At 31.5% G+C, this 416,394-nt stretch overlaps 7 protein-coding genes and 1 long non-coding RNA gene across 20 annotated transcripts; 5 read left to right on the forward strand and 3 right to left on the reverse strand.

Annotated features, from left to right (window-relative positions):
- Positions 1 to 18,186: 18,186 nt before the first annotated feature.
- Positions 18,187 to 101,946, forward strand: LOC127277372 (homeobox protein cut-like). 12 transcript variants are annotated; one of them, XM_051298463.1, is made up of 10 exons: positions 18,187 to 18,350; positions 21,894 to 22,823; positions 60,815 to 61,009; positions 80,952 to 80,993; positions 88,531 to 88,849; positions 89,900 to 91,003; positions 95,435 to 95,786; positions 96,536 to 97,196; positions 97,269 to 97,542; positions 97,718 to 101,946. In XM_051298463.1, the coding sequence occupies exons 2-10, from the start codon at positions 22,716 to 22,718 to the stop codon at positions 99,415 to 99,417; spliced, it is 4,755 nt and encodes a 1,584-aa protein (XP_051154420.1). In that variant the 5' UTR covers positions 18,187 to 18,350; positions 21,894 to 22,715; the 3' UTR covers positions 99,418 to 101,946. The 12 variants fall into 12 exon arrangements, with proteins under 12 accessions (XP_051154420.1, XP_051154425.1, XP_051154422.1 ...); XM_051298468.1 differs by having other exon boundaries at positions 97,269 to 97,527; XM_051298465.1 differs by having other exon boundaries at positions 96,536 to 97,184.
- A 5,649-nt stretch (positions 101,947 to 107,595) lies between these two features.
- Positions 107,596 to 110,757, reverse strand: LOC127277373 (ubiquitin-conjugating enzyme E2 G1). Its single transcript, XM_051298476.1, has 6 exons — positions 110,590 to 110,757; positions 109,292 to 109,394; positions 109,117 to 109,214; positions 108,775 to 108,953; positions 108,329 to 108,452; positions 107,596 to 108,065 (listed from the first exon to the last, which is right to left on the reverse strand). The coding sequence occupies exons 1-5, from the start codon at positions 110,633 to 110,635 to the stop codon at positions 108,372 to 108,374; spliced, it is 507 nt and encodes a 168-aa protein (XP_051154433.1). The 5' UTR covers positions 110,636 to 110,757; the 3' UTR covers positions 107,596 to 108,065; positions 108,329 to 108,371.
- Positions 110,758 to 112,904: 2,147 nt separating this feature from the next.
- LOC127277052 (TWiK family of potassium channels protein 18-like) lies at positions 112,905 to 412,358 on the reverse strand. Its single transcript, XM_051297866.1, has 7 exons — positions 411,364 to 412,358; positions 266,760 to 266,792; positions 189,400 to 190,911; positions 182,110 to 182,395; positions 120,107 to 120,312; positions 116,831 to 117,113; positions 112,905 to 115,956 (listed from the first exon to the last, which is right to left on the reverse strand). The coding sequence occupies exons 3-7, from the start codon at positions 189,751 to 189,753 to the stop codon at positions 115,673 to 115,675; spliced, it is 1,413 nt and encodes a 470-aa protein (XP_051153823.1). The 5' UTR covers positions 189,754 to 190,911; positions 266,760 to 266,792; positions 411,364 to 412,358; the 3' UTR covers positions 112,905 to 115,672.
- LOC127277053 (carboxypeptidase B-like) lies at positions 159,579 to 167,229 on the forward strand. Of its 2 annotated transcripts, XM_051297868.1 has the most exons (9): positions 159,579 to 159,795; positions 159,916 to 160,237; positions 160,323 to 160,619; positions 162,100 to 162,190; positions 162,260 to 162,405; positions 162,472 to 162,528; positions 162,614 to 162,698; positions 163,791 to 164,282; positions 164,362 to 164,501. In XM_051297868.1, the coding sequence occupies exons 1-8, from the start codon at positions 159,716 to 159,718 to the stop codon at positions 163,976 to 163,978; spliced, it is 1,266 nt and encodes a 421-aa protein (XP_051153825.1). In that variant the 5' UTR covers positions 159,579 to 159,715; the 3' UTR covers positions 163,979 to 164,282; positions 164,362 to 164,501. The 2 variants fall into 2 exon arrangements, with proteins under 2 accessions (XP_051153825.1, XP_051153824.1); XM_051297867.1 differs by lacking the exons at positions 159,579 to 159,795; positions 159,916 to 160,237; positions 160,323 to 160,619; ... (2 more) ...; positions 162,472 to 162,528; positions 162,614 to 162,698 and adding exons at positions 164,776 to 165,084; positions 166,174 to 166,264; positions 166,348 to 166,511; ... (1 more) ...; positions 166,714 to 166,798; positions 166,873 to 167,229 and having other exon boundaries at positions 164,000 to 164,282; positions 164,362 to 164,674.
- LOC127277051 (uncharacterized transmembrane protein DDB_G0289901-like) lies at positions 204,541 to 207,270 on the forward strand. The gene is made up of 4 exons (XM_051297865.1): positions 204,541 to 204,668; positions 204,736 to 205,305; positions 205,392 to 205,970; positions 206,038 to 207,270. Exons 1-4 carry the CDS (start codon positions 204,611 to 204,613, stop codon positions 207,216 to 207,218), a joined length of 2,388 nt encoding a protein of 795 aa, XP_051153822.1. The 5' UTR covers positions 204,541 to 204,610; the 3' UTR covers positions 207,219 to 207,270.
- On the forward strand, positions 255,894 to 256,697 carry LOC127277056 (uncharacterized). Its single transcript, XR_007842310.1, has 2 exons — positions 255,894 to 256,201; positions 256,530 to 256,697. It is a non-coding gene; the product is annotated as an uncharacterized LOC127277056 (long non-coding RNA).
- LOC127277054 (carboxypeptidase B-like) lies at positions 275,515 to 278,816 on the forward strand. Its single transcript, XM_051297869.1, has 8 exons — positions 275,515 to 275,645; positions 275,750 to 276,056; positions 277,563 to 277,862; positions 277,934 to 278,024; positions 278,103 to 278,248; positions 278,318 to 278,374; positions 278,444 to 278,528; positions 278,589 to 278,816. The coding sequence occupies exons 1-8, from the start codon at positions 275,566 to 275,568 to the stop codon at positions 278,768 to 278,770; spliced, it is 1,248 nt and encodes a 415-aa protein (XP_051153826.1). The 5' UTR covers positions 275,515 to 275,565; the 3' UTR covers positions 278,771 to 278,816.
- LOC127277055 (uncharacterized protein DDB_G0289917-like) lies at positions 338,564 to 339,390 on the reverse strand. Its single transcript, XM_051297870.1, has 2 exons — positions 339,060 to 339,390; positions 338,564 to 338,950 (listed from the first exon to the last, which is right to left on the reverse strand). The coding sequence occupies exons 1-2, from the start codon at positions 339,237 to 339,239 to the stop codon at positions 338,582 to 338,584; spliced, it is 549 nt and encodes a 182-aa protein (XP_051153827.1). The 5' UTR covers positions 339,240 to 339,390; the 3' UTR covers positions 338,564 to 338,581.
- Positions 412,359 to 416,394: the final 4,036 nt, after the last annotated feature.

The raw sequence follows: 416,394 nt of genomic DNA on the forward strand, positions 1-416,394 counted from the left end.
GAATAAAAAGAAGAAATACGCAGAAAGTGCAAGTTTTACTTTCACACGGAGAAAAAAGATTTCTTTTATAAAGTAACTTTTACTACTTTCAGAGTAAAACTGGACCAACTCGAAGTTTCTGCGCATCTCTGGCAATTTTTACTCCAAAAATAGTAAAATTTACTCTAGAAATAGTAAAACTTACTACGGAAACAGTAAAATTTACTACAGAAATAATAAATTTTACTATTTTTGGAGTAAAAATTGCCAGAGATGCGCAGAAACTTCGAGTTGGTCCAGTTTTACTCTGAAAGTAGTAAAAATTACTTTTTCTTTTTCTCCGTGCAAAGTATAGTAAAAGTTACTTTATTCGTTTTTCCATTTTTTTTTCCAATAAAAACAAAAAATGCGCAGAAACTGCAAGTTTTACTTTTAAAGTATAGTAAAAGTTACTTTATTTCGTTTTTCCATTTTTCTCTCAGAGAATTTAAAAGCAAAGTTAATTTCAAAATGAAATTAAATGTCACTAATTAAAGGATTCGATTTGAAAATTTAAATAAACAAAAAATCGTAGAAAATTATAACATTTTTTTTGGTTCCTGGCAACTTTAAAAATATATTTTAAGGTATAAGTTATCAAGAACACGTTTTGACAATATATATATATATATATATATATATATATCACTTCCCTGAAAAGTCAACGACAAACCGAAACAACCTGTCGTTTCCTTTCGAAATTTATCGTTCTTCTGTTCCACACAATGAAGGAAACAATGGACTGAATGCCCGCAGGTTGTTGACTTAGAGTCGTTACCGTTTCGTATTTATATATATATATATATATATATATATATATATTTTTTTTTTCTTTGTTTCTGAAGAAAAAGGAAATCACCCGCGCGCAAGTGAAGTATATAACACGGGCAATTAAAATCCTTTTCACACTGGACTTACAATTTCAAAAGTTTTAAGGGACTCTGGGAAAAGGTTTCGTCGTCGTGTTTGATGTAAAAAGATTTTTTTAATCAAGAGTTTATTTTACTTTTGATATAGCGCGCTCATAATTAGATTAATTTCAGTTTTTTTTTTCTATGAACTAGCAAATGTCCTTGCTTTTATGTTTTTTGAAATAGAAATTAAGACACATAGACGCAGAAATCTAAAAGTGTCAAAAGAGAGAAAATTACAACGAAAAAAGGGAAAGAAAGAAAATTTTTTTTTTGCGGTTGATCAGAAAAAAGGGTTTGAATTGAATCACGTTTAAGAGAGAAAGAGAGATAGAAAGAGGTAACAGAGTAATGAAGTAAGAAGGAAGAGCTATGGATCGAAATGAGTATATGCACCGGAGTATTTGGTGCACGGTACGAGGGACATGGAGAATGCAGTAATGACAGGAAAGCGCACAGTCGAACAGATATATATACTCGGTTGGATAGGTAACGAGTAGAGAGAACAGATCCCTATTCGGTGATCTTTCGCTTTGTATTTGCCTATATATATACAGCCTGCCTCGAACCGAGCGTTTTAAGCTCTTAAAGCTCTCCTTTGCTATAGAAGACTCGATCGACACTTCGTGTTCTAAGCTCTTCAAAGCTGTAATATAGTTTAAACGTTAAACGAACCAAAACTTCGTTAATCACACTGTTCCCTTCTATATTGTCTAATCTTCGTCGCATTCAATAAAATTTTATATATAATCGAGAAAATTTTTTTTTATTTATCAATAAATATTTTTATCAATTCGATTGATTTAACAAACAAAGAATTGTTATGGAATAAACGCGTGCGTGTCGGTCAGGATGATTAGAATCGTTCGACGTTTCGAATGAGCGAATATAAAAATCGACCACGCGTGGAGGAACTCTCAGCTGCTTGTGGCATGGCACGCAATTACAATACGACAGACTGACTATATATATTCTCTCGTATATATAAACTCAACATTCATTTATCGGGTACAGGTATATACATTGCGTGTACTCGACGGTTTGTTTCACTTTTTTTTTCTACTTTTTTTTATGTATGAGTATACATCTCATTAACTTCAATCTCTGACTATATATATATATATATATATGGTATATACGATATATCGAATTCGACTATATAGAGTAGGAAACAAATCATGGCGCAGTTCACCGTCCACTGATTTCTAGCGATTCCTTTTTCTTTATTAACTGCAAAACAATGGCACAATTATTACATACCAGCAAAAAAAAAAAAAAATCCCCATCAAAGGAAATCCTTAATGACGATTTTTTTTTCTCTTTATCTCCATCTAGATTTTTTTTAAATATATACGAAAAACAAATATATATATACGAAAGTATATAGTAGTAGAAAAAAAATTCCCCAAGAAATTTAATTTAAAATGACAAATTACGTATATATAAAACGAAAAGGTTTTGAGAAAAGAAATGGCATTTGTTGATGTCTATATAGAAATATGAATATAAATATTCAAAAGAGAGGTTGGGAGCTCCAATTAAAAATGCAATTTTACTGCGCAGGCAAATAGAATTCACCCAGATTACATCGATATAATAAATAATGTATAAACTCGAGAATTCCGCATATATAGATCTTTATATGCATAAAAAGCAAACTGTAGATAAATTGAAAATGTCCAATTATGTATATGTGTGGTTCTACATAAACCTGATATACTTTTGCAGGTTGGGTGAGCCTGGGACATAAATTAACCAGCGGTCATTAAAAAACAAAAAGAAATAGAATATATATATATATAGTAAAGGATCATTTCTTTATATATATATATCATTGTATAAATTGCGCGAGAATATATGGGTCTTAAATAGAAAAAAAAAGTATACATATATACATAAAAGGTGCGTCTCGCGTCTCCATATATAGTCAATTATATTTGGATAATTAAATGAAAGGAACGACTGGGAAACGCGCACGTCTGACGACCGAGTAATGGGAGATTCAGTGAATTAATTAGAGATTAAACAAAGTGTTGTTACATTGAAGGAAAAGCAGGTTATAACACGCACATAGGTGTATACCGAATTATCTTAATAGTTTCCGGAGCTAGCCTGCCCCCTCGACCCTTTTTTTATTCGCTTATATATTTTACTCGTCGAGTTATCCTTCGACGGCGTCAGCTACGCGTAACGAAAAACCCAAGCTTTACACGCCGAGAAAACACAAATTATCACGAGCATCGAATATATATATATTCAGTTAAATTTTCCCGAGGGAAAAGACGGCCATGAAGTCGCCCTTCTCTCATCATATTTATTAATGCCATCGCAACCTTGTAAGAAAGGTTCTTGAAATATTACAAAACATATTTTGAATTTTTCTTTTATTCCTTTCGATTATTTCACTTTTTACTTCCCCTCCCCCTCAAGAAAGGGAATAACACATAGGCCAACACTGATTTTGGTGCGGCAGATGTTAGACCTTTGATATGTTTTTTCATGCTGAACACAAATCCGTAAACGAAAAGTTCCTATCAGCTCTAGTTTTTGAGAAAAACGGATTTTAAAAATGTTCAAAAATCGCGTTTTTGGTTAACTTTGAGTACCTTTAGGACTGAAATAACAGGTTGTAGAACCTTCCACTTGGGATTAAATTGAGGCTTAATGTTTCAACTATTATCCCCAAAAATGACCTATCTTGCACCATAACCTCAAAGTCATTTGTTATCCATTTTTGATTCGCAAATATTAATTTTGTAAAAGTTTGAGCGCGTACCTTTAGCAAAGAATAGAGGATCATAGAACCTTTTATTTGAACTTAAAATTAAGTTTAAACTTGAGACTACAAGCCCTAAAAATTATATTATTCACTAATAACCTCAAAATTGTTGGTAACCAGACATTTAACTACAGAACTTATTTGGTAATATTTGAATAACTCTACACGGAAAAAAAGAAAAAGTAACTTTTACTACTTTAAAAGTAAAATTGGACCTGTCCGAAGTTTCTGCGCATCTCTGGCAACTTTTACTCCAAAAATAGTAAAATTTACTTCAGAAATAGTAAAAATTACTACGGAAACAGTAAAATTTACTACAGAAATAGTCAATTTTACTATTTTTCGAGTAAAAGTTGCCAGAGATGCGCAGAAACTTCGGACAGGTCCAATTTTACTTTTAAAGTATAGTAAAAGTTACTTTATTCGTTTTTCCATTTTTCTCCGTGTAGTCAATAAAACCAAAGGTGAGTGAACCTTCTTGTTAAGCTTCAATTCAATTTATCCCTTGACTGTAGTTCATAAAAATTACACTGAGAAAAAAGGTTTGAGCTGACAACCAAATATTTCATTCAATATATGTGCAAATAAAATTTTTTGGTTGACACAACTAAACTTTAGTTGACAACAACCAAAGTTTGTTTCAGACGACTAAATAAGAAAATGAAAAAGAATTTGGTAGTCTCAACCAAACTTTGGTTGATGTCAACTAAAGTTTAGTTGTGTCAATAACCAAAAAATTTTAGTTGCACATATATTAAATGAAATATTTGGTTGTCAGCTCAAACCTTTTTTCTTAGTGTATACATTACTGCACCTTAACCTCGATGTACGCGCTCAAACTTTTACAAAATTAATATTTGGGAATCAAAAATGGATAACAAATGAATTTGAGGTTATGGTGCATAAGATAGGTCATTTTTGGGGATTATAGTTAAAACATTAAGCTTCAAATTAAGCCCAAGTGGAAGGTTCTACGACCTTTTGTTTCAGTGTTAGAGGTACTCAAAGTTAGCCAAAAAAGCGATTTTTGAACATTTTAAACCCGTTTTCTCAAAAACTAGAGCTGATAGGAAATTTTCGTTTACGGATTCGTGTTCGCCATGAAAAAACCTATCAAAAAACAGGTCTGACATTTGCCGCACCAAAAAAGTTTGCTAATTTTGTTGGCCTGTGATAATATACACTAATTTAAAAGTAGCAAATTGATATAAAAATTTGATATTTTTATAGTATCAATTGAATATCCTACGTTACTGTTAGGTTATAATAAAAAATAAAATTGAATTCTAAAAATATACCAATAATAAAAAAAAAAATAGACAATTATTGTCATTCATATATAAAATGTGGAAATAAGTTAGACAATAAAACTCGAAATAAAATTTATGATCATCTTTATGTGACCATATTTGATCGACAAATGCATAACCGGAAACATAACTATATATATATTCTCCATTTGTAATGAATTTTCTCGTAAAAACAAAAATGTTTTTTTTTTTAATAATAAAAAAAAATGTGTAAAAATATACCATTAGAGTAAAAATAAAGAGTGATAGGGGCGATAAGGTTATAGTGTACCAGGTGTCTTATGAGACACTTAAAAGACTCTTGAAATCCAAGGTGGTCGACATTACAACTCTCTCTCATATATATATATATATATATATGGATATATTAGAATCTTACACAGTGAACGAAGCTATAGACGGTCATTTCCGGTGGGCACCGTCAATTAATAACTCGCCAGGGCCTATTAATGCCATTGTTCAGAGACGCGTGACGAACCTTTTACATGTATTAGTTCCCTTTTTTTCCCCATATATATATATATATGTATATACCATCATTTCTTCACACACCATTTCATTGTGTGAGAAGGGATCTGACCACAGGTGCTGCCACCTCGTGCACAACTTTAATCGCACCGGTGGATCTGTCGATCGATGGATCGAATCGGAATATATATATATATATATATATATATATATATAACGGAAAACACCTTTCCGGAGAAAATGATCTTTATCAATTTGATTTGCATTCATGTGTATATAGCTCGTCATATATTGATACAGAAGAAGCATTTTAATGTCAGATCAAGAAGATACGCGAATTATTCAATAATTGAAATAATAATTTCCCTTTTTTTCACTCCGAATTTAAATTTTTTCACATTAATTATGCAAGTTATTTATAAAATAATAATTAATATATAATAATAATAATAATAATAATAAATATTAATAACTTGTGGGTCGACTTTCCGAAATAAAAAAATTATCTTCGTTCTTTGTTAGAAAGGAAAAAAAAAACAAGGCAGAGTAAATAAAATGTAAAAGAACGCTATTTTTAGAAACCAAAAAAAAAAAAAAAAGGGATGAGGGAAATATGTAAGAGGGTTTATTGAGGTTTTCGTTCAGGTCAAGATCAAATGGAATTAAGATAACGTAATGTGGAAAATTCAATAGGTTATACTTATTTTCAATTTTCAAAAATAAAATAACCATAAATCGAAATTTCTAGAAAAATAAACTGAGCAAATTTTCTTTTCGACTAAATACTTTTAAAAATGAAAAGAAAATTTAATATTTACCTACGGTTGAAAAGATGTTGTCAAAATTTTGATAAGTCAATCGTAGAAACAAATGCAATGAGGTTATAAGGAAGAACCCTTTAAAAGACGCACATACAATATGTATATTCATGTATATATATACATATACATATATTGAGTTTGGCGTGATATCGTTATTACCTTCACGCCACAATGATCACTAATGAATTCTCCCTCTTTGGTTAATAAATTTCACGGCTTCGATCATTGAGTCAATTTATTGAATTCGCCAAGCTATAATAGGTGGTATTCGATTCGCTCCAGTTGCCATGACAGTTTGGTCGACGCGAATTCATGCGATATAAACAACAAGAACCGCTAACGACTTTTTAACGATTTCACCCCACCACCCCCTCGCCCTCAAGAACATTGCAGAATTGTTCGCTCCGATTCTTCGCCTCGCAATTTTTAAAAAATGTTTACTAATTTGCCGTAAAATGTTGACTAATTAGCGAGAACACTCAAGCAAATAGTCGAGCGCTTCCGGGGAGAGAGAGAGAGAGAGAGAGAAAGACAGACAGAATCAAGGCAAGCTTGATTGTGAAGCCAATAAATTCTGTTTCCGGTTTGCTACATCCTACACGAATTGTAGGTACATTTCGTTATATTTCATATATAGTGTTTTTCTTAAAAAAAAATTTTTTTTTAATATACTCAATATCATACAATTTTACTACTGCGAAATTTTTTTATTATATGGAAATATTTCTTATTCACAGTACAAATTATTATATATACATATATCTGTGAGTATATATATATATATATATATATATATATAGGTCTTTATGATATAGGTTTGGTACTGCAAATTATCGGCGTTGTATCTAAACTTGACCCACCAACAGGTTTGAGAATTAAGTTAGAAGTTTTGGACAAACATTTAACCTTAATTCTGCGGTTGTGGGAAATGTCATTGCAAAATTTCCATAATATTGACTTATGTTATATAGTGATTTATTGCCTCTGTAGACGTTGTTGACTATATATATATAATTTTAATGGTTAAATAAAATTAAAATATTTTCATGTCTTCGACATGATGGCGTTATAATTTTTTTTCCATTTTAAATAATTCACACACACACACACATACATATATATATATATATATATATATATATATATTAACGAGAGGTGAACTAATTTGTAAACGTACTACGTGCATATCTTGTATAGTCTCCAATACGTGACTTTGATAGACGTTTCCGCGAACTGGTTTCACGATATGTAAAATTCAAGAATTTTTAAGTATAAACCTTGGGCTTGATTAAGTATTTGGAGTAAAAAATTAGTGAAATCGGGTATATTTATATATATAGCGAATAATTTTAACAGACCGAACAATATTATCTCTAAAAACAATTTTTTGACCTACACGGAAAAAAAGAAAAAGTAATTTTTACTACTTTCATAGTAAAACGGGATCTGTCCGATGTTTCTGCGCATCTCTGGCAACTTTTACTCCAAAAATAGTAAAATTTACTATTTTTGTAGTAAATTTTACTGTTCCGTAGTAATTTTTTTACTATTTCTGGAGTAAATTTACTATTTTTGGAGTAAAAGTTGCCAGAGATGCGCAGAAACATCGGACAGATCCCGTTTTACTATGAAAGTAGTAAAAATTACTTTTTCTTTCTTTCCGTGTATTCATATATGAAGTTCAACAAAGAGACAAAAATATGATTCGAAATTTGTTTTCCAATGAGATTTTAATATGAAAATCCTTCTTTTCCGTTCATTCGACTTTCGATCCCTCTGAAGGAACCAATAAATCTGGATCGAGACGAGCAGATCATGGCTACTAAGGACTAAGAAGCTTAAGCCAATATACTCACCCCCTTGATCTCTTTATACTCGAGTGTTGTCTCTTTCATATATACTATATATATATAGATTCCCATCGAAGTTCCCGGCGTAACAAAACTCAAATCTAACTTATTTACATATCTGGCGATGGTGGCAGGAATTACCATATTCCACGTACCTATAACGTGGAATATACGTGCCAACGCATGCGAAGCAAAGAGTATATATGAACTTACGACGTATCGAGGATGAAGAGACCAAAGAACTAAAGAAGGGGATATTTTTTTGAATTCGATAAAAACGTACCTGCAAAAGTAGATCATGTGACACACATGTGCAAATGAAAAGTGTAGTAGCTATGATGGCTCTTTAGGCTGATTGAATTGGTGATGAGGAACCTATTATTGGTACATATATGTGGGGTCTTTTTATTGAGGGACCAGGTGAAAGGACAGGGCAAGGACGCTTCTGTCTTCCGATCGTCCTGCACATCATCGCGCAAAAAAGGGGTTGCGGATCGATGAGCACGGATTAGCATTACTTGCTCGGTTTTTAATGTCTGAATATATCTTACGAATTTTTTTTTTTTTTTTTTGGAGGGGGGACACTTATAAAAAGAATCACACGGCATCAATGCAAAAAAAAAAACAGTGGCTACGATTTATGGGCCTCTTCATATCCCAACTCTCTATCTGTGGGAATTTTATCTTTATTTACTAATTCACGAATTTTTAATCAGCCGCATATTTAGAGAAAAAATCAATATATTTTTATATATATATATATTCATATCCTGCGTTTGAAAAGCTTTTTGAGAAATTCACAATATAAGAAATTCAAAAGAAAATAAAAAAACGAGAGTTTATGAAATATTATATATATATATACAAGTCAATGATAATTTATGATTCGAATAAAAAATGTAAAAATGCCTTTTGACAATATCTCTTTAGCCTTGGAAATAGCACGTATATGAATCTAATTTTGTTTTCAATATCAATAAAATGGCTTTTTCTTCACAAAAGAATAAAAGCAGAATTATTCTCTAGTTTTGCGGTATGGTGAGGGGGTCGATGATAGAAATTATATATATAAGTTCGAAAAAGTCAAATCGGACAGGTAGAGGAAGCATTGTTGGACCAAATATATATATATATATATCTAGATCGAAAGAAATGCGTGGCGCGTTTCAAGCGGAAAGCGATATCCATTCAAGAAACGTCTTCCACATATATAGGTGTCAGAGAATTGGAAACGTTAGACGATGGTACGTCCAACAATAGACGACAGGTAAAAACACTCTTCCAAAAATCTATATATACCGACTGCACACGTATACACTTTTCCTCTCTTAAAACATATTGAAACTGAAGTAGTAATATATATCTGACATTTATTTCGAAAATTTTTAAATTTCGTCAAATGAAATATACAAAACATTATCCAAAAATAATTTAACCCTTTTTAGGATATTCGGATATTATAAGAGAATTTCTTTGCAAAATGGATTTTTTAAAAATAAAAATCAACATTTCAGAAAAAAATATGTGAAATATCGAGGCGCATGATTTTTCCCAAAAATTAAAAAGGTCAAAAATTTAATTGATCGAATTACATTAAGTCGATATTTTATTTGAACGAAATTCTAAATGATCGATATTTAAAATGGTCAACATTTTATTTAGTCGATATTTTATTTGATCGAAAATCTAAATGGTCGATATTTAAAGTGGTCGAAATTTTATTATAGTTAGATATTTTGTTTGGTAAATATTCTAAATGAACGACATTTAAAGTGGTCGATATTTTATTTGTTCGATATTCTAAATGTTAGAAATTTAGAAGCATCGAATTTTAAATTCATCGAAATTTAATTTGGTCGATATTTTAAAAGCTCGACACTTTTTTAGCTATACGAGTTTCCTTTCTATATGTATAGTTTGTCGGTAAAGTACATTGAAATTTTGCGGGAAATTTGAAATTATTGATGTAAATAATAATAACAATATAGAGAGGAAACTCGTATAGCTAAAAAAAATGTCGAGCTTTTAAAATATCGACCAAATTAAATTTCGATGGATATAAAATTCGATGCTTCTAAATTTCTATCATTTAGAATATCGAACAAATAAAATATCGACCACTTTAAATGTGGATCATTTAGAATATCGACCAAACAAAATATCGAACTAATAAAATTTCGACCACTTTAAATGTCGATCATTTAGAATTTCGACCAAATAAAATATCGTCTAAATAAAATTTCGACCACTTTAAATGTCGATCATTTAGAATTTCGATCAAATAAAATATCGACTAAATAAAATGTCGACTTTCATAACTGTCGTTCTTTTAGAATTTCGACTAAATAAAATATCGACTTAAAGTAATTCGATCAATTAAAATTTCGAACTTTTTAATTTTTGGAAAAAATCATGCACCTCGAAATATCAATTTTATTGTTATATAAATAAAAAAAACGAATAGCAATTATTGAACCACTCGAATCTCGAAGATCACAGCACTTCAAGTCCATAAAACGTACGTGACACCTTGAAATCCTTGGAAAGAAAAAACACATTAAACTTTTCAGAGAGGGCAAAATTGTATTATCCAACCCATTGGGATAAATATAATATAAAGGCATTAGTAGCATTTTGCCCCTTAATATATTATTATTATTCCTTCTTTGAGGGATCGTCTGCGTGCACATTCAATAGATATGGACGCGATGACATAGAGAAAGAGGAGTATATATATATATATATATATATATATATATATATATATATATAGATTCTTTCAGGACCCTGGGTCGGTCGCCTGCGCAAATGCATATGGACGATGCAAATTTCTTCGTATGCAAATTACTGGGAGCTATGCAAATGTCTAAACATGTGTTCGTCTTCGAACCCTTCTTCTGTGCTGCTCTCTCCGCGCTTCAGATTCCCCTCTCCTTTCTCCGCATCCCTCATCATTTTTCCACCCTCTGGGACCCCCCCCTTTCGAAGATGATCGGAACGCGTCTATTTTGCATATCTTGGATATTTCCTCTCATTGTTATACCTATTGTACCGTGGGTTCTCGCGCGTCCGGATGCATATGGGACGATTCCCTTTCCAATCGTTTATATATATATATAAATGCAAGCCATTAATCCAAATCTCTTTTGAATCTGTTTATATATACATAAAGACGGATTGACAGATAGTTTCGAGTGTTCCCAGGCATTCATTTTTAACTAATGTATTTTAAAAATATTCCTCTTTGCATCAATTTCACTATAAATTTGAAATAGGAGAAAAAAAACCAATGTTTCATTCGGTAAAGCAAAATGATATCCCTCCCTCACAATACCGGATATTTAAGTATATCCTAGGGATATTTGATTCCTGCGGCTTGGACATCCCTAGGATATCCTGGGGATGTCCTAGAATATCATCTGGATACCAAACCGCCGAAAGCAAATGGATAGGATGTTCCAGGGATATTCTTAAATATCCACATTGCTGTGATGAATAATCAAACCAGTTTTGATTTAAAAACAGTATATTTAATTCAATTTATAACTGCCATTTCTGATGGCACAAATATAACGTATAGTGTGTTACGTGAAAATAATTAAAAGCAATGATTGAATTTATATAAGGAACGGAAGTTAATAAATTATAAGAGGAACGTGAGAAAATGTCAGAAACACAACCCCTAATCTGAGTAGTTGAAATAACCCTAACGTGGTCGGGTTTTGCTAATTAGCATATCGAAATTACAAAATAATCGAGCACAGATCGAAGGAGTCTCTCTCTCTCTTTCATATATATATATATATATGCAACAGTATAAACTATATATATATACAAAGAAGTGCTTGCTTTCGTAGTCATTTTTTCGTATTGTTTGAAACCAGTTCACATACATCGTTTATGGGCGTATCAAATCTAGACTATATATGCTCCTTATAAAATCCTTCCCTTATAATTCCCTTCGCGAATTATATAATTATCCTTCACCGCACATTCGATTCCTCTACTATACCTGGACCGTAATTCTTTCTTCCAATATGAAACAAAACCGTTTCATTTTAAAAAATCAAAGGTGTTTTTTATATTTATTTAAATTATCCCAGGTGAAAAAATTAACATTACTAACGTTACTAATGTTACTAACGTATCTATAAAAAAATTAAGAGTTTCTAAAATATATTTTCACAGAAACTTGGCCACTACTTTCCCATTACCACTTTCACTTCCACTTAAACTTTTTCTAATTCTCATTCGCATTTCCATTCTCACTTCTACTCTTTCTAATTCTCATTCCCACTTCACTTCAACTTTGTCTAATTTTCATTCCCATTTCCACTTTTTTATATTCATTGCTACTTCCACTTTTTCTAATTTTCATTTCCATTCCTATTTCCACTTCCAGTTTTTTATATTCATATTGCCACTGCCACTTTTTCTAATTTTCATTCTCATTCCTATTTCCACTTGTTTCAATTTTCATTCCCATTTTATCTTTCACTTTTTTATTTTCATTACAACTTTTTTATATTTTCACTCCCACTTCCATTCCTAATTTTTTAAATTTCCATTATCACTTTCACTTTTTCTAATTTCCATCCATGGTAATTAAAAAAAGTGGAAATGGTTAGGTAAATAGAAATTAGAAAGAGTTTTAGTCGAAATGGCAACAGCTAATGAAAATTAGAAGTGGAAAAAATGGGAGTAGAAGTGGGAATGAAAATTAGAAAACAGGAAGTGGGAATAAAAATTAGAAAAAGTGGAAGTGGAAGTGGTAATGAAAATAAAAAAGTGAAAATGGGAATGAAAATTAGAAGTGAAAGTGTAAATGAGGATTAGAAAGAGTGGAAGTGGGAATGGAAGTGCGAATGAGAATTAGAAAAAGTGGAAGTGAAAGTGGTAATGTAAATAAAAAAGTGAAAGTGAAAATGGGCATGAAAATTATAAAAAGTGGAAGTGAAAATGGGAATGAGAATTAGAAAGGCAAAGTTTCTGCAAAAATACAATTTAGAAACATTTTAATTTTTTTATAGGTACTAACGTTAGTAACATTAGTAACGTTAGTAATATTAGTAACGGTAGTAATGTTAATTTTTCTACCTGAGATTTTATATGCATTAATTATTATTTTATTATAGGTATTAATATAAAAATTTTTTCCGGATATTCACCGGCCTTTAGAAAATGGATCCTACGTATATTCTCAGGATATCCAAATTTTCGGAACCAGCGCAATATTCGTTGCTGTGAGGAATTGTTTTACAAATTTAACTATATATATCAAAGTACACTATATTCAAATAATATTCATATTCATTTACAAATAAATGTAATGCCAAACCATATATATATATATACCAAGTTCTTAATTGTGTATCCCAATGGTTAATTTAATCCAGTGAAATTTGAATTTGTGAAAGTTATTAAAATCTTTATGGTATTTTAATTAAATTATTTCATTCAAGGGAGGGAGAGAGAGAGAGAGAGAGTAAGTTGGGGATTTTGCGCGCGCAAAGTTCCATTTTAGCTACTCTCATGCAGAGTATATATATATGGAAGAGGTTTGAATTGCGTGAAGACGGTTGCAGCATGCTGATTGTTTTACAATGTTACTGAATAATTGCTGGAAAATGGTTTCGCGGCGACCAAGCAAACGCCGCCACTGATACACTATATACACGTGCGGGCCACAACGATGGCCGACGGAGATAGGTGCTAAATTCCTCTTTGCTCCGAATTAATCTCGGTTGGAATGTGACTCCCACCATATATATATATATACTATAAACTCGACTTCATGAACTTGCGCCGCACTGGACTTTCTCTCTCTCTCTCTCTCTCTCTCTCTCTCTCTCTCTTACCCCACAAATTGATTCTATTAATTGTCGCACTAAAATCAATTGAAAAACTTTTTTTTTATAATGAATCTTATTTTTATCCCTCACTGTTTCATGAGAAACAATAAGGCGATAAATATATATAGAGATGGAAAAAAAAATTCCCACACATATTAAAAAAAAAGTTTAAATTATAAAATATACGAGAATTAGAGAACCAAAAAAGCAGGTCAACCAATCAAACTGCACGTTTAACTCTCTGAGTTTCAAGAGCGCTCTCATCAGGTTACTCTCTCTCTCTCTCTCTCTCTCTCTCTCTCTCTCTCTCTCTCTGTTTTGTACTTGCAATGCAGCCGTGTATAAATCATAATGACAATCGCCTTGTGTTTGTTCGATCGGTCGCACATGAAGCTCCTTTCGGCATATATCCTTGCATAAATTAAACCGGATATCATATATATATATACCAACAAGAGAGGAAGCAACCCGTGTGTGCGCGTCTGTGTATATATTATTGTCAATGAGAAATTTCGGTATATATAACAATTCAAAAAGTTTATTAATATGTATTGCATTTTTACTCGTTGGTCGTCAAGATCAGATCGCGTTAATTTAAGTTTCATCTCTCAACCCCTTATATTCTTTATTTTCAAAATTATCTTACGAATGAAATATCTTTTGTGTTAAAAGTGAGATAGGATATATAATAGAATAATCTTATATATATATACAAAGAAGGATATAAATATGGATGAAATAACATTAAAAATGGTAAGTCATATTTTTATATATGTGTATGCTAAGGTATGCAAAAATTAATTTTTTTTTTTTGCATTTTTGTGAGATTCATCAAGAATCAGCAAAATAAATATAGTATTTAAGTTACAATGATAGTATAATGATCTGATTCATAAAATTAACATATAGTTATACAATTATTATTATATATACACAACCATTGGAGGATTGGGAATCAGACACACAAACGTGAAACCATCATTATTATATACCTTGAAATTCCAGGAATACAAAGTGCTATCGCTTGTAATCGTCTATTCCCTCTATGAGTATATAGACTGGTGTTAAGTGTCACACGTAATGCGAAATACGATCTCATGGTTATCCTGTCCTACATTGCCAGTCGTTTTATAATCGAGTCACATTGTAACCGCATGTATTCATTTAATGATCTTATAAAGCGAAAATGAAAACATTGCAAACAAAAGCTTTGTTTTATATGTTCCAAAGAGAGAGAGGGAGAGAGAGAGAGAGAGAGAGATAGTTCAAGACACTTTACTGACAGAACAAATTCCTTTTAGTTAAATAAAAAGAAAAAAAATGCAATCATATCACATGCTGATATGAACAATATAATGTATATAATAAATAGATAATTACATTGTTCTCTTTCAATATAAATATTTATAAAAATGTAAATCTATTTTTGAATCATAAAAAAGTGAAAAAAAATATTTTATATTAAAAGTATATCAATAAATTATAAAACAACTCAGAAATTAAATAAAATTAATTAGAATTTTATATATATATATTTGAATTGATTGAACATTTTGAAATTTTTGTTTAGACAGCTTATATACAAAAATGAGTACACATGCGAACAATTCCAGCAATTGAATGCTGCAAAAAAAAAAAAATGTATATATGGTAATAACATTTCTGGGAACCAGATTTGCGAAAGAATTACAACAAACTCATTTTTGCCATATCGTTTGTAAATGTTACATAAGATTTTCAATCTCGATTTAAAAACCGCTTCTGTTCTTGGCCGACCAGCTCGCGTCTTAAGCCGGAAGTATATATATATCTTATATTCGAAGATCGTTTCAAACTAAATAGAATATAAGGAACTTGAATCAAATCCGCTGCGTTAGCAAACGTAGCATTACATATTGGTTGCATCAGGTAAAATCGCAATATATGTGAAATAAGAGATGAAAGTATTGAACTTTTCGAAATACTATAGTTGCATATATATATATATATATATATATAGAGAGAGAGATTGAGTTGAAACTCAAGATAAAAACTTGAAACAGAATGACTGTCCGCACTCGAGAAAAGTGGGGAGATAAAGGATAGCACCTGCGCGCTAGAGTTCACCCCTTTTAAGCGCATGCTCTTACTTTATAGTATAAACCCTTCCGCCACCCAACCAAGCTTTGACTTCCAATGCGATTGGAAATAAGATCTGCTGGACGACCAAATAGCTATATATATATATATACTTTTTTTTACGAGAATCTCTCCATATTAAAAAGAAAAGATCTTAAAACATATATATTTAATAACCAATATAAGACACTAAATGTCTTCTATATTAGAAAACATTTTAATAGTTAAAATAAAATTTAAGACACTTTGAAAAAAACTAAAAAAAATAATCATAAATTCTGAATTTGTCATTAAAACAGATATTTTTAGTGATTATTAATATTTAACAAGTGTCTTACTTAAACTTAAAATTTCTCAAATTATGATTTATGAAAATAATTGTGAAAATACCGAATATATTTGCACTTATGTTCTGTTTCAAAAACTGGTGTTTCAATTTAAGAAATTTTTTAGTATATACTACAAAAGCCATTTTTTTGTACTAAAAATGTCAAAATAAGAAATTTTTTTTATTGTTTCTTAGATGGTAAAATAGTTTCAAGATACCAAAAATGTCTTTAGTAAGACACTACTTTCCGTTTTACTCATACGATTAGACAATTTAATAAGAGAAAGTTTAAATTTAAACGATACTAGAAATATCTTAATTAAAGACACTAAATATGTATATCAAAATAAGACACTTTTTTAAAAAATAAATTCGGTATTTCATAAATATTTTCATAAATAAGGTTATTTTGAGACATTTTTAATATTAACTTTGAATATTATTAAGACTCATTTAACAATGTAAAAACTAGGTGTCTTGTGGGAAGCCGCATTTTTAAGACATTTTTGTCTTGTCTTAGATTTCGACCAAGCAGATAACGTCTTAGGTATATATATTTCTAACCAATCAGATAATTCGAGACAACCCTCACAGCACCGGATATTTAAGGATATCCCTAGGACATCCTGGGGATATCCATTGCCTTACGGCGGTTTGGATATCCCTAGGATATCCTGGGGATATCCATTGCCTTGCGGCGGTTTTGATATCCCAGGGATGTCGCAGGATATCCTCAGGATGTCCGAGGGATATCCAAACCGCCACAAGCAAATGGATATCCCCAGGATGTCCCAGGGATATCCTTAAATATCCGGTGCTGTGGGGGAACCTTAAGACACCTAATGCCTTAAAACAAGACACCTATAAGACACTAATGTGTAACAAATTATATTAAATATACTGCAAAAAGAAGTATCTTTTAAGATGTTTTGGTAACGTTTTTAAGACATTAAGATGAAAACGATACCACTATACTTAAAATAAGATATTTCTTTTTTCATGTGTAATTTTCAACTGAATTTATTTCTAATTTTCTTATCGAATAAAAAAGATAAATATAATATATTTTTCAAAGAAAAATTTTGAATATATTATAACTATATCTTCGTATGGATATATGTAAAATGCATTGGAATCAGCAAAGCTGATCAAAATCGAAGGTCGACGTTTCTGATCGTCCCGTTAAAGTCACCGATACTTCCAATATATCTATCTCTCGTATATAGAGGACATCCCGATAGTTGCGCGTGTTTGGTGGTGAATCCCGGTGAAGCGAAGGGTAGAGAGTGCGACGATTGGCAATAGTGGGGGAGAAAGGCGCATCGCATCTCTTCTATGAAATTTCAGTAGAGGGGATGCCACCCCCGTTTGTATGCCTTCATCTCAGTTTTATCATCAATCCGCTGTATGGCGCCACCGACTGGCCTACACTCTTGCTTTCCCTAGTTACCTCATCGGCATAACTATTGTCCCACATGATTATAAATCACATTCATTGATTTTAGTTTGTAAATTTTTTTTTTTTTTTCATCAATAAATTAATATTTAATTGAGAAAAATAATTATTACAATGTGTTTTTCAAAAAATAGAATAAAATTTATTATAAATGGAAAAGATTAGTTAGAAAGAAATTTTTAGGGTCAATAGTTTTGCAAGGGGGGATGAAAGTGCGTACAGCGGAGGGATGACTAGCGAGGGCTGCAGAAACCGAGTTCGAGTTTAGTCTCGGCCAGAACACAGGCCTAACAGGACCCTTCACAATCGTACGTCCATATATATATAGTTATAATAAATATATATATATATATATACAAATACGTGCATATATATCTATATCATCAATGAGACAAATCAACACAAGTCTCTCGTGACATCGTTCCAGTTTTATCACTTAGTACGTACCACTATGTCCAGTGTTTATTTATTTTTCCCACCCCCTTGATTCCAAAAAATTTTTGAACCGCCGAAAGTGAATTTTTTTTTTTAAAACACACCAGTGAGTTTTTTTTTTTTAAGTTCTGTGATTGTGATTTTTTTATAAGTGGTCCATACTTTCTTGCTCAATTATATATTGTTTCCAATTGAAGAACAGTGATGAAATTTTTACTTTTTTTTTTTTTTTTGACGAAGTGAAAATTTCATATGGGTTATATAAAGTTATTTTCTAAAAATTATAGTGAAAATTTTATTTTTGTAAAATTTCTTAAATTATATTCAGAAATTTTTTTCAATATTTTACAAAAAAAAATTTAGTGTTTTTTTTTCTCCGAGAAAAAAATAACTGTTTTGTTTTTAAGTAGGAGAAAAAAATGTTTGTCATCAGTATGAAAAATACGTGCGCATAAAATCGGTAGTGCTTTTAAAGAATAAAATGTCAGTTTGAAAGTCGAACCGAGTTGCCAGAAACGTGACCATAGGTCGGATTCTTGATCGTCTCGACTACTACATACTATAATACTCTGCCCTTTATCTCACTATAAGGAGTGCGGTCAACCAACTTCTCTTGCTCCGCCTCTCTCTCTTTATCATATACATACATTCTATATAGAAAAGATTTCTCTTACAAAATTTGAAACTTGTGCGATAAAAATTAGAATTTTTTTAATTTTTCCCACAAGTTTCAAAAAAAATTCACCCATCTTGTACAATTCGTGTATTAATTGAATAGAAATAATGATAAATATTGAGAAAGAAAAAAAAATTGCGATAAATCGCCCGCAGTGAAATTTTTCGAGTATTAGAAATGACAGAAAAAAAAAGAAAATTACGAATGGCAATTGTATTATTCGTGAAAAACCGAATTACAAATTCTCATGATGCTTTTATCTTATCGTTGAAGAAAAATTTGCTTACTCCTGCGCCTATATGGAAAGGGAGAGATGTCCCTGAGCGCGGCTCTTGAACTTGTGAAGAAACCGACGAAGGCGTTTATCCTTTAAGATATTATTACAATCGCGCTAGATGAAGACGAGGCCCTGTCCCCCTTGATGCCGACTTTTATCGCGTGAAATGGTATTGAGTAGCGTGCGACTTGAAAAATTTGCATTCCTTCTAATTTATAAAAATAAAATTTCAAAAATTAATTTGTAATAAATAAAATTAATATTTAAAAAAAAATATATAGAAAAGAATGAGATATTTCGAAAAAGGAATTTTTTAACTTAACATATGTTTTGCTTATTAGATCGTAGATATATATTTCTTATACGGACCAATAGACAGACAGATGGACAAATACCTATAAAGTATTATTTTTAAAAATAATATCTTTTGATGTAACGATAATAGATATAAAAAAAAATTGAATTTTCTCTCTAATAAGGACAAGAAATAAATAGAATGAAATTTGACTTTTGAGGGAGAAAGTTAAAAGCCACGGAGATGAATGCACGCGCGGCGGACAGTTTTGCTTCTATATAGCGTTGACAAACTAATCCTCGTTCTATACACGGTTGTGATCGTAAAGCAACCGTTGACAACTGGTTGTCATATAATCGTAGGCGTTTGGAACGATAAATATTGGTAACGCTATATTCATAACCCTTGCTAGTTCGAAGTTTAAAGCTCACTTAACCATTTCACTCTTGTTATGCGTCTTTACACTACATTTAATAAATTATTTACCCGCACTAGTCCGTGTTTAAACTTTTTTTTTTTATATTTGTCTTTGAAAATCAATTTCCACGTTGTATATTTTTCAATCTTTATATTAAAAACAAAATTATTTTAATCATTGCTTTAAAATGAAATTTATTTTTAAAAACAAAAAATTCGAAAATAATTTATTTAAAATTCGTTCAAATATTTAAATATATATATATATATTAATGTAAAAAATAATTTTTTTTAAAGAAAATTTGTTAATATAAGCATACTTTAAAGAAATGAGATGAAAATTACTAAACTATTTTGTAAAATTAATTAATTCATCGTTTCTGGCTTCTATGTGCGGTAATAATGCATATATATATATATATACTGTGTGTGCAAAACCAAACGCTTATTTTAACGCGGGTGTGAAGTTCGCGATACCTTGGTAAAAGGCGGTGTATATATAGTGGGTATAACCCTTTCTGAACAGCTATTATCCGCACGCGTTGTACTATTAGCCTATTTTTTATATATGACATAAGGGGGCTCTCTCCTGGTTTAATACACCTCATATAACTATCTTCTCACCTGAGGGCGGTACAAATGTGTCACGTTTCTCAGAGATTTCACAATTATATATATCCCTATCGTGACAATTTTTTTTTTTTTTTCTTTTTTCAAAACTTGGTGTTATATTGAGGAGGTATAGAAACTTCAAACTTTTATTTTAATCGACAAAAAAAAGGGGGTTGTGAAAGTGTGAACTTATCATGAACTATATAATTTAACTGTGAATTATTAATTGAAACTTTAACCTTTCCGTGTATAAAAAAAAATATGTCGATTCGATTTCAGAGAAAATTATAATTGAGCAAGAAAGATGTAAAATGTTTTTTGATTTTTTTTTTTTTTTTTTACGAAGAATGAACTGGTGAGTTTGTTGAATCAGTTTATTTATTGTGAATCTGTCGCCTTTTAGAAACGATATTTATTTTCATTCAGGGGCAATTATACAATGCCTTATATAACTGCAATTATTATTATTATTATTCTTTTTTTATTAAAAGTTCTTTTAAGAATGAGATAATATCAACATAAAAAGAATCGAGATATAAAAAAAAAATAATTTTGCAATAAAAATTTTATTTTATAAATGTAATTTGTTAAATGAATTTATTTATAATATAAACATTACATTTTTTAAAATGAATTTTAATAATAAGTTAATTAAATGTTTAAATTTCTTAATAAATTTATTTAAAAAAAAAAAATAATAATATTGATGATAATTTTGAAATATTAAATTTAAGGAATTAAAAATAAAAGTTCAAGCCCTTTAAAATCGTGAGAATGTCGGTTTTCTGATTATTTTAGGGATAAAACCGACATTTCAAGTACGAATTCGAAGGACACCTCAGGGACATTACTTTATCCGGTATCGAAAAAGGCGACCGATTCGTTCACATCATCAAGAAAAGGGGTTCGAGAAAAACTAGCGATTGGCAGGACGGGATTGGAAAGGGGCGGCAGGCGCCTAGGTCGGGGAGTTGAAACTACGAGATCCTCGTTTAGGTGCCACCTTGCCAGCCTCCGCTTCTTTCCAGTGGAATCCCACTCCAAAAGTTATATCTCCACCCCCCCCCTCTCTCTTTTCTCACTATGTGAAATGTTGCTTTCAGTCGGCGGTTCACTCACAATGGAGGGGATGTGTATTGCTACTCGATTCGTCACTCAGTGGGTTGGCTTAACCCCCACTTTGCCAACTAAGCGCCTCCCATCCCCTCCATTTAACCCATCGCCCTCCCACCAGGCAATGCATCGGTCCTCCGGTAGCTCTTAGTTTCAGGTTAGGAGCCTGCTAGGAAGGGTCTCTTTCTCTTGTTGGATCGAATAAGGAGCAACCCTTTTTTTTTCAAAACGAAAAAAAAAAAGTGATTCACATCAATCGGATTATTGACCTGGCATGGTTGATTAAATCATCAACATCATTGGAACAATTATTAACGGATAAAATTAAAAAAACGATCTTTGTGCAAAAAAAGTGTTTTGTGGAACGATTTTTCAAATCGGTTATTGTGCAACAGTGGGATTAGAGTGAACTAACGTTAATTAAGTGCATAAACGAGTGTCACAAATTTATAGTGTTGAAACTGATGATCATAACAATGCCTCGTTGTCGGGTTCGACATCGTTTTATAGTTAAACCGCTGATGGTTTAAATAAACAAAACAAGGAGAATCCCAAAAAATTGCGCCACATATTTTATTTGGCGAGGAAACAAAAAAAATTTCGGTTTTTTTTTATTAAATGAGCCAGTGATTTGTGGCATCGATGCCGAAACGAAAATTAAAGTGATTTTGCTAGCAGAATCTTGTGGTGGAACTTGTGGCGCTCGCGCGTGTGTTTTGTGTGTGTGCGTGAGAGAGTGTGAATTGTTTTGGGACCGCCGGAGAAGATCGAAGCCGTCAAAGTGGCTTCGTCACTGGGGCTCCAGGGGCCTTCTGCGCCAATCGGGGCCCAATTATTGGCTTCTGGCGGTACAGAGAATCATGCGCCCGCTACAATTTATCACGCTAATTTGGTAACTGGTACCAATAATAACATCGTGACAACGGCACTTCAACAGCCACTTCTTAATTCATTAAATTCTGCTGTCTCTCTAAAAGACATGCAGGCCTCTGCTGAAGCAAGTACCTTCGATCTCCAGGCAATGCAGTCCATGGAATGGCTCTTCAGAAAGGAACGTATCTACTTGCTCATGCAATTCTGGCAACAGGTAAGTTCTACTCTCATTTATTTGGCGTTGAAAAAAAAAATCCTTTTTCCCAAATTTAATGAAAGACGAGAAAAATAATTATTAGAATTTCAAAAAAAAATTTGAAAAGTGTACAACTAGGGGTGAGATAATCCGGAGGGTTGGAATGTTGTACGCCAGTAGGTCGAACGTTTAACTGTCAGAGGAAGTCCGATCGGGATAGGGAACGAGGTCGAATGTAGAATGCAACTAAACATTGCCCCCGATGGCAGGAAAGCTATTGTCAAAACACTGAATGAAAAACAAATTTGCAAATATATACTCACCGTAGTTAAATTAATCAGTCTTGAATATCTCAAAAACATTAATACCGAAACTAATTACAAATTTTTCAAAAGGATTTTTTTACAACAAATTTTTCTTATATAATAGTTTTCAATATTATTTTAAAAATTTTAAAATTCGATTTACATTTTTTTCCCCAATATTTAAATAAATTCATCGAAGAGAAAAAAATATTAATTATTTAAATTTTGTAAAGCGTGCCGAATCGAATATAATATTGATATATAAATAAGATTTAAAGATAATTTGACAGACAAAGATTCTGTATTATAATTTAAATTCGGAGAGAAATTTCGTTTATATAGGATAATATATATAGAAGGGGGGTATGAAGAAAATCAAGACATCATTTTGAGAATAGATCTTTATTGAGAATATAGAGATTATTAACTAAATGTTGTAGCAATGATCTTACACTGATGCAAAAGTTATATATATATATGTATAAAGCTCAATTTTGGGCGAAGCAATTACCGTTCATCTAAATGACTTGAAATTAAGCACCGGTCGACCTAAATAATTCATTCTCGCCATCACTTGAAGCGCTATCTAATATTAAATTTGTAAATCTGTACCCGAAAATCATATAGATGATTGACACACATCAGATAATATCGTTATAAATGATCATCAAAAATGATGGTTTTTGGCGCGCATAAAAGATGAGAATTGTATCGAAAACCGTTGCGAATTTCATTTACGAGATATTTCTATCTTTCTTAACTGGCGTATATATATATATTTCGGAGCACCAATTGACTTTGATTGGCGTTAAGAATATAAGTTCCGGAAAATTAACGACTTTACGCTTCGATATATTATGGCGTTCGTTTCGCTCCAATCAATCTCGATAATATAATACTTTTCCCCGCTAGGATAATTTCTATATAAATACATATATATATAAGTTCGAACGCCTTATTACCTTAGGCTATTTTAAAAATGTTCCATGAAATTATTATGAGTATGGCAAATTTTCACTCGATAGATATAAGATTAAATCGAATTATAAATCTGTTTGAAAATAAATGAAAAAAAAAAATGATTTAGTAAAATCAAGTGAGAATCTCTATCTCCTTGGCAAATGTCTTGAAATGCTATCTAGGGAATCCTTTGGAGTGTTCTTGTAATTGGTCGTTAGTCAGATTTTCGGTCACTTGGGCGATTTGGGGTTGATGATCGTTTTGGGGTCGAGAAGTTTGTCGGATGCTTGTTGTTTTGGTATAGATGATAGTTGGAAGATTTCAAGGGAATCGAATACAACTTGTGGGAATGTGGCTTTGAATCTATATAGTATATATATATATATAGATGTATGCGTCTGCGAGATTGTCGCGCTTCTCGTGTCACACAGCGACAGAAAGGCACTCAACGACTTACGCCTGTTAAGTAAACTGAGTGTATTTTGAAATGCGCGTAAACATCAGACGCATGTAAATTTGAAATAATCTCTATATACGCCGCACCTAAATAAACATATATAATGAATTTGATCCTTTTTGGAATTTTGACAGGATACCTTCCGGCTTGCCTTCCGGTATTTCTATATTTGTTATTGAAATAATCATTTTTTTCCGGATTCCGTTCTGAGTACAATAATAATATATAGAAGATTTTCTATAGGATCAGTGAGTTTATAGTAAACTGAAAATTCTTACATTCTGTCATCTTTTGTCAAAAGATTTTCAAGTAATAAAGATATTAAGTGATCATAAGTGACAAACTGTTGACAGTATGCTATATAGTTATTGCCCAACTATACCTATATGTTTTCAATAAAATACACCTGCTTAGAGGCGAAAATTAGTGCATAGTAATTGTGCACTATATTAACAGCACATAGTTCCATAATTATGTCTATTGATCAAAGCAGCTTCCTATATATATATATATATATATATATATATATACTAATTTCACTTAAAAAAAATATTAAATTAAGGTAATAATGAAAGAAAAATGTTTTCGCATAATTACGAATTCTCGTATAGGAAGAGAAATGTTTAAATTGAAAAATAATTTTTTAATTATATTTCTAGAAATAATTTTTTGTGTGGCACAAATATATGTATATATCATGAAATAATTTACATCACGTTGCTAAAGTGCTTCTGAGCACTTCGCAAGTTACGAGATTATTCAAAGTGAACTCGTCCATCTGTCCGTTTCGAACGTTTCTTGATTACCAAATGAGAACAACTATATATACATGTATAGTTGTCTTTTCACTCACCCTTTCTGAATTGAATTTTTCAATTGTTTTCAATTTGTAATTCCTATCGGAAATATCCAATTGATTTTTTAATTAAAATTACTTTAACCAATATATTTTGTGTTCTTTTTTTTTTAAAGATTTTTGTTTCCATATCTATTCGTATATAAGATTGTTAAAGAAATGTCGTTACTTCCGGTCCATGTATATATATATAGGAAAAAGATATCTTTCAACGTACTTCCTATTTAGGGTGCATGCATTCTCTCTGAATGGACAAAAGTTTTTCTGGCATACCATCTCAGCTTCCCCTTTCGTCTCGAAACTCCCTTGGAGGGAACTCACTTCCCCACTCTTCTCAACAAAGTTCCCAACACCGTATCGGAAGGGGAATCCCTGACAAGCTTTACGAAATCCCCGACTGGCGGCACCACTTTCCGTAGAACGTTAAAACTTGAATATGAGTCACGCGGTCCTCTCGTAAAACTGATGATAAGTATATAAACATTTAACTTTTGCATACATATATATTGGAATTCATTTACTTTAATTATATTTTAATAAACTATAATGCCATTATTTTTTTTCATTAAGTTAATTAATATAATTTTTCTAATTCCTGTTTTTCTTCCTCTTCTTCGTATATATATTTATTAGTGATAATTCAGTTTTGTGTTGAAAACTAAAATACATTTCGAGAATATTGTATATAGATAATTATACACCATTTTGGTGAGCATCTATTAATATATATAGAAGGATCGTACAAATGTCGTCACATATATATAAACCGAATATCGAATCTTAAGATCGTTGGCAAAGTGCATACGGCGTATAGCGATTTTAGAAGCAGAGATATGAGCGCAAAGCGATTTTCTTGTTTTTGCGTTCCCCTCTTCCCTCTTCATTCCTGCAAAGGGGTTACCGCAAAGAGACACTTGGGATATAGGATTTTAGAATAGAATTCACGATTATTAATTTGCTAGCGGCGTTATTTCTGAAATAAGTGATTTAGCTAGCGGAGAAGCACAGTAGCGCGGCGAGTAGCAATTCACCGCGGCCAAACTGTGATTCACCCACACTCCAAAAATATCCAAATAAACGGAGACACGTCTCGCGGTACTTAACTACCCATTTACTGTCGCTTGCGTGGAAACTGTGCTTTATGGAATGTCTTGTTATTATAATTTCTAAATTTGTATTTTTAAGAATAAATCTTTTTTTTCTATCAAAATTTTCAATTGTTTTTATATAATTTTACAATCCTTGTAACTTGATATTGTTATATATTCTCAATTCGATTTCTATATAAGACGATTTTAGGTTTTAGTTTACATTATAGATCTAATTACCTCTACCGTATTATAAATCTCATTTGCTGATTCAAATGAAATGCGACGTAATCGATTAACAATATGTCTGAATGGTATAATAGAATCTTGTATATAAAAGCATTACGTAAAATTCGATCGAATGTCTATAATTCATATATAGACAACGCCTTTTGTAAGTTTAAATGCTTCTTCTATTTATTTACTCGCATTGAACAACGATCCTCGACGAGCTTCTTCTTCTTATATTTCAAGACCTGAAAACGTCACTCTTTTGCGATCGACTTCAACATCAGACAGAAGTGAAAGCCGGTTCATTGGAAAAGTACGGGTTCACGGGTCACTGCACTTACGACCCATTGATAATATCATTTATCCGAAATTATAATTTAAAAAATAAATAAAATATTATTATTAATATACAGACAATAAAATTTACAGATATTTTTCTTGTATGTCATAAATTCCAATTTACATGATTGACAACATTGGGAATAAAGTGATGTGCCCTTTTTTTTATACTTTCGTGAGGCAGCCACCCAGAATGAAGATTTTTACTGTGTACTCAAAATCTTTTGATGGGCTCAGTGAGGGCCTTTATTCTCAAGCCGATAACGCGTTGTGTTATATACCTATATGGTTGGCGAGAATGCAAAGGCGTGCCGAAACCATAAACTCGAGAGGTTAGCGGTGGTCCCATGCACGTATGTGGCCAAACGCTAATTCGTAGGTAGAAGCGAATGGTAAATTGGCACTGACCACACACTGACTTTACGAATGTCAGTGTGAACGCACGTACGCGAAAGAAGAGCGTATATACATATATATATACAGATATGTGTATATATATATATATATATATGTATACATATGTATATATATATATGTATATATATGTATATATATGTATGTATATACATATATGTATCGTGTGTCGTGTAGGTCGTGTGTGCAACAGATGCGCCAGGCACGCGAGCCGTACTTCACGGGACGTGCAGGTCGCGAACTCCGAACCTTCCGGTTCAAGTCTCGACCTACAACATATACACTCTTTGATTATTTGGCAAAGAACTACAAATGACATTTTTCACTAAATGAAAATTCACATTTCAAGGTCATTTGCAAAAAAGTTTTTGATGAATTTGCTTCAAGAAACTGAATTTTTTTAAAATTATAACCCTCATAACAATATTGCTTCTATTAATTTTTACTCCAGCACACTAAAAAAGAAATCTTGATTTCAGCCTATTTTTGAGGCTGAATTTAAGGTGTAAACGGAGTCAGACCAATTAAAAAAGGACAGACTTATGCAAAATATATAGGCTTAATTTAAGGTGTAAACGGTTTAAGACTTTATTTTTACTGTGAGAAATAGTAAAATTATTCCGATATTAGTACTATTTCTTGAGTAAAAATTGTCAGAAACTGTGGACGCAGTTAGTTTTACTTTTATAAAGTTAAGTAAAAAAGTTACTTTATTCGTTTTTACATTTTTCTCCATAATTGAAAATGAAAATAATTATAGGGTCGTTTCTCTTTTCTCGCTATATATTTGATGATGAAGAGAGGGCATATCTTTCGCGCCGCTCAATTTAAAGACTCTTTCAAAGGTCGCTTGGACTTGTTCCAAAATATTCCAAAATCGTCCACACTCTTGGATTATAGGACAAAATGCCCCCGCGTATCATTTGGATAAACGCACTACACTACTTGCGTCCAGAGATTCAGTGCAGATCAAGAAAGTTGGAGGGTTGTGAGATTTAAGTGAATTCAAAGTGAGCCGTAAACTTGAGTCTAAATAAACATACATGCCACGAGCAAACATATAAAAATTAAAATTGTATTTGATTTTAAAAATATACAGCAAAAAAATAAGCTTCCATATTAGTTTTTTTTAAATATTAATAAAATAATAGTTTCTAATAAAATAAAATATAGAAAATCAATATTGTGATATTCAGGTCATTTATATAAATGGACATATGAATGGAATAAGTTGAATTGAAAAGTTAAAATTAAAAATAATTTTTGGAAATATTTTTTTAGGTTTTTTTTTTTTTAATTAAAAGATTGAATATATTATTTATATTGTGATATATATATACAATATGTTCGACAATATATGCAATTATTGCAGACAGATACCGCGTAGCTACTTTACATGATTAGCAGATACACTCAGCACAAGGAGTTTAGTAACCAGCCGTGTGCGAGCAATTATCCAGGAAACATAATTTACGCGAATATGAGAAGTACGTATACGCGGGACTCTCGCGTCCGTACAACAGACTGAACAAAGCTCGTGGCACTATATACCACACACAATATTAGTATGTGTGGCAATATATATATATATATATATATATAGTAGGTTGAACACCGCGTTGTGTCAAGTAACAGCTATTGAAAATCGTTAAATCATGAATAGTCATCGTAGCGCCAATTAGCGCCCAGTCTCGAATGAATATTCACGCGATGAGCGGCAGACCGTCTATTCGACCGCTAACATCTAGTCACGCGAACACCACACACTCACAAAAACCTAAAATCTTTAGGCAACTCATTTTTTTTTTTTTACAATTTTTTCTATTGTATTCATATATAATTGGCTTACAATTTACTGACTTAATAGATAATTAATTATAAAGAATTCTATAATTAATTAAAAATCAATTTTATTGCAATTATATAATAAAATTGTGATACAATAATGAAATATATTTGGAACATCAAAAATTTGATTCTATATCGAAATATGTATATATACAGCAACGGAAACGAAAGATTGATAACTTGCAGGAAGTTGGTGGCTAACTTTCCTTTTTTTGTGTGTGATAAATTGCCATCGTGGCAGGATAAACGATAAATTATATCAATTCTATTGTTGGGCGACAAAATCAAAAAATTGAGATCTAATTCAAATTCCTAGAAGCATCCTAAAATTTATAATTTCTGAGAAATTTAAAAATGCGTCTATTGAATTTATATTTTATTAATGAGTCATATCAATCAATTATTGAAAACGAAGAAAAAAAATATACTAAATAGAAGGCATTATAGATAAATTCGAAGAAATCTAATATATGTCATTAACGGAAACAGTGTCCGTTTCTTATTTGCGACTTATTTGTACACGTCAATATATATGTACCAGAATAATCCGGATGTGACGCATCAACATGCAAGCAAACCTAAACTTATCCTCACCAATTACCATCCATTAACACATCCACGATAGATTCTTTTCTCATATCATATCTCTAAATATTATTAACCACCATTCTATTCGTCCATAAATCACAATCACTCCAATAGAATTTAATCTTCTCGAATAAACCGACACTTTTGAAAATCAATCATTATATAATAAATATTAAAATTCTGACTCTCATTAAAATGGATCACGTCATTTGATCGATAAAAAAAAGAGGTATATATTAGCGCGAAAAAGAGAGAAAAAAAATTATTGCGCATCGCCGAAGAGAGCGCGGAGGGATTTTTTTTTTTTAAATTGTATCTATTGGCTCGAAGCGATTGAAAGTAATTGAATGAAGCGCTCGGTTATTTACGAACGTTTAAGCCGAGCCAACTATCTGTCCATTCATTCGTCTGTCCCTTCATTCATTCATCATTCACTCGGGCCGCGTGTACGGTTGCTGCATGTATATCAGTAGTAAAGGCCCATTCAATTGATCGGTGATTGTCTAAATTATAAGATTGCCATACAATGGCTCTCATCTCGACCTATTGGGGTCCCGCGTTCGCTATTGCGTCATCCACTTTAGGACGCGCACCGTATCGTAAGCATATATACAAACGTATTTATAACATCTATATAGGTAATATTATAATGTAATATAAATCACCTTAAAGAAACAAAATTTTCTCATCAAAATTAAATCAAAACCAGTTATACCCCGAAATAACCGATATTTTAATGGATTATATAATTTTAGTTGAAAACTCTATAGATTGCGATTCACTGGTTATTTCAAATGGATCGAACGTCGCCCCTCATCTCTTGAATAACAAGTATTATTCTGTCATGACAGTTCTATACTTAATATCCTCTCTCTCTCTTTCTCCTTAAAGTATAAAATTATTCAAAATTTATAACTTAAGCGGAATAATTTATTGTATTATAATCGTGCTTCTCATTTGAGAGTTACTTGCGGAAATAATCACTAATTTAAGAAAATTCGATCAATTTTCAAATATAACATTCTGAAATTCAAAAAAAAAACAGTCAATATAATTACAGAAACAAAAATGTAAATATTTTTATTATAAATCGGATTGTCGGGAAAATAGAGAATAGAGCTAATTACAAATGTGGATGGCGGAGCCTTGAAACAGGCTTAATTAGCGTCTTCTACAAAATAGGATAATGCCTTTAACTTGTATGGCCGTTTCATGTCCAGTTAACTAACGTTGGCCCCCCGCAAAATCAGTTTACCAATCAACGAAAAGTTCCTTCAATTCTAACTGAATCAGTCCTCTGCTTCCGGCAAAACTTCATTGCACACACTAAACGCGATATATGCCAGGAAAGCCTTAAGCTTCGAAATGTGAAACCATCGTCACTCGTATTTCATTAACCTCTCTCTCTCTCTCTGTATATATATAATGCCCTCTCAGACTAAATGCACTTTGTATGTTATACGCATTTATATATATTGTAGATCCTAAAAAATCAAGATTTTATAAAATACAAAAGGGAAAATGTTTTTCGATAACTAATTTATTCTTCTTTTGTTGCGAATGATGGAAAATATTGTCTTTTCAATTTTGGTTTGACTTTTGTCCAAAATGGTCCGATTTCACGTGGTGCACATAACTCGCAATCGACAATTTATTGTTTTCAAGAGGGAAAGAGAGAGAGAGAGAGAGAGATATCTGTGCGTATGTAACAATTACTTGCATTATTTTCTGGCCATTCATATAATTACAGTTATCGTGTATCACAGAGTGCTATTTAAGCTGAATTTATACACCGGATAATATTATTGGAAAACAATGAGGACAATTCACGTGTATACAGTTTCAAGCCCAAAGGCCTCTTTGGTGAAATAACCTTTCGCCAAAGGGGGAGTTAGTTGTACAGATGGTAGCACTCTTTGGGGGAACAGGTGCATCATTATTGTTTCCATGCATTGGCGCGGGAATTATATCCCATATAACTGACAATTCAAATGTGTCTCCTCTTAAATAATTAATTTTGATATCCAAAAAATCAGCATTCAAAAAAAAAATTAAAAGATTTAATAAATTTTTGCAATCACGGTCTAGACAAAAGTTTATGTGTAAAAGCGCGATTATCTGAAAGGAATACGAAGTACCGGAATGTTTACGCAAGTTACTTTTGCGAAACGTTTTCAATTAAAGCGCTTTCTAATTGTAACTCTTTGCGATAATTAGAATCAACTCGCGATGAGAGAGTCCCAAAGTTTCATGCGTGAACATCCTATATGTATTTTATATATATAATATATATGTGTGAGTTTAGACATTCTATCGTGATGTTCTCGTCTTTTACGCACACTCAAACGTAGATACGGGTTATTAAGCAACAGAGTTCACACGTTCACCCCTTCTTTACCTTCTTTCAAGCTCGAAACGTTTGTGGCTTCGTTCTTGCCGGCAATGCAAATGGGATCGTAAAAGATGAAGGCAATACCTCAAAGAGAGACGAAAGAATATCGTAAAAAAAAAGAGAGAAAAAAAGGACGATGTTTTGAGGCGCACAAATCACTAATTCATGGCCTTGGTATATATAGACATTTTCGAACGTATATGGACAATAGAAGACCGAGGTTTCTGACCATCAGCCTTCTCTGATAAGAAATTGAAACACCTCAAGCATATATCCGTTACTCAATGGGATATTTTACCTTCAAGTTCTTTTTTTTTAAGTACATTTCATTAATATTTATGTGTCCGAAATACACAATTCCAATTTCAATCAAAATAAGAAGAGAGAGAGAGAGAGTATAATTTCGAAATAGGGGGAATATTTCTGTATATCAATGCCTCGTTGTCCCTTCCGGTGAATCTGCGCGCGGTTATATGATTCGGTGTCGTCTTAATGACTTTGAGGAGCATCCAGCGTCTCTAGTGCATAACGTTTCCGGCTTCCGGGCGTCGCGACGCGTAGCTTCTTATCTTAACGACATTTGTGGGTCTTCTCTTCTCTTTGTTTTTCGTGTTCCGAAATACATAAAATATTATTTTGCTAAAATGGAAAAATTTTTTAAATCACGACGACACAAAAGGGAGCAAGGGAGTTTACTAAACTATCGTAAACATAACCTATATAATTCGCTGGCTTCTATCCTTTCGAGAAAAATAAAAAAAATTTCTTATCCCCTCCTTAAACCTTGAAATTTTAAAATAATAGTCAGTATAACTATATTGAGAGGGAAATTGAACCAATCGAAATGCAGCTCAACGACATATATCAAAGTTGGTAGTTGAGAAAAGGGTGATTTTTTTTTTTTTCGAAGTAAAGAGGGGTGACGAGGGTTGTGCCCTGTACACGTCTAATTTTAACGACACCCGATATGCAGATCGGCTGCTCAGCACGACAGGATCTATGCAAATTCTGAACGGTATGCGCGGCATATATCGTATATATATATATACGCAAAGGACCAACTGGGAATAGAGTGAGGGAAAGAGCTATATAGCAAGAGGGGGAGGGGAGAAAGAACCATTGAAATAAAGAATTGGCCGCTGAAAACTGGTTCTCGCCAAGTCTGATGCTCAGCTGTATATATTGAAGAGACGAAACCCCAGACACGTAACTCACACATGTATATTTTTGAGACACATTATATACCTGTCTCGATAATATATCGGCTTCTTCGTTCTTTATACATTTTATTATATGAATCCCTTTTGTATATATATAAGGGATGGACACGTATATGGACAAATATTCATTTCTACTGATCAGCGTGTGAAATTCACCTATATATACTAAATATGCACCCCTTGACCCATAATTTTCAAAAATTCTAGTAAAATTTTAGAAATTATTTATAAAGTCAAAAATGAACACAAAGTTATATATTTGACAAAAATATGTGAATCATAAAAATGCGGATAACCTTCGCGTAGAAAAGTATATATATGTATAAAATTATTCAAAGTGAAAAATACTTCCGAGTCCTTGACCCGCGAAGGAGGTAACTGGGACCTCAGAGTGCCGGAGCCACTTCAAAGTCTCGCGCTAATTGGATTTACAACGACTCCTGCGCTTAAAGTCCCCCTCCCCCCCCTCTTTTTGCCCCCGTTTCTCCTCACTTCTCTTTTACGAGAGAAGTTTCGAGTATATAGTCAAAGGCCGCGCGAGAAGAGAACTTGCGAATATATAGGAATAATGTTCTCTCTCTCTCTCTTCTATTTAGCTTGAAGGGACAGTTTACGAATAATCGCACACCAGTCAAGTGAGCCGCACGCGGCTCTCATTTGACACGAATTTTTCCACACTTTTAAAACCACCCCTAGGTTTGTCCCGCAAATTTATATATTAAACCATCCCTTTTTTTCTTTAAAGTCTGTCGCGCGCATCCTTTCCCAGGATCCGATTTTGTTCGCGTGAACGCGCTCGCTTAAGAGGCTGGTTTCCTTGACGGAAACCTGTTTCAGGGGGTGCATATTGATGGAGCTTTTTCAGGGGTTTGGGTAGAGAGAGAGAGAGAGAGTAAGTCTATGTAAAACCGATAATCCCTAACCGTCTTTACGACGTTAAATTGATACGTCGAGAGAGAGAGAGGGGGGGACGAGAAACCAACCTGACATTGAGCTTATCTATGGTTCAATAGGGATCAGACTTATTGTCCCCCCCCCTCTACTATTTTAAAGAAAAAAATTAAAAAGTAGATTTAGCATTTTAACACTCTTTGGATAAAAATTATAATAATCACAGAAAATTAAAAGGCATTAAAATAAGCTGCAACGCTTCTTATTTTAATCCAATTTTGCTTATTTTAATACCAAAATGAATTAAAATAAGCAAAATTGGATTAAAATAAGAAGCGTTGCAGCTTATTTTAATGCCATTTAATTTTCTGTGTATGTATAGAAAAGTACATTTTGAGAATTAGAATAAGAAAAATATTGATGACTAAGATTTCGACGTTTTTCAGATCAAATGGTATTCCCACGTGAGAATCGAGTATTTGTGTGCGTGTTTATATATATGTCCACACGGAGAAAAAGAAAAAGTAATTTTTACTACTTTCAGAGTAAAACTGGACCAACTCGAAGTTTCTGCGCATCTCTGACAATTTTTACTCCAAAAATAGTAAAATTTATTATTTCTGTAGTAAATTTTACTGTTTCCGTAGTAAGTTTTACTATTTCTAGAGTAAATTTTACTATTTTTGGAGTAAAAATTGCCAGAGATGCGCAGAAACTTCGAGTTGGTCCAGTTTTACTCTGAAAGTAGTAAAAGTTACTTTATAAAAGAAATCTTTTTTCTCCGTGCAGAGTGTGATGGACAAATCGCTGAAGGAATTACAGGAACCAGAAGCGAATTTTTTTTTTTCCCCTTTTTGATAGAGAGAAGCTAAGAAAAAAGTTCATGGTAACCATTTAAAACACCATCTGCAGACGGTTGGTAGAAAATCTACGTCCATATGGGTGGGGAATCATATATATATATAAGGAGAAGCCTGATGCATTCAGACGCGTATAGTGATTATGGCACGGAGGTCAGAAAGGATTTATGCCTCACTGCACCGCCGTCATTACAAATGTATCTTATACAGATCATGAAAATATATATATATATAAAAAAAGTTCGATGAGTATACTCGACATTTATGAAAAGAAAAAATTTTATCACATGCTTAATTAATTTAGAAAAAAAATTTTGAAATGAATAATTTAGTGTAGGGTTAATTTGAAGATTATTTGTGTTCATATATATACATTGGTGTTGTTGCGAATAAATGGAAAAAAAATCCTCGTATATGCAATTGAATATGGGGATCGAAATAAAGTGGCGATAAAGTTTAACGCCGGAGTTGTGCATTTCCGCACATCGCATTTTGCGATTTATATATATATAGAGGTATTGCGTGATGTCTCGTAGGATTTTGTTTTCATCTGTGGCTTATTCGAGGGTTTGGGAGAGGAGGCGCATATAAGCGATCAACGAAAGCGAACGAGGTGGGAATAGGAGGGTTGGAAAAAAAAGGGCTAAAGCACGTGGTTGTGCACCGACAGGACGCTCGTTTCTACCCCATTTGTATCTATGCACATGACATTCATTCGCTTTAAAAAAAAAAAATTGTAAGTTGAATACAAATTAATGACTACACTTTTTTTCTCTCTCTCTCTCTCTCTTATAAAACACATATATTTTTAGTATTTACGGTATATATATATACATAATTAGCCATATTACTTTTTTAATTTTTAACCATATTTTAAATATCTTACTAAAAATTGTACAAATTTGTTAAATATTAAAATTTTTAAATATTTTATAAATTTTTAAAAATTGGATAAATTTTTAAATTTTTTTTGTTTTATTTTCTCTTTGTGGGATATGATCTTATTCTAAGGTTGATTACTGTTTTGAATACAAGAAATTCCACCCTCGGCGTGCGTGGGTGAGAGAGAAGCGCTGCTTCTTGGGGTAGAAATCTCAGTAGGAGATATTCTCACGTAGGTGGCAGCGGGTAATTTCAAATCACACTTATTTCATTTTCTCTCTCTCTCTCTTTTTTTTTCTCTCTCTACAAGTCATGTAGCGATTTTCCATAGAAATTTGCTATACAGAGAGACCACACACGCAAATGAGTGACGAAATGAGCAACATGGAACTATCACTCCGTAACCCCCGTGGACACGTGTAAGCCGTTTTAGAAGGCAAATTTATTTAACGGCAGATCTTTTAGCCTCAAAACAAGCCACACTGGAACGACAAATAAATCATATGAAAATTTTTATATTGTATTTATAACCTCGTATATATCGTATCATTTATATTTCTGCAAAAAAAATATTTCTATAATACAAGAAATATCTTGTTCATTGTATATATTTAAAAATAAGAATTGCAATTTATAAAGAATTTTATCAAACAAATATATGTTTTCCATTAATGGATATAATATTCACTTATTATCATGAGGGAGGTCCAGTGAGAGCGGTGTGAAGCGTTTTAAAATGATGACTCGCAGGAAAAGAGTAATTTTACGTTTTTATAACATATGTCATTATATGTTAGATTTTACGTAACAGAATTCAATTCGATGGTTTCATATATATATATATAACTTAAAAAATATATCTCTTTTTATGATTGTGCGATAACAAGTTCCATAAATTCCATAAGGCTCGTGGCACAATTTTCAATATAACGATAGACCTCATTTCTTAAATCTTTCTGGCGAAAATCGTCAGCCAAACACGTAATCGAGCAAACATTATTATCGAAGTTTACCGTAAGAGATCTTCATGCGATAACATTTGACTTATTTTCATTGTAGATTTTTTCTCAAATTAATATATATCATCTAAATATTATATTAGTGTTCGCAAAAGTATTATAAAATGATAACACACAAATATTAACATTTTGAATTTCGCGCGCAATTAACATTGACCTCTAGGAATCAAATAACATTTTTGCAATAAAATTTTTGGCGCCCGTTTCTAGAGACGGCCCTGCGTTTATAAAAACGCAAAAAAAAAATAAGGGTAATAATTTTTTTTGGGGGCTAATTGGAAAGAAAGAGAAAGAAAGATCTGAAGGTAAATAGGTGAGGTACGCGACAAATCCTTAGATAGTATCATATGTTTCGTGTGTGTATATATATATACGAATGTCTCGAGGATACAAGTAGTATAAACACAAACACATGTGTTTGGTGTGTTTATATCTATATTATATGGATGGAAGGCGTGGTTTAAAAAAGTGGGCGGAGTCGGTGGCACTCACACCCCTCTCCCACGAACCTCAGAGAGGCATCGAACTCAGAATCGCGGATCGCCTGAGTCCTTTACCAACACACTTTAAGCACTTTAACTCTGCTCGCCGAGGAAGACGGTCGGGTTTATCGGAGGCGTGCGCGAGCACGAGAGTGACGGATACAAACAGAAAAGAAAGAAAGAAAAGGATAGAGGAACTGAAAAAAAAAGAGTTTGATATCAACGCGAGTTGCGCAGGTAGAAGGGGAGAAAGAGTGAGCCACATAAGAGAGAGAGGGAGAGTAAAATCCTCTTCTCTCTCTTTCTCTTGAAGAGGGGAGAAACAGAGAGAGAGAGAGAGAGAGTGCATTCTCCATCTCTCATGATTTTCTACTGTTTCTGACCAAAACATCTCTAGGTGCATATGTGTGAGTGTTTATATACGTATTCGTAAGTAACCGACGTGATTCCAGTCGGTATTATTACCGGGAATGGCAATCGGCGTTGACAACTCGTGGGACATTCCGCGTTTCATTGGATACTCTGTTTTTTATCAGCGTCCTGGGAAAGAGTAGTGTATGTGTGTGTGTTATAGAGTTCGGACCTTTTTGTTTTTTTTAAGTGTAACATGAAATTTGACTGTAAAAAAATAAGTTCCAGAAAGAGAGGAAAGATGTTAGACTGTATGATGACTAATTTACATATCATTTCAGAAAAGGTAATTTAATGTAAATTAAAAATAATTTAATTAATCAATTAATGGCAAATAAAGATAAAAATTATTAAAACTTCGCTTTATTTTTTAAAAAAAAGTGAATAAGGTATATAGCTAATATATATATGCTATATTTAGATATATAGCCATTGATTATTTTTCCATTTACCGACGTAATATATTCTATTTAACGTTATTTACTTCATGCTATTATTTTTCAGACATTTAAAAAAAATCGACTTATTTTATTGGGATTTAAAAATACTTTTTTTTTTTTAAACAGTTGACAATCGAGGATCACCAAAAATGGATATTTTAAAAAAGAGAGGGGAGAAAAAAAGAAATAGACTATAGCACCGGAAATATCATATATTTTGTCATTAATGATAGAAAACACACGTTTCAACGATCTTTCGAAAAGGGGGATGGATATATTCAAAGCTTCAAAACAGAAGCTATGCAGTGACTATATAGTCACTGCATCGAATCACAGCGGGAGCGCCATAAAAATATTTTTAGATACCAAGTTCTCTTTCTTTCTTCCACTGCTCCTTAACAGCTTCAAGGGTAAAGGGTGCGGGGGATCATGAAAGAACTGTAAAAAAAAAAAATTCAATGAGTGAGCCAGAAATAATGTAAAGAAAAGCGTTAGAAAATAAGAGGGAAACATCAGAGAAAGAGAGAGAAAAAGAGAGAATGAGAGAGAGAGGAAATGGTGTAGATGAGAATCACGATTCAAGTGAATAGCCACGTGGAGCCAATATATCAGTGAAAAAAAAAAAATCATTTCCGTTCCTATTTGATATCGACTCGTAATCCCTAATCTTTGTTTTCTCTACTGATTTCTTTAATATTTAAATTTGTCAGTTGCTTTAAATTTTTTTTTTAAATGCATCTGATGAAAATTTGTTTTTTTTTTTTAGACTCGCTCCTATTTCCTTTATTCTATGATTGAGAGTGTCTGGCGTCGTTTCTTCAATTTCGAGATACTTCAGTTTACGATTTTTTTTTTCTCTCTTCTTTTATTGCTTTCCGAGAAAATTGTCTGGAATGTGTCAATATTCCTATCCTCTTGATCTTACTCTTTTCAAGGGCATATATATATATTTTTTTTAAAAATAAATCAAAATAGACTACTTTTGTGATATTCTTTACTTCCTTTTCGAAAAAAAAAAAAATTGACTTGATAACACAAATATGATTTCGTTTAAAGTAATCTTTCTCTATCAATATTTATCTCATTCATTTGTATTTCAATAATTTTTTTTTTTTTTTAATTTCCTCCAAGTTTTTTTCCCAAGGTTGAGATGTTAATAAATTTTTTTTTTTTTTCAAAACCCCTATTTGATAATCATTACATCATAAGTGAACGATATCTTTTTGGTGAATCTTATCTTTACGATCCGTGAATCTGCAGATGTGCTCTTTCAGTTTTTAAAATGAAACATTTTTTTTTTATCTTTGATTTTCTCCTTTGGCTTTATATGCAGCAGTTACCTGGTGACATCATCTGCTTTCAGAAAAAAAATTTTTTTTTTGAATCGGAAACCTCGTTCAAGTATATTTCTTGAGGGTTATTGTTTCCGATTTTCACGAGCAATTGATCACGAATGGCCAAAAGTTCATAGATCGATATATACAATTCTCACTTTTAGTATATACATATGTGTTGTACGATCATTTCGGGTGAGATTGTCGATCGCTTTTGTATATATATATATATATATACCCGAGGGACTTGCAAGTGCCGAGTCACGCCTTGACAAACGGGGATGTCAAACAGATGTCTCGCTCCAGTATTCCAGACCATGTTTCCTTCAAAGATGAGCTCTCGCTCATTCTTCAAACACATTTCCTGTCTATGCTTAACAAAAAATTATTCTTCTTTGGTAATTAAATTTGTTTCAGATGTTTTTATTCTAAACACAGGGAGGAATTTTTTTTTTTTACCAGAAGGATCTTGACCTCCATAGTTTATACGACTGTAAGATTAATTACTAATTATCTAAATATTTCCTATCAAAAATTGACTACGAAAAAAGAAGAAATTGCTTACAGATGCTAACTGATGTTTGCTATCGGATCTATCAAAAATTAGTAACCACAGCTAAAATTTTTTGGGATGACAACGAAAATGTTTGCTATGATAAACTTAATTTTTTGAAAATTTACTGTCACAGCAAACTTTTTTCACCCCACAGCAAATTTTTTCGCTGTCCCGATGTTTGCTATCGAATCTATCAAAATTAGTAACCACAGTTAAATTTTTTATATGACAACGAAAATGTTTGCTATGATAAACTTAATTTTTTAAAAGTTCACTGTCACAGCAAACTATTTTCACCCCACAGCAAATTTCTTCGCTGTCCCGATGTTTGCTATCGAATCTATCAAAATTAGTAACCACAGCTAATTTTTTTGCTATGACAACGAAAATGTTTGCTATGCTAAACTTAATTTTTAAAAGTTCACTGTCACAGCAAACTTTTTTCACCCCACAGCAAATTTTTTCGCTGTCCCGAAGTTTGCTATCGAATCTATCAAAATTAGTAACCACAGCTAAATTTTTTATACGACAACGAAAATGTTTGCTATGATAAACTTAATTTTTAAAAGTTCACTGTCACAGCAAATTTTTTCGCTGTCCCTATATTTGATGTGACAGCAAATATGTAGTTTGCTGCCACAATAAACTTACCAATTTTTGAAATCTATAACAAATATAACGAATTTTTAATTGAAAATTATTATTTCATAGATTTATTTCTATTATTGAATTAAATAATTTCTTTTGTTAAATTAATTGAGGCATTAATTAATATAAATAAATATTTGACTCTCGCGAGTTTGAATTGTAGTGAATAATTAAAAGAATATCTTTCTCCAAAACCAATTTTATTTGGCTTGAGAAGATGAAATTAGTCACTCTGAATCCAGACACGGTTATATAAATTAAACAAAAATTTGTCGATCAGATTTGCCTCGCTTGAAAAAGTTGATTTTCCAGTAAATCGAGGAATGGAAAAGAAAAATGTATAAAAAAATAAAAAATAAATATATCCGTGCTCTACCTCATCCCCTTGTCAGTGCGTATGATTGGCTGTCGGCATCGTGCCGTTCGTTCGCTTGGGTTTGGTCATTTCGCTCGGTCAGTTTATAGGGGATTTGACACGCGACACGTTTCAGCTTTGCACCTGACGCCCGATCGTCAGTGGTTTTCACGGTCACTTAAAAAAAAAAAAAAAATCTCTTTTCAATCAATATAAATTTCCCCTATATTTGTTATAAAATAGTGAATTACTGTTTCTTAATAAAAAAAAAAAAATAAAATAATAATGTCAAATTATTTAAATGACAATAAAAGTATGGAAAAAAAAATCTCGAGTCATTAGTGAAAATAAATTAAATAAACGATAATATTGTTTGATATTAATAAAAATATATAATGATTAGAGTTTGATGACGTGTTTAAAAATGATGAAAGCTTGGTCGAATATGAATAGAACGGAGGCAATGTTTGTTTTAAATTAAAGGCAAAGATGTGCTTAGTATATAGTAGTAGGTCTCGGAAGGTTTCTGGCCACCGGCTCTCTCTCTCTCTTTCTCTCACAAGGATCATTTTTCATGACGCGCCATTCTGAGATAAAACTCCCTCACCTCATTCCCGCCACCGGATATCAATCAGTTTATATATATATGACTGTTAGAAAACAATATTTAAAATTAATATTGATTATCACAATACAAATTTCCATATTTATTTTATTTAAAAAACGTAATTTATAATATATTTAAAATAATAATAAATAAATTAATAACAGTGATATATGTTTCACTAAAATAGCAATAGTTTTCCCTATTCTAGAGAAATATATCGCTGTTCCAGATATAGAGATTTATTATTTCTCATTGAATAAAAAAGTGTGATTGATTAAAATTTTGTTAAACATTAGGATATGAAGAGAAATAAAAAAATTGATGAGATAAAAAAGAAAAAAAAAAGTATTATGAAAAAGCGATTTGAGGGTGTACAAATGGTGTCGATATTGTGCTTCCGGTGGCATAGCTATATAGTTATTCGTGCGAACATTCGTCGATAGCAAGCCGAGCGGTATCGAAGTTGATAAGCATTTGCGATACGATATGGTCCAGAGGAAGACAAAACACTCGTGAGCTTAAACCAAAGGCGTTTATTATAATGCGCTTCAATTTTTTTTCGTCATCAATTTTTTTCTACTCAAATATACCACACGCAGCATACTTCTTGTATTACAATGTTGTAATCAATTTTATTACATTTTTTGTTTTAAAAAATAGTATTAAATAACATAATATTGATAGAAAAAAATCATTTAATAAAAAATGCTGCGCATTGCATAAAAAAAAAAATAAAATTTTGAAATTCGTTGCTTATATATTTGCTTCACACATCCGTTTCCGTTTGCAAATAATAACGATCAATGCACAATGCAAACTCAACAGAAGGAGAGGGAGAGATAGAGAAGGAAAAAAACTTGGAATGCGATGGAAAAAAAAAAAATACGTAACGAGACAAAGTAGGGACGATGTCGCTTTCGGATGATGGTTTTGAGGTGAGGGGTTGTTGGGTCTCTAGAAAAAAAAAAAAAAAAAATCGCGCGTATTTGTTTAATTATCAACGGTACCGCATTAACTCGTTAATTGAGCGTCAGATGGTGAGCATTGTATCCGGTTGACACGCTTTGTACAAATCTATCTGAAGTTCTGCAGATGTTTTGTATGTGGGAGTGGGTCGTCGTGTGTTCTCTCTATTCGTCGCGAGAATTTTTCCCCTTCTCCTCCTCCTTTTTTTTTTTTCCCAAAAGCCGCGCACTCTAATATACTTTTTCGCATTACTCGTTTTTACGAATGAAACACATGCCACACATATACATATACAACATCGGCAGACGCGTTAATCGTATGCACAAATTAGAACAATAAGTGCGTGCCATTATATTCATAGAGCTAAGGAACAAAGTTTGAATGACATTTCTATGCCGCAACATCGGGGGCACTCTCTCTCTCGCGAACCCTTTTGTTCGATATTTAAACGACATAGACAGAAGGAAAGGCCAAAATGAGATGTTCGATGGCGAAAATAAAAAAAAAAAAAACATGTTCGGCAACTGGCTGTCAACGCTCTCGACTAATCAAGCGACGACCCTCACTTTCCTATGGGTCATCGACAAAAGCATTCCTCACTGAGTTTTTAATTCACATTTTCAGAATAAAGCCAAAGAATGAATCAAATGAAATAAATCGCACGAGACAAAAGACCGGTTTTTGTAATGAGAAAATAAACTTGATTGAATTTATTGGACTCTTATTAAAAAATTCCCCTGTGGAATGCTATGAGAAAGAGTGTTTTTTTATTTTTAATTTTGATGAAACAGAAAAAAAAATTATTTAGAAAAAATTATTTTATCCAAGAATTGAGAAAATAAGTTTTATATTAGAAAAATATAAAACTCTTATCATTGTATGTTTTCAATTAGCGGATTAGTATGTTATAATCTTGTTGACTTTATAATTTAATGACACACATATACACACACTATTTATAACTAATAATGATATAGGTAGGAGGAAAATTATTTTATGATGAGTCATTCGTTAAATTTTCAATTGAACCGTGCGGTGCCTTCCGTTGAATACAATTTGCTGATTAATAAGGGCTGGTAACGAGGTGCGCCGGTCGAGAATCACCAATACGAATTTATATAGAATTCAATTCAAACGAGAGAGGCCTACTAACGGGAAATATATATATATATATATCTGACGACTTCGATATTTACCGTATCGTAGCTCATTAATTATCTCACCTTCTATTTCAACGACAGTTTCCTGATTAGTGACGGGCACCTTCACATATATATATATATTTTCAATTGTATTACTTTCCACTAATTATTCTCATACTTTTTATTATCAATTTCCACATTGATCGATTGAATTTGTAATTTTATTCCCAACACTTTTTTTTATTTATAATTAATAGATATAAATTTTTTTCTGTTTCAGGTGAGTTCTGATTGTATTGTCTGAATTTATTGAACGGGTAAACGTGAGTAAATTTTTTGTTTCAAAATCTTTTTTGTAAAAAAAAGTAACATAACCTTAAAATTTGTCAGTACTTTTTTATGATCAAATCAAGGAATATACATAACCTCAAAACATATTTATCGGTTAGGGGAGGGTTTAACGGGTAAATAAAATCTTTCCACTTAGAAAGATTCCACGGAAAGTGCCCTCTGGAGGTTCTATCAGAATTCCGCCGGAACTTCCAATGTATAATTCCGTCGGAATTCCATCGAAGTTCCAAAGAATTTCCGATGGGATTCCGACGGAATTCGGATTAACTTTTTTCAAAATTCTTAAAGTCCTAATTCCGTCGGAATTCCGTCGGAATCCCATCGGAAATTCTTTGGAACTTCGATGGAATTCCGAAGGAATTATACGTTGGAAGTTCCGGCGGAAGAACCACCAGGAGGCACTTTCCGGGGAATCTTTCCAAGTGGGTTTTAAACATTGGCAGTGTTAGTTTTAAAACAATGATAATGTAAAATATTTCGCAATATATAAACATTCACACTAAATAACGAACGTAGCGACACATTAATTAACACTTTAAGGTTCATTCATTCAAAATTTGATTCGAAAAAAACTGAAAAAAATCAGAAATTGTGTAAAAATAACACTATAATAAATTTTACACCAATTGAGGGGGTAACTGTTCGTGCGCATTGGTTAACATAACCTTAAATAACCCTAATATCAAAATAACCGTAACCTTCTTGCTCCTTAAAAGGAGAGACAAACCATCGCTGAAGATCAAGTCGAAGAAGATGGGGAACCCCATTTTAAGGTACAATCACAACTGTGCAATCATCGGGCCTGTCTGCAGGTTGTTATGCACATTGTCATACCAAGCTGAAGGCAGGCACAATGTTTGCACAATTGTGACTATACCCTATAAATATACACCACCTTAGCACTAACTTCAATTTGCGATTTTGGGTAATAATTACCGCACTTACTTTTTTTCCTGCTATCCAAACGAAGAATCTTCATCCCGTATATAACAGGACACCTAAACGGTTCATTAATGTACATTTTTCAATATCAATTGAGTATTCAATATCAATTAAAGAATAACAAAAATGAACCTTCGCAAACCTTGCGATATTGAATGCCTTACAGTGATAAAAAAATTAGATTGCTAAAAGATGAGGAGTAATTGAGAGACCTATAATAATACGCTCCCAATTTAATCCTTAACTAAAACAAAATTTTTTAAACCACCGTTAAGATAAACCATCGCTGAATATCAAGTCAAAGAAAGTGTTGGACCACTTTAAGGTAAAATCACAACTGTACAATCAACGGGCCTGTCTCCAGGTTGTTATGCACATTGTCATACCAAGCTGAAGGCAGGCACGTTGTTTGTACAATTGTGACTGTACCCTATAAGCAATACCAACCACTTAGGACTCAAATTCAATTTGCGATTATGCTCACTCTTATCTGGAGTTTTTCATGAAACATTCATTCCACCATGATTAAAGATATGTATGGTAACAAACTGTTTGTTTATAGTTATTATACAAAAACTTAACGAATAAAATGGCTAAAAGCTCACAAGACTGATAATCATTTTTATTCGCCTATGTTCATACCATACATATGAGCGAGCCTAATAGGAAAAATACCAATAATAATGACGTTGACCTCTGTATTATAAAACAAAAAAAAAGAACAATTATGTGTCGCTACGTTATAAAAATTACTCACCAATTGCTGATATCGTAATCTGAAATAGAAAAAAAAAAAACAAAAATTAGTAAAAAAGTAAAAAGAAATATAATTAAAACATTTTGGAAGGAAAAGACAAAAGTTTACCTATACTCAGAGTTTTAGAAGGTTTTCGAAGGGGGGATTCTCGAAAAAAAGAAAGAGAGAAATGATGGTTTGATAGGCGAGTGAAGAAAAACATGGACTTGATCAAAGTAAAATACGCATTAGCAGCCATGTGGGTAATTATCCTAGACCTTTGCTTTAACCCCTTGCCTCGTCTGGTTTTCTCCTTTCGTTTCCCCACCTTTCCAACCCTCTTCTTTTACCCTTATATATCCTAACCAAACCCACTCTCTTTCTCATCATCCAAAGTCTGATTCTCGTTCGCTTTTCTCGACCGTCAATTTTATTCCAAAAGCTTCTCTCTCGCCGTTAAGGAAAATAATTTAATTAATCTGATTGAGAATGTTAATACCGCTGCCTCGCGAAATAATATCCAAATGAATTAATACCCATCGTCAAGTCGCGGTAGAGATCGAGAGAGATAAATAGACGCGAACGACATCGACTGGATGTACAACCTCCCTTGTATATATATATATATATATATATAAAAGAAGAAAAAGAGGAAAAGAGAACACAGGATACAGAGGAAGAGAGCCCTAATTAGCTAAGTAAAGCCCGAGTATTATCGCTTATTTTAAACCCCGTCTCTCTTTATCTTTCCTCTCAATCCCTTACACCCTTATTCCATTCTCTCTCTCTCTCTCTAACAAAATACAAAGTAACATATACTCTGCCGCTACATTTTAAAATTTTTCAAAAAAAATACTTTAAAATTTCCATTAAAAGTAGAATTTCTTTTTTTGTTTGTTTATATTTTAAAATAAAGTTAGTATAATTTTGATAAATGTATATAATTTGTATGATACATTTTTGTTTCTTTTTTGGGGAAAAATTCTGTGAAATTTTTTCTAAGGGTCTTTCTCGTGGAGATTGGGTAACAAAAGAGGGTGCGAGCCGCCTCACCCTTAACCCTTTTTGAACGATATGCAAAGACCCGTTGTCGTTGTCGTCGTCGTCGTCCCTCGTAATACACCGTGCACAAGGTACAATGAGTAATAATTTAAAACACGGATAAAATCGATATTAACCTCCTCCATCAGAGAGACCCTATATCCGAGAGTCCCTTCCCCCCCCCCCCTCAAACCCCCTTGAAAATTCACTTTGCGTCGACGTAGGCCGTGTGCAACTTTATCGACGCGTCTTTCGTATTTATTTGTAAATGTGTTCGTAAATAATATATATATATATATATATATATATATATAAATACGTATATGTAAGCATGAATTACGCGTGTTTGCTACTGTTTAAGTAATAATACATGTGTTACGCAGTATATGAGATTCTCTCTCTCTCTCTCTCTCTCGGTATCGGGTGTAGACATATAGTTTTGATCTTGACTGGGCTTTCTTCCATCGCTCCTTGAAAATGTCACGTATATATATATATATATATTTTCTCTCTCCGATCACTGAGTCGACTGCTTGTGTGTTATAATCAACCTCGCTGACTCATTGATTCAGTTAACAGATATACACTGCTTGCTAAATTAACGTTCCTTTGTCTCTGATGTAGTGTGTTTAATTTTTCATCCCCCCACTCTTCAATTGTAAGATCATCAATTGTTAAATTGCTATTTTAAACTTCAATTTTTTTTTAACTTGCCAAATATTTTATAATTAAAAAATTTTTTTTAAAAAATAATTTGAATTATTAAAATGACATGAAATATTCGCATATATATAGTTAAATATGTAATATAATTTAAAAAAATTTTTTTGTGTAATTTTTGATAATTTTTTTTCTTTTTTTACTTTAATGCATGAAATATATGTTTATCTAGAGCTCTCTTTCTTTCTCTCGTAAATCAGTTACTCGATATATATATATATATGTGTGTACATTGACGAGTTGGGCTAATTATTATTCGAGTCGAAGGACAAACGAAATATTAAGTTTCCATGACGTATATAATACACTGAGCACGAGATCAAAAATCGAACGATAAACTCTGCAAATTGTAATTCAGATCATACAATTTGTCACTTACTTGACATTGATTAACACTGATTACTCGCGCCACGTGGATTTCTAATATATATACTTTATAATTCCATTTTATTATAACCGCGTTTGTGTATACAAAAAAAAAGAAAAACCTTTTGTAAATACAAAATCCAATAAAATGTCATAATAATGGATTCTATTTTTAAATATAATGAAAAAATAAATTCCATTAAATAATGTCCTTTTAATTCAAAAATTATAATCCAATGAACAAAAAATAAATTATAATAATTTCTCATATTGACTTTGGAGAGTATGATCGATTCATGTTAGAATCGATTTGAAATGGTATAATTGATTCCCTTTAAAGCGTTTAGTATATGTACTCAGCGAGGTCTCTCTCTCCCTCTCTCTCTCTCTCTTTCTTCACCAAGCTTCGTCGAATTCAATGCGACGAAATTAAGGGAATTGAATTAACCACGATGGGAGTTTTCATTATCGAGAAAATTGGCAATTTTCCACTGTTAAGCTTAACGCTCGTTCTTACTGCCTTCTCTCGGATCGCGGCCGCGGGCTTAATCGCTAGAAACTTCCCGCGAGATTTCGAATGTCGCCATTAATTAGTACTCCCAATATTCGTAAAATTCAATGTTCCCAATTTCACTTACGTATACCATCAGCCCACTCGCGAAAGTCCCTCTTCACTTTATAGATATGTATATACAATTGCGAATTATGTATATAAATGTAAAAAAAAATAGTCGATCTAATTTTTTAAATTTTTTTTTAAAAAAAGTGCAAAAATTTAATTTTAATATTTGTTTTAATATGAATTTAAATATTTATATATAAAAGAGATGGAAAATTATTCTAAGTTTTTTTTTGCACATAAAGTTGTCTTTTCGTGCAAAGTTATCAGTTGTCCTTTAACACAATGTTATCAGTTACATTTCACTCAAAGTTATCAGTTGCATTATATTCAAAGTTATCACTTGTCTTTTACGTACAGAGTTATTTTTAGTACAAAAAAATAGCAGCTGTCTGTTTTATACAAAGTTATCAGTTGCCTTTTTTTCGTACAAAAGTTAACAGTTATGTATTTTCGTACAAATTTACCAGTTGTCTTTTCGTACAAATTTATCATTTATCTTTTAGTACAAAGTTAAAAGTTGCGTGTTTTATACAAAGTTATCAGTTGCCTTTTACGTAAAAAGTTATTAATTGTCTTTTCATACAAAGTTATCAGTTGCTTTTTTCCTACAGGGTCACCTGTTTTTTTTGTACAAAGTTATCAGTTGCCTTTTTCGTACAAAGTTATCAGTTATTTTTTAGTACAAAATTCCTACCTAATACAAATTTATCAGTTGTCTTTGAGTACAAAGTCAAATCTCATTTTTGCTCAAAGTTATCACTTGTCTGTTTTATACAATGTTATCAGTTGTCTTTTTTGTACAAAGTTATCAGTTATCTTTTGAGTATAGCTATATTCGCACAAGAGTTATCACTTGTCTGTTTCGTACAAAAGTTACCAGTTGTCTTTTCGTACAAATTTATCATTTACCTTTAGTACAAAGTTAAAAGTTGCGTGTTTTATACAAAGTTATCAGTTGCTTTCTTCCTACAGGGTCACCTGTTTTTTTTGTACAAAGTTATCAGTTGCCTTTTTCGTACAAAGTTATCAGTTATTTTTTAGTACAAAATGCCTGCCTAATACAAAGTTATCAGTTGTCTTTGAGTACAAAGTCAAATCTCTTTTCGCTCAAAGTTATCACTTTTCTGTTTTATACAAAGTTACCAGTTGTCTTTTCGTACAAATTTATCATTTATCTTTTAGTACAAAGTTAACAGTTGCCTGTTTTATACAAAGTGATCAGTTATGTCTTTTTTGTAAAAAGTTATCAGTTGCCTTTTTCGTACAAAAAGTTATCAGTTATTTTTTAGTACAAAATTAACAGTTGCCTGCCTAATATCAGTTGTTTTTGAGTACAAAGTAAAATCTCTTTTCGCTCAAAGTTATCACTTGTCTGTTTTATACAAAGTTATCAGTTGTCTTTTTCGTACAAAGTTATCAGCTATCTTTTAGCACAAAATTAACAGTTGCCTGTTTTATACAAAGTGATCAGTTATGTCTTTTTTGTACAAAGTTATCAGTTGCCTTTTTCGTACAAAAAGTTATCAGTTATTTTTTAGTACAAAATTAACAGTTGCCTGCCTAATATCAGTTGTTTTTGAGTACAAAGTAAAATCTCTTTACGCTCAAAGTAATCACTTTTCTGTTTTATACAAAGTTATCAGTTGTCTTTTTCGTACAAAGTTATCAGCTGTCTTCTAGCTCAAAAGTTAACAGTTGCCTGTTTTATACAAAGTGATCAGTTGTGTCTTTTTTGTACAAAGTTATCAGTTGCCTTTTTCGTACAAAGTTATCAGTTATTTTTTAGTACAAAATTAACAGTTGCCTGCCTAATACAAAGTTATCAGTTGTCTTTGAGTACAAAATCAAATCTCTTTTCGCTCAAAGTTATCTATCTGTTTTATACAAAGTTATCAGTTGTCTTTTCTGTACAAAGTTATCAGTTGTCTTTTCTGTACAAAGTTATCAGTCTTTGCTCTGTCTTGAAAAATATCATCAATTGACAAATATATAAATTTCCACTTTTTTTTCTATATATAATTGTGAAAAAAAAATTCCTACAACTTTAAACAATTTGCAAGTTATTATAATTTTCGAGGTATTAAATTTAATATATACAGAAAATTTAACTCACGTTACATGTTACATAAAAAAAAAAGACTCACACAATCTGTAATGGACAGTTTTTTTATATACACGCGGGTTCAAACTCGTATTTTTTAGCATTGCTATAACTGACGGAGTCAGGTGTGGTAGATTGGCATATCCGAAGGGGTTACACGTGCTTGGTATGTGCACGTGGATATTAGTATTTGCCCGCTGTTTGCAATGTATATGAGGAGTTTGACGTTTCAGTCAGCAACACGTATATATATATATATATATATATATATATATATATATATATATATATATATATATTTTGTTTTCGCTCATACCCCCTCGAGTCATGAGCGTCATCCCTACCTCTTTCCCACCCACCCGAAACATCCCCTCAATATCACACAAGTTCTGATTAGACGTAGAATTAATGATTCGAAAATCAATACATGCGCCTCTCTTGAGAGTATTAAGACATTTGGGGAAGGGATGAGGGACTAGGACATTATCCAAAATGGGGCTGAAGAAAGGGGTTTAGAAGAGAGAGAGAGAAAGAGATAGGCTCGATAAGAGGCGTTGAAGAGTGAGGAAAAGTCTGACTATTTTGTCACCAGAAAAACCCCTTCCTTCTGCCTTTGATAACTAATTAGTGTTTTACCCTCCCTCTCTACCCCACCACCTTTAAAGCCTTTATCGTACCAATCAGGGGTCGCTGGTTACCACGAGGATACTGAGGGGTTTGAAAAGGAACCCTTTTCTCTATATATATATATATATCGAAGGTTCGAGAATAACCCACCCCGAAAAGATGGAAATCAAAGGATTTTGTAAAGAGCGAAGCGTCAAAAGTGCGCTATAGGGATGGTAGAAGGAGGAGAACGAAAGGATCGGAAAAGAGAAGCAAAATGGAGAAAGATGGGGCAGTTAAAGGGGTTTGGAGAAAGAAGAGGAGGGGGGGGCAAAGGAGAGTGGATGCACTCTGTCTTTTCAACCCTCGAAGCGTACTCCAAAAAACCCTCGGTGAGTTCGATAGAGAGACAGAATAGAGACCTGATGTTACTTGGATTCATCCGGAAGAGGAAGAAGATCGTTCAAAACTTGACTGTCGTCGATTTCACCTCACAAGTTTCGAACAGTTTTCGATGGGACTGAAGAACGATCGTGTGCTTACTCTGACTCGGGGGTAATTACCTGCGGAAATAATTGAACCAACTAACGATCATTGATAAAATTTTCCAAAACTTCGTTTCGATCAAAAAAAAAATTCTAATTTCAATTTTTTTTATTTATATTTTAATATTCAGTATGAACATTATTTTAATTCATTTCGATATATTAAAATATCTCACAAAATTTATATATATATACACGGAGAAAAATGGAAAAACGAATAAAGTAACTTTTAATAATAAGTTACTATTTAAAAGTAAAATCTGAACTGTCCGCAGTTTCTGACAATTTTTACTCAGGAAATAGTAAAATTTGCTACTGTATTAGTAAAAATTATTTCGGAAACAGTTAATTTTTACTATTTCCGGAGTAAAAACTGCGGACAGTTCAGGTTTTACTTTTAAAGTATATAGTGAAAGTTATTTTTTTCCATTTTTCTCCGTGTAGTGATTGTGATTATTGAAAATTTAAAAAAAAAATTTAAATATAGAATATATATAGAAAAAAAGATTTCTTTTTAAATAATATATTTACGATTAAAATTAAATTCGAATGAATTATAAAAATATATGTTTAATTAAAAATACTTTAACAACTATAAATATATGACTTTTCTTTCAATTAAAAATTTTTATTAAAAATATTTTAACAACTATAACTATATATATCTTTTCTTTCAATTAAAGTTAAATTTGTCGAAAGAGGAAATTTTAAAATTTTTTCTTTAAAAATGCACATTTATTTAAATATATATATTCCGTAAAAAATTATTGGATAATTCCTTTATATGACGCGCTCTGAAGAAAAGGGAATCTTAGAAGCAGACAAATATTACATAGGTTATGTTTACTTTTGTTTTATCTTGATTAAAAGTTTCTTATTTTATTTATATATGTAAACTTAAAATCAGTTTTTATATTTTGAATTTAATAATGAACCCACTTGGAAAGATTCCCCGGAAAGTGCCCCCTTGAGGTTATCTATCAGAATTCCGCCGGAACATCCAAAACGTAATTCCGTCGGAATTCCATCGGAGTTCCAAAGAATTTCCGATGGGATTCCGACGAAGTTCCAAAGGAATTCTGACTAATTAATTCCGATTAATTTTTTTCAAAATTTTTAGTGTCCTAATTCCGTTGGAATTCCGTCAGAATCCCATCGGAAATTCTTTGGAATCCCGACGGAATTACGTTGGAAATTCCGGCGGAATTCTGATAGAACCTCCAGGAGGCACTTTCCGGGGAATCTTTCCAAGTGGGACTCTAAAAATTTTGAAAAAATTAATCGGAATTCGAATTAGGACTCTAAGAATTTTGAAAAAAATTAATCGGAATTCCGTCGGAATCTCATCGGAAATTCTTTGGAACTCCGATGGAACTGCGATGGAATTCCGACGGAATTCCGATTAATTTTTGTCAAAATTCTTAGAGTCCTAATTCCGTTGGAATCCCATCGGAAATTCTTTGGAACTCCGATGGAATTTCGTCGGAATTACGTTGGAAGTTCCGGCGGAATTCTGATAGAACCTCCAGGGGGCACTTTCCGGGGAATCTTTCCAAGTGGGAATTAACTTAAATATATCAATAATTTTGAGAGTTGATCCTCTTTGTGTATAGTGTAAGTTAAAAATGTTGAAACATAACCTATAATTTTTTGCTTCAAAGATCCCTTTCTTCAGAGCGCGTCACATATATATTTAAATATACAACTCGTTGTGTATTTTAAGTTAAAAATTTTAAAACATAACACATATAACACGGTGCGTTTTAAACGCGAAAAACGTCTTAAAACAAGACGTATTTTTTTTTGCACTTTTAAGACAACCAGTTTTTGCAGTAAAATTATTATTATTATTATTATTAATATTATTATTAATAATATTATTATTATTATTATTATTAATATTATTATTATTATTATTATTATTATTATCATCTTTCAAGACACAGTGTGTATAGCATAACCCATTTTAAGCACTGAAAACATCAATTATCTGCATATACATGTTTTCTTTAAATAAATGTTGAACATTGAGAGAAGAGATGCGACGTAGGCGCAAAATTCGCTACAACGACGACGCGAAATAGGAGGAACCAAAGCGGACAACATGAAACAGACGCCATAAATATCGAGACGTTCTTATATTTTCATCACGGGTCATCATTAAAATTTATGTTATGATCAGAAGTGCGCCTATACATCAGCTCACTGGGAAAAAGAGGGTGGTTAGAGTAAAAAAAAAAAAAAAAAAAAATGAGTTGGCGTGTCAAGAGACGAAATAGAAGGGGGGGGGGGCGAGTGAGGGTTATATGGTAGTTGGTGAGGTGGTAATATTGTAATCTATGTGTGAAAGAATGCACAAAGTGCGAAACAGAATAGAGACTACATACGAGAGAAAGTATAGAAAGGAGGGGGGAAGGGGAGGAGGAGTCAGAAAAAGGATGAAAAAGTGGCTTGAATTGTAAACCTACCCCCCCCCCTTCTCTTCTTTCTCGGTTGTAAGGGTAGTTTTCACCAGTAAGGGTGTGCGAGTGTCGAACGCATTCAGAAACAATGACGTCTATACCAAAATCCCTTCTCTATTTTTTTCCACAGGGTGCCATTAGACCCCCCCCTCCACTATACTGTGTGGTATGTCATAAAAATCATATAGGCGCATTAATAATTTCAAAATTTCTTTTTCAAGTATATATTTTTTTTACGTCAAAAAATTACATTTGTTTTTAAAAACAAAAAAAAAATGTGATTTTTTTTTTTTGATTTACCATACAAAGAGGGGGGATAGGGGTATGAAAATTAATAACGTTGTATATATATTTTTTTTTTTTTTTGTGGAATTACAAAACTGAACACGATCGATTGGAAAGGAACATAAAGATGATTGGCTTTTGACGAAAGGCCATTGTCGTTCGTTGGACCGAGCGGAATGGAAATGGCCAAACGGTAACTCGATTGCCCAGCAGCCCGTATGGATTGCGAATTATTTCTCCTGTGTGCTATGTGCATCGGCCGGCTGCTCATTCCGCGGCCAAACAATCGTGATCGATTCATGTAAATTTCCCCAACAATCGGTTTCTCGCGATTGCTTCCCTTTACCGATTTTGTCGCATATATACGTTATATATTATATATATCCATTGTTTGAATGCAATTTTTTTTTTTTTACACATACTAGTACATCTAAACCTTTTTTTTTCTCTCTCACTCATTTATTTGTCGCGACTCTTTTTCTCTCGTTTGACTTTTTTTTTTCTCAACATCTTGTGGAATTTTTTTTTTCTTTGGAAAAGGAAATCGACGCCGACACATCTTCTTGGGAATAAGTATATATATTTCTCTCTTTCATCGCAGTTCAACTTGGACCGGATGATCGGTAATTTTTTTTTTTTTTTTTATTAAAAAACTGGTTGATTTATTAGAAACAGCCGTGAGAATGTTTCGTCTCCAAATGCTCATACATACCGGAAGTGTGTTCTATAATTTCTAGGGTATACTGTAATAATTATACTCTTGTCATAAAATAAATTTTATGATCGATGTTTTCGAATGTAATTTATCAGTTTCAAAAGTAAGTAAATAATTAGTTCACTATAGAAATTAAAAAAAAAAAAAGTTACAAAAGAAAGAAGAAAGAGTACTTATTTAAGAAGGGGCTTTAATTTTTTCATTAGAACAATAGAGGACATCAAAGGGGTTTTTCTTCATTTTTTTTTCAACAAATACCTCGAGGCTAGATGGAGGGTGATTTTTTTTCCTTAGCGAAACTTTAAAATTCAGCCACAGTTAATTTTTCGAAATTATTTTTTTTTTAAATTTTAATCAATTCAACTTTTTTTTCTTCAAAAATTTTTAAATGAGATATATATATATATATATATATATATGGGAATGAGATTTTAAATGTTAGTATTTCCATTGGATTGAAATACACCCTGAGGAGTTTGGTTATGAGAGAATATTGTTGAATTCACCACGAAATGGGAGAGGGAGTTAGAAAAAAAAGAAGAAGAAGAAGAAGAGATTCTTATACAGCCCTCTTATAATCTCCCGAGGGATGCGGGAAGAGCGGCAGGGTGGATCAGTCGGTTATGACTACGGGGCTGTTATTTTTTTTTTCTTCTTCTTTTTTTTTGGGAGGGGAAGTGGGTTTAGAGGGTTGTGGGAGGAAGTGTGCGATATTTCAAATTTTCTCATTACACCACGAGGTGCGAATCTTCTCGCCTTCTCTATCACAATCACCTCCTCTTCTCTCATATACTTCCTGGTAATGCCCTTCTCTTTTTCTTCTCGCATAAGCTTTGAGCTATCCATGCGTCTCATCTTTCTCACCGATCCCCATCCCCCCCCCCTTCTCTTCCACCCTTCGGTCCTCCAATCACCTCCCCTTTTTCAATCTCACACCAACCAGCCATCAGAATGAACCCCTCTTGTATTTATTATTAAGATATCGACCGGCCCTATAGCCCTCTAGACACTGCAATATGCGGCTTGGAAAACACTTGGAGCATATAACATATATACATACACGAATCGTCAAGAAGGGAAACATGACACGATCTTCTTTCTCTTTATATTTTTTATATATATATATATGCTCTCTCGACACTTCGTTCTTTATATATAGCTTTTTTTTTAGAAAGAGATGAAAGGTGAAGAAATGTCAAGGCGATTTTCTATTCTTGTCTTTTGTGAATTAGTACTGTAAAGTATTTTTTTGCACATACATTGTCTTTTTTTCATTTTCTTTCCTGACATTTGGGAACATATTAATTCACTGCTTAATTAAACTTTTAGAATATATAGAGTTTCGAGTATTTTTTGCAGTAAAGTTGTCACATTTCTTTATTCTTTTATCAATTTCTTGATGTGTGTATTGCTTTCAAAGTTATCAGTTGTCTTACTAAAGTTGTTAGTTGGAAAGATTCCCCGGAAAGTGCCCCCTGGAGGCTCTATTAGAATTCCGCCGGAACTTCCAACGTAATTCCGTCGGAATTCCATCGGAGTTCCAAAGAATTTCCGATGGGATTCCAACGGAATTAGGACTCTAAGAATTTTGAAAAAAAATTAATCGGAATTCCGTCGGAATCTCATCGGAAATTCTTTGGAACTCCGATGGAACTCCGATGTAATTCCGACGGAATTCCGATTAATTTTTTCAAAATTTTTAGAGTCCCTCTTGGAAAGATTCCCCGGAAAGTGCCCCCTGAAGGTTCTATTAGAATTCCGCCGGAACTTCCAACGTAATTCCGCCGGAACTTCCAACGTAATTCCGTCGGAATTCCATCGGAGTTCCATCGGAGTTCCAAAGAATTTCCGATGGGATCCCAACGGAATTAGGACTTTAAGAATTTTGAAAAAAAATTAATCGGAATTCCGTCGGAATTCCATCGGAAATTCTTTGGGACTCCGATAAAACTGCGATGGAATTCCGACGGAATTCCGATTAATTTTTTTCAAAATTCTAAGAGTCCTAATTCCGTTCGAATCCCATTGGAAATTCTTTGGAACTCCGATGGAATTCCGACGGAATTGGGTTTGGAAATTCCGGCGGAATTCTGATAGAACCTCCAGGGGGCACTTTCCGGGGCGGAATCTTTCCAAGTGGTAATTATAAAATAGTATTAACAAAAATTCCCAGAATTAATCAATTCTAATAAATTGTCATTACTTAAAAATGGAGCTCGCTTTTTAAAATAAAATTCCCAGTCTATTTACTTTTCTCAACGAGTGTGTTGATCGTATATCGACTCTTTTTTTTTCCTCACTAACGAATGTCTTAAAGGAATACACTGTAATTTCAATGAGAGCTTCTAACAAGCAAAAAAGTTTACTTTCTAATGTTTGCGGTGCCCGGTATGTTTGTGTTGCGATTATAGATCGACGAAAAAGGATTTTCGAGTGTGAGACATAAGGAGAAACTGAAGTTGCGAATGATGGGGGAAAAAAAAATGAAGCAAAACACAGAGGGAGAAGTGTAAAGAGAGAGAAAGAGAGAGAGAGAGAGAAAAGAATGACGAAGAGGAAGAAAGAAGAAGAGATCTAGAATCGCTTCTTGGGTTGCACAAAGAATGTTCCACGTTTGACGGGGCACGACTGCTATACGTATATATAATGCCACAGCTGTTACTCGAATGCCGCTCTAACGCGGGTAAAATACACACGTGTGAACGGTGCTTAATACTGGCATTTATGTCCGTACATGAGCTATCACACGTGTGGACTTTTAACTTGAGAAAAGAATACAAAAGAGAAAGAAAAACCCCCCTCGAAGAAAGAGAGAAATCAAAAGCTTCTTTTTTTTCTAATTCCATCCTACTTTCCAAAAAAAAATCTGATCTCTAAAAACTGCAATCTTTCAAAAAAAAAAATTTCACACATTTTTGTAAAAAAAAATATAATTTTAAGAATAATTTATCGAATATTATATTTGATATTGAAGAAAGAAATCTTGATCTCCGAATCGAATCGATAAATACCTATCGATACGGGTCATATATATATGGGACCTTGGCGGCAAATACTATATATATATAATCATCAATTTGATGATACAGAAGAGGAAGAAGAAGCGAGACGAAATTCGTCGATATTACTTATTGTGAGTATATACGGGCAATAATGACCTCAGGGGCCTTTAAAAAAAAAAGAAAAATGATAATCGATCTTCGATGATCGTATGGATCAAAAGGCAGTAGCCATACTAATGATATAGGTGCTTGCTTCCATTCTCCATTCGACCTTCGCTCTGGTCGTTAGACTCGTGTAAAAGTTCGTCCCTAATGACTCGCGTCACGAAACCTTAGTTATCCATCGCCACAATTCAAAAAAAGATATATATAAAAAAAAAATTTAAGACATTTTTCTATTACATATTATAGAACCCTTTTATTAAACTAATTTCAGTTTCTGAAGACTAGATAATTTAGTTTAATGACTAATTAGTGACTTGTTCTTTTCTTGTCATAAAATATATATATATATAGGTTATGTAATTAATCGATCATAGAATTCAAATTGAGTCAGTTTCTTTAGCTTCGATAGGCATCGTCTCACTGTAATGACAAACACATGCGTTCTCACCCCAATCCCTTTCTCCTCGTGACGCCATAAGTTCCTATCGGTTTGATCTATATAGCGCGGCATATGTTTAGGTCATTAATTAGCATCTGGAGCCAATTAAAGTAATTACGAATTCGGCAGTAAAATATCGTCCGGCCAGACTCAAACTTCGTTGCCGCTGTGTTTGATCTCATCAATCGCAAAATTGTTATAAATCAATTCATATAATATATTCTGAATATCATTATTTTAAAAATACAATTGTTTTGTGACAAGAAAGGTTAAACTAATTTTAGGTTATGTTGGCATTTTTACAATATAACCTATAAGAAAACCTTGAAATATTTTTCATAATTCTCGTATAAATAGTTATAAGCTAATTTTTTTTTGCCACGTGACAAATAAACCGGATGTGAATTGTTGACTATCGATACGTATCCGTCTCCGTCATTAGAGCAGCCGCGAATTAACGACCGCGCGCGGATATGTATTTATGCTTCCCATATCATTTCGTAATTATCGATAACATCGTCAAGGTTTTTGCAGGAAACAATGGGTCATTACTAGACGTTGTTATTCTCTCTCTCTCTCTCTCGTTCTCTCTTCTGTGATCTTCCCATTCACTTCCTATCTTCATTTGCCAATCGTGTCCATTTTACACGAATCATCATATTGACGCATAAAATATATCAAGTCATTAGGTATAAGTTTTTTTACTTTACCATTCGAATAAATGAATTTTATATAATAATTGTAAACTTGTATGAAAGACGAAAAGAAAGAGAAAGAAAAAAAAAGAAAATGAGAGAAGGTATAGGACACAGGGAGATAGGAAGCTACTTTGAATATAAAAGCATCTATAATTAATATCCGACCGAGCAGAACAACGAGAGCCCGCGAGCAATATTTATTAGATACTTTATGGGGAAAGTTTAAAAAGGTAATCCCAACCTTCGGTACTGGCCTATCGCCCTTGTCTTTCTCTCTTTTTCTCTTTTTTTTCCCATGCTTCTTTTTACAAAACTGAATTGTATAAGAGAAGAATCATACAATAGAATATATTTTCTACTTTATCAATTTTCTTTTTTTTTTTTTCTTTCTTTTTTTTCACAAATTTTTTTTTTTTTCTATATAATTCTATATTTTTAGGGGCATTCAATTTAAATTTCTATTTTTGGTATTTGAATATAGGCGCGAGACGAAATTGATTGATTTTCATAGCGTCTTATATACAAGGCGCGCGTGAAACTCCTATTAAATAGTTTAACGATCGGTTCTGATATTAGGGGAAAATTTACAGAGTTGTTAGGTGAGCGCGTTGTTTAAAGTGGTCAACCGACCGGTTACGATCGTTAACCACCACATAACCAGAGAACTTTGATAGGTTGGTGTTTATTTCCGTTCGTCATTGGGTTTTTTTTTTTTTTTCAAGAATATCGGCGCCGAATGGGCCGTAAACTTTAAAGACTTAAATAATCTGTTAGTTTCAGTTTTTTTTAAAACTGAAATTGATTTCAATCTAAAATAATTATTGCAACCTCTTTGTTTGATTTAAATAAAATCTTAATTTTTCTGTTATAGAGTTTTTTGTCAAATATTAATTTTTTTGGGAATTTTTTTTTTTGTTTACAGAAAGCAAGCTTGGCTGAAAAGGAGGTCACTGCATTAAAGGAGCAACTTGCCGCAGTGAACGATGGAAATTCCAAGACTGAGGGACAAAATTTATCCCAAAATCCTCAAGGAATCGAACAAAGTCATGATTCCAGTAATCCAAGGAGGACGCCAAACAGTAACATTGAACAAGAACTTCAAACAAAGGACAAAGAGGTCAGTATATTAATTTTTTATTTAATAAATGTATACACACTGTGAAATGATTTCTTTGATTTAAAGAAAACAATTTGTTTGAAATAAATAATACCCACTTGGAAAGATTATCCGGAAATTGCCCCCTGGAGGTTCTATCGGAATTCCGCCAGAACTTCCAACGTAATTCCGACGGAATTCCATCGAAGTTCAAAAGAATTTCCGATGGAATTCCGACGGAATTCCGATTAATTTTTTTTAAAATTTTTAGAGTCCCACTTGGAAAGATTCCCCGGAAAATGCCCCATGGAGGTTCTATCAGAATTCCGACGTAATTCCGTCGGAATTCCATCGGAGTTCCAAAGAATTTCCGATGGGATTCCGATTAATTTTTTCAAAATTTTTAGAGTCCCACTTGGAAAGATTCCCCGGAAAGGGCCCCCTGGAGGTTCTATTAGAATACCGCCGGAACTTCCAACGTAATTCCGTCGGAATTCCATCGGAGTTCCAAAGAATTTCCGATGGGATTCCGACGGAATTCCGGATTAATTTTTTTCCAAATTTTTAGAGTCCCACTTGGAAAGATTCCCCGGAAAGTGCCCCCTGGAGGTTCTATCAGAATTCTGACGTAATTCCGTCGGAATTCCATCGGAGTTCCAAAGAATTTCCGATGGGATTCCGACGAAATTTCGATAAATTTTTTAAAAATTTTTTGAGTCCCACTTGGAAAGATTCCCCGGAAAGTGCCCCCTGGAGGTTCTATTAGAATTCCTCCGGAACTTCCAACGTAATTCCGTCGGAATTCCATCGGAGTTCCAAAGAATTTCCAATGGGATTCCGATTAATTTTTTCAAAATTTTTAGAGTCCCACTTGGAAAGATTCCCCGGAAAGTGCCCCCTGGAGGTTCTATCAGAATTCCGCCGGAACTTTCAACGTAATTCCGTCGAAATTCCATCGGAGTTCCAAAGAATTTCCGATGGGATTCCGACGGAGTTCCGATTAATTTTTTTTTCAAAATTTTTAGAGTCCTAATTCCGTCGGAATCCCAACGGAAATTCTTTGGAACTTCGATGGAATTCCGACGGAACTCCGTCGGAAGTTCCGTCGGAATTCTGATAGAACCTCCAGGGGGCACTTTCCGGGGAATCTTTCCAAATGGGAAAATTTTCTTTTAATCAAAGAAATCTATTTTCTGTATAGAAGCAGTAAATATTGATTCCAAAAAAAAAAAAAAAAAATGCGCAGACGCTTTACAAATCAAAGTAAATGACTCGCTATTTACATTTTTAAGTGTGTTTTTAAGGGGTTAGGGCAAACAGCAATATCAGAAAAGCGCATATATAATTTTGAATAAAAGAGAGAGCGAACCTTTGCTGATAAAAAAAAAAATGAAGAAGTGATGCATACACGTCGATTTTAGTTTCAATTTTTTTTCCAGTAATGCAACATCATATCGATGCGGTTGAATTGAAAGGTATTCAGAATTTTTTTTTTCGTTTTTAATGGTGATAATCGCTTCCACGGGAAAAAAACGGCGCGTTGAGAATCTTTATTCCTATGAATTTATTCCCGATAGATGATGAGTGAAAGTCGTGCATTTACCGAGAGTGATATATACACACACACACACAATTTTTTTGCTTTGATGTTGGGAAATAAAAATTATCCTCATATAAAGTGAAACATTTTTTTTTTTTTAAACACTTAAGGGAATGTTTTTTATATTGAAATAATATTTTTTAAAAAATTTTATTTATGGAAATAATTTTTTTTTTTTTTTTTAAAGAGAGAAAGAGACATTAATCTTTAGCGTAAAGTCGAAGTCGCGATGCGATGGAAATGTATATTTAGCCGAGGCATTTGAAACTTTCAGACCGAACGGCCCGTTAAGACGACGGAATGCGACGTCTTCTCCTTGCCTCTTTATAATTTCGAAAGTTATAGGGATTTTTTTTTTTTTAGTAGTCGATAGTATATTTATTGAGTTAACAAAAAAAAAATTTACTTGTAACAGCGAAACATTTCGCTATAGTAGCAAAAGTTTTACTTGTTTCAGTTAAATCTTTCGCTGTTTCAAGTAAATTTTTGGTTAAAAAAAAAAAAAGAGGTACTGTTATGGAATTTCAAAAGGAAATGATTTTGATAAAGTAAGCGGTACAAAAAGAGAGATGGGGGGGAGAAGAAAAGTTTCTAGGGGAGAAAAACCAAGAGGTGAGGGATTGAAAAAGAAGGGCCACTTTGACTCCTTAAACAAAGCCAAAAACACTTGAATCGCGGGAAAGGAGTGATAAAAACGGCGCTAAGAGTTCAATAAGTATTCTCCTTAGAGCCAATAATAGCTCTATTTCTCTTTCACTTCTCTCTCTCTCTCTCTTTCCTCTTATCCCCCTTTCCTTGTCGCTTTTACCCCCCCAAAAGAAAATCGTTTGCTCAAAGCATCAGCCTGTTGTAATCCACGAAGCCGATAATCGTCGAACCTTCCCAACCTCTTTCGAATACCCCTTCTACTACTTCTTCTTATTTTACCCTCCTCTCCACTATATAGATGTCGAAGAAACAGGACGGTTGAACGGATAAGAATTTGCTTCACGGATAATGTCTTTATTGGAAATTCAGTGCGCTTAAGTGAATTTTCGCAGCCTGTCGTTATTTCTTATTGTTCTCGATGCCTCATCCGCTCAAGTTTAATGGTTATTTGTACTACGTTTATATACTGATAATGATTTTCCAATGAAAAACTGTTTTTTTTTCTCACTCAGCGTTAAATGAAAAATCAATTTTATTTTTCTGTAAATAATTTTTTTTCTCGAAAAACAATAAGATAATAAATGACCCAATATAACCTTTCCGGATGGGAAGTGGGTTGGTAATCGCTCAACATTCGATAAAAAATAAAGTTCCAAGTAGGGAAATTTGATAGTGATTCCTTCCGGTTCCGTTCATTTAAAAAAAAAAAAAAAAATCATTTTTGTTGAGAAGAGAAAAAAATTCGACATAAGATCTAATAAAAAAAATAAGAAGTCTTGATCCCCCGTGTGGTTGGTACATTAGCCAACGTGTTTTGAAACACTCGCCATGCGTATTTGCGTTGGCACCGAGTAATCTCTCTTTCATCTCTCCTCGCTGAAGCCTCTGTTTCTCTTTCTCTTTACCCCTCAAGAATATCGTCCATGATACCACGAAAAAGCGATTCCGCTTTTGAAAAGGCACGGCTAATTTGCAGGTCGATCCTCTCTAAAGAAGAAGAAGAAGACGAAGAAGAAGAAGAAGAGAACAGAGACCAAGAAGAAAAGCTGGAGATAGTCGCTAAGGTAATTTCGTTTCTCTAATGGGCCGTGCGATACTTGCCGCGCACAAAATTAGAAAATTTTGCGGTTCCACGTCGTCAACGTTATATATACACAACTAGTCGACTGGAATTTGTAAATTTGATTTACGATTCAAATTATAAATTGAGAATAACTTTTGTCGAGAAAAACAAACATAGAACATAGAATACATACATATATATATATATATGTATGTATGTATTTCAAAAACGAAAATAAATTCTATTATCGGCAAAAATAATTATATATAAGAAGAGGAAATTAATGAGTGGGAAGATTAGATAACAAATTATTGTAAAAGAAGAAAAAAAAAATGATCGCCATATTGGTAACTGTGTTTATACACGATATTACCATATATTTGTCCTCTGATAGGAAGATTTGCAGATAATTAAACGATAAGAAGTAGAGTGCGCAATGTCTCGACAATAAAATGTCGACAAATACACCAAAACGTATTCGTATTCGAATACTGTATATATAATAGGAACAACACCTCGCGAGGGGGGGGAGGGGTTTGGGCGCCGCGTGTCATAAAGCCGATTAGGCTTCGGACTATAGATTAATTAAATAGTAATATACAGTCTCTCTCTCTCTCTCGTGTTATTATAACAGATTCTCTTCACCGATATTTTACGAATCACAAAATATTCAACAGTTAAGAAATTTTATTTTCGTTACTAAAAATCTTAAACTTGGAAAAACGATAAGTTTTCCCTGGAATAGCGAATATATTTCTCTAGGATAGAGAAAAACTTTCTCTCTTTTAGTAAAATTTATATCGCTGTTCTAGATAAAGATTTTTTTTTTTATTCATTCAAATAATAAATGTAAAACAAATTTTTTTTGAAAAATCACTTTAGTGACTAATTCAGATTTAGAGAGGATAAAATATCCCTTTTTTCAATACGAGTATTTAAAAAGAACATTGATATTTAAGTATGTAATGAATCGTGATGAGATATATACTGAGAGAAAAAAAAAAAAAAAAAAGAGCGAGAGAAAGAGGTGGGGAGGGAAAAATGTTCGTATGGGCCGGATATGAGTAGTTTGCGGATTACTCGGGAGTTGAGCCAATATCGTTAGATATTCATTTCGTAAGTTTCAAGTAGAATAAAAAATATATATATATATATATATATATGGAAACTGGTGAAATATCTGATGAAAACCTCTACCTTTTTCGTTGAGAAGCCCCCCCCCCCTCTCCTCACTAATGTTCAAAGGTACTTGTATATAACCCGCGAAATTGCGTCTACAGAAAATGATGCACGTTTCCACTTTTGATTATAAAAATCTAAGACTTTCTTAATAATAATGAAATTTTTTTAAAATTCAAAATGATAATTATTAATAGAAGGGAGTTCAATATACATATAAACTTTTATATATCTATATATATATATATATTTGTAAAAGAAATATTATCTCGCGAAACGGATTGTTCGTTTTGAAAAATTTCGAGATGGGGGAGAAAAATATCCTTAATATGATCGGCAAAAATTATACGTACGCTCACAAACCAGAGGGCGAATTCGAAGCAAAAGGGAAAAGGCCGTGGGCTACATTAAAAAAAAAAAAAAAAAAGAAAGACCAAACGAGAGTTGAGGCAGAGGGGGGAGGGGGGGGGGTGGAAAGACGCAGTGTGCGGATGCTCCATCATCGCCAACTGAAACGTTAATTAGAAAATCTGAATAATTACAAAGTTACTTTTCAGAGCGAATTTCCACATCTATAGGCACGTATTAATATATATATATAAAATACGCTTTCACATAATTTTTGTTAAATTATATATATATATATATACTCACATCGAAGAAAAATATTACGAAATTTAGAATTATATACTTGGCATCTATTTTAGAATATAGATACTTAAATTAAGTATATGTAATATTCTTAAAATTAGAATATATTTTTATTTTAAGAATATTACATATACTGAATTTAAGATATTCTAAAAATAGATGCCAAAGTATATAATTCTAAACGTAATATTTTTTCTTCGATGTATTTTTAAACGGTAATACATGAAAATGAAATTTTTCACCTGGAACAGCGAATAATATTTCACTAAAAGAGGGAAATTTTTCATTATTCTAGAGAAATATATATTTCGTTGTTTTAGATAAATATGTTTTTTCATGTACCTTATCGTAATATAAAATTTATTTTCCGTCTGTTAAACCTTAAAAACAAAGTGTTTTAAATCGAGGGGTTTTTTTTAGGGGTTGCTGATTACATATATATATATATCTAAAATTAGTGTTCAAAATCAGATCGCGCGCATATTCATTTTATATAACTTTTGAACTTTATGAAAATGGAGGGAGAGATGAAAATATAGTGTGAGTTTGGTTTTAGTTCGAACAAAATCGATCAACTTTTCTAACTTTCGAGATGTGTATCTGGTCACGCCGGACGTCTGATTGTATCGTAATTACGGTTTTAAATATATTTCATCAAGCACGCGAGCTTGCGAGTTTTACCAGAGAAAGAGAGAGAGAAAGAGAGAGAGAGAGAGAGAGAGAGAGAGAGAGAGAGAGAGAGAGAGAGAGAGAGAGAGAGAGAGAGAGAGAGAGAGAGAGAGAGAGAGAGAGAGAGAGAGAGAGAGAGAGAGAGTGGAGCATAGATATACGAAAGAGGGTGGACGTAATACCTATGCCCTCCTGTTTTAATGTCAGCCACGCTGTTGGGAGGGTTGACCAACTGCCCTCCCCCCCACTCCTCTCTCCCGGTTCTTCAGATTATTCCTTCTCCCTTTTCCCCTCATTGCACGTGCGATAGAAACAACGCGATATTTTCCCTATTAGGTCATTCGTGATTTATGATCGCATACTTGAGTCACTTCTATTATTTCACATTGTAATAATAAATATATAGATTTTATATATATGAATATATATTCAAAATTACAATAATTAATATATAACTGAAATAAGCTTTTATGTTTATTATTTCAATTTATATAAAGAGAAAATATAATTTTAAATTTCACAATTGAAAATGAAAATCAATATGAGAATACAGAATGTATATATATATATATTTTGAATTTGAGAATGAAGACACCCGAGCGAATCGGATGTACCTTTGAACCATTAATTGAATTAACAGCCATGCCTCATAGTAAAGACTGGAAGTCCCGATAATGGATTACCTTAATGACAAGTGGAAATTCGAAACGGCTAACAAAGATAGTTCTCCTCTCTCTCTCTCTCTGTATGATACGCAGATATATATATAGTAGATCGGCTCCTAATTCAACTTTAGCGGAGCGAATTTGCATTGGGGGCTTTAAATCACGGAACACTGTACGCAGAGAAGAGAAAGGAAACAAAGAACCGTCCAGGCCGCGGCCGTATTCAGGGATACATTTTTCCTCTGTATCTTCGTCCGAGTGAAAATCTCGAAATTAATCCGTCCAGCGATAAAAACCCTAACGAAGCCTCTCGCGCTTTATTGCGCGAGAGCAAACGGTGAAAGAGAGAAAGCGAGAGAGAGAGAGAGAGAGAGAGAAATTTTGAGGGAGAGTCGAGGAAGGAAAAGAGAAAGATGGAAAAAAAATCCCGAGGAAATTCACGAATATATGAGAAAGGGAAGATGCAGGAGGAGAGGATATATATATATGAAAAAAGAGATAAAAAAAATGAGAAAAAGAGGGAGAAAACGCGAGGAACGTGCGTTGACTGAGTGAAGGGGGTTGAGTGGGTAGTTTCAGGACTAAAAGAGGGTGGGAAAAGAGAAAAGGGAGAGAGAGAGAGAGAGAGAGAGAGAGGATACAAACACGCTGAAAATTAGATTCATAACTTTTCTGCTGCGCTTTCGCCACGCTATGAGTAAAGGGGTTCCACACAGGCTAGTTAAAAATTCCATGTGCCCGCGAATATCAATCCGGATATCCAACCCTTTCTCTCTCTTTCTCTCTCTCTCTCTCTCCCCTCATTCCTCTCTTTTCTCTGACTCTACATACGGAACACCGTCTCGGATGCGGACCTTCCAACCATCGTCCAGACGAGGACCGTGGATTATCTCGGTTTTTCCGCAAACGCGATTAAGCCGAAACGCTTTTCAGTCTTTTCTCTCTCTCTCTCTCTCTCTCTCTCTTTTTCGTCTCCGGGCCTTTTTAAAACCCTTTAGCGACGATAATTTGCCACTCGCGTCAAGCCACTTGTCCTTCGCTTTTAATTTTATTCCCACGAAAAAATTGCAATTTTCGTACATTTATTTCATATATATATATATATATATATGTATATATAAATCTATCTCATCCTTCAACTCGCCTTTCTCTTATCAGATGAAATTGTTCCAATTCAGGATTTTCCCAGGGATTAATTAGCTCTTTTCTGCATAATTTTTTGCCAACGGAAATAAAAAACAAAAAAATTTTTTTTTTCTATACTAAAAGTTTTAATTAAATAATTAAAATATTTAAAAATATATATTTTGAGAAATGATTCTTTCATTTATATAACGAAAAAACAATATTCTAAAATTTAGAATATATATATATCGTGGTGAAAAATGGAAAAATGAATAAAGTAATTTTTACTATACTTTAAAAGTAAAACCGTTACTGTCCGCAGTTTCTGCGCATTTCTGTCAATTTTTACTCCAGAAATAGTAAAATTTACTTCTGAAATAGTAAAAATTATTCCGGAAATAGTAAATTTTAGTATAATATCTCTGGAGTAAAAATCTGTTAGAAACTGCGGACAGTTCCGGTTTTACTTTTAAACTATAGCAAAAGTTATACTTTATTCCATTTCCCTTTTTTCTCCGTGTACTTGGAATTTTAGAATATGTTTTATAAATTCAGGTAATATTCTTAAAATTAGAATATATTCTTAGTATACTTTATATTCTAAATGCTAAGATACTAAATACTAAGAATACATATAGTATACCAAAAGAAAATATATTCAAATTTTAAGAAAGTTAAAAACTGAATTTAAAGTATAAAATATTTCTAAAATCCCAAATATCTATTTCTAAATAGAATATATTTTTTTTTCGATTATATATATAATTAATAAAAATTACTCAAAATTGATTTGATATTGTCAACAACAAAATGTATAAAAATATATATTTGCAAATATGCAAAAAAACAAATTGTGATTGGTCGTTTGGCAAAAAATCAAAAATTAATCTACAAAAACACCTACTGTTTGCCCACAGACATTTTGCAATGATTATTATCGTTATATTTTTAAACTACATTGAATTTTATTTATAAATAAATGAAAAATAAATAATATTTATAAACAATAAGAAAACAAATTTTTTCATTTACGCAGTAATTAATAACCATTTTTCTCTACACGGAAAAAAAAGTATATTCTGTTTAGAACACATATACTTGAGACCTACTTTAGAATATTTTATAATTAAATTTAAGTATATAAAATATTCTAAAATTGGTCCCAAGTATCTAAATTTCAGAATTTTTTTTTTTTTGGGTACACTAGTCTCACACTCGGTCAAAATGGACTTGTTTCAAATAAGTTTTAAATTAAAAATAAAATACATGGTTCTATTATTTTTTTTATATATATATTCAAAATTCAAGACTATGTCGAATTTTTTTTTTTTTATCACTCTCTGGGATAATTTAATCTTTCTCTACCTTTCATTTTACGAGATATTCGGATACACTCGACGAAAGACATTACTTATCAAACTGGAGGGCTTCTCTCGACCCTCAATCCACAAACTCACCCCTTTTTTCATCATATCTATATATATATATATATATATACTATATTTAAAATTAATCCCTCCTTTGTGTTGACGCCGTAGTCTGTCTCTCTTTTTATCGACTCGATATGGACTCGTATATAAATTTTACTATATTCATTTGGGAACATGGAAAGAAGTATAGAAAGGAGAGAGAGAGATGAGGGTTCCACTCGGTCCTCTTTTTTGTCTCTGTGGCTTTAAACCGCGTGGAGGCTTTCATTTCAAAATCCTCAATCACCGTCGGTGATCAATCACAATTGAAATCAGTAAAAACAGAAAGATGATGTAAATAGAGGTAGAAAACCAAAAAAAAGGAAGAAATCAAGCTGACGCTGAATCATATCTGCCTTCTTAAAGTTATATAAAAGAAGTTTAAATTCAAATCGAGTTTTTGCTTCATTGTTTCTAGATTAGTGAATATAACATCTGTCGACAGGAATTTTTTCAAGTTAATAGAAATTTCTTTTTAAAAAAAAAAAAAAATAAAAATACAAATAATGAAAAGTAACTTTTTTCGTGCAAAATAAAATACAATTGTATATATGTGAAAGTTAGTCCGAATAGGGATAAAGTATATGGTAGGGATTTGATTTCGCGCACTAAGTAGTGAAGGCTCGCGCAAGTCAGACAGTGGTTTGAGTTGCGGATGAGGCAGCCATCCAGAGTCAAGCTACCTACTACCTCTTTTGATGCTACCCCTTCCCTTTACCTCGAAGGATAATGCACAAACCGAAGGATAATTCCCGATACGGGGACAAAATCCCGAGACCGTGAGAGGGCAAAAAACTCTTATTTAAAAATGTATTTACCGTCTGGCTCACAAGAATCGTCCTCCTCCTTTTCCTCTGTGGTAAAGTTGTAATGCTGCATCCCACAAAACGAGCAATTCACATATCTGAAAAATAACAAATTTAGATTTCAAAAATTGTCAAATTTTTCTACTTTTCAAAAAAATTTTTTTTAAAAATAAATCAACAATTATTGGTGGGAGAATTGAGAGAGCATTGACTAACATGAAATTGTAATATAATTAAGGATAAAGTTTCCTATGGATGCGTCGATTTTACATTGAAAAGAGTTAGAGAGAGAACAGCGTGGATAATTCTCGTTTTTCCTCCAAATCCATCCTTTTGATTACGCGGCTTACCTCGACAGAAGTCGGGGGGAAAAAAGGGAGGAGGAGGGACTACAGGGCTTATTCTCCAACTTTGCCGTTATAAATCTGCAATATTCGCGGCCGTGCAATTGGTTCGCTCGATGAACGAAATATTACGCAAAACCAAGAATCACTTTCGATAAAAATCTTTTGTTTCTATTTGTAAAATTTTTTCTTTTAAAGAAAAATTAATTATTTAAATTTATCAAAGTAAAAAAATAATTTTAGCTACGATTTCAGTAAACGATGTATATATATATATATATATATTAACGAATAATCTAAATTCAGTGGAGCATACACTTTCCTATAGACAAAATATACCCAGAATAGACAGACGAAATGTAACTATCAAAGTTGGCGATCGCACATCTAGGTGACGCCCCTTTCCACCCCTTTTATCTGGGGCTTCCCTTACTCCATATACAAACATATATGTATACAGTTGCTCACAATTTATATTACAGACGAGGTGAGCATATAATTAATTTAATTAAATGCTCTAACGTTGAAAATCATCCCGTTAGTTCGCTGAAACTTTCGACATCGACTCTCCCACTCTCTCTCTCTCTTTCTCTCTATTGCAAAAGTTTATTTCTTTTTTAAAAAGTCAATTTTCATTTGAATTATTGGGAATAGTATAAATTGCGATATCGCGTTTACTTACATGTAAAGTTTTATAGTACTATCACTACTACTACTACTACTACTACTACTAAAACTATGTATATACATAACAGTAAACCTTGTCTAATAGGAAAGAGGGACATTCAACCGCAAAGCGGAAATACTGATTATACGATTTATTCCGTGATGCTCAACTGTTAACGAATAATAATTAAAAGTTTAATTGTTATTCGACGTTTATTGTCTATCAAAAATATTTTATCTATTATTGTTATCAAGAATAATTTATTAGATGTTAATTGCAGAAAGTTTATATATATTTCAAAAAAAAAAAATGTTTTCCAATAAAATAAAATATTTACATTTTACCTTAATAACGAACCTAAATTTTGAGGTTTTGTTCATTTCTTGATTAGGGGAATTTAAGTTTATGTTTGCCGAACATATTCTTGACCTTGAATTTTGAGATTATATGTTTGAACTAATGCCTTGAATCCTGGAAACCTATGCCTTTGAATTTTGAGGTTATGTATGATCTGTGACCTTGAATACTTTAGATCTTTTTAGGTCAAATTTTGCCGGGAAATCCCCCCCCCCTTATCAAGAAACGAACATAACCTCAAACTTTGACGGGAAATACCTTCCACACATAAACAAACGAACATAATCTCAAATAGCCCTAACCAAGAAAGGAACATAACCTCAAATATCCCTAACCAAGAAAGGAACATAACCTCAAAAATTACCTAATCAACCTAAACTAACCTGAGTAGACCGCTGGGTTCGAGGCTATGTCCGACAGACATAACCTCAAATACTCCTAACTAAGAAACGAACATAACCTCAAAAATTACCTTATCCTTAACCTAATCAACATAAACTAACTTGGGTAGACCACTGGGTTCGAGGCAATGTCCGACAGACATAACCTCAAATACCCCTAAACGAACATAACCTCAAAAATTACCTAACCTAACCTTGTCAAAAAACGTAGATTGGGTACACTTGAAATGGAATAACCCACACTGGAGACAGATGCGAAATCATTTTATAATATATAGAGAGATATATATAAATTAAATAAATAATTTTTGAAACTGGATCATTGATTTTGGATATTAATAATAAGTAGTTTTGAATAGAGTTGATATCAGTTAATGAAATGAATTGATAGAGAGCCACTGTTGGTCAGTGATAGATAGGATTGGACTTGATTTCCTGCCACACTCGACCGCCCCCGCCGATAATGTAAGGGAGCGTCGACGTCGTCGTCGTCGTCGTCGTATCGTTGGTTGGGAGTGAACTCGAAAGGATAGCTAGCAGAATTCTTGAAGGAGGGAGAAAGGGGGGAGGGGGAGAAAGGGTGGAAAGGGGGTTTTGGAAGGACGGACAGATTGCGGTTTGCCGAGGAAACCCGTGCTCTAACACTCTTCTCCCAAACCCTCCTTCGCCACTTTCGGTCTGTTATGTCCTCGACTCCCGGTTGCCGCACGTTTCCTATACCGGGTCTTTTCTCTCTCTCTCCCTCTGCTTTGTCATTTACTTAGATCCAATCCTCACTGACCGTCAGAAATCCCTCGGGCGATTCTGTCCGACGATCACTGATCGTAATTCAATCTCAGTTTATATATATATATATATATCGCACAAAGCCCAAAGGAGGTCGATTGACTAAGTAGCTTCGTGTTAGTACTTGTGTCTTCTGATCGCTATTTATATATATATATTATATCTTTCATAATTCATTAATAAAAAAATTCCTCCTATTTATTGATTATTTTCTTACATTAAAATTTTTTTAAAATTTAATTATTAAAAATTAAAAGGAACTCATATATTCTATCGATAAAATATGCCCGTTAAGTGTTTATAAATATTCTAAAAGAATGTGATAAATTCTAAATATTGTATACGGAAAAAACAAAATTGTTTCAAAAATTGCTGATTATGCAAGAAATAGGTCAACGTATATTGATAAAGAATAATTTTCAGTTAAAGAAGCAATGAAGATATATGGGATTATATATATTATGTCAAATGTAGCCTAAAAAAATTTTTAATAAGAGGTCATCAATGCGGTAATAAGAATTTTTATCTTTATAATAGTTCGGGAACTTAAAATATTGTATTGGTTTTGTCTTTTTCAATGAAATATTAACTTCTCGTCACTCATGAATTATTGATAGTATTCTCAAATCAGTTTCTCATATTTAATTTTTAAAAAATAATTTTTCCGTTTGCAATTTACATATTTTTAATTTTATAATTAGTAAATTTTAAATTCTAATGAAAAAATTTGTTTTTTGTCTTCATAGATTGAAATTAAAGAAATAAAATATAAAACAAAGAGATTCTTTCATAATTTGTAGCATCTCGATTTGGAAATCGATGGATTTAACACGCCATCGAGGTTATCAATCATGAAATAAATAAGTTTACACATTTCGGCTAATCATATATATATATAGAATATATATATACATTCGGTCCAGTTCGATTTTTATGAAATAAGCTACTGTGTTTAAAGAGTCAATAAAAAAAAAAATCGGAGATACACGCACTGAACGCTTATTCATATTTAGTATGTTCAAAACTATCAAGACGCTACAAGTGCTGAATTTTATTAATGAAATTTTTTTTAAATATTAAAAATTTTTTAAATAAAACGAATTTCAAAGTAAAAACAAAATTTGTGATAAAGAAAATGTTTTTTTTTTTATCTAAGAATAAAATTTCGCTTCTCTGAAGTAGTACAAAGTCGAGGTAAGTCCTTCAGTTTAATTACTGCAATTAGAAACCCAAAAGCTTTCGTCCTTTCGTCTTTCCCTCCCCCTTAATCAATCGCATCGACCCCTCAGGCCATTTGCCACAGACACACTCTCAGACATGGTTCACTCTGATTGACAGGCAAAACTTTCCAATATCATGCTTTTGGAAAATTTAATCCGATTTTGTCTCTTTTAATCAAAATTAAATGAGAAAAAAGGAAATATAAAAAAAAATACTTTAATATTATATATATTGATATATAAACGGCGATAGTTGGCGGTCGAGGTCTTTTTAAGTTTTTTTTTCCGGTCTAGAAGGTTTTCTTGAAATAAACATAAGATATAGCCACGTCATTTAACAAACTAGAAAAAAAAATCTATATAACTAAACTCCAATCGTTACGTATATAGTGACATGCTGGCACCCGCGTTATATCGAGCAGTTTGTGATATAGTAATTGATTGCATAGTAGTGGTACTACACATATTATGACCTGACTCGTGCCGAAGTGGACGTTTATGGGTCGCGCCTTCTACAATTGACCTGTGAACAATAATTTTCTTCCAACACCGGAAATTCCTTGATTTTCCAATATTCATATTTTTCAATGTATTCCTTTATTTCATATATAAAGGTATAATTTTGAACTAATTTGAAAAAAAAACTAAACATTTTTTTTTGAATGTTGTTCAAAAATAAAGAATTTCAAATCATTTATTTTATAGAAGAACGGAAATCTAGAAACTAGTCTATATATATATGTGTGTAATCAAAGTAAAACAGTTGAGATAAGACACGAAGATCCTCGTCCGGAATTCCTAATCTCATATATGACCGCAAAGAAATTAATTCGTCTTCGCTTAAATGTAACCGAGTCGATTGCCTTACAGTATATCAATCCGATCGAGGAAGAGGCTAGGAAACTAGTTAAGAGATATCTACAAAGAAAAACGTTATAAAAAACAAAATCTTAAATTTTTGCGAAAAAGTTTATTCCTCAATTAAAAATACAATCAATGACGCCGACGATCGTAAAATAAAAAGAAGAATAAACCCAAAAAAGGCGAGTGTAACGTTCCGGAAAATGAGTCGTGTCCAATATGCGCCGAAATTCAGTCTCTCTCTTTCTCCTTGCCCCCAAGGCGATAGTCTTCGGCATCTGATATCAGAACACGCGGTAGCGCGTTCGTGATGGCAATGGGCGGTGGATTTTTCACAGCTGGTAATTTTCGCGCGATTTTATGGGAATTTAAGAATAATTCAATTAGGGTCCGGGGATCACTTTGCGAGATATGCTAATTTTACTCGAAGATAGAAAGAGACCAGGGACCTCAGCCAAACTATCTCTCTCTCTCTCTCTTTCTCTCCCTACCTTTAAAGGTCTATATCGAGTTCAATTTAAAAATCTAATCTTCAATAATCGTTTGCAAGGGACGAAAATATCAACTTTGGGTTCTTCGTTCTGCCTCATTTTCATTCGTTCTGATTAAATTCATTAGTTTAATAGCCCTGGTATCAATATAAGACGAGTGATTTCTTTTCCCTCTTGGGATTATTGAAAAGTGAATTATTTAACCTTCTTACTTTTACACATATATAAAAAAAAAAGTTCGAAACACGAATAAACAAAGACAAACAGAATAGAAGAATAATAAAAAAAAGAAGAAGGGAAAAAGTATATATACTCAAAAATGGTGAGCTTGATAAAACACCAGGTAAACATTGGTTAGCTGGATTAAACTGAGATATTCTAATTGCTGAACAGAGTAGGCCCCCTGGGTGTAGTGATGGCTATATCGGACCTCGTATCTTACCCAACAACTAATACCCGGCTTTTATACTAAAAAAAAAAATGTATATTCCCTTTTTCCTTCCAGTAGTATTGATTACTCTTTTTTTTGGCAACAAAAATTGCCTTTTAAATAATCGCGCGGGTTTGGTATAATTAGGTTTTGAAAACGATTCAGTAGGGCCACTTACTCTATAAGTTTGTAATCGATTAAACTTCTCGCAGCAAGTTTAAATTGGATTTATCGACGCCGATAACTCGACACCTGCACAATCTTCAAAGTATAAAGCCTCCCATGGATATATCAGCACACACGAAATGTACTTAGATTGTGCAGGTGGTTCAATTGCGTATATTCCATCGAATCAACTATATATATATATATATAGAAAGCCCACTAAGCGAGACGAGAATTTCTTCCATGAAGGGGCACGAAAAAAAACTGTGTCCCCCAACATTCTCCAAATGACACTAATCGCTTCCCACGGTGTCGGTGAAGATAAAAACCGCGGATCGCGCATTCATCCAAACCGACAATTCGATAATTATTTTTTTTTTTTTTCTTAAAACGTCAAGTTACTTTTTTTTATAATTTTCATTTAATAAAAAAAAAAGAAAAGAATATTTAAGTGATTTTAAATCAGTGTCCCGCATTTTGGAGTAAATCTAATGGGGAATAAAATGAAAGACCCGTAGAATGTCCACTCTTGGGACCTTTTAATTCACACAAGTCGAACGATCATCATCGGCCAATCAAGCAAAGAGGATATAGGTAATTTTATTTCATTTAAAAGGCCTGCGGGGTCATTGTAACTGATCCCAGAAAGCCACCCGCATATGTAGACAACACATCGGACCTATATATGTTTATACATTACATGAAGCCTTAATATCTTATGGATTGAACGCGCGCGTTATTGAACGCGTCCTGTTAGAATCCGGGCATTATCGAACCATATATATATATGCGCGCCTACCGTCTCAGAGTATAAACGAGAGCATTATGTCAGAAAACCAACTAACACACACCGACCTAACAAAGTGCGATCAATCATTTCCCGCGCGTTAACACGCTCAAGTACTTCTAAGGGTCATACTTTAGATATATATATCTATATTTTCCAATTCATACTCTTCAAATCCGGTCACTTGACACTTGCTTTTAGAAAAAAAAATGGACCCATTTTGTAACAACCCCTTTGTATAAAATCCTAAAACATTGATAAATTCACCGAATATTTTTAACAAAATTTTTTGAAGTATTTTATTTTAGTATCATTCAAACCGTGATCGTAAAATTCTACTTTTTTTTTGTTTACTTTTCTCATTTATGCTCTCGGGTTTTTTTTTTCTATATTACTCTACCTTGCAAGAACACATACATATAACTGAAAAAAAAGTGTTGACGTTTATCTTGTTTTCTTTTACAACCCTTGGCATTATAAAATCAGGTGATAGAACACCCTCGGATAAAGCGGGTTTCCCTCTCTATTTATATTTATTATCAAATTTCTTTATGGATTTTTACAACGACGCGCGTTTCTATTCGATCAAGCTGGAACCTACATTATAAGGACTAAGGTAGATTCTCGCTCATTTACCGTCGAACTATCATTCATAAAGTAATAAACAAATTTACAACCCTTGTGAGAGGGAGAAAGAGCCACCTTCTTCATTTTGGTTCGTTTACCTGTCCATATATATATAGGTATATCTGAGATTTTTACGACAAGCGTGCGCCAATGTCACTTGGGAGAGGGTTGCAAGCGATAAAACTCTCCTGTTCGCGGGATTAACGTCTCTGTGAATCGCTACGAGGTTCATTAGCCTCGAACGTAACACACGCAACGATCGATAATAATTGATCTCATTCTCTTTGTTATATACATACACGACCTATCAAATTTTCATTGATTAAAACTGTATGTATATATGCTAATTTACTTTTTTTCCCTCTGTAACGTTCCATGAGAAAAGGGACCTTCAAAAAAAAAAATTTTAGGTTATGTTTGCAAATTTTTAAATTGAAAATAAAGAGATACTCTTAATACAAACTACTTATATTTATAGCTTTTATTAGATTCAAAATATTCAATATTGATTAAAAATAAACGTTTACTGAAGGTACTATCACTAAACATAACCTAAAATTGATTGCATTTAAATCCCCTTTTTGGAGGCGCATATATAAATTATATTTGAAAAAAACATGTACACGTTTTAATATAAAAAATTAAGAATTTTTAAACACGCAAAAAAAATCTTTACCTAGATCAACGATATGTTTCACTAAAATAGCGAAAGATTTCCCTATTCTAGAGAAATATATCGCCAGAGAAACTTATCGCTGTTCAAGATGAAGATTTTTTTTTGCGTGCAGATTCATTTTTCAAAAGTGAAAATAAGTTAATAGCCTTCTATTCTTAAAGAATATAGTTAGGAAATTTTTTTAAACTTAAATTTACATCAAAAATGTTTTTGAAAAGGTCGATTTTATTTTTACTTTTGTAAATCAACTATAAAATCAAACCAATTTACAAAATTATAAAACCGTATAAATTTGTAATTTAAATATTTAATAAAATTTTGAGAAGCGTTAAAATTTTTTTTTAAATTTATACGTAAAATTGACTTTTATTAAATTTTAAGCTTATGCTTAATTTACACGATATTAAACTAATTTATAACGCATAACATGCGACTGCAAAGTATATATGAATAATTTGATAGAAATTGAATAAATGTCAAGCGAAGCCAAAATCACAGAAAACATATATAAATTTTTGTGACAAAGTTTTATGTTTCTTGTAAGCAAAATAATATTTATAAAACTTGAAGGACATTGTATCGTAAATATCATTTTATAAAAACACGCTACTGGGGATTTTTTTTTCTTCTTTTGATGTTTTAGATATAAATCATAATCTATAGCACATATATTAAAAAGCTATTTTTGAATTTTTTTTTTATCATCAAATTAGATTTTATTAAATTTACGATAATTTTATGAATCTTTTGTTTTTGGAGTATTTAAACATTGTTCGATTTCATTTAGATAACGAATATTTTCATTTATATCACGAATATAATTATCTAATTTTTCTTCAAGAATGAAAATTTCATCTTTCATTAGAATCACTTCATCTTGTAATTTTATCTTCACTTGTTTCAATAACTCTTTTTTCTATTTGAGAAATAAAATTTTAGTATTAGAAAAAATGTTGTTAAAAATCTTTTTTTTTTTTTAAAAATACCTGTTTGTTATAAAATTTGCCTTCGTAAAATACTAATTTATCGGAAAATTGATTAGAATTAAAATCACTTTTATTTCTATTGTAATTTAACCTCCTGAAAAAGAAAATTAATTTTTTTTTCATTTAAAAAAAAAAAATTTTAAATTGAATAAATAATTTAACTTACTTTGTTATATATTTAATTAATTGTCTGTTTAAAAATCGAAACATTATTCTATAATTTATTGGGAAATAATTTTAAAATTTAATATTTCTAAACGTCAAATATTAAAATTCATTTAAAAACAAAAGAAGATGTCATGAATCAAATAAAATTATCAAACATATAATGTAGGTATATATTAAAATTAAAACATCATAGAAAAAATTGGTGTAAATTGTCTTAAAAAGATTGTTGATATAAGGGAAAAATTGACTTGAAGGGATAATAGTAACTATAGGTGTTCCCTCGCAGGGCGGACAGGTGTCAATTATACCGAAACCAAGTGAAAAGGGTGGAGGGCTAATATTATAGATATTCGTGTATGCATATTAGAGAATGATTGATAGCGCGAACGATATATAACGTCGACGTATCGATATTCGATGTGGTTAAAATTTCATTATCGGCGTTATAATGATATAAAGTGCTTGGAGTGTAGAAAAGAGAGGTAAAAAAAAGAGGGATATATATGGTGTGTTGAAGTACCGTCGACACTCGTCCTGCTGTCGATTAACTTCGTTAATTATTATTCGACATTACCAACGAGAATTGTCTGAATACCATCGATAACCGGTATATTTTCAATCAGATTTTAATAATCATCATACGACTTCAATTTCAATCGCGCCCCTCGCGAAATAAGTCATAACTCTATATATATATTTCTCATCACATTTAATATAATTCCATGATTTATTCATTTATAAATGAGAGGAAATCAAAAATGTGTGTCACACTATCTAATTAGAAAATTCAATTGACACACTATATATTTTTCATCGTCAATTGATTCATATAAATTATTAAAAGAAGTTTTCGACAGAAAGGAAGTCGCGATAGAAATAAATCAAATAAATAATTCATTGTTATTTTCAAAATTCAATTATGTTTTTGGGGTAACGATCCTTTTTTTATAATTGCATCATTTTTTTACTTCCTCGATAGAATAAGTGTAATTTTATTTCTAAATTTTAAATTAAAATCTGTCATTGTAATAAACAATCAGATCAGTGAAAAAGAATCGTTACTCCAATTTTTTTGAGCAGAAAACAAAAATACTTAAAAAAAATTATTTCTTTTTGTTTCAGGTAAATATTGCATTCAATTCTACAAATTGTCAACAATACAAGGTATAAATAAGAAATTTTATTTTTTGTTTAAAAAAAAATCTAGTGTTTTAATTAAGATAAAAAGTAAACAAGGGGGATTAAATTTGAGTCAATTGTGTAATTAATCGAAGCATCGGATTGTTTTTAGTGATTTTTGTTTTTTGCTTGATAATTTTTATTTTTCCAACACAGCTATTAAAAAGAATTTTTCTCACCTTTAAAAATATCCAGTTTTTGTTCTTTATTTTGCCATCATTTCAAAAAACATCTGTAACAGAAAAGAAATAAATGTTAGTACAATTATTTAGTTAAATAAATGATAGAGAAAATAATATATGAATTGAGGAACAAAAAGTGTTTCGCTTCTCAAATGTCATGCGATTTCTGACAAGAATAAGTCGAAACGGTAATGCACTAATCAACCCCTTGGAAGACGGATGTATTGCCGCTATAGAAACGAGGTTTCCGTTATAATCGAAGGCTGCTCGAGGGTGTATGATGACTGGGGAAGAAGGGTATATGGACTACGATGAGGGGTCAAGGGAGAAACTTGAATTCGAAGGAGGAGAAAGACGAGGGGGGAGGGGGAGAGAGAGAGTGGAAAACCAGCCCCACTGTTGTAGCAGCATACACGATGTAAATTTTGCCCGCTGGTGTATACTCACACGATAGGGTGGAATCAAATCGATAGCAGACTAAGATATACCTATCAGTCTAATTGTCAGTTCAGAAAGACGGAGAGAGACAGGGCTATCGGAAGAAGGGAAGGAGAGGGGGAAGGAGCCCACGACGGAAGGGAAAGGTGGATGAAAGAGAGTGGAATGAGAGAAAGAGAGGGTGGGATATGCCAGGCATATAGCTTAATCATCCTCCCGTACCGTTCTTCACCCCTCCCCCTTCTCCTTTTTACCCCCAAACAACCCTTGGTACCGTTCCTCTCCGCTAACCTCTCCTACTTCAATCCCTCTTCCTAGAGTAGCCAGCCTTCCGTCGTCCAATAATCAATAATTATACTCAAATAAAGAGAGAGAACGTGGATGGATGAATTGCCAGCAAAGGGTTAGGAACGAAGCACGAGCTATCGTGTCGGTATAAGATACCAAGAGAGACAAAACTAGAGAAACCATCTACTCGGCTCCTTTCTCTCTCGAGCTTTGCTTCTCTATTTCTCTTTCTCTCTCTCTCTCACACACAGACCGTCACCACCAAAGTCACCCTTTTCAACCTCCCTTTACACACCACCTACCCCTTTCCACTTGTGTTGCTAGCTAGGCACAGAAACCCAAAGCAATGCGGGTTTCTGACTACTAGCTTTGCTTCTCCATTCATTCAATGATCGGGGCTGTCGATCCTAATTTTCCTTCTTTTGTTTTCAAAAAAAAAAAAAACAAACTTTTTTTTACACACTTTTCCTAGAAGAAGGGTGCAAATGAAAGAATGGTTAAAGCTTGGTCAGCATTTCTAAGGGTGGAGGAGCTAAGGGGGGAAGTTGATCGATGCAAAAACCCGTGGGCTAATTAATCATTCTCGATATCCAATATGGCCAAGAGTCGGCACGCGCGTTTCCTTTCTGAACCAAACGAAATTAATACCTAAATCAAATGCGAATGACGGAATTTCTCGATTGAAAAGTACTCTTATTGTCATTTGAAAAAAAATATATTCCAACAATAGATTATTAATTACGGTCTAATTGAGGAAAGGCGATATTTATAATTTCTTCCGGTTATATATATATATAGTATTATAGCCAATATTTGCCATCTCAAGTGCGTAAATGTGTGTCACTTAGTTATTTTTAGTTGCAAAAGTAAAATCAAGGGATTAGGCCATTTACCATTAGGAAAACATGAGAGAGAGAGAAAGAGACTAAGAAAGCGTTTTGAATGGAGAAATCAAAGAGTGGGAAGGTGAGACTTAAGGGAGACAGAGAGAAAACGTGAGGGTGAAGAAGAGAGCGTCTACATCGCCACTTTGGAAACTCTTGTAAAGTAGCGGGGAATTCCGGACTCGTGCAACCCCAGTATAAGCGGGTCAGAAACTTCTTTCGACCCTTCCAACACCACGACAACGTTGCCTGAGGTTAGGGTGCTTTCTTGGGTTTTATTTGCTTTCTTATTTCCTATATATATATACTTTTTATTTATTTGTTTTTACTTCCTTTTTCCTCCGTCGTCGTTTGAAAACTTTTAAAAACTTTCTTTTATAATATAATTTTGTATTTGTATTTTAATTTAAAAAAATAAAAGAGATAGAAAAAAAAATATATAAATTGAAAAATTATGATTTATTTGACTGATGAAGGTATCAGAAATTGACATTCGTGGGTTATAAAAGATATATACGTATATATTCAGAAGCAATTTAGCTATCGATATGCTGGATTGCACGCTATTGACGTGTCCTTTATCTCTTGGAACATTCCATCAATTTCAGAGTATCTGCATTGAAATTCATGTTTATATAAGATTCATCGTGATCAATTATAAATATAAATATTGAAATATATAGACCTTCATCAAAAATTCTTATTTCTTATTAACTTTTCAATCTTTATAAAATCAATTCGATAATATGCTAAATATAATTTCACGAGTTTTACCCCAGTTTATTTGTGTGTCCCTGATATTTATGTGTACTTTATTATAAATGAGACCAAACTAAATAACAGTATTTTTTTTTTTTTTTTGCGCTATATTGATTTGTTCGGTCTACCGTTTAACGACTCAATTATTATATACTTTTACGCGGTCGTTTCTTATGTACCTGCTTTAGCATATGGATAGGCACACGTGGCGATATGTCGTGGCGAGAACGATTGATTCGATCGAGTATAAAATACACTCGGTTAAAGAGAGGGGAAAAACACATATATTTAGAAGAAAAGAAAAAGTTTTTTTTTTAGTGCAAAATTATAGGATTTTACTTCAAATTGGAGAAAAATTAGAGATTCGTCATTGCGCAGGTAGAGAGAAAGAGAGAGAGGTAATATTTCGAGTGAGAGACAGAAAGAATGGAAATAACGAAGGATGAGAGGGCAAAGGGGTCGAAAAAGGAGAGTTACGATAAGGGGTACCTTAGAGTCCATAGATCAATGAAAGAGTTATATTGAGTAAAAATATAATTTCATTTTTTTAAAATATTCTCAAATGATTTCTCTATTCTGGTATAAATTTGACTTCCAACAAACTGCCGCAATGGGAATTGTAAAAAAAATTATTGCAAAAACAAGAATGACTCACATCCCTTTGACGAGGGTGCACCAGGGGTTTTAATTGAAGAAGAACTTGGCTGCCGTTAAAAGTTTTCTTTGTGTAAGTCCACACACACCTGATCGCCCTTACGTATGATACGTGTCGTTACTCATCCCCTGCTTTTCTCATTCCCTCTCTCTCTCTCTCGGCAAATGCAAATCTCTTTCTCCTCGCATCTCGGTTTTAAATGGTCTTCTCTCTTTCTCTTATATTCTTGTTTCTCGCTCTCATCTGCCAACCATTACTACGACGACGCTATACTCATACACACACTATGACTCTTTTTGTCATTGTGGCTTATTCGATATATATCGTATCCCTATGGACACGCGGGAGAAAAGGGGTCCACACCATCATCCGTTCGGACGGCGAGAGATATTGGAGACAAATGACAGGACAAAAAAAATTCATATACGTGAGAATACTCCCTCGCATCAGAGAATACTAATGCGACTTATGTCTCTTGAGAAGAGATTGAATATATTTAAAAGAAAAGAAAAAAAAATAGAACTTTTTAAAATCAAATATCTCATATTTGCAACTTTCTCATTAGTCATAGAAAGGACAATGTGGCAAACATGTATTTCTATGCTCAGAATATATATAATATAGTTGTGCAACTTACACTCCCTCTATATCTCATCCTTTCACTCTAATGCTCAGTTCACACCTACAAAAACAAGCACACGTATATACAACTGGAAGTCGCGCATAAATGTCAGAGATTAGCGGCCTTGCATTTCGTATCGAGCATTTCTGTCAATATGCGGCGGCAGACACAATAGCGACGATTCGAAAGCTGCTGATTATGAAATAAACGCTTCCAACTTCATATAACCCCTAGAAAGCTTGGCAGGCATTTTTGACATCAGTTATATGAAAATCAAATATTTTGTAAAATAATAATTCATTAAAAATAAGGGGAAAAAAAAAAGAAAAAAAAATTAATAGATTATAAAATTTGTTAAAACGTTTATCGGCAATTTTAAAATCTGGTTTTTATTCTTTCTCTCGTGTGTGTTACGAATTTTACCGCGAGTATTACACGGTCGAGCGGGCGTCTCGATTCTCTCTTTCTCTTTAGCTATGGTCTCTCTACTCCCTTTTCTCCATTCCATCGTTTCAATATTTCTCTCTCCGGCGAATACTCCGACTAATATATGGCTTCTGCCGAACACACGAGAAGTGAGTGAGAGGGGGCGCGCAAGTATGTATTCATAAACGTGTAGGTCCTCGTAATGCGAATCATAGAAGGAAGGGGGGGGAGTATATGTGGTTAATATTAATTCTCGGCTTCCCAATGCCTGATCAAGTTTACTTATTCGCCCCAAAAACTTGCACAAAATTCACTCAATCGTGAAATCGACAAAAAAAATGATTTTTAATTGAAGAATATATATTTTTATAACAAAAAAAAGAAAAGGAAAAGGCCAATATGGAACCCGAGGGAAACGAAATGATTTGAAACATAAAAGGCAATATCACGCGGTCACAAGTCGTTTCTACTGGCCCTTCATAGTCTGATGTGTATTATACGCACGACCCCCTCCCCCCCCTCTTATATGTATATACTATCGAGACGGTTTTGGGCAAAAGTGAGCAGAGATTCTGCAACCCCTTTCCCCTTGATATCCTCTTTCTCCCCCATACTCTGCACTCTTGTAATAAGCATAAATCCTCAGAGGCTTATCTAGCGGCGCCCAGATGAACGCTAAAATAAAATATCATACATTTTACCTTTTACCCTCTATGTTACGACCATCATCTCTTCTTTTTGTCCTTCCTTTTCATCTCGCGAATACCATTATGTACCTTGCCAGATATTGTTCCTATCTTTCTCTCTCCCCAAAAAAATCGAATCCTATTTAGACGAGATTGAATGAGAGAAAATATAATCAACACCATTAGGAAAATGTTAGTTCAAAGATGCGTTAGATGTGATGTAATGAGGCAAGATATATATATATAGAAGGGGTGAGACGAGAAGTAGTTGGAGGAGAATTCCTAGTGACGAAGGGAAGAGAAAGGGTTGAGCTCGAAGCCCGATCAGTCATTAGACAAGTGGGTATTCTCATATATCGAGTTGTAAAATCGATAGGGGTGTCCGTTAGCCGTGTATCCTGTAAGAAATAGTGGGGATGAGATGCGAGTACTACCCCACCCCCTATACATATTTCCCCTTCGACCCCTTTTGTTGCTTCAACCTTCTCCCAACCTTGTCCAACGACTATATATATATATACTCTTCCAAATCCCCGTTTCTCTTCCTTCTGTATACTGGCATCCTCCTCTGCTACACCGCACGTATCCAGTCCTTGCATATTAATCCTACCCATAATTTCCACTTCCAGTTTCGGCAACCCTTCGCTTCTCGCCAGTAAGAGAAATGAGAGATAGTATATATGAACGAGAGAAAGATAAAGAAAGGCCTTCTATATCGATTGAACTTTCTTTTCCAGCTCTCTCTCTCCGGCTTTTAATTGGCATTCTCCTGCGGCGAGATGAGAGAGATAGAAAAAAAAAGGTGGGGGACTTATTTTTTTATACCTCAGGATTTAGCTGATCGTAATTATCAAGAAAAATGGATTTAATTGAAAAAAAAAAAAAAAAATTAGAATATGAATTATTATGTTGCGGGTATTATAAAATTAAATACAAACGCGGCCTCTATATGCGGAGGGTTACGCACATGTGTGACGTATATATGCGTCGTTTCATGGTATTGAGTACATAAGTGTCAGAGGTTTCCTTGTGTGGGAAAAGATTGATTATACCGCGGGAGAAAATGTGATCAATAGCTCGACAAACAAAAGCTCGACGCCCATAATGCAAATAGCAAAAATCACAGAGGATTTAGGGGCAATCCTTCCCCCCCTACCCCCTTATCAACCACCTCTTTTCTCACCTCATCCCTTTTTTACCACAAGAAAACAATCCATAATCTATCGTGACTTTATTAACATAACAATTTTTTTCTAAATTAATAATTTATTTATTTTTTTTTATTTAAAACCCTGGTAATACTTATAAACAGTTTTAGATATATATACTACTTTATTAGTTTCTAATTGAACTTCTTAACACCTCAATATTTAATTCTAACTAAACACACTTGATCTACAGAAACATTTTATGTCACTAAGTTATATATCTACTTATAGTTTCATTTAACCATTTATAGTGAACTATAGTTTTCCACACTGTAAATTTCATTCTCAAATAACGCGTCAGACATATATATATATATCCCAGATATAGATATTTCTTAATATAACTTTTATCAGATGAAAATTCATCATTCAGTTAATAATTAATTCAACTTCGTTGGACTATAGGTTATGTATATGACTTGAATTTCTCTTAATAATATTTATTTTTCAAATATACATATATATGGCAGATGAATCTAAAACGATCGACAGCGGGTCATCGAACGTGAGGTTGTGTTAACTCCACCTGTCCTTTGCATATATATATATATATATATAGTAGAGAGAAATTGTCGACTATAAGACCCGACTGGCGCTAATGGCAACCGCTATTACCAAGTTTGAGAACTTGGCCACGTGGCCGTATTCGCACTGTATCGAAGTTGATGTATGGCACATCAGTGTACCTATTTGCAAATACCTATAAGTCAAGCACACGTTGCTCGTATTTATCGATTATGAATAACCAGAGGTCAATCGACTCTTGACCAGCCCTCGATTAATAAAAGAACGAATGAAAACTTAAAACTTGCGTGTGCGTCAAGGATTATTGATTTCATTTTTTTTTTTCAAACATTTATCAATTCAAAAATTTTAATTATAAATTCCTCGAATTTTTAATCCCTTAATCAGCACTAGTATCACAATTGGTCTTTCGATATATGTACATATTAACTATAGAGTATGGTAATAACAACCTTAGTAGGTACATATACAAGACTTACAATTTTTACACCCCAGTCATCATATCACGTTCGTGTCTAATAAAATAAAGAAGCTATTTTCATTTACGTCATAAATCGTCGATATTCTAAATTTTGAATAAACGTATAATGAATAACATCTCCTAATTCTTGATTGGCATTTTACCTCGATTGGACATCATTCAATTGAATACCCTAGATAATTATATATTCAATGCCAGTAATTAATGCGCTTACAACACTGCCTCTCGAGTGAAATGCATTTCCAATAAAATTAATAATGGATTAGCTCAGAAGGATGCTTTAAATGAGAGAAGGAGTAGGACTTAAAATAGATTAAATTACAATTTTTTTTTTTAAATTTGATAATAATAAATTTCTATTGTTACAGATTAGCCAACTTGTGGAGGAAATATCAAGGCTTCAACAAAGTTTACAACGACTTCAGGAATCAAGTGCACAGACAGCGGCGCGTTTAGAGGATGAATTAGAAGCGCGTCGACAACATATTAGTAGACTTGAGAGTAAATTAGAAAAACAAAAAGATTATGATGATCTTAAAAGAGAAATAAGCGTTGTAAGGTCAGTGGATCTTTCACAAATACCAACTAGTGAACCTGGTAAAAGTCTCGAACATCTTCTTATGGAACGCTCAAAAGCCCTTCAACAAGCAGAGAATCTCAAACCACCAAGCACGCCTGACAATCTAGGTAAATAATTTTCATTTACAAAAAATATTACTAATTCAAATAATTTCCGAAAGAAATATTCGAAAGTCATTTAGGGAAAATTGAAAGAAAAAAAAAAAACTAACTAATTTCTATGCTGCTGCTCTGATCTTCGGCCCTGACTCTCTCTCCGAGGTTCCGTTATAAAATGGCTATTAAAAAAAAATTGGGCCAATCGAGTCCTTATTTTTACAATCAGTAAAAACTAACCCCGCTTCTGGTTGTGTTCATTTTTATACTATTTCTTTTCTTATACCCATAAATACTATTTTCTTTTATGAAATAATTTCTGTTTCAAAAAAAAAAAAACTATATTTGTTTTTGCACTTTCTTCCCTTGGCAGAATTCTTTTTATTTCTCAAAACTCACTACATTTGCTTAGGCTGCACATTCACCCTTATCCAAACATTTTTTTTTTTTCTTTTTTTTCTACAGAAACTATATATAAACGCAACCAAATAAACCTCTACCTCTCCAAATTCTCCACCTCTTCCAAACATCAATGGATAAATCTCCGAGCACGCAAATTTGTAAACGTTTTTTTCTCCTTCCCCCACCCCCCCAAAAAAAAGTAATATTTGCACCAGTACCAAAACCATTGTTTCGTGTACCGAGTTTATTACGAATCGAATCGGAGGACAGTGAAAAACAAAACGAGACGGAGAGGCAGAGGGAGATACTGCAACGTCATCCTAACTGAATCCTTCAACCTACATCAGGATTTCCAAAATATTCTACCCTTTTTTTTCAAACCTCATCACCTTTTAAAATCTTATGTAATATCATGTACCATTGAAATATATTAAATTAATTACTTGACAATATTACAGTGGTACATGTTAAAAAAAACATTCAATGGTTGAAAAGAGAGTGTCGGGATCCGAAGTGTTCGATCAGCTAGGCAAATAGAGGTTGTTCTTTCAAAAATAATTCGGAAATATTTTATCGAATGACCTTAAAACTAAAAAAAAAAGTGTTTTAAAATCGTGTTATGATGTTGACCGGATCCCTTGTTTTGTTTGGTGGTTGCAGGTGGACTATCGTCACCCCTGCAGCGTGCCGCGACCGCCTCGCCCCACGGGGTGGTAAACGCACCACCACCATTACCACCACAACCAGTATCCCTTATAACATCCCAAACTCTCCCAACACGTTCCACTCCAACACCATCTTCAGCAACATCGACAAGTTCAAGTCTCCTTTTTCCACCACCTCTCCAAAACGTTGAAACCTTCGGTTCCTTCCTCGGCGAGGAGATTGTCGCAAACTGGAGGCGATCGTTGGAAAAGACGATCATGAGCCAACAGCAGCCACTACAAACGTCACAAGTTTCCCAACAACAACAACCAACCCTTATAGGACTTCAGCATCAGTCAAGTAATTTAAATCACCTTCCATCACCAACAGATCCAATTTCATCTTCAAATACACCTGGTAAATCGACAACACCATTGGGTTCATTGGATGCAACTGAAAAAGCCTTAACACCAATTCCCGGCCATGAAACACCAGCACCACCAACGCCATCATCAACGGCATTAACATCACCACCTGCAACATTACCACCACCACCACCAACATCAACTATCGATTCAAATGGTGCAAATCAAGTAACAACACCTAAAAGTCCCGCTGAAGAATCATGTAACAATAATAACAACAATAATAGCCATCATTTGACAAACAACAATATTGGCGCACTTAGTGTTTTAGACAGTTTAAAGGGTCCATTTCGTTTTGATGAAAGAACACATCCCTTTCGATTTGGTGATGAATTCGGAGCAGCTGGAATGGCATGTAGACTTGGTGAATCCCTTATACCAAAAAGTGATCCAATGGAAGCAAGACTACAAGAAATGTTACGCTACAATATGGATAAATATGCATCACAAAATTTGGATACATTAAATATTGCAAGAAGAGTACGTGAATTATTATCAATACACAATATTGGACAGAGATTATTTGCCAAATATGTTCTTGGTCTTAGTCAAGGAACTGTTAGTGAACTATTGAGTAAACCAAAGCCATGGGACAAATTGACTGAAAAAGGTAGAGACAGTTATCGAAAAATGCACGGATGGGCTTGCGATGATAATGCTGTTTTGCTGCTCAAGTCCCTTATTCCTAAAAAAGGTAAGTTCTCTCTCTCACTCACTCACTCTCTCTCTCTCTCTCTGTCTGTCTGTCTGTCTGGTTATCATAAGTCCACAATATTTTGCAAATCATAATTATTGATTTAAAAAATGAAAAATTAAGATTAGCAAAATTTTATTTCCCTCTCGCCTTGCACTGCCAATTATTAATATTTCATCGAATCCACTAACTTCTACTTTTGCCTAATATATATATAGGACTCGTTGGTACATTTCTATGAAAATCATTTTCACATCATCGCATATTGATTGAAAGATAAAATTATTTTTCGGACATATTACAAACATCTCCCAGGTTGATTGCATCCTAGCTGTTATCGATTTTTGCCCACGTTTAGCAGCCATATTGTTTAGACTAATAGCTCTTGGGAATAGAAAGCGAGGGTTTTAGAAATGGGGTGAGGGTTGGATGGTTTCGCGGAGAGAAGTACAGGAGAGGAGTACTATGACTCCTGAAGAGATTCCAGCAGCGGCGTCTCTCACTCTATTTACGTGAAAGGTAATTTACACTTTTGCTTGCGATTATTACACTTTGCCGGAAGTCATTGTGACATCTTAATTTCTCACTTTATTGATATTAAAACATTTTTTTTTTGGAGAAAAAAAATAGTTACGATACTGAATCTGAAAGCCAAAAAGTGGTTGTCAGTAAATCAAGGATTCTTTGAAGAGGGTCAACGAGAACAGGAAGGAAGGATCCTAACGAGAGTAACCCTTAAACCATTTAACCTCTTGACTATATATCTCACAAATTCTCATTTCCATTGATCGCTTTTTAGAATTAAAAGTTCTAGAAAAGTGTTATACTTTAAAACTAGACAATTAATCAACATTCTCTTTGATTCGTCGGATCTTTTCTTCATCATACTATAATTGTTATCAAGTTTTTCCAAAAAAAGATTTCTATAGACCCAAAAGATTTCTATAGACACAAAAAGAAGCTAAATACACCTCTAAACTTTCATATAATAAACTATGATTTATGACCAAAAAAATTATTTTTACAGAAGAAATTTCTTTAATGTTTTCTATATATATATATAATTCCATTGGAATTTTGATATTTTCCAAGTTTATTATTTCTATTAAGCAATTTTTAACTATTATATGGATAGTTTTTAATTGTAACCGCGCAGTTAAGGAGCAAGGAATGAAGACTGCCAACCGTGTGTATTTCATCGTCAATTACTTAGAAATACATATATATATATATACACTTGGGTGCGAACGAGTTTCATTTCGTTCATTAGCGGGACTCGCGGATGATTTTATCGGATTTCTAAGCGTCGGTCGCGGTGCAACTCGATGTATACATATTATGCCTTATATTCTGAGCTGCTTTTCCTCAGGCAAAACAATGGCGACAAAGTGGGTCTCTCTCTCTCTCTCTCTTTCTCTCTTTCAATGCGCCTCATCCTCCATAAGCAACAATCAGCAAATTTCTTAAGACGCGGATCTATCGGTCGCATTCCCACGAAATTATACCACATTTTGTAACTATTGTCAGTACGCGTTATTGTGTTTCGTTTATTTTTTTTTATATATCGTCACTTTTAAAGTCAGACAAGAATAAAAGAGAAGGAAAATCTCTTCAAAATATCGCCTGATGTTAAATTTTCATTTATGCAAGAAAAAAATCATTATGAAATTATAATTATATCCTCTATATAACGATTCGTGATTGCAGACAATCAAAGTTGGAAAATATGTGAGATCTACATTAATTAAATTTCAATGAGTTTTGAAACACTGTGCGACTATTATATTAATTTATTATCAAATCTTCCGGTTTTTTTTTTTAAATATTAAATTATTCTTATATATATATAGTTTTTAAAAGGAATTTCATCAGAGTATTAAGAAACAAGAATTGAAAAGATCATTTTTACGAGGCTATAATTGCCGCAAAATATGATTTCCTTCTATGAAAACTTATTGTGTTCCTATTTTTTTTTTTTCACATGCGAAACCTATTCATTGTCCTCGTCAATTGTTTTCATTTGTGAAAAAAAAAAAAGAAGAAATATCTTAGCACCTAGATTCGATGCGTCTTTTAAAGCCAATATTGAGGCGTTCGTGAAACGAACCGTAACCGTTTGTAATAATTATGTTATTAATAACGTTTCGTCATCCTGCGGAAATGGAAATCGGGGCAGAAGTGAGTCATCGAACGCGTCGGTTCAACCGAGCGTGATACATGTACACGCGTTATTTTTTTTTTTATTATTATTATTCCTAACTATTATTATATATATATATTGTTTATCGCGCGGAACGTAAATCGCGGTCTGCCTTTTCTCATCGCGCCTCTATATATCCCTGGAATATATAAGCAGCGCCACACGCGGTCACATAAATTATTTTTACTAAATCGCGCCTAATAACCAAATAGTATGAAACCATTTTCACCGTTAAATTGAATTCTAAGATATATTCTGCGTTTGCGCAGAAGCTGTATACATTCTACTCACTTGGAAAGATTCCCCAGAAAGTGCCCCCTGGAGGTTCTATCAGAATTTCGTCGGAACTTCCAACGGAGTTCCAAAGAATTTTCGATGGGATTCCGACGGAATTCCGATAAGATTCCAGCGGAATTCCGACGGAATTACGTTGGAAGTTCCGGCGGAATTCTGATAGAACCTCCAGGAGGCACTTTCCGGGGAATCTTATTCCAAGTGGGTACGCAAACGCAGAATATATCTTAAACATCTCGGTGGATTAAATTTTAACCACAAAAACTGTCTAATTTTCATGTCCGTAGGGCAAAAATTAAATAAGTAACAAAAACCAATTAATTTAACAGACACGAAATGTTTGAATATTTATCTACCGATTTTTATACACAGTATTTGTTTTCCGGATACTATATATCTCTAAAGTTGAAGGAAGATTCGAAATTGGAGTTGGATGAAAATCACACTAGTAGCCATTGCTCTTCGAGCCTGGCAAGGATTCAAACAGTTGCGACAGTGCACACACACACACATATATATATATATAAGACAAACGTACATTACACGAATAAGATACAAAGTTATGGTTGGCTTCGTATCGCGAACCTCCTTTCTACCCGATCCTGCATTTACCACACCTCTCATACCCCATATGCCACATCGCATCCTTTAAATGTGACCATCATTCGAATTCCAATTAAAAAGAGACAAGAAATCATTTCCGCACGCCTTCTAAAGCAATCAATATAATATTCTTATTCTGTAAATTAAAATTTAGTTTTGATTTATTTTACTTCAATTTCGTTTTTTTTTTTGGCTCTTGACAAATTTTTGCAAAAACAAAAGGGCACAGCCGAAAAGCTGATTTCACCGAATGTTATGCGTCTGATTGGTCAATTAGATGGGAATCACGTAGGACAAATCTTGTTCGAAGGATATGGGAAGAAGACCATATAGAAGTAGATCCCGAGAAGAGGAAATTTTAATTGTCGATGGAATATACTCGAGTGTCATATTCACCAAAGGTGTTATTGATTTTACGTTACATTAATTGCTCTCAACTTCGACCCCTATGGCTATCAGAATTGTTTTTACGATCTTGATTGCAAATCGTGTTCAAGAACATTTTGGTATATATTAATTCTCAAGGATTTTAACATTCTCTCTCTCTCTATATATATATATATATATATATATATATATATATATATATATATATATTCATTTCGTATTAATCTATATTTGATTTAATTTTTAAATTTTATTTATTATTGTCTTTATAAATTTCTGAAAATACAAGAAACCTCTTGTAACACGTCCAATTGACTTTTGGATAAACTCCCTCGGAAACACGAGGTCGACAGTTGTCAACGAAAATAGACTAATTGATTGATTTCTTGGCACGTCGCTTTGAAAATGAGGGAAAATATTTGAAATGGCAGTGCAAAGTATATTTTTGAAATAATAGTTAACTTATTTATTATTTTTTTTTTTCTTTTAAGATTTAGAATATTGATTATCACATTAAGAATTTTAGATTAAGGCTTTTTGAATAATTATTTGACATCAACATGCAATCGATTTAGATTTTTTGGTATGTTGTAAATTATAAACTTAAATGCGTTTATTAAAGAGTCACGCGAGAGAAAAATTTTCACTCTAAAGGCTCATTTTATAACCAAGATCATGATTGATACAAGATTCCATTAAAGATTAGAAACCACTAAAATGTAAATCGATCGCTCTCATTAAAATGTTCAACTCTTTTAACCAAATTCAATATAAAACAACCTTTTTTTGTTCAGATAATTATTTTTCTAAAAATGAAAATTTTATATGTATTAAGGGAATTAAAAGCTTGGATAATTACTACATATCCAAGCACGTTTATATGTAATCGTATTTCTATAAACGCCTGACCGAGTAAGAACACACCACAAGTTGTGCCTCACCCGTAGAGTATGTTTCAGGCAAGGAGCAAGGAATGCCGGCATTTGCTCGTGGTCCACAGGACGGCCCACCAGAAATAAATGACGAAAGATTTGCTCATATTCTTTCGGAATCTGGCCATCTACAATTAAGAGGTGAACACGAGATATCAAATGATGCCGATAGCAAGAGTCCAAGTCGTGTTGGCTGTCCAAGTCCATTTAGTAAGGAACGATTGGATAGTCAAAATCGTAGACTAAAAAAATACGAAAACGATGACATTCCACAGGAAAAAGTTGTGAGGATTTATCATGAAGAATTAGCAAAACTCATGGGACGAAGAGTCGATGATCTTCGTGGACCAAGAGATTTCCTTCAAAGGTGAAATATCTTTAAATATTTTTCAAAATCAAATTTTTTCACTCTCTAAATTTTTGATTTTTTTCCCCCTATAAAATTTAATTCAAGATTCAATCGGATCTTGGACTTTATTTTATTTCATAGAAACTTTTATTATAAAATAATTTACTCTTTAGATTTCATTAATCATCATGATGACTGATGTTATTGATTTTCTAGAAGATTTTTAGTTTATTTTTGATATTCGTGGAAAAATTTTTATATGAATCAGTTATCGCCTATATGAATAATGGAAATAATTTATTTAAATCACATATGAATCATGTTTAGCATCGATGGCAAAGAATCTATATGATAATTCAATTGAGATATTTAAGGAACATATTCATCATGTGTCAAGAGATATTCTTTTTCAATAAATGCATTAATAAAAATATTATAAATTCAAACTTTCTTTCATTTTTAATAATGAATTACAATTTTCATTCATTTTTATTAAATTTCCAACTTATTTTCGTTTAATTATTGATGAATTATATTTATATATATTTTTTTAAAAAATTTTAATATATATATTTCATTTTAATAGGGAATGTCAATCATCATTTAAAACTGAAAAAAGGGGGGAAATTTTTAAAATATATAACAAATATATTTTTATACTTTTTGAGAAATGATAAATTTAGTAAGAAAATAAATAAAATAAGTCCAGATATATAATGAACCGATTGAACTTTATTGAGGACAGCACGTAACGTCGATTAATGTAGCGCGATGTTTCCAAACTTTTTCAGTGGCACACCAGGTCTTCAAGGTATGGAACGTACACAGGATGAAATACGTATGGCATTGGATGCCTATCATCGTGAATTACAAAAATTGAATGTTGTCTCTGGTCAAAATCCCACATTAGGTGGACTTCCTCTATCTGGTTTACCAAGTATTCTATTACAACAACAAGCACTTCAACAACATCATCTAGCGACAAATGGTGGTGTTGTTCAAGATTTAAGTTTAGGTAAACTAGATCCAAGAAATAAAATGATGAATGGAGTGACAGAGGAGGAAAAAGAAAAAATGGAAGAGGCTATGAGGCATGCTGGTAGTGCTTTTTCATTGGTGAGGCCAAAACAAGAACCAACTGGTCCACAATCAACACCAGGAGGTTCAAGTGCCAGTTCACCATTAGGTAATTCAATTCTTCCACCTGCAATGACGCCGAGTGAAGAATTTGCCGGTGCTGCTGCTGCCAGTCCACTTCAAAGGATGGCCTCAATCACCAATAGCTTGATCAGTCAACCGTCCACGCCGACACATCATTCGGCTAACCAAAGACCTCTTAAAGCCGTTCTTCCTCCAATAACACAACAGCAATTTGACATGTATAATAATCTAAATACCGAAGATATTGTCAAGAGGGTAAGTAAAGTGGTAAGTTCTGTCAAAATTCGATTCCAAAAATAAAATATGAAAATAATCTTATGTTTTATTTTCTAATTTCAGGTAAAAGAACAACTATCACAGTATTCAATTTCTCAACGACTATTTGGCGAATCTGTATTGGGCCTATCGCAAGGTTCCGTATCTGATCTACTCGCTAGACCAAAACCATGGCACATGCTCACGCAAAAGGGACGGGAACCTTTCATCAGGATGAAAATGTTCTTGGAGGATGACAATGCTGTACATAAATTGGTCGCCAGCCAATACAAAATTGCTCCCGAGAAATTGATGAGGACCGGCGGCTACGGCGGCCTGCCTCGTAAGTTTAACTCAGGTCAATATAGATGTTTTGTTATTATATCCAATCGTAGTTTGGGAGCTCTTTTTAATTTTTTTCAAAATTATAATGACTTTTACATATACAATTAGCCAGGTCACAATGAGCTTCGAGACTATAACTTTGAAAACTAATCAGATTTAAAGAAAAAACAATTCTTTCAATTTTACAGCTTGTGGAACACCTATGAAACCAATGCCACCAACAAAACTTGTACAAGAACAATTGCAAAATGCAGCCAAAGCTCAAGCGGCAGTACAGGCTGCAGCTCAAGCTGCCGCACAACATCAACAGGAAAGTCAAATGCAACTTGGACCACCACCACAAAATCCTCAACATTCACAACATCCACAACCACCACCACCAATGATGTTAACACCATCAGGTCCTCATCTTCCACATTCTCAACTAAGTATGCAAGAACTTCAGAAAAAACAACAACAACAGCAGCAGCAACAACAACAACAACAACAACAAATTAATTTACATTCACCTCATCATCAAATGGCACCATCACCATTAAGAAGTCTTCATCCTCACATTTCACCAAGTGTTTACGAAATGGCCGCACTAACGCAAGATCTCGATACACAAACAATCACAACGAAAATAAAGGAAGCTCTTTTAGCGAATAATATCGGTCAAAAAATATTTGGCGAAGCAGTATTGGGATTATCGCAAGGTTCTGTTAGTGAACTTCTAAGTAAACCTAAACCCTGGCATATGTTGAGTATAAAAGGAAGAGAACCATTCATTAGAATGCAACTATGGTTATCTGATGCTCATAATGTTGATAGATTACAAGCACTAAAAAATGAACGACGTGAAGCTAATAAAAGACGACGCAGCAGTGGTCCAGGACATGACAATAGTTCAGACACATCAAGTAACGATACAGCTGAATTTTATCATTCTGCATCACCAGGACCTGGTCCAACATCAGCGAAAAAACAACGTGTTCTCTTTAGCGAAGAACAAAAAGAAGCCTTAAGGCTTGCATTTGCCCTAGATCCATATCCCAATGTATCAACTATTGAATTTCTTGCCGGTGAATTAAGTCTTTCATCAAGAACAATAACAAATTGGTTCCATAATCATCGAATGAGATTAAAACAACAACCACCACATGGACAACCAGAACCACAATCGCCAAGAGAACCCGGACAACCATTTGATGCCGTTCAATTTAGATTGATGTTAAATCAAAAACTCCTCGATATTCAAAAAGAAAGACTTTGCCTTGGTAGTGTACCAATGTCCTATCCACCCTATTTTAATCCAAATTTAGCCGCTCTTGTTGGCAATGCCCTTAAGGAACAATGTTCCGGTCTTGATCTATCAATGGGATCATTGAAACGTGAACCAATGCAAGAATTTGAGGACGAAGACGATGCAATGAGTAATTTAGGTAGTGAAGATTCTGAAGGTTCAGCAGGCAGTATTAAACGTGAACCAACTGAAACACCATCGGCACCTACAACTGGTCGATCGAGTAGACGAAAACCTGCAGCACCACAATGGGTTAATCCAGAATGGCAAGAGCCAACAAGAACTGGCGATGAGGTAATTATTAATGGTGTATGCGTAATGCAAACAGATGATTATGGTGTCAAGAGAGAAAACGAAGAGACTGTAAGAGTTGAGCCAACGCCCGTTCAAGATAGATTTGACGATGATGCCCAAAGTGATGTATCATCAGTTTCGGCAAATAATCCCCAAGACCGTGATAGTCCATTACCAAGTCCAAAATCAGGTCAAACAAGTCCTGTGACATCACCGCGACCACCTTCAGTTCAACAGACACAACAATCAACGGAGGAAAGTCCCAAAGAGATCGTGAAACATGAACCCGAAGAAACGTGGGATTACTAATAAATTAAGTTTCGTTTTTGTTTTTTTTTAAAAAAAGCCAACGATAGGATTCGGTCATGACTGAGTCCTGCCTAGGACAGGGCATTAGCAAAATAAAACCTAAATCAACAACTCTTTCCAAAAAAAAAGGTACTAGGTTTTTGTGCAAAAAGGCCGTAACACAAAATCAAAAAAAAATATTAAATAAAAGTGACGGGGGGAAAAGTTATTGTTGTCAAAAAAAAAAGCATTACAAGTATAACAAGAGTATTGTAAAATTAGAAACATTGTAAATATTATAAAAAAAAAAAACTGATGTTGCATTTACCATTAAAAAAAATATATATAGGCTGTTGTAAATGTAACGAGACATTTTTCTCTATGAGAAGATAAGTGAGCAACGAACAAAGTTTTTTTTTGAGAGAGAAAATGAAACGCGCCTATTACAATTTTTTTAGTCGAAACGTTCAAAAAAACGTTTATTTTGAAATTTTTCCGAGAATCTCATACTTCTATTGTGTTTTTAAAAAAAAAAATCAAAGCTCACTTGCCAGGATGTATGAATTCTCGTTATCAGTGCAATCTCCAATTATAAACAAATTGTTAGATTATTAATTTTTTAAAAAAAATCTCGCGGTTAAAAAAAAAATAAAAACGCGAGATGTCGCATAATTGTGATTAATGTTATATCGTTTCTATTGACCCTCATTCTCCTTTTTAGCCGTTAAGCTGTTGACGTTAAAATATTATATATATAACATATATTTCCAATTCGAGGTTTTTTCGTTTTATTCGTTGTTTATATAAAAGCGCTAAGACAACTTTTTTTCTTTGTGAATAAAAAAAAAAAAACACATATATACACACAAATACACGTCCGTTTTGCTTGCCGAGTATTTATATATTAAAAAAAAGAGAATTTTTGCGCGAAAAAGAGATTCGTTTGACGAGGTCGTGCAAAAAAAAAAAGAAAAAAAAACAGGCCGTTACCAATGTTATTATTATTATTATTATAACTATTATGTAATTAGTTGTATTATTACCAATTCCTATTTGTAGCGAATTGTAAAGACCTATTAGCCAAAAAGTCAGACTTAACGGAAATCAGACATTCGTTTTTTTTTAAATTTTTAGATATTTAGAATAATCACCTTTAAATTAATTTTTTTTTTTTTAATTAATAATTGAAAATGTAAATAAATTTTGACGAGTCAGAAAAAATATCTGGTGATTGTTCTGATAAAGAAAAAGAGAATTTTTTTTAAATCGCGTTCAATGTAACGACTACAGTCAATATTAAATATTATAACAATTATTATTATTATTATCCTATTGTGTTATCGAGAGATGAAAAGGCTTGAGAAGCCAATGTGATAGAGCTTAGGCGTGACGTTGGAGACAAGACGAGAAAAGATTTGCGAAAAATACAACAAAAAAAAAAAAAAAAGTACCCCCACCCCTCTCACCGACGACGCACAAAGCTTAGGGAGTTGGTAATGCGGTTTTCTTAACTCGCACATGTAAATAATATTGTATAAAGTATATACGTAAGACGGGACATGAAACACGGACACATAGACAAGATTTTACACACAGATACAACATTTGTACAGTGTACTCACTTATCGCAGTTAATCCTCAACTATATATATATATACATTTTATATATATATTGCCCGCACGCGAATGCAGTTATCGGCAAGCGACGATAAAATCGTGGACACGCGAACACGACTTTAGGCCTAACAAAAATAACCAGAGAGAAAGAGAGAAACGATCGTCGAAAAATATGCCTAAACAGAAAACCACAAAAAAAACTAAAAATTATGTTAGTCCGATAAGCGGGTCGACTGAGGGTACGAATGATTGGAAAAATGAGTGTCAAAAAAAAACTGTATAAATAAAAAAAATGCGAATGAATGCAAAGACAAAAAAAATAATGTCACTATTACGAATCAAACACTAGTATTTACCAGATTAAGACACAATTAATCTTCGATTAAATTCTAGTCTGCAAAAAAGCTAAGTTCTTTTTTTGTTTTTTTTTTCTTTTTTTTGAAATCGTAGGGCATTGTAAACAAGAGACCAGTGATCTTCAATGTTTATTTTTTCTTTATGTACTACTTTTTTTTTTCTCGTTTTTAAGTTTCATACCAAGTATGATATAATTATTATAATTATTATTATTATTATAATTATTATCATTATTATTATCATTATTATTATTATTATCATTATTATTATTATTATTATTATTATTATTATTATTATTATTATTATTATTATTATTATTATAAATGCAGCGAAACTGCGAAAAAAATGCGATATCAGTGTAAATATTAAAAGCGTCTTATAAACTTAACTCGTCTAGCAAGAAAAAAAAAACAATAGAGAGAAACGTTGCGATTGTCAAACATTCGGCGTTTCAAAAAAAAAAAATTTTTTTTTTTTTTTTGAGGACCGACCTTCACTGGTCTGCGTCAAAAAGAGAACAAAAATACGATCTCAGACCACTAATACCAAACTATTAAAAAAAAAAAGAAAAAAAAATTTTTTTTTAAAAATCATCTTAGCCTAAAGACGTTCTTCCAATTTTTCAATTAATGATATAATTTTTCTTTTATGTATACGATTTTTTTTCCCCCTCTCCTCAGAAAAAAAAAGCAATCATATTTTTTCCAATTTTTTTTTTTTTTTAAACTTTTTTAGATTATTATTTTAAAATATAGAAACGAAAGACTGAAAATAGAAAAACGTTTCTAAATTCCATATTTTAGTTTTATAATTTATTTGTTTTTTTAAAGAATTTTAATTTTTAAACGTATGTTAATAAAAAAAAAAAAAAAAAAATTACGATTGTAGTTGTTAATTTTTTTTTTTTTTTTTGAGATGAGGGTGAAAAAACAAAATGTGGAAGAGGGTCTGTAATTTTTCAATCATCGAATCATAACTAGGTTCTTTTAGATACTGAATAGAAAATAGATAGACGATAGCTTTAATTATTTAAAGAAAAAAAAAAAAAAAAGGTACAGCTTCGAAAGAAGAGCGAGGTGTATTATATTATATTATTATTATAAAAAAAAAATGCAGAGACTCGTGAGATAATTACGAAGTTAAAAAAAAAAAAGTTTCGTAATAATCAAGACCGAGGCAAAAAAAAATCATATCTTAAAACGTAATAATGAATATTTTACAAACTATAAAAAAAATAAAAAAAAAAAAAAAAACCCATGTAGATAGAACATTCAGAAAGATTAAAACACCCTTTCACGCGTGAAATAAGCGAAGACGGGGTCTATTTAAACATTGTACGATCAAAAAAAAAAAAAACAAAAAAACAAAAAAAAAAACAAAAAAACTAAAAGAACCGAAGAACATGAATTATTGTCATCCAGTAGTGAAAATAATGTATTTAAAAGAAAGAAAAAAAAATCACACGCAGAAAAAAAACGATTTACCTGCAATAATAGTTTAACTGATTTGTATTTTCATTTCAAAAACTGTATTATAGCTTAAAGAGTATCCTGTACATTGCATAAACACTCTATTGCACTATTGTTTTAAATTGTACGTTTATGATTATTATACGAAGATAAAATGAAAAATAAATAAGGTATACAAAAAAAAAAAAAAAAAAATATTGAAGATATATGAGAGATTTATTGACGATCTTAGCTTGTAAGGATCTTTGACATCTCCTTAATTGCGTCTCTTCATAAAAAAAAAAACAAAATTTTTAAAAAAATACAATAGCATTCATATCTTCCACGAAAAAAAAAAAAAAAAAAAAAAAAAAAAAAATTACATCGCTGGTTATCGATATTTATTATTGCCATTATTTTAAAAACAAAAACGAGCGTTTCGATATATAGCAAATCAAAAAAAATAAATAAACTTAAAACATGCACCAAATATAAAATTGCATTATAGCTCTAATGTGTTATAATTGAGCCCTTAAATTATTGTTATACACTTATAAACTCTTAAATTCAAAGTGCACGAAAAAAAAAATTAATATAGAAAAAAAAAATTTACGTTATTTTAAATTTGAAAAAAAAATCAGTTACTATTTATTTAATTATTCAAATTATATAAATATATGAACCTCGATATTTTTGGAATATGTGAGACGTTAATTATATATATATTATGCTATTGTTTATATTAGTTGATTTTGTTAATAACAAATTTTTGCGTTAAAGAATTCAAAAGTTAATTTTTGTATAGGTGAATTCTGTCGGTGCACAAATTGCTATTCAGACAAAATATAAATGGAAGATTTTCTTCATTGTATATATCTATATATATAAAAATATATATATATAATTATATTATTCATATCACTGTCTCCTTTGAACGATTTCTAAATTAAAAAACAAAAAAAAAAAAAAAACAAAAAAAAAACCTGTATTAAATATAACACGTGAATTATTCGCAAACCTTCCCAAAAAAAAAAAATTTTAATTTATCTTTCAAAAAACTTTATTTAACACGAAATTAGTGGAAATATTAAAATAATAATTATAATCTTTAATTATGAATTTAAAATATTTTCTTTCAAAAAAAAAAATTGTAAATGTATTTTAATTCTCTTTTTTTTTAACCGTCATTATTTATCGTTAAGAGAGATTTAAGCCCTATATATTAAAAATATTTTTTAAAAATGACTATTAATTGCCTCGGTCTTAATAAAACGTACAAAAAAAATTCTTTTTCAAAAAAAAAGTTACATTATCGACTAATGATAAGTTAAAGAAAAAAGATTCAATTATCATTTGTTAATAATTCATTTCAGTGGTAATATATTTTTTTTTTTAGTCAAATTACCGACTAATGATAAATGAAAGAAAAAGATTCAATTATCATCCAATTACCGACTGATGATAACAATTTTATTTCAGATTTCTTTAAACGTAAAGAAAATTTATTTTTAAAATGTAATTTTTTTTAAAAAAATAATTATTTAAAAAGAAATATTTCAAAAAAAAATAAATAAATAAAAGAATTAAAAAAATAAATATTTTTAATTGGACGCAGTTAATGACTTTGATAATAGATGGCATTACTAATTAAAGACCATAATTTTGAATTTGAAATTTTCGTTGAAGTCGAAAAAATAGGAAAATTTTAATATTATTTTTCTTTTCATAATTATATTAGAAATAAAAAATATCTTAAATTATATTTTAATTATAAATAAAAAATTATATGTATTAAAAATGTAGAATAAATTTAATAATTTATTATATAATAATATAATTAATATTATATTATTTATAATTTTATTTATTTATAAATATTTTCTAATTAATAATTATTATTTTTGTTTAATGTAAATTATAATAATTAATTAATTATTGAATCATAATAATTGTTATTAACAAATTTATATTATTAATATAGCTAACAATTTCTTTAATACGAATATATATATATATATATATATATATATATATATATAACAATAGAAAAACAATTATCAAAAACATGTAATAAAATTATCCTCAGATTATTAATTTTTCTCAGTAAAAATGTTATTTTTAGAAATTGGTAAAAAAAACACACCAATTTCTGGAAAAATCAATTTTATTGAGAAAAATTAATAAATTTGAAAAAAATACAAGAAATTATTTTTTAACAAAAAAGACTTACTTTTTTTTCGTTGTTCTTCGCAATATAGCATTAAAATACACACACATATATCAATGCTAGTTATATTCATAAAAATTAGTAAAAAAAAATAAATAAAAAATTCACAAAGAAAAAACATGTATACTAAAAGTAAATATTAGATCAAAAATAGATTTCGTGGAAAAAAAAAATCGTTACACTAACACGCACGTACGCAGCAACTTAACAAAATTGCGCGCCAAAAACACACACATAGACGCCAAACGACAAATTTGATACTTTTTGAGAATATTTTTCACACTCACCGAAAAAACGAAAAATCTGCGTTTCCTGATGTTTTTGAACTCAGCATCATTCGACAGTAAATATGTATTCTTCTGAGAAACATAATATCTGGAACCGGTACATGTGCACTTGTACACGGGAGCGTCACATTTTCAGACGAATATCTCTTTATATTAACACTTATATCGAAAACAACTGTTCACTTTTGATTCACAATTACACTATTAGAAGGTGCACAAAGAAAATTGTGTGCTAATTGTACAATTATTCACGATTAATATCCGAATTCACTGAACGTTATTTGGTACGTTCCACACCAGAGTCAAGCGATAAGTGTCCATTACAGTCACAAGTGTTGAGAATATGCTTATGTGCGTGAGCGCCTGCGCGCACTTTCTGATTGGCTGGCACCAAGAGAAAGTAAAATAATTCAAAAAAACTCAACTAAATAAATGAAAATTTATTTATTATAAACTCCTTCTAATTAAATAATTACTTTTTTTAATAGTAAAAAATGTTTCTTCAATTTATTACATATTTTTTGCATTGTTACGCTTAATTTATTACGAAATAATGAGGAAACAAAAATTAATAATTCTTGCGTGTTCCTAAAGGCATGTAAAAGCGACCTCATGGCTTTCTCGTTTTCTGATTGGCTCATAAAATTAGAAGGTTGGAATTTCTTTTAAATATTTGAGCGCGAGAATGAAAATTATAAATAAATTAAATTATAAATCAAGAATTTATTTTCTACACATATTATATAAATTTAGAATATATTTTATTATTTTTCGGTAAAATATTTGATTATATTTTTCAATCTTCTAAACAAAATTTTTAAATTAAAAAATTCTTTTTTTAATAATTATATTAAAGAAAAAAAGTTAAAAAAAATAATTACCAATAATATAATTTAAATAGAATTTAAATTACAGTTTAATAATTGACAAAAATAATTGTTAATAAATAAAATTATTTTTTTTCCTATTTTTAATTCTTTAAATACTCAATTTTTTTTGTCTGGAAAAATTAAATCTATAAATAATAAATATATTTCTTCTTTTTATGAAAAAAAAAATCAGATTTAATTTTATTTTATTTATTAATTATTTATATTATTATGAAGATGAAATTATTAAATCGATTTTTTTTTATTGAATTCAGTTATCAATAAAAAAAAATCGTGCACATGAAGGGAGTTATTTAAAAAAAAAAAACAATAATTATGCTTCATACAAAATTGTAATTCAAAAATTATGTATAATATGTTTTTTATTGCAGCAGATTTAAAAAAAAAAAATTAAAATTTATCATTTTGTACGTGACAAACAAATTTTTACTAACACTGTTCGGTAAAGTGTGATTGTTTTTTTTTTTTTTTTTTTTTTTACTTTCTACTTCACAATATCTTACAAATTCGAATTGAGACTAATTTGTTAAAAAAAAAAAAAACAACATAAAAATTGTAAGACAATAAAATAATCACAATCATTTGTTGAAAAACAATAAATGACGTATAGTTATTGTCAAAAAGACACGGCCATATATGACAAACATTCTTTATAATTGAGTAAGTACAATTGAAAAAAAAAAAATTAGCTGCGAATTTAAATTTTGATACAAAATGATCACTTTTTATTATCATTATCTAAATTAACGAGAGACAAACTCAATCAATCTGAGGAGCATTAGATAAAATGCAAAAGAATGTTCCTTCAGTATTTTATCAATTTAATTGACAATATTAATGTTTGTTTTTTTTTGTTTCACATTTAAAAAAAAAAAATAATAATTTTGTTTAGAACCGCAAATTTATGCGCGAGAGAAGAAAAGTTCATTCTGGCGCAAAAATTGAGAAAAATCTATTATTTTCCTAAGCCGTTATCAGCGACACTTTTTTTTTTTCCACTTAATTATCACTGTTTATTATGACATCAATTAATTTAATTAGAATTCGTTATTTTGGCAACTTACGGTTCAGAAGAAATCTTCCTAACTTTTTTTCTTTTATATTCTAACGCAATAGTCGATAATTACCCGATATTAACATAGTATCAAAGCAATATTCGAGCGATATTTCTCCCATCACTGACATTATTATTATTATTATTATTATAATTATTACATATTCGACGATTGTTTTGTTCTTTGACTTTACAAAAATTTATTTATATTTTTTTTTTTTATTTATATATATATTTATAGATTTTATATAATGAAAAAAGTAAGAAAATACGAAAGGACATTGAGGGAATTATCGATGAGTAATAATTGAACGTAGTATTTGTTTTGTTTTGTTTTTTTTTTTTAATTAAAAAGGATACGGAGATCAGATGATGAGGGAGGAAATGATGGTTTAAAAAAAAAAAAAGGGAAATGGAAGAGGGGAACGTTTAGATTACAGTAACTAGTAGGTAATATAAAGTAGAAATTGTACAGGTGATTTCTGTTTTTTCCTTTGTTTTTTTTTTTTTTTGTAAATATGTAAATTAGATTAGTCATTGTAAAATGTGAGCTGCATGTTATTTAGTTACTTGTTTTGTTTCGCGTTTAATTGATGGTAAGTAAAAGGTGGCGGAGATCAATTTTTGAACGCTTGACAAAAAAAAAAAAAAAAATTGCAAGAGATCGACTTTCTCCCTCCAGCTCTGCGAAAGGATGGGTCGAGCGTAATTAGTGACACTGTTGTCCATGAGCTTTAATGCTGAACTTTTTTTTTCTTTTTTTACTTTTGCACAGTGCTTACGGCTTCCCTATATCAATGAAAATAGATTAAAAAAAATAAATGAAAAAATTCTTTTCATTTTTTCTTTCAATAATTTTAACAATTAAATTTCTAAAGAAATGAATTTTTTCAATTAATTTTTATTATTAATAATAATTCTTTGAAATATGATTTTTTTTCAATAGCAAAACTAGGTACTTTAATGGATTAAGCAAGGTTTTTTTTTTTTTAGAAAATCTAAAATATTTTTGAAGAAATTTGTAATCTTGTAGGGGAAAAAAAAAAGCTTACCAGAATTAAATAAGTCTTTCCGTTTTAATAATAATCATTCCCCCTACGCACACTCTTCTTGGCTTTTTCTGACACACCTTGCCACCTTCCGTTTGAACTCCACATAACTTTCTCGCCATTCTTTCTATAATTTAGGCGAAAAAAACAAAAATTAATTATTAATAATTTTATTAGAAAAAATTATTTTACTTAAGAAAATAATCGAAATTCTATTTTTTTAATTCTTTTGCGATTAATATTATAGTAAACTATTTATTTTTATATATTATTATTATATATAGAATATTATTTTATTTTTATATTCTTAAAAAATTGTGGAGAGTGATAAATAAAATATTAATTAGTAAAAAAAAAGGCATCGCGTTCTCTCAATTTTTGTTTACGCGATAGCAAAAAAAAAGGAATTTTTTTTTTTTTTAAGATTTAGAGAATAAAAAAAAACTTACAGCAGCATCTACATTAGCTGGACTTTCGTCATTTGGATCAGCGAGCATACTGATGACGCTTATGAGAATAGTTTCCACTGTATGCACCGGTAACCACCGTTCTGAAGCCTTCTCATATCCCCATTTGTCATCACCAGGCTCGTGCAAAATGGATATGCATACATCACCATTTTTTTCGACTAAATAAAAAAAAGAAAAAATTCTTTTTTAAAAAAATTTCTCCAAATTCTCGTAAATTTAAATATAAATTATTGCTTCTTTGTAAAAAAAAAAAAAAAATTCTAAATAACTGATTAGAAAAAAAAAAATCAAATTATAGAATCTATAGAATTAAAAACTCACTGTTTGGATGCCATATTTCTGTTATAAACTTCATACGAGGAGGCCTTAAGGGGTATTCCTTCGGAAATTGTAAATGTGCTTTGAAAAAGCCACCTTCACTAAAATTGAAATTAAAAAAACAAAATTAATTATTTCAAATTAATGGAAAAAAACTAATTTCTTTTAAAATACTTACTACAATGTATCCGGAGGTCCAATAATAAGCACCTCCCATCGATAAATATCATTGTCGTCTATTAAACCTGCTGAAAACCCTTCAACTGGGTTTTTATTCAATTCTGTAAAAAATAAATAAATCATGTTCTAAATCTATATAATAAAATTTTCTCTCAACAATAAAAAAAAAAAAAATGTCAATAAAAGGGATAATTATTTCACAATGATTTCCGCAAATTACAAAGTCCAAGGTCAATATTGCAAAATCATATAATTTCTAGGTTAGAATAGACAAAGAAATTTTTATACTCTATAAAATCGAAAAAGAAAAGAAAACGAAAAAAAAATAATTAACACTAAAAATGGAAGAAGCGTTGTTACGTGAGTGAGATCATAAAAAGGAAGAAATCGAAAGCTATAAATGAATTGTGGAGAAAGTGTTGTAACGCATCCGCCAAACGACAACAGTGCTTGGGAAGTTTTGTTGCAATTTATAGGTTATGTGTATTATTATTCAACACGCGACATTACTTAACTAATCAAATTGACAGACACTGTCAAAAATTGATATTTTTTTTTTTTTAAGGATCACGATTTTTTCTAGGTTCATTGTATTCTATCAAGGTTAACATATAAAAGAGAGAGAGAGAAAGAGAGAGGTCAATCAACCCTCGAAGTTAAGTTTTAAAATTCGCCATGTGCAAAAACCAAAGAGAGTTGGTTTGAAGGCAATCGACCTTCGCCGCCAATGCTGCTTTCGCATCGCCTTTTCTTTTTTTTTTTTTTTTTTCTTTTTTTTTTATCACCGCCAAACTAAAATGCGATCCTCAAGGAATTTTGTAACGCGCAAAATGGCTATAAATAAACATGGTCTGACAATTATTTTCGTGTTAAAATCTGGGGTCGGCAGTTTGACGACGACATTTGACGATGACGACGGCGCACAAGAGTTCCACGCGTGTACAAAAAGCGAAAACATGAAATGCTAGGTTAACGTTATTCCAAGGGGGACGAAACCCGAACACACCACACAGCAGCTTCGTATTGATTTTCACGCCCCGAATTCAAGTTAGAGAATTGTAAAATAGTGAAAAAAAAAAAAAAAAAAATTAGAAGATTTAAATACTCAGGAAATTGTGAGAAAAAAAAATAATTCTTCACAATAGAAATAAAAAATTTCGAAAGAGTCACAAGCGGCAAGGATGGTTGGTTTCGTTTTTCAGTTAAAAATTTTAGAGCATTTAATTTTACATTTTTTGACATTCACATTGCACAATAATTATACACTTAACACAAAATTTTTATACACATTAATACCTGCTAATTGTTTACGTAGTAAAAGAGCTGACTGTGGCTCTGACATTAATAAAAGTTCCTTTAAATATTGACTAAAATTGAAAAACAATCACTGCGATTTGACTGGAAAGATGTCTCGGTACGTCGCGGAAGCGATAACTGCGCATGCGTCTTTGATACAACATATGTTCTTCCGTCAGCGATGAATGCGCCGGGCTTCACTAGCGTTCCTAGCGGTAAATAATTCAAGTTTCTCCTTTAATTTACCGACAATTACCAACTGGTGTTTAAAAATTGTTTAAAACTTCTATTGATAATGTAGAAAAAAACATTTATAACCGACAGTTATTTTTGGCGCGCTTTTTTAAATTTATTTTTGTAATATAATAAATTCTATTTTATAATTACTTTGGAAATTATTATTCATTGGAAATTTATTATCATTTATTATTTATTTTTATTTATGTAGTTATTTTTGGCGCGCTTTTTTAAATTTATTTTTGTAATATAATAAATTCTGTTTTATAATTACTTTGGAAATTATTATTCATTGGAAATTTATTACATTATTTAGTATATTTATTTATTATTTATTTTTATTTATGTAAATAATTTTTGTTTAAATTAAACAATTTGGGAATCCCTGAATTTTTAAATGTTTTACTTTTTGAAAATTTATCTTTCCCTTTTTTGTAAATATTGAAATATTAATTAAATAAATTTGTTATCAATAAATGCAAATAATTAAAAAAAATTATTTAACTATTAAATTATTTAATTAAATTATTTAAATTAATATGATTTGATATTATTGAATTGAAATATTAATATTTTATAATAAAAAATGTATTTTTAATTGAATAAATATATTTTTTGAAATATAATAAATGGTTTATTATATAATAAAAATAATATTATTAATTATTAATTATTAATTATTAATTATTAAATAATAATTATTAATTATTAAATAATAATATTAAAAAAAAAACAGAAAATGTATTAAAAAATATTTTTTTTAAAAAAAATATAATAAAAATTTTGACGTCGCATTGCAGATAGAAAAAAAAAAACAAAAACTTTATATTACAAAAGTGTGACATGCACGTATACATGTCGGTGATTGGAATATGAGGAAGGCATGAAAAAGAAATGCATTCATGTAACCAATGTATCCTCTTGCCTTCTCAGCAATTTCGCACGGCTACATGTGCGATTTATGACTCGATTTCGATTCCATTGCGCGGTCTGTTTACTTATTGGCATTCACGCAAGGATTTTTTTTTTTTTTTTTTATTTTATTTTTCATCCACTGTATTGTGTAAATATATTGTATATCAAAAATAGTATATTTCATTAAAATAAATATTATAATTTAATAAATTTTTAGTTCATTAATTTTTTAGATATATTTTTAAAAATTCTTCTTTTTAAATTTAAAAATCCATTTTCTATTTTTATTTCAGTGTATTTAAAATTTCTTTGATTTGACTAAATTTTCTCTCTATATAAAGAATGAAGAGAAAAATTTAATTTTTTTTTTTTTTTTTTGAAATAAAACAAAATTCTTTGACAATTTTCTCACTATATTCTTGAGAATGCATTGAATCAACAATAATCGCATTCATCTTTTTCTGTACCTTTTTGATATAAAAATTTGGTATTGTACTTTTGTGCAAGTCAAAAAAGAGAGGATGAGAAAAAGTCTTATCGAAGCGCGAAAACTGAAGTGCTGAGCTAGACGCAAATAAAACGAAATCGACTCCCAAAAAAAAAAAAAAAAAAAAAAAAAAACCAGAATGAAACTCATATAAGGAATATAAGAAACTTGTGTCTGCTCTTTTTGAAAGTGTAACTTTAAAAAGAATCGCGCTCTCATATCAGTGATTTTAAAAAAACCTTTTAAAAAAAATTTTCAAGATTCACTTTCTTTTTATATAATAAAAAGTGACAATAGTAACTTCATTATTAACTGAATTTAAGATTCGTATCCTCTTCACATTTATTCGCAAGATGAGCAAAAAGGAACGTATATAACATCGAGAAAAATAACTCCCATGGCGTTTGACTTTTCATTCGAATTTCTCGTCGTAAAATTGAAGGCAAAGTTTTCCAAACCGGCTCGCCACAATGTCTTGGACTTGGTTATATTTCCCATGGGTTTGTAAGGAAGATAAAAAAAAAGAAAGAAAGAAGAAAAGAAAGAAATGGTCACAAAAAAAGGATTTTACAAACAAAATATAATAAAAAAAAATAAATTTTGAAAAAAAAGGTAAATTTTCTACTAGGAGTAAAAAATTAATAACACTTTTTTTTTTAACAATAATTAAAGAAACTACTTTTGACATATATTTATTATACATTTTTTTTTTTTATTTCTTAAACAGTGGGAGACTATTGACTGCCATTTTCTGCGCCACAAGAAAAAACAAACAATTTTCAACAATCATTGTGTGATAATAATTATACAGAATCACGATTGTCATATATTTTTTATATTTGAGAGTAATTTTGGATTTTTTTTTTTTTGATTTCGATTTTTTAATAATTAATATACATCTCACATCCTATCGTATATGATATGTTAATAAACGAAAGTGGCCTTTCTAGGAGACTATAATGCATTTTTTTTTTTATTTATACTTGTGGTCAGTCGTTTTTTTTTGTGCAGCATAAAAAAAAAGAAAATCTTTTTCGTTCATAAAAAGGAAATTTAGAGGTTTTTTTTTCCACACCTGCTGACACATTGATTTCACCTTAAAATTGTATACATTTTACAGCTATCGTTTTTTTTTTTTTGCGGATAGCAGTCTTGAGTATTTTAATAATTAAACAACGCGAGTAGAGCTGTGGCTAATTTTTAAATTTGAATTTCCTTTTTTATAGCGAGAATAAAATTAAATTCTATTAAAAAAAAAAAATTATTAAAAATATAGCTGAACTAAAACTAAAATAAAAATTTTAAACTATTTTTTTTTTTTGAAAAAAGAAATTTTTTAAATTATATTTTAATTGATCAGTCTTTTGATAGTTAAATAATTTTTTTTTTTGAAAAAAACAAAAATCTGGCACAGCTCCACTCGAATAAGCGCAATTTCCTTACAAATATTTATATCAATATTACAACTAATCGTAAGAATATAATAGTTATTGTTCTTGAGCATAGAATTCGACCTTAGTATTTTTTTTTTCTGCGTCCGGACGTGGACGTAATGATTTATATATATATATATACTATATATATATATAAAGGGACGTCGAATCTCGAAAAAGATTTCTCTTCATTTTATTCTCATTTCTTTTCCGATACTTTCTACTAACAGATTTTTCAGAAATTTTCTTATTTAAAAAAAAAAAAAAGTTCACACACAGATGCTCAAGTGTATTCCATTTGGACACACAGTCGCAAAGATTCGTGGACACAAGTCAGTTGAAAACTAACTTTCGATTTAAAACTTTAGGTGCGTGTTTTTGCCCCCTTCTTTGAAAAAAGTTTTTTAATCCATATTGAACGGCCGGACGCCCCTATTTTGAAGGTTCAATAAGTCACTATATATATATAAAAAGTATTTTACATCGCGAGGGTCCATTTTTTTTTTTAGGAAGTATAAAAAAAACTTCTTTTTAATACATAGGCCCGTAGAAATGACAATAACTATTTTTTTTTTTAATTTTCAGCATCAGGACGTTGCATTTGTTTTTTTTTTTGATATTTCATTTTTTCTTTTGAACGAATGAAACAAAAATAGATTTTCGAAAATTGAACCTATGCATTTTTTAAATACGTTTTTTTTAATAGTTTGAAAAAATTTGAATCGTTTTCCAAAAAAAAAAAGTATATACAGCATCCGTTTAAAAAAAAAAGAGAAACTTAATATTATATTTGCAGAGACGTTTAGATTTAAATTGTTTTTCTTTACAGAATATTAATTTTGAAGCTAATTTTCTGTAAAGAAACTTTTGTTTTCTTTGAATTATATATACATATATGTATCCTGATATATATATATATTTTTTTTTTTTAGAAATATTGAAGACTCAATACAGAAATTTTCAATATATATTCAAAACATTATTTATACAATTTGTAAAAAGAAAACCTTTTTTTCGTTCTCTCGTTTTTTTGTTTTTGTTTTATAAAGTCTTCAATATAAAAAATTATTTCAACAATCATTACAACATCCTGAAGGCACGAAGTCTTCACCTGAAAACGCCTTTTTGAGACTTTTTTCTAAAAAAAAGGATTTCATGGCCGAAGAATTTTTATTAAACAAAATTTTAGCACAGAAAATTAAAAGGCATTAAAATAAGTTGCAATGCTTATTATTTTAATCCAATTTTGCTTATTTTAATACCAAAATGGATTAAAATAATAAGCGTTGCAGCTTATTTTAGTGCCTTTTAATTTTCTGTGAGTGTATTCTTCACTTAGAAATTTTAAAAATTTCATTTAATTTTCAATTATTTACATATAATAGTTTATTATAAATAATATTTATGATACAATTAATATTAATACAATTAATTAAACAATAATTGAATCACATTCTTCAGAGTCATGAAATCCTCAAAGGCTTGCAAAAAAAAAATTTATTTGATTCAAATACTCGATTATTTGATCAAATAAATATATTATCAAATAAATATTAATTTCAAGAAAATAATTTTTATTTCAATTAAATAAACTGTATTTGTACCAATAATTTCTGTATTTGAAACAAATATCTCCAGTAATAATTATTTGATAAAAATAAATAATTTTTTGATAATTATTTGAGGCAAATAAATTTTTTTTCAGTCCAGCCTTTTTTTTCAAAATTTATTTTTTTTTAACATACTTTCAGTTGAAGTTTTACATTTCGGTATTTTCCTCGGCTTCTTCATCAACTTCCGGCAATGTATAAACAGCTGGCAAATGACTAATATGATCCTCAAGTTTAAGAATTGGTTTACAATCTCTTGTAACGTCAACTTGATTATTATACGATGTATCCTTGAGAATATTTATTTCATTTTCATGAGCAAATATACTTATTGGTGGATCACCGCAAATTAAACTTTCCTCAGTAACATTTCTATGGCATAAATTACTTGTGGGAAATTGTCACGATGTAAGTGCAAATGGATCGGTTGATGTTAATTCATCGACACTTGGACTGGTCTTGACTTGTTCCTGTTTATCGTTTTGATGATTAAGCCGATGAACAATTTCATCATGCAGAATATTGAAGCACATTGCCGTCAATGCCATACCCGACATTATATAACATGAACAGAACCATATGGTTATATTCTGTGATTCGTGAATATTATAATGAGGATAGGAACCGGGTAGCATGTCGCCAAAACCAATTGTACTTAAACTCATGAAGCAGAAGTAGCATGCATCTGTAAAAAAAAAATTGGTGTAATTATGATTTTATCTTATTTATTAGTTACTGAAAAAAAATAATTTTGATTCAAATACTCGATTATTTGGCTCTATTATCAAATAAATATTTACTTGAATCAAATAATTTTTATTTTCGAGATTAAATAAAAAATTTTTTATTAAAATAACCGCCATTTTGTTATTTTTGAAAATTTTTTAATTATTCCAACGGATTTTGAAAGAAAAAATGAAAGCTCTTTCAAATGCAAAAAGAAATATCTAAATTATTTTAAAAGTTTTTTTTCATAAATTTTAGATAAACTATTTTTCAGCCTGCTTGATTTTTGAAATTAATTTGGTATCGAAAATAAAAATTGTTTAGTTCATGTAAATATTTATTTAATAGTCAAGTAATCGAGTATTTGAATCAAAAAAATTTTTTTAGTATATGCAGAGGAAAATCATAAAATTGTTTTTCTAAATTATTTTTTCAGTTAGGACAATTAATGTTCAATTTTTTAATTTTTTTTTTCTTTATCGTTGATGATATTAAAATATGAAAATTAAGACAATTATAATGACCTTTTGAACTTATTTTTCTATTTTAAAATTCCAATTTCTATTTACAAAAAAAAATTTTTCATCAATATTTAAATATCTATCTATATACCATCGATTCGAGAATAATATTTATGAATATTTATACTCTCTTAGAGAGCTTTGCACTCAAGGGAGTTAAGTTTCCAAGCTTTGCTATTGAATGGTGTATAATATAATTTTGCATTTACGTTAATATTATCATGATTTTCCATCAATTTATTATAGATCATAAAAAAAAAACAAAATTAATTTACTAAAATGAAAAAAAAAAATTAATATTTTTCTACGTACCAACAATAGTCCAACCCTCCAACTTATGAAGTGCAAAAGCACCGGCAATAATGTAGCACAACATTGCACCAAGACATATGCTAATTGGTGCAAGTATTGTAACATTTGGTCTATCACCTGAACCGAGACTTGATACCTCATCTTTTGGACTTGCTTTTATCTCAACATTTGGATATGTTGAGGCATTTGCTCTCACATAAAATGGCTCCTGTAATTGCATTTGCTGTTGCTGTTGCGCCATTTCCTCCTGTTGTCTTTTCTTTCTCATTCGCCTTTCCTTTTCCTAGGGGGAAAAAAAAAAATTTGTATTGTTTTATATCGGTGTCTATATGAATTTAAACGAGTCAATGTAGATTTACGAATTAGAAGAGAATTTCGTTTCAAAAAAGAAAGTCAAATAAAATTAATCAGCATGTTTCTTTTATTTTTTTACCTTCAAACAACACTTTTTACCTTCAAAAAAACCTACCAATTGAACCTAAATTTCAATAGAGTAAGAATAATCAATTTTTTTCGATTTTTTTAGATAGAATGTTTTCCTGGAAAATGAAAAAATCCCTTTCAAAGTCAAATAAAATTAATCAGCATGTCTCTATTATTTTTTTACCTTAAAACAACACGTAATACCTTCAAAAAAAACCTACCAATTGAACCTAAACTGTAATACAAAAGAAATAATAATTTTTATACAATTTTTTTGAATAGAATATTTTCCTGGAAAATGAAAAAATTCCTTACAAATTCAAAAAAAATTAATCAGCATGTCTCTATTATTTTATTACCTTAAAACAACATTGGTAACCTTCAAAAAAAACCTACCAATTGAACCTAAATTGCAATGGAATAGGAATAATCAATTTTATTCCATTTTTTTGAATAGAATGTTTTCCTGGAAAATGAAAAAATTCCTTACAAATTCAAAAAAAATTAATCAGCATGTCTCTATTATTTTTTTACCTTGAAACAACACCTAATACCTTCAGAAAAAACCTACCAATTGAACCTAAATTGCAGTATACTAAAAATTATCAATTTTGTTCCATTTTTTTGAATAGAATGTTTTCCTGAAAAAAGAAAAAATTCCTTACAAATTAAAAAAAATTAATCAGCATGTCTCTATTATTTTTTTACCTTAAAACAACACCTAATACTTTCAGAAAAAACCTACCAATTGAACCTAAATTGCAGTAGACAAAAAATTATCAATTTTATTCCATTTTTTTGAATAGAATGTTTTCCTGGAAAATGAAAAAATTCCTTACAAATTAAAAAAAATTAATCACCATGTCTCTATTATTTTTTTACCTTAAAACAACACCTAGTACCTTCAGAAAAAACCTACCAATTGAACCTAAATTGCAGTAGACTAAAAATTATCAATTTTATTCCATTTTTTTGAATAGAATGTTTTCCTGGAAAATGAAAAAATTCCTTACAAATTAAAAAAAAATTATCAGCATGTCTCTAATATTTTTTTACCTTAAAAAAACACCTAATACCTTCAGAAAAACCTACCAATTGAACCTAAATTGCAATGGAATAGGAATAATCAATTTTATTCCATTTTTTTGAATAGAATGTTTTCCTGGAAAATGAAAAAATTCCTTACAAATTCAAAAAAAATTATCAGCATGTCTCTAATATTTTTTTACCTTAAAACAACACCTAATACCTTCAGAAAAACCTACCAATTGAACCTAAATTGCAATGGAATAGGAATAATCAATTTTGTTCCATTTTTTTGAATAGAATGTTTTCCTGGAAAATGAAAAAATTCCTTACAAATTCAAAAAAAATTAATCAGCATGTCTCTATTATTTTTTTCCCTTGAAACAACACCTAATACCTTCAGAAAAAACCTACCAATTGAACCTAAATTGCAGTATACTAAAAATTATCAATTTTGTTCCATTTTTTTGAATAGAATGTTTTCCTGGAAAATGAAAAAATTCCTTACAAATTAAAAAAAATTAATCACCATGTCTCTATTATTTTTTTACCTTAAAACAACACCTAGTACCTTCAGAAAAAACCTACCAATTGAACCTAAATTGCAGTAGACTAAAAATTATCAATTTTATTCCATTTTTTTGAATAGAATGTTTTCCTGGAAAATGAAAAAATTCCTTACAAATTAAAAAAAAATTATCAGCATGTCTCTAATATTTTTTTACCTTAAAACAACACCTAATACCTTCAGAAAAACCTACCAATTGAACCTAAATTGCAATGGAATAGGAATAATCAATTTTGTTCCATTTTTTTGAATAGAATGTTTTCCTGGAAAATGAAAAAATTCCTTACAAATTAAAAAAAAATTAATCAGCATGTCTCTATTATTTTTTTACCTTAAAACAACACCTAATACCTTCAGAAAAAACCTACTAATTTAACCTAAATTTCAGTAGACTAAAAATTATCAATTTTATTCCATTTTTTTGAATAGAATGTTTTCCTGGAAAATGAAAAAATTCCTTACAAATTCAAAAAAAATTAATCAGCATATCTCTATTATTTTTTTTACCTAATATCAACACGAAATACCTTCAAAAAAACCTACTAATTGAACCTAAATTGCAGTAGACTAAAAATTATCAATTTTATTCCATTTTTTTGAATAGAATGTTTTCCTGGAAAATGAAAAAATTCCTTACAAATTCAAAAAAATTAATCAGCATGTCTCTATTATTTTTTTACCTTAAAACAACACCTAATACCTTCAGAAAAAACCTACCAATTGAACCTAAATTGCAGTAGACTAAAAATTATCAATTTTATTCCATTTTTTTGAATAGAATGTTTTCCTGGAAAATGAAAATATCTAGACCTGTGCAAAATAAATCGAACCGAACTGTTCGAGTCAGCCCAGTTTCGACATTCGAGTCCGTCCAGGTCGAATGTCGAAAATCCGACTTCCGAGTCAGTCCAGTTCTAATGTCGAAAGTTCGAAATTCGAGTCAGGGTCATTAAAAACCGAACCAAATTCGATTCGATTCGAACATTGCACAGCTCTAGTTTGTAAACAATTCTCTAAGGTTGTAAAACAAACTTGAAAGGTTTTAGGAAAAAAAGTTTTAAGTTGTAAAACATCCTTAAAGGAGAGAAGAAAAAAAAATTATTTTGTTTTATATACGAGTCTATACGAATTTATACGAGTTAAAATTTGTCATAAATAATCAATTGTACTGTTTAAAAAAAAAATTATCTTACCTATTTGATAATAAATATATTTGTGTAAATATTGTTAACAGTAAATAAAAATAATATTTTCTATACCTGCATTCGTCTTTCATCGTAACAGCAATAGCCACAATTGGAGCAAAGGCAACAGCATAGTGCTCTGGTAAAAACGCCTCGGGCGCAACGTGATAATAAACCACCAGCACTTGATAAGTATACCAAAGTCAAGGGGATTCCCAAACTCGCGTAACCCATTGTCGCGACCTTGGCCCAAGATGATCTTGGTGCTATACTTCCATATCCTGTGAAAAAAAAGAAAATTAGAAAAATTGTGGTTTTTCATCAGTTTTTTTTTTTTTTTTTTTTTTTTTTTTGCAAGAAACATCCATCCTACTTGACGTTGTGGGAAGGATAACAATTTTCTTTACTTCTTTTTTTTTCTTTTTGTTACGCGATTACATTTTTCCTCCAAGGGCCATATTTCTTTTTAGCCACCACTTTTCCGACTTTATGCAGTTCATAAATCTATCTTTAAGAAGATTTCCAGTCTCTACATCATTTTTTTTTTTTTGCATTATAAGTTTGTTTCGAAGGTGAAAAAAAAAAATAGAATTTGGAAATTGATGAATTAAAATTTTTGAAAGTATTTTGTATTTTATAAAGTCATGTGAGTTACCAATCATTTTGCGATAATACACATGTATAGGTAAATATTTTAAGCTTGACATTTCGGAAAGGCTGTCATCATTTCTCAAATTTACAGCAAACGTATGCGATAAAAGCCATTTTAGTATTCCGTCTAAAATCGATCATATCGTATATATATATATGTATATAAATCGATTCTTCTTGTCACGATTTGTGTGTATCAAAAACTATCGCACAGCTGCTGCTGCTACTTCTCGATACATTGAAAATTCATCTGTACAATAAATGACACGAATGACTTTTACAAACGACAATGAATCAAAAGTTGATTTTCTCTTAGAAAAAAAAAAAAATATGTTTAAAAGAAATTTATAACTTCTGTATTCAAGTATGTTGCATATATGTAAAATAGAAAAAAAATTTTCTATAGAGAAAATATTTGGAAAAATTATAAATTCTGTTGAATCCTCAATTGAATTGGATTAGAAAATTTTTTCCAGTTTTGAGTTAGATATTGATATAATAAAGTTTAGTAATTAACTTTGTGGAAATATTTGTCATATATTAATAGAGAAGATTTTGCAGAGGAAAATTGAATTATTTAATGCGCGCCTAAATTCTAAAAGTTTAGTGATCGATATTATACGAGAGGTAAATTGCCTCATGTTTACGAGAAGTAAGTTCTCTCTCTCTCTCTCTCTCTCTCTCTCTTTACAGTTTCCATTTTAACACACATACAATTCCTGATAAGAAGCTCAAAAGTAAGTTTAACGACTGGTAATTTCCTGCCAATCGCTATTTGCAGTTCGAGAAACATTCGGATACATAAAACGTTTACAAATCGTCAAACTATATCCGCTATTAAAGAAAAATCATCAATTTACTATTATATTTTTACATTACTTGTTACAAAATATAAGTATAATTCTCATGCTTTTTTTTTAATTTATCGTTGTTTTATTTTTTTAACCATCTATGTAAAATTAATAATTCTCTTAATACAGAATTATTTCAAAAATTAGAACCAAAATCAATGTAAAATCTCAAATACTACAAAAAGAAATGAACTTTAATTAATTTAAAAAGTGCATAAGAAATTAATGAAATTTTCAAAGTTCAATTATTAACAATTTTTTAAAATGCGTAATTAAAACCTTTGTCTATTGAAGAGCAACCCTATTACAAGAAGATGAAACCTTCCAAGAGCATCCTTTAATGTACCTCTGTTCTTTAATAAATTAGTTGAAGATATTCATATTTCAGATTCTCTCATCATAAAGCAATTCTCTGATAATAATAAAAGCAAATATTCAATTGCTTTGAAAGGCTTTATTCCTCAATATTATGATAACCCAGACATATATATATATATATATATATATATATATATATATATATTACGTTTAGCTTTTCTCCAGAGATATAAAAATCGTATTCATCTCACAGAACGTGAACTTTGACGAATATTATTAATTTTCTATCGAGATAAATTTTAAATCAAAATGTAAATGGAACTAGAAAGAAATAGAATTCTTCTTCTCTTTTATCAAAAAAAATTTTTTTTTTTTGGGATAATTTTTCACTATCTATGACAATGCATTAATCAAATTAAAAAAAATTTTTTTTTGGAATTTATTTGTGATACAGAACAGGTCAAACTAGCAATAAATGAAACGAGCCGCGAGTTAATATATATATATTTATTTTTCCAGTGAATCCACACAATAATCCAAGTGGACTTCCGCGAAACCTAGTTGGCAAACTGTCTGGAAAACGAGAAAAAATTACTTCGACAAAATAATAATAGTGTGACAATGTAAAGGGAACGTTAACTGGATAACCATAGAGAACAAAACGTTAAGTAAAACGTGTTAAAAATATAGGCGAAGAAGAAATCGAACGCAAATTGTTCAAAAAAAAAAAAAAGAAAAGCACTTTGTGGTCAATTTTTCTATATTCTCTTCTTTTTTTTAATATTGGTAAAATTTTGTTTAGAAATGAAAAATTACGAAAAAAATTAATATTACATATTCATTAATTAATTTAAGTAAAGTATTAAAAACAGGTTAATAATTTCTTTTTTTCTTTTAGGAGAGAAAAAAAAAATTGTTTTGTTTTATATCGAGTCTATACGAATTTATTCAAAAAAACATTAGTCAACGTAGATTGACAAATTAGAAGAGAATTTTGTTTCAAAAGAGAAAAGAAATTAGTTTTGGCTTACTTTGAGTCAAAATAATTTCTTTTTTTAGGCGAGAAGAAAAAAAAATGTTTTGTTTTATATCGAGTCTATACGATTTATTAAATGAACAACAAGTCAATGTGAATTGACGAATTAGAAGAGAACTTTCTTTTCTAAAGAGAAAGAAATTTTGTCAACTGATTTTCAGTCAAAATGATCTCTTCTTTTAGAAAGGTATTAGAACAAACTTAGGTTGTAAAGTAACGTTTCTGCGTAAAAAAGATACTGTGGTTAAATTCTAGTAAAGAATGAGCCTAATATTTAACCAAAGCTCATTCAAAGTTAAGTCAAAGACAATTCAAGGTCATTTGAAGGTAAGGTCAAGGAAATTCAAGGTCATTCAAGGCCATTTGAAGGTTAGGCCAATGTCAAGTCAAGGACATTCAAGGTCATTTGAAGGTCGAGGTTATTCAAGTTCGTTTTAAGAGATAAGATCAAAGTCATTTGAATGTCAATTCAAGGTTATTTGAAGGCTAGGTCAAAGTCATTTAAAGGTCAGGTCAAGGTAATTTAAAGGTCAATGTTATTCAAGGTCACTTCATGGTCAAGTTAAGGTCATTTGAAGGCCAGATCAAGGTAATTAAAGGTCACTTCATGGTCAAATCAAGGTCATTTGAAGGCCAGGTCAAGGTAATTCAAGGTCACTTCAAGGTCATTTGAAAGCCAGGGTAAGGTAATTCAAGGACATTTTAAGGTCATTTGAAGGTCAAAGATAATTAAGGTCGTTTGAAGATAAGGTCAAGCCCATTTGAAAGTCAATTCAAGGTTATTTGAAGGCCAGGTCAAGGTAATTTAAGGTCATTTACAGGTCAGGTCAAGGTAATTTAAAGGTCAATGTTATTCAAGGTCACTTTATGGTAAAGTCAAAGTCTATTGAAGGCCAGGTCAAGGTAATTCAAGGTCCCTTCATAGTCAAACCAAGATCATTTGAAGGGAAGGTCAAGGTAATTCAAGGACATTTTAAGGTCATTTGAAGGTCATTTGAAGGTCAAGGTTACTTAAGGTCGTTTGAAGATAAGGTCAAGCTCATTTGAATGTCAATTCAAGGTTATTTGAAGGCTAGGTCAAAGTCATTTAAAGGTCAGGTCAAGGTAATTTAAAGGTCAATGTTATTCAAGGTCACTTCATTGTCAAGTTAAGGTCATTTGAAGGCCAGATCAAGGTAATTAAAGGTCACTTCATGGTCAAACCAAAGTCATTTGAAGGCCAGGTCAAGGTAATTCAAGGTCACTTCAAGGTCATTTGAAAGCCAGGGTAAGGTAATTCAAGAACATTTTAAGGTCATTTGAAGGTCAAGGTTAAGGTCAAGGTCGTTTGAAGATAAGGTCAATGTCATTTGAATGTCAATCCAAGATTATTTGAAGGTAAGGTCAAGGTAATTCAAGATCATTTAAAGGGGAATGTTATTCAAGGTCACTTCATGGTCAAGTCAAGGTCATTTGATGGTCAAAGTTATTCAAGGTCGTTTGAAGATCAGCTCATGGTTTCTTCATGGTCAAGTCAAGGTCATTTAAAGGCCAGGTCAAAGGAATTCAAGGTTACTTCATGGTGAAACCAAGGTTATTTGAAGGCCAGGTCAATGTAATTCAAGAACATTTTAAGGTCATTTGAAGGTCAAGGTTAAGGTCAAGGTCGTTTGAAGATAAGGTTAATGTCATTTGAAGGTCAATCCAAGATTATTTGAAGGTCAGGTCAAGGTAATTCAAGATCATTTAAAGGGCAATATTATTCAAGGTCACTTAATGGTCAAGTCAAGGTCATTTGATGGTCAAAATTATTCAAGGTCGTTTGAAGATCAGGTCATGGTCAGCCAAGGTCATTTGAAGGTCAGGTCAAGGTCACTTCAAAGTCATTTGTAGTTCATGCCATCACTTCAAGTTTAATTCAAAGTTAAGTCATGGTCGAATCTAATTAATTGTAAAAACAACGCCAAGTTCCAAATTTAAGGTTGTAAAACTATTCTTTAAGGTTGTAAAACAAACTTAAAAAGTTCTAGAACATATTATTAAATTGTAGAATACCCTTTAAGGGGAGAAGAAAAAATTTTTTTTTGTTTTTATATCGAGTCTATACAATTTATTCATAAAAACAACAATATGTAAATTGACGAATTAGAAGAGAATTTTTTTTGAAGAGAAAGGAATTTCTATGAATACAGAATTAATTATTGATAAGATTATTATTATTATTTTGTGATAGTGTGTCATTAAATTTGTATATTATATAGTGATGACATTTTCCTTATATGATGGTTACCCATATAGTGGAACTGCTGTTTACTGCATATACTGGTAATATAGGCGTACAGACATTTAATTAAATCCCAAATAATTTGCATAGCTTGTGCGCACAGAATGTTGTAATAACATCTCGAAGATACTCGAAGATAACAGTACAGTGTTGCATATCCAGCTGACTCTAAATGTACACATATATTTACCACCACGCATATTTTCCCTCACATTAATGCTTCTCCTCTATTGCATTGAATCTCATCACTATACTACTGGGATGAGTAGAGTCCAGAATCAGGAAATCATAACATTTCCTGAACAGTATAGGAAATTGGTGAAAATTAAGGATTCCAAAATTCATTATAAAAATATATAAAATAATTAGAATGTTTTTTTTTCGAATTTTGAAAATAATAATAATTTTAGTTTTTTTTTTTGTTCTTGAAAGAATTGTTTTTATATACTCAGTGAAAATATATCAATTTTACCAAAAAGGCATTAGTCTATGTCAAAAAAAAAAATAACTGCTTCTGAAAGAGTGTTATAAGTTGATGTTATTAATAACTTTTCATGTTAAACTTTTCTCTATACTTCTTTCTTTAATTCAACAACAGTAATATAAACTTTAAACATTGATATAAATTTGCGATACTTAAATTTTAACAAATATAATGGAAAAATTTTATTTTAAAAAACTTTTCAATTTTTATATATAAATATAGATGGAGAAATATTTTATTATCCGCATAGAGAAAATTGATTTTTATTGATTAGATTTGAGTGTCTCTAAATTGAACAGGACTCGTTAGAGATAAGAAACGAGGAGTTGTATCGATTGTACACTCAAACAAGTGAAATTGAACATCCCTTGGAGCAAGTCTATTCTTTCCTTTCCTTTCCTTTTTTTTTTTTTTTTTTTTATTTTGTAAGCTTTATTTTTCTCTCAAGACATTGAACCATGAAGGCTCCTTCTGTGGAAGTGTCCCGTACCTAGAGGCTAGAATGTAAGAATTCTCATGTCGAATTTTCTTCCTATATAGAATCAGTGATTTACCAAGGATCCTTGAGTTCGATTTCTCTGATGCTGCACCTCGGGTTAAGAAACTATAAACGAGAACAATATACAGAGAGAGAAAGAGAGGTTCAACAAATCAGAAGAGATACTTTCAAAAAAAAAAAAAAAAATTTATTCTTTAAAAAAAAAAACTGTTATCCCACTTGGAAAGATTCCCTGGAATGTGACCCCTGGAGGTTCTATCAGAATTCCGCCGGAACTTCCAATGTAATTCCGTCAGAATTCCATCGGAGTTCCAAAAAAATTTCCGATGGGATTCCAACGGAATTCCGATTAATTTTTTTTCAAACATTTTAGAGTCCTAATTCCGTCGGAATTCCGCCGGAACTTCAACGTAATTCCATCGGAATTCCATCGGAGTTCCAAAGAATTTCCAATGGGATTCCGACGGAATTCCGATTAATTTTTTTCAAAAATTTTAGTGTCCTAATTCCGTCGGCATTCCAAAGAATTCCGCCGGAACTTCCAACGTAATTCTGTCGGAATTCCATCGGAGTTCCAAAGAATTTCCGATGGGATTCCAACGGAATTCCGATTAATTTTTTTTCAAACATTTTAGATTCCTAATTCCGTCGGAATTCCAAAGAATTCCGCCGGAACTTCCAACGTAATTCTGTCGGAATTCCATCGGAGTTCCAAGGAATTTCCGATGGGATTCCAACGGAATTCCGATTAATTTTTTTTTAAACATTTTAGATTCCTAATTCCGTCGGAATTCCGCCGGAACTTCCAACGTAATTCCGTCGGAATTCCATCGGAGTTCCAAAGAATTTCCCATGGGATTCCGACGAAATTACGTTGGAAGTTCCGGCGGAGTTCCGACGGAATTCCGATTAATTTTTTTCAAAAATTTTAGTGTCATAATTCCGTCGGAATTCCAAAGAATTCCGCCGGAACTTCCAACGTAATTCTGTCGGAATTCCATCGGAGTTCCAAAGAATTTCCGCTGGAAGTTCCGGCGGAATTCCGACGGAATTCCGATTAATTTTTTTCAAAAATTTTAGTGTCCTAATTCCGTCGGCATTCCAAAGAATTCCGCCGGAACTTCCAACGTAATTCTGTCGGAATTCCATCGGAGTTCCAATGAATTTCCGTTGGAAGTTCCGGCGGAATTACGTTGGAAGTTCCGGCGGAGTTCCGATTAATTTTTTTCAAAAATTTTAGAGTCCTAATTCCGTCGAAATTCCAAAGAATTGCGCCGGAACTTCCAACGTAATTCTGTCGGAATTCCATCGGAGTTCCAAAGAATTTCCGATGGGATTCCGACGGAATTTCAAATAATTTTTTCAAAATTTTTAGAGTCCCACTTGGAAAGATTCCCTGCAAAGTGACCCTTGGAGGTTCTATCAGAATTCCGCCGGAACTTCCAACGTAATTCCGTTGGTTTTTCATCGGAGGTCCAAAGAATTTCCGATGGGATTCCGACGGGATTCCGACGGAATTAGGACTCTAAAAATTTTGAAAAAAATTAATCGGTATTCCATCAGAATCCCATTGGAAATTCTTTGGAACTCCAATGGAATTCCGACGGAATTACGTTGAAAATTCCGGCGGAATTCTGATAGAACCTCCAGGGTGCACTTCACGGGTGAATCTTTCCAAGTGTGATCGCACTGAATATTTTACTATGATTTTTAATTGGGAATTTTGTTTCAAACAGATGCTTCTAGCGTAAAATAATACTCTTCAAAATCTCTTGAATAATAATACTAAAAGTAAGATAATTACCAAGCATGTAATTATCAGACAAGGCAGTGAATAAAGAGGATCTACTATGAGCTTTGAGAAATTTCCTAAAAGAGAACGCAAACACCTTCGTGATATAGGAGAGTGAATTAATGAAGATTAATTATAAAAGAAAAAGAAATTAAGATCAATTGGAAATAATGTCTAATTTCATTTTATTTATATGGTTGCAATTTTTTTTTTTGTGCACAATATCAAATATTGGAAATCCATTAGAAGAACTTGGATAATAGAAGAGGAACAATATGCTTTAGATGTTATAACATGATACTTATTATTGGAAATGTATCATTGTAATGATAAAATTGAGTTTTATTTATAATTTTTCATTGATATCAAAAAAAAAAGGATGAACATTCTTGAGATTCGTTACTTACTGAAAATAAACGCTTTCAACCTTAACCATTCTCGCCTCAGTTCGAAATAAATTTTCCCCGAAGTAATTCCCCTTAATTCCAATCTGTCGAGTCTTACAAACTCTCCGGGGTTAGTTCGATCTTTTCCACAACTCGTCGATGCCTCTGATGCACGTAGAGCAATAACGAAAGACATTTACTGATTCATTAGTGTGTGAATCTTGCAATCAATAAAATGAAAGAAAGATAAAAAAAAAAAAGGTAATAATCACAATTGCCTCTTATCAATTTTGTTATTTCAAAATATATTTTAGAAGAAAAATTTTTGTAATCAATTTTCTGAAAAAAAAAGAACTTGATTTAAGAACCAGAAAATCATGAAATTTTTATGAGTAAAGAAAAGGAAGTCAATAAGTTGCATTTAGAGAAATTTCATGAAAGAAGAAAAATTTTATACGATAACGATAACCGTACTACACACACATATATATATAGTGGAAGGTGATAGAGTGAAGCACCAAGGGCTTGTAACGAGAGAGTAACCGGGTTAGTATTCGGTGTGATTTACAGTCTACTCCCTATCAGCGCCCTCATGTTAGGAGAAGAACCGAGTGTTCCATGAAATAGAAACATCTTGCAAGGATCTCTCTCTCTCTCTCTCTCTCTCTTGTGTGTGTGGGCATAAGCCAACCAAAGGCCCGAGATATATTTTATGGTGCACAACATATCTCTGAAGTGCGAGACTTGCCATGGTCGTATGAAAACAGCCACACACCGAAGTACATCATACATCAAAAACACAGTGTCTCTCAGACAACATAGTTCCTCCCTATCCCTCCCCACCCCCAAAAAAACCACCCCTTCGTTATTTAAACCCTGTAATACCTTCTAACATCCTTAGTTTCTTGTGATACATAACCAGTTGTACTCCTTAATATAGTAAACATTCTTGTTAAATTTAATTTATTAGTTTCAGTTATTTATTACACTTGTGTTGACACTGCAAATTGGCAAAAAAAAAAAAAAAAAAAGGAATGTAGTTGAAGTCAGAAATTTCTTTTTTAAATTTACCTTCATATCAAAGAGATTCCTTCTTTTGAGAAGAGAGAAGAAAAGAAAATTTTTTTGTTTTATATCGAGTCTATACGATTTTATGACAAGAACAACAGTCTATGTAGATTGACGAATTAGTAAAAAAAAATTTTCATTTCAAAGAAAAATTTATTTCTTACTTATATTGAGTCAAAATAAAAAAAAAGGATTTCTTCTTTTTAGAAAAGAGATGACAAAATTTTTTTATTTTATATCGAGTCTATACGATTTATTAAGAAGAACAAGGTTATTTTAAAAGTCAAGTCAAAGACATTAAAAGTCATTTTAAGATCAGGTTACTCAAGGTTGTTTGAAGGTCAGGTCAAGGACATTTCAAGGTCAATTCAAGGAATTTACAGTCATTTGATGGTCAGGTCAGAGTTACTCAAGGTCGTTTAAAGGTAAGGTCAAGGTCATTCAATGTCAAGACAAGGTCATTTAAAGATCAGGTCAAGGTCATTCAAGGACATTTCAAGGTCAAGTCAAAGACATTCAAGGTCATTTGAAGGTCATTCAAGGACATTTCAAGGTCAAGTCAAAGACATTCAAGGTCATTTGAAGGTCAGGTCAAGGTTATTCAAGGTCGTTTAAAGATCAGATCAAGGTCAAGAGAAGGTCATTTAAAGATCTGGTAACTCAAGGTCGTTTGAAGATCAGGTCAAGGTCATTCAAGGACATTTCAAGGTCAAGTCAAGGGCATTCAAGGTCATTTAAAGGTCAGGCATGGTTACTCAAGGTCGTTTAAAGATCAGATCAAGGTCATTCAAGGTTTAGACAATGTCAAGACAAGGTCATTTAAAGATCAGGTAACTCAAGGTCGTTTGAAGATCAGGTCAAGGGCATTCAAGGTCATTTAAAGGTCAGTTCAAGGTTACTGAAGGTCGTTTAAAGGTCAGATCAAGGTCATTCAAGGTTTAGACAATGTCAAGACAAGGTCATTTAAAGATCAGATAACTCAAGGTCGTTTGAAGATCAGGTCAAGGTCATTCAAGGACATTTCAAGGTCAAGTCAAGGGCATTCGAGGTCATTTAAAGGTCAGGCAAGGTTACTCAAGGTCGTTAAAAGATCAGATCCAGGACATTCAAGGTCAAGACAAGGTCATTTAAAGATCAGGTCATGGTCATTCAAGGACATTTCAAGGTCAAGTCAAGGGCATTCAAGGTCATTTAAAGGTCAGTTCAAGGTTACTGAAGGTCGTTTAAAGGTCAGATCAAGGTCATTCAAGGTTTAGACAATGTCAAGACAAGGTCATTTAAAGATCAGGTAACTCAAGGTCGTTTGAAGATCAGGTCAAGGTCATTCAAGGACATTTCAAGGTCAAGTCAAGGGCATTCAAGGTCATTTAAAGGTCAGGCAAGGTTACTCAAGGTCGTTTAAAGATCAGATCCAGGACATTCAAGGTCAAGACAAGGTCATTTAAAGATCAGGTCACTCAAGGTCGATGAAGGTCAGGTCAAAGTCATTCAAGGTCAAGACAAGGTCATTTAAAGGTCAGGGCACTCAAGGTCGTTTGAAGATCAGGTCAAGGTCATTTAAGGTCAAGTTAAAGTTAAGTCAAGTTTGAATCAATGTAAAAACAAACGCCAAAGTACAAATTTAAGGTTTCTTAAGGGAGAGAAGAAAAAAATTGTTTTGTTTTATATCGAGTCTATACGATTTTATTCAGAAAAACATTAGTCAACGTAGATTGACGAATTAGAAGAGAATTTCGTTTCAAAAGAGAAAAGTAATCAGTTTTGGCTTACTTTGAGTCAAAATGATTTCTTTTTTTAGAAAAGAAGAAAAAAAATTTGTTTTGTTTTATATCGAGTCTATACAATTTATTCAAAAAAACAACAGTCAACGTAGATTGACGAATTAGAAGAGAATTTTTATTTCTACAAAATCAGCAACACTTTTACTGATGTTATGTTAAAATATATTTAAAAATTATTTTTTTTCTCAATAGTATTTTTGAAATTTCTTTTAATTTTTTTTTGTTCATTTTTCTCTATAAAAGAACAATTTCTTGGGAAAATTTCGATTTCACGTATAACCGGAATCAATTTTTATTTTATAAAGTGATGACATGACGTAAAAGAATAATATAAGTAAAAGTGAACATTTCATTGAAGGGTTCGAGACAACAAAAACATTTTATTCGCAAGATAGAGAAGTTCGAATTGCAATTTTATTTTCAAGATTTTTTTTTTTTGTTTCTTTTTTTTTGCCAATGAAAATAATCTTTTACTTATTTTTGAACTTTCTGTTTTATTTATCTCTTTTTTTATGCTTTGTAACTTTATTTTTACTTGTTAAATATGTATATATAAAAAAAGAATATTGAAAACTGTTAATATCTAGTGGATTTATTTTCAGCAACTCAAGTTTATAATTTTCAATAATAAATACGAAAATTACAAAATAAGGAAAAAAAAAATTTATCAGCGAGAATTGCGAATGCATTTTATATCTTGAGAAAAAAAACTTCATGTTTTAGACTCTCTCGCTCTCTTTCTCTTTTACTTTATAAGCTGTCATCACCACCTCATCAATATACAGCAAATGCAGGAGTCGATTGCAGGCCATCTAGTTGAGTATGGAAATAGTCTTGAATTAAATTTCATGTCGAAACAACGCTTCAAGTGAAAAAGCTTTTGCGTTAATTTTCCAAGCGAAAAATATTCGAGGCAAGCAAATGGATTATTAAAAAAAAAAAAAAAAAAAAAATGTACTCGACTAGAAATTTGTGCATCTAATTAAAAATTTTCTCTCTATTTAAAATGTTTCACAATGATGTTTTTCTGGAAAGTTGGATATATTAATTTTCCTTTTCAAAATATTTTTTTTATAAACTCTGATACTTATTCACCGAATAGTAGAATGTAAATAGAATTGTAAAAGTTTGTATTATGTTAAATGTAAAAAAAAAAAACTTTATTAAAATTTTGTTCGTAATAAGTATAACGTTTCAAGTTTAAACGAAGTTCATTAAAGTGTAGGAAAATCTTAAAGATTGCTTCATTTTCCTTTTTTTACAGATGCAAAAAAAAAAAAAAAGAAGAAGAAGAGAGAAAGAGGCCGTTTAAAAGAAGTTTTGTGGTGTTCCATTTTCTTCGCATATCGCAGGCCTTACCGACTTGCCCTCGAGTACAATAAAAGTTTATTTTCTCTCGAACTGCTCGTTAAACTGCTTGTTTTACTCGCGCTTTTGCCAAACGTTTTACAACATATTGTCATGTCTTGCCATGCGTTTAGACTATAGAAGCACACCAAAGGGCTTCGAAAGACTACCGGTGAAAAAAAAGAAAAGAAAAAAAAAAAAAAAAAAAAAAAAACTTTAAATTCATTTACGAGTAAGTGCGATGAGAAATTTCCTTTTACGATCCTTTCAGGGAAATGAAACATCCCGGAATTATACTCTACAGACTACGAACGAGTAATTACGTTTACACTTCTTCTACGATAATGAGATTTTTTCTCATGGAGTTCAATATTTCGAGAGAGAAAAAAAATTAGACACCTTCAAGTAATTGTTAATTCTGTATATTATAATATCTACCATATTGATTGATGAATTAAAAGAGAAATTTTGTTTCTAAAAAGAAAGAAAATCAGTTTTGGCTTACATTGAGACAAAATGATTCCTTTATTTTTTTGAGGAGAGAAGAAAAAAAAATGTTTTGTTTTATATCGAGTCTATACGATTTATTCAGAAAAAAAAACAGTCAACGTAGATTGACGAATTAGAAAAGAACTTTCTTTTCTAAAGAGAATGGAATTTTGTTGGCTGCTTTTCAGTCAAAATGATTCCTTCTTTTAGATAAGTTCTAGAACAAACTAAGGTTATAGATTAACTTTTCTGCATAAAAGAGATATTGTGGTTAAAATTTAGCAAAGCATGGGACAAATCTTTAGCCAAAGTTCATACAAGGTTAAGTCAAGGTCATTTGAAGGTAAGATCAAGGGAATACAATGTCATTCAAGGCCATTTGAAGGTTAGGTCAAGGTCATTTGAAGATCAAGGTCATTTGAAGGTCAATCCAAGGTTATTTAAAGGTTATTTGAAGGCCAGTTCAAGGTCATTTAAAGGTTAATGTTATTTAAGGTCACCTCATGGTCAAGTCCAGGTCATTTAAAGGTCAGGTCAAGGTAATTCAAGGTCATTTAAAGGTCAATATTATTTAAGGTCACTTCTTGGTCAAGTCAGGGTCATTTGAAGATAAGGTCAAGGGAATTTAAGGTCATTCAAGGCCATTTGAAGGTCAAGCCAAGGTTATTTGAAGGCCAGGTCAAGGTCATTTAAAGGTTAATGTTATTCAAGGTCACCTCATGGTGAAGTCAAGGTCATTTAAAGTTCAGGTCAAGGTAATTCAAGGTCATTTAAAGGTCAATATTATTTAAGGTCACTTCTTGGTCAAGTCAGGGTCATTTGAAGATAAGGTCAAGGGAATTTAAGGTCATTCAAGGCCATTTGAAGGTTAGGTCAAGATCAAGTCAAGGACATTCAAGGTCATTTGTAGATCAAGGTTATTCAAGTTCGTTTGAAGATAAGATCAAGGTCATTTGAAGGTCAATCTAAGGTTATTTAAAGGTCAGGTCAAGGTCACTTAAAGGTCAATGTTATCTAAGGTTACTTCATGGTCAAGTCAATGTCATTTGAAGGACAGGTTAAGGTAATTCAAGGTCACTTCATGGTCAAACCAAGGTCATTTGATCGCCAGGTCAAGGTAATTCAAGGATATTTTAAGGTCATTTGAAGGTCAAGGTTATTGAAGTTCATTTGGAGATAATATCAAGGTCATTTGAAGGTCAATCCAAGGTTATTTGAATGCCAGGTTAAGGTCATTTAAAGGTCAATGTTATTGAAGGTCACTTTATGGTCAAGTCAAGGTCATTTGAAGGCCAGGTCAAGGTAATTCAAGGACATTGTAAGGTCATTTGAAGGTCAAAGTTACTTAAGGTCATTGGAAGGCCAGGTCAAGATAATTCAAGGTCATTTAAAGGTGAAGTCAAAGTAATTTAACATCATTTAAAGGTCAATGTTATTCAAGGTCACTTCATGGTCATGTCAGAGTCATTTGAAGGCCAGGTCAAGGTCATTCAAGGTCAAGTCCACGTCATTTGAAGGTCAAGTCAAGGACATTTAAGGTCAGGTAAAGGTCATTTGATGGCCAGGTCAAAGTTAAGTCAAATTCGAATCGAATCAATGTAAAAACAACGCCAATGTACAAATTTAAGGTTGTAAAACAATCTTGAAATGTTCTAGAACAAATTTTTTTTTAACAAACTCTTCTCCTTTAAGGAGAGAAGAAAAAAAATTTGTTTTGTTTTACATCGAGTCTATATGAATTTACAAGAGTCAATGATTGTATATTGACGAAGTAGAGCAGAATTTTGTTTTTAAACTGAAAGGAAATTTGGGTAAATAATAATTAATTAATCAATTGTTAATTTTGTATATATCAAATAACAGTATATGTAAATATAAATTTTTCTTTGCTATAGGAAATAATTATTCAAACATTTGCATTATAAATAATATGCTACATTAAACATTTAATTAATAAATTAATATTTGCAAATTTAAAAAGTTAATTTATATTTTTATATGAAAAAAAAGAATTTTGAAAAGTACATCGTTCTCAATTAATCGTTCTTTCTTTTTGAATAGGATTTATTTTAGTAAAAAAAAGTGAGCTTGGAAAAAAAAAATGTGCAGACAGGTGAAGAATGCGAAGGATGAAGTTAATGTGAGGTATTCTGAATGTAGGGAGATGGGGAGAAGGGGGGGGGGAGGCGAAAGATTGAGCTCCACCTAGACCTATCCTAGTCACAGTCCTGCGGACACAGGGCGTTGAACGATCAATACCAAACTTGGCCGAGGTCGACAGTTTTGGAATAATACGGATACAGGGTCCTTCGAAATCCTTCACTCTTGTCCTCTCTCTCTCTCTCTCTTACAATAAAACCCCTTTTCGACCAGAATCTCTTGTCGAACCACGTGATACACTCTCTGCTATATATATATACTCTTTTCTTCCCCAAAAGTTTGTTTGCCTCGTGTGCATTTCAAATGAAATCGGACACGGATCAGAGACGACAAATATTTTTGGATGCAGAATATAAAATGAACAAGAAACTTGAATCAAATTTCGTCAAAGTTTGTGAATATACTTTTTTTTCTTTTTAGAAAAATATATATATATATACAATTGCATAAAACTTTTAATGCAATTGAATCACTATTGTTTTATGTAACTATATCAATATTGTGAAGAAAATATTTCTAATTATATATGAAATGAGAGTTTAAAAAAAAAAATTTATATTTTTGCTTCATCAGCAAAATGAAAACGATTTCTAATAACACACACACATATATGTATATAATTTTCGTATCACGTTTTATGAATAATACAATTTACGACCATTAAAAGACGACGTATACTGTATAATTATTCTTGGGGAAAGTTTAGAGCCTCAGAGGAATTCATTAACAAAGGGAAATTAAGCTTATATCGTAACAAGTATGAGTTGTATATATATGAAGTGTTATAAAGATTTTTATTATAGACAAGAGTACTGAAATCTAGGGATAAGATATAACATGTCCTTTTAGTTATTATAACCTCTTGAAATTATATATAAAGAATGTCATATTTTTTGATCAGTTTTTTTTTTATTTCTATTTCATAAAATCAATATTATTTTTTCTGCCTAAGAATTCTCTTGCAAGACATAACCAAAGAGGTTAATATGCATGCAATAGTGTAACATTTATTGGAAATAGAAGGCTGTAAAAATTACCTGCAATAAACGAATGATGAGTCGTAAAAATCGATTTATACGACTATTGGAATAGTCAAGTGCAGATTGATATTGAAGTAATGTAACTTAAAAAAAGAAAAAAAAAAAAAAAAAAGATCAGATCGTTTTTCTTGAACGAAAGATGTTCTCATACACAACGATCTGACTCTTTGTATCGTAGGACGTAAAAAAGAAAGCTATATCCGGCCATGGACGCCATAAAATAAGCTCCTTTCTTTAAAAAAAAAAAAAAAAAAAAAAAAAAAGTGGATAAGCTCATCGTGTTTACCCCAAACCTTTGGCCTGTATCTTTTTCGTTTTGCTTTCTCTCCAAAGAGAGAGAGAGAGAGAGAGAAAAGAGGTGCAAACCCCCTCTTGAAATGATTGATATCCGGAAATCCACCTCGAGTTTATCTTTGAAATTTCCGACAGAAAAACCATTAGCTAAGAAAACTGACCAATACTGTCATCTTCTGAGACAATTATTGACATTCAATATAAACTTTGAAAAAGGATATTTTATTTGATACGAAAATATAACAATCAAAATTAATTAGAAATAAAAAGTACAAAATAGATATTTTTAAAAGAAAAAAAAAAAATTTTTTTTTGACAATGATTCTAGAATAGTTTTTTTTTGGGGGGGTTTCTTTTGAGTCAATGTTATTCATTCTTTTGAGGAGAGATGAAAAAAAAATTTGTTTTATTTTATAACGAGTCTATACGATTTTATTCAGAAGAACACATTTGTCAATGTAGATTGACGAATTAGAAGAGAATTTCATTTCTAAAGAGAATGGAAATCGTTTTTTGCTTACATTGAGTCAGATAATGATTCCTTCTTTTTGAGAGGAGAGAAGAAAAAAAAATTTTTTTGTTTTATATCGAGTCTATACAATTTATTGAAAACAACAATAGATTGACAAATTAGAAAACAACTTTCATGTCAAAGAAAAATTTATTTCTAATTTATATTGAGTCAAAATAAAGAAAAATTTCTTCTTTTTAGAAGGGAGAAGGCAAAAAAAATTTTTTTTTTGTTTTATATCGAGTCTATGCGAAAATATTTAAAAGTCGAGTCAAGGTCATTGTAAGGTCAATTCAAAGACATTTAAGGTCATTTAAAGGTCCGGTCAAGGTCATTTAAGGACATTTGAAGGTCAAGTCAAGGACATTCAAGGTCATTTAAAGGTCAGGTCACTCAAATGGTCGTTAGAAGGTAAGGTCAAGGACATTTGAAAGTCAAGTTAAGGACACTCAAGGTCATTTAAAGGTCAGGTCACTCAAATGGTCGTTAGAAGGTAAGGTCAAGGACATTTGAAAGTCAAGTTAAGGACATTCAAGGTCATTTGAAGGTCAGGTCAAGGTCATTGAAGGACATTTGAAAGTCAAGTTAAGAACATTCAAGGTCATTTGAAGGTCAGGTCAAGGTCATTCAAGGACATTTGAAAGTCAAGTTAAGGACATTCAAGGTCATTTGAAGGTCAGGTCAAGGACATTTGAAAGTCAAGTTAAGGACATTCAAGGTCATTTGAAGGTCAGGTCAAGGTCATTTAAGGTCAAGTTAACGTTAAGTCAAGTTCGAATCAATGTAAAAACAACGCCAAGGTACAAATTTAAGGTTATAAACTATTATTTAAGGTTGTAAAACAAACTTTTATGTTGCAGAATAGTCTTTTGAGGAGAGAAGAAAAAAAAATTGTTTTATTTTATAACTAATCTATACGTTTTATTCAGAAACCAACGGTCAATGTAGATTAATGAATTAGAAGAGAATTTCATTTCTAAAGAAAATGGAAATCTTTTTCGGCTTACATTGAGTCAGATAATGATACCTTCTTTTGAGAGGAGAGAAAAAAAAAAATTTTTTTTGTTTTATATCGAGTCTATACAATTTATTGAAAACAACAACAAATTGACAAATTAGAAAAAAACTTTCATATTAAAGAAAATTTTTTTTCTAATTTATATTGAGTCAAAATAAAGAAAGATTTCTTCTTTTTAGAAGAGAAAAGACAAAAAAATTTTTTTTGTTTTATATCGAGTCTATGCGAAAATATTTGAAAGTCGAATTAAGGTCATTGGAAGGTCAAGTCAAAGACATTCAAGGTCATTTAATGGTCAGGTCAAGGTCATTCAAGGACATTTGAAGGTCAAGTCAAGGACATTCATGGTCATTCAAAGGTCAGGTCACGTCAGGGTCATTCAAGGATATTTGAACGTCAAGTTAAGGACATTCAAGGTCATTTGAAGGTCAGGTCAAGGTCATTTAAAGGTTAGTCAAGGAAATTCAAGGTCATTTTATGGTCGTTAGAAGGTCACGTCAGGGTCATTCAAGGACATTTGAACGTCAAGTTAAGGACATTCAAGGTCATTTAAAGGTCAGTCAAGGAAATTCAAGGTCATTTTATGGTCATCAAGGTCAAGTCAAGGTCATTTAAGGCCAAGTCAAGAAGTGAAGGTCATTTAAGGTCAAGTTAAGTCAATTTCGAATAGAATCAACGTAAAAACAACGCCAAGTTAGAAATTTAAGGTTGTAAAACAAACTTTAAAGGTTCTAAAACAAACATTTATGTTATAGAATACCCTTTAGGGAGAGAAGAAAAAAAAATGTTTTGTTTTATATCGAGTCTATGTGATTTATTCAAATGAACACCAGTCAATGCAGATTAACGAATTAGAAGAGAATTTTCTTTATAAACAAAAATTTATTTCTAATTTAAATTGTATCAAAATGAAAAAAAAATTTTGTTTTTTTTTCATGTTCCATTTTAAAATCTAAATATTTCACTGAATTTTTTTTTTTTAATTAAACTTAATTTATTTTTACCTTATATAAAATTGAAAATAACTTGAAAGCATTTTTTTTAAAAAATAATGTAATTCGAATGCCATTCGTTGTTGTTAATCTATAATCAATTTCAAATTCACATTGCTTTTAGTTTGTAAAATGTATTTCCACTTTTATTATTGATTTTTCTCTTTTTTCCCCATGCACCTCTTTTTTTTTTTTTTAGAAGTGGATATTATTTTTAAAGAGCCCTTTTTAAATTCATAAAACATCAGTTATAGATTACAAAATATTTTACATTGAACATCAAATAAAAAAAATAAAAAAAATGTTGATATTTTTAGAGATTTATTCTTGACATAATATAATCCTAAAAACAGTTGAAATAATCGAAAATTGAATATTTATTCCTCTATTTTCTGACAAGTGGGTAAAATTAAATTTTGTAAATCTATTTGTAGTTGAATATCGATATTATATTTGAGAGAGAAATTTGATAGTGTAGGGTTTTTTTTTTTTTTTTCGTTGAGTCAGCTGAAAATTTTACAGCCTACCAAAAAAAAAAAAAAAAAGAGATTGAGAAAAATGAAAGAAAATTGGCTTCGAGGTTTCTTTCTTCTTATTCTTCTTTCATTCTCTCTCTCTCTATATATATTATAGGAAAAGTGGAATGGATTTCACGATAGCGACTCGAAGTTGCTTCGAAGAAATTAATATTGGAAATTTTATCGTTAGGAATTATCGCAATAGTGGTTTTCACCACACATTTTTTCTATTTTGTGATGAAAGCTTGATTTTGCCTGTCTGTATAGCACAATCTCACTTGGAAAGAATTTCTCGGAAAGTGCCCCCTGGAGGTTCTATCAGAATTCCGCCGGAACTTCCAACGTAATTCCATCGGAGTTCCAAAGAAATTCCGATGGGATTCCGACGGAGTTCCGACAGAATTAGGAATCTAAAAATTTTGAAAAAAATAATTGGAATTCCGTCGGAATCCCATCGGAAATTCTTTGGAACTCCGATGGAATTCCGCCGCAACTTCCAACGTAATTCCATCGGAGTTCCAAATAAATTCCGATGGAATTCCGCCGGAACTTCCAACGTAATTCCATCAGAGTTCCAAATAAATTCCGATGGGATTCCGACGGAGTTCCGACAGAATTCCGACGGAATTAGGACTCTAAAAATTTTGAAAAAAATAATTGGAATTCCGTCGGAATCCCATTGGAAATTCTTTGGAACTCCGATGGAATTCCGACGGAATTACGTTGGAAGTTCCGGCGGAATTCTGATAGAACCTTCAGGGGTCACTTTCCGGGAAATCTTTCCAAGTGGGATGTTGTATATTTATTATACAGGTAGAAGAGAAAAGATGAGAAAAAAAACATAATTCAAAAAATAAAAAAACGATGATATAAATTGAGAGAAAGTGAGAGATAACTCGACGAGAGGTTGGAGATGGTTAGGCAATAATAAAAAACAGTCAGTGATAAGGGAAAGGACTCACCTCACTTTCGTGAGTCCTTTTTCCTCATTTTCTATATCTTCATCTCTTTTGAAGGAAAAGCTCTCTTCGACTCTCCTTTGTTCTAGAAACCATGAAACAATGAGAATCTCATTGTTTTCCCGTCAGCCTTCGCCCAGAGGAGAAGAAGAATAGTTCGTCCGAGTCAACTTCCCGTCTTCACTAGGCCATCTATTTCTTTCTTTTTTTTTCACTTCTCTTATTCTTCACTGATCTGCACGCTCTCTTGAACGACATTTTTAAATTAATTAATTTCAGAAAGAAAATTTTAGTTTGCACCACATTTTTTTTTTGTTATTCCTTAGCATTGTACAATTAAACTTATATTTTTGCAAACAAGTTTCATTCGTTTCTTTTCTTTCTTTCTTTCTTTCTTTCGAGAGAGAGAGAGAGAATATTAATTTTTTTTAGAGAATTTTTATATATCGTAATTTATAACCGTTATTATCCCTTAAAAATGATAAATTTACGAGTTCTTTTTTTTTACTGCGTCATTTATTTAAATTTCTTGAAATGATTTTAATAAATCATAAAAGATCCCTGAAAAATTACATTCTCATCAGAGACTTGAAATATATATATATTTCGACCAAAAACTCATAAAGAATCTTTTATACTACATTTTCTGAAGAAATATATTTCTACATTAAAAGTAGTAAAAATATTATCTTAGGAAATTATTCCTTACAATGAATTCGATTTACATTTGATTGAGAACAATAATAGAGTGTATATATATTTTTTATATATATATTTTTTTAACGCAAAAATTGATCATTAATTTGTAACTAAAAATTTAAAAAATTACCATTTTTCATAAACCACAGAAAATTTTTTTTTTTTTTATTTCTTCCACATCTAGAAAATTCGCAACAGTCACTCGAGTATAACGATCACATACAAACACACATTTTTCAATTGCTGTCAAACGCATGACATCGAAACTTTTCGCAGGAAAAACAAAGGAAAAAAAAGAGAGTTTAGTCAACAAATCGATTCTCTGTTTGGAAATGATTCCTACGCATCTCGGTTTGTTTCCAATATATTCGATATCAACGAAAAATTTTCATTCGTTGATTCGTTTGCAGGAGAAAAAAAAATGGATATGAAGCCAGATTTTTTTTTCTGCCAATGATTTTTCACGAGAGCTCTTATCCAATCGTTTTTTTTTTTTTTTTTTTTTTTTATACTCATATTGCCCTCTGTACGCGAGCGGAAAACTATCGAATTCTTTCTCTTCATCCTATTTTTTTTTACAACTCCCTAGTACAAGTTTTAATTTTGTTTTCTTCCATAACAATTTTATTCCTGCGAGGTTTATTTTTTTTGGACACAAAAAAAGCAAAAGAATATTAACGAATTTTTAACTAAATGGAATTAGTATTACAATGGGGGGTTTTTTTTTATCCTTATTTTAAAAGAGAGAGAGAGAAAGCAGCTTTCAATTATTGATGTTGGCTATCATCACTAATTGAATTGTATTTTCCTATACAAATAGGGTAAACAAACTATGCAAATATCAATTTCAACGTATATGCAGATAACCGTGAATTGCATGGAATCAGAATAGTGTCGAATAACTATATTTATTTGCGAGGACAAATTTTGTAAATTGGACAAAATCCTTAATTAGACTATGGAAAGCGAATATATATATATATATATATATATATATATATATATATATATATATATATGTTCTCTAACGACAGTTATCGAATAAACTCCTCATCGCAGTTGTATTGAGTGGAAAATATGATTTCAAAGAAAATTCTAAAATGATTGCTCTCGTTTTATGAATCGGTTACGTTCCAATTTCCATAATAAAATTGCAAAACCTCAAACTTCAAATATGAAAACCGCGAAAATTCAACGTGCATCACGAATTTAAATTTTTTTTGACTCCAAAAAACAGAAAGGAAAATAAATTTTGAATTTATAAACTTCCGTTTTTTTTTAAATCTTCTTTTCTTAGCTTTGATAATTTTTGGTACGTTAAAAAAAATTATCATCGTTCAGTCATATCTAGAAAATAATTAATTGCAAAAATATATCTATTCAACGATGTGGAAAATTGTAGATATAAAAAACATATATGGATATTTTTACAGCCACACATATATATATATATATTATATATATGATCATTTATATGAAAAGAAAAAGGGAATGTTCCCAAATTTTCCCATTTACCCTTTCACTATTCATACTTTTCGTCTGAATTTACGACGAGATATTATGCAGATGGTACTTTGCATTAAATGCACTGACAGTATAGTGAAATAAAGCGAGAAAAAAAAGCCACCTACCAACTAATTGCAAAACTCTATACTAGAATCTCCTAGCAAAAACAAAAAAAAAAAATTATTTTTTCTTCTGAAATATCTATTTTTAAGTTTTTATTTCTAATGAATTTTTTTTACTATGTACTTTTTGTATCAAATAAAATATTATTTTCAAAATTTATATTAAATGTTAATAACTTGACTCTTAAGATTACAGTATTGGTCAGTTTCTTTAGCAACATATTGACTGTCGTTTTTCTAAAAAAAAATCGTATAGACTCGATATAAAACAAAACATTTTTTTTCTTTCTAAAAAGAAGGAATTATTTTGACTCAATTTAAGCCAATTAACGATTTTCTTTTTCTTTAGCAAAAAAAAAAAAATCTCTTCTAATTCGTCAATCTACATTGACCTTTAAATGACTTTGACCAAACCTTCAAAAGACCTTGACTTGACCTTCAAATGACCTTTACCTAACCTTCAAATGACCTAGAATGACATTGACTTGACCTTTAAGTGACCTTGACCTAACCTTCAAATGATCTAGAATGACATTGACTTGACCTTTAAATGACCTTGACCTAACCTTCAAACGACCTAGACTTGACCTTCAAATGCCCTTGACCTAACCTTCAAATGACCTAGAATGACATTGACTTGACCTTTAAATAACCTTGACCTAACCTTCATATGACCTAGAATGACATTGATTTGACCTTCAAATGACCTCGATCTGACCTTCAGCAGCCAACAAAATTTCTTCATCTTAGAAATGAAATTCTCTTCTAATTCGTCAATCCACAATGACTGTTTTCCTTTTAATAAATCGTATAGACTCGATATAAAACAAAACAATTTTGTTCTTCTCTCTTTCTTTTGTTCTTGTTCTGAATAAATCGTATAGACTCGATATAAAACAAAACGTTTTTATTCTAAAAAGAAGGAATTATTTTGACTCAATGTAAGTCAATTAACAATTTTTTTTCTCTTTAGCAAAAAAAATTCTCTTCTAATTCGTCAATCTACATTGACCTTTAAATGACTTTGACCAAACCTTGATACGACCTTGACTTGACCTTCAAATGACCTTGACCTAACCTTCAAATGACCTAGTAAGACATTGACTTGGCCTTCAAATGACCTTGACCTAACCTTCAAATGACCTTGATCTGACCTTCAGCAGCCAACAAAATTCCATTCATCTTAGAAATGAAATTCTCTTCTAATTCGTCAATCCACATTGACTGTTTTCCTTTTAATAAATCTTATAGACTCGATATAAAACAAAACATTTTTTTTTCATAAAAGAAGGAATTATTTTGACTCCATGTAAGCCAATTCACGATTTTCTTTTTCTTTAGCAAAAAAAATTCTCTTCTAATTCGTATATCTACATTGACCTTTTAATGATCTTGACCTAACCTTCATACGACCTTGATTTGACCTTCAAATAACCTTGTCCTAACCTTTAAATGACCTAGACTTGACCTTCAAATGCCCTTGACCTAACCTTCAAATGACCTAGAATGACATTGACTTGACCTTTAAATAACCTTGACCTAACCTTCATATGACCTAGAATGACATTGACTTGACTTTCAAATGACCTTGTCCTAACCTTCAAATGACCTCGATCTGACCTTCAGCAGCCAACAAAATTCCATTCATCTTAGAAATAAAATTCTCTTCTGATTCGTCAATCCACATTGACTGTTTTCCTTTTAATAAATCTTATAGACTCGATATAAAACAAAACTTTTATTTTTCTTCTCTCCTCAAAAAAAAGGAATCATTTTGACTTAACCCATTAACGCCCAAAAACTGAAAATTCTTTGTACACATTCAGGCTACGTTATTTTAAATAAATCGGTAAACATTTTCTACGAGAGGTACATTTCCTATAGGTCTTGAGTGTGCTCTTTCCGATTCCGGTATCAAAAATTAATTTCATCTAAGCCGAAATTAAATATGGCGGTTTAAATGTCAAAAAACACAAAAAAAGTTTCATTTTTTTCAGTTTGACATTTTTTTTCAATCGGAAAAAATGTAAGAATAAAATTAAATTGTCAACCATAGGTGCATAAAAGTTGTGTACTTTCGAGAAACGTAATGTAGAATAAAAAATTTCAAGATGTCGGACCAAATATGGCGTCAAATTCATTGTAAAATGTGAAAATTTTGTGCAATATTGGTCAAATTGACACAATGTAACTGGATTTGCCTGAATTTTGTTACTCGGGGGTTTTTGGGGTCGCTGATTAAGAATCTGAAGTCGGTTTTCGAAAATGCAAAATGGCGGATCCAATATGGCGGATGAAATTTTAAAAATGCATTCAATGGGTCTGAATTTTCATACTCGGGGGTTTTCGGGGTTGCAGATTACGAATTTAAACTTCATTTTTAAAAATTCAAAATGGCGGATCCAATGTGGCGGATAAAAATTTTAAAAATGCATTTATTTGGTCTGAATTTTCATACTCGGGGGTTTTCGGGGTTGCTGATTACGAATTTGATCTTCATTTTTAAAAATTCAAAATGGCGGATCCAATGTGGCGGATAAAAATTTTAAGAATGCATTTATTTGGTCTGAATTTTCATACTCGGGGGTTTTCGGGGTTGCTGATTACGAATTTGATCTTCATTTTTAAAAATTCAAAATGGCGGATCCAATATGGTGGATAAAAATTTTAAAAATGTATTTATTTGGTCTAAATTTTCATACTCGGGGGTTTTCCGGGTTGCTGATTACGAATTCGAACTTCATTTTTAAAAATTAAAAATGGCGGATCCAATATGGCGGGTTTTGAAAAAAATCGATCGTATTTACATGAAATCAGTTTCTCGGGGGTTTTTGGGGTTGCTGATTAAGAATCTGAAGTCGGGTTTGTAAAATACAAAATGTCGGATCCATAACCACTATCTCCATAAAATCCAATGTTTGCGCATCCGCAGAGAAAAAGTTGATGAATTCATCGAAAAAGTTTAAAAATTTACTAACTTCGTGCCCATCCAGAAGATAATATCTAGTTCATGAAAGTTTTACTAACTATTTCATTCTGTGTGTATGTCACTAGAAATATTCAGACATTTGAATAAATCAATTTTTAATTCAGTATTAATAATTAAATCTAAAATAAACAAACTATATTTAAAAAAATAAAAAAAAATAACATTCTTAATTTTGTCTACCTCCACGTGGTAAGAATTGGTAAACGCCTAAATGGGCGGCTAAGAAACAGAAACTGAAAACCCCTTTAGGCTATTTGAACGGATTTTTACATTTTTCATTTGTCATATTGGATCCGCCATATTGTATTTTTGAAAACCGACTTCAGATTATTAATCAACGACCCCAAAAACCCCCGAGTAACTGATTTCATGTAAATACGATGAATTGTTTTTTTTAAGTCCGCCATATTGGATCCGCCATTTTTAATTTTTAAAAATGAAGTTCGAATTCGTAATCAGCAACCCGGAAAACCCCCGAGTATGAAAATTTAGACCAAATAAATACATTTTTAAAATTTTTATCCACCATATTGGATCCGCCATTTTGAATTTTTAAAAATGAAGATCAAATTCGTAATCAGCAACCCCGAAAACCCCCGAGTATGAAAATTCAGACCAAATAAATGCATTTTTAAAATTTTTATCCGCCACATTGGATCCGCCATTTTGAATTTTTAAAAATGAAGTTTAAATTCGTAATCTGCAACCCCGAAAACCCCCGAGTATGAAAATTCAGACCCATTGAATGCATTTTTAAAATTTCATCCGCCATATTGGATCCGCCATTTTGCATTTTCGAAAACCGACTTCAGATTCTTAATCAGCGACCCCAAAAACCCCCGAGTAACAAAATTCAGGCAAATCCAGTTACATTGTGTCAATTTGACCAATATTGCACAAAATTTTCACATTTTACAATGAATTTGACGCCATATTTGGTCCGACATCTTGAAATTTTTTATTCTACATTACGTTTCTCGAAAGTACACAACTTTTATGCACCTATGGTTGACAATTTAATTTTATTCTTACATTTTTTCCGATTGAAAAAAAATGTCAAACTGAAAAAAATGAAACTTTTTTTGTGTTTTTTGACATTTAAACCGCCATATTTAATTTCGGCTTAGATGAAATTAATTTTTGATACCGGAATCGGAAAGAGCACACTCAAGACCTATAGGAAATGTACCTCTCGTAGAAAATGTTTACCGATTTATTTAAAATAACGTAGCCTGAATGTGTACAAAGAATTTTCAGTTTTTGGGCGTTAATGGGTTAATGTAAGCCAAAACTGATTTACTTTTTCTTTTAAAATGAAATTCTCTTCTAATTCGTCAATCAACATTGACTGTTGTTTTGCTGAATAAATCGTATATATAGACTCGATATAAAACAAAACAATTTTTTTTTCTTCTCTTCTGAAAAAAATAAAATATTTTTACTCAATACAAATGAAAAAACAAAATGAAGTCTAGATAAATAACATCAGAGGCAGAGAACAGAATGAAAGGAATACCGCAATAATATAGTTTCATTTTTCATGGTGTATGACTAAACGTTGACTATTTTCCCTGAAATGTCTGCCTACAGTGAAATGGCCTTTCTCTTTTCATGGCATTAACTTTATTAGTGATTCAAAAAATTCTTTTTTTCATTTATATGTTAAAAATAGAAAATTTTTATTGTCACAAAGTGACCAAAACAAAAAAAAAATTATATTAAAAGTTGCTTGGAATAAAAAATTATTCCCCTTGATTGTTATCTATTAATCGTAATTGATGAAAAAGTTTTGAGAGAATAAAAAGAAGATGTCGATTGAAAACAAACTGAATGAAAAATGAGAGATATGGTTATATAAGTTTGTGAAAGGAAACGATGACTGCCAGCTGACTCAAAGTAATTTTTCATACGATTGGTCAGAAGCGCACACACATACACACTCCTCTCGAATGCTCGTCGTCTATACCTCAAGGATAAAATGAATGGCATCCTCCCGTTCATGGAGATCTCGAGAATCCAATGGCAATTCCATTTCTGACAGTCACCTTTCATTCCCTACTACTGTGAAAATGGCACCAGAGATGATCCGGAAACTAAAATGCCGATGTCTTCAAGTCACCGTGGCGAATGATAGCAATGACATTCTTGACATCTTGGACATTTTACTCAATGTCTCCTCTTTTCTCTCTCACCCATCCACTTTTACAAATCGTCTTCAAATCCACTCTGAATATGTTTCCATTTCAAATCGTAACTTATTTTCATTTCACGTCCTTTTGAAAATATAATACAAAAAAAACTCCTTCTTATTTTACCATTTTACTATTTTCTTCTTTCAAAAATTAATTTTCTCAAATTAAATGTGATAAATATATGAAAATAATTATTTTCTAAAACTTTTCCCCAACAATTGAAACTTACGTTATTATAACAGAAATTATGAATTCTAAATTCATGTGTGTGCCTTGCTGCATGTATTCATAATGAAAATTCTACTATGGAAAGCGTGTATTTCAATTATAATTTAATTCTAGATTATGACAGCTTTAGGTATATTACATTGCATGCATTCCACTGAAGTTAGAACAAGTAAGAGTAAAACGGAACACTTTATAAAGTATAAAATTAAATCAATTACCTTTGAACTCGCTCTCTACCTCTAACTTTACTATTTCTTTTACAATTATTTTTCTCTTCAAAAAAAAAAAAAAAATAAATAAAAATAAAATCCATAGGGATTAAAAATTTCTTTCATTTGTATACTATATTGAAAATTTTTTTCTCTCACGAAAAAAGAACATGAACTAGCAATCTAAATTTTTTTTTATAAGCTAGATCTTAAAATGGTAGTGAATTAAAATAAAAATTAATGCTTTTTGTCCGACTTTAAATGGTTTGGAGAAAACCATTTAGGCTGAATTTAATTACAATTGTACGATGCAGTGAAATCGACTGGTAAGTTTTAGTGTTGGACCATTAGAATTCTACTCTCTCGATATAAACTCACATTTCGTTCCATCATGCACGTTCAAGTAATCGTCAAGGCGGTATATACAAAATCGCTTTTTCTCCATAAACGAGTTCTTACAATTTTCCATTAGAAAATAGTGTGAAAGATTAAAAAAGAAGAAATGGATTCTAAATACGAAAGTTTAGAACAATATTATTATTTTTTTAGGGTTTCGCGGCTCAGGCCAGAAAGCCCGGAAAGTGCCCCTTGGAGGTTCTATCAGAATTCCGCTGGAACTTCCAATGTAATTCCGTTGGAATTCCATCGGAGTTCCTAAGAATTTCCGATGAAATTCCGACAGAATTCCGATTAATTTTTTCAAAATTTTTAGAATCCTAATTCCGTCGGAGTTCCGTCAGAACTCCGTCGGAATCCCATCGGAAATTCTTTGCAACTCCGATGGAATTCCGACGGAATTACGTTGGAAGTTCCGGCGGAATTCTGATAGAACCTCCAGGGGGGCACCGTTAGCAAGCGTTACTATAGCAAGCGTTACTATAGCAAGCGTTACTATAGCAAGCGTTACTATAGCAAGCGTTACTATAGCAAGCGTTACGATAGCAACCGTTACTATAGCAACCGCTAGTATAGCCACGGTTACTATAACAACCGTTACTATAGCAACCGATCCTAGAACAACCGTTACTATAGCAACCGTTACTATAGCAGCCGTTAGTACAGCAACCGTTACTATAAAAGCCGTTACTATAGGAACCGTTACTATAGCAACCGTTACCTTAGCAAGCGTTACTATAGGAAGCGTTACTATAGCCAGCGTTACTATAGCAACCGTTACTATAGCAACCGTTACTATAGCAACCGCTAGTATAGCCACGGTTACTATAACAACCGTTACTATATCAACCGATCCTATAACAACCGTTCCTATAAAAGCCGTTACTATAGGAACCGTTATTATAGCAACCGTTACCTTAGCAAGCGTTACTATAGCAAGCGTTACTATAGCAAGCGTTACTATAGCAAACGTTACTATAGCAAGCGTTACTATAGCAAGCGTTACTATAGCAACCGTTACTATAGCAAGCGTTACTATAGCAAGCGTTACTATAGCAAGCGTTACGATAGTAAGCGTTACTATAGCAAGCCTATAGCACGCTATAGCAATCGTTACTATAGCAACCGTTACTATAGCAACCGTTCCTATAGCAACCGTTCCTATAACAACCGTTACTATAGCAACCGTTACTATAGCAGACGTTAGTATAGCAACCGTTACTATAAAAGCCGTTACTATAGGAACCGTTACTATAGCAACCGTTACCTAAGCAAGCGTTACTATAGGAAGCGTTACTATAGCAAGCGTTACTATAGGAAGCGTTACTATAGGAAGCATTACTATAGAAACCGCTACTACAGAAACTGTTACTACAGCAACCGTTACTATAGAAACCGTTACTACAGAAACCGTTACTATAGCAACCGTTACCTAAGCAAGCGTTACTATAGGAAGCGTTACTATAGCAAGCGTTACTATAGGAAGCGTTACTATAGGAAGCATTACTATAGAAACCGCTACTACAGAAACTGTTACTACAGCAACCGTTACTATAGAAACCGTTACTACAGAAACCGTTACTATAGCAACCGTTACCTAAGCAAGCGTTACTATAGGAAGCGTTACTATAGCAAGCGTTACTATAGGAAGCGTTACTATAGGAAGCATTACTATAGAAACCGCTACTACAGAAACTGTTACTACAGCAACCGTTACTATAGAAACCGTTACTACAGAAACCGTTACTATAGCAACCGTTACCTAAGCAAGCGTTACTATAGGAAGCGTTACTATAGCAAGCGTTACTACAGAAACTGTTACTACAGCAACCGTTACTATAGAAACCGTTACTACAGAAACCTTTACTATAGAAACCGTTACTATAGCAACCGTTACTATAGAAACCTTTACTATAGCAACCGTTTCTATAGCAAACAGTTCCTTGACAACCGTTACCATAGTAGTAAACGTTACCTTATCAGGCCACGAAACCCTGCAATGGAGGCGCCATGCGCCTGCTTATTTCATATTTTAAATTCCATTGGCATAAAAGTGAAAATTTTTTTTATAATATTCATTGGTTTTTTTTTCTATTTCAAAGGAAAAATTTATGGTATTCCCAAAAATTGCAAATTCGAATTTATTTCTAGGGGGAATTGTATATTCACCAAAAGTGGTTATTCAGTACCATTTACTTGTATACATAACTTACTGGACGCATAGAACGCAGCATTTACGTATCCAATGGACGCATGTGTAAACACGTAAGTCCATTATGGTCACGCAACAATATTCAAATACCAAGCTATATTCAATCTCTCTCTCTCTCTCTCTCTCTCTCTGCACTGAAAAGCCACAGAATATAATAACCTCACGTAGGGGTAATAAAGTCCAATCTATTAAACGATTGTAGATCTTCCAATCAGGCATGTACAAATAATTTCTACACAAAATTTTCTAGACTCAATATAAAGCGAAAAAAAAATTTTTTTTTCTTAGATAACTTCCGGAGACCAAGTGCGATAAGTATATTGTCGCTTCTTTCTAATGGAATCAGAATGTACAATAGACTTTTTTTTTGCATCCATATATACTTCTAAGTCATTTACAGTGTATAGTTGTTAATACAAAACTATTTTCCCAAGTATATAACTTTATTTTCGAAAATTTATTCAGTTTTAGTTCAAGTCCGCTAAAATCATGGCTTACTTTGAATTCAGTTGAAATGACTAGAATATTTACATTGAATTAGTTCTATTCAATGGAGATGATTTAAACATGCTTGAATGTGAGGGAAATTTCATTGAATCGAGTAAAATTCACATTGCATTTCATTTTCAATAATAAAATATTTTATAGAGAGCTTTTTAATGCGGAAAAAAATTTTTCTTTAAATTCACAATAATCATAATAATTTATTTATTTGTTTAATACACGCGACTGAAAATAGTCTGCTATTAATAAATGTAAAGGTATATCACAGAAAATTATAAGGTATTAAAATAAGCTGCAACGCTTATTATTTTAATCCAATTTTGCATATTTTAATACCAAAATGGATTAAAATAAACAAAATTGGATTAAAATAATAAACGTTGCAGCTTATTTTAATGCCTTTTAATTTTCTGTGATGACATTAGTTACTGTGGCATTAGTTACTGTGGCATTAGTTACTGTGGCATTAGTTACTGTGGCATTAGTTACTGTGGCATTAGTTACTGTGGCATTAGTTACTGTGGCATTAGTTACTGTGGCATTAGTTACTGTGGCATTAGTTACTGTGGCATTAGTTACTGTGGCATTAGTTACTGTGGCATTAGTTACTGTGGCATTAGTTACTGTGGCATTAGTTACTGTGGCATTAGTTACTGTGGCATTAGTTACTGTGGCATTAGTTACTGTGGCATTAGTTACTGTGGCATTAGTTACTGTGGCATTAGTTACTGTGGCATTAGTTACTGTGGCATTAGTTACTGTGGCATTAGTTACTGTGGCATTAGTTACTGTGGCATTAGTTACTGTGGCATTAGTTACTGTGGCATTAGTTACTGTGGCATTAGTTACTGTGGCATTAGTTACTGTGGCATTAGTTACTGTGGCATTAGTTACTGTGGCATTAGTTACTGTGGCATTAGTTACTGTGGCATTAGTTACTGTGGCATTAGTTACTGTGGCATTAGTTACTGTGGCATTAGTTACTGTGGCATTAGTTACTGTGGCATTAGTTACTGTGGCATTAGTTACTGTGGCATTAGTTACTGTGGCATTAGTTACTGTGGCATTAGTTACTGTGGCATTAGTTACTGTGGCATTAGTTACTGTGGCATTAGTTACTGTGGCATTAGTTACTGTGGCATTAGTTACTGTGGCATTAGTTACTGTGGCATTAGTTACTGTGGCATTAGTTACTGTGGCATTAGTTACTGTGGCATTAGTTACTGTGGCATTAGTTACTGTGGCATTAGTTACTGTGGCATTAGTTACTGTGGCATTAGTTACCGTGGAATTAGTTACTGTGGCAACAGTTACTATGGTAACAGTTAGTTACTATGGCATTAGTTATTATCACAGAAAATTAAAAGGCATTAAAATAAGCAGCAACGCTTATTATTTTAATCCAATTTTGCATATTTTAATACCAAAATGGATTAAAAATAAGTAAAATTGGATTAAAATAAGAATCGTTACAGCTTATTTTAATGCCTTTTATTTTTCTGTATAATAATTATAAAATTAACGAGTTTAAGGTTTATTGTTAAAAATTTTTTTTGCCAGTAATTTTAAAGTTTAAAAAAAGCATTAGTTTTTGGGTAATATTAGTTGGAAAATTTTTGGCAGTTACTTTTTAATAATTTATATTGGTATTTTGGGCGATTGGCCAATATTTGCCTTCGATCGTATACCAGTAACTTTGATTTCGATGTTTATCGTTATAACGGTCTCGCATGAACGCAATATACTCGTTTCGCATACGCTTGGCTAGACTGCTGAGATGTCACGTGGGGATTGCAATTTATGCGAGGTAACATCGTTCGAAAGCGCGCCATAATAATTAATATATGCCGAGTGCTATCTGTTAAAGCAGCCGAGCAGTTGATTATACTGGCATTGTGTTGGCTGGTGAGATCAAAACGGAAGAGAATATAGTATATAAGAGACTTGACGCGACAGCGCAGAATGAAATTGACGTTACTTCCTGTGAATATTGATGCCCACCCAACCACTCTAGGCGACAACTGTATAACACCCCAACCCCCCCCTCCCTCTACCCCACTCACCCCTTCGACTTTTGAAATGAGACTTGACGCAAAGTGCTTGCTCATTACGCAATTCTCATTTAATTGTTGTTCATTTTTTTTTTTTTACCAAAAAGTCGAAAATAGAAACGATGCTGAAGTACGCAACGTTTATGATAAACGATTTTTAGAGAAATAAATATGTAAATGGTATAAAAAAATTTTAGATCTAGAAATCTACCTTACCTTACCGACTGAAGATGAAGAATTTTTTTTTGAAAATGGTAATATAAAAAAATTACCGACGTAGTAATCTACCTTACCGACTGATGGTAAAACAGTTTTTCGAAAAATTAAAAAATTACCTTCATAGAAATCTACCTTGCCGACTAGTAGTAATTGCCAACTGATGGTAAAAAGGTTTTTGAAAAATGAAAATATAAAAAATTACCGACGTAGTAATCTACCTTACCGACTGATGGTAAAACAGTTTTTCGAAAAATTAAAAAATTACCAACATAGAAATCTACCTTGCCAACTGGTAGTGATTGCCAACTGATGGTAAAACGATTTTTGAAAATTGAAAATATAAAAATACCGACCTAGAAATCTACCTTACCGACTGATGGTAATTGCCGACTGATGGCAAAACAATTTTGAAAAGTTGGTGAAATTTCAAAAAAATCTTTACCGTCAGTCGGTAAGGTAGATTTCTATGTCGGTAATTTGTTTATATTTTCATTTTTCAAAAAAATTTCTAATCGTTGGTCATAAACGTTGCATACTTTAGCACCGTAAATAAAACGTAAATGATTTTTTATTGAAAAAAAAAGAATTAGACTTGACATAAAGCAAAAAATTCCTTTTTAAATGGAGATTACCAGAAAAAAAAATTATTTTGGTAGTGACATAAGTGAATTTACAACTAAATTAATATTAATTGAACAACATGTTACTTAATTAAGAATCTCATTTACGATAATTAAACGTAAAATGAGAAAACAATTTGTCGAACACGCGTAATTCAGTGATAATGAGATTGTAATTCGTTTCTGATTCAAGGAAAATCAATTGAATGTCAATTAATTTAAAAAAAGAAAAATATTATTTAATTTTAATTCATTATTTTATTTTTGTGGACTTTAAATCTATTTTTAAAAAATACGTTCAATCATATCTAACTTTAGAGAGAATAAATTTAATATATAAATTTTGGTTTATTTTTATTTATTTTTTTTTAAGTCGACATATGTTACCATAAAAGTGGCATGTTACAACGAACGAGGAAATTCATCTTTCAACGCATAAAACAGCTGATAAGAGATGGATTTTCCCATAAGCAGAATATAAAAGGGTTAGATGGAAATTTTCCTCATGAAATACACAAATTTTATCCAAAAACATCAAGCGGAAATAACTTTAGATAATATGGACCTCAACATTGGCTTTTTGGACATCTCTCATCAAATTTTAAAACATGGATACAAAATTTATCTAAAACGAAGAGAAATAGAGAGATAGAGAGAGAGTATAAAAAAGACAAAATATTTTTCATGAATCAAATTGTTAACAGTATTAAAAAAAAAGAAAACAAATTTAATTTAAAAAAAAAAACGATATCATTAGTTTTTCTTTTTGCCTCCATGAATGAAAACATATATATATATATATATATATACTGTGTGAGAGAAAAAAAAAAAGAAGCGTAGGACTGATGGAATTTTTAATGACAACGTCTTACAAAACATAAAGAAAGTGGAAAAATGAAAATAGCAATTTCTCGTAAAGAAAAGATCTAAAGAATGAAAAAACGAGGTTGGAGGTTTCCGAAGAAAAAAAAAGACGAAGAAGACGAAAGGAGGTAGGCGTGATGCGAATCCTCCCACTGAAATGAAAGAAGAAGAAAAAAAAACCCCCAGTCCTGGAACTCAACACCTTGTCTCCAAGTTCGGAGACTCATATATATATATATACTATATATATATACAGAGAAAACTTTTTGTCTTCATTTATGCATTTAGTTCAGCTTTCACACATCATATTTTACATTTTCTCCGAGACCTTACTTTAACATAGAAAAACTGTTTTTTTTTTGTCTTATTTTGTATTTTTAGGAATATAAAACCAAAACATGATCTCTGATCTAGTTTTTTATGAGTGGGTGGACTTTTTTCTTACATTTTTCCTTTAGAAAACTAAAAAAAGAAAATGTAGGAGTTTTTAAGAGAAGGCAAAAGAATGAGATTGTTTACTTTAAGGTAAAGGAAAATGGAACTTCAAACAATTGTAAATTTCCATAAAAGCCAAAGTCACTAGAAGGAATAGGAGACAAACAAAAAATACATTAATAATTAACATCTTGCTGCATTTTACATTTACTAATTAAATCATTCTATTGTTTTACATTTTTTTTTTATTTACAAAAAAAAATATTAAAATTTAATTTTAAATTATTAATGGCCAAACAAAAATTGTAATAAATTTAAAATAAAAAAAAAAATTGAATTGAAATATGAATCGTGTCAACAAGATTCACATTTTTTTTCTCTCTCTCTCTCCCATGTTACCTTCTTACATCTCCAGTGAGAGATGTTGTTTTTGCCCATGATATCATTCACTATAAACATTCGCATGGCAGTAAGTACGTTTGTTGGTTCTATTTTGAAGCAAGTTTTTATTCATTTCCACAGCACAACTGGGAATAAACCTCTTTACTATATATATATATATATACAAGCACGCTCAATTTCCGAGACCAATTCAAATCCCTGACATAACCATAAAATTCTCTATAGAACAAATGCTGTTAATGTTTTTTCTTTTGCCAATAGAAATTAATTACGAATGCCATTATAGAACTTGGCAATTTCTATATTCATTTAATGCAGAAATTACACATTAGTTAAATAATTTTAATATTTCAGTATATATTATGAATTTTAATTTTTTTTGAAAATGTCAATATAAAAAATTATCAACATAGAAATCTACCTTGCCGACTGGTAGTAATTGCCAACTGATGGAAAAACGGTTTTTGAAAAATGAATATATAAAAAAAATACCGACATAGAAATCTACCTTACCGACTGATGGTAAAGAATTTTTTTTTGAAAATGGCAATATAAAAAATTATCAACATAGAAATCTACCTTGCCGACTGGTAGTAATTGCCAACTGATGGAAAAACGGTTTTTGAAAAATGAATATATAAAAAAATACCGACATAGAAATCTACCTTACCGACTGATGGTAAAGAATTTTTTTTTTGAAAATGGCAATATAAAAAATTATCAACATAGAAATCTACCTTGCCGACTGGTAGTAATTGCCAACTGATGGTAAAACAGTTTTTCGAAAAATTAAAAAATTACCAACATAGAAATTTAATCTAAATCGCATTTGACCAATATCTGATTTAATATAAAACTCACTTTTTCCTAAATCTCATTTAACTTTAAAACTCATTCAATCTAATTCTCATTTAACTTAAATTTCACTTTACATAATTCTCATTTATCATACAGATGTTTTGAAATGGTTTTCTGAACATTTTTTATATTGAATAAAAATTTAACAACTGCCAACTAATTAATTAAGTTTAAATAAAAGGCATAATTTATTTTAAATTTTATTCAAGTACGTTTTTTGTTCTTCTTTGCGTAACAATTGAAAAATCAATTAGCATTTTGGTATTGCAAAAAAAAAGAAGAAAAAAATATTTATTCCATTCATAAAAATGCAAAAAAAAGTTTTTCGTAAACTCGGTCAAACTCGAGGAATAATTTATGAATATAACGATATCAATAGCATTTTAATAAGACCAATTCCTATTGTTAGATAACAATTTTTTCTCTTTATCTTATTAAAAAAAAAAAAAAATGTAATAATTTTTTTTGTCTCCTCTAACCCTGAAAATTCATCATGAAAATTGTTTTCCTCTCGCGTGAAACTAAAATTTAATTAATAAGGATAATTAAAATTTCAAAACTCATGTGTAAAATTGAAACATTTTTTAGACATACAAAATGAGAATAAAACAATTAAGAACATTTTTTTTTTTTTTTTTTTTTTTTTCAATTAAATTTAATTTTTAACGTTGAAAAGCATTTTAAATCAATTAAATTTTTGGTTAGGAAAATAATAATTTTTTTTAAAAATGAAGAAAATATAGAATGAAATACTCCCTTTAATTCCAGAACGCTCTGTTTTTATTCTCTCTGGAATACTCGGTCATAACGAAGGACGCGGAGCATTTTAATTATCCAGTGTTGCACTATTTCAACAGAGTATGAGTATATAAAAAAAAAATTTGTTTACTTCTTCAAAAAAAAAAAAAAAAAAAAAAAAAAGTGTATTTAATAATGATTATTTCACGTTAAGAACGTTGATCTGGTCATAAAAAATTTTTTTTATCCAACTACAAGGAATACACTTCATTTTTTTTTTTTTAAATAAAAAATTCATTATTCAAAAGCTTTTGTTTTTTCTCATCAAAAGAAATTTTATATATAACTATTTTTTAATAGAGAAAAAATGTTTTTTTATTGTTTTTTAATAATTTGAATATATTTCAAAAATTTTATATTTAAAAAAAAAATTTTTAATTTAATTTTTAATTAATTTTTAATTTTACAATATAACGGAAAGTAATAATTTAAATTAATGAATGTCAGAAAAAAATGGTCTATATCTGTTGAGAAAAAAAAATATATATATATATGTGAAATGTCATTTTTTCTGCTCATCATGAATCTAGGGGATCCTTTTATAGTGTGACAATGTCCTTTTGTAATTTTAAAACATTATTTTGAAGTGCACTGGACAAAAAATATTCATTTATTCTCATATATATATATACGAATATGGTCTCTCTAGGCTTTTAATAATTACATTACAATAATTACATTGCTGAAATTGCATAATTTCAAGATGAAAGAATTTTTTATTTTCACTTCCTCTATAAAAATGGTTAAAGTAAATTTTTCAGATTTGAAAAAATATATTTTTCGAAATTGAAAAATTATAAAAAAAATTTAAAACATTACAAGAATAAAAAAAAATGAAAAAATAAAAATACAAAATAAAAATAAATAAAAATATTACAGAATAATTTTTTTTTAAATGAAAAAAATTAAAAAGATAATTAAGATCTTTTTTGACCACAAAATCTTAGCAAGAGTATTACCATTTTAATGGCATATATCGTCTTGCTTTGGAACCTGATGTCAATTTCAACATCCATATTCACATTTTTTAGTTTCATATTTATAGGAATTATTATTTTTCATAAAAAATTCATGAGTAAAATATAAAAATTATAAAATAAAATATATTGTTAAAAATAATTATAAAAAACTTAATAGCTTAAAAAAATACAATTATCTTTTTTATTTTTACTTTTATTGCATATGATAAAAAATTATTCTATTTATAGATGCAAAGCTTTTTTTTGATTAAATCATAAATATATATATACATTTGAATATTATCTATAAACGAATATTTACACGTAATAATTCATATCGTTAGTCGAGTGAAGCGTATATAAATTCAGTATTTAACAAAGTGTTTTTAAAAAAAAATATTAATGATAATATATAGAATATTTAGATTTAATGTATGAATTTCAATCAGTATATTTCCAAATTGATAAATTTATCTTGTTAATTAAATAGTTTCATATATACAAATATTGATATAATTAGATTAAATAATTTATACAAATTTGTCATAAGTAAATAATAAATAATGATAAATATTCAATGAAATTAAAATTTTTCTAAAAATTGTCTATTTATAAAAAATATATAAAAAAAAATTTTCAAAAAATTTCTGAATGAATTTGTTATCAAAGAATAATTATAATTTCAATACAAAACACTCAGTTATTGCATATTTGAAATGCATAAAAAAAAAAAAAAAAAAAAATTTAATTATGAAAATGAATTATCAGAAAAGTATAAATCAACCATCTGTAACACTTAATCTAGAGGCTTTGGAAGCGTATTTCCTTGTTCCATTTTCACCTTTTAAACGGACAAATACGAAATGAAAAATTCAAATAAAATGAATATCTCAATATTATATTGAAATAGATTGCATATTGCTTCAAAATAATAATAATAATATTTTAATTAAAAATATTTACAATGGAAATGCGTTTTGTTTTAATTTCTACATTTTTAATACAACTTGTAAAAAGTGATAAATACTTGTCATGTTTAAAAGGGTGAGTATTTATAAAAAAAAACAAATATTTCACCAAAAATATTGAAATAAAAAAAAAATCATTTTTCAATTATTTCATTCGTTTTAAATATTTAAAAAAAATATATATATCTTCGTTTAGAATGCAAGGAATTTCAATTTCATGTGACAGTGAAGAAAAATTGAATTTAATTTTACGTTATCAAAAACAAAAGGGTTTTGATTTTATGAGAATTGTCCGCTTTCCACAAATTATTGTTGAAGTTTTAGTGAAGGCCAGTAAAGTACCTAATTTTAAAAAAGAACTCGAAACTCATCGTATTCAACATCAAGTGTTTATTAGAGATTTACAAAAAATTGTTGAAATTGAATTAAACGAACAACAAGAATTTGAACCAAAAAATGGCAATAGTCGACGTTTTAATAATACATTTTCATTTAATTATTTTCCACGTTATCAAACAGTAAGTAAATAAATTTTTTCTTTTTAAAAAAAAGGGACTATAATTTTTTTTTTTTTTAAAAGGGACTATAATTTTTTTTTTGTAGATAAAAAATTTTCTTGACTCAATAACAAAAAGAAATAGAGATGTCACTTTATTAGAACTTGGAACATCAACTGAGAAACGTGAAATGTATGGTGTAAAAATTTCATCAGGTGGAAGAAATAAACCATCAATTGTAATTGATGCTGGAATTCATGGTCGTGAATGGATTGCACCAGTTACTGCATTATTTGCTATTAATGAACTTGTTCAAGTTCATAACAAACATCTTTATAAAAATGTCGATTGGTATATTATACCATTGTTAAATCCCGATGGATACGAATTTTCTCACACTAAAGTATATAAAAAAAAAAAAGAAAATATAAAAAAATATTACTTTTATTCGTTTTTAGGGTTTCGTGGCAATATAAGTTTCGCTTTGGCGTACGTCTGTCCGCCCGTCGTACATTCGTATGGTTTCCATAGCAACAATTTCCATAGCAACTATTTCCATAGCAACCGTTACTATAGCAACCGTTACTATAGCAAGCGTGACTATAGCAACCGTTACTATAGCAACCGTTACTATAGCAACAATTTCCATAGCAACTATTTCCATAGCAACCGTTACTATAGCAACCGTTACTATAGCAAGCGTTACTATAGCAACCGTTACTATAGCAAGCGTTACTATAGCAACCGTTACTATAGCAAGCGTTACTATAGCAACCGTTACTATAGCAAGCGTTACTATAGCAACCGTTACTATAGCAAGCTTATAGCAACCGTTACTATAGCAAGCGTTATATAGCAACCGTTACTATAGCAACCGTTACTATAGCAACCGTTACTATAAAAACCGTTACTATAGCAACCGTTACTATATCAAGCGTGACTATAGCAACCGTTACTATAGCAAGCGTTACTATAGCAAGCGTTACTATAGCAAGCGTTACTATAGCAAGCGTTACTATAGCAAGCGTTACTATAGCAAGCGTTACTATAGCAAGCGTTACTATAGCAAGCGTTACTATAGCAAGCGTTACTATAGCAAGCGTTACTATAGCAAGCGTTACTATAGCAAGCGTTACTATAGCAAGCGTTACTATAGCAAGCGTTACTATAGCAAGCGTTACTATAGCAAGCGTTACTATAGCAAGCGTTACTATAGCAAGCGTTACTATAGCAAGCGTTACTATAGCAAGCGTTACTATAGCAAGCGTTACTATAGCAAGCGTTACTATAGCAAGCGTTACTATAGCAAGCGTTACTATAGCAACCGTTCCTATAGCAATCGTTACTATAGCAAGTGTTACTATAGCAAGCCTATAGCAACCGTTACTATAGCAAGCGTTACTATAGCAACCGTTACTATAGCAACCGTTACTATAGCAAGCGTTACTATAGCAAGCGTTACTATAGCAAGCGTTACTATAGCAAGCGTTACTATAGCAAGCGTTACTATAGCAAGCGTTACTATAGCAAGCCTATAGCAACCGTGACTATAGCAACCGTTATTATAGCAACCGTTACTATAGCAAGCGTTACTATAGCAACCGTTACTATAGCAACCGTTACTATAGCAACCGTTACTATAGCAACCGTTACTATAGCAAGCGTTACTATAGCAACCGTTACTATAGCAACCGTTACTATAGCAAACGTTACTATAGCAAACGTTACTATAGCAAACGTTACTATAGCAAACGTTACTATAGCAAACGTTACTATAGCAACGGTTTTTATAGCAACCGTTACCTTAGCAGGCCACGAAACCCTGCGCCATACGCTCGCCGCTTCTTTCATAATTTTTTTTTAAATATTCAAATTAATTACAGAATCGTCTTTGGAAAAAAACAAGATCAAAAACTAGAGGTTCATTGTGTCGTGGTGTTGATGGAAATAAAAATTTCGATTTTATGTGGATGGGTATATAATTTAATTTAATTTTTTTTTAACTATCATATACTATAATATTAAATTGCATTTTTTTTTTAGAAACAGGAGCTTCCAACGATCCATGTGATGCAATATACGCAGGAAGTAAATCATTTTCCGAACCCGAAACACGAAATTTTCGTAATTTCATACAAAGTGGAAATAAAAATATAAAAGTTTACATATCCTTGCATTCTTACGGAAAGGTAAAATAAAAAAAAAAATTATCAACAATTTCTCTTAGTTTATGTTTAATTTTTTTTTTTTTTTAGTTTTTTCTACATCCTTGGGGATATACGGAAAAACTACCAAAAAATGAACCAACACTTGTGAGTAAATAAAAAAAAAATAATAATAATAATACCCTGAAATTTTATTTAATTTTGAAAAAAAAATTTTCTTTGTTCCTTTTAGAGGAAAGTAGCACAAGAAGCAGCTGATGCACTGGCAGAACTTCATGGAACCCAATACATTATCGGTAGTTCCAGTACATTACTTTGTTAAGTATTTGTAATTTTATTTTAAAACAAAACTTTATGTTAAATATTGTTTCTATGTTCAATAATCAATGTTTAGGGTAACTGTGGGTATTACTGTGCTTTTTTTATATATGCTAACTTTGCAAAGCTCAATTTAACCTCAAAAATACATCAAATGTTGTTATTCCAATATTGTAGATAAAAGTTTAATTATTAAATTTTACTTAATCATTAAACTCGAGATTAGTTTGGCACTTTTTTTATTTAAAACATCCATTTAAAAAATAATGGAAAATGCGTCCCAGATAGCACGAAAACTTGCAGCAAGCTTGCGGCAAGTTCACCGCGCAAGCTTGCTGCAAGCTTGTCTGAGCTAGCGAAATGTCCCACCCAGGGCAAGCTTGCCGTAAAAACTTGCTGTAATCTTTCCAGGAAAGGTTACTGCAATCTTGCCATGAAATATTTCTACAAGATTGCTGCAAGCATACTAAGAATGATTGCGGCAAGCTTGCTGTGAAAGATTGCTGTAAGCTTGCTACGTAAGGTTGCAGGAGAATTTCAACAAGCTTCTAGAAAGGTATTTTTTAAAAATTGCAGCAAGCTTGCAGCAACCTTTCCAGAAGCTTGTTGAAATTCTCCTGCAACCTTACGTAGCAAGCTTACAGCAATCTTTCACGGCAAGCTTGCCGCAATCATTCTTAGTATGCTTGCAGCAATCTTGTAGAAATCTTTCATGGCAAGATTGCAGCAACCTTTCCTGGAAAGATTACAGCAAGCTTTTACGGCAAGCTTTCCCTGGGTGGGACATTTCGCTAGCTCAGACAAGCTTGCACGGCAAGCTTGCACGGTGAACTTGCCGCAAGCTTGCTGCAAGTTTCCGTGCTATCTGGGGTGTGTTACTGTTAAAATGTCGGTATTTGATGAAATGCACATTTTTATTGACTATTCCATTAAGTAAGATTTATATAATAAATTTTGTAATCATTTTGAAAAAAAAAATATATTTATAAATTATATACAATAATAATAATTTTTTTTGAAATGACAGTAATACCAACACGCACAGCAATACCCACAGTTAGCCTATATATTAAATTAATTTTTATTACTAGATCCGTCATCGGGAGGAAGTGATGATTGGATGATGGCAATGGGTGATGCTGAATTATCATTTTCAATAGAACTTCCTGGCAGTTCGTTTATTTCAAATTCATCAAAAATAAAACCAGTTGGTCAAGAAATTTTTGAAGCACTAAAATTTTTTGCTAAATTTGCCGAAGTAGGCATTAAGCACGGATAAAATAATAATTAATCAAAATTTGTATACAATAAAAAATTGTAGATTAACTATAGAATGAGTTGAAAGTGTGACTGAAATAATGCATTCAAATGTAATAATAAACCTTTTGAGATAAGATAAATAATATTATATCCTCCCACAGTCTGCTAACGATGTGATAAAAAAAAACACACCAAATATCTAAAATTTTATAAATGAGCTTTGTATACACCACTAACAACACAATGATGAATTTATTTGTAGTATTTTTTATTATTTCTCATTTTATATTTGTAACAACTGAATATATACCATCAACAAAGGGGTAAGTGTTTAAATAATTATTAATTAGAAATTCGAATTAACAATTTGTAAATATAATAATAGAAAAAAAATTTACACAGAATGCAATGTCTTTCGATAAAATGTGACACTGAGAAAAAACTGGCATTTGTGTTAAAATTTCAAACGGATAGAGATTTTGATTTTATATCAATTACAAGAAAACCCTATGACAATGTTGAAGTTGCAATCACAGAATCTAAAATAAATAATTTCAAAAAACAACTTGAATTTCATGATATTGAATATAATGTTTACATAGAAAATGTTGAAAAATTAATTGAAGAGGAGAAAAAAATGTTCAAAAGACGTAAAAGAAGTTTTATGAAAAACAATTTACCATATTCTTTTGATCATTTTCCACGATATACACTAGTAAGTATAAATATATGTAAAAAAAAAATATTTACAGACCCATAATTTTGTAATAACTTTAAATTTTTTACTATTGAAAATTTCAAAAATTTTTCTCTCAGATTAATCGTTATTTGGAAAAAATTATCAAAAAACATCAAGACGCTACTTTAATTGACATTGGTTCATCTTATGAAGATCGTAAAATGTTTGGTATTAAAATATCAAATAATAATGAAAATAAAAATCTATCAAAGCCTGCAATTTTAATTGATGCTGGAATTCATGCCCGCGAATGGATATCAATAACAACTGCACTTTTTATAATTCAACAATTATTAAAAGAAGACAATAAACATCTTTATAGAAATGTTGATTGGTATATAATTCCATTAATGAATCCCGATGGATATGAATTTTCCCATGATGTGGTAATTTCTTATTTAAAAATTTTTCCCACTTGAAAAGATTCCCCGGAAAGTGCTCCCCTGGAGGTTCTATCAGAATTCCGACGGAACTTCCAACGTAATTCCCTCGGAATTCCATCGGAGTTCCAAAGAATTTCCAATGGGATTCCGATGGAGTTCCAACGGAATTAGGATTCTAAAATTTTTTGAAAAAAATTAATCGGAATTCCGTCGGAACTCCGTTCGAATCCCATCGGAAATTCTTTGCAACTCCGATGGAATTCCGACGGAATTACGTTGGAAGTTCCGGCGGAATTCTGGCGGAATTCCGACGGAATTAGGACTCTAAAATTTTTGAAAAAAAAATAATTGGAATTCCGTTGGAATCCAATTGGAAATTCTTTGGAACTCCGAGGGAATTCCGACGGAATTACGTTGGAATTCCATCGGAGATCCAAAGAATTTCCAATGGGATTCCGATGGTGATCCAACGAAATTAGGACTCTAAAATTTTTGAAAAAAATTAATCGGAATTCCGTGGGAACTCCGTCGGACTCCCATCGGAAATTCTTTGGAACTCCGATGGAATTCCGACGGAATTACATTGGAAGTTCCGGCGGAATTCCGTTGGAATCCCATTGGACTCCCATCGGAAATTCTTTGGAACTCCGATGGAATTCCGACGGAATTACATTGGAAGTTCCGGCGGAATTCCGTTGGAATCCCATTGGACTCCCATCGGAAATTCTTTGGAACTCCGATGGAATTCCGACGGAATTACATTGGAAGTTCCGGCGGAATTCCATTGGAACTCCGTCGGAATCCCATCGGAAATTCTTTGGAACTCAGATGGAATTCCGACGGAATTTCGTTGGAAGTTCTGGCGGAATTACGACGGAATTAGGACTCTAAAATTTTTGGAAAAAAAATTAATCGGAATTCCGTCGGAATCCCATTGGAAATTCTTTGGAACTCCGATGGAATTCCGATGGAATTACGTTGGAAGTTCCGGCGGAATTTTGATAGAACCTTCAGGGGGCATTTTCCGGGGAATTTTTCCAAGTGGGTAAATATCGAGAAAAATATATTAATAGGATTTTTTTAAAATTATAGTATCGTTTATGGAGGAAAACACGATCTGAAATTTTTTTTTCAACATGCTTAGGTGTTGATGGAAATAGAAACTACGATTACAAGTGGAGTGGTAACTATTTTTTTTTTCCTGTCTTGAAAAAAAAAAATATAACTATATAAAAATTAAAGATGAAAATTTTTTTATAAATTCAGAAATATCGGAGAAAATTTTTGAAGATCCTTGTCTAAATACTTATTCCGGTAGGTTACCATTTTCCGAAATAGAAACAAAAAATATGCGTGACTTTGTTTTACAAATTAATGAAACAATTAAATTGTATATCGATTTACATTCTACCAGTCAACAAACTAGAAAGGTATTGTATATATATGAAAACAATAATTTATTATGAATTTTTAATAATTTCAAAATTAATTATTGAATTTTAGTTCATTGTTCTGCCTTGGGCGTATACAACAGAAAATTACAGTGATTATTCAAAATTGGTAAATAAAATATAAATTAGATACTCTATTGGAAAATTAGAAATTTAAATTAATATTAAATGATTTTTTTAGTTTGATCTAGCAGAAAAAGGTTCAAAGGCAATTTTTTCTCATCATGGAAGCAATTATACTATTGGAACTGCTAGTGAAATTTATTGTAAGTTATAAATTTTGTATGTAATAAAAGTTAATATTTTTTTCAAAAAAAAAAAAAATTTTTTTCTCTTTCAGATATTGCTAATGGCACAAGTATTGATTGGTTTTTAGGATTTGTAAAAACAAATTATTCACTTTGCATTGAATTGCCAAGTGAAGAATTTATTGTATCTGAAGATAAAATAGAAAATATTGGTGCTGAAATATTTGAAGCTATTAAAATATTTGGAAAACACATAGAAGATAATTTCGTTGAGGAATAAAATTTTTTGTAATTGATAAAAAGAACATTTTTTTAATGACATTGCGAATATAAAGTAAAATAAATATTTGTTCTAAATTACCTTCATTAAATAAATTTAAAATTAATGTATCATGAAAAAAAACCTTGATATAAGGTCACACGTACATTTTTGAATAAATTTACATACTATTTTAATGTATATATATATTTGTCATTCATTTATGATTAATATGTTCCAATAATTGCAAAATGAATTAAATATTGTGAAATAATTAATTAAACAAAAATTGCCTCTGGTAATATTGAAGTTTATTATTGAGGACAAAAATATGAGGTAAACAAAAATCATAAAGAAACATTATTTTAAAATTCAATGCGTCATTCTTTTTGAAAAAAAAAAAATTTTTGACTAATTAATTTTTCAATCGATTAACATTTAATAAAAAAAAAAGAAGAAAAAAAAAGTAAATTGGACAATATAATATAGAATTTTTCTTTATCTACACAACCCGTTGAATATTTGAAACGGAGATTACGTTTCCGCCACAGAATGTCCTGACTCGTGCATATTCAAGATTCTCCTACCGAATGTTCAGAACATTGTTATGCTAAGATCGCGAAAAGGCTTCTCTTAGCATATTTCGACAATATTTTCAGTTTTAGGTAACTGGCTTTTGGTAAAATGTCTTCTATTTTTTAATCTCATCTGCCAACCGACATTTTTTTTATCAGTTTTTTTTTTTTTTGAGAAAAATCTGCTAACCGACTATAATTGCTATAAATTTATTTTTTTTTTTATCTTTTGCAACTAATTTACAACAACTGAGTCGCGACATCACTATGGCTAAAGCTTCGTATATAATAAAGAAAAATCCCGGAAGGCGCGCGGAACCCGAAAAAAGTAGCGGACAGTGATGTATATACGAGACAAGGTCCGTGTTCTATATGCGTTTGTTGTCTTGCATTCTTGCACGCTCTGCTACTCTAATTTGTCCACTTTTTTTTTTTATTTTTTAATTTTTTCGCTCTTGTACCTCACGCTGCGGTTTCCGAACAATTCTTTTTATTTTATGACGCTTATTCAATTCTACTTACACACAAACAATTTCTTGTACCACCGTGTATAATTTCTTGCAAATTACAGAAAAATTACAAAAGATATAAAAGAAAAAAGGGTTCAATTTTTTTTTTTGCATCACCATTTCAATTAAAATCACTTATTCTGAAGTTAAAATTCATTTTTTTTGTTGTTATAAAATTTCCCCAAAAATTGGTCTTTTAATCTAATTTTAAAAAAATGAAATTTTAGTTTCTTTACGAGAGAACAAAAACATAAACGTTTCTTTCGGTTAAATGGAAATTTTATAACATAAAAAAAATCGAATTTCATTTGCGAGCCCTACGTAAGCATTAGGGTACAAATTTTTGAAAATTGGAAATAAAAAATTACCGACCTAGAAATCAACCTTATCGACTAAAGGTAAAACAGTTTTTCTGAAAAATAAAATATAAAGAATTACCGACACAGAAATCTACCTTACCGACTGACGGTAAAACAATTTTTTCGAAAATGAAAATATACAAAATTACCGACACAGTAATCTACCTAACCGATTGATGGTAAATAATTTTTTTGAAAAATTAAAATATAAAAACACAGAAAATTAAAAGGCATTAAAATAAGCTGCAACGCTTAATATTTTAATTCAATTTTGCTTATTTTAATTCATTTTGGTATTAAAATAAGCAAAATTGGATTAAAATAATAAGCGTTGCAGCTTATTTTAATACCTTGTAATTTTCTCTGAAATTAACGACACAGAAATCTACCTTACCGTCTGCTGGTAAAACAGATTTTAAAAAAATGAAAATATAAGCATTACCGACATTGAAATCTACCTTATCGACTGATGGTAAAGCAGTTTGCTGAAAAATGAAAATATAAAAATTACCGCCACAGAAATCTACCTTATCGACTGATGGTAAAGAATTTTTTTTGAAAAATGAAAATATAAAAACACAGAAAATTAAAAGACATTTAAATAAGCTGCAACGCTTAATATTTTAATTCAATTTTGCTTATTTTAATCCATTTCAGTATTAAAATAAGCAAAATTGGATTAAAATAATAAGCGTTGCAGCTTATTTTAATACCTTGTAATTTTCTCTGAAATTACCGACACAGAAATCTACCTTACCGTCTGCTGGTAAAACAGATTTTTAAAAAATGAAAATATAAGCATTACCGACATTGAAATATACCTTATCGACTGATGGTAAAGCAGTTTGTTGAAAAATGAAAATATAAAAATTACCGCCACAGAAATCTACCTTATCGACTGATGGTAAAGAATTTTTTTTGAAATGTGATTTCAAAATTGTTTTACCATCAATCGGTAAGGTAGATTTCTATGTCGGTAATTCTTTATATTTTAGTTTTCAAAAAAAACTGTTTTACCATCAGTCGATAAGGTTGATTTCTAGGTCGGTAATTTTTTATATATATTTATTATTTAAATTTTTTTTAACATCTTGTTAATTCTTTAATCATCTCTACATAGAAACTTTAGATTATCAGAAATTAATCAAAATTTTGCTTCAGATAAATGAGAATAATTTTGTCACTGTGCTTGAGTAGTAAAATTATTCGTACAATATTAATGATCCTATTAATTTGGATCGTTGCACTATATTTCATAAAATCTCAAACCACATGAAAGTACCTCGTTCGTCTTCACTAACAAGAGAGAAAAAGAAAAAAAAAATTTTTGATAACAAGTCGACTGATTGCTCAAATTAAATTGTAAAACTATTATTAGATATTGCACACACATAGCTCTATATATATAGTTTATTACTGTTATATAACGCACGTGATTCGAGTACATAATAAATTCACTCAACCTGGGGATTTAAATTAATTTTACTTTTACGGGAGGTGACGGTGATAATAAAAATTCATCCTCTTCATGAAACGAACGTAACATCTGTGTAGGGCTTAAAAATTCTGTGTACACTGTTTATGTTTTTATTTATTTTTATTTTTTTTTGGGGAGTACGGGAAGTTCAATCTTGTAGCTTCCGTTGGCAAAAAAAAATGAGTCTGCATAAATCCTTTGAGGAAATATGGATATAAATATTTATGAGCGATTTTCATCAATTTCAAACAAAACAAAGGTGACAAAAATCATATAAAGTTTTAAAATTAAATCCGTATAGACAAACAATATTTTTTAGAAAGGGTAAATAAAAATAGTAAAATTTTCCAACACAGTTATTAAAAAGAATTTTTGCTTCTAATTTGAAAAAAAACTCTCAAAATTAAATTCAGAATTTATAAATTTTAAGTTAAATATTAAAAAATTTTCCAACACAGTCATTAAACAGAATTTTTGCTTTGACCACCTCAAAAGGTGATTGCAACATTAATTTTTGCTATTTTTTATAAAAATTACGAAAGCGCCACATGATAAACAAATAAAATCAAATACAAATAGTTTTTGTTTTTAAAGTAAACGCAATTTTTATATTATTTGTTTTTCTCATTCGCAATATGCCAAAAATATTGGTCAACATACAGATTCATAATGAAAATTAACTTGATGCGCAGTCATGCGTCACTCGTTAAACATTGATTTTATTTTTCACCGTGTTTATCTTACCCTCCATTAAAACCTATTATCCCTTAAGTCCTGATTTATTTGGATAATAAATTGAGTGGGGCGTTTTGTAAAGTCAATTCTAAATTGCCAGGATCGCGCGCATTTCATGTAATAGAAGAGAAAAAAAAAAGCAAATCTTTATCGCGAATGAACTTTGAATCGTGTCACCTGCTCATCGATATCAGGACCTTTCTCATTGCCTGTAGAATCATTGAAACACGGAAATCGAATGTAGCGAACAGCGATAAACTTGAACGAAATGCTTCCTTAATGTGAAGATACAGTACCGAAGTTGAAACTTATCGTTACTCGTTGGAAATAAACTCTCGACCCTTTTCGCGAGTGACCACTACTATAACCTCATCTCTTCTCTTTCCTCTACTTCAACTTCCGTCGTGTCCTCATCCATGAAATGCAATTCTCCAAAGTGATCTGGCAGAAATAGAAACTGGACTGAAAACGATAGCAGAAGGAACTAGAGGTAAAAGAGACTGGAAAAAAAAGAAGAAGACAAATGTAACTATCTTCAGATCTCGAATACAGTAATAATGCGGAGCACGTCTTGACCGCAAGGACTCGCATAGACACGTTGACTCTTTTTTTTTTTAGTAATTACCTGTCAAATACAAAATCGATTATCAGTTTATGACGTTTAACGATTTCGACTGGAATAAATTCACTTGATAAGAAAATTTTTCAACTACGTCAGATAAGTTGTTTCCAAAATTTTGTTTTGTTACCCAACTTATCGTATCATTTCAAATCTTCTTTAACAGAATTTTAAAAATATTTTGACTACGACATATTGCTTTAAATTATAAATCTTACAGTAAACAAAATCTAAAACGTTCAAAGAAAGTTATGATACTCTTTGAACGAGGGAAGGGTTTTACTTTCAAGTTAGAAATAGAGAGGCGAAATGTAGAGCAAATTATTTTGTTCATTCTGAAGGTTTAATATCCAGTGTTGAGCTTGGCTTCAACCATAAAGCTACAACTTGAAGCAAAGAGATGTGAGATATAGGAAGAGGAACTAGTGTCGGCACACAGGTCGAACGTTGTGTTTACTCTGAACAAATATCCTGCGCAAGTTCTTGGCGTGTGCCGTTTCCAAGCACAAGAAATCGAGGTGGATCACGTTGAATGAGAGAGAAACGTTGATCCTTCAACCTCGTCTATTACTAACCTCGTCTCTCTCATATTCTCTCTCTCTCTCTCTCTCTCCCTAGAACCATGCAACGAACAAAATTCAAGTGTCAGAGGAAATCTGCTGAAACAAACTACAAGGAAACTCCTGTACAGAAACATGACTCCAAAGGGAATAACAATATGAAAATATTAAAAAAAAAAGTTCTTTAAACAATTTTTAAAACGTTTTTAATTAAAACTTTTTTAAAGTCAAATATGGAATAACTAAATTCAACATTAATTAATAAATTTGAATATATAGTTTTAGAGGGAAGGCAAACTATTGGCTAGATTTCTTCAATTATCTGACACTAGGTGACATATAACATAATTCAATTCAATGTTGATTAAATCGTATGCCATTGCACAGCAGAGCATGGCAATCATTATAGATTGACTATCGTAATAGATTTCTCTATCATTGGTCTCTATCTGCTTCGATTTGGTAACTTCATTGCGACAATAATACCTGGACTGATTCGATGAACTGTTATATAACTTATTAGTATTGATTTAATTTCTGATATTAACTAAAACATACAATATACTCAAATCGAACTAGAGGGAATTAAAATTCAAGACAAATAATTCGGATTAAAAAAAAAATGTTTTGATTTATATCGAGTCTAAATTGAATTTTATTGTTGATTGTAAATAAAATAGTTTCTAATCTGCTATTTAAAAAATAATCCAACTATAAATGCATCGAAAGCAAATTATAACCAAAATTCCGATGTTAATTACAAAAAAAAAAAGTTTTGTTTTATATCGAGTCTAAATTGAATTTATTGTTGATGTTAATAAAATAGTTTCTAATCTGCTATTTATAAAATAATTGAACTATAAATGCATCGAAAACAAATTAATAACTAAAATTCAAAGTTTGGATGGTTATTAAAAATATGTTTTGTTTTATATTGAGTCTAAAGTTTCTTATTATTATTATATTATGATTTTTATTATCACTGAAAAAAAATTCTGGTTAGGCTATATTTAACATTACTTTCTAGTTATGTTAACCAGAATTCTAGTTGAATTAACTAGAATTCTCGTTAAAATAACCAGAATTCTGGTTAACCTAACCAGAATCAAAATGTTAAATATACCCTAACCAGAATTCTGGTTATTCTAACTAGAATTCTGGTTATTCTAACTAGAATTCTGGTTATTCTAACTAGAATTCTGGTTATTCTAACTAGAATTCTGGTTAACCTAACCAAAATAAAAATGTTAAATATACACTAACCAGAATTCTGGTTGTTCTAACTAGAATTCTGGTTATTCTAACTAGAATTCTGGTTATTCTAACTAGAATTCTGGTTATTCTAACTAGAATTCTGGTTAACCTAACCAAAATAAAAATGTTAAATATACACTAACCAGAATTCTGGTTGTTCTAACTAGAATTCTGGTTATTCTAACTAGAATTCTGGTTATTCTAACTAGAATTCTGGTTAACCTAACCAAAATAAAAATGTTAAATATACACTAACCAGAATTCTGGTTGTTCTAACTAGAATTCTGGTTATTCTAACTAGAATTCTGGTTATTCTAACTAGAATTCTGGTTATTCTAACTAGAATTTTTTTTCAGTGATTAATTTATTACTTGTTGTAATTTGCTATATTCTAAATTTAATTTTCCAACACAATTATTAAAAATCATTTGAACATCTCTGTTATTGATGATGTAAATAAAACAAAAAAAAAATTGTTTTGTTTTATATCGAGTCTAAATTGAAATTTGTAAATTAATTTTATATAACTCGAATTTAAAATATTTTTGATTATTATTGATAGGACTTTTTATTTCCAACTAAAATTTTTCAAGATTCATTTAAAACGATGTGACATGTGAATAACATGCATGTGTATATTTTTAGTTATACGTTGAATATAAGATGCATTCACATACATCACTTTCTAGGAAATCCTCTGATAGTTGCATCGACACATACACACACATATATATATATGTATATAGATACATTCGGACGACATATGATACAGATGCAGCTGCATGCTCATGGGATTACAATTTCGAATAGCATGAATCTCTGTTTTCTCTCATTTTATCGCCTTCTACTTGCAAATATTTTTCTCTTTTTTTTTTTTTTTCTTTTATCAAATCCATCCATCCCTTTCAAACTCAGGAGAAAATTCAAAAGACCACAAGTCTTTTGGATCAACTTCTGTATAACAACCAGTATAGTTTTGAAATGGGACAGTGAGAGATGAAAATTTTTTCTGACGAACATCAGTTATTTTCTCTCTCTCTCTCTCTCACTTACTCTCGCATCCATTTCTTAGAATTTCAAGAAAAGATCTAAAAGAATGATCAATCAATCTTATCGTATCAATGTTCGTTGAAAAAAAGTCACGTTCTTAACTCACATTTTGTGATTTAAGACTTTACCTTTTATATGTATGTGTTTGAGTGAAATTGCGGTCACGAAAAATGTGAATTTATTTCAATCCAATCTTAAAAAAAAAAAAAACAATTGTGAAATGAACTGAACTAACAAATGAATGAGAATTTTGTCAATGTATAAGAGGAATTTTTCTTTTTAAATAAAAAAAGAGGCTTTAAAATTGAAAAGATTTTTCCGAAAAATGAGTTATTTATTACTAAATTCTCAAAAGCATTTTGAAATTTAGAAATATTAAATAGAATAGGTAATTAATTTCGAGATAATTATCCCAACTAATTAGCAAACTGTAATTTAATGTTAACCATCTGGTAACCAGCTGTATTGTTATTGTTGATTTAAAAAAAAAAATCTAATACCTAACGTTGAAAATCTCCTAAATTATTTAATAATAGGATCGTTGTGAAAAGTATCTTGCAAAGTTTTTCACGTGAAAATTCATTATATCGTCATATAATGTCCAAGTGGCTAGAAATGCATATCGATTCACTTAACGCTACCCTGGAGGCAAAAAGTTTTGTAACCTCATTCTATATTATTAAAAGATTTCGCCGCTGTCTTCAGTATGGGTCATTCCATGTCAAGTGTACCCAACCGATATTTTTGTTTAGGTTAGGTTAGGTTAGGTTAAGTTAGAGTAGGTTAGGTTAGGTTAGCTTAGGTTAGCTTATTTTAGGTTAGGTTAGGTTAGGTTAGGTTAGGTTAGGTTATTTTAGGTTAGGTTAGGTTAGCTTAGTTTATTTTAGGTTAGGTTATTTTAGGTTAGGTTAGCTTAAGTTAGGTTAGCTTAAGTTAAGTTAGGTTAGGTTTTAGGTTAGGTTATTTTAGGTTAGGTTAGCTTAGCTTATTTTAGGTTAGGTTAGGTTAGGTTATTTTAGGTTAGGTTAGCTTATTTTAGGTTAGGTTAGCTTAGCTTAGGTTAGCTTAGGTTAGGTTATTTTAGGTTAGGTTAGGTTAGCTTAGCTTATTTTAGGTTATTTTAGGTTAGGTTATGTTAGGTTAGGTTAGCTTAAGTTATGTTAGGTTAGGTTAGCTTAAGTTAGGTTAGGTTAGGTTTTAGGTTAGGTTAGGTTAGCTTAAGTTAGGTTAGGTTAGGTTTTAGGTTAGGTTAGGTTAGCTTATTTTAGGAAAGGTTAGGTTAGGTTATTTTAGGTTAGCTTAGCTTATTTTAGGTTAGGTTATTTTAGATTAGGTTATGTTAGGTTAGCTTAAGTTATGTTAGGTTAGGTTAGCTGAAGTTAGGTTAGGTTAGGTTAGGTTAGCTTATTTTAGGTTAGGTTAGGTTAGGTTAGCTTATTTTAGGTTAGGTTATTTTAGGTTAGGTTAGGTTAGGTTAGGTTAGGTTAGGTTAGGTTAGGTTAGGTTAGGTTAGGTTAGGTTAGGTATTAAAACGAACATAATCTCAAACCCACAAGCGAATTGACGTGGAAGGATTCAAGGTCATTGATCAACCATAACCTGAAAATACAAAGGCATTGGTTTTCAGTATTCAAGGCCTTAGTTCAAACATAACCTCAAAATTCAAGGACATAAATAATAGGACGAAGAAATGAACATAACCTAAAAATTTAGATAAAATTTTAATATATATATATATAGATATATATATATACTGTTTAGAATAAAAAGAGTTTTCCTCGCGGAACAATATTTTCATTTTGCGGCGAACTCTGATAAAAAAGCACCCGCAATACTTTTCGTAATTAACTGTCGCAAGAAAGGGAGAACGTGATATTGACAGGGGGGAAAATGGGGGGAGGGTCCCCCCTCAAGACGACTTATAAAAACTTGAGTGGCTTTCCACAGCAAAAGATATGAGAGAATAAGAAAAGAACGAAACCAGGTGGACTCTAGAAACGAATTAATTTGCTCCAGTCTCGCAAACTCGCTTTGCCTTATGTTTCTTTTATATCTCTTTTACTTCCTAAAACTCTAAATTATCGTTCAAGAGGATTATTATTATTAATGGAACTGAAATTTTTTTTCTACTTTTTTTTTTTTTTTAAAAAAAAAACCACTACTAAAATCCATAATTGTGAAATACTCGAGTTTAAATGGATAATAAGTGGACGAAAAAAAAAATTTTTTCCCACGAAATAAAGATTTTCTAAATTAAAACCAATACAGTTATTAAAAAATATTTTTAGATAACAAAATTTAAAAATGGGAATTTAATTACTATTATAATTGTCGGGAATTTTGTTTTTCAAATGAAATTTTAATACTAAAGAGTTAGATATATCTTTCTCTCATATTCTGTTGGATTAACGTCAATCCACGTCTTATGGGAACGTGAAAATCTCAACTTTTTGATAACAGGGGGGGGGGGGATTTTTGTTAACGACCTACTTTGAGCGTACCAGTCATAAGGAGTTAGCCGTTAAAATTGAAACCAAATTCGTTTACATCTGCTTGTGACACTAATACAGCTATGTCGACGCCTGCTAATTAAGCAATTAAAGTCTAATTACTGAGTGAATTTCAAATTTCTCAATTCGACCACTGTCTTTTTGGTCGCGAAACTTTTAATGTCTCTCTTTTTTTTTTTTTTATTATTATTGAAAAGTTTGTAGGAAAACTTTTATTAAAATTAATTTAACTTCAAAAAAAAGTAAATTAAAATTGGTTTGTCTAAAAATGATGTAATTGGAAAAAAAAATTTCCAGCAAATTTCCACTATAGTATTTTTCTAATATTACTTTAATGAAAAAGAAATTGTAACTATTATTGTTATTTGAAAACAAAGTATGTTAACTACACATTTCGAAATCATAGACGTCCAATCTGTGCCGATAATAACCAGAGTATACGATCGAATGTGGTGTCATTCGGTTTCGATTGCTTTACAGTTGCCCTTTGTTGCAAGGGATTCCTTTAACCTGTACTCTACAAATATTGACAATACTTGTGCTTACAGTTATACAATATTGAACTTCTCTCTCTCTCTCTCTCTCTCTCGAAAATTGTCCCCACTGTATTAGTTTCTCGATCCGTTTACTTCAAATCAAAATTTCCCGACCATTTCGACAAAAAATTTCTTTTTAATTTCGTTTATTGGCTTTTTTTAAAAATCTAAATTGGAAACTGATTTTATGATTATTAGGAAACAAGAGATTAAGTTCCAAAACAGAGGTATTGAATTGAAAAGGCAAGAGTGAACAAGGAAGACGTAAGATCCTAACAAGGTGCACGAATCAGTCATTTGGCGCGCACAGCATTTAGCTTGTTAAATACTACCAAGCGCGACGACTCAAACAGAAACCTTCAGGCAACACGAAACGTCGCGCAGACCTCGAGAGTTAAATTGTATAGTATTTGCTTCTAGTAATTATCCATGCCTTGCACCAATGTACTTCATCCCTCCCTCCCCCCTCCGCATCCAACCATTGATCTAGTTCACTAATTACATACAAGTAATCAGGTCCTCTGGTCTCGTACATCCGCAGGCAAATTTAATTTTATATCGTTATAGTCGGTCAAGTAATTAGGACATTGTAAAGCAATAGAATTAATGTGTGTTAAGGTTTCTAAATATAGATATAGTTAATTCAATCTAGATTTTCGATTTTTTAGATTCAACCAATACCTATGTTACATTCGACAATATTATATTTATTTTATTTCCTTTATTTCTTTTCTCTATTTATTCTCTAAATTTGAATTAGTAAAAATGTTTACTAATTTAAATTAGTGACTCACTTTTTGCTTCTGAATTGGTAAAATTTTACTAATTGTTAGTAAAAGTTACTAATAATTAGTAAAATTTTACTAATTCAGAAGCAAAAAGTGAGTCACTAATTCAAATTAGTAAACATTTTTACTAATTCAGATTTAGAGAGTACCATTTTTATGTAACATGTGAGAGAAACATTTTATTTTTCTTCTTGCATCTAGTCTTTATCATTTTCTCGATAAAGACTTATAATATATATATATATATAAAGTCATGAGAAAATCAAATAAAGTTAACAAAATGTTTTTCTCCAATTTTACATATGTATACATATCTTAAGCCTAAAAATCAACAGTAGTTGCCTAATTTTGATAAGTTTCAAAAAGTTTCCCAAAGGTTTAAAACTCCCGACCCTTATGTACTATTAGATAAAATATCTAAAAGGATCCGTAACGTGTGCAAGAGGGCAATGTACGAATGTTTGAACCATACTTTTCTTTTTTTTTATTATATGTAAATTAATATTTGTTAATTGTTAATTGATAAATAAACATTTATTAATTATCTACCTATATTACAAAAAGATATCGCCGCCAACGCCGCCGCCGCTGTTCCAAGACTCTGAATATAGCCGCAAGTCAAGAGAAGGGGGGGAGAAGAGAAGGGAGAGGGGGGGGACTTGCGGCTATATTCAGAGTCTTGAAACGATCTTAACCATTAAATTTAGGGTGGGGGGAGGGGAAAAGGAGGGGAAGAGAGGAGGGGGGATGGGGGTTGGCGCGCGAAGCCGCTGTTCCAAGACTCTGAATATAGCCGCAAGTCAAGAGAAGGGGGGGTAGAAGAGAAGGGAGAGGGGGGACTTGCGGCTATATTCAGAGTCTTGAAACGAACATAACCTTTAAATTTAGGGTGGTGGTGGGGAAAAGGAGGGGAAGAGAGGAGGGGGGATGGGGGTTGGCGCGCGAAGCGCGCAGGGGGCATAGCCCCCTAGTAAATTAATAAATAGATATTTAACAATGATAAAATAAGAAATGCGAAATATAAAATTTTACTTTTACCATAATTTATAATAATTAGTTTTATTAAATAAAAAATTGTTATAGAAATTGTTAAAAGTAAAATCTTTCCTTTTCTTTAATATATTTTTTTTTTATAAATTCGAGTTCCCAAAAATGGGCCTGATAACATTATCTTTATCTAAGAAGTGGAGTGTGAATCATTCTCTTTAAAAACCAAGGGAACTACCATTAGAATCAATAATCAAGTACAAAAAAAATTCATTTCTAAAAAAAAACACAAGTATAAAAAAAATATTCTTTAAAAAAGTATCCAGTATTATAATTGAGTCGACGGAAAGTAAAACCACACATAAAATTCTGACTCCCATTGAATTAACATGGCCGTCAGAATTTTTTATGTGGTTTTACTTTCCGGCGACTCAATTGCTACAAAATCTCAATTTTAAAGAATTTCATTTATAAAATATTTTCAAATATTAATATAATGTAAAAAATATTAATATAAATATTAATATAAAAAAGAATATATTCAAGGAAAGAAAAAGCTGATATTCAACATCACACTGTAAAACAACAATCAACAAAAAAAAGAGAGTGAAATAATAATAAAATTTATTTGATTATCATTTCTTTTCTATTTCTATTTCTTTTCCCTGATAGTATTGGTACAATTAAAGTTGGACCCATACTGTCAACATCACATTTTGGATAGGACCTTTTACGAATTTTGCCGATTCAATTTTAATTGTATCGACAAAATTTAATCCTTATAATTCTAATTTCCTTATTTTTCTAAAAGAAGATTCAAATTCAAAACTATTTCCAAGTTAGAGGACAATGCATTCCTGACTTAAAACAATTAATTTAAATTCTTTGCTTTATGCATCTTAGGATGTAACACCTATTTACATTCTGTCATGTCTCTTTAACCAAAATACTATGTGATATTAAGTTTTTTTTTTAATTATTCAAGGCCGATAATTCGGATGATAAAAAAAAATTGTTTTACTTTATATCGAGTCTAAATTTATTGTTGATGTAAATAAAATAGTTGCTATTTACGTACAACGATGCATCGAAAACAAATTATAACCAAAATTCAGATGGTTATTAAAAAAAAAATTTTTTTGTTTTATATCGAGTCTAGTGATTAGTTTTAAGTTTACAATTCGAGTTTAGGAGTTGTCCGATATTACTCAGGTATTTCCCCTATATTGACAAATATAATATAATATAAAATTATATTAATATTTGTCGATAGTAATAATAATAATAATAACGTTCAAAAGCCGAAAGGTATATGAACTATGAATAATAATAATAATGTTTGTGAACTTATAATGTTGACTTATAATTCGAATTTAAAATATTTTAATATTGTTTTTATATAAGTTAGGCAATAAGAAAAAATATTAACACTTTTTGAAAAAAAAATCCGTTATCTAATTTTTGTTTGTTTCCATAAAGAATAGAAATTTTTCTTTGTATAATTATACTAAGCTATATCAAACAATTTTTTAAATATTTTTATTTATTTAAAAAACGAATTATTCGTTACTTAATTAGTTTTTTTTTGTAATTAATTAATTCTAGTAATTTGCTATTTTCTATATTAAATTTTTCAACACAGTTATTAAAAATTACTTGAACATTTCTGTTCCTAATTCTAATCTTAGTCTACATTTTGCAATAATTCTAACGCTAAATATAAATTAATAAAATCATTTTATTGAAAAAGTTTCTTTCACTCCTTTAATGGAAAATAAAAAGTAATTAATTTACGACGTAGATTATTATTAAAATATGTGACGTTAAAAATTTATTGACGTTAATATATAACCACGAAAATTGAGAATTGAAAAATGTTTCAATAAAAGAATATCGCGTAAAAAACTGAAATATGCAAAAAAATTGCAAATTGAAAATCACAAAGTGTAAATTATTAAATAGAATTTTTGATAAACGATTTTTGTTTTATGTCACAATTTTTAAAAAAAAACATTCTTCAACACGTAAATGTAATAAAAATGATTAAATTAAAATTATGATCCACAATATGATAGGAATTATTTTTATATTATAAAAATGATGATTGTGAAGGTGGTGGTTTTCTTTATTATCTATAATTATCCTCGCAATTATGTCAATTTTCAAGTTTTTTTTTTTTATAGTTTAAGTGTTAGAATTCTCATTCGCAATCTGCTGTATACATTTTCATGATTAAAATTTTTCCGCAAGCTTGTTTTACGATAAAAAAAATATATATAATAACAGCAGTCCAGTGGCGATAAAAAAATGATTTATGTGTCTAGGCACTCATAGAACTCACTCATGTAATTTATCAGACTTCTTCTAATTTAAAATCATAATTACCGAATATTAAAAAATCTAACTGAATTATTTATTTTTTTTAAAAAATTAAAACTCAAGTTATTAGTAAAATCTTCTATTATATTAAGTTAACAAATTTCCAGAAACGACACCGACCCCGTGACCTCGACACCGTCCTTGGAAAATCTATTTTCACTTATTTTCAAATAAATCAAAATACTTCGCCATATGCTTTTAGAAAATCTTACATACTTTTTTTTTGTAAAATGTTTTTTTAATTTTAACCAGAAAAAGGGTTATTTTGCATTTTCATCCCAAATAAAGGGTTATTTTGCAATTTTTTACGAATTTTTGGATATATACCTTTAAAATTACTCTATTTTTAAAAAGTTACTTATAAACAATTTTTTTCAATTTTTTATGGTTTTTTTTTAATTATTTATTGTTGTTTTTTAAATTTTTAGTTAGGAACCTATAATATTGTGCCTAATTTTAAGTGTCATTGAAATCAATTGTTTTTAACTTAATAATTTTAACATTTCTTATTTTAAAACGAAACATCTTCTATTATATTAAGTTAACAAATTTTCAAAAAACGACACCGACACCGTTTTTGTTTCGAAGGAACTCTAATTGTAATGAAATCGTTTTACGATTTCTAAATATATAAGGCAATTGTCAAGAGAACGATTTGTAATGCGAGGGTACCTTTTAGAGATTGCATATTATACTATATATATATATAAAGGAGTGTGTTATAATACTCACCGATGGTTGTGAGAACAGTGAGAGAATAGAGGAAAGCTTTGGCAAAGTTCCACTCGTATTCCGGAACTCGTCGCTCGGTGACTCCATCATTGTTGGAGATTTTAGTGGGAGTCCCAGAGCTTTGCGATGCTATCATTTCCTCGGTGATCCTCTTCACCAGCTGATCCTGAAAACGGGATATCTCTTGCGCCGCTAGCCTCGTCCAATTCTCTCGATAGAGAATGTTCAAATTCACTGTTATTTCCCATATGTTCTCAACAGTACGCTCTCGCGCTTCAGTATTTATCTAGAAAGAATAACAAGAAGGATCAATCAAAATTCTCTAATTGACGATTTTCAACTTGTTTTCTTTTTTTTTTTTTTCTTTTTGTATTGTACATTTCACGCTATTTCAATTAATCGAGAAAAGTTTGTGTGTCTGGTGTTTTGTATAAAAACAGTGGAACTATCGATATATATATATATATATATATATTTGAGATTTAACATTGAAAAGTCTATTGATACTATAAGCGGATTAGTTAAAGTATTATTGCTCTATCTGCGATCAAATTGCATATGCCTTTTCAAAAAAAAAACAATAAAATATAAAATGATACATTTTTTTGTTCAACAATAACTTTTCTCTATTTAGGGTTTGTTGTCTATTTAAAAAAAAAAAACATTAAATAAAATAATATTATATTTCCAATGTCTACATCAGCATTATTGAAGTGAAAAGGAATTATAATTTAAAATAAATCAGATAAATTGGATAGTTATAAAAAAATTTTTTTTTTCTTTTTATATCGAGTCTTTTTTAATTTGACCTTGAAAAACCTTGACTTGATCTTGAATGATCTGGAAATAACCATGCATGCTCTTCATTTGACCTTGAATATCATTGACATAAACTTCAAATGACCTTGACTTAAAGGTCATATCAAGGACATTAATTGTAGTTCAAGTAAATGACATTCAAGGTCATTTGAAGGTCATATAAAAAGAAATTTAAGGTCATTTTAAGGTTGAGTCAACGTTATTTAAAGGTCATATTAAGGTTACTCAAGGTAGTTTAAAGGTCAGGTGAAGGTCAAGACAAGGTCATTTAAAGATCAGGTCACTCAAGATCGTTTGAAGGTCAGATCAAAGACATTCAAGGTCATTTGAAGGTCAGATCAAGGTCATTCAATGTCAAGTCAACGACATTCAAGGTCATTTGATGGTTATTCAAGGTCAAGTCAATGTCATTTAATTTCATTGGAAGTTAAAGTTAAAATTAAGTCAAATTCGTATTGAATTTCGAACCACCTTTAAACCACTTTTCGTCATAAAAAACTTTCCAAAAACAAGTTGTAAATTCAGATGTTCATTACATGAACATTTTGCTTCCTCTTTACGATCAGCAAAAAAATTTGCTTCCTCGTGGAGAAAGCAAAGTTTTATTGCTAAAATGTGAATTTCTGATTTTTTAACTTTCATTAATTCTTTAAAATTAAATTCGCGAGATAATCGTTCGGGAATACCGCCAATAAAATAGGGAAAAAGTTTCGAACAAAAAAAGTATGGCGCACTTTTTGATTGGTCCAGCGGATGCTGAGCTACACTCAAAAATAATTTAGAAAAATTTTCAAAAAATTAAATTCCTTAGATAATCTTTCGGGAATACTGCTATAGTGATTAGAAGAAAGTTTCGAACAAAAAATGTATGGCGCACTTTTTGATTGGTCCAGCTGATGCTGAGCTAAACTAGAAAACAAATTCGGAAAAATTTTCGAAAAACTTAATTCGCGAGATAATCGTTCGGGAATACCTCCAATAAAATAGGGAAAAAGTTTCGAACAAAAAATGTATGGCGCACTTTTTGATTGGTCCAGCGGATGCTGAGCTACACTCACTAAAACTGGGGAAAAATTTTCGAAAAAAAAAATTCGCCAGATAATGACTCGGGAATAATGCCAAAAAATTGAGCAAAAAGTCTCGAACAAAAAATGTATGGCGCACTTTTTGATTGGTCCAGCGGATGCTGAGCTACACTCACTAAAACTGGGAAAAAAATTTGGAAAAAAAAAATTTGCCAGATAATGACTCAAGAATAATGCCAAAAAATTGAGCAAAAAGTCTCGAACAAAAAATGTATGGCGCACTTTTTGATTGGTCCAGCGGATGCTGAGCTACACTAACTAAAACTGGGAAAAAAATTTCGAAAAAAAAAATTTGCGAGATAATTGATCGGGAATACCGCCAAAGTCTTAACCCGGGAGTCTCGAACAAAAAATGTATGGCGCACTTCTTGATTGGTCCAGCGGATGCTGCGCTACACTCTGATAAATTTTTTTATAAAATTTCGAAAAATTTAATTTGCGAGATAATTGATCGGGAATACCGCCAAAGTCTTAACCCGGGAGTCTCGAACAAAAAATGTATAACGCACTTTTTGATTGGTCCAGCGGATGCTGAGCTACATTCAGATAAATTTTTCAAAAAATTTTCGAAATATTAAATTCGCGAGATAATCGTTCCGGAATACCGCCAAATTCTTTAGCAAAAAAGTAGCGAACGAAAAATGTATGGCGCACTTTTTGATTGGTCCAGCGGATGCTGAGCTACACTCTGATAAATTTTTTTATAAAATTTCGAAAAATTTAATTTGCGAGATAATTGATCGGGAATACCGCCAAAGTCTTAACCCGGGAGTCTCGAACAAAAAATCTATGGCGCACTTTTTGATTGGTCCAGCGGATGCTGAGCTACATTCAGATAAATTTTTTAAAAAATTTTCGAAAAATTAAATTCGCGAGATAATCGTTCCGGAATACCGCCAAATTCTTTAGCAAAAAGTTGCGAATGTAAATGTATGGCGCACTTTTTGATTGGTCCAGCGGATGCTGAGCTAAACTAGAAAACAAATTCGGAAAAATTTTCGAAAAACTTAATTCGCGAGATAATCGTTCGGGAATACCTCCAATAAAATAGGGAAAAAGTTTCGAACAAAAAAAGTATGGCGCACTTTTTGATTGGTCCAGCGGATGCTGAGCTACACTCAAAAATAATTTAGAAAAATTTTCAAAAAATTAAATTCCTTAGATAATCTTTCGGGAATACTGCTATAGTGATTAGAAGAAAGTTTCGAACAAAAAATGTATGGCGCACTTTTTGATTGGTCCAGCTGATGCTGAGCTAAACTAGAAAACAAATTCGGAAAAATTTTCGAAAAACTTAATTCGCGAGATAATCGTTCGGGAATACCTCCAATAAAATAGGGAAAAAGTTTCGAACAAAAAATGTATGGCGCACTTTTTGATTGGTCCAGCGGATGCTGAGCTACACTCACTAAAACTGGGGAAAAATTTTCGAAAAAAAAAATTCGCCAGATAATGACTCGGGAATAATGCCAAAAAATTGAGCAAAAAGTCTCGAACAAAAAATGTATGGCGCACTTTTTGATTGGTCCAGCGGATGCTGAGCTACACTCACTAAAACTGGGAAAAAAATTTGGAAAAAAAAAATTTGCCAGATAATGACTCAAGAATAATGCCAAAAAATTGAGCAAAAAGTCTCGAACAAAAAATGTATGGCGCACTTTTTGATTGGTCCAGCGGATGCTGAGCTACACTAACTAAAACTGGGAAAAAAATTTCGAAAAAAAAAATTTGCGAGATAATTGATCGGGAATACCGCCAAAGTCTTAACCCGGGAGTCTCGAACAAAAAATGTATGGCGCACTTCTTGATTGGTCCAGCGGATGCTGCGCTACACTCTGATAAATTTTTTTATAAAATTTCGAAAAATTTAATTTGCGAGATAATTGATCGGGAATACCGCCAAAGTCTTAACCCGGGAGTCTCGAACAAAAAATGTATAACGCACTTTTTGATTGGTCCAGCGGATGCTGAGCTACATTCAGATAAATTTTTCAAAAAATTTTCGAAATATTAAATTCGCGAGATAATCGTTCCGGAATACCGCCAAATTCTTTAGCAAAAAAGTAGCGAACGAAAAATGTATGGCGCACTTTTTGATTGGTCCAGCGGATGCTGAGCTACACTCTGATAAATTTTTTTATAAAATTTCGAAAAATTTAATTTGCGAGATAATTGATCGGGAATACCGCCAAAGTCTTAACCCGGGAGTCTCGAACAAAAAATCTATGGCGCACTTTTTGATTGGTCCAGCGGATGCTGAGCTACATTCAGATAAATTTTTTAAAAAATTTTCGAAAAATTAAATTCGCGAGATAATCGTTCCGGAATACCGCCAAATTCTTTAGCAAAAAGTTGCGAATGTAAATGTATGGCGCACTTTTTGATTGGTCCAGCGGATGCTGAGCTAAACTAGAAAACAAATTCGGAAAAATTTTCGAAAAACTTAATTCGCGAGATAATCGTTCGGGAATACCTCCAATAAAATAGGGAAAAAGTTTCGAACAAAAAAAGTATGGCGCACTTTTTGATTGGTCCAGCGGATGCTGAGCTACACTCACTAAAACTGGGAAAAAAATTTGGAAAAAAAAAATTTGCCAGATAATGACTCAAGAATAATGCCAAAAAATTGAGCAAAAAGTCTCGAACAAAAAATGTATGGCGCACTTTTTGATTGGTCCAGCGGATGCTGAGCTACACTCACTAAAACTGGGAAAAAAATTTAGAAAAAAAAAATTTGCCAGATAATGACTCAAGAATAATGCCAAAAAATTGAGCAAAAAGTCTCGAACAAAAAATGTATGGCGCACTTTTTGATTGGTCCAGCGGATGCTGAGCTACACTCACTAAAACTGGGAAAAAAATTAGGAAAAAAAAATTTTGCCAGATAATGACTCAAGAATAATGCCAAAAAATTGAGCAAAAAGTCTCGAACAAAAAATGTATGGCGCACTTTTTGATTGGTCCAGCGGATGCTGAGCTGCACTCACTAAAACTGGGAAAAAAATGAGGAAAAAAAAATTTTGCCAGATAATTGATCGGGAATACCGCCAAAGTCTTAACCCGGGAGTCTCGAACAAAAAATGTATGGCGCACTTTTTGATTGGTCCAGCGGATGCTGAGCTACATTCAGATAAATTTTTTAAAAAATTTTCGAAAAATTAAATTCGCGAGATAATCGTTCGGGAATACCGCCAATAAAATAGGGAAAAAGTTTCGAACAAAAAATGTATGGCGCACTTTTTGATTGGTCCAGCGGATGCTGAGCTAAACTAGAAAACAAATTCGGAAAAATTTTCGAAAAACTTAATTCGCGAGATAATCGTTCGGGAATACCTCCAATAAAATAGGGAAAAAGTTTCGAACAAAAAATGTATGGCGCACTTTTTGATTGGTCCAGCGGATGCTGAGCTACATTCAGATAAATTTTTTAAAAAATTTTCGAAAAATTAAATTCGCGAGATAATCGTTCGGGAATACCGCCAATAAAATAGGGAAAAAGTTTCGAACAAAAAATGTATGGCGCACTTTTTGATTGGTCCAGCGGATGCTGAGCTAAACTAGAAAACAAATTCGGAAAAATTTTCGAAAAACTTAATTCGCGAGATAATCGTTCGGGAATACCTCCAATAAAATAGGGAAAAAGTTTCGAACAAAAAATGTATGGCGCACTTTTTGATTGGTCCAGCGGATGCTGAGCTACACTAAAAATCATTTTTGAAAAATTTTTGAAAAACTAAATTCGCGAGATAATCGTTCGGGAATACCGCCAAATTCTTTAGCAAAAAGTAGCGAACAAACAATTCATGGCGCACTTTTTGATTGGTCCAGCGGATGCTGAGCTACACTCAAAAATATTTTGGAAAAATTTTCGAAAAAATAATTTTGCGAGATAATCGATTCGGAATACCGCCAAAAAAATGAGCAAAAAGTCTTGAACAAAAAATGTATGGCGTAGAAAAAAATTGACACCCTGATCCGAGTAGAGGAAGACCCTTTTTACCACCAAAAACGCATCCAAAATCATAAAAAACTTACCAAAAAGTTGTAAATTCAGATGTTCATTACATGAACATTTTGCTTTCTCTTTACGATCAGCAAAAAAATTTGCTTCCTCGTGGAGAAAGCAAAATTTTATTGACAAAATGTGAATTTTTAATTTTTTAACTTTCATTAATTCTTTAAATTTACCTCAAATGAATACTTTATATATATCGATCGATTCGTCTTGACGTATAGAATACGATTTTATTATATATAACCTTAAATTTTTCTATTTAAAAATTTTTTCGATTAAAAAAAAATTTTTGGAAAAAAGACCATAAAATTTTTTTTTTGGAGTATTTTTCAAAATCCTTTGGTCAGATTTGAGATATTAATATGATAAATGAGCCTACCAAATTTTATCTAAATACATTAAAACCTGTTAAAGTTATCTTCTAAACAAAAAAAGGATCCACACACACACACACATACACATACATACATCCGGACAATTGATCAGGATCTCATATAACATGTTTCTATAAAGAAAAAAATTTGTTTCCGCCACTTTGAAAAGTTTTATAAACGAAAGGACTACAAAGCTTCCTCCACGAGGAAGCAAAAAATAATTTTTCTTAGACAGACTATTTTAATGCAATTTCTTGCACAAAATACACCGCAAACTGTAAAAAAAAATTGACAGCCAAAAAAGAGTAGAGGAAGACACCTATTACCACCTAAAAGTCATTCAACCCATAAATCCAAAATTATAAAAAAGTTCCCAAAAAAATTTAATTTTTCTTAGGCAGACGATTTTAATGCAATTTCTGGCACAAAATACACCGCAAAGTGTAGAAAAAAATTGGCAGTCCAATCCGAGTAGAGGAAGACTCCTATTACAATCTTTAAAGCACTTTTCGTCATAAAAACTTTTCCAAAAAAATTTAATTTTTTTAGGCAGATTATTTCATTGCATTTTCTGGCACAAAATACACCGAATAGTGTAGAAAAATATTGACAGTCCGATCCGAGTAGAGGAAGACATTCAAGGTCATTTGAAGTGTATGTCAAGGTCATGCCAAGTTCATTTAAAGGTCAAGTCAAAGACATTCAAGTTTATTTGAAGGTTAAGTTAAGGTCATTTTAGGTCATGTCAAGGACATTTAAGATCATTTGAAGGTTAAGTCAAGGTCATGTCAAGGTCATTTGATGGTCAAGTCATTTATTTTACACTTTTAATTAAGTTTAAATCACAATTCATCTAATTATTCGAATATTAAAACAAAAATTCCCTTTTACATCGAGTCTATATGAATTTTTTTAGATTAATGGTATTTTCAATAAAATAGTAACAGTTACTGTTACTATATTATAAAAATGAATTAATAATAAATTAATTAATTACCTGTTGTAATCGTGCTGTAGTATTTCTTCTTCCATATTGATTACCATTGGCAATGGTTGTTGCAAGTGTTCTTTGATGAATACTATCAACGCCACCTTCAATTGCCAAGAAAATGAAACTTCCTAATAGTGTATATGCAACTAAAAGTGCACAAATTCCAAGGTTTATGATAAAACCTTTAAGGAAGGAATGATGGCTCGCTTTGTCAGGAACGCCTCCAAAGCACAGACATCTTACTTGGCTTTGCTGTGCTTTAGAGGATTCTGAATTGGTTTTATAGGACGACGTGTTGCCGTTGTTAGCGGCCTTCAAGCCCTCGTAAGCTCTATAATGACGTGTACTATCTTTCTCCATTCTTTTAGGGCCCCTTCACCAGTGGCCGCTTTCTCTCTCTTTCTCTCTATTTTTTTTTTATTTTCACTTTTTACATTTGTTGTCAACCAATGACATTTAGAAAAACAGAAAATATCGTTGAATGATGAAAAGAGTTTTACAATTGTCACAATAAATGATAGACATTTATGTATACAAAATGAGAGATGAATCTCTATTATTTTCTTGAATTTTTTTCTTTTTACTTTGTTTACGATTTCTTGATAAATTGCCCACAACACTTTGGATAGTTGTTTGGTTTTTTGTTTTTATTTATTTTTCACGCGAGAGATGTTTATTAGAATGAAAAGCGTAGACGTTTCCGGAACGAGAACATTTTTTTAATTCGTCGAAATTATAAACGGACACTGTTGATTTGTGGTTTTTGGTCTGGATGTAGCTGAGGGAAAAAAATATATATATATATGACTAAAATCGCGTGACTTCACTAGAAAATTGTTAAATATTTATTACTGTTCTCATTCTCTCTTAGCGTAAATATTTGTGGCGGAAAAAAAAGAGATCTCATTGTTAGTATTGCGCTTTATTTTAATCGCTTTTTCATTCTTCGTGCACACTTTTATTTTATTTTTTTTTAATGCCTTCAAAACGAGATGAATTTAAAAGTCGAAGAGACTTGGCTAGGGAGATTTTTCTGAGAGAATTTTAAGAGGATCCAGAACGAGTCACTTAACTCACATTGGACTTAAGGCCAAAGCGGCACTGGATTCTTTTTCCTTTTTGTCGCTTATAACAACCGTGGAGAAGAGTTGGTTATATTAAAAAAAAAAAAAAAAAAGATGAAGGCGTTGGGAAAAGATTTTTCCTTCATCCCGACAAATTTTCTCTCAAGTATTCGTATACACAACACGCCTGGTGTGTAAAGCGAGGTATATATTGGTGGTTATGAATATTCTCCAAACTTCTTATCCTCTCGCGTAGAATCTTGTTTTTCTTGAAGAAGATAATAATATTGAAGTGGTAGTGATGACGATGGTGGGTGGTCAATTACTGAGATCATTTTCATGATTCTTAACAACTCCAATGAGTTGGCAATCAATTGATAATTCATTTTTGCATAGGGGAAAGAAAGAATGAATCTTGATTTTGAAGCCTTATTAAGGTGAAATTGTCAGTCATCTGAAACAAAAAAAAACAAGAAAAAAAAATTTTAGAAATTATATTTTTGTATAAAGTAGAAAATAAAATTAAATATTTTAATAAAGTTATATATATGTATTGCCATTATTGGTGTATTCAAGGTGGTAACTTTGGAACGATATATACACAAAGTAAATTTGCGATCATCGACTCCAGATAATTCAGTCTCTGATACTGTGGTTTATCGACATATATACATATATATATACATATATAATAGTGTTCAACTCGCAGTTTAACCGATAGTTTGTTCTCCAAGTCGGTGCCCCTTCCCCCCCCCTCTCTCTCTCTCCTCATGCCACAAACCGTTTAGCTACGGTGAATGTTTCCATCGATCTTGCAAAACGATAAATTAACGCCAAGTTAACCCCACAAGGATGAATTTCGTTGTCGTTAACGTAGCGCACAATTGTGCCATAGTTTCTCCAAATCTTTGAGCGGATTTCCTTTGGGACATATATATATATATATATATATATATATAATATCGATTTTGATGTCACTTATATTTGAAAGGAAGAAGTGTTTCTTTGACTCTGATTTAAATATATATATATACCTATTCAAGTATACGTATATATAAAACATTTTTTGAGTCAGATTCTTTTTTGTTGAAATTCTCAAGATGAAGGGGTTTTCATCATAAAGTTTTGTTTTTTTTTAAATTTACGAATTTTCAGTTTTTCCTTTTTTTTATACATGTTCAAAATAACTTATTTTTGAAATAAAACTATACCCCTTTTGCAAGTATTAAAATTATTAAAATTTTATCTATTCGTTTCTTGGTTATAGGGGGAATTTGAACTAAGGCCTTGAATTCTGTAAATCTATGCAACTAGAATTTTGAGGTTATGTTTGATCTATGTTCTTGAAACCAATGCACTCAAAATTTTGAGATTATATTCGCGCCCACTTGGAAAGATTCCCCAGAAAGTGCCTCCTGGAGGTTCTATCCGAATTCCGTCAGAATCCCATCGGAAATTCTTTGGAATTCCGTCGGAATTCCATCGGAGTTCCAAAGAATTTCCGATGGGATTTCGACGGAAACTATGGAAACAGTTAGTTATTATGGCAACAGTTACTATGGCAAAAGTTACTATGGAAACAGTTAGTTACTATGGCAAAAGTTATTATGGCAAAAGTTACTATGGAAACAGTTAGTTACTATGGCAACAGTTACTATAGCAAAAGTTACTATGGAAACAGTTAGTTACTATGGCAACAGTTACTATATGGCAAAAGTTATTATGGCAAAAGTTACTATGGAAACAGTTAGTTACTATGGCAACAGTTACTATAGCAAAAGTTACTATGGAAACAGTTAGTTACTATGGCAACAGTTACTATAGCAAAAGTTACTATGGAAACAGTTAGTTACTATGGCAACAGTTACTATATGGCAAAAGTTATTATGGCAAAAGTTACTATGGAAACAGTTAGTTACTATGGCAACAGTTACTATAGCAAAAGTTACTATGGAAACAGTTAGTTACTATGGCAACAGTTACTATATGGCAAAAGTTATTATGGCAAAAGTTACTATGGAAACAGTTAGTTACTATGGCAACAGTTACTATAGCAAAAGTTACTATGGAAACAGTTAGTTACTATGGCAACAGTTACTATAGCAAAAGTTACTATGGAAACAGTTAGTTACTATGGCAACAGTTACTATATGGCAAAAGTTATTATGGCAAAAGTTACTATGGAAACAGTTAGTTACTATGGCAACAGTTACTATAGCAAAAGTTACTATGGAAACAGTTAGTTACTATGGCAACAGTTACTATATGGCAAAAGTTATTATGGCAAAAGTTACTATGGAAACAGTTAGTTACTATGGCAACAGTTACTATAGCAAAAGTTACTATGGAAACAGTTAGTTACTATGGCAACAGTTACTATAGCAAAAGTTACTATGGAAACAGTTAGTTACTATGGCAACAGTTACTATATGGCAAAAGTTATTATGGCAAAAGTTACTATGGAAACAGTTAGTTACTATGGCAACAGTTACTATAGCAAAAGTTACTATGGAAACAGTTAGTTACTATGGCAACAGTTACTATATGGCAAAAGTTATTATGGCAAAAGTTACTATGGAAACAGTTAGTTACTATGGCAACAGTTACTATGGCAAAAGTTACTGTGGCAAAAGTTACTGTGTCAAAAGTTACTGTTGCAAAAGTTATTATGGCAAAAGTTACTATGGAAACAGTTAGTTACTATGGCAAAAGTTATTATGGCAAAAGTTACTATGGAAACAGTTACTATGGAAACAGTTAGTTATTATGGCAAAAGTTACTATGGAAACAATTAGTTACAACAACTATAGAATTTCGACGGAATTACGTTGGAAGTTCCGGCGAAATTCTGATAGAACCTCCAGGGGGCACTTTCCGGGGGAATCTTTCCAAGTGGGGCTCTAAAAATTTTGAAAAAATTAATCAGAATTCCGTCGGAATCCCAAAGGAAATTCTTTGGAACTCTGGTGGAATTCCGACGGAATTACGTTGGATGTTCCGGCGGAATTCTGATAGAACCTCCAGGGGGCACTTTCCGGGGAATCTTTCCAAGTGAGAACCTATTTATAACCTTTATTTTTAAGATTATGTTCATTTTAACCATATTTTTGACATGATTACTACAATCATTGTCAAAAAAATTTTTTTTTAAATTAAAAATACAATCTACAAATGTGAAGGCAAGATTTTCCAGACGATTTCACACTGAATATCTTTCAGGTGCGATAAGTCAATGTCGGGCAAAATTCGGTATATTCTTGCTTAGCCCAAGAGTAAGAGATTAAGGAGCTTCGGTCGAGCAGTAGATTAGAGCCAAGAGTTGAATTACGGTCTTTGTACTTTCGGCTCTTGGTAATGTGGCACTACATATAGATATATATATATATATATAGTTTTCGAGAGAAACAAACGACAAGGGGAGCTACCTTCAGCACCTAGTTTAGACTCAGGTTTACTACGATGAGAGCCTGTAATTACTTCTAATTCATTATTCAAATCTTGCGGTGTTTTAATTCAATATTAAAGTTTCATTTTCCAATTTGGTTATTCACTCTTGATAATTTCATTAATAAAATTCTATCACCCAGAGAAATGATTTATTTAAACCAAATAAAATATATTTGAGTTAAATAAACGTATATTTGTCTCAGAGCCTACTAACTTATTTATTTGGCGTAAATAAAAATTTTATTTGTCAGAAATAAATTTTTCTTTGGCTCAAATAAATTTTTTATTTCAATGAAATAAAATATATTTGCAACAAATATAAATGAGTTAGTAGGCTCGGAGACAAATATATACCATTTCTCTGAGTGTATTTTCTCTTATGCATTATTTAAAACAAAAATAATCGAAATATAATATCGTGTTACGAAATTAAATAATCAAAATTAATAGAGAAAAAAAAAAGTTTTATGAAAATTGATAAAAAGTTTGATAGGAAAAATAATGAATATCGATTGAATTAAAATTCTAGGTAAGTTACATGATTTAGTGAATTCACAGCAAGTCCAGAATATTGCTAGATATATATATATACGTATACTATATATGCATTTTGCATAATATGGAAAGATTATTACGCTAAAGGTTTACGTGATTTCTTGTCGGAATCGTCTTTTAAGAAAATAGGCTATCCCATCTTCTCTCTCTCTCTCTTTCTCTCGTTTTTGCATCTACCATCATCTTGAGTTCTTTCATATATATTGGAAGTCACCCCCCCCCTTCCATCTCTCGTATATTAGCATTTATAACCAGAACTTGGGAGAAGATAACCAGTAAGCAGAGACGAAGAGAAAGACGTGCTTATCATCCACGTCGTTGGAAGGTTTGAGATCAAGGTTCTTTTTTTTTTTGACTGTGACGAAAAGAACTTGTATATATATCGAGTCAAAGAAATGGGTAGAAAATGCAATTTCGTCGTAAGGTTTTTTTTTTTTTTTTTTTTTTCCACCAAACCACCTGTACTCGTCTCAGCGACTTTTAAATTCGTACTATTGTCAGCTCTATTTGCGGAAAAATGTTTATTCAATTTCATTTCACCACCACTGCAAGATATTTATTCGCTCGCTTTCGCCCAAAGACGCACACCATGTTTTTCTCCAGAGAATGAAAAAAAAAAAATCATTTTTTAAAGTCAAGGTGCGAATAGAGGACCCTCTGGAAATATTCTTCTTTTTTTTTTTTTTGCCAAGGAAAAATTTTCTACACGAAAAATTGTCAATTGTGTCAGAATATATACATCTTCTAAACGAAAGTTTGGTTGAAAAAAAAAAAAAAATTAAAAAATGTTTTTCGAGAAAAATTCGAAAAAAAGGGTAATTTCAACGTGTGAATATTGTCAACGTTTAATTAATTGATTGATCAATAAATCAGAAATGAAGAAGTGAACTAGAAATAATGGTTGCACGTTGTGGATACTTCACTATATTTGTAAATATTGCTGTCCCCTAGTAGTCAAAATACGTCATGTATCTTCGTTAATATCTCAATAACTTTGTCAAAACGTTGGTTGAGAGTTAGTTTCTGCTATGAGGAGGAGGGGGGAGGATTTATAATATACACACTCGCGTTTATAGTTTAAATTCCATTTCCATACCACAAATCGGTAGGCAAGATCTCTGATCGAGGTAGATTTATGATGACATGAAGGTTGTTGAAAATTTCATTAAACAAACTCTCGTGTGCTGATATTGATCCTGTTTTGGAGATAGAGAGGAAAGTGGTGATAGGATTGCCACAAATCGTATTCTATAAACCGCAATCCAAAAAAATGATCAATTTCGTATGTCAAAATCAAATTTCCTTAGTATTTTACTAAAATATTATAAGAATAGAGAAAAATTTAAAGTGAAAGTGTATTTTAAGTATATTTTAAGTATGGTAAAAATGTAGTGAAAATGTAGTGAAAGTATTGTGAAAGGGTAGTGAAAGTGTAGTAAAAGTAATAAAAGTGTAATAAAAGTAAAGTGAAAGTAGTAAAAGTGTAGTGAAGATGAAGTAAAAGTGAAGTGAAAGGAAATTGAAGTGAAAGTGTAGTGTAAGTACTAAAAGTGTAGTGAAAGTACTAAAAGTGCAGTGCAAATGTAGTGAAAGTGTTGTAAAAGTGTAATGAAAGTGTAAAAAAAGTGTAGTGAAAGTGTAATAAAAGTGTAATGAAAGCGTGATAAAAGTAAAGTGAAAGTAGTAAAAGTGTAGTGAAGGTGAAATAAAAGTAAAGTAAAAGTGTAGTGAAGTAGAAGTAAAAGTACAATGACAATGAAGTGAAAGTAGTAAAAGTGTAGTGAAAGTGTAGTGAAAGAGTATTGAAAGTATTGTGAAAGTTAACTCAAAGTGAAGTGAAAGTGCTGTGTAAGTTTAACAAAAGTGTTGTGAAAGTGTAGTGTAAATAGTAAAAGTGTAAAGTAAGTAGTAAAAGGGTAATGAAAGTGAAGTGAAAGTGTATTCAATTAAGTACAAGTGTAGTAAAAGTGTAGTAAAAGTGTCGTAAAACTGTAGTGAAGGTGAAATGAAATAAAAATGAAGTGAAAGTGTAGTGTAAGTAGTTAAAGTGTAAAGTAAGTAGTAAAAGTGTAGTGAAAGTGTAGAGTAAATAGTAAAAGTATCAAAAAATGTAGTGAAATTAGTAAAAGTAGAGTGAGTGTGAAGTGAAAGTGTAGTGTAAGTAGTAATAGTATCATGACAGTGTAGTGAATGTAATAAAACTGTAGTAAAGGTGAAGTCAAAGTGTAGTGAAGGTGATGTGAAAGTGAAATGGAAATGAAGTGAAAGTGTAATGTAAATAGTAAAAGTGTAATGAAAGTGAAGTGAAAGTGTATTGAAATGAGTAAAAGTATATTAAAAGTGTTGTCAAAGTGTAGTGAACGTAATAAAAATGTAGTGAAGGTGAAGTGAAAGTGTAGTGTAAGTAGTTAAAGTGTAAACTAAGTAGTAAAAGTGTAGTGAAAGTGTAGTGTAAATAGTAAAAGTGTCGTGAAAATGTAGTGAAAGTAGTAAAAGTAAAGTGAGTGTGAAGTGAAAGTGTAGTGCAAATAGTAAAAGTGTAATGTAAGTAGTAAAAGGATAATGAAAGTGAAGTAAAAGTGTATTCAATTAAGTAAAAGTGTAGTAAAAGTGTCTTAAAACTGTAGTGAAGGTGAAATGAAATGAAAAAGAAGTGAAAGTGTTGTGTAAGTAGTTAAAGTGTAAAGTAAGTAGTAAAAATGTCGTAAAAATGTAGTAAAAGTGTCGTGAAAGTGTACTGTAAATAGTAAAAGTATTAAAAAATGTAGTAAAAGTAGAGTGCAAAAGTGTAGTGTAAGTAGTAATAGTCTCGTGAAAGTGTAGTGAATATAATAAAACTGTAGTAAAGGTGAAGTGAAAGTGTAATGTAAATAGTAAAAGTGTAATGAAAGTGAAGTAAAAGTGTATTGAAATGAGTAAAAGTGTATTAAAAGTGTTGTCAAAGTGTAGTGAACGTAATAAAAATGTAGTGAAGGTGAAGTGAAAGTGTAATGTAAGTAGTTAAAGTGTAAACTAAGTAGTAAAAGTGTATTGAAATGAGTATTAGTGTAGGGAATATGTAGTGAAAGTAGTAAAAGTAAAGTGAGTGTGAAATGAAAGTGTAGTGTAAGTAGTAAAAGTGTCGTGAAAGTGTAGTAAATGTAATAAAACTGTAGTGAAGGTGATGTCAAAGTGTAGTGAATTGAAAGTGAACTGGAAATAAAGTGAAAGTGTAGTGTAAGTAGTAAAAGTGTAAAGTAAGTAGAAAAAGTGTATCGAAAGTAGTAAAAATGTAATGAAAGTGAAGTGAAAGTGTATTGAAATGAGTAAAAGTGTAGGGAATATTTGGAAAGTGTAGTGAAAGAGTAGTATAAGTAGTAAGTGCCGTGAAAGTGTAATGAATGTAATAAAAGTGAAGTGAAAGTGAAGTGAAAATGAAGTGAAAGTGAAGTGAAAGTGAAGTGAAAGTGAAGTGAAAGTGAAAGTAAAGTGAAATGAAATTGAATCAAAATTAAATAGAAGTGAATATTAAGACTCAATTAGAAAAAAAATTACATTCCCATTGACAATTTTTCTTCCATAAATTTTAATCATTACTTTTTTCTTGTTATCATAATAAATGCAAAATAACAAGGTGTGTAATATTTTTCTCCAATTGCTGTGTGTGCTTGTCGTTTTCATCATTATCCAAATTCATGAATTCCATGAAAGGGACAATATTCCCTAGAGAAGAAATGGAGAAAATTGAGCGTTCTTCTCTCTCTCTCTCATATATATATATATATATATATATATATATATATATATATATATATGCGCAGTGAAATCACAACGTCTAACAAGCCCAATCATAAAAGAAGAGCTCTTGAAGCGAAAATGCACTTGAATGGTTGGAAGAAAAGAGAAGAGTGGGGGAGGAATTTTTCTTTTTATCCAAAGAGAAAAATTTTATCCTTGAACTCAAATTCTAGAACCACGTCTTGTTCTGAATAAATCTCATATCTCTGCAAAATGTTAGGTTATCACTCTAACATGTTCTTATATATAGTGTTAACTAAACTTTGCCAAAACAGCTGTGGAAAATGTATCGCCAAACTCTTGACTTACTAACACCGGAAGATAATTGTTATGCATTATTCTTGCGGTCAAGTGTTATTCATTTTGTATTATATTTTATTTTGACATTAATAAATATTTATTTGATTTATTAAAATTATTATTATTATTATTATTATTATTATTATTATATTGACTTGTCTCCTATCAAAATGAAATATTGCTTCTCCTCATTGGAATATTATTATAAATTCATATTTTAGTTAATGACTTTAATTATGAATGCAAAGCTTGTTATTATCAAATATATTCAAGAAATTTCATATTTGACATAAATCACACAATAAATTGGCGGTGATTTCAAATCTCATTTCCAAATCGAACTCTCAAATGAGAGTTTCAAACACGGTTCAATATGATGTATGACCGTGTAATTATTTACGTTATTTTGATATTAAGAAATTTATTTATGTTACAATGTGGATAATTATTTAATTTAATTATAATTTTGTTTTTAATTTTACATTGTTTTTTGTAAAAAAAAGAGAGAGGATTGTAATTGTAAAAATATTCGTCATTTTAGAGAGAAATTTCAGTTTCACTGTTAAGGTTTGGTAGGTTTAGACCGAAAAGCTAGGTTGAATGTAATTATCATTAGGATGGTGGGCACTGAGTGTAACTACAGGATGTCTCGTCAGACCACTGAAAATGAGCCTCGTCTTATTACAGCAGGCATAATTTACACTGCTCTGCCTACTTACACAGTGATTCTAAAGCTTGAATAGTCTATTATTTCTATAATTATTAGAGATACCAACACCATTCTCTAAAAGGGGTAAAATTTTAAACAAAACTATATATATATATATAACATTTTTTTTTAATTTTCCATTGATCTTATTTTTCCAAATAAACCACCTATTTCAAAGAATTATTATTACAAATTCATTATGAAATCTGAATAAATATTATTAAAATTAAAATTATTAAATTTTAATTAATAAATTAATTAAATTAATAATAAATAAATAATTAAATAAATTAAAATCGACATTAAGAAATTGCCTAAAAATCAATAAATTATTAAAAAGTCTTGAAACGAACATAACCTTTAAATTCAAGTTATTTTTGGCGGGAACTCCACCTCCACTTGCGGCTATATTGAAAGTCTTGAAATTTACATAACCTCAAAATTTATGTCATTTTTGGCGGGAAATACGGAGAGAGATGAGGGAAGGGGGAAGGACTTACTGCTTTATTCAGAGTGTTAAAACAAACATAACCTCAAAATTTAGGTCATTTTTGGCCGTGGAGGGGAAATGAGTGGAGAGGGGGGGGGGAACTTGCGGCTATATTCAGAGCCTTGAAACGAACATAACCTCAAAATTTAGGTCATTTTTGGCGCAGGAGGGGAAATGAGAGACTTGCGGCTATATTCAGAGCCTTGAAACGAACATAACCTCAAAATTTAGATCATTTCTGGCGGGGGTGGGGAGGGGACTTGCGGCTATATTCAGAGTCTTGAAACGAACATAACCTCAAAATTTAGGTCATTTTTGGCGCAGGAGGGGAAATGAGAGACTTGCGGCTATATTCAGAGCCTTGAAACGAACATAACCTCAAAATTTAGATCATTTCTGGCGGGGGAGGGGACTTGCGGCTATATTCAGAGTCTTGAAACCATAGTAATAGTAATTTAAAGAACCGTAAATTATTATTTTCAGACGAATGGAAAATTTTTATTCCAAAAGATCTATTTTTACATATACGTGAATGGATTTTAAAAAAAAATGTCTTCAATATAAAAGTTTCAGTAAGAGATGGATATTAAAATAAAAGAAAAAAAAAATAAATAAATCGACAGTTAATATGATCGTCTAGTTGAAAGAATCTGAAAAGCGACAGCACTTTGAAGCAAGTGGATCGCGCGCATCACACACTATTACATTTCTAAAACTGCAGTTTCACGAAACCTTTTTAATACTTTCTTCTTCACCGCACTGCCTTTTTCCCAGTATTTCCACTGAATTTCGAAAGCATCGAACTTTTTTTTCCTTCAAACTTTGAGCTATGTATATAGAAAATTCCAAACGAACTTTGACGAATTTACACGTTTTTTTTTTTTTTACTTTTTCTTTTATATAAAGTATTTTTCCCCATTTTTTTTTTTCTTAAATTCTTTTTAAAAAATTTTTTTCATTTACTAAATCAAAAAAAAGAAGTGGTATATACCTGATGCAATAAATTTTCGTAAGCATATATTTAAATATGAAATTTAATACGCTTTCAAGCCGCGGCGTCAATATTCAATCCATACATCATATGTTTTCGTATGTCGCATTGGCGGCAGCAGTAAGCATGCAAATTGTCGCAAGAACGAAATGACAAATTAACAGGGCGATCCATTCACGGGGACGCTGATTAATTGCTATTTACTTGCAAATTTCCAGCACTCGCAATCATACGGCGTGTGATCCTCCGGGCTGCTGTCGATGCTTGTTTGCCATTTGTTTCCAAATATACATTACACGACAGTATGGGATTCCTGTTGATTGTATTTTCAGAAAAAAAAAAAGAATTTAATTTCCAATATTTTTTTCAAAAAATTCATTTGAATTTTTTGTATTTTCTATATATATATATATATATATATATATATATATACAAAATCAATATTGGTTCATAAAATATTTATGATAAAAAAGAATTTTTTTTCCCCTGAAGAATTTTTATAAGATAAAATTTAATAATCTCAAGTTCTCAATAAATTTTAAATAAAAATTCGCAAAAGAAATTTGCAAAAAAAAAGAAAAAGAATGTAGAAGAGTAGTATTAAAATTCATACTTTGTGATGGTCCATAAAAAATTTAATTCATCAACGTAGAATGTCGTCGTCATACTTTTAGGTACAAATAAAGGTAGACTGTAAGCACAAACGACTTTGCAGGATTTTACCAGCCTTTGCCATTAGTGAAGCTAACAAGACAAAGGAACAAAATGGAAAGACAGGAGAAGAGGTGACCTCTTTATTTTTCATAAAATAATATCGCCAGCGTATGCGAATGATACATATTTGAATTATGACAAAATTCAGTCAGTTAATTTGCCCACTTGGAAAGATTCTACGGAACATTCAGAAAAAAGATATTATGTTTGAACCAAATGTACCATTTTTTTTTATATTTATCCAATTTTTTGATTAGTTCAAACAAAATTTGTTTAATTCAAAATAAATATTTATTTGATCGTTTGGTTTATTTTAATAAATTTTTTGAACAAAGCAAAAAATTTGATTGAGCTAAATAAACGTTTGGTTAATGCAACCAAATGTTTGATTAACTGTATATCAATGCATTTATTTTGTTGATTTAATCAAAATTTGATTGCTTCAAACGAATTTTTTTCTGAGTGAAAGTGCCCCTTGGAGGTTCAATCAGAATTCCGTCGGAACTTCCAACGTAATTCCGTCGGAATTCCATCGGAGTGCCAAATAATTTCCGATGGGATTCCGACGGAATTTCGATTATTTTCTTTCAAAATTTTTAGAGTCCTAATTCCGTCAAAATTCCGTCGGAATTCCATCGGAGTTCCAAAGAATTTCGGATGGGATTCCGACGGAAACTATGGAAACAGTTAGTTACTATGGCAACAGTTACTATGGCAAAAGTAACTATGGAAACAGTTAGTTACTATGGCAGAAGTTACTTTGGTAACAGTTAGTTACTATGACAAAAGTTACTATGGTAACAGTTAGTTACTATGGCAGAAGTTACTGTGGCAACAGTTACTTTGGTAACAGTTAGTTACTATGACAAAAGTTACTATGGTAACAGTTAGTTACTATGGCAGAAGTTACTGTGGCAACAGTTACTTTTTTAACAGTTAGTTACTATGACAAAAGTTACTGTGGCAACAGTTACTTTGGTAACAGTTAGTTACTATGGCAGAAGTTACTGTGGCAACAGTTACTTTGGTAACAGTTAGTTACTATGACAAAAGTTACTATGGTAACAGTTAGTTACTATGGCAGAAGTTACTGTGGCAACAGTTACTTTGGTAACAGTTAGTTACTATGACAAAAGTTACTATGGTAACAGTTAGTTACTATGGCAGAAGTTACTGTGGCAACAGTTACTTTTTTAACAGTTAGTTACTATGACAAAAGTTACTGTGGCAACAGTTACTTTGGTAACAGTTAGTTACTATGGCAGAAGTTACTGTGGCAACAGTTACTTTGGTAACAGTTAGTTACTATGACAAAAGTTACTATGGTAACAGTTAGTTACTATGGCAGAAGTTACTGTGGCAACAGTTACTTTGGTAACAGTTAGTTACTATGACAAAAGTTACTATGGTAACAGTTAGTTACTATGGCAACAGTTACTTTGGTAACAGTTAGTTACTATGACAAAAGTTACTATGGTAACAGTTAGTTACTATGGCAGAAGTTACTGTGGCAACAGTTACTTTTTTAACAGTTAGTTACTATGACAAAAGTTACTGTGGCAACAGTTACTTTGGTAACAGTTAGTTACTATGGCAGAAGTTACTGTGGCAACAGTTACTTTGGTAACAGTTAGTTACTATGACAAAAGTTACTTTGGTAACAGTTAGTTACTATGGCAGAAGTTACTGTGGCAACAGTTACTTTGGTAACAGTTAGTTACTATGACAAAAGTTACTATGGTAACAGTTAGTTACTATGGCAACAGTTACTTTGGTAACAGTTAGTTACTATGACAAAAGTTACTACGGAAACAGTTAGTTACTATGGCAGCAGTTACTATGGAAACAATTAGTTACAACAACTATAGAATTCCGACGGAATTACGTCGGAAGTTCCAGCGGAATTCTGATAGAACATCCAGGATGCACTTTCCGGGGAATCTTTCCAAGTGGGTTCTGACTTTTTTTAATTTAAAAAATGATCTAATGTTTCAAAAAAATCACCATATTATATCAAAATCGATTATTATATAATCATTTTGTGAATCGTTAAAGCCGGCAAAATCGATTTGCCTAATCGTCAACCTAAAAGTCGTAAAATTCCTTAGAGATTTGTGCTAGCATTTCTCGAATGTTCGATTAAACGTGGGGTAATCAAATATAAACGGAATTTAAATCCACATTTTTTTTTTTTTTTTTTTTTTTTTTGAAGAGAAATCCCTTTCAATTTCGACATTGAGAAAAAGATTTATTTAATAAAAATATAAGAATGATCTTTAAAAAGTAATAAAAAAAAAATATTAAATTTTTCAATAAACTAAATTGTTTAAAAAGAAAAGAATTTACAAACATATTTAATTTATAGTTTCTAAATTTTTAGAATTTTATTCACGTTGCCAGTGTTTTTGATGATCGATCAGTATAGCCAGCGAGAGAGAGAGAGAGAGAGAAAGAGAGAACCGGATGTCTTTCGTGGAATAGCGCACAAGTTTCAAATTGGAAAAGTCGAGAGGTCGATGTTTAATATCCGAGAGTGCTTCCTTTTTGTGGCTTTATTAACGTCCACCTGACATTATCAACGCAAAAAAAATGTCCTAATAATTTTTTTTACGAAAGCTATTAATTATACTCCAAATATATTATTATTATTATTATTCATAATATATGAATTAAATTTATTAAAACAAAATTAATGACGCATTTAGGATAAAAAAAAAAAAATAAAACAATTATTCTTTTCAAAATTTAAAAGAAAATCACATAAAAAAATTTACATAATGACGCAAAATGAATTATTATTATTATTATCAAAATTTGTAAAATAATAATTAATTCATTTTAGTTACAAATAATTTCTTTTTATTTTTAAAAATAAAACTTGAGCGAGTATGATTAGAATAATTTTTCATGTGTACCCAAATGCTTTAATAAGACGCAAGACTTATATTTACACAGATGTTTTTAATGCATCGATTTGTTCAACAAAAATTATATGACTTTGATTTTATGTTGCCATGCATTTTCAAAAGCATGAATTATTAATTAAATTTCTTTTGTTATTCTAAAATAAGGAAATATTATTATTAAATTTTTTTCAAAATTTATTACAGTGGGGGAGTTTGAGTATAAAAGATGATGATGATTTTACAAAAAAGTATAGTCAAGCAAAAATGAAGTGTCTTTTAGTATTTTGTCTTTTATCAATTTCATATGCCACCATTGTGGTTGGTAAGTATAAAAAAATTTATAATTTTAATTTTTTCATTTAATTGAAAATTATCTTATTTTCTTTTAGGTTCGCATTCTAGACAGAAAAGAACGTTGGGATTAATTGCAGATATACTTTCAACTACACTTAATGGTGGTGGTGGTGCTACTAGTATTTCTCAATCTGAAAGCCATGCAAGTGGTGGAAAGACATTTACAAATACAAATACCCAAGCAACTGGAGGTGGTGTGGCTGACGCAGATGCTGGAGCTTTTACTGATGTAAATGGCGGTTGGAATGGTGTACAATCTGGATGGACTGGAGGATTCTCTGAACATGGAAGTGGACAACAAGGATGGACAAATGATAATAGATATCAAAATCAGTATCAAAATACAGGTGGATACAGTCAGGGACAACAAAATCAATGGAGTAATGCTGGTCAAAAGGAATGGAATTTTCAACAAGGTGGACAAAATGGATATCATTTTGAACAAAGTGGTGAAAATGGAGGTGTACATGGACAAAGTGGTTGGGCTTATGGACCCACTGGATGGGTATACGGACAACAAGGTGGCTCAAGTAATGGTGGAGCATGGACTGGTAATCAGTATCAACAAGGATACGTTACAGGAGGACCGTTCAAGTGTGTTTGTGGTAAGAATCTTTAGAATTGTTGAATTTTCTAATTGGACTAATTTGATAATTTGAATTTTCTAATTTGATATGTTTTATCTTAACAGAAAACTTGGCACCAGGAAGCCAGACACCACCGATAGTATATTACCCTCCACCATATTACCAATATCCCCCAGGCTCTGCTGCTGCCTCTGCTGACGCTAATGCCAATGCTCCTATTTACTATCCAGTTGGACAAGGTTCCAATGCTGATGCAACTGCAACTGCCTCTGCTGACGCTAATGCCAATGCTCCTATCTACTATCCAGCTGGTTCCAATGCTGGTGCAACTGCCACTGCTGACGCTAAAGCTAATGCTCCTATTTACTATCCAGCTGGACAAGGTTCCAATGCTGATGCAACTGCAACTGCTTCTGCTGACGCTAAAGCTAATGCTCCCACTTACTATCCAGCTGGTTCCAATGCTGATGCAAGTGCAACTGCAACTGCTTCTGCTGACGCTAATGCTAATGCTCCCACTTACTACCCAGTTGGACAAGGTTCCAATGCTGATGCAACTGCCTCTGCTGACGCTAAAGCCAATGCCCCTATCTACTACCCAGCTGGACAAGGTTCCAACACTGGTGCAACTGCCACTGCTGACGCTAATGCCAATTATGTTGGATATTACCCAGCTTACCAAGGTAATAACCCTAATGCGAACCCATCATCCACATTACCTAGTTTCTACCACTTCTAATTCAATTTCAGGAGCCAATGGCTTAAATTTCAACTTCCCAGAAGGATCAACTTTTGAAGTTTATTACCCGCAGGAGGTAGATTTGACCAATGGATATCCAGTGTATCCAGTATATCAACCAACTGCAGATGTCAACATTCAATCAAATATCAATGACGGTATTGTCTACTATCCAGTACAACCAGTATTTCCTATCTACCCTCAACAACCAGTTGCAGCCGCTGACGCCAATGCTAATGCCAACAACGGATTCCAACCACCAATGCCTGGTTTCACAACTGGAGTAGACGCTAATACCAATGCTAACGCCGGAATTAATACACAAAATAACTTCCCAACGGTACCAAGTCATCCAAGTAGCAATGCTAATGCTAATGCAAATGCTAAAGCAAACGCAAATGCTGGAAGCAATACACAAAACAATTTCCCAACTGTGACAAATCATCCTAGTAGCAATGCTAATGCAAATGCAAATGCTGGAAGCAATACACAAAATAATTTCCCAACGGTGCCAAGTCATTCAAGTGGCAATGCAAATGCTAATGCTAAAGCTCAAGCCAATGCTGGAAGCAATACACAAAATAATTTCCCAACTGTTCCAAGTCATCCAAGTGGCAATGCAAATGCTAAAGCTCAAGCCAATGCTGGAAGCAATACACAAAATAATTTCCCAACGGTTCCAAGTCATCCAAGTGGCAATGCAAATGCTAATGCTAAAGCCAATGCTAATTCGCAAGGTAATGCCAAAGCCAACGCTGGAGCTAATGCCAATTCTAATCACAGTGGACTTAATATAAATAAAGGAAATTCTAATGCCAATGCTAAAGCCAATGCTAATGCCAATGCTAATGCCAATGCTAAAGCCAATGCTAATGCCAATGCCAAAGGAAATAATTTTAATAGAGGTGCAGGCAATGCAAGTGCATCAGCAGTAGCTAATGCTAATGCCAACGGAAATAATCTAAATAGAGGATCTGGAAATGCAAATGCTGTAGCCAATGCCAGTGCCAATGCAAACAATCTAAATAGAGGATCTGGAAATGCAAATGCTGTAGCTAATGCCAATGCAAGTGCCAATGGAAATAATTTAAATAGAGGTACAGGAATTACTAATGCCAATGCCGTTGCAAATGCCAATGCCAACTCCAATGGAAATGCTAGTGCCACCGCTAATGCTGAAGCCAGTGCATAAAAAAAAAAATTGTCAATTCTAATTCTTTTAAATAAAGAAAAATAAAAATTAACTCATATTTCTAATTCCTTAATAATTTTCATCATAATTTTAATTAGAATTCATGAAAAATTTCATAATTACAAATTAAATTACACTCAACTTATTACCATAATAGAAAATATAAATTTTCTTTTCTTTTTTTTTTTCACCAAGAAATACGATTCATCAAACCTAGCAAATATCGTAATTGAAAAGCAAAAAGCCAATCACTCAAAGATGCTCCAATTCCCTAGAAGCGACTCCTACTTTCGTTCCATAGCAATTTCTATCTACTTAATGCGAAGTCGGTAAATAACTTGTGATTAATAAAACGAGGGGTGGAGAGGGTTGGGGGGGGGAAAAAAAAGAAGAAGTCCTGGACGAGAGAAAATTCTCAACTTGTCGTTGATCAAGGTAATATCCCCAAGGATGTGTTTTTCTTGATTAGTTTTCTCGAATATTTACGGCAAAAGATCAAGAGGTTCAGAAACCTCTATAAAACGAGTACCACAAGACGAAGAAGAAAAACATTCTCGAGTTAAAGCAATAAATTGTAATTACTGTCCAAGATCCACAAACAGTTAAGCAAATAAAATGCAAGGATAAAATCAGTTTTAAAAAAACAATTCGAGTTCAAAAAAATATATAATTGTAAAAAAAATAATTTTTTTTAATAATTTTTAAATTAAATTTTGAAATAATTTAGATAAAAAAAAAGGGGGGAATGAAATTTTCTTCTTTTAAAGTAAAAATCTAAAAATCACGACAGCACTTGCAAGTAAAGTGCAAAGAAGAAAGAAATACAAAGGGATAAAAGCAGAAGGTATATTGCAGGTCCAAAAACTCTTTTGTCACCGAAATGAAAGTGAATAGATAGATAAGGTTAAAGTTAAAGAAAAGATAAATCTTTCCTGTAATCCAGTTTCCTTTATATAAGGTTATAGATTTTTTTAACAAATTATGCAGCGATTTCAAAATTGATTAAGAAGAATTAAATGATAATTACGAAAACCACAATCGCAGGGATTTAATGCAATATACATTCAATTCTCCCTGATTTTGAATTTTAGTTTTAATATAGTTTTAGTTATTGGATTTCATATTTTTCTTCATCATGGAATAATAAATAGTGTTAAATTCAATTTCTGTAATGAAGATAAACTATTGTGATATATAAAATATGATGAATTCTTTTATATATACATACTCTCATTCATCATAAAGATTCTTTCTTATTTATTTTAATATCATATAAAAAATAATTTAATAATAAAGATTTCACATAAAAAGTGGTTCTTAAATCATTTGATGAAAAAAAAATCCTTTCCTCTCTTTTTTTTAGAAAAAAAACCCCCTGAGCGCATTAACTTTTGAATGATTAATCGATGCTCCTGAATATATTAAAGGCACATCGAGAGAAGCTAGTCGTCGCCTGGGACTTGACTTCTCAAGTAAAATTTTCAGCAACATAGAAGGAGGTCGTCGTCGTCGTCTTCCTTTGTGAGAAGCCTAAGCAGCCGTAATTCAAGCAAGTGACTATATCAGGACGGTAATATCTCGGTAATAAATTAAATCAACGAAGATAATCCAGATAGAGTTCTAAGTGTGAGATCAATGGGATGGTGGTGCGCTCCACTATCATAATGGAGCGTGTACTACCAATGTATAGCAACGCCTATATAACCGCCTCACTCTGAATTTCAACCCCTCTTGTTCCTCCTATATATATATATCCTATATACCTATACCACTTCATTTTATCCAACCCTTATGCAATTTCTATACACACGGAGTAGGTTCGTCGTACTTTCAACACATGAAGATTCACTAAATTATATATGTATATATATGTATAAATGTGAACGCTGATTTTCATGAAGTGAGCTTTAGAGAATGACGCGGCTTATGTGGTATAAGCCAGATATAGTAAGTTATATTCAAGAGCATCTCATTGATCAGGTATTAAATACCATGCCTCTCGTTTAGTAAAGTCGGTTAGCAGTGAGTTCAACCCCCACTTGGAAAAATTCCCCGGAAAGTGCCACCTGGAGGTTCTATCAGAATTCCACCGGAACTTCCAACGTAATTCCGTCGGAATTCCAAAGAATTTCCGATGGGATTCCGACGGAAACTATGAAAACAGTTAGTTACTATGGCAAAAGTTACTATGGAAACAGTTAGTTATTATGGCAACAGTTACTATGGAAACAGTTACTATAGCAACAGTTACTATGGCAGAAGTTACTATGGAAAAAGTTACTATGGCAACAGTTACTATGGCAAATGTTACTATAGCATTAGTTACTATGGCAAAAGTTACTATGGAAACAGTTACTATGGCAAAAGTTACTGTGGCAAAAGTTATTATGGCAAAAGTTACTATGGAAACAGTTAGTTACTATGGCAACAGTTACTATGGCAAAAGTTACTATGGCAAAAGTTACTGTGGCAAAAGTTACTATGGCATAAGTTACTGTGGCAAAAGTTATTATGGCAACAGTTACTATGGAAACAGTTAGTTACTATGGCAACAGTTACCATGGAAACAGTTAGTTACTGTCGCAAAAGTTACTATCGCAACAGTTACTATGGGAAAAGTTACTATGGAAACAGTTACTATGGCAAAAGTTACTGTGGCAAAAGTTATTATGGCAAAAGTTACTGTGGCAAAAGTTACTATGGCAAAAGTTACTGTGGCAAAAGTTATTATGGCAACAGTTACTATGGAAACAGTTAGTTACTATGGCAACAGTTACCATGGAAACAGTTAGTTACTGTCGCAAAAGTTACTATCGCAACAGTTACTATGGGAAAAGTTACTATGGAAACAGTTAGTTACTATGGCAAAAGTTACTGTGGCAAAAGTTACTATGGCAAAAGTTACTATGGCAAAAGTTACTGAGGCAAAAATTATTATAGCAAAAGTTACTATGGCAAAAGTTACTATGGCAAAAGTTACTATGGCAAAAGTTACTATGGAAACAGTTAGTTACTGTCGCAAAAGTTACTATGGCAAAAGTTACTGTGGAAACAGTTAGTTACTATGGCAAAAGTTACTGTGGCAAAAGTTACTATGGCAAAAGTTACTATGGCAAAAGTTACTGTGGAAACAGTTAGTTACTATGGCAAAAGTTACTGTGGCAAAAGTTACTATGGCAAAAGTTACTATGGCAAAAGTTACTATGGAAACAGTTAGTTACTGTCGCAAAAGTTACTATGGCAAAAGTTACTGTGGAAACAGTTAGTTACTATGGCAAAAGTTACTGTGGCAAAAGTTACTATGGCAAAAGTTACTATGGCAAAAGTTACTGTGGAAACAGTTAGTTACTATGGCAAAAGTTACTGTGGCAAAAGTTACTATGGCAAAAGTTACTATGGCAAAAGTTACTATGGAAACAGTTAGTTACTGTCGCAAAAGTTACTATGGCAAAAGTTACTGTGGAAACAGTTAGTTACTATGGCAAAAGTTACTATGGAAACAGTTAGTTACTATGGTAACAGTTACTGTGGCAAAAGTTACTATGGCAAAAGTTATTATGGCAAAAGTTACTATGGAAACAGTTAGTTACTATGGCAACAGTTACTGTGGCAAAAGTTATTATGGCAAAAGTTACTATGGAAACAGTTAGTTACTATGTAAACAGTTAGTTACAACAACTATGGAATTCCGACGGAATTACGTTGGAAGTTCCGGCGGAATTCTGATAGAACCTGCAAGGGGACACTTTCCGGGGAATCTTTTCAAGTGGCCCTATCCTATCAAATATTATTAATTACACTTTAAATCTGAATCAGTCAAATTTTTCACTAATTCAGATTTAGAGTGTAGTACAAAAAATATGAAATTTTCTAAAATTTAAAAAAGAATCCATAAATTCGACTATATTCATTAAAAATTTCTTCTCTTTCATTTTTCCTACCATCTCTTAAGAGACTACGACAAAGGATCATTGTAGATAACCTCGTAATTCAGAGAGAAGGGATTAAATAACTGAAAATCCAAAGGGATTCGAAAGAGCGTTACTGCGGTCTGAATACACGTTTTCCATTCCATTCAACGAGTGGGCAAGTTTGCAATACTGAATTTTACAAGGCTTCCTTTTTATCATTTCAAACTTTCTCAAAACTCCCATTCTGGCTATCTTTCACGATTTCTTTTTGGGGATAGAGAGAAAGAGAAAGAGATTTATATTTCACTGATATTTTGCCATAAACGAGAAACAATTGCAGAATGAGGGGGAATAATTTAATAAATCTCATTTGTCTCCTGCGGAAAATGATCTTTATATTTTTGTTGGACAAAACATATCTCATCACAAATGCGTCGGACTTTGGAGATAACGAGGCCATAACGCATTGGTATAACGAGACCCATGAAACACATTCTACTAGGGGGTCAACGAATGTTCGTTATTCCAGTCCGCTAAGTCCATTTCAAAGAACAAAGTTATCGCTCGCTTTCAACATGTTCCGTGTCAGGGATTCTGAACCAGATAGAAAGAGAGAGAGAGAGAGAGAGCAAGGGATAGACAAATTTTTATCTACTCGACTTTAATTTTTCAACAAAAATTCCAAAGGTAAATAAATCACTTTATCAATTTTTTAAAAAAAAAAATTAAATAAACACAAAATTACTTTATAAAAATAAATTATTTCTAATATTACAAATTTTTTTTTTATATATTATAATCAGCGTAAATTGTAATTAAAAAACCGTATTACAATAAAGTTCATCGAGTAAATTCTTCTATAGTGATGCACGACGCTTGGAGATTATCGAACTTGATAAAAGTAGTTTTGACTTGCAAAGAGGAGCTAATTAGAAATTTCCCGAGTAAATGAAAGACGAGTTTAATCGTTCTCGGTTATATTCTCCTTAGTAGAATTTCTCACTTTTTTTTTTTTTTTCTCTCTATCTATCTTGTCTAAATTTTGCTGGCCTTTTTATTCGCATCGTCAGGGGAATACACCATGGGGGATGGAGGGGAGGGGGGGAGGCCTCGTTGGCAATACATTTTACCAAGAAACTTTGGGCACTTATAAAAAGTTCCCCCTTTCTCTCAACTCCTTTTAAGAAACTTGTATCTTCTTTGGCGCATTTAATATCGTCGAGGGAATAACACGCGAAAAGAACCGACTTTTAGAAACGAGAAGCGAATTAACTTTTGAAAAATTCAAATGATAACGAGAAGAGCGAGTTGCCTGATGTTTTAATTGAATTTCAATTTTAAAATCCTCTCTTTCAACGAGAGCAAAAAAAAAAAAAGTGTATATTGCCTGCTTTTTACTGATAATAGTTGCGCGCGCGCGTGTATAAAAATGAAATTAATACGATTGACCTGGATTCGACTATAAATTTTCTATAATTGATAACTAAAAATTGAGAAAATTAAAACAAATCAAATAAACTTCTCAAAAACTATATTTTTTTTATATATATATAGCAATTCTCAAATTTTTATGTATAAATAAATTTACTAGAATTTATTTCAATATTCACAAAAATTTGTAAATGATAATGTCAATAATTCAAAACTTTATTATGCACTGATTCAAGAAACAGGTATGAGGTATATAATGATATTTTATCTGAACAATAGTGTTTTCCATTTGCCTAATGTAATTCACTATTTAAATATTATAATAATATTCAAATTTTGTAGAACCACCAATGCCATTTTCTCGTTTCTCTCCATTAGACCCTCTTTCTCTAAGGCATGTCTACTACTATTTTCTTTAACTCCTTTCTCTCTGTTTCAAAGACGTCAACCTACCCACTGTGCTTACTGCTTGTAAGTAGAGTTCCCTATCCAGTTTTCTACTTTCATGCTAATGTCTGTTCCCCATACTCTTTTCTCAGTAAAAAAGGAGTTATTTGAGAAAGAGTACTCTCTTAAAAAATAAGAATAGTTTGAAATACATTTTTTTTTACAAAACTTAAGGATTTTTATAAAAACTATTTTTAGGGTTTCGTGAACCAGGGCCGAAAGCTTTATATTTTCGCTTTGGCGTCCGTCTGTCCGTCCGTCGTACATGGTAACCGTTTCCGTAGCAACAGTTACTATGGCAAAAGTTACTATGCGGCAATAGTTAATATGGCAAAAGTTACTATGGCAACAGTTACTATGCGGCAATAGTTAATATGGCAAAAGTTACTATAGCAACAGTTACTATGGCAAAAGTTACTATGCGGCAATAGTTAATATGGCAAAAGTTACTATGGCAACAGTTACTATGCGGCAATAGTTAATATGGCAAAAGTTACTATAGCAACAGTAACTATGGCAAAAGTTACTATGCGGCAATACTTAATATGGCAAAAGTTACTATGCGGCAATACTTAATATGGCAAAAGTTACTATGCGGCAATAGTTAATATGGCAAAAGTTACTATGCGGCAATAGTTAATATGGCAAAAGTTACTATAGCAACAGTTACTATGGCAAAAGTTACTATGCGGCAATAGTTAATATGGCAAAAGTTACTATGGCAACAGTTACTATGCGGCAATAGTTAATATGGCAAAAGTTACTATAGCAACAGTAACTATGGCAAAAGTTACTATGCGGCAATACTTAATATGGCAAAAGTTACTATGCGGCAATACTTAATATGGCAAAAGTTACTATGCGGCAATAGTTAATATGGCAAAAGTTACTATGCGGCAATACTTAATATGGCAAAAGTTACTATGCGGCAATAGTTAATATGGCAAAAGTTACTATGGCAACAGTTACTATGGCAACAGTTACTATGCGGCAATAGTTAATATGGCAAAAGTTACTATAGCAACAGTTACTATGGCAAAAGTTACTATGCGGCAATACTTAATATGGCAAAAGTTACTATGCGGCAATACTTAATATGGCAAAAGTTACTATAGCAACAGTTACTATGGCAAAAGTTACTATGCGGCAATAGTTAATATGGCAAAAGTTACTATGGCAACAGTTACTATGCGGCAATAGTTAATATGGCAAAAGTTACTATAGCAACAGTTACTATGGCAAAAGTTACTATGCGGCAATACTTAATATGGCAAAAGTTACTATGCGGCAATACTTAATATGGCAAAAGTTACTATAGCAACAGTTACTATGGCAAAAGTTACTATGCGGCAATAGTTAATATGGCAAAAGTTACTATGGCAACAGTTACTATGCGGCAATAGTTAATATGGCAAAAGTTACTATAGCAACAGTTACTATGGCAAAAGTTACTATGCGGCAATACTTAATATGGCAAAAGTTACTATGCGGCAATACTTAATATGGCAAAAGTTACTATGCGGCAATAGTTAATATGGCAAAAGTTACTATGGCAACAGTTACTATGGCAAAAGTTACTATGCGGCAATAGTTAATATGGCAAAAGTTACTATGGCAACAGTTACTATGCGGCAATAGTTAATATGGCAAAAGTTACTATAGCAACAGTTACTATGGCAAAAGTTACTATGCGGCAATAGTTAATATGGCAAAAGTTACTATGGCAACAGTTACTATGCGGCAATAGTTAATATGGCAAAAGTTACTATAGCAACAGTTACTATGGCAAAAGTTACTATGCGGCAATACTTAATATGGCAAAAGTTACTATGCGGCAATACTTAATATGGCAAAAGTTACTATAGCAACAGTTACTATGGCAAAAGTTACTATGCGGCAATAGTTAATATGGCAAAAGTTACTATGGCAACAGTTACTATGCGGCAATAGTTAATATGGCAAAAGTTACTATAGCAACAGTTACTATGGCAAAAGTTACTATGCGGCAATACTTAATATGGCAAAAGTTACTATGCGGCAATACTTAATATGGCAAAAGTTACTATAGCAACAGTTACTATGGCAAAAGTTACTATGCGGCAATAGTTAATATGGCAAAAGTTACTATGGCAACAGTTACTATGCGGCAATAGTTAATATGGCAAAAGTTACTATAGCAACAGTTACTATGGCAAAAGTTACTATGCGGCAATACTTAATATGGCAAAAGTTACTATGCGGCAATACTTAATATGGCAAAAGTTACTATAGCAACAGTTACTATGGCAAAAGTTACTATGCGGCAATAGTTAATATGGCAAAAGTTACTATGGCAACAGTTACTATGCGGCAATAGTTAATATGGCAAAAGTTACTATAGCAACAGTTACTATGGCAAAAGTTACTATGCGGCAATACTTAATATGGCAAAAGTTACTATGCGGCAATACTTAATATGGCAAAAGTTACTATGCGGCAATAGTTAATATGGCAAAAGTTACTATGGCAACAGTTACTATGGCAAAAGTTACTATGCGGCAATAGTTAATATGGCAAAAGTTACTATGGCAACAGTTACTATGCGGCAATAGTTAATATGGCAAAAGTTACTATAGCAACAGTTACTATGGCAAAAGTTACTATGCGGCAATAGTTAATATGGCAAAAGTTACTATGGCAACAGTTACTATGCGGCAATAGTTAATATGGCAAAAGTTACTATAGCAACAGTTACTATGGCAAAAGTTACTATGCGGCAATACTTAATATGGCAAAAGTTACTATGCGGCAATACTTAATATGGCAAAAGTTACTATAGCAACAGTTACTATGGCAAAAGTTACTATGCGGCAATAGTTAATATGGCAAAAGTTACTATGGCAACAGTTACTATGCGGCAATAGTTAATATGGCAAAAGTTACTATAGCAACAGTTACTATGGCAAAAGTTACTATGCGGCAATACTTAATATGGCAAAAGTTACTATAGCAACAGTTACTATGGCAAAAGTTACTATGCGGCAATAGTTAATATGGCAAAAGTTACTATGGCAACAGTTACTATGCGGCAATAGTTAATATGGCAAAAGTTACTATAGCAACAGTTACTATGGCAAAAGTTACTATGCGGCAATACTTAATATGGCAAAAGTTACTATGCGGCAATACTTAATATGGCAAAAGTTACTATGCGGCAATAGTTAATATGGCAAAAGTTACTATGGCAACAGTTACTATGGCAAAAGTTACTATGCGGCAATAGTTAATATGGCAAAAGTTACTATGGCAACAGTTACTATGCGGCAATAGTTAATATGGCAAAAGTTACTATAGCAACAGTTACTATGGCAAAAGTTACTATGCGGCAATAGTTAATATGGCAAAAGTTACTATGGCAACAGTTACTATGCGGCAATAGTTAATATGGCAAAAGTTACTATAGCAACAGTTACTATGGCAAAAGTTACTATGCGGCAATAGTTAATATGGCAAAAGTTACTATGGCAACAGTTACTATGCGGCAATAGTTAATATGGCAAAAGTTACTATAGCAACAGTTACTATGGCAAAAGTTACTATGGCAACAGTTACTATGGCAGCAGTTACTATGGCAACAGTTACTATGGGAGCAGTTACTATGGCAAAAGTTACTATGGCAACAGTTACTATGCGGCAATACTTAATATGGCAAAAGTTACTATGCGGCAATAGTTAATATGGCAAAAGTTACTATGGCAACAGTTACTATGCGGCAATAGTTAATATGGCAAAAGTTACTATAGCAACAGTTACTATGGCAAAAGTTACTATGGCAACAGTTACTATGGCAGCAGTTACTATGGCAACAGTTACTATGGGAGCAGTTACTATGGCAAAAGTTACTATGGCAATAGTTACTATGCGGCAATACTTAATATGGCAAAAGTTACTATGCGGCAATAGTTAATATGGCAAAAATTACTATGGCAACAGTTACTATGGCAGCAGTTACTATGGCAAAAGTTATTATGGAAACTGTTAGTTACTATGGCAAAAGTTACTATGTCAACAGTTTATTAAATTAAAAAAATCCTAAAAATAAAATAAGAATTTGAAAACGAAATCTAATTCAAAGTAAGGAGAACAATCCCTTGGAGATTTGTCGAGAAATGATAAATCGTGACACAAAGGACTATAATGAACAACAATTCCTGTCCCTAATGTTTCTTACATGAAGATTAGTATCCAATACTCAGAGAAACCGTTAAGCGAACAGAGATCTGCCAAACTACAATACTAAATAGAGATAAACCGCAGTAATACCAAAATATGGCTAATCAACCACTGCTATATAACAAGATAAAATCTATTAAATCATTTTGAAAATAAGAATTATTAAAAAAAATATTTTCCAAGAGTTATAAATATTTAGTTTAACTCTTTTTTGAATTCTTTTTTCCGCTTAACCGGAGTGGAGAAATTTTAAAAAGTAGGTGAAGTCAACCTCTTCCATTTTTAGTGAATAAGGATGTAGTTGTGAGAATTGTATATATATATAAAGTGAGTTGTGTAGGGAATAGAAGGCTCTTAAGTTTTCCTTGGGTCGAAGTCGATTCAGTGGAAGAGAAGACTTTGGCAGGCTTGAGTGGACAAGACCCCTTTCTCTCTCTCTCTCTCAGAAAAGAAGTATATTTCAGTCTAGTTTGTGACGACGCGACGCCAGTGAACAGCCATGTGTCACTGCCCAGAATGCAAGTGTTCCCTATCCTCTTTCGGGGATTTTTGCTTTATTTTTCCAGAAAAGTTGTTTCATGTCAGAAAAGTCCTATACTGTAAGGATCGAAGAGTTTCGTCCGCGAAATTCCCTGATGTATAGCGATCAATTCGCATGAAGTAACTCGAGTCCGATTTTAGTTATTGAATGGATTTTCCCATCTATAGGGATTCGCTTCCTTTTTTTTTTTGATATCAATGTCAAATGTTCCGATATAAACTTTGAATAAGGAAAGAAATTTTAAATAATTTTTTTTTTCGTTAATTCAAATTCTAATAGAAATTATACTTTTTAGATATCAATATATATAGTGAAAATCGAATACTATAGAGGTGTTCGTTTTATAAAATCGCCAACGCATAGAGAACCAGCTGAACAAAGCATAAATCAGAACGCGCCGAACATTCGTTACACGTGATACAGACCATGAAATACCGAACTATGTGTTGGTGTGCTCATCCCTTTCGTCCAACCCTTTCCTATATATATATATATATACACGCGTTGTGTGTTACGCTCGACGAAGCGAATTCGTCCGATTGAGTCCGGAATAATTCGCCAAATCGCGCTAGTACGCTTTTGATGTTTCTGCCTCTGGAACGCGAGCTTTATCAACCATTCGGCGTTATCTGAACCCAACCATCAAGCCAAGATAACATTTCCTCCTTTGTCCAAAGAACCAAGGTTTTCTAACCTAACACCCACACGACCACCCACAATCTCCTTCAACTTACCCTCAGTCACCCGATAGTTCTCATTCTCTCTCTTTCTCTCTCTCTCTTTCTCTTTCACCTTTGGGATGCCCGCACGACGAACGAAGCGACGTGGTATCACGATTGGTACCTTGAGAATAAATTGAAGTTTTCTCCCCCATCTTCTACCTCTAAAGATAAATCGCGAATCTTTCTCTCTCTCTCTCTCACTCTTCTTAGAAAAGCATACCAGAGGGAAAACTAAGACACGGACACACAGATAAATTTAAAATCCCCTTCAATTTATACTCAAGTAACTCTAAACGATTATTTTAAACTTAAGAATACCCTAATTATTATTAATTAAAATTTATGAAATTGAAAACAAATTGAAACTAAAAATTAACATTTAATTGTATTGTAATTTTTTGTCACAATCCAGAATGACTTTTATGTTATGTAAATTGTTACAATTTAGTTTTCTATAATAAAGTGTAAAAAGAAAGTACTAAAACCACAGAAAATTAAAGGGCATTAAAATAAGCTGCAACGCTTCTTATTTTTATCCAATTTTGCTCATTTTAATCCATTTTGGTATTAAAATAAGCAAAATTGGATTAAAATAAGAAGCGTTGCAGCTTATTTTAATGCCTTTTATTTTTCTGTGACAGTACCGATTTTAAATATCAAAATAGAAAACCAAATGACAATTTAGTACCTGAAGTCGGTATTAAATTAATACCTTTCTTTATACAGTGTAACAATTTTTTTTTCTGCTGATGATTCTCCAATTGTAACTGCTATTAATCAGTGGTGCAATTATGTAATTTCATATTGATATCCGCTATCTTTTTAAATATCCATATATATTTCATGAGAAAAATATTACGTTTATTCCTTAAACCATTTTTTTTTTCATTTTAGTATTTTTCTTGAAATGAATATTTGTAAAATTCTTGTTCTGTTTCATAGAAAAAAAAAATGATAAAACTAATATGAATATAGAAACCTAAATGGAAAAAGTTCCTCTTTTAAAAAGAAGTCTCTGGATACATAAAAGTTTAATTAATTTTTTCTATATATATATATATATATATATATATATATATATAAACCAAAAGGTTAAAATATCACAAAACAGAAAATTAGTTATCTTTTCATTACTTTCAATACATCGTGAAAAAAAAACTTTTCCTACTTTTGGTTTCTTAGTTAATCTTGATTAAAATTAAAAAAAAATTTGTTTCTTCTTCGTTATGAAGAATTTTTTTTTCCTGTTATTTGAAATCCAATTTAAGTGGGTTTAACTGTAGATGGTTAAAAAAAATTAACAAGATGGTAAAAAAATTTTGAAAAATAAAAATATAAAAAATTACCGACATAGAAATCTACCTTACCGACTGATGGTAAAACAGGTTTTTTTTGAAAAAAAAATGAAAATATAAAACATTACCAACATAGAAATCGACATTACCGACCGATAGTAAAACACTTTCTTTTGAAAAATGAACGTACAAAAATTACCGACACAGAAATCTACCTTACCGACTGATAGTAAAGAAATTTTTTTTTTAAAATGAAAATACAGTAGGACTTTGGTTATCCGAGCTAATGTGGACCGGACCTACCTCGGATAAGGCGAAAACTTGGATAATCTGAATTACTAAAAATTTATTACAATTTAACATTATTATTGTTTAAACAATTATTATTTATTACAAACGGGAAAATAATATTCTATATATTCCATAATAATTTAAAAAATTTTAATTTATTAAAAATATACTCATATTTATAAAAAACTAAAATTAAAAATAACTGGAATGACGCGGACTAGACTTTGATAATGCAGAATTTCCTATTGGGACGCCACCTCGGATAAACGGGGTTTTACTGTATAAAAAATTACCGACGCGCAGAAATATACCTTACCGACTGATGGTAAAACAGTTTTGAAAAGTTGACAAAATTTCAAAAAAAAAATATTTCTTTACCATCAGTCGGTAAGGTAGATTACTAAGTCGGTAATTTTTTATATTTTCATGTTTAAAAAACTGTTTTTCCATTAGTCGGTAAGGTAGATTACTAAGTAGGTAATTTTTTATATTTTCATGTTTCAAAAAAACTTTTTTTCCATTAGTCGGTAAGGTAAAGTTCTCTGTCGGTAATTTATGCATTTTTCAAAAAAAAACTGTTTTACCATCAGTCGGTAAGGTAGATATCTGTGTCGGTAATTCATTATATGAACAAAACTGCTATTTTAATAATGAAAACTTAATTTAATACAATGAAACCCACGTATATTGGACTCGCATAATTCGCATTCCTCTTAAATCGGATTTTTTTTTCTGTGTTTCACTGTATAAGGAAAATATACTACTTTCAAGTCATATGCAAATTTTGTACAATTGTTTGAATGAAATTTAAACTTTTTTGTCATATAAAGGGAAATGATAATGCTTTCTATTTCAACAAACGGGAAATTCGAATTTGATCATCTACCCTTCTATAGATGGGCCTTTCACTTGCACCTTAGTTCTTGGTCGTTTTACTCTGTTTCACTTCAAGAGAGCCTTTGAACTTGTAACAACTTCCTATAGTTATATCTAATTGACGGTTAGGCATGTCGGTGATGCTTTATTATTACGTTACTGGACTCGACGTCTATGTGTGCTTCTCCCGTCACGCCTGCTTTTCTACTTTGTGTAAACTTGCCAATATGCATTATCGATACTTGAATTTTGTCCTCATTAATTTCAAGTTTCAAATTTTCTCAACAGTGATTTAATTTAATTCAATTTTGATCAAAATACACTTCAAGTATTTCACACAGTGAAGAAAAAGGAAAATCTTCATTTTTCTTAAAAATCAATAATTATAAATAGAATAGTAAAAATATTCAATATATAATTTTTAAGAATAAAATGATGAGCAGGTGTCAAAAAAAAGTTTTTCGCCTTCGGAGTTGTTTCTGTTTTAATTTTTTTTTTTTATAAAATAATACTTTTTATAATTCTAAAAAGTTTTTATAAGAAATATAAGAGAAAAACAAAAGAAGCTATGATGGAAATTTGATTTTGTTCTATTTACCAAGGGGAAAACAGCAATTTTCTAAAATAGTGAGTAGATCATTTAGAAAAGTCATGCTAAATTATACTGGGATACGAAAATGTCACAGCAAGCACGTTCGTGAAATTGCCTCAATTATTTCTAGCACACGCCCCTTCAATTAAGAATTACTATGTATAAATTTCAGTGTAAAGAAACAGAAAATTCAACAAGAGAAAATGTAGACACTTATTTTCTACTAAAAATAAAAAAAAACAAAGAGAAAAAGAAAGAAATGAAAAACTTGCTTTTTTCTAAAGAGAAATTTTCTAATATAAAAAATAAATTATGTAATGTACACCGCCAAATGCTTTAATAACATTTATGAAACATTTTTTTTTTCCTCGAAAAATGTTAATTTCTTAATTTATTCACTAAATAAAAAAAACGATTTTTTTTTCTCTCGCACAAACTTGCATTTGCATTAAATGGTTTTTTTTTTTACATTCTACATTCCAACCACCAAAGTTTAATCCTTGTTTCCTCATTTATCTCTGATGGGAGTTCTTGCCGTTCCTTTGGATTTAGATAGAATGAACATTTCTTCATCTATGTTTTACCATTTCTCTGTTCGAAATACAATTCCAATTTCGCAGTTTCACGATTTTCTTCTCATACACATTGAGTGAGAAATTTCTTTTTTAAATTTCATTAAATCAAAAACATTTTAATCAATCGTTTGAAAAATGAATATTTTTTTCAAAATCTTCTATATTCGTTACAGATATTTAAAAAAAAAAAAAAAAACAATAACTAATTTAGTTGGTTTTGTATTTTTGCATAAATTTTCATTCAATTTCGAGGTTGAAAAGTCCTTAGAAATAGCAGTGGTCTTTTTAACGATGAGGACGATGTGATGCTCATTAGGGATAAAAAGAGAGCAGTAGTTATGTATATACATATATAGTGACATTAAGAGTCAGGGGTATGAAAAGATAGACAGAAAAACCCTTCGGGCAAGCGTCACTATTTCACAGAGGGCGCGAAGGGCGTCAGCAAAGCAAACACACTCTCAAGGGTACAGCTAAATTCAATTTTCATTTTCGACGCTCATTTAGAAAACGTTCCAACCACTTTTCCGTGGGGGAATTAATTTACTTCATTTCACATTCAAATGCACATCAGTGTAATTTTCCAACTGTACTCTACATTCGTTATTTAGTTTTCAACTATACTGCTTACTACTTATTCTGTGAAATTGCTCGTTTTCACATTTTGGGGCAAATTAATAAATTATTTTTCACTTACTATAAAAAAGATTAAACATGACATATGTTACAAATGTGACACAATGGACCATTTTCTCAGTCAAGCAAATAAATTTAAAATATAACATCTATTTCATTTAATTTTCGGGTTAAGACATTGGTGGTATTACGGAGCAATTATATTGAAAATTCAAAAAATTACAAAAATTTTTTATACCTAGCTCAGCATACGCTGGACCAATCACAAAGTGCGCCATACATTTTTTGAAGACAACTCAAGTATGACGCACTTTTTGATTGGTCCAGCGGATGCTGAGCTAAACTAGAAAACAAATTCGGAAAAATTTTCGAAAAACAAAATTCGCGAGATAATCGTTCGGGAATACCGCCAAAAAAATAGTCAAAAAGTTCCGAACAAAAAATGTATGGCGCACTTTTAGATTGATCCAGCGGATGCTGAGCTAAACTAGAAAACAAATTCGGAAAAATTTTCGAAAAATTAAATTAGCGAGATAATCGTTTGGGAATACCACCAAAAAAATAGTCAAAAAGTTCCGAACAAAAAATGTATGGAGCACTTTTTGATTGGTCCAGCGGATGCTGAGCTACACTCACTAAAACTTGGGAAAAATTTTCAAAAAAAAAAATTCGCCAGATAATGACTCGGGAATAATGCCAAAAAATTGAGCAAAAAGTCTCGAACAAAAAATGTATGGCGCACTTTTTGATTGGTCCAGCGGATGCTGAGCTACACTCACTAAAACTGGGGAAAAATTTTCGAAAAAAAAAATTCGCCAGATAATGACTCGGGAATAATGCCAAAAAATTGAGCAAAAAGTCTCGAACAAAAAATGTATGGCGCACTTTTTGATTGGTCCAGCGGATGCTGAGCTAAACTAGAAAACAAATTCGGAAAAATTTTCGAAAAATAAAATTCGCGAGATAATCGTTCGGGAATACCGCCAAAGTATTTAGAAGAAAGTTCTGAACAATAAATGTATGGCACACTTTTTGATTGGTCCAGCGGATGCTGAGCTACACTCACTAAAACTGGGGAAAAATTTTCGAAAAAAAAAATTCGCCAGATAATGACTTGGGAATACCGCCAAAATCTTTAGCAAAAAGTAGCGAACAAAAAATGTATGGCGCACTTCTTGATTGGTCCAGCGGATGCTGAGCTAAACTAGAAAACAAATTCGGAAAAATTTTCGAAAAATAAAATTCGCGAGATAATCGTTCGGCAATACCACCAAAGTATTTAGAAGAAAGTTCTGAACAATAAATGTATGGCACACTTTTTGATTGGTCCAGCGGATGCTGAGCTAAACTAGAAAACAAATTCGGAAAAATTTTCGAAAAATAAAATTCGCGAGATAATGTCTCGGGAATACCGCCAAAAAAATAGTCAAAAAGTTCCGAACAAAAAATGTATGGCGCACTTTTTGATTGGTCCAGCGGATGCTGAGCTACAATCAGATAAATTTTTTAAAAAATTTCGAAAAAATAAATTTGCGAGATAATTGATCGGGAATACCGCCAAAGTCTTAACCCGGGAGTCTCGAACAAAAAATGTATGGCGCACTTTTTGATTGGTCCAGCGGATGCTGAGCTACACTCACTAAAACTGGGGAAAAATTTTCGAAAAAAAAAATTCGCCAGATAATGACTTGGGAATACCGCCAAAATCTTTAGCAAAAAGTAGCGAACAAAAAATGTATGGCGCACTTCTTGATTGGTCCAGCGGATGCTGAGCTAAACTAGAAAAAAAATTCGGAAAAATTTTCGAAAAATAAAATTCGCGAGATAATCGTTCGGGAATACCGCCAAAGTATTTAGAAGAAAGTTCTGAACAATAAATGTATGGCACACTTTTTGATTGGTCCAGCGGATGCTGAGCTAAACTAGAAAACAAATTCGGAAAAATTTTCGAAAAATTAAATTCGCGAGATAATGTCTCGGGAATACCGCCAAAAAAATAGTCAAAAAGTTCCGAACAAAAAATGTATGGCGCACTTTTTGATTGGTCCAGCGGATGCTGAGCTACACTCACTAAAACTGGGGAAAAATTTTCGAAAAAAAAAATTCGCCAGATAATGACTCGGGAATAATGCCAAAAAATTGAGCAAAAAGTAGCGAACAAAAAATGTATGGCGCACTTTTTGATTGGTCCATCGTATGCTGAGCTAGTTTAAAACAAATTTTGCGATTTTTTAAAGTTCTTAGTCTGTATAAATTTTATAAAGATAAATTCAAAAAGTAAATCATTACTATTTTTAATATTGAAATTATTTCGTTATTGAAAATAATGTCGCCTTTTATTCTGAACGTAGTAAATGAAAGGAGGAACAATAAAAGGAATATAAAAAAAATTAAATACAATTCAATTTTTGGACAATATACTAACAAAACGTGTAAATAATGAAATATTCATGAATTGTAGACAATTGTTTAAAGCAAACAAAAATGAAATTGAATTTCATGTGTGGGGAGAAAATAGATAAGGAATCAATTTAATAAAAATAAAGTGGTAAATTTAGACATTGAATTTCAAGAATATAGAGTCTATTGATGGTGAAGTGATGGGGAGGGTGGGGGGGTGGAGGTATAATATCAGAAGTAACGGATGCCATCCTTATTATTCGCCACGTATTCCGCACAGTCTTATATTACCTGCCTTACATGAGAAGTTCTATCTATGGCAACGGGTGTAGTTCACCGCTTCGTCCTTAGTTATATCCCTTCTTCCCCTCAACGAACTCCGTCTCACCAAATTTCAGACCTCATTTTGCAAACCCCCCCCCCCCTTCCCTTAACCCATAATTTAAACGCCTCGTATTTTCACTCTTGGATGGGAAACCATAATCCTCACACACGAGATTAGAAAGTATTACATTTCGCCAAACATATGCATCTCTTTATTTGATTTCAAAAAAATATTATCCCATTTGTAATGTGTTTTTGTAAATGAAAAAAAAAAAAAATTTTTGCAAATAATAATTTTAGTAATATTTTGAAAGTTGTAAAATTATCTCTATATAGTTAATTTTTGTTCAGGTGGAATAATTTATTAACTGGTGGATTGTTAAAAATGCAAATAAAATTCCAAGATTGATTTCTTCTTTTTATTGAAATCTTGGTATCTTGAGAAATAATTTGACAATATTCCATCGTATATAGTGGAATTGGCAGGAATTTCTAGCCGATCGTAATCATCTCTCAAGCTCTCGAGATATACGCAAGTGGGATGTCTCCTCGATTGGTATGGAGATAAGCTTCACCCTCTTTAAAGGGATGGGTATATAGCACCTGGCGCGTTCTTATAACGTCAGAACATTCGCTTCATATTTCAGAAGGATATTTATCAAAAATGAATGGCGCCGCACCAATGCTTGCCAGCTCTCTCTCTCTCTCTCTCTCTCTCTCTCTCTCTCTCTCTCTCTCTCTCTCTCTCTCTCTCTCTCTCGCTCTCTTTTTCTTTAAATAGTAAATCCCACTTGGAAAGATTCCCCGGAATGTGCCACCTGGAGGTTCTATCAGAATTCCGCCGGAACTTCCAACGTAATTCCATCGGAATTCCATCGGAGTTCCAAAGAATTTCCGATGGGATTCCGACGGAATTCCGATTAATTTTTTCAAACTTTTTAGAGTCCCACTTGAAAAGATTCCCCGGAAAGTGCCCCCTGGAGTTTCTATCAAAATTCCGCCGGAACTTCCAACGTAATTCCGTCGGAATTCCATAGTTGTTGTAACTAACTGTTTCCATAGTAACTAACTGTTTCCATAGTAACTTTTGCCATAATAACTTTTGCCACAGTAACTGTTGCCATAGTAACTAACTGTTTCCATAGTAACTTTTGCCATAATAACTTTTGCCATAGTAACTTTTGCCACAGTAACTGTTACCATAGTAACTAACTGTTTCCATAGTAACTTTTGCCACAGTAACTTTTGCCATAGTAACTAACTGTTTCCATAGTAACTGTTGCCATAGTAACTTTTGCGACAGTAACTAACTGTTTCCATAGTAACTTTTGCCATAATAACTTTTGCCATAGTAACTTTTGCCACAGTAACTGTTACCATAGTAACTAACTGTTTCCATAGTAACTTTTGCCACAGTAACTTTTGCCATAGTAACTAACTGTTTCCATAGTAACTGTTGCCATAGTAACTTTTGCGACAGTAACTAACTGTTTCCATAGTAACTTTTGCCATAGTAACTTTTGCCACAGTAACTTTTGCCATAGTAACTAACTGTTTCCATAGTAACTTTTCCCATAGTAACTGTTGCGATAGTAACTTTTGCGACAGTAACTAATTGTTTTCATAGTAACTGTTGGAAAAAAAAATTAATTGGAATTCCGTCGGAAGTCCGTCGGAATCCAATCGGAAATTCTTTGGAACTCCGATGGAATTCCGACGGAATTACGTTGGAAGTTCCGGCGGAATTCTGATAGAAACTCCAGGGGGCACTTTCCGGGGAATCTTTCCAAGTGGGACTCTAAAAAGTTTGAAAAAATTAATCGGAATTCCGTCGGAATCCCATCGGAAATTCATTGGAACTCCGAAGTTCGTGGGAAGTTCCGGCGGAATTCCGATAGAATCTCCAGGTGGCACTTTCCGGGGAATCTTTCCAAGTGGATTTAATCCGTAGGCTAATTATAACTGAAAAATCAATATTCGGATGGTTTTTGAAAGAAATAATTAAGACTGTTAATTTATTAAAACAATTAACAAATTAGGGGATATTCTCAATAGAGAGAAGTTGGGACGAATGCCAAGAAGCTGAAGAAAGATGATAACATATTGTAGTATGACCAAAGGTTTTAGATGGTAAATGTGTGAATAGGAAATGGCACACAAGTTTGCCAAATAACCTTACTTATCCTACACATTGGTGTTGGTATTTTAGTAACGAAACTCACATGCCGAACTGTTAGTCTGCAGACCACAGGATGGTGGTGGCTATCTGCGTGTGGGATTATGGGTTGGAATAGTTAATTAAGTTTCTGGCGGTCCTCGGAGAGAAGTGGTCACTAGTGAATCATCTAAATTTGCACATTATATGTTCGATATCCATATAAAATGTTTCAAATATATTCTTTAATTTTCACAATACAATTGAAATTTAATTATAGTTTAATAATAAAAAGACACTAAATTTGAAAAAAACAGAATTTATATTATTTTCTTATATTTCTTATATAATACATTGTATTTTGAAAGAAGATCACGGAAATCTTAGAATTTTCAACACACCAAGAAAACAAACTCTTTTGAATAGATATCACGAATTCTTGTGAATGAATGACCTAAACTAGAATCGTGTGAATATACGTGAGGTGACTGTATAACATCAAAAAAAAACCAATCTATGAATCCCTATATAGTCCCAAAAAAAATGTTTCCTCAGAAGATTATTTACATACCAAAAAGTTTTCCAATAAATACCCTGAAACGAGATTTTAAATCCCCTAATTTTTAATAGAAAAATTAAATCCAATCATTTCAAAATTATTAAATTAATTGCATTTTGCACCAAGTGTGTGAGACTGCACATTTTTTTTTTTTTTTTTTTTTTATACCATTAGAATTTGTGAACCATGAATTGTGCTTTATATTCCGACCAATACCATTTGCTTTCTGGTTATTATTCCAGCGGTAGGGAAACTCAACGTTAAGCGACTGTAATTAAGAGGAATCAAGTATGCAACGTGTACGTCGGACGTTGGGATTACCGTTTTCAGAAACGCCTGAAGTGCTCGGATAAAGGGAGAGTGAGAGAGAGAGAGAGGAAGAGGAAAATGTAGAATATTCCACCTATCAATCTAGTTATGACTTGATATTTTCAAAAAAAAAAAAAAAATTTTATTTCTTACAATTAATGGAATTACTAATTAATTTTCATTTAAATAGGAAAATGCAAATAATCCAATAAACTTTGTCAATTATATGAGAGAATGATCGCGGGGTAACAAGACCTCACACTGTAACGGGGCGTTGCAATTTCCGACATCCTTAACTCTCGTCCCGTGATTTCCTTTTGAATTAATATCGAGCAATTTCACACAAGATCAGCTTCAGATGCTGTCATATTACAAGAGGAAGTAATCGGATTTTGGAAGACAGAGCTTCCAGTATAAATTAACCAAGAAATGTGTAAAGTAATAAGAAAATTTACATATAATATATATACAGTGAAACCTGTGTATATCGGATTTCAAGGTACCAGAAAAAAATCCGATATTTTAATATCGTATTATAATATAATACATAATATTAATTTAATATAATACGTGATCATTAGGGTTATTTCAAATTAGGGTAAAAAAAAATTTGAAAACTGAAAATATAAAAAATACCGACACAGAAATCTACCTAACCGACTGTTGGTAAAACAGTTTTTAAAAAATACAAAAATTACCGATATAGAAATCTACATTAATGACTGATGGTAAAACAGATATTTTTGGAAAATGAGAACATAAAAAATTACCGACACAGAAATCTAACTTACCGACTAATGGTAAAGAATTTTTTTTTTAAATTTTATTGACTTTCCAAAAGTGTTTACAATCAGTTGGAAAGGTAGATTTCTGTGTCGGTAAGTTTTTATGTTTTTATTTTCCAAAAAAAATTTGTTTTATCATTAGTCAATAAGGTAGATTTCTGTGTAGGTAATTTGGGAAATTTCCATTTTTCGAACAAATTTCTTTACCATCAGTCGGTAAGGTAGATTTCAATGTGGGTAATTTTTAAAAATTTCAATTTTCAAACAAATTTCTTTACCATCGGTCGGAAAAGTAGATTTCTATGTCGGTAATTTTTTATATTTTTATGTTTCATAATTGTTTACCGTCTTGTTAATTTTTTTTAACCATCTACAGTGAAACCCGCGTATATCGGATTTCAAGGGACCAGAAAAAAAATCCAATATTTTAATATCGTATTATAATATAGTATATAATATTAATTTAATATTATTTGTGATCATTAGGGTTATTTCAAATTAGGGTAAAAAATTTTGAAAACTGAAAATATAAAAAATATCGACACAGAAATCTACCTAACCGACTGTTGGTAAAACAGTTTTTAAAAAGTACAAAAATTACCGATATAGAAATCTACATTAATGACTGATGTAAAACAGATATTTTTGGAAAAAGAAAACATAAAAAATTACCGACACAGAAATCTAACTTACCGACTAATGGTAAAGAATTTTTTAAAAAATTTTATTGACTTTCCAAAAGTGTTTACAATCAGTTGGTAACGTAGATTTCTGTGTCGGTAAGTTTTTATGTTTTTATTTTCCAAAAAAAATTTGTTTTATCATTAGTCAATAAGGTAGATTTCTGTGTAGGTAATTTTTAAAATTTTTCAATTTTCAAACAAATTTCTTTACCATCGGTCGGTAAAGTAGATTTCTATGTCGGTAATTTTTTATATTTTTATGTTTCAAAATTGTTTACCATCTTGTTAATTTTGTTTAACCATCTACAGTGAAACCCACGTGTATCGGATTTCAAGGGACAAGAAAAAAATCTAATATTTTAATATCGTATTATAATATAGTATATAATATTAATTTAATATTATACGTGATCATTAGGGTTATTTTACATTAGGGTAAAAAATTTGAAATCTACCTTACCGACTGATGGTAAAATTGTTTTTTTGGAAAAATACAAATATAAAAATTACCGATATAGAAATATACCTTACTGACTGATGGCAAAACAGATTTTTTTGGGAAAATGAAAATATAAAAAAATTACCGACACAGAAATCTACCTTTCCGACTAATGGTAAAGAATTTTTTTTAAAAAATTTTATCAACTTTGCAAAAGTGTTTACAATCAGTTAGAAAGGTAGATTTCTGTGTCGGTAAGTTTTTATGTTTTCATTATTAAAAATCTGTTTTACCATCAGTGAGTAAGGTAGATTTCTATGTCGGTAATTTTTTTTTATATTTTCATTTTCACTCGATATTCACTTCACTTACACTTCACTTTAACTTTATTTATTTCAAAGTAAAGTGAAAGTGAAAATCGAGTGCAAATGCTCCAATGTTTTATTTATTTAATTTTGATATATATATATTTTTTTTTTCATGTTATTATTCGACTTATGACTTTCTGAACTCTCAGAACTGTACAAGGGTTTCGCTCTGCAACGAAACTCATCAGCTCGTGGGAAGCCATTTGGACCGACAATCGAGCGTGCTCTCGAGAGTTAGAAGCCACTTACGAAGAAATGCTATCCAGAAGTTTTTCCAGACTTTTATCGATATAGATGACTGAGGGGGGGAGGGGAGGGAAAGGAGGAGACTTGCTTGCAGTACATTTCCAGAGAATTTCGATCAAATTAGAAAGTTCTAATTGACACGTGTCGAAGTTTATTTTCAATATACATTTTAGTGAAAAGAAAAACTCTTTTTTTTTTTGCCGCATTGTTCCCTTTTATAAAGCGGTTAAACACACACTGAAAAAAAAAATAATATTGAATCAAGAAAACCTATATGTACTTGATCGTATTCAATACCAATGTTTTCTTGATCCAAGAAAATTTACTTCAAACTAATAAAAATTTTTTGGATCAAGAAAATATTGGTATTGAATACAGTCAAGTACATAGGTTTTGTTGATTCAATACTATTTTTTTTCAGTGCGTAATACTATGTACTCGAATAAAAAAAAAATTCAAGATCTTTTTTTAAAAATTGTTAAAATTAGAATTTAGAAAAGAATTTATTTGAATTAAATTTTTTTTTTTGAAAGAAGTAAATGGTTTAAAGAATAATTTTTTTCTTGTGATTCAATAAGACACAATAGAACATGAAACATAATTGTACAGAATATTTGGAAATCCTACACGCTTGCAACTACTCGTATTTCTTTGTAGCAATTACGAAAGTCGAAAATGCACACAAAATGTGTTTGCGGTAAGAGAAATGTTTTATTAAGGATCTTACACGCGTTACATTATCCGTGTGCATACGATATAAAGCCCCGGCATTATAAGAGGTTCAAAGTAATCTTTTGAGCCTCAAGCATTCAGGATTTCTATGCTAAGTCTAATTTATTCGAATTTACATTTTGTATTCGTTTATTTGGAAAAAAAAAAAAAAAAAATTAGCCACTAAAGAGACTTAAAAATTGTTTTAATAACAAAAATTAATTTAATATAACTTGGCATATATATAAGCGACCTATTTGCAAACTGTTTACTCGCATCTTGTGTATTTGCAATAGAAGCAACCTTTGATTCTGGTATGTCACAAACATTTAATATTTGCAACATTCCTCAAAAACTAATTAAATATTTCTCTTTTCGGTTAATTATTTATTTAATATTATATTTGTCTTGAAAATAGTTTTCATGAAAATTTAATAAGAAAAGTTTTCTCCTATATATATATATATATATATATATGTTATACTTTTATGTTATAATTTTATCAACTTTCCAAAAGTGTTTACAATCAGTTGGTAAGGTAGAATTCTGTGTCGGTAATTTTGGAAATTTTCATTTTTCATACAAATTTCTTTAGCATCAGTCGGTAAGGTAGATTTCAATGTCGGTAATTTTTCAAAATTTCAGTTTTTAAACAAATTTCTTTACCATCGGTCGGTAAAGTAGATTTCAATGTCGGTAATTTTTCAATTTTCAAACAAATTTCTTTACCATCGGTCGGTAAAGTAGATTTCTATGTCGGTTTATGTATATTTCTGTTTATATTATGTTTTCATGAAAATTTAATAAGAAAAGTTTTCTTCTATATATATTATTTGTAGAATTATAAAATACTTTTATGTTATAATTTTATCAACTTTCCATAAGTGTTTACAATCAGTTGGTAAGGTAGATTTCTGTGTCGGTAATTTTGGAAATTTTCATTTTTCATACAAATTTCTTTAGCATCAGTCGGTAAGGTAGATTTCAATGTCGGTAATTTTTTCAAAATTTCAATTTTCAAACAAGTTTCTTTACCATCGATCGGTAAAGTAGATTTCAATGTCGGTAATTTTTCAATTTTCAAAAAAATTTCTTTACCATTGGCCGGTAAAGTAGATTTCTATGTCGGTTTATGTATATTTCTATTTATATTATGTTTTCATGAAAATTTAATAAGAAATGTTTTCTCCTATATATATATTATTTGTAGAATTATGTTATTTTTCTTTAAAAAAATAAATATATTGTGTATAATTTTCAAATGAATGTAAAGCAATGAAAAATAACGGGAAATTTTTGTTATTTTTAGAATTGATAATAATATCAAATTTAATCGTTTGTGCAACGAGAGTAAAGGAACAGCAGTATGAAACAAGTTACGAAATCACTTTCAATTTGTGATGGTCTCGATCTCGTTTGAAACTATCGTTCGCAATTTCTACAAAAGCATAAAGTTTATCGAGTGTAATCTTGAATCATTCATGAAAAGCAGTTCTTCACCTTGTTTTGCTCTTAGTTTTTCGTATATATATATATATATATATATATATATATATATATATATATATATATATATTTGTGGCTACTTTCTATTGCGACTCCTTATATCTGTCCAAATCGATTTCTTATAGAAAATTAAAAAAAAAAAACGTCCAATAATTGATTACTTTTTACTCTTTTAGTAATCAACAAAAGAGGAGGAAAAATCCAATATAAGAAAATATAAAATCTCCTAGTGCTCGCAGAAAAGTTGGCGTAACAAGAATAAATGAGGAAAAAGATTATTCGTTTGCAGGTAGAAGATTAAAAGGGTAAATGCACTGGGGGCAATGATAAAAGAATAAAAAAAAAAAGGATATATCAAAGTAAACGAATCTTCTCTCATCACTTCTGATCCTTATAAATTAAAAATCTTCAAAGGGAACATAAAATCGCTCATTGCATTTGTATTATAAAGTATATTTATTCATTAGCAATTAAATAGAAATCAAAGAAATAATTTTTTACAAATTGTTTTTCTTTTCTGACAAAAGAAAAATATAATTATTAAAAAGAAATTCCCCCCTCCCCCCCAAAAAAACAGAAGGATTGAATGTGGAAGAACTGACAAAAAAAAAAAAAGTGTGAGGATTGAATCAACAAAAGCTTCCGGAATATACACACAGACAAACTGAATGGATGGCTGGAAGGTATCAGAGAGTTTGAAAGGAAGGGAGAGAAGTCCTTTGAATTTCGAATCGTTGGTCCACTCTGAAAGTGATATCAAGGAGTTGCAAAGCCGATCGTGTGAATGCGCTTCTGGCACCAGTGGATCGAGCATAATGGCCTACTTATGGTTCCCCTCACGAGCAGGGAATGCTTCAGGAAGTCTTGCTATATTACAAATGCAAGAGTCTGGAGTGAGAGAGAGTGAGAGAGAGAGAGAGGGGGGGGAGACAGATCAGAGTCAAGACAACGTGAAGAGCATGCCATTCTAGGGAATGGCTTCACATTTACTCTTGTACACACATAGCTTTGTATGGATGCAATTTCGTATCTTAGTGCAATTCCTCCTTTTGTGGTCAAAACGTTACTACCTTGGAATTTGCATGAAAATATTCTGAATTGATTATTCAAATACCCGAGAAACAATTTTTTTTTCCAATTTTCCTAGGAGCAAAAATAAATCCAATAGAAGAGGATAATTTTTGCATATTATTTGAAATCAAAAGCTTTGCTTTAATTTTAAATTATCTTTAACTTTTGGGGTGCGATTCTGTAACTTGATTTCACTTTCACTTCACTTTCAGTCCATTTTCACTTCACTTTCACTTCACTTTCACTTCACTTTCACTTCACTTTCACTTTCACTTCATTTTGACTTTCCTTTCACTTCGCATCAACTCCATTTTTCAGTCCATTTTCAGTTCAATTTCACTTCACTTCACTTCAACTCCATTTTTCAGTCCATTTTCACTTCAATTTCACTTCATTTTGACTTTACTTTCACTTCGCATCAACTCTATTTTTCAGTTCAATTTCACTTCACTCTCACTTCAATTTCACTTTAATTTCACTACATTTTCACATAATTTTAATTCAATTTCACTCCATTTTCACTTCACTTTTACTCCACTTTGATGTACTTTCACTCTATCACTTTGAAGTGAATAAGGTAAAAGTGGAGTAAAAGTTGAGTGAAAATGAAGTGAAAATCCAGTGACAATGAAGTGAAAATGGACTGAAAAATGGAGTGAATGTAGAGTGAATGTGAAGTGAAAGTGAAGTGAAAATCGACTGAAAAATGGACTGAAAAATGGACTTAATGCGAAGTGAAGGTGAAGTGAATATAAAGTGAAAGTGAAGTGAAAATGGACTGAAAAATGGAGTGAATGTGAAGTGAAAGTGAAGTGAAAATCGACTGAAAAATGGAGTGAAAATGTGCTGAAAAATGGAGTTATGCGAAGTGAAGGTGAAGTGAAAATAAAGTGAAAGTGAAGTGAAAATGGACTGAAAAATGGAGTGAATGTAGAGTGAATGTGAAGTGAAAGTGAAGTGAAAATCGACTGAAAAATGGAGTGAAAATGGAGTTAATGCGAAGTGAGTGTGAAGTGAAAATAAAGTGAAAGTGAAGTGAAAATCGTCTGAAAAATGGAGTGAAAATGGGCTGAAAAATGGAGTTAATGCGAAGTGAAGGTGAAGTGAAAATAAAGTGAAAGTGAAAGTGAAATAAAGTTACAGAATCGCACCCCTGATAAAAATTGTTAATAAAAATTTAATAAAATAATAAAAAAAATATCCTTTATAATATAAATATATTATTATTATTGTTGTTACAAAATTCATAACTCAAAGAACTTTTATTTGATTTCGAGAGCGCGTGTCCGCTCTTCACAATACCCCGAATTATCGGTTGATTTTACCGCACAGTGTGTTGAATTTTCAACAGCAACAATATATATATATATATATATATATATATATATATATATATATATATATATATAGTGAAAATAGTGAATTACTTGTAAATTTCACTCTCGGGTCACTTTAAAATCATCCAATTTTCCATTTGCCACAAGATAAAATTAAATGAATTTTTTTTTTTTTTTTTTTTTTGAATAATGTAAAAAGTTTAATTTGAGTTGTGAAAATAAACTCCAAAGGGAAATTAAATACTCAAGTTTTGTTTAAATAATAATAATAATAATAAATCTCTGTTACAGGAGCGATACTATTTTAGCCAAAAAAAAAAAGGAAAAATTCACAAAAGATACCCTAGAGCTATTTTTACTTCGTTATACGCGGATGAGCACACAGTGTGCTTTGTACTCGAGCACTTTGTCCGATTATCATACTTTGTCAGGCTTCACAATAGACATATTCGCACTGACCTGTGACTAACATACTAAGTATCCTAGAAAATTCAGAAAGGAAGAAGCATATACTCTCGAAATTCCATTTCCCTATCTTTTTATTTAATGAAGAAAAATCTTTATTCTACACTATTTATTATTCTTATCAGTTTCGATTAAAAAAAAAAAAAAAAAAAAAAAAAATTCTTTAACCATTATTTAAAATAAGAATTTTGACAAAAGGTTTTTTTTTTCTTTTCAATTATATACGATTGCGTATACAAGTTTTCTAACTTTATACTTTACAGAAGCAAACATTATATTCAAAATAAGCAATATGAGAACTCAGCACGTTTGCAACTCTGCAATAATGCATCTGCCTTGGTGAATATATATATATATATATATATATATATATATATATATATATAATAGCCAAAAGGAAATGCTTCCAAACTTATGCATACCTTCCCACGTATCGGGAATTTCTCTTGCAAGGAGTGAATATCTATTCAACATTTCGCACGCCCCACATTTCCTCACTCTATTTGATTTTAGGCAAGGGGTATATATAGAGAAGGTGAATTTTTGTTGTCCACATTGGCTTCTGAGATGCAATAACTCGTGCAATAAAAAGACGAGGCAATATCTTTGAGGTCGCAAACGATATGTGGTCTAAGGGAATATATATATATATAGGAGACACACAAAACTCATGAAGTTTGAAAGAAAAATTTCAAACGATATCCTAGATGAAATTCTATGAAGCGAGAAAGATGATACTCGAAATCTGCTTTAGTGCTCAGATTTCCCCAACCATGGAAATGATATAAGAATTTAATAAACTTACTCCTTTTTTTTTGCTTTAAAAAAAAAGAATATTTCTGTCAATTGCTCTCAATATTTGTATTTCTTAATTAGAGATACAAACAAAATTCGCTTTGGCGTCCGTCCGTCCGTCCGTCCGTCGTACACTTGTATGGATCCTATGACAATCGTTTCCATGGCAACCGTCACTATAGCAACTGTTACCATAGTAACTGTTTCCATAGTAACTGTTACCATAGTAACTGTTACCATAGTAACTGTTACCATAGTAACTGTTACCATAGTAACTGTTACCATAGTAACTGTTACCATAGTAACTAACTGTTTCCATAGTAACTTCTGCCATAGTAACTGTTGCCATAGTAACTAACTGTTTCCATAGTAACTTCTGCCATAGTAACTAACTGTTACCATAGTAACTGTTACAATAGTAACTGTTGCCATAGTAACTAACTGTTTCCATAGTAACTTTTGCCATAGTAACTGTTGCCATAGTAACTAACTGTTTCCATAGTAACTTCTGCCATAGTAACTGTTGCCATAGTAACTAACTGTTTCCATAGTAACTTCTGCCATAGTAACTAACTGTTACCATAGTAACTGTTACAATAGTAACTGTTACAATAGTAACTGTTGCCATAGTAACTAACTGTTTCCATAGTAACTTTTGCCATAGTAACTGTTGCCATAGTAACTAACTGTTACCATAGTAACTGTTACAATAGTAACTGTTGCCATAGTAACTAACTGTTACCATAGTAACTGTTACAGTAGTAACTGTTACAATAGTAACTGTTACAATAGTAACTGTTACAATAGTAACTGCTACCATAGTAACGGTTGCTATAGTAACGGTTACTATGGTAACTGTTACAATAGTAACTATGGTAACTGTTACAATAGTAACCGTAATTATAGCAATCGTTACCATAGTAACCGTTACCATAGCAACCGTTACCTTAACAGATCACGAAACCCTGCGATGAAGGCGCCATGCTTCTCTCGTATTTAAATAAATATTTTGTAATATGAAGAAGCTAACTATTCGGATTTTCTGATGTCTTCATTATTCAACATTTAGCTTCGTGAAAATGCATAAGTAGGGCTTTAATATTAATGATCCTCTTGGGTAACGACCTAGAAGGTTGAGTTTTAAAGGTGAACAACTTATATTTATACTATTTTCAAGAAAGAAAACTACGGGAATAGCTTCTTCTTCTTCTTCTTCTTCTTTTTCTTCTATTTTACTCAACGGGATATTTTCTGGCAAAATAATCTATGGTTGAAACCCCCTTTTCAACTACCCCGCGGGATTCTTTTTCTATTAGAGAAAGTTACTATAAGGAAAATTGGAGACTAGAAGGAAGTCCCATGCGGAAAACCAAGTAAGACAACGAGATCGGTTTACCAAGGAAGAGATACTTCCAACAAGTTTTCCTCTGTGAATGCAATAATATTTTTCGGACTTATACATATATATATATATATATGAACAATGCCATACGAGGTATATGACCATTTTTCTTTTTCTAAGAAGAAATTTTAGTAAATTAAAAATATTTATGAATTTTAGAATTATATTTCAAAATTTCTAAAAGCTTTATAAAAACACTTTTAGTTACATGATTGAATTTTAAAGAGCTTTTGTCTGTCACATTTGAATTTATGTAACATTTTCCAATTTTTCGAAATAAAAAGTAAACTAATTTTCTCTTAATCAAGTTTTAGAGACAAAACTCAATTTTATCATCTCTATTTGTGCAAAAGAAGAAGAAACCCAATCAAAAATTTCAGTATTATACCAGAGTTGACTACTGGCGCAGTACTGGTTCAGTATTGGCTGTCGAGTCTGGGCAGTCAGTACTGCGCCAGTACTGCGCCATTAGTAAATTTTTGATTGGAAATGCTTAGAACAAAGTTCCAAGATCTGAGATTTTCAAAATTACACGAAAACAGAAATTACAAATGTTCGAGTAATGATTTTGAAATGACTTGTTCATTCGTACAAAACCTACATGTAAACCACAATGGCTCGAATCTGAAATTATTCTTGTTCCCTATTCCCGCCGCACTCGATTCCAAAGTGCAGGATAATTACGGAAGTTTCACTAGGACAATCAGAATTCTGGTTTCTCGTTGAGGCATCTGTGTATATATATATATATATATATATATATAACTATTTCTCGACCGATGCAACTACGTTGAGAAATGCCAATACCGCGCCAACTTCCGTATCCAAACGGATCGAGGATTCGCTTCCCTCTTATCTTCATGTCACCTTATATAGAAACGAGGAATTCCATCTCACATTGTCAATAACGTGTTTCTTGATCGTTTTTAGAATTTTTTTTAAAAAGAATCAATTTTTAATTTGAAATTGCAATAATTGTTTCATTGAATTTGAAATTTGTTTTTATATTTTTTTAAAAAAAAGATGTTTCACAATCTTTAAATTCAAGACGTCAGATATCCTGCTTTCCAATCTAGAACAAATTTCCCCCGTCTTTTCTTGAAAGTAGAGAAGAAAAATATCACTTGGTCTTGCACTTAGTTCACGTAACGAATTATTTCTCTCTTTCCCTTTTTCTCTTTCGATCGGCTCCAACATTGGCGTAAAAATTACCACAATTTCGAGATACAATGGACCCCCTTTGTCGTGGTAACTGCGTCACGTAGCAAAACGTAGGAAAGGAGGGAGGAGAGGGTTGTCGCGTCTGTTTAGAACCTATATATATATATATATAATGTGCCATTGGAGAATTGGAGGGCAAGGATGATAGAGAGGGAATGGGTGCACTCGCATTTACTCATTCCAATTCCTTTCTGCTTCAACGGCATTCCGGCCATTCTCTCGCGGTAACCGCAACATCGACCGCAAACAAACCGTAACTACCTACTGGTCGGGTGCAATCGCCACACATAGAAAACTAAGTTAGTCTCGAGAGTCCCCCGAAAATGGAGTTACCCATTTACCTCGCGTCTACTATATATATATATATGTATATATGAATGTCGAGGTAATATTCATATGCAAGACGACATTTCCCATATAACGTCAGCCACTTGGGGGTATCAGAGAAATTACTATACAATATGCTTTCTATCTTTTGATTTTAATTTTCTCTGTTGTAATTATTTCTAAGAAAATATTTTTTTTTTTTTTTTTTTTTTTTAAACTATATAACTGATTGCAAATTATTTCTGTTTTCAACTAAGTGGCCGAGAGTCGTATTAAAGTGGTCAACGAATTATACCCATGGGAAGAGGGAACTTCTTTTTCTCTCTCTCGATGAGGATTTAGCCGAATTACAGCCCACGAGAGAGAAAAATATACTCTGAACTTTCTTCCTTTATACTACTTAACAGAATTCATGCGGTGAATTTATAGTTGGGAAAAGTGATTTTTTCAAGATCATTCTTTATTGAACAAAATTCTAAATTTGTGTTTTTTTGTTTATTACCCCAGGGTATTTGATATAACCTCAAAAAAAACCACAAAATTCGTTCTGAAAATTTTAAAATTGAAAAAAATTTTGATCTATAGGTCTTAACGTGTCTGATTTGTTTTTGGGATCGCAGAAGCCGAATTTGAAGTCTATTTAACCGCATCCCGTCAGGTATTTGAAATAACCTCAAAAAAACTAAAAATTTGTCCTCAAAATTTTAAAATCAAGAAAAATACGAACCCTCACAACAAAAGGATATCCTAAACTAATGTAGGATATCCTGAAAACGTCCATAGGATATCCTGAGGATATCCTCAGAACATCCAAACCGCCGTCACGTAGGATATCCTGAGGATATCCTCGGAACATCCAAACCGCCGTCACGAAGGATATTTTTGGGATATCCTGAAGATATTCTAGGGATATCCCTGGGATATTCCAGGGATATCCTAGTGATATCGTGAGGATATTCTTGGGATAAACTTAGTATATCGTTATAATATTCTAGAAATATTGCTAAGATCTCCCTAGGATATCATTATGATTCAAATTTTATAACGACTCAAGGATATTCTAACCCTTAAGATAATATAGACACACTGTTGATATCCTTAGGACGTCCTAAGTACATCCCTAATTATTCCAGGGATATCCTTGGGATATCTTTAGGACGTCCTGAGGATATCCTTGGAACGTTCTAAGGATATCCACAGGATATCCTAATAATACTTTGGGAAATGATTAGGATATCCCTGGGACGTCCTAGGGACATCCTTAGATATCCCTGGGATATCTCTAGGATATCCTAACCGCCGCTACTTTGGATATCCTTAAAGTAACCTCAGGATATCCCTGGGGTATCCCTAGAATATCCAAGGGATATTTTTGAAATATCCTAGGATATCTGGTGCTGTGAGGGAATCTATAAGTTTTGCCATGTCTACTTCATGTTTTTGGGATCGCAGAACCCGAATTTGAAGTCTATTTAACGTCAGGCTTTTGATATAACCTCAAATAAATGCTAAAATTTTGAGTTTTTACATATTTTTTTTATGTTCTGTCCAAAGCCTGACGTGAGAGAGTTAAATAGACTTCAGATTTAGCTGCAGCAGCCCGAAAAACATAATGTAGACATATAGTAAGACTTATAGATTCGTATTTTTCTTGATTTTCAAAATTTTCAGAACGAATTTTGAGGTTTTTTGAGGTTATGTCAAATACCTAGAACTGGTGTGGCTAAATAGACTTAAAATTTGACTTCAACGATCCCAAAAATAAAGTAGACATGGTAAGACCTATAGATTCCGGGAAAGATTCCCCGGAAAGTGCCTCCTGGAGGTTATATCAGAATTCCGCCGGAACTTCCAACGTAATTCCGTCGGAATTCCATCGGAGTTTCAAAGAATTTCCGATGGGATTCCGACGGAATTCCAACGGAATTAAGACTTTAAAATTGTTGAAAAAAATTAATCGGAATTCCGTCAGAACTCTGTCGGAATTCTATAGGAAATTCTTTGGAACTCCGATGGAATTCCGACGGAATTACGTTGGAAGTTCCGGTGGAATTCTGATAGAACCTCCAGGTGGCACTTTCCGGGGAATCTTTCCAAGTGGGAATGACTAGAAAACAAAATATGAAATATTCTTCCCACTTGGAAAGATTCCCCGGAAAGTGCCCCCTGGAGGTTTTATCAGAATTCCTCCGGAACTTCCAACGTAATTCCGTCGGAATTCCATCGAAGTTCCAAAGAATTTCCAATGGGATTCCGACGGAATTCCAACGGAATTAAGACTCTAAAAATGTTGAAAAAAAATGAATCGGAATTCCGTCAGAACTCCGTCGGAATTCTATAGGAAATTCTGTGGAACTCCGATGGAATTCCGACGGAATTACGTTGAAAGTTTCCGGCGGAATTCTGATAGAACCTCCAGGGGGCATTTTCCAGGGAATCTTTCCAAGTAGGTTCCTTTTTTTGTTTTAAAGTTATGTCAAACAGAAATAGTTCTTTCCTATTTTTCCAAATAATTATCATTTGTGAAATTAATATAAAAATCAATTTCTAAATGTCAATTGAAAAAATTGAATAGCTATTCGAATAAATATTCGAAAATACATATCACAATTGATTTCAATGATTGATTAAAATCGATAAGAATACGCTTTTTCCTTGAAAAAGTACATCAGATATGAAAATTGCATATGAAATTATTATTATTGAAAGAATCTTAATGCATCTTTATTCACTTTTGATATGAAAACCTCAAAATGACGTTTGAAATATCTCGTCTATTGGCCATTTAAATACACTTCAATTCACCAAAAAGCGCCAACGGAACCGTGGAATTTAGTAAATGTAATCGAGGATCGATATCGAATTTTGCTGTATATACCCAGAACAGAATGGGTTAGTGTGGAATCGTTGGCACGTGCGTTTTTTTCCTCAAGAAACGCCTTTGGGCTTATACTTGTAACCCCTCGGGAATTACCGCGACTAGTTTTACCCCCCTCCCCCTCCCCCACCCAACCCACCACTTCACGGTTTCTTGAACATCAGGAAGATCCTTTACGTCCAACTTGGGAACAAACACACACACACACACACACTTTACAACACCATCAACATTGAACATAATTCGAGACTGCGGAGTTGCAAATGTATCGTTGGTCGACGTGCCCCGAGAGTTTGGAGCTCCATTTCTCCAATGGTTTCGAGATACAAACCACTTGGTGTATTGGTGATGAATATATATATGTATATACGTGTCGAACGAAGCGTATTCCGCTTGACATGTAGTGTGAGCGTGTTCTAAACGCCTGCGAACGTCGACAAACGGCTTTCCAGGCAGTCACGTCCAGTTTACAGTTGGCAAGCGCGAATAATCGAGACTGATCGATTTAACGTATGCTGATCCATTCTCTATCGCTTCGATAAACCATTGCAAATGTTGAAAGGGCCAAGTTTTACATTACAAAAAAAATTTTTTCCAAACAATTATCTATTAATCAACATTTTCTTTCCCAGGTAGAAAAATTAACATTACTAACGTTACTAATATTACTAACGTTACTAACGTTAGTACCTATAAAAAAATAGGAAAAGAACTAGGCGCAATTGCGCCTACATCTAGGGTTTCGTGGCGCTTTAAATTTTAATTAAAAAAAAAATAAATCAAAAAGAAATAATTTAAAAATAAATAATAAAATTTATTTTATAAATTTACCTGAAACATTAGGTAAAATGTCCATTCGATAATGTCCACTATTAAGACATGTCAACTATTGGGACATGTCAATTACTGAGACAGGTCAACTACTGGGACATGTCAATTGTAGGGGCATGTTAACTAATGGGACATGTAATGTCCATTCATGTAATGTCCATTCATGTAATGTCCATTCGGGAAAATGTCCATTCAGTAAATGGAGATTTTAGATCTGTGGGGCCCCAAAATTTGAATTTGGGAGCTATGGTGCCCCAAAATTTGAATTTGGGATCTGTGGTGCCCCAAAATTCGAATTTGGAAGCTATGTATGCCCAAAATTCGAATTTGGGATCTGTGGTGCCCCAAAATTCGAATTTGGAAGCTATGTTTGACCAAAATTCGAATTTGGGATCTGTGGTGCCCCAAAAGTTTAATTTGGGATCTGTGGGGCCCCAAAATTTTAATTTGGGATCTGTGGTGCCCCAAAATTTTAATTTGGGATCTGTGCCCTAAAATTTGATTTTGGGAGCTGTGGTGCCCCAAAATATACTACGGACAGACGGACGCCAAAGTGAAACTATAAGGCTTTCGGCCATGGGCCACGAAACCCTAAAAATTAAGAAAATATTTCTAAATTGTATTTTTTGCAGAAACTTGTCGAAAATCGACCACCAGGAAGTATTTAATGTTCTTTACCGCACTTTTTATAATTTTCATTTCTATTATCACTTCCACTTCTTTATTTTCATTACCGTTTCCACTTTCACTTTTTCTAATTCTCATTCGCACTTCCATTCCCACTTCCACTCTTTCTAATTCTCATTTCCACTTTCACTTCCACTTTTTTATTTTCATTACCACTTCCACTTTTTCTAATTTTTATTCCCACTTCCTTTTTTCTAATTTTCATTCCCACTTCTACTCCCATTTTTTCCACTTCTAATTTTCATTATAGCTGTTGCCATTTTGACTAAAACTATTTCTAATTTCCATTTACGCAACCATTTCCACTTTTTTTAATTACCATGGATGGAAATTAGAAAAAGTGAAAGTGATAATGAAAATTTAAAAAATTAGGAATGGAAGTGGAAGTGAAAATATAAAAAAGTTGTAATGAAAATAAAAAAGTGGAAGATGGAATGGGAATGAAAATTGGAACAAGTGGAAGTGAAAGTGTGAATGAGAATTAGAAAAAGTGGTAGTGGCAATGAATATAAAAAACTGGAAGTGGAAATAGGAATGGGAATGAAAATTAGAAAAAGTGGAAGTGGCAATGAATATAAAAAAGTGGAAGTGGAAATGGGAATGAAAATTAGAAAAAGTGGAAGTGAAGTGAGAATTAGAATGAGAATTAGAAAGAGTAGAAGTGAGAATGGAAATGCGAATGAGAATTAGAAAAAGTAGAAGTGGAAATGGGAATGAAAATTATAAAAAGTTTAAGTGGAAGTGAAAGTGGTAATGGGAAAGTAGTGGCAAAGTTTCTGTGAAAATATATTTTAGAAACTCTTAATTTTTTTATAGGTACTAACGTTAGTAGCATTAGTAATGTTAGTAACATAAGTAACGTTAGTAACGTTAGTAATGTTAATTTTTTCACCTGGGTTGAGAAAAAAAAAAAAAATTTTTTTCACATTCACATTTTTGATGGATGTTGAGAGAAGAAATAAATTGAAATAAGAAAATTTATTAGAAATGTGCAATCCTAACATAGTGTCGAAATATTTAGAATAAACTAGGACCAACCTACGAATATTTTATGTTATTAGTATATCCCTAGGATTTACAAAGGATGTTCATGGGGACATTCTAATTTTCTAGCCTCACAAGGAGTGTAATTCTATAATTTAACTTTAATTTTTGTTCATTTCATTTTCACTTCATTTTCACATCATTTTCACTTTATTTTCACGTCACTTTCAGTTCACATTCACTCACTGTAAAAAGAAAGGTATTATATTAATACCGACTTCAGGTACTAAATTGTCATTTGGTACCTAAAATCGGTACTGTTTTAGTACTTTTCGGTACTGTTTTTCTACTTTCTTTTTACAGTGCTACATTTATTAAGCCGATTTTCACTTCATTTCAATTTTACTTCACTTTCATTAGATTTTCATTTCACTTTTAATCCACTTTCACTTTTATGACTTCAAAGTGGAGTGAAAGTTATGTGAAAATCTAATGAAAGTGAAGTGAAATTGAAGTGAATATCAAGTAGACCTAAATTGAAAATAAAGTGAAAATCGACTAAAAATTTAATGAAAGTGAAGTAAAGTCAAGTGCGATTCTGTAACTTGACTTCACTTTCACTCCATTTTCACTTTCACTTTTGCTCAATGTTCACTTCACTTTTACTCGATTTTCACTTGAGATTCAATTCATTTAACTTTACTTTTACTTTAGGGGAGACCGGGGCTGAAAGTGCCGGGGGTAAGTTGTGCCGATAGGAATATCTCAAAAAGAAATTTTTTTTTTTGAAAAGTGGAAGTGAGAGAAGTATTGTTTTACTTATGCGCATCTTTGGCAACTATTTTGATTTTGTTTGCTTTATGGAATTATTAGCTGTTAGTAATTTGGTGCTTTGGCGTCACTTACGTGCAAGTTTTCATGTTTACACTTTTTAGTCTATTTTTTGCATTTTTAAAGATATCGATACGTATTTTTTTTTAAAATGATCCAAATTTATCGAGGGATTCAATGGTGTATTGATCTTAACATTTTATTTATCTACTTTTTTAATATATGATAAAAAGTGAGCGTTGACGCAACGAGGTTAATTGTGCCTTTCGCTTGGGGCTGGTTGTGCCGCTGTCAATCGCTACATAACCATAATCTATACTATTGCCTCGTTTGTTCGAATAGTTATTCCAACCCGAAATCAAGAGAAAAGTTGATTCAATGCATAGTTTGCAAAAACTGGGCACATTGAAAATGTGTGAAGTGTAAAAAAAAGGGTCAGTTATATGTGTGTCAATTGTAATTTCAATAAATCGCATTCGGAATAAGTATTTACGTCTCAAAAACTATTTATTAATCAGAAAGTAGAGTTTTTACACTTAATTAACGATACAAATAATTATTTGAAAAAATATTTTAAAAGACTGATTAATTATGTAATTGTAAAATTTAAGTCAGAAATGTTTATTTATTTATAAAAATCTATAAGTGTTACGATTGTTGGAAAAATCTTTTGAATGTTTATAATAAAAATACTTATTACGAAAACTATATTTTAAGTGACTGACTAACTATGTAATTATAGAATATAAGTCAGAAATTGTTTATTTTTACCTACTAAAAGTGGTACTAAAATCTAGAAATCCTAAGATTGTTCACAAAAACCTTTAAATGTTTATAAAAATATATTAATAAATAATATTAAATCATATATTGGAAATAATTATTTTATTTCTTACACGTAAAATCATTTGCTTCAAGTTAAGCAACTACAAAATCTGAGCGGCACAACCGACCCAGGCGTCGGCACAACTCTCCCCAGGGCGTAGCTCGATGTGTCGCTTCGCCTCGCTGCAGAAAATCAATTTTTACAAAAAAACTATTCAATATTATCAAAAAATAATACTGGATTCAAAAACTACATTAAATTTCACAAAAGATAGACTATGAAGTAAAATAAAAAGTTGTCATTTTACTAGTATTTTCTTTAGTTTTCTCAAAATCGGCACTTTCAGCCCCGGTCTCCCCTATTCACTTCAAAGTTATGAAGTAAAAGGACTTCAAAGTGAAGTGAACACAGAAAATTATAAGGTATTAAAATAAGCTGCAACGCTTATTATTTTAATTCAATTTTGCTTATTTTAATACCAAAATGGATTAAATCAAGCAAAATTGGATTAAAATAATAAGCGTTGCAGCTTATTTTAATGCCTTTTAATTTTCTGTGAAAGTGAAATGAAAATGAAGTGAAATTGAAGTGAAAATTGACTAAAAAATGAAGTGAATGTGAATTGAAAGTGAAGTGAAAATGGAATGAATGCAAAGTGAAAGTGAAGTGAAAATTGAATGAAAAATGGAGTGAATGCGAAGTGAAAGGGAAGCGAATTGAAAGTGGAGTGAAAATTAAAGAAAAATGAAGTAAATGTGAAGTGATCATGAAGTGAAAGTGAAGTGAAAGTGAAACCAAGTTACAGAAACTTCACTTTCACTTTCACTTCACTTCATGTTCACTTCACTTTTCACTTAATTTTTACTCCACTTTCACTTTACTTTTACTCAATTTTCACTTCAGTTCCACTACATATTTACTTTATTTACTTCAAAGTGATGGAGTGAAATGACTTCAAAGTGGAGTAAAATTCACTTCACTTTTAGTGAAGTGAAAATCGAGTAAAAATGGATTGAAAATGAAGTGAACATTGACTAAAAATGAAGTGAAAATCAACTAAAAAATGAAGTGAATGTGAAGTGAAAGTGAAGTGAAATTAGAGTGAATGCAAAGTGAAAGTGAAATGAAAATTGAATGAAAAATTGAGTGAATGCGAAGTGAAAGGGAAGCGAATTGAAAGTGGAGTGAAAATTGAAGAAAAATTAAGTAAATGTGGAGTGAAAAGTGAAGTGAAAGTGAAGTGAAAGTGAAACCAAGTTACAGAAACTTCACTTTCACTTCACTTTCACTTAATTTTTACTCCACTTTCACTTTACTTTTACTCAATTTTCACTTCAGTTTCACTACATATTTACTTTATTTACTTCAAAGTGATGGAGTAAAATGACTTTAAAGTGGAGTAAAATTCACTTCACTTTTAGTACAGTGAAAATCGAGTAAAAATGGATTAAAAATGAAGTGAACATTGACTAAAAATGAAGTGAAAATCAACTAAAAAATGGAGTTAATGTAGAGTGAAAGTGAAGTAAAAATCGACTGAAAAATGGAATAAATGTAGAGTGAACGTGAAGTGACAGTGAAGTTCACTTTCACTCAATGTTAACTTTACTTTCACTTCACATTCACTTACTATTCGCTTCACTTTCACTTCATTTGCACTCGATTATCATTTTCACTTCATTTTTACTTCGTCACTTTGAAGTGAATAAATTTAAAGTAGAGTGAATGTGAAGTTCACTTTCACTCAATGTTAACTTTACTTTCACTTCACATTCACTTGCTATTCGCTTCACTTTCACTTCATTTGCACTCGATTTTCATTTTCACTTCACTTTCACTTCGTCACTTTGAAGGGAATAAATTTAAAGTGAATAAATTTAAAGTGAAGTGAAAGTGAAAGTGAAGTGAAGTGAAGTGAAGTGAAAGTGAAGTGAAAGTGAAGTGAAAGTGAAGTGAAAGTGAAGTGAAAGTGAAGTGAAAGTGAATGTGAATTGATATTGTTACGATCTGACTTTTAATAACATATTTTATAGATGATTCACATAAATAAAATTAACACACACATCAATTTTTAGAAAATAATATTCAATATATATATTCATGATAAATGAATTTGTAAAAATGATGTTACAAAAAAGAAACAGTTTTAAAAATTTTGACAAGTGATACTATAATGTTACAAAATAGCGCGTCATTATTGTCAATATATGAGAATCTAATGCAAGGATTTTTAACAATGGTTAGTTTGACGTATATCATTTTACAACCGAGCATAAAGACGTTCTGGCAAGATCAGAGGGCAAAAGCCGTGTGGCATGGTAGAAACGTTCCATCTTTGCCATCACGACGGACAATTTATCATCCTTGCTCACCCCCCCCCCCCCTCTCTCTCTCTCTATTTCTCCACCAAGTTTCATTCATCTTACTCGAAAGGCAAGTTTCAAATCGTTGTAAATCCATATTTACCATAGTGCGTGTATTAAGAATATATATATTTCTCCGAATATTTGAAACTTTAAATTAATTTCATGGAAAATTTTTCAATAATCATTTTTTAATTTAAATATTTTTAAATTCATATAATTTAGTTAATTCAAAGGATATTAATTATGAACGTGAAAAAAAAAAACGAATTCTGTCGATTTCACAAAAAGCTTTTTTCCGTTAGAAGAATGCGGAAGCTTATACAGCCGAGAGCTGCATTATATACCATGCGACAAGCGGCGGAACTTAAAATGAAAAGAAATATTATATGTTTCCGGGAGAACTAGAAATGCTGGTTGGGATGCAGAAAAGCGAAATGGTAGGACTTCGCATCGAGAGGGATGTCTGCCATTTATTCTCGTCACGTTGGTTGAAAATAGTAAAAAAAAAAAAAGAAAAAAAAAAAAAAAAAAGACACCTCGGAGTAATCCTCTACTATCTCTGTACATTTCACTGGATGCTGAAGGAGGGTAGTTCGGCAATGGTTTCGAGAAGGGGAATGAATGGAAGAAAAGGGAAAAGCGTGAGGGGCGCACGCGGAAGTAACTGTCTCTGGACAGGGCAGTATCCGGGGTGCGGCATATCGATTTTATTTCACTCGCTTCGCGAGTTTTCGAGTTTCACTTGTGCCAGAAAGAGAGAAAGAGAGAGAGAAAGAGGTGAAACACGGGTCAGATCGAACCAACTGGAAATAGTGGTCACTGTCGACACTATTTGGTCTTCGAGCGGAACTTCAGTTCTCGTTCTATAACTTATTGCACCAAGTTGGTTTCAAACTTTCCCACTTTTTCTACACTTTTTATACGTTGACAAAAAAAAAAAAAACAAAAAAAAGGTATTAGTCTTTAATGAAAAGACAGGAAATGTAGTAGATAAAAATTAAATTCGAATTAGTTGAAAATTTTGAGATTTTGATGAATTTAGTATACATGTTTTGGAAGTAACTAAACCAACGGTTCGTAAATCCCACAAATTGCTATTTCAAAGCAGAATTCATGATAATATCAGTTGTAAATGAACAATTTCAGTATCGAGAGAGAGAGAGAGAGGAGCAAGTATATTAGTGTCTGTGGCTTATCTGATGAGTGACCGAGATTGTCCGTAACGTTGAGAGAATGAAAGCCGAAGGCAGTAACCCTCTTTGGTCAAAGTAACGTTTCCCCTAATAAAGTTCTTGTTTAATGTTTAACAATAATTGATTGACTGTTGTAAATTCGCTACTACTCAATTATAATAAAATTACTATTTCAATATTTGATAAATTCTAAAACTACAAATTTATTATAATTTAAAATGAAATCAAATTAATTCTATATAGATGATCTATATTTTAACCCATTGCGGCACACATTTTTCATTCCATTCAAAAATACAGATGATCACACCTTTAAGGGTGTTTGGGGTCGCTGATTGCGAATCTGAAGTCAGTTTATAAAAATTCAAAATGGCGGATCCAATATGGCGGACGACTTTCTGAAAATCTAATGCAATTCGCTTGAAACTAGTTACTCGGGGGTTTTTGGGGTCGCTAATTACGAATCTGAAGTCAGTTTTCAAAAATTCAAAATGGCGGATCCAATATGGCGACTAAATTTCATAAAATTAATTAAATTCACTTGAAAATTGTCACTCGGGGGTTTTTGGGGTCGCTGATTACGAATCCGATGATAGTTTTCAAATTCAAAATGGCGGATCCAATATGGCGACTAAATTGATGGCAAATGGTTTCTTAAGCACAAACGTCTATTACTTCTAGGGTAAAACTAGATTTGTAATCAGCGACCCTAAAAACCCCTAAATATCAAAGTTCTAAAGAATCTGAGTAAATTTTGAACATTAATCCATCAATTTTGACGCCATATTGGATTCGCCATTTTGAATTTTTGAAAACTATCATTGGATTCGTAATCAGCGACCCCAAAAACCCCCGAGTGACAATTTTCAAGTGAATTTAATTAATTTTATGAAATTTAGTCGCCATATTGGATCCGCCATTTTTAATTTTTGAAAACTGACTTTAGATTCGCAATCAGCGACCCCAAAAACCCCTGAGTAACAAGTTTCAAGCGAATTTAATTAATTTTATGAAATTTAGTCGCCATATTGGATCCGCTATTTTGAATTTTTGAAAACTATCATCGGATTCGTAATCAGCGACCCCAAAAACCTCCGAGTGACAATTTTCAAGTGAATTCGCTTGAAACTTGTTACTCGGAGGTTTTTGGGGTCGCTAATTACGAATCTAAAGTCAGTTTTTTAAAATTCAAAATGGCGAATCCAATATGGCGACTAAATTTCATAAAATTAATGAAATTCACTTGAAACTTGTTACTCAGGAGTTTTTGGGGTCGCTGATTGCGAATCTGAAGTCAGTTTTTAAAAATTCAAAATGGCGGATCCAATATGGCGGACGAATTTCTGAAAATCTAATGCAATTCGCTTGAAACTTGTTACTCAGGGGTTTTCGGGATCGCTAATTACGAATCTGAAGTCAGTTTTCAAAAATTCAAAATGGCGGATCCAATATGGCGACTAATTTTCATAAAATTAATTAAATTCACTTGAAAATTGTCACTCGGGGGTTTTTGGGGTCGCTGATTACTAATCCGATGATAGTTTTCAAAAATTCAAAATGGCGAATCCAATATGGCGACTAAATTTCATAAAATACATTAATTCACTTGAAAATTGCTACTCGGGGGTTTTTTGGGTCGCTGTTTACGAATCTGAAGTCAGTTTTTAAAAATTCAAAATGGCGAATTCAATATGGCGGACGACTTTTTGAAAATCTAATGAAATTCGCTTGAAACTAGTTACTCGGGGGTTTTTGGGGTCGCTGATTACGAATCTGAAGTCAGTTTTCAAAAATTAAAAATGGCGGTTCCAATATGGCGTACGATTTTTAAAATCTAATGCAATTCGCTTGAAACTTGTTACTCGGGGTTTTTCGAGATGATTGTTAAAAATAAGGGATTTTTTCTTTGAAATAAAAGAATCTCGATTAAATTTCGTTTAATCAACCAATGGTCAAGTTTAAATTCACTAAATGTCGATAGTAATTGGAATTTTCTTCGTTTCGCAAATAAAAATCACACACCACCTTATTCTCGAAAGAACAAAAAAATAATCCCAAGTGTTGTATGTTACAATTTACACCGTAAATTCTTTTTTATTCTTTAGAAATATTTCCTGTAATTACAACAGAAAAAAAGAAGAAGAAGAAGAAAAAACTGATTGCCCTAGAAAAAAAATTGAATCAATTCTAATTTTATCAGATTTTCTAGAGAAAATTTTTTTTTAAATTATCATTTCCCCTCATCGAAATCAAATAGTAAAACAACAATCACAGTTGTGGTTTCCCCTTCAATGGCAATTTATCCAATGTTTCTTGCTACTACTAATTATAGAGAAACCAAATAGTTTGAAAGCCAATTCACAAATTAATTTACTGCGCAAACATTGCTGAAACATATGTATATATATATATATATATTGTCCATTAGAAATGCGTTAAAAAAATAATTCCAATTGTTTTTATTTTATACATGATAAAACAATTTCAAAGTTAAAAAATATATAAACTGTTTTAAATAAAAAGCCTTCATAATTGGTCATTGTTTCAATAAACTGGAAACATTTAAAAATTGTATTTCTCCTGTTTTTTTTTTTTTTTTTTTTTATTGTTCACTATGTCGCGCGCTATTCGATTTATTCTTGTTGATCAGATTCTATTGTATATCTGTCTCTCACTTTTTTTTCACATTAGTGTATAGAGGAGAAAGTGCAGATTTTGCTACACACATATACACGTTGAGTTAAAAACTCTCGATATTTCTCGTTATACACTCTCGATACGATACAAAATCCATTTCGTTCCTCGGCACTTTAGCATCCAGGGTACAAAGACCGTGCTTTTGAATAAAAGCTCGAAAGCTTTCGACACGTCACAAACTTAACAACGATTTAACGCATGTCTAACTTATTCATATATATATATACAATAAATAAAGAACTGATTTATATGTCAACAAAATGAAAATTGGTTTTTTTTCATAAAACACATTTCACATACAGTGTCAATAATTTTGGATGCAATAAATAAAAAAAAAAATGAAGAATAAATATTTGTTTTTTATATCATTTAAAATGATTAAAGGAAGGCAGAAATTATGGAAAGTTTTTAGGTGAAATATTTCGGATTTTATCCACTTGGAAAGATTCCCCGGAAAGTGCGCCCCTGGAAGTTCTATCAGAATTCCGCCAGAACTTCCAACGTAATTCCGTCGGAATTCCATCGGAGTTCCAAAGAATTTCCAATGGGATTCCGACGGAATTAGGACTCTAAAAATTATGAAAAAAATTAATCCGGAATTCCGTCGAAGTTCCAAAGAATTTCCGATAGGATTCCGATGGAATTCCGACGGAATTAGGACACTAAAAATTTTGAAAAAAATTAATCCGGAATTCTGCCAGAATCCCATGGGAAATTCTTTGAAACTCCGATGGAATTCCGACGGAATTACGTTTGAAGTTCCGGCGGAATTCTGATAAAATCTCCAGGGGGCAATTTCCGGGGAATCTTTCCAAGTAGGTCGACCCAAGCAACCGTTGTTAAAAACTAATTTCCTTACCCACTTGCAAAGATTCCCCGGAAGGTGACCCCTGGAGGTTCTACCACAATTCCGCCGGAACTTCCAACGTAATTCCGTCAGAATTTCAAGGAATTTCCGATAGGATTCCGTCAGAATTCTGTCGGAAATTCTTTGGAACTACGATGAAATTCCGCCGGAACCTCCAATTCCGACGGAATTACGTTGGAGGTTCCGTCAGAATTCCGTCGGAAATTCTTTGAAACTGCCATGAAATTCCGCCGGAACCTCCAATTCCGACGGAATTACGTTGGAGGTTCCGTCAGAATTCCGTCGGAAATTCTTTGGAACTCCCATGAAATTCCGCCGGAACCTCCAATTCCGATGGAATTACGTTGGAGATTCCGTCAGAATTGCGTCGAAAATTTTTTGGATCTCCGATGAAATTCCGACGGAATTACGTTGGAGGTTCCGTTAGAATTTCGTCGGAAATTCTGTGGAATTCCGATGAAATTCCGCCGGAACCTCCAATTCCGACGGAATTGCGTTGGAGGTTCCGTCAGAATTCCGTCGGAAATTCGTTGGAACTTCGATGAAATTCCGCCGGAACCTCCAATTCCGACAGAATTACGTTGGAGGTTCAGTCAGAATTCCGTCGGAAATTCTTTGAAACTCCGATGAAATTCCGACGGAATTACGTTGGAGGTTCCGGCGGAATTCTGATAGAACCTCCAGGGGGCACTTTCCAGTGAATCTTTCATAGTGGGTAGAATTAATTACATCGAATTCTGTAATTTGACTTCAATTCACTTTCAGTTGATGCTCAGTTCACGTTCACTTCAGTTTCACTTTCACTTTCACTTTTAATTTATTCACTTCAACCTCCTTTCACGGAGTGAAAGTGAAGTGAAAATGAAAATCGAGTGCAAATGAAGTGAAAATGAAGTAAATCGAATAGCAAATGAATGTGTAGTGACAGTGAAGTGAAAATCCAGTGGAAATGTAGTGAAAGTGAAGTAAAAATCAAATGAAAATAAAGAGAAATTAAAGTGAAAATCGAGTGAAAGTGAAGTGAAATTGAAGTGAAAATCGCCCGTAAGTAAAATAAAGTTACAGAATCGCACCAAAAATTGAAAAAAAAACTAATATTGAATACAATAAATAAATGAACAAATTTGTATTCTAATTTTAAAAATTTAATAATGAAAATTCCAACTAAATATTATTCAAAACATAAACGTTGGGATATAATAATTACGAGTGAAATTGACTTTTAGTTTTCGAGGTATTTCCGCTATTTCAGTTAAAGTTTTGAGTCCTCCATTTGCATCGATAACGCGGAAGCTAATTACGATCCAAATAGCAAACCCTCTCTAGTCTAGAGTCTAGCTAGTGTAGCGGAATGTGGTATCCGAGTTATTCCTAGAACCTCTGGACTCTATTAACCAATTGGCAATTCATTTACTATCAGAATGATTAGACTTCTATATCTCTCAAAACGAGGCAACTAACATTTCCCAATTAATTATCATCTATATATATAAATATATATATATATTGGTGACATAGCAAATGATTTAAACATTCTCTCAACAAAATTCATTCAAATAAAATTAATTAAATACTAATTACAAAACTGAAATACTAACATTTAAAAAAAAATATATATTTTTATAAAGAAGAAAAATTCAACGAAATTTTTCCCTTCAGTCTTGAATACAAAGTCAAAGAATCGCTGAAGAAGCTCAAGTGCCTCTAATGCCAGTTTGATGTCTCCTTCTTTACTTTTCTTTTTTTTTTTTTGACTTATCAAGCGTCTTTTGCATCACAGACTGATAGTAGGGAAGACAGTATATATATATGTACATTGCTAAGTCAGAAGCTGCGTTCAAGTGGTTAGCACAAAGTTGGAGGTTAATTGCCACCCTTAAGGGGGGAACACCAGTTGTAACTTTCGAAAAATCGATTTTTTTTTTGGTGCATTTTCTTAAAGTATACATATTTAGAAATGTGTCTGTAAATTTCAAAGTTGATCCGGTGAAAAATAAATGAGATATACAGAACACTGCAGCGGCGCGTCCCGTGGCTTCATACAAGGTGGCCAGCCATACCTGACCCTAACGACAGATGGCCTTTTCCTATGATTTAGAAACGGCAACCACTGCGGAAGAGTTATTATATGGTCCAGGAATCGATGACTCTTTGTAACTTAGAAACAAAATTTCTTCTGAACAAAAAAAAGTAAGTTGAAACTTTTAATGCGTTTTTCTCAAAATGACATTTTCCAAGTCGGTGACCACGATTACTCGAATACCATTAAACCGATTTATTTAAAATTTAGTGTGCTTCATTTACACATATAAGTCTAGTTCGTGATCGAAGGATTTTTTTTTTTATGCAAAACTTTTTTTTATATAGCTGAAAATCGACCGTATTTTTTTAACGAAAATCATACTTTTGACTTTGACAGGTCGCCATTTTGTCAAATTTTTTTTTTTTTTTAAATCCTTCGATCACGAACTAGATAATCTTATAATAAATGTAAATCAATTTCATTTTTGTATTTCAGACGAAGTATACTTGCAGAATGCTGGTCACCGCAATTCGCCTTTTTTCTTAAGACGCCAATTCAATGGCTCATATCTCCAAAAGTTTTTGTTAAAAAAATTTTTTTTTTCTTTTAAATTACAGCTTTTTACATGTACTTTTAACTAATAAATAGTATTCTTTAAAAAGATTCATTGTTCTTTTGGAAAATATTCTTGAAAAAAGCATTATTTTTTGAGTTACAACTGGTGTTCCCCCCTTAAAGAGAACTGGGTAGCAAATCCTAGACGGGCTATCCGGATGATTAAGAAACTCGACCGCCTTTCTGAGTGATAGAGCAAAAAAAAAAAAAAAAGAAAGAAAAAAAAGAAGAAGAAGAAAGATTAAGGATTTTCTTAAAAAGAGAAACGTGTTATGACTCTCGTCACTTTCCTTCAATACATCCAAAATTGACAAAAATTTTATTGATAATCAATATTAATGAAAACTTAAAATTTGAATAATTTCGAAAAGAAACATACAAATAATAATTAAACGACAATAGAATATGAAATTTGACAGTTTCAATCAATTCTGATGAGTTTTGTGATTCAAGCGATATAATTCTGTGAATTGACAAGTAACGCGCCCCACTTGGAAAGATTCTTCGGAAAGTGCCCCCTGGAGGTTCTATCAGAATTCCGCCGGAACTTCCAACGTAATTTCGTCGGAATTCCAAAGAATTTCCGATGGGATTCCAACGGAGTTCCGACGGAATTAGGACTCTAAAATTTTTGAAAAAAATTAACCCGGAATTCCGTCGAAATCTCATCGGAAATTCTTTGGAACTCCCATGAAATTCCGACGGAATAACGTTGGAAGTTCTGGCGGAATTCTGATAAAACCTTCAGGGGCAACATTCCGGGAAACTTTCCCCGGAAAGTGCCCCCTGGAGGTTCTATCAGAATTCCGCCGGAACTTCCAACATAATTCCGTCGGAGTTCCAAAGAATTTTCGATGGGATTCCGTCGGAGTTCCAAAGAATTTCTGATGGGATTCCGTCGGAGTTCCAAAGAATTTCCGATGGGATTTCGTCAAAGTTCCAAAGAATTTCTGATTGGATTCCGTCGGAGTTCCAAAGAATTTCCGATAGGCTTCCGACGAAGTTCCGACGGAATTAGGACTCTAAAAATTTTGAAAAAAATTAATCCGGAATTCCGTAGGAGTTCCAAAGAATTTCCGATAGGATTCCGACGGAGTTACGTCTGAGTTCCAAAGAATTTCCGATGGGATTCCGTCGGACTTCCAAAGAATTTCCGATGTGATTCCGACGAAATTAGGACTCTAAAATTTTTGAAAAAAAACTAATCCGGTATTCCGGCGGAATCCCATCGGAAATTCTTTGGAACTCCGATGGAATTCCGACGGAATTACGTTGGAAGTTCCGGCGGAATTTTAAAGGATTTTCCTATGGAATTCAGACGGAATTCCAGATTAATTTTTTTCAAAAATGTTAGAGTCCTAATTCCGTCGGAATCCCATCAGAAATTCTTTGGAACTCGGACGGAATCCCATCGGAAATTCTTTGAAATTCCGCCGGATCTTCCAACATAATTCCGTCGAAGTTCCAAAGAATTTCCAAAGGGATTCCGTCGGAGTTCCAAAGAATTTCTGATGGGATTCCGTCGGAGTTCCAAGGAACTTCCAACGTAATTCCGTCGGACATCCATCGGAAATTCTTTGGAATTCCGACGGATTTACGTTGGAAGTTCCGGCGGAATTTCAAAGAATTTTCGATGGGATTCAGACGGAATTCCGGATTGATTTTTTTCAAAAATGTTAGAGTCCTAATTCTGTCGGAATCCCATCGGAAATTCTTTGGAACTCCGATGGAATTCCATCGGAAATTCTTTCGAAGTCCGACGAAATCCCATCGGAAATTCTTTGGTACTCTGGCGGAATTCCGTCGGAATCCTATCGGGAATTCTTTGGAATTCCGACGGAAATCCGGATTAATTTTTTTCAAAATTTTTAGAGTCCTAATTCCGTTGGAACTCCGTCGGAATCGCATCGGAAATTCTTTGGAACTCCAACGCAATTCCGATTAATTTAAAAAAAAAATTTAGAATCCTAATTCCGTCGGAACCCTGTCGGAATCCTATCGGAAATTCTTTGGAACTCCGATGGAATTCCGATGGAATAACGTTGGAAGTTCCGGCGGAATTCTGATAGAACCTCCAGGGGACACTTTCCGTTGGAACTTTTTCCAAGTGAGGCGCGCACCCAGTGGAATATCGAACAAGTTAGATGTGTCCTCGCCTGAAGTCCTCGAGAAGAACAAGCCATCGGGTACGTTGTAAATTTCACTTTGGAAACTTAAGAGGACAACTTTAGGAGATCGTATGCCTGGTGAGAGAGAAGGAAAGAGAGAAGAGAGAGAGGCTGGGGCGTGAAGATAGATCTCAGCTTTCCTGCAAGGGCAAACAGTTTGCTGCATCAATATTAGCACACTGGGAAAAGCTCTCCTTTAAACTTTGGATTTTGGGGGAAATTCTTGGACGGATTATTCTGTTTATCTTTCATTGGGTTGACCCTCTAAAATTCAAAATCTTTTTCCTAACTGATAATAATTAATGAATCAATATTTTTCTACTATATCAATAATAATTAATATGAAATTTTTAATTTAAAAATTTTATAATTTATCGTTATATGATAATTTATCGATTAAAATAGAAAAGAAAGTTAATTAATTCCATCTCAAATTCGATAGAATCTTTTGATAGTTTGCATATATATATATATATATAGACACAAAGTTCTATTGCAAACGTTATTAAATCATACAGCATCTCAATATATCTTATATAAAAGCCACGAGGAGTGATAAAGTTGTGAAGAAAGACCGCTGAAGTCTTGTGCAATGGAATGGGATTCGCTTTTAGCTAACTTCAATTCCTCCGCTATTACTTCGAATCCCTGTGAGATCTGAACTTAAATAACTCGTTCGACAGACTTGCGGATCTTTAATAAGATCACCAGACGATATTCGACCTCGAGTTCCTACTAATCCAATTTATCGGCTGTCTCAACCTCCAAAAGCAAAAAAAAAAAAGAATCCCGTTTGTCAAAGGGCAATTAAATTCATCGAGGTGATGGAAAAATTTTTGTTCTAATCAAAAAAAAAAAAATTCTTCAATCGAATATGATACATTGATTTAATTACATATATAGAAATGGTTTATGAATTAAAATTTAATTTTGCTACAGAAAAAAATAATCGAAAGGCAAACAAAGGACGTTTTTGAACTTTCTTTTGGAGTAATCGGGTCAGACTTTGAAACAAGGACGACCATTAATTTCACTGACAAAGAGAAACGAGAAAGCCAAACGAGAAGAGACAAAGTGTTTATTTGAGAGTTTCCGCATTTGGGCGCGCACTGGGAATTTTCGTCGGGTTGGCGTCCGTTTGTCCGGAAACTATTGGTTCCTATAACGGAACTTTCTCATTAAACTTGCCTTGGTAGCCTCCCGGTTAATTATATCACAATGATTTTTTTTTTTTTACACTAACTTTTCTGTCATACAAAATCAGAGGGTCAATTACGGTAAATTTTTTCAATTTTACTAAAATCTATTTAAATTTCTAGATTCTTTTTTTATTATGCAAAAATCCCCATTTTATTGTTCGAAAGCAATAAATCATCATCATTCATCGAATAGCGCGTAAAAGATATAAAAAAAAAAAAAAACTATCCACTCTCAATTCCCTTTTTTCATTTCCCAAAGTTTTCTTTTCTGTCTCTCTATCTCTTTTGCGCGTGTATTATGATGCAATAACGTTTCGCGGTTGCGGTCTACAGGAAAAAGTTTTCACGAGGCTCTCGGGAAACGTTGTATGCGCGGCAATGTAACCGGAAGCGTTGAGATTTTCATTTTATGAGCCAACGCGACGAGACTACCCTTCAATCCTCTCTCTCATTCTCTACCTTTCCATTTTTCCCGTCCGACATTATATTCGTCAAAGCTGTGTGTATTGACTAAATATATATATATATATATATATATATATATACATAGAAAGAATTCGACTGTGCGAATAAACTTTCGCATGTTATGTGCTTAAAGAAACGGAATAGAAGGGTGAGGAAGTTTCCTGTCGAAGAATTTAAGGTACCGATTTTGCGAGTATAAGCAGAGGAAGGAAAATAAATTCAATATAGGAGGAATGAAGGAAATGGGCGTTTCCCAAATTCGTACATGAGAAATTGTCAAGCTTTAAATTCTCATAGGATTAGCGGAATTTAAAGCATGATTTCATTTAATCGAATATCTATAAAGGGATTTTGGAAATTCAACAAAACTTTATTCTTAACGCAAATCAGGATATATAGAAAAAAAATAAATAAAATAATTGCCTTTTTGCATCTAAAAACTAAAAATTCTAGACTATTTTCGACTAGGTTTTCTTTTTTTAGGGTTTCGTGATCCCCACTTGGAAAGATTCCACGGAAAGTGCCCCCTGGAGGTTCTATCAGAATTCCGCCGGAACTTCCAACGTAATTCCATAGGAGTTGCAAAGAATTTCCGATGGGATTCCGACCCAGTTCCGACGAAATTAGGATTCTAAAATTTTTTTTTAAAAAAATGAATCGGAATTCCGTTGGAATCCCATCGGCAATTCTTTGGAACTCCGATGGAATTACGTTGGAAGTTCCGGCGGAATTCTGATAGAATCTCCAAGGGGCACTTTCCGGGGAATCTTTCCAAGCGGGTAGACCCAGGTAACCGTTGTTAAGAACTAATTTTCTTACCCACTTGTAAAGATTCCCCGGAAGGTTCCCTCCTGGAGGTTCTATCAGAATTCCGCCGGAACTTCCAACGTAATTCCGTCGGAGTTCCAAAGAATTTCCAATGGGATTCCGACGGAATTCCGACGGTAGTAGGACTCTAAAATTTTTGAAAAAAATTAATCCGGAATTCCGTCGAAATCCCATCGGAAATTCTTTGGAATTCCGCCGGAACCTCCAACGTAATTCCGTCGGAATTGGAGGTTCCGGCGGAATTTCATCGGAGTTCCAAAGAGTTTCCGACGGAATTCTGACGGAACCTCCAACGTAATTCCGTCGGAATTTTATCGGAGTTGCAAAGAATTTCCGATGGGAATCCGATGGAGTTCCGACGGAATTAGGACTCTAAAAAATTTGAAAAAAATTAATCCGGAATTTCGTCAGAATTCCGTCGAAATCCTATCGGAAATTCTTTGGAATTCTGACGGAATTACGTTGGAAGTTCCGGCGGAATTGTGATAGAACCTCCAGTGGTCACCTTCCGGTGAATCTTTCCAAGTGGGTAAAGAAATTAGTTCTTAAAAACGGTTGCTTGAGTCGACCCATTTGGAAAGATTCCTCGGAAAGTGCCCCCTGGAGATTTTATCAGAATTCCGCCGGAACTTCAAACGTAATTCCGTCGGAGTTCCATCGGAGTTTCAAAGAATTTCCCATGGGATTCTGGCGGAATTCCGAATTAATTTTTTTCAAAAATTTTAGAGTCCTAATTCCGTCGGAACTTTGGCGGAATCCTATCGGAAATTCTTTGGAACTCCAACGGAATTCCGGATTAATTTTTTTTTAAATTTTTAGAGTCCTAATTCCTTTGGAATTCCGTCGGAATCCCATCGGAAATTCTTTGGAACTCCGATGGAATTCCGATGGAATTACGTTAAAAGTTCCGGCGGAATTCTGAAAGAACCTCCAGGGGGCACTTTCCGGGGAATCTTTCCAAGTGTGAATGACTAGAAAACAAAATATGAAATATTCTTCCCACTTGGAAAGATTCCCCGGAAAGTGCCCCCTGGAGGTTCTTTCAGAATTCCGCCGGAACTTCCAACGCAATTCCATCGGAATTCCATCGGAGTTCCAAAGAAATTCCGATGGGATTCCGACGGAATTAGGACTCTAAAAATTTTGAAAAAAATTAATCCGGAATTCCGTTGGAAATTCTTTGGAACTACGATGATATTTCGACGGAATTACGTTGGAAGTTCCGGCGGAATTCTGATAGAACCTCCAAGGGGTCACTTTCCAGGGAATCTTTCCAAATGGAGGAAGTTTAATTAATTCAAATTTTCATAATTTTTTTAAATTTCAAATATCAATTCGCAAAATTTGTGATTAACAATCAATGCGGAAATTATATTTGTGATTGGATTGTCGAAAGGAACCATTAGCTAAGATGCATTTAGTCGATAGTGAATGTAGTTACGTTAACGTTCGTCCAGTATTGAGGTTTGAGGAACAGCCATTATCCCTTATGCGGCTTCAGTTCTCTATACGTATATATATATTTGAACCAACCGTGGTTCGCCGAAACCGCTCTCGGCATAGGATCTATACGGCTATGCTTTCGGCTTTGATAATGATGATTGGAGTTTGGCCTGGACGCGCTTTCTGTTCTGGTTATTATAGCATCTAGTTTCACGGGTCTTAGATCGACTAGTGCCCAAGACAACGAAATTTCCAGCCCTTTCATCATTTGGCTAAGCTTCAAAATTTAATTACCCTAAAATTAATGTTCATCCATCAAAAAAGACTTTAATTTTACAAATTTCAACAATTATTGGCAAATAATTAAAATTCATTGTGTTTAATTAAGAATAAAAAGTTTTATTATTTATTTGTAATTATTTTCTTTACATTTGTTACAGGTATAGGAGAAGCATCTGTAAAAAAAATTTATAAGAAAAGTAAATCGTGACAAAATTCTTTTATCTCGAATAAATGGGAATAGAAGTCTATTTGACTATGAAAGATTCCCTGGAAAATGCCACCTAAAGGTTCTATCAGAATTCCGCCGGAACCTCCAATGTAATTCCGTCGGAATTTCATCGGAGTTCCAAAAAATTTGCCGGTGGAATTCCGACGGAATTCTAACGGAACCTCCAACGTAATTCCGTCGGAATCCCATCGGCAAATTCTTTGGAACTCCGACGGAATCCCATCGGAATTTCTTTGGAACTCCAACGGAATTACGTTGGAAGTTCCGGCGAAATTCCAAAGAATTTCCGATGGGATTTCGACGGAATTCCGGATTAATTTTTTACAAAAATTTTAGAGTCCTTATTCCGTTGGAACTCCGTCGGAATCCCATTGGAAATTCATTGGAATTCCGACGGAATTACGTTGGAAGTTCCGGCGGAATTCTGATAGAACCTCCAGGAGGGAACCTTCCGGGGAATCTTTACAAGTGGGTAAGGAAATTAGTTCTTAACAACGGTTACCTGGGTCGACCCGCTTGGAATGATTCCCCGGAAAGTGCCCCTTGGAGATTCTATCAGAATTCCGTCGGAACTTCCAACGTAATTCCATCGGAGTTCCAAAGAATTTCCGATAGGATTCCGACGGAATTCTGATGAAATTCCGGATTAATTTTTTTCAAAATTTTTAGAGTCCTAATTCCGTTGGAACGCCGTCGGAATCTCATCGGAAATTCTTTGGAAATCCGATGGAATTCCGACGGAATTACGTTGGAAGTTCCGGCGGAATTCTGATAGAACCTCCAGGAGGCACTTTCCGGGCAATCTTTCCAAGTGGGCAGAATTTCAAACAATTATAGTAAATTCTGAGAATAAATTCTCGTCTAATAAATATATATATATATGTATTTAGTATATAATTTGAATTAAAGTTGTCTTTAAGTAAATACCCCTCGTGAGACAATCATCACGAACTAATTATCTGATTCTCCCTTCCAACATGTTTTGTTGCCGTCAGCTCCCTTGAGGAATTGGTCTTGAGAGAGTCACGTAAACGACATAAAACGGCAAACGGATTAAACCTATAAACTTCGTGACACATTAAAATTGTTCATTTAAAATAAAATAGATACACAAGATGGTGGAATTTTTTAACAAACTTTTTTGCAATTATTTTATTTTTTTTTGTACTTAATTGGGAATTGAAAAAAAATTTTAATGAAAAAAAATACCTTTTTTCTTGAACCTTGGGAGTATAAGTTGTTAGTTAAAAATTCATTTTCGTCAGTTTTTATAGCGTTCAATAAATTAGATAACTTTTGTATTTTACCTTACTATACGAACGCTGAGATTTTTTTTTTTTTTTACGACAGTCATAACTTTACTTCGAAAAGCCACTTATTTTTATCAAACCAATCTTGATTCTCCCACCAATCTCCATCCCCTTCATCATATCTTGATCTTGTGAATATTACTTTTTAAACTCGTATCTTACTATATAAAATAGAATCGAGATTCAATTATTATTTTCGAAAAAAATTTTTTAATATTTAGATAGTTTTTTTAATAGAAAGTTAAAGAAAAAAAAAAGGAGTTGAATTTTAATCAATTAGTGTAGTTAAATCATTTAACGTCATGCCAATATTTGTCAATTGAGAGAGGTACTTTGGAGAGAAGGTATATATATATATATATATATTGAGGCGATGAATAGCAACGTGGGGGTAGGAGTTTGAAATCGGTCCGTTAAATGGATTCGACGACGCGAAACGGGCGTTTAATTCCACGAATCAGTCTGGAATTTCGTGACCAGGCAGGTCACAAGGACTCTTTGGATGCCGCATTTCCCTCGGGAGTCACACGCTTCCCGAGATCCTCTCCCCTTTTGCTTTTGCGGGTCACCCCGTTCTCGCTTCCAAGATAGAAATTGGTCGACGTGTGAATAGCGAGCATTCTATTGATTGCGTTTTTTTTTTTTTTTTTTTTTTTTCTTTCTTTTTTTCTGCAAAACACTCTATTGATAGGACATAAATCAAACTCTCCGTAAACCGACGTTTCTTCTCTTTCAAAGGATCGACAGTTTTCAATCTAATGGGGCTTTTTAAAAAGTTCAGCGAGTGTTACGAAAAATGAATATTCTTTTTCAGGCTCTACTTTTCATCTACTATATCAATATATCAAAAAAAAAAAAAAAAAATAGATTTTCAATAAAAGAATAAAAAATATTTTACTGGGATTTAGATATTTAAAAAAAAGCCGTCCGACAAAATTCAACTTTCTTTTTTGACCCACAAAAAAATCCAACATTTTCGGAAACTAGGACCCAAAAAAAAAAAATACCCGTGTCTGGCCGTTTTGCTAGATCGTTTGTGGTTTTTAGGGGTGAAAACAGCACCTAAATAAAAAGTGACAAGATATCTTTTAAAAATTATTAATATTTTATAAAACTTGGTATCTGGGGGTTTTCGGGGTCGCTGATTATTAATCTGATGTCAGATTTTCAAAATTCAAAATGACGGATTCAATATGGCGGTCAAAATTTTAAAAAGTTATTAAATTTTTTTTAAACATTGGTTTCTAGGGGTTTTTTGGGTCGCTGATGACGAATCTGATGTTCAATTTTCAAAATTCAAAATGGCGGATCGAATATGGCGGACGACTTTTTGAAAATCTAATGCAATTCGCTTGAAACTTGTTACACGGGGGTTTTTGGAGTCGCTAATTACGAATCTGAAGTCAGTTTTCAAAAATTAAAAATGGCGGATCCAATATGGCGACTAAATTTCATAAAATTAATTAAATTCACTTGAAAATTGTCACTCGGGGGTTTTTGGGGTCGCTGATTACGAATCCGATGATAGTTTTCAAAAATTCAAAATGGCGAATTCAATATGGCGACTAAATTTCATAAAATATATTAATTCACTTGAAAATTGCTACTCGGGGGTTTTTTGGGTCGCTGTTTACGAATCTGAAGTCAGTTTTTAAAAATTCAAAATGGCGGATCTAATATGGCGGACGATTTTTTGAAAACTTAATGCAATTTGCTTGAAACTAGTTACTAAGGGGTTTTTTGGGGTCGCTGATTGCGAACCTAATGCAATTCGCTTAAAAACTTGTTCTCGGGGGTTTTAGGAGTCGCTGATTACGAATCTGAAGTCAGTTTTTCAAAATTCAAAATGGCATATATAAAATAAAAAATTAATAACTTTTTAAAAGTTTGATCGCCATATTGGATCCGCCATTTTGAATTTTAAAAATCTAACATCAGATTTATAATCAGTGACCCCGAAAACCCCCAGATACCAAGTTTTATAAAATATTAATAATTTTTAGATATCTTGTCACTTTTCATTTAGGGTTTGTTTTCACCCCTAAAAACGACAAACGATCTAGCAAAACGGCCAGACAGGGGTATTTTTTTTTTTTTTTTTGAGTCCTAGTTTCCAAAAATGTGAAATTTTTTTGTGGGTCAAAAATTGTGTCGGATGGTGTTTTATTAATAAATAAAAAACATACCCTCTATCAGTTGGTGAAAATCCTCATGAAAATCTGTAACATAAATTAATTTAAATTAAAACAATGAATAGTAATTAAAAAAAAACAAAACTATTTTATTGATCAAAAACATTTTTTTTTCTATTATGGTCAAACACCATATATACAAAACTGATATCTAGGTCAAACTGAACATTTGTCTGAAACCAAAACAATTTATCGTTGTCTCACACGTTCGGCAGAACAGGAACGATATCGTCCATGTGTGTTTGACAAGGTCACAAGGACAGTGACATGTTGAGAATGATATTAATCAAGGATTTTTTGTTTTTCAACACTTTTAGTTTTAGATCGAGAAAAAAATTGCTAATTATAAATTTCTCTTTAAAAAAAAACTAAAAAAAAAAAATAACAAAAATATAGCACTTAATAAATAATTCATGTTTCCGTGTAGAGGAATACATTATAGCGTAATTTATTTTTTTTTACGATCTGTCATGTTTATATATCCGTTCTCTCACTTCTCTGTGCGCGCGTGTTACGTGTTAGAACGAAGGGATCAGCTTGCTTATGTACTAGACAGCTAATGAAAATGTCATAAATTTTCCCTCCTAACTTTATACACACACCCCTTTAAGCATGGATCTTTTTATTTTATAAATGCCTCTAAATCGGGTTTCATTATATATACATGTATATATTATATATATTTTATGAGAATTATCAAACAAGCTCGCCAGTCATAATAAGTTTATTGGATCTATTTTACTCAGCGCTTTTAGCGAATGAGAGAGCTTCAGTTATTTTTTTTTTCCTGAAAAAAAAGGGTAATTTTTACAAAAAAAACTAGGACAGAAATTAAAATGGCGCTGTTTTTACTCAAAAACTAGAGCAAAAATTACAATTTTTAAAATTCTCATCTATTTTTTTTTTGTAGAAATAGAGCAAAAATGGCGCAATTTAATATCTGCTCCAATTTTACGGAAAAGTAAAGAGATTAAAATGGCACTATTGTAATTTGGCGGCATTTTAATTTTTGTTCTAGTTTTTGAATAAAAAAAAAGGTCAGAAATTAACATGGCACTGTTATATTTTTGCGCCATATTAATTTCTGTCATATTTTTACGAAAAACAAGAGCAAAAATTAAAATGGCGCCAAATTACAATGCTGCTATTTTAATTTTTTCTCTACTTTAACAAAAATAAGAGAAAAAACAGTGCCATTTTAATTTCCTATCAATTTTTACGAAAAACAAGAACACAAATAAAAATGGCGCTGTTTTTGATCAAATCTTTACGTAAAACTAGAGCGGAAATTAAAATGGCGCTGTTTTTGCTCTATTCTTCGTAAAAGTAGAGAAGAAATTAAAATGCCACCATTGTAATTTGGCGCCATTTTAATTTTTGCTTCCGTTTTAATGGAAAATTTTGAGCAAAAACAGCAACATTTTTATTTGTGTTCTTGTTTTTCGTAAGAATTGATCAGAAATTAAAATAGCGCTGTTTTTGTTCAAATTTTACTGCAATAACTAGAGCTGAAATTAAAATTCAATTTTAAATTCTGATCTTGTTTTTGCGGCAAAATTTGAATAAATACAGCACCATTTTAATTTCTGATCAATTTTTACGAAAAAGTTTGAACAAAAATAGCGCCATTTTAACTTCTGCTCAGGTTTAACGTAAAAATAGGACAGAAATTTAAATAGCGCCAAACTACAACGGTGCCATTTTAATTTCTGCTCTTGTTTTACGGAAAATTTTGAGCAAAATCAGCGCCAATTTATTTTCTGCTCTACTTTTACGGAAATATTTGATCAAAAACAGCGACATTTTAATTTGTGTTCTTGTTTTGCGCAAAAATTGATCAGAGATTAAAATGGCACTGTTTTTGCTCTATTTTTTGTTAAAGTAGAGAAAAAATTAAAATGGCAACATTGTAATTTGGCGCCATTTTAATTTTTGCTCTTGTTTCTCGTAAAAATATGACAGAAATTAATATGGCGCAAAAATATAACAGTGCCATTTTAATTTCTGACCTTTTTTTTTATTAAAAACTAGAACAAAAATTAAAATGGCGCCAAATTACAATAGTGTCATTTTAATTTCTTCTCTACTTTTACGAAAAATAGAGCAAAAACAGCTTCATTTTAATTTCTGATCAATTTTTACGAAAAACAAGAACACAAATAAGAATGTTGCTGTTTTTGCTCAAAATTTTCCATTAAAACGGAAGCAGAAATTAAAATGGCACCATTGTAATTTGGCGCCATTTTAGTTTTTGTTCAAGTTTTTTATAAAAAAAAAAGAATAGAAATTAAAATGGCACCGTTGTATTTTGGCCCTATTTAAATTTCTGTTTTATTTCTACAAAAAACTAGATTAGAATTTAAAATTTAATTTTAATTTCTGCCCTAGTTTATGCGTCATAATTTGAACAAAAATAGCGCCATTTTTAATTTTTGACCATTTTTGACAGAAAACAAGAACACAAATAAAAATGGCGCTGTTTTTAATAAAACATTTCCGTAAAATTAGAGCAGAAATTAAAATGGCGCTGTTTTTGATTAAAATTTCCCAGGAAAAAACAAGAGCAGAAATTAAAATGGCACTATTATATTTTTGCGCCATATTAATTTCTGTCCTATTTTTACGAAAAACTAAAGCAGAAATTAAAATGGCACCAAATTACAATATTTCAATTTCTACTCTAGTTTTTCGTAAAAGTAGGATAGAAATTAATATGGCCCAAATATATAACAGTGCCATTTTAATTTCTTCTCTAGTTTTACGGAAAATTTTGACCAAAAACTGCGCCATTTTAATTTCTGCTTTAGTTTTACGGAAACATTTAATTAAAAACAGCGCCATTTTTATTTGTGTTCTACTTTTTCCTAAAAATTGATCAGCAATTAAAAGTGGCGCGGTTTTTTCTGTTTTTTTTTTTTTCTAGAAAAACTAGAGCAAAAATTATCATGTCGCTAAATTACAACAATTCCATTTTAATTTCTTCTCTATTTTTATGGAAATTCGTTTTCCCTGTAGTTTTAGTTCAACCCAACTACCCAGGTGCGAATTTCGGTCGGCCGCCAGAGTTGGTTCGTCGGCCCATGGTCGGCCCAACTCTGGCTGCCGACCGGTCGGCAGCCAGAGTTGGGCCGACCATGGTAAATATTTGCACCCAAAGTTGGGCCGACTATGGCTGCCGACGTCGGCAGTCACAGTTGGGCCGACCATTGCAGCCATAGTTGGGCCGACTATGGGGGATTATGGTCGGCACAACCTTGGCAGCCATAGTTGGGCCAACCTTGGCTGCCATAGTTGGGCCGACCAGGGGGGGTAATGGTCGGTCCAACTATGGCAGCCACAGTTGGGCCAACCATGGCTGCCATAGTTGGGCCGACCATGGGGGTAATGGTCGGCACAACCTTGGCAGCCACAGTTGGGCCGACTAAGGGGAAAATGGTTGGCACAACCTTGGCAGCCATAGTTGGGCCAACCTTGGCTGCCATAGTTGGGCCGACCATGGGGGACAATGGTCGGTACGACCTTGGCAGCCAAGGTCGGTCCAACCTTGGCTGCCATAGTTGGGCCGACCATTCTTCCCCATAGTCGGCCAAACTATGGCAGCCAGAGTTGGGCCGACCATGGTAAATATTTGCACCCAAAGTTGGGCCGACTATGGCTGCCGACGTCGGCAGTCACAGTTGGGCCGACCATTGCAGCCATAGTTGGGCCGACTATGGGGGATTATGGTCGGCACAACCTTGGCAGCCATAGTTGGGCCAACCTTGGCTGCCATAGTTGGGCCGACCAGGGGGGGTAATGGTCGGTCCAACTATGGCAGCCACAGTTGGGCCAACCATGGCTGCCATAGTTGGGCCGACCATGGGGGTAATGGTCGGCACAACCTTGGCAGCCACAGTTGGGCCGACTAAGGGGAAAATGGTTGGCACAACCTTGGCAGCCATAGTTGGGCCAACCTTGGCTGCCATAGTTGGGCCGACCATGGGGGACAATGGTCGGTACGACCTTGGCAGCCAAGGTCGGTCCAACCTTGGCTGCCATAGTTGGGCCGACCATTCTTCCCCATAGTCGGCCAAACTATGGCAGCCACAGTTGGGCCGACTAGGGGGAGAATGGTCGGCATGACTTTGAAAACCGCAGTTGGGCCGACTACGGGGAATGTAGTCAGCATGACTGGCAGCCGAGTATATCGATGGTCGGTATATCAAGGATTACAGAATTATTTTTCTCAAAAGAAACACGATCCCAGGTGCGAATTTCGGTCGGCCGCCAGAGTTGGTTCGTCGGCCCATGGTCGGCCCAACTCTGGCTGCCGACCGGTCGGCAGCCAGAGTTGGGCCGACCATGGTAAATATTTGCACCCAAAGTTGGGCCGACTATGGCTGCCGACGTCGGCAGTCACAGTTGGGCCGACCATTGCAGCCATAGTTGGGCCGACTATGGGGGATTATGGTCGGCACAACCTTGGCAGCCATAGTTGGGCCAACCTTGGCTGCCATAGTTGGGCCGACCAGGGGGGGTAATGGTCGGTCCAACTATGGCAGCCACAGTTGGGCCAACCATGGCTGCCATAGTTGGGCCGACCATGGGGGTAATGGTCGGCACAACCTTGGCAGCCATGGTTGGCCCAACTGTGGCTGCCATAGTTGGGCCGACCATTCTTCCCCATAGTCGGTCCAACTATGGCAGCCACAGTTGGGCCGACTAAGGGGAAAATGGTTGGCACAACCTTGGCAGCCATAGTTGGGCCAACCTTGGCTGCCATAGTTGGGCCGACCATGGGGGACAATGGTCGGTACGACCTTGGCAGCCAAGGTCGGTCCAACCTTGGCTGCCATAGTTGGGCCGACCATCATAAAGTAAATTTCTCTCCTACCATTGACAAATGTAAAATGTTTTTGTTAATTTACTTGTAATTGATTAATTTAAAAAGAAAAAAGGTTATATGTGATTAATTTATTATTTTGAATTACTAACTTTAATTTTTTTCAAGCTGTAGCTTATAACATTTATTTTTCTCCGTGACTCATATGTCATTGCGTAGTGTAGTGGTTAGCGTATTAGACTGCGGTGCGTTAGGTTGCGAGTTCGATCCCTGCGAGCGTTAAAAATTTTAATTTGTATATATGTATGTTTACGATTGCGTTTAGTGTTTAAGTATATAAAATAAATGTATAATGAATTTAAAATGATTACTAATATATGTTATTTGTATAACAAATTTTTATATTTTAATGTTTATGGTCGGCAAAATTTTAGCTGCCAAGGTTGGCCCAACCATGGCAGCCATAGTCGGGCCGACTATGGCTGCCGACCGTCAAGTTGGATGGTCGGCAGCCAAGGTTGGCCCAACTATGGCTGCCATGGTCGGCCCGACTATGGCTGCCGACCGTCGGCAAGGATGGTCGGCCCAACTAGGGCAGCCTTGGTCGGCCCGACTATGGTACCCATAGTCGGTCCAACTTAGTCGACCATAGGTCGGCCGACGTTATCAATTCGCTAGTTGGCCCGACCTCTGGCTGCCCGAGGTGGGCCGACCATGCACATGGTCGGCCCGACCATGGGCCGACCGACAATTCGCACCTGGGTATAGTGTACTTAATATTATAGTTTTGAGAATAATTTTCTTTTTTTGGAATTCTCACTTTTTCTTAATACTTTCTCTCTATCTCGTACGATATAAGAAACTGTTTACTCTTGTTAAACTTGTAGAGGAAAGTAAAAAGAAAAAAAAAAAAAAAAAAAAATCTTTCGGGAAAGTTGTTATTGCCTGTGGCGTTTTCCAACTTGGAGAACGTCACGCCTAATAATTATTTGTAGCTGTAATGAAGAGAGACGACCTTACAACTTGGGAGAGCTAGAGAGAGAGAGAGAGAGAGAGAGGGCGCGAGCTTGAGGCAACGAAGTTACGTCGGAAGCAACCAATCTACCCTATTTCCATCAGTTTGTCTACAAAGTTGATGGGTTTGAATTCAACGGTAGTTGTAATTTACATGTTTTTAACTTGATCGTCTCTTCTTTTTTTTTTCTTAAATAAAATCAAAAAGAGATTATAAATTATCTTTTCTATATTCTTTGCGTGATTAATTTTATCATCTTTTATAATATTAATGATGATGATGATGATGATGATAATTGATCATCGGATCAATCTTGTGCATTATTCAAGAATTGAGGAGACATTGTTGACAAAGGATGTTACGGATCGTGTTTATGAAAGCGACTGAGTTTGCAACTAGCGTTGGTTTGTAAACTACCTTGATCCATTCGCTTCCCAGCAAATAGTGACTTAGGTTAGGTTATTTGCCCTGTTTACAAAGGTTTTAATCCCCCTATTGTGGTTCAAGTATAGAAGATACCATTGGTTTTAATCTATTTAATTGGAATGAAAGGTTAATTGTCTCATGAATTTAAATTTACTTTCTGATAAGGTGTTTGCGTTGTATTATTGAAAATATGAACAAGTTCAAATTGTGTATTTATATATATATATGGGGCATTCTATGGGAAATTTTCATTGAAAATTTTTTTTTCTCCGAAATATTTTTTTTCGAAATTTATATGAAAAATAAGGAAATAGGTATTTTTTTATTTTTTTTATTTGATGAAAATGAAGGAAGTTATGTTTTTTTTGAAATTTAACTTCAACGAAGAAAGTGTGTTTTTGGAACATTTTTTAATCTATTGTACTAAGAAATTAAACCTTTTTCCATTAACATTCATTTGTTTTTTTTTAATTTTCATAAAAACATATACTAAAAATCGTTGCGTCAAGCTTAAAAATTATAAATAGTAATTTAAAAACTAAAAATACCACTTTCGCAGATAGGGGAAAAAATTCTTCAATCATCAGAGATTCTAATGCAAAAAAAAAAATTAAAAATCGAAAGTGTCTTTTTTGAGAAAACTCACTTTATAAGTCACTTTCACTTTTTTATTTTCATTGCCGTTTCCACTTCCACTTTTTCTAATTCTCATTCCCATTTTCACTTTCACTTTTTATAATTTTCATGACCATTTTCACATCCACTTTTTTATTTACATTACCACTTCCACTTCCACTTTTTCTAATTCTCATTCGCACTTCCATTGTGGGAAAGTGAAAGTGAAATGTGAAAATGGGAATGAGAATTAGAAAAAGTGAATGAATATAAAAAACTGGAAGTGGAAATAGGAATGTGAATGAAAATTAGAAAAAGTGGAAGTGTCAATAAATATAAAAAAGTGGAAGTGAAAATGGGAATGAAAATTGGAATAAGTGGAAGTGGAAGTGAAAGTGGGAATAAGAATTAGAAAAACTGGTAGTGGCAATGAATATAAAAAATCGGAAGTGGAAATAGGAATGGGAATGAAAATTAGAAAAAGTGGAAGTGAAGTGGGAATGAGAATTAGAAAGAGTAGAAGTGAGAATGGAAGTGAGAATGAGAATTAGAAAAAGTATAAGTGGAAATGGGAATGAAAATTATAAAAAGTTTAAGTTCTGTGAAAATATATTTTAGAAACTCTTAATTTTTTTTATAGGTACTAACTTTAGTAATATTAGTAATGTTAGTAACATTAGTAACGTTAGTAACGATAATTTTTTCACCTGGGAGTACAATAGATTAAAAAATGTTCCAAAAACACACTTTCTTCGTTGACGTTAAATTTCAAAAAAAACATAACTTCCTTCATTTTCATCAAATAAAAAAATAAAAAAATACATATTTCCTTATTTTTCATATAGATTTCGAAATAAAATGTTTCGGACAAAAAAAAATTTTCAACGATAATTTCCCATCCCCATATATGCTTTCTAATAATAATGACCAAAGAGAAAGAAACAAATATACACAATACACTGAAAAAAAAAATTATTATTTGATTTAAATAAAAAAATTTTATTTACGCCAAATAATAGTCAAGTAACCAATTATTTGAATCAAATATATTTTATTTTTTCACATAGTATAACATGAATTGCAACAGAATTTAGAGATATATATGGCTATTTTCAGAATTATGAGTCTATTACTGCATCAAATGTTACACTTTCACGAGCACTTTACGTTTTATTGCATTCTGAGATTCCTCAGCAATTGCAAAAGTTTTTTTTTTTTTTTCATTTTAGAATCAATAAAATTAAATTTGAAATTTTTATTTAATAGAAATAGATATATATATACAAAAAGATTTATTCTCAAATAAATAGTTTCACAAGATACTGATAAAAAAAAATCATAAGATTATATTATTTTTGATAAGAAATCCGTGACTTGAAATTGTAAACAAAAATATTACCTAAAATTGTATTATTTTCTTTGTGAATAATTCTTATTTTTTTTAGAAATAAGAATTTTTTTTTAAATTATGCAATCTATATATTTGAATTTATTTTTTAATTATATCAACATCGTAATTAATGTCTGATTAATTACATTTTTGATGAAATATAAATCGTTGATAAATATATTTTACAGATTACCAATTTATTGATAAGTAGATAAATTTAATAATAATAATAATTTTTATTTTCTACATAAATTTCTATTTATTGAATATTAATACCTAAAATTTGATTTTTCATTAAAAATCAATATCAAAAAAAAAATATTATACACGTGTATGTTTCAAAAAAATTTTTCATTGAGAAATTTTACTTCTAAAATATATCTACAATTGACAATATATAGACAAGATATCGAATTTGATAAAAATGTATATTCTGTCTAATAATAAGTGATCGACAATTTTATCATTTGAAATAGATAAGAAAATATATAAAATGAAGAACATCTTTCCTAAGTGATATTGTATTAAGAAAATGGTCATTCGGTGTTTATTTATTTTTGCCCTTGTGGCATTTGTGAGTTCACGTAATGTTGATTCTTCTCCCTTTAAGGGGTAAGTATTTAAAAATTATTTTCAAAAAAAAAAAAAAAAAAAATTAAGACTTAAAATTTTTTTAAATTTATTTAAAATATTAAATTTTCCTATTAATTTTTAAGGACGCAAGGTCTTTGGATTACGTGCGATAATCAAGAAAAATTAAATTTTGTTCTTCAATATAAAGAAGTTCCTGGTTTTGATTTTATTAAAATTACCCGTCTTCCTGAGGAAAATGTTCATATTTTAGTAGCAGCTCAGCAATTATCATTTTTCAAAAAATCACTTGATTACAAAAATATTAAATATAATGTTGTAATTGATGATTTTCAAGAATTAATCAATGAAGAATCACGTTCACAAAGAAATGCTCGATCTAATGAATTTACTAAACCTTATGATTTCACTTATTTTCCACGTCACGAAGAAGTAAGTAGAAAAAAAAATATTTATATATATGAGGCTTTGTCAACTAAAGCCACCTTCTGCCCATAAAATAGTTTAAATATAGAAAATCGGGCATAGGCTTATTACACTTCAATAAAAACAAATACTTTTTTCGATGTCGTGTGGCGTTTTTGAAAATTCAAAATGGCGGATCTAATATGGCGACTAACTTTTATAAAATTCATTAAATTTACTTAAAAATTGCTACTCGGGGGTTTTTGGGGTCGCTAATTACGAATCCGATGATAGTTTTCAAATTCAAAATGGCGGATCCAATATGGCGACTAAATTGATGGCAAATGGTTTCTTAAGTACAAACGTCTATTACTTCTAGGGTAACACTAGATTTGTAATCAGCGAACCTAAAAACCCCTAAGTATCGAATTTCTGAAGAATCTGATTAAATTTTGAACATTAATCCATTAATTTTGACGCCATATTGGATTCGCCATTTTGAATTTTTGAAAACTATCATCGGATTCGTAATTAGCGACCCCAAAAACCCCCGAGTGACAATTTTCAAGTGAATTTAATTAATTTTATGAAATTTAGTCGCCATATTGGATTCGCCATTTTGGATTTTTAAAAACTGACTTCAGATTCGCAATCAGCGACCCCAAAAACCCCTGAGTAACAAGTTTCAAGCGAATTTAATTAATTTTATGAAATTTAGTCGCCATATTGGATCCGCCATTTTTAATTTTTGAAAACCATCACCGGATTCGTAATCAGCGACCCCAAAAACCCCCGAGTAGCAATTTTCAAGTGAATTTAATTAATTTTATAAAATTTAATCGCCATATTGGATTCGCCATTTTGAATTTTTAAAAACTGACTTCAGATTCGCAATCAGCGACCCCAAAAACCCCCGAGTAATTAGTTTCAAGCGAATTTAATTAGATTTTCAAAAAGTCGTCCGCCATATTGGATTCGCCATTTTGAATTTTTAAAAACTGACTTCAGATTCGTAATCAGCGACCCCAAAAACCCCCGAGTGCCAATTTTCAAGTGAATTTAATTAATTTTATGAAATTTAGTCGCCATATTGGATCCGCCATTTTTAATTTTTGAAAAATATCATCGGATTCGTAATCAGCGACCCCAAAAACCCCTGAATAACAAGTTTTAAGCGAATTGCATTAGATTTTCAAAAAGTCGTCCGCCATATTGGATTCGCCATTTTGAATTTTTAAAAACTGACTTCAGATTCGTAATCAGCGACCCCAAAAACCCCCGAGTGGCAATTTTCAAGTGAATTAATATATTTTATGAAATTTAGTCGCCATATTGGATCCGCCATTTTGAATTTTTGAAAACTATCATCAGATTCGTAATCAGCGATCCCAAAAATCTCCGAGTAGCAATTTTCAAGTGAATTTAATTAATTTTATAATTCAGTTGACAAAGAATGCCTCATATATATATATATATATAAATATATATTTTTAATAACAATAATAAAAATTTATTCTTTCCTCTCTGTGTTAGATTAATAATTACTTGAAGGATATTTCGGAGAATAATAATGATATTACATTGATAAATATTGGTAAAAGTTTTGAAAATCGTGATATGTATGGAGTGAAAATTTCAAGTGGTGAAAATAAAAAGAAACCAGCAATTTTCATTGATGCTGGAATTCATGCAAGAGAATGGATTGCACCAACAACAGCTCTTTATGTTATTTCACAACTTGCAAATATAACAAATAAACATCTTTATCAAAATGTTGATTGGTACATTCTTCCACAAATAAATCCCGATGGTTATGAATATTCTCACACTGGTGTAAGTTAATTTGAAAAATAATTTCCTTCTTAATAAATTTGTGAAAATAAATCAAAAAAACTATTTTTCAGCATCGAATGTGGCGTAAAACAAGATCAAATACTGGATCAAAATTATGTCCAGGTGTTGATGGAAATAGAAATTTTGGTTATAAATGGATGGGTAAGAATTTTTATTTTAAAAAGAGAAAAAAAATAATTATAATTTTTTTAAAAATTTTTTTTCTTTTTTTTTTTGTAGAAGTAGGTGCTTCGAATAATCCATGTTCTGATACTTTTGCTGGAAAGAAACCATTTTCAGAAATTGAAACACAAAATGTACGTGATTTTGTTTTGTCAAAGAAGGGGGCAATTAAAATTTATTTAACATTCCACTGTTATGGACAGGTAATTTTTTTTTAAAATTTCTAATTACTGTATTTTTATTGAAACGAAAGTAACAATAAATTTTTTCAGTACTTGTTACATCCATGGGGTTATACTTCAGATTTACCGGAAAATGAACCAACACTTGTATGTATTTGTTTTTTTTTAGTATTTGTTATGAATTTACTAGATAAAATTTTCTATTTTTATTTATAGAAAGAAGTAGCGGAAAAAGCTGAAGAAGCATTGTCTGCTATTCGTGGAACTCATTATAAAATTGGAAGTTCGACTAACGTATTGTGTAAGTAATCGATAAATAATAATTTTTGTTCTTTTATAGACAAAAAGAATTTTTTTATAGATCCAGCAGCGGGAGGAAGCGATGATTGGGTGATGGCTGTTGGAGGAGCAGATTTATCATATACTGTTGAATTACCAGGCAAATCTTTTGTTACACCAACATCACAAATTTTGCCAGTTGGTACTGAAACTTTTGAAGCTATTAAAATTTTTGGTAAATACGCAGCAAAAAAATATGTCTAGTGATTTTATTTTTTTATACTTGTAAATAAACACAAATTTTATCTAATATTCTGTTATTTAATTTAAAAAAATTTTTGTATTCCAAATTAAAATACCTTAAAAAATTAAAATTTTTTTTATTAGATTTAGAAATAATTTTGCAAATCTTGTTTGATAAATAGAAAAATGAGAAAAATAAATAACTGATAAAGTGGATTTTGAAGAAAAAAATCTTTCGTGCGCTCTAATAGAATTGAAAGCACAAATATATATATAGTTAAATTCTCAGTGAATCCACAGAACAATCTTCTTCTACACCGTAGGTACAATAATCACTATCTACTGTTCTCATTTCCTTCAGAAGATTGTTCCTTACGATATCTAAGTACTAACTATTTCCCCTTCCTTGTGTTGGCTCTGAAAACACGCGTCCCATAGCAGAAGGATTTCGAAGCCACACTAATTAATTCCCCCTGGAATATATATATATATATATATAGTCTCTCTCTCGCACTGGTTTGACGTCATTTAAATTGTATAACGGAAGTCAACGAACGAGCAACTCCAAAACCATTTCACGAGAAATTACGCACATCAACCCCATAATTCACCAAATGCATAAGATATCTTCACTTTTTTTTTTTTTTGCCGCACTCACTTTTCTCATACCTTTTACTTTTTTCACTACTTTTCTTTTTTTTTTGGCCTTTAAGTGGGCGTTGCAGAAAAAACTTTTCCTGTGCACGTGATGGAGAATTATTTTTGGATGCCGCCAAATGATAACGCGACCCTAATGATTCTTTAATTTGTTGACTAATAGGTTCCATATGTTTCATATTTTACTGATTTCTCATTCTGGAAAAAGAAAATTTTTATATTTCTGGTATTTAAGGGAAAAAATTTAAAAACACTATTTTTAAATATCACTAAATTATTTTAGAGTTTCACCTCATGATATTCACTCTCACGTAAATTACTTTCGGATCTATATAATAATTTATCGCAACGGTGACGGAATTTTAGAAAAATTATGGAATTAATTTTATTTGTATTCGAATAGTCTTTAAATTTCTGAAATTATTAAACAAATTATGAAAAATTTGAACAAACACGGTTCAATATTAATTATTACTCTAGTTTTACGTGAAAATCGGTCAGAAATTAAAATAGCGCTGTATTTGCTCTATTTTTCGTAAAAGTAGAGAAGAAATTAAAATGGCACCATTGAAATTTGGTATTATTTTAATTTTTATTTTAGTGTCCTATAAAAAAAAGGGCAGAAATTAAAATGGCACCATTGAAATTTGGTGTTATTTTAATTTTTCTTTTAGTTTTTTATAAAAAAAAGGGCAGAAATTAAAATGGCACCGTTGTATTTTCGCGCTATTTAAATTTCTGTCCGATTTTTACAAAAAACCAGAGCGGAAATTAAAATGGCACTGTGTTTGCTCTATTCTTCGTAAAAGTAGAGAAGAAATTAAAATGGCACCATTGAAATTTGGCGACATTTTAATTTTTGTTCTAGTTTTTATAAAAAAAAGGGCAGAAATTAAAATGGCACCGTTGTATTTTCGCGCTATTTAAATTTCTGTCCTATTTTTACGAAAAACCAGAGCGGAAATTAAAATGGCACTGTGTTTGCTCTATTCTTCGTAACAGTAGAGAAGAAATTAAAATGGCACCATTGAAATTTGGCGCCATTTTAATTTTTGTTCTAGTTTTTTATAAAAAGAAGTGCAGAAATTAAAATGGAACCGTTGTATTTTCGCGCTATTTAAATTTCTGTCCGATTTTAACAAAAAACCAAAGCGGAAAATAAAATGGCGCTGTGTTTGCTCTATTCTTCGTAACAGTAGAGAAGAAATTAAAATGGCACCATTGAAATTTGGCGCAATTTTAATTTTTGTTATAGTTTTTTATAAAAACAAGTGCAGAAATTAAAATGGCACCGTTGTATTTTCGCACTATTTAAATTTCTGTCCGATTTTAACAAAAAACCAAAGCGGAAAATAAAATGGCGCTGTGTTTGCTCTATTCTTTGTAACAGTAGAGAAGAAATTAAAATGGCACGATTGAAATTTGGCGGCAATTAAATTTCGGATCTAGTTTTTCGTAAAAATAGGACAGGAATTAATTTGGCGCAAAAATATAACAGTGCCATTTTAAATTCTGCCCTTTTTTATGAAAAACTAGAACAAAAAATTAAAATGGCGTTAAATTACAATTGTGCCATTTTAATTTTTTCTCTACTTTTACGAAAAATAAAGCAAAAACAGCGCCATTTTAATTTTTGATCAATTTTTACGAATAAAAAGATCACAAATATAAATGGCACTGTTTTTGATCAAATCTTTACGTAAAACTAGAGCGGAAATTAATTAATTAATTTGGAGCCATTTTAATTTTTGTTCTAGATTTTTTTTAAAAAAAGGGCAGAAATTAAAATGGCACCGTTGTATTTTGGAGCCATTGCAATATGTGCTCTAGTTTTTTGTACAAAAAGGTCAGAAGTTAAAATGGCACTTTTTTTGCTCAAACTTATCTGTAAAGTTGGAGCAGAAATTAACTTGCGCAGTCGTTGCTCTATTTCTACAAAAAACTAGATCAGAATTTAAAATTTAATTTTAATTTCTGCTCTAGTTTTTGCGGCAAAATTTGAACAAAAACAGCGCCATTTTAATTTCTGATCAATTTTTACTAAAAACAAGAACTTAAATCAAAATGGCGCTGTTTTTGCTCAAAATTTTCCGTAAAACTAAAGCAGAAATTAAAATGGCATTTTTTTGTATTTGTTATCTTATTATTCGTAAAAAGTAGATCAGAAATTAAAATGACTCCGTTTTTTATCAAATTTTTCTGCAAAAACTAGAGCAGAAATCAAAATTCTAGTTTTTTTTTGTAGAAATAGAGCAAAAACAGCGCAATTTAATTTCTGCTCCAATTTCATGGAAATGTTTGAGCAAAAACAGTGCCATTTTAATTTCTGGCCTATTTGTACGAAAAACTAGAGCAGATATTAAAATGGCTCTAAAATACAACGGTGCCATTTTAATTTTTGCTCCAGTTTTTTAATAAAAAAGGGCAGAAATTAAAATGGCACTGTCATATATTTGCGCCATATTAATTTCTGTCCTATTTTTACGAAAAACTAGAGCTGAATTGAAATTACACTGTTGTAATTTGGCGCCATTTTAATTTCTGCTCTAGTTTTTTGTAAAAATAGGACAGAAATTAATTAGGCGCAAAAAAATAGCAGTGCCATTTTAATTTCTCCTCTTGTTTTACGGAAATTTTTTGACCAAAACCATCGCCATTTTAATTTCTGCTCTAGTTTTTCGTGAAAATAGAACCGAAATTAATATGGCGCAAAAATACAACTGTGCCATTTTGATTTTTGCCCTTCCTTTTTCGAAAGACTAGAACAAAAATTAAAATGGCGCCAAATTAGAATCGTGCCATTGTAATATCTGCTCTAGTTTTTCGTACAAATAAGTCAGAAGTTAAAATAGCGCTTTTTTTTTGCTTTAACTTTTCTGAAAAAAGAGGACAGAAATTAAATTGCGCCGTTTTTCTCTATTTCTAAAAAAACTAGATCAGAATTTAAATTTTAATTTCCGCTCTAGTTTATGTGGCAAAATTTTGAACAAAAACAGCGCCATTTTAAATACTAATCAATGTTTACTAAAAACAAGAACACATCTATTTTGGGGATATTTTAATTTCTGTCCCATTTTTACGAAAAGAGATTTAAAAAAAAAAAAAAAAAAATTAAAACCACTAACTAAACAGAAAGAATTAACAATATTGGAATTAGAACTCTAGGAGTCTCTCTTTTTTTCTCTCGTTTAACGGATAAAAGTTTCTTGTTGACCATTTGCAATCGATGATGCACAGTATGCAAAAGCAAATAACATTGCACACACATGACCCTAAGCCAGTTAGAGTTTCGCCCCTAAACTAGTGTGTGACGGTTCTCTTTTACTATATATATATATACACCCGTATTCTATTCCCTTTCCACATGAGCCTGGTCTAGTCGGCTTAATTTATTTTGTGGCTTGAAGTTACCTTCACTATGAAGTCTAACTTGTTTAACCGCCCGTCATGACGCGAAAGAGAGAGAGAGAAAGAGAAGGAGGGAGTTTAACAGTTTTCCACAGCGAACTTCTCTCGTGCTAGTATGGCTGGTTTTGCAAAGTGGTTTCACTGTAGAAGTTAGCGGTTGGAGGTTCAAAATGAAATTGACCGACCTTCCACTGTACTAGAGAGAGAGTGTGGACATTTCAACAATTCTTTCTGTCGCTATGCACTTTTTTTTCTACTCTCTTCCAACGACTCAATTTCATTTTAGCACAGACACAATTCATATAAATGAAATGAAAAAGATGATTTATAAAATAAATTCCTTCATACTTGAAAAAAAAAAAAAAAAAAAAAATTTTTATTACTTGTGTTGGAAAAATTTTAATTTTCACTAGTATTTAGGATTTAATTTTTGTTAATGAAAAAAATAAATAATAAATCGCATTCTAATAAATTAGACGATTTTGTTCATCAGTTATTTGAAATTCAAAATGGCGGATGAATTTTTAAAAATTTATTAAATTCGTTTGAAACTTGTTACTCGAGGGTTTTCAAGGTCGCGGATTACGAATTCGATGTCTGTTTCTCATAATTCAAAATGGCGGATCCAATATGGAGGAATTTTTTTTTTAAATTCATTAAATTCGTTTACAACTTGTTACTCGGGGGTTTTCGAGGTCGCTGATTACGAATCCAATGTCTGTTTTTAAAAATTCAAAATGGCGGATCCAATATGGAGGAATTTTTTTTTTTTAAATTCATTAAATTCGTTTGCAACTTGTTACTCGGGGGTTTTTGAGGTCGCTGATTACGAATCCAATGTCTGTTTTTAAAAATTCAAAATGGCGGATCCAATATGGCGGATTATTTTTAAAAATTAATTGAATTTGCTTGAAAATTGCCACTCGGGGGTTTTTGGGGTCGCTGATTACGAATCTGATGTTAAATTTTCAAAATTCAAAATGGCGGATCGAATATGGCGACTAAATTTCATAAAATATATTAATTCACTTGAAAATTGCTACTCGGGGGTTTTTTGGGTCGCTGTTTACGAATCTGAAGTCAGTTTTTAAAAATTCAAAATGGCGGATCTAATATGGCAGACGACTTTTTGAAAATCTAATGCAATTCGCTTGAAACTTGTCACTCAGGGGTTTTCGAGGTCGCTGATTACGAATCTGAAGTCAGTTTTGCAAAATTCAAAATGGCGGATCCAATATGGAGGAATTTTTTTTTTTTAAATTCATTAAATTCGTTTGCAACTTGTTACTCGGGGGTTTTTGAGGTCGCTGATTACGAATCCAATGTTTGTTTTCAAAAATTCAAAATGGCGGATCCAATATGGCGGAAGAATTTTTTTAAAATGGCTCTCAATTTTTTTTTCTTTCATATCAAAATATGAAACTTATAAAAATGTAATTCTCGTTAAATTTTCGCAAATACTGCAACTTTTTTTTTTAATATATGACAATGAATGATGAGAGAGAGAGAAAGAGAGAGAGAGAGAAAAAAAAATACTACGGTAGAGAGAAATTCGCTTTAAACTTTAGCATTGCAATGACTTAAAGCACGTCGAGTCTAGGAAAACCCATAGAATTGCCATTACGTTCTGAAAACCCAAACCCCTTGAGCAAGAGAGACTCCATCTCGTTACTGCATTCGTAAATAAAAGAATGTTCAGGTACTGGTGGAACGACGACGACGACGACGACGACCAATAGCGAGAAACTTGCTGAGGAAGCAAAAATAAGAAAAGTAATGTCGTTACGATCGTAATGACAAGCAGTCTTAATCGTTCGTCGATTTTAAGTATATATCGCTGACGTTTATATAAAAACCTTTTTATTTTATCTGAAAAACCCCTCTTCAATTTTTGCTTCCGAAAAAAGAAAAATAGAAAATTTTTCGCGGTTCCTAAAAAAATTATCAGATATTACTATATATTAGAATCATTGATTACTCACGATCGATATAAATTAACAATAGTTTTTCAATTTATCTTTATTTCTTTGAGAAAAAAAGAAAACTTCTTTTGAGAGAAATTTTTCACAAATATATATATATATATATATAAGTGATAGTCGATATTAAATAAAATTTGTGTGCAATGTTTTTCTAGCCCCAAAAAAAAAAAAAAATTGTTCTATAGAATTATTTGCCTTGAGACTATGAAAAGTTGATACATTTCTCGAGGCAGAATCAGTCGAGTCTCGAGAGTATGTTGCAATATATAAATAATTCATATCCTGTGTCCCAAATAGAGTACTAAAAGTGTCTGCCGCCATCTTGGAAACATGAGCACGTTTACGTTTCTGAGTACCTTCACGTAAATGCCATGCCGATGAGTACTTTCAGATCCGCATATACTTGAAATAAGATATTCAATGCATTTTTCTTTATTAACAATTCGCAACGTTTAAATAAACTAATCAATTTTTGAAATTTTTTTTTTTTTTCCAAATAAAAATTAACTTAATTTTTTTCGGGTAATAATTTTTAAAAAACGGAAAAATTGTTATTCAAAAAAAAATATATGAAAAATTAATTTACAAATTAATATTGAAAAAAAAATCATTCACTTTTTAAAATTGTCAATATAGGTAAATTTTTAAGGAGCAATTAATTTTCCAAGTTTTAAAAAGAATCACATTTTTTTTTTTCGCTGAGTGAATACGTCAATGAGGGACAATTTGAATTATATATATATATCTAATATCAGAAAAATTGCCACTATTTTCTGAACCATTTTCAACTATTATGAATGAAGTCTTTTTTTTTCTCTATATATGTGAAAATAATTTTCAAATTCAAAACCCTTTTTTTTCGGAACTGATTCAAAAGAATTGGAACAAGTGGCACTCAGGTGCTATTAATTTTTTTTTTTTTATGAAATATGGCTACAAAAATTGTGAATGATTTTTTTTTTTAACGAAAAAGAAAAATCGAATTTTAAAAAAAATTACTCAAAAAGAAAAAATTGAGAATAAAATATACAATACTTTACTTCTCAAACATAAAATCATTTAAATTTATTGTTGGCAATATATTTCATTGTTAAGAAAGACTGAAAGCGGCCGCTCGTTTTCTGCAGGAATTTAGCGGTCATAAACAACTCTCGGGGTGTAAACGTTGTAATAATGCATGCACTTCCGGTTCACGAGCCGGAAATAGCTTTCTCCGGAAGGAGAATAGCAAACCCCTACGTGCGCTAAGGCGAGAAAAGCACGGGGTGTGTAAAGCAACCAAGTATCTACAGAAGTGTCTTATATATGTTTGTATATATATATATATATATATATATATATATATATATATATGTGTGTGTGAATTTCAGTTTGTGTGTTAAACTGAGAAACGAATGGTGAACGTTTCACTTGATAGAAAAGAAAGGACGTTTTCACACTATATGGAAAGTAGAAGAGTAATACACAGATGCCAGATACACCCGCGACTCAAATGCTTTATTTATGAAACTCCCGCATCTTTCAAAAACAATTTAAAACACATCATTAAGTATATATCAACTGAGATAATAAATTACAATTCTTATTTTTTCAACTCTTTCCGGAATACATTTTTCTTTAATAAAAATTTTAATGAAAAATGTGGTTTTAGGAGTTTTTGGACTCACTGATTACGAAACTGATGGTAAAACAGGTTTTTTGGAAAAATGAAAATATAAAAAAAATTACCGACACAGAAATCTACCTTACCGACTGATGGTAAAACAGGTTTTTTGGAAAAATGAAAATATTAAAAAAATTACCGACACAGAAATCTACCTTACCGACTGATGGTAAAACAGAATTTTTGGAAAATGAAAATATAAAAATTTACCGACAAGAATATCTACCTTACCGATTGATGGTGAAACAGTTATTTTTTGAAAAATGAAGATAAAATTACCGATACAGAACTCTACCATACCGACTGATGGTAAAACAATTTTTTTTTTAAATGGAAATATAAAAAAATTACCGACAAGGAAATCTACCCTACCGACTGATGGTAAAACAGTTTTTTGGAAAAATGAAAATATAAAAAATTACATCTACTTTACCGACTCGTCGATTGAGGGCAGAGACACGCCAATTCAGGCGAATGTTGAGAAACATGACAATCTAAAAAATATTAGGGAAATCTGCCATTCTAGTGAAGATTTCAAAAACATGCCATCTCAGATGCCAAATTTTTGTTGACTGTTTTAGGTTGGTAACACTGTAAACGAAAAATTGATGAGTCAAAATAATTAATATTTTGTTGATTATTGATGGCTAAGTCGGTAGAACTTTTAATAATTTTATTATTAATAATTATACTTTTTTTAATTTTTAATATTGATTTCAAGAATAAAATTTTGTTAACTATAATATAACATTCTCAAGAAAGTGTTACCCAAACTAAAACAATCAACAAAAATTTGACAACTGAGATGGCATGTTTTTTAAATCTTCACTGGAATGGCAGGTTTCCCTAATATTTTTTAGATTGTCAACATTCGCCTGAATTGGCGTGTTTCTGCCCTCAATCGACGGACTAATCATAAAACAGTTTCTTTGAAAAATGAAAATATAAAAAATTACCGACACAGAAATCTACCTTACCGACTAATGATAAAACAGTTGCATTGAAAAATGAAAAAATAAAAAATTGCCGACATAGAAATCTACCTTACCAACTGATGGTAAGAAACAAATAGAAAACAGTTTTGAAAAAGTTGATAAAATCAAAAAAAAATTCTTTACCTTTAGACGATAAGGTAGATATTCTTGTCGGTAAATTTTTATATTTTCATTTTTGAACAAATCTGTTTTACCATCAGTCGGTAAGGTAGATTTCTGTGTCGGTATTTTTTTAAAATTTTCCATTTCTCAAAAATCTGTTTTACCATTAGTCGGTAAGGTAGATTTCTGTGTTGGTAATTTTTTATAATTTGATTTTTCAAAGAAAAACTGTTTCACCATCAGTCGATAAGATAAATTTCTATTTAAATCTATTAAAATTTAAACTTAATTGAATATATATATGTTTTTATTAAAAAATAAAAAAAAAGAATCATTTCTAATCTTTTTTTTTACATTTATATAGAAGTATAATAATCGTTAAACGAGCTTTCTCTCTCACATACACACACATTAAAATTTTATACAAGCGTGAATCAAATCCACGTTTGTTGAACATTAAAGTGTATTATAAATGTTCCATAAAATCCTCCGCAGGATTTGTTCAAATCGATCATATAAAGATAAAATTTTGTCTCATATATATATATATATGAATTTTTATTATTCTTTAAATTAAAAATTTAATCTAAAAATAAAATAAGTTAAAAAAATAAACGATTCAAAATATTTCTCAGAGAATTGACGTAATTTGTCTTTGAAGAAAGCATACAAGTAGTATAACTTTTTTTTTTTTTTGTGAAAAAAAGAAAAATAAAAAAAAAAGGTGAACATTCGCTCGTGGTGCGCCCGTACGAGCTCTCATAAATTTGACTCCGGAATTCCATTACTCGACGGCCGAATCGATATTTCACCATGGAATGGAGAAATTTCGAATCGTTAAATTTTCTTTGCCAAAAGAAAAAGGAAAAAAGAGAAAAAAAGAGAGAGAGAGAGAGAGAAGGAGAGGGTGAGAATCGATCTTAGCTTCGGTTCATTTGACAATAGCCTCACTTTAATAAAAATATGCTCGTCAGCAATCCAAACAAGATTCCAGTGTCATATTATAAACCAAATTAAAAAAAAAAAAAAAAAGAAATTTTCCTATACGAAAAATGCTAGAATTAATTTAAATATTCTAAATTTGTAATAAAATGAGAAAAATTAATTATTTTTATTTTTCTTAACTTTTTGAATCTTAGAAGAAACTCTTTTCTATTCAACTAAATTTAACTTTAACGGATATAAATAATCTAAAAGGCAAATTTGAAAAAAAAAAAAAAAAAAAAAACTTTCGGCTTTCAAATTCGATGAAAAATTTAAAATTCTCAAAGCTACATTTGGGAGTGGGAGAGATAAACTTAGCTAAGTTAGCTGTCCTTCTGGCAGATTTTTTCCTCGATGAATTAATAAATCTTGCTGATGTCGAAACTTTTAAGACATTTTCTTTTGCTTCAGCAGCATGGATGGTGTGTGTGTGTGTGTATGTGCAACTCGCAAGAGACCCTGAAATCCCATTTATCGGCTAAAGTAGCTGTAAAGTCTCGTTCACTCTCCCCAGGTCGTATGTAAAAAAAAGAACGTGGTAAACTTCCTGTTTCCGCGCTTTCTTCATTTTTTTTTTAAACATTAAATTTCCTAATGCAGATATTTTCTAATTTCCAACTTCAATTAATTTTTTCTTGAAAAAAAATTTTTTACAATTCAAAATTATCAATCGTTATTCCATCAATGTTTTTTTTTTTTTTTTTTTTTTTTTTTTAATAATGCTCTGAATTAGTAAAAATGTTTACTAATTTAAATTAGTGACTCACTTTTTGCTTCTGAATTAGTAAAATTTTACTAATTGTTATAGTAAAAGTTACTAATAATTTTAGTAAAATTTTACTAATTTAAATTAGTGACTCACTTTTTGCTTTAGAATTAGTTAAATTTAACTAATTGTTATAGTAAAAGTTACTAATAATTTTAGTAAAATTTTACTAATTCAGAAGCAAAAAGTGAGTCACTAATTCAAAGTAGTAAACTATTTTACTAATTCAGATTTAGAGAGTTAATAGAACTTTTTAAATGACAAATATTTTTTTCCATCTACTGGACGGTAAAATAAAATTAAATGCCACAACTGATTTTGATTTTTCATTCTGTTCATATATATATATATATATTTCATAAAGTATTAAAACTTTATGAGAGAGAGAGAGAGAGTGAGAGAGAAGGACCTTTTATCTTTTTTTATGTGACTTTGTCATATCAGAAAAATTTGTGACTCATAAATATGGATTTAATAGAGATGCTAATATTAGTAAGGTTATAAAGTAGCTTATTATCTTCGCTTTATGAAATTAAATTTTTTTATTACATTCTTTCTAGAGAATATTCACATTATTTTATTTTACCGTCCACGTCTTAGATAGAAAAAAAATATATAATTTGTCATTTCGTTCTTTTTAAAAAAAAAAAAAAAACGATTTGGGAAAAAAAATCAATAGAGAAAGAAAAGGTGACAAAAAGTAGGCGGGACTTTACATTGCGCTGTAACTACTGCGCAATGGACTTACCCCCCTCTACTTTCTCACCAAAAAAAAGATTCGTGGAAATTTTTCTTATAAAGATTCGTTTTGAATAATAATTTATTTTTTTGAAGAAAAAGAATTGAGTATTAAAAAATAAGAGGATTTTTTTTTTTTTTTTGAATTTAAGAACAACGAATCACTTCCTTATCGCATTTAGCTCTAGATAAAAGGCTCGCTTGGGCCGATCATCCTTTATTACATTCTACATAATGCTTTCAACGAGATTGTAACGTAATAATGTAATTTTCAATTAAGTGCAACATAGACTAGCCTGCTTCTCCTCTGTGTGTCGGTGGGGAGGGGAGGGGGGGGGGGGGTATGCGACAATGAAATTATCGTTATAAACGAGAAAGTAAGAGAATAGGAGGAAAAGAGAAAAAGCTTCCTACAAGAGAAGTAAATGCGAAGACATTATTATGAAATCTCACTGATTATTCTTTTTGATATTTCAAAAAAAAAATTCTTTCACAATTTTTATTTGCAAAGAAAAAAAATATATATGTTCTAAAGGGACTTTACGGCAAACTAAATTTTAGGTTATGTTCAGCAATAGTTTTATCTCATTTTGAATTTAATAAAGACTGGTTTGTATTAAGAATATTTTCACTTTAAAAATCATAAACATAACCTAAAATTTTGTTTACCCTACGATCCCTTTCCCCAGTGTCAAAAAAAAAACACAATATTTAACCCCTTGACAGTCCAGGGCCCATATGTGGCCAGAAAAAGTCGTGCCACCTTTGTGCAAGTGGCCATATATGGCCATCGCAAAAAAATAATACTAAATTTAATTTGATTCGCCTGAAATTTGTTGCTCAGGGGTTTTCGGGGTCTCTGATTACGAATCTGAGGTCGGTTTTTCAAAATTCAAAATGGCTGATCCAATATGGCAACCCAATATGGCGGATAATTTAAAAATTAATGCGTTTTGACCACAAATTGTTACTCGAGGGTTTTCGTAGTCGCTGAATTCGAATTTGAGGTCAGTTTTTCAAAATTCAAAATGGCGGATCCAATATGGCGGACAAATTTTTAAAAAATCAATCCGATTTGTCTGAAATTTGTTACTCGGGGGTTTTTGGGATCGCTGAATTCGAATTTGAGGTCGGTTTTTTGAAATTCAAAATAGCGGATCCAATATGGCGGACAAATTTTAAAAAAAATTTTTTTTTAAATTTGTCCGCCATATTGAATCCGCCATTTTGAATTTTGAAAAACTGACCTCAAATTCGAATTCAGCGACCACAAAAACCTTAAATATGATGAAGTCATATTTTTTTGGAAACTTTTTTTTCGGACCGTTTTAGGCCCACCAGCGATTTTTAACTGGACTGCAAAGGGGTTAATATTATTCCAGTTTTTTTACAGTATTTTTTACCCCAACTTATAAAAACAAAATTTTTGAAAATTCTTTTTTTTTTAACCACGCGATGAATAATGTTTCATGCAATTAAGGCTCTCCTCACGAATGTCTTTTTCACTTTTATTCAATCTTTTTTCAATTTTTTATCTGCAGCAGTCAGTCGTTATTAGAGATGTTCGACGCCAAGTCCCTGTAATTTCGTCCTGGCTTCTCTATTTCCTCATTCGTTCCTCATTTCCCCGGGTAAAATGTGATAAAGCCCCGTTTCTGAGATCAGTGTAAATCGAGTAAAAAAAAAAAAGAGAGAGAGAGAGAGAGAGAGAGAGAGAGAGAGAGAGAGAGAGAGAGAGAGAGAGAGAGAGAGAAACGCCTGACTGTTTTAAAAGTGCAAAAGAGTGTAAAATAAATGCATCCGGCGCTCATAGTGAATTTAAAATATATATTTTAAAATAATAAAAATATGTAAAAGAAGAAAAATTACCATTCTGAATTTACAATAATAAAAAAAAGCCTTTTTTTCTATTATAAATATTCTACGAAATAAAAAAAAAAAATCTGCTTTTATTTCACTCTTCAAGTCACGTCTAAGCGTTTTTTTTTTTTTTTTTTTTTGCATTTGCAAAATGGTTCAATCGACGCTATTGAACAAAGAGTAATAACAAAATTCAAATTTCACAGAGAGAAGAATGATGAATTGTTATTAATTGTAAAAAAAAAAATGTTTTTTTAAACTCTTGAATCACGTCAAATTTTCTGTTTATTCTTGATTGTCAATTTTTGTTATATAAAAAAAAAAAACATTTTCAAAAAATATTAAATTTATCTCAATTTTCTCCAATTGACAAAATATTTAAATTACGCTTTATTAAAATATTATATTATTATTATTATTATTATTATTATTCATTTTTAGAGTATTTAATAAATAAATCATATTTATAAAAAAAAAAAAAAAAAAAAAAAAACCCCAAAAAATAAACCGCGTATAATAATTAAATTATATATTATATTAATCTGAAACATCTGTTGAAATAAATATAGTGCTTGCCCAGTTTTGGATGAAAGCAGTAATCGCCTGAAAATAGGACATTTTCAGAAGTTTAACGACTATGAAAATGAGGTACTTGAACAAAGTCGTTACGATATTTAAAAGCCATGTTATTGGTAAATATATAAAACACAATAATGGTAGGTTGCATCAAATTTTAACATATATATATATATATATATAGAGTTATTTAGTACCTGTTTGGTTTATGTAATATTATATAAATGTTTTATCTCATTTAATAATTGTTTTATATATACTGAATTTCAATAAGCTATTTATAGTATATACGTTTCAATGAGCAGAAATGCAAATTTTGCTTACGCTACTGTTAATATTAATGATTTGAATGCGAAACGAAGCAAAGCAAAAATAATATATTGTATATTATATTTATTTATCTATCTCACAGTCTAATAAATATTTATTTGATTTAAATAAATTTTTATTTGATTTAACTAAACAAATTTATTTACGCCAAATAAATTAGGTTAGGTTAGGTAAGGTTAGAGTAAGGTTAGGTTAGGTTAGAGTAAGGTTAGGTTAGGTAAGGTTAGGTTAGGTTAGGTTAGAGTAAGGTTAGGTTAGGTTAGGTTAGGTTAGGTTAGATTAGGTTAGAGTAAAGTTAGGTTAGGTTAGGTTAGAGTAAGGTTAGGTTAGAGTAAGGTTAGGTTAGAGTAAGGTTAGGTTAGGTTAGGTTAGAGTAAGGTTAGGTTAGGTTAGGTTAGAGTAAGGTTAGGTTAGGTTAGATTAGGTTAGGTTAGGTTAGAGTAAGGTTAGGTTAGAGTAAGGTTAGGTTAGGTAAGGTTAGGTTAGGTTAGAGTAAGGTTAGGTTAGGTTAGAGTAAGGTTAGGTTAGGTTAGGTTAGGTTAGATTAGGTTAGAGTAAAGTTAGGTTAGGTTAGGTTAGAGTAAGGTTAGGTTAGAGTAAGGTTAGGTTAGAGTAAGGTTAGGTTAGAGTAAGGTTAGGTTAGGTTAGGTTAGAGTAAGGTTAGGTTAGGTTAGATTAGGTTAGAGTAAGGTTAGGTTAGAGTAAGGTTAGGTTAGAGTAAGGTTAGGTTAGAGTAAGGTTAGGTTAGAGTAAGGTTAGAGTAAGGTTAGGTTAGGTTAGGTTAGGTTAGGTTAGGTTAGGTTAGGTTAGGTTAGGTTAGGTTAGGTTAGAGTAAAGTTAGGTTAGGTTAGGTTAGGTTAGGTTAGGTTAGGTTAGGTTAGGTTAGGTTAGGTTAGGTTAGGTTAGGTTAGGTTAGGTTAGGTTAAATTAGGTTAGGTTAGATATTTTAGTTCTGATTTTAACCTCAAACCAACAAGCGAATTGACGTAGAACGACCGATATATCTACTTATATTAATATTAAATATATATTATATTAATATATATATATAATATTATATATTACATTAATATTAAAACGAACATAACCTCAAAATTCAAGGTCCTAGGTCTTCAGGATTCAAGGTTATGGATCAAACATAACCTTAAAATACAAGGGCATAGTTTCCAGTATTCAAGATCAGAGATCAAACATAACCTCAAAATTTTAGGACACAAGTTTTCAGGATTCAATGCCTTTGTTCAAACATAACCTCAAAATTCAAGAACATAAGTCATGGGACCGTTGGGTTTTTGAGGCTATGTCCGACAAAACATAACTTCAAATTTCCCTAACCAAGAAACGAACATAACCTCAAAATTTAGATAAAATTTTAATAATTTTAATTCATGCAAGTCTTTAAAAAAAAAAAATTAATCATTAAAGTGGAAAAGTATAACATATATGTCACATGAAACTATTAATATGGACGAATTTATTTTTTTAAAAAAAAAAGTAATTAATATACCCTCCAAAAAAATTACAATTTTGAATTTTAACGGTACAGTTATCACAAAAAAAAAAAAGAAAAATTATGTTTCTTAAAATAGTTTCTGCTTCAAGTTACAACTACATTTGTGGCTTGTAAATTACGTCAGTTTGTAGGTCTCCTTTCAAAAGCACCATATGTAAACGTCAAACGTGAATGTTTCTCTGACCACAGTTGTGGTTGAATTACTTTATGTTCAAAATGATATACACATCACGTGTGTTGCAAAATGCCCCTACTAACTATTTACACTGCATCATGAAATCTACTAATAAATGTTTCTTGTTACATTGACTACACTATATAATAATAATAATAATAATATAATAAAATACAATGTTTTTGTTTTCAAGATAACTAAATTAGAAAATAATCCAAAAAAAATTAACTACTGGCACAGTACTGACGCTATACTGATACCAGTATGATGCCAGTAATGAACTCTGGGAATTTTTTGATAGAGAATTTATTTTTATTAAATTTCTACCTATAGAAAAAAAACCACTATAATTTTTTAAACGTCTGAGTAAAATTGCCCTTTTACAAACTACAATATCAGTATGGTAATAATTACCAAATTTAAGATTTGAATCATTTCACTGTAAAAAGAAAAAGGTATTAATTTAATACCGACTTTCAGGTACCTAAAATCGGTACTGTTTTAGTACACTTTCTTTTTACAGTGTTGTAAAAATAAAAATAGAAGAAAATAGAAAAATAATATTAAAAAAAGAAAAACTAAAGAAAACTTTGTTAAAAAAAGTATACATAAAAATATCAAAGAAGAAAAGCATTAATGAGCAATACTGTACATGTCTGACTATTGATATGGTTACACTACTGATTGCACACTATCATTGTAAGAATTTTAAGAGGCATTTGGCAAATATTCTCGTTCTGCCTACAATGCATTTTATTGTCAACAAAATTTAGTTCCGCTTGATACTTGAAGCACAATTTTCAGATTCTAGTGCTATATCACTCGAGATACTCCTCGCTTTATTTAATTATATATATATATATAAATATATATATATATATATATATTTTAAGCATCTAAGATACTTAAAAAAACACTACTTTTCCGCTTGTATAAAAAAAATACAATAATCATTTGTTCAATTTTTGTCTGCATAAAATTATTTCACTCAATTATTATTAATCTTAACTCATAAAAACTCATAAACTATATTCTTTCAATAACTCATAAATTCATAGATTTCTATCTTCTCTGAATAACTTATTTTCTATAACTCTTGAGCTCACAGATTTTTACTTTATCATAAACTCATGAGTCTTCTATGTAACTCATAAAACCCATAACTCTTAAACTAATAGATTTTTATTTCTCTCTCTCTATTTCTATTTCTATTTCTATTTATGAATCTTCTATAACACCTTGATCTTCTATAACTCATAAATCATATCACTCTTGAACTCAAAGATTTTTCTCATAATCTTCTATGAATAATGAATCATATAACTCTTTGAACTCAAAGATGTTTCCCATAATTTTCAATGAATCATGAATCATATAACTCTTGAACTCATAGATTTATATTTCTCATAAACTTCTGAATATTCTATAACTTATAAATCCGAAATAAATCATAAACTTATTGTCGGTAATTCATAAAATCTCATTAATTCATAACTCATAAATACAGATGAATACTCATAAACTCATAAATCCCAAATGTCATAAATTTATTATTTGTAACTCATAAAATCGTATTAATTCATAAGGGGCCATTCATTAATTACGTAAGGGTCCTTAAGGGGATGGGGGGTTTATAAAATCTCTACATGGTGTTACGTTGGGGGGAGGGGGGGTAGAAGCTAATCTTACGTAAGATTTTGCCAAGTATTTTCCATTTGTATTGTTGTTATTTATTTTATAATTACATTAATATTGTTAAAAACTTACGTAAGAAGGGGGAGGGGGGGGTCCGAAAAATCTTATGTATCCTTACATGGGGGTAGGGGGGTCAAAATTAGCCAAAATCCTCCTTACGTAATTAATGAATGGCCCCTAACTCATTAATACAGATGAATACTCATAAACTCATAAATCCCAAATATCATAAATTTATTATTTGTAACTCATAAAATCGTATTAATTCATAACTCATAAATACGCATGAATACTCATAAAATGAATTTCATAACTCATAAAAAAAACTCATAATTTTTGGACTAATTTAATATAGAAAATAAACAAAAAGCGTAAATATTTATAGCAATCAATTATGATAAAGAACGTTTAAAACTGATGGAAAATTTTATTAATAGACATATACTTATACACACACACATACACTGTAAATCTATTTGAAAAGCAATAGGCTATTAACGCTTAAGACGTTAAATCCAATATTACTAGATGTATGTGTCACGTTGAGCACAATCTAGAAACAGTGTTTTCCCATTATATACACATGAGTGTATGTATGTGTGTGAGTGAGAGAGAGAGAGAGCAAGTTATATTCCACTTTGTGTATATATCCCCACGTGACAGATTTTAATATTGAATAAGTTAAAGGCGATACGAGAACAGGGTTGTTGACATAATGTTAGCGCGAGGTCGATTCACGCCATCTTGCCCCACCCATATATATAGAAGCTCTCTCTCTCTCTCTGCCCCCCCCACTCTCTAAGAGAGAGAGAGAGAGAGAGAGAGGGAGCTGTTAACACATCGACACCGGAAGTACAACCGTACGTTTGACCCAGATTTTACAACAATAGCTCTTTTCTCTTCTCTCACTGAATCTCCTCCCTCTCCCCCCCCTCAGCCCCATTCACCCCTACATCAGTATGTAACCAAGCACAATTTTTTTTTTCTGTCTGCTTTTACTGACGCTTTCCTCCCTCAAACCAAAACTTTTGCCAACACATTCATTGTAATTTCCCCAATGCTTATAGTTAGACAATTTAATACTATATATATATATATACAACTTTTAGAACTTGTCTCTTTTCTGACAAGAAATATTTTACTCTCATAAATATGCTAATGAATATTTAATTACGTTTCAGTACTCTCTAAATCTGAATTAGTAGTTTTCTATTAATGAAAGAGTGCATATTTCATTTACCAATTGAATTAGTAACAGTTTTGACTAATTTTTAGTAAAAAAAAAAAATAAAACTACTAATTGCTAGTAGAAAACTACTCACACTAAAAAACAAAAGTACTCTCTAAATCTAAATTAGTAAATTTGTTTACAAATTTGAATTAGTGACTCACTTTTTGCTTCTGAATTAGTTAAATTTTACTAATTGTTAGTAAAAGTTACTAATAATTAGTAAAATTTTACTTATAATTAGTTATTAATAATTTAGTTACTAATTTATACTAATTAATTACTAATTTAGTTAATTAGTTACTAATAATTAGTAAAATTGTACTAATTGTTAGTAAAAGTTACTAATAATTAGTAGAATTTTACTAATTCAGAAGCAAAAAGTGAGTCACTAATTCAGATTAGTAAACATTTTTACTAATTCAGATTTAGAGAGTAGAATTTTTACCCCAAAATCGGTATAAGAATTAACTGCAAAAAATTTTATCCTAGTTGAGGGCGCCACTGTCTATGTGAATTAGCATTGGTTAAAATTACCCGCAACAAAATTTATCCAGCGTTTTTTCTGTGGCGCTAATTCATGGAGTTAGTCGTATTTTTTACTATTTCAAATTAGTAAGCCGATTTACTCCATGAATTAGTAGTTTTCAACTAGCAATTAGTAGTTTTTTACTACAAATTAGTCAAAACTGTTACTAATTCGGTAAACAAATAAGCACTCTTTCTTTAGTAGAAAACTACTAATTGAGAATTAGAGAGTATATAACAAAAGAAAAAAAAAAAAAATTTTTTTCCCTCATAAATTGTTCATCAACTTTTGATCTAATTATAATCCGCTGAAATTTCAACTCAAATAATTATTTAAAATAAAATCCCAGTTTTGAGAAAATTATTAATTACAATAAGAAGGAAATATTTGAAAAATTCATTTTATTTTATCAACAAGACAAAAAAAAAAGATCAATTTTCAACTGAAGATTCTAATTTTACCCGGATAAATCTCCTATAACTCATAAATTCATCAAATTGTAGACAAAAAAGAAAAACTCAAAAAAATATAACACGAGTAACTCATAACAATTCAAATTCATCAACGTAAATAATTATATTCAATATAAACTCATAAAAAATCATAATGTTTTATGAGTTTTTACGCACTCTTGAAACAAAACAAAAAAATTCACTCCAAAAACTGTCTGTCTTAAAAGTGCAAAAAAAAAATGTCATCTTCTTTCAAAAGACGTTCTCGTGTTTAAGACATCAAATGTGTCTTAAAACAAGACGGTTTTTTTTCACTTTTTTTTAAGACAAACAGTTTTTGACAGTGAATTTTTTTTTCGATAGTGACAAGAGTTTTCTTTTCAAAAAAAAAATAAATCAATTTCTTTTTAAGAATTCTTTCTTAATTCAGAAAAACAAATTATGTTTGCATCTGACAAGTTGAGAATTTTTTTTTCGAATATTATGCTTGTGTAGAAAATTATGAGTTTTATGAGTTTTTATGAGTTTCTATGAGTTTCTATGAGTTATAACGTATTTACGTGTGTTTAGGAAATTCTATGAGTTACTGATTAATTTATAAGCTTTTGGATTTTATTATTAAATAATATAATAATAATAATAATAATAATAATAATAATAATAATAATAATTAATAATAACAATAGTAATAATAATAATAATAATTAATAATAACAATAGTAATAATAATAATAATAACAATAATAATTAATAATAATAATAATAATAATAAATAAAAACCAAAAGCTTATGAATTAATCAATAACTCATAGAATCTCCTAAAAACGCGTAAATACTTAGATTCCTCTGTTATAACTCGTAAACTCATAAAACTCATAAAAACTCATAAAAACTCATAAAAACTCATAAAAACTCATAAAACTTATAATTTTCTACACAAGTATAATATTAGGAAAAAAAATTCTCAACTTGTGAGATGCTAACGATATTTGTTGATGGGATTTAAAGGAATTTGTGTAGTAAGTCAAAAAAGTAAATGGCTTAATGCATCCATCGATGCAAAGGAAAAGGAAACCCTCCTCCTTCTCCTCTTTTTTTTTTGCTTCTATTTTGCTAGTTCCTTATTAAGAGTAGTAGCAAGTCTCACTAATGCTCGTAATCCCTGTAAGCCAGTGACGTCGAAACACTTTAATGCTCTCGTTAAAGCTTTCGGTGCGAGAATGAGGAAGAGTACAAAAAAAAAAAGAAAAAAAAGGAAAAGGAAAAAAGTATAGTGTATAGGGAAGAGAAAGCAGTGCGAACCGTCCGTTGAGAATTAAAATGTCGTTACTAGGTTGAAATTGAAACCATGGGAATACTTAACAGTATATTTATTCGATCACCTGTTACGGAACAAAAAAAAAAAAAAAAAGAAAAGAAAAGAAAAGAAAGGGAGAAAAATGTAATAAAATATATTCTTTTCTTTTTATATATATATATATAAAAATAAAACAGTCCCTAACCCTTCTCCCCCGTATGTATGTCAGTAAAATCTGAACATACACTCATTCTATTTTAAGCCGCAAAGCCACAACCATACCGTCGACATTTCGATTAAAAACCACTACGGATTATATCGTAAATCCCTTCAGGCTTCGGACTGCCTATTAAAAAATCTCCTTTTAACGGTTCAGAAATCTAGCCAATATTCTGTACCACTCAGGCAAATGGAAAAAATGGTAAAATTGGAATAAGCCCGAAATTAATGCTTTTTTAACATTCAGATTATATATATATATATATATGAAAGTAATGGATGAATATTTCGTACATATATTTTATTTTTTTAAAAATTAACTCAAAATCGAAAGAAAAAAAAAATGTGATAAATAATTCACTGAGAAAAAAATATGCTATTGAATCAATAGCATTTCTGCGAAATAAAAGTTATTAATTCAAAAGCATATAGGGGGTCAGTTGGGGTATGTAAATGGGGATAAAATCGCTATTTTTCACAAATTACGTAAATTTCTTCCTTTAAAAGGTAATATTTGCGGGTTTATTTTTTTTTAAGTTGTTATTTACGTTCCCAGGATTATAATTTTATGCAATAGAAAAAAATTTAGATAAGCTTTAAACGCATAAAACTGACTGTCCCAAAATTTAGAAAATTTTATAAAATTTTGGGTAAATGGGAACAGCATAGTTTCTAAGAAAGTTTTAAGAAAAAAGTTTCCTTACGTATATTACTGTATTAAGGGATGAAAAAACTTGAAAAAAAAAATTTGTAGTAAATATATAATAGTTGAGCCAATTGAAATTTTTTTATTTTCTTTATTCTTTTTTTTAATTTCAGTATTTTGTCTCGCATTTGAAAAAAAAAGACTTAAAAATTATACCAAATTTTTTTTGTTATTCCTTATGACTCCCATAACAGAAATTCACTTGAATTTTTGATTTTTGTTAATTTGGTTAATAATGACAACAAAGAAAATTAAAAGGCATTAAAATAAGCTGCAACTCTTATTTTAATGCCTTTTTTATGTTCTGTGATGCTGTAAAATTTGTAAAATATTTTATAAATTCTATACAGCATATGCTTTTTGAAATCAATAATTTTTATTTGTCAGAAATGCTATTGATTCAATAGCATATTTTTCTCAGTGTAAGAATTTCTTTATCTAAAATTTATTGGAAATAAATTGAAATATATTTTTCTAAAAAATTATTTTATATATTAAATTGTCGACCAAAAAAAAAAAAAAAAAAAAAAAACACAATCGGTGAAGTGAATGCACACACGAGTCTCATGTTTTATTTTATCGCACTCTCACCTTACAAAATTTACGTTAGCGACAAGAGTTATTACTTGCCCCCTCCCCCACCCCCCCCCCTTTACCCTTCACCCAACAGCAAATAATTTAGCGATTTTTCTGAAGTGGCTTACCCTTAGCTAAGGTCGAGAGAGTCTTTTCATACCATAGTCTCCCTGCTCGACCTCATGTACTCGACGGTCTTTACCTTAATAAAAAAAAAAAAATCTACTTTTTTTTACCACTTTAGTAAATAGAAAAATAAAAATTATTTATATTTTAAAAAAGTTGAAAAAAATTTATAATATAAATTTATCAATGTATGTGATTTATAAAATTTCTAATAGTATTTTAATATATATATATATATTTAAGCCTTAAAGCAAAATTTGTGTTATAGTGTTGCATTTAGGTGCAAAGCCTCTCACTAAAAGGATTCATCAATAAGTGAACAGTTATACTGGTGTTGGGTAATCGAAAATCGAACCTAGCTTCAAGGTATCACGTTCATTGGAATAATGCCTATATTTTAGGAAAGTGCAATATCAAAATTTTCCTCACAATATATATATAGAAACAAAATTTTCATTATAATTATTTAATGATATAATATAAAAAAAAAGTGTAAAATATTTTATTTTTTTTAAAAAGTAAATCTGATTATGAATTTTAAAATTTATATTAATTATAGATTTAAAACGTTCTTTCATGAATGAATTTTATGTGTTATTGTTTACAAAATTTGAGTTTTTAATTTTTATTAATTATATTATTATTTATATTACTAAACATAATTTAAAATGACCCCTAATAGAATTCCGTCGGAACTTCCAACGTAATTCTGCCGGAATTCCATCGGAATTCCAAAGAATTTCCGATAGGATTCCGACGGTGTTCCATCAGAGTTCCAAGAAATTTCCGATGGGATTCCGACGGAATTAGGACTTCAAAAAGTTTTGAAAAAAATTAATCCGCAATTCCGTCGGAGTTCCAAAGAATTTCCGATGGGATTCCGTCGGAGTTCCAAAGAATTTCTGATGAGATTTCGACGGAATTCTGACGGAATTAGGACTCTAAAAATTTTGAAAAAAATTAACCCGGAATTCCGTCGGAGTGCCAAAGAAATTCCGATAGGATTCCGACGGAGTTCCATCAGAGTTCCAAGAAATTTCCGATGGGATTCCGACGGAATTAGGATTCTAAAAATTTTGAAAAAAATTAATCCGGAATTCCGTCGGAGTTCCAAAGAATTTCCGATGGGATTCCGTCGGAGTTCCAAAGAATTTCCGATGGGATTCCGTCGGAGTTCCAAAGAATTTCTGATGACATTACGTTGGAGTTCCAAAGAAATTAACTCTAAAAATTTTGCAAAAAATTAATCCGGAATTCCGTCGGAGTGCCAAAGAAATTCCGATAGCATTCCGACGGAGTTCCGTCAGAGTTCCAAGGAATTTCCGATGGGATTCCGACGGAATTAGGACTCTAAAAATTTGGAAAAAAATTAATCCAGAATTCCGTTAGAGTTCCAAGAAATTTCCAATGGTGTTCCGACGGAATTAGGACACTAAAAATTTTGAAAAAAATTAATCCGGAATTCCGTCGGAGTTCCAAAGAATTTCCGATGGGATTCCGACGGAGTTCCAAAGAATTTCTGATGAGATTCCGTCGGAGTTCCAAAGAATTTAACTCTAAAAATTTTGAAAAAAATTAATCCGGAATTCCGTCGGAGTGCCAAAGAAATTCCGATAGGATTCCGACGGAGTTCCGTCGGAGTTCCAAAGAATTTCCGATGGGATTCCGACGGAGTTCCGATTAATTTTTTCAAAATTATTATAGTCCTAATTCCGTCGGAATCCCATCGGAAATTCCTTGGAACTCTGACGGAACTCCGACGGAATTCCGGATTAATTTTTTTAAAAATTTTAGTGTCCTAATTCCGTCGGAATCCCATTGGAAATTCCTTGGAACTCTGACGGAACTCCGTCGGAATCCTATCGGAATTTCTTTGGCACTCCAACGGAATTCCGGATTAATTTTTTTCAAAATTTTTAGAGTCCTAATTCCGTCGGAATTCCGTCGGATTCCCATCGGAAATTCTTTGCAACTCCAATGGAATTCCGTTGGAAGTTCCGGAGGCAATCCTAAAAACCTTAGTAACCCAAGTTTAATGAAAATCCGTTAAAATTTTTTTCAACACACTTTTCGACCAAACAGCAAAAAATCTTGTCTCCAGCCAAGAGGGTTAAAAAAAATTTATGAGTTTTTGATGATTTATGAGTTAAATGAGAAACTATTGTTGAAAAAAAAAATATGTATTATTTTTGTAAGACAAAAAGAAGTTGCGAAAAAATGTCATGGCTATTTTAAACTTGAGGAGAATTATCATCTTTTCGTGAGAAAAAAAAAAACAAGTTAATTACACAAATTGTGATAAACCCCCATTGTTTTGAATAATCTTTACAATCTTCACGATTTGTGGCACTAGCAATGGATTATGGTTGTCTCTCGTGTATGATATACGTCCGAATGTACTTTGCATTCTATTTACCGACTTGCAGTACACACGCTAATCCCCCAAGCTTCCACACACTTCGTCGTATATTATACCTTATTTGCACGTGACGAATTTCACATCCAGCATCTCTCAAAGGCGCGCAGAAAGCAGCTCTCGACTCTCTTCACCACCCCTTCTCTCTGTCTCTCTCTCTTTCTCTCTCTACCTTTCTACCCTTTACAGCATCATCCTCTCACCGTTTCTCATTCTGTTTATTGCGCAAACTTGAGATTTTACCTTTTTCTCATAGTGAAACGAGTCGTTCTAAAAGAGGCCTTCAGTGGTCGCGCTTCTTCCTTTTGACTTTTCGTGGCAAAAAAAAAAAAAAAGGTGAACTTGGGACTCAAAAGACCACTTAAGAATGAACCTTCAAATTAAAGCGAGAGTGGATGATTAAAAAATAAGAAGGATGAAGACAGCAATGACGTTAGTGGAAAAGAGATTATTTGCTGAATTCGTATAATTAAGATCTTATAATTGGCAAGACACCTTGGATTCCACAGCCGCAGTGGTGCGACGTGTAACTCTTCAAACTTCTGAAACTTCGGCCTCTGAAACTTTAAATCAGTTCCTTCCAGCTCGACGCTCTATCATCTCGGTTAGAATACCTCAACATTTTATCGTTCTCTCTCTCTCTATATATATACACGAAACCGGATTCTATTTATGGTTACCGATCCGAAAGGTCCTTAATTTTCTCTTTCATCCATTTGACTTTTTTTCTTAATTTCATCCAATTACCCCCTTTACTCATCGTTTAATTTTAATTTATTTTTTTCGACTTTTTAATGTATCAAAGTTTGAATTTTTTTTTTAGTGTAATCAAACTTAATTTTTTAATTTGTCCTTGATCTTTTAAAATTTACGATAAATATAGAATAGGATGCAAATAAATTTTGATCATGATCAATTGAAAGCAATTTGTAATGCATTTTGTATATCTAAACATCTTTGGTTAACGAACCGTTAACGAGAGGAATCTCACTCGATGACACATGATGTTTGTTCTTACAAGAGGGACCGCAACATCTGTATTGTATAGACACAAATGTACAGATGGGATTAACCACTGTATTCCAATCCTTGGATTTGATTTGACATGAGTGGAGCTTGTATATACACAACGCAAGACATCAGGTCAACTAGCTAAATGCATTACATCTATAAATTAACATCACTAATCTTCTAAGATTGGTCTAAAGCACCACTAATCTTGAATACATTGTGTTATCATGTAATTTTTCTTTTTTTAAATAAATTATTTATTTTCTATTTATATTTTTTTAGTCACTAATTTAGATCGCGGCTTTACCGACTGTTGGTAATAGAGAAATACATATTATCAACAGTTGGTAACTTACCGACTGAGCATAAGTACGGATTTAAAACCAATCGTCGGTAAAGATGGAATTTTCATTATCGACTGGTGGTAACTGGGGGTAAAAACCCTCTTGTCATGTTACGTTTTTACGCCTCCTAACAATCAGTCGGTAATGTAGATTCCAGCTTTACCGACGATTGGTTTTAAATCCGTGCTTGTGCTCAGTCGGTAAGTTACCAACTGTTGGTAATATGTATTTCTCTATTACCAACAGTTGGTAACTTACCGACTGAGCATAATCACGGATTTAAAACCAAACGTCGGTAAAGCTGGAATCCACATTATCGACTGGTGGTAACTGGGGGTAAAAACCCTCTTGTCATGTTACGTTTTTACGCCTCCTAACCATCAGTCGGTAATGTAGATTCCAGCTTTAACGATTGGTTGGTTTTTAATCCGTGCTTGTGCTCAGTCGGTAAGTTACCAATTGTTGGTAATATGTATTTCTCTATTACCAACAGTTGGTAACTTACCGACTGAGCATAAGCACGGATTTAAAACCAATCGTCGGTAAAGCTGAAATCTACATTATTAACTGGTGGTTAGGGGCGTAAAATGTAACATGACAAGAGGGGTTTTACGCCACATACCATCAGTCGATAATGTAGATTGCGGCTTTACCGACTGTTGATAAAACGTTGATTTTGGAGTCTACTTTACCAACATATGGTAACTTGCCGACAAAGGCTCAGCATCAATCGAAACTTTACGTTAAAAAACGCCTATTTTTTATATTTTCAAATTGAGATTTCGGCATTTTTATTAGTTGAACCTTATGGTAATGCTCTGTTGACAAGTTACCATCTGTTGATAAGGCAGATTTGTAAAATAACATTTTGTTAAAATTCAGTAAAACCGCGATCTATTTTACAGACAGGTGGTTAGAGGCGTAAAAACGTAATATGACAAATGGTTCCTATCACAGAAAATTATAAGGTATTAAAATAAGCTGCAACACTTATTATTTTAATCCAATTTTGCTTATTTTAATACCAAAATGGATTAAAATAAGCAAAATTGAATTAAAATAATAAGCGTTGCAGCTTATTTTAATGCCTTTTAATTTTCTGTGATGCCAACAGTCGGTAATGTGGATCACGGCTTTACCGACTGTTGGCAAAAGAGAAATACGTAGTAGCAACAATTGGTAACTTGCCAAATGAGCTTTCGGATATGAACTAATCGTCACTAAACTGCGATCTAAATTACATACTGATGGTAAATTTATAGATGTAATGCTCTGTTGGCAAGTTACCATCTGTTGGTAATGCAGGTTTCTAAAAAAAACATTTTGTTAAAATTCAGTAAAACCGCGATCTACTTTACAGACTGGTGGTTAGAGGCCGAAAAACGTAATGACAAGATTGTTCCTACACCACCAGTCGGTAATGTACATCGCGGCTTTACCGACTGTCGGCAAAAGAGAAATACATATTACCAACTGTTGTTTAACTTACCTACTAAGCTTTAGCACGGATTTAAAATCAATCTTTGGTAAAGCTGGAATCTACATTACCGACTGGTGGTTAGGGGCGTAAAAACGTAACATGACAAGAGGGTTTTTACGCCACTTACCACCAGTCGGTAATGTAGTTTCCGGCTTTACCGACTGTTGATAAAAACATTGATTTGTGAGTCTACTTTATCAAAATATGTTAACTTGCCGGCTAGACTCAGTATGAATCGAAACTTTACGTCATCTTTTTTTTACATTTTCAAATTGAAATTTTGACATTTTTATTAGTTGAACCTTATGACCATTTGCAATTGTGAGCAATTTTTCTATATTGGTGAAAATTTGAAAAGAATCTTCTTCTTCCTCGACTTTTCTGAATTCAATAAGATTTGAAAATGATTTTCAACATATAAATAGAATTGCAACAAATAGTCGTGCATTGAAAGTGAGTCACATTCGTTTTCAATGCTTTCGTCTACTGCCACCTCTTTTTTTTTTTTTTGGTGGTGGTGGTTGAGAATCGAGCTCTTTCTCGACATCTCGGTGGCAGTTTCCGTCGACCTGGACCGTTCTGCTGTCGGATTACAGTAATTGAATATTCATGTCGGATTTGCATCAATTTTTGGTTTGGCTAGGTTGGTGCGCGTTGAACCGGCGGCTATACATATATATATGTATATGCGGACACAAAATAGTGTTTGTAGCAGTCACCATTTGCACGCTTGTAAATGTCGTTTGCCACGGGATTATGTCAGTTTAACATAAATCTGTTGGTATTCTTCAGGCATACTTATTCTGATCGGTTACTTTTCATAATTTTTTTTTTTCTACTGCTATATAAATATTATTTCACATTACTTCTTTGAAAAAAATAAGAAAGTTTTATTGTTTGGGAAAAAAAAAATTATACTAAAGCTTTTCTATATATATGTACAATGAAATTGATTTTGAAGTTGAAAATTATTTTCATTTTGAGCGTGTTTGAATGTATAAAGGAGATAAATCTGAAGAAATATTGCACGAGAGTGTCGACTTGCAAATTTTTTTTTTTCGAGAGAGAGAGTCAGATAAAACTTCAATAGGATTATGTGGCTAGGGAATTGCTACAAGGCTTGAAAATGAAGTTGTGATCGGAGAAAAATGGCGCGATGGGAATATATTTTCAACGACTCATATATATATTTTTTTTTTCCTTCCCAACTTGTTTTCTTCTAAAAATGAAAATAAAATATTATGACAAGAAACTATGGTATATATTATAATGAAAAATTTAAAAATATTCTTTTTAAAGTTACTTTATAAATATTTTTCAATTGTTTTATAATTTAAAAAAAATTAATTGATTTTTTTTGTTAAAATATATTAATTTGAGTCAGCGAAATCTTTTCTTTAAAACAAAAGAATTGTCATTTCTTTGAAGATAAATGAAAAAAATAATAATAATAATAATAAGAAAGAGGTACGCAAGAGTTTGTGTATAAGAGATAAGAACAATGAGCACTAATGGCTTGCAATAATTAATCTTACTAATGGCGAGCAAGAAGCTATTCACGAAAATTCTATAATTTCTCTAAACCATTGGGAAACTTATGTAAGGATTACGATATCAGTGATGTATAGGAAATGTAATTTAATGGCATTTTGCAAAACTATAATCTCTAAAATCAAAAAATTTTTTCATAATTTAACGATTATAATTAATATTTTCATATAAATTTTTTTTCTTAAAACTTTAATTTTTTTTTTCTAATCTCATATATCAAACAAGAAGCAAATCCAAGTTCACACAATAACGAAAAGATATAGAGAGTATATTGTACAATTAGAGCAAAAAATCTTTCTAGAAAAATTTCCTTTGTGATGAAAGCTTCCTGGTTAACATACCGACACAAAGGAAATACTTGACTTTCATGAAGGGATATTAACGTCAAAGAGTGTATATATATATAGTATATATATATATATATTTTCCTCGAAATATTAACTTTCTTCATGTAAGAGAATAGGATCTTTTAATTTAATTGATTTCAGTTTGAAATTTAAATTTTTTTATATTTTTCAAATAATTTTGTAAAAAATTAAATTAATATTTCTTTTTAAAATTTCCCCCCCCCCCTAAAAAAATACGATTTATTATAATAAAAATTTTTTTCAGTCAATTATATAAAAGTATAGAAAAAATGGAAACTTTAGAGAAACTTTAAGAGAAAGTTTTTCATAATCAAAAAAGTTTAAAATATATGACATTATTATTTCAATGTTCATACTACTTTCATTATATGCGATTGAATATGCGATGAAGTATATACTCTATATATGAGAGACCTGATATTCTTGAAACACGCGCTCTCTCTCTCTCTCTCTCACTAGTTCTAAGAGATTGAATAAATTTTGACGCCCTTCTTGAATATTCTCTAAACGAGATATGAAATTGAGGAAAATTGATTTTTCCCCAAATGAAAAAATAAGTCACCATAATAGGCGCTCATTAGTTTTCTCTCTCGACCCTCGAAATAAATGTGACACATCAAAAAGAGGGAGAGAGTGAAATTGACAAATTATCAAATATACTTTTAAGATCCTAAATTTATTTTCGAAAAAAAAAAAATTCTAACGATTGGAAAATTATTTATAAGCTTTTCCCTTCGGCTTTTGCTTGTCATTGAAAATTATACAATTTGCCTTATTATTTTTTAATGGAAGAGAAAAAAAAAATTGTAATTTAACGATACTAAATAATAAATGGAAAACAAAAAAAAAATTGATGAGTCAAATTTACATCAATATAAAAATTCTTTATTTGTCCCCAATGTTTCGCATTTTTTTTCTATACGCGCGATGAAAATATGTGTTTCACATACCATTTCTATCAGTATCTGCAATGCGTATTCCATATTAAACCAACTTCAAATGGAGTTCAATAAAACTTTTATAACCTCGAGGGTCACGTATGTGCCAAACCACTGATTTGTTATTTAAAACCTGACTGTAGACAGGAATAATTTTAAAAGCTTATATTCCAAACCCCACGTATTGTGCAGTTATGATTTTTGATTAGCAGAAATTTTTACCGAAAAATCCATTTAAATTAAATTCTATTAATTTACAGTCGTGATTTTTCACAATTTAAAAAAAAAAACGGTTTTTTATAAACATTTTAAGTTATAAAAATTTATTTTATCAAAACGAAAAAAAAAATGTATTTTTCAATAAAGGCCAATAGAACGAATTATAAAGTTACTTTTTCAATTGGTTTGATTTAAACATACAATGGAAACTATATATATATACATATTCATACGTCAGAGAAACGATTAATAATTTAAATTTTGTATACTCGACTTTAATGCGATTTCCTCCCTTAACGAGCAAACTGATTGTTTCTACAATTTCTATTCTTCTTTTAAAAGCGAATAAAATGCATAAAAAAAAAAAATAAAAAATTTACAAATAATGAAAAAATATGCAAAATATTTTATAGCTAATAAAGATGTTAATTGTTTTTTTTAAATCCACATTTTATTTTTAAAAATAGTGAAATTAAAATTCCATTTTTAAAGATTGTTATAAAAAAAAATTAAAATTACATTACATTGACAAACATAACCTAAAACTCACTAATTATATATATAATAATAAAATGCTTGGTCTGTCCTTCTATCCTAACTTGAAGTTAGTCTTAACTGATTTCACGTGTTTTTTGAATTGTAATGTTATAACGTGTCAAATTTGTGTCACTTTTTGAAAATTCTTTTTCTCATTTTTGCCAAAGTTGTATAATTGTATTTCCAAATTTCGGAATTTTATTACCGTAATATACATTGTTTTACAAGAAAAAAAATAAGTATGACATACTTTTTGATATCTTTTAAGTTTATAAGGGATTTTTTTTTATTTTCCAGAAAAACATTCTATATAAAAAAATCGAATAAAATTAATTATTCTTATTCTATTACAATTTAGGTTCAATTGGTAGGTTTTTTTTGAAGGTAATATGTGTCGTTTGAAGGTAAAAAAATAAGAGACATGCTGATTAATTTTATTTGAATTTGTAAGGAATTTTTTCATTTTCCAGGAAAACATTCTATTTCAAAAAATGGAATAAAATTGATTATTCTTAGTCCACTGCAATTTAGGTTCAATTGGTAGGTTTTTTTTGAAGGTTACCAATGTTGTTTTAAGGTAAAAAAATAATAGAGACTTGCTGATTAATTTTATTTGAATTAGTAAGGAATTTTTTCATTTTCCAGGAAAACATTCTATTCAAAAAAATTGAATAAAATTGATTATTCTTATTCTATTGCAATTTAGGTTCAACTGGTAGGTTTTTTTTGAAGGTTACCAATGTTGTTTTAAGGTAAAAAAATAATAGAGACTTGCTGATTAATTTTATTTGAATTTGTAAGGAATTTTTTCATTTTCCAGGAAAACATTCTATTCAAAAAAATGGAAAAAAATTAATTATTCTTAGTCCATTGCAATTTAGGTTCAATTGGTAGGTTTTTTTTGAAGGTTACCAATGTTGTTTTAAGGTAAAAAAATAATAGAGACTTGCTGATTAATTTTATTTGAATTTGTAAGGAATTTTTTCATTTTCCAGGAAAACATTCTATTCAAAAAAATGGAAAAAAATTAATTATTCTTAGTCCACTGCAATTTAGGTTCAATTGGTAGGTTTTTTTTGAAGGTTACCAATGTTGTTTTAAGGTAAAAAAATAATAGAGACTTGCTGATTAATTTTATTTGAATTTGTAAGGAATTTTTTCATTTTCCAGGAAAACATTCTATTCAAAAAAATTGAATAAAATTGATTATTCTTAGTCCACTGCAATTTAGGTTCAATTGGTAGGTTTTTTTGAAGGTAATATGTGTTGTTTGAAGGTAAAAAAATAATAGAGACATGCTGATTAATTTTATTTAACTTTGTAAGGGATTTTTACATTTTCCAGGAAAACATTCTATCTTAAAAAATGGAATAAAATTTATTATTTTTATTCTATTGCAATTTAGGTTCAATTGGTAGGGTTTTTTGAAGGTAATATGTGATGTTTGAAGGTAAAAAAATAATGCAAACATGCTGTTTAATTTTATTGGACTTTGTAAGGAATTTTTTCATTTTCCAGGAAAACATTCTATTCAAAAAAATGGAATAAAATTGATTATTCTTATTCTATTGCAATTTAGGTTCAATTGGTAGGTTTTTTTGAAGGTAATATGTGTTGTTTGAAGGTAAAAAAATAATAGAGACATGCTGATTAATTTTATTTAACTTTGTAAGGGATTTTTACATTTTCCAGGAAAACATTCTATCTTAAAAAATGGAATAAAATTTATTATTTTTATTCTATTGCAATTTAGGTTCAATTGGTAGGTTTTTCTGAAGGTATTAGGTGTTGTTTTAAGGTAAAAAAATAATAGAGACATGCTGATTAATTTTATTTAACTTTGTAAGGGATTTTTACATTTTCCAGGAAAACATTCTATCTTAAAAAATGGAATAAAATTTATTATTTTTATTCTATTGCAATTTAGGTTCAATTGGTAGGGTTTTTTGAAGGTAATATGTGATGTTTGAAGGTAAAAAAATAATGCAAACATGCTGTTTAATTTTATTGGACTTTGTAAGGAATTTTTTCATTTTCCAGGAAAACATTCTATTCAAAAAAATGGAATAAAATTGATTATTCTTATTCTATTGCAATTTAGGTTCAATTGGTAGGTTTTTTTGAAGGTAATATGTGGTGTTTAAAGGTAAAAAAATTATAGAGACATGCTGCTTAATTTTATTTGAATTTGTAAAGAATTTTTTCATTTTCCATGATAACATTCTATCTAAAATATTATTTTGAACAAAATTGTATACACAGAAAATTATAAGGTATTAAAATAAGCTGCAACGCTTATTATTTGAATCAAATTTTGCTTATTTTAATCCATTTTGGTATGAAAATAAGCAAAATTGGATTAAAATAATAAGCGTTGCAGCTTATTTTAATGCCTTTTAATTTTCTGTGTAATTGTGTTTTCAAATTTCGGAATTGGTTTCTTTAAATTTTTTTTATAATAAACAACGTAACAATCACTGTCGCGCGAGTTTTATTTTGCTAGTATGGATATATTTTGATATAATATAATTTACACAGAAAAAACCGTAAACTGAAATTAAGAATATATTCGTGGGGCATATTTAAGAATATTTTACACTTAAACTTAGTATATATTATTCTTAAAATAAGAATATATACTTAAATTCAGTATGTTATTATTCTTAAAACAAGATTATATACTGAATTTATGTATAAAATATTCTTAAATATACGCCACGTATATATTCTTAATTTCAGTTTACGGTTTTTTTCTGTGTATATAATTATATAATTCATATACCTAATTATGATTTTTCAAAATAAAATGTGGATTTAAAAGAAACAATTAACATCTTTACTACATTAAAAAGGAATCAAAAAAAAAAATTATCATCTCTACTATTTTATAATTAAATAGAAAAAAATGGAGAAGATAATAAATAAATAATAAATAAAAAGATAATAAGATAATAAGATAATAAGATAATAAATAAAAAGATAATAAATGAATAAGATTATAATTTTATAATGTCAAATAATGGATTAGTATACAATAATATTTTCTTTTCACCACTATATATACATATATATATATACGTAACTAGGACGATGTTCATTGCTAATTAATTTAACCATAATTGAGTCGATAACGATAAAATGATTTGCTGGCTTAATTGAGTTTTGTAATAACTGCCTCACGATAAATAACGAGATTTGACATATTTTCAGATTTTCCAGAATATTAACAGTTTTAGATTAGTTATGTAATATTACGTAATCAAAAAAAAAAAAAAAAAATTTCCTCTAAATCGATTGTTTATATTTTTTTCATTTTTTTGTTAAAGTAATTAAAATTTTTAGTTAACAAAAAAAAATGAAAATTAGATAACAGGGACATGTTTATTGTTTCAGTGTGGAGTTAATATGAGGATATCTTATATATACTTGAATCATTTTTACGTTCATGTCGACACATAATGAAATTCCACAGACGAAGAGTGGATGCTAGGTGCGCACTAATTTGCCAGTAGATTACCATGAATTAAGAGTACTTTAACTTAAAACGAGGACGCTTCATTAATTTATGCACTTTATTCACACATATATGTATATATATATATATAGTTAAACATTTCCAAATATTTAAGAGTGTGCATTTTCATCTAAATGTCAACTTTTCTTTAAAAAAAAAAATTAATGAAAATATTTTAACGAATACAATTTTTTTTTTTTGGATTTTGTTATTAAGAAAAAAGCAGGTGTGCGATTCTGTAACTTGGCTTCACTTTCACTTCATTTTCACTCTATTTTGACCTCACTTTCACTCCGCTTTTATTTTATTCACTACAAAGAGATGGAGTGAAAGGTCTTCAAAGGGAAGTGAAATTTAAGTGAAAGTGAAGTGAATATCAAGTGAAAATGAAGTGAATGTTAAGTGAAAATTAAGTGAAAATGTAGTGAAAGTTCTCTTTACTTTCACTTAATTTTTAGTCAATTTTCACTTTACTTTCACTTCAATTTCATTTGATATTCACTTTACTTTCACTTCACTTTACTTTCACTTCACTTTACTTTCACTTCACTTTACTTTCACTTCACTTTACTTTCACTTCACTTTACTTTCACTTCACTTTCACTCTATTTTGACCTCACTTTCACTCCACTTTCACTTTATTCACTTCAAAGAGATGGAGTGAAAGATCTTCAAACGGGAGTGAAAGTGAAGTGAAGTGAAGTGAAAATCGAGTAAAAATGAAGTGAATATCAAGTTAATGTGAAGTGAAAATGTAGTTAAAGTCCACTTCACTTTCACTTCAGTTTCATTTGATATTCACTTCACTTTCACTTCATGTTCATTAGATATTCACTTCACATTTACTCCACTTTGAAGTCCTTTCACTCCACTACTTTAAAGTGAATAAATAAAAGTGGTGTTGAATTGAAGTAAACATCGAGTGAAAGTGAAGTGAATATGAAGTGAAAATTGAGTGATAATGGAATGAAAGTGAAGTGAAAGTGTAATTGAAGCACTCTTGTTTGGATTTCGATCTAAAAAAAAAATCAAAAGTACTATGACGGATCATTTGTGAAAAAGCTTTAAAAAAATTTTGTATTCACAAATAATTTACACACTGAAAAAAAAAATTTATTTGTTTTAAATACTCGATTACTTAACTATTATCAAATAAATATTTACTTGAATCAAATAATTTTTATTTTGAATTAAAATATTTAAAACCAATAACTTTTTTGCATTTGAAACAAATATCATCTTAAAATAATAATTATTTGATAAAAATAAATATTTATTTGATAATAGCCATGTAATCGAGTATTGAAACAAATAAATTTTTTTTTTCAGTACTTTTTCTATTTTATAACAGCTTTATAAACTAAAACAGAATATAATATGAATTGGGAATAGAATTTCTGTAATAACAATATAGACGAAAACAGAATATTATTCTGGATAATAATAATAATTGTTGGGGATATACTTGGAAGATTATATACAAGTGTGGAATAAATTCCCAGTGGGAGAAATTTACCTAGGTCAATGAAAATGGGACGATTCTGTCCGCAAAACTATCCCTAACACAAGACGTCTCATTATAATAGTTAAGCTCTATTAGGCTGTGTCTAGAGGTGCATCGTGGTTGCAATAGACTATTTGTATGTATTCTCCAAGTTTGTTCTGATATCGTACTAATAGAACTTTAACGTAACTACAACTTTACGGTTTATTAGACGATAATACATATACTATTTCAGTCACAAAAAGATAATATCGCAAATATTTACTAATTTTAATTCACAGAAAATTATAAGGTATTAAAATAAGATCCCAGGCAAAAAAATTAACGTTACTAACGTTACTAATGTTACTAATGTTACTAATGTTACTAACCTTAGTACCTATAAAAAAATTAAGAGTTTCTAAAATATATTTTCACGGAAACTTTGCCACTACTTTCCCATTACCACTTTCACTTCCACTTAAACTTTTTATAATTTTCATTCCCATTTCTACTTCTACTTTTTCTAATTCTCATGCGCACTTCCATTCTCACTTCTACGCTTTCTAATTCTCATTCCCACTTCACTTCCACTTTTTCTAATTTTCATTCCCCATTTCCACTTCCACTTTTTTATATTCATTGCCACTTCCACTTTTTCTATTTTTCATTCCCATTCCTATTTCCACTTCCACTTTTTTATATTAGAAAGAGTGGAAGTGGGAATGGAAGTGCGAATGAGAATTAGAAAAAGTGAAAGTGGAAGTGGTAATGAAAATAAAAAAGTGAAAATGGGAATGAAAATTAGAAAAAGTGGAAGTGAAAGTGGAAATGAGGATTAGAAAGAGTGGAAGTGGGAATGGAAGTGCGAATGAGAATTAGAAAAAGTGGAAGTGGAAGTGGTAATGTAAATAAAAAAGTGGAAGTGAAAACGGGCATGAAAATTATAAAAAATGGAAGTGAAAATAAGAATGAAAATTAGAAAAAGTGAAAGTGGAAACGATAATGAAAATAAAAAAGTGGAAGTAATTTTCGACAAGTTTCTGCAAAAATACAATTTAGAAACATTTTCTTAATTTTTTTATAGGTACTAACGTTAGTAACATTAGTAACTTTAGTAATATTAGTAACGTTAGTAATGTTAATTTTTCTACCTGGGATGCAAATTGGATTAAAATAATAAGCGTTGCAGCTTATTTTAATGCCTTTTAATTTTCTATGTTTTCAATACAAGTGTTATGTCATATTTATTTAAAATTTAAATTATTATTAATTTTGCCTAATCTGAACTTCCAATTATACCCTATTGTAATTCCTCAATTTTTCTTAATTAAATTAACTAAGTTGGAGAGAGGTTTATTAATTGAATTGAAAAGTAATATATAAATGATTTACTTAAAAAATATATAATATTCTCGGTAATTAGTGTAACAAGAAAGACAATCAAACAAATCCTTATGTTTTCTAACGTTTGGTATGGTTACCTTAAGGCCAGGTCCAAGTGGTGTCAGCTGTTCCATTGAAACTTCAAAGGAACAGCTGACTAGACTTGGACCTGGCCTTAAAATGTAAATTGAGGAATCTTCAATTAGCATCTGATGTAGTGACCCAGGTAGAAAAATTAACATTACTAACGTTACTAATATTACTAACGTTACTAATGTTACTAACGTTAGTACATATAAAAAAATTAAGAAAATGTTTCTAAATTGTATTTTTGCAGAAACTTGTCGAAAATCACTTCCACTTTTTTATTTTCATTACCGTTTCCACTTTCACTTTTTCTAATTCTCATTCGCACTTCCACTCTTTCTAATTCTCACTTCCACTTTCACTTCCACTTTCACTTTTTTATTTTCATTACCACTTCCACTTTTTCTAATTTTTATTCCCACTTCCCTTTTTCTAATTTTCATTCCCACTTCTACTCCCATTTTTTCCACTTCTAATTTTCATTAGCTGTTGCCATTTCGACTAAAACTCTTTCTAATTTCCATTTACACAACCATTTTCACTTTTTTTAATTACCATGGATGGAAATTAGAAAAAGTGAAAGTGATAATGAAAATTTAAAAAATTAGGAATGGAAGTGGAAGTGAAAATATAAAAAAGTTGTAATGAAAATGAAAAAGTAAAAGATGAAATGGGAATGAAAATTGGAACAAGTGGAAGTGAAAGTGTGAATAAGAATTAGAAAAAGTGGTAGTGGCAATGAATATGAAAACCTGAAAGTGGAAATAGGAATGGGAATGAAAAATAGAAAAAGTGGAAGTGGCAATGAATATAAAAAAGTGGAAGTGGAAATGGGGAATGAAAATTAGAAAAAGTGGAAGTGAAGTGGGAATGAGAATTAGAAAGAGTAGAAGTGAGAATGGAAGTACGAATGAGAATTAGAAAAAGAATAAGTGGAAATGGGAATGAAAATTATAAAAAGTTTAAGTGGAAGTGAAAGTGAAAGTGGTAATGGGAAAGTAGTATACAGAAGGACATTTTTTTATTTAAAAAATTAATTTTACATAAATATTTATTTTATTTATTTATTCAAATTAATTATTAATAATAATTATTATTTATTTATAACAAAAATTTTACGGTGACGTGACACAATATTTTAATCAAAAAAAAAATTCAGCCTAAGAAAAATTGATCATCAAAGAAACCCATATTCTTTTGAAACATTGAAAAGATTTTTTTTTTCTCATCTTTTGTTAGAAAACAATTTCTTTTTTCTTCTTCATCCTTTCTTTTTTTTTTCCTCGAACAAATTTTGTTTGACAAAATATAAATGAGGAATGTATAGAACTGGATATGCATGAGGTCATTCTAACGTTATCAGAGCACCATGTTTTTGCACAAGGTAGATAAGCTGAGTGAAACTTTGTATGCACGATGCAGGCAAGCGTTTCCTTATTCATCCATGGTACCTCAGAAAAGCCTGGCCAGCATAAATTCAGAATAAGCAGCAGCAAAATGATTGACGTTGAATGCTCACGACCACACAATTTTATTAAGGTGTAAAACCATTTTGCCTTATTGCTTAACAGTGAATATTTTACACAACTGATAAAAAATTGTGTGAATAAAATACCATAAACTCTATTTTTTTTTTCTTTACCCACCATCATTGAATGAATAAAAATTGATGAATATTTAATGAACATGGGGAAAAAAAAATTGGCATCCTATTTTTTAATAACATAAATTCAAGAATTTCAATTTATTATTATTTTTAAATATAACAAAAATCTGAAAGAAAATCTTCTTTAGATTGAAACTAAGTTTTTGAATATATATATATCTTAATTGACTTGAAATACATTTCTAAAAGCAATTTCAATATTTTCAATTTAAAATCAAGTTAAATTTGAATCAAGGCAAGTTGTAGTTGTTATTTTAATCACGTCTCGAGCAAACCACCAATGTTATTCTATTGAGAATATGCGAATTCTGTTTTGCATGAGGAATAGTTTTCGAATTTAACTTTGCTCCACTGTATTCTTTATCAAGTCAAATCAATTTATGTTTTTACAAAAAACTTCTCAGAGAATTTTAAATAATCAAATTATTTAAATTTTTTTTTTTTTGCAAAAAAGATATATGCAATAAAAATTATTATATATAAAGAATCATGTAAAAAAAACTTCGTTTTACAAATTTAAATTGAAAGAAAAAAATAATTTTATTTGACAAAACTCGGATATATACTTGAAACATTTATCCACTCGGAAATCTGTTTTGCTAACGGGGAAAAACAAGTATAAAGCGATCCGTAACGGTTGACTGAACACAATTTAAAGGGATAGTCGAACTTTTGTCCGAAAAAGGACCAATTGACCAGCTGACTCGGATTCGTGGTTTGAGAAAGATCTTGGAATTGAGATATAGAAAGATAGAGAAAGAGAGAGAGGGGGATGGAAAAAAAAGAAGAACTAACATCGTTCAAGAACTATATCGTTTGTGCGAAAAGCGGATATTTTGGCCGTTCGTCACGATGAAAATTGAATTTTCTGCCGAAGCCTTCTAGTTGAAATTTATGGTGCAAACCCTCTACCCCCCACCCCCCAAACTCCCTTTAGCCTTTAGCAAACCAGCGACAGGGCGACAACGAGACGACGACATCGAGGCTAATCGATCGTCGAAACGAGAACAAAAACGAGTTTACTGCTCCTGCTACTGCCATTATTCGCATTTTCGATTGTCAAGCAACACCACCAACGTCCAAGGCATTTCCGGTTAAGTCCTCTCTCTCTCTTTTTCTCTTTCTCTCTCTCATCATTTCATTCAATCTACTTTTCACAAAAAAAAATGCTTCTCTAATTCTTATTTTTTTCGATTTTTATCAACAACAAGTCAAAAATACTTCGATTATGTAATATTCCATTTCCATTTCTAGTTTCACTTTTTTCTAATTTTTATTTACCAAAGCAACCATTTCCATGGCAACCGTTTCCATGACAACCATTACTATAGCAACCATTTCCATGACAACCATAACTATAGCATCCGTTACCATAGCAACCGTTACTATAGTAACCGTTACCGTAGCAACCGTTACTATAGCAACGATTTCTATGGCAACCGTTAATATAGCAAGTTACCATGAGAAACGTTACTATAGTAACCGTTTCCATAGCAACCGTTACTATAGTAACCGTTACCAAAGAAACCGTTACTATAGTAACCGTTACCATAGCTACCGTTAATATAGCAACCGTTACAATAAGAACCGTTAATATAGTAACCGTTTCCATGCCAACCGTTACCATAACTACCGTTAATATAACAACCGTTAGAATAAGAACCGTTACCACAGCAACCGTTACTATAGTAACGGTTCTCATTGTAACGGTTACTATATTAACGGTAGCTATGGTAACGGTTGCCATGAAAACAGTTACTATGGTAACGATTACTATAGCAACCGTTACTATAGTAACCGTTACCATAGCAACCGTTCCTATAGTAATCGTTACCATAGTAACTGTTTTCATGGCAACCGTTACCATAGCTACCGTTAATATAGTAACCGTTACAATGAGAACCGTTACTATAGTAACCGTTTCCATAGCAACCGTTACTATAGTAACCGTTACTATAGTAACCGTTACCATAGCAACCGTTCCTATAGTAATCGTTACCATAGTAACCGTTTTCATGGCAACCGTTACTGTAGCAACGATTTCCATGGCAACCGTTACCATAGCTACCGTTACTATAGTAACCGTTACCATAGCTACCGTTACTATAGTAACCGTTTTCATCGCAACCGTTACTGTAGCAACGATTTCCATGGCAACCGTTACCATAGCTACCGTTACCATAGTAACCGTTTTCATCGCAACCGTTACTGTAGCAACGATTTCCATGGCAACCGTTACCATAGCTACCGTTAATATAGTAACCGTTACAATGAGAACCATTACTATAGTAACCGTTTCCATAGCAACCGTTACTATAGTAACCGTTACCATAGCAACCGTTCCTATAGTAATCGTTACCATAGTAACCGTTTTCATGGCAACAGTTACTGTAGCAACGATTTCCATGGCAACCGTTACCATAGCTACCGTTACTATAGTAACCGTTACCATAGCTACCGTTACTATAGTAACCGTTTCCATAGCAACCGTTACTATAGTAATCGTTACCATAGCAACCGTTACTATAGTAACCGTTTCCATAGAAACTGTTACCATAGTAACCGTTACTAGAGCAACGATTTCCATTGTAACCGTTACCATGGTAGTGAATGTTTCCTTAGCAGGCCACGAAACCATTTCCATTTCCATTTCCACTTTTTACAATTTTCCAAATGGAAATGGGGATAAAATTTCGAAATAGTGAAAGTGGAAATGGAAATGATAATTAGAAAAAGTGGAAATGGAAATGAAATTGCAAATGAAAATTAGAAAAAGTGGAAGTTTGGAATGGAAATAAAATTACATAATCGACCCTCAGTTTAACTGAAGATGAAGAAAAGAAGAAGAAGAAGACGAATTACGCATACCTTAAAAATTTCTCTGTTACTATTTCAAAGAATTTTTTTTTTTTTTTTTTTTTTTTTTTTTTTGAAATTGTTTTTGATTTCAAGAATACCAATAGAAACGAATCGGCTTAGATTTATAAACATACAACGCATAACTAATCCTGGATTTGACCCTCGAGAATTTGAAGCTATCAGGTGATTTATATATAGAGGAAGGATTTCGACTCTGCTAGGTCACACATAATCGTACTCTGATTGGTGCTCATAATTGATTATGGATTTCCGTGTCATGAATTCAACTATACACATGTTTTATTCATTTTGAATTAATGCAAACATTTATCTTTAGTTTCTGAAAAAAAAAATTTACCCCCCCTCCTCAATATTAAAATATGTGATCAAATGAAAATTTTAATATAAACAAAAATAACATACTTCAAAAAGATAAATATTTTTTTTTAAAAAAATAAGCTTTCATTTCATCAAAAATGTGTCAATAATAAAGAAATTAAAATTTTCTGTTAATTAAATACACATAATATTTACGATTGATTTACTGCTTTTCAGTAATGAAATAATTAAAAATGAAATAAATTCCCTATTAAAAAATGAGTGCCATTACGTCAAGTTTTGATAGAAAGTTTTTGTTTCAGAAAAAATATTTCAATATTTAAAATATCTTAAATAATCCGTAAATATTGATTTTAATAATTAATTTTTAATAGTAAAATTCTGGTAAACATAACCTATAATTTTTTTGCTTCTAAGGTCCCTTTTACCGCGACAGGACACACTGAAAAAAGAGTTTGGTATTGACAACCAAACGTTTGGTTGGTATTTAAGCAACCAAAATTTTTTTTGTTGAATCAACCAAATTTTAATTGTCTCAATCAAAATTTGTTTGACACAACCAAAATTAGAAAAAAAGGATTTTTGTTGTCCTAACTAAAGTTTTATTGGGACAACCGAAATTTTATTGATTCAACAAAAAAATTTTGGTTGCTTAAATACCAACCAAATGTTTGGTTGTTAATACCAAATCTTTTTTTCAGTGCACGTATATGTATCCTGACGCGGTAAAAGGGACCTTAGAAGCAAAAAAAATTATAGGTTATGTTTACGACAGTTTTAACTTTAAAAATTTATTATCAAAATCAATTTTTACGAATTATTTTAAGAGTTAATTATTGGTTGATTTTCACTTAAAAATTTCAAAACATAACCTATAATTTTTTTTTTTTCTTTTTTTTTTTGTATCTAAGGTCCCTTTCACAGTGTCAGAATATTAAATGAATTTAAAGAAGAATCAGATAAACTTTAATGGGCGTGAAATTCATCGTGAAACACAAAGTAAACCTAAATTGTAAATGTTTACATTTAAAGCAGAGAGACTATAAAGTCTACTTATTCTTCTCTTTATAATTTTGCCGGGGGCTTAAACAAGACACCATTCCCTCGATTTTTCCAAGGCATATTCTCCTCAAAAGCTGAGGTTGGCCCACCGTGAACTAAAAACAAGGGTCAAGTCTTGCTCCTTTTCTCTCTCTCTTTCTCTCTCAGTCCACCTCGAGCTATTTCGCTTTACACTGTTATTTCACGCAGCAACTCGTTTTCTACCTTATTCTTTTACCCTCAAAGTTCTCTATCGTAAAGCTTTCACCCATTATGGCAAGTTGCAGCTGTACCTTTTTCCTAGCAAAAGCTATAAAACCTGATACAAAAAAAAGGGGGAAAAAAAAAAAAAAAAAAAAAATCTCTATAAAATTCAGTACACTCTGAACTGAAATTAAGGATTAATGCACCCATAAAGTATATTTTTATCTTCTCAATCATAAATTCTTATACATATGTGAAATTGTTGCCGTATGTGAAAGTAAATTTTATTTTTCGCATAAAATATCATTCAAAAATTTTAATTTTTAAGAATTGAAAATTTTTTAAAAAGAATTTGTTTTCAAAATAAAGTACTGAATTATCACATTTTTAAACATTTAAAGGTTTTTATTACACTTTCCTCGTCACTAATTTTCAATTTTTCTCCATTTTCAGACGAAAAATATTCTCGTATTTTACTCAAGGGAATACTGAATGGCGTTTTTACACAAAGACAACAGGATACCAAAAAGAACAAAAAATTCTCGAAGAGAAAAAAAATCGCTTTCAAGAATCATTTTCTTATAGTTATTTTTTTTTTTAAAGACAAATAGATACAATTATTATTATTAGGATAGTAAAAAAAAAATACTAATAAAAAAAAGAAACAAAAGGTTTTCATATCAATAAAAAAAAACTAATATACGTAAAATAATTACGTGCTCAAAGAAAAAAAAAAAAAAAAAAAAAAACTAAATGACTTTTTCTATCCGCAATATTCTAACTAAAATTACGACGCATTTCACTGTATTTCAGAGACTCGTGAAAATTTACGAGTGTTCACTATAACAATCAAAATACGCAGTATTCCATGAACAGTATAAAAGAACCTGTTTTGTTTTATGAGAAATGCAGTGAAGGACGAAAGTGCTTCGCTTACAGATTTTCAAAATAAGTGAGCTCAGAAAATGGTAATTTAATATATCTGAAAAGTGTCTACTTTTCGCAAAAAAAAAAAAAAAATAAAAAAAAAATAAGTGAGGTTATGTCATCAGTACAGGTGTTCCTATCTTTCACACACTCAAAGGTGCAAAAATTATACTGCTAATTTAAATTTCGACTAAAACGTTAAATGTTTACACAAGTGAATTAAATGGGGGGTTTTTTTTTTAATTTAGTTCTAAAAAATTATTTTCAATATTAAATTATTCTAAACATATACACGGAGAAAAATGGAAAAATAAATAAAGTAATTTTTACTGCTTTAAAAGTAAAATATGAACTGTCCGCAGTTTCTGATTTCTGGCAATTTTTACTCTGGAAATAGTAAAATTTACTTCTGAAATAGTAAAATTTACTTCTGAAATAGTAAAAATTATTCAGGAAATAGTAAATTTTAATATTTCTGGAGTAAAAATTGACAGAAATCAGAAACTGCGGACAGTTCATATTTTACTTTGAAAGTAGTAAACTAAATTTTAGGTTATGTTTAGTTCTATCTTAATTGAACGTATATTTTTTGAATTATGTAAAATTAAAATCAATTTTTATTAAATACTTTATATCTAATAGACATAAATATCGTTTGTATTAAGAGGTGTATCTTTTTGTATATATTTTCACTCTGAAAATCATGAACATAACCTAAAATTTCGTTTAGCGTAAGGTCCCTTTAGAAAATTATAAGTTATTAAAATAAGCTGCAACGCTTATTATTTTAATCCAATTTTGCTTATTTTAATCCATTCCCAGATAGCACGAAAACTTGCAGCAAGCCTGCGGCAAGTTAACCGTGCAAGCTTGCTGCAAGCTTGTGTCTGAGCTAGCGAAATATCCCACCCAGGGCAAGCTTGCCGTGAAAGCTTGCTGTAAGCTTTCCAGGAAAGGTTGCTGCAATCTTGCCATGAAAGATTGCTACAAGATTGCTGCAAGCATACTAAGAATGATTGCGGCAAGCTTGCCGTGAAAGCTTGCTGTAAGCTTTCCAGGAAAGGTTGCTGCAATCTTGCCATGAAAGATTGCTACAAGCATACTAAGAATGATTGCGGCAAGCTTGTCGTGAAAGATTGCTGTAAGCTTGCTACTTAAAGTTGCAGGAGAATTTCAACAAGCTTCTGGAAAGGTTGCTGCAAGCTTGCTGCAATTTTTAAAAAATACAGACACTAACCAAAGACCCTAACCAAGAACCGCAATCATTCTTAGTATGCTTGCAGCAATCTTGTAGCAATCTTTCATGGCAAGATTGCAGCAACCTTTCCTAGAAAGCTTACAGCAAGCTTTCACGGCAAGCTTGGCCTGGGTGGGACATTTCGCTAGCTCAGACAAGCTTGCGGCAAGCTTGCACGGTTAACTTGCCGCAAGCTTGCTGCAAGTTTTCGTGCTTACTGGGAATGGATTAAAATAAGCAAAATTGGATAAAAATAATAAGCGTTGGAGCTTCACAGAAAAAAGCTGGTGTTATTTTTGTTGCGGGTAATTTTCTCCAATTTTAAAACCCATAAGATTTAACCCAGATTTAGGGTAAAAAATTTGTTGCGTGTTATTTTAATGCCTTTTAATTTCCTGTGTTCCCTTTAATTTATTAAAATAATAATTGATCCTTTAAAAAAAAAAAAAAAAAAAAATTTCATGCAAACAATAAAAAGAATAAAACTTACGTGTAACGCCAATTATACGCAGAGATTAAGCAAACTCACCTGAAACAGAAAAAGAAAAAAAAATTAACAAAAGTCTCAAATGGTATAATAGAAAACACTTGTAAAATTTTTTTTTTTTTTTGGGGGGGGGGGAAGGAAATCGATAAGGAGAAAAGACTCTTTGACGAACGCAATGGGGAAATCGTTTTTGAGAGTTGTGACGCGCACGGCGACGTTTCACGTCGTGACTCGGCAAACACACGTCAACCAACGACGAGAATGTGGCACGCTTGAGAATATTTTATCCAAAATATTCTATAGCTGCCGAGAGAGAAAGAGAGAGATATAGAAGGAGAGAGAGAGATAAATATAGAAGGAGAGAGAGAGAGAGAGAGAGAGAGAGAGAGAGAGAGAGAGAGAGAGAGAGAGAGAGAGAGAGAGAGAGTCCCCAAAGGAATTCATCCTGTCCGTGGTGGCTGACATTGCTGAATCCGCGAGACTTCTCCTTTCTATCCTCTTTCTTCCTTTTTACTCCTCCAAGTTTTCACCATTCTCTTTTCCTCGTGTACCTCGTATTTTTCGAGAAGAGAATGCGCCACGCTAAGAATAACAAATCGCGATGGCTCTAGTAAAAGTACGAAGGGAATTTCAAAAATTTTCTCGTTTCCAAAGGACATCCCTCCCCCTCCCCCACCCACCTTCACCCCTCTCTCTCTCTCTCTCTCACGAAACTCACTTCCTTTAGTTTTAATATGCCAACTATTTTCAGTATAATCTCTCACCTCTTGTCTCCAAACTCACATTCCTTTTTTTTCTTTTTTTTTTCTACATATATATACTCTTTAACTCATGAAAATTACTCTATATAACAATTTTTATAAACTTGAAAATACTCCAAATAGTTTTAGTTCTAATTTTTAAATAAATCAAAATTATTCTTTCATTTCTCAAAGATTTATATAGTTGCATCTTTGCTTTGAAAATATAAAATTATGGTTAGTTGTAACCGGCAAAATGGAAGGGAACACCAGAAAGAATTTCTTCGACTGAAAAATGAGATCCGTCGCGACGAGCGACGTGGCGGTTCTCTTGAAAAGTTATGGGTGTTACCAGAGAAAAAAATGAAAGAAAGAAAATAAAACCCATCCCCTAAGGGGATACATTAACTCTCGCCCCGTCAGTGTCTTATAATTTTAATGCAACTACTTTCTAGTTGACGATGCATTTTATAATCATTTTTAACAGCAAACTTTTAATTTATTCTAATTTGTATTATAAAATGTTACATGATGTAAAGAGAGGTGTGCAAAAATTTTGTTTCATTTTAATTAATTGTTTTTATTAAAATTTTTACCTTTAACTTTTTGGAGGATTAAATTTATTTATTTTTTTTTCTTAAAACTAGGGTAAAAATTAAAATACCCGCCATTTTTTGCCGTATTTTAGCGATTTTAATTTCCTACCTGGTTGTAATAAAAAAAAAAAAGGATCAAAAACGGAGCCATTTTAATTTCTGACCTCGTTGTACTACAAAATAGGAGTAAAAATGGCGCCATTTTAATTTCTGACCTCGTTGTACTAAAAAATAGGAGCAAAAATGTTGCCATTTTAATTTCTGTCCTATTTTTACGAAAAACTAGAGCAGAAATTAAAATGGCACCTTTATATTTTGGCACCATTTTAATTTCTGCTCTAGTTTTACGCAAAAAATAGAGCAAAAAACGGCGGAATTTGAATTTCCGCCCTATTTGTATAAGCGAAACTAAAGCGGAAATTAAAATGGCGCCGTTTTTGTTATAATTTTACAAAAATTTGGACAGAAATTAAAATAGTGCTGTTTTTGCTCAATTTTTTTGGTAAAAGTAGAGCAGCAATTAAAATGGCACCGTTGTAATTTAACGCCATTTTAATTTCTGCCCTATTTGTACAAAAAACTAGAGCAGAAATTTAAAAAACGCCGTTTTTGTTTTAATTTAAAAAAAAATTGTACAGAAATTAAAATGGTTCTGTTGTAATTTGGTGCCATTTTTAATTTCTGCTCTAGTTTTACGAAGAAATAGAGCAAAAAACGGCGCCATTGTAATTTCCGTCCTATTTGTACGAAAAACTAGAGCAGAAATTAAAATTGCACCGTTTTTGCATTATTTTTTAGTACAACTAGGGCAAAAATTAAAATAGCTCCAAATTACAGCGGTGCCATTTTAATTTCAGCTCTAATTTTTTGGTAAAATTAGTTTAATTGGAGTTTTTGCCATTTTTTTAATAAAAAATAAAGCAAAAATGGCGCTATTTTAATTTCTGCCCTAGTTGTAATAAAAAATAAAGAAAATACAATGCCATTTTAATTTCTGTCCTATTTTTACGAAAAAGTAGATCAGAAATTAAAATGGCACCTTTATATTTTGGCACCATTTTAATTTCTGCTTTAGTTTTACGAAAAAATAGAGCAATAAACGGCGAAATTTGAATTTCCGACCTATTTGTATACGCGAAACTAAAGCGGAAATTAAAATGGCGCCGTTTTTGTTATAATTTTACAAAAATTTGGACAGAAATTAAAATGGTGTTGTTTTTGCTCAATTTTTTTTTGTAAAAGTAGAGCAGAAATTAAAATGGCACCTTTGTAATTTGGCGCCATTTCAATTTCTGCCCTATTTGTACAAAAAACTAAAGGACAAACTAAAATGACTTCGTTTTTGTTTTAATTTTACCAAAAAAATTAGGATAGAAATTAAAATTGGTGCTGTTTTTGTTCAATTTTTTCGTAAAAGTAGAGCAGAAATTAAAATGGCACCTTTGTAATTTGGTGCCATTTTAATTTGTCATATTTGTACGCAAAACTAAAGCAGAAATTAAAATACTACCGTTTTTGTCGTATTTTTCATGAAAAATAAAGCAAAAATGGCGTTTTTTTAAATTCTGTTCTATTTTTACGAAAAACTAAAGCAGAAATTAAAATGGCACCGTTATATTTTGGCGCTATTTTACATTCTTTTCTAGTTTTATGAAAAAAATTGGGCAAAAACGGCGCTATTTTAAATTCCGCCCTATTTGTACGCGAAACTAGAGTAGAAATTAAAATGGCCATTTAGCGCCATTTTAATCTCTGCCCTATTTGTACAAAAAACTAGAGCAGAAATTAAACAAAGCTTCGTTTTTGTTTTAATTAAAAAAAAAAATTAGGACAGAAATTAAAATGGCTCTGTTTTGTAATTTGGTGCCATTTTAATTTCTGCTCTAGTTGTACAAAAAAAATAGGAACAAAAAACGGTACCATTTTAATTTCTGCTCTAATTTTAAGAAAAAATAGAGCAAAAAACGTCGTTATTTTAATTTCCGCCCTATTTTTAACGAAAAATTAGAGCCGAAATTAAAATGGCATCATTTTTTGCTTTATTTTTTAGTACAACTAGGGCAGAAATTAAAATAGCGTCAAATTACAGCGGTGCCATTTTAAAATCTGCTTCACATTTACGAAAAAATTGAACAAAAACAGCGTCATTTTAATTTCTGCCTTAATTTATTTGTAAAATTAGTTTAATTCGAGTTTTTGTCGTATTTTTAATGAAAAATAAAGCAAAAATGTCGCAATTTTAATTTCTGCCCTAGTTATACTGAAAAAAAAGAAGCAAAAACGGAGTCAGTTTAAGTTCTGTCCTATTTTTACGGAAACTACAGCAGAAATTAAAAAAGCTCCATTTTTGTTCTAATTTTACAAATAAATTAGGGCTAAAATTAAAATTGCGCTGTTTTTCAATTTTTCCGGTAAAAATGAAGCAGAAATTAAAATAACACAGCTGCAATTTGGCGCTATTTTAAATTTCGCCCTAGTTGTAATAAAAAATATAGCAAAAACAACGCCATTTTAATTTCTGTCCTATTTTCACGAAAAACTAGAGCAGAAATTAAAAGAAGCTTCGTTTTTGTTTTAATTTTAAAAAAAATTAGAACAGAAATTAAAATGGCTCTGTTTTGTAATTTGGTGCCATTTTAATTTCTGCTCTAGTTGTACAAAAAAAATAGGAACAAAAAACGGTACCATTTTAATTTCTGCTGTAATTTTAAGAAAAAATAGAGCAAAAAACGTCGCCATTTTAATTTCCGACCTATTATTAACAAAAAATTAGAGCCGAAATTAAAATGGCACAGTTTTTGCTTTATTTTTTAGTACAACTAGGGCAGAAATTAAAATAGCGCCAAATTACAAGCGGTGCCATTTTAATTTCTACTTCACTTTTACGGAAAAATTGAACAAAAACAGCAAAAGTGGCGCAATTTTAATTTCTGCCCTAATTATACTGAAAAAAAAGAAGCAAAAACGGAGTCATTTTAAGTTCTGCCCTATTTTTACGAGAAGCTACAGCAAAAATTAAAATCGCGCCGTATTTGCTTTAAATTTTACAAATAAATTAGGGCAGAAATTAAAATGGCGCCTTTTTGGCTCTAAAATTTTATAATTTTGTTTTAAAATTCCCGAAATTTAAAGAAATTCCACGACTTTTTCATTCAAAAAATCAATTTCACAACGTTTCCCTGACCTGGAGAATTTTCCTGACTGTTAAACACTCTGTCAACACTGGGACTGTAGAAACCTTTTAACTATATCTTAAATTGAGGATGAAATTGAGATTACAGAGTAAGGCAAAAGCGATCAAGATTAAAGACTATATGAGTCAAGAGGAGTGTAACATTAAGCGTTGAACGACGTTACAGTGACCAATAATTTTTGACTCGTGTATGAAGAGGACAATGGATTTCGATACATAAACTAACTTTCGGTACACAGAATGGAGAATTTCGTTTCTAGTCTGTAAACTTAAACCTTTGGCAACCTCGGAACTAATACCATTTACCCTATACCGTCTTCGTCACCTCTATATAGGAAATTTCAGTTTCCAGAGTTACCGTTGTGTGTCCACCTTAAACTTTCATCTCTCTCACACACACACACACATCCTGACTAACTTTAGCCACAACGCTATTCCAATAACCACCCCTCATGGAAGGCATCTAAACTTTCAAAGTTGTTCAGCGATTGTTCGACAAACAAATGAATACTTGAGTCAATAGACGATTTTCTATGATATGTCACGACTCCGATTAATCATTGAGACGGATACAATTATTTGTATAGCTTAAAATATTTCAAAAATTTTTTTTCTCCCTCTTTGAAAGGTGGTGGGGAGAAAAGAGTAAATGAACGACTAGAAGAAAATTTCTAGAATTGCAAAAGGACTTATAAAAAAAAGAATAAAAAAAAAACGCTTTGCTGAAGGTAAACGAAATTGTGATTCACGTATTCGAATGCTCTTTGGCTTCTTAAAGTTTCAACAGTCGCGATGGTTTTCTTCTTCTGTGGAAGAGGAATACCTAATTACTAAATGAGTCCGCGCGAGTTTCGCCTTTTAATGTTAATGAAGTTTCTAAAATGCACGGCAATTCCAGCGAGCGAGCTCGTTTACGTTTTCCCCCTCTCTCTCTCTATATATATATACGTTATTTGAGGAAATTCCTTTTGCAGCGTGCAAACAGTATTCGGGCCGATCTGGTGAAATTAATGATAATGCTTGTTTCGTGAGAACGCGAAAGAGTTTCCTCTGCAAAACTGTGAAAATAAACTCCCCCTCCCTACTCTTTTAACCTCTCAAAAAAGTTATTAGAGAGGAAAAATAAATATTCACTTTTTCACTCATATAAAAATTCAAGAATTATATAAACATAATTTTTTTTCAACTTTATCAAAAATTCTATTCTTTTTCTTACCTAGAAAAAAAAGCCGTAAAGTAAAATTAAGAATATCTTGACGCCATAGTTACTATGGCATTAGTTACTGTGGCATTAGTTACTGTGGCATTAGTTACTGTGGCATTAGTTACTGTGGCATTAGTTACTGTGGCATTAGTTACTGTGGCATTAGTTACTGTGGCATTAGTTACTGTGGCATTAGTTACTGTGGCATTAGTTACTGTGGCATTAGTTACTGTGGCATTAGTTACTGTGGCATTAGTTACTGTGGCATTAGTTACTGTGGCATTAGTTACTGTGGCATTAGTTACTGTGGCATTAGTTACTGTGGCATTAGTTACTGTGGCATTAGTTACTGTGGCATTAGTTACTGTGGCATTAGTTACTGTGGCATTAGTTACTGTGGCATTAGTTACTGTGGCATTAGTTACTGTGGCATTAGTTACTGTGGCATTAGTTACTGTGGCATTAGTTACTGTGGCATTAGTTACTGTGGCATTAGTTACTGTGGCATTAGTTACTGTGGCATTAGTTACTGTGGCATTAGTTACTGTGGCATTAGTTACTGTGGCATTAGTTACTGTGGCATTAGTTACTGTGGCATTAGTTACTGTGGCATTAGTTACTGTGGCATTAGTTACTGTGGCATTAGTTACTGTGGCATTAGTTACTGTGGCATTAGTTACTGTGGCATTAGTTACTGTGGCATTAGTTACTGTGGCATTAGTTACTGTGGCATTAGTTACTGTGGCATTAGTTACTGTGGTAACAGTTAGTTACTATGGCATTAGTTATTATCACAGAAAATTAAAAGGCATTAAAATAAGCTGCATCGCTTATATTACCATTTTAATCCAATTTTACTTATTTTAATCGATTTTGGTATTAAAATAAGCAAAATTGGATTAAAATAATAAGCGTTGCAGCTTATTTTAATACCTTATAATTTTCTGTATGCAGAATTTAAGGATAAAATATTCTTAAATAAGCGCCAAGAATATTTTTAATTTTAGATTACTGTTTTTTCAGTGTATTGGTCAGTAAAATTATTGAAATAGGAAAAAAAAAAATTTCCCTCTTTTTTTTTTTACTTTATTTGTGAGAAGTAAAAGAAAACTAAAATTGAAATGCTTTTGTATTTTATTCCACGCTCGACTCTCTTTTATATATATATATATATATTTAAAAATGTTGAAGCTGGATATATATGGATAAAAATATAATCCTTTGCACATTTCGTTTGGACATTTCAGATTCAGTTAAATAGCAATTTAAAATAAAATAAAAGTTATATACGGAACAATCATACACAGAGAGATCAAATCTTTTTTTTTTTTTTTTTTAATATTAATTGGTGAAAATAAAAATAAATTTTATTATTTTTTCACTATGAAAAAATTATATAAAATTTAAGAATAATCTTCTTGGCGCCTATTTAAGAATATTTTCTATTCTTACAGTTAGAATATTTATTGTATATAATATTCTTAAAATAAGAAACAACTTCTTAAATTAAAAAATTATTATTTATCTAAATATTTGAGGTTATGTTCGGTTTCTTGGTTAGGGGAATTTGAAGTTATATTTGTTGGACATAGCCTCAAAACCCAACGGTCCCAAGGTTAGAGATCAAACATAACCTCGAAATTTTAGATCATAGGTTTCTAGGATTCAAGGCCTTAGTTCAAACATAACCTCAAAATTCAAGGACATAGGTATGTCTTTGAAAATATAACCTCAAAATTTTAGGGCATAGATTTCCAGGATTCAAGGCCTTAGTTCAAACATAACCTCAAAATTCAAGGACATAGGGATGTCCTTAAAAATATAACCTCAAAATTTTAGGGCATAGATTTCTAGGACTCAAGGCCTTAGTTCAAACATAACCTCAAAATTCAAGGACATAGGTATCTCCTTGAATTATGAGGTTATGTTTGAACTAAGTCCTTAAATCCTAAAAAACCTACACTGAAAAAAGAGTTTGGTATTGACAACCAAACGTTTGGTTGGTATTTAAGCAACCAACATTTTTTTGTTGAATCAACAAAATTTTAATTGTCTCAATCAAAATTTGTTTGACACAACCAAAATTAAAAAAAAAAGGATTTTTGTTATCCTAACTAAAGTTTGATTGGGACAACCAAAATTTTGTTGATTCAACAAAAAAATTTTGGTTGCTTAAATACCAACCAAACGTTTGGTTGTTAATACCAAACCTTTTTTTCAATGTATGCCCTAAAATTTTGAGGTTATGTTTGATCTCTGACTTTGAATCCTAGAAACTATGCCCTTGAATTTTAAGGTTATATGTTTGATCCATGACCTTGAATCCTGGAGATCTTGGACCTTGAATTTTGAGGTTATGGTTGGTTACACTTGATATGGAATAACACATTCCTAACCTAATCTAACCTAATACCATTTGTTATAAAAATAAAAAAATTTTACCGTAAAATTCGAGTTTCATTGAATTTTTTGGGGGAAAAAATTGATAAAAAAAAAAAAAAAAAAAAAAAAAGTTAATTTGCATAGATTGGCAAAATTATCACTATAATATTTGTCATATAAAGTGATTATCTTCCTAAACAATGCATCATTTACCCCTCATTTGTGTTCGTTTACTATTATAACCAGTATCTGCAAATTACGATCATTTTCCTATATTCATTTTAGATGAAATGGATTATTAATCGAGCTAATCGCTTCGAGGGGAATATATGTAAATTTCCATAAACGATTTTCTTTCACTTCTCGAGATTCACATTATCAATGTCATTAAATCTCTTTGATTTAATTTAATTTCAATATGAATTAATTTTAATTTTAAAATTTCAATTTTTCTATACCCTTCTTTTTTTTAATATTGCGCAATTAACGATAAAAGCTTTTATTTGTCAACAATAATTATACGAGATACAAAGGAAAATGGTATAATAATAATAATTTTTTGCTTTTTCATGTAACAAATGATAATAACAGTGCACAGATTATATTTCCTTTAAAAAAAAAAAAAAAAAAAAAAACTGAATCAACAATAAAACTTTTGAAATAAACTGGTACTGAGTTTTTACAACCAGTTTTCATTTCAAAATGATGCCACCAATATATCACAAATCAACATGAAAAACTGACGAACGATTTATCTAGCTCGCGTAATATTTTTGCTTTATTTCCAATGATAACTTGAAAAATAAATTTATCAAAACGTATATATTTATGATATCGTATATATTTTTTAAGGTTAATTAAATATTTTCACGCATCTATATATAAATATATATATATATATATATTTATATATTTATGCCAATATTTTGAATGTAAATTTATTCAACCTGATATTTTTCCATCCAAGTTTATGTTAAGCGTACCAACTTTTCGGATTCTAGTAAAAATAAATTTTTTATTACTTAGAGGGTCATAGAATTTTATGCGCGTCTTAAAAATGGTTAGTAGTAAAATGAAATGCTGAGAGAGCGACAGAGAGAAAAAAAGAGAGAGAGAAGAATGGTAAATGTTTCTGTCAAATGATATTACCTTATTCTAAAGGTAGAGTTAAATTTGTAAAATTTAATTTTCATTAACTTCAAAATATCTCATTGTTACAAAATCAGACCCATGCAATTTATTACCTAGAGAGTTTATTTTAGAAAATTTCATTTCCCTGTGAGTTTGACGAGTTTGGACATTAGCATTCTGGAAAATTCCATTCACCTAGTAATTTGAAGTTTCAGTGGCTTGATTACACTATCTATTTCTCTTGCTCTTTTTTCTTTCTTTCTTCCTATTTCTCTCTCCCTCCCTCTCTCTCTTTCTCTTTTCACTCTAGAGTCAAGTCATTCAATTTAAGAGGACTTCTCTCTAAATCTAATGAAAGTCAATTTACAAATAAAACTTTTATTTCGACCATGAAATTTAGAAAAGAAAAACGTTTCTTAACGCAACTATTATGGATAATACTTTTCTTTCTTCATTATTTGCAATGTTTTTTAATGCCTAAAAATCTCACTAAATATCCATTCAATGAATGAGAAATTATTAATCATATTCTAAATTTAAAAATATCTTCTTGGCGGATATTTAAGAATATTTTATCCTTAAATTCTGTACACAGAAAATTATAAGGCATTAAAATAAGCTGCAACGCTTATTATTTTAATCCAATTTTGCTTATTTTAATACCAAAATCGAATAAAAATAAGTAAAATTGGATTAAAATGGTAAGCGATGCAGCTTATTTTAATGCCTTTTAATTTTCTGTGATAATAACTAATGACATAGTAACTAACTGTTACCACAGTAACTAATGCCACAGTAACTAATGCTACAGTAACTAATGCCATAGTAACTAATGCCATATAGTAAATAATGCCACAGTAACGAATGCCACAATAACGAATGAAATAGTAACTAATGCCACAGTAACTAATGCCATAGTAACTAATGCCACAGTAACGAATGCCACAGTAACGAATGCCACAGTAACTAATGCCACAGTAACTAATGCCACAGTAACTAATGCCGCAGTAACTAATGCCATATAGTAAATAATGCCACAGTAACGAATGCCACAATAACGAATGAAATAGTAACTAATGCCACAGTAACTAATGCCATAGTAACTAATGCCACAGTAACGAATGCCACAGTAACGAATGCCACAGTAACTAATGCCACAGTAACTAATGCCACAGTAACTAATGCCACAGTAACTAATGCCACAGTAACTAATGCCACAGTAACTAATGCCACAGTAACTAATGCCACAGTAACTAATGCCACAGTAACTAATGCCACAGTAACTAATGCCACAGTAACTAATGCCACAGTAACTAATGCCACAGTAACTAATGCCACAGTAACTAATGCCGCAGTAACTAATGCCATATAGTAAATAATGCCACAGTAACGAATGCCACAATAACGAATGAAATAGTAACTAATGCCACAGTAACTAATGCCACAGTAACTAATGCCACAGTAACTAATGCCGCAGTAACTAATGCCATATAGTAAATAATGCCACAATAACGAATGCCACAATAACGAATGCCACAGTAACTAATGCCACAGTAACTAATTTATTTATTTTTATTATGCAAAAAAATCCATAAACTGAAATTAAGAAAATATTTTTGGCGTATATTTAAGAATATTTTGTATTTAAACTCAGTATATATTATTCTATATACTTAATTTAAGTATAAAATATTCTTAAATATATGCGTCAAAAATATATTCTTAATTTAAGAATATTTCATACTTAAATTCAATATATATATATATATTATTCTCAAAATAAGAATATATATACTCAGAAAATTAAAAGCCATTAAAATAAGCTGCAACCCTTATTATTTTAATCCAATTTTACTTATTTTAATCGATTTTGATATTAAAATAAGCAAAATTAGATTAAAATAATAAGCGTTGCAGCTTATTTTAATGCCTTTTAATTTTCTGTGATAACATTAGTTACTGTGGCATTAGTTACTATTTCATTCGTTATTGTGGCATTCATTACTGTGGCATAATTTACTATATGGCATTAGTTACTATGGCATTAGTTACTGCGGCATTAGTTACTGCGGCATTAGTTACTGTGGCATTAGTTACTGTGGCATTAGTTACTATGGCCAAGAGTATATTCTAATTTTTGAGTATATTATATACTGAATTTAAGTATAAAATATTCTAAAATTCCAAGTATATATTCTAAATTTTAGAATATTTTTTTTTTTGATTTATTATAAAATAATAATAACTGAAAAAAATTATATTCTAAATTTAAGAATAATCTTCTTTGCGGCTATTTAAGAATATTTCCTATATTCTTACAATTAGAAAATAATATTCTTAAAATAAGAAACAACTTTTTAAATTAAGAATTTTTGTTCAGAATATTTCTTAATTTTCTTATTTTAAAAATATTATATTCTTACTGTAAGAATAGGAAATAATTTTAAATAGGCACGAAGAAGATTATTTTTAAATTAATAATATATAATTTTCCATTGATTAGGGGCTATTCATTAATTACGTAAGTGTCCTTAGGGGGAGGTGGGGGGGGGGGTAATAAAATCTCTACATGGTCTTACGTCAGTGGTGGTAGAAGCTATTCTTACGTAAGATTTTGCCAAGTATTTTCCATTTGTATTGTTGTAATTAATTTTTTAATTACATTAATATTGTTAAAAACTTACGTAAGAAGGAGGAGGGGGGGGGTTCGTAAAATCTTATGTATTCTTACATGGGGGGTAGGGGGGGGGGGTCAAAATTAGCAAAAATTTTCCTTACGTAATTAATGAATGGTCCTTTATTATTTTATAATACACCAAAAAAATAATACACGGAGAAAAATGAAAAAACGAATATAGTAACGTTTACTGCCTTAAAAGTAAAACCTAAACTGTCCGCAGTTTCTGCGCATTTCTGTCAATTTTTTTTTCTTCAGAAATAGTAAAATTTACTCCGAATATAGTAAAAATTACTACTGAAATAGTAGAAAAATTACTCCTGAAATAGTATAAAAATTATTCCGGGAATAGTAAATTTTACTATTTCTGAAGTAAAAATTGACAGAAACAGCAGACAGTTCCGTTTTTACTTTTTAAATAGTAAAAGTCACTTTATTTGTTTTCTATACATTTTTCTTCGTGTATTCTTAAATTTAGAATATAATTTTTTCAATGTATGTAGAAAAATAGTCAATAACAATTTTTCAGGGTAATCCGTTAACAAATTCTGTTCTAGAATTACAGAAAGAGAGAGAGAGAGAAAGAGAGAAGAGAAGAGATCGTCAATCGTTGTTGGAGCTGCAGAGACCATCGAGACTGAAATTCACCTTCGACCAAACCAGTAAATTTTGGAGGGCTATTAACTTTATCGGCCGTGGTATAAGAAGCTCCTAACTTTTATAAATGGCGCTTCCACCCATTCTCGGCTAGCCTTCTTGTGGCGTAATTTACAAAAAAAACTCGTTTCTCATTTTACTAGACTACGAAGAAGCCACGTGGTGAAACAAGAGAGACAGAGAGAGAGAGAGAGAGAGAGAGAGAGAGAGAGAGACCAACTTTCTGATTCTATAATTGAAAACTCTCTTCTTCAAATCCTTGCACATTTCAATCTTTAATGCGGATTTAACTCTTAATTTTGTCATCATCTCCCCCCGCATAAGATATTCCACTTTTTTTTTTTTTTCTTTATTTAAAGAAATATTTCATTAAAAAAGTTATAATTGAAAATTGTGAAATTTAATTAAATTTTAATCTACAATGAAAAGAGAAAAAAAAAATATTTCAATAATAATTTTTTTAATATACAATACTATAATTTTTTAATTATTTACAAATAGAAAACTTTCACAATTTTTTTTTTTTTTGTTAAAAAAAATACCTTTTGAAAAAGACATAAAACTATTTTTTTTATTTTATTTTAGTCGTCCAAATTCATGAGAGATAATACGTCATCAAAATTTTCATCATTTATATTATTACAATTGCAATTTTGTGAATGTTGATTATTATTATTGAAATTAAATCGAACACTTCCATTATTTGTATCGTTCTTGAAATTTTTCATTGCTGATTTTAATTCTTGTTTATTGTCATTATTATTTTCATTATCAGATAGTGGATAGAGAAAATCTGAAAGTAATTCAACTGAATCAACACTTGGTAATTGGGCAAATCTTTCGGCAATTTTATTTGCTCTCTCTAATGGATCACATTTTGGTAAATAATAATGTCCACGAAATCTTCGTAAAATTCCATATTGTACTCCTTTTTTTAATACTGAATTCACCTATTTATTTTTCAAAAATTATTAATTTTTATTAATTCGAAAAAACAAAAAAATGTTATATATTTATGAGAAATAAAAGTTTTTTTTAAAAAAAATAATTATAATTCACTTGTCGTTTTATTTTCGCCACTGGAAGTTGAGTTGCATATGTAAGATAACCGACAATTTTTCTTGGTGTTGCACCTTTTGATTCTTTAAGCTCTTCAATGGCAGAAACAACGAGAGTTGCAAGTTTCAAAGGTTTTGGCTGACGAGTATTTCTTTTCGTTTTTAAACTTTTTTTTGCCATCTTTTTTTTTTTCACAAATATCAATGAAAAAACAATTTTGTTTGGATAAAATAGAAAAATATTTTTTATTCACTGGTAATTTTTCACAAAAATTTTTCTAAATAGTAAAATGATCAAAAAGAACCTTTGTTTTGATTATGTCAATGAAAAAAAAAAACTGAACGTTGTTACGAATGTTCACTAACTTCACTCTTTTTTTTTTTTTTATTTGTTTCAAAATTAAAATTTTTTTCTTTTTATAAAAAAAAATTTCTTTTTATAAAAAAAATTTCTTTTTATAAAAAAAATTGTTTTTATAAAAAAAATTGTTTATATAAAAAAAATTTCTTTTTATAAAAAAAATTGTTTATATAAAAAAATTTCTTTTTATAAAAAAAATTGTTTATATAAAAAAAATAAATTAATTCCATCATGTATCATAATTAAAAATAAAATAATACATAATTTAGTTACAGTTTTTTTATTATCATACGGATTTACGGTGGAAATCCGTTGATTGAGTTACTTTTCTTATCCCTGAATGCTTTCAAAGCTTATATGACACGCAAATAAAAAAAAAAAGCATATCTACTGTTACACGCAAACTGGTTGGAATTTTTTTTTTTTTTTTTTTATGAAAGATATCGTTTGAAAAATTAGCCAGGGACATGAAAAATGACATAAAAGTTGAAACGCGTGCGCGCATTTTTTACAAAAACAAATTATCAAAACCTTACAATTTATCATTCTCGGATATGTATATATATATTCATAATAATCAGTAAACAAAAAGATCTGACTTTAGTTTTGAAAAGAATTAAGTGATAAATTTCTTTTTAAATAGGCTAACATAACCTAAAAACTGAGAAATTTCTTTTTAAATAGGTTAACATAACCTAAAAACTGAGAAATTAATTTTTAACAATTTAACACAATGAAAATGATTAAAATTAATTTTAATCAATTTTTTAGAAGATCTTGTTATGCATTTTGCAGTAAAATAGTAATAAATTGAAATTTTATTTAGTAAATAATTATAATTATAATAATAATTATTTTAAAAAAATATATTTTGAATCAACATCATTTTTCTGCAAAATCCGTAACAAAATCTATTAAAATTGTTTACAATTAATTTTAATCGTAATTTTCATTGCTTTAAATTGTTAAAACAAAATTTTTCATTTTTAAGGTTATGTTAACGTTCATCTTTAAATGTAACAATAAATATTATAGAGGGAAGAAAAAATTGTTTTTTAGTAAAAAAAAAAAAAAAAAAATTATCTCGATTTCAAAGATGCAAATGCTACATGAATAAAATTGTATTTTAATGTTATTTAAAAGGTATAGAACCTTTTTTCTAGCGATATATTATGTATGAATGTCAAAGAAATAAAGAAAAAAAAAATAAAAATAATAATAACCGGGCTTAAAACAAACCTTTATAAATTATAAGGTGCATTGCGGACATAGGAGTGGGTGTTGTTTTTCCCTCGCCATAAACGCTAGAATTATTATCCCCCATGTCTACTTTAAGTGCGAAAAGCCCGACTACGAATTACTTACAGTGTTTTGCATAGAAATTTATTAGCGACTCTGGTCTTTCCCGTAGCGCATATTTTCCATCCTTTTCTTTCTCTCTCTATCTCTCTCTCTCTCTCTGAGTTTGAGAGGACCACGCACGCAAATCGGCCAACAGCATACATATATATATATATATATATATATGTAGTCACTGACCTGGCACTACTTCGGTACTTTATCGTTTAATATCCTGAGTGGCCATATAACGAAGTAACGGTGTGAATTTACCATGTTGTGTTAATTGTATACTCACGAATGTCATCCGTAGGAACACGATGTTTTTCATAAAATTTTCACGATTTTATAATTATATGTAGAAAACATCACACGTATGTTTATATTTTCATTTTTTTATTTTTCTTTTTTTTTTGAAATTTTATTTATTTCGCTAAATAGTCTCTGTATGGGTCATTTCATGTCAAGTGTACCCAACCCATGTTTTTGACAAGGTTAGGTTAGGTTAGGTTAGGTTAGGTTAGAGTAAGGTTAGGGTAGGTTAGAGTAAGGTTAGGTTAGGTTAGAGTAAGGTTAGAGTAGGTTAGAGTAAGGTTAGGTTAGAGTAAGGTTAGGTTAGGGTAGGTTAGAGTAAGGTTAGGGTAGGCTAGAGTAAGGTTAGGTTAGGGTAGGTTAGAGTAAGGTTAGGTTAGGTTAGGTTAGGTTAGGTTAGGTTAGGTTAGGTTAGGTTAGGTTAGGTTAGGTTAGGTTAGAGTAAGGTTAGGGTAGGTTAGAGTAAGGTTAGGTTAGGTTAGAGTAAGGTTAGGGTAGGTTAGAGTAAGGTTAGGTTAGAGTAAGGTTAGGTTAGAGTAAGGTTAGGTTAGGGTAGGTTAGAGTAAGGTTAGGGTAGGCTAGAGTAAGGTTAGGTTAGGGTAGGAATGAGTCAAGGGCATAGTTTCTAGGATTCAAGGTCAGAGATCACACAGAAAATTATAAGTTATTAACATAAGCTGCAACGCTTATCATTTTAATCCAATTTTGCTTATTTTAATAACAAAATGGATTAAAATAAGCAAAATTGGATTAAAATAATAAACGTTGCAGCTTATTTTAATGCCTTTTAATTTTCTGTGCAAATATAACCTCAAAATTTTAGGGCATAGGTTACCAGGATTCAAGGCCTTATAGTTCAAACATAACCTCAAAATTCAAGGACATAGGTCATGGGACCGTTGGGTTTTTGAGGCTATGTCCAACAAAACATAACTTCAAATTCCCCTAACCAAGAAACGAATATAACCTTAAAAATTTAGATAAAATTTGAATAATTTTAATATATGCAAGCGTTTAAAAAATTAATCATTAAAATGGAAAATAATGGGTGTTGGCGCGCGAATGTAGGGATTATATTAAGAAAAGTTTGTATATGTCTGACTAAAACTCAATTTAACTACTGAAAATTAAGCATCATTTGAAATTAAACGTTTTTAATTTTGTCACGACTTAAATTTACTTTTACTGTATATTTACTGATTATTTAAAATCGTACGCAATTATATTCTTTTTGTCGGACTAAAATTGACTTTTACTACTTTATAACCAAAAAAAAATCTTAAAAATTTACAACGTTGTCTGGCTAATATTTACTTTTACTACTACAGCAAAATATGAAAAGAATTTTACAATGTTGTTCGACCAATATTTACTTTTACTACTGACACAATAAAAGTAAAAAAAAAAGTTAAACCTTTCTGTCTGACCAAAAATGTCTCATACTACTAAAGCTTGGAAAAAAAATCTTCAGCGATATATTTCTCTAGAATAGCAAAAACTTTCATTATTCCTGGTAAACATTTTTTTTCTCCATATTTTCAAAAAAAAAAATAATAATAAATAAAAATTTTAAACACATGTAAAAACCATTTATCCTTATAATTCAACTAGCGAAAACTTCAATATTTGTTTAAGTGAAAATAGATATAGTGAAAAGGGTTGAATTTTCAGAAGTTATAAGGGTATATATGAAGAAGTAAATAAATGTTCAATGCACGTTTTCAGTATAAAGTAAACTGTTTAGAAGGTGGTGAGAAGAGAGGGCTTCAATGCTTTGCCAATATTAGATATGCGCACAAAAGTGGTGCAATATAGAAAATACCGAAAATACGAATCCTCTCTCTTTCTCTCTCTCTCTCTATAGGTGAAGGGAGGTTCGAACGATTTGGTCAGTATGCGGAGTGGAATAGTTCAAGTGCCTCGCGCGAATAACTAGCATTCCAATGCATCATCGACGGATTGCGCAGTTTCCGTTCTGTTCGTACCGTTCAGTGCCGTTATACCACATACACACAACCGCATTCAAATCCCATTGACCCCAAAAGCGAACGGCGCCTACGTAACAATACTAATACGTCTCGCACGTCTCCGTTATGTGCCCCTCACATTATTTACGTCGACAAGCCACTGCCTACCACATAAATTGTCTCCGCATGAACAGATTTATAGTTAAGCCATCGAACTGCACTTTTTGTGCCAAAAAAATTCCATCACTAAAAAAAAATTTATAAAAAAAAAAAAAAAAAAAAAAAAACTAGGACTTCTTACCGAAAAAAAAGAAGCCGAAGATTGCAACTTATTTTTAAAAGTGGTATAATATGTTTCTTAAGATCGATTTCCGGCAGTGACAAAATTCTGGTACAGCAAGGGTGCGATTTTGTAACTTCACTTCACTTTCACTTCATTTTCAGTCGATTTTCACTTCACTTTCACTTTTTGTTTCTTTTCACTTTGTCTCCATTTTCGGTAGATTTTCATTTCAATTTAACTTAACTTTCACTTCGTTTTCACTTCACTTTCACTTCACTTTCACTTCACTTTCCCTTCACTTTCACTTCACTTCATTTTTACTTTATTTTCACTTCACTCTTCCTTGATTTTTATTTGATATTCACTTCACTTTCACTCTACTTTTAATTCATTTTCAGTTCATTTTCCGTCGATTTTCACGTCACTTTCACTTCACATATCACTTTAGTTTCAGTCGCTTTTCACTCAATATTCACTTCACTTTCATTCGATTTTTACTTCACCTTCACTCAACTTTCAATTTATTTTCACTTCATTTTCTGTCGATTTTCACGTCACTTTCACTTTCACTTCACTTTCATTTTAATTTAACTTTACTTTCACTTCACTTTCATTCGATATTCACTTCACTTTCACTCCCCTTTAACTTTATTCACTTCAAAGTGATAAAGGGGAAGGACTTTAAACTGGAGTGAAAGTGAAGTGAATATCGAATGAAAATCAAGTTAAATTGAAGTGAAAGTGAAGTGAAAGTAAAGTGAAGTGAAAGTGACGTGAAAATCGACAGAAAATGAAGTAAAAATAAATTGAAAGTAGAGTGAAGGTGAAATAAAAATCGAATAAAAGTGAAGTGAACATCGACTGAAAATGAAGTGAAAGTGAAGTGAAAATCGACAGAAAATGAACTGAAAATGAATTAAAAATACAGAGAAAGTGAAGTGAAAGTAAAGTGAAGTGAAAGTAAAGTGAAGTGAATATCGACTGAAAATGAAGTGAAAATAAATTGAAAGTAGAGTGAAGGTGAAGTAAAAATCGAATGAAAGTGAAGTGAAAGTGAAGTGAAAATCGACAGAAAATGAACAGAAAATGAATTAAAAGTACAGTGAAAGTGAAGTGAAAGTGAAGTGAAAGTAAAGTTAAATTAAAATGAAAGTGAAGTGAAAGTAAAGTGAAGTGAATATCGACTGAAAATGAAGTGAAAATAAATTGAAAGTAGAGTGAAGGTGAAGTAAAAATCGAATGAAAGTGAAGTGAATATCGAGTGAAAAGCGACTGAAACTAAAGTGAAATGTGAAGTGGAAGTAAAGTGAAAATCGACTGAAAATGAACTGAAAATTAATTAAAAGTAGAGTGAAAGTGAAGTGAATATCGAATAAAAATCAGTCAGTCGATGTATACTTCACTTTACTTTCACTTCACTTTCATTTAAATTTAACTTCACTTTCACTTCACTTTCACTGTACTTTCAATTCATTTTCAGTTCATTTTCTGTCGATTTTCACTTCACTTTCACTTCATTTTCAGTCGATGTTCACTTCACTTTTATTCGATTTTTATTTCGCACCTTCACTCTACTTTCAATTTATTTTCACTTCATTTTCTGTCGATTTTCACGTCACTTTCACTTCACTTTACTTTCACTTCGCTTTCACTTCACTTTTACTTGATTTTCATTCAATATTCACTTCACTTTCACTCCAGTTTAAAGTCCTTCACCTTTATCACTTTGAAGTGAATAAAGTAAAAGGGGAGTGAAAGTGAAGGGAATATCGAATGAAAATGAAGTGAAAGTGAAGTGAACAGCGACTGAAAATGAAGTGAAAATGAAGTGAAAGTGAAGTGAAAATCGACAGAAAATGAACTGAAAATGAATTAAAGGTACAGTGAAAGTGAAGTTAAATTAAAATGAAAGTGAAGTGAAAGTAAAGTGAAGTGAACATCGACTAAAAATGAAGTGAAAGTGAAGTGAAAATCGACAGAAAATGAACTGAAAATGAATTAAAAGTACAGTGAAAGTGAAGTGAAAGTAAAATGAAGTGAAAGTGACGTGAAAATCGACAGAAAATGAAGTGAAAATAAATTGAAAGTAGAGTGAAGGTGAAGTAAAAATCGAATGAAAGTGAAGTGAATATCGAGTGAAAAGCGACTGAAACTAAAGTGAAATGTGAAGTGATTGTGACGTGAAAATCGACAGAAAATTAAGTGAAAATAAATTAAAAGCATAGTGAAGGTGAAGTAAAAATCGAATGAAAGTGAAGTGAATATCGAGTGAAAAGCGACTGAAACTAAAGTGAAATGAGAAGTGAAAGTGAAGTGAAAATCGACAGAAAATGAATTGAAAGTAGATTGAATATCGAATGAAAATGAAGTGAAATTAAAGTGAATATATCGACTGTAAATAGAATTAAAGTGAAGTGAAAGTGAAAATCGACAGAAAATCATTTTAAAAAACTCATGTTAAGTATTATGTATAAAGTTAATTGAAAATAAAAATTTTTCAATTGCTACACCAAAATTTTTTTTTAATGAGATTTAAAAAATTCAAGTTCTTATCAATGGATATACTTCTGATTCCAATTAGCAGGTGTCTATTCTAATTCAAAGTGAAGTTAGAGATTAGAGAGATGTTGCTTTCAATCAGAATTTGGTGCCTATTAATCTTTCAACTATACTATAGGATGATCCAAGTTTCTGATGTGATCGGTTCTCTCAGTGTGATAAGTTAGTACTAGAGGAATTTAATGCTCGATCGATGGAGCAGTATGTGTTTGTGTGTATGTGTATGTGTGTGAACGTGGCTTTAGTGACCCCCCATACGTCACTGGATCGATTCGACGTTATCAATTCCAGATGCAGATAAGTTAGAGCCTTCTCTACCTGGCATCTATTTACTGCGATCAGGGTCGTTAACCCACATCTCTTATAGTCCAAGAAAAAAAAAAAACCAATGATACCTACAACCTGAAATCTGAATCTTTATACCGATTTTCCATATAAAAAAGAAAAAGAAAATCATTTTCTCCTACATCAGATTTTATTAACCACGGTAAGCGAAATTCGATATAAAAAAAAATTGTACTAACTTTATACAGCAAATGTTATATAAATAATCACTTAGCTGAAAGAAATCGCTTATTTTTGCTAATAAAACAACTTTTTCTTATGATTCTAAAGGAATTCCGTTACAAATGTAGATCCTTTGTTTCTGAACTTGGGCAAATTGCCAGATTGAAAGCGCGAAAACTTAACCTACTCGCAAGTACATTGCGAATACATTTCTGACCCTATATCCTAAACCCTTAGAGAGAGAGAGAGAGAGAGAGAGAGCGAGAGAGTTCATTCTGTTTTGAACGTATGCCAAAATAACAAAAGAGAATTTTTTCCTATATTGTCACCTATATTCATTTGATGACATTTTAAGAACAACTTTCAACTTTTGACTTTAGATCAATTTCAAAATACATGAATTATATAAACAAGAATTTAAATGTTCTGGAATTTAACATTGCCGCAGGTGTTGTTGAAACACCTAAAACATTCTCCTTGGATATCTATATATATAGATATCCATTAAATATACACTTCAAAATGAATTTGCAAGTGTAAACCGGACTAACTAACATTGGTCACACGTCTACTGTTTCTATCACATCAAGTTGAAAAGCCAAATTTAAATAACTTAAAACAAAATACAATTGCAAACTAAAATAAAAAAAAAAAAAAAAAAAAAAGAATGAAAACAGTACCCAAATACCACAGCATGTTGCCACAAATATTTCATTAATATTACATGAGAATATTGCGAATATTGCACCGCAATATTTAGGGAATATTAAGTTGCAATATTGAGGCAATATTAAATTAATATTACCTACAATATTTGCATAGTAATAACTATTTAATTTTAGGCAAAGAATTTTTTGCATTAGTACTAAAACTCAATTTCAGTCGTTACCATGGCAACCGTTTTCATAGTAACCGTTACCATAACAACCGTTACCGTAGCAAGCGTTACCACGGTAGTAAACATTAACTTAAATAAGGTCTATTGTAGGGTTTAAGTAGGTCTATTGCAGGCCTAAAGTTGGTTATTTATAGGTCAAAATAAGTCTAAAGTAGGTCTAAATTAGACTAAAATTAGGTCCATTGTAGGCTTAAAGTAGGTCCATTATAGATTTAAAGTTGGTTATTTATAGGTCAAAGTAGGTCCAAAGTAGGCTTTAATTAGGTCTATTGTAGGCTTAAAGTAGGTCTATTGTAGGCTTAAATTTAGTCATTTGTAGGATGAAAATAGGTCAAAATTAGGTTTAAAGTAGAATAAAAGTAGGTCGAAAATAGGCTCAAAAATAGGTCTAATATAGGATGAAAATAGGTACAAATGTAAGTCTAAACTAGGCTGAAATAAGGTTTATTGTAGGCTTAAAGTTGGTTATTTATAGATCAAAATAGATCCAAAGTAGGTCTAAAGTAGGCTTAAATTATTGTAGGCTTAAAGTAGGTCTATCGCAGGCTTAAAATTGGTCATTTATAGATCAAAATAAGTCTAAAGTAGGCTGAAATTAGGTCTACTGTAGGCTTAAAGTTGGTTATTTATAGGTCAAAATAGATCCAAAGTAGGTCTAAAGTAGGCTTAAATTAGGTCTATTGTAGGCTTAAAGTAGGTCTATTGCAGGCTTATAGTTGGTTATTTGCAGGTCAAAATTGGTCCAAAATAGGTCTAAATTAAATTAAAGTTAGGTCCATTGTAGGCTTAAAGTAGGTCCATTATAGATTTAAAGTTGGTTATTTATAGGTCAAAGTAGGTCCAAAGTAGGCTTTAATTAGGTCTACTGTAGGCTTAAAGTAGGTCGAAAATAGGCTCAAAAATAGGTCTAATATAGGATGAAAATAGGTACAAATGTAAGTCTAAACTAGGCTGAAATAAGGTTTATTGTAGGCTTAAAGTTGGTTATTTATAGGTCAAAATAGATCAAAAGTAGGTCTAAAGTAGGCTTAAATTATTGTAGGCTTAAAATTGGTTATTTATAGGTCAAAATAAGTCTAAAGTAGGCTGAAATTAGGTCTATTGTAGGCTTAAAGTTAGTTATTTATAGGTCAAAATAGATCCAAAGTAGGTCTAAAGTAGGCTTAAATTAGGTCTATTGTAGGCTTAAAGTAGGTCTATCGCAGGCTTAATGTTGGTTATTTATAGGTCTAAAAAAGTCTAAAGTAGGCTGAAATTAGGTCTATTGTAGGCTTAAAGTAGTTATAATTCAGGCTTAAAGTTGGTAATTTATAGGTCAAAATAGGTCCAAAATAGATATAAATTAGGCTAAAATTAGGTTTATTGTAGGCTTAAAATAGGTCCATTATAGACTTAAAGTTGGTTATTTATAGGTCAAAGTAGGTGCAAAGTAGGCTTTAATTAGGTCCATTGTAGGCTTAAAGTAGATCTATTGCAGGCTTAAAGTTGGTAATTTATAGGTCAAAATAGGTCTAAATTAGGTTAAAATTAGGTTTATTGTAGGCTTCAAATAGGTCTATTTTAGACTTAAAATTAGTTATTTATAGGTCTAAGTAGGTCCAAAGTAGGCTTTAATTTGGTCCATTGTAGGCTTAAAGTAGCTCTATTGCAGGCTTAAAGTTGGTTATTTGCAGGTCAAAATTGGTCCAAAATAGGTCTAAATTAAATTAATGTTAGGTCCATTGTAGGCTTAAAATAGGTCCATTATAGATTTAAAGTTGGTTATTTATAGGTCAAGGTAGGTACAAAGTAGGCTTTAATTAGGTCTACTGTAGGCTTAAAGTAGGTCGAAAATAGGCTCAAAAATAGGTCTAATATAGGATGAAAATAGGTACAAATGTTAGTCTTAACTAGGCTGAAATAAAGTTTATTGTAGGCTTAAAGTTGGTTATTTATAGGTCAAAATAGATCCAAAGTAGGTCTAAAGTAGGCTTAAATTAGGTCTATTGTAGGCTTAAAGTAGGTCTATTGCAGGCTTGAAGTTGGTAATTTATAGGTCAAAATATGTTCAAAATAGGTATAAATTAGGGAATATTAAATTGCAATATTGCGGCAATATTTCCATAGTAACCGAAACCATAACAACCGTTACCATAGCAAGCATTATTATAGCAAGCGTTACCATGGTAGTAAACGTTACCTTAGCTCAAAGAAAAAAAATGTTTACCTGGAACAGCGATATGTTTTACTAAAATAGCGAAAGTTTTTTCTACTCTTGAGAAATATATCGCTGTTCAAAGTAAAGATTTTTTTCAAGCTTCAGTAGTAAAAGCCATTTTTAGTCAGACAGAAAGATTTAACTTTTTCTTACTTTTATTGCGTCAGTAGTGAAAATCAGTTTTAGTCAGACATAACGGATTATTTTTCCTGCGATTTTAAGTATCAGTAGTAAAAATAAATATTAGTCAGACAACGTTGTAAATTCTTTTAATTTTTTCTTTAGTAGTAAAAGTAATTTTTATTCAGACAACGTTGTAAATTCCTTTAATTTTGGTACAAGTAGTAAATGTCAATTTTAGTCAAACAAAAAAGGATATAATTAATTTAGTGCGATTCTAAGTGTCAGTAGTAATACTAAATATTAGACAAGAAACTTTTTTATTATTTTTGTTTAAAAATTGTTGTCAACAATCAGTGATATTTATAAAATAAAAATAATTGATTTAATTCCAGCATATACTGTTTTAACGAAAAGTTATTTATGTTTGTCAGAAAGTGGAGAGATTTTAGTATATATACTTGGAAACAGAGCAAAGAGCACATACAACAGCAATCTACGCACACAAAAACCCCGCAGTATTGAAACTGATTTCAAAGTTTCGTACATATATACCACCTCTGGCCCTGTTTATTTCGTAAAATTGAGTTTAGTGCTGATCCAACGTGATCATAATCCTTGTACTCTAGCTACTACTTCTTACACTATCTCACTGTCTCACTCTCTCATCTCTTGATGCAAGGCAGGAGAGAACAGTAGCGTACACTTAATTCAGCTACTCACTAGCGAACTCGAGTTATCTGCAACTTTCCACTTTACCTAACAACAATTCGTTGGCAAACAATTAAGCCTCGGCTCGCTACACACTTCCCCCATTGCGCATCGCGGCTCGCTGCATGTTCAAACACGCCATGTTAGTTGGAGTAAAAAAAGGATAACAAAAGTTATCTTCAACTGCGAATATTAAAGTGACGCCACCACAACTTTGGGAAAATTGACTAAATTTTTTTTTTTTGGGGGGGGAAATTCTCGCGTTGGCTCAAAGAAGGGTTGAAATTGGTTCAAACTAGGTTCAAAGTAGGTTCAATGTAGGATCAAAATGGAAAGAAAAGTTAATTTAAACTAGGTTGCAATTAGGATCATTGTAGAATTAAATTAGGTCTATTGTAGACTTAAATTTGGTCATTTTTAGGATCAAAATAGGTCAAAATTAGGTTTAAAGCAGGATAAAATTAGGTCGAAAATAGGCTTAAAAATAGGTCTAATGTAGGATGAAAATAGGTACAAATGTTAGTCTAAACTAGGCTGAAATAAGGTTTATTGTAGGCTTAAAGTTGGTTATTTATACGTCAAAATAGATCAAAAGTAGATCTAATGTAGGCTTAAATTAGGTCTATTGTAGGCTTAAAGTAAGTCTATTGTAGGATTAAAGTAGTTCTATTGCAGGCTTAAAGTTGGTTATTTATAGGTCACAATTAGTCCAAAGTAGGTTTAAAGTAGGCTTTAATTAGGTCCAACGTAGCATCAAAGTACGTCCAAAATAAGTTCAAAAGTAGGTCTAATGTAGGATCAAAATAGGAACAAAGTCAGTATAACCTAGGCTAAAATTAGGTCCATTGTAGGCTTAAAGTAGGTCCATCATATGACTTAAAATTGGTTATTTATAGGTCAAAGTAGGTCTAAAGTAGGCCTAAAGTAGGTCCAAAGTAGGACTAAAATAGGTTCAAAGTAGGTCTAAAGTAGGTTTAAATTAGGTCTATTGCAGGCTTAAAGTTGGTTATTTACAGGTCAAAATAGGTCCAAAATAGGTCTAAATTAGACTAAAATTAGGTCCATTGTAGGCTTTAAGTAGGTCCATTAAAGACTTAAAGTTGATTATTTATAGGTCAAAGTACGTCCAAAGTAGACTTTAATTAGGTCTATTGTAGGCTTAAAGTAGGTCTATCGTGGGATTAAAGTAGTTCTATTGCAGGCTTAAACTTGGTTATTTATAGGTTAATAATAGGTCCAAAGTAGGTCTAAAGTAGGCTTTAAATAGGTCCATTGTAGGATCAAAGTAGGTCCAAAATAGGTTTAAAAGTAGGTCTAATGTAGGATCAAAATAGGAACAAAGTAGGTCTAAACTAGGCTAAAATTAGGTCCATTGTAGGCTTAAAGTAGGTCCATGATATGACTTAAAGTTGGTTATTGATAGGTCAAAGTAGGTCCAAGGTAGGTCCAAAGTAGGACTAAAATAGGTTCAAAAGTTGATCTGAAGTAGGATGAAAGAAGGTCCATTGTAGGCTTAAAGTTGGTCATTTGTAGGATCAAAGTAGATCCAAAGTAGGTCCATATTTAGGATCAAAGTAGGTCCAAAGTAGGACTAAAATAGGTTCAAAGTAGGTCTAAACTAGGCTAAAATTAGGTCCATTGTAGGCTTAAAGTAGGTCCATGATATGACTTAAAGTTGGTTATTTATAGGTCAAAGTAGGTTCAAAGTAGGTCCAAAGTAGGACTAAAATAGGTTCAAAAGTTGATCTAAAGTAGGATGATTGAAGGTCCATTATAGGCTTAAAGTTGGTCATTTGTAGGATCAAAGTAGATCCAAAGTAAGTCCATATTTAGGATCAAAGTAGGTCCAAAGTAGGTCGAAAGTAGGTTCAAAGGTAGGTCTAATGTAGGATGAAATTATGTACAAATATTATTCTAAACTATAGGTTGAAATTAATTATAGTTTGGCAATTATAGTTGTTGGCTTAAATTTGGTTATTTATAAATCAAAGTAGGTCCAAATTAGATCTAAAGAAGGTTCAAAATTGGTCTAAGATAAAAAAAAAAAATAACCAAATAAACGAAAATTCAAAAAACCACTTTTTTATATTGATGATTATACATATTGTCTTAAAATATTCCACTAAAGTTACAATGTACTTGAAAGACAAAAGTCAATATATGAAATACAAAGAGAAAATGACTAAGCGCATTATTATTAGTGCATTCAATTTTCCCTCCAAAATGTTCTTTACAAAGTAAATGGAATTTTGCACAAAGGAACAGTCCTTTATGTCAAAAACTATATTCTATTCAATGTATAATATATAGTTTATAACACAGTGGATTATGCTAGACGTGAAAAGGTTCCCGGAATTTTTGCAGAGTGACTCTGGGAGTAGTTCCCAGAACATTCTGAGAACATTCCCGGAATTTTTTTGGTTTTTTCCCAGAATTCATGGAATTTTCGTTTCAATCAAATAATTGATACTCCGGGATGACTCCAACGTACATCCAGATATCCAGGAGTCAATTCGACAACTTCTCCAGGGAATTTTAACTGTAATCAAATAATCGATACTCCAGGATGACTCCAACGTACATCATGATGACTAGGAATCAATTGGAACACTTCTCCAGGGAATTTTAGCTGTAATCAAACAATCGATACTCCAGGATGACTCCAACGTACATCATGATGACTAGGAGTCAATTGGACAATTTCTTCAGGGAATTTTCGTTTTAACCAAATAATCGAGTTTCTATGACAACTCCAACGTACATCCAGATACCCAGGTGTCAATTGGGCAACTTCTCCAGGGAATTTTAACTGTAATCAAACAATCGATAGACCAGGATCACTCCAAAGTACATTATAATGACTAGGAGTCAGTTGGACAACTTCTTCAGGGAATTTTAGCTGTAATCAAACAATCGATACTCCAGGATGACTCCAACGTACATCATGATGACTAGGAGTCAATTGGACAACTTCTTCAGGGAATTTTCGTTTTAACCAAATAATCGAGTTTCTATGACAACTCCAACGTACATCCAGATACCCAGGTGTCAATTGGGCAACTTCTCCAGGGTATTTTAACTGTAATCAAATAATCGATTCTCCAGGATGACTCCAACGTACATCATGATGACTAGGAGTCAATTGGACAACTTTTTCAGGGAATTTTCGTTTCAACCAAATAATCGAGTTTTTAAGACAACTCCAACGTACATCCGGATACCCAGGAGTGTATTGGTCAACTTCTTCAGAGAATTTTACACGGAGAAAATTTAAGTATCACTTTTTGTTAAACTCATATGTATTTTTAGTAAATTGACTACTAAAGTGGGGAAAAAACGAGAAGAAGACTAAATTTCTTATTTAATAGAAGTCTCTTTAACAATATATGACCTCTTTTTTTCAATATTTAGTAGTCAAGTTAAGAAAAATTCGACGTGGACAGTGTCGTAATTTAAAAGGGTTAGATGAAGCCCCGACTTAATCGCAACAATTATTCATTAACTTTTAATTATATCATAAATAATATTAATGAGGCTTTAATGTATAGGTTATTTTTCTTTTTCTGTGTTTAAAATTTCACAATCCTGTTAGATTATACATTGAAAATACATTTTTTATGAAGTTAGGGGCGCTTAAAACATCAAGTACTCTTCTGAGCACATGTGAGCTTGTCTATGAAACCCCCCCAAAAAAATATATCATGTCATGTACATCTCTTATATGAGAGATTCTTTTTCAATCGCCCTAGCCCAAAAAGTCAATGTTCTGGGATTGGCTTCATACTTTGGTAAATTGTTGTCCGATATGATAGTAATAAATCCCTAAAATATAAACACAGTTTTCCTAAAAGTATCAAATTGAGACCAAAAATTGCATCAAATCTTTGCAACGTTTTGATGCACATAAGTTATATCAAAAAGAGATCGTTTTGTGTATCATTTTTAGAAATGCTACACGAAACGGTCTCATTTTTTGATGCAAAAAATTTAATCAATTTATATCAATCATGGCCGAATTGAATCGACTCAAAATTAAAGGAATTTTTTTCAGATATTTTGGTAATAGTACAATTGCGGAGACCATTTCACTATTTAATTTGAAAATGAAAATAACAGAAAATCAAAGACAATGTGCAATTCGATAATTAAAAAGTGACAGCTTATAAACATAACCTAAAATGCATGAGAAAAAATTTGTCGATAAAATCAATATAGCCGAGCTTTTTAGAAGGTAGATGGCAGCACTCATCTATTTTCTTTTTTTAAATTTTTTCTGAATCGTTTTTATAAAAAGCAAAACTGCCATCTACCTTCTAAAAAGCTTGGCTATATTGATTTTATCGACAAATTTTTTCTCATGCATTTTAGGTTATGTTTATAAGCTGTCACTTTTTAATTATCGAATTGCACATTGTCTTTGATTTTCTGTTATTTTCATTTTCAAATTAAATAGTGAAATGGTCTCCGCAATTGTACTATTACCAAAATATCTGAAAAAAAATCCTTTAATTTTGAGTCGATTCAATTCGGCCATGATTGATATAAATAGATTAAATTTTTTGCATCAAAAAATGAGACCGTTTCGTGTAGCATTTCTAAAAATGATACACAAAACGATCTCTTTTTGATATAACTTATGTGCATCAAAACGTTGCAAAGATTTGATGCAATTTTTGGTCTCAATTTGATACCTAATATTAAAAAATCATAAATATTAAATCCAAGTTTATAATTCTTTTAATTATTGAGAATCAGTTTGAAACGAAAATTCCCTTAAGAAGTTGTCTAATTGATTCCTAGTCATCATGATGTACGTTGGAGTCATCCTGGAGTATCGATTGTTATATTACAGCTAAAATTTCCTGAAGAAGTTGCCCAATTGACTCCTAGTCATTATGATGTACGTTAGAGTCATCCTGGAGTATTGATTATTTGGTTAAAATGAAAATTCCCTGAAGAAGTTGTCCAAATGACTCCTAGTCATCATGATGTACGTTGGAGTCATCCTGGAGTATCGATTGTTTTATTACAGCTAAAATTCCCTGAAAAAGTTGCCCAATTGACTCCTAGTCATTATGATGTACGTTAGAGTCATCCTGGAGTATTCATTATTTGGTTAAAATGAAAATTCCCTGAAGAAGTTGTCCAAATGACTCCTAGTCATCATGATGTACGTTGGAGTCATCCTGGAGTATCGATTGTTTTATTACAGTTAAAATTCCCTGAAGAAGTTGCCCAATTGACTCCTAGTCATTATGATGTACGTTAGAGTCATCCTGGAGTATTGATTATTTGGTTAAAATGAAAATTCCCTGAAGAAGTTGTCCAAATGACTCCTAGTCATCATGATGTACGTTGGAGTCATCCTGGAGTATCGATTGTTTTATTACAGCTAAAATTCCCTGAAGAAGTTGCCCAATTGACTCCTAGTCATTATGATGTACGTTAGAGTCATCCTGGAGTATTGATTATTTGGTTAAAATGAAAATTCCCTGGAGAAGTTGCCCAATTGACACCTGGGTATCTGGATGTACGTTGGAGTTGTCATAGAAACTCGATTATTTGGTTAAAACGAAAATTCTTTGGAGAAGTTGTCCAATTGACTCCTAGTCATCATGATGTTCGTTGGAGTCATCCTGGAGTATCGATTGTTTTATTACAGCTAAAATTCTTTGGAGAAGTTGTCCAATTGACTCCTAGTCATCATGATGTTCTTTGGAGTCATCCTGGAGTATCGATTGTTTTATTACAGCTAAAATTCCCTGAAAAAGTTGCCCAATTGACTCCTAGTCATTATGATGTACGTTAGAGTCATCCTGGAGTATTCATTATTTGGTTAAAATGAAAATTCCCTGAAGAAGTTGTCCAAATGACTCCTAGTCATCATGATGTACGTTGGAGTCATCCTGGAGTATCGATTGTTTTATTACAGTTAAAATTCCCTGAAGAAGTTGCCCAATTGACTCCTAGTCATTATGATGTACGTTAGAGTCATCCTGGAGTATTGATTATTTGGTTAAAATGAAAATTCCCTGAAGAAGTTGTCCAAATGACTCCTAGTCATCATGATGTACGTTGGAGTCATCCTGGAGTATCGATTGTTTTATTACAGCTAAAATTCCCTGAAGAAGTTGCCCAATTGACTCCTAGTCATTATGATGTACGTTAGAGTCATCCTGGAGTATTGATTATTTGGTTAAAATGAAAATTCCCTGGAGAAGTTGCCCAATTGACACCTGGGTATCTGGATGTACGTTGGAGTTGTCATAGAAACTCGATTATTTGGTTAAAACGAAAATTCTTTGGAGAAGTTGTCCAATTGACTCCTAGTCATCATGATGTTCGTTGGAGTCATCCTGGAGTATCGATTGTTTTATTACAGCTAAAATTCTTTGGAGAAGTTGTCCAATTGACTCCTAGTCATCATGATGTTCTTTGGAGTCATCCTGGAGTATCGATTGTTTGATTACAGCTAAAATTCCCTGAAGAAGTTGTCCAACTGACTCCTAGTCATTATGATGTACTTTGGAGTGATCCTGGACTATCGATTGTTTGATTAGAGCTAAAATTCCCTGGAGAAGTTGCCTAATTGACATCTGGGTATCTGGATGTACGTTGGAGTTGTCATAGAAACTCGATTATTTGGTTGAAACGAAAATTCCCTGAAGAAGTTGTCCAATTGACTCCTAGTCATCATGATGTACGTTGGAGTCATCCTGGAGTATCGATTATTTGATTACAGTTAAAATTCCCTGGAGAAGTTGCCCAATTGACACCTGGGTATCTGGATGTACGTTGGAGTTGTCATAGAAACTCGATTATTTGGTTAAAACGAAAATTCCCTGAAGAAGTTGTCCAATTGACTCCTAGTCATCATGATGTACGTTGGAGTCATCCTGGAGTATCGATTGTTTGATAACAGCTAAAATTCTCTGGAGAAGTGTTCGAATTGATTCCTAGTCATCATGATGAACGTTTGAGTCATCCTGGAGTATTGATGGTTTGATTACAGCTAAACTTTCCTGAAGAAGTTGTCCAATTGACTCCTGGATATCTGGATGTACGTTGGAGTCATCCCGGAGTATCAATTATTTGATTGAAACGAAAATTCCATGAATTCTGGGAAAAAACCAAAAAAATTCCGGGAATGTTCTCAGAATGTTCTGGGAACTACTCCCAGAGTCACTCTGCAAAAATTCCGGGAACCTTTTCACGTGGGCTTCGACAAATATCTAATTAAGAATATAATTATTAAATTAATTTTCAAATTAAATTTTTAAATTCTCACCAAACTCTACAAAGAACAATTATTCTCAAGTCATATATATATTTTTTTTTTTTTTTTAATAAAAAAGTAAACTCAAATTTCTTTAAAATTTATTGTATAAAGAAAACTCCACTAACTGGTTATATACTCCTTTTTTTCTAATAATAATTTTTCCTCATAACAGTCTGAGTTGCTACATCTGCCAAGAGGGAGAGAGAGAGAGAGAAAAAAAACCTCGAATACTGGAAAAAAGTTTCCTCATTTACTATAGACCCCCAAGAATAGAAGAAACGTATATATATATAATAATATAAATAGAATAAAATTCTGAAACACATTTTTGCGAACAATACCTCGTAAGGCCTCAAAGTTTAGTTTGTAATAAAATAAGTAAAAAAATATATAGACTCGGTATTACAAGACATTGGATAGGGGAGGGATGCTGCAAAACCGGAAACTATAAACACTTTTTCTTCCTTCGAAACTCGACCTTTCTTAACCCACATAACCTCACGAACTTGAATGGTCTCGATAATAAAAGAAATTCCAGGAAAAGCTCAGTGGATTTCTCCTGTTTCTCCGTCTTTTTTTTTTTCTAAAAGCCTTTATTCCTATAAATGTGCTTATAATTTTTTTTTTTTATTTTCATTTATTTCTTCCTTATACTAAAAATAAATTCCTTTCTTTATGAGTTTTCTGCATCTTTTATAAATCTTAATTTGAGTTTTCTAATAAAAAAAAAAAAAAAAAATGGAAATATAAAAGATTTACTTGAAACAGAGAAAGGTTTCACTAGAATAGCAAAAGATTTAACTGATAGTAAAACTTGTGCTACTACAGCGAAACGTTTCTCTGTTCCAGGTAAATTTTTTATTTTCAATATATTATAAGGCTGTAAAAATAGAAAAAAATTCTAATATCAATAAGAAGAGCTTTATACTTAAAAGAAGATGAAGACAAAAAAAAAAAAGGGAATTTTTTTCCGAAAAGCTTATTTCTATAGAAATTGAACGTAAAAGAATCACTCAGTAAGAGAGAAAAAAAGAGAGGGAGAGAGAGAGAGAGAGTTAGAACTGAAAGTATAAAAGTGTAAAGGAATGAAACGCGCTTTTGATCTTAGAATTATTCGACCTTTTCCAATTTATTAGAGACTAAAGTGGCGGAAAGCATTCGTTCCTTAAGACTTAAGCACCGTGAGATTCACACAATCATTCGTTGAAGACTATATCCAAAGTATTCAACAAAAAAAAAAAAAGAAAAATCTAAGATTGATTGGAACTAAAACGGGTCACTAAAGCTGCGAAAAAATTAAATCCACTTTTTCTTTTCTTTAAAATTTTTTCAATTCAAGTTATCGAGGATAAAAAAATAATTTTTTTTTTTTAAATTACACTTCACTTCATATTTTTTATATTTAAAAAACAAAAATTTACATAAAAACCATAAGTCGTTAAAGAGACGAACTACATTAATTTTTTTTATTATTAAATAATGAAATATGCATCTGAGTTTGAATTTTTATTTTCGAAAAACTATTTCATGTAGGAAAAAAGTCATTTATGTAAATTCTCTTAACCTACATTTTTCTAGGAGAAAATTTTAAAAAAACACACATACAAATGGCAAAATATTTGAATTCTCGTTACTCTTAACAAACTATTCAAAAAGAAAAAAATAGAAAATAATTTTTTTTTTTCAGAAATCCTTGACGGACTATAGAAAAAGGTTTAAATTAGGTCCAATATAGGCTTAAAGTAGGGTTAAAATAGGTTTAATGTAGGTTCAAAAAAGGTCGAAAGTAGGTCTAATGTTTACCTATGGTAGGTTCAAAGAAGGTTAAAGGAAGGCTCAAAAAGGTTCAAAGAAGGTTTACTGGAGGCTCAAAGAAGGTCCAATGTAGAGTCAAAATAGGTTTAATGTAGGCTCAAAAAATGTCCAAAGCAGGTTTAAATAAGGCTCAAAAAAGGTTTAAAGTAGATCCAATATGGGCTTAAAGTAAGGTCAAAATAGGTTCAATGTAGGCTCAAAAAAGGTCAAAAGAAGGTTTAATTAAGGCTCCAAGAAGGTTTAAAGTAGGTCCAATATAGGCTTAAAGTAGGGTCAAAATAGGTTTAATGTAGACTCAAAGTAGGCCGAAAGTAGGTCTAATGTCTACCTATGGTAGGTTCACAGGAGTTTTAGTAAAGGCTCTAACTAGGTCCAATGTAGACTTAATTTAAGGTCAAAATAGGTTTAATGTAGGATCAAAGTAGGTCTAATGTATACTTAAGGTAGGTTCAAAAAAGATTTAAGAAAGGCTCAAAAAAGGTTCAAAAAAGGTTTAATGTAGACTCAAACTACTTCTAATGTAGACCCAAAGTAGACTTAATTTAGGGTCAAAATAGGTTCAATGTAGGATCAAAGTAGGTCTAATGTTTACTTAAGGTAGGATCAAAGAAGATTTAATAAACGCTCAAAGAAGGTTTAATAAAGGCTCAAAAAAGGTTTAAAATAGGTTTAATGTAGACTTAAACTACTTCTAATGTAGACCTAAAGTAGGGTCAAATGTAAGGATGTAGGTCAAATGTAGGATCAAAATAGGTTTAAAGTAGGCTCAAAAAAGGTTTAAAGTAGGTTCAATATGAGGTTAAAGTAGTGTCAAAATAGAGTCAAAATAAGATCAATGTAGGCTCAAACTAGGTTAAAAGAAGGTCTAATGTATACCTAAGGTAGGTTCAAAGTAGGTTTCAGGAAGGTTCAAAAAAGGTTCAAAATAGGTTCAATGTAGACTCAAACTACTTCTAATGTAGACTTAAATTAGGGTCAAAATAGTTTCAATGTAGGCTCAAAGTAGGTCGAAAAAGTCTAATGTCTACCTATGGTAGGTTCAAAGAAAGTTTAATGAAGGCTCAAAAAAATGTAAAATATATTTACTGTAGGCTCAAAGTAGGATCAAAGTAGTTTCAATGTAGACTCTAAGTAGGTTAAAAATAGGTCTATTGTATACCTAAGATAGATTCAAAGAAAGTTTAATAAAGGCTCAAAAAAGGTTCAAAATAGGTTTACTGTAGGCTCAAAATAGGTCCAATATGGGCTTAAAGTATGGTTAAAATAGGTTCAATGTAGTCTCAAATTGGGTCAAAAGTAGTCAAAATTAGGTCAAAATGTATACCTAAGATAGGTTTAAAAAAGTTCGTTAAAGACAAACTACTAATTTTCATTTTTAAATAATGAAATATGCATCTGAGTTTGAATTTCTATTTTCGAAAAACTATTTCATGTAGAAAAAAACGTAATTTATGTAAATTCTCTTAACCTATATTTTTTTAGGAGAAAATTTAAAAAAGAACACATACAAAATATTGAAATTCTCGTTACTCTTAACAAAGTATTCAAAAAAAAAAAAAATTGAAAACAATTTTTTTTTCCAGAAATCCTTTGCCGGACCATAAATCACATGACTTCTCAAAATAATAGAATGTAAACCTAGCAATTTCCGACAGTCTAGAGAGCTCTTGTGCAAGTGGGTAAACAAACTCGAGCCGTCGTGTTGCACACCCGATTAGGTTTATTTGCGGAAAGACAGTAAGTGCATGTTGGACACAGGAAAATCGATGGACGTTCTCATACTATATCCACCACTCTCGCATATACATATATACACACATACACACAAAGCTTGAAAAACAGCAAGACAAGATGGGCCAAAAGATTACATTTTGTCAAGAAAGTTGATTTTTTAAAAAAAAAAAAAATAAAACCCAAAAATAAATAAATAAAAGTTGAAAATTTCAATCACGAGTAAAACAAGTGATGATTTTCCTCAGAGCTTGTAAAACGAGTCCAATTAGCTTTATTTGTACAACTACGAGTCGAAAGACAAGAGGAGAAATGTCAGAACATTCGAGAAATCAATGGCTTTAGAAAAGAATAAAAAAAGAAAACGTTCAAGACAAGAACTGATCATCAAGCGACCTTAAAGATCGATGAACCGTTTATTTGCAGATGAGGAATGAGTCACTGTATATGCGGACAGATTTTAGAATTCTTTGTTGAATCTGTTTTTTTTTTTTATTTCTTTTTAAAAATTTTCCTAACTAATGATAATATAGGGTAAGTACACCAATTATGGCGCGTTTATAAAAAATAACTATTATTACAATTATATTTATTATAACTATTACAAAATGATTTTAAAAAATTATTTTAATCTTTTATGGTTGGAATTACTGCGTATCGTGTGCACCAATTACTGCAGCGCTTAAAGCGTTGATTTAGAGGTTAGATCACACTTGGAAAGATTCCCCGGAAAGTGCCGCTTGGAGGTTCTATCAGAATTCCGTCGCAACTTCCAACGTAATTCCGTCGGAATTCTATAGTTGTTGTAACTAATTGTTGCCAAAGTAACTGTTGCCATAGTAAGAGTTACCATAGTAACTTTTGCCATAGTAACTTTTGCCATAGTAACTAACTTTTGCCATAGTAACATTTGACATAGTAACTTTTTCCACAGTAACTTTTGCCATAATAACTTTTGCCACAGTAACTTCTGCCATATAGTAACTGTTACCATAGTAACTGTTGCCATAATAACTAACTGTTTCCATAGTAACTTTTGCCATAATAACTAACTTTTGCCATAGTAACTTTTGCCATAGTAACAGTTATCATAGTAACTTTTGCCATAGTAACAGTTACCATAGTAACAGTTACCATAGTAACTGTTGCCATAGTAACTGTTACCATAATAACTAACTGTTTCCATAGTAACTTTTGCCATAGTAACTAACTGTTTCCATAGTAACTGTTGCCATAGTAACAGTTACCATAGTAACTTTTGTCATAGTAACTTTTGCCATAGTAACTTTTGCCACAGTAACTTTTGCCATAATAACTTTTGTCACAGTAACTTTTGCCATATAGTAACTGTTGCCATAGTAACTGTTACCATAATAACTAACTGTTTCCATAGTAACTTTTGCCATAGTAACTAACTGTTTCCATAGTAACTGTTGCCATAGTAACAGTTACCATAGTAACTTTTGTCATAGTAACTTTTGCCATAGTAACTTTTGCCACAGTAACTTTTGCCATAATAACTTTTGTCACAGTAACTTTTGCCATATAGTAACTGTTGCCATAGTAACTGTTACCATAATAACTAACTGTTTCCATAGTAACTTTTGCCATAGTAACTAACTGTTTCCATAGTAACTTTTGCCATAATAACTAACTTTTTCCATAGTAACTTTTGCCATAGTAACTGTTGCCATAGTAACAGTTACCATAGTAACTTTTGCCAAAGTAACTTTTGCCATAGTAACAGTTACCATAGTAACTTTTGCCATAGTAACTAACTTTTGCCATAGTAACTAACTTTTGCCATAGTAACTTTTGCCATAGTAACTAACTGTTTCCATAGTAACTTTTGCCATAATAACTTCTGCCACTGTAACTTTTGCCATAGTAACTTTTGCCACAGTAGCTAACTGTTTCCATAGTAACTTTTGCCGTAGTAACTAACTGTTTCCATAGTTTCCGTCGGAATTCCATCGGAAATTCTTTGGAACTCCGATGGAATTCCGACGAAATTAGGACTCTAAAAATTTTGAAAATAATAATCGGAATTCCGTCAGAATTCCGTCGGAATCCCATCGGAGATTCTTTGGCACTCTGATGGAATTCCGACGGAATTACGTTGGAAGTTCCGGCGGAATTCTGATAGAACCTCCAGGGGTCACTTTCCGGGGAATCTTTCCAAGTGGGATTGACTGGATAGACCACAATAATAAAAGCATGTTAATATACATGCTCCAATTACTGTAATTGGTTCAATTGAAGCTTGTATAACTAATTTTACAATAGTCGAAATATGCATCTTTAGTGGATATAATATCAAATATAATTTGAAATAATTTTTTAAAGTAATTTTAAAAACAGTTTTATGTTCTCAATTAGTAAGTTTTACTATAATTTTATAGAAATCGCAGTAATTGAGGCATCAGCAGTAATTGATACACTTACCCTAGTACCAAAAAGTTCTGTTTTAGCCAGGCAACATTGTATATTCTTTTGACATCAGTAGTAACGTTCAGTTTCGGTCAGACAATTTTTTTAAATTTAATATTAGAAAAAATTGATTTATTTTTATTATTAATAGTAAAAGTCAATTTAAGTCGGGGAAAAAAGAACCCTTGTTTCATTACGTTAAGGAAAAATTTAAAGCTGAAACTATTTTTTTTTTTTTTTGTATTCCATTACATTCTGTGCTATATACGAGCCTTCAGCTTTAATTTGAACCCGACAAGTAGGACATAGGAATATGTTCCACTAGTGGGTTGGATTTTGTCTCGCGAGCACTTTTTTTTTCCTCCTATTTTGCGGAGGAATGACTTTCGACTAAGGGACATTATATGACCGGCAGTTAAATATCTCTCAAGAGGAAAAAAGAGCGAGAGAGAGAGAGAGAGAGAGAGAGAGAGAAAAGAAGACATTGTTAAATTTGTGAGGCAGAAGACTTAACGATTCAACTATTACTTTCTGGACCTTTCTCTCGTCGCGTCCGTTGAGAAAATGCGCATTTCTAGTGGTTGAGGACTATAAGGGCCGAGTAGTAAAATTCGCCAGTTATCTCTTGCGCTCGTGCCTTAGGCAAGGATGGAGACGAGACGAGGGTGAAGTTTATAAGGCCTCTACATATATATAGTGTGTGTGCGCGCGCGTCACGGTAGTGGTACTTCTGGCACGTCGTGTCTCATTGCGATGAGAAGGGGCTGGGGTTAAAAAAAAAAAAAAAGAGGAAGGCCAAGGGACTTGAAACGAGTCTCTGGGGATTTGGTGAGTGGCTTTCGTAAATCGAGAATATTTTTCTTCATGACGGAAGAAAAACTTGGCACACGCGAACTTTTATGTAGAACAACGATATATAGGTAATATAAATGTCCAGTCTTAAATTCCACAACAAATATACGGTCGTTTAGGAAAAAAAAAAAAAAAAAGTACAATATCATGTGCGGAGTAACTATTTCCATTTTTCAGGTTCTTTTTAAGAGTTATAACGAAACATTGGCGTCTCTTGTACGACGCTCAAAGTAGGTTCAATGTAGGCTCAAAGTAGGTCTAATGTTGGCCCACAGTTTGTCCAAAGTAATTTAGGTTCAAACTAGCTCCAATGTAGACTTAAAGTAGAGTCTAAATAGGTTCAATGTAGGCTCAAAATAGGTCAAAAGTAGGTATAATGTATACCTAAGGTAGGTTCAAGGAAAGTTCAAAGTATTTTACTGTAAGTTCAAAAAAGGTTCAAAATATGTTTACTGTAGGCTCAAACTAGGTCCAATGTAGTCTTAAAGTAGGGTCAAAATAGGTTTAATGTAGGCTCAAAGTTGGTCTAACGTAAGGTAGGTCTAGGGTCTAAGGTAGGTTCAAAGAAGTTTTAATGAAGGCTCAAATAAGGTTCAAAGTAGGTCTAATGTATACCTAAGGTAATTTCAAAGAAGGTTTAAAGAGGGCTCAAAAAAGGTTCAAAGTATGTTTACTGTAGGCTCAAAGTAGTTCCAATGTAGAATTAAATTAGGGTCAAAATATGTTTAATGTAGGCTCAAAGAAGGTCTAATGTAAACTTAAGGTAGGTTCAAAGAAGATTTAAAAAAGGCTCAAAGAATGTTTAATAGAGGCTCGAAAAAGGTTCAAAATAGATTTAATGTAGACTCAAACTACTTCTAATGTAGACCTAAAGCAGGGTCAAAATAGTTTCAATGTAGGCTCAAAGTAGGTCAAAAGTAAGTCTAATTTATACCTAATTAGGTTCAAAGAAGGTTTAAGGAAGGCTCAAAAAAGGTTGAAAGTTTATTAACTGTAGGCTTAAGGTAGGTACAATATTGGCTTAAAGTAGGATCAAAATAGGTTTAATGAAGGCTCAAAGTAGGTCGAAAATAGGTCTAATGTATACCTAAGTAGGTTCAAAGAAAGTTTAATGAATGCTCAAAAAAGCTTCAAAATAGGTTTACCGTAGGCTCAAAGGAGGTCAAATGTAATATCAAAATAGGTTTAAAGTAGGCTCAAAAAAGGTTCAAATTAGGTTCAATATAAGCTTAAAGTAGGGACAAAATAGGGTCAAACTAAGATCAATGTAAGCTCAAATTAGGTCAAAAGTAGGTCTAAAGTATACCTAAGGTAGGTTCAAAGAAGGTTTTAGGAAGGCTGAAAAAAGGTTCAAAGTATGTTTACTGTAGGCTCAAACTAGGTCCAACGTAGACTTAAAGTAGGGTCAAAATAGGTTTAATGTAGCATCAAAGTTGGTCCAATGGTAGGAAGGTCTAAGGTAGGTTCAAATAAGTTTTAATGAAGGCTCAAATAAGGTTCAAAGTAGGTCTAATGTATACCTAAGGTAAGTTCAAAGAAGGTTTAAAGAGGGCTCAAAAAAGGTTCAAAGTATGTTTATTGTAGGCTCAAAGTAGGTCCAATGTAGACTTAAATTAGGGTCAAAATATGATTAATGTAGGCTCAAAGTAGGTCTAATGTATACTTAAGGTAGGTTCAAAGAAGGTTTAATAAAGGCTCAAAAAAGGTTCAAAATAGATTTAATGTAGACTCAAACTACTTCTAATGTAGACCTAAAGTAGAGTCAAAATAGTTTCAATGCAGGCTCAAATTAGGTCAAAAGTAGGTCTAATGTATACCTAAGGTAGGTTCAAAGAAAGTTTAATGAATGCTCAAAGAAGGTTCAAAATAGGTTTACCGTAGGCTCAAAGGAGGTCAAATGTAGGATAAAAATAGGTTTAAAGTAGGCTCAAAAAAAGTTCAAAGTAGTTCCAATATAGGCTTAAAGTAGGGTCAAAATAGGGTTAAAAGTAGGATCAAAATAGGTTCAATGTAGGTTCAATTTAGGTCAAAAATAGGTCTAATGTATACCTAAGGTAGGTTCAAAGAAGGTTTTAGGAAGGCTCAAAAAAGGTTCAAAGTGTGTTAACTGTAGGCTCAAGGTAGGTACAATATAGGCTTAAAGTAGGATCAAAATAGGTTTAGTGTAGGCTCAAAGTAGGTCTAATGTATACTTAAGGTAGGTTCAAAGAAGGTTTAATGAAGGCTCAAAAAAGGTTCAAAGTAGGTTTACTGTAGGCTCAAACTAAATCGAATGTAGACTTAAATATGGTCAAAATAGGTTTAATGTAGTCTCAAACTAGGTCCAAAGAAGGTTTAATAAAGGCTTTAAAAAAAGTTCAACATTTATGTTTACTGTACTACAACTGCAAGCAAAAATAATTAATTATTTAAACACTTGTTAAAAATCCATTACAATTAAATTTATTCACAATTGACCTAAAGAATAACGGAAATTAATTTGACACTAGACATCTCCATACAAGACATAGATTGTTGCTACCTTTAGCGAAGCACCCTACTCTACATACAAAGAGAACACACTAAACTAACTCATCAAACATAAAGTAAACTTGGAGTACTGTTGCTTCTTACTTGTAATTAAAGGACATGTGTATTTTCCTATTTAACTAAATTTATACTCTATTTATATAATACATTCATTAACAAGGTGCTATATTCTTAAACAAAACAAAAACAAAAAAAAAAAAACAATAAACAGAATAAATTTACTACATTTTTGAAAATTTATTACAGCTTTAAAATGGAATAACCAAGCCAACTATAAAAAGGACATAAATCTGTTGTGGGATATACACACTTCTGCAAGCTGGGAAACAATAAACTCAACCGATGAAAGATTTCTTTTTATCAAAAAGAAATAAAAAAAAAAAATAAATATGAAGGTGAAAAAGATATACGATATTTGTAAAAATTTCTAATATATATATATAAACCCCAATTATTTTCCACACTAAGGCTTAATTTTTTAAAGGTTTGAAAATATTAAAAATTTTCTCTAAATTTTTGAGGTTATGTTCGTTTCTTATTTAGGGGGAATTTAAGGTTATGTTTGTCGGACATACTCTTGAACCCAGCGGCAATCCTGGATAGTTGCGGCTATATTCACAGTTAAAATTCACATAAATTTTGAGGTTATGTTGGTTAGGGACGGAGTATTTCCCGCCAAAATTAGAGATTACGTTTATTTATCGTTTGAGAAAAAGGTATTTCCCGGCAAAAATTTGAACTAAATTTTGTTCGTTTCTTGATTGAGAGGAATTTCCCGCCAAAATTTGAGATTATTTCTGTCGGACATAACCTCAAATCCAACGGCAATTCTGAGGACTTTCATCTATATTCACAGTAAAAATTTACATAAAATTTGAGGTTATATTCGTTTTGTTGGTTAGGGGGGGGGGATATTTCCCGATATTTTTAATTGTAGAATTATTTTCATTTTTTTTAATAGTTTTTTTTTTTTTAATTGTGCACGTAATTTTAAAAAGAGAATTCAAAAACTTTGGCGTTTGCATTGCGACTTTCTAATGGTCTCTCTTATTCTTATATAGTAAACTTTCTCCTTTTTGTATTTCAAGTACGTAAACGATAAACCGGGGTTAAAAGTTTTGCGACAAATCCTAAGGATTTTCTCGACAGGGTGGTCAACTAAAGCCTAGAAAAGCTCATACAATTCGCGTACAATTCAACCAGTACTTAAAAGTATACAAACAATTGAACTTTATAATCGCAATTAATGAATTTTAAACTTTCATCATCATTTTTTTTTTTTTTTTACTCGAAATTTTTTTCTTCTCACAAAGCAAAGAGAGAAGAAAAAAATATAACACAAATTAATAAAAGAAAAAAAAATAGTTGAGACTTAAAATTTTAATATCAAAAAATATTGAAAGAATTTTTTAATGAAAAAAAATATACTCAAAAAGAATACGTGAAACGTTTTATTTCCATTGAAAAACAGTTATAATTGTAATCGCGCAACGAGATACAAAACTAAACGATATAATAAAAAAAAAAAAAAAAAAAATGTCTCACACGAGAAAATTTCTATTTGCATTGTATTCGTCGAAGCGTTAATTACATAGAGAAAGGGAAATTGTTTTCAAACATGTTTTCCAAATTACGTGTGCAAAAACCTGACAGAGAAACACGGAACGACAATCGCTTAAACGTTAAAGGCAATTATAAATAATCCATATGCGCAGGTTGTTTTCAATTAAAAAGTAATTTAAAAAAATTAAAAAAGACACAAATTTTGAAATTATAATTTAAAATCCAGTCATTAAGAAGAGGATTTTTGAAAAAAAAAATGAATCATTTTATTAAAAATTTCATCAAAACATAAACTTTCTTTCTTTTTTTTTTTCAACAAAAATTCAAGTCAAAATTCAAGAGGAAGAGTGTCATAAATGTTTGATTATTCATAAAATGAAAAGCTCTCCTACATTTCCCAAGAGGATGAAAGAAACTATCTTTTTTCATATATATATATATATGTGTGTGTGTGAATTATATATTACGTTGAACTGGCCACATGTGAAGATTTTATGCCCAAAACGTTAGAAATAAATTCTTTTGTATATGTGATAAGAATCATTCGAAATAAAGCAATTGTTACCAAACAAGAAGTGTAATCTTTCGTTTTTGTTTTTTTTTTGAGCTTGAGAACTAAAAACTGTAATTGGTCATCCAGTATGGCGCGCGACCATAAAAGTCGCTGGCACGATTGGAAATTCGCGTGCAAGCACGCCATAAGTCGCAAAAAGCCGACGATGCCAGGAAAAAAGAAAGGAAAAAAAAAAAAAAAATAAAGATCGTCTCAAATAACGAAACTTTTGAGAAAATGTGAACCCATATACCAACGATCAAATAATCTCTTTAGAAATTTGTAAGTTGTATTTAGTCTTCTTTTATTTCAATAGTTTTCATAGAAATAAAAGTTTTACCCAAAGTCAGTTAAATCAATTTACGTTATTTTTAGTTACATGAAGGTTCAAAGTAGGTCAAATATAGGTGCAATGAGGTTTAAATTTTTGATAAAAATAGAGTCAAAAAAAAAAGTTGAAAAAGGTTAAAAGATTCAAAATAGATTTAAAATTAGGTTTAATGTTGGCTAAAAATAGGTCTATAGAAGGTCTAAAAGTAGGTTGGAAAGTAGGTTCATTGTTAGCCCAAACTAGGTCAATAAAAGGTTAAAAGTAGGTTGAAAAGAAGGTCTAATGTTGGCACAAAATAGGTCTAATATAGGTTAAAAATAGTTTGGAAGGTAGGTCGAATGTCGGCTGAAAAGTAGGTCAAATGTAGGATAAAAATAGGTCTATTCTAGGTCAAAAATAGGTTGGAAAATGGGATTAAAGTAAGTCAAATATAGGCTCAAATTAGGTCTAACATAGATCCCAAGTAGGTCCGATGTAGGTTAAAAAGGTCTATTCTGGGTCAAAATTAGGTTGGAAAGTAGGACCAAAATAGGATTGAAGAAGGTCGAATATAGGTTCAAATTAGGTCTAACATACATCCAAAGTAGGTCCGATGTAGGATAAAAATAAGTCTAACATAGATCCATAGTAGGTCCATTGTAGGATAAAAGTAGGTTTAACATCAATCTAAAGTACGACCAATAGATCGAAGTAGGTCTATTTAAAGTCTAAGGTTGGTTGGAAAGTAGGTCAAATGTTGGCTAAAAATAGGTCAAATATCAGTCAAAAATTGTTGGGAAGTTAGGTCCAAAGTAGGATAAAAGTAGGTCGAATATAGGTTCAAAATAGGTCTAACATAGATGCCAAGTAGGTCCGATGTAGGATCAAAATAGGTCTGTTCGAGGTCAAAAGTAGGTTGGAAAGTAGGTCTAATGTTGGCACAAAGTAGGTCTAATATAGGTCAAATATATTTTAAAAGGTAGGTCGAATATAGGCTGAAAAGTAGGTCAAATGTAGGATAAAAATAGGTCTATTCTAGGTCCAAACTAGGTTGGAAAGTGGGATTAAACTAAGTCGAATATAGGCTCAAATTATGTCTAACATGGATCCCAAGTAGGTCCGATGTAGGTTAAAAAGGTCTATTCTGGGTAAAAATTAGGTTGGAAAGTAGGACCAAAGTAGGATTGAAGAAGGTCGAATATAGGTTCAAATTAGGTCTAACATAGATCCAAAGTAGGTCCGATGTAGGATAAAAATAAGTCTAACATAGATCCATAGTAGGTCCATTGTAGGATAAAAGTAGGTTTAACATAGATCTAAAGTACGACCAATAGATCGAAGTAGGTCTATTTTAAGTCTAAGGTTGGTTGGAAAGTAGGTCAAATGTTGGCTAAAAATAGGTCAAATATCAGTCAAAAATTGTTGGGAAGTTAGGTCCAAAGTAGGATAAAAGTAGGTCGAATATAGGCTCAAAAGTAGGTCTATTGTAGGTCAAATCTAGGTTGTAAAGTAGGACCAAATTCGGATTAAATTCGGTCGAATATGGGTTCAAAGTAGGTATAAGATAGATCCCATGTAGGTCCGATGTAGGATGAAAATAGGTCTATTCTATGTCAAAAGAAGGTTGGAAAGTAGGTCCAATGTACGATTAAAGTAGGTCGAATATAGGTTCAAAATAGGTCACAGATAGATCCCAAGTAGGTCCGATGTAGGATGAAAAAAGGTCAGTACGAGGTCAAAAGTAGGTTGGAAAGTAGGTCCAAAGTAAAATTAAAGTAGGTCGAATATAGGTTCAAAATAGGTCTAACATAGATGCCAAGTAGGTCCGATGTAGGATCAAAATAGGTCTATTCTATGTCAAAAGAAGGTTGGAAAGTTGGTCTAAAGTACGATTAAATTTGTTCGAATTTAGGTTCAAATTAGGTCACAGATAGATCTCAAGTAGGTCCGATGTAGGATGAAAACAGGTCTATTCTATGTCAAAAGAAGGTTGGAAAGTTGGTCCAAAATACGATTAAATTTGGTCGAATGTAGGCTCAAAATAGGTCACAGATAGATCCCAAGTAGGTCCGATGTAGGATGAAAATAGGTCTATTCTATGTCAAAAGAAGGTTGGAAAGTAGGTCCAAAGTACGATTAAAGTAGGTCGAATGTAGGCTCAAAATAGGTCTAACATAGAAGCCAAGTAGGTCCGATGTAGGATCAAAAAAGGTCAGTACGAGGTCAAAAGTAGGTTGGAAAGTAGGTCCAAAGTAAAATTAAAATAGGTCGAATATAGGCTCAAAATAGGTCTAACAGATCCAAAGTAGGTCCGATATATGATCAAAATAGGTCTGTTCGATGTTAAAAGTAGGTTGCAAAGTAGGTCCAAAGTAAAATTAAAGTAGGTCGAATATATGCTCAAAATAGGTCTAACATAGATCCAAAGTAGGTTCGATATATGATCAAAATAGGTCAAACATTGATCAAAAGTAGGTTCAATGTAGAATCAAAGTAGGTCTACTCTATGTAGGTAGAAAGGAACTAAGGTCAAATAGATCAAAGTAGGTCTATTTTAGGTCAAATATAGGTTGGAAAGTCCAATGTAAGTTGAATATATGCTCAAAATAGGTCTAACATATGACCAAAGTAGGTTTAATTTAGTTTCAATATGAATCTAATGTAGATTAAAACAAGGTTGAAAAGTAAATCTAATATAGGATCAAGTTAGATTTAGAATTATCGAAGGCTGACTGTAAACTCAATGAATGTTTAAAATAGGTTCAATTAATAAAACAGTTACGAAACTCTTTATTAATGTCATTATGCGCCTACTTCTAATTATGTGTATTTTTTTTTTCCTTTCTTCTCTTTTTTTTTATTATTCTCAATTTCCGGAGAGTCTCTCTTTTCCTCATACTAAACTTTTAATAACGTATTATGATGGAAAATTTATATAATATGGATCACCCCACAAGATAACTTAACGAGATTATGAGACTCGAAAGCTTTTAGGTGCGATGGCATATATAAATAAAAATCTAAATGAATGTTTTTGCGCTCAAGTTGAAAAGGAGATTATATTCGTTAGGGCGCATGCTATTTAAGTAATGCGGTCCACAAGATTGGCAACTCACTAAGCTGCATTATATAAACAACTTAGTGGAGTCGCAGCAGGCCAGGAAAGATTAAAGTGGGAATTAAGGTCCTAGCAATTAAAAACTTTTTACGTCTCGCCCTCTGGCTATGTGGGAAGAGCTTATTAAAAAGCAAAGAGTAAGAGAGAGAGATAGAGAGAGAGAGAGAGAGAGAGAGAGAGAGAGAGAGAGAGAGAGAGAGAGAGAGAGAGAGAGAGAGAGAGAGAGAGAGAGAGAGAGAGAGAGAGAGAGAGAGAGAGAGAGCCGCCTATCATATAGTTTGAAGATGATGCAACATCTTAATAGGGGCCACGTGACTTTTAGACACTGATATTTACCTCTTATTTTCCCAAAAAAAATTATTCAAAAAAAAAATGCAAAACATTTTTTTTTAATTTCCTGTAATAAATTTTCAATTCAATTCTTGTGAAATTTCATACTTTATTTAAATTTACGCCTTGAGTAAATTTCACTGAGAGTTGAACTAAAAGTTCATTCTACTGCACAGTGAAATTAAACTCTATTGAAATAGATTTCTTCTTTTTTTCTTTTTTTTTTTACTTTTATTGAACTGTCTCTCGGTGAGCTTTATTTACTCAAAAAACGAATTCCCATAGATTTATTATATATAGAAATATAAGTATATGAAAAATCTACTTTTTATTTCTTTGATATTAGTATTTTTTTTTTTTTTTTTTTATCAAAAGAATTCGAATCGAATAGTATAACAGAATCGTCAATGAGAAGTGAGTGGAAGTTTCTGTGAATTACAAATTAAGGGAGAGGTCCAGAAGTAGAATTACGGCCGACGCGGGATTACACTGACTTTCTGGGATTATTGAACTTTTATAGAAAGAAAAGCTTTGAATGGAAAAAGGAAAAAAAAAGAGAGAGAAAGGAAGGGCGAGAGGAAAAAAAAGAGCGAGAGAGAGATATATATATATAGTGGGAAATGAACCTGTGCCTCAGGGGTCTCGGTGGCAATCTAGTGATCCGATAAATCTAATCAGCATGCTCATCGACCAACGTGCTGCAGTCGCTCTTATTAATGATCTTTAAATCCACTCTCAATCTCATACTTCTTATATAACTTGAGTGAATTTACTACATTTCAAAAAGTTGAATTAGATTCAATTGGCAATTGAAAAAAAAAAAAATTTATTTACAATCTTATTTCCCCTCCTTAAATTAGAGAAAAATGAGGAGAAAATTCTTTTAAGTATTTTATAAACAAAGTAATCCTGGTTGACGAGTATAACGAAGGAATAAGGAAAAAAAAAAGGAGAGCAAGAAGAAAATTTGCCCGAGTGTAGTTCTTTTGATCCAGAGGAATTTGCAGTAATTCGAACCTTTGTCCTTCCACTTGGTCCGTTTGGAGATGAAGAAAATAAAGTGAGAGAGAGAGAGGGGAAGTCAGAGCCACTTCCTTACGGAGGCTTCATTGTCCCGAGTTTTCGTTGTCGACGTAACGCGAACGTACGTGAATTGCCTTTAATAATAGCCTCGAGTTAGTGTCGCCTCGGTCGGTACGACTGGGACAATTTTAATCCTGGTTTAATTTCATTCCTAGAGGTGGCTGGTTGTATTAATTAAACAAACGTTGCAAGGCAGAGCTTGGGGGGGTCTCCAACGTCGACGATGGCAGTCAAGACGAGGTATGACCCTCTAGTGACATCGAGTAGAGAGAGAGAAAGAGAGAGAGAGAGAGAGAGAGAGAGAGAGACCTTGTTCAGAGGGATGTTGAGCACTGCAATTCAGCTCAGCGCATATGCACAACTTGCACTTTAAAGCTCAGTACCGTAACGAATGTGTTTGGGTGGTTCACTTGCAAGATGTTTGCCATATACGATTCTCAACACAGCGCCCCCCCCTCCCCCATTCAAATGGGTTCGTTACTGAATATTTTACTCCCACAGTTGTTGATCTGAATTATTCATAAATGAAAAATCAGATTCACCGGATAACGTGAATCTATTATAAGATAATAGCTTGAGGATCACTCATGGCAAGTGCATACATTGGAATTTCAATTCTAAATAATTTCCAATCTGACTTTAATTGACTTTCAATTTTTACAAAGTCATCAAAAATATCATGAAATATATTAAGAAAAAAAAAAAAAAAAAAAACTAACATTCAATCTATTTTGAAAGTTCTTTGATTTTATATTGTACCTACTTTGAACGTACCAAGGTTGAACCTACCTTAGGTCTTCTTGGAACCTACATTGGACCTATTTTTAAACTACATTTGACTTTTGTTGAACCTACTTTGAAACTTAATTTTACTTATGTTGAACCTCTATTTGACCTTCTTGAAACCTACAATGGACATACTTTTAACCTACATTTGACTTTTATTGAACCTACTTTGAACCTACATTTGACCTACGTTGAACCTACATTTGACCATCTTGTAACCTATATTAGACCTACTTTAAACCTACATTTCACCTACTTTGAACCTACATTGGGCCTACTAGGTATGTTGAACCTATATTACACCTTATTGAAACCTACATTGGACCTACTTTTAACGTAAATTTGACTTTTGTTGAACCTACATTTGACCTAAGTTAAACCTCCATTTGACCTTCTTGAAACCTACATTGGACCTACTTTTAATCTATATTTGACTTTTATTGAACCTACTTTGAACCTACATTTGACCTATGTTGAACCTACATTTGACCTTCTAGAAACCTACATTGGACCTACTTTAAACCTACATTTCACCTACTTTGAACCTACTACGTATGTTGAACCTATATTACGCCTTCTTGAAACCTACATTGGACCTACTTTGAACGTACATTTCACCAAGGTTGAACATACATTTGACCTTCTTGTAACCTAAATTGGACCTACTTTAAAAACCTACATCTCACTTACTTTGAACCTACATTGGGCCTACTACGTATGTTGAACCTATATTACACCTTCTTGAAACCTACATTGGACTTACTTCGAACCTACATTTCACCTACTTTGAACCTACTTTACACCTTCTTGGAACCTACATTGGACCTACTACCTATGTTATATCTAACGTAGACCTTCTTGAAACCTACATTGGACCTACTTTAAACCAACATTTCACCTTCTTTGAACCTACATTTGGCCTTTGGTGAACCTTCTTTGAACTCGCATTGAACTCTACCTACCTATGTTTAACCTTCATAAAATCGTCTTGGAACCTACAGTGGGCCTACTGCCTATGTTGTACCTACATTCGACCTACTTTGAACCTACATTTCAGCTATGTTGAACCTACATTAGACCTTTTCGGAACCTACATTGGACCTACTACCTATGTTGTACCTATCGTAGATCTTCTTGAAACCTACATTGGACCTACTTTGAACCTACATTTCACCTACTTTGAACCTACATTAGACCTTCTTGGAACCTACATTGGACCTACTACCTATATTGTACCTATCGCAGACCTTCTTGAAACCTACATTGGACCTACTTTAAACCAACATTTCACCTTCTTTGAACCTACATTTGGCCTTTGGTGAACCTTCTTTGAACTCGCATTGAACTCTACCTACCTATGTTTAACCTTCATTAAATCGTCTTGGAACCTACTGCCTATGTTGTACCTACATTCGACCTACTTTGAACCTACATTTCACTTATGTTGAACCTACATTAGACCTTTTTGGAACCTACATTGGACCTACTACCTATGTTGTACCTATCGTAGATCTTCTTGAAACCTACACTGGACCTACTTTAATCCAACATTTCACCTACTTTGAACCTACATTTGGCCTTTGTTGAACCTTCTTTGAACCTGCATTGAACCTACATTCAACCTACCTATGTTGAACCTACATTAGACCTTCTTGGAACCTACAGTGGGCCTACTGCCTCTATTGTACCTACAGTAGACCTTCTTGAAACCTACATTGGACCTACTTTAAACCAACATTTCACCTTCTTTGTACCTACATTTGGCCTTTGGTGAACCTTCTTTGAACTCGCATTGAACTCTACCTACCTATGTTTAACCTTCATTAAATCGTCTTGGAACCTACTGCCTATGTTGTACCTACATTCGACCTACTTTGAACCTACATTTCACTTATGTTGAACCTACATTAGACCTTTTTGGAACCTACATTGGACCTACTACCTATGTTGTACCTATCGTAGATCTTCTTGAAACCTACACTGGACCTACTTTAATCCAACATTTCACCTACTTTGAACCTACATTTGGCCTTTGTTGAACCTTCTTTGAACCTGCATTGAACCTACATTCAACCTACCTATGTTGAACCTACATTAGACCTTCTTGGAACCTACAGTGGGCCTACTGCCTCTATTGTACCTACAGTAGACCTTCTTGAAACCTACATTGCACCTTCTTGAAACCTAAATTGAACCCTAATTGTACCTACTTTGAACCTACTTTAAATACATTCGTCCGAATTTGAATCTAAAATAAAATATTCGAAAAAAGAATGTATTAAAACCAAGAATATCAAACATAAATACATTCCAATACACATGCCGTATTAAAGTAACAGAAGTACAAGTAGTAAAGTCAATGTTAAGTCAGACAATGACTTTATTCTAAAACGAGCGAAGTGAAATCTTTTTTTTTTTTTTCAAATAAATCGCGTACTTTTAAATATATTATCTTTATTTAAAAAGAAAGTGTTTTTCTTTCTCCCTCTTTTTTTTAAGGAAGGGGTGTTGGATGGGGGGGGGCAAATATTAAAAATTTAAATACACCTTGAGCGCAATGCTTTAAAATTCAAATTTTTTACTTAAATATTCCCGCAAAAAGGAGGGAAAGAATTTAATTTACTAACGAGAATATCTGGGTCACTGAGAATAGAATTTTGTCGAGTTGACTTGATATTTTTCTTTTCTTTTTAAAAGTTTTCATGAAGCACCTGTAATCAGGTGCTGCTGCTAATTAAGTTACAACCATGGTTACAGGCCTTCCAACGGTCGTCTAGGAGTTAAAGGACAAACTTTCATTTAAGTAAATCTAAACTGTGAACCAACTTTCATTTAGCTATCAAACAAATTTCCTGTAACACAAAAGAGAAATTGTTTCTAAAATATTGACACTGAAATGAAAAAAAAAAAAATAGAAAATATTCTACTTTAAATAATTTTTGAAATATATTTAAAAATTGTAAAAACTTTAAATTCGTAATGTTTTAGAAAATACCCATTTTTTTCTAGAAAAAAAAAAAGATGCTTGTTCGTTTTCTGCTCGTAAATAAAAAGTTCTCTACAACACTTAACGCCACTGTCTCGTGGAGATATTCATATTGTCTTCTAGCCCTTCCCACACGTAGAACGTGACATTTTTTTATTCACCTCACTTAAGCTCGCATGAAGAAGTCAGCGATATTGAAGCTGTCTGTGCGAAGGGAGGAAAAAAAAAGAAGAGTGAGGTAAAAATGAAGACGCACGCAAAAGGATGATAATCGAGAGATGATGCTTCCCCTATAACAATGGTTTCAATTGCAGCTTCTGTCCACACTATTTTTTTTTTTATTATAATTAACAGACGACGTTCTCACACTTTGTAGATTCAACAAAATTTTCATTCTCTGCTTCTTAATTATATTTAAATTATCTATTTTTCTTTCGCGCAAATGTTTGTCGCGCTCTCTTTAATTTAGAGTTGAAGAGATTTTTTTTCTTCAAGAAATTTAACGAAATCTCTTCTTCTACTTCTTTGGAAAATATTGACAGGAAAAATTAAGGGACTTAAAAAAAGAAACTTTAGTAGAATGGAAAAAAATTTTAGTTGTTGATTAATGATAATAATTTTTGAAATAGAATGGGACTTTTGACCTTAGATTTAGAATAGTCAAGGGAATCATGTCACGAATGGAACGTGATTCAACCGCTACTGGCTGATACGGAGAATTTACCGCCGGAATCACGGGGCTTGTTATCCATTGCCGGAGACAGGATTGGGTTGAGGGGTTAAGACCGTTGGCATGGTTCATGGGGAATGACCAACTCGATGGGACGGATATGCGGATCGTCCTTCTCTCCTTGTAATGCCACTTGCAAGAGCGTCACACCCCATAAACGTCAGCGCCACACGTTACCCGGATACAAGTTTCGAAACACACACATATATATATACATAAGTAAATATATATACACAATATATATGTAAACATCTTGCTTAGGTATTACTAGATGCTCAAAATTAATCCTAGACCTCATTTATGCGTTGATTACGAATCAAGAGATAGAATAGCTACCAATTATATCCTTAACTCCTATATTAAATCCGCCAATAGTCAATCCGCTGATGAGTTTATAAGCTTAATCATTGACGAAATCAAAGGCAATTAAATTATTTTTTATTTCAAAATTACAGAATATTTTCAACTCACTAATAATAAATATATTTTACTCTCACAGAAAATTAAAAGAAGCTGCAACGCTTATTATTTTAATCCAATTTTGTTTATTTTAATCCATTTTGATATATTAAAATAAGCAAAATTGGATTAAAATAATAATAAGCGTTGCAGCTTATTTTAATGCCTTTTAATTTTCTGTGCTATTTTATCAACATTAAAATTTACAGAATTGACAAAACAATTTACAAAAAAGTCTCTGCAGATTTAAGAATTTAACAAACTAAAATTTTTGTTGCCTTTAACAAAATTTTAGTTACCCTAAAGTTAAGGAGAAAATTTTTGCATCTAATCAAATCTGTTTTGACGAATCGGTAACGTTTAAAAGAACACTGTAAAAAATGTTTTTTGATCCGAGAAAACAGATTTTGGACCTCGATAGGAAGAATCTGTTATTTTGATTTTTAGCAGATTTGACCAGATTGGACCTCGGTAGAATGAATCTGTTATTTTAACAGATATGGGTAAAATCTGCTAAAATCAAAATAACAGATTCATCCTACCGACCCACTTGGAAAGATTCCCCAGCCCTCACAACAAAAGGATATCCTAAACTAATGTAGGATATCCTAGGATATCCTGAGGATATCCTCAGAACATCCAAACCGCCGTTACGTAGGATATTTTTGGGATATCCTAGGGATATACTGAGAATATTCTGGGATATCCTGGGGATATTTTAGGGATATCCTGAGGATATTCTAGGGATATCCCTAGGATATTCCAGGGATATCCTAGTGATATCGTGGGGATATTCTTGGGATAAATTTGGTATATCGTTAAAATATTCTAGAAATATCGCTAAGATCTCCCTAGGATATCATTATGATTCAAATTTTGACTATTTGAGATAGCGATTTTTTGATACAAATAGGTTTCCCGTGATTATCAATCATCTTTCAAATCTGGACTGTTACCTTAGGACGTAATTGGCCGTTCTGAGGATATCCTTGAGACGTTCTAAGGATATCCACAGGATATCCTAATAATATCCGGGGAAATAATTAGGATATCCCTGGGACGTCCTAGGGACATCATTAGATATCCCTGAGATATCCCTAGAATATCCTAACCGCCGCTACTTTGGATATCCTTAAAGTATCCTTAGGATATCTCTGGGGTATCCCTAGGATATCCAAGGGATGTTTATGGAATATCCTAGGATATCTGGTGCTGTGAGGGAGAAAGTGCCCCCTGGAGGTTCTATCAGAATTCCGTCGAAACTTCCAACGGAATTCCAAAGAATTTCCTATGTGATTCCGACGGAATTCCGATAAGATTCCGGCGGAATTCCGATTGATTTTTTTTAATTTTTAGAATCCTACATTAAGAAAATTATTATTATTATTATAAAATAGAATTTTTGTCATAGAAACCTTACTAAAAAGAATTTTATATTTTATGAAATATTTATCAGCAGAGCTAGAAATCAACTGGCTTTCCATTGTCCAGTATTCATTTGGACAAGCATCTAGAAAAAAATTTTTTTTTTCTAAATTATTAATCATTTTGATAATAATAATAATAATAACAAATTGAGTACCATTGACTCCCTTATTACACTGTTATTACATACTTATTACGCTCTGATCACACTTATTACTAAGTATTACGGTTTATTACAGAGTTACCACATGGGATATTTGGATATTACGATTACGTAATAACGCATTATTACACGTTATTACACTATTATTACAAAATGAGTGTACCATTGACTCCCTGAGTAAATTCCGACGGAATTACGTTGGAAGTTCCGGTGGAATTTTGATAGAACCTCCAGGGGGCACTTTCCGGGGAATCTTTCCAAGTGGGACTCTAAAAATTTTGAAAAAATTAATCGGAATCCCATCGGAAATTCTTTGGAACTCCGATGGAATACCGACGGAATTACGTTGGAAGTTCCGGCGGAATTCTGTTCGAACCTTCAGGGGGCACTTTCCGGGGAATCTTTCCAAGTGGGTCTTTAAAAAGTTTGAAAAAATTTATCGGAATTCCGTCGGAATCCCATCGGAAATTCTTTGGAACTCCGATGGAATTTCGACGGAATTACGTTGGAAGTTCCGGCGGAATTCTGATAGAACCTCCGGGGAATCTTTCCAAGTGGTGAGGTCCAAAATCTATTTTCTCGTATCATCCGCAACCTTTTTTTTTTTTAAAGATAATATAAACTTCACCCATATAGAAAAATTAAGAATTCTAACTGTACGGACCTCTAAAGATTCTTTATTTCTTTTCTTTTTCGCAGTGTTGTTGAGGAACATAATAGGCGACATTTCGTCGCGCCGAGGAGACAATGAGGAAAACGAAGCTCCTGGCACGTAATTCCTGAATACGCCCGCATAGAACTGGATGGAAAGTTAGTTTGACGAAAAATTAGGGATGGTGTGTGGCTGGTAGAGTTGTTGGGTTTGAGGCGTCGTCGACTGCCATACTATGGCATCTACACTTTACATTCTCTACAGAGTTGAACCAGGCTCCGAGTTTCAACTCAGTTTCAGTCTCGATTACTAAGCCCCCCCTTCTCTTTCTCTCTCTCTCTCTCTCTTTCTCTCCTTCTCATTTCGACCCCAATTTACACAACGACAATTTTCAACAGCCAGATAAAAAATACTTCCAACTCTTCGCATCTACTATTGAATATATATAGTTTGAATCGTCGACTGTAAAAACGTTTCGAAACTAAAAATACGCGATACCATCTGTCATCATTCTTTTTTAGAATTTTTAGTTTATACACTTTTCACACACTGGCATGAAATTCACGCCATTCAAAAACAGAAAAAAAAAAAACCTTCAGAAAATTTTACTTTCACAAAAGCCTTCTCGATGTTAGTTAAGAGGGGAAATGGAAATAAAATACCTCTTTTTTTTTTTTGGGTGAAAAAGAGAAAAAAACGAAATAGAAGATGAAAATGAACAAGGCCTGTTTATTGATTTGAAGCTTCTGGATAAAACAGGCTATACACAAAACTGTAGGTCACGAGAGGTAAGCGGAAAGAGAATTGTTGGTATAGTGCCCGACGACAGAACCCAATCGTTTTTTTTTTTTGTCGCGCGCATAAATGAGTATATTTCACCCCAAACGCTTTCACAATTTAGTGTGCAAAAACCGCTTTACGATATTTATTAGAGAACAACTTTTTTTTTTTTTTCCCCCTACTTCAAATTTATATGGCACTCATTCTGAATGTTAAATATTGCCGATTCGATAAAAATCGAATTATATTTTGTAGCTATATATAAAAATTCTATTATCAATTTTAAAGGAGTTCAATAAACACAAATGAGAAAGTTGAAACAAATGTTTTCAAAGGGGATTATTAATCCATTTAGTGTTGAATTTTCTTTTGATAGAATTTTCAGCAGAGGAGAATGGAAGAATCCAATCAATTTCACAACTAAACAGAAGGGCGAAACTTTGTTGCCAAGTTTTCAAACCTAAAAGCGAACGAATGGTTCATCAGAAATCTAACAAAGTTCAAATGTCACAGTCATTACAAGAACCAAAGATTTCGAAAAAAAGGAGATAAAGAGGTTATATTAAATTTCCCTTCTTCTTTGGGAAATGTAAAAGTTTTAGGAGATGCTTTGTCTCTTTTGTGAACACAATAGTTAACTTTGAGCTAACTTTAAGATACAACCGATAAACTACAGCTGCCGTGCTTTTAGTGTTATAGAAACAAGTTTATACATTCGACCCTAATTGACCGCGAAACATCAGGTGCTAACCGATGCTTTCCAACTTTATTTAGTTTCTCTCAAGTAAATATTTACAACTTTGATATAATCAACTTAAAAAAAAAAAAAAGTGTTTTAATAATAGAAAAGAAAGTTTCTTCTATTTTAAAGGATTGTTTTTTTTTCTTATTTTTTCCCTCGCTGATGAAAAGTTTATACAAAGAAGTCAATATTTATTTAGGTTCAAGAGTTTCGATTGAAGGATAAGAGAAATGTAATTTGGAATAAGAAACTTGCTGTATCAGAAAACTATCGACTTAAAATAAGAAATTTTTTTTAAATGAATTTTTTTTTTAAGCGAATTTTGCGTAACCTTTTTTTTGTTGTTAAATGATGTTAATAAATCAAAGCGCATTATTAAGGTCAGAAGAGAAACTCTCCAAAAGCTCAAGATTAGGGCAAAGGGTTCTTTTGACAAGGGTGCCTTTTCTTTACTTAGAGCGACCGCTTCACAAAATAACTGTCTGTTAGACGTCACAAAGTACCATTATTCACTCTCTCTCTCGCTCTCTCCTTTGACACTACAAAGTTTTCTGTGTTTTTTTTTCTCGACTACCAGATTTATTTATTCAGCCTTAATCTAAAAAAAAAAAAAATTCTACTATAAGAATAAATAAATCAAAATAAAAACGTCAAACCGGAATATGATTTTCTGTTGTATTTTGATGCGCTGAACACGAATCTGATGTCCGATTTGCTCCATCATGTCAGAATTTTTTTCTAACCTCAAAAAAAAAACAATGTCTAATCAAACAAGTAACTCAAAATAATTAGTTGATAAATTAATTAATTATAAAGGCTTAGGTTTTTGGATTGGCTGATTACGAATATCCCACTTGGAAAGATTCCCCGGAAAGTGCCCCCTGGAGGTTCTATCAGAATTTCGCCGGAACTTCCAACGTAATTCCGTCGGAATTCCATCGGAGTTCCAAAGAATTTCCAATGGGATTCCGAATGAGTTCCGACGGAATTCCGATTAATTTTCTTTCAAAATTTTTAGAATCCTAATTCCGTCGGAATCCCATCGGAAATTCTTTGGAACTCTAATCGAATTCCGACGGAATTACGTTGGAAGTTCCGGCGGAATTCTGATAGAACCTCCACGGGGCACTTTCCGGGGAATCTTTACAAGTGGGACTCTAAAAACTTTGAAAAAATGAATCGGAATTCCGTCGGAATCCCATCGGAAATTCTTTGGAACTCCGATGGAATTCCGACGGAATTACGTTGGAAGTTCCGATGGAATTCTGATAGAACCTCCAGGGGGCACTTTCCGGGTAATCTTTCCAAGTGGGATCCGATCTCAGATTTTCAAAATTCAAAATGGCGGACAAGTTTTTCAAAAAAATTATTAGACTTTCATGGAAATCAGTATCTAGGGGTTTTTGGGGTCGCTAATCACGAATCCGAAGTCAGATTTTAAAAATTCTGAAGGACAATTTTAAAAAAAAAATGTTTGCAGTGATGAAAGTTAAATAAATTTTTTTAAAATTCTCCTCCATATTGCATCCACAATTTTGAATTTTTAAAATCTGACATCGGATTCGTGATCAGCGACCCAAAAAAAAAAAACTCCTAGATACTGATTTCCATGAAAATCTAATATTTTTTTTGAAAAACTTGTTCGCCATTTTGAATTTTGAAAATCTGAGATCAGATTCGTAATCAGCGACCCCAAAAAGTATCACACCCACTTGAAAAGATTCCCCTAAAAGTGCTCCCTGGAGGTTCTATCAGAATTCCGCCGGAACTTCTAACGTAATTTCGTCAGAATTCCATCGGAGTTCCAAAGAATTTCCGATGAAATTCCGACGGAATTCCGGATTAATTTTTTTCAAAATTTTTAAAATCCTAATTCCGTAAGAATTTCGTCGGAATCCAATCGAAAATTCTATGGAACTCCAATGGAATTCCCACGGAATTACGTTAGAAGTTCCGGCGGAATTCTGATAGAACCTCCAGGGGGCACTTTCCGGGGAATCTTTCCAAGTGGAAGAATCCACGAGAATTTTGAATTACTTCTTTAATTAGACATGTTTTTTTGAGGTTAGAAAAAAATTCTGACATAATGGCAAAAAATCGCACTTCTAATTCATGTTCAGCGCATCAAAAATACTTTAAAAAAATCATATTTCTGTTTTGCCTTGGAAAAAATTCGATTTTATAGTCCTGTATTTATTTATTAGAAGAAAATAACAAAAAAAAAAATTTGTACCGATTTCAATTCTTGAGCAGGGTTTATAAAATTTTTTTGAAAATTTTTTCCTCCTAAGATGCTTTTTTCTTTTCTTCTTGAGAGATAAAGTTTTTTAATTAAATCTCAGCTTCCGATTTCAATTTATCTTTGCGCCACTCGTGAATCCACTTTTCCCCTCATCTTGCCTTTTCCCCCTTCCCCCCTCCCACCTCATTTTCGTGGCCCATGGGCCGATTCATTATCGTCTCGCCTCTTCTGTTACGAGTGCTTATACCAAGATGACAATCTCCTCGTATTTGGTTATTCCCTCGAAAAGATAATTAATATCTCAAGAAAACAGTCCGATGACGTTTTTCGTACACAATTTTTTTTTTTTGAAGAAAAATGGATGGGAAAAAAGATAAAAAAAAACTGTAATTAATTCTAATTACTTTTTGAGCTATTAGGAACAATTAAATCCTCCTCCCCTCCCCTTTTAGCAGACGACACACTTTCTTAAGCCTTTATGAAAATCTATCAAAATAGGATACTGTGTATAATTTGATGGAGAAATAATTATTCGACGTCATTTCAGTTACCGTAAAGAGATTTTAGCCCTGGCTTGAAACTGCTGAGAGATGTGTTTAAGGGTTTTAATGCAGCATTATTCAGGATAGGAAATGTAATTATGCATCCGGCGAAACTATTACTGTTAGAACGAGGCCGAGGAAGTTTCCCAGGTCCACAGGTCCTTACAAATACAAACTCACAATATAATAACTACATATATAACACAGACATGAAAACCAAAATATAATTTTAATTTCCCTCTCAAAAATTTAGAAATATTTTTTTTATACCTCTCGGAATTGGAAAAAAAAGGTACAATTTAGTACAAAAGGGACAGGTGAAAAGATGTTTGTTTACTTCAGAAATAATTAAATGAAAGATACTCTCTCTCTCTCTCTCACTCTCTTGAAAGTAGACTCTTCAATTCTGTAAATATTTGTCGGTGAACTCAATTTCCTCTTTGAACGAACAAAAATCTATTTGTTCCTTCAATCGCTTTCTTTTTCAAGAGCTTGCATTTTATGCGATTTTCTAGTTGCATAAAGCTGTCTTTTACATAGAGTGCTTTAGTGATGGTTTATAAAAAAAAAAGAAAAAAAAAAGATATTACTTGAATGAAAATAAAGAAGCAAACCCGGAAAAAGGTCATAATCATATTTCTGACGAGTAGAGTACGATTTTCAGCAAAAGCAGCTGTAGAGGATTGAGTTTATTCACTTTATTCGTTCACTGAGCGCAGCATAGAAATAAATTATTCAACTCGTTTGTATCTCGAATTCTGGACCAACATTAATGTTCTTTGCACACGTATATATATAAAACATATATATATATAACAGAGCTTTATAACTATCAGTGTTCAATCTGATTCATTGCATCTGCATTTTTCTAATAATTTCATCTGCAACGTTTATTAAAAATTTTTTCTTTTTTTTTTTATTCGAAAATTAACCTCATGGTCACAAAAGGAAAATATCCAATATATTTTACTTTAAAAAAAAAAGGAGAGGAGGGGGGGAGTGAGGGGTGTTTGGAAAGGGGGAAATGTAATTCTATGGTAATGTTCATAGCTTTTTTCTGTTCGATCAAACTTTTTTAAGAGTTTTTTCCTGTTTTATATCCAGATTGAAAACTTTACTTTCACAAGAATCTCAATATTTTCAGATCAAGAGCTTTTTTCTCTCTAATGGAAACTTTCAAGTCGTTTATGAATTTTTATCTAAAATAATGGAGAGCTATACAGCGAAAAGTCAAATGGATGAAATTAAGTATTAAGAAAAAAAAAACATACCGAGGGGAATACGCGCATTAATCATGAAAATATATGATGTGATTCACAACAAACATTAAAAAAAAAAAAAAATGTATTTCCATTATTTTTTGTTTTTAGATAAAAGTTAATTTTTTTTAAAGTATCGTGGCCTAGAATTGTAAGTATATAATGAAGGTTCAAAATAGGATTAATGTTGTTCTAGTACAGATTTTAAATAAGTCCAATGTAGATACAAAGCAAGCTCAAATTACAGGTTTAATAAAAGTTCAAGGCAGTTTTAAAGTAGGTCTAATATAAGTTCAAAGTAGGTCCAATGTAGGTTCAAGGCAGGTTTAAAGTAGGTCTAATGTAGGTTCAATATAGGTCCAATTTAGGTCAAATGTAGATTAAAGGCAGGTTTAAAGTAGGTCTAATGTAGGTTCAATGTATGTTTAATGTAGCTTCAAGGTAGGTTTAAAGTAGGTCTAATATAGGTTCAAATAGGTCCTATACAGATTTAAACTAGGTCCAATGTAGGTACAAGGCAAGTTTATAATAGGTGTAATGTAGGTTTAAAGAAGGTTCTATGCAGAATTAAACTAGGTTCAATGTAAGTCTAATATAGGTTCAAAGTAGGTCCAGTGTAGGTCAAATGTAGGTTCAATGTAGGTCTAATGTAGGTTCAATGTAGGTCAAATGTAGGTTCAAGGCAGGTTTAAAGTAGATCTAATGTAGATCCAATGTAGTTTCAAGGTAGGTTTAAAGTAAGTCTAATACAGCGTCAAATTATATCCTATACAGATTTAAATTAGGTCCAATGTAGGTTCAAGGCAAGTTTATAATAGGTGTAATGTAAGTTTAAAGAAGGTTCTATGCAGAATTAAACTAGGTTCAATGTAAGTCTAATATAGGTTCAAAGTAGGTCCAGTGTAGGTCAAATGTAGGTTCAATGTAGGTCTAATGTAGGTTCAATGTAGGTCAAATGTAGGTTCAAGGCAGGTTTAAAGTAGATCTAATGTAGATCCAATGTAGTTTCAAGGTAGGTTTAAAGTAAGTCTAATACAGCGTCAAATTATATCCTATACAGATTTAAATTAGGTCCAATGTAGGTTCAAGGCAAGTTTATAATAGGTGTAATGTAGGTTTAAAGAAGGTACTATGCAGAATTAAACTAGGTTCAATGTAAGTCTAGGCCCAAGTAGGTCCAATGTAGATTTAAGAAAGGTTTAAAGTAGGTCTAATGTAGGTTCAATATAGGTCCAATGTAGGTCAAATGTGGATTAAAGGCAGGTTTAAAGTAGGTCTAATGTTAGTTCAATGTATGTTCAATGCAGCTTCAAGGTAGGTTTAAAGTAGGTCTAATATAGGTTCAAATAGGTTCTATGCAGATTTTGACTAGGTTCAATGTAGGTCTAATGTAGGTTCAAAGTAGGTCTAATGTAGGTTCAATGTAGGTCAAATGTAGGTTCAAGGCAGGTTTAAAGTAGGTCTAATATAGGTCCAATTTAGGACCAATGTAGGTTTAAGGCAGGTTTAAAGTAGGTCCATTATAGGTTTAAAGTAGGTCCTATACAGGTCTAATGTAGGTCATATACTTATTTAAAGTAGGTCCGAAGTAAATATGTCCAAATTAGGTCCAATGTAGGTTCAAGGCAGGTGTAAATTAGATCTAATGTAGGTTCAATGTAGCTTCAAGGTAGGTTTAAAGTAGGTCTAATATAGGTTCAAGTAGGTCCTATGCAGATTTTAACTAGGTTCAATGTAGGTCTAATGTAGGTTCATAGTAGGTCTAATGTAGGTTCATAGTAGGTCTAATGTAGGTTCAATGTAGGTCAAATGTAGGTTCAAGGCAGGTTTAAAGTAGTTTCAAGGCAGGTTTAAAGTAGTTTCAAAGCAGGTTTAAAGTAGTTTCAAGGTAGGTTTAAAGTAAATCTAATATTGCGTCAAATTAGATCCAATACAGATTTAAACTAGGTCCAATGTAGGTTCAAGGCAAGTTTAAAATAGGTGTAATGTAGGTTTAAACAAGGTTCTATGCAGATTTAAACTAGGTTCAATGTAAGTCTAATATAGGTTTAAAGTAGGTTCAATGTAGATTCAAAACAGGTTTAAAGTAGGTCAAATATACGTCCAATTTAGGACCAATGTAGGTTTAAGACAGGTTTAAAATAGGGCTAATGTAGGTTCAATGTAGCTTCAAGGTAGGTTTAAAGTAGGTCTAATATAGGTTCAAGTAGGTCATATGCAGATTTTAACTAGGTTCAATATAGGTCTAATGTAGGTTCAAGAAAGTTTGAAAGTAGGTAGAATATAGGTTCAAAGCAGGTTCAAAGTAGGTCTAATTTAGGTCATATACAGATTTAAAGTATGTCCAAACTAGATATGTCCAAATTCGGTTAATATAGAATCAAGGCAGGATAATTATCCAAAATATGTCCAATTCAGATTTAAAGTTGATTCAATTAATAAAATATTTTTAATAGTTGTGATAAAATAATTTTTCTAATAAAAAATTTACTCTTTGCGCACGTGAGAGAGAGAGAGAGTGAGAGAAAGAAAATCGTGTTGAAACGTAAATGAATAAGTGGCGGAAAAGACAAGTTGAACTGAAAATTTTCTGATCCTGTTTAACCGGACGTGTAATGGGGAGGCTTTTCCTTTCGGCGACGGTGAAAATTCGCGTCAATTCCCAACGGTGAACTCATGTATAAGGTCATGGAACAACTTTCTTGCAGATTGTGTGCTCGCGTAAAACTGACGCAAGCGCGAGTTGCAATAGTGTGTGTGTGTGCTTTATACATATATATATATAACACACACACATATATATATATAGTTATATCCCAGTACATAATGTGTGCGATACGTTCCAGCACCTAAGGTTGATTAAGCGGCAAACACAATGGTGCGCGCCACCAGAGCCGCTGTTAAATGTCCCGCATCTGTCACTGGAGCTTTTCCGTCGTATCCAGAGCTTGTCTCCAGCCAAGAGAGAAAGAGCGAGAGAGAGAGAGAAAATACAAAGAAAAACACAATCCTCACGACCCACTATCTTTCTCCACTAAATTCTTGACCATTTTCCTTCTAGCCTCTTCTGTTCCGAGTTTCTCAGTGAAGCGCATTCAAAATTATTTTCACTTAAATTGCGCGCACGGATTTTCTTTTTTTTTTATATATATAATCGCTCGTTATCCACTAAATCAAGATTTACTTTATAACCTCCAAAAATGTGTTTAGCAAGAATCCATCTACTTTAAACCATATGAAAAATCAAAAATTCTTAACCACAATAACAAAATTTTTGTGAAAAAAAAAATAGTTTTATTTATTGTTTGTAAAAAGAAGCTTTCAAAAATGTTTTCGTTATCTACGACGGCAAAGCCATTCTCATATTTATTTTTAAACAAAAAGCATTGGATTCCACTTTTTTAGAAAAAAAAAAAAAAAAAAAGAATATAACTTTAATAGTCTTTTAACAACGATACTGTATCAAATTTTTCAGTTATAGCAGACAATATTTTGTATCGAATATTCTTAAAATCATCAATATTACTACAATAACATATTCTATTCTATATAGGCAATAAAATGAATAGAAGATGATAAATTCAACCACAAAACTGACCAAAGACTCGACCAAAATAACCTCCCATCTGTCGAACAGTAATACCCATATACATACGATGAAATTGAGCTCATCGTTTGTTTTCTAGCCGCAAATAAATTACAACACGCGCGTTTTCAAATGTACACGATACAAGGCAATATCGAATATCGAACTATATAGCATTATTATCATTATTATCATTATCATCATCATCATCATCATTATAATCATAATTATCATCAGAGAATAACTCTCGTACCAACTTTCAACAAAAATGTCCTACTTCTTTATATATAATACTTGTACCTTTTAATTTCGATGAAATGTCTGCGCAATACAACAACATTCAGTAAATACACACAGGCAAAGAAATGGGATACAAGTCTCTGGACTTTTTTTTTCCAAGCTTTAGAAGTAATGGGAGCGAAATTAGAAGAAGTAGGAAGAAGAGAAGCGCGCAAAGGAAGTCTCATTGGACAAACGCGAGTTCAAAAATTGCAGATAAAACTTTTCTAACGATAAAACTTATCAGACCAAGAACACAGGAAGTTTCAGTCATTATATTGCCGGTTTTGAACTTCAAAGGAGAAAGAGAGCAAGTCACCTTTCCTTTAGCCTTGATATCGATTTCATGTTGACAATTCCAACCTTTTTTTTCTTTTTTTGGAGGGGTGTTGGATATTTTCACTCGATTCTCATACAACTATTTTAACTTGATGCTTAAAAGAATTTCTTTGAAATTATATACGCATGATACAAAATTTTCATCATAAAATTAACATACAACAAAGAGAATGTCTTATAAAAGTTTTTAATTAAATTAAGTGTTGATTAATATAAAAATTACTACTATAAAAATCACTCGAAAAAAAAGAAGTTCGTGGCGATATTAAATTTGTAATTGATCTACCTTACACCTACATTAAAACTAACGTCCAATCCTACATTTACCATAAATTAGATCTACTTTAAACCTAGATTAAAGTACTTTGAACCTAGATTAAAGTACTTTGAACCTAGTTTGAACCTAGATTTGAATTATCCTAAATCTATACTGAGCCCACTTTGTACCTACATTTAAACTACGTTCAACCTACATTGTACCTACTTTGCACCTACATTAGACCTTTAAATTTACATTGAACTACTTTATCCTACATTAATCCTATATTTGACCTACATTGAACCTTCATTGAACCTACATTAAACCTATTTTGAAACTACATTAAACCTGCATTTGACCTATGTTAAACCTATATTCGACCTACCTTATTCCTACTTTAAACCTACTTTTCACCTAGAATAGACCTACTTTGATCCTACATTGGATCTATGTTAGACGTATTTTGATCCTACATTTGACCTATTTTTGACCCTATATTCGACCTACTTTAATCCTACTTTGGGCCTATTTTGCAACGTATTTTTGACCTACAATGGAACTATTTTGAACCTACTTTGAAGTTATATTTAAACTACTTTCGACCTATATTGAACTTACATTAGACCCATTTTGAACATTAAACCTACTTTGGGCCTATGTTAAACCTATTTTGATCCTATATTTGACCTACTTTTGAGCCTATATTTGACCTAATTTTGAGCTTACATTTGACCTAGTTTAAATTTACTTTCCAACCTATTTTTGACCTACATTAGACCTATTTTGAACCTATATTTAAAATATTCAGAACATATACTGAGCCCATTTTGTACCTACATTTAAACTACGTTCAACCTACATTGAACCTACTTTGCACCTACATTAGACCTTTAAATTTACATTGAACTACTTTATCCTACATTAATCCTATATTTGACCTACATTGAACCTTCATTGAACATACATTAAACCTATTTTGAAACTACATTAAAACTACATTTGACCTATGTTAAACCTATATTCGACCTACCTTATTCCTACTTTAAACCTACTTTTCACCTAGAATAGACCTACTTTGATCCTACATTGGATCTATGTTAGCCGTATTTTGATCCTACATTTGACCTATTTTTGAGGCTATGTTCGACCTACTTTAATCCTACTTTGGGCCTATTTTGCAACGTATTTTTAACCTACAATGGACCTATTTTAAACCTACTTTGAACTTATATTTAAACTACTTTCGACCTATATTGAACTTACATTAGACCCATTTTGAACATTAAACCTACTTTGGACCTATGTTAAACCTATTTTGATCCTATATTTGACCTACTTTAATTCTACTTTCCAACCTATTTTTGACCTACATTAGACCTATTTTGAACCTATATTTAAAATATTCAGAACATATACTGAGCCCATTTTGTACCTAAATTTAAACTACGTTCAACCTACATTGAACCTACATTGAACCTACTTTGCACCTACATTAGACCTGTAAATTTACATTGAACTACTTTATCCTACATTAATCCTATATTTGACCTACATTGAACCTTCATTGAACATACATTAAACCTATTTTGAAACTACATTAAACCTACATTTGACCTATGTTAAACCTAAATTCGACCTACCTTATTCCTACATTAAACCTACTTTTCACCTAGAATAGACCTACTTTGATCCTACATTGGATCTATGTTAGACGTATTTTGATCCTACATTTGACCTATTTTTGAGGCTATGTTCGACCTACTTTAATCCTACTTTGGGCCTATTTTGCAACGTATTTTTGACTTACAATGGACCTATTTTGAACCTACTTTGAAGTTATATTTAAACTACTTTCGACCTATATTGAACTTACATTAGACCCATTTTGAACATTAAACCTACTTTGGACCTATGTTAAACCTACTTTGATCCTATATTTGACCTACTTTTGAGCCTATATTTGACCTACTTTTGAGCCTATATTTGACCTAATTTTGAGCCTACATTTGACCTACTTTAATTCTACTTTCCAACCTAATTTTGACCTACATTAGACCTATTTTGAACATATATTTAAAATATTCAGAACATATACTGAGCCCATTTTGTACCTACATTTAAACTACGTTCAACCTACATTGAACCTACATTGAACCTACTGTGCACCTACATTAGACTTTTAAATCTACATTGAACCTGCATTAGACCTAATTTAATCTCCATTAGAACTTTTTTGAATCTACATTAAACCAATATTGAACCTTCCTTGAACCTACATTAAAACTACAACATTGGACCTAGAGATATTTTTAAAGACTTTTCTTTTAAAAATCCATAAAACAAAATTTTCACCGTGATAAAGAATATCATCTACCTTCATTGTGATTCAAATAAAAAATAAAACTTTCAACTTTCCAATAAAATTGAGATTGAAGGAAGGAAATTTAATCGAATCAACTAAATGTTTTCTTTGTATTGACATTTCGTATCGACTTCCGCCGTCAACTGTCGGCGAATGTGAAGAGACGGAAACGTATATATATATATATATATATATACAGGAATGCGTTTTCTAGAAATACTAAAGGAACGACCGAGTTGGTCTTTTATCCTGAGGGTTCATCCCAATTTCAAATGCAAACGAATTGAAGAGAAACAGAGAGAGAGAAAGAGAGAGAGAGAGAAAAAGAAGTTGTGGAAGGGGGCGTAGGGAGATTTGCACCAACGATTTTCGCACCCCATTTGCGGCAGCTAGTTGCCATCGCTGAATAGTCATTGCTGACTGAGGAACTGTGTAAGCATCGTTTAAATACAAAGAAAAAAAAATTCAAATATTTTCACTGACAACTTTTAAAGAATTACAAAATCAGTATACTAAAAAGAAAAGAAATTAAACGTAATTTTTACTAATTTTTCCCAAAAATTATATATATAGCACAACATATATTGCCGCAATATTGCACGGCAATATTAATGCAACATTGATTATGTACGCCCAGCGGGAATATTGCACGGCAATATTTGGGCAAATATTACTTGGAAATATTGGGTTAATATTGCTCTGCAATGTTGCTGTCAAAATTGATTATATCTGCCTTAAGTTGCAATATTGAGGCAATATTCGCAATATTGCTTCGCGTAACAATATTTATTACTATATGCGAATATTGTAAGCAACATTGCGATTATTGCCTCAATATTGCAACTTAAGGCAGATATAATCAATTTTGACTGAAAGATTGCAGAGCAATATTACCTCAATATTTCCAAGTAATATTTGCCTAAACCCTCACAGCACCAGATATCCTAGGATATTCCAAAAACATCCCTTGGATATCCTAGGGATACCCCAGGGATATCCTAAGGATACTTTAAGGATATCCCAGGGATATCTAAGGATGTTCCTAGGATGTCCCAGGGATATCCTAATCATTTTCCCGGATATTATTAGAATATCCTCAGGACGTCCTAAGGATATCCCAAGGATATCCCTGGAATAATTAGGGATGTCGTTAGGACGTCCTAAGGATATCCACAGTATGTCTATATTATCTTAAGGGTTAGAATATCCTTGAGTCGTTCTAAAAATGTCCCTAAGATAACCATAAAACGACCCTAACATAGAAATTAATTAAATTAAAATGGAAAACATATTTTTTGGATGTATTTATAATGTATTTCCAAGATATCGAAAATGTACGTTCGGTGCGTGTGTTAGAACAAAAATTTTTCATTCGGTCAGTCCCATAAAAAACGAATTTAAAGTGTCAAAAATCGCATTTTTGGCTTAAATATATGCTCTAATTATCAACTTTAAGACCCAGATTCAAAAGATGATTGACAATCACGGGAAACCTATTTGTATCAAAAAATTGCTATCTCAAATAATCAAAATTTGAATCATAATGATATCCTAGGGAGATCTTAGCGATATTTCTAGAATATTTTAACGATGTACCAAGTTTATCCCAAGAATATCCCCACAATATCACTAGGATATCCCTGGAATATCCCAGGAATATCCCTAGATTATCCTCAGGATATCCCAGAATATCCTCAGTATATTCCTAGGATATCCCAAAAATATCCTACGTAACGGCGGTTTGGATGTTCTGAGGATATCCTCAAGATATCCTAGGATATCATATGGACGTTTTCAGGATATCCTACATTAGTTTAGGATATCCTCAGGATATCCTTTTGTTGTGAGGGAATATTGACGTGCAATATTCCTGCTGGACGTACATAATCAATGTTGCAGAAATATTGACTCAATATTTTCGTGCAATATTCCTGCAATATTATGGCACAATTGTTGTGCTATTTGAATGAATTTAACTATATTGATTAAAATTACTTTTCCAATCAGGAAACTCTTTTCTTTATATTTTATTGAAATTTATTCATGTGGCAAAAAAAAAAAAGTGTTGACTTTCCACTGTCCCGATAAGAGAAGGTTTTCAGGAAAATATTCCTCTAAAATTATCTCGCGGTAGGGATTTTTCGTTCACACTTGAGAAAAATGCGGAGTGCAAATCGTGAAATTGACACAATTGATAAAAGTGTCAATACCACCATCGCCCGCAAACTCCTTGACATATTTTAAATTTCAAGAGCTCATTTTCAGAGTTTTCTATATATCTCTACACCTCACACGCTTGTCTTTTTCAAATTTAACTTTCAACAAAACAATTGATCAAATACAAATATTTCAATTGTAGAAATAATTCTCTTGTTATTTATATAACATATATAAGATCGAAATATTCTAATTGGATTACAAAAAAAAAAAAAAAAAGTCTAACAAAAATATGTATGTCAAATATCTCAATTTATTGAAATCATCGTATCAAACCCTTGAAAATTTTCAACTCTCAACCCAATATGAAATATATCATCATTATTTGAGGGTGGATATAAAGTGCAGGATGATTTGAAACTCAAGAGTGCAGTTGCTACATTCGTTGTTCCCTGGTGGGCAGATATAATTTATCGGGGTAATAACAATTTTTCCATTTTAACAGTACGCGGGAGGGTAAGTCCGCGCGCGTGGAGATTCACTTGAAAGTACATTGTGGATAAAGGGGGGTGGGGGGAGGAAGAGGGAGAGAGGAGGGGGGAAAAACGGATATCGCCCAGGGTTTGCTACAAATCCGCTATACCAATGGAATGCCGGAAAATGTATGCCATATGTAAATGTTATCCGAGGTACACCGTAATCTGGAATTTGCTGAGACGTGTACATTTCGCAATAAATGGACGGCAAAACGAAGATAGAGAGAGTGAGAGAGAGAGGCTAAGTGTAGAGGCAGAACACCAGTGTAGTCATTCCTATCTCTCCATCGTAACTCGACTAAATCTCAATGCATAAGCTCAAATCCAACCCGTGTTTATTGCAACTTACTAGATATTCAATGACAAACAGATTTATTACCAAGCGTGCAACAGACACCAATTATCCCATAAAAATTATTAATTAGAATTTTTATTTTAAAAAAATTTGGTAGAAACAATTATATTTTTAAAGAGGAATTTTCATTTTTCCAATTAAAATTTTTATCAAAATTTGTTTTTATCCCAAATTGTACAATAAAATTTTTAGCTACCGTAAACATAACCAATATTTCATTTGATAGAAATATACTCTCTAACTCTAAATTATAGTAGTTTTCTACTAATGAAAGAGTGTGTATTCGTTTACCAATTGAATTAGTACACAGAAAAAAAGCTGGATTTTGGGTAATTTTAACCAATGCTAATTCACATAGACAGTGGCGCCCTCAACTAGGATAAAATTTGTTGCAGTTAATTTTTATACCGATTTTGGGGTAAAAATTCTACTTTTTTTTATACTGTGTAACAGTTTTGACTCTTTTTTTTAGTAGAAAACAACTACCCAGATAGCACGAAAACTTGCAGCAAGTTTACGGCAAGCTTACCGTGAAAGCTTGTCAAGCTTACCGCACAAGCTTGCTGCAAGCTTGTCTGAGCTAGCGAAATGTCCCTCCCAGGGCAAGCTTACCGCAAGCTTTCCAGGAAAGGTTGCTGCAATATTGCCATGAAAGATTGCTACAAGATTGCTGCAAGCATATTAAGAATGATTGCGGCAAGCTTGCCGTGAAAGATTGCTGTAAGCTTGCTACGTAAGGTTGCAGGAGAATTTCAACAAGCTTCTGGAAAGGTTGCTGCAAGGTTGCTGCAAGCTTGCTGCAATTTTTAAAAAATACATTTTAAATTAAAAAAAAAAATTTATTTGTTTTCCAAATTTAAAAATCCTTGTGACGTTTATTATTATTAATTATGTCCTGTTTATTTTCATTTGGAAACTTAACGAGAAAATTTTCGAAACAAATTTGAGGGGACTGGGAATTGAACCCGGGTTCGACAGACACTAACCAAAGACCCTAACTCGACCAACTATCAGAGAATAAAATTTTTTTTTAAATTTAGAAAACAAATAAATTTTTTTTTTAATTTAAAATGTATTTTTTAAAAATTGCAGCAAGCTTGCAGCAACCTTGCAGCAACCTTTCCAGAAGCTTGTTGAAATTCTCCTTCAACCTTACGTAGCAAGCTTACAGCAATCTTTCACGGCAAGCTTGCCGCAATCATTCTTAGTATGCTTGCAGCAATCTTGTAGCAATCTTTCATGGCAAGATTGCAGCAACCTTTCCTGGAAAGCTTACAGCAAGCTTTCACGGCAAGCTTGCCCTGGGTGGGACATTTCGCTAGCTCAGACAAGCTTGCAGCAAGCTTGCGCGGCAAGCTTGGGAAGCTTGCACGGTAAGCTTGCCGCAAGTTTCCGAGCTATCTGGGTAATTGCTACTAGAAAACTACTAATTCATGGAGTAAATCGGCTTACTAATTTAAAATAGTAAAAAAATACGATTTACTCCATGAATTAGTAGTTTTCTACTAGCAATTAGTAGTTTTCTACTTAAAAAAGAGTCAATACTGTTATTAATTACATATAAAAAAATTCCTCTTGTACCTGAGCGATTGTTTTTACACCTGTTTTTTTTTTTTTTGGAAACCTCATATATTATTTCTTTGAACAAAAACAATTGAATCAATAAAGATTTCTTTTATCTTTCATCTAAAAGGGTTTTTGAATACAAAAGGGAATTTGCAACTTTTGTAAGCCAAAGCCAAAATTTAGTTACATTGAAATCTATTCGAAAGGGGATTTGAAACAGATTCACTTTGATTAGCATAGTCTCTTTGAATTGAAAAGGATCCCTAAAACACATAATACATTGAAAATGTGACTCAACGGTCAAATCTTGTTGTATCAAGAATATGTAAATAAACATCAAAATTGTTCATTTAGAAAAATAAAGAAATTTTGCTAATCTTCAAAAAAATAAATTAACAACTTTTTTTTTTAAAAAAAAAAAAGTATATGTTGTATACCAAATTTTCATATTGTCTCTCAATAGTTATTTTTCACAACAGAGAATTGAAAAGTTGACAAATGAAGTTGTAATTAAAACTATAAACTATTTTCGCAATCCTAAACTATATACATTTACAAATTGATGCATTGTATTTGACTTGACGGAGTTTATTTGTATGCCAGATGTGCCATCCAATGAGTGCAGAACAAACTATAGATTTGACAACTGGGTTAGATATACACTGAAAAGTAACGAGTTGGTTGCATTTCATTCATTCGCTTATGTCATAGATATATATATACAGTCGACAAATGCACCTGAATAATAAAATTTACTTTCCACGAAGCTTTACAATATTCACAACTATGAATTTTAGTTTACTTTACTTTTGTAATGCAAAAAAAAAAAATGAAAATTTTTTTTACCAAAACATCCTTTTACTACTTTAGAAAATTTTTTACTACTGATGCTAGAACAAAAAAAAATTGATAAATTAAAATCATTTTGTTTGATAAACTTTGTAGTGATTTTAAATTACGCAAGAATTTAAAGAGTCTAAACTAAAATTAACAGTTAGACGACTGTTATTTAAATTACAAAGACCTTAGAAATGTTCTGTCTGAGTGAAACTCACATTTAAGTACCACTTGATAGTAAAATCTCAGGAATTTACAAGTTTTAGTCTACAACTTTCTTTTACTACTGAATCTACATAAAAATGAATGAGTAAAAAATAATTTAGTTTTTTAAATAAAAAAATTACACAGGTCTACAAAATAAGACTGTTTTTTTTTAAATGTCAGAGTGATTTCCAATGTATTTTTGTGTACTAAACACGATCCAGGGTTCCAAAATTGTGTCAGGATTTTGAATAAAGTAGGGATAAAATCCAAAAACTATGTTTTTGAGGGTTTTCATTTTTTTTTCTCCTTAACCAAACGTGCTAGAAACTTCTATATAGGCTTGAATTAAAGTCTAGAACGTATATTTTAAGACCCATATGCGGATAATAAAAAAAAATTTTGAAATTTTGAAAAAAGTGTAGGTAAAAATTCCAATAAACTTTTTGGGTGACTTGAACCTAATTTTTTTCAGAAGATAAAAAAAATTTGAAATTCTGAAAAAAATTAGGTTCAAATCACCCAAAAAGTTTATAGTAATTTTTACCTACACTTTTTTCAAAATTTTTTTTTATTATCCGCATACGGGTCTTAAAATATACGTTTTAGACTTTAATTTAAGCCTATATAAAGAAGTTTCTAGCACGTTTGGTTAAGGAGAAAAAAAAAATTAAAACCCTCAAAAACATGGTTTTTGGACATTACCTCTACTTTTCCTCAAAATCCTGACACAATTTTGGAACCCTGGATCGTGTTCCAAAAAAAATTTGGAAACCGCACTTTGATATCTCGAGAAAAAAAAATCCTTCTAGACCTGTGTTATTTCAACTATTTTAATTATTGCTTGTTCCTCATGTATTTTCAATAAAAAATAAAATTGCGAAATATTCTAAAGAAAAGAATTCTGATGTAAAAATTATGACATTTTTAAAATAAAAATAACTTTTATTAATAAGTATCTGGAATTCAATAACTGCGCAGCTCTAGTTCCTTATTGTGAAACTGGAAAGTTACTATTCACGGAGGACTTTAGCTGCTCTCTTTCTCTCTCTCTCTCTCTCTCTCTTGTTCATGGTGGATAATAACATTTTATGACAGAATTCCTATAAAGACGATTCGTGTATTTCACTTTGGGAATAAAAGGGACGTGCACGAGCAAACTTCACGATCGAGATCCCTTTATCTATTGGGAGTTTCCGAATATAGAAACCATAACGTCTGCACGGACGATTGTCTGCAGACAATCGTGAAAAGCCAGAGTTGCTGGCAGATATATATATATATACATATATAGAACAAAGCGGTCAAAATCGTTGACACCATTCGTGGCATTTTCTCTCTTTTGCATACTCGGCAAAAAAATTTTTCCTTTTTTTTTTTACCCCCGATTTGAAATGTCAGTCTCTAATTTGCGGTTTATGTCGTACTCTGAATGACACATAAAATGAAATAAAAAAAAAAACGCTAACGAAACAACTGCTTGATTTAAATTATTATCAACGGTTAATTGAACACTTTTAATTCACTGTTGATTTTTTTTTAACGTTTCATTTATGTTTTTATATATATATTTACAAAGCAAGATGAATTTATTTTTTTTTATTTTCATTTTAAATTACAATAGAGAAACAAAAGAAATAAAGTAGAAAATATTAAATTCCTTTAAAAAAAAAAAAATATTTTCACATTTTCTATACTTTATTTCGAGGTTGAAATATATATTTATCCAATTTGAAAAAATTCTTCTTTACCTTTTTCCCCACTGTCAGACATTACATATTATATTTGAACAAAAATAATATAATTTTTTCCCTTGTATTTTATACGTCAGTTTATAAAAAAAACAAATTCATACATTTGCTTTATGAAAATAATGTTTTGGATATAAATTATAAAAACAAAAATATGAAATAAAACATACACTTAAATATTAAAAAAAAAAATTTCAAAAACTATATTTCGATTGTAATTTTATTATTTATTTAATTAAAAAGAAAAAATATTCAATATTGCCAACAAATCATAAAACTTGTTGACAATATATGAAAAAAAAAAAAAATCAATTCTAACTATAAACAACACGTATACGATCACAAAAGAAAAATCGAGATTCGTTTCGTGGGCAATATAGAGTATTTATTCAGTAAAACGACTTATGTCATTCAAAGCACGAACACGCTTTCTTCATGCGTAAAAATGTGTCACTTCCACATCAGAGAATCAAGAATTTATTCTACCATATCTAAACTCATCACATTGCTGAATTAAAAAAAAAAAAACTATTTATAAACTCAAAAAAAAAAAAAAAAAAATACTTTTGAATCTATAGCAAGCGTATACAAATACGAAAAACATTTTGATACTTAGTTGATTTAATAGCATCGCTTTTGAATCGAGGATTATAAATTCTATATCTCAAAAAAAAAGTAATGCTTTCAAAAATATCTAAATCAAATATGCTTATGCTTTTATTTATTTTTACATATGACTTTTTAAGAATGCATGTTGTAAAAAATTCACAAGTATTTTTTTTTTACATTGAACAATTTTTTGTAGCATACTCTAAAAAATGGTATTTGACAAATATTAAAAAGAATTAACAAAATATAGGGTAAGTGTACCAATTACGGCGCTTTTATAAAAAAAAAACTATTATTACTATTATATTTAATATAACTGTTGCAAAATGATTAAAAAAAAATTATTAAAATTTTTTTTTTTGATACAATTATTTATAAAGATGAACATTTAAATAATTATTAATTTAATTAATTGAGATCAAATTTTTTCCGCGTCGCAATTGAAACATTTTTAAGATTTCCATTGGCTCCAATTTCGCGCCGCAATTAGTGCATTTACCCTATAGAAAAAAAAACAGTCACAGGCCAAGTTTTAGCTAAATAATAACATTTACACTGAAAAAAAGAAATTGCTGCCAAATGCTAATTAATGTTTGCTATCGGATCAAAAAAAAATTAGTAACCACAACTAAATTTTTTGCTATGACAACGAAAAAGTCTTAATTTTTAAAAATTTACTGTCAGAGAAATTTTTTTTCGACTCCACAGCAAATTTGTTCGCTGTGGATATTAGCTAACGTAATTTGCTGTGACAGTAAATAGTTCGCTGCCGCAGCAAACTTTTTCTATGCGTGTAAATTTTCATATTTTTGAAAATTCGTCCATAAATAGCAGCAATGATAAAATCTTCATAAATATATATATCTAATTAACATCTATTTATAAAGAAAAAAAAATATATATATATAATTACAATTTAAAAGTGGACTCACTACTTGAAATATATCGATTATATATACATACATAGAGGGACAACATGCAAATTTTCCAATTTTGTTTCAACTGTAATTGGATGGAGGTTAAATGCGTATACTCAGCAGAAGGTAATTAGCAAATGAGAGTAGCGTTAAACACTTTCCTAAATGAGAATTTAAAATTTTTTCCTAGATGATTTGATTACACAGTCGGATATTTTGATTTTAGATCATATAAAAACGTGATATAGAATAAATTATATCTTTCAGTTATTTTTTTTTTTGAAAAACTAAAATCAGGTAGCAATTGCATTTTCTTTTCAATTACCTTCCCATTGTTCCCAAATAGGAGAAAACATTGTCACAATATTGCAGCAATATTTCATGTTAATATTGCGAATATTGCACGGCAATATTGCTGCAACATTGATTATATTCGCCCTGCAGCAATATTGAGGCAATATTGCAGCAATATTTCATGTTAATATTGCGAATATTGCACGGCAATATTGAGGCAATAATGCTGCAACATTGATTATGTTCGCCCTGCAGCAATATTGAGACAATATTGCAGCAATATATCATGTTAATATTGCGAATATTGCACGGCAATATTGAGGCAATATTGCTGTAACATTAATTATGTTCGTCCTGCGGGAATATTGCACAGCAATATTGAGGCAATATTGCAGTAATATTGCACAGCAAGATTTAGGCAATATTGAGGCAATATTGCAGCAATATTTCATGTTAATATTGCGAATATTGCACGGCAATATTGAGGCAATATTGCTGCAACATTAATTATGTTCGTCCTGCGGGAATATTGCACAACAATATTTAGGCAATATTGAGGCAATATTGCAGCAATATTTCATGTTAATATTGAGGCAATATGCTGCAACATTAATTATGTTCCCCTGCGGGAATATTGCACAGCAAGATTGAGGCAATATTGCAGTAATATTGCACAGCAAGATTTAGGCAATATTGAGGCAATATTGCAGTAATATTGCTCTGCAATCTTGCTGTCAAAACTAAATATATCTGCCATAAGTTGCAATATTTAGGCAATATTGGAACGATATTGCCTACATAATTCGCATAGTAATAAATATTTAATATTACGCGATCCAATATTGCCTAAATATTGCAACTTATGGCAGATATATTCAGTTTTGATAGCAAGATTGCAGAGCAATATTAATGCAATATTGCCTCAATATTTCCTAAATATTGCTGTGAAATATTTGCGCAGGGAGGACATAATCAATGTTGCAGCAATATTGCCTCAATTTTGCCGTGTAATATTCGCAATATTGCCATGAAATATTGTGGCAATATTGATACGCGAAATATTACTGCAATCTTGTATCAATATATTGTGCTATATTTAGATTAGTTTAGAGGAATTTTTTAGAAGTATTTAACATAATTTTTGTCCAGGGTGGTCTACTCATAACTACAAATAAAAAAAATAAAAAAAAGTTAAGAAAATTTAAGAAAAAAAACAAAACGTGTTCCACTGATGACTACATTCCCTTATATAAACAATAATCAAGACTTTAGCTAAAAGCACGCAGTTGCAAAATAGAGACTTAGAAATAGAGAGAGATATAAAAGAGAGAGGGCTCTTATCTCAAAAGTGAATTCGAAGGTGGATTGAAATTGTTGAGGAAGCGGCAGCTTTGCCCTCAGTACGCCGCGGGATGAAAGTCAAAAGGGTAAGCGCCTTATGGTATTCTATGCGAGGATTTTCTCTCTCTCTCTCTCTCTCTCTCTTTTTTTTACCCAAGAGCGGAGAGCCTTTTTCCAACGTGCCTCGCGTGCTAGCGAGAGTAAAAGATGCCATTGATTTTTATTGCTGAAAAATAGGCTCTCGTCTTTGCGTGTATATCTAGACAGAACGAGACAAAGAGAAAAAAAAAAGAGAGAGAGAGAGTGTGTGGTAAAAAAAAAAAACGAGAACTCGTTATCCTCTCGCCTCTTCTGACGGGCGTTAAGAGAAAAGAACAGTAGAGATTTTTCACAAAAACAAGTACATCATTTTATATGTGAGAGAAAATCCACTTAGAAAAGAAAAGAGAGTGGATGTGGTAGAAAAACATTTCAAGTAAACAACACTACACTTCTCGAGGTAAAATGTGGATGATTAATCGACAATAATATGTCAATATTTAGGTGACTTTTTTGTCATACAAGAACGTTTTTTTTTTTTTTTTCAATACTATTATCGACCAACATTGAAGGGAAATGAAACCACCTGTTAACGGTAGAACGTGACATGGAAAATTAGAAACGCAACCCTAACATATCGAATAATTTCAAGAATCATTAATTATAAAAACAAAAAAATTAATTTCTTTGTATCTTATCTTTTTTTTCTAATTTTTCCAATATTCTTGTTTTTTTTGGGAAAATTATCCTTCCACCACAGTACATGCAATTTGGGAATATTCTCTTGAATAGATATCGAGCATAATTTACATAACATGTAGAGAAATGCATTCGATCTGACAAATAATGTTGTTCCTTTTTTTTTTTTGATAACAAATAGTGGATGGGAAATAAACTCATATATGCAACGAATCTCACTAAAATTTCTACTATAAAGGTATAAATTCATATTCGATTAGAAATTGATGAAACAAAATTAACCTTCTTGTATTAGGTCAGTTGGGGTAAATCGAAACAGTAGTTATTTCAGTTAAATAAAAAATTTTTTAAAAATAAATAGGTTCTCGGTTAGGGTCTTTGGTTAGTGTCTGTCGAACCCGGGTTCAATTCCCAGTCCCCTCAAATTTGTTTCGAAAATTTTCTCGTTAAGTTTCCAAATGAAAATAAACAGGACATAATTAATAATAATAAACGTCACAAGGATTTTCAAATTTAAAAAAAAAACAAATAAATTTTTTTTTAATTTAAAATGTATTTTTTAAAAATTGCAGCAAGCTCGCAGCAACCTTTCCAGAAGCTTGTTGAAATTCTCTTGCAACCTTACGTAGCAAGCTTACAGCAATCTTTCCGGGCAAGCTTGCCGCAATCATTCTTAGTATGCTTGCAGCAATCTTGTAGAAATCTTTCATGGCAAGATTGCAGCAACCTTTCCTGGAAAGCTTACAGCAAGCTTTCACGGCAAGCTTGCCCTGGATGGGACATTTCACTAGCTCAGACAAGCTTGCAGCAAGCTTGCGCGGCAAGCTTGGGAAGCTTGCACGGTGAACTTGCCGAAAGCTTGCTGCAAGTTTCCGTACTATCTGGGCTGTTTCGATTTACCCCTTGTTTCTATTTACCCCAACTGATCCTAGTAATTTTTCCCATGTAATTTCATTTCGACTTTCTCTTTTCATATTTCAGTAATAAATTCCAATAAAAGTGAAAAATAATAGTGAAAATAATAATAATAATTAGAGTGAAATTAAACTAATTTTCATTTTATCAATTATTTGAAAAATAATTATAAAATAATTTTATTCTCTATTCAGACTAGAAATTATTTTATTTGATGATGATAATAATATGAAACCGCAAACAGAAATTATGTTCGCATCACTTACTCACGGGCAATAGAATTGCGGAGGAAGAAAAGGGAGATGAAAGAGAATGCGTCTATACTGACTACTACCCTTACTCATGTGGAATATTAGTATGTGGAACGACGGAAGTTTCGCATGCGTCAGACCGTTTCCTCCTGTCAGGTCTCGGATTGGTCTGAAAACCGAGAACTAGGAATGCTTGGAATTTTATATTAAAATCCTTTCACCATTCCCAACTTCGACGCTAACGGGCACCACGTTTCATTTCACGTTATGCTGCGTGGCGTTGTTTTACATTTACCCTATATACAGATTCCCATTTCCTGTATATATGTGTGCTACACGAAAAAAAAAATACTTTTCATACCTCTAAATCCTGCGCCTTAAATATTGTAAAATAAAATATTTTTCTTATTCCCACCATATTTTTTCTAAAGAAAATAATCTCTAAAGAATTTGAAATTTTTAACTAATTTCGATGACTCATTTTTTGCTTTTGAATTAGTAAAATTTTACTAAATAAGTAAAAAACAAAAATTTACTAATGAATTAGTAAAATTTTACTAAATAGTAAAAAACAAAAATTTACTAATGAATTAGTAAAATTTAACAAATTCAAAAAAGTAAGTTTACTTAAATTAAAGAATATATATGGAAAAACAAATCTTCAGCGATATGTTTCACTAAAACAATGAAAGTTTTTGCTATTCTAGAGAAAGATTTTTTTTTCGTTTACTAACGTTTCTTTTTAACTAACCTATCTAACTTTAAGATTACAATGGAGCTTTTTTATTGAGCGTAAACGAATATAGCAAAAAGAATTTTAACGTTACACCGCGTACACTTTTTTTTTTTTGCTACTTAAAACAACATTGAGCATTCACGAAGAGGGAATTATTTGCCTCTTCTCAATATGCTATACTTTATGAACAATGGATTTTTAATGCTTTCCGGCCTGTGCGCACACACATAGTCCAAAGAAATAAATCGTTATGCCTTATGGCTTCAGTCTTAAAAGTATACGAAAGAAAAATTGAACCTTAAAAAAAGAAGAAGTATGCAAAAAAAATATAACTAAGAAAGATAAAGTCATTTTTCTACATAGAAAAAAAGTTTACCATTCTTCGATTTAATGTCAAAAAAATGACTTTTTCAATAATGTATTCCAAACTCAAAAAAATCACCAAAAACTTAAATAAACAATTTTAAAATATATACAAAAGGAAAACAAATACCTTCAGTTATTTAGAAGATATTCTCAAAAAAAAAAAAAAGAGAGACTATAAAATACTCTAAAGCTAAATCTTCAAGAAATCCTCTTTTAGTCTTTCAAAGTAGAAACTTTGAATAACTTATGAAACTTTCACATAAAATATTTACTGAAAATCCAATGATCCAGGTATGCATTCTACGAGTGTAACAAATTTTTAAATTTTTTAAATAAAAAAAATATTCGAAAATAAATTGTAAATGATTATGAATAAATTAGTTACACCTTTGAAAATATAGAAGAGAAAAAAAAAAAGAAAAATATTTTTGAAAAGGAAAATAGAGAAAAACTTTTTAACATAAGCTATATAAGTTCTCTAGAGAGCATTTTCTTTCTTGGTCACGAGAAACTAATACACCATTAAAAAGTGCATCGATCTTTTTTTTTTTTCTCCTCCCAAGAGACAATCATTTCCTCGATATCAAACGAAATACAGTGAATAAAATTCTACTTTATAGTCATATTCCTACCAACTTTGTGAGTTGGAGAGTTACATAAAAATCCATCAAAAAGAAACTTTATATAAAAAAAAAAGAAGAAAACATTCATGGAAAATATTAAATTCAAAATTTTTGTCATATATATACTTTTTGTAAAACAAAATAAAAGTCGCATTATGTATATATACGAGTTGACTATTATTTCAGAAAGATATAAAAAAAAAAATTTGCATTTTGAAATTAAAACAAAAAAAAGGCCCACTATACAAAAATCTAAAGTAAAACAATAAATTCAAAAATGGAAAATAATTCGAAAGATTTATCTTTTTGATTAAAAAATAAAAATTGCAACAGGCAAAAGTGGTTAATATTCAATTAGCACGTAAGCTTGCAGCAACCTTGCGACAAGATTGTCGCGCAATATTGCCAACCTTGCACGGCAAACTTGCCGCAAGCTTACTGCAAGCTTTAAATGTCCCACCTGACCCAAGCTTGCTCAGTAATCCTACCGAAAGATTGCAGTGTAAAGTTACAACAAGATTGCACAATAAGATTATCGCAAGATTGCACAGTAAGCTTGCAGGGTAAGCTTGTAGCAAGGTTGGTGCAAGGTTGCCAAATAACATTACCTTGAACCTAAAATTTTTTTTTAATGTTTCGTCTAATTTATACAATTTGATTATTTAAATTAGACGAAATATTAAAAAAAAAATTTTAGATTCAAAGTAATGTTATTTGGCTACCTTGCACCAACCTTGCTACAAGCTTACCATGCAAGCTTACTGAGAAATCTTGTGATAATCTTATTGTGCAATCTTGTAGTAATCTTACACTGCAATCTTTCGGTAGAATTACTGAGAAATCTTTCGGTAAACTTACCATGCAAGCTTGGGTCAGGTGTGACATTTAAAGCTTGCAGTAAGCTTGCGACAAGTTTGCCGTGCAAGGTTGGCAATATTGCGCGGCAAGCTTGCCGCAAGGTTGCTGCAAGTTTACGTGCTATCTGGGTTATAGTAAATAAGTCACAATTTTTTTTTTTTTATTAAGAAACAAAAAATACTGTATTCAGAATAGCGTTAAGCTGCGGAAACAACTAAAAATAAAAAAAGAAATAAGAACTTTGTTAACAAGATTCGCTTCCTTTTTTTTGCATACGAAAATACACAGGCAAATTTAAAACGACAAAATTACCAAAATTAAGTTTTTTTTTTTTTTTTAATTCCCTGGCATATTTAATTTGCATATAAAAGGGCGACGAAGGAATAACAGACTACATTTCCTGTTTTTCTTGTGTCTTTTTTTTCAACTACTTTTTCATTAAATTATAAGATATAATCATATTTGTAATATAAATTTGCTAAATTTTCGAAATAACGTTATTGTGTTCGTAATATTTATTTTTTGCAAAGAAAAAAAAACAATTTAAAGCAAAAAATTACAGTTGAAACAAATTCAAAATGCCAATTGTAAAAAATAAAAGATTATAAACAAAGTAGAACGAAGAAAGAAAAAAGAAAATCCTCTAATTCAATACAATAAATCCCTATTCGTTCTTTATCCACGATGGGGGCATTCTACATGAAGTGGACAACTACTCCAAAAATAGTAAAATTGACTATTTTTGTAGTAAAATTTACTGTTTCCGTTTTACTATTTCTGGAGTAAATTTTACTATTTTTGGAGTAAAAGTTTGCAAGAGATACGCAGAAACTTCAGACAGTTTCCGTTTTACTTCGAAAGTAGTAAAAATTACTTTTTCTTATTTTCCGTGTAGAAAAAGTTTATTGTAACAGCGAACTATTTGCTGTCACAGCAAATTACATTAGCTAATATAGGAACAGCGAACAAATTTTTCTCTATGGGGTAAAAATAATTTTGCTGTGACAGTAAATTTTTAAAAATGAAGACTGATATTATCACAGCAAACTTTTTCGTTGTCATAGCAAACTTTTTCGTTGTCATAGCAAAAAAAAAAAATTTAGCTGTGGTTACTAATATTGAAAAACAAAATAAATATCGGAATTGTTCGCTTCGCGTAAAATGCCCCATATATATGTAAGATTTTTTTTTTTTTTTTTCTTTCGACAAGCTTAGAAAAGTTTACAGTTGCCAGTAAATCCAGAGGATCTAGGCCTCTTTAACATTGCACCGAGATACGGAAATACGGTATATCTCTTGGACAGGATCCAGTGTGCCGAAGCTTGGGCTACTGGGGAGAGAGAGAGAGAGAGGTTAAAATGGCAAACCTAGTCGAGTTTGCTATTACTGATATTAGCGTCGCCAGTAACTCTTTCGAAATGGTCTTGGCACGCCCGGCTATTTTCAGTCTTTCTAGAATCCCTTCTTCAAATCCCCTGCTTTCGTACCTGCCATTCTTTGACAACACACTGATCCCAAACAATGAATTTCCACCCCCAATTTTGCCGCACACATTCAACCATCCTTTATCTATTTGTTCCAATTTTTTTTTTTCTAATTTGAAAATAAAATCAATTCAATTGAAAAAAATGCAAATATTTATTCTAAATGAAAAAAATAGAAAAATTAACCAAATTGAACAAAAAAAAAAAAAAACCGTAAACTGAAATTATAAATATATTCTTGGCGTCTATTTAAGAATATTTTATATTTAAATTCAGTATACATTATTCTTAAAGTATATGAATTTAAATATAAAATAAGAATAAATTCTTAATTTCAGTTTATGGTTTTTTCTATGAAAATATTTTTCATATAGTCAAAAATTTGAGGTTAAATAATATTTATTATTTAAAGTGAAACAGAGTGATAAAAAAAGAGAGCTCAATTTCTTTTTCATCGAGTTTCCAGATTTCAGTTGAAATTTTTCGTTAATTAAAAAAGCACAAAAAAAAAATGTTATCCGCGATATAAAAACAAAAAATATCCAATCAAAACAACTTTTTTCGGGAAATACAATTATTTTTGTTTTATATTGCCGAGCACAGTTAATATTTGAAAAATAATGAAAACAATATTAATATGGGATTATCAATTATAAATATAATAACTTGAAGAGAAAGACAGAGAGAGAGAGAAAATTCATTTCACTGTCAGAAAATACATAAACATAAATTAATATTAAACTAAAGCTGCATGAGGAAAATTAATGTTTATAGTATAATTAATTTGCATAATTATATATCTCAATTTATTAACTTTCTAATTAGCTGAATGAATAATAGTGATAATTTTTTCTTTTTTGCACATATCATCATTTTAATAAATAAATTAGGAAAAAAAAAAAGTTTTTAGGAAACCGGTTGTTTTTTTTCTAAATAATAAAGACATAATTTCAAAACTTGAATTTTAATTAAATTTTAATTAAAATATTTCATCGATAGACGCGTGCAAAGTTAGTTTACTATTTACGTTGAATGTTTAATACTAAAACTTTGGAAACTCAATGAAAAGTGGTTTCTCCAAATTTCATAAGTTAAATTAAATAGTTTGTGTTAAATAAAATTCAAAAGCAATTTTCATTATTTTTACACACACACACACCCTCTAAAAAAAAGTTAGCTAAAGAAATTTTTTAAACAATTTTTATCCAATTTTCAGAGGCACTTATATTTTATTTAGTAGTAGTATATTTCAAAGTAAAAATTGAGCATGAATGAATCTGTTTTTTTTTGTCGGGGAAATTGCCTTTAAAAAATTATTCAATCGTCTCACCTCAATCGATCGAAATTAAGCTTCCCTCTTATTTTTTTGTTCAGCCTTTGTTCTAAATTCTTCAAATGCACTCCGCAAAAGTCAACTTTAAACTCGTTTCTTTTTTTTCTTTAAGCTCCAGTAATTTTCCAAGTTCACTGATTCACCTTTCTCACATCACAATTTTATCACAAAAAAAAAAAAAAATAATTCTTATTTATTTTTTCTCTTAATAGAAACGAAAATTTTTTTTAATCAGTTTTTAGAAACATTTTCTGAGTTTATATTTTAAAAACAAAAAATCCTTCAATTTTGTTGAGAAATTTTTATATTTTACATCCTTTTCAGCGTAATTTATTAATGAAAAATTTCCCTGGTCCCGGAAGTGTTCAATGACAATTTATTTGTTATATTTTCTGAAACGTGATCAACACACCTACACACACTATATATATATATACGCAATGGTGTCAACGTTGGACAGGTTTAATTACACGTTCGAAATTCTATACAGGTACCATCGACGATCGATCGATTGGCCAAGTGCAATAACCAACTTGCTCTAAATATTACAAATACAAACAATGAGATATTTATACACTTTTCGAAAAACTAGAAACTTTGTTAAAGTTCCTTAAATTTTACGTAATTGATAAAAAAAACGGTAATAGAAACAATAGCAAAATTACACCCCTAAGAAAAATTTCTTGTAACTAATTAAGAAAAATTATTTATAAAATTAAACAAAGCACTGATGAAAAAAAAATTTCTACAATATTATATATGCACTGCAGATTTTATAATTTCCATCACTAATATGGTTATTGCAATTAATACAGATGAACATTTTTTTTTGATATTAAATTAAAAAAAATTGATTTCAATTTTCAAAAATAATTAATGAAATAAAAAAAAAAGCCGTTAGATGTCTTTGACCGGGTTTAATTGACCGGCGACGAAATATCTCGCACTTTGTCCCCAAAGGACATATACGCGGGGTCATGCGCTTTCGACGGGCGCCTTTCGTCGAATAACGAAAGCTCAGGTCCAAAGCTCTCAGTCTCCACCCCCCTCCTCCTGCAACCCTTGAAACCCTGGCGCGAGGTTAACCGAAATCGAACGAAATAACCCGAATGAGAAAAAGGAGAGAAAGGGATGATGCAGATAGATGAAAGAGGGTGGAATCACCCCTTCCGCATTTCCCTTCGTTACATCAATGAATTTCTTTAACGAATCTGCATCAAGGTTCATTGAGAGAATGAACGTGTGAAGAAAAAGGCATTTTTCACCTGAATATCCAATTTAAAGAAAAAAAGAAATTATACTGAGATTGGATATTTTAATTTTAAAATGACAAATGACAACTCAAATAAAAGTAGTGCGAGATTAAAAATAAGTGAGAATTTTATAAAGACAAGTGACAACTCTGTTAAACAAACAGTACACTCTAAATCTGAATCAGTGAAATTTTCACTGATTTGAAATTAGTGAAAATTTTACTGATGCAGATTTAGATCTGTATAAATCAGATCAGTATAAAATTTATCATAAAATTGAAAAAAGATGTTACATAAAAATAGTTTGTAAGACTTTCCAAAAAGCATATATGCAAAGTATTTTGATTTATTTGAAAATAATTGAAAATAGATTTTTCAAGGACGGTGTCGAGGTCACGGGGTCGGTGTCGTTTTTCGAAATTTGTTAACTTAATATAATAGAAGATGTTTCGTTTTAAATTAAAAAATGTTAAAATTATTAAGTTAAAAACATTTGATTTTAATGACACTTAAAATTAGACACAATATTATAGGTTACTAACTAAAAATTGAAAAAACAACAATAAACAATAAAAAATAATAATAAAAAATTGAAAAAATCAAAAAATTCTTAAAAAATTGCAAAATAACCCTTTTTCGGGATAAAATTTCAAAATAACCCTATTTCGGGTTAAAATTGAAAAAAGATGTTACATAAAAATAGTTTGTAAGATTTTCTAAAAGCATATATGCAAAGTATTTTGATTTATTTGAAAATAATTGAAAATAGATTTTTCAAGGACGGTGTCGAGGTCACGGGGTCGGTGTCGTTTTTCGAAATTTGTTAACTTAATATAATAGAAGATGTTTCGTTTTAAATTAAAAAATGTTAAAATTATTAAGTTAAAAACATTTGATTTTAATGACACTTAAAATTAGACACAATATTATAGGTTACTAACTAAAAATTGAAAAAACAACAATAAACAATAAAAAATAATAATAAAAAATTGAAAAAATCAAAAAATTTTTAAAAAATTGCAAAATAACCCTTTTTCGGGATAAAATTTCAAAATAACCCTTTTTCGGGTTAAAATTGAAAAATAACCCTATTTCGGGTTAAAATTGAAAAAAGATGTTACATAAAAATAGTTTGTAAGATTTTCTAAAAGCATATATGCAAAGTATTTTGATTTATTTGAAAATAATTGAAAATAGATTTTTCAAGGACGGTGTCGAGGTCACGGGGTCGGTGTCGTTTTTCGAAATTTGTTAACTTAATATAATAGAAGATTATTAAAAAAAAATTCCCCCTGCCCCTGGAAACAAAAGAATATTGTTCTAATTTCCTAATAGTGTATTAGTCTCTATATCGGTTTTGATATGGTCAGCCGACTACTCTACAGGGTCGCATTGACGCAGCAAATCAAAATGATCAAAGCTCATGTCCCGATTGAGTGACACTAGATTCTCTCAATTTGCCCCCCCTCCCCCAACACTAAACCTCAATTTGGATCTGTGACACTCTTGAGTAATTATACTCACACCACATGAATAATTGCAAATGGAAGACTATTTTAGCCTCATCTTAAATAAAAATACCCCCAAAAAAAAGAAGAAGGTAAAAATCATAAAAAAAATTACTGCCAAAAACTATTTAAACTTGTGTCTAAGAAAATAATCACTTAAAATTATTAAAATCAAAATAAAACTTTAAAAAAATTTCAAAAACTAGAATTTTTTTTTCAAACTTGGGAGAAAATGTATATAATACCCTTATATTATCTAGCGAGTTCTCGTGACCCAGGTCGTAAATATTTGACGAGTAGCTTCTGGTGTCGAGGCAACACTGCCTCTGATGAAACTGCACGTGAGAATGTACTCAAAATTTATACTCCTGCGAGTAAACATTTAGAGACAATATTCAAATTCCTGCTTCATAAAGTACATTTAGGAAATATGATCACAAGATCAAGTGAAAGATATATGTACTGTTATCTTTTTGCAAATATTCATTTCAAGAAATAATATGTCATTTGATAATCAAAAATCAGATTTTCACAATCAAGGAATTAATGGAATAGAAAAGTTGTTTTCTAGTGTTAAATATAACGGAGATAAATGAAAAAAAAAGAAATTAACTATAGACAAAATGAAAAGCGTTTCTTAATGCCAAAAAATCTATAAAAAAATAAGCATTTTACTTTCTAATATCCTAGCACAAGCGGCAAGTACTAAGCTAAAGTAAATGACCCATGGAATCGAGCCAAAACGGCCCACACTGATGATTGTAGAGACCCATCTCCCTTAGGAGATCCCATATTCTCTCACCACAAATATGTATTCCACAAATTATAGTTTCCATTATATCTCAGACATGCATTATCATCCCATTCATCAATTATTATTTGTATGTGTATGTAAAACTTTCTTTCAAAAAGTGAATATTAAAAGCTTTATTCAGCAAAAATTTCATATTTATATAAACCATATCCCAACAAAACTAATATACATATATATATAGTTCCAAATCTACAATATCAATTATTAACTTCCATTATAATTAACCGAAAAGCCAAGCCAAGATAAACACAAAACCAAATGTGTTTAGGAAACATTCGATCTCGATTACAAGGAAAAAAACTATTATTAAAATTATCCCTACAATGTAAAAGTTAAAATTACCATAGTTTGGAATTTAACAACACTGAAGAAAAGAGGAGGCACATGAAAATTTCCCAATTGACATATAACAGAATTGTCATTTAAACGAAACGCATATAACAGAACTGTCAGAAGTCCGAAATGACATATAACAGAATTGACAAATGTCCGACATAACAAATAACATAACTGTCAAATGTCCGAAACGCCATATAACAGAATTGACAAATGTCCGACATAACAAATAACATAACTGTCAAATGTCCGAAACGCCATATAACAGAATTGACAAATGTCCGACATAACAAATAACATAACTGTCAAATGTCCGAAACGCCATATAACAGAATTGACAAATGTCCGACATAACAAATAACATAACTGTCAAATGTCCGAAACGCCATATAACAGAATTGACAAATGTCCGACATAACAAATAACATAACTGTCAAATGTCCGAAACGCCATATAACAGAATTGACAAATGTCCGACATAACAAATAACATAACTGTTAAATGTCCGAAACGCCATATAACAGAATTGACAAATGTCCGACATAACAAATAACATAACTGTCAAATGTCCGAAACGCCATATAACAGAATTGACAAAAGTCCGACATAACAAATAACATAACTTTCAAATTTCCCAAACGCCATATAACAGAATTGACAAATGTCCGACATAACAAATAACATAACTGTTAAATGTCCGAAACGCCATATAACAGAATTGACAAATGTCCGAAATAACATATAACAGAATTGACAAATGTCCGACATAACAAATAACATAACTGTCAAATGTCCGAAACGCCATGTAACAGAATTGACAAATGTCCGACATAACAAATAAAATAACTGTCAAATGTCCGAAATGTCACATAGCAGAACTGTCATATAACAGAATTGACAAAAGTCCGACAAGACATATAACAGAATTGTCATTTAACCGACCTGACATGTAACAAAACTGTCATTTGACCGACTTTTTCGGGGCAAATTTCAATATTGATCAATTGCAATTTTAATAATAATTGTTAATTGTACAATTTTGAAATGCGTGCCGATAAATTCGGTCAAATGACAGTTCTGTTACATTTTAGATTGGTTAAATGACAATTCTGTTGTA

The sequence above is a fragment of the Leptopilina boulardi genome, unplaced genomic scaffold (assembly GCF_019393585.1).
Source record: "Leptopilina boulardi isolate dan_hultmark-lab unplaced genomic scaffold, ZJU_Lbou_2.1 LbouV2_165, whole genome shotgun sequence".
NCBI classification, from domain to species: domain Eukaryota; kingdom Metazoa; phylum Arthropoda; class Insecta; order Hymenoptera; family Figitidae; genus Leptopilina; species Leptopilina boulardi.

Coding starts and splice junctions, on each gene's coding strand:
- LOC127277053 (XM_051297867.1), top strand. CDS start 164,173: ATGAGCTTTGTATACACCACTAACAACACAATGATGAATTTATTTGTA. Junction 165,085..166,173: donor ATGAATTTTCCCATGATGTG/GTAATTTCTTAT, acceptor TTAAAATTATAG/TATCGTTTATGGAGGAAAAC. Junction 166,265..166,347: donor CTACGATTACAAGTGGAGTG/GTAACTATTTTT, acceptor TTATAAATTCAG/AAATATCGGAGAAAATTTTT.
- LOC127277054 (XM_051297869.1), top strand. CDS start 275,566: ATGGTCATTCGGTGTTTATTTATTTTTGCCCTTGTGGCATTTGTGAGT. Junction 278,249..278,317: donor CATTCCACTGTTATGGACAG/GTAATTTTTTTT, acceptor AAATTTTTTCAG/TACTTGTTACATCCATGGGG. Junction 278,375..278,443: donor CGGAAAATGAACCAACACTT/GTATGTATTTGT, acceptor TTTTATTTATAG/AAAGAAGTAGCGGAAAAAGC.
- LOC127277373 (XM_051298476.1), bottom strand. CDS start 110,635: ATGTCAGAGCCACAGTCAGCTCTTTTACTACGTAAACAATTAGCAG. Junction 109,395..110,589: donor ACTACGTAAACAATTAGCAG/GTATTAATGTGT, acceptor TATTTTTTACAG/AATTGAATAAAAACCCAGTT. Junction 108,954..109,116: donor AGAAATATGGCATCCAAACA/GTGAGTTTTTAA, acceptor TTTTTTATTTAG/TCGAAAAAAATGGTGATGTA.
- LOC127277055 (XM_051297870.1), bottom strand. CDS start 339,239: ATGGCAAAAAAAAGTTTAAAAACGAAAAGAAATACTCGTCAGCCAAAA. Junction 338,951..339,059: donor TGGCGAAAATAAAACGACAA/GTGAATTATAAT, acceptor AAAAATAAATAG/GTGAATTCAGTATTAAAAAA.
- LOC127277372 (XM_051298463.1), top strand. CDS start 22,716: ATGCAGGCCTCTGCTGAAGCAAGTACCTTCGATCTCCAGGCAATGCAG. Junction 22,824..60,814: donor TCATGCAATTCTGGCAACAG/GTAAGTTCTACT, acceptor TTTTGTTTACAG/AAAGCAAGCTTGGCTGAAAA. Junction 95,787..96,535: donor CCAAGAGATTTCCTTCAAAG/GTGAAATATCTT, acceptor CGATTAATGTAG/CGCGATGTTTCCAAACTTTT.
- LOC127277051 (XM_051297865.1), top strand. CDS start 204,611: ATGAAGTGTCTTTTAGTATTTTGTCTTTTATCAATTTCATATGCCACC. Junction 205,306..205,391: donor ACCGTTCAAGTGTGTTTGTG/GTAAGAATCTTT, acceptor TTATCTTAACAG/AAAACTTGGCACCAGGAAGC. Junction 205,971..206,037: donor ATATTACCCAGCTTACCAAG/GTAATAACCCTA, acceptor ATTCAATTTCAG/GAGCCAATGGCTTAAATTTC.
- LOC127277052 (XM_051297866.1), bottom strand. CDS start 189,753: ATGGAGAAAGATAGTACACGTCATTATAGAGCTTACGAGGGCTTGAAG. Junction 117,114..120,106: donor ACGATGAAAGACGAATGCAG/GTATAGAAAATA, acceptor TTTTCCCCCTAG/GAAAAGGAAAGGCGAATGAG. Junction 115,957..116,830: donor GGAGGGTTGGACTATTGTTG/GTACGTAGAAAA, acceptor TTTTTTTTACAG/ATGCATGCTACTTCTGCTTC.